This window comes from Suncus etruscus, chromosome 6 (assembly GCF_024139225.1).
Source record: "Suncus etruscus isolate mSunEtr1 chromosome 6, mSunEtr1.pri.cur, whole genome shotgun sequence".
In the NCBI taxonomy this organism is placed as follows: Eukaryota; Metazoa; Chordata; class Mammalia; order Eulipotyphla; family Soricidae; genus Suncus; species Suncus etruscus.
The window spans coordinates 87,721,070-88,247,920 of NC_064853.1; the positions used below are offsets into that span (position 1 = coordinate 87,721,070).

General features: G+C 35.4%; 1 protein-coding gene and 1 non-coding gene across 2 annotated transcripts; one reads left to right on the plus strand and one right to left on the minus strand.

Moving 5' to 3' along the window:
- The first annotated feature begins 157,350 nt into the window (after positions 1-157,350).
- Positions 157,351-487,211, plus strand: KCNMB2 (potassium calcium-activated channel subfamily M regulatory beta subunit 2). The gene is made up of 5 exons (XM_049775225.1): positions 157,351-157,627; positions 444,857-444,979; positions 468,179-468,349; positions 471,326-471,521; positions 486,211-487,211. The coding sequence occupies exons 2-5, from the start codon at positions 444,924-444,926 to the stop codon at positions 486,493-486,495; spliced, it is 708 nt and encodes a 235-aa protein (XP_049631182.1). The 5' UTR covers positions 157,351-157,627; positions 444,857-444,923; the 3' UTR covers positions 486,496-487,211.
- On the minus strand, positions 277,980-278,086 carry LOC126012938 (U6 spliceosomal RNA). The gene has a single exon (XR_007497280.1). It is a non-coding gene; the product is annotated as a U6 spliceosomal RNA (small nuclear RNA).
- Positions 487,212-526,851: the final 39,640 nt, after the last annotated feature.

Sequence of the window (526,851 nt, forward strand, 5' to 3'; positions counted from 1 at the left end):
ACTCAGTCCTCGTGCGGCGACATCGTGCTCTAACACTAGAACCCAGGTGGAAGGGACCGTATGTTGTCCTCCTCACGACCCCTACTGCAGTTAAGGTAGACGGTATTGCGGCGTGGATACACGCCTCACATTTAAAGCCAGCACCAATAGAATTTAATCAGAATGAGTGGGCAGTGGAGCGAGCAGAAAACCCGCTCAAGATCCGGCTTAAACGCCAGCAAACTGCTCCTCCTGCCTCAACTCCTGTGGTTACTTCTAATGCCCCCAGTCTTAGGGGGGTTTGATCGGCCAGCGGAACACCAAAAGCTGTTAAGGACTCTCTACGGTAACCCCTGTGACTGCCCCGGAGGTCATCAGTTCAAACCTGAGTACCGAGCTACACAGGCAGTTGACTGTGGCACTAAAACGGCCTATCTCCAGCTCAAGCCATCAGCTTCCACAGGTGAAATCAAGGCTCAGTGGGTATGTAAGCAAAAACCCCAACCCCTTCCCCGGGACACGAAAGGAACCTGCCCCCCAGGATGTGTAGAGCTAACTCAGGTACACTCACGGTGCTATAAAACCTATCAGCAGTGCGTTAAAAATGGCCAACTCTACCTGGTGGCGAAACTCACTGATACCTACAAGGGGAGCACGGGAGGTGAGTGGGGTCCTGAAACTTTTAAAACTCCATACGGGGCAGCACATTGTCTAGCAAATATTGGAGATGTGGTCTGCTGGCCTCTAAAAGCCCCTTTACATATATCAGATGGGGGAGGGCCCACAGATCAAGAAAAAGAAAAGGAAGCCATAAAATGGGCCGAAAAGGAAGTTTATAACCTAATGCCAAACTGGCCCAAGGACCCCTCCCTTCAAGCTAGGGTGCTAAATGAGGATCTGGATCCAAATATACACGACATTCTAAAGTACACTCACAAGCTCTTAAATCAAACCAACCCAAGCTTAGCGGCTGACTGCTGGCTATGCATGAAAATGAGTAACGATTGGCCATTAGCAATACCTGTGCCTAAACCAAATATAAGTAGCTTTTCAAACTGCACCTATACCAAGCCCTCAGGAATTTGACTCCTCCACTTGCTATGTTAAAAATTACTCACTAACCATAGATTTAGGGCAAGTACCAACAACAAGGTGCTCTAACATCTCCGAAGTCTCGTTGGACTTGGGATGCCTCCCCCCAGGACAGGTCTGGGTCTGTGGAGGAAATTTGGCTTATCCAGTGTTACCCAGAAATAGCACAGGCATTTGTGCACCTGCCTTCCTGCTACCCAACATTGATGTTCTCCCAGGAACTGAACCAGTCCCTCTTCCCAGCATAGACCTCCTGGGAGGACACCGAACTCGTAGGGCTGTAGTATTACTACCCCTGCTGGCTGCGTTAGGGGTGGTCGGAGGATTAGGAATGGGAGCTGCAGGGTTAGGAGTTTCATTGGACCGGTATAATAAGTTATCTGATCGACTGGCCTCAGACATCCGGCAGGTTTACAAGTCTATCCAGGACCTACAAGACCAGCATGACTCACTCGCCCGGGTGGTCCTGCAAAATCGGAGGGGACTAGACTTAATCCTAGCCGAGAAAGGAGGATTGTGTGTAGCTTTACAAGAAGAATGTTGCTTTTATGTTAATAAATCCGGAATAGTACGAGACAGAATAAAGAAACACCAGGAAGAATTAGCAAAGCGAAGGGAGGAACTCTATGATCAACCGTTATGGTCTCTATGGGGAGGAATCCTCCCCTACCTCCTGCCTCTACTTGGTCCACTGCTAAGTGTACTCTTAATAGTTGCAGTAGGACCCTGTATCGTAAACAGAGTTGTAACTTTTATCCGCACTCAAGTGGGGGAAGTTAAGCTAATGGTGCTAAGACAGCAATATCAGGAAGTACCCACAAAACTCTGAGTAACCACTTGCTGCACCTTGAACTTAACCCCTGAAACCAACTCCGCCCCACCTCAGCAGGAAGTAGTTACAGAAGAGAAACCGTCTGCCCACAATCCCTTCAATGTTCTTGGCTAGCAGTGGTTACTTCTGTGTTAATTCTAAGATTAGAATTATTAACAAGAAGGAGTGGGAAATGAAAGGAATGAAAAACATATTTTCCCCTACACATTCCTGATGGGAGTTGTCTGTCTCTTTCTCATGCAATGTAATGTTCCCCCCCTCACCCTCCCCTCTGTGTTAACTATCTGCTTGTCTCTTATCTACTGAGCTACAGGTGCCGATCCATTTGCTGGCTCCCCATGGTTTTACAGACCCTGCATTAATCGTCCTGAAGACATCTTGGAGACTTAATGTCTGAGTTCCGCTCACTTGGAGACTTGAAGTCTGATCCCTACTCACACCTACCCCCAAAACCTCCGGATTCCCCCATATCAAAGCCCATTCCTGTTTCCGCTGTAAAAATAACTCAGCCCACCTGAAAACTGTATAAAACCCCCCTGATTTCAGACCTCGGGGTTCGCAACCTCTGCTCTGCTCTGAGCACGTTTTGAACCTCTGATCGATCAGATTAAAAATTGGAACTTGCCTGCAATTTGCTGAGCACGTGCCTTTTTCACTATTCTGTGCTGGGCAACTGGGGGGGTCGGGTCGTCCGGACTTTTCAGTAGCTGTGAAGATTTGATGAGATAGTATATATTGAACAACTGGTTTTAGCTAGGCAAAAGCTTAGCACCCTCTTTAAGTCTGTAACTGCGACTCACTCTAGAAGCCCAGAAGTAACTACCAAGGTCACTGAATAATTTTCTAGTTTCCTTCCTTTCATTTTCAAGGTAACTTTCCTTGACAAATGATTAGAAATCAGACATGGCATTATCACTGTTTCTAGCACTTGTTGGGCAAGAAACAAGACAAAGGGAAAAATATTTTAACTTGCTTCTTAACATGAGTTATTCACTTATTTATGTATTTACACAAATTACCTACTGAAAAGCTACATTTGCACTCAGGTTGTATAAATTTAGACTCAGTACCTTCAAATAGTATGTGTTGGGGATAGGGTGGGTGGTTGGCTGTACCCAGATTTGCTCCAGATTTACTCCTGTCTCTGGGGTAAGGGGATCATATGCAGTATGTGAGACCATACACAATGCTTGTGATTATGTGAGTGTACCAAGTGTAAGGTAAAGTAATAAAGTAGTAGAGCTCAAGGCAAGTACCTTATTCATTGTCATCTTTGGCACCTGCATATACATTTTGGGTGGTTGTTAGCTTTAAAATTGTCTTCCAACCTTTGACTTTGAGACTGTGTTTTCACTGACTATTCAAATGTGTTTCTTTCAGGCAGTAGAATGTTGGATTCAGTTTTCTGATTCATTTTACCTTTATGTCTCAAATCACTTGGTGCATTTAAGTCTGTTGACATTGAGATGGTTGTCATGATATTTTTAATCTCCTCTAACAACATTTGATCACAACGAAAACATATTGCAATTGAAAAAAAGAAAAATAAATTAGGGTGTTTGAATGTACAACTTATTTTAAAATAAAACAACTATTTATTATTTTAATATATAATTATAGCAAAAATTTCAAATTAATTGCAGAATGTTCTGGCTATAATCTACCCATTTCTAAATTGAAAGTGTTTTTCTAAGTAACTGAATATACTCTCCCCCACTTTTTTTGTATATGCTTTTGGGAAGAACAGCTGAAAGACACTATCTTTATATCTTCAAAAGTTCATACACAAACAATTATGGAACAGTTTCCTAAGTTCATTTGTATCTTTCTCAGAGTTATGACATTTTTAGGAGGAGGTGTGGGAATGAGTCAATATGTGAAGAACTTATGGCTTATAAAAGTCTCAACTTGAGAAATTATAGGGACAAATCTAGGTCTATGTCAACACACCACAGGCTCTGGTTTCATCCTTCTCTCTCCAGGGAAGTGAGTTGACTGTGAAAGGGTAACTATGTATGAATAGGACACAGGAACAGAATGTGTGTAGTATTCAGGGATGATGAAGAGATTATGATAAGGAATAAGCCTAGGTCTGAGGACCAGAAAGTGACCTCACATGATGAGGTCATAGAACTTGGAACCCTGGTTACTATGTGACCAAATTGTAAACAGTGATTAGTTGACTTGTTGGTGAAGTAGAGAAACAGCATGTTTTGCAGTTTCCCTCAAGCCCCTGGCCATGGCCAAAAAATCCATAAGGGGGAAACAGTGAGAAGACTACTTCTGGGGTAGGAGTTGTTGCAGACCTGCCTAGCCGCTGCCCAGAAGGTCATCAAGGGTAAGACAAAGCAGCAGAGGCAGCTTGGATACCTCCATAAGGATGCATTTGTATGTGAGTGTGTGTGAATGTATGAGTGTTTGAGTGAGTGTTTTTTGGTGGTTTTGTATGTACATATTCATGTGAAAGAGCCTACCTTTTGGAGTGGAGGAGTCAATGTCCCAACACAGTCCCAGGCTTATATCTGAATCAGAGAATACTAGGTGGTGCCCTTTGAGTTAAGATTTAATTTAATATTAAAGTGTATCATACACATTAATGGGATCCCAGTCCAGGTGTATAGGGACCTGGGATTCAGTCAAAGGGACCTAGCAGTAATGATAACAGTGTACACAGAAGGAGTACTGACATCTACTGGTCTTGTCTCATTAGTGCTATAGAGATATAGGAGTCCTTCATTGAAGACACACTATATTACTTAGAATGTTAGTGTGACATTGCCCAGCACTGAGAAAATCTTTCAGTGGTATAACACAGTTTCTGGCCAGGAAATAAGCAACAGAAGTGATGATGAAGAGTATTCAGAAGTGAAAAATCTCTACCTACTCTATAACACATTGATAGATAATACATTGGGCACAAGATTCAGAGGATCTCAAAGATAAAGGTGAGAGAGCCGCATGATGTGTCTGAGCATATGGACAGAAAGAAGTGGGGAGGCCACAACCAAATTGTCCCAGGATCTGGTGTTCTAGTGGATCAAGTTTAACCTTCAGACCCTTTCTGGGAAAGTATAGTGGGGAAGACATGGGGTGGTGGTCCACGTTATCACTCTCTCTTCAGATGTCAGCCTGGGATCTGACCTAAGAAAAGCATTTGAGGGCAGAAACATGTGTGATCTTTTATCCTCTCTCTCATATCCAACTTTGGATTTAGATCTAGTTCCTCCCATATCATCTCTCGCATTGAATGATCCAGGTGCAAATGGAGAAGCCAGAAGGGCTCCTAAGCCTCCTACTGATATGCTATCCCCAAAAGTGGCTCCAGATCATGAAGCTGCAATATATGCACCCTTTCTAAAAAAGCCCTCAGACATGAAGGAGGAGGCCTCAGCAGGCCTCAGCAAACATGATATTTGATAAAGCCCAGATTCCTACAGGAGAGAAAATAGACAGGTGCTATGCAATGTCTGAAGAGAAAAAGTGGGGTGGATTCATAGCTTTCATAATAGTGTTCAATTATAATATGTGTGTTTTATAACTATTTTATTCTTATTTTTATTTAACTAAATCCGTTTTTTATTGTGAGTGATATGCTCCCTGGGCATGATATAAAATATTGACTGCTTTAGCTATCCGTAGAATATTTCTACCACTATATGAGTTAGTGTTTAATTCTCCTTCTCCTCTCAAACCTTTGAATCCTCCAATCTGATTTCATTCCCTATCCTCTTACTTACTGAGCATACCACAGGCAATGGTATCAAGGATTTGGACTCTCATCCTACTCTAAGTTGAACTGATAGATTTAGGTGTTCAATTTTCTTTGAATGAGGTATCAAATGATGAAAAATTAAATGGAGCAGTTTGGTATAAAGGTGTGCCAATTTATGTGAGAAAAACAGAGTTGGCAAGAACCCAGAAGTTGATGAGAAAATTTGTGGCTCTTTTTTTAGGCCAATAAAAATAAAAAGAAAGCTGGGGCCAGAGCAATAGCACAGTGATAAGGCATTTGCATAAGACTTGGCACATGCAGGAATAAACTGGGTTCAAACCCAGCATCACAAAAGGTCTCCAAGCCAGGAGCAATTTCTGAGCACATAAGCAGAAATAACACCTGAATGTCACTGGGTGTGGCCCCAAAACAAAAATAAAATAATACAAAAATAAAGCAACTAAATGAGCAGAAAACAACAGAAGTTATTTCTTATACACAGTTCCAGAACTTATGGAAAATAATTTAGAAAAGGACTATAGAGGCCAGGATACCTCTGTAGACTAAAGAAGAGACAGAATTTTTATTCTGGTCATGCCTTGAAAAGGCTAATTCGACCCAAAGTCACTTATGCTGTGCTTCTTTCAAGCATTCAGTTATGCAATCACTTGAATGTTTCAACCTAGTGTATGAGTAGAACAACATAATATATGCAAATTATTAGTATTGTCATCAAAATGAAATAGATGGATGGAATTAAAATAATGAAACATCTGAAACTAAATGTTTTTTTTTTTTTTGGTATTTTTTGGTTTTTGGGTCACACCCGGCAGTGCTCAGGGGTTACTCCTGGCTGTCTGCTCAGAAATAGCTCCTGGCAGGCACGGGGGACCATATGGGACACCGGGATTCGAACCAACCACCTTTGGTCCTGGATCGGCTGCTTGCAAGGCAAACGCCGCTGTGCTATCTCTCCGGGCCCGAAACTAAATGTTTAACAAGAAAAAATTCTCAGAGTATTTCCAGAAGGGAAGTCAAGACCAGTCACTGTGTAATATACCCCCCTTCAATGCTGGTGGACAGCCAAATTATGACCCAATGTATATGGTGACAAAATCAGAATAGAAGATCGAGTCTAAGTTCACTAGACCTAGTGACAACAGGAGAGCAACTGAAGCTTCAACAGGTTGTCTCTGAGAAGTCTGTCAGTCCTGCCTAGAAGCCCACAATAAAAATTCTCCATGAAAACACCTGGACATCATGGTATTTAGGGAGATTGTTGCCTGACTTAAGGACAACTGGGGATATGGAAAATAAGTTAATGTCTCACAAAGTCCACATGGTCAGTCTCTACTTTTTATAGAATATGTTCACTGAATCTTTTATATTGATTGAGGCAGTATCTAAACTGCAACTGCTGGCTTAACAATTTTTGTGGTAATTTCTAGATGTTCCCAAGAATGGATGAAAGGCACACTATTAACTGCATGGAGTTCCTGGGGCTGAAACATTTAGAAAATTCCTAAATGCTATGATTAGCAATGTTCCTGTGTGTCTCTGAGAAAGACTTGAACTCCCTACAAAATTGCTCTTCCTAGCCATATTAATATATGAGCAAAATTCCCAGGATAAAAGGCAAATGACTATGCACAGGCCAGAGGCACTGTTTGGTCAATCCTGCCCTCTGTGTTATGCCATTTCAAAAATGCTTCCTAGTCAGGATCAGCCTGATTATGCCAAAGACCATATAGGATGGAAGCCCCTGTGATAACAAATTGTTTATCTGAAGTTAGATCCTCAAAGTCAATCCTCAACCACTCAAAGAGCGGACATGTGAGGAAATCCAAAGGACATCATTGTACATCTTGAGCCCAAAGAAACTGGAGTCACCAACCTGACAATTTTCACATTGTGTGCCACTTCTCTGTGGGTGCCATGCACCAAGAATACCCCCACAACAGGCTGCAAAACCCAGAACCCAAAACCTAGAGGGTTCCATAATGCAGACAAGTCTCTTTTATCATTTAGGTGAGCCTAGGGCTCTGATTCCTATCTGGCCCACAATTCTCACACCCCTTGCTATCTTTCACCAAGAAGTCCTCATTTCTGCTGCTGACAGCCTCTCATTCCAAACCTAAAGTAAGAGAAAGTAGAAATTCTAACACGCTAATCACAAATAAGGAATTTAGAACAGTATCAGGAATATTCCAAAGGAAAAAAAAATTCCTGCTCCTAATGGGTTCAACGTCAAATTTTATCAAACTTTCAGGGATTTACTACTTTTATTTATTAGGCTCTTTCAAAACATCTAAGACACAGAAATTCATCTTAACACCTTCTATGCAGTTAACATTACACTAGTACCTAAAGCAGACAAGGAAATTTCCATAAAAAAAATTTTACTCCAATCTCCATGATAAACATCCATGCAAAGATCCTTAATAAAATTCTCAGCTAATTGAAGGCAACAACATTTTGTAAAGAATTAGCCAACCACCCAATTGCCACCTAGGAAAGACTAGACAATTTTTCCTCAAACAGGCTTTAATAGAAAAAACAGGCAGTACAGGGAGGCCAGGGTCCTTACAGCAAACTGGTCAACTGGTCAGAAAATCCAGCCAGCTTCCAACCAACACCATCAACATCACCAGCACCACAGATACAACCACAGACACACACAGAGACACACACACAGTCACTTTCACACAGGACTCCAGCTGGGGTAATTTCCCCTTGGGTACTGCTTCTGAATTAGATACTGGATACAAGTCTCTAATTCAGAGATTTCTTTGCTCTAAAAGGACAGATCATTTTTGGGGAAGTGTCATTCAAGACTCTACTAACTACTAAGGCATTTTGGAAATAATTGATTTTTATATCTAAAAGACATCTGTTATGCTGTGAAATAGCAATAAAATAGAAAAAAAGCTCACAAAAGAGCACCAGAGCAATGGCAAAAGAGGGAAGGCAGAATTCTGCCTTGCACATGCTAGCCTAGGACCATGGTTCGATCCCCTGGCATCCCATATGGTCCTCTAAGCCCAGAGTGATTTCTGTGCCCATAGCCAGGAATAAAACTGTATGTCAACTGGTGTGGAAGTAAGAAACAAACAAAAATAAAGAAATAAAAGAAACACAAAAGCAAAAGCATTACTCCTGGTCATCAAAGAAGTACATATCAGAAAGATCCAGCAAGCATTAGTTTGTAACATATGATAAGAATAGCCATAACTGGGGCTGGTGCGATAACACAGAAGTAGGGCTTTTGCCTTGCATGGAACTGACCCAAGATGGACCTGGGTTCAACCCCCAGCATCCCACATGGTCCCCCAAGTTAGGAGCTATTTCTGAGCACATAGCCAAGAGTAACCCCTGAGTGTCACCAAGTGTGGCCCAAAAATCAAACAAACAAAAAGGAATACCAAAAATTTGAGTGGGCATTAAATTCATTATAGAGTGGTCTTCTAGGCATAATCTACCCATTTCGAAATCTAAGACGTTTTTCTAATTAACTAAATAGATTCTATATTTTTTTCTGTCTATGCTTTTGGAAAGAACAGCTGAAAGACACTATCTTTATATTGTCAACAGCTCATACACAAAAGGGTTTATACTAAAAAATTATAGAAGTTTCATAATTTCATTTGTATCTATCAAAATTATGACATCCTGAGAAAATGTGGGAATAAATCAATACATCAAGAACATATAGATTATAAAAGTCACAACCTGATAAGATACAGTGATAAATCTAGGTCTATGTCAATACACCACAGACCCTGGTTTTATCCTTGTCTCTCCATGGAAGTGAATTGAATGTGGAGGGTAACTGTGCATAAATAGGACACAGGCACAGAAGGTGAGTAGTATCCATATAGTGGGATTATGAAGAGGTTATGCTGAGGAGGAAGCCCAGGTTGAGGAACAGGAGGTGACCTCACATAATGATCTCACAGAACTTGGAACCCTTGTCACTAGGTATCCAAGAATTAAAAGGCAGTTATGTGGCTTGTTGGTGAAGAAGAGAAGCAGCATATTTTGCGGTTTCTCACAAGACCCCAGCCATGACCAAAAATTCCTAAGGGGGGAATAGTTAAAAGACTTAGGAACTGGGGTAGAAGTTGTTGCAGATCTGTCCAGCCTCTGCACAGGAAGTCACCCAGGGTAAGACAAAGCAGCACAGGCAGATCAAAACACAGATACTTCCACAAGGATGCTTTTATGTATGTGAGTGTGTGAGAAAATGTGTGTTTGAATATGTGAGTGTGTGTTTATGGTTCTGTGTGTAGATATTCATGTGGAAAGGACCTATCTTTTACAGTAAAGGAGTCAATGTCCCACCACAGTCCCAGGTTTATATTTGAATCAAGGAAACGAGGTGTTACCCTTCAAGCTAAACTTTAACTTAATATAAAAGTGTATCAGATACATTCATAGGACCCCAGTCCGGTCTACAAGCACCTGGGATTCAGTTAAAGGAACAGAGCAGTAGTGTACAGAGGAGTGCTAAACTTCTGCTGGTCATGTCTCATTAGCTCTATAGAGAGAGAGAAGAGGAGTCCTTTGGTGAAGACACCTGCACTGATGTTAGTGTGGCATTGCCCAGCAGTGAGTGGTGTTACAAAGTTTGGGTTGAAGGGCTCTGTGACAGATGTGACGATGAAATGGAAGATGAATACTGTGAAGTAATAAATATCTATCCACTGTTCAACTCATTGATTATCCACAAGGCACAAGATTCAGAGGATTTCTATGATCAAAGTGAGAGAGCTGCATGATTTGTCTGAGCATATGGTCAGGAAGAAGGGTGAGCCACAGCCAGATTGTCCCAGGAACTGATGTTCCAATGGACCAAGATTAACCTTCAGTCATGGGAAAGTATAGTGGGGAAGACATGGTGGTGGTCCATGTTCTCACTCTCCCTGCTGATGTCAGCCTGGAATCTGACCTAAGATAAGCATCTGTGGGCAGAAGTATATGTGACCTATACTCCTTTCTCTCATTAATAGCTTTGGATTTAGAAGTGGCTCCTGCTATATCATCTCTTGCTCTCAATGAGCCAACTGAAAATGGAAAAACCAAAATGGCTCTTGATGTTGATGATGTGCCATCCCCCCCCCCCCCAAAGTGGCTCATGATCATGGAGCTGCAAAATATGCAGCCTTGCTGAAAAACTCCTTCAACATAGGGGATGAGGTCTCAGCAGACCTGTTATTGGATGAAGTCCCTATCTCTACCAGAGAGAAGATGGAGAGGTGCTATGAAATTCCCTCCACCCACCCAAAAGTGGGATGGAAATATCTCTCTCATAATCTGTTTTAGTATTCTGATTATTTGTTTATTTTAAAACTATTTTATTCTTTTTTAAAATTAAATAAATTTGTGGAGATTTTGTGAGTGGTATGCTCCCTGGGCATGATATGGAATATTGACAATACTTTATCTGATCACTCTGTAGACTATATCTAGCTCTATAGGATACTAGTTAATGTTTATTTCTCCCCATCCTCCCCCAAAGCCTTTGAAATCTGCTCACAATCTGCTTACATTTCATTTCCCCTTACCTAATGAGCATGAATCAGGCAACTGATATCAAGAAATTGGAGTCTCACATCACTATGAATTGCACTGATAGATTTGGATATTTGATTTCCTTTGAAAGTGGCATTGGATGATGAAAAACAAGATGGAGCAGATTGGTGTAAAGGTGTGGCAATTTATGTAAGAAACATAAGAGTTGGCAAGAACTCAGAAGCTGATGAGGAAATCTTGGCTCACTGGTAACCAATATAAATGAAAAGAAAAGCTGGGGCCAGAGCAATAGCACAGTGGGAGGGCATTTGGAAGGCACTGGCTGACTCAGGAACAACCTAAGTTTGAAATCTGGGATCCAATATGATCCTGAATAATGAGCGATTTCTGAGTACAAAGTGAGGAGAAACCCCTAAGTGTCACTGGGTGTGGCCCCAAAACAAAACAAAACAAAACAAAATGTAAAGCAACTGAATGGGCAGAAAACATCAGAAGGTATTTCTATAACAAAATTCCAGAGAATGGTTCCTTCTCTGTCCTCAACTTTTGTAAAATTATTTGTAATTAGGGCTATAAGGGTGGGGATATCCCTGTACACTAAAGGGGAGACTATATTTTTATACTGGTCATGCCTTGACAAGGCTAATGTGACCCAAAGTCATATATGCTGTGTTTCTTTCAAGAAAACAGTTATACAGTCACTTGAATGTTTCAACCTAGTGTGTTTGAGTAGAACAATATAATGTAAGCATCATTAATATCATTGTCATCAAATAGATTAGATAGATGGAATTAAAATAATGAAACATCTGAAACTAAATGTTTAACACAGAAAAGTTCCCAGAATAATTTCCAGAAAGAAGGTCAGGACCAGTCGCTGTGTAATATACCCCTCCATGCCTAAGGACAGACAAATTATAGCCCAATGATAATGGTGCCACAATCAGAAGAGAAGACTGAGTCTGTATCCACTAGACCTGGTGACAACAGGATAACAACTGAAGCTTCAGCAAGTTACCTATGAGAAGTCTGTCAGTTCTGCCTAGAAGCCCACAATAAAAATTCTCCATAAACACACCTCGCCATCATTGGTATTTAGTGAGAGTGTTTCCTGCCTCAAGGACAACTGGGGATTTGATAAATAAGTTAATGTCTTAAAAAGTCCAAATGGTCAGTCTCCACTGGGTAGTTTCACTGAGTCTTTTATATTGGTTGAGGCAGTACCTAAACTGCATCTGTTGACTCAACAATTTTTGTGGTAATTTCTAGATGTTCCCAAGAATGGATGAAAGGCAGACTATTAAGGGCATAGAGTTCCTGGGGCTGAAACATTTAGAAAATTCCTAGATGCTAAGATTAGGAATGTTCCTGTGTGTCTCTGAGAAAGACTTGAACTCCCTATAAAATTGCTCTTCCTAGCCATATGAATATATGAGCAAAATTCCCAGGATAAAAGGCAAATAACTATGCACAGGCCAGAGGCACTGTTTGGTCAATCCTGCCCTCTGTGTCATGCTATTTCAAAAATGCTTCCTAGTCAGGATCATCCTGATTATGCCAAAGACAATATAGAATGGAAGCCCCTGTGATAACAAATTGTTCATCTAAAGTTAGATCCTCAAAGTCAATCCTCAACCCCTCAAAGAGCGGACGTTTGAGGAAATCCAAAGGACATTATTGTGTATCTTGAGCCCAAAGAAACTGGAGTCACCAACCTGACAATTTTCACATTGTGTGCCACTTCTCTGTGGGTGCCATGCACCAAGAATACCTCACAACAGGATGCAAATCTCAGAACCCAGAACCCAGAGGCTCCCATAATGCAGACACTAGCCTATCTTATCATTTAGGTGAGCCCAGGGCTCTGATCCCTATCTGCCCCACAGTTCTCACACCCCTTGCTATCTTTCACCAAGAAGTCCTCATTCCTGCTGCTGCCTGCCACTCAATCCCAAAACTACGCACATGCTAGTGCATCTGTATGACATTTCACCACTTTTACCTAGCTAGTTCAAATGGTTTTTTTTTTATTGTTTTCATATCTCCATTAATTTTACAATTACCATCCAGACAAATAGCTCACAAGCTATTCTCCTGTATGAACACTGAAATAGCATTTTAGGACACTGACATTGTTAGGTTAATTGCTTACAGAGAGAAACAGTGTGGAAATATAAACAAATCAAATAACAATTATAAATATGGATCTCAAATCACTGTGCTCACAACTCTATAAAAACAATGAAGATACAAGGGAATTAACATGCATTGGTAGACAGGGTCCATAGTTCACCCAAATCATAGAGATCAAACAAATCTCAACCTCCATTGATGAGGAATGTATACCAATGTTCTATGCAATGTCCATGGAAATAAGGTAATTATTGGGAAAAATAAATCAACCAATTGAGAGAGAAACTGATCTAGTATATCAAGTCCATGCATGTGGAATTGAAGGAGTTATAAATACAATTCCCAGACATAACAACAGAATTTACCACGTGACTAACTACAAAATCAACCATATCACTGGAATTTAAGAAGAAATATTGGTCATCACATACAATGAAGTGACGAAAGAAAAGATATAAATGAAGGGAAGCACATGTAAGATAGTGGATGTATAATAGCAAGAGAATTAATTCTTTGAATCATAGGAATACCAGAAGAAAGGAAAAACATGGAAAGGGGGAACATGGCTGTCCTAAAAAATATAATTACTGAGAACTTTCCTTAGCTCTGAAGAGAGGCTCCTGCACAGAATTAAGAAGCCTAAAGAGAACCAAACAAAATAAACTCAAACAATCCAATGACAAAATCATCAAAAATGGTAAAATCAAAGAAAAAGACAAAGTAGGGAAAGTCAGAAACTACTTTCAAATACAAGGGAAACAACATAAGAATTTTAACAGATCTTCCATATATATACCTTACAAGGAAAGAGTGAAATGATATATTCAAAGTATTGATTTAAAAATTTCCAGGGGCCAGAATGATAGCACAGCGGTAGGGCATTGCATCCTATTGGTCCCCTCAGCCTTTCAGGACAGATTTCTGAGCATTGCCACATGTAGCCCAGAAACAAACTAAAATGAACAAACAAAAATTCTAGCCTAGAGTTCACTGTCCTTCGGAACTATCACTCTAGATTGGAGAGACAGCTAAGAATCTTTTCAGACAAACAAAAACTGGCAGCATTTGCAACTCAGAAACCAATTCTAATAAACTCCAAGAATTACAAAAAAAAAAAAACTATTAGTAAAGAAAGAAAAGAACTAAATTAAATATGCATATACTTGATGATGGCAATACATCCATATCTATTGTCTTAATGTCAGTGGGTTAAATTGCCTTATTAATTGAATAGAGTAGATGAATAAAACATGAAAGAAAATTCTTCCATCTGCTGCTTACAGGAAGCACAACTAAACAAAAAATATACTGTTTCAGAGAAAAAGGATGCAAAATAACATATAATCCAAAGGAATGGAAAAAATCTGGAACAGATTTACTTCTAACAGATTAAATAATATTCAATATAAAGAAGGTAATGACAGTGAAGAACACTAACTATTGGCTAAGCTGCTAAGTGATCAAGAAATGCTAACTATTCTCAACATTTATGCATCTAATAAAGCCCAGCAAAGTTCATAAAAGTTCCGATAACAAAACTAAAAAAATGCATTAATGGAAACAGTAGTAGTGGAAGACTTCAATAATTCACTTTCACCATAGAAAGATCAACCAGATAATAAAACTCTAAATGAGAAGCTAAAAACAACTGGTATTTTTGGACATTTATAGGGCTAATCAACCTCCAAACAGAAATACAGATTCTTCTCTAGTACATATGAAATATTCTCCAAGATAGAGTCATATAGTAAGGCATAACTCAAACATATGTAGACTTTCAATACAGAAAATGTGCAAAGTCTCTTATCAGAGCATAATACCATGAAAGTAGAACTAACCACAAGAAAAAAAATGAAGGAAACTTCCAACCCGTGGAAGATGTACAAATTTCTGATACACAGAAATGGAAACAGAAACAGATAACAGATAAACAAAAACAGAAAATTAAGAGGAAATTAATGATAAAGATAATAAAAGCAATCAGTATCTATGGGATACAGCAAAGGCTATACAATGAGGGGGAAATTCATAGCATTTCATGCCTACATTAAAAAAGAAAAAAATCCCAAATTAACAACTTAAACTTATAGCTCAAAACAGTGCAGAAGGAATGGTAAAAAAAGAAAAGGTAGAAAAGGGAAATATATTTTTATATAAAAAAAAGAAGCATCCATCCACAATGTACACAACTGAAAGTACCAGTGATTCAGGAACTGATTCTTTGAAAAATAAATAAGACAGATAAAAGTTTAGGTAGACTCACCTGAAAGAATGAGAAAATGTTCAAATTATATGAAATGATAACACATTCTTCAATAAGTTAAAATATAATGAGAGTTTACTATAAACAACTTAAGCTGGAAAAATGTAGAATAAATGTATAGATTCTTAAAGTCCTGTACTATCCCAAACCTGAAGTAGAAGAAAATAGAAATTCTAAACAGGCTAATCACAAGTAAGGAATTTAGAAAAGTATCAGGAATATTCCCAAGGAAAAAAATTCCTCCTCCTTAGGAATTCAACATTAAATTCTATCAAACTTTCGGAGATTTACTACCTTTACTTGTTAAGCTCTTCCAAAACATCTAAGACACAGAAATCCATCTTAATGCAGCTAACATTACACTAGTACCTGAAGTAGACAGAGGCATTTCCAGAAAAGAAATTTTTACACCAATCTCCCTGATAAACAAGGATGCAAAGATCCTTAATAAAAATCTTAGCTAATTGAGCAACAACACTTTGTATAAAAATTAGCCTTCCACCTGTTCTCACCTAGGAAACACTGGCTAGACAGGGGTTTTCCTCAGAATGGGTGTAATAAAAAAAAACTGGCAAAAATCAGGCAGGATAGGGAGACCAGAGTTCTTATAGCAAAATGGTCAGCTGGTTGGAAAATTCAGCCAGCTTCCAACCAACACCACCAACATCACCAACACCAAGGACACAACCACCACACACACACACACACACACACACACACACACACACACAACCACTCACACACAGTCCCTCACACACAGGACTCCAGCTGGGGTAATTTCCCCCTAGGGTTTTGCTTCTCAATTAGATACCAGGATACAAGTCTCTAATTGAGAGGTTTCTTTGCTCTAAAAGAACAAACCATTTTTGGTAGAGAGTCATCCAAAACCCTACTAATAACTGGGACATTTTGGAAATAATAGATTTTTCACATCTAAAAGACATCTGTTATGCTGTGTAAATAGCAATAAAATAGAAGAAACACTCACAAAAAGGTGATAGAGCGGTGAAGTAAGAGGAAAAGCATCTACATTGCATGTGCTAGCCTATGACACACCATGACTGGATCCCCTGGCATCCCATATGGTCCCCCAATCCAGGAGCAATTTCTGAGTAAATAGCCAGGAGTATACCTGAGTGTCAACTGGTGTGGCAGAAAAACAAACAAACAGAAAAAAAGAACTAAAAGAAACACAAAAATAAAAGCAATACTCCTGGTCATCAAAGAAGTACATATCAGAAAGATCCAACAAGCATTAGTTTGTAATATATGATAAGAATAGAGAATACAGGGGCTAGCATGATAGCAAAGCAGTAGGGCTTTTGCCTTGCACGCAACTGACCCAGGACAGACTTAGGATTGATCCTGGGCATCCCATATGGTCCCTCAAGTTAGGAGCCATTTCTGAGCACATAGCCAGGAGAAAACCTTGAGTGTCACCAGGTGTGGCCTTAAAACAGACAAACAAAAAAGAATACTGAAAATCTTACTGGGCATTAGATGCATTACAGACCAGTCTTCTGACTATAATCTACCCATTTCAAAATCTAAGTTGCTTTTGTGATTAACTGAATAGATTCTATGTTTTTTGTTCTGTATATGCTTTTGGAAAGTACAGCTGAAAGACACTATCTTTATATCTTCAACAGCTCAGACACAGAAGGGTTTATCCTAAAAACTTATAGAAGATCCATAAGTTCATTTGTATCTGTCTCAGAAAATATGTGTAAATGAACCAATACATGAGGAACATATGGATTATAAAAGTCACAACCTGAGAAGATACAGTGATAAGTCTACCTCTATGTCAACACACCACAGTCCCTGGTTTCATCCTTCTTTTTCCAGGGAAGTGAGTTGACTGTGAAGGGGTAACTGTGTCTAAATAGGACAAAAGAACAGAAGATGAGTAGTATCCATATAGAGAGATTATGAGCAGGTTATATTGAGGAGGAAGCCCATGTTGAGGGCCAGGAAGTGACCTCACATGATGAGGTCATAAAACTTAGAACCCTGGTCACTTGGTATCCAAGAATTAAATGGTAGTTAGGTTGGCTTGTTGGTTAAGAAGAGAAGCAGCATGTTTTGCTGTTTCACTCAAGCCTCAAGCCATGGCCAAAAAATCCCCAAGGGGGAATACTTAAAAGACTTATGAACTGGGGTAGAAGTGGTTGCAGACCTGCCCATCCTCTGCCCAGAAGGTCAAGACAAAGCAGTTGGTAAGACAAAGCAGCACAGGCAGGTCAAAACACAGATACCTCCACAGGAGGCATTTGTGTATTTGTGTGTGAGAGAATGTGTGTGTGTGTGTGTGTGAGTGTGTGTGTTTGTGGTTCTGTGTGTACGTATTCATGTGGAAAGTACCTAACTTTTAGAGTAGAGGAGTCATTGTCCTACCACAGTCCCAGGCGTATATCTGAACCAGAGAAACTAGGTGCTGCCCTTTAAGTTAAGATTTACCTTAATATTAAAGTGTATCATATACATTCAGGGACCATAGTCCAGGTCTGCAGGCATCTGGGATTCAGTTAAAGGGACACACAGTAGTGTACAGAGGAGTGCTGACCTTCTGCTGGTCTTTTCTCATTAGAGCTACAGAGAGAGAAAAGAGGAGTCTTTTAGGGAAGACACCTGCTCTAATGTTAGTGTGGCATTGCCCAGTGAGTGGTGTTACAAAGTTTGGGTTGAAGAGCTATGCGACAGACGTGATGATCAAATGGAAGATGAATACTCTGAAGTAATAAATATCTATCCATTGTTCAACTCATTGATTATCCACAAGGCACAAGATTCAGAGGATTGCTATGATAAAGATGAGAGAGCTGCACGATGTTTATGAGAATATGGACAGGAAGAAGGGGGGAGGCCACAATTAGACTATCCCAGTAATGGGTGTTCTAATGAATCAAGATTAATCTTCAGACATGGGAAAGTATACTGGGAAAGACTTGGTGGTGGTCCATGTTCTCACTCTTCCTGCAGATATCAGCCTGGGATCTGACCTTAGAAAAGCATTTGGGGCAGAGATTTGTGTGATCTTTTCTACTGTCTCTCATTTCCAGCTTTGGATTTAGAAGTGGCTTCTCTTACATCATCTCTTGCTCTGAATGAGCCAAGTGAAAATGGGGAAGCCAAATGGCTCCTGATGTTGCTGATGTGCCACCCCACTTAAAGTGGCTCAGAATCATGGAGCTGCAAAATGTGCAGCCTTGCTGAAAGACCCCTACATCATGTGGGGGAGGTCTCAGCAGACCTGCTATTGGATGAAGCCTCGATCTCTACCAAAGAGGAGATGGAGAAGTGCTGTGAAATCTCCCAGAAGGAAAAGTATATCTCTTTCATAATCAGTTTCAGTATTCTGATGATATATTTGTTTTACAACTCTTTTATTCTTTTTTAAGTTAAATTTGTATGTGTGTGGGGTAATCTCTCTAGGTGTTATATGGAATATTTACAATCATTTAACTGATCTCTCTATAGAATATGTCTAGCTCCATATGATACCAGTTAAGTGTTTATTTCTTGCCATCATCTCTCAAAGCCTTTGAAACCCCTAATCTGCTTTCATTCCCTTTCCCTTTACCTATTGAGTATAGCTCAGGCAACTGGTATCACAAAATTGGAGTCTCACACAGCTATTAGTTGAACTGATTTGGGTGTTTGATTTTCTCTGAAAGAGGTATCGAACGCTGAAAAACTAGATGGAGCAGTTTGGTGTGAATGTTTGGCAATTTTTTTAAGAAAAATAAAAGACATTTTTACAACAATACTCAGACAAAGAGAGGAAGGCTGAAAGTTTTAGCTCACTGCATGAAGCTCACCACTAAGAGTGATGAGTGCAGTTAGAGAAATAACTACATTGAGAACTATCATAACAATGTGAATGAATGAGGGAAGTGGAAAGCCTATCTAGAGTACAGGTTGGGGTGTGGTGGAGTGGAGGGAGATTTAGGACATTGGTTGTGGGAATCTTGCACTGGTGGGAGGGTGTTCTTTACATGACTGAAACCTAACCACAATCATGTTTGTAATCAAGGTGTTTAAATAATGATAGTATTAAAAAAAAAGAAAAAGAAACACATAGAATTGGCAAGAGCCCTGAAGCTGATGAGGAAATTTTGGCTCTTTTGTAACTCAATATAAAGGAAAAGAAAAGCTGAGGCCAGAGCAATAGCACAGTGGAAGGGCATTTGGCAGGCACTGGCTGACCCAGGAATAACCTGAGTTTGAACTCCAGGGTCCCATATGATCCTGAAGCAGGAGTACATAGCAAGGAGTAACCCTGCATGCCACTGGGTATGGCCCCAAAATGAAAACAAAACTAATATAAAGCAACGGAATGGGCATAAAACAACAGAAGGTGGTCCTCAACTTTTAGAAAATCATTTAGGTAAAGGGCTAAGGGGCGAGAATACATCTGTACACTAAAGGGGAGACCATATTTTTATTCTGGTCATGCCTTGACAAGGCTAATGTGACCCAAAGTCACTTATACTGTGCTTCTTTCAAGCAAACAGTTATGCAGTCACTCAAATATTTCAACTTAGTGTGTGTGAGTAGAACATAATGTATTCATCATTATTATCATTGTCATCCAATGGAATAGATGGATGGAATTAAAATAATAAAACATTTGAAACAATGTTTAACAAGGAAAAATTCCCAGAGAAATTTCCAGCAGGGGGGTCAGGACCATCACTGTATAATATTCTCTTCCATGCCTGAATTATATATAGCTGAATGAAAATGGTGTCACAATCAGAAGAGAAGACTGAGTCTGTGTCCACTGGACCTGCTAATAGGAGAGCAACTGAAGCTTCAGCAGGTTACCTCTGAGAAGTCTGTCAGTCCTGCCTAGAAGCCCACAATGAAACTTCACCATGCATACAACACGCCATCACTGGTATTTAGCAAGTTTCCTGACTCAAGGACAACTGTAGATTTGGAAACTAAGTTAATGTCTCACAACGTCCAAATGGTCAGTCTCCACTTTTTATAGCATAGGTTCACTGAGTCTTTTATATTGGTTGGGGCAGTATCTAAACTGCATCTGATGGTCCAATAATTTTTGTGGTAATTTCTAGAAGTTCCCAAGAATGAACGAAGGCAGGCTATTAAGGTTATGGATTCCTGAGGTTGAAACGTTTAGAAAATTCCTAGATGCTATGATTAGGAATGTTCCTGTGTGTCTCTGAGAAAGACTTGAACTCCCTACAAAATTGCTCTTCCTAGCCATATGAATAGATGAGCAAAATTCCCAGGATAAAAGGCAAATGGCTATGCACAGGCCAGAGGCACTGTCTGGTCGATCCTGCCCTCTGTGTTATGCCATTTCAAAAATACTTCCTAGTCAGGATCAGCCTGATTATGCCAAAGACTGTTGTGTTAAATAATTAACGATGGAGCTGGATGGTGAAGGATGGAGGGATTTTTCTCTGCCATCCCAGGCCATGTGGCTCCCCAATCCCCATTCAGTCAGCGGGTCCCAGGTTTAGGTTGTGTGGCCTCTATCATAACCTTTTAAGCATTTGCTATTCTTAGCTAGCCCCACATATTAACTCCTTTCAGCCATCTTCCCTTTGACCTCCATGCTGGTCAAAGACCAAAAGGGCTGACGCCCTAATGCCCTGGGTCAAAGGCCTTATATAAACTTTCAAGACCACTCCCCAGAATGGGAGGGTCTCAGGTAGGTACACCTAAATCCAGGGTGGAGTTACATCTCCCCCTTCTCTGAAATATAAAAGAACCTTTTGTAATCTTGACTCCACCTTTAGCCAAAGGTGGGTTAATAGTTTCATGCAACAACGTAATAAAGTGAAAATTAACATACCAGCCCTTTTCAAAAACGTAACATTTCTGCAAAATATACTATACACCTGTAACTTAAAATTTTCTTAATGTTTTTATACCAAGCACTATTCCGGAACTTTCATGTTCCTATACTTTTAAACTATATTGGGGGAACTTTCTGTTCCTATTAACCTTCCCTACACACAAGTACTATAGCATAAATACATAACATACATTTTAAAAACAGGCTAAGTACATTAAAATACACACAGTAAAACATTTTGCAATTGAAAATATTAACTATGGAAAACAGAACACATTTAAATTATAAAGAAAATGATAAGACAAAGATGCAGGCGATTGGAAATCAGATCTTTAAATGGGCTAAACTGTTATTACTCCTTTTTTTTACACTACTACCTAATTTTTTTCCATTACCAACGCCAATTGTGAAATTCCTTCACCTAAAACCAAATGTCCAGATGATTAATTTGTCCCACACTGTTCTCACCACATGGTTTACTTCCATAGTCCCAGGCCCCACAGACGGTTTGCTCGCGCTGTTGTTGACCGTGTGGTCGCTGGTCTGCTGGTGCTGTTTCACCTTTCTGATTTGGAGGGCGGATCCCAGGCTCGCAGCTTTGGGCTGAATTAGGTGCTTTTCACCGCTTTGCTGCCACAGGGCCGGGAGTTCTTGGCTGATTGCAGCTGCCTTTTTTCCAGAAAACACTTTGGAAGCTGGCTCTGCTGCCACAGCTGCTGCAACGCAACTTGTCTGCAGCTAATTCCATAGGGTGCGTCTGGATGTTAAGAGTTTAAAGTGGTTTAAACTAAAAGTCCAGTCTGAAATTTCCAAAGTCAAAATTCAAATTCAAGCCGAAGGTCATTCTCAGAAAATCAGTCAGCTTGTAGAAGCTTTTTCTTTCTGAACCTTTTCCAATTAAGGCCCTCCATCAGTATCTGAGGAGGCTGAGGTTTTTGGAAAAAGGATTTTCGGCAACAAAGTTTCAGTCCTGGGTCTTGGATGGAAGTGATACAAGTTTTCAACTCCCCTGTTTACTGATATTTTTGCCCCTAGAAGGGGTTGCAGCCATCTTTAAACATGGCTTCACGTGGCCAAACACTTTGGGCTGACTCCATCTGAAAAGAGCCAAAATGAAACAGAAGAGCAGAAATCTCACCATATTCGCTGTTTTCTTGGGTCCAGGTTTCAGGTCAGAGTTTGAAGCGCCAGATGTTGCATTAAATAATTAACGATGGTGGTGGATGGTGAAGGATGGATTTTTCTCTGCCACCCCAGGCCACGTGGCTCCGCAATCCCCATTCAGTCAGCGGGTCCCAGGTTTAGGTGAAAGGTGGAATCAAACTTATCCAGAGACAGGCATCAGGAAGCATCAACTTTATTCATACCCTAACACCACATGTGTGGCCTTTATCATAACCTTTTAAGCATTTGCTATTCTTTGCTGGCCCTGCATCTTAAGTCCTTTCAGTCATCTTACCTTTGACCTCCATGCTGGTCAAAGACCAAAAGGGCCGATGCCCTAATTCCCTGGGTCAAAGGCCGTATATAGCCTTTCAAGACCACTCCCCAGAATGGGAGGGTCTCAGGTAGGTACACCTAAATCCAGGGTGGAGTTACAAAAGACAAAGAATGGAAGTCCCTTTGATAACAAATTGCCCATCTGAAGTCAGTTCCTCAATGTCAATATTCAACCTGTCAAATAGCGGTGGTTTCAGCAAATCCAAAGGGCATCAAAATGTCTCTTGAGCCCAAAGAAGCTGGAGTCACCAACCCGACAATTCCCACATTATATGCCACTTCTCTCTTGGTGCCCTACAACAAGAATACCACACAACAGGCTCCAGATCCTAGGACCCAGAACCCAGAGGCTCCTATAATGCAGACACTAGCCTCTTTTATCATTTAGGTAAGGCCAGGGCTCTGATCTCTATCTGGCACGCAGACCACTTGTTATCTTTCACCAAGAAGTCCTCATTCCTGCTCTTGCCGGCCTCTCAATCCCAAAAACCACAAAGAAGCTAGTACATCTGTGTGACATTTCACCCCTTCTACCTGGCTAGCTCCAAATGTTTCTTTTTGTTTTGATATCTCAAATTTCTCTACAATTACCATCCAGACAAATGGCTCACTAGATAGTCTCCTGAATGAACACTGAAGTAGCAATTTAATGCACTGAGAATGCTTGGTTAATTGCATATAGAAAGAAACAGCGCTGAAAGATAAACAGATCAAATCACACTCAGTTGTAAATATGGATCTCAAATCGCAACCCTCACAACTTTATAAAAACAATGAAGATACAAGGGAATTCACATGTATTGGTAAACAGGTTCCATAGTTCACCAAATCATAGAGATCAAACAAACCTCAACATCCTTTGATGAGGAATGTAAATCAATGTTCCATGCAATGTCCATGGAAATAAGGTAATTATTGGAGAAAATCATTCAACCAATTGAGAGAGAAACTAATATAGTATATTAGAGTCCATAAAGGTGGAATTGAAGGAGTTCTAAATACAATTCCCAGCCATAACAACAGAATTTACCATGTGACTAATAATAGAATCAACCATATCACTGGAATTCAGGACACATAAAATAAAGTGACAAAAGAAAAGATATACATTAATGGAAGCACATGTAAGATTGTGGATGTATAATAGAAAGATAATTAATTCTTTGAATCATAGGACTACCAGAGGAAAGGAAAAACATGGAAAGGGGAAACATGGCTGCTCTAAAAATATAATTATGGAGAACTTTCTTTAGTTCTGAAGAGAGGCTCCTGAGCAAATAACTAAGAGGAATAAAGAGAACCAAACAAAATAAACTCAAACAATCCAATGACAGAGTCATCAAAATTATACAATCAAAGAAAAAGACAATTTAAAGAATGAAAAGTCAGAAATTACTTTCAAATACAAGGGAAACATATTATTTTAACAAATCTTTTATATATATATACCTTACAAAAAAGGAGTGGAATGATACATTCCAAGGATGGAATAAGAAAAAATCCAGGGGCCAGAATGATAGCACAGCAGTAGAGCATTTCCTTGCATGTGGATAACCCTGGTTTGATCCTGGCATCCTATATGGTCCCCCTGAGCCTGTCAGGAGTGATTTCTGAGCACATAGAAAGTAGTAACCCCTAAGCATTGCTGCATGAAGCCCAAAAGCAAACTAAAACAAACAAAAGAAATTCTAGCATAGAGTTCACTGTCATTCAGAACTAACACTCTAAATTGGAGGGATTGCTGAGATTCATTTTAGACAAACAAAATCTGGCAGCATTTGCAACTCAGAAACCAATTTTAATAAACTCCAAGAATTATGAAAAAAAAAACATTAAAAAAGGCTTGCAAAAACAACTAAATTATATATACATGTACATGATGATGGCAATACATCCCTATCGTCTTAATGTCAGTGGGTTAAATTGCCTTATTAATTGCACAAAGTAGATAAATCAGGAAAAAAAATTCATCCATATGCTGCTTACAGGAAACACAACTACACATAAAAGATAAATACAGATTTAGAGGAAAAGGATGCAGAACAACATACAACCCAAAGGAATGGAAAAGATCTCTGTCAAATATACTTATATCAGACTAAATTGCATTCAGTATAAAGAAAGTAATGACAGTGATGAACATTAACGATTGGCTAAGCCACTAAGGGATCAAGAAATGCTAACTATACTCAACATTTATACATCTAATAAAGCCCAGCAATGTTCATAAAAGTTGATAACAAAACTAAAGAAATGCATAAATGGAAACACAATATTTGTGGAGGATTTCAATAATTAACTTTCACTACGGACAGATCAAACAGACAATAGAGTCCTAAACTAGAAGCTAAAAGAACTGGTATTTTTAGACATTTATAGGGATATTTCACCCCTGAAGAGGAATACATATTCTTCTCTAGAACATATGAAACATTCTCCAAAATAGGGCCATATAGTAAGGCATAACTCAAACATCTGTGGACTTTCAAGTTTAGAAAATGTGCAAAGTCTCTTATCACAGCATAACACCATGAAAGAACTCACCACAGGGAAAAAATGGAGGAAACGTCTAACCCGTAGACGTGAAAAAATTTCTGAATAACAGAAACTGGATTAAAGAGGAAATTAATGATATAAAGATAAAAGCAATCCGAATCGTGGGATATAGCAAAGGCTATATAGTAAGGGGAAAATTCATAGCATTTCATGCTATATTATAAAAGAAAAAATGCCCAAATCAACAACTTAAACTTATATCTCAAAACTCTGGAGAAGGAATGGTAAACAAAAAGGTAGAAAAGAAAAATATATTTTTTATAAACAAAGAAACTTCAATCAACAACGTAAGCCAATGAAAGTACCAGTGAAGTCAGAAACTGATTCTTTGAAAGAATAAATAAGATAAATAAATGTTTAGGTAGATTTACCTGGTAAAATGAGAAAATGTTCAAATGCTATGGAACAGATATGAAAAGGGAGAAATCATAACACATCCTTCAGTAGCTTAAAATATAATGAGAGCTTACTATGAGCAACTTAAACTGGAGAATGTAGAAGATAGTATTGATTCTTAGAGTCATGTACTATCCCAAACCTGAAGTAAAAAAAATGTAGAAATTCTCACAGGCTAATCACAAGTAAGGAATTTAGAACAGTATCAGGTATATTTCCAAGAAAAAAAATTCCTGCATTTTATGGATTCAATATTAAATTCGATTAAACTTTCAGAGATTTACTACCTTTACTTGTTAAGCTCTTCCAAAACATCTAAGACACAGAAATTCATCTTAACACCTTCTATGTAGCTAACATTACACTGGTACAAAGAACAAAGACATTGCCAGAAAAAAAATTTTCATATCAATCTCCCTGATAAACAAAGATGCGAAGATCCTGAATAAAAATCTTAGCTAATTGAATGCAACAACACTTTGTAAAGAATTAGCCTTTCACCTGTTGCCACCTAGGAAAGTCTGGTTAGACAGGGGTTTTCCTCAGAATAGGGTTAATAGAAAAAACAGGCAGGATAGGAAGGCCAGAGTCCTTACAACCAGCTTCCAACCAACACCACAAAAATCACCAACAACACACACACAACCAACATCAACCCCACCACAGGCAAAAAACACACACAGTCACTCATACACAGGACAATAGCTGGGGTAATTTCCCCTAAGGGTACTGCTTCTCAATTAGATACCAGGATACAAGTCTCTAATTGAGAGATTTCTTTGCTCTAAAGGGACAGATCATTTGGGAGGGGGTGTCATCCAAGACCCCAATAAAAACTGGGGCATTTTTGAAATAATTGATTTTTCACATCTAAAAGACATCTGTTATGCTATTTAAATGGCAATGAAACGTGAGACACACTCATAAAAGTCACCAGAGCAGTGGTGAAAGAGGGAAGGCATCTGCCTCACATGTGCTAGACTAGGACAGACCATGGTTTGATCCTCTAGGTTTCTATATGTTCCCCCAAGCCAGGAGTGATTTCTGAGTGTATACCAGGAGTAACCCTGAGTGTCGAAAGGTGTGGAATAGAAAACAAAACAAACAAAAAAGAAAAAAAAGAAACACAGAAGTAAAAGCATTACTCCTGGTCATCAAACAAGTACATATCAGAAAGATCCAGCAGGCTTTAGTTTCTAATATATGATAAGAATAACAAAAACTGGGGCTGGTGCAATAGGACAGCAGTAGGGCTTTGGCCTTGCACAAAACTGACTCAAGACGGATATCAGTTTGATCTGTAGAGTCCCATTTGGTCCCTCAAGTTAGGAGTCATTTCTGAGCACATAGCCAGGAGTAACCCTTGAGCGTCACTGGGTGTGGGCCCAAAAATCAAACAAACAAACAAACAAAAAACACAAAAATTCAGTGGGCATTCAATTTATTACAGACTGGTCTTGGTATAATCTACCAATTTCAAAATATAAGATTTTTTTTCTAATTAACTGAATAGACTCTATGTTTTTTGTTCTGTATATGCTTTTGGAAAGGACGGCTAAAAGATACTATCTTTATATCTTTAACAGCTCATATACAGAAGGTCTATTCTCAAGAAATTATAGAAGATTCATAAGTTCATTTGTCTGTTTCAGAGTTATGACATCCTAAAAGGAGATGTGAGAATGAATCAATACATGAAGAACATATGGATTTAAAAAGTCACAACCTGAGAAGATACAGTAATAAGTCTACCTCTATGTCAACACATCACAGGCCCTGGTTTCATCCATCTCTCTCCAGGGAAGTGAATTGAATATGAAGGATAACTGCATAAATAGGACACAGGAACAGAAGCTGAGTAGTATCCATATAGAGGGATTATGAAGAGGTTATGCTGAGAAGGAAGCCCATGTTGAGGACCAGGAAGTGCCCTCACATGATGAGGTTATAGAACTTGGAACCCTAGTCACTTGGTATCCAAGTATTAAATGGTAGTTAAGTGTTAAGTGGCTTGTTGGTGAAGCAGAGAAGCAGCATGTTTTGCTGTTTCCCTCAAGCCTCAGGCCATGGACAAAAAATCCTTAAGGGGGAATAGTTAAAATATTTACGAACTGGGATATGAGTTGTTGCAGACTTGCCCAGCCTCTGCCCAGAAGTTCAAGACAAAGCAGATGGTAAGAGAAAGCAGCACCGGCAGGTCAAAACACGGATACCTCCACAAGGATGTGTTCATGTGTATTCGTGTGTGTGAGTGTATTTTTATTTGTGTGTGAGTGTGTCTGTGTTTTTGTTTGTACGTATTTATTATGTAGAAAGATCCTACCTTTTACAGTAGAGGAGTCAATGTCCCAACCACAGTCCCAAGCTTATACCTGAATCAGGGAAACAATGTGGTGCCCTTCAAGTTATGCATGACATTGAGACTAAAGGCATCTTCAAGGAGGAAACTGCACTTTCCAAACAAGTGGAAGCAGAGATTAACAGATGGGAATACATTAAACTGAGAAGCTTCTGCACCTCAAAAGAAATAGTGCCCAGCATACAAGAGTAACCCACCAAGTGGGAGAAACTATTCACCCAACACCCTTCAGATAAGGGGCTAATATCCAAAATAAACAGGGCACTGACAGAACTTTACAAGAAAAAAACATCTAATCCCATCAAAAATGGGGAGAAGAAATGAACAGACTCTTTGATAAAGAAATACAAATGGCCAAAAGGCACGTGAAAAAATGCTCCTCGTCGCTATTCATCAGGGAGATGCAAATCAAAACAACAATGAGATACCACCTCACACAGCAGAGATTGGTGCACATCACAAAGAATGAGAACAATCAGTGCTGGCAGGAATGTAGAGAGAAAGGAACTCTTATCCACTGCTGGTGGGAATGCCATCTAGTACAGCCTCTATGGAAAGTGATATGGAGATTCCTTCAAAATCTGGAAATTGAGCTCCCATTCGACCTAGCTATTCCACTCCTAGGGATATACCCTAAGAACACAAGAATACAGTACAAAAACCCCTTTCTCACACCTATATTTATTGCAGCACTATTCACAATAGCCAGGCTCTGGAAACAACCAAGATGCCCTTCAACAGACGAATGGCTAAAGAAACTGTGGTACATATACACAATGGAATATTATGTAGCTGTCAGGAAAGATGAAGTTATGAAATTTTCCTATACATGGATGTACATGGAATCTATCATGCTGAGTGAAATAAGTCCGAGGGGGAGGGAGAGAGAGAGAGAGAGAGAGAGAGAGAGAGAGAGAGAGAGAGAGAGAGAGAGAGAGAGAGAGAGAGAGAGAGGAGAGAGAGAGAGAGAGAGACGCAGAATAGTCTCACTCATCTATGGATTTTAAGAAAAATAAAAGTCATTTTTGTAACAATCCTCAGAGACAATGAGAGGAGGGCTGGAACACCAGCTCACTCCATGAAGCTCACCACAAAGAGTGGTGAGTACAGCTATAGAAATAACTACACAGAGAACTACCATAATCAAGTGAATGAATGAGGGAACTGGAAAGCCTGTCTGGAGTACAGGTGGGAGTGGGGTGGGATGGAGGGAGATTTGGGACATTAGTGGTGGGAATGTTGCATTGGTGAAGGGGGTGTTCTTTACATGACTGAAACCTAACCACAATCATTTATGTAATCAAGATGTTCAAATAAAGAAGAAAAAATTAAAAAAATTTAAAAAAAGATTTAACTTAATATTAAAGTATATCTCATACATTTATGGGACCCCAATCCAGGTCTGCAGGCACCTGGGATTCATTTAAAGTGATTGAGTGGTATTGTACAGAGGAGTGCTGACCTTCTGCTGGTCTTTTCTCATTAGAGCTACAGAGAGAGAGAGAGGAGTAGTCCGTTAGTGAAGACACCTACTGTAATGTTAGTGTGGCATTGCCACAGCAGTGAGTGTTGTTACAAAGTTTGGTTGAAGGGCTGTGCAACAGACGTGAAGATCAAATGAAAGATGAATACTCTGAAGTAATAAAAATCTATCCATTGTTCAACTCATTGATTATCCACAGGCACAAGATTCAGAGGATTGCTATGATAAAGGCAAGAGAGTCGCATGACATGTCTGAGCTCATGGAAAGGAAGAAGGGGGGAAGCCACAACCAGATTGTCCCAGGAACTGGTGTTCTTATGGTTCAAGATTAACCTTCAGACATGAGAAAGTATATTGGAGAAGACGTGGTGGTGGTCCATGTTCTCACTCTCCCTGCAGATGTCAGGCTGGGATCTGACCTTAGAAAAGCATTTGGGGGCAGAAACTTGTATGAACTTTTCTCCTCTCTTTTTTTTCCAGCTTTGGATTTAGAAGTGGCTCCTCCTACATCATCTCTTGCTCTGAATGAGCCGAGTGAAAATGGAGAAGCCAAAATGGCTTTTAATGTTGCTGATGTGCCATCCCCCCCCCCCCCCCCCCCACACACACACACAAAGTGGCTCAGGATCATTCAGATGAAAAATATGCAGCCTTGCTGAAAGGCTCCTCTTACATGGGGGGAGGAGGTCTCAGCAGACCTGCTATTGGATGAAGTCCTAATCTCTTCGGGAGAAGAGATGGAGAGGTGCTGTGAAATCTCCCAAAAGAAAAAGTGGAATGGGGACTGTGAGTGCGTGTCCCTGGGCGTTAGACCTGCAGTGAGCTTGGGTCTGCCCCCACTCACCTGCCCCCGCTGACCGATTGTGTGCCTCTGCACATAGGACCTGCGGGGAGCTTGGAACTGCCCCCTTTCCCCCCCATCTAGTGCCAACCGTGAGTGTGCACCTCTGTGCCTGGGACATGTGGTTAGCTTGGAACTCTCCCCCCTAAACCCCTACCATGAGTGTGTGCTCCTGAACCTGAAGCCTGTGGCAGGCTTGAGACTCCCTCCACTCCCCAGCGACCGTGAGTGTGCACCCCTGTGCCTGGGACCTGTGGTGAGCTTGGGACTGCCCGCCCTCAACATCCACCCCATCCCCAACCATGAGTTCCTGCTCTTTCACCTGGAACCTTTGGGCAGGCTAGAGACAGCCTGCCCACCCCCCAAGACCACAAACCCAAAGTCACTTGTGCTGTGCTTCTTTTAAGTAAACAGTTATGCAGTTACTTGAATGTTTTAACCTTGTGTGTGTGAGTAGAACAACATAATGTATGCATCATTATCATCATTGTCATAAAATAGAATAGATGGGTGGAATTAAAATAATCAAATATCGGAAACTAAATGTTTAACAAAGAAAACTTCCCAGAGTAATTTCCAGAAGGGAGGTCAGGACCAGTCTTGTGTAATATACCCCCTCCATGCCAGAGGAGAACCAAATTATGACCCAATGAAAATGGTGCCACAATCAGAGTGAGTCGGTGTCCGCTAGACCTGGTGACAACAGGAGAGCAACTGAAGCTTCAGCAGATTACCTCTAAATAGTCTGTCAGTCCTGCCTAGTAGCCCACAATGAAACTTCTCCATGAATACACCTGCCATCACTAGTATATAGTGAGAATGTTTTCTGACTCAAGGACAACTGGGGATTTGACAAATAAGTTAATATCTCACAAAGTCCAAATAGTCAGTCTCTATTTTTTTGTGTGGTTTTTGGGTCACACCCGGCAGTGCTCGGGGTTACTCCTGGCTCCAGGCTCAGAAATTGCTCCTGGCAGGCACGGGGGACCATATGGAACGCTAGGATTCGAACCGATGACTTCCTGTATGAAAGGCAAACGCCTTACCTCCATTCTATCTCTCCAGCCCCAGACTCTATTTTTTATAGGGTAGGTTCACTCAATTTTTTATATTGGTTGGGGCAGTATCTAAACTACATCTGTTGGCTCAACAATTTTTCTGGTAATTTCTAAATGTTCTCGAGAATGGATGAAAGGCAGACTATTAAGTGTATGGAGTTCCTGGAGATGAAACTTTTAAAAAATCAGGAATGTTCCTGTTTGTCTCTGAGAAAGGCTTTAACTCCCTACAAAATTGCTCTTGCTAGCCATATGTGTATTTGATCAAGGTTCCCAGGATAAAGGATGCACAACTATGCACAGGTCGGAGGCTCTGTTTTGTCAATCCTGCCCTCTGTGTTATGCCATTTCAAAAATGATTTCTAGTTCGGATCATCCTCATTATGCCAAAGACAATATAGGATGGAAGCCCCTGTGATAACAAATTGCTCATCTGAACTCAGATCCTCAAAGTCAATCCTCAACCTGTCAAAGAATGGTGGTGTCAGGAAATCCAAAGGACATCAGTGTGTCTTGAGCCCAAAGTAAGTGGTCACCTGCCCCACAATTCCATTGTGTGCCACTTCTCTCTTGCTGCCTTACACCAAGAATACCCCATCACAGGCTGCAGAACCCAGGACATATCCAGAGGGTCTCATAATGCAGACGCTGGCCTCTTTTATTATTTAGGTGAGTCTAGGCTCTGATCCCTCTCTGGCCCACAGTTCTCAGACCGCTTGTTACCTTTCCCCAAGATTTCCTCAGTCCTTCTGCTGCCTGCCTCTCAATCCCAAAGCCCCACAGATGGTAGTACATCTGTATGACATGTTCACCACTTCTATCTGACTAGCTCCAAATTCTTCTTGTTTTGATATCTCAAATCCCTTTACAATTACCATCAAGACAAATGACTCACTAATTAGTCTCCTGTATGAACACTAAATTAGCATTTTAGGGCACTGACATTGTTAGGTTAATTGCTTATAGAGAGAAATATAGTGGTGAAATATAAACAAATCAAATCTCACTCAACTGTAGATACGATCTCAAATTACAGTGATCACAACTTTTTAAAAACAATGAAGATACAAGGGAATTCCCATGCATTGATTGACTGGGTCAGTAGTTCTCCCAAATCATAGAGATCAAACAAAACCTAAACCTTCATTGATGAGGAATGTAAACCAATGCTCCATGCAATGTCCATGAAAATAACACAATCATTAGAAAAACAATTCAACCAACTTAAAGAGAAACTGATCTAGTGTATCAAAGGTTTCATATGAATGGAATTGAAGGAGTTATAAATAATACAATAACCAGCCATAACAAAAGAATTTACCATGTGATAACAATAGAATCAATCATATCATTGGAATCCAAGACAAAATATTGGACATAACATAGAATAAAGTGACAAAAGAAGAGAGATAAATGAATGGGAGCACGTATAAGACTGGTGATATGTAATAGTAAGATAAATAATCTTTGAATCATAGGAATACCAGAGGAAAGGAAAAAATTTAAAAAGGGGAAATGAGTAATAAAAAATAATTACTGAGAACTTTCCTTATCTCTGAAGAGAAGTTCCTGTACAGATTTAAGAGTCCAAAGAGAACCAAACAAAATATCTCAAATATAAAGACATAGTAATCTAAATTTAAAATAAAAAAAAGACAACTTAAAGCAATAAAAGTAAAAACCGTGTTCAAATACAAAGGAAACAACATAAGAATTTTAACAGACCTTACATCTAAATACCTTACAAGGAAAGAGGGGATTGATATATTCAAAGTATTGAATAAAAAAATCCAGGGGCAGTAATGATAGCACAGCAGTAGGGTATTTGCTTTTCATGTGGATGGTTCACAACAGGCCTAGGTTTGATCCCTGGTATCCCATATGGTCCCCTGAGCCTCCCCTGAGAGATTTCCAATGCAGAACAGGAATAAACCCTGAGTGTCCCTGAGTGTGGCCCAAACAAAACAAAACTAACAAAAAAAAATTCCAGCTCAGAGTTCACGATCCTTTGAGCTATCACTTAGATTTGAGGGGTGATAAGAACCTTTTCAGACATAAAAACTAGCAGCATTTGAATTCATAAACCAATTCTAATAAACTTCAAGAATTACTGAAAAACTATAAGACAAGACTTGCAAAAACAACCAAATTACATATATATTATACACAAAAATGGCAATATAGCTCTATCTATCATCTTAATGTCAGTGGGTTAAATTCCCTTATAAATGGCACAGAGTAATTGAATGAATCAGGAAAGAAAATTCATCCATCTGCTGCTTACAGGAAACATAACTAATCCTAAAAGATAAATACTGATTCAGAGTGAAGGTTGGAAAACAACCATAAAATCTAAAGGAAGGAAAAAAAAATCTGGGACAAATATATTTTAATCAGACTAAATAACATTCAATATATAAAAGGTAATCAGAAACAGTGATGAACACGACCTATTTGTCAAAGGATCATGAAATACTTACTATAATCAATGTTTATGCACTGAGTAAATCCCAGAAAATTTCATAAAAGTTCTGAGAACAAAACTAAAGAAATGCATTAATGGAAACATAATAGTAATAGAAGACCAATAATTCATTTTCACCATGGAAAGAGCCCAAAATGAGAAGCTAGAAGAACTGGGATTCCTAGACATTTATAGTGCTATTCAAACCCCCCAAAAACAAGAATACACATTTTTCTCTAGTTCATATAAAACATTCTCCAAGGTAGGTCATATATTAAGTCATAACTCAAACATATTTAAACTTTCAAATATAGAAATTGTGCAAAGTCTCTTCTCAGAGCATAATGCCATGAAAATATAACCACAGGAAAAGAATGGGGAAAACTTTCAACCCATGGAAATTAAACAAATTACTGACAAACAGAAACTGGATCAAAGAGGAAAATATTCCTTGAAATTAATGATAATGAAAATAAAAGCAATCAGAATCTATGGGGTGTAGCAAAGTCATTATAGTAAGGGGAAAATTATACCATTTCATGCCTACATTATAAAAGAAATAAAACAATATTTTTTGTATTTTTTAGGTTATTGTTTAAACCTAAACACAGATTTCTAAACTCTGGAGAAGGAATGATAAACAAAAGAAAATGAATAAAAAGGAAATGTATTTTTAAAAGGAGCAACAGTCAACAACGTAAGCAACTGAAAGTGCCAGTGAAATCAGGAAATGATTCTTTAAAAGAATAAACAAGATGGATTAACAGTGTAGGTAGACTCACATGGGTAAAATGAAAAAATGTTCAAATTATATTGATCAGATATGAATGGGGAGAAATTACAACACATCCTTCAATTAATTAAAATATAATGAGAGGTTATTATAAAAACTAGAGAATATAGAAGAAATGTAGGTTCTTAGAGTCAAGTAATATCCCATACCTGAATTAGAAGAAAGTAGAAATTCTAACAGGCTAATCACAAGTAAGAAATTTAGAACAGTATCAGGAATATTCTTAGGGAAAAAATTCCTGCTTCTTATGGATTTAATGTTAAATTTGATCAAACTTTCGGAAATTTACTACCTTTACTTGTTAAGCTCTTCCAAAACATCTAAGACACAGAAATTCATCTTAACACCTTCTATGTAGCTAACAATACACTGGTACCAAGAGCAGACAAAGACATTTCCAGAAAAGAAATTTTCACACCATTTCCCTGATAAACATCGATGCAAAGATCTTTAATAAAATTCTTAGCTAACTGAATGCAACAACACTATAAAGAATTAGCCTTCCACCTGTTGCCAGTCAGGATAGATAGACACGAGAGGGGTTTTCCCCAGAATGGGTTTAATAGGAAAAAACAGGCAGGCTAGAGTGTCCTTATAGCAAAGCTGGTCAGCTGATCGGAAAATCCAGCCAGCTTCCAACCACCATCGCCACCATATTTTCCTCAAAGGCAACTGCTTCTCAATTAGATACCAGGATACAAGTCTCTAATTGAGATATTCCTTTGCTCATAAAAGGACAGACAGTTTTTTGGGGAAAGTCATCCAAGATTTTGCTAACTACTGAGGCATTTTGGAAATAATTGTTTTTTTCACATCTGAAAGACATTTGTTATTCTCTGTTAATGGCAATAAAATAGAAGAAATACTCACAAAAGCTAAATGGAAATAAATACCAATACAAATGCTATATTTAGCCAATATTCTCACAAAATAGTTGACACGTTAATTTAAAAATATACTTTGTGTGAAGTTATTCAACTTTTACTATTAATATACATCTTTATAAATTACAGGAAAAACATGGCATGTGCCAATTCAGGACACCACATTTAGTACAATTGTCAAAACCAAATTGTTGTCTTGTTTGTTGATAGGGTCCACACCTGGTAGTGCTTAGGGAAAGAAGACTGGCAGGAAGCATGTAGTAAGAGGAATTTAACTTAAACATACTAGATCTGTAGATAGCCTGAACATACTAGATAGGGCCATTGCGCTCACCCTGGTCCTAAGATGGCGGATGGCCGTTGTAACCAGCATACTGGCCATGTAGAAGATGCTTCCAGCTCATCTTTCCCAAAGGGTTTCAAACAGCCAAGACTCTTCTAATCTTCGTCTGCTTTTGGAGCATCAGAAGCAGCAGAACAAGAGTGCTGAGGATGAACATAACTTCCTGAGGTCTTCATGTAAACGTTCAACTCTACAGCCCTTTCAATCTTTTCAAATATAGACCATTTCCAGTGTTCGTCGTTTCTTGCTACAGAAAAAGCTTCGCGAATTTGAGCTGGCATGTTTGGCCACCCTTTGCCCAGGAACTGCTGAGGAGTGCAAAGCTCTGATCCCAAGCTTCAAGGGCGGTTTGAAGATAAGAGCTCTAACAGATTTCCAGGCTAAGAGCAGCTTCCAGTATGAAACACCAGCTATCACTTCTGTTGAAGGAGCCCCTCCTTAGTGGAACACTGTGGTCCTAGTTTCTGGCACAGCTTGCACAGAGATCCAATTGCAGAAGACACCTAAATTTCCCTTGAAGATAACAATCCAGTGTGACCTTAGTTTAAGTTGCTATTTGAAAATCGACTATTGGACCATAATGAGCTTGTACTTGCAGCAAGGCTTTCATTAGAGCAGATACCTTTGGCTTCTTAAGTTTGCCTCTGGGAGGATAAGGTGGGTGAACCATAGGACAACATCATAACAGAATTGTCGACTACTCTTGTTACTTTGAATTCTAATATCTTCTTTTTACATTTCAGTAGGTTAATAGTTTTTCATGTTATAGAACATATAGAACTTGTAGAGGCAACGATAGTCTCACCTAAATGTGAAAAGAATTAAACCAGATCAGTATAATTGTTTAAAAAAAAAAAGCAGTAGATAAGTATCGTATCAGTTGAGTTATCTTCTTCACTCTCCCACCTTCCCCCCAAGTTTTACATAATATTTCTCTAAGTTAATATATAAATTTGGTCAAAATTCTTCAAGTATATAAGTGATTTGGAGAATAAAGTTGAGTCTCAGAAAACATATAAATAGTTCAAGACATAGTAAGGGTCTTATGATTAGTATTTTGAATAAAGATAGGATCCAAAAAAAAGTAAATCTAAACCTGAGAATATTTATTGGTCACTTATGGGAATGTGAACACATGTCTATTTTTTTTTTCACATCTCTGTTTTTTAGGATCAGATATCATAGTGCAGGAGGACTGATGACTACACGTTGCAAAGGAGCTGGAACTGAAAATCAAATCAAAGTTTTTAACATACACATACAAAGTGATCTTAGAAGACCTCTGGCTACTGGCAGTTAGGAGAGACCTATTGTCTTCTGATTTTTATCAAAACTTTAATTGCATTGACATAATAATTTTACTGTATATTTCATATAGAAGGTAATTATTGTAAAATTTACCTGCCTGGAAGGAAAGACACTGGTTTGTCAATTAATTCTAGATTCACTGTTATATCAAGCAGAGAATTTGAATGATAATAGAAATTAATTTAGTCAATCTATTAATGCTTTATAATTCTGATGTTTTTATCACAAAGAATGGAGAGTGCAGTTAGAGAAATAACTACACTGAGAACTATCATAACAAGTCAATGAGTGAAGGAAGTACAAAGTCTATCTTGAATACAGGCAGGTTGGGGGAGAGAGATGGGGCATCGGTGATGGGAATGTTGCCTGGTAAAGGGGAGTTGTCTTTTTATGACTGAAACCCAAATAAAATCTTGTTTGTAAACATGGTGTTTAAATATTATTTATTTTTTAAAAAATGGCTAAAATTTTTTTTAATTCCAACCAACAATATTTGAGTGTTCCAGTTGTACCATATCTTCATAAACACTTGATTTTTTACATTTGAGGCTAATCAATGTAGTTTTTCTTTGTATTTTCCTGAAGACATATTCAACATCTTTTTTTTGTTTGTTTGTTTGTTTGTTTGTTTGGGTTTTTGTTTTTGGGCCACACCTGGTGACACTCAGGGGTTACTCCAGGCTATGTGCTCAGAAATGACTCCTGGTTTGGGGGACCATATGGGACTCTGGAGATAGAACCCAGGTCCATCCTGGGACAGCTGTGTGCAAGACAAATGCTGTACCATTGCTCCAGCTCCAATATTCAACATCTTTTGTCATTTTGTTTGCCTTTAATATGTCAACTAAAATAATGTTTCAAATATCCTGTCTATTATTAAAATAGTGAATTTATAAATAACTGATATTGGAATTATTTACAAAAATTATTAACAAGTATAATAGAAAATTGCTTAAAAAGAAAAGACATGGAACTAGAAAAATACCAAATTTATAATGAACAGTAAGAGAGTTTAACTGAATTGCTCAATAAGTGACTGAAGATCACCATTTCCAATGCTTTCCAGTGAACTATTATCATTAATAACATATGGCCAAATCTAAAGTGTATGAGACTGTATCTTTATTAATTACATAGCTGAAAAGTTTTTCAGTTACAAAAATGATTAACCTGTCCTGTCAAGGGATAGATGGGAGGACAATTAGGTCAGAGAAGGAATTCATTCTCTAACAATGAGCGTGATCACTCTGGACAAGAACTGGGTGCTGAAAAAAAGTAAAGTTTTGGAAACCACGTTGCCTAAAAAAAAAAGAAAAGAAAAGTGTCTACCATAGTGGCAGATTCTGGAAGGCAGGAGGGAAACTGGGATGTTGGTGAAGAGAAGGGAACACTGGTGAAGCAATGGGTACTCAAATACTCAAATACTGGACAACTGAAATTCAATCATAAACAACTCTAAATCTTGGAATGTCATGGTGATTTAATATATTGTTTTTTAACAAAAGGGGGGATGAGTAATAATCCCAAAATTCTAATGCAAGGAAGACATTGACACTCTTATGTTAATTAAAGAACTATTTACAATAGTCAAAATCTGGGAGAAAAAAAAAACAAGTACCCAAGAATATTTTAGTGGAAAAAGAAAACGTGGTAAATATATACAACGGAATACTACTCAGATATAATTAAAGTCGTGAAATTTGTTGCTCTATGGCTTGATCTGGAGAATATCAAGCTACATGAAATGGGTCAGAAGGAGAGGAACAGATTATAATATTACCATATTCTGGATATAAGTTAACATAGGAGAATAACAAATGCTCAAAGAAAATGGAAGCACAGAACATTAGAACTTCGTAAAACATCAGAAGCTTGCCACTGGGATTGGGAGTGGTGACAGGAAGAAAGGGAACACTAAGTGATAGGCATGATAGCCTATCATTAATAGTAATGGAAACCACAGAACCTAAAGGAAAAAGGTGAATGCCACAGAGGTAGGCAGGGGTATGGCAAGGTAACTGGGTCATTGTTGGAAGGAAGTGAACACGAGGAAGAGATTGATGCTCAAATATATTACCACTGAAATTCAATCATGAACAACTTTAAAACTTTGTATCTTACACTCATTTGATGACTATGACTTTTTTTTAAAAAAAATTAACCTTAACTGATTATGAGAGAAATAACTCAAAAAACAATAGCATTTTGTTCCTAAAGAAAATTCTGGCAGTGGTTTGTTTTTGCTTCTAAACAGAATACCAAATCAGGAGAGAAAACAATGTGAATGCGAGAGCTGTTGGCCCTGGAAAGTAATTATTTGGTTGATGTAAAATGTCTTTTGGTGTAGGTTTTGCTTTATTCCAAGTCCATCTCTATGTCTCAAAATAAAAGTCACTAAAATAACTCGGCAAATTAAAAAGTTAATTGATTTTATCCTTATTAGATATATTACATTATTCTTAGCATGAAGAACAGTGCTAAGAAAAAGGAAAAGAATGGGTGATTCTGCTATACTATCTGGGAATTATATCAGAAGTTATATCATTATGATGAAAATGTATAATATATTTTATCTTATAATTTGTTTACAGCACGTACTCTGAAGTGGTGATTCTGCTTGTGGATAGAAAGTTTTAAAAGATGTCTGCACTATTTACACTTTGAATGAACTTCCCTGTTCCAAACTAAGGAAACGCTGACTGTAGTAAACTTCCTGTAGCCATAGTGATAAATTACCATGTTGTATGTATACCCCTGCATTGCTTGAGCATGAAGCAAAATGATAAGTTCATAGAAGTTCTCAGTTAATACATGCTCTTGAACTTGAGTTTTGTCTGAAGTTTCAAGTGCTTGCCTAGCCTAGACCCTCGACTCTGATCAACAGATGTAATATGATCTCCCATCATATGTTTGATTAAACTGATTCCTGTTACAACATTAGAAGATAAAGTGATCTCCTTGATGACTATGTGCTGTTTTCAAAACATAGAATATTTAGCATGGAATAAACAATAACTCAAATTAATAATTCAAATTATTTTCAGTTTTAATAATATATTAAATAAATTTAAATTTATAAATATTAATTTAATTATACATCAAAGTAAGTATATACGTAGTAAATAAGAATGCATGAAAATGAAGATTTGAAAAAATAATATGCATATTAAGATTTCTAAAATGTGGATTCTACATCAAGTTCCCTATTTCCTCACACATAGTCCCTCCCTTACCTCACTTATCACACACACACACATACACATTCACTCACATACACACAAAACCACCTATGAGATGGTAATAGTCATTTATAAAAAAAATAAATTGGGAAAGGAAACATCCACATAGTACATGGTCTCAGATGAATAGTTTTGCTTTCTTACACTAGGCAAGTTTTTCTACTGTGCATACCTGACTGTGCTTGAAAAATAATTCAACTAATCCAAGTTGCAAACTTGACAGCAAAAATGAATTCACAGGCCATAAATGGATTGTAGTAGGCAGCAGAGCAATGTTCAGCTTAGGTGGAGGTCTGGTGAGTTTTTAAACTGTCCACTAGGGCATGTACAGTAATATGCAGAGGGAAGCCATACTTGGCTCATAGCAGGTAAAACAGTTTATGGATCTACAGCATAGGGCCAGGGAAATAGCTCAAGTTCAGAGCATTTGAATTGCATGAGGGAGGCCTGGATTCAATCTTTGCACTACATGGTCCCTTAAGCATGACTGGGAGTATCCCTGAAGCACAGAATTAGGAGTAATCCACACTCCTAGTCTAAGTGTGTCCACCAAATGCTCTTTCTTTTTAATAATAAAGATCTGCATTTTCCCTGGTTAAAGCAGACATTTTTCAGATCCATATATCTTGACCCTAAATTAAATAATTGCTTATTTTATTCTTACTTTTCCTGTATTAAATCAGAGTGATAGATTTCTACTTTCTAGATTGTTATTCCATAGACAATAAGACAGAAAAAAATGCAAAATTGTCAGCTTTGTATCATTCCTTCTGGAGTTGTTGGCTGCCAGTGATATCATACAATTGCTAAAGACAATATTTAATTCCTATTCAATATGACTTCAAATTTTAACCAAATACTATCCAGCGCTTGCCATTCATATCTTGGCCATAGACTTAACCAAAAAACCCTGGCAGAGCCTTTACAGAGGAATTAAAATTGATGATCCTTCTGTCCTGCTTCTGGTCCTTCAGTAGTTCCCTCTCAGCTTTGAGTCATACTCAGAAGTGTTCAGTGCTTACATCCAGCTTTGTGCTCAAACATCATTCTTTATGGGGCTTGGAGACCATCTAGGATGACCCAAATTGAACCTAGTTAATAGCATGCAAGGCAACACCCTATGTGGTATACTATTATTCTCTGATACCTAGTCTCTGGATTTTAATGCAGTTTATGCTAAACAGAGGTAACAAACAAAATCCAAAATATAGGGCTCAAATAAGCTACATTATTACTCTATGAAAGGTTAAAAATATAATTTGGTAAACATACATTTGAACTAATTCTAAACAATTTTTAATAATTAATCGAATTATTCATACAATGTTCATCAATCAGACAACTATTGATTATTATTTTGAGCACGCCACTACTCTAATCTGGACTCCAACACGATGCCTGGGTTTCAAGTTTAGAGAAAACATTGTCATTTTTGAAGGAAACATTTATAGATAAAATTTAAAAATAAATTTATTTTTAAGACAAATAAACAGTAAGGAAAAAATGGCCTAATTCATTGAAAATGGAGCTTTTATCTACAGAATTGAGCTTACCTGGAAAGGGGGTATTTTGAAAGAGAATATTAGACATTGGTAGAAGGAAGTGAGCACCCTATGGATGATTGTGATATTGGAACAATGGATGCATGAAAAGTCTGACTGACAGTATTCTAAATGCAAGCACTTCAGTAAAAATGATTTTTAAAAGGCCACAAAATTATTTTGTTGACAACCATGTTCACCTCTCTATTAGTAATTTATCTTTGTTAAATACTAAATTACACTAAATTAACCCAGTATTTTTTATTTCCATCATTCTCTCAAGTAGTGAATATTCAGGTAGCTGTGCTTTCCTATCATGTTCTAGCCACTGACTAGAACAGCCAATGACTGTGTTTTTATATCCTATGAGTTTGTGCAAAATATCTATGATAGAGAATTCTGGAAGTAAAATTCTATGAGTATTTAAAACTTCAAATTAGTTTAAGTATATAAAAATAGTGCTATTTTTTCCCCTATGTAGTAAACCAATTACACTCTGACCGATATTAGATGGAGTTTAATTCATCACACTCTATCAACATTGGACATTATCCACATTATAAAATCACTATATTAAATATTATATAATTATATATATTATATGTTATGTAGTTATATATATTACATATTATAAAATCATTGATAGGCTAATGCTCTTTATTTATTTGGGGAATGAAGTAAAAAGGGGCTCCTAAGAGACCCAATGGCTACTCCTGAAAAGTTTGACTAACCAAGCTAATATAGTTTAATGTTAGAACCTAAAGACTCATTACTGCTCAGGTTCATTTACTTGGCTCTTTCACTCAATTTGAATGCCCAAGACAAAAAATTATCATTTGTTTCAATAAGAAACTCTCCCTCATAACTAAAAATATTACACAAATTTTCACATATTCTACACTTAAATTGTCAGTAGTAAAAAAGTTGTGACTAAACAAGAAAACTACTTGATGTAAAGTAATGTATAGTAATTTACCTTTGCAAGGGTAGAGCAATAGTAAAGTGGGTAGGATGTTTTTTTTTGCATGTGGCTGATCTGATTTAACCAAATTGGTTTTATTTTTAAGTTTATTATTTATTTTCTTCTTATACATTCAATGCTAGACACTTCAAATAATGCTTGCTCAATCTTTTATATTTTCTCTTTGTAATTTTTTCTAAATTATTGTTTACATATATAAAATTTCATTTGTCAAATTTTAAAATGTAAATTATCAATGTTCTATTTCAGCTACTCAATTCCAGGTGAGTGCAAGATATAAAGAAAGTTTTTTTATATGACTTAAAAGACCTACAATTATCTTCACCTACTATGTAAATCATCTGAAAACCATTTGAAGTTTTAGGTACAAAGGTAGAATTTAACAAGTGTTATGGTTAGGTAACATTGACACTGAAAATTTACTTTTTAGCATTAACATTTTGATCTCTGGGGATATAGAGATAAAACAGCAAAAAAAAAGTGCTTTCCTCAAATGTGGCAGATTCAGTTTTGATCCCTGTCACGATAAATGTTCTATCAAGCCCTGACAGGAGTGATCTCTGCACTCAGAAATAGTTTTATTTACAGGATTTGGCCCCAAAGCAAACAAAGAAAAAAAGGGGGGAAAAAACAACATATTTTGATCTCATTGCTCTATGTTCAGCCTGGAGATTTAGCACCATCTGATCTCCCTGAGGCAAGTTCAACATCCCCTGAATATAAATCCTTCATCACCTTTAGTAATGAAACAGATATAATTTGGTTTCATAGATGAAGGGCAGTAGCTGAAGCCTCTCTGTGTATGCTCCTTCAATTAAACCAACATGAATCTAATAAAACAGACTTTAATCACTCTAACTCTTAATGATCCATGGTCTATATTTATCATGCCTCTATTCCATATTTGTTTTCATTTATTTAAAAATTAATTACTCTGCTCATCATGGGTATAACACTCTTAAAAAACATACCAGCTTTTCACTATTTCCCCCAGCAATCTCTTTTCCATCCTCTAAAATTTTCAAAATCTTCTTAAAATATTGTTTCCTATCCATGTTTTGTTGTCATGGATTTATATTTTTTAAAAATATTTCATATTTGCTTTCATGAAATGTTGGGAAAGATCACATCATATTATGATATCATATCTTATTCTCCCTGCCTAACAGAATGTATTTTACATATCTCAAATAAATAATTTCTGGGGGCTCTGTCAAGCAGAAATCATCAGCAATTCTCTTTGATTCATTTATTACATTAATTTATGAGAGTATTTTTAAAGAAATCCTTATAAAAGGGCAAGTGTAAGGAAATGTTGAAACCAGTAAAAGTTAGTCTCACAAAAAATAAATGGATCTGTACTTTGTTTCAAACATGAAACCAATGCCCATGCATTTGCACATGGCTGCAATGCCAGATTGCAATAGAAATGCCTTGAACACTTACTTTCAATGCTTTTACTTATCTTTTGGCACCCATCAGCTGACCACACTTTGAGCTAGTTTAGATATAGGTAAACTGCTAATTTGTTTTTGTGTGTGGTATTACTGGTGATTGGGGGTATCCTAAACAGTGCTAAAGTAAGCCAGGGGATTCATGATGGATCTTGGCCAGGCAGATAATTGATTCAGTTCAAGGGTTCAAGAACTTGATGTTCCTTGGGTTTCCTGCAGTGTCAGGGATAGCTGGCCAACTGCCTGTGTTAACACCTCTAAGGCTGCACCCAATGATGTTCTGGGAACCATATACATGGAATCAAACACAAGGTGAATGCTAGGCGCAGGCTCTAACTCTACTATCTCCAGTCCTTAACTACATAATTTGGATTGTCTCACTATTAAAAAAAAAAAAGGACCATTAGGAACAACAGGTCAGACTTCAAGTCTTTATAGCTGTTCACGTTAAACTAGGTGCATGTGCAGAACTAGACACACCCAAGATTGTAGAATTGTCTAACTGCCTATCCTGCCATCCTCTCTCCTAGATTATTCCAGTATATGGATGATCCTAACTCCCAATATGTTTCATTTCAGTTATTAGAGCAAATGATGACAGCTTAGATTTGGTGCATGGTAACCCAAATGAATGAAGCTCATTGGACTTTACATCTTTGAGAAACTCAAGCTTCTTTCATTTGGGCCACCATGTACCAAATCTAAGCTGTCATCATTTGCTCTTTGAGTGTAGAAAAATAGATTTAAATTATGACAAATTCACAAACAGTATTTGGAGCAGCACAAGACTAAATGGATATTTTAGAATGAATAAATTTAGTGTAGTAACTTGTCATTCAGATCCTTAGGGTAGTTGCTTCTTAATCCTGGTCTCCAGCGTCTTTGTGATTTAAATCCTCCAGATTTAAAATATTTTGATGCACAGACTTCAATGAAAATCTTGGCATGACTAAATAATGGAGACCATCAAAAGAAAATCTAATGTGCAGGCAACAACGTACAGGTGGTGAATACCATTTTATCAGGTTTGCATGACTAAAGACAAAATGTTAGTAGCTTGGATATTTCAGTATCACCACTGTCTCTCTCCTATCCTGTGCAACCAGGTCTTCTCCCAAGGTTCTTCAGTACAGTAACTGCTGATCTCCACACTGCCATCTGGCTGTGGACTTTATCTTTGAATCAGATATCAAAATCCTCTGAGCATAAAATATAGCAATGTTGATCTGATCAGCCTCTTACACCTCATCTATAAAACATAATTTACAACACTTACAGAACTGTTGTGGATTAAAGGCTGAAGTATCTGCCACTTAATATATAATTTGCAATGCTATTTTACTATAGTATTTTTAACATGCACATGCTAATTGGCACTTGAAATTCTTGTATCAGATGCTTCTGCATAACATTCCAATACACTTTTGCTTTGTGAAGTGGATGATTCACTTGAAATGATCTGGTGTACGGGAACCTACCACAACTAGGGTCGAAATGTATGCTGGATTGTTTAACGTTTGTGCTGCTTGAAAATACGTGTCAAAAGAGAGGAGGGAGGGATACTTTTAGTTCATTGAGCCTGGATAGAGCTATATAAATGGAAATAAAAAAGATGATAGGAGGTAACGAGAGTAAGCAGATAGGGAAAACTTGGACACATGCAAATCTACATATCTGAACCATTAAGCCAAAAAACCAAAAGCATAAGATTCCACTGCAATAACCAACTGAAAAATGTAGATGTCAAGGAGCTAGACTAGGGGTAAGAGGAAACTGGGGACATCTGTTAAGAGAAGTTTATACTGATGATGGGATAGATGTTGAAAAATCATATGGTTGAAACTCAACTATGAATAACATTGTAAGACATGGTACCACAATAAAATTAGCTCAAGGACTTGATCTAATCTGGCCAGCTCTCAGTATCCAAAAGTCTAATTCAGTAAACTGCAGCTTTCAGACGTCCAAACAATCCATGAGTCTTGAAATTCTCTTGAAAGGGGTGTGAAAACTGAGGAGAATAGATTTTTTTGGAGCAGGATTTTTCCTGCGATAATCAAATGCTAGAAATTAAAAATACTTTCCTTAAGGAAAGAATAAGCAGGAACAAGGCAGAAGGCCAAGTTCCAATGAGTGGCCTGAGGACAGGGTTCTTATAGCAGGAACATTAAGTAAACTGAGGAAACAGCCAGTCAGATTGGGCCTTCATGAAATGATAAAAACTGATACAATGTGTTTTATGTGTTCAAAGCATCCACCATGTTTATTTAAGCCTTGTATGTAAGACTAAAGTCAGCATCCATTTGCTTCCAGTATCCCCCCTTTTCATTGAAATGGTTCAAAAATTGTATAGGGCTATCACTGAATGACTTAACCAAACAAGAGTTTGCAAAACAAGGGTAGATGGAGGCATTATACTCATATTTACTTTGCTCTTTGCATGAATCAAACAAGATATACATATCAGTGTTAGTGGATCAGAGATGCTGGTCTCTGAGATACCTATGCATCTGTGTCTTAGCTTTTTGTGTTTTGGTTTTGTTTTTTATTGTGGCCAAAGTGAATTACAAATCTTACACAGTGATATTTAAGGTAAACAGTGACAATAAATGAGGGCCTTTTCACCACCAGTGTTGTCCTCCCTTCATCCCTGTTCCCAAGCATATATTCCTTATCTCCAACCTTTATCCCCCAGAATGCTAGTGTAACTAAAAGCATATATGTTAACACTAATGTAAACCCCCCCCCCTTTTTTTTTTTTGCAGTTCCAGTTATTTTTACTAGTGGTTTCTTAAAGGTTTAGGGTCAAAGGAGTGCTGTAAGAACAATGTTAGTGTGGCAATTATCGTTTGCATTTGCCCACCAAAGTCTAGGGGTCATGGAAAGGAAAAACTTTGGCCTAAGTACAAGGAGACCCTACCCCTGAAGTTTCCTGACATAAGACCATTTCTAGGCTCCAGGCAAACTAGTTTGTCCAATCCCAGTCATTGTCTGTAGTGCCCATACAGTTATATTTTTCACAGTTATTGGTCTCATGTTTCTGTATTGAAGGTCCTGGAATCTGTATATCCTACATTGAAGTCAGGATGGTGCGGAGCGGTGTCTAATTTCAACTCACAATTAACAGGCAATGCAGAAAGCCCTGTCCAGTACACAGGTCGTTGTTGTTGTTTAAATCTTCTCAGTGTTAAGGGAAGACTCTTTTGAGTAAATCAATGTCAGAGCAGCAGTAGGGTCTTCCCTGGTAGAGGATTGCTTCCAGGTGATGTCATAGACAACTTTGGATATTTCATAGATGGCTTCCCTGGTTCAGGGGTGACTGGAAAATGCCCAAACCTCTGAGGCCTGTGCAGGTCATCATGTCAATGTTCATGGTTTCTAAGGTTCCATTGTACCACAAGATTTGTGTGTTCCTATCTCTATTAGATAAGAACTTATTTGTATGTATTTTCCATTTTAATGTGCCCATGCAAACAAGGAATAATGCCACCTGATGTTATCAGCGCATAAGGGGGCCACAAGAACAGGTCCAACAATCCCCGTGACCTGGTTCAAACATAAGCATCAAACTGAGGGACTCTTTCACCAAAATTCCTATTGAACAGTTCACGAAGAGAAAAAAAAAAGATAAAAAGTGGGGAAAATAAACAATATAATTTAAGACAGTGGACATTATTGTCACCATTTAAAAAAATTTGTGTGTTCCATCTTTATAAGATAAGAATGTGTTTGTATATAATTTCCCATTTTAATGTACCTATGCAAAGGAAGAACAGTATCACATGGCAAGATTGGTGCCTATGGGGATGCTAGAACAAGTCCAACAGTCCTATTGACTTGGTTCTTATATAAACGTTAAATGGAGGGACACTTCTACAAACTTCCTTATTTTACAAATAACAAAGGGAAGGAAAGATAGAGAGGGACTCTTTCACCAAAATACCTTATTGAACAGTTCACAAAGAGGAGAAAAGATAAAAAGTGGGAAAAATAAACAATCTAACTTAAGACAGTGGAGTCAATTGTCACCGTTTCTGGGAACTAATCAGAAACCTAGTATGGTAGCAACCACAGTTACACAATGAAAGAAGGAAGAGGCCAAGAGGCCGCTGAGAGTAAACAAGTAGGTAAAGAGTACTGGCCTCTTCCCAGCCAGAGAGTCCATCCTCTCATCTTTATTTTGAAAGTATATGGTACCCCCACCCGAAATGGTCTCTTCCCAACCTGAGAGTCCATCCTCCCATTTTTATTTTAAATATATATGGTATAAATATATATATGGTTTTTGAAATGGAGACCAATGAGAAAAAATATACGAGTGAATGTCACTACGTATTATCCCGACATACACCAGTGCTGCATCGGCTGGCCATCAACCCCATATGTACCCCCTTAGTGTCGGGAGAGAAAGGGGGAAAGCCTGAGGACCAGGATAGAGTTCACCTGGGCCGGCAACCAGGGAAGGCCTGGAGTAGGGGAGGAAATAGGGGAATGGCTGGAGGCCTACCAAGCCTCCCAGCACCCTCCAAGCTAGGGAGAATGCCACCGGCATAGGGTGTCCCCTAACCCCATACCTGGGAAGAGCTGGCCTCCAGGATCAAGGCACCAGAAGCCAGCTATCTACCCGGCCCCTCCCTCTGCTCCTCCTCCCTAGAGTAGGGAGGGGGGAAGCCTGGAGGCCCCTAATAGAGTCCACCTGGAATCCACAGCAGGCCACCCTAGGTGGCACTCAGGCCAGGCCTAGAGTCCAGGGGGAAATAGGAGAACTTGTGTTTTCTCTAACTTAATGTTCTTTGTTTTTATTTTTCTCACATTTCCATTGATCCCTTAAATGTACTTTGTATATGTCCTCCTCTAGTTTATTTGTTAGAGAGAACTAATGAGTTAAAAAATATTTTACCTAGCATTCTTCTGGAGAAGATATACATACATAAGTGACTTGGATTTCATTGCCAAATTTCAAATTATATACCCAAAATTTCAGATATTTTGCTACTACATTTAAAGTTACTTTTTTTTTTTTTTTTGGTTTTTGGGTCATACCTGGCAGCTCTCAGGAGTTACTCCTGGCTCTATGCTCAGAAATCGTTCCTGGCAAACTCAGGGGATCATATGGGATGCTCCAGCATCAATTTTACCACCATCCTTCTGCGTGCAAGGCAAATACCCTACTTTTAAATAATACAAATTGATTCAAACAACCTTCTTTTTAATCTAATGACAAAATATGAGCTAATTCGTGGCATAGAAGGGAAAACTCAAGGACCAGTGTTTGAAAAGGTCAGAAAAATTTTTGAGATATCCTTGTGTTAATAAATCAATCTCAGCAAGATTTCACTGTCGTGAATGGTATTGTTTGCTATTCCATATACCATTTTCATAGAGATATCTACTTAGTCAAATTAGATCTTTCCCCCATTAAGGAAAAAAATAAGACTTCCTTGATAGATTATTCAATTAAGTCAATATTCAGTAAAAGACAAGTGGTTTGCACAGTGAGAGTAGATATATGGATACCAAGTCAAAGATCCATTTTAAATAGAATTTTAAAGGATAAGGATACTAAACAAATTCTAGGGTATCATTTGTATGGCACTCACATGATGTAAAGTGGACTAAAGTTATTATTAAAAGTGCTCAATTAATCCCCCCATGCCAGAGTGGTATTCAGGGCCACGCCTGGAAAATCGGGCCCTGGGGGTAGAATGAGGGAGAGAAATTTCTCCCCAATGCATACTGGACCCCATTCAGGACTTCTTTTCTTCCTAGTATTCATTTTCAAAAGCATGCGAGTGCAAATGTGCCCGCTCAACATATATACTTTTTAACAACTCCCCAAAATATTCTTAATTTGACTGTTTCTAGGGATAAAAATGAATTCCCTAGATTTGGAGGATAATATTCAAATTGGTCTCTAAAATCAGTTTGTATGTAGATGTGACTTCCTACACAGTGGTCCTCTCTGACTGCCAAGCCTAATCCATAAACAATTCATCTATACATGTTATATAGCCCCTTTGATATATTTCCCCTCCTCCACACCAGAGCCCCTTCTACTCCCTCATCTCCCAATCCGGATTCATTATCTTCCCCTTAATTAACCCTCTTTACCCTCAGTTCTTTAATTTGTTAGGCACCAAGACCAACCTCTTGCCTTAACAGATTCTGCCCTTTCGCACACCCCTATAAAGCTCATTATTACTCCTTAACTCTCTCACCCCCAACCATCAGTACCCCACATTTACCCTTTTTACTACACAGTTCTAATCACAGACCAAAGTCGTGCATTTGATTTAACAACCCCCAACTGTTTCAAAAGACATAAAGTGGACACATATGTCTTTTGAATATTTTATGTGTATTTTCTTTAACAGCTATAATTCTTTCTAAATATTCTTTTACCATGACGATTCTAAACACTTTTTATCTTCTCTTCTCTTTGTGAGCTGTTCAATAAAGAATTTTGGTGGAAGAGTCCCTCAATTTAATGCTTATGATTGAACCATGTCATGGGGATTGTTGGACTTGTTCTTATGGCCCCCATATGCGCCGATAACACCATGTGGCATCGTTCCTTGTTTGCATAGGCACATTAAAATGGAAAAATACTATACATACAAATATGTTCTTGTTTAATAGAGATTGGAACACACAAATCTTATTGTGCAATGGGACCTTACACCCTGAACATTGATATAATGACCTGGCACAGGCCTCAGAAGAATGGGCATCCTCCATTCACCCCTGAACCAGGGAAGCTATCTACAAAACATCCAAGGATTTTTATAACAACACCTGGAAGCAGTCCTCTACCAGGGAAGACTCTACCACAGCTCTGGCATCGACCTGCTCGAAAGAGACTTCCCTTAGCACTAAGAAGACTTGACAACAACAACAATGACCTGCTTATAGGACAGGGTTCTCTGCATTGCCCTTTAATTGTGCGGTGAAATGAGAGGATGCTCCACACTATCCTGACTGCAATATAGGATATGCAGATTCAGGATCTTTAATACAGAAACATGATACCAACAATAGAGACTGTGTGAAAAATAAAAGTGTATTGGCACTACAGACAATGACCTGGATTGGACAAACTAGTTTGCCTGGAGCCTAAAGTTGGTCTTATGCCAGGAAACTTTAGGGGTAGGGTCTCCTTGTATTTAGACCAAGGCTTTTTCTTTTCCATGTCCCTCATATTTTGGTGGGCCTATGCAAACAATAATCACCACTCTAACACCATTTTTACTGTTCTCCTTTGACTCTAATCATTAAGAAAACAACCCACTTAAACTTTTGAGGTTAATTTAAATTAATATGCATGTGCATGGAAATGTAAAAAAGTACTTTGCTTTCAATGTTTAAGGAGTTACATAAGTTTTATGTCTTTAGATTGCTTTGTGTGCTGATAAGAAATATTATGTACTACAATCTGGGGACTTGAGGGATAAAGTAATTGTACATGGGTTCTGTTTTATTTTTCTTAATGTTCTTTGGCTGAAAGTTCAAAGTTAAGATATCAGCAATGGGACTACTGAGAATTCTGTTTATGGGTGATTGTCCTTCCACTGTAACTTTACCTTGTCCTCTTTCTTTGCATCTTTGTTCTCATAATTAAAAATAAAAAATTAGGGCCAGCGAGGTGGCGCTAGAGGTAAGGTGTCTGCCTTGCAAGCGCTAGCCAAGAAAGGACCGTGGTTCCATCACCCGGCGTCCCATATGGTCCCCCAAGCCAGGGTCAATTTCTGAGCACTTAGCTAGGAGTAACCCCTGAGCATCTAATGGGTGTGGCCCAAAAATAACAAAAATAAATAAATAAATAAATAAATAAATAAATAAATAAATAAATTCAAAGAAGTGCTCAATTATAGGAGAAGCTGATTTTTCAACTCCTATAAGTTCTGGATCACAAATACTTATGACATGAGGCTTGTATTAACTGTCAATCAGTATGGGAAAAGGGATAAGCCCTCAGGCCTCAATTAATTGAAGCATGGAATTATAAATTTACCTTTTGATTTATGCATTCCCATCTGTAAATGAAGCTTTATTGGTTAAGTATGAGGAATACTTGACCTCGTGTGAGCATGATGCATACTACAGAACTGATTTCTTCAAAAAGTATTGGAACTTTGGAAGAGATCAGTGTGACCCACTCCCAAGATTGTCAAATAGATATTACTTCACTAAAACTTACTCCTTTTAGATGCTCATATTCTGTCCCTCTAATGAAAGTTTTTATGTCTATATGGGGAAATGAGAATTTCTATATGAGAAATGCAGTGTACAATAAAATAGCTATTTTTTTCAAACCCATGTTCCCCTTTAAATACATATTTTGCTTGCTTGTCTTAAATATCTTTGCTTGCTTTTTCTCTGGAGAATCATGTTCTTTTTTATCATTTATTTTTTCTATTCATCCACCCACACATCTTTCTTAATAAGTTTCATTCAGAAAACTATCTTGTTTTTGAAAACTATTTTGTTTAACTAAGAAAAAAGAAAAATCTCTACATGAAGCATACTTTCTTCCTATTCCATGTATTAGTTGGGACTTAGGGCACCAGGCAGTAAAATTTGGAACTTAAAATTGAATGAGGTATGATGAATAAGGAGAGAAGGAAGAAAAGTTAATGGGAATAGAAGTGACTTGCACAATGAAAGTTCTTTAAACTTACATGTTCTTAAAAAAAATAACAATAGAAAATTTAAACATTCTCAGTATCTCCTCCTTATCCAAAGTCCTTTTATATTCAGAATGCTGTGGCAAGTCACCCTCTCCCCCTTGTATGATATTCACTGGAGACAACATTTGTAGTGTTAACTACAAAGATCCAGAATTATTAGGCAGGAACTGGGCAACTAAAAAGCTTTTTAAGTTTGGATCTTTAGTCCTCAAACTCAATTAGTTTCAGACTGTTAGAATTCCACTTCTGTTGATGGAAGAGCTGCTAATGATTTTCTCTTCTCCAAAGGCTATTTAAGCTTTTAGGAGGCTATACTTTACCAACTCAATACTAATTGGAGCTAGTGCTGACATTTCTAGATATTGGAATGACAGGCATCTCATCTACTCCTGATCTTCCTTTCGATGTTATCCAGAGACATTGTTTTCCCTTGTGGCTAAAAATTCTATCTTCTCTTTCTCTTTAAGACTGCTGCTTATAACATTTTGTTTGTTTATTGTGTTATATGGTGCTGTAAATATCTGGGGAGAAAGTTCATATTAAAGCTTGTCTTAAACCCAAAGAAATGTTATTATTGTTAAAAAAAATAAGAGTCCATTACAGTGACAATGAATTTAGGAGATCTTATATTTTTATAGTCTATGGAGAGAGTATAACATCAATTTCATGAAGTTTTAATTAAATGAAACTAAAGGAAAAGTAATATGTAGTAGACATAAAAATATACAGACTTCTGATTGATTCCTAGGAAATTTCTGTTAAGATGCCAAAAAGAGAAATACTCAGCAGATGGGCATCTATGCATCACATTATATTCATATCTTCATGCATATTCTAGTATGTTTTTATCCTTCATAAAGATAAATCTAATATTTTGTTATATTCTGTTACTAATAATGTATGAAAATATTATATTTATATAATCATGAGTGTCCTAGGTGTAAAATTATTTTTGTTTGATTTAATTTTGGAGCCACACCCAGTAACACTCAGGGGTTAGTCCTAGCTCTGTGCTCAGAAATCACTCATGGCAGGCTTGGAGCAAGAGGGTGGGCACCATATGGGATGACAGGGATTGAACCTGTGTCAGCCTCATGCAAGGTAAATGTGCTACACGTTGTGCTATTGTTCCAGCCCCCCAAAATCATTTTAGACCTACGTATCTTCCATGTCCAGATTTTAAGTTGTAACTGAAATTTATAGCAACTTTCCTTTGGGGCAACACTATTGACAATGTTACCTACAAACACATTGTTAATAAAATATAGAAAACAAAATTTAGGACTGGGACTGAAGCATTACTATTAAATTACGTTAACTATTACTGTTAAATTACATTAACAGATAAGCACAGGGATTCATTAACAGAGCTAAGTACAGAATAAGAAAAATAAACAAATTGAAATTCTAGGATATCAGTCGTGATGGCGCCCACATGAAATAAGTGGTTGGTGGAAGTTACTAAAGTGACTAAGAATAGTTCAGATTTCAGATAAATCAAGAGTCTGCTTCTATGTAGTGAAATAGTCATACGTACTCAAAACCAGAGGAAGCTAATGGTATGAACAATTGATGACTTGGGAAAGAGAAGAGGGGGATAGTATAGTGATTGAATGATTCCTTTGGTCGAGTAATAGAACCTTAATCAAAATAAATCTTGGAAATAACAATCTGGGACAAATTGGAGGATCTAACTCTGATTCCATGCATATGATCTTAGCAAATCATTATCTATCTTGAACTAGAAATCTTAATTTTTATAACTTAAAATCTCTGTAAAACAATTTCTTCGCAGAGTTGATGCACAATTGTATCAAAGCAGTGTTAGTTGAGCAGTACAAGTAGATAAGATTATAAAAGGAATTTATTGACCATTTAAAGTACCTAGTAGTTATTACTGGTTTGATTCTAAAAGTAGTTTTCAAAAGGAATAGAAAGCTACTAAACTTTGTTACACATAAAATAAACATGCAATAATGTGTAAAAAAGAAAAACATTGTATACAATTGTGTGGGGCCCTAGATTCTGAAAAGGAGGGATGCCATTTTGTTAAGGATCATGTTCTGCCTCTCTTTCTCAAGCCTAAATTTCCATGGGGCCCTAGATTCTGAAAAGGAGGGATGCCATTTAGTAAAGGATCATGTTCTGCTTCTATTTCTCAAGCCTAAATTTCCATTAACACAGCCTCAAGCTACCTGCTCATACCAGGACATCTGTAAAGGACACAAGGGAATGATAGGAAGGTACTCTAGACAACAGCCAATTATCTTAAAAATCATCAGAAGCTAGAATCTCCTCATACCCTCCCTATATAAACTGGCTTGTGACCTTGGCAGGAGTCATCTCTTCTGGTGGGAGATGGCCTTGGATGGTCAGTTTGGGGCTTAAGGCTGACAGAATAAAGTTTTGCTTTGCTTTATTCCAATTATGTGGTCTCATCCTTCCAACTCAGGACACTAAGGCAATAACATATTAAGGAGATATTTAAGTACATTTTCATAAAACTATATATCATTTGTAAGCAATATCATCATTTTCAGAATTTAAATTTTAATACACAATTTTTATACGTTTAAATAGGAACTGTTCAAAGACATTAAAGGCTAGTACTATTTTATTTTATGCAACTGATGGAGCAGAAATTTTTTCTCTTACAACTAGTCAACGTTCTTACAACCAGTAAATATTCTGTCCTGGGTATAAAGACTATTGATCCAAATTTGTTCTTGAAAATTCTTTTTTTGTGGAGGTTGAGGGTTAGGCACACCAACTGTTCTCAGGACTTACCATTAGCTCTGTTCTTAAGGTACTACATATGATGTAAATAATTGAACTAGTGTCAAATATGTACAAAACAAGTGTGTATGAATCCCCTGTGCTCATTTTGAAAAATCTTGGCTCATTTTGGAAAATTTTTTAATTATTTGTAGATTATTTTAAGTTCCAACATCATTTTTATTGAAATATTTGTTTTTTTGTTTTTGATTAAATAGAGATGCAATTTTAAAAGTTAAAATCTCTTGTGAGATAAAAATAACTCACCAATAAATTCATATTAAGCCTACACACACAACAAAAAAGAAAATTTGATTTCTAAGTACATTAAAGAAGCAGCATGGTATGGAATACTAGTCAGTTATATGAAAATACTAACTGGCGGCAAAATTGCACCTGAAGGATATTACACTAAGTGAAATGAGCCAGAGGCAGAAGGACAGTTACAAAACAACCTCTTTTATATGTGTGATATATAGAAGCATCATAACAAATGGCCAAAGGCAACAGAACTGAGAAATGAACTACAGAACTAACCTATTATATCTAGGAGACTCAAGATGTGGGATGTTTCAGTGGATGGGAAAACCTTGAGCCTATGGTGTATGATTGGAACATTGTATCTGAGATTTTCTCATTAACAGTTTCATAACTCATGGTGACTAAAATAAATATTTTATAAAAAATAATCAGCATATGGAACCTAAGTACAGTGAGTAGGACAGTTGCCTTGCATACAGCTGACCTGAATTTGGTTTGATCCTCATTCTCTTTTATGGGCCCCCTGAATACAAAGCCAGCATAAGCCCTGAGCATCATTGGTGTGCCCCATTCCCTGCCTGATCAGCATATGAAGACATATATTTAAATAACAAAGGTAACTTTTACAAAAGTACTTAGAATTGTCAAATTCAAGTAAACAGAAAGTAGAATAATGTTTAAAATAAGTAAGGGGTAGAGGAGATGGAAGTTCTTGTTTAACATGAGCAAAGTTTCAGTGTGAAATGATGAAATGGAAATTACAGTGGTAATGGCTACATTACAGGAAGAATGAACTTAAAAAATAACAAAATGGGGCCAGAGAGATAGCACAATGGAAGTGTCTTTTCCCTGCAAGTGGCCAACCTGGGATGGACCCGGATTCAATCCTGGCATCTCATCTGGTCTCCCGAGCCAGCCAGGAGTGATTTCTGAGCACAGAGCCAGGAATAATCCCTGAATGCTGCTGGGTGTGGCCCAAATATAGAAAAAAATTAAAAAGTACTCCTAAAATGTTTAAAATGGTAAATGTTACATGATGTTATCTATAATTTACCACAATTTAAAAAGTGCAGCATTAAAACTGTGGTATATTTTAATGATTGTTTTAGTTCCTACACAGTCCTGGGGATAAATGCACAGTGGAAAAATGAAGAAAATGAAAGATATTTGGACCTGCAAAGAACTTTTAATTATTGATGAAAGGTCAAGATTTCATAGATCGGGCCCGGAGAGATAGCACAGTGGCGTTTGCCTTGCAAGCAGCCGATCCAGGACCAAAGGTGGTTGGTTCAAATCCCGGTGTCCCATATGGTCCCCCGTGCCTGCCAGGAGCTATTTCTGAGCAGACAGCCAGGAGTAACCCCTGAGCAACGCTGGGTGTGGCCCAAAAACCAAAAAAAAAAAAAAAGATTTCATAGATCATTAAAAATGTCTCTGCTTCTTTATGTATGTATATATATATATATATATATATATATATATATATATATATATATATATATATATATATATACATACATACACATATCTGGCTCCATCCAGAGAATGAGCAGTTTCAAGAAGAATTAAAACAACTAATATATAATAAACATTTACTAAATTCTGGCAATGAACTCATTAAGCACTTCTTTTAACTTTGGCTCATTTTATCCTCAAGTCACTTTGTAAGACATGTTATTTGGGAAGCATGGGTGTGTGCTGTAAGATTTTAAGTGATGTTCAAGATTTCGAGCAGCCCTGCAAATGATTCTTTGTTAACCAGACCAGCTCAGTACCTGGTTCCAAGGATGCCATGCTACTGTGCCTTGTGATGCTGGAGAAACCTGGGACACCTAAACTGTGCTCATAGGTGCTTAACGGTGACACCTGGTGGTTATCAGTGGTCTCTATGGCTTCATCCTTCGATGTTCAGGCAACCTTGTGAAACCCTGAGTGGAACCAGGCAGGCTTAGGCAAAGATCCCTAACCACGGCTCAATCTCTGGGACCTATTAGTATATTATTACTTCTACTTTAGAAAAGAGGAAATAGGGGCCGGGCGGTGGCGCTAAAGGTAAGGTGCCTGCCTTGCCTGCGCTAACCTTGGACGGACGGCGGTTCGATCCCCGGTGTCCCATATGGTCCCTCAAGCCAGGAGCAACTTCTGAGCACATAGCCAGGAGTAACCCCTGAGCGTCAAACGGGTGTGGCCCAAAAAAAAAACAAAAAACAAAAAACAAAAAAAAAAAGAAAAGAAAAGAGGAAATAAAATTAATATGATAGTTGAGAGAGGCATAAAGATAGTACAGTGGACAGGGAACTTTTCCTTTTCTCTGACCCATGTGGTCAGATACTCCATATGGTCCGTCCCCCAGAAGTGATGCCTACGCAAAGAGCTAGAGACAAGCCCTGAGCATTTTCAGGTGTGGCTCAAAATCAAGCAAACAAAATTATAATCGAAAACTCAGACTTAAATTCTTAATAATTTATTAACTTGTTGATTGGGTTTCTTGGCTCCTAAATAGAAAAATCTCACCAGACATATTTTGACTTTTTTAAATGTGTTAATGAGCCTATCTTTTGTTCCTTCTCCCTGTAGACCTGTATAAATACCAGTAGCTCTATATACTATTTTGGACAGTCTATTGGCATAAGCACAACTGAAACAGGATATGACCAAGAGTTTGTTAGCCGTATGCCAATTGAGGGCCATAACTTTTATTACTGGCACTGTGAATGAATCAACAATCCCCATTTGGCCCTGATTCCCCCAGCTGTGATGAGAAGTAATAATACTTCAGCTTAACTGAGTTATGCCATGTGGGCTTAAAGTGATCATGCATAGAAAAACACCTGACAGTGATTAGAGACTGTAAAACAAACATCTAGCATTTGCAACCACAATTCATTGTTGTTGTAAAGTTTTCTCCAAACTGTTTGACTGTCCGTCCTATCACTGTGCAATCAAGCAAAATGTTTTGATTTGAAAAGCTCTTTTTATTTGATGTTTTCTAAAGATCATTCTTCTTGGTTTTGGAATTTTATTATGATGTAATGTAAAAACAAAGCACATTTTTATGAGGCTGAGAAATTTGTCTTCCAAACAACATTGACTTCTCCCCCGGGTTGTTCATCCAGGATCAAGGCTTTTCTCCTCTCACATAGACCTTCTTCTTGTCAAAGAAAGAAGCTGTCAGTGTCGAGGCAAAGGTTTGGATGCTATAACCATAGTGTATGATATGTGTAGCCAAACAACTGCTTTATTGTTTGGAACTGTCTAAGAGCTGGTGCATTGAGAGCCTTCTAGACAGGTGGTAGGTACTAATGAGGTAGCTTCCACACAGATGAACTAGACTGGCAAGGAGAACAATTAAATAGGTTTTTTTCTGCAATGTCAATGTAATTTTAAAATTTAATCATGTAGCTTGGTGGCTTGATGGGAATTTCTTTTCATAATAAAAAATCCCAACCAGATGTTGGTGTTGGGAATGAGGTGCTTTCCACACTACACAAAGCTCATTGTTGTTAGGATGATAAGTCAGATTAATCCATAGAAAAAATAGATGATGAAAAAGCAGCAAGCGACTTTAGGGTTGTTTTTCATACTCTCAATTATTCCATTAAATTTGTACTTTAGGAAATGTAAGCCAATAATACCAAAACGTCTTCACTTTTGCAATACAGATTTAGTCTGAAAGGGATATATCACAGCTAAGGGTGAAAGAAATGCTAACATTCAGGAGAACTTTAAGAATCAAGTTGATCACAGGGGGAAGTAGACAAGGGAAAAATAATAATATAATCGAACAATTTCAACTTTTAAACTAAGAAAAGATAGTTCTAATAAACAGTATTTTTCAGGGGCCAAAGAGATAGCACAGTAGGCATGGAGCTTGTCTTACATGCAACCAACATAGATTCAATACCAAGATCCACATTCGACCTACAAGGCCTCACCAGGAGTGATCCCTGGACACAGAAACAGGAGTAAGCCCTGAGAACCTCTGAGTGTGATACCTTCCCCCAAAGCAACTATTTTCTGATTGTTTTAATTAAATTGATCCCAAATAAATTAAGAATAAGTTGACTCTGCTAGGTTTCCCTATTAATATGAAAATTGTCCATTATTTACAATACTATTAATGACAGGGTTTCTTAAATGACCCATTTCAATCTTTTGCCCGTCACTAAAGTATCTGTTTTTTTCCTCCACTTAAGATCCCAGTGTACCCTTCCACTAATCTCTTTCCCACATTGTAAGACCTTTGATCAGAATGAACAATCCATTCTATAAAGGCCCAGTTTATAGTCCACATGCTTTTTACTGTAATCCTTTAAAATATTGTGACAGTGAAAGTTCTGATAAATTCACATTTGTATCATAAATAAACAAAATAAAGGAGGTTACTGAAACACAACCAGGCCCATTTCATTACATATTATCTTTAGTTGTTTCGGTAATAAATTCCAGAAGTGAGCAGCTGCAACAGAGACAAAATGGCTCTCACAGCCTAAAATATTTATTATTCTTTGTTTCATAGAAAAGCACTTGCTAAACCAAGTCCCTAAATCATCTTACTTTGAACCAAATCCTGCTCCTTATTAGGTGGATATCCTTGGGCAGTCACCTCTTTTTATCAAATGAGAATTATACCAACAACTGCATGTAATACTTGTAAAAACTAATTCAAATATTTATGTTGTGTTTAAAACATGTTCCTGGCATATAATAAATACTCTGAAAACAATATTACTATTATTATACATGTCTTTAAAATGTAAATGAATGCCTTGTATATTGGTTTGGAAAACTGAACAGAACAGTATTAAGTTTGAATATAATTTTAAAATATCAAATTTATTACAAACATATTTTATAATTAAGCAAGTTAATTGCCTAGAAAATATTAGTATATTTTCCTAGTTATATAGATATGTGTACAGAAATATATAAAATTAATCAGTCTGTAATGCTCTTAGCCTAAAATCTTAATGTAATTTTGAAACCCTGTTAGTAATGACTTAACATATTGTTAGATAAAAACAACTGGGTGAGCACATTGAACATATTGTTTCACGGTAGAATTAAGACCTACAGAATTATTTCCCTAATAAAGTACATATTTATATATTGACTGCTTGACTATAATATTGCTTATGACCAATTCTGTCAGTTACCTTACCTTAAAATCAAAAATTATTAAACAAGTGATGAAAAACTAAAACTATTCTCATTTTGAAATTTTGCTTTAGAGCCTTTTAAATTTTTTTATACTCCTGTCTTGAAACAAATTTAAATTGTATTAAAATACATGTTTAAGAAAACTAAAAAAGCAAGTCAATGATATGATTGTCAACCTTAAAAGATTTTTGCAATCATTAAAGAAAAAATTATTTTTAAAAAATGGCAAATAAATAACAGAAATGATTAAAAAAATAAGCATTCAGATTCTGTTTAACTGGAAAATTGGTTTGTGTTCTAGTAAATATCTTTTTTTTCTAGTAAATATCTTTCTAAAATGGCAATGCTAAAGGGGTTAGAAAAATTATAGCAAGGACAGTGTTCACTGGCATTACTTTTTCCTAATGACTTTATACAGACTTATTTATGTAATTTCCATAATGATTCACTAAAATCAATACTAACATTAACATTTATTTCTAGTAATATTTTGCTAATGATGAAATTAGGGCCCAAGATCATATACCTATGTGCAAATAGAACTGATATTTTACTTATCCTGTCATTTTCCTCATGTTTCTTCTGAACACTATGCTATGGATACTATAATATGAGCACTCTTAATTTCTGTTACTTTCAAAGAAAATAATATATGTTGTGATCTACAGAAAAAAAAAGAGAAGGATAGTTTTAACTGATTTCTTCTCTCAATCATTGCATGACTATATACATCCTTATTCCACAGCTTATCCAAGGTAGACCAGTAATAAATTTAAACAATGTTAATTTTAAGATAAAACTTAAGATACAAAAGAATTAACAAAAGTATTAAAAGTATTAATATTTTATATTAAGTAAAAAGTATTAAATACATAATAATTTTTTCCAATTTGGAATCATGTGGGCAATTGTAACTTAAAATTACAGATGGAGTTTTTGGTATTGTCTTCTATGCAAGAGACAGGAGGTACAAGCATTTGTTGAAGATATACTAAGTTTTAAGAGCTTTTTATGTGTTTGACTTAAATACTTCATGAGTTGAGTTATTATCTTCACTTAAGAGAAGACATCTGTAGATTATATCTGAATTATTTAAACTTAAACCAGCTCACACAGTTAAAAAGCATTGCAAATTAATTTTCACTCATTTATCTAATTCCAAAATCTTTACTCTTTTCAATACACATCTTTGCTTCCTATCCAAGGACTTACTATCTCAAGATTTCCTCAACAGCAGAAAAAAGTTGAATTTTGAAATGTGTTGTTGGAGCTAGGTATCAAACCAAAAGAATGAGGAAAGAGAAACAATTATAATTTCTTTTTTGCTTTTTTGTTTGCTTTATTTTCTTTGAGAAACAATTATAATTTCATAAACAAATCCTTGAAGAGGAAAAGAAGAAGATAGCTTGAGTCAATTCTAGGATCAAGAACTATAACTAACATTTAGAGTTTTTTTGTTTGTTTGTTTTGGGCCACACCCTGTACACTCAAGGGTTACTCCAGGCTATGCGCTCAGAAATCACTCCTGGCTTGGGGGAATCATATGGGATGCCGGGGGATTGAACCACGGTTCATCCTAGGCTAAGGCAGGCAAGGCAGATGCCTTACCGATTGTGCCACTACTCAGGCCCCTTTATCTCACATTTAGTTTTATGTGCTCCTTTTAACATAGAAATAAAACAGATCGAAAAATTGAAAATAAGACACATTTTGCTTAAATTTCATCATAAATATGTTGTGAAGTGGTATAGTTCATATCACGTGTTTATATAGATAAATTTTAATAAAAACAGACATAAAAATAAAAAGCAACTAAAAAATGTAAATTAACACCAGGCCACCAGATAGAGCCACACATAAAGGCACAAGAAAAATATCCAGGAAAGCATAGAATCCTCATATTTGTAAGAGAAGGCAGCATTAGAATATCAAGCTAATGGTGGAAATGGTTATTAGTCAGTACAGCTGGTTTTAAACTATTAGCAGTCCCTGCCAGAGGGCCTATCATGAATGTACAGAGTCCTAAGGCAGCAGCAACTTTGGTCCAGAGAAGACTCAAGTATGATATACAAAATTCCATGTTGATATGGCTTCCCTCAGTCAATTTATTGTGATCTGTCTTTACAGAGGTCTGAACACGCCTCTCCCATACTTGAATACTTAAAAGCAGATATTATGACATAGACAAGTTTAAAATATCCAAAATCTAAAAAATCTAAAGTTATAGATTTTAAATAGCATTTTATGAAGCATGGATTAGGTGGACAAATATAAATAATATATATTATATATACACTATATATAGTACTATATATACTATCTATTGTTGCAAGTCAGCCCCTGAAGAGGTTGACTGATGGAGGGAAGGAGGATGAGGTCTTTCCCCTCCAGCTCAGAGCACGCGTCTGCCACCCTGTTCAGCGGGCGGTTCTGAGGCGAAGCGGTGGGTAAACAGCTCACAGACAGTCCGGACTGTGAAAATATTAGCTTTATTCGGAGGACAAGATTGAAGCCACAAGCCTCAGCATCCGTTCCAGCCAAAAAGCCCCCGCCTTCCACAGACCCTTGTTTTTATTTTCCAGAATCAGGTACCACCCAATGGTGGGATCAGGTACCACCCAATGGTGGGAGCAGAATCAGGTACCACCGTAGGGTGGGAGCAGAATGCCAGGTCACACCCTAGGATAGGGTAGGGCACAATCACCGATCAGGGTAGGGTCAGTAACATAATAATCCCATTAAAATGTTTACATACACAACATCTATATATAAAATATATAATATTATATATTTATCATTGTATATATCATAATATATAATATATTTTATATAAATTATTTATGTCAGGGCTAGTAGAGCACTTACCTTGCAGTTGCTGACCTGGGTTAAATTCCCAGCATTCATATGGTCTCCTGAACCTGAGTCTGCCATATTGATTTCTGAGAGCAGAGCCAAAAGTAAGCCCTTAACACAGCCAGATATGGCCCCCAAATTAAAACCAACCAACAATACCCTTTACAGGGAAAAATTTATGTACTAAACTAACCTAAATTATTAACCACACATAAACCCTTGCCATTGCCCCTATCATCAAAGATTCTTTTGAGGTCTAAGTCTTGGAGTGTTCTGCCTGTTTTCCTCAAAGTACTTTATAGATTTTGGGTCTAATCTCAAGGTCTTTGATCCACTTTGAATTGGCTTTCATGGAAGGTGTGAGATATATATAAATTTTTAATTTCTTACACATAGTTATTTTTGAGAATGATCATTCAAAACTCAGAATGAAAAAGTGCTTAGGAACACCCAAACTCACACAAGCATGCATGCACGCGCGCACACGCACGCACGCACACACACACACACACACACACACACACACACACACACACAAATATAAGGAAGGGCCAGAAAAGGAAAGGAAGTTCATGTTCTTTATACTTCTTTCTTCAGAAGGATCTTGAGTCTCAAACTCAAGATTAGTCTTATTTTATATTTGAAATATTAATTCGTGTTTAATTATCACACTAATTGTCCCTTTTTTCTATACATATTTTATATGAATTAGTTGATTCTCCCACAACAAATAGACCCACCTTCCCCAATTTTAAAACCAGTTATAATTATCACAAACTTACAATTTTGAGTCCGAAAGCAGACTCAAAATATGAACTTTGAATATGAGTGTCTCTAAAAAGATTGATGTGTCCTTTAAGCATAAGAATGCTATAGTGGATTTATTGGAAGAAGAACTAACTTTGTGATTTCACATCTTTTGATGGTAATATGATATAGAATTACTATTACTACCACCTAATTGAATACACACCTATCAACAATTCTCATTGAATTCAAGAGCAAAATAAAGCCTTAGCCTTCTAGAGACCTAATCCCAAAACCCCTTTTAACACATATTTATTTTTGATTTGTATTTTAATAATGGCAGTGAACAATTGTGTGCTTTTGTTGCCTTGGTTTTGGATTTTGAATTTCATTCAGCAACGCTCAGAATTCAGTCCTGCTCTACACTTAGGAATTATCCTGGTGGTGCTCTGGGAACCATAAGGCAAAAAGCCCTACCCACTGAACTATGGTTCCAGTTCCAGGATCTGAAACTCTTAAGGCTTAATGAATGCTATTATGTGCCAAGAGAATTTGCTTGATTGTTATAAAATCTAAAATAATCCAACATGAAGAGTCATTTAAGAAATGCCTAGAGGCTAGAGATATAGTACAGAAAGTAGGGTGCTTACCTTGTTAATCGGCCCATTCATAAATGAACCTAAGAGTAAGCCAAGAATAAGCCCTAAATACTGCCAATTCTGGAAAGATGGAAAAAAAAGGAAGGAAGGAAGGAAGGAAGGAAGGAAGGAAGGAAGGAAGGAAGGAAGGAAGGAAGGAAGGAAGGAAGGAAGGAAGGAAGGAAGGAAGGAAGGAAGGAAGGGAGGAAGGAAGGAAGGGAGGGAGGAAGGAAGGAAGGGAGGGAGGGAGGGAGAAGGGAGGGAGGGAGGGAGAAGGGAGGGAGGGAGGGAGGGAGAAGGGAGGGAGAAGGGAGGGAGGTAGGGAGAGAAGAAGGGAGGAAGGGAGGGAGGATGGGAAGAAAGAGTGAGAGGGAGGGAAGGAAGAAGGAGGGGAGTGGGAGGTGGGAGTGAGGGTGGGAGGAAGAGTGAGAGGGAGGAAGAGTGGGCAGAGGGGAGGGAGGAAGGAAAATGAGAGTAACTCTAAGAGGCACATAAAAATAGCAGCATTAGAGAAGGTAGGTAGAGTCCATGCTTTCCTAAAAGAAGATTTAGTATTCTCATGAGTCATTGATTGAAAATGTTGTTTGGTTGTAGCAGTTATTGTATGATTATTTCTGGAGACCCACAAGGAGTATGTCCTGGGCCTGGAGCTACTCTATGGGAGTTGTATCTGCAGGTCAACTTAGCTCATAGTAATCAGGTCTGAGTACTGAAGGCAAGAAAGACTATACGTTTGTTTATTTGATTTTGATACAAAGGAGATGGAGGCAATAAGCATCTTTATGATAGTCTATATTTAGTGGAGATCAATTTTATTTATTTCACATTTGTGGGTTTCTTTTGATAAAGTAGCATGACCCATATAAAGAGTAGAAGTTTTTCAACTATAGCAGTGTAGGTCAGCAGGCAGTGAGATGAGCTCAGGTTCAAGCTCTGTTCTGTTGCCAGCCAACAGTTAGCTGATTCCTAATGTTGCACTAAGCTTCAAATTACTACATGGTGGTTTTAATTGCATAGAAATAAATCTGATGATTTTGAAATAGATGAAGAATGAGAAAAGTTCTATTAAATTAGCAAAGCATTTTTTTTCTTTTAGTATTTTAAATTTACCTGTGAAATCCAAGATTGGTTAAGATGCCCATTTAGGAAGGTCATATGAACATTTTAGATTCAGCATAGATGCTTCTCATGGTGCAGTCCCATCATCGACCTACAAATGTAAAAGACCTATAACTAAGAATGAGACATGGTTATCAGTATTTTCCATCTGACTGAATAATTGTAAGAGTTGATTAGAAAGTCTCTTTTTAGCTCATTTATATCTCCAGGGTAGACACAGAATTAGACTACAATAATTGCAGAGGCTGAAGAAACTGAAGCTTTGAAATTTGTGTATATTAAATGAAAAGGAAAAAAAAGCAGCCAAAAGTTGTCCAGTTAAATTAGTGTGTTTTTATACACTTGTTTCTGATTCTATATTACAGACTTGAGGCACATAAATTTTTGGAATAGTTCTTTCTTTCATCTACTCAAGTATGATTGTACTGTGATATAAGGTTGAGTTCACAAAGCAACATTAATCCACTAAAATGTATTTATTGCTAATGTAATACCTAGATAGAACATTGGAAGATAATTTCTACAGCTGATCATATGATCAAATTAATATGTAGAGACCTAAATCTGGCTGAAAGAAACTCTTGACATCTAGAAACTGCTCTCAAGATGCAGTTAAACAACAAAATGTAAGGGCAGAGTGGTGGTGCAGCGAAAGGGTACTTGCCTTGCATGCAGCTGACCTAGGATAGACCGTGGTTCAATCCCCCCAGCATCCCATATGGTCCCCCAAACCAGGAGCAATTTCTGAGTCAATAGCCAGGAGTAAACCCTGAGCATCACCGGGTATGGCCCCTCCCCCCCCAAAAAAGACAAAAAATGAACTACAAACAAACAAAAAAATGAAATGTGGCTCAAGTACAAAAGTCCTAAGAGTATGGAATAATTTATCCTACCAAATTCTTGCTCACATTTTATGAATTAAAATAGTATTTAACTTGAAGTAAACAAATGCTTATATCTTCCTTATTTTCCCTTATCCCTCTAAAAGATAACAGCAAAATGAAGTTATCTTTAGTATTCAGCTGCTAATGGCATTCACCATCAGGAGATAACAGTGATATGTAACATAGCAACATTAAAAGCTTTGAAGCCCTCAAAGATGTTCTTTCTTTGCTAGGGTAGGGTATGAGCATTAAGAAAATAGAATAAAAAAAAAAAAGAAAAAAAGAAAAACAGCAAAGTCCACCATTTCTAGTGACAGAGTCTGAATCTTTTCAAAAACAGAAGGTTCTTTGAAATATGAATTCCATTATTTTAAAATGCCCTGTTCACAAAGAAATCATTAATTTAACAAATACATAAAAGTGTTTACAGTGAAGGAGTAAATGCATGTTTTTATAGCAATGTAAGAAAAGAGGAAGTGATTACATATATCCAGTTCAGCCAGGCAAGGTTTCTTAAAGTACAATTTCATTTAATTGGGTCATCAGGTTAAGTGAAGGAACACAGATGCATATTCCAAGCAAGGGAGATACTACAATAATGATTAAAAAAAAGAAAAACAGGGAATAGGCTAGGTTTAAAAAAAACAATATAAGCTACTGAATAGAAATGGGTAAAGGTGGGAAAAACTCATATTGGAAGATTTTTGAACATTTATTTGAAAATTGTAAAGAACTATTTGATGTTTTGTGTATTAGAGATCTATGATAAGAATAGTGGAAGATTTTCTTACTTTATATATTTTTGATATATAAATAATGTTAAATATTTGAATTTTATGATATAAATATAATAATGTAACATTCCACCTATAATGAAAATAAGATAAAAAGCCAACATTTCCAGCTCCACAAAAGAGCTTTGAATTAACATTTCCTATAGTTGGTATCCCATCCCAAAGATAAGCATTTTCCAGACTTCAAATTCAGTTGGTTAAAACAAATACTGTTTTTGAACTTTATTTGGCTGGAATAATAGGCATGTGTGGTACATATAGTTTGTTGTTTTGCTTCTTTTGATATTATGCTTGTGAAATTCATCTATATTAAAGTGTGGAGTTGCAGTTCACTTCTATTATGGCACAACATCTCATTTTATAAATATAACACAACTAATTCTAATGTTGGCATGGGCATTTGGGCTGTTTCCATATCTGGACTATTACCATTCAGTATTGTTATAACTAGCCCATATAAGTCTTTTTATGAGTATGTATTTTCATTCCTGTTATTATATATTCTTTTTTTTTTTTTTTTTGTCTTTTTGAACACGCAGCAGCACTCAGGGTTTACTCCTAGCTCTTCTATGCTCAGAAATAGCTCCTGGCAGGCTCGGTGGACCATATGAGATGCCTGGATTCAAACCACTGTCCTTCTGTATGCAAAGCAAATGCCCTACCACCATGCTATCTCTCTGCCCCCCTGATAGTATATATTCTTAACATAGATTTGCTGGCCAAATGAGAGGATAGAGCTCAACATTATGTTGATGTTTAACTTTAACTGACTTCTCTAAGATTGGTTCTAAGTGACACTGCTTTTAGCAGTCTGTGAAGTTCCAGTTACTTTACATTCTCATTACCCTTGGAATTTTGTTTGTTTTTCCATTTTAATCTATATCCAGCTATATGGTAGTATTCTGAACCGTATTTTAAACATTGTGACTATAAACGGAGAACAGTGATTAAGTTGCTAGTTTAAGAAGCGTGAAAATAATCCAGGAAGTGAATTTAACAAGAATGGGTCTAGGACAGAGCTAACAAAATTCAAGATTCTTGGAGTGTAGTTATTTGCCACATATTATAAAAAGAGCACATGAATAGTGCTGGAACTCTATGTGAAATGCTTCTCATTATCTCAAATATACTGCATTTTGCCCTTTCAATGAAATCATTTCCATTTATATGTGTTCTTTAATCCCAAATCCCTTTACAAAGAAAGCCAACTGCATGGGGAGTATATTTGGCTGGATGCAAACAGATAGAGTCCAAGGTGGTTAGCTGAAGAAAAAATAAAAACAAAAGGCTCAGGTGAACCTCCCTGCCTAACCGGGTGAGAAGCTCAGTTTCCAGGCTTGTCATGCCACCAATGCCTCAGCCAATTACCTATGCCAGTGATCTGTTTGTGCCTCATGTGCCAGTCCTCAACAACTATTGAGACAGGCAGAGAGGCAAAGTGGTTTTTAAGGAGTCAATAGTGTAGGATACACAGTAAACTCTGCTCAGTGAGGCTGCTCTGGACTCAGTGATAATGAACTCTCCACCCCACATTACCCTTATGAGGACATCCTGAGAGGACTAGGGACTTAGTGGGAATAAAGCCCAGGCACCTGCAAACAAAAGAAGGGATTTCATTGTCTTCTGAATAGTTTGCCTCATCTTCTAATGGGCAAGTTCTGTGAAATGCCAGAACCATCAGCCCCTAATATGATAGCAACCCTTGAACTTTCTTTCTTTTCTTTTTTTTTTTAATAAAATCTTTACTTAAGCACCATAATTACAAGCCTGACTGTAGTTCGGTTTCATTCATAAACAGAACATCACCCTCCCATCACCAGTGCTACTAGATTCCCATCACCAATACCCCTTCCTCCTCCCCCACCCCTACCTGTATTCAGGACAGGCATTCTAATTCTCTCATTTATTAACATTGTTATGCTAATTGTTAGTGTATTTATTTTCCTAACAGCATTCACCACTCTTTGTGGTGAGATTCATATTGTGGGCCATCCCTTTTGGCCCTTCGTGCTATTGTCTCTGGAATTATTACAATAATGTCTACATTAAAAAAACCATAGATGAGTGAGCTATTCTGTGTTTATCTTTCTCCCTATGAATTATTTCACTCAGCATAATAGATTCCATGTACATCCATGTATAGAAAAATGTTATGACTTCATCTCTCCTGACAGCTACATAATATTCTATTGTGTATATGTACCACAGTTTCTTTAGCCATTCATCTGTTGAAGGACATCTTGGTGGTTTCCAGAGTCTGGCTATTGTAAATAGCACTGCAATAAATATAGGTGTGAGGAAGGGATTTTTGAATTGTATTTTTGTGTTTCTAGGGTATATCCCTAGAAGTGGTATAGCTAGATCATATGGGAGCTCAATTTTCAGTTTTTTTGAGGAATCTCTATATTGTTTTCCATAAGGGCTGGACTAGATGGCATTCCCAGCAGCAGCGAATAAGAGTTCCTTTCTCTTCACATCTCCAGCAGCACTGTTTATTCTCGTTCTTTGTGATGTGTGCCAATCTTTGTTGAGTGAGATGGTATCTCATAATTGTTTTGATTTGCATCTCCCTGATGATTAGTGATGTGGAGCTTTTTTTTTTCATGTATCTTTTGGCCATTTGTATTTCTTCTTTGACAAAGTGTCTTTTCATTTCTTCTCCCCATTTTTTGATGTGATTAAATGCTTTGCTCTTATAAAATTCTGTCAGTGCCTTGTATATTTTGAATATTAGCTCCTTATCTGATGGGTATTGGGTGAATAGTTTATTCCATTCAGTGGTGGATCTTGTATCCTAAGCACTATTTTCTTTGAGGTGCAGAAGTTTCTCAGCTTAATATAGTCTCATCTGTTTATCTCTGCTTCCACTTGTTTGGAGAGTGCTGTTTCCTCCTTAAAGATGCTTTTAGTCTCAATGTCATAACGTGTTTTACCTATGAGTTGTCCTATACACCTTATGGTTTCAGCCCTGATATTAAGATCTTTAACCTATTTGGATTTGATCTTTGTGCATGGTGTTAGCTGGGGGTCTGAGTTCTTTTTTTTTTTGCAAGTTACTAACCACTTGTGCCAACACCTCTTGTTGAAGAGGTTTTCCTTGCCCCACTTTGGATTTCTTGCCCCTTTATCAAAAATTAAATGTATGTCTGGGGAACATTCTCTGAATACTGAAGTCTATTCCACTGACCTAAGGATCTGTCTTTATTCCAATACCATGATGTTTTGATAACTATTGCTTTGTAATACAATTTAAAATTAAGGAAAGTAATGCCTCCCACATTAGGGGAGGGGAGGAGAGGAGAGGGGAGGAAAGGGGAGGGGTGACGGGAGGGGAGGGGAGGGGAGGAGAGGGGAAGAGAGGTGAGGGGAGGGAAGGAAAGGAGAGGGGAGGGGTTGGGAAGAAGAGGAGAGGGGAGAAAAGGGGGAGGGAGAGGAGGGGAGGGCCGGGAGGGGTGAGGGGGAAAGGGGAGGAGAGAGAAGGGGAAGGAAAGGGAGGGGATGGGAGGGGAGGGGAGGAGAAAGAAGGAGAGAGCAAAAACTGAAGACTACACAAGTAAAGAGCCTCAGCTCTAATTTTATTGATAGCTAAGACAGTAGCATGAAATAGGAAAGACAAAAGTTCTACTTATTAGATAGAGAAAACCTAGCTTCAGTTTTCCTTGTGGTCCTTCTGGGGATGAGCAGTTATTCCAACAGTATTCGGAAAGTACTTAAAGTAGTTAAAAGGAAATCACATATCTTACCTGCAGTCAGATCCTAAATATGGTAGCAGTACGAAGCACTTTAATTTTCACGCTTCTTAAATATTAAAAATTATTTCCCATAGAGGCGGCATATATCTTTAACTAACTTCATTTAGAAGAACTATATTTGTATTGTATTGATGTTGCTTAAACAACCATGAAACAGGAGAAAGGCAAAAATAGTTTCAATATGCAGCTGAAGTTTTGTTCATAAACTAAAACCAATGTGATGCTTTTTTAAAAAATATTGATAGATCAATTGAAGTCGAGGGGAATAATCATTTCAGAGAACAAGTATGTACTAATCAATTAAGTAATCTATTCAAAAGCAGTCAGTTCAGTGAAAATGGTTGAAATTGTTTTCTGTGTGTATATGTGTGTTCAACCAAAAATAGGAACTATTGATAAAATATCAAGCCTGTGGCTATGATCGCAAGCCAGAATGTACTCAGATATGCTTACTCTATGACTTCTAATGGTGCATGTTAAAACAATTGAGCAGAGCAGAGATCTGTTTCTATATCTATTTTTAGGAAAGATAATGAAAACAACACCGAAAAAAAAAAAGACAAAAGACTATATATATATACATATCTTCACTTGTCCCACCTTGGGGTAGAAAGACAGAGGCTTTGGAAATAAATCACTACTTCTAGCACTAGCGCCTGCAGCCTTGAATCTAACTTCATTTCTGTGGAAATGAGACCGTTCAGCCATGCACAGAAATTAAAGTGTAGGGAAAGAAGAGCTACAAAAAATATGAATTGTAATGAAATCTAAAATGCCAGTGGTTCTATTATTGTGTACTTTATGTGATCACGAGGCAAAAAACCCCGGGTAATGAGAGGTCACAATGGCAAAAAAAATGGAGCACTAATGACTCTAACCCACTGGTAAGAAGCAGTGATCTCAATAAAATGCAACACTAATGGAAATAGCCCTATAGGGAAAAGGCTGACATCTGTATTAGAGGACAATGCTAAGAAATAGAGAAACCCCAATCCATCTAAAAATCCATCAATTCAACAAAATACATGCTATTAAAACTCAGTTGAGACATTTTTCTTGTAAATGATTGTTTCTCCTACTTAGACTGAAATCTTCAGTTTTGTTTTATTTGTATTACATTTTTTAACAACATGGTGTACATAGTTGCTCATAAGACATTTGTTTCTGCTACTCCAATTTCCTAGACCAACCCCACCACCAGTATAAAAATCCCTTCCACTAATGTCCTTAGGTTCCCACTCAATTCTAAACCTGTCCCTTTAACAGGCACAAAGTAATTTATATTGCTGATTACAACAGAATTATAGAAAAAACTACTGTAAAATAAAGTTTGTAAAAAATTATTTATCTTAAATGGGGCCATTAAGTCATTTTTGAAGGTTTACTAAGCTGTTTGTGCTAATTGATCACTCTTTATTGATTTTGTTTACTAATTTTACATGGCTTCTATGTTACTTTGACATCTAATCTGGTGGTTCCTACTGGGATGTCAGTATTTAAAATTTTGGAGGAATTTGGTCCAGGAATTTTAAGTTCCATGGCTTATAGGATGATGGCTGTGAGGTATGTCTTTGCGTGCTCTTGCTTCTGGAAATATGAGAAGTCAGAAGGAAGCTGCCCACACTGACTTTGACAAAGCCCTAAAGTTCTCAGCCCAAATCCCAGCATACTTGGAATTTTGGTAATTCAGCCCACTCCTTCTCCCAAGAGTGTTCCAGTTTTCAGCTGCCAGGCCATACACCCGTGCTTTTTTATATCTTGCTTTAATTTATACCTCTTTTTAAAATAAAATTAGTATGTGAAGCTGGCTGATGAGTGGACATGGAGATAGCTTTGGGGCATGGCTATGGCTCAAAGTTTTGAGTAATCAAGTATTCTTAGGAACACTCAAGTGTAACAACTATGATCTATATAGCAAGAATATGAGAGGTAGATAGTCAAGCTATATTCACAAAAGCTGCCGAGAAACTGGAGTTGTATATTGAACAAATATTCTATCAGACATTGAGTTTCTCACTAGGTAAAAAACAAAATTAGCATAAGTCCTGCCTACTGCTACATATCCACTGCTAGAAAATTTATTTACTAAAATGTTGCTATTTAATTTGGGGATTGGTTTGATTTGGGACCTGTTTTTACCTAGTTATGGTGGATATGCAACAAAGGGAACTACCTTTAGATTTGCTCTGAAATAAATTAAATAAGTAAAGTTATTTTTGTCATTTCTTTGTTTAGATTTTCTTCATGATATATTCTATAGCCATGAAGCCCCTATAAGGCCATGATCACATTTTAATTGTTAGCACAGAAAATTCTTGCTCAGTATTCTTTTTTTTTTGTTTTTGTTTTATTGGGGTCACACCCAGCAATGCTTAGGGGTTACTCCTGGCTCTACACTCAGAAATATCTCCTGGCAGGCTCAGGAGACCATATGGCATGCCAGGATTCAACCACTAACTTTCTGCATGCAAGGCAAACACCTTACCTCCATGCTATCTCTCCGGCCCTGCTCAGTATTCTTGATAAAGTCTGAAAACTATAATTTTAAGCAAAAGTGTATATAATGAAACCTCTTTTATAATAGGATAAGTAATATATACAGTTTAAATTTCTATACATTTTTCTGGTTACTGAAACATAGCCAAACTTGAAATAAAGATCTAAAAATCCTCTAATATTGAGCAATAATTTATATAATAATGAATGTTTTAATCTTCTATACCATGGTTGTGGGTGTCATACCAAAACAATCTCTGTTTTCTTGCCTCCTCTAGAGTTCTTCCTCTAGTTTGTATATATTGATACCACATCCAGTAGTGCTTGGGGATCACAGTAGTGGGTAAAGGACCATGCAGCATCAGGGATCTAAACTGGTCTCCTATTTGCAAAGCATCTATTCTCAATTATTGAACCATCTTTCATCTCTAATCACCCTACTTTTTATTAAATAAAAGTATAGTTATTTGAAACCAGCATGATAGCACCATAAACTCCAACATGCTTGGGAATCTAAATCTCCACCATTAATACTCACAAAACTCAAAGAACAATGGGGAAACCATGAGACTCAATTATAGTCAAAGATGGGGAGAGAAACATAGGCAAACATACAAGCCACTAAAAATTTTTGAACCTGTTAATGAGGGCCTTAACTCAACACTTAGCTAGCAAAATTAAGCAGTCAATAGCTGAGAAAATCAACCAACCCAAAGATGAACTTTTTTTCAGAGGATGGGAGAAAGGAGCTAAAGAATAAACTAGAAAGCCATAGTAGCAGAATATCACAGGGAGAGAACCAGATAGATGAACTTGAAGACAAATTATAACTCAACATTGATGATGCAGTCAAAAAAGAAATAAAGGTGTTAATATATATAATGTTAATTTCTTGTAATGGTAACTGGACCTGGGCATGGCACCTGGACATGCCCTTGGAATTGGATCTGGACACACTAATGGACATGCCTCTTAGACATGTCCCCTGTAACAGATAATGGTCCACTGAGTATTTAAAGAAAAAGTTTGACTGTTGATGGGGTGGGGGTAGGGTAGAGTTCAGAGCAGAACTTGCTGGCTTACAAGTGCCAGAGATAAAGAATTGGCGAGATGCTGCCTGCTATGCCTCTACCTTTCTCTATTTTCTCTCTAAAAGTCTGGATCTATAGACATCCCCAGGCCTCTCTAGATGGTAAAGTACCTGTCTCAATCTCAGACCCACCCACCCCAACCCCACAGCAGCAGATGTCAGACTAGGAATAAAATTATACATTGTTTCTATCCCTCTCTCTTAGACCACTGTCTTTCTCCACCAGGCTGCTAGGTGGCAGCCCAGGGCATCTCATCCTACCCAGTAGGTTGGACCCCTGGCCCTTGAAGTTTTGTAGCTTTTGCACAAGAGTATGGAAGAAAATGTAAGATGCTTAATAAACAAAGATTATAGAAATATTCTCCAAATTATAGGACTACTAGAAACTGAACAAAAAGAGAAAGAAGAACAAGTGGTGGGAGAGATTCTAGCAGAGAATTTCCCTCCACTCTCCAGAAGAAAGCAGTCTTACAAATTCAAGAGGTCAAAAGAATATCAAACAAAATAGACTCAAGCATAACAAACAGATAGTTAAAAATGGTAGAAAAAAATAAGGAAGAGAAGAGCTTTTTAAAGCAGTAAGAGACGGGACAAACCTAAAATATAAAAAAAAAAAAAGAACATAAAAATCACAACAGATTTTCCATATGAAAAAAGAAAAGAGAAAAGCGTAGAATGATGTATTGAAATTACTGGATGTCAGCTTTCATCCTAGAGTCTACTACCCAGCAGATTTCTCAATTAGATGGGAGGGAGAAATAAAATATTCTCAGATTAAAAAAAAGCTAGTGACATTAAGGATAAATAAACTAGCTCTGAATAAACTATTGAAAGGCTACTAATATAACTTGGTTCAGCAAAGTTGTAAGATTTTAACTCACAAAACTAGAGAAATACATGAATGGAAACATGATAGCAGTGGGATATCTCAATATGCCACTCTCACCACTGAATAGATACTCTAGGCAGAATATGTCAGGATATAAGAACAATAAATGAGAAACTAGAAAACCTGGGACTAACTGATTTATATAGGGCCTTCCATCCTCATGAAAATGAATACACATTCTTCTCTAGTGCACAGGGAAAATTCTCAAGGATATATCATATTAAGACATAAGTCTAACTTACATAAATTCACAAACTTATGAATTATACAAAGCATCTTATCAGACCACAATGCACAATATCATAGACATAAAATTGAATGTAAAAAGATGTTAAGAAACTCTAAAACCTGGAGACTGAACATGTTGCTTAATAAGAACTGGATCAAAAAGGAAATCTAAGAATAAATATTCATTGAGAGTAATAATTATGAATAAACAAGTTACCCAAATCTATGGAACACAGCAAAAGCAGTAATTACAGGAAAAGTCATACCAATACAGGCTTATATTAGGCAAACAGATAAAAATAAATTCAACAACATGAACACACACACATACACAAATATTCAGAGATTTATTGCCCTTGATCCCTGAACTCTTCGAAAATATCAAAGAAATGGGAACCCTCCCTAATACCGTTTTTGAAGCTAATATTATACTGACCCAAAGCTTGCAGAAATACAACCAAAAAAGTACAGACTAATCTCCCTCATAAATATTGATTCAAAAATCAACAAAATCTTAGCAAGCCAAAACTAACAGTGATCAAAAATAACATAATCATAATCAAGTGAGTTTTATCTCAGGGAGCAAAAATGATTCAATAATGTGAATCAATTAATATCATATACAATATCAGCAAAGTGAATGATAAAAATTATATCATAATATAAATTAATTCAGAAAAATTTTGACAAGATCCAATAGTCATTTATGGTTAAAACTCTCAGCAAACTAGGGGTGGAAGGAACTTTCTTCTAGAAAGTAACCTTCTCCTAGAAAGTAACAGCTATCTATAAAAAGCTAATAGTCAATATTATTCTTAATAGTGAAAAAGTAAAAGCATTCCCACTCAGGTCATATACAAGGTATATTGTCTCCATTCTTATTCAGTATCATACTGGAAGTCCTAGCAACAGCAATCAGACAAAAGAAGAAACTCAAATTTAGATTGGAAAAAAGATAGCCAAATTATCACTATTTTCAGATAATGTGATGATATACAGTAATAATAAAGCACAAAATAGTTCCTGTTACCCCACATTCTTGGTGCAACCTGAGCTACTAGACCCTCCCATTCCTGGGAGGGGTCTTGGGCAGATTTACCTGTGACTTTACCTACTAGACCCTCCCACGAATGGGAGGGGTCTGTGGGAGATTATAAAAGGTATGGCCTTGGGCACAAGAGAGGATTTGGAATTTACCTGGGTGGAAGTCAGAGGAGAGATGGCTGAATGGAAGCTAAGATGCAGGGCAAGCTAAGAATGGCATGTGCTTAAATAGGTTTATGATATAGGCTACACTTGATGGCCAGGGCAAATCAAACTAATATTTCCCGATGTCAGTCTCTGGATGAGTTTTCTGCCCTCCGCAACCACCTGAGCTTGCGGACCTGCTGGCTAATGGAGTTGGAGCCACGTGGCCTGGGAGGGCAAAGAAAGGTCCCTTCATCCATCTATCATCCAAGCTCATCCTAAGGGCCTTCTTAATTATTTTAATCAACAAGTTCCTATTAAAATATAACTCAATACAACTAGGCTACAGATTCAATATACAAAAATCAGTTGCATTTTATGTAAATAATGAATCAAAAGAGAAAGTGATCAAAGAGTATATCCCATTTAAAATAGTGTCAAAAACATCAAGTACCTAGTAATAAACTTACCAGAAAAGATGAGAGACCTATACCATGTAGACTTCAAAACACTTAAGAAACTGAAGAAGACCTAAGAAATAGAAATACATTTCATGCTTGTGGATGGAAAGAATAAATATTATCAAAATTATTATCTTACAAAAATACTATATAGATTCAATGTAATCCCTATTCAAATTTAGGCAACAATCTTCAAAAGCTTAGAACAGTAAATTAAAGTTTGTGTAAAATCATAAAAGATCCCATCAGATAAAATTACTGAGAAAAAAGAATCTAGGAGGTATCTTATTACCTGATTTGAAGTTATATTTAAAAATCAAAGGGATCAAACAGCATGGTACTGGAACAAGGAGAGACATTATAACCAATGGGTCAGAATAGAATATCCAATGCCAACTCCCCAAGTATATGGTCAACTAATTTTTAACAAAGGAACTGAAAATATGAAATGGAATAAAGACAACCTCTTTAATAACTGGTGTTGATCTTTCCTGTCCTGGGAGCCAGAAGCTTCTGCCAGCATGGGGAGTGGCACTGCTCCATGCTGAAGGTCTTTATGCCAAGCTTAGGGGAGGCTGCGGGGCTTGGGCTGCCCCAACAGCCTTCTCTCTCCTTCCTCCCAGACTCCGGGGCTATCCCTGGTCACCTGCCCAGGGTGCCAGAGAGGCGGGTGCTGGGGAGGTGTTTAAAGGGGACCCCAGGCCTTCCCCAACCCCCACCCTGCACAAGAGGGGTGGGCTTGAGGAAGTCACTGGCAACTTTCTTTCCACTTGTCTCCATTCTCAAACACTAGTGCCCCACACACATAAAGTTTAGATAGTTTAATAGGATATCATAGAGTTGAATCTACATTTGCAATATATAGAATGTCCTTCTCCCTTGGCTCACCATCTTACAAGCTCATTTTTACTCCTTTACTCATTCATCCCACTGCCTATTACCCCACATTTAACCTGTTTTACCTTCAATTCTTGGCTTCTCACAAGCAGATCTTTATCCCCACTCAAGTCGGCTGCCAACAAGCTCCCAAAGTAAAAAAATAGACTCTCAGAATTAGAAGAAACCAATACTCTGTTGCTATTGATCTACTCTCAGCGGCCTCCTTTCCTCCACCTCCTTTTATTGAGTGCTTGCTACCATACGCAGTTTCTGAGAAATCCCCACTCAAAGACATTTCCAGATATGGGACTCCTGGAAGTAGTTTTGGAAACTCCAGAGGCCAAATCACAGACCAAATGGTGTCCCAGACTTAACACACCCTCTCCTACTATTTCTAAAGACATAAAAGGGACATCTATATCTCCTTTTAGCATCTTAGATGTATTCCCTTAATAGCTATAACTCTTACTGAATATCCTCTTATATAGTGAAAATTTTACCCATTGTTTTTGGTTGCAATCTTTTTAATAGAGAATTCTCTCAGAAGAGCCTCGCTGTTACAGGGATTGTTGGACTTGTTCCCTCAGCCCCCATGTGCACCAATAATATCTTGTGGCATTGTCCCTCCTTTTGCATAGGCACATTAAAATGGGAAAACATTACATATGCAAACAAGTTCTTATCTAATATCTAGTATTTAGGACAAGGCTTTCCTTTCCATTTCCCCTATATTTTGCTATGCAAACAACAACAGTTGCCACTCAAACCGTTTTCACTATTTTTTTTAACTCTTATCCTTAAAAAAAAAAAAAAAGCAAAGCTTACTAAACTTTCGGCTAGTGCTTTAATGAGTTTATTGGTGATTTAATAATTTTCAAAAATATACTTGCTACTGAACTTTTCTTTACATTCTCTTCCATTTCTTTAGATTTTCTTTCAAATTTCTGTTTTCTAAATCATGTTGCTTTTGATCTTCCTGAAACAAATGTATTATGATCAGTTATGTCAACTATGTGATGAATTTCTTGAAATAAATAAAAAATATTAATAAAAATAAAATAAATGGTGTCAGGTACATTGGACTACTAATGTGTAATAAAATAAATGTGGCTCCATGTTTCGCACCTTATCAAAAGTCAACTCAAAGTAGATCAAAGATATTGAGATTAGATCTGAATCTATAAAATACACAATGTATACATAGGTAGGATGTCCCAATAGCTAGACCTCAAGGGATTTGTCAATAAGACAATATCAATGGATAAGGCTAACGAATCAGAACTAAACAATAGGAACTACATTAAACTATAAAGTTTCTGTATGGCTAAAAAAAGCATGGACTAATCTAAAAGACAGCTAATTGTGTTGGAGAAAAAATAAGTATAATTTTAATATATTTTTGTTATGTTGTTCTTCTTTTTTTCCCTTTCTTCTTTAAATTTTTATATATATATATATATATATAAATAACTAAATATATATATATATATAAATAACTAAATATATATATATATATATATATATATATATAAAACCTCTAGACAGGCTCCTCTCAGTTTTTTCTTTCTTTTTTCTTTTTGTTTTCAAACAGAACCACATAACTTAAATCATCTTGTTCTGCCTCCTAGGGGGGAAAATAATGAATGGTACCAGGACCAAACAGTCATATGAACATTGAATAGAAATAAAAAAATAATCAGACTTAAACACCAAACCCATAGTCAATGACAACAGAATCTATACCCAATCTACAGCAAGCTGTGTACACAGAGGTGACCAGTTACACTAGCAGTCCGGGGCAAAGGAGGGAGATATAAGATGCATGCTGGGAACAGGGGTGGAGGGAGTTCAACACTGGTGGTGGGAATGCCCCTGATTCATTGTCACTATGTACCTTAAATATTACTGTAAAAAATTCATAATTCACTTTGGTCACAATAAAAATTATTAAAAATAAAATTATAAAAATATAAATTAACCTTATATTAATGTATGTATATATATCAGAAAATTATATATGAGAAAGAGAAAGACAGAGAATGGTCTCACTCACCTATGGGTTTTAAGAAAAATGAAAGACATTTCTCAATTTTCAGAGACAAAAGAGAGGAGGGCTGGATGTTACAGCCGACCTCATGAATCTCACCACAAAAAGTGATGAGTTTAGTTAGTGAAATAACCACATTGAGAACTATCTTAACAATGAGAATATATGAGGGAAGTGGAAAGCCTGTCTAGAGTACAGGTGGGGGCGGAGAGGGGAGGAGGGATATTTGGGTCATTGGTGATGGGAATGTTGCACTGGTGATGGGGGGTTGTCATCTGATATGACTGAAACCCAACCACAATCCTGTTTGTAACCAAGGTGTTTAAATAAAAATATTAAAAAAATAAAACTCTACACCATGAAAAAAATTTGGTAAATATTAATTTATATTTTATCACAAAATTATTACTGACAGTTCCACTCACATAGCTTAAAATATTTGCACTCAACATATCAAGTGGATATCCAGTATAAACAAATTACTCACAAAGATTAACCCACAAAAATCTATAAACACTATCAAAGATTTGGGAAATGAACAAATACCTCTCTGAGGAAGAGCAACAACTGATCAAAAGGCACATGAAAAATAATCATGATCACTTATCATTAGGGAACTCCAAATCAAAATGACAGTGAAATATCATTTTATACAAGTGAGAATGGCACATATCAAAAATATTGGGAATAATATGTTGTTGAGAATGTGGTAAAAAAGGAAGTCTCACTCACTGCTGGTGGAAATGTTTTCTGAATCAACCCCAAAGCAGTATGAACGTTCTTAGTAAACTCAGAATTGAACTGCCTTATGACCCAGCAATTCTATTTTTGGGTATCTAGCCTCAGGACAGAAAATCTTTCATTTGAAAGGACATAATCAAAGGACAACAGCACTCAGCACAACAGTTAATAGTTGGAATCAACTTAGATGTCCAACAAGAGATGAATGGATCATGAAGATGTGGTCCATATATACAATAAAATATTACATAGCTATAAGAAATGATGAAACACACATGCACACACACTGTGGCCCTATGGTATAACTTGGAAAGTTAAAATGTAACATGAAGGAAATTCCCCTCTAGTATTTTGAATTACTAGCTTGTCTTTTTTTTTAATAAATTTTTATTGTGACTGAAGTGCATTAAAAGTCTTTTACAGAATTATTTATGGTACATAGTGACAATGAATAAAGGGCATTTCCACCACCAGTGTTGTCCTTCCTCCACCCCTGTTCCCAGCATGTATCCCATATCTCCCTCCTTTACCCCCCCAGAATACTAATGTAACTGGTCTCCACTTTACAGCTTGTTGTAGATTGGGTAGCTATTCTGTTATCATTGACTTTGGGTTTGGTGTTCAAGTCTGATCATTTTTTATTTTCACTACATGTTCATATGACTGGTCCTGGTATCATCATTTCCCCCTCAATTTATGAGGCTGAATGATTCAAGTTATGTGATTCTGTTGGAGATAAAAAGGATAAGAAAAAGAGAAGGAAAAATTTGGTAGCAACTACCAAAAAAAGAAAAAAAATGCACCTAACCAAAAAAATCACCAAATAATATCCACATGATTAAAAAAGAAAGAAAAAAGTGGAAGAAAAAAGAGAAGTAAAATAATATCAAAACAAACAAAACAAAACAAGAAAAAGTATTGTTGGAGTGGCAGGGTTCTGTCACATCTTATTAAAATAAATTACAAATGAAATCAACTTGTCATGAGCTATATTCAGCAGGCATAAAAGTGTTTCAAATATCCTTTCCTGGTTAGACATGTAAGTTTACTTCTATGTTTAAAATACTATATATATTTATATTTAAATATTTTTATTTAAAATAAAAATATATAGTTAAAATACATATACATTATTAATAATAGAAACATTCAGATTAATTTCTTTTCCTTCTAATTCTTCTATTTTCTTTCTTTTCTTTTTTGGTGGGGAGGCTTCATCTGCTGTGCTCCAGACTTACTCTTGGCTTGGTATTCAAGGATCACTTCTACAGGGCTTGATTAACCCTATGGGATTCCAGGGATTGAACCTGGGTTGGCCTCAGACAAGTGCAACTCTTACTCCTTTCTTCCTTCTTTTTCCTTTTTCTCCATCACACCCAGCTTTTCTCATGTTTACTATAGGTTCAGGACTAAGAAATCACACCTCATCTGGATGGGGAAATTATATGAGGTATCAAGGTTTGAACTGGTGAATAATGAGAGCTTTGCCTCCTGTTCTATCTTTCCAACTTCTCCATCATTTTAAGACCTTGATTCCAACACTGACTGCAACAAGAATTTTTTGGGTTTTCTTGTTTTGTTTTTTATTTGTCTGTTTGCTTATAAGCTAGATTATCACTAATCTTAAGATAGTTTTTGACAGTTTTCAGTTATAATTCACCATAAAGCAATATAATTTATATTAATAGAGATTTTAGGCCCATTCTATGTTCATTTTATTTTGAATAATGTTTTGAAATAAAAGTATTTGGGTTATAGCTACTGAACAAAATCTTTAGAAAGAATGATTTGAATTAAAGTACACTTTTATTAAGATATCCTTATTTAAAGAGTGGGAGAGAGAAAAACAGAGAAAGAAAGAAGAAAAGGGTTTGCCAAACATTAACAATCAAACTCAAAAAGGTGCCTGCTGTGTTGAAAGGTTGAGAAGGGAAGATATTAGATAGACTCTGGGAACATTGGTTGAGGGAGGTTGACACTGGTGGTTCGACTGTTGCTGAAACAATTTATATCTAAAACTCAACTATGAATAAATGTATAAATCAAGGTACTTTAAATAAAAGAAATAATATGGTAATATTGCTTTACTCCCCTTTATTGAAGGCCAGATAATAATTAATTCCCTCTACCATTCAGAACAAAGCCTTTAAGAAGTTAAGGAGCATACAATAAAATTCTGATTAATCAGCAGATATTACAGAAAGGTATTCTAGCTTATTTCCCTGCCTTTCAATAATTGCTCATGAGAACAAGAGTGGGCTACAAAGAATAATTTACAAAACTAATTTGCCTAGTGTAATAATATGCCAAGTATAAAACTTTCCATTCCCATTTCTGCTTCTCGCCCTCTATTTCCCATTTGTATTCTGGAATTCAGGATTGCTTCCACCTCTTTACCTCACTTTCTGTTTTTTTTTTTGTTTGTTTGTTTTTGTTTTTTGGGGGGCCACACCCTGTGACGCTCAGGGGTTACTCCTGGCTATGTGCTCAGAAGTTGCTCCTGGCTTCTTGGGGGACCATATGGGATGCCGGGGGATCGAACCGCGGTCCGTCCTAGGCTAGCGCAGGCAAGGCAGGCACCTTACCTCCAGCGCCACCACCCGGCCCCTTTACCTCACTTTCTACTCTTCACATTTACTTATAATAATCTGAGGAACATTCAATCCAATCTCTTCTTACAAAAATTCCAATCGAAATAAGATTTTTAAGCATGTTGTTTATCAAATATAGAGGGGCTTAGGGTATGGCTCAGAGGTAAAGTCCATGATTTGCACACATGCAAATAAGTGGTCTCTCTCCCCCTAAAAGGGAATGATTGATTGAATAATAAACAAATACTGCTTATAACTTCCTTCATGATTTTATTAACCAAGGAGGTAGAAGACCCATTCTCTTTTTTCCAAACTATGTTTTTTGTCTCCTATATTTATTTATATTTATATACTGATATTTGTATTAACATGTATGTATACTTTTATATATCTATATTCATATTTGCTATCTTGTAATTTTTCCAAATTTCTTATTTACTCTCAAATTATTATAATATAAAGGTAAACTTTATTTCAGCCATTTTTGCTACATAATGAGACTTTATGTTCAACTTTATATTCAACTCAATGTCTTTCTCCAGTGTGGAAAATTCATGAGCTACAATGAATTTTTTTAACTTGGGATTTATGAAATTATCTGATCTTCTAAAAGAGGGGCCGGAGCAGTAAGGAGTCTGCCTTGCAAGCACTAACAAAGGAAAATGAAAATTTCCATTTCCTATCTCATGCTATTCTGTCCATATTCTATACCTCATTCAATGCCCTGCTCAAATCACAAATCCTCTGAGAAATGTCATTAATTATTCAAGTCAAGTATATTCTTTCTGCTAATCAAGCAATTAACCAATCTTTACTTTTTAAGCTATTATTATAACACAGTAATTTAACAAGTTGTTCATAATACATTCATCCTAGGCATTAAATATTCAAATATCAATCTAACTACCAGTTTGTCCTCTTCACCAGTGTTCCCAATAGTCTATCTATATTAACTATATTAGTCTATAATTAATATTTCAGTTCATCTTCAAAGTACTATGAACTTATATTCCCCTAATATCAGTCATCATGTATTTGTCCTTTGTTATCATCTCATTGTCTATAAACCCCAAAATTCACACACATACCCTCTCAAAATTTTCAACATGATTGTATTTGGAAGTAGAATTTGCAAGTCAATGAAAAAGGTGCTGAGGAAGGAATGTTTTTCTTACCCATTTGGACTCTATAATGACTAGTCAATTAAATTAGCAGCACACAAAACAAACAAAAATATACAAATTCAATTACATATGTAAAAAATCTACATGGGTATGAATTCTAAAGATGATAATCAACAGAAAAGACAGGATCAGAGATATGCCTTCAATGAAACAGCATACTCAGAGAGCTCATCAGGAGTTATTCCTGAGTATTTATATCCAGAAGTAAACCCTGAGCACAGTCAAGTGAGACAAGAAAACTAAAAGGAAGGAAGGAAGGAAGGAAGGAAGGAAGGAAGGAAGGAAGGAAGGAAGGAAGGAAGGAAGGAAGGAAGGAAGGAAGGAAGGAAGGAAGGAAGGAAGGAAAGGAGAGAGGGAGGGAGGGGGTGGGAGGGAGGAGGGAGAGAGAAACAGAGAAAGAAAAAGAAAGGAAGGAAGGAAAGAAAGAAGAAAGAAAAATGAAAGAGGGAGAGAGGGAGAAAAAGAAAGAAAGAGAAAGGAGGAAAGGAAAGAAAGAAAGAAAGAAAGAAAGAAAGAAAGAAAGAAAGAAAGAAAGAAAGAAAGAAAGAAAGAAAGAAAGAAAGAAAGAAAGAAAGATAGAAAAGGAAGAAAGAAAGAAAGAAAGAAAGAAAGAAAGAGAAGAAAGAGAGCAAGAAAGATGGAAAAGAAAGAAAAGAATGAAGGAAAAAAGAAAGAGAGAAAGATAGAAAGAAAGAAAGAAAGAAAGAAAGAAAGAAGAAAGAAAGAAAGAAAGAAAGAAAGAAAGAAAGAAAGAAAGAAAGAAAAAGAAAAAAAGAAAGAAAGAGAAAAAGAAAAAGAAAAAAGAAAGAGGGAGGGAGAAAGAAGAAAAGAAAGGAAGAAAGAAGAAAAAAGGAAAGAAAGAAAGAAAAGGGAGGAGAAAGATAAAGAAAGAACAAAAGAAAAAAAAGTAAAGAAAAAGAGAAAAAAGAAAGAAGAACAAAACAAGAAAAGAAAATGGGATAAAGGCCACAGGCTTCAAATAGAGAGGAGGGGTAAATCACTAGGGATTTCACAGTGTTTTTTTCATGACAAAGATAGGTCTGTCTTTAAGTGTTTGTTCTGCCACATAGATAAAAGCTATAGCTGGTAATAGCCCCTATTTTGAGTATTACCTTCAATTGTTAATATTTTAGCTAGTTAAGGAAGTGATAAAAATTTCTTATGATTCTGCTGCCATCACTGATCATAAATCATATTTACAAGTTATATACATGCCAAAGGTATATATGTCTTAAAAAGTGTTATCTGCCAGTTGTTTCCATGGTAACCAGTATTGTCACTTTGGTCTTAAACTGCCCGACTGATACTGAGAAAACCCGTTCAGTTGTGTAAACCATCTTGCTTTAGTTGCCCCATTAAGTTTGATGTTGCCAGTTTTTCTACACTAAAAGAGTACTTTTCATCTAGATTCCTGTATAAATATCACTGTCTACCATGTATCAGTAAACTTAATATAGGAGTTTTTTTTCCCTCTGTCCTAAAGAAACTCTTCATAAGCAGGTCTATCCCAGATCTTATCTCAAGTTGATTTAATGTCAAACGCGGCTTAAGCAACATACTGGTTTTGAAGAAAATCATGACAGTTACAGTTTGACAAATGACAAACTTTTTCTTCTGTGAGCATCACATTTTACACTTTCATCTTATATCTTCTGCCTGAGCCATCCTGGCTATAAGCTTACACTGAAGATTCTGAGCTCAAGACATAGGTTTTGATGAGGTTTGTGGCCATAGCATTGACCAGTTCCACCAACAGCCTCAGAAAGGAGTTTTTGCTTAACTGTTTCCCAACCCCTGCTCCCTCCCCCCCCCCGACATGCTAGTTTCCTTTGTATTAACAAATTTTGTTTTCTTACACATTTAAAAAGGAAGACATGCATAAAATTCCACCCTGTTTTTTACTTTCTTTGACTTTTTACAGTTGACTGAAAAAGACTGTCCATGTTCAGGAAAATTGATTTTTGCCATTTAAATAATCTAATCTTCACAAACCTTTTAACACTCAAGCAAAAACCATTTAAGGCATAGCAAGATAATTATTATTGAAAATAGACTCTGCATGGGATTTAAATACCTACCTGCCCACTTTTATCATTCCATGAAGAATCTAGTTTGTAGTTTTAAGTTTATGGAAAGGTTTCTATCATCAAACATGAATTCTATTTCAAATAGTCTTTTCTTCCACATATATTATAAATCAATTAACTTGATTGACCAAATACTAATAAGAATCCACTAGGAGAGGTTTGGTATTCCACAGTTGGCTAATATTAATGCTGATATTTTTGAAGCTCATTGAATCAGAAAAGCAATGTGGTGGAGTCTATTTCTCTGCCATAGCCTCATACATACTATACAAACTCACTAAAGCTGATGAGAAACACACTGAGAAATAAGAGCTGAATCAGGGGGAAATTGGAAAGAAGTCATTATCTAAAGGCCAACTGCTACTATTAACAGTGCAAGCAAAGTCACAGATGCATACAAGCATAGAAATAATATCTTCCCTTATTATTCACCTTGGCTCCTGAGAATTGAGAGCATCTGATGGAACTTTAGTAAGACTAATAAACATCTTGCCTAGGGAGATGTCCTTGTCTCTCAAATTCCCAAATACTACAAATTCTGCTCATTCCTGACATGTTGTTGCTGTTAAAATCCTTTCCTCTCCTGAAAACTAGTTCCAATCACCTGTGCCAAAGACAGGAGTTCTAAATTTCAAGTTCACACAGTTTTCTGGAACTTTGTGGACTTACTGAATTGGAAAGTAAAAATCCATATGTATATCTGAAAGAGGATAAAGAAATTTAAATAGAGATTTAAAAATGTCAATAGGCCTTAGGAATGCCAGAATCAGGACCTATGACTTTCTGCAGATAGGCATCTTTTTGCGAATTCAAGTCTTTGCAGACAGTGCTTCATTTCTAGAATTCGTCCCTTCTCCATCTAATTCTCTTACTCATCCTCTGGATTGTTTATTAACTCACTCTGACTTCCTATTCCTCCAGCCTACTTTTTCTATTAATTTTCTTTCAAAGCACATTACCAAATGTAATTTGAAAACTGTGCAATTGTGTGACTAATACTTATTTTTCATTAGACTATAAGTTCAAGTTCCACGAGGTAGAAATCATGTTTGTATTATTCATTTTATTAACATCAGGAATACAGTATAAAACCTACATATAATATAAAACCTACATCCATATAGTATATGTGCTAATGTAAAATACACAAATAATAGATTATATAATGAGTATATCAATATCCATAAGCCAGCCTAGTTTATAAAGTTTTGTTAAATTTTCAAATTTCTAAATTCTTAAGGACACAGAAAGTGATACAATTCATTTGTGTACTATTCCTTGTTACCATCTGAGTAAATCATGTGTACTCAGCTGACCTCTTATTTCTATGTGGTAGAAATAGATTTTATGACCTTTTATGGCTTTTATTTTATTTGGCTCATTATTAAACACATATTAGAAAATAATCAGATGTTGTCTAATACACCAGCTCTAATGCCTAGCATTCTGTCTGTTCTGCACTAATTTACAATAGTTAAATAGTGTTGAGTATGTCATCTTCCTTCACAATCCTCAGGAGTGACTTGAATGGGTCTCTACCCCTCCATTAGGCATCCAGTGTGGTGCTGTATACTCAACATCAATAAGCTGATGTCAGTCAGCTTATTGGTTGACCAAAAACAAAAATGCAACATCGAATTAGCTATCCTGCAGTTCTGCTTTCCTCAAAACCTAAAAGATGTGAAAAATGGAAACAAAAGTCAAGACTAATCAAAATTTTGGAATCTCTTCTTTCCATAGGTATAGCCCCCTCATTGCAGATGGCTGAAGATAATAACGTGAATGAGGATTTATTGGGACTTTAGCCTCCTCTCCCGGTCTTTTGACTGAGTCATTTTTTTTTAATTCCATTCTGATGTGCCAACAATACTACCAACCTTGGGTTTAATTTCCTTCTTGACATATGATCCCACAAGTCCTGTTAGGAGTAATCCCTCAGCACACAAAGAAGAGTGAGCCTTAAGCACAAATGGATCTGGGCCAAACCTCTATTACACCATCTTCTAAATAACATTGCATTATAAACTATAGACAAAGTCCAGAGGTTTTTTTATTTATTTTCAATCATTAATCACCTTCAGGAGCAGACTCTCCACTTAATAAGACTGATGATAAACTTTGGACAGGTTAGGAAGGGGAGGATCAAGATGGATGACTTAGTGTGGAAGTCCAAAAATTAAGACTATGAAAATATTTTATAATGCAATCAACAAATACCTGAAATCAACATTTGTTCTATATCATTATTTATGATCAAAGGCAAAAGAAAACTGCAAGGAGATTGTGAGCCTGAAGGGATCCTTAATAATATTCTTGAATGAAACAAGACTATAGTCATGGCAACTCTGGCACACTTGTTTTAAGATATTTAAGTTTACAACATAGAAATGACATACCGCCTTTTTGGAGCTTATAAAATTAAGCTCCATGCCTATACTATCAGTTTGTCTTCAACTCTTTTGTAAAAGAGCAAATAAGTGCACACATCCAAAGTATGTATAGGTAGAATATGTGCTTTGACATAAAACTTTCATCATGTAATTCCTTAGTTTACTAGGGCTGCTAGACTAAATGATTGTAGAACAGTCTGAAAAACAGTATGACTAGAACTCCAAGGTCAAGATGTCAGCAGATTCATTCTCCTAGGTCTCCCTCCTCTGGTTTCAGAAGATCAGCTTGTCACATGGTCACCCATGAGTGCATTTTGTGTTTCAATAACCTTTTATAAAGATCACCAACCATGTTAAATTAGGGCCTATTAATGTAACCTTTTACTCATGCCACCTCTTTATAGGCTCTCTCTTCAAATGCTGAGGCATTGTGGGTTAGAATTTCAGCAAATATAAATTTAGGGTAAACACAAATTAGCTCATAAAAGTCCTACTCCTTAGATTAATTATTTCCCTCTAATCAGTTACTTTATAAATTTGGGTACTTTTGACTTAAATTATACAATGATCAAAAAACCAAAAATATTTCTGGACATAATTCCAATCCACTACCCTTCTGTAAGTCTCTGTAGAATATATAATAAACTTCTCTTTCTAGGTTTGATTCAGTCCTTTATGTCTCTACAATTTCCAAACTTATTAAGTTCTTTCCACTGTTTCAATTTTTTGTTTTATATCCCAATTACAAGTTTCTTTTTTGCCTAGAATATGTTTTCTACTTCCATCTCTGTTCCAGACACATTTAAACCAAGTATCCCATCTGTCAACACCTTCTTATATAACTTTGTATTTTTTATCTTTCAAACACCTAAAGTATTTTCACTTTTTAATTTTTCAAAATTTTATTTCTTCAGTAAATGTCCTAATAACTCCAATAAAATGTATTATTTCCTTCTAAACTCATAACCATTTTAATGCAACAATAAAATGTAAAAAGAAATATGTTCTCTATATTTATTTCCACAGGCTGCCATAACAAATTATGACAAATTTGATAGCTTAAGCAACATAAATTTATTTTGTCACAGTTCTGGAGGGCAAAGGTTTGAATCAAGGTGTTGACAAGGCCACATTTCCTTTTAAAGATCTAAGGAAAAATTAATTTTCTTCCTCTATTGGCTGTCAGCATTTATTGACTTGTGGTTCTAACATTCCAGTTCCTGCTTCTGTGGTCCCATTGCCATTGTTTCTCTCCTTTTGCTGAGATCAAATCTCCTGCTATCTTCTTATTAAAACACAATTGTAATGTTTAAAGTCCATCTGAAAGCTCAAAATTTTCTGCTCATCTAAAGATTTTTAATTATAACCACAATAATCTTTTTCTTTCCAAATAAACATTCATTATAATAACCCTGGGGAGGTAGGAAGCAAACATTTCTTTTAGGGCAAGGATAACATATAGCTACTATAGATATCAAACCTGATTTATTTTCATATTATACTGTGTCTAATAGATTCTTACATAGTAGGTGTGCAGCAAATATTGTAGGATGGATGAATAATTGAATAATTTATCATTTATTGTATAACTCCTTAAAAAGTGTTCACTTTACAAGTAATTGATTACAATTAGTGGACTGCTTTGGTGTTGCAATGATAAGGTTTTTAAGTATTTCTGAAGCAAAAATGAAAAGAAAGTAATTGGTGGATTTGGGGGACAAGCATATTAATCAGGTAAATTACTTATAGGTCATGTTCACTGCCTTCTAAATTCTTTATTTAGACAATGTGCACTTTTAAATAAAAGATTATTTTAGTTTGCATTAAAATTTTCCCTCTTCAGAATATTCAAATATTACAATATAGGAATATTTAAATGTCTGATGACATTGTTCTTATACAAAATAAAAGTTTTATACAAATTCTTATACAAAATATTCTTATATAAAATTCTTACACAAAATAAAAGTTTCAACTCCTTCTGTTTAATAATGCAATGCTAAGCATAGTATTGCATGTTTTTCTATGCATCCAAGGAATCAATTATTCAAAATACAGCATTATTTTGCATGAAATCACTTATTTTGTAAGCAAATATTATATGCAGCATCTATTGCAGTTTTAGTGGATATTAAAAATATTAATAAAACTACTTTTCTTCGTGCATTGATACATTTTCACAAAGCATTAAAGACCCATTAAAATACTCTAAGAGTAGATAGCATTTCATAATTTTCAAACTGTCTTCCTGTGCCTTGCTGTGTCATCTCATTAACCATACAATAATAGTGAAATGAAGTAAAGACCCCTTTATTCAAATATCTAATCATTATCAATATTCTTTTCAAAATGAGCATTGTAATTATCAATAAAATCCATTTCACAGAGAACAAATATCCATCAGGAACTATAAAGATAAATAACTTTTCCAAAGAAGCTTGTTAAAATCCAAGATATCTCCACTCTGCCTCAAGAAAAAAAGACATGTGACTTAGAAAAAAAGCAAATGAAGTAATATATCTTTGAAGTAATGAAACAATGAGTTTTAAAAATGGAAAGTGGCTGAGCGATCCTGGGGGGTCAGACTTAGTTGAATATCAAATTTGTTGAATGAACTTTTGCAAGGCTTCCAGAAGAATAAGAACAAAACCACATAATTCGATTTATCTAGGTTAGCCTCTCAAATAGAGGGAGAAACAAGGAGGGCACCAGGACCAAAAAGATGTATGATCACTGTTAGTAAGCTAGACAAAGAGGGGACCACCTACTTTAGCAGCCTGGGGGGGTGATAGTGGGGATATGGGTTGCAGAAAGGGAACAGGGAAGGGGGGAGGACAAATTTGGTGGTGGGTATTCCCCTGACTCAATGTTAACTGTACCTAAAATACTAATGTGAGAGATATGTAAGCCACTATGATCAAAATAAAAATTAAAAAAATACATCATAATAAATTTACTCACAATAAGAAAAATAATCAGGAAGCTCAAAAAAAAAAAAAAGGAAATGAAGCCTGATCTTTTGTAATGCCATTAGAGCAAAAGGTCATGAAGAAAATATTCACAGTAGAAGGCCTTGAAGTGTATGGTCAATATAGTACAGTGTTCTTCCCCATCTATGTGATTTTACTATGTCCCTTGTATAGTATAAATGAAAAGGAAAAGAGAAAACACTTCAGTAGAGTGCTGGAGGCAACACCAACCTATTCCAGTGGCTGTTTGATATTGGTTCTTCTCAACTCCATTCACTGGCATCTTATTGATAGTCTGAGTGACCATATTAAGACAATTTTCAGGATAGAAATAAATGCTAGAGAGCAAGCATTTTGGGATTACAAAAAAAAAAAGGAAGCCAGCGTTAAACATTTACCAACATAGTACAGGCAAAATCTTTTCCCTCCTTTCTTCCTAAAAACAATGTTCAACCTTAGAAAAGAACAGGTTTAAAATATTTTTCATACTTTAAGATTTGAAATAAACTATAATAACAAGAATGGAGACCATTGAATAAATTTCTTAAATATCTTTATTTTAGAAGCTGTGGTCCACAGTGTTGTTCAGAATTCAGTTATTTCTGATGTTCTTAATGGGATGCTGGTCTGTCTCTGGTTTCTTGCTGATCTTTATAGTCTATGTTTTCTTTCTGATGGATATCACTACTGACTGGTCCATTTAGCATTGTCCCCAACCATGTATACATGAGTAAGAATTTCTTGGGGCTGGAGAAATAGCATGGAGGTAAGGCGTTTGCCTTGCATGCAGAAGAACTGTTGTTTGAATCCCAACATCCTATATGGCCCCCTGAGCCTGCCCAGGAGCGATTTCTGAGCATAGAGCCAGGAGTAACCCCTGAGTGCTGCTGGGTGTGACCCAAAAACAAAACAAAAAACCCCAAAAAACAAAAAACCCAAAAATTGCTGCTCTTCCTGATATCTTCAGGTCAAAAAGGAAGTTATCTTGTATAAATATGAAAGATAGAGTCCTAGTGTTGGGGTGAGGCTTTTCTCTGGATGGCATGGGCCTGTAGCTCCTTCGGCTGGTGGGTCTGAAGGCGCAGTACAAGGGTGTAGAAATTCAGTCAAATGACATTTCAGGAGACAGCCAGTTTTGTTGCATGGCCCTAACCACCAAGTGCATTTCTCCACATGCCTTCTAAGCTAAGCAGTCTCTTTCCTGCTGCCCTCCATGATCTCTTACTCTTCCACCTCTCCCACTGCCAGCCCTATTATCCTTTCTTCAAGGTATCCCTGCCCATCCTAAGTGTGCGTAGGTCTGATCATTCAGGTGGGAGTAAACAGGATGGTTGGGGCAGGGATACCCACATTACCTGACCTGTATTTCCATTTTAAGTGCTCTTATAATCTATCTACCTTTTATTTGGTGAAATTTAACATGACTAATGGTATTAACTAAAACCAGGGGTCTTAAACTCACGGGCCACGCGAGCAGTTTGCGGCCCTCCGTACAATTTTTGAGGCCCACGGCCGGCCTCTCAAATATCGCAGTATTCGCTATTACTCGCTTACTGAATAGTCACAATAAAAATCGCATTAGTAAGAAAAAAATTGCATTAAACATTTGCATACTCCAAGCAGTTCCGTTTGGGGTATGCAAATGTTCAATGCGATTTTTTGCGATTTTTTTCTTACTAATGCGATTTTTTATTGTGAATATTCGGTAAGCGAATAATAGCAAATACTTTGCGCCTAGTGCAGAAGTCATTTCTATTGCTCCTGCCTACTGTCCCTTGCATTATCGGAGGTCTAAGGGAGAGAAGGAAGAGAAGAGAGAGAAGTTTATTACAAAATTAGATTTTGTCATACCTTCATCATGACTTCATCAAAGCGTGCAGTGAAGAGAAAGATTGGTGATGAGCACAGACAATTTCAGGAAAAGTGGGAGACGCAAGTATTACTTTGTTGAGCACTGGGGCATCCCCACATGTCTTATTTGCTCAGAGAAAGTTTGAAGTGCACAAGGAATACAACTTGAAATGCCATTTTCAACTAACCATGCTGAGGAATGTGCAAAATATCAAGGAAATCAGAGAGCCCCAGCGGGTTTGCCACGTCTTAAAGCATGACTAATGAGGCAACAAGATTTCTTCAAGAAAGCAACCAAAGAGAATGTTGCATCAGTCAAAGCTAGTTACATGGCTAGTGAGATGATTGCTAAGGCAGGGAAACCATTCACAGAAGGAGAGTTTGTTAAAAAAAAATGCATGTTACAGGCTGCAAGTATTATCTTTCCAGAACAGAAAGGTCCGTTTAGCAAAATCAGCCTTTGCCAACACTGTGACAGAGTGCATTTCTGATATGTCAAGTGACATTTATCATCAACTTTGTGAGAAAGACAAATGTTTTGATGCATACTCAGTTGCTCTTGATGAGGGAACAGATATAACAGTCACTGCGCAGTTCACAATTTATGTCCGTGGTGTTGATTGCAATTTTGAATTGACAGAGGAGCTGCTCACAATAATTCCAATGCATGGCCAGACCACCACTAATGAGATATTTCAGCATCTGTGTGATGCCATTAAGAATGCAGGTTTGCCATGGAAGAGGTTTGTTGGAATAATAACCAATGGAGCACCATCGATGACAGGGAGGAAAAATGGACTGGTGGCACTTGTTCAAAAATAAACTTGAAGAGAAGGGTGTAGAGAAAGCCATTGCTCTTCACTGCATTATCCATCAGCAGGCCCTTTGCAGTAAATGCCTGCCGTGTGACAATGTGATGTTTGTTGTTGTGAAATGCATCAACCAAATCAGATCCAGGGGCTTAAAGCACAGGAGGTTCCGTGATTTTTTTTTTAGAGGAAATGGAGTCAGAATATGGAGATGTGCTCTATTTCACTGAAGGTACATTGGCTCAGCAGGGGAAATGTACTGAAAGAATTTTTTGAGTTGAGAGAAGAAGTAAAAGCCGTCATGGAGAAGGATGGAATGCTGTTTCTGAGTTGAAATGATCACAAATGGCTTGTGGACTTAGCTTTTCTTGTTCGACATCACACATGAGCTGAATGTACTAAACAAGATGTTACAAGGCTCTGGGCAGCTTATCAGTGCTGCCTATGAGAGGCATTCTCCACAAAACTTGTGTTATGGGAAACATTCCAGCTCTCTCAGAAAAAAACCTTTGACATTTCCAGCATGCAAGGAACCTTGTGGATGGTAGGCATACCATTCAGGGTGTGAGAAATATGTTGATGCTATCTTTTACTGTCTAGAGCAAGAATTTGATCACAGAATTTGCAAGACTTCTAAAAGCAAAGAGCCACTTTCCAAATTTTTGTGACCCCCTTTTCCTTTGATGTGCAAGATTGCCCCTCCTGTGCTTCAAATGGAGCTCATTGACCTGCAATGCAACCTATGATCTCAAAGCCAATTTCAGGGAGATTAGTGTAAAAGCGATATGCATGGCAATTTCTGGGAGTATCCCCCCCCCCCCCCCGCGACTTCCCTGAGCTTTCCCAAATGTTCAAGCGCACCGTGTGCCCTTTTTGGGGCAGCAAACTTATGTTGTCGTGAAAAGTTATTCTCCACATTGAACTTCAATAAGTCAAAGTACAGGTCTAGACTTAATAATGATCATCTTCATGCCATACTGAGGGTCTCAAACTGAGCTCCTCTGTAAAGCCAAATGTGGTTCAGGTTTGTGAGAAGAAGCACTGTCAAGTCTCTGGCAGCAAGGAAGAGGCAAAAAATGCCATGTTCAGAAGAACTGTTCATGATCTTCATTCAATGTTCTATTCATGTTCAAAAGAAATAATTAAAACTGTTAATAATGACGTTTGAGGACTTTTGTTTTTTGTGTGTGAAATTTTTTATGCGGCTCTGCCTCACCTCGACTTTGCCTCCTACAGCCCCCAGGTAAATTGAGTTTTAGACCCCTGAAATAAACCATTAGGTGATCTCTTTATCCCTCTCCATTTTATTCATAACACAACTTATATAAACTTATTCATAAAGAATGATAACTATTTTTAAGAATGAAAGTAAAAAAATATAATAAATTACCAGAAAAGGATATTGTAATTGTGATCTGCTTGACTTTTGTGTGTCCAATGAACAGACAAAATTTCTGATGTTTACTATATTAATTTATTTGCTTTAAGTTTGGTTTTTGTTTTTGTTTTGTTTGGGGGCTACATCCATCAGTGCTTAGACCCTATTACTATCTTTACATGCAGGGCTCATACCTCGCAGAGCTCAAGGACCATATGGGCTACATGCATCAAAGTTGGATTGGTATCTACAAGGTCAGTGCATATCCACTCTTTTAAAGTTTTAAGTAAAATTCACCTGCTTCATGCTGCAGCTGATATCAGGTCTCTCTCTCTGCTTCCTTGTTATTACAATCAGGTGTGCCCCACAGTTTCTCTTTTCCAGTGAACAATGTCATTTTTTCTGGTCCACTGCTTTCTCTGTCCTCTATTGTATGGTGCCAGGTCTTGCCCCATACTATACTCTCAATATATTCTTTCTGAGTCCGAGATCAGTTGCTAGAACCCAGTAGGATGTGCCACCTTGGTGCCATTGCTTCTCTCTCTTCTGTTCTTGAACTTGGGCCCCAAGGCATGCCAGGCTGCTCTTTGTCTCTTTGGGGTTTTTTTTTTTTGTTTGTTTGTTTTCTAGTCACATGGATGAGAACTGCTGCCTTCCTGCCATTCACCCAGGCACAGGTGAGTGGTTGAAGAGGAAGTTCCCTGCCTTGTGTTCTCCTTTGTAAATGCTCTTAATCCCTCCTATTAACCATTTCCATTACTATTTGACTGGCAGATTTCATGTTGGCAAGATTTGTACAACCAATTATCATTTTGCTTTGGTTTGGGGCTACATCTGGTTTTGTTCAGAGCTTACTCCTGGTTCTGTGATCAGAAATCAGTCCTTGTGGGCTTTTATGCTTCTAGAGATAAAACCCAGGTCAGACACATGCAAAATAAGCATCCTACCTGCTGTACTAGCTATCGCTCCAGCCCTGGATTACCTAAGCAAAATGAAGTCTGGTTAGAATGGGAAGAGAAGCCTGATTCCCTGTAAAGGAATGCCTGGTTCCTATACTCTTTCTCTGGTTATTGCCACATCAAGATAAGTTTGAGTTCCAGTCCTGCTTTTGCCAAATCTATTTATTGTCTCTGTTAGAAGGAAATATTAGAATGTACATGTATATTAACTGCTATTTTGCTTCTTGATTAAGCTGCAGAGAACTGGGACTAGGTCCAGAAAGACAGGAACTTCATGACACATCCCAGGGCAGTTAGATAAACTAAGAAATGTAAGGTATCTAGCAACACTCAGAGGCCTGCTAGCAAAGACCTTATCAAACTGCACCTAAAGATCATCTGATGCCTGCATTATGTATCCACTACTTTAGTGTTGATGCATGTTGATGCAACATGTACTAACAACCTATAGTTTTTCCCCTAGCTTGAAGCCTCTGTAACTTCATCAAAGGGACCTGAAAACTAACCTTGAGGCCACCAACTGAAAGAGGTGTGGCATTTCCAATAAACTCCTCTGCTTTATGTGTTACTGATTCATCTCCTCTGGTCTTTGTGGGAGAAATCTTGAATCTGGAGCTAATGTCTCACTCTGACTCATTTGTATAATATATTGATCACAGGGCCAGAGCGATATCACAGTGGGTAGGGAGCTTGCCTTGCAGGTGGCTAGCCAGGGTTTGCTCCCTAGAATCCCATTTTATCCCCGGAGCCTGTAGGAGTAATTTTTGAATGCAGAGTAAGGAGTAACCCTGAGCATTGCTGGGTGTGAACCAAAACCAAAAACAAACATACAAACTAAACATAATTGGTGGTGGGAAATGTACATGGATGAAGGTTTCTATACAGTGTATGACTAGCTCAATCTATGAAAAAAAACAGTAGTATGAACAGCCTTATAACTATAGTGTTTAAATAAAATAGTTAAACTCTTTATATACACACACATATATATGTATATATACATATATATATGTCACTCTGTCATGTGTAACCTTGACCCTGCATGTTCCCCTCCCCAGCTATAAGGTCAGACCCTCTGTATGTGTAACCAAAGGCTGAGGCAGACACTCAGCTTTTGGAGACAACTCCATTGAACCCACACTTACAGTTTTGAATAAATTGGGTTTTGGGGACTTATTTGTTCCTACAAGTGCATGTTTTAGTCTCTTCCCTTTGCTGGACAATTTTGCAACACCTTCCCTCTCCCTCTTCGATGTAACAGTATGAATAGTTCAAATTCAAAAAAGAGTCTTACCTCTTTTAAGCTCAATATGAAGCATTAAGCGTTTAATGGAATTCAAATCTATGTCAGCAATTTCAAGCACTCTGGAAATTTGCATATTTGTAGCAGTACTTGGTTTCCCAGGACTAAGCTAGGTACTAGGAAAGGGATGAGACTATTTGCACAAAAGAAATTTTCATGTCAATTCATTGTCTATCTAAATAAATGATCTCAGAATAATTATAAATAAAATTATATGATACTAAGAGCCTATGTGTGAAAAAAAATTGGTCTGTTGTCAAGTAATTATAAAATGGAGTAAATTGCACATGTTTTAGGAAAAACAAGCAGAAATGCATGGGTAGGTGTAGGGCTGGACTTCTTTATGATAAATATTATTTCATCACTACTAAGAAAGCCATTCCAGTCAGTTCAATTGGAAGAGAAGGGAAGCCTCAAAGCATAAGATAAAGAATGAGCCACCTAGTCTAAGGATATTTTTTTTAATGTTCTATTTAAAGCAGCAAATTGGGTTAAGTGTTATAGCAGGAATAAACACTCAGGTTCTTATCCTCAAGCAGTTAAGAATGAGAGTAAGCGACTGGAGATTGACTGGTTTGAACTTAGAAAGGACTTTCTTTAAGGGAAGGAAAATAACTATATTAAAGTCTCAAGATTAAGAAAGGATTCCAAAAAGAGGAATAAATCCTTTTTCTCTTTTTATACCTTTTCAGAAAAAAAAGGGGTGTATAAGCATTATTTTTTTTTTTGGTTTTTGGACCACAACTGGTGATGATCAGTGCATATCCTGAATATGCACTCAGAAACTGCTTCTGGCTTGGGAGTCCATAGGACAATGGGTATCAAACTGCTGTCTGTCCTAGATCAGCCATGTGCAAGGCAAAGCCTTACCATTGTGCCACCTCTCCAGTCCTCTAAGGTCACTTTCACATATTGATGATTCCCTTTCTTTCGGGCCATATTCTTATTTTGTTTGTTTTGTTTTGTTGTTTTGGGGGCCACAACCTGCAGCTCTCAAGGATTACTCCTGGCTCTGTGCTTAGAAGTCACTCCTGGCAGGCTTGGGGGGACCATATGGGATTTTGAGGATCAAAACTGGCTTGGCTGTGTACAAGGAAAATGCCCTTTCTTGCACAGAGGTTACTATGTGCTTTCACTCTGTAGGGACATATTCTTAATCTTGTTCTGCTTGGTTTTTTTTTTTTGTCCATTTCATAAGGATAACATATTGGTTCATTAGAAGGTTCCAGATGGCCTCAAAGGGGAATTTCAAAATTCAATGTAAAGTTTAAGTTGAGAACACCAGACCAGGGGAATTTTTAATCAACTACTTCCACACTCCACTCCATTAGGTGGGTTCCAATGTATTTGCATTTGGAGCAGGTGGACTTTGCTCAATAGAGAATGATATATATTAAAGTAATCATAAAATGACAAGGTATTTGTCCCAAGTGGTGCTTGGAAAGCCCCGAGGCTTCTTCTGGGGGGTTCTAGGTCAAGAAAACTGCCCAGTCAGTGTGGGCACTTGAGAATCTGATGCTGCTTCATCCCAGCAGTGCTGAAGCTACCTTGGCCATTTGAGCAGCACTGGAAGCCTCCACGGTCACACTTGGTGTTACTTGGGGACTTCCAAGGCTGCACAAATGATGCCAGAAGACCATGTGGGCATTGTTCAGATTTATTTGAGTTTATAAGACTTTGGTCACACAGTAATTCCCAGTATCCTATCTGTGCATATTTGTAAAAGTGCATATTTGTGACTTAGTTATTATCTCTGAGACAAGGGGGCATTCCAGGTACAAAAAAAATGAAAATTAAGAAACAAAAACTCATTCCAAGGAAATAAAATGGGTTAAAAGGAGGTTATTTGGTCCTGATCTTTACACAAGGTTTCCACAGCTAGTAATTTTTTTCCTTTGGGGTTTCCCTCAACTTCTCTACAAAGTCATCTTGGCTTCGGGAAATTTTATTCTATACTTTCTATACTCAAATTAGATTTTATACTTATCATACACCTGTGTCATAACTGAAAATTGTGTACCCTTTCAAACAGTTCTAGCACACATGGCTACAGCTCAATACCCATGGGTCATTTCAGTTCTCAAGTTTAGAATTCAGATTCATCTCAGCAAGAATGCTCTAATATTCTGGTTAGCCCACTAGCCTATAAGTATCTATTTATTTCTTAAGTCTCAGATTTTTAAAAGTCTCTCTTTCCTTCACTCTCTCTCCCACACTCCTGGAGTCAGCATATGAATTTGTTTTTCCTTTGGTTTTTGTGCCACATCCGGCGGTGCTCAAGAGTTACTCCTGGCTCTGTGCTCAAAAATTGCTCTTGGCCAGCTTTGGGGACCATATCCAAATTGAATGCTGGGGGGATCAAACCTTTGTTTGTCCTGAGCTTGGCTGTATGTAAGGCAAATGCCCTACCCACTGTGCAGTCACTCCTACCCAGCTTATACATCTTTCTCTTCTCCATTTGCTCTGGGATATCTGTAACCAATAATAAAGTAAAAAAGTTCAGCTTAGTTTTGTGGAGAAACACAAAAATTTATATTCTGGGGCCAGAGCAATACTAAAGCAATAGGGGTTTGTTTTATATCCAGTCAACCTGGACAATCAGGCCTCAAACTCTGGCATCCCTTATGGTCCCCTGAGTCCATCAGGAGTGATTGCTGAGGGCAGAATTGAAAGTAACCCCTAAGAATTGTTAGGTATGGTCCAAAACAAAACAAAACAAAAATAATTGATTCTAAAGTAGCAGGGGCCAGGCTTTTCTTAAGGCACTCCACTTGATTTCAACTAAAACACGGCATGAAAGAGTATGTGCTTAATTCCTCTTAACAGTTATTATTCTGTATTACCATTGAGTCACTTGTCTTTCTGGTAGACTGTTGTCTTTGCAGGGCTCAAGTCTGGATCCTTGCATCTCCATGTTTTCAGGACCATCTCTATAGTTTAGGATAATTTCTAACACCAGTTGCTGGTTCTATAGGACTGACTGCTGGGGCAAGTCTCAGAGAATGAAATAAAACACACACAGAGATTGTCTAAACTTTGGTGTTACCTGAGTAGTCATGAGTGAGTTTACAGGTTATCCCTGTATTCAGTACAGTATCACTTCCCATCCTGGCTCTTAACACATGAGCCACAGTTCAAGTTGACAGATACATTAAGCAAAGTTACATCCTCTCAACATTTAATGGGAACATTGAGAGAAAGGATTGAATAATTCACATAGGCAATCAACCGTCCTTAATGTATAAAGTCATGGCAAATTCTTATTCTATTCTTATCTGGTATTAGGTTTTCTGCCCTTGAAATAAAAGATTCTAAAATATTTTATTCAAATGTTTTCCTAAGCAACTATTTGCTTCCCTCCTATTTAAATTGCCTAACTTGTTTTACATGGAAAATTATCCCAACCTTGAGGTTTTGTTAGGGAGTTGATCTCCCACAAGTCCTGAGTAATCTTTGCTGATGTTTATTTTCCACTGCCTACCTTTTCCATGCATGTAACACCCCCCACCCAGAACTTTAGGGGGATAACTGTCTTTAATTTTTGAAAGAAAAAAGGAGGGAAGAAAGATTGCCTGACAGTAGTGTACCCTAAAATTGAAACTGATTTACTCCTTGAGGCATAAAGTCCTTCTCTAAATGCATCCTTGATTCTTAGAAGAGAGTTGTATTTTGGAAAAACAAATTTTCTAATACCAAAGATTACAGGTTTCCACTAAGCACTGGCACAGGACAGTGTTACAGAAGGCAAGGCAATCTAAAACATTACGAAAAAGAAAAGAATATTTGCTCATCTCCTGACTTCAAGAAATACAAAATCCTATAAGCCTAAGGAAACATTTGAAGTTTATGTTGCAGAAATAAGTAGCCTGTATGTGATGCATTTCCACTTCATGGCAAGCAGCTATTAGAATGGAATGCTCACTAATGGATGAGACCAGATTAGAATCCATAGCTACCAGTCAAATGCAGCTCGGGAAAATAGGCAATTACACACAAATGGGAAGTGATTAGTATTACCTCTGCTGTTAGACTCTTCCCAATGGGAAGGTGACAGCACTCATTTTCTCTAGACTATTAGAAAAAGCAGACATATGTCTGGGTTTTCTTTTAAATATGTTGTTTTGTTTCTATTTCTGCATATATTACTGAATACTGTAAAAGGCATTTTAAACAATGTATTTAGAAGTGTTGCTTGAGCACCTCCTACTTCCAAACACAATGATCAGCTCATCCACTCCAAGATAAAGCTCACTTACCTCAATTCATTTACACACTCACAGGGAAGAAAATTATTAACAATTAAAAGTAACAATTTTGAAGATATGTTCATATATAAGAATTGAAATAAGATAGAACAAGTTTAAGTAAAACTTTAAGATGGGGGAGAAGCAATGGAGGAAAAAAGTCTGGAAGTTCTGTTCCAGTGTTCTCTCACTGTGGTGAGGTCAAAAGTGAATGCAAGAGTTTGTGCAGAAGGATATTGGTGCACTAGGACATGAAGTAAAGAAAAGGAGCAGGATGTAAATTCCTCCCCGTTCAGTCAGGACAGGGAAACAGAAGAGGTCATATTGTTCACACTATAAGATGCACATGACCATAAGACTATATAGTTTTTAGACAAGGAAACATGAAAAACATTCTAAAGCAAATTGTATACTAAAATATGTAATAAATGTAACGTGAGATGCCTGGATAAACCAGACTGTGAGGCCCAAGTATATTTAAAAAATATACTGGTATGCAGATGATTAAACACTTTTACCAAACTCTTTTTTGTTGTTGTTGTTGTTGTTTTGGTTTGTCAGCCACACACGTGGTGCTCAGGGTTTACTTCTGACTCTGCACTCAGCAATCGCTCCTGGCAGGCTAGGGAGACCACATGGGATGTAGGGATTTGAAACACCACCATCTGTTCTGGATCAGCTGCATGCAATGCAAAAGCCCTATCCACTGTGCAATCTCTTTGGCCCCCTAACTATTTTTTTCTTTTTTTTTATTTAAATAACTTTATTACATACATGATTGTGTTTGTGTTTCAGTCATGTAAAGAACACCACCCATCACCAGTGCAACATTCCCATCACCAATGTCCCAAATCTCCCTCCTTCCCACCCAATCCCCACCTGTACTCTAGACAACCTTTCTATTTCCCTTGTACATTCTCATTATTAGGAGAGTTCAAAACGTAGTTATTTCTCTAACTAAACTCATCTCTATTTGTGGTGAGCTTCATGAGGTGAGCTCTAACTTCCAGCTCTTTTCTGTTTTGTGTCTGAAAGTTATTATTGCAAGAATGTCTTTCATTTTTCTTAAAACCCATAGATGAGTGAGACCATTCTGTGTCTCTCTCTCTCTCTGACTTATTTCACTCAGCATAATAGATTCCATGTACATCCATGTTTAAGAAAATTTCATGACTTCATCTCTCCTGACAGCTGCATAATATTCATTGTGTATATGTACCACAGTTACTTTAGCCATTCATCTGTTGAAGAGTATCTTAGCTGTTTCCAGCCATACCCTGCTCATGGATTGGCATTAAAATGGCAATACTCCCCAAAGAATTGTACAGATTTAATGCAATCTCTCTAAATATACCCATGATATTCTTCAAAGAAGTGGATCAGGCACTTTTGAAATTCATTTGGAACAATAAACACCCTCGAATAGCTAAAGCAATCATTGGAAAAAGGAATATAGGAGGAATTACTTTCCCCAAATTTAAACTGTACTACAAAGCAATAGTTATCAAAATAGCATGGTATTGGAATAAAGACTGGCCCTCAGATCAGTGAAATAAACTTGAATACTCAGAGAATATTCCCCAGACATACAGTCACCTAATTTTTGATAAAGGAGCAAGAAATCCTAAATGGAGCAAAGAAAGCCTCTTCAGCAAGTGGTGTTGGCACAACTGGCTAGCCACTTGCAAAAAATTGAACTTAGACCCCCAGCTAACATCATGTATGAAGGTAAAATCCAAATGGATTAAAGACCTCGATATCAGACCCAAAACCATAAGATATATAGAACAACACATAGGCAAAACACTCCAGGACATTGAGACTACAGGCATCTTCAAGGAGGAAACTGCACTCTCCAAGCAAGTGAAAGCAAAGATTAACAGATGGGAATATATTAAGCTGAGAAGCTTCTGCACCTCAAAAGAAATAGCGCCCAAGATACAAGAGCCCCCCACTGAGTGGGAGAAACTATTCACCCAATACCCATTAGATAAGGGGCTAATCTCCAAAATATACAAGGCACTGACAGACTTTACAAGAAAAGAAACATCTAATCCCATCAAAAATCGGGGAGAAGAAATGGACAGACACTTTGACAAAGAAGAAATACAAATGGCCAAAAGACACATGAAAAAATGCTCCACATCACTAATCATCAGGGAGATGCAAATCAAAACAACTATGAGGTACCACCTCACCCCCCAGAGATTGGCACACATCACAAAGAATGAGAACAAGCAGTGTTGGCGGGAATGTGGAGAGAAAGGAACTCTTATCCACTGCTGTTGGGAATGCTGTCTAGTTCAACCTTTATGGAAAGCGATATGGAGATTCCTCCAAAAATTGGAAATCGAGCACCCATATGATCCAGCTATACCACTCCTAGGAATATACCCTAGGAACACAAAAATACAACACAAAAACCCCTTTCTTACACCTATATTCATTGCAGCACTATTTACATAGCAAGACTCAGAAAACAGCCAAGATACCCTTCAACAGACGAATGGCTAAAGAAACTGTGGTACATATACACAATGAATATTATGCAGCTGTCAGGAGAGATGAAGTCATAAAATTTTCTTAAACATGGATGTACATGGAATCTATTATGCTGAGTGAAATAAGTCAGAGAGAGAGAGAGAGAAAGACACAGAATGATCTCACTCATCTATGGGTTTTAAGAAAAACGAAAGACATTTTTGCAATAATAATTTTCAGGCACAAAAGAGAAAAAAGCTGGAAGTTACAGCTCACCTCATGAAGCTCACTGCAAACAGTTTAGTTAGAGAAATAACTACATTTTGAACTGTCCTAATAATGAGAATGTATGAGGGAAATAGAAAGGTTGTCTAGAGTACAGGCGGGGGTTGGGTGGGAAGGAGGGAGATTTGGGACATTGGTGATGGGAATGTTGCACTGGAGATGGGTGGTGTTCTTTACATGACTGAAACCCAAATACAATCATGTATGTAATAAAGTTGGTTAAATAAAATAAATAAATAAAAAAGAAACTTATAAAAAATGTGCATTAACTTGATTGCTCATACTAGGGTATATCTGAGCAATAAAGGGGGTGGTGTAGCACTGTTGATGTCAAGTGGTTAGTATATGCTCTCCTCCCCTGCACGCAGGCTTCAGCTCTAGGTGGCATTCACTCCATAAGGCGTACAGACATTTTCCCCCATATTATGGTATAAAAAATATGGTAGTTTGAAGAGAGGTGCAGAGAAATTGAATGCCAAGCCTGGAGAATCACCTGAGTATATAATCTGAAATATTTTTGCTTTGTTTTTGCTGGGAGAAGAAAAATTTTTACCATTGCCTATTATAATACTAGATGCCAGTGCTTTTTACTACATAGTACATGGGATCTTAATTTAATCTCCGTGTTTTAACAAATGAGAAGACTGATCTCTACTAATGTTAAATGATTTACCCAAAACTATATGAAAACTAAAGTAATAGACACAATTTATCCTTAATTCAGGTCCCTTAATAATGTAAAAGAAATTTAGAAGACAGTCTGATTATCTCAGGGTACATCACTTCTTTGAAAATCAACCTCAACAACCTCTTGGGTCAAGGTACAGTCTATGGGTAGAGCATTTGCCTTGTATGTGACTGATGGGGTTCTATTCCCAGTACCCCACATAGTTGCCTGAGCTTCCAGAATGAGTTCCTGAGTGCAGAACCAGGAATAAGCCATGCGTATGACTGGGTGTCTCATCCCCACCACAAAAAAAAAAAAAAAAGAAAAGAAAAAAGAAATAAGAAAATAAATTCAACCTCCTTAATTAAATCTTTATTTACATGGTTTCTCTTTGATTCTGCTATGTACTTAATCCTTTGTCTATATATTTCAGGACTATATTCCCTTTGTAGAATATCAAATGTCTTACTTTCCCCATATTCCCCCACCCTGTAGTCTGTCAGATTTTAATTGGCATTATAAATAATATAAGGCCAAAACAATAATAAAAGAGGTAAAACATTTGTCTTGCATGTGGCCAATCCAGGATCGATTCCTGGCATCCCATAATTGTCCCCTTAGCACCTCCAGGAGTAATACAAGAATGTAGAGCCAGTAGTAATCTCTGAACACTACTGAGTGTGACCCCTAAACAATTCTACCAACCAAGCAAACAAAAAATCTTTGCTTATATGGGCAGGACTCATGTATAATCTGTCAGGATACATGCTTCAGTTTTCATTAACCAATTTTGTATGTCTTTAAAAATACATAAGTAATAGTCCCTGGTTGAAATGACACTTGAAAATATGTGACTCACAGACCAAAGGACTCCGAACATCACCAATTGGGGATTTTACCTTTCATTCTGCTATACTAAGAACTTAATCTAGCAAAAATTCAAATAATTTCTGACTTGGCACTTAACATTTCACAACGTTGAGGATGGCTTTATCAATCCTTATAAAGTTTTGTATCAAATTATGTTTTAGTCAACAATACAAATATGTCACAATGATTTTATATTTTTGTTATCAATATTTGAAGCAACGATTCAAGTAATAGATTCAAGCTGGGATCCTGTGACAGATCGCATATGAAAACTATGTTAACTAATATACTATCAATTAAATCCTCCTGGAGTAATGTTGGAGTATCTTTGTTTCTTTTAAGAAAATGAACACAAGTGTGTGTTCATCACTCTTTAGAAGGTATCAGTATATTGAACATTCATAAACAGGCCATGCCTTTCCCACATTATCCCAATCAGTAAAGGCTGGAAGAACTTTAGTCATCGAATTTTAGGCAGCAAATTGGCTTATTTTTCCTGTGTCTCCTGAGAATCTGATATGAACAAAGTCACCAGAGTGTTTATAGAAAAAGTAAAATGAAAAATGTAGAGGAGGCTTACCAGGCAAATTCTTGGGTTAGGGTTATCATAAGCCTGGCATTCCAAATGTGTTCCTCTGTGACTATATTTTTGTAAAGACATCTCTTGAGAGCAAAATATAAGGTTGTTACCACGAATGTTTCCACAATACCATCTCAGATGCAAGAGTCAAAAATCTGTGGTAGAAACTATGTAGATGTTTCCAGTCTGTTCTCTGCATTAGGAGAAAATGTTATAGGGAAAGTCAGCTCATGTTCATCACTACTGAGACATTTATCCCTACATTTAGAAAGTTCTCCAGAGAGAACATTTGCCAGTTCTTTGGATTGGCTAATAATGTGGGTGCTTTAAGCTTTTCCTTTAGGCACTGCTTCACAAAGTAGATTCTTATTAGGCAGTTACTTTAGAAATGGGACTTCCCAAATACTCCATGAACAAATGATCTCTTGCCTTGAAAATGTTCTCATTTTTTTCTCTAAAGCTTGGATTTTAATCTCAGTCAAGCTTAGGAGTCCTACTGAGAAACAATCAGGCCATCATAAAATTAAAATAGCAACTTTTATATAAAATATAAATTAATTCAAGATAGCAATGAATGTAATTCTATGTACCATGGAGGACATTTGTGCATTTGCACACTGTAGAGATGGAATGGGGAAGAGAATGAAGGACACATCTGAACAGCAAGGTGGTTCAAGTTCATAAGGGAGATGGAATTAACTACTTCTGTCTTCCCCGCCATTGCTTTCTTTATTCATTTATTTATAATCACAAAGTTATCTGTACTGCCTCACCACTCTTATTTTTGTCTTCCCCTATTAAACAGTAAGCCACAGGAAAGCAAAGAAAATACTGTATATTATTTTCTCTGACAGTCTAACAATGTGAGTTAATCATTTCTCAAATATTTGTTAATAGCCTATTATTGTTGCAGAGACTCAAATCAATTATTGTTTTTAAAGACAAATCAAGAATAAAAGAAGGAAAAGCTGAGAGTTGATGGAGGGACAGGTCTGTGTTTCTCATCGTGCTATATTATAATTCTAAGATAGTAAGTCAGAAAAAAAAATGTACTAACCTCAGACTACTTTAGTCACTTAAGTAGTTCAATTCAGTCATGTAGTATTTAACAACAAAATTCTGTACAGTAATACCATTTGCTCATTGACTTTTATACTGAATTTAAATTAAACTGAAAGCTTACAGATTCTGCTGTTTTCCTGGAACTTTCTAGCTACTAAGAGAAGTATTAGTTATGCAGCTTCATTTTATGGTTCAGTATTAACTTAATTCATATTATTGGGTTCTTGATCAAACAGTCCCCTAAAATGCCAATGTGACATATTTGTTTCTTTTGAACTAAAGAAACAGAAAATGAATTGTACCTTATTAAGGTTCCTTTTTTTCTAAAAGCAGAAATTTTCTCTAATGCTCCTTGTATCTCTCTGTTTTCTCCAGCAGAAAATGAATGTGAAATACAGATAAATAGAAACCTTTATTGTTAGAGAAAGAGATAAGAAGCTAAGTAAATAAACAATACTTACATGATGAAAAATTTTTGCTTCTCTATCTAAGAAGCAAACAAACTGGACCATTCACAAAGTTCCCAATTTTATGGTCTCCCTGTATACAAAATTTGTTTTTATTTTTTGTTAATGTCTTTTTCTTTTTGAGCCAGCAAGAAGGCAGTAATGAGTTGATCCTCAAGTTTTCCTTATGATAAATCAAATTTTATTCCGATTTTGGATAGGATTCTATTTTACCTTATGAAATAAAAGCAGACTTTATAGTCTCTATCCATTATAGAAAAAGTTTAATTCCCCAAACAGCCACCTTCTAGGGCTTGGTTATGTTAGAAATTTTTGCTATAAAATGACAAATAAACACAAAAAAAGCAGTAGTGACTACATAACATAATGACAACATTTGTCTAAAATATCTAATCTAATAAAATCACTTTTTAACACAGATATTTTACTTGGATTGTTAAGTATGAATATTATTACTATTTTACAAATGTAAAAAGTGCCTTTTAAAAAAAGTTATTGGCATAAGCTTAATTAGTAAACTATAAAATCAAAAAGAATTTCTTGATTTGATCAGTCAGAAATCATCAATTCCATTTTCTTAATTTTTTGTTTGTTTTTGGGGTTTTCATTATTATTGTTATTATCATTATTATTATTATTATTTTTTATTTTGGTGTCACACCCAAAAGTGCTCAGAAGTTACTCCTAAATCTATGCTCAGAAATCGCTCTTGGCAGACTCAGGGGACCATATGGAATGTCAGGAATCAAATCAAGTCTGTCTTGGGTTGGCTGCATGCAAGACAAATAAATGCCCTATCACTGTGCTATTACTCTACCTACTCCTTTTTTTGTGTGTGGGGGGTTTGAGTCACACCCGGCAGCGCTCAAGGGTTACTCCTGGTTCTATGCTCAGAAATCGCCCCTGGCAGGCACAGGGGACCATATGGGATGCCGGGATTCGAACCACCTTCAGCATGAAAGGCAAATGCCTTACCTTCATGCTATCTCTCCAGCCCCAACTACCTATTACTTTTTTTAATGGCTCTGCTTTTCTAGGATTTTTTCCCAAAAGATAACAAAAGCTTCATTCCATTGAATACAAATGGCAAATATTTATTTAAAAGCAGATAAATTCTACTGAGGATGCAAGAAAATTCATAGGTCCCTGCCAGCAAGGATATTGATATGACCACAAGTACTGAGACCATATGAGGGTGACATGTTAATGAGTCATTTAAATAAAATGAATTAAAAGGGGAGCTAAAGCTTAATAAAAAGAAGCATATATGACATGAATGGCAAAAGAATAAGTGCTTCTTTAGATTTTTCTTATAATTTATTACATAAAAATAACCAAATCTGTCATAGGTGCAAGGTAAATGCCAGCTTAAAAATATGTGCTTTCTGTGATCAAATTTCCCCTAAGGTTTATGAAAAAGGAAATGGTTTTGGGTGAGAAAAATAGAAGTTTATGTGTGTTGTGTATGTACAAGTGTCATGGATGATATGCTTGAATGTGGTGGTTATATCTGTTTGTGTTTTATATATCTAACATTTTAATATGGTTTTGTTTTGTTTTATCTTTTTCTTATTCTTTCTTTATTATTTTACATTTAAATTTATATCTTCTAAACAGAGGCTCATCCCACCTTTTTTTTTTAACAGAATCATAGAACATGAATCAGCTATTTCTGCCTCATTAATTGAAAAGAAGAAAAAAGTGGATGGTACCAGGGGCAAGTAGTCTCACAAACATTGAGTGGAAATAAAAAATGATCAGCCCTAAACAACCAACCCAAAGTCAATGACAATAGAATTAAGAGATCCACACTACAACAAGCTATACACAAAAGGAAACTGTTACACTAGCAGTCCAGCGGGTAAGAGTGGAGACAGGGGAAGCATGCTGGGAACAGGAGTGGAGAGAGGTCACATTGGTGATGGGAGTTTTCCTAACTCACTGTCACTATGTACTTTAAATATAACTGTGATAGACTTGTAATTTACATTGGTCTCTTTAAAAATTATTTAAAAAATAACCTAAAAACCCCATCAAAAATAGAGAGAGGAAATGAACAGACACTTCTTTGAGGAAAACCAACAGTTGGTCAGTAGGTACATGAAAAATATGTTCACCATCACTTATCATTAGGGAAATCCAAAACAAGATGACAATGAGATATAATTTCACTCCAATGAAAATGGCACATATCAAAAATACTAGGAACAATTTGAGTTGACAAGGATGTGATGAAAAAGGAGCTCTTATCCACTACTGGTGGGAATTCTAATTCAATCCCTATGGAAAATAGTATGAAGAGTTCTTTTTAAAATGTCATATGACTGAGCAATCCTATATTAGAGTATATATCTCCGAGAGAGAAAACTTTCATCCAAAAAGACACATGCGGAGAAGCCGCTGAACTCTGCTGGAACTCAGATGCCAGTACCCCTATCTGCCTGTCTTCTGTGCTGTGCTGCATTTTCGGCCTGATTTCATCCTGTGTGTGGCTCATCTGCGGAAGGCTCGCCTTCCCTGGAGCCTTCCCTGAAGGAGAGTTTACATGCCCAGAAAGGGGAAGCCACTGAACTCTCCTGGAACTCAGATGCCAGCACCCCTATCTTCCTATCTTCAGTGCTGTGCTGAATTTTCAGCCTGATTTCATTCTGTGTGTGGCCCAGCTACATACAGCTCACCTTCCCTGGAGCCTTGTCCGGAGGTGAGTTTACAGGCCCAGAAAGGGAGGAGAAAGAGAAACGCGGTAGCTGCATTTTGCTTCGTGGCCATGCACATCATTTAGCCAATGAATACAACCACAACTCGTAGAAAACCCACAATACAAGTGTGACAATGGGGTAACAATGCAGGCCAGCACCAGACATAGAGAATGACGATGGCAACTCTGATGACTTAAACATGACCAACCAACTAGTCACTCTCTCAGATAAGGAGTTTAGAGTCACAATATGGAAGATGTTCAAAGAACTCAAAGAAAGTATAGAAGAGAACACTAATAAGAATCAAGAGAATATGAAGATAGAAATCAGAAACCTCCAAACTGAAATTTCAGATCAAATAATGGGTCTGAAAAACTCAGTAGATGAATTGAAGAAAAACATGGTAGAGCTTTCCCATGGGTTAACAGCAACTGAGGAAAGAATTAGTACACTGGAAGATGAGATGAATAACAACTCCGTACAGCAGAAGAAATTGGAAAAAAGCCTTAAAGCAAATGATCAAACAATGGGAAAATTACTCAAAGAATGGGAAGAGATGAAAATAGAAGCCTATGATAAGCTCAACAGAAACAACTTAAGAATCATTGGAGTCCCAGAGACCCAGGAAAAAAAATCTCCAGGAAGAATCAACGGTCAAGAACATCATTAAAGAGAAACTACCAGAGCTAATGAATACATGTGAACAAATCTTGCATGCCCAAAGAGTACCAACTAAAAGGGACCCCAGAAAACACACCCCAAGACACATCCTAGTCACAATGACGAATCCCACAGATACAGTCAGAATTCTTAAAGCAGCAAGATCAAAAAGAGAAATTACATTCAAGGGAACATCCTAGAGATTTACTGTAGACCTGTCACCAGAAACACTCAAGGCCAGAAGGCAATAGTGGGACATAGTGACAAAACTCAATGAAATAAATGCTTCGCCTAGAATACTGCACCCAGCAAAACTCACTTTCAGGTTTGAAGGAACAATACATGGTTTCACAGACAAACAACAGCTCAGAAACTTTACAGACTCAAAACCATTCTTAAAAGAAAAACTGAATGGCCTACTTTAAGACAAGAATGACCAAAAGAAACACCAAACTTTGATATAAAGATGGCACTAACTCCCAGGACAATTCTTTCTCTCAATGTCAATGGACTAAATGCACCAGTTAAGAGACACAGAGTGGCTAAATGGATCAAAAAACTCAATCCAACCTTCTGCTGCCTACAAGAAATGCACCTGAATAGTCAGAACAAACATAGACTCAAAATTAAAGGCTAGAGGAAAATCATCCAAGCAAACAACACCCATAAAAAAGCTGGAGTGGCCATACTAATATCAGATGATGCAAACTTTATACTTAGGAAAGTTTAAGGGACAAAGATGGACATTTTGTATTAATCAAGGTATATGTACAGCAGGAAGAAATCACTCTCCTAAACATATATGCACCGAATGAGGGGCCAGCAAAATATTTAATAAAATTGTTGACAAATCTGAAAAATAATATCAATAAGAACACCATAATTGTGGGAGACCTCAACACGGCATTGTCAACACTTGACAGGTCATCCAGACTGAAACCAAACAAGAATATACTAGACCTGAAAAGAGAAATGGAAGAAAGAGGCCTATTAGATATATACAGGACACTCTACCCCCAGAAGCCCAGATACACATTCTTCTCTAATGTACATGTGACATTCTCCAGGATAGACTACATGCTAGTACACAAAACATACCTCCATAATATCAAGAGGATAGAAATTTTGCAGACTACCTTCGATGACCACAAGGCCCTGAAATTATATGTGAACTACAAATGGACACGGAAGAAAAACTTTAATACCTGGAAGTTAAACAGCCTAATATTGAATAACCAGTGGGTCCAAGATGAAATCAAAGAGGAAATCAAAACCTTACTGTAAATAAATGACAATGGAGACACAAACTATCAGAACCTATGGGACACAGAAAAAGTGGTACTAAGAGGAAAATTTATAGCTTTGCAAGCGCACATCAGGAAAGAAGAAGGGGCATACCTAAATATATTAATGACACAGCTCATATAATTAGAAAGTACTCAAAAAAAGGACCCAAAAATAGGGAGGCAGAAGGAAATAACAAAGCTGAGAGCAGAAATCAATGAAGTGGAAACCCAAAAAACAATCCAAAAGTTCAATGAAAATAGAAGTTGGTTCTTTGAAAAAATAAAAAAGATTGATAGACTACTGGTAAAACTAACAAAGAAAGAGAGAGAAACTTGATAACTCGTATTAGGAATGAAAAAGGAGAGATCACTACTGATATGGTAGAGATTCAAAGGATAATCAGAAACTACTTTGAGTAACTCTATGCCACTAAAAATGAAAACCTGGAAGAATTGAATAAATTCTTGGACTCTTATAATCTTCCATGGTTGATAAAGAGGATGTAGCATATCTAAACACACCCATCACTATTGAGGAAATTAAGACAGTAATCAAATGTCTGCCCCCCAAAAAAATTCTGGCCCAGATGGATTTACTAATGAATTCTTTCAAACCTTTCAAGAGGAACTACTACCAATACTGGCAAGACTCATGAAATCAAAAAAGCAGGAACACTTCCAAATAGTTTTTATGAAGCCAACATCATGTTGATACCTTAACCAGACAGAGATGCTATGAAAAAAGAAAATTACAGACCAATATAGTTGATGAATACAGATGCAAAGATCCTCAACAAAATCCTAGCAAATAGGATTCAATGCCTCATTAAGAAGATCACCCACTACGATCAAGTAGGTTTCATCCCAGGAATGCAAGGATGGTTTAACATCCATAAACCTATCAACATAATACACAACATCAACAACAAGAAAAATTAAAATCACATGATCATATCAATAGACACAGAGAAAGCATTTGATAAAGTCCAACACCCATTCTTGATCAAAACTCTCAGCAAGATGGGAATGGAAGGAACCTTTATCAATATAGTTAAGGCCATCTACCACAAGCCAGAGGAAAATATTGTCCTCAATGGAGAAAAACTGAAAGCCTTTCTTCTAAATTCTGGCATAAAACAAGGCTGTCCTCTCTCACCACTCCTATTCAACATAGCACTGGAAGTACTCGCTATAGAGACTAGGCAAAAAAAAGATATCAAGGGAATCCAGATAGGAAAGGAAAAAGTCAAGCTCTCTCTGTTTGCAGATGACATTATACTCTACTTAGAGAACCCTAAAGTCTCTACGAAAAAGCGTCTAGAAACTATAGACTCATATAGCAAGGTGGCAGTCTACAAAATTAACACACAAAAATCAATGGCCTTTCTATACACCAATAGTAATAAGGAAGAAATGGACATTAAGGAAACAACCCCATTCACAATAGTGCCACACAAACTCAAATATCTTGGAATCAACTTGACTAAAAATTTGAAAGACCTATACAAAGAAAACTATAAAACTCTGCTCCAAGAAATAAGAGACGACACGTGAAAATGGAAGCACATACCCTGGTCATGGATTGGCAGGATTAACATAATTAAAATGGCAATACTCCCCAAAGTATTGTACAGATTTAATTTGATCCCTCTAAAGATACAAATGACATTCTTCAAAGAAGCAGATCAGGCACTTTTGAAATTCATTTGGAACAGTAAACACGCTAGAATAGCTAAAGCAATCATTGGGAAAAAATATGGATGAAATTACTTTCCCCAACTTTAAACTGTACTACAAAGCAATAGTTATCAAAACAGCATGGTATTGGAATAAAGACAGGCCATCAGATCAGTGGAATAGGCTTGTATACTCAGAGAATGTTCCACAGACTTACAATCACCTAATTTTTGATAAAGCAGCAAGAAAGTCTTTGCATGACTGAAACCCAAACACAATCGTGTATGTAATAAAGTTGGTTAAAAAAACCCAAAAAGACACATACACACCACTGTTTATTGCAGCACTCAGTATAATAGCTAAGAGTTGCAATCCCTATATTCAACAACAGATGAATGGATCATGGAGATGTGGTACATATACAATGAAATACTACATAGCTGTAAGGAATGATTCAACCATGAAATTAACTGCAACGTGAAGGAAATGAAAGATTTTATGTTAAATGAAGTAAGCCAGAGACAGATAAATACAGGATGGTGTCACTTATATGTGGTATTTAGGATAACTGCATAAATAAAAAATAGTTTTAAATAGTGGTTGTTGATAATACTCAGCATCAGAGTATAGTCAGGAGAAATAAATTAACTGGAAGAAGAGAAAGACAAATGTGAAATAATGAGGGACAGGGTACATGGGGTCTCAGGTGCATTGGAGGTGCTAACAAAGTACAGAACAAAATATTCAAGCCACAGAGTTAAAAATAAAATAACGTGACCCAAACTTTTACAACCAAACTTAAAAACAGACCTGCTATGATGGCAGGGGCAGGGGTCCTGGTATGGGATGTATTCTGGGAACATTAGTGGAAAGAGGTTGACAATGGTGGTATGATTGTGCTGAAACATGGTATATCTAAAACTCAACTATGAATAACTGTGTATCATAATGCTTTAAATAAAAAGTTTTTAAAAACACAGATATTATTTAGCTTTTTTCTACCTTAAATGTACATTATATTATTAAGAAACTATTTTTCTTCTTTTTTTTTGCTTTTTTTGGGGCCACACCCATTTGATGCTCAGGGGTTACTCCTGCTAATGCTCAGAAGTTGTCCCTGGCTTGGGGGGACCATATGGGATGCCGGGCGATCGAACCACGGTCCTTCCTTGGCTAGTGCTTGCAAGGCAGACACCTTACCTCTAGTGCCACCTCACTGGCCCCAATGAACTAATTTTCTACTTGTTATTTAGAATAGGAGATATTACTCAATCCTAATTAGGAAATATATATTTCAATAAAATGATTTAAATGACTACACATTACTCGCGGTGTTTTTAACTGGATTTTTCATATCATTGAATATTAACTCAAAAGATACTGACAGAACTTAAGAATAAAAAAAGTCTAACCCTATCAAAAATGGAGAGAAGAAATAAACAAGCACTTCCTCAAAGAAGAAATACAAATGGCCAAAATGAAAAAAAGTTCCACTTCATTAATATCAGGGAGATGCAAATCAAAACATCAAGAGGTACTATCTCACACCACAGATACTGTTGTTCATAAAGAACAAGAACAATCAATGCTGGTGGGGATGTGGAAAGAGAAGAACTCTCATTCCCTGCTGGTGGGAATACTGTCTAGTCCAGCTCTTATGGAAAACAATTTGGAGATTCCTCAAAAAACTGGAAATTGAGGTCCCATATGATCCAGCTATACCACTTCTAGTGATACACCTTAGGAACACAAAAACACAGTACAAAAATGCCTTCTGCAACCTTTCTTCATTGCAGTGCTATTTACAATAGCCAGAATCTGGAAGCAACCCAGATGCCAATCAACAGATGTGGCTAAAGAAACTGGGGTACATATACACAATGAAATATTATGCATCCGTCAGAAAAAAATAAAGTCATGAAATTTTCCTATACGTGGATGGACATGTAACATATTATGCTGAGTAAAATAAGTCAGAAGGAGAGCTATAGACACAGAATAGTCTCACTCATCTATGGTGTTTAAGAAAAATAACAGACATTATAGTAACAATAACCAGAGACAATAGAGATGAGGGCTGGAGGAATTGGCCACAATATGAAGCTTGCCATAAAGAGTGGTGAGTGCAGTTAGAACAATAACTAGACTAACAACTATAATGACAATCAATGGTAGTGAGTGAAATAGAATACCTTTCGGAATACAGAATGAGGGAGGAGTGAGATGGGGGCCATTGTTGGTGGGAAGGTTGCACTGGTAAAGAGGGGTGTTCTTTGTTCTAACTGAAACACAACTACAAACATCTCTTTAATAATGCTGCTTAAATAAAGATATTATTAGAAAAAAAGTGTTGAGGGTCTTATAGGTTATGACTGAAGGTCTGGATTATATCCAGACTTTTGGTCTAGAAATAATTTAAAATTTTATTTCTAAAACACATAGAGTCTTATAATATAAGCTATTGAAAAAATAAGTCTAAATATGAAACTTTGGAAGAAACATAGCTAGAATACCACACAAGGGCATACAATTTGATGACTAAGAAAATTAAAAAAAAAGAAAGTTTCAATCATCTGTCCTTACCCAGTATTCTCTCCTGCTCTGTTAAATATTTTGTCATAAAGCCATTTCTTTTTCATAAATATTGTATTAAACCATCAACTTTTGCTATTTAAAAATCTGAGGCTGGAGCAGAGGCACAAGCAGTAAGGCGTTTGCCTTGCAAGGGCTAGCCTAGGATGGACCACAGCTCGATCTCCTGGCATCTTATATGGTCTCAGGAATCCCAGAGCATCACTGGGTGAGGCCCAAAAACCAAAATTAAATTAATAAATGAAAAAAATATATAAATCTATAGAACTTCATACTGCAATTTGTAAAAGGAAGCTGAAAATAATCAACCAATACTTTGATGACAAATTTTTAACCTATGTTGTCAATCTTTTAGAATTACTCTCTAGAGTTCTGCTTTGAAGAAAACAGTGAAACCAAATCTTGATTCTGTGAGCACTAGTGGCATGGTCTACAGATTCATGATGTTCTACCAAATATGAACTTGAAACCAGCAAGTGCTGATATATACATATATATTCCATATATTTTCTGTTGCAATATGCTCACCCAGCAGGTAATCCCATCTAACAATAGTTTACACGTTAACTCTATACATCTGGGGTTTGAACAAAAATTTAAATAATATCACATTTCATTAAGCTACAAGTTTTCTCTCCTTCAAGAGATTTCTTCACATCACAATTTGATTTAATTTTATCAGAATAAATGTTTACTGTGACTACATGAAGGTCATTAGTGAAAAAGATGAGGGAAGAGAAATGTAAAATTTCTGATATTGGCTAATATGAAGTTAATAGTAGTTATTTTTTCCAATCATTCTCTAACATATGCCTTATTTAAAAAACAAGATTACATAATGGCCCCCAAACAACTGGCTCTCATGATTGACATATAAACTTTCATTTACTATGATCCTTTATATCCTGAAATGATGGGGAATATTTGTATAAGAAATTTAAACAAATGCCCAAAGAAAATGGAAACTCAGAATTGGTCTTCAGTAGGAAGCTTACATGAGAGGTGAGGTCTCTGACAAGGGTTGAAGAAATCTTACACATGAGTGAAGGGCCTGGTTATTAGATAGTTTATATGGAACCGTACAACTTACAGACTGTCAAGCACAAGGTATCTAAAATAAATTTAAAAAACAAATAATAAAGTGAGAAATTTCCTTCTCACTGATCTATTTGATAAGCCATATAACAGGAGACACACTGTTTAATTTTGCTGAGTTGTCTGATGAAACCTATGGGAGGGATGTGTCACTAGAATAAAATAGGGAAACTGCTGCAGCTAGATTTTATAAAAACCACTTAACAGTAAATACAAAGAAGTCTCATATCATACTATTCATGATTAGGCACAATAGCTGATTTTGCAAGCTAGACTCACCTCTCCCATAGATGAGAAACAGTTGATTTAACTTATTATTTCACAATTGAAATATTCTTAATCATCTGTAAGTCTGACTTGGTGCTCTTATAAATGGCACACATATTTAGAGGAAAATCAAAAGTTCCCAGGTTTACAACGCTGCTTTATTTACCTCCCATTTACTTTATTTGTTCTATTATTTCAAAGACTCACTAGAAAGAAAATCTGGCTCCTGTGGAGATATTTGAGTCATGTACCATTTTTCTCCATCTATCAATATTAAATACCAGTTATAAGAAGTGCAGAAAGAGATGTCTTCTAAATGTGCTAGTAGGGGAGATATGCCACGCTTGGCATACATAAGCTAAGGCCCCAAAGATACTGAAACAATTGATTCATCATCCTGAATCAGGTGCCTTGCTAAACTAGCAGAAAAAATTTGGATAAGGATCAAAGTGATTTGAATAGAAGAAATATATATATATATATATATATATATATATATATATATATATAACAGCTACAATCTTTAATCATTTGAGAAAAGCCATACCATAGATCCCAATATTGTTCTTGATCGAGCAGGTACCCTTTCTTTTCCTACTTAAATTGTGATTCTATTTCAAAACCTTTAACTGTGGGTATCTTCAAATAAAATCTTCAAAACATTAATCAGATTAAAACTGTTCTGCTGGAAGTCTTCTTAGCCTCAATTTACTCTCCTCTGCAATGTCAATGATGCAATCAGAATTCCTAGCAGTGTTTGATTGCTTTCAGTTCAGTTCAACCAAGGTAAAAAGGACCCTCTTGGGGTACTTGGAAACGTGTGGCAATTCAGGTTGAAATGGTGATGGAAGGGGAAAATAATCTTGCCTAGAGTCTTCACCCCAGTTCCTGGAGTGGCATAATACACTGAGAAAGCCTCAGTTCTTTTTTTTTTTTTTGGTTTTTGGGCCACACCCGGTAACGCTCAGGGGTTACTCCTGGATATGAGCTCAGAAGTTGCTCCTGGCTTGGGGACCATATGGGATGCCGGGGAATCAAACTGTGGTCCGTCCAAGGCTAGCTCAGGCAAGGCAGGCACCTTACCTCTTGTGCCACCGCCCAGCCTGAGAAAGCCTCAGTTCTATCAATCCCCTCATGTTCTTGAAGGAGTATGCAGTGTCATACATGTCTAGTGACACATTACACAAGCACACCCACTCTTTTATAATTTTTCTTTATTTAAGCACCATGATTAAAATCATAATTGTAGTTAGGTTTCAGTCATAAAAAAAAACTTTCCCCTTCACCAGTGCAACATTCCCATTACCAACGTCCCCAATCTCCCTCCACCTCTGCTGCCTGTACTCAATACAGGCATTCTACTTCTCTTATTCATTGACATTGTCACCATGGTTGTCAGTGTAGTTATTTCTCTAACTGCACTCACCACTCTTTGTGGTGAGCTTCATTTACTGAGCCGGTCCTTTTGACCTTCATTTCTATTGTCTCTAGGCATTATCACAATGATCTCTTTTATTTTTCTTAAAATCCATAGATGAGTGAAACTATTCTGTGTCTATCTTTCTCCTTCTATGTAATAGATTCCATGTATATTCATGTATAGGAAAATTTTATGACTTAATCTCTCCTAATGGCTGTATAACATTCAATTGTGTATATGTACCTCAGTTTCTTTAGCCATTCATCTGTTGAAGGGCATCTTGCTTATTTCCAAAGTCTGGCTATTTTAAATAGAACTGCGGATGATTATAGGTTGCAGAAGGCATTTCTGTATTGTGTTTTTGTGTTCCTAGGGTATATTTCTAGGAGTAGTATAGCTGGGTCATATGGGAGCTCCATTTCCAGTTTTTTGAGGAATCTCCATGTTGTTTTCCATAAAGGCTGGACTAGATGGTATTCCCACCAGGAATGAATGAGAGTTCCTTTCTCTCCACATCTCTGCTAGCACTGATTTTTCTTGTTCTTTGTTATGTGTGTCAGTCTCTGTGGCATAATATGGTACCTCATTGTTGTTTTGATTTACATCTCCCTGATGATTAGTGATGAGGAGTGTTTTTTCATGTGCCTTTTGGACATGTGTATTTCTTCTTTGAGGAAGTGTCTTTTCATTTCTTCTCCTCATTTTTTGATGGGGTTAGATTATTTTCTTGTTAAGTTCTGTCAGTGCCTTGTATATCTTTAATATTAACCCCTTATCTGATGAGCATTGGGTGAATAATTTCTCCTATTCTGTGAGGCACACCCACTCTTGTATGGTCTCCACAAAATAAGCTCTGCTCAGCTCTGCCTAAGTATGAGGACTGTATATATTTTAATGGCTTTAGTCGAGGACACAAATCTATCTTCTAGGTCAGGTACCACCATATGACTCTTGTAGTCTCAAAATTGTCACAGGCAAGAATGGATAGGCAGTACTCTAAGGCAAGAGAGAATTTGGTAGCATTCCTAAGGTCACATACATAAGATGCAGGACAGGAATCTATTGGCCTCCAAAGACCATTTTTCCACACTCCAAGAAACTTCCTCTCAAGCAAGAGATACTAATTGCCTTGTCAACAGATGTTCCATGCTAAGCACATTTGGAAAGCCAAAATCAAATAAAGGCATAGTGTTTTCTCACAGCAAATTCACAATCTATCTTTGATGATGGCATTAGAATTCTGACATCAATTCTGACTTGTGAATAGCCTCCACCCTTACCTCCAAGCAAGTATTATATTTTAGGACAAATGTGTGTCCTAAAATATAACCCAATGTGATTTAGGTAGGGATAGCTTTACATTAAACAAATTTAAATTCCAGTAGATTGTCATCTACCTCCATTGCCACTTTACATGGAAATCCCAAAGACAGGTGTCTCCTGTGTTCCTAATAAAACAAGTATAGATTGAAGTTTCTATAAATATGACCTGCTTCTAGGGTTCAGTTAATTGGACAGAATAGTGCATTAAACCCCAAATATTTTACTCACTAGATAATGACTGTATTATAAAGAATTTTACTCTTGGGGCCAGAGAGTGTATACAGCAGTTAGACAAGCTGCTATACACACACACCTGGGACAGGTTTACATGTGGTACCCAGAACACCCTCAAGAGTGGTCCTGAAGCACAGAGTGAGGAGTAAGTGCTGAAAATACACGAGTGTGTCTCCAAAACAACAAAGATTCTGACCCAGGAATAGAAGACTGAAGATACACATTGAGTCAAGTATAGAATAAGAACACAGACTTTACAAGCCCTCTCTGGAAATGCCATTCACAAGCACCTTAGTGTGTCCACAAACCTAGAGCCCTTTGGAGTTAGGTCAATGTTTTATTAGATGGAGGCATGGTTAGTTTTCCTGTAACTACCTCCTTTCCTATGATGATCATCGAGTTTAAAAAAATCATCTTATTAGCCTAACTAAAGACACATTATATCTCTCATCAAATAGGAAAATCCAAGCACTTTAGGCGCTAGCTCTCAGAAAGGGGAGGAAGACCAAATATATATTTCTCATATAAATCACAATATTATAGGGACACAGTCCTCAGAAGCATAAATTTCAGTACAAGAAAATTACTATGTGCCTTATGAGTTTAGCAGTTGGAGAGATGGAAGAGTAAAAGAATCATGCAAGCACTTCAAGTAAAAGGACATATTTTTTTCTATTTCAAAGAGAGAGTTTGAGTAGCCTAGGATATCATAGCAGTACCACCTGCCTTTCAAGCATGGAGCTCTGAGTACAATCCCTGGCACCACTGACATGGCTTAAGGGCATACAACCAAGTATGTGTAAGCAGCACAACAAACATGTGTGAGCACCGTCAAGAGTGCAATTTCTAGCAATGGCATAGCAACGCCAACTTCCCAGTCCTACCCTACAGAATTGGGAGGAGGATATAAGAGGAGGGAGGATTAGACTATTAACCTGTTCTGTAGAGAAACAAATAGTAAATATTTTCCATTTTTTATCAGAAAAAAAGACATAACTTAGTCAGATTTTATTTTCAATAATAGGTGATGAAAACCTGGCAGAAATGGACAAATTCTTGGATTCTTATTACCTTCTGCGGCTAAAAAAGAAAGGATGAGGTGGCATATCTAAACAGCCCCATCACTATTGAGGAAATTATAATAGTGATCAAATTTTTTTCCCAAAAACAAAAGCCCTGACCCAGAAGGGTTCTTTCAAAACCTTTTAAGAATTCTTGAAATTTGAAATTCCTTCAATTTTTTTCAATTTCAATTTGAAATTTGAATTTTTCAAACCTTTCAAGAGGAACTTCTACCAATCCTTTTAAGGCTCTTTCATAAAATTGAAGAAATAGGAACACTTACAAATAGTTTCTATGAAGCTAACATCACCTTGATTACCAAAACCAGACAGAGATGCTGCCAAAAAAGAAAATTACAGACCAATATTCCTAATGAACACAGATGCAAAGATCCTCAACAAAATTCTGGCAAATAGAATTCAATGCACCATCAAGAATGTCATCCACCACGACCAAGTAAGTTTTATCCCAGGAATGCAGGAATTGTTTGACATCTGTAAATCAATCAACATAATACAGCACATCAACAAAAAGAAAAACAAAAATCATCTGATCATAGCATTGATGCAGAGAAAGCATTCAATAAGGTCCAACACTCATTTTCGATAAAACTCTCAGCAAGTTGGGAATGAAAGGAATTTTTCTCAGTATTGACAAGGCCATCTACCACAAGCCAATGGCAAATACTATTATCAATGGAGATAAAAAAAAAAGTCTTTCCCCTAAAATCTGGTACAAGAAAGGCTGCCCTCTCTCACCACTCGTATTCAACATAGTGCTGGAAGTACTTGCCATATCGATTAGGCAAGAAAAAGATCATCTAGATAGGTAAAAGAGAAGTCAAGCTCTCATTGTTTGCAGATGACATGATAATATATTTAGAGGACACTAAAGACTCTGCCAAAAAGTTTCTAGAAACAATATATTTATGTAGTAAAGTGGCAGGCTACAAAATTAACACACAAAAGTCAATGGCCTTCTTATACACTAATAATGATAGAGAAGAAATGGGCATTAAAACATCAATCCCATTCACATTAGTGCCCCACAAGCTCAAATATCTTGGGGTCAACTTAACTAAAGAGGTGAAGGACCTATACGAAGAAAACTACAAAAACCTGCTTCAAGAAATAAGAGCGAACACAAGTAAAGTGATGGCTGAATTCTATCATGCTACAGTTTGTCAACTCTTGGATTAAATGTAGGTATAATTATAAACCTCTTGGCCTGAACTTGAAACTAACTTTTAAATATATCTGCGCTTATCAACTGAGAAAAAAATATTAGGAAGTATTTCTTTGATTTCCTTATAGGGGAAGAATGGGAAAGTTGTGTCCTACAAAAAGAAAAAATCAGGAAATTGTGAGATAGTGATAGGGATCTTGCCTTACATGTGGTCAATCTGGGCTCAATCCCTGGTACCTGCAGCACCAGCAGGAATAATTCCAGCTTGCAGGGCCAGGAATAAGCCCTGACCACATCTATATATAACCCTACATACAAAATAGAAAGACTAAAAATTCAGCATAGCTATAACAGAGGATTCTGTGGAAGAACTGAGACCAACACAGATTTGTATCAAATGACAGAGCACTTGAGACCTAGGGTAGACGTGTGTACTTCATCATACATAAGAACAACACTTAAGTATTTAAACAATACAAAAAAAACTTGTTTTTGAAACTGTTGACAATATATGTGGCTGGTCTAGAGAAGTAGCACATGCACCGCAAGAAGCAAGAAGGACTGGCTACCAGATGTGGAGCATCATTGACAACTGCCCTTCAGTTATCAGGTGTAAATAACCCTCATACCCTTTATGGTCTTCACAAAATCCCTTTAAGGGCAACTCTTGACTGGCAATGTTTGTTCTGTAGCTCTTTTTTTGGTCACAGACTTTGAGAGTCCCACATGGCAATTTATCTTCTTTGTCCAATGCTGCTTCTTCCAGATTTTTCCAATGCTTATTTTTTGTACCTTTTCTGAGTTGAATTATGTTTCCCTTCCATATTTGTAAATTGAAGTCCTAAGCTCTTGATCTCAGAGTATGATTATGGTTCATTTGGAAATAAAACCATTGCAGATATAGTTAGCTGAACATAGGTATACCTATAGGAGAAGTCTATGTGAATCTGAAGACAGAAATTGAATAATGATGTTAAAAGTCAAGGAATGTCAGAGACTCAGCAAATGATCAGAAATTATGAGAATGAGTTGAAATATTCTTTTCTCCCAAATACTGGAAGGAACCAATCCCACTGATATCATGATCTTAGACTTACAGCTTCCAGTATAATAAAAGAATGTATTTCTTATGTAAACCATGGGTTTGTAGCACTTAGCATCCAGAAATTAATGTATAATCCCAAAATCTTTCTCAATGTTTACTGCAAGAGGAGCTTATGACAATAACATCTTAATAAAAATTAGCCTAAAATATTAACCAGTAATGTGGCACTGCATAAAACAAACAATAAAATACAATCTTAAAAAAGAATTAGCAGACAGTTGCATTAATATATTAACATAAAACTTTCAAATTATTTTCATATTTGTAAAATGGAAAATTTTTTGCACTTTTAAAGAAGATATAGAGGCCAGAACACATCTGAGAAGCACAAAGATAAACAAGATAGTCAGAAGCATAAAATGATTTTTCCTCAAATATAGAGTATGGTTTAATTATGTAATATGAAAAGTGACAATCATGCTGGGTAGTCATATTATATAAAGAAAAATATTTCAGGTGAGATATTCTACTTTGATCTATCTTTAGATTAAAAACCACTGTGTTTCAAATTGTTTAATACACTTAAATTATGACCTCTTTACTGAGATTCATTTTCTAGAACCAGTAGTAAAAGATGTGGGTTTTCTGTTGTTGATTAAAAGATATGAGGAGTCAAAGCAGTACAACACACATTTCTTTTCATAAGACAATGTTGTCGAAAGTTTTGTGTCACACACTTAAACTTCTAAAAGACAAAGTTGGAGATTATTATGGTTTTAAGGCCTGAGATTACCTTATCATCATCCAAACTGATCACAAATTAAAGTGAATTTTAAAAAGTTGGGTGAAATGCAATATATCAAACATAACTACCTAAATTTGATCCCAACTCAATCTTGATGCATCAATCTTGACTTGATGCAAACTTAAATAAGATACTTCCTCTGCCTGAATATCTAGTATTTCAATTGTAAAATGGAGAATTAAACTGAATTACCTCTTAATTTGGGTGATCCTAAAATGTGGACAATCCTGAGAGCTGAAAGTCTCTCCACAGTCTAGCACAAGGCCCCACACTCTAGCATGAAAAAAGTCACAGGCCTCCAAACAGAACAAGATTGTGAGACTAAATACTCACTCCCATTCTCCCAGGAACATGTTCGCCCCTTCAAAGGAAATATAATATATGACAAACAATCATCCTCATAAAATCAATTTAGTCTCATATTTTATTTTACTATAAACAAGAGGTTCATTTGAAGATGAAACATGTAAATTTTTATCTTTCTTAATAAAAGAAAGATGACAATTTATGACTGCATTCTCAATACAATTGTAACTATTTTTCAAGTTAATGATGCCAGCTTTTCAAGTTAAATTTGAAAAGTGGGTATTGTGTGGAGAAAAACAAAACTTAGGAAGTAATCAAATCAACAACTATAGCATTGGATCAGCTATGCTAGCATGAATGAAGGCTTTCAGTTCTTCCACTTCCATTTGCTTCTCAAATATTTTTAACAGAATTAATGTATCTAAAGGCCGAAGCTATAGAGTAACAGTAGAGCATTTGCTTTGCACACAGCTGACTCGGGACTGACCTGGTTCAATCCCCAGTGTCCCATGTGGTTCCCTAAGTCAGGAGCGATTTCTGAGCTCATAGCCAGGAGTAACCCCTGAGCATCACTGGGTGTGGCCCCCAAACAAACAAAAACATAAAATAAAAAAACAAAATGAATTCATCTAGAAAGCAAATAATACATTTAGAGAGATTAAACAAATGTACCCACAATGCACATGAACCCTGCAGGTTATCTTTTCTTTCACCCTCAAGCATCAACTGATTGGGGAAATACATGTTTTCTCAGCAAACACTACAGGCATCAGATGACATTTCCAAGTATTGTATTATGCCTTCAAATGCCTACTTAAGTAAATTATCTTTGTGAATATTGGTAATTATTTTCAAAGTGTGTTTCTGAATTTATTTATAACATCACCACAACCAAATCGGCAAGTCTATTTGCAGTTGAAATGGATCTAAAATAAGTATCTGCTATATATTTACCCTAATCTTTTCACATGAGGACATTGAAATGGAATGCAGATGTATGCTAATGAAAAATTTTGAGTTTTTTTTAATTGTGACTAAAGTGCCTTACACAGAATTATTTACGGTACATAGTGACAATAAATGAAGGGCATTCTCACCACTAATGTTGTCCTCCCTCCACTCCTTTTCCCAGCATGTCTTCCATATCTTCCTCCTTTACCCCCCAGAATACTAGTGTAACTGGTCTCCACTTTACAGCTTGTTGTAGATTGGGTATCTATTCTGTCATTGACTTTGGGTTTGGTGTTCCAGTCTGGTTATTTATTTTTTTTTTTTTTTGGTTTTTGGGCCACACCCGGTGACGCTCAGGGGTTACTCCTGGCTATGCGCTCAGAAGTCGCTCCTGGCTTGGGGGACCATATGGGACGCCGGGGGATCGAACCGTGGTCCGTCCTAGGCTAGCGCAGGTAAGGCAGGCACCTTACCTTTAGCGCCACCGCCCGGCCCCTCAGTCTGGTTATTTTTTATTTGCACTACATGTTCATATGACTGGACCTGGTATCATCATTTTTCCTCCTCAATTTATAAGGCTGAATGATTCAAGTTATGTTATTCTGTTGGGGATAAAAAGTTAAGGAAAAGAAAAGAAAAATTTGGTATCAACTACTAAAAAAAATATCACCAAATAATATCCTCAAGTGTGAAAGAGAAAAAAAAAAAGTGGAAGAAAAAGGAGAAGAAAAATAATATAAAAAAAAAACAACAAACAAAACAAAACAAGAAAAAGGAATGCTGGAGTGTCAGGGTTTGGTGTTCCCCCCACTTTTTTTTTTCTTTTTTTTTTTGCATAGGCACAGTAAGTATTGGGGAAGGAAGGAAATTTCCGTGGCCTAAGAGATTCAGGGTTTCTCCACTCTTGAAGCATATTGTCATGGGAACAACCACTGGCTCCATACATACTCATTGCCATATCCCAGGGATATTTTTTTTTTTTTTGTGGTGTCAGGAAACTTTCCTCTCGGTTGTGGATAAGAAAATCAGGCCACTGTAGTTAGCAATCTTGGTATTTGCGCAGGTCCTAGGACAAGGCCTAGGATAGAGTCTTTACGGTTCTATAGGTTCTGTTTCATCATTGTTGGTGTGTTCAGTTTTCTGTGTCATGTGCTCCATATTTTTGCTCGTTCCCTAAGCCAAAGTCTAGAAAATTATGTTTCCAAAGGTTCTGCTCAGTCTCTGTTGTCAAAATTGGGCCTCTGTACTAAGAAATCTTGTTTTTTTTTTTGTAAGAATCCTGGGCTACAGCCTATCGTAGGGTTTTCCTTAATGGTCTCAAGGTAAGTTCTGTCCAGTTACGGTTGTCAAAGTCAGTTTTTCTGTAGTGAGTGCTCCTATTTTTCATAGTTCAAAGGACGTTACATCTTCTAATTTCCACTTAGTGTTAGGTGATGTGATTGGACCCGCGCTTTTGAAAATGGTTATCAGTAAGAAAAAACACCCCTGCAGAAGGTCTGGTATGATTAAGGGATTTTTTCTTTGGCTAGCTGTCCTAACATGTGGGGTCTCTGAGCCCAGCTCTGGCCTCTGCAGTTTGTGGGTGCAAAGGGGTGGAGTTTTCCTCCCCACTCATCCCCCCAGGGCCCAGGTTACCAACTCTGGCCATGAAGGCCATAAGGTTTTGAGTTTTAACAAAAAACTGTGAGTATAAAACATAGAGAAAAGTTAGAGGTAAAATAAAATACTATACTCTTATTTTTATTTGAGGGCACAGGTGGGTTAAATATTTTACCAGAGGCCACAAATTTATGATAGTACAACTCGAACTCTATAAGGCAAATTAGTCTTCTTTCCACACACTACCTTGCTTCAGAAAAACATAAGGAAAAGGTCACCAAAACAGACTATCTGGTTTGGGCTTATATTCTAGTCTGGATGTGTAATCTTTAGGATATAGTTATCCTGCATATATTTTCTTGCATTTTCACTTTGATGCTAATAAAATGGTAACAGACTAGAAGTCATGGGCATTTAAAAAATTATCTTAGGAAGAATATTCATTGAAGTTCCAAAAATATGCAAATTAAAATTTATTGTAATTCAACCACAATAAATCTCAATTTCTGGTGACTTTAATATGAAAATAACACTGGTCTTGAGAGGCAGATATTAGGCATGTAAGGATTTGGGCATATAGTGCATGTTCAATAAATGTTAGTTATTATGATCTTTACGGCCTATTCATGATCCAATTATTTGGTTGCTCCAGCATCCTACAAAACAATGTGGAGAGAATTAAGACTATCAGATTGAGGAAAAATTTGGTCACTAGCTGCCAGATTCAAGAGAATTTAGCCTTGTTCTTTTTTTCTGGCCTCGACAATTGCTTATATATGGAGCTAAATTATACTATCTCTACTGATTGGTGAGCTACATGTGGGTTACATTTGAGTTCTTTAGTTTGATTTGAAATTACAAGAATTTTAAATCACTCTGTGCCATAAAAGTAGAATACAAGAGGAAAAGCAGAGGAGAGGGAGACTACTTTGTGTTGACTGTTTCTTCTGTCACTAGAAGATTTCTCAGAAAGGGATACTCATATGCCAAAGACCCTTCCTTTCACACATTAGGCAATTGTATTTCCCTTATTGTTCCATTTCCAACAGTCATTCCTGGTACAGAATTCTTCTATAGTCCTTGTGTTTTCAATTTTATGTGGGAAAAAAAAGTCACTTTTTCTCAAGTCAACAAAGAAAACTATGTGCTTAGGCAATAAAAATACCTTACTTGTTTACTCATTTTCTCCTCTATTTCCCAAACCCCATATTGCGTGCCTTGGTGTGATTTGAAAAAAAGCTGTTCTCAACAACACTTCTCCTTGCCATCTCTTCATTCACAGTGCAGAATTTCATTACTTAACCAAAAGACATCTGCCATCTGGTGAAGTACTATTTTTGCTGCCAGAGAAACTTAAATATTAATGACCATAATACAGTAACACCTTTCTTTTCTTGTTGATTCTCGTTGGTAATTTCCTCCAAAATACTATTTATCCCAATTTATGTCAGCAAGGTAAGAGACTAAAAGAAAGCTACCCAAACAGCAAAGATCATAGATACTCTTGCACTTTAATTATCATACTAGTATTTAAGTAAAATAAAGGCCCAAGATATATATTAAAGATGAACACAATAGACAATAAATGTAGCATCTAGCATTATGTAAAATGGGTTTGTCGTGACAACTGTTTGGTCTAACTAGTGAAGCTTTAACTTGTTCTGTGTTTTAAAATGTTTTTATGAATGAAAAGTGTGAAATCTTTAGGTTTTTTCCCCCCCTCATTTAAGGTTTAATTAGTTTTTACAAATAAGGATTTGAATTTTCCAAACTAGTTGAAAAATATACCTACACAGTGAATTCTGTCTTCTAAAATATTGCATCATTGGATTCCTCATTGTCACTATAATCACAATTTATCAAAATTTCCTATGTAAATTTATAATTGGTAAATTGTGACAAACACTTAGCTCTAGTATCTAAATTTGTACTAAGAACTTTACATATAGTATTTAATTACATTTTATTGCTATGTTTAATTATTGTCAAAAGACAATAATTTTACTTTACTTATTCCATAAATGGGGAAAGTGGGGCACAAGGTGGATCACTCTGTTCATGAAACTACTTAGTTTAAGAAGTCATAAATCATGGGTAAAGTTGGTAAGGCATCTCTATTGCACCTGGCCTACCCAGGCTCATTCCCTGGCATCTACTATGGTCCCCCAAGAACTTCCAGGAGTAATTTCTGAATGCAGAACCAAGAATAAACCCTGAACATCACTGTATGTGGTCCAAAAATAAAACACATAAACAAAAAGTCATAATTCAAACTCTTTTTTTAATTTTGGGCCACATCCTGTAATGCTCAAGGGTTACTCTTGGCTAGGTGCTCAGAAATCACTCCTGGCTCAGGGGACCATATGGGGGGAAGGGGATCGAACCCAGATCTGTCCTGGGTCAGCTGCGTACAAGGCAAATGCCATACCACTGAGCCACCGCTCTGGCCCCTATCATTCAAGCTCTTCTGAGCTTAGTTTCCAAGCTCGTGCACTAACCACTATGGACTGCATCACTTAGGTTCTGGTGTCTGAAACTGATGAATTTTATCTTCTAGGTTGGTAAGAACTCCACTATAAATTAAAGTGTCAGTAATTCATTTGTTAAAAATAATTTATGCCCTGTGAAAACCATGGTGTTTAAAAATAGATCATTAAATGTTGGCACTAATAAATTTGTTGAGAGTCTACGTTTTAAAATTGTTAATATGTGCTTTTTAAAACTCTCTACTTGGAGGGAAGCCATCTCTGTCAGGGACTAGAGATTTCCTGCTGCTGCTGTTTGCTAGCACCACAGTAAGCCTGCTTTAGGAACATGTTGACAACATTAAAGACAGCTGAGTGTACTCGTGGAAAGATAAATATTTGAAAAAAAAGCTAAAGGAAAGTTTTTTTTTTAACACATGCCATTAAGTAAACAAATGGTGCGGTTTTCTATTGCTCTAGTTAGTTTCTGAAGCTAAAATGAGAGTGGTTGGAGGTATTTGTATCTGAGTGAGCAGCAACTTCAGAGTCAGGAACAGATCATTAAAATACTCAACAGACATCAGACACTTCACCCACAATAGACTAGAAACAGAACCCTTGGAGATAATCTAGGGAAAATATTTTGATTGTTGTTTTGGGGTTTGAGGGGAGGTGTTGTTCGATTGTTTCCTTCTGATCAAACTTACCCTGTGAAGAGACTTCAAAATCAAAAAGGCAAGTTTTAGCAATGCAGTTATTAAAGGGGCTAGTTTCCCAGTGTTCTCCATGGCTAAATAAGTATATGACAATATGAAAATTGCATTAGTAGGCAAAGCTTTGAAACCTTTCAACAGAAGTTTTTCAAATAAAAGTAGAACTGTGCTATTCGTGCTGATTCAGTCTCCATCAGAGATTCCTCAATCAACAGCTTAAGATTCAGTACTGCCTATTCTCCAGATGTAGAGTTTAGCAAGAGACTATGATGTTCTTTAATGTTAAAATGACCTGGTCTAGCTTTCCCCTCTAAATGAAGAGAGAAAAGACTATGCTAATTTTTAAGTACAAAAATTATTTCTAATAACATACTGAAAATTCTTAACATTCTGCTTCAAATAGAAAAGTAGAATTTCCTGCTAATGGGGAAACACTATGGAATGCACAAAATTGGAGAGTCCATCAGGTATAATAGCCACCTTTTTTTTCTTCCCTATTTTGGTGTTTGGGTAACACCTGGTGGTGTTTAGGGGTTATTCCAAGATTTGGACTTTGGAATTATTCCTGGTAGAATAATTGTATGAGATAATAATTATATGGGGTGCCAGGGATCAAACCCTGGTTGACCATATGTCAGGAAAGTAGCCTACCCACTGTACTATTATTGCTCCTGTTCGACCTTTGTTTTTTAATTATATCTTGTCCTTGTATGGTTACTTTCATTCTGTTTTTTATTTAATAAACATTTAATAAATAATTTGTTTTTATTTAATTTATTTTTATTAATTTTATTTTATTTTTATTTTTATTACTTTATACATTTTAATTTTAATTAATTTATTAATCTTATTAATTAATTTATTACTTAATAAATAACAAATATTTAATAAAACATTTAATAAGCAATCATTAAGCACAAGCTCTGTGCCAGAAACCCTTCTAGTGACCAAGAACACAAAGATGAGTAAGACTTTATCTTTACCTTCAAGAAGCTCACATTCTAATTCTATCCAGTATGATTAACAAGCCCCTAACAGAGAATATACAAAAGGCCACAGAGACACGTATAAAGGATGTTTCTCATCTGAAGAAAGTCCAAAAGCGCCTCATGGAGCCAGACATCAGCTAAGACCTGAAGAACAAGAAGCATTGCATCAGGCAGATAAAGAAAACAAGGCTTTCTGGGAAGAAGAATGAATCTACATATGGCAGATGATGTGAAGATCTTCATGCACAGAAGAACCCTAACAAGTAAAAACTTACAGAATTAGTCCAAAGATGTTAGAGTTTATAAAGCTTGTATTTAAAATGTTTTCAAGTCTTCCTAAACAATTCTCAAATATTTTCTTTGGCTAGAGAAAAGTAAAATGACTGGGTACAGTATTCACCATTCAGGAAATAGCAGTTCTCCCATAGGTGCATCAGCTCTTACAGCTGTCATCAAGAAGAGTAGTCAGCTTAACACTTTGCAAAAGGTTAATCAAAGTAGGTATCTGAAATAAATATTTATAGGTAGGTGATCTGAGATGAAATGCTGAGCTGAGACCGTAAGACTTCACAGCTTAGTTACCCAAATATGGTACAACCAGTTTTCCCTTTAAGAGATAGACCTACAGCTTTTCTCCAAGCCACCTTCTGGTTGTACCCTGCAGCATTCGGCTCTTTTTCTAACTGCAGTGCTGCACTGCTGACTCACAGGCAATCTGATAACCTTCCACAGCCTCATTCTCTTTCTTTTTCATTTTTTCCCCACTAGTGGTGTTTTTGTTTGTTGTTTTTGTTTTCATTTTTTTAATCAAGGTGATATATTCAGCTACAAAGTTTTTAATGGTTGAATTTTAGTTATTCAATATTCCAACATCTATCCCTTCACCAGTGTGCACGCTTCAACCTCCTCTCAGGAAGGCATTTCTTTCCCCCACATAAATATGAACTCCTTTAGGCCTTTCTTCACTGCAGTTTTTGTCTCCCCAACCTCCACCCCACGATTAGATACAACTTTATTGCATCTCTTTTCTATTACTTTTCTAAATCACCAAGTCACTGAGTTCCCACAACCTTTGTCAAAGTACCCAGTTTAAACAACCTTGTCCTCAGTGTTCTTAAATAACTTTACAGCCTCATAAGTTCTTTGCTATGTCATTGATTGAAATGTGAATTTTCCTTCTCCTACGATTTCTTCCTCTTGAACATCACTTGTTCTGTACCTTAGATAATATTATTGTCAAGGGCCATTCTCAGATGTTAGAAAAAATACCTTGAATACTTTATGTATTCTCTACCTGATTTCCATAATGGATGATGTTGTGCTATAGAGTTCAGAACATTTCCAAGGTCAAGGGAAATAACATCCACTGGAACCAAAACTGTCTTCCTGCCCTAAACAAGATTAGGGTATTCTGATAGAGATTAACCTTGATAAGCTATACCTGCAATTACTATTTGCATTTGTAAAGCGATTTTAGAGCAGTGTTTATCAATCTTTTTTCAACGATAGCCCCTTTTTGAATTATCTTCTTCCTGTGACCCTGCCCCTTTAGATTAAAACCTGGTCATTTGCTGTGCCTCCTCATTTGCATGATTTTCACCTTTAGCACCATTGCAATATCTATGGGGGCCCATAGAGGTTATATGCTCCCCCATTGAGAAACACTGCTTTTGAGTATTGTGTTTTGTATTGTGATAAAGTTTTACATTGAATTTAATGGCAACAGTGTGAGATAACATTAAAAATTTCATGTAATAATTAAAAATTGAAGCAGTACAGAGATTAAGAAACTATATTGATTAGCAAAAAATAAAAGGCAAAGAACTGAAGAAATAGTACAGTGGATAAGGCACAAGTGCTTTGTTTGTGATCAAACTGAATTCAATTCCCAGAGCACATATGGTTGGTCACCTGAGTACCACCAGGATGGATCCCTGAGTACAAAGCCAGGAGTAAGCCCTGAGTACAAGTGGGTATGACTCCAAAAGCAAATAATAATAATAATTATACTTAATAAAAGAGAAAGTCATATTGTAAGTCAGGTATACATAGGCCCAATATTTTATCAACTCTAGTGTAAATAATAAATAAACTCTAGTAAAATAATTTTATAATAATTCTCTTTATTAAAGCCTGGAGGCTTTTTCACTCTTATTGAGGTACTGGGATTTGCAATATTGTCCATTCTTTTCATGCATTCCAAGATCTCACACATTACTGGATTGCCTGCTTCCCTCCACAGTCTCTAGTATCTCTTCCAACATCTATCATATAAGTTCAGTTCTATACACCAAATGTTCAGTTCCAAAAACTTAAACCATGTTTGTTCTCTTATATTTATTTTTTATCATACATATATATAAGAAAAAAACTCTTACTGTCTTGTAAGAGTAGATGGTAGCATCTACACCAGGTAGATGAATAGAATTCTTCTAAACTTTCACAAATTATAACTCAATGATAAGCTCAAAAAGTTAATTTTTTTCTAAAAACTATATCTTTCTTCTTTATATATAATAAAATAATAATTAACATTATAAGTAACATTTATACTTATTTATAAATGTAAACGTAAATATTTATAACTAGATAAATACTAAAATTTCCATAAAATAGAAACCTACAAATTTTGATTTTAGATTAAGAAGAAAATTAAGAAAATTTTAAGATGAATATTAATAGGTCAGAAAATATATAAAAGATGCTTTATCTTTAGAAAAGGATTGCTGATTTAAAGTTAGAAAATACTATATTATAAAGATTGTGTAAGTGTCTGCAGTAATAAATTAAAGATTATAGTAAAATCTTTGTGAGTGATCTTACCAGGAAAGGTGGGGAAACAGGTTCAGGAGATGTGGCACTGGGTTTTTTAATGTGGCAGAAATTGGGCAAGGAAGCTGAAGCCTAGGAACATTGGTGAAGGGAAGCTAGCACTGGTTGGATATTAGATCATGTAGACCTTAAAGTTATTAGGAATAACTAATACTTAAAACAAATGCACCATAATAATGGTGTTTTAGTAGATTTATATCTTGTGATCAAGGTAACATTTGAATTACTGACATCCAAAGATAAGACATAAAATGTTTAACATATTTACAAATCTAGTTTAGGTTTATTGTTAGTCTATTTTTGTCTGTTTTCAATCTTATCACTATAATAAATAAAACTGATCTGTTTTATTATGTTCAGTTTTTATGCAATTGGTACTTAAAAACCCGAAGTAATTGTGATAGTTTAAAGGCAATATGGAATGAGAACAAATTATTTAAAGTTTTTTAAAGGTATTGTAATAGACTAGTTATTTTAAAGAATGAAACAAATTAGTCCTCATTGATAGATATAGTCATTGGTATAAAACTAAAGAGAAAATATGTCTATCCTCACTGATAAGAAAATCAGCTTAGGACCTGCAAAGTGTTTCATGTACAAAATTTTTACAGCAGAGGTAGATAATTCAGTTCCTAAGCTTTTGATTATACCTAAAAAAAAAAAAAAAAAAAACCACACACACAAAAACCCAAAATGTTTGGGAGAAATTAACAATGAGAATAATTGTGGAACTCTTAAATGAAAGTAAAATTTGAAGCTGTCTATGTCATTCTTAGACTATCTGAGAAATAGTCTTTGATCAGTAATCCATCACTTAACATTTAGAAACTCAGCAGGGATCAATCAAACTGAGTAGAATGTACAGAGATAGGGAACATACCAGAAGCATCTGAGACAACTTACCAGTAACCACATGAACCTATTTGAAGTCCTGTGAATTCTATAAACTCATGTCAAAAGGTGTGAAATTCTAATGAAGTTACATAAGCCCTTAAAGATAGCATGGTTTGGTGAGATACTGTCTAGATCTATAATGAAAAGTTTAACCAAAAAAAATAGAGTTGACATTGCTCCATTTTTGAAGGGTGTACAAAGCCCTTTGGTTAATCTCAGAAAACAAGTCACTTTTTTTTAAAATTGTATTTTATTAAAACCAATTGTGATCTACAAAGTCCTTCACAGTTAAATTTCAGATATACAGTAAATCAGGGCCATTCGCACTGTAAGTGTCGCCCTCCCTCCAACAATGATCCCCAAGTGCATCATATACCACCACCCTTTGCCTCCCTGGCCTGCAAGTTTAATAGGCCTTTCTTTAAGTTTAGGTTGTTAAAGTTTAGTTTTCTTGATTCCACTATTGTTGATTTTGGCCTGTATAGCAAGCTGGGGGTTTGAAGGCAAGGAATTGGAGACAGAGGAGGTAGAAAGTTTATACTGGTAAATGGAATGGTGTTGGTACATTGTATGACTAAAATTCAATAAAACATTTTAATCTTTATTAACTGTTCATAATAGTTTCATGATTTCATAATTCTACCATTACATCCATCAAGAATACCAACCTATCTCCCCTCCCTCCCCCAAGATCCCAAAGGCTTTTCTTTTTAATGCCCCTTTACACCCCTCTTTCCAGAAAACTTAGTTCCCTGAATTAACTATCCCATTCAGTTGACTTTGGCCCTTTGTTGCTATTTTATTGTGTATATTTAAGTCTATATGAAAGTATATATGTATATTCATGTATATTCAAGTATATATGTATATATTCAAGTATATATTTATATTCATATATAAGCATATATAAAAGTGATTCCTTTTTAACTTTTTTTTTTAAATTTAAAGATTTTCAATTTCTTCTAGCCCTATTTTTGGGGAACTTGTTTTATGAATGTTGGATCTTGTCAAAAGGCTTTTCTGCCTCAATTGATATAGCTATATAATTTTTCTTTTTGTTTGTTGATATGGTATGTACATTAATTGATTTGTACTTATTGAACATATCCTTGCATCCCTGGATAAAACCCACTTGAACATAATTTGTAATTTTTATATAAATTGCTAAATTAGATTACTAAGATTTTGATGAGAAATTTTGCATTAAGGTTAACCATGGAATTTGACTTGTAACTTTTAGGGTTATCTTCTTCTGTTTTTGTATTAATGTAATATTGAATTCATAGAAGGTATTAGAAGGAATCTTTTTTCCTTAATATTTAGTTCAAGCTTGAAGAGACTATGCACTGTCTTCTGTATAACTCACTAGTAAATCTCCCTGGACCTAAGCTTTTGTTTGTGGGGATATGCTTACTTTCTATTTAAGCATCTTTACTAAAGTTTTATTATTAAATAAGTAAATAAACCTTCTTTACTAAAGGTCTATGTAAGCTTCCTATTTCCTCTATACTCAATCTTGGGAGTTTATTTAATTCTAAGTATTCATCCATTTCAAAGTTCTCAAGCATGGTGGCACAAACTGTTCACAGTTACTTACCTCTATTATCTTTTGTATTTCTGAGATATATGTTGTAACTTCTCTGCTATCATCTCTAATATTATTTATTTGTTACTCCCCCTTTTTAATAAATATATTTAAGGATTTGTTAATCTTATGTATTCTTTCAAAGATCCAACTCCTGGTTTCATTGTTCCATTATATTATTTTCTCTAAATCATTTTGTTCTACAGTACTTTTATTATCTTTTGAATTATGTATGCTTTGGGATTAATTTATTGTTCTTCTTTAGTGTCTCTAATTGTGAGGTTTCATCATTGAATTGAGTCGTTTCTTTCTTCCTGTTGTACACTGGAATAGATATGAACTATCCTATTCTAATTGTTTTTGATATGTCCCATAGGTTCTGGATATTAACCTGTATCAATTCTTATTTGTTTCAAAAATTTTTTATCGCTTCTTTGATTTATTCTTTGATACAACTGTTATTTAATAGTATGTTGTTTTAGTTTCCAAGTATATGATCTTCTCCATACATCGAGTGTGTTTGTGTTTCTTGAATGTATTTTTTAGTCACCATGAAATTACAAAGTTATTTATAATAATTGAACTCAGGCATTCAATGTTTCAACACCATTCTCTTCATTAGTGTCCACTTCCCTCCACCAATGCATCAACCATTTCCATTTGTATCGTACGAACCACATTTACCAGTTTGCTTTTACAAGATGTGTGTCCATTTTGTTACAATGCTGATAAAGTTTTATACATAACACACTACCACCTTTTAGTACCACCTTCTCCTCCTAATATTCTTATTAGAATATCCCCTAGAACTGTGTAACAACAGTATTACAGAACTCACCAGCTTGGATATAAGAAAATATTGTCACCGTAGTGGGTCAATCAGGATACTTATCTTTACTTATTTATAATTTATCTATAATTATAATTTATAAATATTTTATAACTTATTATATTTAATTTTATATTTATTTATTATATAATTTATTTGATAAATTTTATAATATAATTTATAAATATTTGCTAATTTTGCTAATAAGTGATATTATGTAGCTTTAAGTAATGCCAACACAATTTTAGTTCTAAGTAAGTCACAAATGAAGGTAATAAAATATAGAAGATAATACAATAATGACATATATAAGAAAAAATACCTTAACTAATTCTAGATAGTGAGGCAAGCCTCTTCTATAAACATGGTACTTGAAAGAGTTTTCAATATGGAATTAGGATGGTGACTTACAGATGGTAAGCAGCTTTTATAAATTCAAACTGCATGACTGAATATATGATATAAATTAACATAATGTAATAAATCAACAAAAATAAAATCAACAAACATAAGTTGACTGGAATATTAAAACACTAAAATTGATTATTGAAAGTGGTCAGAAAAACCATTAACAAATTGGCATTTAATAGCCACCCAAAGGGCCTGGCATTGCTATGTTTATAGGAAAAAAGAAAACCCTGAACACTTGGGTTATCTAATGATAGCAGAAGGCAAATCTAGAATGAAAAGCAAAATAAATCCTACAAAGAGGTGACAAATTCTAGCAGTAATACCATCATTTTTCTGTACTCAACCAAATTCATTCAGGATCAGTTTTCCTCTAAAAAAAACTCTGGAATTGTAATAGAAGTTCAAAGGCACTTATTCTACAAGTAGTGGATTGTCAAACTACCCAGAGAGCCAGCCAAAGGATGCATCTCATCAAAATACTAGAGACTTCAGATGAAACACCATCTATGAGATAAAGACTTCTTTATGGGTCATTTAGCAGTTTCTGGAACTTCTTTTCTCCCCTCAGCTTCACCTCCTACACCATCCACCCAAAACAGTGAATACAAGAAGGAGACAAATAATTCAGCAGATGTGGACATGTTTGGCAGTTCACGAGGTAGAATACAAGTAAAATGCATTACTTGCATGATTTCCCACATGTGTACATGGATTAGAAAGCTAAACACAAAATTCTACTGAACAATGCAGAATTTTTTTAGTTTAATTTTTTTATTTTTAATTTTTTTCTTTATTTTAACGTCTTGATTACAAATATGATTGTGATTAGGTTTCAGTCATGAAAAGAACATCCCCCCCTTCACCAGTGCAACATTCCCACCACCAATGTCCCAAATCTCCCTCCATCCCACCCCAGGCTTTCCAGTTCCCTCATTCATTCACATGCTTATAGTAGTTCTCTGTGTAGTTATTTCTATAACTGCACTCACCACTCTTTGTGGTCAGCTTCATGAAGTGAGCTGGAAGTTCCAGCCCTCCTCTCATTGTCTCTTAGGACTGTTGCAAAAATGACTTTTATTTTTCTTAAAACCCATAGATGAGTGAACAATGCAGTTTTAAACTGTGCAGGTCCACTTATAAGTATATTTTCTTGTAAACAGATGATATAAACAAATACTAGAGGACTATGAGTATATGTTCTCATCCCTATGATTTTCTTACTATTTTTCTTCAGCTTATGTTTTTAGGAACACATAATATACCAAATATATATTAATCAACTTTACATCATATGAAGACATGGCAATCAATTGACATCAGTAGTAAGTTTTGAGATAGTCTCACTTACATCAGATTTTATAATATATGAAATTTAATCTCTCTCTGAATTGTTCAAAGGTCAATTGAACATTCAAAGAAAAATATTTTTCATCATTTTTAGTGGGTCTCTCAAACTGAAAGTTTCCCCCATCACAATTACTAGAGAGAATAAAACCAAGAAAAGCAATGCGGTGGAAGTTAGAGTATTCATGGATTTCTTTGTAAAACAATTTTATTAGCTGAATACATATATATTCATGTAAAGCACTTAGTTTAATTCGTTTAATTTTCTATGTGTTAGGCACAGAACTAGGGAGGATTATACAGAGTAAACAGAATCCAATTTTTGTGCCCAAGCAGCATTTATCATGAACAAAATTATGAACTTGCTAGCATAACCATGGAAAGGTCATAGCTGGATCTTAAAATAATAAGAACATGTTTAACAGAATAAGATAAGAACAGGTAAAAGTGATGGAAGTATAGGCCAAAGAAAGAGGCATGGAACATCAAACGTGTGGGACTGTAAGCATATCTAGGTGGGCAGTGACTTATATGTAAACTAAGTTAAAAATAAAGCTAAAATATAAACAAGTGTCATGCAAATATGTTACATATATTAAGAATTTCAAACTTTAAACAGAATAATACTCAAGGTTGATAGAACATTTTAATCTGAAGAATTAAAAAAATTATTGAATGACTTTACAATTTCATATTAATTATTTTTTGGAGTTTCTGTTTTATATTTTTCAATTTATTTATAATTTTATTAGAACTTAGGTTGTCTATCATTTTACTATATTCCAAAGATATTATGTGTTTTTTCTTTTTGAGTTTTTGTCTGTTTGTTTTGTTTTTGGGCCACACCCAGTGACGCCCAGGAATTACTCCTGGCTATGCGCTCAGAAATCATTCCTGGCTAGGGGTATCTTAAGGGATTCCAGTGATCGAACTAGGTTTGTCCTGGATCAGCATGTACAAGGCAAATGCCCTACCGCTGTGCTTTCACTCTGGCCCTTCCTCCTTGAGTTTTTTTTAAAATCTATATTAGTAGATTGATAGTATTACATTTATTGAATAAATTCTATTTTATTAAACTAAAGGCACTTTATAAAAGTTTTTTCATGTATCGAAATATTTTCAGTTGCTCCTTTTGTCATTTTAATTCTTTATTTTAAAGTTGGAGGCTGCTTAAGCATATTTATTGACAATTTATATATGATACTATTAGATTATCCTGTTTACTTATATTTAGTGTAGTCAACAAATTTTAGTGTTATCTATGTTACTCACTAAAATTAATGCCAACTTTTATTTTTATTTCCATGTATTTTTTTTACTGAAAATAAAGTTTTGTGATAAATTTGTAAAGGTTATCTCTATAGTACAAATAATGTATCAATACCTTATTTTAAGAACAGTAACTTTAACAGTTAAAACTGCTAAGTCTTCAGTGATACTGAATGGACATTTTACAGCCTAATAGGAATTATAAGATACCCAAGATTGTCACCTCCTATTTAAGAGTCAACAGATAATGTAATCTATTATTTAAAAGTTCTCTTCTGGGTTTCTTTGTGTTTTTACTTATTTATAAATTCCAATTTGTGACAAACTTATTGTAGATTTATAAGTATGATCATTTACTCCCAAAATATCAAGTTTATAATATGCAATTTTTATCCTCTACCATGCTTTAAAAGATAAGTAATTCCCCTTAATATTGTACTCTCTACATTTATTTAGTTTATATTTGCTTAGTATCTCTTTAACCTTTTCAAATATTTTTATTTATACTTGGTTTTGCAATACTATAAAGACTTGGGAAGTATAGCTTCAAATCTCTGTATAAAAGCTTTGCCAAAATCTACCATTAAAGTTTTAATTGGTCAAGGGCACGTACTATAAATTTGGTGTAAGTTCTATTGTGTATTTTATCACATTTATTTTTTAATAAATAGTATATTCATGGATTGAACTAGTTTTTAATTCAGCATAACAGTTATTAAATGGAAACTGCTATTCATTCACAAATTATAGAATAACCTGTAAGCTTAATTTTATTTTCCACATTATCTTAATTATAATTTCTTCTGCTCTTTTTTGCTTTTTAAATACAGCTGTGATTTTATGTGCTTTTCTTTGGCTAATTGGGAGTTTCACTCTACTATTCTATTTTATTAATAAATTATATGTATTTCTCTAGAAAATTATATTTCTCTTCCTATCCTTGCCATTGTTCACCAGAACATCCTATTTCTGCAAATAAGAATCTACTTGCTCACTTTCCCATCATCTGTATGAAATCTAAAACACATGAGCCTCTCCTTTCCCAAAGATATCTTTGTAACTTATCTTCTTTGTTCCAGGTTCTTATTAGAATTATATTTTCATTGTCAGTGTTCTGGATATATGTATATTTATAACATATATTAATTGTTGTTTCTTTCTCCATTTTTTTCATGTATATCTGTGAAAGTATGAACATTCATTTCAAATGTCACTAGTTCACCTGCCTTCTATTTATTTGGCATGGCTTCCAATATATGCTCATAGGGAGATATCATTTTTGAAGAAGATGATGATGAGAAAATACTCTAAGTCTTGCCTGCAATGATTATTTTAATTCCTCTTGAAGATAATTAATTCCTTGTACTTAAGAAAAAAAAGTTCTCCCTTTTCAAGTTTTTCTTCTTCTGTTCACTACATATAGTCTTCTCTGCTTGGTTTTCTGCATTCAATCTCCAAATGTCTTATCTTCTTTTACCTTCCTATATTTTGTCTCATCAAAATCTATTTCAGACTTGATCTTCTATCTTAATAGGGAGCAGTTCAGCCTCTTCAATTTTAAATAACCAATAAAATGGTTTGGGTGTTATCTTCCTTCATAGATATGTATCTATATAACTAGATAAGTGACAGACATATAGAACCATTTATGTATTCAGAAAATTATTTTTGTGACTTGTTATTTAGTTTATTTGGAATTGTATATTTTTCTTTAATTGTTAAAATCCCTTAGAGATTTGCTATTTTCTTTGTTGGCTGATTGGGCTTAGGTATGATCCTTGGAATGTCTAAGTAGAAGGAGTCCAAGGGTAAGTGGTTTTTATTTCCACAGACCTTTGGTATAAAGGTAGATGAAGTATCTACCACTGCATAGGTACCAAAAATAATCCTACTATCAAAATGTCTATACCCTTCAAGACTCAGGACCAAAAAGAAATAACTTCCACATTTTGATTTATTTTATTCATGGATTTCAGAAAACAAACTTTCTTTGTGATTGGAGCAATAGTACATCAGGTAGGGTGCTTGCCTTGCATGTGACCAACCCAGGTTCAAATCAGGACTTCATATTATTCCTAGAGTCCTATCATGAATGATCCCTGATCCCAGAGCCAGCTGTATGCCAGGTGTAAGCACCACTGGTTGTGGTCAAAAATAAAAATAAGCCACTACAAAATGAACATTACAAAAAGACTATTTCCTAGGAATATATACATTTCAGGATTCAGATCATATACTATTATCTTGCCTTTCTACCATGACCTCCAGATGTCAGTACCCAGAATTTTTTCAACTAGTTCTTCAAGTTTTCTCAATTTAATATTCAAAATAGCTTAAAGTCTTACCTGCCTGGAATTATTCCTTTATATAGAAATGAGATAGAAGTTCTGCATTGAGTTTACTATACAGTTGTGATTATTTTACATTTTCAATTAAAATTTTTTCAATGATATTTTAAAATATGTAGTTAGTGAAACTAATTTAATTTTTGAATATTAATCTTCTCTTGGGCTCTGAAATATGATACAATCAATACTCAGACCTCAGTCAGTCAAATGAGCAGCTATTCTTAAGCTTCATCAGAAGAGAAATTGATTCTTATGTCAGTCACTATTGTATTCCCTTGTCTAGCAATTAATTTTTTTCAATGCATCAAACATTCTTCTTACTCCTTGTGCTTTCAGATGTGTATGCAAATGGTTAAAAACAATACATAATTATGTTTTTTAATTTCATCATTGTATTCAGTAATTACACAATATATTCAGAATTTTATTACAAAATATGTTGTAGTGGTGCAAGCGGTAGGGCATTTGCCTTGCATGTGGGTAACCTAGAACCTGAGTTTGGTCTCCTGGGGTCCCATATGGTCCCCCAATCCAGGAGCCATTTCTGAGAACATAGCCAGGAGTAATTCCTGAGAATCACCAGGTGTGACCCCAAAACAAAACAAAAACTAAAACAAAAATGATTAGCATTAGATGGCTTTACACAACTTTATGCAGATGTGAGTTTGAGTACATTTAATGTAAGCTAGGTTGAACTGTGATATTCAATAGGTTATCTGTATTAAAATAAATTTTTATATATGATCAATTTAAAATAGTTTATTAGGTTAACTCCATCATAAGTTAAGAAAGATCAGAAGTCTTAGAATATCTTCATTATACATATATATTAACACTCCATTATTTTTATTAAGCAGTTAATTATTTACTAAATATTTTTTCATTTTAACTCAAGTAATTTGAAATTAATGCATTATATATTCATTAGCAATGACATAAACTGAAATTAATAAATATTAACATTCAAATCATAAAATTTTAAGAGAAAGCTTATGAATAATGTCCATATTTTTAAAATACAAATTTTGTTGCATAAATTTTACCTACATTTTCTCTTTGTAATTCATATATGCAGGCAAATGGTTTTTTCTGTTTTACAATTCTAGGGCCATAATACATTTAGAAGATATCATACGGTTTATAAATCTTTTTATTCTTTATATATTGGGACAATTTTCTAGCAGGTAATGATAAATGTCCTAGTTAAGGCCTATATACTGTCTTTTCTCTCCAATTTTATAACCATCATGCACTCATTTCTTGAGGTTTTACCATATTTCTTGCTAGGACATAAACTTCCTCCTCCAAAGGCAATGGAAATGTTAAAATTTCAAACATTAATGTAAAAGAAAATTGATTTGATCTGTATGTTTGATTTTTTAAATGCTATGTATTATATAAAGTTTATTTGACTTTCTCACTCTTTTTTGTCATCCTTAGAGGTTTGTTGCTTATTCTTTAATCAGGTAACTGGCTAATTTTTTAATAAATTGAATACTTTGATTGGATCTCCAAGAGATCCTAACAAAGTTGTTCATGATTGAGTTTCAATCATATGATGCCCAATACTCACCAGTGCACATTTCATGCCACTAATGTCTCTAGTTTCCCTTCCACCTACCTCACTGCCCTTTCCCCTGTTTGCTTCTAAGGTAGACATTTTCTTCTTTCTTTCCTAGCTTCCTTCTTTTCTTCTTTCCTTCCTTCGTTCCTTCCTTCCTTCGTTCCTTCCTTCGTTCCTTCCTTCCTTCCTTTCTTCCTTCCTTCCACTTTCTCTTCTTTTCTTTTTCTTTCCTTCCTTTATTTCTTTCTTTTTTCTTCCTTCCTTCTTTTCTTGTCTTTCTTCCTTCCTTCCACCTCTTTTTCTTTTCCTCCTTCCTTTCTTTTCTTTCTTTCTGATTCTTTTTTCTTTTTCTTTCCTCTCTTCTTTTCTGTCTTTCTTCTTTCTTTCCTTCCTTTTTCCTTCCATCCTCCTTTATTTTCTTCCTTTCTCTTTTCTTTCTTTCATTCCTTCCTTTCTTTCTTTCTTTCTTTCATTCTTCCTTTCTCTTTTCTTTCTTTCTCTTTCTTCCTTTCTTTCTTCCTTCTTTTCTTCTTTCTTCTTTTCTTTCTTTCTTTCTTCTCTTTCTTTCTTCTTTTTTTCTTTCTTTCTTCTTTCTTTTTCTTCTTTCTTCTTTCTTTTTCTTTCTTTCTTTCTTTTTCTTCTTTCTTTCTTCTTCTTTCTTTCTTTTCTTTCTTTCTTTCTTTCTTTCTTTCTTTCTTCTTTCTTCTTTCTTTCTTTCTTTCTTTCTTTTTCTTTTCTTTCTTTCTTTCTTTCTTTCTTTCTTTCTTTCTTTCTTTCTTTCTTTCTTTCTTTTTCTTTCTTTCTTTCTTTCTTTCTTTCTTTCTTTTCTTTCTTTCTTTCTTTCTTTCTTTCTTTCTTTCTTTCTTTCTTTCTTTCTTTCTTTCTTTCTTTTTTCTTTCTTTCTTTCTTTCTTTCTTTCTTTCTTTTCTTTCTTTTCTTTCTTTCTTTCTTTCTTTCTTTCTTTCTTTCTTTCTTTCTTTCTTCTTTCTTTCTTTCTTTCTTTCTTTCTTTCTTCTTCCTTTTTCTTCTTTCTTTCTTTCCTTTCTACTTACTATTTTCTTTCCTTCTTGCTTTCTTATTTCTCCCTCTCTACTACTCCCCCTCTCTCCTCTCACTCCTCTCATTCCTTCTTCCCTTCCTCCCTCCTTCTTCCTTCCTCCTTCCTTCCTTTTCTTTCTACTTTCTTTCCCCCTTCCTTCCTTTCTTTCCTTCTTTTTTATTTCTCCCTCTCTACTCCTCCCTCTCTCCCTTCCTCTCTCCTTCTCTCAGTCCTACCCTCCCTTCTGTCCTTGCTTCCTTTTTTTTTCTTTTACACACTGTTGTTAGTGAAGGCGTATTATGTATATCACTTTATCTCCTTTCAAGAGCCAGTTCTTGTCCAGAGTGATCATTTCTAACTATCATTTTGTCTTATTCATAGTTGACAAATTTAAGTGCTTTTTTAAGTGCTTCAAAATTGTATGATTTAAAGAACATTTTTGCCTTAAAAGCTGTTGTTTTATGGAACATTTATCCTGTTCTTTATGATAAAAATAGTCATTTTCCATTTCTATATCTATATGTCAAATAAACATTTTAGTATATTCATTCTATAGCTTTTGATTACTCTTGCCTCTTATCTCCTTATTTACTAATCATAGTTATGCAATATTACTAATCTTGATGCTACCAAATGCTTTATAGTGATATTTAAGGATGTCAGTATTAGAATACTTCTCTGTACTTTCACCCAGTGTGGTGCTGGTGGCATTTGCATGCTTCTAGGTATGATCCCTATAATTATATATATATATATATATATATATATATATATATATATATATATATATACATTTTAGTGTTTAAAAGCATATTCTATTCTCTTTACATGCTTGGGCTCCTCAAGTTTTGCTTTCACTTACTTTTAGTTTTTGTTGTTGTTGTTGTTGTTATTGTTGTTGCTATTGGAGTTGTTTTATTAAAGCACCATGATGCCTAACTACTAAGCCTTGTTTCTTTAAAGACACAATTTTAGGATTAATATATTTGTGTTTATGTTTTAAGGTCATAACAGATGTTGTTCAAGGATAGTTCTTGGTTCTGCACTCAGGAATCATTCCTGGCATTTCTCAGAGGACCAAATAGGATACTAATTACGTAACCGAGGCCATCCACATTTAAGTCAAATGCCCTGCTCGCTGTACTATCGCTCCAGCTTCTTACTATAATGTAATGTAAAAAGTACACATGCCACTAAAAACATGAAGAGAATTTGAGTTATTTCACTGGAAAAATTAAAATAAATTTAAACTCCTGGGTAAAACAACATTTAAGTTGGTGTATTTTTTGGCAGGATGTTAATTTGATTTGTATTTGGAAATATATCTATGTGTCATGTTTAAGTTACTGAATCATAAATAGGTAACAAATCTATTTTCGTATAACAAGCAACATTGGGATATTAAAAGTAACTTTACAAGAAATTATAGAATACACTCATCTGTACTCTTATTGCTGGTTCTCATTTAGGACTTGTGAGGACATATTGTTTATTCATTCTAACAAATACACACATTCCTGTAGGCCATAAAAAGTTCCAGATTTCTAATTACCACCTGTTTACAAAAATATTGTTTATTGAATATATTTGAAGATTTACAGGTTTAATGTTACTGGGAACACAATTCAATTTAATGTGTGTATTCAAAATGAAAAAATAGAAAAATCAAGCTCTTATGAATATTTCAGAAAATTTATTTCATGGAAGACACTAAATTTTTCTTGCATATTTGTGGAACTCGAGTGAACAGCATAGCTGACCATACTTCAAAAGACTGAACTGGGGAGATATTCTCTTCTGTTCTAAGCAAAAGAAAGAACATAAATGCAAATTCCAGACTTTGCAATAGTTCTTGACTTTTCAAACCTAAAAAGAAGATAAAAGGCAATATTTTCATTTTAGGGTACTGAAATAAAAATCCCAACACTTCTATCCTTCTTTTGATGCCTCCTTCTCTCAGCTCTTGTTATATGACACCTGACTTTCACTTCAATCCCCAAAGCAAAAAGAAAGTGAAGTAAAGCTCTCTATGTGTGAGAGAGGAACATAGATATCTAGTATCTACTGTAGCAATGTCTCAGTGCCATGAGCAGGGTCACGCCCAATAGAGGACTAATAATGGAACTGTGAAAATTGTGCAAGCTTTCAAGGGAATATATCAGCAAAGCATACCAAGTACTTTTAGAGTGCTCAGATGTTTCAGTTAACAATCTAGATATGAGAATCTACCCTAGACAAAGACTTTTTATAAAAAAGACCTTTAGCAACGTATTATGGCTATAGATAGCATGTTTAACAATGGTTATGTTTTTAATAAATTAAGAAAGAGCCATATGGCAAAATATGTATTCATTTAAAAGATTGAACTGTACACAATAACAGTAAAATATACCGTAATGTTAGAAAAATATTTACGATAGAGATGAATGTATTTTCTATTTTAATTAATAGGAGTTATCTGTGAATTGTGGGTCACAGGAGATCTTAGTTTATATATTCTATTTTTTCAATTGTAAGCATGTGGCACTTCTGTAATGAAAATTAAACAGCATTTTATATTTATAGAGGGAAACAGGGAATACTGTCATGTCTGATTTATGAAATGTAGAAATACTTATTGTTATTTTTCTAGATATCTAACATTTAATAACCTTAGAAATTCTCTAGATACCAAAGATAATGGAATTTATTAGGATTTTTGTAGTCTTATAAAGCAGAATCTTTAATAATAGATTTATATATGTGACTTAAAGTATTTTTCTCAAATGGTTCTTTCCCTTCCCTAATGATCAACATTGAGTTATTAAGCTCATAAATGTAAATAGCAACATACATATAAATTCTTATCCTTTGCATGCAACCTTAAAGACTTTTACATTCTGGAGATTATTTTGTGTCATTTTATTTTTAAAACATGTATTTTAATTAACTTATATTGAAAGCAGCATGCATTATATCCAATACTGTATTATGTGGAGGGGTTATTACTGTAGTATAATCAGTTATAACAATAATAACTGTGAAGGATGATCATCTTCTCATTGATTACACGTAAGTATATTTTTTTCCTGGTGTGCTATATTAGTATCTATGTGTTTCCTATTGAGAAAGGAAGATTGCAGGTAGGCTGCTCTGGAAATAGGAGAATCCAAATAAAATAAAACTTCAAAACTGTCAATAATCTATTTTATGTTCTCTTTTAAAGTTGATTTATGTCCAATACTCTGCCAGGCTTGAGAAGAAACGAAACTCAATCTCAATAAGGTATCCATCAAATATAATGTCTCAGCCAAAGGATGATCGTTTTTGAAAGTTTGCAAACATTTTGTCATATACTAGTGTTTCTCACAGGCATTTGTTGGTTGCAGGAAGAACCAAGCTTTTCTCTGTGTGTTTTATGTTAGGAGGTGACGTATTGAGGATATATACATTATTCTGAAACTCTAGATAAGTAAATTATCATGTATATTATCATCTAACTCCTCCCATTCAAATCACTGAATATAGAATTATAATTCATTGACGAAAATGATAAGATTAACTCTTATCAATTAGGGGCTAGAAGTGAGAGAATGGTCCTTTACGACTTTCTCTTATAATTGTTTTCATAATAGACAAAATACAATCTAGGGATCCAAGAAAAAGATAGGTTGTACTTGAACTCAGATCTTCATATTAGTATAGAATTGAGATCAGTGTTGAATAGCTAGACATATTGTTAAAACCTATAGCTTACTTTAAAGTCATAAATAATTGTGAAACAAAGGGAAAGAAATATATCAGAAGTCTTGTTAGATAGAAAAATGTCAATAAATTCTGTTCTTTTTTTAACAGTTAAAAAATGCTTCTCATATGTATATTATGGGTTATTCTATATTAGGAGCTAAATTTAAGTTTTCATGAAGTAAAAGTTCCTGTAGATAATGTGTTAGAAGACAAAAATTATGTCATCTTGGAGGATTCATTCCCAGGTACTTAATTTCTCTAGATGTTTTTTCTCTGTTTCCCAATAACTTTATTCTGAGTATCAAGTAGGATAATGTAAATATATTCTGTAAATTTTAATCTTTCAAAATTTTCATTTTAATAGAAAACTTTTTTTCAGCAAAATAAAGGCTTTTTTAAAAAAAAACAAATAACGGAGATCAATGAAAGACATGCCATTCTGTCTTGAAAATCAAACACTGTGCTTTTTAAAATGTCAAATATTCTTCAACTGTTTGCTTCTAATTACTTTCTTGGTACAAGACTTCAAGTTAATACTAGAGAATGCCTCGTTCATGAATCTGAACTGGGACTGAAGATAACTTCTGAGTGAGCCAGCTTTCATATTCATATAAAAATAACAGGAAGAAAACAGTTTCTAAACTAACTTTTCTGTTGTTCCAAGAAAAATAGTTTCAACACGGGAAAAGTAGCTACTTTCTGTATTATTCAGAGCATAAGTGATATACTCCAAAATATAATTAGCATTTGTATCAATAACAGATAGTTACACTTTCTAGTTATGTATCTATCAAATTTTCATTTTAATAGTGATGACTCATAATGAAATTATGCATTCATCGTTCCATTCATTAAGCCATTTAACTTGCAGACTGTGCATGTAAACTGCAAATTCTTTGCATATGTGATCACATCACCCTCACAGACTTTATTTTTCAGGCTAATATTTGTTAACATACACAAATTCTTTCCAGAACAAGGGTTTTTATAAGTGCATTGAGATTGCAGATGCTGTTGAAAATTTTATCAAGTTACAGATGTACAGAGTACTTTTGCAAAATTTGTTTGATAATACAGTTCTGAAATATCACTTTAGGTCTGCCTTCTGCTGCCCCAAATTTCATTCTCCAAGAACTCAAACCAAAATGCAACGCTAAGTACTCAATTTAATTCTAAAGTCAGCTATTTTCAAGATGTTAGAATACATTCCACAAATTCAGCATAAGGTTTCTATTATTGAAGAAAGTTTGAGTTCTCAAGAAAATTATCTAAAACTTCATTAAAGGGGAGAAACTGTAAGTTTTGGAATGCAGTTGAGAAAATAAAAACAAATATATTCTCATATATATTTTTTCTGTTATACCTCATAGATTTGTATTTTTCTTTTTATTTCATATTCTATACTTTATTATATCTTTTATCCCTCTTCTCTGTTTTCTTCATTTGAGTAACATCTCTTTTACTTTGTTATTTGTTTACAACTTTTCTTTTGTCTTTACCTGTTTCATTATTACTGTAGTTTATAACATCCACTCTTACCATATAATTTTATATAAGTTTAATATACTAATAGACTCAATTTCAAAATCAGGTCTCCTTATTTCAAAGACTGTGCCTTTATCAAATATCAGTCCAGCTCAAGAATCTTCTTCACTCAAAAATTTCTTCATTCTTTTCAGGTTCTCTTCCTCCTTTCCTGTGCTTCCACCATTACCTCAACTAACCATCTTTCACACTCATCCAATCCTAGTCTCTTTCAGCAGCCACCTCAACATCTTCAGGTCAAGTGGCCTTTGCTTCCACCAGGTAAAACATCACTAACCATCTCTGCAACAGTATACTACATTCAAACTTCATCCTAGGGTGATTTAACCATAATGGTTATTTCTAATGGAAATGTGTAGAGTGGTAAGTAAAAATGTGAAAGGGTCTTTTTCTGATTTATTTCAATCAGCATAATATCCTCTTCTGATGCAAATTACAAAGCTCTTTCTCTTAGCCATTTAATTCTTGATTTATTAGCAGTCATTTGCTAAATTAATCACATGATGATTTGTAGGAGAGGAAACCCCCCTCCTCATACATCATGTTATTAATAGTGCTTCAGTTGTCATTTCACATTTTTTATGTTTGAAAATTTGATTCTGAATATCTAATTCAAAATAATATTCTCCAATTTTATTTGTTTGTTTGTTTTAGGAGTCAGACTTGGCAAAGCTAGAGGTTATTCATGGATCAGCACACAAAAATTACTCCTAGTAGACTCCAGGACCAACCGGAGTGCCAGGGAATCAAACTCGAATCTTACTCCCTGTTCTATTGTGAGGGAAACTGAGGAAAAACTGAAGAGAGAAAAATAACTAACAAGGATTTGCAGGAATGAAACCAAGTCTGAGTCACCTGATGAGAACAGCTGCTGCTAGAACAGTAGTACCGAACATTTAGCTTGTGTAGGAATGTCTTGTTCTTTAGAACCATTCCAACTTTGACTGTAACTTTATGTAAGAATGCTTACTCTTTTATTAGAATGTATATTTAAAAAAAAGGCCTGGACCCTTTGTTTGAGTCAAGAGTTGTGAGGACTAACCTTAATTCTTGGTCCCACGGAATAAACTGATTTTACTTCCACCTACCTTGACTGCAATCTCAATTCTTGGACTATTCCCTAGGACTATTCCCTAACATTGTCTCACCATTCTCACACTGTTTTAGGGAATATTGTAAATTCTTTTTCTTTTACCATAAAATAATACTTCCATAACAAACTTTTGGAGTACTTACCAATAAAATTTAAGGTTTTATGAAATCCTAAAAAAATTATTTCCCAACAACTTCATTTTAAAATTCTTGTGTTCTCACGTCTGTGGTGTCAGTTACTCCAATTACAAACTGTGAAACTGAGGTACTGAATGCAATAATTTTATATTCCCCATACTCCTTACAGCTGTGAAAATTTAATTACCCAGGAAGAAATACTTTCTCTTAGATAATCATAAGCTAATGAAAGGTTTGGAGCACTCAACAATTCCTTTTCTATTTGAATGACTGGAAATTTTGAAAACATCTTCTCTTTTCTATACCAACATAAAAGAAACAAATTTTTTAAACTTAAATTCAGTATTTCCTAATTTTGATTTTGCCTCAAAGAAACCACGATTAGGCACTCAATCAGAAAGAAACATGATTGTAGTTTGTAATAAAAGATTTTTCCTCTAAATCACACGTTGTTCTAAAGAAGAAATTGTGACCAGTCAAATAACAACGAAAAGTCATGTACAATCAGGCCATATTCAAACTATCAAGGAATTGGGCAAGAGGGGTGAAGGACAATGGAGAGGGAGAAGAAAAGACAGAAAGAAAAAGAAAAGGAGGGAGGGAGAAAAGGAAGGAGGGTGTATTTCTTTTATCAAACATTTGAGCAATTCAATTATTTAGTTCTTGCACATAATCAAATAATGGATGCCAAAATCATAATAGTATTTCTAGATAGCAAAATGTCCAGTAATTTAATAGTTGTAGTTTATAATCATGCCCTTTGACATTTTGTTTTGTTGCAGCCTTTTTGGTTCTTCATTACATCTCATTTCAATTCAGTAGACATTCAATTTAGTACAGTCCCCTCCATATTAGATCTGCTCCCCCCAAGTTCTCCCCTAGAGCAGTCCACTTAGTTTCCATAGTAACTACTATTGCTCCTGGGGAAGCAGGAGGGGAGTAAGAAAAGAAGTAAAGTGTGGTAGTTAGAACATAATATATATATATATATGTATATATATATTTATTGTCAGTATGACTTATCAAGAACTTTTCTCCTACTTCTCTAATTGTGAAGCACTTAAAACTTTTCAATGTAGCATTTCAGCCTCATCTCTGACCAATGGTTAGAAACTCCTCTTCCATTATTTTATGATGGTAACTGTCCAAAGTGAATTACACACATTCCCACCCTTACCCTCACCCCTCTTTCTTTCCATTTTGACAGGAATGCATGCCATGTGACTGTTTCTAAGTGTAACATAAAGCTTTGTTAATGGGTATCACATAACGAATGGGTTCACTGATTCATATAATTGCATATGATAGGCAACTGAAAATTTTGTATAGATATATATTTTTGTATGTATATCTGAATATACATACCCTTAATAACAAAATTGTATATGTATATATACACACAATCAATCAATTAATCCTAATTTGAAGCCTTCTTATCATTACTGGATCTTGTTATTCACGAATAACAAGGAATAAGAAGGTCCAGTATAGATAAGAATGCTTCAAATGAATTAGGATTGATTTTCTTAACCAATTCTAGAGAATACTATTTTTTCTACCTGGGAAGAACAGAAGTTGTTTGCTAGAAATAAAAAAATTATTGGGATATCTTACAGTGTCTTTTTCCCAACTTGAGTTCCCATGCGAAAACACCCATCCGCAAAATGAATTCTTTCCTCTGTAGTTGGAGGATTCAGAAATCTGATCCTGTAGTCAGAGTAGTTTCGGTCTGGGTTTCTTTCAGAAGGAAGTCTGAGCTCCCTTTCCCTTTTTAATATGAGAATTTAAAAGCAGTGGGGAAGTGATGCTGGACCTATCACAGCATTGCTAACAGACAGCCTATTACAGTATTTAATAAAAACAGAAACAGCATGCCTGTCATAGGCTAATAAATCCTACCTCCTGCACGCTTTAAAAAGAGTATGAAGCAGCTTTAGCGGAGCTTCAGATAACTAATTTCAAGCATGGCTGTCTAGCGTGCCTGTCACTCCTATTGTCCTTCCAAACTCTTTCAGACATTTTGAGCAGGGAGTATGAAAGCTATGAGTTAGCAAGGGTTGTGACATTAATGGTCCAGAAAGGCTTTAGGTACAAGAGGTAAGGATGATTACCGGTGGCTATTTGGAGGACTGCACTGGATCGCTGTCATTAAAAATTAAGCGTGGCTTTTGAGGAAGATGTGAAAACTACCAGAGGTAGGATTTGCATGTAAAACAAAGGAATCTGTTGCTGTTTCGTGCTTTTTGTTTGCTCTGAGCTGAGAGGGTTGGGAATTGCAGCCAGGTGCGGAGCAAGCAGCTGGAAGGGGAGAGGAGTGGGCGACAGCTCTGCCTGGAGCAAAACAGTGTCTAGTATTGTGTTGTGGTGGAAATGCCTCGAGGACAAACTGACTCCAGGCTTGTAGGCTGCTGAGTGTGTCTTCCACGTTGCTTTTCCCGTGGAGTAGAATGCTTAGAGGTCATGGAGAAACCAGTTTGCTTCTCATCTGTAGTGCCAGCTGGGCTGTCTATTAATGTGGTAGGGTTGAGACAAGACTTAGGTGAGTGGGAGGTATAAAGGACGAAGAAAAATCAAGAAGAGGAAGCTATCTAGAAGACTCAAAACCTGTTAGATAAATATTTTATTCCCGTGGTCAAAGGTGGTTTAATAGGCAGAGTTTAGTTTTTTTTTTTTTAAGGGGTGGTGCTAAACAGGAATAAGGATTTCCCTAATATCAAACTTCATATTCAATCTATTATTTTAAAAAATTGGTGGTACCTTCATCCATTTTTCTCATTAAATGTCTAATTCACACTCTTTGTATTATTGTGTCTGTCAAACGCACAGCAAGAGTTTTAGATTCTAAAAGGGGGTTTCTCTCTATTTCTGCTCTTGTTTTAAGCAAATGCCAGAGCTGCGGATGGAAATGGTGATACTTAAAAGGCTTATGGGCTTGCATTTTTACCTTATTCTCTTTCTATAATGAACCACGCAAAAAAACAAAAACAAAAACAAAAACACCACAGTTCTCCCTGAAAAAAAAAATTGAGGGGCAGTTGAGTGCCAAAGTCCAGTGGCTAATAAGTGGATTTGCAGAAGAACTTGTACTGCTTTGTACTTTATTAGGGGATCAGTATAGCTTGATCAGAAAAAGAAATGTCAGGAAATCACAGGCTGAATTTTTTTAAAGGTTGAAATGTAATGATCAGAAACTAGTGTTCTCCCAGCTTGCTCTACAAAGCAAGTTTCAATATTTGTCATTGCATATGACCCTCAGCATGAAGTGACAGAAGCGTAATGATTGAATTCTTCTGTGATGTTGGCATTCAGTGAGGTACTTCGCAAACTCTAAGATGTTGACTTGAAATTGAAGAAATGGATGCATTTACTAGGTGTAATGAATGGCAAAGATGTGTAATTGTTTAAAAAATACAACGTTCTTCAAATGCACCTAAAACTTTTATGATAGTGCATTCACTAAAAATAATACTAAAATATAATTATTTTGTTTTTAGCTAAAAGTCAGAATTAACCCCAAGTAAGTCCTTTTTTTCCTCTGGTGCAACTTGATCAGTACATCATTTAGTATCTGTGTACATAATTATATTCATATACAAAGTTGAAATTATTGCCTTGTAGAGTGTGGCATCTGTAGTTAAAGTTGTGTGTTTCTTTATCCAATGTATAATGAATATTAATGAACAAATCAAATTTCTTGACTAATTTTTATGTCACCAAGAGTACATGGCCACAAAATAACTATAGACCTTTTTATGCAGCTCATAGCTAAGACATAATTTTCTACATCTATGTGGTCAGTAGAATGGGTGACCTTGACCTTGGAGCCCCATTCTCTAACCAGTTGGTTTCACTGATCTAAAACCTATTTTGGATAAATATGAAATACGCATATAGAAAATTACAAACATCAACATGCACAAACATCTCACTGCTGACTGAGTCTTATAGCTGATAATTATTTCTTTTGCTTTCTTTAATTTTATTGATTTGAAAGGGATATTTAGTAGCTCTGGTTTCATCAATATCTTCTAAATCTAACTACATCAGACATTTATTCTAGAAATATTCTGTGCCACATAAAAATTGTCAAGAAAAAAAATTTTTTGCTGTGATCATTATCAGAATATTGGACTCATTTTTTAAATAAAAGACTATTCACGATTTTCACAGATTTATTTAAAAATTACTATATTACATCTTTAAGGTACGTGTGCTTAGATTGGACCCTCAACAACCAAAAAATGTGAGGGAGAGAATATAATTTTTTGTTAACTGTGAAGAAGGCTAATCAGGTAAATGAGTTAATAAAAATCTGCTTGTATGTGTCACAAATTCGTTTCTTTACTAATGTTTACATTGGTAAATATTAACAAAAGAATTTTCAGAGTTTAGTTTCTGTTACATCTAGTAAAAGCAAAGTTACTTAGCTATATACAAGCTAGTATAGAACTCAACCTGATAATAATAAATAGTAATAATAAGCATAGCTTCATTCAGCCTTATTTTCAGTCTGAATGGGTAATATAACTATTGTCTCAATCAAAACAGATTATTAGTATTACAATCATTCTGCTCTTTCTATCTCAGTTAATCACAGTCATCATTTTCTTTTATTGATATATAGAGGATGAGACAGTTTTCAAACTAAGAATCATCTCTTGACTATCCCTCTACTTTCATTAAAATAAATATAAATCTCCAAATACATTCTTGCTGTTACAAATAAAGAGATCAAAATAATTTTATAGAGAATAATCTTAATTAAATGAGTTAACATATTTTATATTTATCTAGTATGATATTATTGGTGCATTTTATAAATTACGTTTCGGGGCCGGGCGGTGGCGCTGGAGCTAAGGTGCCTGCCTTGCCTGCGCACGGACCGCGGTTCGATCCCCCGGCGTCCCATATGGTCCCCCAAGAAGCCAGGAGCAACTTCTGAGCGCATAGCCAGGAGTAACCCCTGAGCGTCACAGGGTGTGGCCCAAAAACCAAAAAAAAAAAAAAAAATTACGTTTCATTTGCTAAATTTTCCAAAAGACATGCATTACACTAATAGTCACAGGAAGAAGATCATCTCCAAAATTTATCAATATATTTTTTTCTAACAATGTTGCCAACTTTTTCTGACCTTTAAAAATTTTATATTAGCCACTATGCCTTTTCCTAAATTCAAAAGTCATATTTGGTCCAAACAATAAGTTCTGTTTTCTTTCAATGCCTCTTCTTCCTTCAATTTCTTAGCATACTATAAGAAAAAACAGGGTCATTTCTTTTAAAATTTATCAATGTCTTCTCATATAGCAAGAGATTGGCTCTTACTTCTTACTTCTTACTTCTTACTTCCTAACTCAGTTTTTCAATAAAGTTTTAAAGAAAGTGTATGTGTGCATGTGTGTGTATGCATGTGCTCATACACATGTATAATTCTTGTTTTGTAGGATTCTTAGGCTCTGGATCTTCAGAATCTCTATCCTTATATATTGGTTTATGCAAGGACTTCATTATAAATTTATTTTATCTATATTCACTAAATGAGAACCATTAAATTTTAAGACCTATTATGAACAACTCACAAATTCTTATCCATAATTTGGATTTTTCATCTAACCAACCTACTTATATATTCAACTATATACATAACATTTACACTGGACTATGTTATAAATACCTCATATTTTAAAATAATGAATATTAGAAAGTTGGAGGCCTAGTATGACAAGCAAGACACCTGTTTTGCACAGTACAACCCTGAATTCAATCCCAGACCTCATATTGTCCCTTGAGCGTTGCTAGGAGTAATCCCTAACTGCAGAGCCAGGAGTAAGCCCTGAGCACTGCAAGTATAAACTCATCTTCCCCAAATGTTCAAAATCAAATTTCTAAATTGCTACACATTTCTTCAGATACACAAATATATAATTGTTCTACTTGATCACAAAAATTCTATTGTCTCTATCCTCAAGTCACATTTGGAATTTAATTATTTCTACTGCTACCACTTTAAACAAGTTGCCACCAACTCTTAGATTTTTATCACTTGGATTTCTTGCTAATGTTACTACTTTTATTACCCATCCCTACTACCAAAGGTGATTTAAAAATTGAGATTACATAATATATTCCTTTCAAAATTCATCAATGTCTTCTCGTATAGCAAGAGATAAAATCAGATTTGTTCAGTGACTCTCATGCCATGTATATAAGCTCCTTTTCCAGATTTCTTTTCGATTCACAGGTTACCCACCACTTTCCTCAAAACACACCACTTCAATTATCCTGATCTTGTATCACTCCCAGAAACCACACACTCCCACACCCAAATACTCAAACCACAAGACCCTAACTCTGCTGTGCCAGCTACTTGAAAAATTATTTTCTTGACTAACTGAGCCACTTGACCCTTTTCTCTTTCTTTGGTCTCTGTCTAGTGTCATTTTATAATGAAAGTCTTCCCTGAACACCATGTTTCAAATGACACCTTCTCAAACACTTTTAGTCCCTGTTTTCTTTTTTTTCCCATGACATTTATTTAATATAATATGGAATTAATTTTTATCATTTAGCTCTTTATCTTAGAATGTAAAATATGAAGCAAAAAAAAGAATAAAAAGAATGTAATCTATTGGAACAGGAATTTTATTTTTTCCTAAAGCATTCAAAGCACTCTTAGTCAAATAAATGAATAAACTTATAATGTCAAAACTGAATATTCACCCCATCAAAATCTATCAGTAGCAATTAACTCCAAGCACTAAGGTTTTTAAGCTCAGATCAGACCCCTGCATTATAATACTCTGTTGCTTGTTCCAAAAGAAATATACTAAGTATCTTAAAGAAAGTCAAATGGATTTACTAAAATAATTTTTTTATTATCCATATAATGGTGAGGGTAAGGGAGGAGAAGCACTGATTCCAATCAAAGTCAAGGTAAATAAAAATTCAGTTTGCTTGAATTTTATCTTATCCAAAAGGTGACTTCTATTTCAAGAACTGATCTTCACAGATTTCTACAAATAACTACAGACATAGACATGTCCTATATTTTTCTGCTCTCTTTTGTAGTCAGAGAAGGGATGTTAAAACCAAATTGTATATTGGCATGGCCAATATTGTGATCTGATTGATAGTTTTCAGAAGATACCCATATTTAGAAAGTGCCTATACCATGCAGAAAGTGCCTATATCCAGATAAGTATAACAAAAAATCCTACTTCCTAAACTGGATGCAAATCATTATTTACAAAGAAATGATTTATAGTATACAGAAGGAGTGTCATATAAAAAGTACACAGTGTCTGAGAAATGTATGTTACAGAAATAGGCCTGGTCTAAACGTTAAGTTCTCTATTTCATAGTTATGTAACCATAGACACATTTAAAAATATGAATGGAAGGGTTGGAGCAGTAGAGTTAAAGGTAAGGTGTCTGCCTTGCAAGTGCTAGCCTAGGACAGACCATGGTTCCATCCCCGGCATCACATATGGTCCCCCCAAGCCAGGCGATTTCTGAGCGCATAGCCAGGAGTAACCCATGAGCGTCAATAAGCCTGGCACAAAACACCAAAAAACAAAAAACAAAAAACAAAAAAAAAAAGCAAAACCAAAATAAAACAAAAAAAATAAAAATATGAATGGAGCCTCAGTTTCCTCATTGATAATTAGCAATAGTAATACTTATCTCTTGGAACTGAACATTCAAAAAATAATGCCTGCCAAGTGATAATTTTTCTCATTGGCTCTCATTCAATTATTGAAGATTCTTGATCAGTAAATATTATACTTTTCATTGAGCAAAATGGAATAGTAAGTTAATCAAATTGCTTAAAATCAAAGCAAAAAATAACTAATATGTTTATCAAGTTGTTTCTTCTTCAGTTGTAAGCAACTATTGACTAGAATGTCATGTTAATGAGCAGCTTTAATGTCAAGTTTTATGACTCAAAGATACCAGTAGTTAGGGATTTATTTTAAAGGGATGATTTGAAGAAAAAGAATTTTTTCTTATAAACAATGTGGGGCCTTTGGATATTTATTTCTTAAATAAGAAGTAACTGCATGGAGCGGTGGTGCAAGCGGTAGGGCATTTGTTTGCATGTGCTAACCTAAGACAGACCTAGGTTCTATCCTCTGATGTCCCATATGGTCCCCAAGCCAGGAGCGATTTCCAAGTGCATAGCCAGGAGTAATCCCTTAGTGTCAATGGGTGTGACCCCCCCAAAAAAAGAAGTAAATGTACCCTTAAACTTTAATTAAACTTAAATACATATCTATTTAATCATTAAGAAAACTCATTATTTAACCATGACACATAATGAAATATTGGAGCACCAATTTTATAGCCCTGAAGACTTTGATTTGTATCCCAGTTATGCATATTGCCTGCTATTTAACTTGGCAGAGCTTCTCTGTCATTAGCAGAAATGTCAATAGTAATATAAGATCACTCATAGGGTTGCAAGGGTTAAAATAAAATAATCTACACTGTTAGCACTGTGCCTAGAGCAAATCAAGTTTATACTACATATTACCTACTATCACTTTAGCTATTATTATTTGATATCAAACCCTGAACAGATATGTTATGACACTGAGAAATTTGATCTATTAGCTTTTATTTCTTGGGTTTCTATGCCTCTAAAATTCATTTAATAAGCACATTCAGGAATTATTTCAGTACCAAGGTAGGCTCAAAGAAAGAGTTCAAGGTGTTTTAGCCTCTAGAGCAAGAGAAACAGAATTTCCTGAAATGTGTAACATTTGCTCGTTTCCTATTAGGCCCTCAAATGAAAGATACAATTCCTTGAAAAATCACCAAAACATCTGCTTTTCTAGATACCAAAATCAATTTTGTGAATTCATATTAAAAGAATTTGAACTTTCCCTTGGCTGTGTCAGGATCCACCTTCAGCATTTCCTGTCCTTATCTACAGCTGCACAGGCTGAAAAACTGGCCAGTTGAATGCATTATCATACAACGTGTCTTCAGAGCTGGATTTGCATAAAATTGGCAATTAGCTTCATCAATTATTCTAGATTTAACAGGACTAATTTCTTAAGGCAAAGAAATTCAATTTTACTGAATTGCTCAAGAGTAATGTGCACCTTCAATTAAACTAGGGGAAAGCTCTCAAATACTAATCCACTATGCAGGTCAAGATTTCTTTTCATTGAATGAGTTGTGCACTTCGTCTTGTACCAAACAACTTCTCAGTTTTCGGATTCTTAAGGGCTGTTTTGTTCTGATTGTAATTGTATTTGGTGGGTGTCCCTTTTAATTATTTGTCTTCACAAATCCACATCTGTGAGTGATACTGGACCTAACAGTAGCAGTTTTTCACTAAAAGTGTAGATATGTCAATGTGATATAAAACATTGTATTTTTAAGATTGTTTTTATCTTTAAATTGCCATAAGATATGGTCTTTTTATGTTTAATGCTATAAGAGACTGTCTTTTATTGTTCTATTATCTTCCTCAGTCCTCAGCACACTGCTCTTCGGTTTGGGGTTCACAGATATTCTTGTCTACTCCCTGGTAAAGTAATAAGCTTCCAAAAGTGGGGTATAGAGGACTAGATTAGAATCATCAGTATTTACAACACCTAGCTGGATTCTTAGACATTGTTTATGTTCAGTAAATCTTCCTGAAATGAATTAATCATTAATTTATACACTCAATTTTGTAGTATCCATTTTTTTCTAATAAGAGTAATGACCAAGTAAACAAATAAATCATGCATCTCTGTGATAGAGTATGGTTTGGGGACAATTTTATAAAAAGTACAGTCCTAGACCTGCCATGTGTGTACTAACCTCTTCATCTCTCTTCTCACTTTGGGGCTTTTTTATATTCTCAGACCCACGTCAAACCTGTTGTGCAGTTTGCCCATCCCTTCCCCTCCACTACCTTGCCTTTCTAAAGAATATGGTGGAGCCTTCCATTTGAAGTAATCTTAAATTTGACAGCCACAGATAGTAAATGTCTAAGCCCTCCTCCTCATCAAAGCCAGAGTGACAGAAGAGCCTGGGTGAGAATTTCAGCTCAGGGGGAGGGGAGGGAATAAATCAACTGTCAAAATGTCAAGTCTGCTGACTTCTTAGGAAAGAAAGAGAAGATGCGTATATTATTAGGCAGAAAGTCTTTGGTTTACATTTGCTAGCATTTATACTAAATAGGGAAAATGTCAACTGATTCCCATATGCAGGTTTCCTGTCACCTTAGTGTTTCTTTGAGTATGAAATTAAAACTTCAGAATATTCTGGACATGGGAACTCATTTTTCATGTTCAAGTCTATTCATTGATACAGTTACTCACTAGTTATAAAGAGATTGACATGTATAAATTTAACCTTGATAATTAGGTTGCAAACTTCTTGAGAACCAACATTACTTTTCAAAATTTTCAGGTGAATAACACTGTAGAAAACACACATGATATTTGGTTTTCTAAATCGTCTTTGATTGATACACACTCTCCTCTCCACCCTATTCCCTGAAGTAACGGCCCTTTAGAGAAGTCAGGTAAATGTCTTATCTGCATTTACCAGGCTGTTTATCTGGAGATTTAGAATCTACACACAAATTTTAATTCCACTGAAACCCTTTGCATGCTATGGTAGAAATGTATGGAAGAGGAAGGAAGAAGGGCTTACAAGTTCCAGCATTGTCTTTTGATTTTATTTTTGCTTTGTATTTTCATAGAATTATGATACTCAGACATAGCTGTGATTGATAATTACCATATTTTTCTCATTATAAGATACACCTGCCCATAAGATGCACATAGTATTTAGATGCTCTCCTCCCCTGCACTCAGACTTCAGCTCCAGGTGGCATTTGCTCCATAAGACAGATCTAACAAAAGTGTATCTTATGATATGAAACATATGGTATTTATAAAAAATACAGTACTAGAAGCATATCCATGTATGTTTATAAAAAGGATTCAATTATCATAATTAATCCCTTACTTTCTGCATGTTTTTAAGAAAGAGCACTGTAATTTGTTACTGCATTTAATATTTTATTAAATAATAATTTGTTTTTGACAGTCTTTTAAAATCATTTCATTATTATTATTATTATTAAAATATTTACTGTAAATTGATGAAGGTTATCTCTTTACTCCACAGTTTTTGTTCCCAAATGAAAATTATCTTTCAAAGTGAAACTTCTTAGATAGTTCAAAATTATACTAGCACATATATAGTGCCAATACACTTTTATTTTTCACACAGTCACTGTTGTTGGTGTCAGGTGTCTGTAGCCAAGGATCTCAAAATATGTCCATATCCTGTCAGAGTAAGGATGATGCAGAGCACCCTTTAGTTTCACTCACTGTTAGGGGGTGATGCAGAGAGCTCAGTCTTTAAAGCAGGTTGTTATTGTTATTAAGTTTTCTGGGTGTTAAAGGGAAGTCTCTGTTGAATAGGTCTATGCCAGAGCAGTGGTAGGATCTTCCCTGGTAGAGGATTGCATTCAGGTGATGTAGTACAAAATATGGTTGTTTTGTAGATGGCATCCCTGGTTCAGGGGTAAATGGACAATGCCCATTCTTTCAAGACATGAGCCAGGTCTTTATGACAATGTTCAGGTGTAAGGTCCTACTGCATTACAAGATTTGTGTGTTCCTATCTCTATAAGATAAGAACGTGTTTGTATATGATTTCCCATTTTAATGTGCCTATGCAAAGGAAGAACAGTATCACATGGTGAGATTGGTGCCTATGGGGATGCTAGAACAAGTCCAACAATCCAATTGACTTGGTTCTTATATAAATGTTAAATGGAGGGACACTTCTACAAACTTTTTTATTTAACAGATAACAAAGGATTAAAAAGTGGGGAAAATAATCTAACTTAAGACAGTGGACTCAATTGTCACCATTTGTGGGAACTAATCAGAAACCTAGTATGGTAGCTACCACAGTTACACAATGAAGGAAGGAAGAGGCTAAGAGACTGCTGAGAGTAAACAAGTAGGAAAAGAGTACTGGCCTCTTCCCAGCCTGAGAGTCCATCCTCTCACTTTTATTTTGAATATATAAGTTACGTGAGTGGGCACTAGCGGTTTTTAAAATGGAGACCAATGAGAAAAAAAATACCAGTGAATATCACGACATCCACCAGTGCTGCATCGGCCCGCCCTCCACCCATGCGTCCACCCTTTAGTGTAGGGAGATAAAGGGGGAAAGACTGAGGGCCACTATAAAGTCCACCTGAGCTGGCAACCAGGGAAGGCCTGGAATAAAGGAGAGATATAGGGGAATGGCTGGGGGCCTGCCAAGCCTCTCAGCACCCCCCCAAGCTAGGGAGTAGGCCTCCAGGATGGGTGTCCCCTAACCCCATACCTGGGAAGAGCTGGCCTCCAGGATCAAGGAACTGGAAGCCAGATATCTTCCTGGCACCTCCCCTGCTATTTCCCCTTGGATAGGGAGGGGGAGGATGCCTGGGGACCCCTAATAGAGTCCCATCTGGAACCCACATCACTAGCACATATATAAATGGTATTCTAGAATATATTTTCTTTTTATCTCTGAGGCAGAGATAACTCTGTATATGCACAAAGTACTTTAGAACAATTAAATAGAAACTGTTGGCAAATATTGCCCATGAAATAATTCTTGAATGATTTGAATTTGGTTTTTATAAGCATCTAAAAATTTCTGAGTGGAGTATTTGTAGCTTCATCAAATTTAACTCTAATTTCCTCAGAAGTTTGTATTTTTATGATAAATCTGGAACTGCTGATTGTCTGAATTTTTTGGGGGGGTCACATCCAGCAGTGCTCAGGGGTTACTCCTGGCTCTATGCTCAGAAATCGTTCCTGGCAGGCTTGGGGGACCATATGGGATGCCGGGATTCGAACCATTGTCCTTCTGCATGCAAGGCAAATGCCTTACCTCCATGCTATCTCTCCGGCCCTTGTCTGAATTTTTATATCTGTTATTTTTAATGAAGAAATTAAAGAGGGGGCCCCAACAATCTGACATCCAGTAGAAACTAAGCGCTAACGTTAGCAGCATAATTTTAACAAGATTTCTTCCTCTCTGTGTGCATGATCAATGATGATTTTTGTTGTTGTTTTATTTGATGTTACTTGTTTCTTGTGAATAGTCAGATGAGGCTTTCTGTGTAGACGACAGAAGGCAACAAGTTATTTTTTTAATAATATCTTTATTTAGGGGCCAGGTCACTAGCACAGCAGTAGGGCATTAGCCTTGGATGCAGCTGAACCAGGATGGACTTTGGTTAGATCTCTGGCATCCCATATGGTCCCCCAAGCCAGGAGCGATTTCTGAGTACATAGCCAGGAGTAACCCCTGAGTGTCACCGGGTGTGGCCCAAAACCAAAAAAAAAATCTTTATTTATACACCATTATTACAAACATGATTGTAGTTGAGTTTCATTCATAAAAAGAATACCCTCCTTTCACCAGTGCATCATTCCCACCAACAATCCCCCCATCCCCCTGCCTGTATTCAAGACAGGCATTCTACTTCTCTCATTCATTAACATTGTCATGGTAGTTGTTAGTGTAGTTATTTCTCTAACTGCACTCACCACTAGGTGAGCCAGTCCTTCCAGCCCTTATCTCTGGAATTTATTACAATAATGTCTTTTATTTTTCTTAAAATTCATAGATGAGTGAGACTATTCTATGTCTTTAAGCACATAAAATTGGATAAATAAAGATTATGTCTAAAGAAGAAGGAAGACTTAGATAATATGTTACCAAAGTTGGAGAATATTTTTTGGTATATAAAAGATAACAGTAAGTTGGGGCTGGAGAGATAGCATGGAGGTAAGGCGTTTGCCTTTCATGCAGAAGGTCATTGGTTCGGATCCCAGTGTCCCATATGGTCCCCCATGCCTGCCAGGAGCAATTTCTGAGCATGGAGCCAGGAGTAACCCCTGAGCACTACCAGGTGTGACCCAAAAACCACACACACACACACAAAAGATAACAGTAAGTCCAAAACAGAACTGGCTGAGAATTTCTCTTGTGCCTGCATTTCAATCTTCTGGACTGCTCTCCTCACTGACAAGTAGATTTCAATATCTATGAAATTGATATGAATAAAATGTAAATAAACAAAAATGGTTAAAATATATAGAAGATATGATTGATTGATGTGTATTATGAAGCTTCTTGTATGGGCTTTTCCACTTCAAAGGTAGTTTTTGATGTTGACTGGAAGTTTCTTGTCCTTGATCCATGATATTGTTCTGGTGTCCCATTATTAATAACCAAAATTTATTCTACATCCTGCTACCCCTTATTGATAGTTGTTTATGTTCTTATCCATTTATTTCTATATTTATTCAATCAACAGATCTTTATTCAAAATTCACTAGTGTCTAGGTTTAATAATTTGTAATAGGGTTATAAAGTTGAGTCAAATCAGAAATGACCCCCTCTACCATGCAGGCAACAATCCTGCAGAAGAAAGACATTATTCAAATAGTCATGAAAATAAATGCAAATTACTAAGTAATAAGTACTAAGATATTATTTAATTATAGTCATTAATATAGTTGAGGAGCTCTGGGAAGGCTTTTCAAATGAAGAGTTGACCAAGGTACTAAATGAAGTAACAAAATTAATAAGCTCAAGGAAAAAAAAAGAACAAATGGAAAGCAGTAGGTTTTTATATGAATCTCTTTCTAGAAAGAAAAAAATGTGCTCACTATAGGGAAAACCTGACATAATTTTTCCACATTTCTGAATCTATGGGGGAGTGGGAGGCTGGGGCATGTGGAAGACAGACAGACAGACAGACAGACAGACAGACAGACAGACAGAAATAGAAACAGAATTCTTCTTGCCTTACTCTCCCTATCCTCATGGAATGTACAATCGAGTGGAAAAATGAATTTTTTATAAAGTAATAAATGAGATTCCAAAAGAAGTCAGAATAAATTGGGACAATGGCTAACTAAGCAGTCACTGTGGCTGGAGTACAGAGATTAAGTAGCACAGAATTAAGGAAAAGGGTGTGAACACATTTAATGGAGGCAAAGGAAAACCTGTGAGATCAGAATCACCCAAAGTATTAAGCAGAAGACTGACAAGATGGTGCCTATTTGCAAAGTTATTTCTGCTTCAGTTCAGATCACAATGAAAAAAAGTAAAACTAAATGTGGAAAAACCTGATAAAAGTCTTTGTAGTTATCAGTGAATGATGGTAGCTGAGATCAGACGGTACTGGGATGCAAAAAAGTAGTAGAAGGAAACATGTTTAAAAAAAACAAATCAGAAAATCAGTGTGTGGCTAAATTTGAAATGATTTTGATAAGAGGAGGCATCAAATATAACTTTATTTTCTGGCTTGGATAAAGAGAGGACAGGTGAGATGATAGAACAGCAGAATATGACTACATTCTCTTTACTTAAAAAAAAATCTTAAAATTGTAGGTTATAGTCTGTGCTCCTTTCTTATACTGCATTTGTTTGCTTGTTTGCTTTTTGTAGAGGAGGCATGGAAGGATTATACCTAGTAGTTCTTAGCTTACTCCAAGTTTCACACTGAGGGATCTCTCAAGTCAAGGTTTATGGTTCCATATCCAGTGCTAATGATGAAACGTGGTCCAGCTTCATACTGAACAAATGCCTTAATCTCTGTACTATTGCTCAAAGCCCAATTCTTTATTCTTATGGAGTATGAACTCTGGACACGTTGCTTTCCTGTTATTGACCTCATTATCTTTTCTAAGAATCTGTTATCATCAAATATTTCTTTCAAGACCCTCAATCACTTTTGAACATTAAAATATATGCAACTACTGTTTGAGGCTGCCAAGAAAGTCCCCAGTGAACATAATCTCTTTAGGGCTCATCACAAGGTAAGCTGTCTTGGTCCACGAAGGGTGGAGCCTGATTTTTGCCTTGTGTTGCTGCTTTGCTCCCTGCCTGGTTTCCTGAGTGAGACAGCCAAAAAGACCACAGTGAACATAATCTCTTCAGAACCCACAAAATGTAGTAAAAACCACAGTACAAGCGTGTCAATGGGGAAACAACACAGTACAACACCACGCATAAAGAGTAAAGATATAAACTCTAATGACTCAAAAAGTGCCAACCACCTAGTTAGCCTCTAAGATTAGGAGTTTAGAGAAGAAATATGGAGTATGTTCATAGAACTCAAATAAAGCATAGATCAAGCTGAAGAGACCACAAAGATTGAAATCAGAACAACTCCATACAGCAGAAGAGATTGGAAATGAACCTTAAAGAAAATGATCGACAATGGAAAAATTACTCAAAAAATGTGAACAGATGAAAATAGATGTCTTTGATAAATTTGACAGAAACAACATAAGACTCGTTGGAGTCCCAGAGATACAGGAATAAAATTTCCAGGAAGAATTAACAGTCAAGGACATCATTACAGAGAAACTCCTAAAGCTAAAGATGGCACCTCTTGTTGTGAGCACCCAGGGGGCACTGGATCATTTCTGCCAAACTTTTGGAGGTTTGACCTGGGATCAGGGAGCAGGACCACTATCATGTCCACAAGAGTGCTTCCTTGGGCAGAGGCTGGTGTGGAAATCACCACTAAAACAATAAAGGGACAAACCCATCCAGGGTCCACCACTGCCCTCACAGCTGTAGTACCTTCCAAAAGGACATGGCACATATATACCTCAGATCTGGTGACCTTAATTTAGGAAAAGTGATCACAGGAACTTAAAATATCAGTGGCTGTCTTTCCACATGGTGATTCAAAATCCAAGTTACTTCCATTTTGTGATTTTTTTTTCATTGCTTAGAACTGAGCATCCTCAGAATCCAAGTCAGCAGAAGGGGAAAACAGAGAATCTGCCAATTATTGATGGCCTGAGTCATAAGCAAGCAGGAATCAGACATGTGGTTTCAACTAGACAATTTCAACAATGGGGATTTGAAAATGTAGTCTATGGCTTGGTAGCTGGTCTATGTTACTAAAAGTACAGTACAAATTTTGATAGGCTGTCTCTATCAAAATCAATAAATAAATATATTTCCTATACAAAAATATTAAAATAAATTGAATTTTAATTATTAATTTAAAATTCTAAATTGAAATATTTTCTTAAATTCTCTCTTTAATTTAACTTAATTATATATAACTTCTAAGATTCCCTCTGCTTATGGTTCTTTTGTCTTTTCTGTGTCCTGTTTTACCATTCTTATTTTATGCATTTTTAGTAATGGAAAATATTTACATCCATACTTTAATCTCAAGTCATTTCAGAAATTCTGAGTTTACCGTCCAGACAAAACCCTATGTTGCCTTCTATCTAATGGTCATTTTGATGTAGTTGCCTTCTTTACACTTCAGAAATCTCTTGGCACAATAAAGTTTGAAGAAAATAAAAAAATCCACTGTCTTGTGTTTCTATTTATTGTGCCACTAGTTTCTGATATTTTAAGTTCCTGATACTTTGAATTTTCCTCTAACTAGAAACCCAATGACCCTAATAATATCTATATCTTTTGCCTCTGTGTCTTTGTCAAATATATCTATTTATTAAATAAATTCACTATAAAATAAAACCTCCTTATTCTGACATCTTCATATTATAATTTTTAAGATGGTCTTAATTTCCAGTTTGAATTATTTTTTCAAATTGCAGGTGGTTTTTGTTTGTTTTTAAATTTTTTATTGAATTAAAGAACCATTCTTTAAGAAGTTACTTAATAGTTGAGTTTTAAGCATTTAATATTTCACCACTAATCCCACCAGAAGTGTCAAATCCCATTACTAGTGTTCCCATATTCTGTTATCCTCAATAGAGGTTGTTATCCCCTTCCCCTTTCCCTGCTGGTCACCTTGAAAGGCGAATTACAATGTTTGGTTATTATAGCTTAGATTTTATGTTTTCAGTGTTGTTGTGTCTGGGCTTTGGATGTATTGTTATACCACTCTCAAATATCACCAATATACCCGAAGCCCAAACCCTTATTTCCCCACTCCTTCCCTTTCTCATCTTTCTTCCTAGCTTGATTTTTTTTCTGTCATTCTCTACAATTGGCTTTGGAAACAAAGGCAATCTATGCATCTCTCCTATATAACATAAAGTTTCCTCATCCAGTTATTTTATACTCCACAGATGAATAAAATAATCCTATTTTTCTTCTTCTGGTTTACTTCATTCAATGTGGTATTGTCACCCCCTCCCAGGCCAAAATGCTAATTTCACTTGCTGAGGTAGACTCGCCCACATCTGGAAGGGGTCTATGAGAGGTAACAAAGGGGTTGCCTCAGAGGTGGAGAGGGAATCAGAGGGAGAAGCCTGAAGAAAATGGACTGTTGAGGTAGAGATGATAGAAATAGGTTGAGATGCCGGAAGGCTGAAAGAACCTGCTTAAAAGGGTTAGATTAAGGACACACATGGTGGCTATGGCTTGTAATAAAACCTTGTTTCCTGAAACTTCATGATTGCCTGTGGATCATTTCCTTGCTGCTACACTGACCCGCCGGCTGAAAGGGGATGCAGGCACCAGGCCTGGGCTGGCAGAGAAAGGCCTCACCATCTATCCACCTTTATCCTCCACCATCCAGGACTCAAAAATTAATATGTATTTCTACGTAGTATCTTTCAGTTCCAACCAGGTTGCAGCAAATTATTAGATTTTATTGTTCCTTACTGTTGTGTAGAATTCCATTGTGTATAGATTTATCTTTATAATCCATTCATCTGTCATAAGACACCTAGGTTAATTCCATATTTGAGCTATTACACTAAGTACAGCAACGAATAACGGTGTGCATATTCCCTTTTTAAATGAATGTTTTTACATCTTGGTGATAGATTGTAAAGTAAAATTGCTGGGTCATATGGCAGCTCAATTCTAAGTTTACTGAGAATGTTGAATACTGTTTTCTACATGGGGTGAGCCAGAAAACATTCCTACCAGCAATGGATGAGAGTTCCTTTTTCACCACTACCATGCCATCCCAGATTTTTTCAAACTATTTTTGATATGTGCCATTCTCAATAGTATGAGATGATATCTCATTATTGTCTTGAGCTGTCTTCCCTAATGATAAATGATGCTGAATATTTTTTTCTTGTGCCTATTGGTGATCTACTTTTTTTTCCTCTGTGAAGAGTCTGTTTATATCTTCTGATTTTATAGGATTTTTGAATTTATTTTTGTTGATCTCTGTTAATTCTTTATATATTCTGGAGATGAAAGCTGTATCTGATGTGTTGATTGTGAATATTTTTTCCCATTCAATTAGCTGTTACTTTGAGCCCATGTTTTTGTTGTTATTGTTGTTTTTATCAAACTCTTTAATTTGATGTAGTCCTATTTATTTTTTATTTTGTTGCCATTGCCAGTGGTATTAGATCATTGAATATGTCTTGAGGTCCATATTTTGGAGCAGTCTCTCTATATTTTTCTCAATGTATATTATAGTTTTTGTCTTTGATCCTCTTTGAATTTACTTTTGTGTAAGATGTGAGATATGAATTAAGTTCAAATGCACTTTTTAGTTTACCTGCATAAGAATTACCTGGAAAACATAAATATATTAATTGGGGGTTCACATGATAGTATAGTATGTAGGGTACTTACCTTGCATGAGGTCAATGTTGGCTTCATCCCCACCCAGCATCTCATATGGTTCCAGGAATGACCTCATAATGCAGAGCCAGGAGTATGTTCTGAGCTCCACTGGTGTGGCATTAAAACAAAAAAAAAATTCATCTTGAACTTTCAAGTGACCTTTAAACAGGATTTTTTAGAGTAAATACATGGATATTTAACAAGCAACCCAGGTCAATCTATAATATAATTTTTTAGCTTTATTTATTTATTTATTTATTTTTTGTTTTTCTGTTTTTTGGGCCATACCCGTTTGATGCTCAGGGGTTACTCCTGACTAAGCGCTCAGAAATTGCCCATGGCTTGGGGGGACCATATGGGACGCCGGGGGATCGAACCGCAGTCCTTCCTTAGCTAGCTCTAGCAAGGCAGACACCTTACCTCACCTCACCGGCTCCATCTTTATTTATTGATTGATTGATTGTTTTTTGGACCACACTCAGTGGCACTCAGGGGTTAGTCCTGGCTCTGCATTCAAAAATCGCCCCTGGCTGACTGGAATGATGGAATGAGATGCCAGGAATAGAACTGGGTGGGCTGCATGCAAGGCAAAAATGCCCTACTTCTGTGCTATCTCTTCAGTCCCATAATATTTTTTTTATTTTAAGAACCATGATTTAAAAACTATTAATGATAGGGTTTCAAGTATGCAATATTCAAACACCAGAATGACTGCTTCCCTCTAATTATCTCAGGGTTAAGAGAAAACCTGCTCTAATCTCACCTTCCTAATGTTCTTTTTAGATTTACTTAATGAATTATTTCCAAAGCATAACATTGATCTTATACCTTCCTGGTTCAAAGCCCATCTGTGATGTGATTCTTATTTAACCAAGCAAATACAATCTTTTGGGATTAGATATAACATTCTCCATTACTGGGAACCAGATCAGTCTCTAACCAATATTTATTCTAATTTTCTTGTGTTTAAACTCTCCTACTTACCATGCCTCAATCATACATGTCACTGCCTCATGCCATTGCCACTTGATCTTAACATTTCAAGCATCCAGAAAAGGTCTCTCTTCCTTATATTTTCTTCTATCAAACTCCTCCTATCTCTCTAATAGTTCCTTCTGAATAAAACACTTCTCATCCCTTTCCCAGTTTTTTTTTCCGATTCCTCCACAGTAAAGAAACTCTCCAGACTTAGATCTTTTTCAGCAGGTGTGAGTTTTGCTACTTATTTATTACATAGTTAAGCATATAAATAATCTTTATTTTTTCACTTTTACATATCATAAAGATGGTAACTATATTTTATAAAATGATAGATATATGGAATAGAAAAGAAAAGTTGACCTGGCGATATAGTAATATCTTGTAGATGTTATTGGGAAAATCATTAACTTTTCTGAGTTTTATCTCTTTTTGATGTTTTTATTGTTAAATGGGATGTCATATTTTTTAGTCAGTGTAAATTCAAGTTTAATTTAAAAAGTTTAGTTGTGTAAAATTATCTCTATATGCACAAATTGATAATTTTACTATGCCTAAAAGACCTCTATATTTTACTACATATTCCTTTTTAAATATTATTGCATTCCAGGAACAGGAAATAATATCCTTCATCACTGATTATTACGAAAATGCACATTAAAAATGCAAGGGAATATTGCCTTACTGTAGGAGAGACCTATATAAAACATCTAACAGGAAGTTCTGGCAGGAATGTCAAGAAAAAAGAAATCTTTATTACATATTAGTGGGATATTATCTATCAAATTTTCTACTATTAGGTCTTAATCCTATTAATACAAGATTATTCAAATAAATGCACATACCCCTATATTCATTGAGTATTGTTTATAATAGCTTAGCTTTGGAAACAATTCAAGTACCCAACCACAGATCTGAAGATAGTAATAAGACTGGAGGGTGTCTTGTGAAGGTAAATAAGCAATAAAGAGAAATGAAAATATTGGATCATTTACCTCACTCAAAGGTAGAAACAAATCAAGGAAATTAATACTGAATGAGAAAAAATTTTTAGACAGTAATGATGGAACTGAAATTATCAAGAAATTATCAAGAAGAATATCTTGAAAGGGTTTACCCAGTGGACTGTTCTGGGGGAACAGTGGCACTTTGGTGGCGTGACATAACATTGTAATCTATAACATATAAACATCACACAAATAATCTATAATTAAACATAAAAAATTTCTGCATATAATGCTTTCCATCTACTTCATGAATCTCCTCCCCACTATAAATTATTAACGTTATTATTATAACATCACCTACAAATATGATAATTTTCTCATTATTAACAAATATAGTGCAAAGAGCACTAAACCAACAAACTATTAATCTACCTCAGTATTTACCTTTGCCTATTCCTTTTTCAAAGCAATGAAGAGCAATTTTAACAATAAGATGAAGCCAAGTTTTTTCCTAATAATAGAGCTCTGTTAAATAAAGGTCAGCTAGGAGGTAACACTTACTGTCATTTGTTTATGGTACACATGGGCATCATGAAAATTTTCTCAGATTCCTTTTCTGAGTATATCTTACCTAGAGTTTATCTAAGTTGTATTATACTTTTCACCTTGGCTCAAATTTTTTGCCATTAACAAATTTTGTTTTTTAAAAAAAAGCATGGTATTTTTCAAATTCAACTTTTAAGAAAGTATGTACATTTTTGCCTCTTCAGCTTTCTCTACTGTTTGAAAAAAAATGTCCTTACTAATTAAAGGCATTGGTAAGCAAAGAAAAATATATAACCAAAATAAATCTTTAGCTTTAAAAGATCAGTGTTATATTTGTTATAAAGGTAAATTAATTGTTTTTATTTTCTTGACTCCAGACATATCAAGCCAAAGGAAGATTTTATGTCAAAATCTCCCTTTATAAAAAGTATAGTTTGTTCCAGCAAGGCATTATACCTAATTGGTACTCAAAGGTAATACAAATCACTTGTAAAGTATATCAATTCCAGGGCTGGAGAGATAGCACAGTAGTAGGGCATACAGTCGATTCAGGGATTCAGGACAGACGGCAGTTCTAATCCTAGCATCCCATATGGTCCACCGAGCCAGCCAGGAGCGATTTCTGAGCTCAGAGCCAAGAGTTAGCCTTGAGAACCACCGAGTGTGAACCCTCCCCACAAAAAAGAAAGAAAGAGAAAGTATATCAATTCCAGGAGTTAAAAGAAGCATAAATAAAAAATGGCATAAAAGGTCTGAGAGATTGTATAAAGGCTAAGGCACTTGCCTGGGTTCAATTCCAAGACAATATGTAGTCCCACAAGCACCACCTGAGGACAGTGTCAGAATTAACCTGAACACTATGGGATATATCCCCCAAACAAACAAATAATAGAACATATACCTTATGTATTTTAATGGTTAAAAATATTTAAAGGTTAAAGATAGTGACTAAGAAAAAAGGCTCTTCACAGTAAAGATGTCATTCTATAAAATAGCATTAAAGCAGAAGAGATAGTACAGAGGAGTTGCTTCCCTCACATCCAAGTGACCCAGGTTTGGTAGTTTCTATGAGTTTTCCTTGAGTACAGAGCCAGGAGTGATCTCTGAGCACAGCAGTTGTGTTCCAAGAAACAAAATGAAAAAAAAAAAAAATTAGCGTCAGTATTAGGGAATTCCTCTCTGTGCCTCCCTTTTAAATCCCTCCATCTCACATTTTGGTTTAGATATGTTATATTGAAAAAGTTAATTAGCCTAACTATACCTGATTTTACTACTATGTAAACTCACATCCATCTCCAAACCCCAGGGATTTTGTGTAAATTAAATGAATCATGCATATAAGGGGGTTAGCACAAAGCAATACCTCATAACTTCTCAAGATATAGCTCCACTGTTATTATGGCAGTAGTGAGTAATCATGTCAAATAATATTTAATTCAAATAGACTGACTTTTGTAATTTGGGGTTCTACCAATTCAACAGTGAAATGAGATTTTTTATGAAATAAGATTAAACACCAACATCAATTTTGATCTCATTAATAGACCACAGATTCTGAGAAACACAATTTTTAAAATAATTTTTCATAAAGGAATTAAAAAACAGGACAGTTGACAAAGTGCCTATAAGAATGCTTGGAGACTATAGATTCTCTTTGTCAAGAGACTGACTATCAGGACATCTTGATAGTTGGTGAATTATCATGTTATCTTATTCTGTAGATAGCATGTGGAATTTACATACAACTTATTATCCATTTGTCTCAAAATTCAGCCCCATTTTTAGAAAGAAAGTGGACGTACAAAGACATTGAAAGTCCTATCTGAATCACAAGCAAATGCCAATTTTCTGTCATATTTTTTAAATTCAAATCCATGGACAAAACCAATACAAAAAAATACGAAATAAAACAAAAACTCAGGTCACAGTGCTCTATGCTAATTATGAATCTGTCACCTCTGCCTTTGTATACTGCTTCACCAAGACAATTCTGGAAACTGGGAGCAAATACCATGGAGAAATAGCATCATTTTATATAACCACTGCTAACAAGATCTTTAAAATGTCCAGATGGATACACACCATTTATTGGACATTTTATACATGACATTCACTTTATATAAAAGCATAAACTGTAGCTTGAGAGCCCTTAGTTATTACTGCAAACCACTGTGGTAAGCAGTTGCTATGCATTTTCTATTTAAAGCTCAGAATAACCTCAGAAAATCAGTGTCCCCATTGCTACTAATTTTAGAGGGGCAGCAGGGCACACCTGGCTGTGCTCAGAGTTAACTCCTGGCTCTGTACATAGGGATTACTCCTGGTGGAGTTTAGAAGACTGTATTAGGGTGCTGGGAGAGACCCTGTGTCACCCCATGCAAGGCAAATACACTCCCCACTTTAGTACCTCAGACCCACCACTACTCTCAATTTACATTTGTGAAAACTAAGATCTAGTGTGTAGGCCTGGCTCAAGGTAACTCAGCTGAAGATTGAAGCCAACCTGATTCCTAAAATGCTTTTGACACTTGCTGGTCTCTTGGCACATTTTCTGTTCTAGAGACAATGTGCCCAGACTCCCAATATGCAGGTTTGGCCTGACAGTTCCCATTCATGTAGGGATGCTGCTCAACATCATAGTTCTAGGGATTACCCAGGTCATTGACCATGCATAGGGGCCTCTATAGCCTCCATTAACTGGCAAAGCTGTAGTAACCATTATGGTGCATTAAGGTGTTCACTTTGTTTAGTTAGCCCTGTACTCCAACTCACATGTGTGCTTCTTAATGGGAGCTGGAAAGCTGATTAAAAAGCATACATGCACAAACACTCATACAAGCTTCCATACTGCTTAAGATAAGATGCAAAATGCTATATAATAGACTTTACATTTCCCTTAACATATTATCAAATTGTTTTTTATCAAATCATTTTTCTATTTTCCTGTACTCTTATCTTTTGAATTACAAAGCAACAACAACAAAAAAGTGACTCTAGTCTTCTGCCACCAATCTTGAAAATAATTCAGGCTGACATCCTATTTCAGATAAAGTATAAATTAGGTTTTTCACTTTGCCTCACACTTTCCATAACACATCATATATTCGAATATGGTAAGCTTTATTTCCTTATCCCATTTTTTCCAAATATTGATCTTGACCTCATCAATGCTGAACATAAGTTGCTTTCCTAGAAATAACCGTTCTCTACTTGATAGAATTTAGAACACCTGTCTCTTTATTTCTGTAAGTTTTGGAGTTTGTTTTGGTAATTCTTATAAAGTAAGCAAATACAGCCATTATTGCTGCTTTTTCTTAAATTATAGCAATCTGAACAATTTATTACCCAGAAATTATAATAATTTGTATTCAATAGCAATGACTTAATAAGCTATACATTTTATGCCTCAATAGTCTGCTGGATTTGTGAATAGATGTCACAGTCAATTCTGACAGCAAGCTTAATGGTGTTTAGATTTCTTTTCAAGGCAGTGCAGTTTGATGTTATTTCTCTGCTAAAGACATAACAATAGCTAAGGGTTTCTTACTGGTAGTTCACCAATAAAATAAGCGTAAAATATTACTTTATACAAAAATATTATCTTGATTGAAATTTATCTCTGCTTGTCAACAAGTTTCCATTCAATTATATTAAATTAATTTATATTTGCAAAAACAAATCAATTTTAATAAAAATCTAAAATGACATTCAAGTTGAACCTTCACCTGCAACTTGAACTTCTGAATTGCTGTTCACCTAAAATCAGTTAAGATTTATGACAGAAATAAAAAATGTAAAGAACAAAATACATTTCTTTCATTATCCTACCTAAGTGCCATCTGGCACAATATCAATAAAAATCTTGGTCTGAATATATTTATAAAATTTGATGAAGCAAATTTGAAATATGAACTAGATATAGGCTGGCATATTTAAGAAATACCTGATGAAAATAAAATTAAAATGAAGATATATTGACAACCATTTGAAGGCAATAAATGATTGGGATTATGCTGTAGAAACAGGAAGGGTCGGTTTATGGCTAGGGATAGGAATGTCACTTAGTGCTAATTCTTTGATCAGTATTAGATTGTCTTGAATTAGTATATTGTTCACATTTTTGAAAGAAAACTAAAAGACAGTGCAAATAGACAAAAGACAGGAAATGAGAAGAAATCATGAGAAGATATTATGATAGACTATAGAGTTAAAAAATACAAATAGAGAGACTCCTGTGGTAAGACAGTAAGTAGGGGCATTTATCTTGCATACATCTCACCTGGGTTTGATTCCTGATTTTCCATATGGTCCTGTGGCACAGCAAGCTGTGATTCCTGAGTTTAGAGGCAAGAAAAAAAGAAACCTAAATTCTGGTAGGTGTGACCCAAACACCCAAAATAATAATAATAATAATAATAATAATAATAATAATAATAATAATAAATTGCAATTAAAACTAATAACTAATACTTTTGGGTGCCCATGCATAATCATTGTACTATGTCCTCTTATATTTCTGAAAAGCTAATGAATGGGCTTTTTATTACTACAGTTTTTCAGATAAGGAAAGCAAAGTCCAGCAACCTGTCAAAATTACTAACAGTTATTAATACCTTGATTTAATCTCAGGTGATCCAATTCTGATTCCAAACCTATAATTTTAGACACTGATATCTAGAATTTTTTAAAGTACTGTGCATTTGAAATCATTTCAAGAGCAAAAGGTTGTAAGTTTGAGTGAATGACTAACAAGAATTAAAATTTATAATATTTATTTAGTCAAATATTTAATTGGTAGCAAAACACCATGTCTATTTCTCATTTGTTGGCATAGAATGCAAATTAAAACCATAGATTCCCAAGATACGGAATCATTTGTGTTTTAAGGAAAAAATGTCTTTTGTCAGAGTTATTAGGATCATCTTAAAAAGAACAATTTCTTCCTTTTTTTGATGTAAAATAAGTGATCAAACTGCAAATCAATTTTATTTAGGTGCTTTGTTTTTAGCAGTCAGTTATTGTTACCATTTAATTCAATAGAAAGTGATTATTTTGCTTCTGTTCTTTTTTGCTTCTCCTCAAATTTACACTGTTTCTATGAAATAATATAATTGACATTCTGAGTCAGAAGCCAAGTATAATACTAAGATTGATTGAGAAAAAAAGATTAACAGACATGTTTCTTTGCCCTCTTTTTGCTTGAAGCTAGTATTGATCACTACTCAAGAGAAAGTACTGCTGGATTCCCAAAAGTATATGAACAGAGGTCACTGCCCTCTGTAAGTGACTTTGTCATGGATGTGAATTGTCAATAAAGGATCTTAGAGTGTTGTCCAATAAATTCTCTTTCTGCAGTTAACTGCTAAAAACATATCAAATCAAAGGGTTTTCTATTTTATTTCTTCCACTGGTACTTGAGGACTTCATAGTTTTCTTGTAGAAAAATTGCATATGTATTTTTAGGTGTACAACAATATAAATCAACATCTGTCTATATTACATTATGTCCTTAATTAAAAATCCAATTTTATCTATGGCCATATAAATTGAGCCTTCTGTCTTTAGTTTCCTTTTTTCTTTCTTTCTATTAATTTTTATAGTATAAAATATTAATTTTGTGTTTTTAAATTTTATTATTTTGTGTTTTGTTAAATAAGTATCACATAGAAGTGAAATCACTGTACATTTATTTAATTTATTTCAATAAGCATTCTGCCCTTTAATTCCATCCATGTTGGCATTCCACCGTGTTTAGTATCAAATTTTCTTTATCCATTTAACTATCAATGACTATAAAGCTTGCTTTTAGCTCTTGGATATTGTAAATGTTGCAATAAATCTCTTGAAAGCAAACTCCTATGAATAGAATGACTGGATTGTACTGATTTTTATTGTTAACAGTTTTTGAAAATATATCCATGCTGTTATTATAATGGCTGCAAATTCACAGTAATAAGAACAAGGGATTCCTTATCTAGGATTCCTTTAAGGTAATTTCTTGTGGATAAAATGTGGTTTAATGATAGACTAATATACCAGAGGAATTGCATATTAGAAGAGTACACTCTCATGCTACAACTAAAATCATACTATTTATCTGCTGCTCATGTTGACCATAACTGGGAAATCACAAGAATGGTGATAGTGAAAAGAAAGAATAAATAAAACATTTTATTTTACTGTTTTCCAACAACAAAATAGGTCTTAGTATTTGCAAATCTTCCTCGATCATAGGGTCTTTCTTGGTCCAGCAATTCTTGATATAGGTGACAGGATATAATTTAGTTTAATGGGATCACATGATGCTCTGAGCATGAGCCTTTCTATTTTAAGCATTAATGTTTAATCTATATTTAGGTTCTGTATTTTCATTACTCAACTTGAGGAATTCACTTAATGTATTCAGTATCAATTTATATAGCTATAAGATGGAATCAAATTATACTGATATGAGGGGAATTTGGGGAGATTTTGATAAAAAGACATTTGTGCTAGTACAATGGGTCAATCCAAAGTGAATCATGGTTATAAAGAAGCATTTTGGTTCAAAACTATTCTGTTGCCACCAGTACCCTTCATCTTGTTGTGTGTCTGCTTTTGTCAGTTCAATTAAAGTTTCCTTTGTCTTAATACAAACTTCATTAAGAAGGAAAATTTATGATATTGAAAAGCTTTTAAATAAGTAATGAAGCAATACATGTAGTGATATGTTAAAATGCTAAAACTTGTCCTGGGGTCCTATTGAGCACCACCCAAAATGGAAAGGCTATATTCAATTGGTAACTTAGAATTAAGTTAAATTTACTTACAGTACACTGAGTATTTTGTCTGTGCATTAAAGTGTCTTGGATAAAATTAAAAAATGATAAGAGAAAGAGAAATGTAACAGAAATTACAAAGTGAAGAGAGAAAACTTAGGGATTCAAAGTATATAGGGAATGAAAAAGATAAAAATGATAGAAAATGATTTTTAAACCCAGAAAAATGATGGGATAGTGTTGATCAGAACTTAAGGGGTCCTAAGGAAGTGAGTAAGTGGAAGAATTAGTGTTTAGTCTGAACATGTTGAATTTAGTCTAGAGCAGTGTTTCTCAATCAAAAATGCAAAGTAACTAGAATAAAACTGTGGAGAAAGGTACTTTGGAGACACATAGAGAAATATAACATTATAGAAATTAATGGAAGCTAGGGTAAGAAACTAAGATTTAAAAAATGAAGGAAAGAGAATTTCACATAAGTACCCATGATTAAGTATGTCAGGTTATATGCAGCATCCTGAGAGCATATCTACTGTGTAGGAAGAGTGGGAAGGAAGTTCATGGAAACACAGTTTGAGGATGAGAAAAGGTGTCTAATTAAGATTATAGGCTAGATTTGCAGATTTACAAATTAGAACCAATAAAATGAATTAAAGCTTGAAAAAATAAAGGTTACTTGTTCAAGTTTCTACATTATCTGATTAACTGATTATCAGATTTGTCTGTGTGGTAGGCCAACATAAGACTATAATAATAATAATACAAATACATTGTCCTAATTTTCAAGATAGTTATTAAAATTTAGGGAGATGGGGAATTATTTCTTTTTCCTTATAGATTCTAATGTACATTAAATATGAGAACTTCTGATTTGAAAGAACTGGGCATTGAATTAAGACAAAGATAATGGATTACTATTGGAATAAAGATGTCTCTTCATCTTTTAATATGTAGACCTGCTATTTGGGAGGTGAAGTAAGGAGAGGGTAAATTTAAAATACTAAATTTTAAAGTAGTAGAACAGTGGATATGCCTTGCATGTGGCCAACCCAGGTTCAATTTCAGGCATCTCATATGGTTCCCCAAGCCTGCCAGAAGTAATTTCTGATTGCAGAGCCAGGATTAACCCCTAAATGCAGCCAAGTATGGCTCCCAAAATTAATATAATAAAGTTTAAAAGATAAATTTGAAAAGAACCATTTGGGGTGAGAGATATTATAGAAGTTAAGGCACTTGCCTTGTATGTGATCCAGCTTTGTTTTATCACCAGCACCACATATGATCACCTGAGCATTGACCAGGCATAGTAGAAAGTAGCCCCTGAGTACTGTCAAGTGTGATTAAAGCACCCTCTCTCCAAAAGAAACATTTAGGACCAAGGAGATAGCTTAATGGACTTATACACTTATTTTTCATGCACAAATTCTAGAATTGTTCCCCAATACTTCATAGTCAAAGAGCATGTTCTCCATTTCTACATGGTTTATGAGTTTTCAAAGAAGACCTGTGAACACTAATCTCAGAATTGCTCTTGAGCAATACTTGTTGTGGCCCTAAAACTAATATGAAAGTCAAAGATATTTTGAAGGAAGATTATGGAAAATATTTAATAATGGTTGTTTTTATCTGACAATGTAAATTACGACCTGAAGGTAAGTACAATGGTTAAGGATCTTCCCCCGCAAACGCCAATGAATGCTCAATCCTTGGCATCCATATAATTTACTCATTCCCATCAGTGGTGATCTCTGAGCACAGATAGTTAAACTCTGATCACAGCTGGTGTGACCCCAAAATGAAAAACTTAAAAAATAATAAAATAGAGAATTGAATGCCACTATTAATATGAATAAAAGTGAAACTGAGTGCTGAAAGTCACTTCATCCCCTAATTCACTTTATTCTAGCAGGGAAAAAAAGAGAATTATCCATCACTGCTTTATTATCTCTATCATTACTTTTTGTCACTTCCTGACAAAGCAAATTTATTTCTATTTTTTCTTGGTCCATTTAGGAAAAAAAAAATTGAAAACAGGGGAGATATAGCACAATAAAGTTGTGGTCCTAAGAAAGACTTTAAGCTGGAGTATCAATTATGAGCAAATATAACCTACAGATTCCCCTCTTTGAAAAATCATTTAAACTTTGTCTAAGAATATTTTCTAATCTAATTCCCTTGTCTTTGTTTTATTTAAAATGTTAATTTAATTGAAGAATTATGAATTGCAAAAATATTGATAATTTGTTTTTGAGGCATAAAGTATTTTGAAACCTGTCCCCCAAATAGTGTCAACTTCTCTCCACAAGTGTTTCCATGCCCTCCCCTACCCCTTCAGACCCTACTTGCCACCTTGACAGGCACATTTCAAAGTGCTGTGGTTGTAGTTTAGATCTCATATTTCAGTGTTCCAACATCCCCCCAATTTAACAATTTTTCATTAAAACTTTAAAAATTTAAGTGAATTTTAAAATTAACAATAGTGTTCCTGTTAGGATTTTATGGATACAGTGATCCAACACCACTAGCTTCATTATAATGCCCACTTCACTACCTCGCATGTTGTTGGTTCTCTCTCCCACTGCCTCCCACAGTCCCTCAGTTCTTTTTTTAATAAATAAATTCTTTAACTGAATCAACATGGCATATAGTTACAAAGTTGACTGAATTTCAGTCATACAGTGTCCAACACCTTTCACTAATGCACATTTCCCATAACCAATGTTCCCAGTTTCCCTTCCTCTCTCCTCCCACTTGTCCTCTCACTGACTGCCTCTGTAGCAGACACTATTCTCTCTCTCTCACTCTTTCTCTCACTCATATTTTTTCTTTTAGACACTGTGGTTTGCAATATTGTTACTGAAGGTATCATGCCTATCACTTTATCTCCTTTCACAATCCATTTCTTGTCCAGAGTGATCATTTCCAATTATCCTTGTAACAGTGGTCTCTAACTGCACTTTCCTGTTATTTGTAACAAGCATCCTACCATGGATTGATCCTTGTCTCTATTGTCTCTGGATATTAATACCATATTAATATTTTTCAATTTTCCACAATTGAGTGAGATCATTCTATATCTATACCTCTCAGTCTCACTCATTTCACTCAGCATAATACACTCCATGTCCATTCATGTATAAGAAAATCTCATGACTTAATTTTTACTCGCAGCTTTATAGTATTCCATTTTACTATTGCAGTACTGTATCACAGTTTCATTATCCACTAAAATGTTCTGAGGCACTTGGGTTGCTTCCAGATTCTGACTACTGTGAATAGTGTTGCAATGAACATACGAGTGCAGAGGGCTTTTCTGCATTGTGTTTTTGGGCCTTTGGAGTATATTTCTAGGAGTGGCATTGCTGAGTCATATGGAAATTAAATCTTTAGGTCTTTTATTTTTTAGGAATACCCATATTGTTTTCCAAAAGGGCTGGACCAGTCAAGATTCCCACCAGCAGTAAACCATTCTCTCCACTTAGTTCTTTTATATCACACATATAATAGAAATTATAACATATATGACCTCCTTTCACCTAACTTCACTCAACACAATACTCCCCAGTTATGTTCAATTGGCAGTATACTTTATTATTGTATCTTTTCTTAAAGATGAGTAGTATTCCATTGTGTATATATACCATAATTTCTTTATCCAATCACCTATTCTTGGGCACTTGTGTTTTATATGATGAATTGATAGGTTCAGAGAGATTTTTAATTCAATTATATCAAAAAATACTATTAAGAGACTTTGCTCTTATTCCCACACCACCAACAACAATTTTTGCATGTTCTGGGTCTCAGGCCTTTATGGTTAAGTCTTCTCAGAAAATATTGGCTGCAGTTCCTCTATGAGTATTAATAAGAAAAATCTATAAATTACTAATATCTTATTACAAGAGAGAAAGGTGTTCAATTTCTACTTTATTGCTATTGTTACGTGAACCAGATTGAATTGTTACCTCTTAAGAGATCTTATGACTAGAATTAAGTTTCCCATTTTAAGCAAAATCAATTTTAAATTGCCTGTAGAAGACATAGGTAGTTAATAATTCAGTTGAAAAACTCAGTATGTTGCTTGAAATACATAGCAAGAAAAAGAGGCAAACAACCATCAAATATGGAACCTGCAATACTTAAAAGAAAACCTTTCCAGATAAATAAGAATCATCATTTTGCAATGACTTTTGAAGTACAGATATTCCTGTACTGTATAGGCACATTTATGAATAAATGCTTTAATGGCCCAAATCTTTTTGTTGTTGTTGTTGTTATCTGAAACAGATGAGTGAACTTATTCACTTCCAAATTCTTCCATTTCTGGCTCTATTTTAATTTTTTCCATATGTTTCACAAGGAATTCTGAAGTAGTTTTTAAAACATATAAAAATATGAATCAGAGTTACAATATCTGATATTTTTAAATTATAAATGTGTGTATCAATTTCTGATTCCTTATCTGTAAAGTGGATAAGAACCAGAGTTAAAACTCTTGCTCCACAGTGACTCAGCAGTAGGGCATTTGCCTTGCACATGGCTGACTCAGGATGGACCATGGTTTGATACCCTGGCATCCCATATGGTCCCCAAGTCAGAAGTGATTTCTGAGTGCATAGCCAGGAGTAATCCCTGAGAATCACAGGGTATGGTCCCAAAACCAAAAACAAACAAACAGAAAACCCCAAAAACATTTGCTCTAAACTCAGTGCTCCTATTGTCTTCTCATTACTTTTGCTTAATTATACTAGGCACTAGTACAATAGCCTAGTTACTATTTACCTTGTACAGCTCAATTATCTCTCCCATATTGTGCACAGTCTGCACTGACCAATGAACTGTAACTTGGTACAAAAAACCCTAGAAACTCTTTTCTTTATCTATTATGTCTTACTCAGTGAATGTGCACATTTGAATCATCACTCTTGAATTCTATGAGTGTGTGCTAAAATTTAGACAGATGGAACTAGATAGTAGGGCACTTGCCTCACCTCGCATGTACTAGCATAGGTTAGATCCCTGGAATATCATATGGTTCCCTGAAACCCAAGAGGAGTGATCACTGAATGCCAACCTGTTGTAAGCTGTGAGCTTAGCCAGTTATGACCCCAAACAAATAAAAAAAGATTTGACAGGATAACAAAGACAAGACTGATGGGACAGGGTTACATGTATTGTGGGTAAATAAGGATCTCTCAAAGAATTTATGTAGTACCAGAAATCGAAATAGGATCAGTCACATGCAAAACAAGGGCCCCACCCCATTGTGATCATCTTGGGCAGAGAACAGTGTTTATTTTTCTTTTATCATCTTGCATTAGTAAAAAAAAAAAAATGTCACTGGTTACTATACAGAAAGAAGTTACAGTGAAAAAGAAGACTATTGATTTGGTAATGTCAGAAAGTGTCTAGAAGATGAAAGACTAGAGAACATACATAATGTTTCTTAGCTTTGGAATGATCTATCTGACAATCATCAATGGAGTAGAGGGAAATAATAACTTATGGGAATTCGTTTTTTATCCTTTCACAGGGAATTGATTTTTCTTTTCCGTTGGATTAGGGTTGTTTCTTGATTCTAATGTATATTCCTCAGTTTGTAAAAAATGGCATAGTATTAATTCATAAGTTCCAGGTTTCGACTCTAATATATTGAAGTTTTGTGATTTTTCTCAGCCTTCAAATTCTCAATTATTTTACTCTCAGTATTCCTCTATTTCCTCAATTTTCTGAAAAAATTCTGTCTAGACATGCATACTGAATTATAGAACAGTTATAAACATCTTTATGTCTGTAGAAAAACAACATTTAGCTATTTTATTTAGTAAATAAATCTTTGATTTTTACCTAGAATAATTATCCAAGTAGATATTAAAGTCTAACATTTTACACATACAAGTGATCTCAACACAAGCATAATTAACAACAGCATTATTTTACAGAAGATTTTATTCCTCTGAAAAATAGATTACAATATTTTAGTCATGAGAAAATAGACACAAATTCAAACTGACAGCAATTCTGGATCCCTAATATTCCAATATGGTTTGGCATATTTCACCCACTTCACAAATGATTATTAATAGCCTGAGTGCAAAGTTATTTAAGAGACATTTCATTTCAAATTAGCCTTTTTTTTATCTTAATGCATTGTTATGGTTATTTTCCCCTTACAAAAGCAGTTTATTTTCCTGACTTCAAAAATGAAGATTAATATATTATATATAATAAACAAATATATACATATTATTGGTAAAACTTGATAAAGTAGCGTAGGAAGGAAGGAAGGAGGAAGGAAGGAAGGAAGGAAGGAGGGAGGGAGGGAGGGAGAGAGGGAGGGAGGGAGAAAGGAGGAAGGAAGGGAGGAAGGAGGAAGGAAGGAAGGAAGGAAGGAAGGAAGGAAGGAAGGAAGGAAGGAAGGAAGGAAGGAAGGAAGGAAGGAAGGAAGGAAGGAAGGAAGGAAGGAAGGAAGGAAGGAAGGGAGAGATTTGGCAGTAGTTTATTTGGTCATCTTGGATCACCAAAGAAAATACTCTTTAAGTATTTTTAAAATGCTTTGGCTCAAATGTTTTCTTCTGAAAGACTGATTTATTAGTAGCAACAGAGGGTGTTAGAGATAAGACAGAGCAGGAATTCAAATAATCAACAACCAATCAAGAAACCTTTGTCTGAAAACCTGAGGGGAATAAGAAATATTTTTGTCAAGGGGAGAGAAATGTCTATCTGGAGGACACTTCTTACAAGAACAATAATTCACAATTAAATTGAAGATAATGCCCTAGAGAAGCAATTGCTATTCCCAAATTTACCCTTAGAATTCTCCAAAGTTTGAGTTTGCTACTGTGGGCAATATTGTGGGACTATAAAGAAGTCTATCAATTTAATGTGACCTAATGTAATAAATCCATAGAACAGGGAAATTTATATACAGTTTCCAAGTTTTCTTCCCTTATATGCATTGACATGGTTGATTTTGCTTTGTAAAAAATAAAACTTCTATAAAATAATATTTTCAACATTAGTTAACATCTTTGAGCAGTCAGATGTGAGCTAAGATTTCTATCATAGTTTTTAAGTTGAAACTTTGTAATCTTCATACACCAATGAAGACTGAGATTTGGATAGATTTGTGTCCTTCCCCAAGATAGCATATTTAATAAACCAGGATGCAAACACAACACTATTAATCTCAAAGTCAGTAAGTATTTCTATCCACTACCCAACTACACTTCCTAACAGTTGACATTGTATTATTTTCCAGATGTTTTATAATACTCAAAAGCTCACCTCAAAATACAAGCTTCAAGTAGTTAAAAATTTATGAATATTGCATACATATTGCCTCCAAATTCTCCAAATTGCCAGGACAATGCAACAGACACACAGATATTTAAAAAATTCACATTAAATTTTCAGACAAAAGCTCAGTTCCATTACTTTTTCATTTCTATATGGTATATAATTGATTATGAATCCATAATATATTAGTCATAAACATAATGTTATTTGCGCAGAAATAAGATGGCATTATGAGTAATAGATTCCAATTACAAAGCACAAACTTTCACAACTTAATAGGATCATGGAAAGATTCTTCTAAAATCTGAAGAAGTTATTTTATCACAGGATACCTCTTATCATTAAAAAATCACAAATAATGAAATAGGTATTCTTGTTTACTTATTTTTACACAAAGGATTTATGTATTTTCCCCAATCACACTAGAGTTAGAACAGCAAGCTTTATTCTTTGTTTCAAAACTGGTGAAGTTTTGTAACTCAGCAAAATTTGATCCCTTTGGAGTTCTAAAAAACTTCACTGATAAAAATAGAGAAGGGTCTTTTATCATGTAGTCTTTTCAAGGGTAAAATTCCACATTCTTAATATTGCTACATTAGATTCCAGTGTTATTTTGGTTGGAAATACTTTGTAATATTTTACCTTTTTGTAAAACTCTGTCAGGAGATTCAAAAGGCAATTTATAAAAAAAAAATTCTGTGGGAAGAGAGGTAAAGCAATCTTTTAGCCACCAGCTGAGATTTAGCAACTATAGTGTGTGCATAAGGGGAAGAGAGAAATTCAGCATTTGACTTTGATGTAGACAAAGTCAAATCTAAAATATCACCTAGAATTGCTGTACTTAGAATTAGTGATGGCTCATGTATAAATACAGAGTTTCTGTTAATATCAAACAGCACGTTTTTATATATACAGGTTTTTTTTTTCAAAAAACTGTTTTATATCAAACAGTTTTATATCAAACAGCACAGCTTTTATATATACACATCTAGGAAGTACCCATGCTGCTTTTTATGCCCTCACTCAGTTAATGAGTGGTGTCATCCTAGTTAACTAATACACACTTTCTGCATCTTGATTTCCCCATATGTAAGAAAATAGACCCTGATTGACTATGCGGCCGCTTCTAAAACAAGTTATCTTATTAGAATAGGGAACCAAATATGTTCTACTCTTACTTGTTGCTTCTATGGAAAGTATGCTACCGATATTGAAGAGGCTAAGGAAATGATAGGTGGAGCCCCAGGTTTGGCACATCTATTCCAGGACTAAATTAAATTGCTCTGCATAATTCAAGGTAAAAAATAGTTGAGACCTTCTCAGGCTCTGCACATTACATACATCTGGAGATTTCTAGAAAGAAAGCTATCATAGGGGCCGGAGCGGTAGTGCTGAGTGGTAAGGCGTCTGCCTTGCCGACACTAGCCTAGGAATAACAGCAGTTCCATCCCCCCGCATCCCAGATGGTTCCCCAACCCAGGAGCGATTTCTAAGTGCATAGCCAGGAGTAACCCCCTGAGCATCACCGGGTGTGCCCCGCCCCTCCAAAAAAAGAAAGCTATGGTAAAACAAAGTGCTAGTGTTGAAAAGAAACAGGGGATGTGGGAGGGGAAGAGAATGAGAAAGTCCTGGAGCTGCAAAAGGAGTAGGAATATAAAATGATGAGCCTTGCAGATATTATTATTATTATTATTATTATTATTATTATTATTATTTTGCTTCCTTCTCTAAACTGTTAAGAAAGTGTATACTCTTGAATAATTTCTTTAATAATTATTTGATACAAGTGAATCCTTTATTTCATAATCAAAAATAGTAAGGCCAGCCTCAGAAAATGTATGGAGGAAGAGCTGATGTGTGGATCAAAAATATATTGCAAGGAAATATGCTGTAATAGATTTACATTTGAAACCCTGATAGTAGTGTAGAATAGGGGACACAAATTCATTTACTCGACAAGTCTGTACCCTGACTGCATCCAAGTTGGATTTGAATATTATTTCAGTGTTACCCAACCCCTATATATGTTTTAAAAATAAGATAGTAGGCATCGATGTAAACTTAACTGGGGAATGTCTGCTCTGGAGAAGGCATTCATATTTGTTTTATTTAAAAATAAGTACAACTTAAAAGCATTTTGCCAAGCAAAACACATCTGTGGTCCCGAACCAAGCATTTTACAATATCTAAAAGTATAGTAAACAAAGCTAAGGACATTCACAGGAGATTGGATAGGATATGAAAGAATTTGCCATCATGTTGCCTATAAAACAGTTATATCTGTATGGGGACTCTCATCTGAAAAAGTGTAGGACCTGAGAATTCAGTGATTGTCTTCTAAGTACTTAAAAAATGTTACATTTAGAAGGGATCAAAAATAATTTTCTTTCCTTACCATGCAAAAGCAAGAAAATGAAAGCAGGCACTAGAATACCATTGATTTAGTATTTATTAGCATATTAATATATTAAGAATTTCAGATGATCTATTCCATAAAATTAATCAGAGTCAATACTGTCCAAAATCTAAATGAAATCTCTTATGGGTGATTATAGAAAAATCACTTTTGGAAGATGGGAGGATGAGAGAAGTATTCCTAAAGAAGAAAATGCACCCATTCTTGGAGATTAAGAGTGTTGAGGTTTAGATTATTCTCTAAGGTAAATTATAATAACGTGGATGCAATGACATATGCATAAAATGATATTTTATGAAAATAATTTTTCTTTATAAATTTTTCTTTATAATATGGCCTTGGGGCCAGAGAGATAGCACAGTAGTAGGGCGTTTGCCTTGTATGCAGCTGATTCAGGACGGATAGTGGTTCAAATTCTGGCATCCCATACAGTCCCCCATGCCTGCCAGGTGTGGTTTCTGAATGCAGAGCCAGGAGTAACCCCTGAGTACTGCCGGGTGAGACCCCAAAACCATTAAATAAATAAAAATAAAATGGCCTTATGTTACTTGTCATTTTTTGGGCAAGACCCAACCCAGATTTGAGATGGGAATCAACTAAGTTGTGAATTAGGCCCCAGTGAAAAAAGAAGAGTGAGTAATGTTACAATTTAAAGAAAGTAAGAGTAGTCCAACAGAAAAGTGGCAAGTGTGAAGTTAATTATCAAAGTGCTGCCAGGCTCCTGTAACAAGATGATGAAGAGCATCAGAATATAGCATCTGACATGTCTCAGAGTCTCATAAATTAGAGCTCTTTGACAAAACAGATGTGAATTCTTTGGTGCTGGATCATTCAAAATAAAACACAAGATCAGAGATACAATTCCAAAAACACAAAAATGAAGAGTTCCAACAAGAAGACTGAAACAATACCTATGAGACGCAGAATAATCTCACTCATCTATGGGTTTTAAGAAAAATAAAAGTCATTTTTGTAACAATCCTCAGAGACAATGAGAGGAGGGCTGGAACTTCCAGCTCACTTCATGAAGCTCACCACAAAGAGTGGTGAGTGCAGCTATAGAAATAACTACACAGAGAACTACCATAAGCATGTGAATGAATGAGGGAACTGGAAAGCCTGTCTGGAGTACAGGTAGGGGTGGGGTTGGATGGAGGGAGATTTGCGACATTGGTGGTGGGAATGTTGCACTGGTGATAGGGGGGGTGTTCTTTACATGACTGAAACCTAATCACAATCATTTATGTAATCAAGATGTTTAAAGAAAAAAATGAAAAAAATAAAAAGAAAAAAAAAGAAATTGTAAAACTGTGATTTCTGAATTAAAGTTGTATACATGATAACCCTTCAGTAAGAGTATTGAAAACTATGATGCCTAAAAGAAAAAGAGAAGTGTCTTACATAAAGGCAGGCTAAGGGTGAGGATAAGGAGAAGGGAAGGAGTAACTAGGGAAATTGATGGTAGGTAATGAACAATGTGAGTGGATGGGTGTTTTATCCTTGTATGACTGAAACTCAACTATCAACAACTTTTTAATTCTGAATCTCACAGTGCTTTGACAATAAAACCAGTGATATTTCTGATGGCATCAAATTTCATAGCTGATAAAGTTAAATATGAAGACAACAGTGATCAGAACTAATTCTGATTTAAGACACTCAGCACAGAAACATATACATTCTAGAGTACTGATAAAAATGTTTATAATCCAGGTGGAAACATCAGATCAAACTAGTAATTGCCACATTCTCTTTGTGGAAATGAATATTTTCAATATTCACATTGGATCAAATGTAATATTAGATATTTTACATGCATTCATTCACTTAATTCTCATTAATCTTGCGAAAGAGAGGATAGGACTTCATATACAAGAAAATTAGAGTTAAATTTAATTAACTTGAACAACTCACACGCTTGGTAAATAATTAATTGATAAAAAAGTGAGAGTAATTCAGAAGGCTATAAAATTTTCAATAAATTGCTTTTTTGACAATTAAATTTATTGTCATTTGTTCTTTAGAAATAATTTTAAAAGAAGGCAAATATATTATAATACATTTTTTCATTTCAATGATAGTTTAATATTCAAAATGTGAAGATACTCTAAAATTCTTTACTACAATGACTTCTATTTTGAAAATTACTTTGAATATAATATAAATTAAAAATAAAACTAAAGTATGTCAAATAGTCTTAAATATAAAGATCAAGATACAAAAATTTGATGTAGTAAAATTGTCATTTTAGTGATAAATATATATAAGTATACAAGTATTAAAAGGTGCTGAACAATACATGTCATGTGATATTAGTTATATCTAGAAAAAAAAGAATGAAAAGTAAAGTGGAACTCCTTTAGACTTGCTGTTCATCTGTACTCTCTAAGCTGATTTAAACAAATATGTGATGTTTCATTAAAAATTATAAAAATCACAATAAAACCAAAATCAAGGTAGTATCTATTGACAAAATCCAGTGTAATGTTTTTTTCTGAATCTAATTTTGAATTTATAGTTTTTCACTTCTGAAATGAGTATGTTCTATCTAGAGTCGGTAAGGATGCAAAGTATAATTACCTAAAGAAACAGTAAAATCTCTCCAAGAAAAATCAATTAAATCATGGATGAAGTCCATGAAAAAAAGTAAACCCATTTTCTTGCCAAAGAGTGAATATACACCTCTAGACACAAATGTTCACAATAGTATTCTATACCAATTTATTTTCCTCAGAGGACAATTGTTTATAGCAGTTCAAACTATTCTATTAAATCAAACAACAAGATGTAGAACTACCTCTGTTTATATTATCTCCAAGTAATCTATTGGGAGCAAGTAATCTATTGTGTATGTATGTGGGGGGGGCTTCATATAAATGTGTGTTCATATTTCAGAATTAACATATACAGTATCTCCTTGTTTTGTCAATTGACATTATGAAAAAATCAAGACAAGTGAATCACATCCTTACATCCTACATATCATAACAAACAATGAGTTAGATTTTTTACAAATACTACAATATTTAGAAATATATTGATTTTAGGTATGAAGGACTCAGAAAACTCTAAAACAAGATTAAAAAAGAGGCAAGGTTTAATATAAATATCAAAGCTCTAAAATGTCTCTGATATCCTAAGGATATTGAGTGTATGCATTAAACAGATAATGAATTGTCTTTTAGAAGTGATTAATAGTGAGATTGGAATGAGAGTAAATTGAAGCACTCAAATATGTTTAACTATATGTCTCTTTTGTATATTTCCATTAAAATATATAATGTAGGTGCTGGAGAAATAGTACACCAGGAAAGACAAGTGTCTTCGTTTTATGCAACTGACCTTTGTTCAATCTCTGGTATCCCAGAGCCTGGTCAAGAATGATCCCCAAATCCCTTCCTCACCCCTATATTCATTGCAGTGCTATTTACAATAGCCAGACTCTGGAAACAACCCAGATACCCTTTAACAGATGAATGGCTAAAGAAACTGTGGTGCATATACACAATGGAATACTATGCAACTGTCAGGAAAGATGAAGTAATGAAATTTTCCTATACATGGATGTACATGGAATCTATTATGCTGAGTGAAATAAGTCAGAGGGAAAGAGAATAGTCTCAGAGGTTTTAAGAAAAATCAAAGACATTACTGTAATAAAACCCAGAGACAATAGAGTTAAGGGCTGGAAGGGCCGGAAGGACAGGCTCACAATTTGAAGCTCACCACAAAGAGTGGTAAATGCTGTTAGGGGAAATAACTGCACTAATAACTAGCATGACAATGTTAAAGAATAAGAGAAGTAGAATGCCTGTCATGAATATAGGCAGGGGTGGAGGAGAGGGGCATTGGTGGTGGTAAGTTGCCCTGGTAAAGGGGGAGTATTCTGTTTATGACTAAAACCCAACTACAAACATGTTTGTAATCATGGTGCTTAAATAAAGATTTCTATAATAATTAATTAATTAAAAAAGAATAATCCCTGAGAACAAAACCAAGAATAAGTCCTGTTAAATTGTTTTCCAACTAATATGTCATGACTGTTGAGGGTATCCTTTGCATAATAACTTTTCTTATTTCTTTATTTTCATCTTTACTCTTGCCAGTGTTTTACCAGAAGCAGAAAGGTCAAAGTAAATAGATATTTAAGTAGCCCACTTAGTCAAGTATTATTTATCAGTCAATAAATTATTTACTGTTTAAAATTTACTTGAGCCCTAGAAAGTAATGAAGAGTACAATCGAAATATCTAAAGGTGAGGAGAAGTAAACTGCATATGGAATACATACTGTAACTTGGAGAAGTTATTCAATGGATAATCACTATATTATTGCCACCATTATCATTATTATTGCCTCCATATAACTACACAAAGGGCCTGAAGTCATTTATCCTAGAAAAATTGCTCCAATTTAAAGCAGTTAAGAAGCAATAAGCTGAAATGGAGTACACATTTGACTACAGCCAAGTCTACTTACAATAGCCAAGATGTAAAGTTAGCATTCTGACAATAAGCAGAAATATGGAGGGGCATAAAATACAGGCATGATTTCAAAAGGACAATTGGAAGCCAGGGAGCACAATATTTAATCTCTAAAAAGCGCACACTTTATGCTCTTAATGGTGCTGTAATGTTACAAAGTGCCATGGTATCAGGCAGACATGAGTTCAAATCTCATCTCTACTTCCTTGTGATTTCTTGATCTTGGCTGAGTTACTTGACATTAAGCTTGTTAATTTGTTCCTCTCTGATTGTATCTCATTTATTATAGGAATAAGTCTGTTAAAATCTTGAATACAAATAGTTGATACAGATATATCTTATTTAGAGTAAAATATTTTAATATTATAGAAACTATTTTTTGCTTAAAGGAATAATTTTTAGTTATCTTGAACATTAAGACATAAAAGGCCAATTTCCATCTAAAACTGCCATGCATATTACAAGCTAAGTTTATAAAATAAGTAAAGAATATAATCAGACACAGGTGTTAAGAAAGTATGTTATCAAAAAACAAAATGCATACTGATGTTTTTTCCCCATTATCTGAATCAAAACATGATTGCAAATATCTCAGACTCAAAGGCTTAAAAAATTGTTGAAACTGAACTTTTCACTACATGTCTGGAGATATATTTTCTGCTGTTTCTTCCATAGCATTTCTGATTAGCCATTTGAAATCACTGGCAAAATATGAATCTCTCCAATATACATTCAAAATGTCACTGTTGGGCTGGAGCGGTAGCACAGGCGATAGGGTACTTGCCTTGCATGTACTAACCTAGGACTGACAACAATTCGATCCCCCAGAGTCCTATATAGACCTCCAAATCAGAAGCGATTTCTGAGCGCATAGCCAGGAGTAACCCCTGAATGTCACTGGGTGTGGCCCAAAAAGAAAACAAAAAATAAACAAACAAAAAACAACAACCAAAAAAACCCAAAAAACTAAAAAAAAAATGCCACTGAAATCTTGATAGTCCAGAATGGCAGTGGAAGGAATGTGTCTTTGGAAGAGTTACAAGTCCTGTTCACATTCATGCCATAATCATATTGATGTTCAATAAGCCATTTTAGTATTTTGTAGCTCTTAAGAGGAATGGTAAAAAAAAATATAAAGATCAATTAAGAATAACCACTTTGTGCATATAATACACTAAAATTGAGATTTTTATTATATTCATTTATTATAACTGTAGTTTACATAGATGTTATTAAGATAAAGGCCAGAACAGAAGTATAGTAGATAGGTCTCACAAATCAGGAATAATACCTGAGTGCAAATCCAGGAGTAACCACTGAGCTTTGTTTGGTGTGACTCAAAACAACAACAACAAATTTCTTATGATTAAAAACAACAGATAGTATTAGTTTATTCAAAATAGTAGTCTGTATTGTTCACAATATATGTATGTAGAAAATAAAAACAACTCAAACACATATTTTAAGAGGATTTGCATACTAATTACAATTCTCACTATGAACTAATTCTGCATCTTCTGTTGCTGCCCTCTGTGAGCCTCCAAAATACTCTAATCAATTGTTGGCATGCACCAGAACTCCTCAGAATTTAAGGATTATCAAAAATGCAATTTTTGCTTTTCCATAGTGAGACACATTAACCAGTATAAACACTATGTAAAGAAACAAAGTACAACATTATATGCTCAAGGCAATAATAGAAGTACATGTTTAGGTTCATTTAAACTGAACACTGTAAAAATATATATGAATATTTTGATCAATATGTTTTATTGATTTTGACCTTTTAAGAACATTACTAAAATTAGAACGTTGGTTTGATTTCTCGCACTGCATATCATCTCCTAAGACTGCCAAAAGTAACTTTCTGACTGCAGAACCATGAGTAACCCCTGATTCCCACCAAGGTGTAATCCAAAAAACAAACAAACGAAAACAAAAAAAATGAAAATAAAATTAAGTAATGATGTTTTTTTAATCCTCCTATAATGTCCATTGTGTATTATTTCTTTGTTCCTAGTACTCAGCAAGAAACCTGGAATACAGTCACAATTTCTTTTACCTTTCCTCTTACAGATACATACTACTTTGTCTGCATGGGATCTTGCAAGTTTAGATGATTTTTCTGATAACTCAGAATAAATTTGTTCATGTACACTACTCCCAATTAATTTCAGTCCTTTAAATTGATCACTACCTCAAAAGTTCAGTCTCTGACATATTTTTCTATAATTTTGTTTCTATACTTCTTATCATTTCTGAGGCTTAGGTGTTTGTAATTTTGTTAGGGAGGCTAATTAGAGCTCGCCATAGTATTATCATGCTTAACACATCTTTTATTTAAGTCATTATATCCTGCATACACACACAAACACAATGAATATAAAAGTGGTTTTTTTAATTTAGTCTTATAAATGCAAATGTTAATTGAGAAAATGTAAAAATGCTTTAATAGTGATAAGACAGGAAAGTCAGGCTCATTAAAATGAACATTTCTATATAGTTATGCACTTTAATTAAAATATTTTCTAGCTTTCACTGGACAGTGGCCAATAGCAATCAGTTCTTTTGTTCCTGTTAATATAAAAGTTCTCTGTTACTAGGGCCCCAAAAAGGAGGTTATTCTTTAGTTTTTGTCCACCTAATTGTCAATAGGAGTGGTGTAGGAAAAGTAAAGATTCAATGTTTGATTCTGGAGCAAAAAACACGTAGAAAGAGAAGTAGAAAGCACAGGCTTAAACTGTCCGTAACCACTTTATAATAACTACAGAGATAAATTTAAAATGAAGCAGCTTTTTTTTTTCACAAAAAAGAAGAGGAAATGTGTAATTAATCCATAGACACTACCAAAGAGCTAAGAAACTTTGACCCAAAAGGCATGCAGTCTTACATTACAATTTATCACCTTATAGTTTAGTCATTCAATAATTTTTGTAGAAAATCTATTTTATCATTTTGCATATTAGGAAACTAAACTTCAGCCTTCAAGTGTTTTTAATGAGAGAGAAATCTAGTAATCTTCTGATGTAAATATTTTGTACTATTTGATTTGCCTCTATTATCCTTTACAAAGTAATCAAATCCCCCTTCCCACGCACACACAATTTTATTTAGTCATCATGTCTTATAAATATTGTTAATAATATAGCTTCAAGAAGAGGATATTCCAACTTAACACCCACTGACACAGAATGTCATTATCCCTTCAGCAATATCTAAATTAGTTCCCAGGCAACTTCCACAACTGTCCTCTTGGTAAACTTAGTCTTGGTTTCTTGGGTCTGTTGCTATTATCCATTTGTTATTCCCTTAATATTTTTCTTTATATCCACGTATGAAATAGCCACCTAGTATTTTTAAAATACTGAGATCCTCTGTACTCTTTCAATGCAATCTCTAATTTAATATAATTTTAACTTTTCTACTTTTCAAGATACCCCACAAATATGTCAAAATTTTCATTTATTCCTCATTTTTTATAATTTCACTTTTGAATAACATGATCTAAAATTAGATGACATCTAAGAATTTGTGTAATATGAATAAGAATAGGATAAATTATGGTTGTTAGATTAAATAACCTTAATTTTGTTCTTCTAATAGGTGTTTAAAATATTATATGAAAAGTCTCAGAAGATCGTTACATTATTAAATGTGTCAAAATTGTCTAAAATTATACAATTGAGATCGAACAGAAACTTTATTTTCAATCTGAAACATGGATAAGAAATGAAGTCATAAGGAAAACTTAGTGTGAATATGCAGTATCAAAGGTCTCTGTAACATTACATTCTAATTATGGAACAAGGAAAAGCCAGTTGAAACACTGTTCATTCAGCTATAGCAGAAATGACTTTAATGTAAGTTCTATTAGTTCTTTGTTTGTTTGTTTGTTGTCCACATCCTGAGGTGCTTACTTTTTACAGCTTCACCACTGTTGTATCTCTATAGCCTCTCCATGATTTCTATCATCTTTCTAATAAACTGAAACTTCTTGATTCAGCACATTGGACAGCATCGTGTGTGTGTGTGTGTGTGTGTGTGTGTGTGTGTGTGTGTGTGTGTGTGTTTGGGGGTGGAGAGAGAGAAAGAGAGAGAGAGAGAGAGAGAGAGAGAGAGAGACAGAGACAGAGAGACAGAGAGACAGAGAGACAGAGAGAGGGGGGGGGGTGCCGGCGAGACGGAGAGGGAGAGGGGAAGAAAGATCTATCTACTGTATCTGTTGTACTTTGAAGTTTCAAAATGCAACCCAAATAAAGGTAATTGACCACATTTTAATAGGACTCTACAGTTGGACTTGTAGGTTCTATCTGCTTCTAGCTTTTTAATTATGTTGCAGATAACAAGAGCATAAGACATGGCTATGCGTTCAAGTTTTCTAGTTGTAAATGTTAAGTTCTTCTGGAAACGCTTTGAAGTACAATCCAAATTTCATTAGAATACTTCCCAGGCAATATCAAATAATGTATTTAGTTAATATCTGGTCATTGAAAGTCAAAGGAATATTGATTGACAAGTGAAATGAACTATGTAGCTATGTGAATAAAAGTTTTACCTATGGATATATTTTCCTTATGGCAGAAGAAAATTAAATGAAAAAAATTTCACCTGAAATTCTCTCTACTGACTAGCAAGCTATTAATTCTTAAAAGTATATTAATTACAAACAACTTTGTATAATGACAAAACTAACCTGTAGAACTAGTTATAAAAATGTTTACTTGGAGACATAATTGTAATACTATTTGTGATTGTAGCACTTTAGCCCAGATACTAGAATTCAGAAAAATAAATCCCTTTGTTTGTATACCAATTTATACAGTGACTAACATATCATACAGAGGTAAAACTAAATAGAAAACGTATTTTTATATTTTTATTTTTTGTATAATTATTTAAGCATTATGGTTACAAATTGCTCATGATTGAGTTTCAGTCATACAATGTCCACCACCCTTCAACAGTGCATTTCTCCCTCCACCATTGTGCCCAGTTTCCCTCCTACCTTCTTGACCTGCCTATGAGGCAAACATTTTCTTTTTCTGTCTCTGTCTCTGCCTCTCTGCCTCTCGGTCTCTCTCTCTTTCTTTCTCTCTCTCTTTTTTCTCTCTCTCTCTTTTGACACTGAGGTTTGCATTATTGCTAATGAATAGGCTACCATTTATTACCATTTTATTATCATTCATATCACTTTATTCCCTTTCAGCATAAGTAAACAATATCTGGTTTAGATAGTTTACTTTAAAATTTTTTGAAAAAAATTAATTTTTATAATAAAATAATTTTTTGATCCTTTGCTATTGGTTTCCCTCACGAATAAATTGTTTTTGTTTTCATTTAAAATAAAGCATGTTTATTTGACTGACCATTAAAATTCTATCAATGTTTATGGGTAGAATTTCATATCTCTAATCAGCTTCTCTATAGAAATTACTAAATTTTAAAATCATCATGCTTTTAAAATTAAACACACAAAATAATATAAATACACAACTCATGTCATCTGAATGGAGAAAAAAAAAACCTTCTCAAACCACTGCTCTTACTTCATCATTCCCTATTTTATCAGGTGATTACCATCTTTAGCACAGAGTTTGAGTGTTAATTTTTTCCACATCTTTTCCTTTTTTTTTTTTTTTTTTTTTTTTGGCCCACACCCGGTGACGCTCAGGGGTTACTCCTGGGTATGTGCTCAGAAATCTCTCCTGACTTGGGGGACCATATGGGACGCTGGGGATCGAACCAAGGTCTGTCCTGGATCAGCCACATGTAAGGCAAACACCCTACTGCTGTACTATCGCTCTGGCCTCCCTAACTTACTTTTCTTAGAATATTCATCTTGGGGCCGGAGAGATAGCATGGAGGTAAGGTGTTTGTCTTGCATGCAGAAGGTCAGTGGTTCAAATCCCAGCATCCTACATGGTCCCCTGTGCCTGCCAGGAGTGATTTCTGAACATAGAGCCAGGAGTAACCCCTGAGCGCTACTAGGTGTGACCCCCCCCCCAAAAAAAAAAGAATATGCATCTCAAAGTCTTTGTGGTGAGCTTCACATCATCAGTAATAACACCTGTTTCCATTTATTCGTATTCTTCCAATACTATTTTTTATTTTCATTAATATATTCTGAATAGGCTATAGGTTATACACATAGTCATGGGGTGATATCTCATTGACATTTCAATAGAATTTACTGGTAAAGGCAGAAGTTTTTAACTTACATTTTCCTGTTGATAAGTGATGTTGAACATCTTCAGTATGCCTGTTGACCATCTACATGTGTTCTTTGGAAATCTTTTGCCTTCATAAAAATTTAGTTGTAATTGTTGTAAAGTTGTGTGAGTTCTTTGCCTGTTTTAAAATTAAGCCCTTGTCAGACATAGGGTATGCAAATATGTTCTTCCAATTTGTAGTTTGCCTTTTTGTTTTCATTATAGTTTTCTTTGCTACTTGAAAGCATTTAAATTTGATGTTTTCCATACATTTTGCTCTTATTTACCTTAGCAACACAGTTGAGTATTAAATACATATCTGATTTTTTTTTGTTTGTTTTTTGTTCTTTTGGAGCTACACATAATGGTGCTCAGGAATTATTCCTGACTCTTCACTCAGGAATCACTCCTAGCGGGCACCAGAGATAATATGGGATACTGAAGATCAAGGATCCCGCATCTGCCATGTGCAAGGCAAGCACCTACTGTTGGCTATCTCTCTGACCCTTGAGATATGGTTCTTTATATTCTAAGTTTCTGTTGAGTTTCTCTTGATTTATTTATTTACTTACTCCCAATTTTTTGGAAAGTTTTGGTTGTTAACTTTAACTATTTGGTTTTCTTCCCCAATTTTCTTTTTGCTATTAATTTCTAGATTCATAGCATTTTAGTTAAAAATATATATATTTACCAGTCTGCTTCAGATTTTTATTTGGTGGGTTCCTATAAGCACCGTATTTATATTTCTGTAACTAAAATAAATGTTCCTGTGTTACTATTGGCAAATCAATTTTAGAATAAAACTTTTCTTTCCTTTTCTTTCTCCCCCTTAATGCTATTTTATTCTTATTTCTGTATAATAGCATAATACATTTTTAGTGCAGATCTAACAGTAGCTAACACTATTAGATTTTGATTATCTGAAAAGGCCTTTTTTACCATCATAGCTGAATTATTATTATGTCTTCATTATTTTTAGGATAGAGTATTCTTGACCAAAATCTTTATCTATGACTATCATTGCATTCTCCCTAGATTTTTAAAGATCTGCTGGTAAATGTGATGGTAATCAAACAAGGGTACATTTTATGCTACATATTTTGTTCTCTCAAAGTCTATAAGATGTTTTGTTTGCCAGTGATTTGGGGGGGGGGTAATTTAACTATAATGTGTCTCAACATTTGTCCTTTTTTACTTAGAAATCTGTGTTTTGTTCATCTTCCTAGTCTTTTGTGGTTAGTTTTTTCCTTAAGTTTTTGGAAGTTATTATTGCTGTGAATTAGTTCTCTGCTCCATATTTTTATATCCCGGTATACCCACTATACTCATTTTTTTATTCTAATGGCATCTGATAGTCCTCAAAGGCTTTCTTTATTATTTTTTCTTAACCTTATTTCACTCTCCTCTTTCACTTGAGTCATTACTAGAATTCTAAAATTTCATTTATGCTTTCCTCTATGAAACTGAGCTTGGTTATTATGTTTTCTGCAGAAGTTTTCATTTTGCTCATTAGGTTTTTCATATTTAAGATTTCTTTTTGAAATTTTCTTATTGCCTTAGTCTCTTTTTAAATCCCTTGCTGTCCCCTTTGTTTTGGCAAGCAGACCTGTGTTCTGTCTGAGCTCAACTTGTGGAACACAGATCTCTGCTGTAATCCTTTGGCGTGGGCATCAGCAACCATTTGTACTTATTCTGAAGTAAGCTCTGAGCACTGCCAGTGTGAACCCCAAAACCAAAAATAAAAAATATATAAGTTCTGGACACTTTCTATTCTTGAACCACAATCCACACAACTACTGGATTGCGCTGGGCAGAGCTACATGTAACTCTGGTTTTTATAGTCTGCAATTATTGAAGATTCAGTTCACCTTGGATTTTCACAAAGCTGGGTTAAAAAGATTTTGTTTGCCATATTATGCATTTAAAATTACTTAGGATCTAAATACAGATACAGCCATAGTACCCGATTTCAGGTAACCAGGTGCAGTTTTTGCCTATTTATGAAAGGATCTTATTGGGATCCTGGAGACTTTAGTTTCCCCAAAGTCATATTCCTCCCCCTACTTAATCTGCTGGTTTATACTATCTCAGATTTCTGAAGATAGATTGTGGCTGAAACTTGAATCTCCCTCTCTTTTTTTCTTGTCAACACCAACAATTTTGGGGTTTCTATGCCTCATATCCAAAAAGCACAGTGCTGGAGTAGACCAGACCTCCATTCCCTGGTCATGAGATGTTTCTGGTTGTGTTTAAAGGGGACCATTCCCAAAAACATCTATTTCACTATGTTTTATGAGCATATTTACAAAGTATGCATAAATTAAGCACTTTCCTTTTTATTTTGTTAAAAATGTTATTTATAAAATTATTGATAGTTTAGTTTTAGACATATAATATTTCAATATCAATCCACCACTTGTGTCAACTCCCATGCCAGTGTTCCCATCCTCCATCAGTGAAGATATCTCTGTTATCTATTTGATCATCTTTGATTCTTTGTGACATTATCAAAGAGTTTAGGCAGAACATGTTTATTCCATTTTTAGAATGAACAAAGTGAGGCTCAGGAAAATCAATTTCATGTTTGAAGTCACATAAACTAACATGTGCCTGAACATATTATATTATTATATTTAATTATTCCTCATGTACAAATGTCAAACACAAATTCATTTCTTCCATGAAATTGCATAACAAATACAATTTCTTTTTTGGTTTTTGGGTCACACCCGGCAGTGCTCAGGGGTTACTCCTGGCTCTATGCTCAGAAATCGCCCCTGTCAGGCACAGGGGACCATATGGGATGCCGGGATTTGAACCACCATCCTTCCCCATGCAACGCAAATGCCTTACCGCTGTGCTATCTTTCCGGCCCCAACAATTCAATTTTTACGAAATTTATATCTTAACTTTATTTGGCAGCTATTAAAGTGAAGAGAAGATATGGATATGAGAATAATTATGTAGACATAATATAATGTGAAGTATTTTTAATGCCAAGTATTGGACTTGGAGCCTCACATATTCAAGACAACTGCTCTACTGCTTAGTTACATTCCTGACCCATGTTTTTGGAATTGTATTGCATTATTAACTTAATCTTGTTTTAACTAAAAATGCTTACATTTTAAATTTAAACATGTTATATATGTGAATAACAATAATAATAATAATAATAATGATAATGATCATAAATTTTTTTGTTTGGTTTTTGGGCCACACCCAGATGCGAAGGGATTGCTACTGGCTATGTGCTCAGAAATTGCTCCTGGCTTAGGGGACCATATGGGATGCTGGGGATTGAACACAGGTTTGTCCTGGTTATCTGCATGCAAGGCAAATGCCCTACCGCTGTGCTATCGCTCTGACCTCTGATTATAAAATATTTTATTTGCAGTTTTGGCTTGAAAATGCTCTAACAACACATATCAATTTGAGAAATTACTCCCTTTCAGAGCGTTGGCCCCTAAAAATTATCTTTCACATTGTGAAACTCTGACCTTGAAATTTCTTTTTTTTTTTTTTGAAATTTCTTAAAAAAAAAAAAACTATGATAACTCTCTATTACCCTCAGGACAAAGAATAAACTCCTTCAAATGACTTTCCAATTTTTGGGGGGGTCACACCCGCAGCGCTCAGGGTTACTCCTGGATCTATGCTCAGAAATTGCTCCTGGCAGGCTTGGGGGACCTATAGGATGCCAGTATTCAAACCATTGTCTTTCTGCATGAAAGGCAAATGCCCTACCTCCATGCCATCTCTCAGGCCCTGCCTTTCAATTTTTTGTAATGTAATATTTCTTTTTTTAAGGACAAACACTTTTTTTAAATCTCTACTTTTCCTTTTTAGCTAACCTGAATAGCTTTACAATAATCTAGTAGACACTGTATCCTTTATATAGCCATACTTTTGCCCATAAGCTATCTCTATACTTTCATTAAGTTATCCATGCATATTCTACCTGAAAATTCTATTCTTATTTTTCTTTATTTGTTTGTTATTTGAGCTACACCCAGCAGTGATAAAAGGGTCCCGGTTCTGTACTCAGAAATTATTCTGGCAGGCTCAAAGACCACATGGGATGCTCAGGATCAAACTCAGGTTGGTCCTGTGCAAGGCAAATGCACAATCCACTGCATTAATACTCCAGCCCCCCAAAAAAACCATCCTTTCTTTTGACATATTTAATTTAAGATTATTTCTAAAAAATTATTTGAGCATATTCTTTTCCTCTACAAAAATGGTTGATGATGAATCATTCTGTGTCCATATATCAATTAAAGTTAACTATTAGACACTATTATACTTTGGCACTAAAATAAAATTTTCTATAATGATCATCCACTTATGTTTCTCCCTTAAGGTTTATATTATTTTCCCTATGATATTAATCATGTAATGAAGTACAAGGAATGATAGAACCTAATAAATGAGTGATCAACAAATACACTTGTATCCGTTTAATAGAGTAATGAAGAAAACAAACATCCATTCAGTCTTTTTAATGTAAAACTTACTTGAGAACTATATGTGAATATGTCAACTTCTCTGACCTTTCCTATACTTTCATAAATAATATTCATGTAATATTACAAGAATATGAAACATATGAACTACACATATAATAATGTAGTACCTTAGAGTCTTATCTTAATGGAAATGAAAAGTGCAGATACTACTTGCAAAATGTTAATGTATCTTTGCTGTCCTTCATTAAAGCTTATAATCTTGTGCATTTTGGTTGTTAGTTTGCTTCTTTTGCCCACTTTAGCTTTGTGTCCTTAAAAGTAAAACAGAAAGAAATGGGAAAGATATTAAAGTGGCAAGACCTTCTTTGTACTCAGTTGATCCCAGTTCCATTCCATAGCAAGTATATTGTTTCCTGAGCACCGCCAGGAGTGATCTCTGAGAACATGTATGACCACTTCATTCCAAATAAATGAAATAACAAGATGAAACAAAGGACAATACAGACCTTTTTGGCAAATGTAGCAAGTAATATAGTAGCGTAGAACCTTATATTTAGTGGAAATGAAAAGTGAGTTACTCATTTATATGATAGGTTATAAATAAACCTATTGCAGACCCAAGCCTATAGAGTCACTTACTTAGGAGGAAATAACCAAATCTGAAAATCTTCACTGAGATAGTCTGAGAAGTTATGATTTTAAAGCATAAATATATGAAAGGTGGTTTTGTATGAGAAAAAGAAATATATCTGGAAAAATGTTGTTTTATGAGAATTTATCTATAATACATATAACAATTGTTATTAGAGAGCTTCCTGTTTCTATTATAAGTGGAATATATTTGGATTATAAAGCAAATATACCATACACATTAATATTTAAGAAAATATACAAACTATGTTTGAGGAAAAATTAATTTATAAGTATATTCATGCATATTTATACACAGATGTATAAATGTGTTTTAAAGTTTGAAATAGGATAACATAAAGTGAGGTAGGTGCTTTCCCACTCAGGTTCATCATTAACACAAAAAATAATTATTTTTAAATCAGTGGAGTTAACCTTCTGAGTACTTTGTATATACTAGATATCAAATCTTTATCTGATGTGTTGACTGCAAATATGTTTTCCCACTCAGCTGTCTTTTTATTGGGGTGGGATAATCCGGTAATGCTCAGCAGTCACTCCTGGCTTTGTGCTCAGAAATCGCTCCTGGCTTGGGGGTCCATATGGGAAGCCGAGGGATAGAACTGTCGTCTGTCGTGGGTCAGTGCGTGCAGGGCAAATACCCTACCACTGCACCACAGCTCCGGCCCCATTTAGCTGTCTTAATTTTATCACATGTTCCTTTTGCCATCTAGATATTTTTAGTTGATATAGTCCCATTTATTCAGATTTGATTCTATATTCTTTTTATTGGCATCCTATCATTGAAGACTTCTTTGAGGTCTAAGTTTTTTACTGTTCTGACTATGTTTTCCTCAATTAACTCTATATATGGATTCAAGGATCCATTTTGAGTTTACTTTTGTGTAAGGTGTGAGATATGGATCAATATTTCTTATGCATAGTTATCCAATTACTTCAATATCATTTGTTGAAGAGACTTTATTGCATTTCAAGTTCTTGACTCCTTTATCAAAGATTAGTTGACCATATACTTAGGGCTTTGTCAATGGCTAGTCTATTTCAACCTATTCTGAAAGTCTCTCTTTGTTACAATATCATGCTGTTTTGATCATTATGGCTTTGTAGTAAAGCTTCAAGTTAGGTAATGAGATGCCTCCCAGTTTCTAGTTTTTCAATATAGGTTAGGCTATCCTAAGTCTTTTGTGGTTCCACACAAACTTTATGATTTAATATTATAAGACCTTGAAGAATGTAGTCTGAACTCACAAAGGTTAACCCCACAAAACCTAAAAACACCATCAAAAATGGGGAGAGAAAATAAACAGATAATTCTCTGAGGAAGACCAACAGATGGCTAACAGAGACATGAAAAAAATGCTCTTCATCACTTATCATTAGGAAAATCCAAATCAAGTAACAATGAGATATCAACCTATACCAGTGAAGATGGCACATATCAAAACTTATGGGAACAATCTGTGTTGTTGGGGTTATGGTGAGAAAGGAACTCTGATCCACTGCTGGTGGGAATCCTGCCTGGTCCAATGCCTTATTCTCAGTAAACTATGAATTGATCTGCAATATGACCCAGCAATATCACTTTCAGTATTTATTCCCAGAACAGGAAAACACTGTTCTAAAAAATGTATGCACACTTAATATAATTGTAGCACTTAATATAATTGCTGACTTGAAATCAACATTGATGTCCAACAACAGACAAGTGAATCATTAATATGTGGTACATATATACAATGGAATATTACATTGTTGTAAGGAATGATGCAATCATGCAATTTTCTGCAACATGGATGGAACTGGAAGGTATTATATTAAATGAAACAACCCAAAATGAGAAGAATAAGTACAGAATGATATCATTTAAATATTGTATTTATAATAAATAAATGCAATGGTTTAAATGGGACTTATTTTGAACACTCTGGGCCCCAGAGTATAGCCTGGAGGAGGAAAGAAATTGAGTGGCAACAGAAAAACACAAAAATCCAATACAAAAATTTCTTCCTCACAACTATATTCATCACAGCACATTTTACAATAGCCAGACTATGGAAACAAACAAGATGCCCTTCAACAGATGAGTAGCTAAAGAAATCGTGGTACATATACACAATGGAATATTATGCAACTGTCAGGATAAATGAAGTCATGAAAGTTTCCTATACATGGATGTATATGGAATCTATTAAGCTGAGTGTAATAAGTCAGAGGGAGAGAAAGAGACACAGAATAGTCTCACTTATCTATGGTTTTTAAGAAAAATTAACATTGAAATAATTCCCAGAGATGAGGGCCTGAATATCAAGACCAGCTCAAGATATGAAGCTAACCACAAAGAGTGCTGAGTGCAGTTATATAAATAACAACTCTGAGAACTATCATAACAATGTCAGTGAGTGAGCGATGTAGAAAGCCTGTCTCGAATATAGACAGGGGGTGGGGGAGGGAAGAGATGGCGGCATTGGTGATGGGAAGGTTGGTTGCAAGTGAAGAGGGGTGTTCTTGTTATGACTGAAACTCAACTACAATTATGTTTGTAATCAGTGTTTAAATAAATTATTTAATAAAAAAGAATACAACTATTAAAAAAACAAAAAAACAATCTATATTTTATTAATATATGAGTAATAAATATATATTATTTCATCATATAATTGTAATTATATCATTTATTTATAATTAATTAAATTATTAGTAAATAAAGTACATTATATTATTAATATAATTGAACATGTTCTGTTGATATATAAATATATATTAATATAATATAATCTATAATATTACCATAATATATGGTATTAGATATAATATATAGTATGCACTCTGGAAACATTGATGGAGGGAGGTCAACACTGGTGGTAGTATTGGCCCTAATAGACTATATGTCTGAAGCCCAACTATGAAGAACTTTATAAATCACAATGGTTTCAATAAAATATTTAAAAATAATAAATGTATATTAACAAAGTTGAAGTTCATAAATTAATTCTAATTCATTCAATTTCTACGTGCAATGACAGGTAGTACAATTATTTCAGTCAAATATAATTTCATTGTTTATTGTTCTATGTCAATAATGATATGTACAGCATGATACTAAGCATTAGAAATGGTTATGATGTACACAAATAAGTCTTGTGATGCCTGATAAAGGAGTGACCAATGTAATAGCCAAGCTGAGACAAATTTTCTAATAAGAGAAAACCAAGAGCTACTTTATAGAGTGGAGTTGATAGGGGAAGCAAATGACATCATATACAATAAAATGCTTTATTAATCTGGTTCTAATGTTAGATGATTTTTCCAAGAGCAGATCAAAACATGTTGCACTCTACTTATGTATGCTTTAAGAAAGATTAGTGGATTAGGTACTTTGATATGTCAAAAAATATAGAATAAGGGCCAAGGAAACATATCATATCATATATAGGAGATGCCAAACAACAGGTCTTCAATGAGGAACAAAAAGCAGTAACATATTTGGAAATCAAAGATTAACTGAAGCCTAAATCAGTAGGTGTTAGGATTTGTGCCTTTCACTTTGTATCCACTTTTTTCTCATTAAAATTTCATTATTTATGAAATTGCTCATAAGATTTTAATGAATAAATTTTTCAACTAGAATCTCACCACCAGTGTCAACTTCCTTTCACCAATGCCCCCAGGTTCATTCCATACACCCCAGCATGCCTCCTTGACCAACACATTTTTAAATTTAGTTAGGAATTTGGAAATCAGGCTGACACTCTTGTTGGCTTTGGGGTTTAGATATACACACATAACTAACCTCAATTCCACAATGCCCTCATCCTTGTACAGTTACCTCCCCTTCACCTCTTACTTTACCACTCAACTTTCCCCTTCTATCCTCACTTAGATAATAAGTGTAAAGAGTAATCTAGGTATTCCCTCCTTTGAACTTTTGTATTCCCTTATTCTGTTTTTTTATATACCACAGTTAAATGAAATAATTCTATTTGTCCTTCTAACTTGCTTCATTTACATTCAAGATTCAATGAATTGTTTGAGTTAGACATAACTTGAATCATCCACATCTTCTTATCCACTCATAAATCATTAAGCATGGCAAGATCTTAGCTATTGTTTTAAATATTACTGTAATAATTGGTGTAAAAATATCATTTTGAATCAATTTTTGTCTTTTGTGGGTAGATACCAAGAAATGGATATACTGGGTCATATGAAATTTTTTTTCTAAATTTTCGGAGAAAATTTCATATTACTTTTCATATGAATGAACCAGAAAATATTTCCATAAGCAGTGAAGGAGAGTTCATTTTTTACCACATGACTTTAACACAAGTTCACATTTTTCTAGCTTTCTTCATATGTGCTCTTTGCACTGGTATGAAATCTTATTGCAATTTTGATTTATATTTATTTTATAATAACTGATGGTGGCCATTTTTCATGTCTTTTAGTTTGAACAATGTTTCTTTGTTATACAAAAATTCTTTAGTTTGATAATCTTTCATTTTTTTTACTTCTGTTTCTGTTACTTTGCCAATGGAATTATATCATTTAAAGCACCCTTCAGTCCAAATATTAGAGTACTGTGCCTATGTTTTCTCCAGTGAATTATTATGGATTACTTTGACTTCAAGGCCTTTGATGAACTTTGAATTGATGTTTGTATAGGTGTAAGATATAGAAATAGCTTGTTATTTTTTTACATGTGGATATTTATTTTCTCAAAATTATTTGTTTAAAATACTGTCTTTACTTCATATATTCATTTCTTTGTCAAAAATAGTTGCCCAAATATCTAGAAATGTGTCTTTGAGTACGTAACTCTATCCAATGGTCATGGTATCTATGTTTATTCCAGTATTAAGCTATTTTGATCATTTTAGCTTTGTAGTATAGTTTTAAATTAAATACCAAAATATCTCACAATTTCTTATTTTTCAGTATGACTATGGCTATTTGGATGTGTTATGATTCCATACATGTCTTCACCATTTTAATTTGACTCATCAGAATAATATTTTCACTCTTATTACTACAAAACCAGTTACGTTTTCTTATTCTCAAATATTTTTTTCTTTTTTTATCATGAAAAGTTTGTATTCTACTTGTCCTTACATCATTGGTTTCCCAGCTCTAGCTCATATGTTTCTTCTATTCATATATTTTTAAAGTCTTACTTTAAATAACTGTAGAATTTAAAAGCTGGTCACCTTTGAGTTCCAGTGTCCCAACAATTCATTGTCTAATTACCTTTCATCAGGGGAAAGTAATAAATGGTGAAAGAGAAAGCATTTCTGGGTTTTTTTTTTTTTTTGGCTCACAGAGGCAACAGAAACCTAGGTGGTAAAGCGTGAAACTTAGGAACCCAAAGGCCATATTGGCAGTGCCCAAGTGAGGAACAAAATCCAAGACAAAGAGGCAGTGAATCACTCGGCTGCTCCACTTTGCTCCATGGCCTCGTGCTTCTTCTAGTCAAGGATCATCCACCAGCACACAAAATAGAAAGCATCACACTACAACTGCGACAATGGAGAATTAATGCAGGGCTCCACCATACTTGGAGAACAAAGATGGTAGCTCTGCTGACTGCAAAAATACCAACCAACTATTTAGCCTCTTAGATAAGAAATTTAGAGAAGAAATATGAAGGATGTTCATAGAACTCAACTTATACAGAGATGGCACCCTGTAGGAATAGGGTGAGAATGATGGTGATGGTGTGAGGTCTTGTGATCATATTCACAAACCGTAAGAGGAAGTTATGAATATTTTGATCATATCAATTTTCTTCTCAACCCAGTTTAAAATAAATGTAGTGGGGCTGAAACAATATCACAGTGGTAGGATGATTGCCTTGCACACAGCTGACTGGACAAGCCCGGGTTCAATACCCAGCATCCCATATGGTCCCCAAGCCTGCCAGGAGCAGTTTCTGAGCACAGAGCTAGGAGTAACTCCTGAATACCCCTGGGTGTGGGCCAACACCTTCCCAAAACACCACAAAAACAATAAAAATAAATATAGTGAGTTCAAAATGCATGTCCTTTTTATTATGAACTATGTAGAATCAACACAAAACATGGAAAAAAGCAAATCCAAGATAAAGAGGCTATTTAGTAATAAGAAATTGTGATAAATTGACTAGAATTACAACGCCTAATGATTATCATAGATCAAAAATAATATAAAACCACGAATATGAAAACTTTTAAACATAGATCTTATGATTTTAATAGATTACTAGTATAAATCAAAATGAAAGGAAGACATTGAATACAAAGTCAGGTAAACATCAAACAACTGTGGTTAGAAACTTGTAAGTAATGCGAATGAATGAAGAAAGTAGAAAACCTGTCTCAAGTACAGGCGGGTGTGGGGCTGGGGAGGAGGGAGATTTAAGACATTGGTGATGGGAATGTTGCACTGGTGAATGGGGTGTTCTTTACATGACTGAAACCCAACTAAAATCATATTTGTAATCAAGGTGTTTAAATAAAGATATAAAAAAAGAAACTTGTAAGTAATTTCACAGTGGTTCAATATATTCTTAATGTTCAAAGGAAAGAATGTTACCCTGACTTAATTTTATTGAGCAAACTTTACATACATATGTAGTAGAAACATTATTTAAATTCAAAATCCCTTCAGTTGATCATTATTAAACCTAAGTAACTGCATTGTAATTTTTATATCTGTTGTCATACAAGAATTTAAAAGCTTATATTTTCAAATCATTACTCTAAGCTCATATAAAATCAGATGAGTAGATTGACTAAAGTATTTTAACTGTTTTTTCATTATAGGAATGATTAAGTACCAGATCATGTGTTATTTTGTTTTACAGATTCATAGGGATGCTATTTAATATGTCACTTTTTTCTATTAAGCTCTTTCATCACCATCAGAAATTTCTCTATACAGGTTATTTACATTTAGCTTTGCTCACAAAATGCTTATTTTTACCTATATCATATTTTTGTCTCCTGTAGACCTTACAAAACATGAAATGACTTCATGCATGATTTTGTTTATATAGGTACTCAAAAATTAAACAATAATTAGTATGTTACGAAAAAAATAACGATTACATATTCTTTCAACTAAACATTTGAGTGATTGTAAGCAATTACTTAATCATTAGATGCTATGCTTTCAGTAAAACTAAAATTTATAATGACTATATAATTTTTGATAAAATATATAATCTCAAATGATCTGTTATCACTCAAAATAGCACAATTTTGTATATATTTAATTGAATATAGAAGCAAATATTTAAATAAATACTTAAGTACTTTGAATTCATTAAAATGTTTGGCTTAAAATTTTAAGTAAATAGTATTTTGGGTTTTTGTTTTGTTTTGTTTTTTGGACCACACCTGGTGACACTCAGGGTTACTCCTAACTATGCACTCATAAATTGCTCCAGGTTTAGGGGACCATATGGGACACCGGGGGATTGAACAGCGGTTTGTTATAGGCTAGCACGAGCAAGGTGGATGCCTTACTTCTTGCGTCACCACTCCAACCCCAATTAAGTAGTTTTTTTAAAGTTTTGCTTGAGAGATGAAGAGTCTTTCTTATACTTATTAATATGTATAACAAGCATCATTCAAAAATTCTGGTTATTATAAAAATTGCTACTATATTTACAGTATGATTGGCTATTTACTTTTCACAAGGAAATAAGAAATTGCATTGAATTATCCTAAACATTGGTTAAATCTTATTTTCTCATTCAAATAAAAATTGAATCATTTAAATTCATAATTATAAGTTTCTATTTCTTTTTATCTGAGAATTTATCAAAAACCTTATTTAGTTCAGTAGCTAGAGATAATATTTGGCATTAATAAATATTCAGTTTACCTACTGATTTAAAATTTGCATTGGCAGGCGGCCTAGTCATGATCAATCTCCGGCATCCCATATGGTCCCCTAGCCTACCAGGAGTGATTTCTGAGTACAGAACCAGGAGTAACCCTTGTGCACTTGCTGGTAGGGCCCAAGAGCCAAAATTTTTTTATTTTTGCATTGGATTCAATCTTTCACAGTGATGAACTCAAAAGGTTAGAATTTGGAAGAAGGAAGTCTTTCTTCTGAAGCTAACATTTACAAACTGTGCAATTCTGGAAAAGTTACTTAACCTTTCAGAACCTCTGAACTCTCTTCTATAAGAATAGGTAGGATATCTACTCTCTTCTCTCCATGGAGCTATTTTAAAATACATAGAACAGAAGGTACATTTAAAAAGAACTCAATGCTATAAAAAGAAGGAAGACCTGCATTTAGTGGCTCCTCTTGAGTTTCCAGGCAGACTGTTCACAGCACTTCACAGAACCATTATCTGCTCTTAGGTCTGAAAGGGATATATAAGAGGAGAGAAGAGAATCTGTAGTCCTACTAATCTTCATACTACTCCAGATGCTCCCAGAATCCAGGAAAACCTGTGTTGAAATCATGTAAGCCAAAACAAGAGTTATTTTTGTGATGTTCAATTTCTCCCAGGAATTTAATAAAGTCAATGTATAAATTTTAATAGACAGTAACCAAAGCTTGCCCTGAAAATGGTGTTAGCATCTCTGCTTAAGGAAGGTGTTGAGGAAGGGGATGACTCTGGGGTTTACAGCCCTACGCAAAAAAACAAACAAACAAACAAAAAAACATATTTGTGTGTTCAGAGTAGCTTATTTACCACCCACAACCAAGATCCTTGATCAAGAATGAGGAATTGGTCCAAGAATGGGACATTAGAAGATTGTTACATTTATCATTTATAGGCTAAGATGAATTGTGAGGTTTACTGGGAGACACAGCAGGGTACTTTGCTTCAGGCAATAGCTGTTCTGATGTTAGAAAAGAGAAGCTGCTTCACCTCCTACACACTGTGCCTCCCTCCCCCTCACTCTCTGTGAACCACTGTTTATATTTTTGAACAATATTTATTTCTTTATTTGGAACAGTACTTAGATATCTGCTATGTTATAAGAGAGTAACATCCCCTCAAATTCACGCTTGATAAAAAGCAAAGTAGATTATTACACCTGTCGTTTTTCACCAACAAAAAAATTGTAGCACTTTCCTAGACTCTGAAAACAAACAGAAATCATCTGAAGCAGAACCATTGTTTATATGCTGGATTAGTGTGTGTGTATATCTCTCTCCAGTGTTCTTTCTTCTAAAAGGGAGAGCTTGTTTACCAACATTTTCGGATTTGACATTTTAAATTTAAGGTCTTTTCTTGAAAAACTAAAGGAGAGTCCCACAGAGGAAAAAAAAATCATCCTTGGTTTTTGAGCAAATTAGAGCTCTCTGAGCATGATTTTCTTTCAGTCACTTAGATTTCACTGAAAAGAAAGTATATTATCTCTCCAGGCAATTATCAACTGTAAAAATGCTTTTGGTTTTAAGACCTTGGCAGAACTTGTTGAAAACAGCATTATCATAATATATTTACACATACTCTAATTTCAGTGGCTCTTCTATCCCACATGATTCATGATGAAACTTATAAAGGTTTGTTTCCCTTTCTCAGGGTCATTTATTTTCATTTTTTCTACAGAGCTAATCTGCATTACTTAAACCCAAACTATTTTATTAGGCCTCTTTTCATAAGATTAAAAAACTTCTTAATTGCCCATATCATGACCACTGGACATCAAAGGTAGGATCATAAATTTCCACTTCTTTTCTCTTTTTGAGACTCTGTTCCTATAAGGAGGGATTTTAGGGGTATATAAAGGAGAAAGTTAGCGATTGCGAGGCTATTCCATGGCCAACAACCTGATATGCTCGGACACTTCGACAAAACTGAATTTTGAATTCAATCTCTCCTGTTTTCCTTACAGATACAAAATGAACTGAATAGGTAACTTGGACATAGGCTGAAAACTGCCTGAATAATATTGCACTTTTATTGTTAAAGTAATATAATGCTTATTTTATGAGGCTATGTAGTTTCACTCAAAGTATAAACTGCTTTATTGGATATTATAGCACTATTGGGAGAGAAAGCAAAAGTGATCATTTATATGATAATGTGAGCTGATAGTTTAGAAATGATTCATTCTTATAAATGTTCCAATACTTTCATGGAAGTTTATTATCAGTGTGTATAGTAAAACAGAAACTCTTTCTGGAAAGTAAGGTCTTTTATAAACTCATCTTTAACTGACTATATTTTTTCTCAATGTTTGGAAGACATGTGATACTTAGTAATTCTTTAGGGTGTGAGGATTGACATAACTCTTCTTCCTATATTTTTTCTGCTCTATGTTTTGTGCTTTTTGTCTCATTCTCACAAACTGGACAAATAGAAGAAACATATGAGTGGATTTAGAGATCTTTTAGATGGGCATTTGGCTAGATATGTTGTAAGGTTTCTGACAAATTGATTTTCTCCTAACAAAATGCAAAAATAATTTCTGCCTGCAAAATCAACAGAGATTCAAATTTATCATTATTTAAAATAATTTAATTAATTAGGTAAAATAAGTAATCTTTGCAACAGGTAAGACAAGTTAAAGCGGGAGTCTAAAAATGAGCTATTTTAACAAGCATTTTCGGTTTAAAATAAATGATAGGTCTTTGAAAGTCCATTTTTTTGAAGTTAATCTCTATTACAACCTTTGTCCAAAAATGTGAAAGAGGTAATAAAGAATTTTCTACAAGTAAGTGACCAAAGAACAAAATAATTTCAGGTGGGCACTGGTAAAGTTCATGTCTCATATATTGAAGACTTCAGGTTTGATCCCTAATAATAATAACAAAAATAGTAATAACAATAGCAATAATGAAAGTTTTTACTCATAAAAATATCTATTAATTGAAGGTAATTCAACTATTATGTGACCAGTCAGAGTCTATGTGAAAAAAGTGTTTCCTCTCAGGGACATATCAAACATTAGAAATATATTAGAGTGTTTTTTGACCCATTTTCTGTAGCTTTTTTTGAAAAGAGGACAATTTACAAAAAATTAAAAGTAAATTTACCTAAAAGGAAAGTTATTTAAAATGTTAGCTTCCAGAGAAAGAAATATAACAGGTTTTTACTTCAACATTTCAACAGCTCAGTGTTCACCTTCTAAACCCAGCAGTCAGTCAGGTCAATAGAAGATTTTCACCAGCCAGATCTCCAACAGCAACACTAAAAATCACTCCATTTTGCAAGCATGCTTAGTCCTGCATGAGCCCATAAACACTAAAGCCTGTACTGATTCAATTGGCAATATCTACCTTTTATCCCCAGAGACCACTGTGGTGGCTCAGAGAGCCAATAACAATGGGGTACTTACTCAGTACCAGCTTATGTCAGCCTGAGTTCAGCCAAGATCCACACACATTTGTAAAGGGTTTGCAGGAGACCATCTGGAAAGGCAATGGCTGGTTCAAGTCAGGGTTTTAAAAACTGGGGAACAGAGTAGCTATTCAAGAGAAACTTGGCTTCTGGACTCCTCCCTGCCATCTCTTAAAAGCAAGAGAATGGCAAAAAGACAAATTTTTAAATTATTCATTATGAACTGAAAATATGGTTTATGTTCTCTTCAACTAAACCTACAAAGAGACCCGAGATATATTATAAAGATTAAGTCTCTTTTCTTGCATACAGCCCACCGGGTTGAATCCCTGGGATTACAAAGGATACTCTGAGCATTGCCAAGAGTGATCTATGAGCACAAAGTCAAAAGTAAGCAATGAGCAATACTCAAAGATGAAAAAAAAAAAAAACATTTAAACTTACAAAAGGAAAGTGGACAAAACAATTATGTGTTCATTTTCCTAACCCCTTTTTGATTTTCTTCATTACTCCATTCAAAAATTGAACTTGGTGGTCCCAGAGATCAAACTTAAGGCCACAAAGGATGCAGCAAGATACTTACTCTACATTTTGGGGTTATTTTCATGGTACAGGTTCTTCTAAATACAGGCCTCTAGGCACAATAGAGACTCTGGTCTCCCCAAACAAATGGTATATTGGTTAATACTGATTTATAAAAAGGGAGAGCATTTCAAAATTTTCAAACTCTTAAGTCTTTAAATTGGGTTATTTTTATTTTGCATTTGTAACTTTAGTTTCTACCATGACATTATCATATTAAAATTAGTTTTATTGAAAATTAAGGAGGAATACCACCCATTGTTCTAATAATTGGAAACAAGCAGCTGACACCTGTTGAAAGTATTATACATATTTCTGGGCCCGGAGAGATAGCACACCAGCGTTTGCCTTGCAAGCAGCTGATCCAGGACCAACGGTGGTTGGTTCGAATCCCGGTGTCCCATATGGTCCCCCGTGCCTGCCAGGAGCTACTTCTGAGCAGACAGCCAGGAGTAACCCCTGAGCACCTCCGGGTGTGGCCCAAAAACCAAAAGTATTATACATATTTCACAGAGTTTTATGCATTCGTTGTTTTCGTCCTTACAACACTATGAAGTGGCATAAACACTATCATTATCATCAATCTGTAGCTGTAATTAAGGCACAGAGTGGTTAAATAGTTTACCCAAAATCAAGGGACTTATGAAAACAACACCTTAGCCTAAGGTCTGATGATAATGCCCTTTACTTCAAAGACTCAAATTTGCTAATTATTTAAACTCTTTCAAATATATTTTTATTTCTTGTTTATTGTTTTTGTGGTAATAAGTTGTGCCAGGGATCAAGCCTAAGAAGTTATCTAAGTAAAATGTATGTTCTGTTTTGTTTGAAACTTTTTGAGCATCTATAATTGTGTACATCTTTCCTATATTTAAGAAAATTCTCGGCTATTAATGCATATTATTTCAGAAGTCTGCTCTGTTTTTTTTTAATTCTGTGGAGCACTTTAGTTGAGATACAAATCTTATTCCTCTTTATGCTGTCCCATTCATCTCTCAAGTTATCTTCATTTATTAAATTCATTTTTGTTGATTTTTATGATTTCCTTTATCATAATGTCCACTGATTTGATTATCATCATCTTCCGTCAATCTGCTGATTAAAAATTAGATTTTAGTGCAGTCATATTTTTGCTCAATAATTTATACTTAGACATTTCATATTTTCTGTATGCTTCCTGATTGTTTTCCATTAATTTCTTTTTTCATTTTACTTATACCATGCTGTGTTTGAACAATCTGTCTGTCTTTTACAATTGGTTCAAGTAAACTCCTCTTTCTTCATTATGACTTTCCAACCAAGGCCTAGAAAATTGATATTTGTATAGACTTGTTTGGTATGTAGAAATTTATGATCATTATTTTTTAGAAATAGCTGTAACTCTTAGTTTGTGTAGACCTAAAGAACCCTGAGAAATTTCTGGTAACAAGTGCCCTTTTTTTATAATTTTTATTTTAGTCATAGTGGCTTACATATCGTTCACAGCAATATTTTTGGTACATATTAACATTAAATCAGGGGAATTTCCATCACCAAATTGTCTTCCCTCCACCTCCACTCCCATCCTGCCTCCCATAGCCTCCACCCTCATCCCTGGGGCTGCTAGAATGAGTGATCCCCTCTGTGCCTAGCTTACTACTTAGTGATCTTACAGATGTTTGGTCATGGTACCTCCATTATATCCCCCTCTAATTGGGAGATGGGACTAGATAGTTAAGGTTATGTGGTTTTGTTTGAAGAAGAGAAAAGTAATAAAATGGGGTAAAAATCAAATATGCCAAAAATGGGTGGAGTCCTACTAGAGGCTCTCATCCTCGGTTTGAGAAGGACTCCCAATACAAGAACTCTACCCAAGACCTTCCTGCCGCAAATCTTTTGCCAATCTCAAGATGGTCAGGGTGTGTGATGAAAAGGTGCCCGGGAACCCATGCCCCACAAGTAAATCTCAAAAGACAATGGGGAAACCTATAGTTCCATCCTAAGTATAAGCCCTATATAACACTTACCTCTTTACCTGCTTTTCCCCAAATATAAGGTAGTCTCCTGCATCACTTTGTTCCTTTAATTACTTTTTTAATTCATTTTTTTTAATTTCTATTAAAAACATTTTTTCTTTATATATACAGGAGCACATATATTTTTATCTCTATTTTTATCTTTTTGTGGGTTTGTGACTTGCCTCTGTTTTCTTCTCTTTCCACCCCCAAATGCACTGGCAATATAACCATCTCTTCTTGCAAAGGCACACTAAAAGAGGGGGTAAGGTTACATTTAAAAATGGCTCTTATCTACTAGGGATAAGAACTCATACTTTTTTACAACACAGGGGCATCTCCCACCTTGAATATATGTCATGTGGACCCAACTTAGACCCCAGGTGATTAGATGCCGACCGTCCAGCCTGGAACCCTAGATCCCAGGCATAGAAACGACACAGTTCTTCACACCAGCTACAGGAACCAAATCCCATCTGGGACATATACTGCTCAAACACCAACATGGCCCAGCTCTAATAGGATAATCCTGACAACAAGGAAATTGGGAACAACTTGAGCAGGTTACCCTACCTCACCAGCTAACGAGACAAAATCAGAAGACTTGTCACCCTTTGGTCTGTGAAAAAGCCAAGATCGCAATCTACAGATGACTGGCTGATAGAACCATGACCGGGCAGTATGTATTCTGGGACCAAGAAAAAAACCCTCGTCTATGACCTGCACAACAACCATGATTTCTAATTCCAGAAGTATGACTGAGATAGTAGCAACTGAATGGGTCTTCTCGTAGCATAACGAAAGACGCTATCCCAGGCTCCATCCTAGGATCAGCGCAAGGACCAAGACCACCAACCACAGAAGACATATTATAATGACACTAAGGGAACAGAACTTCTAGAACCACAAAGAAAGACTTCAACATAAGTTCCATCCTTGACATGTGCAGAGACAGAGATCTCTAGATACAGAGACCTGATTTTACCACCCACGATGGAGCAGAAGTTTCCCATACACCACAAAAGCACCAACAGGAGAGTAAATGAACTTGAAAGGAATCTATAGTTAATCCCATGATAATATACTCCAAGGGTGGAGAAACCCTGTATCTCTTAGACAAAGGGAATGACTCCAATGTTTACTGTTCCTAAGCAGGAGGGGGGAAAAGAGAGAGAGAGACAAAAAGCACAAAATAAACATTTTTTTATTTATCTAGCTTTTGTCGATTTCTTTGATTTGGTGTAGACATTGAAAAAAATGCCCTTTTAAAGCTCTTGCCCAGAGGCTGAAAAGTCCTGGTTCATAGTTGTTGTCACTCAGCAGTTATGATTTTCAAGTTAAGTGGGCCTGATATTTATTAGTTTTCATTCATTTATTTTTGTTTTGTTTTTTGTTTTGTTTTTGGTGGCATATGTGGTTTGGGCCTCACCCGGCAGTGCTCAAGGGTTACTCCTGGATCTATGCTTAGAAATTGCTCCTGAAACCCAATTGAAACCTAGTTACTAACATGTTTGTAACCATGGTGCTTAAATAAACAAATTAGTTTTAAAATATAGACAATAAAAAAGAAAGAAATCACTCCTGGAAGGCTCAGGGGATCATATGAGATACCAGGAATTAAACCCAATTTTATTCAGGATTTGGCTGCTGCATGCAAGGCAAATGTCCTACTGCTATCCTATTTCTCTGGCCCCTATGTTTCATTCTTACCTGCCCAGAAGCTAATGAAGCACTGAGCAGCTTTACATAACTACTAGAAAATCTGCATTTTCATGTTTTTGGCAGCATGTGGTTGAAGATCATATAGAACAGAGTAGTATCCAGTGTTGCAAAGTTGCATGTAATTTTCAAGGCTTATTCGACCAAATTTAAGTAGGCCTAAACTGCAACCAAGTTTTCAGTATTGATGGTTCCCACAGCTACAAAACAAATTTAGGTTGACCTATGAAGCAACAAGGAATTGACCTGGACAGCAACTGTGGGTAACTGGAGCACCTGTGCTTCAATTTTAACACAAGACGGAGAAGTCTGGGTTAAGATTGCTAGTGCCAGAGTATACCTATAAACCAAGATTGAGCAGGCTGGAATAGCAACCCAAAGGCATATTGACAAAGAGCCTAGTGCCAGCCATCTTCCAAAAGTAAACAGATTAGAATGAAATGGAGTTGAGTTACCTATTATCTTGAGATGCCTGGATACCACGAATAAGAGGGAAACAACAGGAAGCATACAGAAAATATCATTCTTACTTGTAGTAACATAGAAGTTGGTATGACAAGAAAAACTCTCTGTGTGTGCAAGAGGGCATGCAAATTGGGGTAGGGGGCATGAGCTTAAAAAGAGATTAGGGCCTCGATCACCTAGCCTGCCAGTTGGAGTAGAATGAGAACACACTCCATATCTTGGGAAGTCAACAGGATTCTTCAGGATTTTTTATTGCTTGCTAGTAACCAGACATAGATGAAGACAGTAGGTGTGTGTGTTAGATTTAAACAAGTGTATTTTAGCCCCTAAGTGACTCAGCAATTATCTTGAGATGGGTGAAACTCCCCTTAGGAATTTGCCTTCAGAGTTTCATGGTCTGTTTCTAAAAGGGAAGAGTCAATAAGTAGCTTCTTTGAGGCTCACCCCTCCAGCAGTCAACAAGATTTGGAGTAGTCATCAGCTGGTGTTTGCTAGTGATTTTATTGATATGGCAACTCAATACAATATGGTATCCACTAGCAGAGTGGAAGAGTAACCAATATGGTACCTGCTGAAGACTCTTTCCTATATATGCCTCAAGTTCCCTGCCTCTTCTTTCAGCATTTTAAATAAAGAATTATAGGAGGGAAGTGCTAGCATAACTCCTCCTTCCCAGGGACAAAATTCCATAATTTAGAACTTTCTTTCCTACTGCAGTTTGCTGCTCTGTGCTGGGATTTCATTCTCTTCAAGAGCATTCCTTTCTCTCCAATCTCTTTGAGAGTTTTCCTTTCATACCTTGATTTTCAGAATTTCAGGTACATTTCTGTGATTATTTTTATAATGTAATTAGTAACTTTCATACTAAATTGGTAAGTTTTCTAGTCCCTGTGATTGAATTGAAAAGGAAGTCTGCTGAATTTATTTCAGTGTTCTATGATGATACATGAGACATTTAAAAACTAAAAAAATTAAAAGTGACTAAAAGTATATTACTTCAGAGTTTTACCAAGAAAATTTGTTTTACCAAGTTTTACTTCAGAGTTTTACCAAGAAAAATGGTATGGCTCAATGGGAAAAGATGTTAATTTCTCATATATGTACCATTTTCACTCTCTTTTTTTACACCAATAGACTAAAATGGGCACCAGACCAGAGGTCAAAAACAACTGCCAGTGAAGCAGTGATCTACTTCACTGATCTTGAAACCAAAGATTGGGCTCAAAGGGTGCTTTCCAGAGAACCCTGGGTCTCTGATGGCTTTATAGGACTGCAATTCATTAGACTGAGGCCACACCCAACCTTTTCCCAGACCCTTTCCTTTCTGCTCTACAGTAGACTTTCAGCTTCACTCAGAGAAGACCTGCTTTTATTTTTTTAATTGTAGATTCTCTGTGAAACTTTGAAAAAAGCTTTTCAGCTAGAAGAGTTTTTATAAAAATGACTGGATTATGTGATTCAGTTCTATATGATTTTAAAATCATAATCAATTCAATTTTGTATGTTTTCATAGTCAAAAGTGTGCATTGCCCTCACATCTGTAGCATACATAGTTCCCATGTGTCTTTTTAAATGGTTCTTCTTTTCTATTTTACTGACAATACATATAAAGGGTTTGAATTCTCCTAATCACACCAGCAGCTGTAGATAATGCTAATTACACACAATATATGATAACTTGCTCTCATCCCAAAGCAAAACGTTTTAAAGACAAAATTTGGTCAACACATTTTAGACTCTAAAAAGCCAAAAATTCTAGGAGGGACACAAAGATAATCCTGATTATCCTCTCTCCCACAAAGAATGATAGTGTCTGATTTCCTAAGCAAAGTTCATTGAGGACACAGACTTCATTTAAATATTATGTGTTTCTCAGATTCTCAAGAAATGACATATATGTGAATAGCATTCAAATTAGTAAAGATTGACATTCAAATTGCTGGAATGTGAAAGTGGGACCTGCAATTATCATGTCATGTTAACATCAGTCAAGATGGCCTCTGTAATCGTCTATATGCATTATCTGTAAATTTGGAGACAATAGCATTTTTTATTAATTTCTTATTTTTAATTATGAGAACAAAAATGCAAAGAAAGAGGACAAGGTAAAGTTACAGTGGAAGGACAATCACCCATAAACAGAATTCTCAGTAGTCCCATTGCTGATATCTTAACTTTATACTTTCAGCCAAAGAACATTAAGAAAAATAAAACAGAACCCATGTACCTCAAGTCCCCAGATTGCAGTACATAATATTTCTTAGCAGCACACAAAGCAATCTAAAGCCATAAAACTTATGTAACTCCTTAAACATTGAAGGCAAAGTACTTTTTTACATTTCCATGCTCATGCATATTAGTTTAAGTTAACCTCAAAGGTTTAAGTAGGATGCTTTTCTTAAGAATTAGAGTCAAAGGAGCACAGTAAAAACGGTGTTAGAATGGCAATTATTGTTTGCATGGGCTCACCAAAATATGAGGAACATGGAAAGGAAAAGCATTGGCCTAAATACAAGGAGACCCTACCCCTGAAGTTCCCTGGCATAAGACCAACTCTAGGCTCCAGGCAAACTAGTTTGTCCAATCCAGGTCATTGTCTGTAGGGCCAATACATTTTTATTTTTCACGCAGTCTCTGTTGTTGGTATTATGTTTCTGTATTAAAGATCCTGGATGGGGCCAGAGAAATAGCACAGAGGCGTTTGCCTTGCAAGCAGCCGATCCAGGACCAAAGGTGGTTGGTTCGAATCCCGGTGTCCCATATGGTCCCCCATGCCTGCCAGGAGCTATTTCTGAGCAGACAGCCAGGAGTAACCCCTGAGCACCGCCGGGTGTGGCCCAAAAAAGAAAAAAAAAGATCCTGGAATCTGCATATCCTACATTGCAGTCAGGATGGTGCAGAGCGTCCTCTCTTTTCACCTCACACTTAAAGGGCAATGCAGAAAACCCTGTCCTGTAAGCAGGTCGTTGTTGTTGTTGTCAAGTCTTCTTAGTGTTAAGGGAAGTCTCTTTTGAGCAGGTCGATATCAGAGCAGTGGTAGGGTCTTCCCTGGTAGAGGATTGCTTCCAGGTGTTGTTATAAAAAACCTTGGATGTTTCACAGATAGCTTCCCAGGTTCAGGGGTGAATGGAGGATGCCCATTCTTCTGAGGCCTGTGCCAGGTCATTATATCAATGTTCAGGTGTAAGGTCCCATTGCACTACAATATTTGTGTGTTCCAATCTCTATTAGAAAAGAACTTATTTATATGTATAGTATTTTCCCATTTTAATGTGCCTATGCAAACAAGGAACAATGCCACGTGGCGTTATCGGCGCATATGGGGGCCATAGGAACAAGTTCAACAATCCCCATAACATGGTTCAATCATAAGCATTAAACTGAGGGACTCTTCCACCAAAATTCCTTATTGAACAGCTCACAAAGGGAAGACAAGATAAAAAGTGGGTAGAATCTTCACGGTAAAAGATTATTTAGAAAGAATTATAGCTGTTAAAGAAAATACACATAAAATATTCAAAAGACATATGTGTCCATTTTATGTCTTTTGAAATAGTTGGGGGTTGTTAAATCTAATGCACGACTTTGGTCTGTGATTAGGACTGTGTAGTACTGAAGTTAAAAAGGGTAAATGTGGGGTACTGATGGTTGGGGGTGAGAGAGTTAAGGAGTAATAATGAGCTTTGTAGGGGTGTGCGAAAGGGCAGAATCTGTTGGGGCAGGAGGTCAGTCTTGGTGCCTAACAAATTAAAGAACTGAGGGTAAAGAGGGTTAATTGAGGGGAAGATAATGAATTCGGATTGGGAGATGAGGGAGTAGAAGGGGCTCTGGGAGGTGAAATATATCAGAGAGGCTATATACATTGTATAGATGAATTGTTTATGGATTAGACTTGGCAGTCAAAGAGGATCACTGTATAGGAAGTCACGTCTACATATACACTGATTTTAGAGACCTATTTGAATATTATCCTCCAAATCTAGGGAATTCCATTTTTTTTCCTAGAAACAGTCGAGAATTAAGAATATTTTTGAGTGTTGTTAAAAAGTATGTATGCTTTTGAAAATGAATACTAGTAAGAAAAAAACTCCTGAATGGGGTCCAGTATGCATAGGGGAGGAATTTCTCTCCCCCACCCTCCCCCCATGGCCCGATTTACCAGGTGTGGCCTTGAAGACCAATCTGGCCTGGGGGGATCTCAAACCCCTGGACTAAGTGGTCAGCCCAGGGGGCCTATGGCTAGCTGTCCTGCCCAGAGCCCCCAACATACCAGTCTAAGACACCCAGAAGTCCTGGCATGTTGAGTCTTCTGAGACAATAGCATTTTATTATCTGTAAAAAAAAAATGATGCTAGCACTAAATATAAATTCTTAGACATTCCACCTGTGGATATGTAAATAAAATGAAATATATACAATACAACAACAAATTGTGAAGAGTATTATTTTAGTTTGTGTTATGGAGCTCCTTCTGGAAGTTCTTGCTGGATTGAGGGCACTTGCTAATGGAGGGCACTTCTTGTAGAACTTGGGCACTTCCTGTCACCCACAGGCAAAGCATGTTCTCAATTGATTGAGCTATTTATCTGCCCACTGGAGTTTTTGTTTTGGTTTTGATTCCATGGTTTGGGATTTGGAGTTTGTAGTTTTGCTTGGTTGCTAGTGTTTCATACATAAAAAGCAAGTTCTGTAGTACTGAGTTAGATCCCTTTCCCTTTTGTTATTTTTAAGTGGTATCTGTCAGGTTAAGATCTGGATAAAATTATCATCCGGGCTATTTATTTTAGTAAATTTATTTGTTGTTAAATATTTTTATTTAAATTGCTTTAAAAATGTGAATGACCTATTTTATATTCATGACAGGTAGTTTTTATTTTGTTTTTAAATTGAAGGTTTCTTCTGAATCAGAATCTGTATGAAAAGACTTATTGTTAACATGCTTCCCAGAGTTTCTAGTAAAAACAGAAGTGATCTTCATGTTTCTATAACTCTTTTGATATAAACCTCAGAAAATGTCATTTGAGTTTCTAATGTTTATTCACCAATTGCTTAAGGTATAGTCCCTTGCCACAAAAAATTTTAAGGAAATACAAATGGAATACAAATAATGGGGCTCTGGAGGTGGTGGAGTAGGGGTGCTATTGATAATTTCTAAAGTCTGTGAAAATTCAAACACTACTCCTGAAACATTTGGGTTGCCTTAAGTTTGAAGGCAATAGCATTTTATTATCTTAGGTAATTCTCAGTGAGAGCTATTACCCATTAAATGGTAACAATTCCACCTGGAGAAATAGAAGCTTTTAAAATATTTATGTACATATTTATGATGTGTGAAATGGAAAATGATACATCTGGGAACAAGTACCAGAAATGAAAAAAGTCTCTAATAAAACAAGTAAACTAGTAAGAAGTTATACATCACCTGACTCACATCCTCCTAAAGGAGCAATTGAAGTAAGGTCTGCCTTGAAATCCACAGTGATATATAACAGAGTTTACCTAGGGAATAACTGCATCAGAAGATATGTTTTGGACTTTCATGAGTGATTTTTCATTGAGTAAGTTAAAGGTCTTACATGTACTCTAAGTCATTTTTTGAGTCACTGATCTGAATGATTCCCATTGATATCTACTCTGAAAACCAGCTGGTGACAAACTATATTTTATTGATTTTGACCAATGCTTATTATTTTTGAACAAGGTTATTGAAAGCCAACAGTATGTTGTGTTCTCTTTCTTGGAGTACTCTTGATCTTCTCTTTCCATGGAATCTGCCTGTTTGCAGATTCCTTTTTCTAAGATCAATTGTAGTATCTGTTCTTCAATTTAATATAGAATATCATTCTTCCCAAGTTCTGAATAGACAGACTCTTAAGTATCTTTGCCTGTTCCATTGTCATGTTTTATTTTTGCCATGTTCATCTAATAGTTCATCTGACCCCTTTCATTGTACCTTTTTCTCTCAATATCTAAATCAAATGTTATTATGTCATTCATTATATTAGTCATCCATTATCTGTTTAGATAAAATATAATCACTTGATTATGACAAACCAGACTATTACCCTATATCTTTTATATAACCTGACTTACTGGAACTAAAGTATTTGAAAAATAGTGCACTTCTCTCCTTTGGCAAGGTTATTCTGTAGTTTTGATCAATAGTGTAGAGGCCACTGAGAGACAAGCTAAGTGAACAAGGAAAGGAATGTTCAAAGATAAGGTATAAAATAGATTATATAGAATACTACATCCTAAGATAAATGAAACTAGAAAATTTATAGTAAAAGACAGACATGGTGAGTTTTGTATTTAACATTGAACTCACTCTGATTCCTATGCTGAGAATAGTCTGTTGGAAAGTAGGAAAGATGACTTATTCTAACCAGAGCAACAATCAGGTAGAAACTGTTAGAGGGGAATAAGCATACTTGGAATATAATTTCAAACTAAAGTCAATAGGATGTTGAATTCATTGATCAACATATAGTGAGTATAAATTCCAGTATCCAATATCAAAAATCAATATAAAAATATAACTCAAACATTTTTTGTTTGTTTTTTTTTTGTTTGTTTGGTTGGTTGGTTTTTTTTTTTTTGGTTTGCTTTGGTTTTTGGGTCACACTCGGCAGTGCTCAGGGGTTACTCCTGGCTCTATCCTTAGAAATCGCCCCTGGCAGGCACAGAGGACCATATGGGATGCCAGGATTCGAACCACTGTCCTTCTGCATGAAAGGCAAATGCTTTGCCTCCATGCTATCTCTCTGGCCTCAACTCAAACTTTTATTTACAATACCTACTTAAACAGCATAGCTTAATATAATCTAATTTAAGCACATTTAGAATACTTATACAACCTAGAGCTGGACAAAATGAGCTAAAATCAAGTTTATTTTATAGCAATGTTGAGAAAAGCAATACTACTCATTTAGTGCTAAAAGTGAAGGAATCTGTTCTAATTCTTTGTTTACTTTTATCATTACCTGGCTGACTTAGAGCTATGACTCCCTGTGGCTGTCCAGCATCAGTATCAAGTATTATACTACATATTACTATCTTAAAGAATGATTTAAACTCTATATAGTTTCTACTTAATGTACATTGCTCTAAAATAATTATTAAGTCTAATCATTATAAATCAGTGACCATCTGTAAAGGATATGAAAATAAGAAATTAAAATAATCTACAGATTTGGAATCAGAAAAATTGGAGGAGTAGAACAGCTACTAATTAACAGGTGCAAGAGGAGAATTTGGCAGGGGGTGGTAGTATATTAAAAGATCATTTGGGGAATGTTGAATGAGATGGCTATTAGAAATTCAAGTGAGTATACATTGTAATGAGATAGATTTTTAAGTCTGTAATTTAAAGAGAGGTTGCACATAAATTAATTTAAAAGTTGTCAACTCTATACATTATTCATAAGTAGGTATTGATATAAAAGAAGTGTTAACACATAAAAACTAAATAAATCAGATGAATGAATAAACCTATGAATGACTCATACTGATTGAGGTACTTACAAAGTATGTAAATAACTTGAAGTCTTGTCAGTATAATTTTATTTGATAACATTTTACTTTTTACTGTATCTTCATGTGGCAAATTTGTTGGCAATTCTCATTTCCAAAGCATATCCACTGGATTTACTACGTTAATGTATATTTGGAGAATGTAATGACAGTAGCTGTCATATCCTCAGGTTGTTTTTTTTTTTAATAATTTTTATTTTGACAAAAGTGAATTACAAATCATTCACAGTAGTATTTTAGGTACATAGTGACATTGAAAAAGGAGCATTCCCACCACCAATGTTGTCCTCCCTCCACCCCTGTTCCCAGCATGCATTCCATATCACCCCTCCTTTACCCCCCCCAGGCTGCTAGTATAAGTGGTCCCTTCTGTATTTAGATTGTTGTAGTTTTGTTTTTTATGGTTTCTTATTAATAATTGTCAAATGTGGAACGCTAAATTATTTTGTGAGTATTGTTGAAAATATTGTTGAAAATTATGTTTATTTATAAATTAAATTATTATATATAGGCATGTAGAGGTTTGGAGAAATAGTACCGCAGCTAAGGCCTTGCATGCACCCTACCTGGGTTTGAACTCCAACATTTTAGAAGGTTCTTCAAGTCCTGCCAGGAGTGATTCTTGGGCAAAGAGCTAGGATAAACCTGAGCATTTCTGAGTAAAACTCAATTGTGTGTGTGACACTTGCTAGTGTCAAATCTGTCGTTTAGCTGTTATTTTTATATATTATTGAGGAGTGATTAAAATAAATCATCTGCCACTGTCACTATTTTATCTTTACTATTTTATCTTTAACACTTTTTCTTTAAGAAAAAAAAACAATTTACTGAACTTAAAAACAAATAACTGTAGTAGAATATCTGTCTTGAATACAGGCAGGGGATGGGAGGGGGAGCATTGGGAGGGGAGATGTTACACTGGGGAAGGGAGGTGTTCTGTTTGTGACTGTGAACCAAGTATAATCATGTTACTTAAATAAAAAATATACTTATAATAAAAAATAAATCATCTGATATGGCAAAATATCTGTGGAAGACTTAGAAACCTAATTCATAAACTAAAATCACCTAAGATAGAAACCTAAAGCTAGAGCTATTGGAGTGGAGAGCAAATGTCTACTTTGATACCTGAAGATCAAATTGCAAAGGGTCAAGATAGATAAATAGAAGATGAGGTAAATACATTATTGAGATTATCATTCTTCTTATTGCTGCTTTGGAAAGCCCAAGATTCCATGATTTCTTGGAATTCCAAGATTCCAACATTTCTGTGGCCCCAAAACAAACAACTGAAAATTATCAAAAAATTTTATAGATATGTACTTATAGAATAAACTACTACATTATAGATTTCAATACATTGTTCCAGATACTCAGTGGGGATCATGGAACCTATTCCCTCTAAAAAGGGACTATTTCTCTTTGAATGTCATTACATTTTTTTTATTCTGAAACTCAGTGTTAGCCTGTTTGTAAAAAGAAACTAAAATCAATATATCAATATGAAGAGGCCGTCAAGTTTCAGATGGATATCACAGCTAAAAGAAGTGTTTGAGTACATAAAGAATTATTCATATCCTCACAGTTTACAGTGTGATTTATCATCCATTATCTCTCTTTGACTTTGACCTATGTAACATCCATATACAAAGGAACTAAAAAGAATTATTCCTCATTAAATATGAGGAAACTAAGACTCAGGAGATAAAAATCATTGCTGAAGCTGATGAATGGGCTCAGGCTTGAATCCTAGCAGTTCAATCAGTGCCCATTCTAATCCCATGGGCCACCTCCCTAAGAAATCTTAGGTCTGCTCTACTTTTAGCAGTATTTCAATAAAACCTGTATAGGTGGGAGAGAAGTGTGACAACTTTCCTTTTTTCATAGTGAAAATGTAGTAAAAAATAGTCTTTAAAGAGGGAAGTTAATGTACAGCCAGCCACATTGAGAGAACCATCAAATTTATTTAACTTTGATTAAATAAACAGAAACATATTCACTCATGGAATCTTGAGCTTTCCAAAGTAGCAAGAAGAATGATAATCTTTATAATGTGTCTTAACTCGTCTTCTATTTTTCTATCTTGACCCTTTGCATTTGGATCTTCAGGTGTCAAAGTAGACATTTGCTCTCCACTCCAATAGCTCTATCATTAGGCGTCTATCTTAGATGATTTAAGTTTATAATTAGGTTTCTAAGCCTTACACAGATATTTTGCCATAGCAATGCAAATGATTTATTTTAATCACTCCTCAATAATATATAAAAATAATAGCAAAACAACAGATTTGACATTAGCAAGTGTCACACACACAATTGATTTTTACCCACATTATCTAATCTATATAATCATCCTAGTACATGGGTATTGCTTTTCTATATTACAAATTAGTAAGCAAACTCAGAATGACATTCACACATGCTTGTGGTTCCATGGCTGCTCATAAATGGAGGAACTGAAACACATGTCAAATTTTATATTATTCTAAAATCCAACTCTTACCTCAACACTACTATGTTCTCTCATGACTCTACCACTGCCCCTATGAGGAACAAAACAAACTTAATTATTGTCTAATTTCTTCTCTGTATTAAGTTAATTGCTTCTTCTTTCTTCTTTAAAAGACTCACATTTTTATAATCTCTCATCTTTTATATTAACATCTATACCACCAAACATCATGGGGATTATGAAAGCCTTATTAAAAGTCCAAAAATTTACCAGATATTGTTAACATCCAGATTAAAAGACTTCTATATTTGAAAGATACAATATTACACCAGGTTTCAGAGTAATTTTTCAAATAACTCCCATAAACTTGTAACCTAATAAAAATATATCATTTAACACATCCAAGCTGTTGCTTGGCTCAAATCAGGGTTTCTCTGTGGTATCTAACTAGAGAAAAAAGAGAATCAATGGATTTCTATTCCAACACTCAATCTTCAAAGGCAATTGCAATTAATCTCCACACAGATGCCAAATATTTCAAGGGCAGTTATAAAGGAGCAGTATTACTCACAGAGTCACCTGCAACCATCCCTAAACATGCATCACAGGGACGAGTTTAAATCACAAGCTGGCATTCTATGCTTCTTGCCCATAATGGATTTTTATCACACCATAAAGGAGGGCCTCAGTCAGTTGGAAATCATTGCCCTGCTGAATCAATTATGATTGTAGAGCTCTCAAGAATGTTATGTTGATTGTGATGCTAATAGGCACAAAATACACAATGCAGCTAAATAACTATTCCACTAATATCTAGTTTAAAGTTTATTTCTGATATCATCATTATGAAGGAGAAAATGACCCATAAGACATAGCATTGGGATAAGTAAAATACACAGACAAATGTGCAAGCATCTAAAAGCCACTAGCTTTTCCCCAGCTTCATTTCTCAAGAAATGTGCATAACATTCAATTTGTATAGCAAGACCAACAGAATAATCAAAGAGAAAGTTTTGATTGGGATGATGTTGTTATGCAAAGCATGAAGATAAAGACAAAGTCACATTGTCATTTCCATTTACAGACGCAGTGATACAACAAACACAGCATCAACTATGAATTACATTAAAACTCCTGAAGCAGAAATATCAGAGGTGCTTGAGCACCAAGATATCAATAATTTTGCATAAATATATTTTAGTGATGTTCCATTCATTCCTCATTTTCCAAATGGCTGTGGGTCATGTTTTACATGGATATGGGATTTCACAGGTCTTAAGTGGCCCACAGGCTAGACTCCCCCCCTTTAAGTTGAATGGTTAGTAGTTTAATATAAGGAATCTAGAGAAATAAAGAGTAACATTAAAATGCTTTGAATATCTTAAATTTCTAGATTTAGACATCAAAATTTCAATTTTTAAAACTCTAAAAATTGGGGCCAGAGTGGTAGCGCAGGTGATAGGGAGTTTGCCTTGCACACACTAACCTAGAACGAACTGCAGTTTCATCCCCTGGCATCCCATATGGTCCCCCAAGCCAGGAGTGATTTCTGAGTCTGAGTGCATAGCCAGGAGTAACTCCTGAGGGTCACCAGGTGTGGCCCAAAAATAACAACAAAAACAACAACAAAAAAATCAAATAAACAAAAAATACTCTAAAATAAACATTTTAGTCACTGTGCTTTACAATTTACAATAATGTTGATAGGTTTTTATGCATAAAACATTCTAAATAAGTATCCACTTTTTTATACCATTATCTCAGAGTCCTTATTACCTCCCAGCAGCCCTCTAGAGCCCCTTCATTGTCATTGAAGATTGATTTCATACACCAGTTCTTAGGTTGTTTCTTGGACTTTTGTTGTTTCCTTATTATTCTTTATACCCCAAGAGAGATATCATTCTGTACCCATCCTTTCCTCTGGTGACTTCATTTAGCATTTTACCAGCTAGTTCCATTCACATAGTGGCAAAATAAAATTATTACTGGGTTATAGCTCACTGTATCTATATAGGCTATAGTTATTCCAGTACTAGGGTTGTTTCTAGATTCTGGCTATGGTGAAATGCTCCAATAAACAATGAATATAGGAGTACAATTACTTTTCAGAATTGTTTTTGAGTCCTTTGGGTAAATAGTCAGACATTGGATTTCTGGGTCTTGCAGAAACTGAATCCTTCGTTTTTGATAAGTGTTCATATTGTCTTCCAAAGATGTTGAATGAGTCAACCTCCCATCATCAGTGAATGGGTACATTGATACAGACATTGTTTTTGTACCTTGTGAGGTGTGCCAGTATTACTGCTATAAAGTAATATCTGGTTGATTTCATTTGCTTCTCCATGATTTAGTAGAAAAATTTTCACATACTGATATCATATCTTAGGTATCAGTATGTGTTCTTTTGAGGAAGTTAGTGTTCATATCTTCTCCCATTGTTCTCCCATGAGTTTGACTATCATTGTGGTAAGATTTTCCAGTGCTTATAATCTTGGAAATTAATCCTTATTAAGATAGATGATGGGCAAATATTGTCTTTCACTTTGGGGTGTATTTTGATTCTGGTCATTGTTTCTTTTCTATTGCAGAAGCATCTTAATGATATAGTCTCATTGCTTCCCATACACCAACATTGCTCAAGAGTGAACTAACATGTGCTCGGATTATCTTTCAATTGTAACATTTCCATTAGAGTCCAGAAAGTATTTTCAAGTAGAAAAGATTTTGATGTCTCAAACTTGAGATCTATAGGGAACTTTAGACTCAAGTATAATTATGAGATAACCTCAGCACTTTTCACAGTCACAATTTGTTAGTAATAAAAGTACTATGCCCACATAGGATATGAACTGTTATATAAGATAGAGTGATCAACCTGTATGGAATCTTCTAGAAGTTCTGTTTATTTCTTTTTCCACTCATTCATTCTTGCTTGGAAACATCCCAGAAATGCCATCAATAATAAGCTGATTAGTGAGTGAGAGATAAAAATAAATAAAAAACGTGATTACAGAACAGTTTGCTCATTGATGAGAAGAGAGACACAAACCAGGATAAGAAGGAGTTAACTTGAATTTAGTGATACTTTCAAATTGGATTGCCATTCTGTCATAACTTAATATGGGAAAGTCAGAACAAAATGAGGAGGGGACTAGAATGTAAATCCATTGAAGAACTCTCATTTATTTTGAGGTTGACCAAATTGTGTTAAAGTTCAAATAACCAAAAGATTTTAAATCAAGAGGACTTTGTGGGACATGTTAAGAAGAATGCACCCATGGGGCCACAGTGGGTAGTGCTGCATGTGACTGACCCCAGTTATTTTTTTGTTTGTTTTTTTCTTTGTTTTGTTTTGAGGCCACACCCAGTGATGCCCAGGGGTTATTCCTGGCTATGCACTCAGAAATCGCTACTAGCTCGGGAGATCACATGGGAAACTGGGGGATCGAACCACAATTCGTCCTATGTCAGTTGCATGCAAGGCAAACACCCTACCGCTGCACCACTGCTCCAGCCCCAGACCCCATTTTTGTCCTTGACATGCCATAGGTTTCTTTGAGACTATCAGAAATTATCCCTGAGAACAGAGCCAGGAGTCTTCCCTGAACACTACTGTGTGTAGGTTCAAAACAAATATAAATAGAAGTCTGCACCTCTTTCTATAAATCAGTTTTCCTCTGTTCATCCTATGATATATTCAGAGCTCCTGAAATACACTCAAACACCATCACAAGATGTTCCATTTATTTGGTTTGGGGAAAGTCCTGATATAAGGATTTTCAATGCTGATGTGAAGAACCATTCTACAGGAGGGAGTTGCACGGAAAATGCTTAAGCAGAGAAACATGAAAGGTGATTCTATATTCCATAAATACAAGTCTGGCGGATGGCTAGAGGTGGTATTCAAGAGGAGACTCTATCTGAAAACAGATGTGTTCCTATGGAGCATCCACAAAATCCTATAATTTTATGAAATTTGTGAAAGGTTATGAAACATGTTCTTTCAATGTGTTTTAAAAACAATATTTGCTAAGGGAAACAGGGATCTGGAAAATAAGAGTACATCAGTGATGTAAAGGGGTCTAAACAGCAGAGTCAACAACTTAAAATAAGGGATTCAAATTTTAACAATCTGCCAAGGTAGAAGGCTGGGGATTGGGGTGGGGCGAAGGAAGGAGGAAGTTGGGAATGCTGGTAGAGAGCAGAAAACACTGGTGGTGGAATTGGTGCTGAAACATATTATGTTTGAAACCTCACTAAGAATGATTTTTATAAATTATGGTACTTTAAGTCAAAAAGTAAATTTTTATAAAGAAAAAACAACATTTTCTAGGGACTGAATGAATAGTACAAGAAAAGGAAGGAGAGAAGAAAGGAGAAATGAAAAACGAAGGAAGGAGAGAAAAAAGAATGGAAGGAAGAGCTCATAAGCATAGATGAATGGAACAGAGAATAGATAAGCTAATAATTATGTTTTAGGTCTTTGTGATGTCCCTGCAGTATCACCATAAAACTTTAAGGATGATGATCCAATGGTGAAGGTCTACTTTTTATGCAAAAGTAACATAATTATTCCTTTGAGAAGTACAAAAATGGTGCCAATAAATGTCTCTGTCCACAGCTGACTCAGATCAAAAACTTCCATAAATATTATGGTAATGTGAAATCTTGTATTATTTTCCCAGCTTCTTCCTTTTAAGACACAGAGAAAATATAGAAAAATTCCTCATTCTATTTTGCCTGGGGATCTTGTCTCCTCCCCTCTATGTTAAAATACAGAACATCTCTGATAAATTCAGCATTGTGCTTCCAAAAAAACAAGTTACCTAAAATTTACATGTCAGTAGAGAAGGTTTCTATTAGAAGTGGAAAACTAACAGCAGCAGCTAGTTTCTGGAATGGAAACAGAAAGCACAAAGACAACAATAGCAAAGTGTTATGCAAAATACTTGACCAGTAATTACCTGTCCACCTTGAGCAGCTTCAGCTAAGAATGGAGGAGAATAGTTAACTTAGAGGTTTTCTTCCAGGTTGATTTATTCGAGCTGTTTATAATTATGATTATAATAATAATGACAGACTTCTGCATTTTTCTTTAATAATGTACAGATGGTCTTGATATGAGTAGGGTGAGAAGATTGTAAGAAAAATGGTTAAAGAATAACTCCATGGTCAGATGACTAAATAGCTATGGCAAAGCACTGTAATATATACATATACATATATATACATGAGGATCGTTAAAAGCTCATTAATCTGGCATATGTACAACTTGTAGCTATAACGCAGCATGAAACCTGAATATCAGAATCACTTGTTCCCAAATCTTGTTTTGTTGATTATCTATTATACCCTTTGTCTTACTAAGAAAATGTAAGTGAACAGAACAAACAGGATTCTAATCCTTGGGAAATTTCTAGATGATATAACAAGAAGTGATCAGCAATTAAGATAAAAAGGGGGAGGAGCTTTAGCTGGATGAGATAAAGAGTAACTGGATGATGATACTGTATCTATGTAATGCAAATTCGATAGTGAATTGAAAATGGTACTGCTGATATCTCTAAGCACCTTAATTTAATGTTCAGAGACATTTGAATATGCCATATCTATAAAAAAAAAAAAGCAAACTTGAAAACTAATAAGGGAAACTGCCTTTGCACATAGTTTGGATTGAAAGGAAGAGAGTATCTGTATCATAGACCAGACCTCCAGAACAGGAGTTCTCATTCACAAGAGACCCAGAGCTCCTTTAGGTGACCATGGCAGCCTTTATCTGAAGCTGAGCAAATAAATCTTAACCACACCAGAACTCAGCTCAAATCTTTCCCTTGGGAGAAGCGTCCTGCTATTTTTTGTTTCTTTACCTCATCTTTAATATGCCCTTTCCACAATAGTCTCATCCTTTTATAAAAAGCTGTTTCTTGCTAAATGTAAACAAGATTTGGAGGGAAGAAAAGTCAATGGCAAGGTAAATTGGCCCTAAAGAGGAGTATGAAGTAGAATGAGAACTAGACCAGCAAAGAAAATAAGCCAGAGAAATTATAAAAATAAATTCCAAAATATGAAAGACAATGGTACAAACAGAGGTTAACTGAAAATTCTTTAATACAGAAACATGATGAAAGAAGCAATTAAATTCTGAGAGAAAATGCAGAGTAACTGAAAACCATGAATATTTTATAGTGTAGAGCCTGTAACACTTTGAAATGTCTGCAACCCACATTCTTTTCTGCTTAAAGTCTGAAATTACTCTGTGGTTTTGGTTCAAAACTTTGAATATGATTTTTAATATTTCAGAGATTTCTTTGTGAATTAAGGAGATATATATGTAATCTATAATTTGGAGCTGAAATTTTTATTTTTAAATTTAGATATATTCAGAAAAATTCACTTTAATGGTCATCTTCCACCATTCCCCTTAGTAAATCATTCACTAATATTTAGCAACTAATACTATTAATTTTGAAATTACTAGCCTTATAGGAGAAAGCCTGTAACTTACGAACAAAGTAAATCTTTTGTTTTTCTAGTAATTAAAATTCCTGAACTTGATTGGATGATCTCTAAGATTCTGACAAGCTTTTGAATTCAGTGAACACGGCACATTATACTGTTAAATCTAATAAATGCCTCATGAGTAATAGAATCATAAAGCTGATGAGACATACGTTATCAAATTCATTTGTTCCATTTGTTCCAAGGGTTGATTAAAAGAAGTCCCAGAAGATTCATTACCTTTTCTAATGTCAAGTAACTTTTTAGGACCATATTTGAGTTGAATATGGAACCAGTACTATTTCTAGTCTAACATATGCTTTTTAAAGAGAGATGACAAAGTCTTAAAAGATTAAACACTTGGGGCCGGGTAGGTGGCGCTGGAGGTAAGGTGTCTGCCTTGCAAGCGCTAGCCAAGGAAGGACCGCTGTTCGATCCCCCGGTGTCCCATATGGTCCCCCCAAGCCAGGGGCGATTTCTGAGCACATAGCCAGGAGTAACCCCTGAGCGTCAAACGGGTGTGGCCCAAAAACCAAAAAAAAAAAAAAAAAAAAGATTAAACACTTGATTCAGTGGTGAATCAAGCATAAGAAAAATAAAGTAATGGGGTATGGCAAGTGGAAAATATTCCCTACAAGAAATACATTTTGGCTGATGTCTAAAACATTTGAAACATATAGAATGAATGAGAGGATGTGGGTAATGCATTAGGAAATGAGAAGACTAGAAGAGTTGTAGATAAAATACATTGTTGTTTGAGTAAAATGAATATTTTGACTTAAAAATACATTTGAAGTCCTTCAAGTTTCTGAGTTACAAAAATATGCTTACTACTTGTTCCATAAGTTTCAGCTATAATTCATGCTTTGTGTTTCTTATTTTTGGCCATGGAATTTTAGTTGAGAAATTATATAAAGGATCACAAAAGTAAAGAATCAATCAATGCAATTATCACTATAGTTGGCATTAGTCTTTCAAGTCTGTGCACAAAATGTGTATGCATTTTCATATGTTTTAGATTTGCTAAGTGATTTATCAGCAAATAGGAAAAACAAAAATTTATTTATAACTTCAGAGTTAACTAGTAACTACCTAATATGAGTACTTGTCTTCAAATAGCTCATATCTTTTTAACACAGACCTTTAAAATCAGATTTTTTTCTATAAAAGTTAATAAAGAACTGAATATATGACTCTGTGCATGATACCAGAATTTATTCTCCATAACAACCTAAAAATTAATAAAAAAAGAATAAACCAATTTGAAAACTAAATCAATGGTACTACTCAAAAATGTCATTAATTGTTGTAGTTCCATGTTTTCTTTCAGATAAACACTTAATATAAGTGTGATCTTACCTAAGAAATCAACAAGTCACATATCTTAAATTATGGGTCACCTCATTAAACTTTCTAGAACATGAAAATATGTAATGAAAAAAAGTAAAATGAAATCATCAAATATAGAAGCCCAGATGGTAATAAGAACAAAAGAAATAAGAAAATTAAATTTCAAAGAAGAGTAACAAGCAGACTACACACAGGGAAAAATAAACTGGACTTCTGAGAGGTTGTTTACCCCAAAAAGAAAATATACAAGTATGTATAAGAACTGAATGGTTTTTACATACAGGTTGGTAAAAAATATTTGAGCTGTCAGAATATAGTAAAGTTGAAGCACTCTAATTCTCTCTTATTCTCTTGTTTAAAAAGTCATAAAGATTATGTTGTATGAATTTTATAATTTCTGTTTCATAGATCAAAACATTAAAAATGAGTCTAAGCTATCACAGTATGCTTTCAGATTTATACCAGCCCAGGTACAACAATGAAAAAATGATGCCTACTTATCATATGGTCTGGTCTACCTCATTCCTTTTTCACTAAGCCAGGCTGAACTAGAGGATGAGAAATAATGCCACTTTCTTTCCTAGAGTGATTTTAGAATTAGATAGACTACGTCTCTTTCACTGGGAAAATGTCTGGCATGGGGCGGAGGAGGCACTTTGGTTTTAAGTTTTATTTGTATATATTTATTTTGCATATTGATATATTGTCATCCCCTAATATTATTATGCATGCTATATTCTAAAAACAACATAGAAAAATAGCATATACATTCAAGTGTTTATCATGAAGTATAAAATTTTTGCTTCTAAATACATACAATAAAAATTTATTTTGTAGGACCAGGTATGTGTTTCAGTGATTAACCCATATGCTGCTCATGTGGGATGTCCTCGCACTGTAGAAAGCAGAGAGCTGAGAAAGACTTTTGTATCTTGTTTTATTTTAATTTTTTGGATAAAAGGAGCTCAGGAGACTTAGACCAAACATATGATTCTTGGTCAACCAAGTCATCAGTTTAGTTCAAGGTCTCGAGGATATGATATTAATTCAGTCCTAAGGTACAAGAGATACTGGAATCATCCTACTGGTGAAAGTTTTCTCCAGAGACAGACCCATCAGTTCTGGGTCTCTAGGAATATACCTAGTGATGTGACACTTATTAGACAATGTGGTATATGGAACTAAAATATGATTATCATTTAAAATAAATTAAATTTGCTCAAAGAATAATAAAAAATGTAATTTAAAAAGAAAAACAAAAAAGTCTATCCAGAAAAATAATCTTTGATATTTATAGAGAAAACAGATTACTCGTAACATCTACATTTATATACACATATTATATAAAAATAAATGAGTAGATAAATTTTTAAATTTATCTATATCTAAATTATAGGCATTTTATAGGTGGCACATTTAACACAAAAAGTAATATGATTTTATTTATACTAGGTAATATATTTAAAAATAAGAAGAAAAACATTTACCTAATATCAACTGGTTCTACTAGTTCAAATTCTTACACTTTCATATTTTAGAAAAGATTTCAAGCTTCACTTGTATAGCTGTAGCCCTTGGTAAAGTTATGTATTCTTCATCTAGTGGTTATAAAAATTTATCTAGTGGATAAAAAGAATTTAAAACAAATAAATGAATCTTTTAATTTTTGTGGAACTTTCCTTCCAATCATCTTCACTAAAAACAGTTTAAGTAAAACTATTTTATTCATTATGTTCATCATTTGTCAAATACTCCAACATTCTATATTTTCTCTATAAGAACTATTTTATTTTATCCTCATATCCCATACAACCATTTTATTTTAGCAATTCAAACATGTAGCTAACAACACAGTCCTAGGGAGCTTCATTCTTGCATTCAGGGAACAAACATGGGAACATTTGACACTTTCTGTCACTTTCTTCATGCCTCCTTTTCACTTATAACTCAAAGAAACACAGAGGTTAATAGAAGGCAATCTCTCACACTGACAAACATAAACCTATTTTTGTGAAAGTAAAGTTACTGAAAGGAAATCATAAAAAGGTTTGAAAAAAGTTCAATGTCTGTCATTAAAAAAACTTTCTACTGTTTCTTATGTCTTTCTCTTACATATTATTCTCTTCTAAATTTAGTTGCAGAAAGCAGAGAGCAAATATTTGTTGTTGTTTTGAGAAATTTAAATGCAATGTCTCCAAAAAGCAGGGAAAACACTACTACTGTATGCTTACTATGTAGCAGGCTTCTCACAGTAGTTATTTCCTTTAGCCTATGGCAAAATAAGAATTACTTTCCTCACTGTTGGCAAGTGGGCCTAGAGAGATAAATGTGGTGTCCATGGACATATAATGATAGAAAAAAGCAAATTAGAAACCCTATCCTGTTTGATTCCAAAGTTTATGTTCTAAAATGTTTTATCTGATAAATAATCAAACTGAGAAAGCAGTAGTCATAAAAAATTCTCTCAGCTAAGATTTATGGTACAGTTGACTGTTATCAGAAACAGTTAAGGTATAGAGGTTATAGAGTGTGAGAGAATGAGTGGTTCCTGGCTTCGAAGAGTCTGTAGTTCAGTTAAAAAAAAGATGAAGATTAGGGAAGTATTACATTATCCCTCATCATATCAAATATGTTTAAGATATAAAGTTGTTGTGTTCTCCAAGAAATAAGACAGACGTAACTTGAGTATTGAAATACAATGACCAGAAACATCTTCAGTCAGCCTGCTCAGTGTGGCCAAGGGAATAAAAATCTAAAGAAATTGTCAAAGCTCTGAATGTGTAAGACTTGATAGAAGATGTTAGTCAGGTGTAATTATCAAAGACTTGTGGAGTTCAAACAGCAAGAGGCATGGTAACACTCTTGGATTTCAATCAAGTTGAGAATAATAAGATAAAAAAGACCACCTTCAAGACATTTCTTAATGAAAATTTATTGGGTATTAAAAACAATGAGGCCAACAGGCGTTTCCACTCTCAACAATTACGTTAGAAAAGCCTAAAGTTAAATCACAATTAAATACAGAAATAAGGCAGAAAACATGTGAATTTAATCATTATTATCTCCAACCCACATTTTTTCTGAAAGATTTTAGTCCCTTTTCTTGATCCAAAACATTGTTAAAAATATAAACTTGGGAGTCTGGAGAGTGCATAAGGTGTTGCATAGCACATACCAGATTTTATCGCTGGCACTCCATCTCCCCCAAACTCACGAGGAATAATCTCTAAGAGCAGAGCCAAAAGAAAGCCCCAAGCAAGTCCAGGTGTGGCTCAAAATCAAAATTCAAACAAACTAAATAATTAACAATAACATAACACAAAGAAAGTCAAAAGCATAAATTTGTATTTCTTGGATAATTTTGACTGAGTCTAAGAATCTAAAGGGAGAAATAGAAGCCTTTTGTTTCTCATTGGTACCATTAGGATTTCCTCTAGGAGCAGAAAGAAATCTGGGAGCACAGATAAATATCCATTCTTTCCCTCTACATGGTCTCTCAGCTGAGAATAGATGAATTTTTAAAACTCTTTGACAAAATAAAACTAGCAATGATCACCATTTACTAAGCATTTACTATGTCCTCAGAGTATTGTGGGATTTAACACATGACTCATTTAATCTTCACAACAAAAGATAGGAAATTCATCAACTTACTCTATAAATAAATAAATTAGTTTCCATATGAAAGTGCTAACATACACTATAGTTTATACCTACTATTAATAGCACTAAACCCTTAAAATTATATTACCAAAGTCATCAATGGATATGGCACAACTATGTAATAATATGTAAAAACTAAATTCTCAACATTCACATGTGCTGCAAAAATTATATCCCAGAATGCTGGCAAAAGATCCTTGAGTAATAAAATTACAGATGGTTCTTGTACTTTTATAGAAGTGACATTAATTTGGGGGGTTAAGAGTGGGATCACACCTGAGTACTCAGGGATTACTCCTGGCTTTGCACTCTGAAATGCTCAGGGGACTTTAGAGGATACTAGGTATAGTATCTAGTAATCAAACCTAGATTGGTTGCATGCAAAACTAGTGCCCTATTCTCTGTACTATAGTTCCAGCCCCTATATATTTTTAAATTTTAAACATTTTATTATATTTTAAATATATTTTATTGTTTAGGTATATGTAGTTAATAGTAGTGTTAAAGTACATATTATTAATGTGCATTTGATATATCAATAACAAATTTTATATTCCACATAAAAGAGAAATTATTGATTCTTTTCATACTACTGACTTAATTCAGTATATTCTCTAGCTCTATCTATGTGGTATGATATCTAATTATTCTTCTGATATGCATTTTCCTGATATTAAGAGCTGGTAAATACATTTTCATATACCCACTAGTAACTGATGTTTTCTGCTGAAAATCATTTTCTCTCTACATTTTTTTGATTGAATTGTATTTATTTTTATTTAGCTTTGTAAGTGCTTTATATGTCTTAGATATTATCTTGTTATCTGTTGTATCTGTGCAAATATTTTCCTCTAAAATCCCAATGACATTCTTCAAGGACTTAAAGTAAGCTTTACTAAAGTTCATGTGAAACTATAAAAGTCTCTAAATAGCCAAAGCACTTTGATGAAAAAAGAAGATAGAAGGACTTATATTTACTGACTTCAAATTATTCTATAAACTATTGTATTAAAAATGGTACACTACTAGGTATAGAGATAAACACATCAAAAGAACAAAATTGAGACTCATATTTATAGATAGTTAAAATAGTTGGGTGAATAAAATGGAATAAGTAAAAATTTCTCTGACAAATGTGTTGGGAAAACTGGACAACCACAGGCAAAAAAATGAAACTGTCCATTTATAAAATTATTTGAAAATGGGTTAAAACCTGAAGATCAGAGGGAACCTATAAAATACATGAAGAAAAACATAGGTAAATTATTTGTATATTGATGTCATTGGTGTCGTTTTAATATTTTGACTTTGGAAAGAAAGACAATAGCAAAAAGTAAAAAATGAGACTATCAAATTTAAAAGTTTTTGCATGATGAAATTACTAAGGCAGATATAAAATATATCCTATTGAATAAAATACTTTTGCACAAAATATGTATATGTATCTTTGTGTGCGCGTGCGTGCGTGCATGTGTGTGTGTGTGTGTGAGTGTGTGTGTGTGTGTGTGTGTGTGTATTGAAGGAGAGGTCCTGGGCCATACCTGAAACTACTTAGAGGCTATAACTGATGCTGTGCTCAGAAATTACTTTTAGTTGTACTTGGGGATACCACACATGGTACCAGGGTTCAAACCTAGGTTGGCTGCATGCAAGATAAACATCTTATCCCCTTCACTATCTTTCTGACCCCTTAAATTAAATGTAGTTTTCAAAGCAATTTTTAATTATTTTTACATGTTTTTTGATATCTTAGAAGAAAAAGTTTTAAAAAAATTAAGATGGTCTATCATTTTAAGAGCAAGGACAGAATTTGTGTTTGCTTCAATTTACAATTTCATAGAAAACAACATTAAATGCAGACTTGAAACATAGATTTGCACAAGTGGAGACTAGAAACAAATGAGGGAAAAGAATGCCCCCAGGGAAAAGTAAACAAAGATGATAAAGAGTTTTTGGCCATGTGAAGGAGTTCTGACAGAGAAGACCTCAAAGAAATATATGTTAGATTTGAAATACCCACGAGTGCTTAAAAAGTTTATTTGAAATTTATTTGATAGGCAATAGCAAACTTTTGATAATTATTTGATAGGGCAGTGTCATTCATGATCAAAGGAATGCTTTAATCTGCAAGTTATATGCACAAGGAATGGAAAAAGCAGAATGAAGACAGAATAATTACAAGGTCAGTGTAATAATTTAAGCCTGAAATAATAAGGCTTACATTTATGTAACAGTGAGAATGGTAAAAACAGTAAAAGAAGACCATTTCCTCAAACTTATTCATTCTGCTCTTTTCACATTTATAGTACTTTAATTTCTTTCTCTTTCATCTTTTGGGTCTTGATTTACTTTTTTCCAGAATTATTGTTCTGCCTCTTGACAATTTGGATTATGTCTCCTGTTTCACTTCCTGGGAGCACCCCGAATATTTCTTCAGTACAATACCCAACAGCTAAAACTAAAGTTTATTACGGGTTTGTAATGTTTGTTGCCATCTAGTTATAGGTATTACCTCATGTTTTTCTCAAAATAATCATATGATGTGTTCTCAGTGCTATTTGTTGTTTCTCAGATGTCAGAACTAAAGCTCAGAGAGGTAATAGACCATGGAATTGGGGAAAACTGTTCTAACCTCCCAGATATACCACCTCACATATGGGAAATAGTTTAATATAAGAAATACTCACATGAATATAGAATCCAGAATCAAACTGATTGAGTTATTTTCTTGACTCTGTCACCAGACTGTGAGACCCTGGAATAAGTTGTTTAACCTCCATAGGCCTCAATTTCCTCTCTGTAAAAAGAAATATTAATGTCTCTCTCATAATGTTGTATATAGGAATTAAAGGAGAGAAACCCTGAACAATGCTAGCATGTACTAAGTATAACACTATAAAAATTATAATTAGTTGTGTGATAATTTGTTTAAAACCTACCCTCCTATGAATGAGGAGCAAGACCTGTCCAGATAATTTGTGATAATTTGTTTAAAACCTACCCTCCTATGAATGAGGAGCAAGACCTGTCCAGATGTGGTTACATTATATTTCCAACTGTCTAGCACAGTATTCACTGAACACAGGGGTGCTTGGTAAATATTTAATTGAAAAGCTGAATAAAGAAAAATTTGATTAGAAATCTTACCACCTAATACAACTACCATACATAGAGCAATTTAAATTGTATGTTGTTGGGAGCTGGAGAGATAGCAAGGAGGTCATTGGTTTGAATCCCGGCATCTCATATGGTCCCCTGAGCCTGCCGGGGGTGATTTCTGAGCATAGAGCAAGGAGTAACCCCTGAGCACTGCTGGGTGTGACCCAAAAACCAAAAAAAAATCGTATGTTGTAATGAGGAAGTGGAAAAAATTAAAACAAGTAAAATATTTCATTATCAATATAATACATTTACAATACTGTAATAATATTTAATATATTACATACATGAGAGGGTATATTGTAGGCATATTAATAAATATATCCTATTAAAATTATCGTTTCTTTTCTTTCTTTTAAAATGTGACTACTCGACAAGTTAAATATGTGGGTTACTAAAATATTAATTAAAATAAAATGTATAATTTATGATTTATTATTAATGCACTTCAGTCTAAATACACTAAAGAGAGTGGGAAAGAACTATTCCCACTTTATCTCTGTGGATGTTGTTAGCTTAATGTTATAGAGCTAATAAATGGTAAATTCAAAATAAGAACCTGTTCGGTGACTACCTAAGCTCATGGAGTGCCTCTGATAACAACCCCAGTGATATACAATACTTACTTCATTAAAACATTCATTGATGGTCCTATTCTTTGGAGCCCTGGGTCTAACCCCTGCTCTGACTTCTCTAAACTACTCTAAATGCAATCTCTGCTTGGGAGACAAGGTACATCTGGCTATACTCGGGATTTATTCCTGTCTGTGAATTCAGGGATCACACATGCCTAGGCCTGGAAACCATTGGTGATGCTGATGTTTAAACATGGGTCAGCAAGCAGCTTACCTGCTGTACCTCCTCTCTGGTCTAAGTCTCCAATGTTGCTTAACAAGATGGATAGTGTTAATGAGTGTCATTAATGTTAATAAATGGTGTCAAATACTAGTATAGAAGTAATTTATGTGGGGAGATACAGAAACAGTTAAATATTAAACAGTTAAGTTTAGGGTAACAGTAAAAACACTAAGCCAATGTGATTAGATATTAAAAGAAATGTCAAGACCATGATAAAACTATATGAATTAGCTATGGAAAAATGGTTGAAGCCAAAGATTACAGAATTTTACAGTATCATCTAGTATAGGGCTATTCAAATTGTTCTATGGTGTCTGGTGTTGCTTAGAAGCATGAGAGAATTATCTCTCTGAACTGGGGTCTTAAGTCCTGGTTGAAATTGCATAGTAATTCATATATGAGTATATATATCACACTATAGCAATATATATTACAGAATTATATAATTATATATTATATATTATATAATAGATGCATATTATATATGTATGTATGAGAGAGATTTATAGTGTATTTCAGTTGTTTGATAAAATGAATTATGATTGAAAATAGTTGAAGCACTGATTTGGTAGTTTCACTCCCCTGTTCTACTAACAAGGTTTCTGACAGAATTTCTTTCCTCACATTAATAGAGACATGGCAGAGAGAAAAAAAGTTAACTTGAATTTTAGTTTTAATAATGAACAAGCAGTTGGCACCAGGAATAATATTCAAGTGACTTATATGTGATTTAGAAAATATTTTGATGTTCCAGTCAGGTTCCGTTCAATGACTCAGTTACAGATTCAAGCTGGTTCACTGAGGTTTAATAAAAAGAAAAAGAAAAGAAAATCTTTGTTTCATTTCTTAGTTCTGTAGAAGAAAATTAAAATAATAGTGCTTTGGTTTTGATTTAAGGTTCAACATATTTATGTAATTCATTCCAGGTTTTTGTCCATGACTTGTCTCCACTAATTTCTGTTTAGATAAATATATTCTTATAAATCTCTATAAGTCAAAATATACTGTATATCAGGTCTCCATTTAAAATAATGCCATAGTGCAGATACTTATTAGCCCCTTAGCACTAGACAAAGCACAGAGTAACCTTATAGCAAGGGTATTTTCCCTAGAAAATTTTCCTCAGAGTTCAGTATCCTAAGATCAGTAACACTACAGAGATGAAAAGTTTAACCATTAAGTTTAAGCAGACAAACACAATTCCCTTTTACATCTTCAACTGCTTGTTCTTTCTGAGCCCAATTTTCTTTGCTGGCACTCTCTGCAAGACTCCACATACCTAAGCAATTTGAACTATGTCTACACATGATGCAACACACGAGAATTTAATTTAGAAAATATGCTAGCTATTTTTAATCAAGATTCATGTAATTTAAAAAGAAAGAAAGAAAATATACAGACAAGTAAAATGTATTACTTTTGGTGTCTTTTTGATCTCTTTCTTGGTTGGCATGCAAGAACAACTCTTTTATTTTAAAAGTTTTCCATAATTTTCATAGACTTTTCAAAACACATCACTTCATTTCCACAACTGCAAATGTCTAGCTTAATAAAATGGCTGAATTACACTGTATAATGAAAATGTATAATGCTGCCTCCAGTCAGTTTCTTCACTTCAAACATATGCATCAAAACAACACAACAAATGTATCCAGTGATCCATTTGACCTCTGTGTTACTACATCCTGTATCTTGAATTAAAGGACTCTTAAACTCAAGTAGCTTTCCAAATAGCTCTCTTCATCTAGAGCAGAGATTACCCAAGAGGAGAAAGTGCATTAGTCTGTATATGAGACAGTGTAATGTGAAATGGGGGAGAAAAGATACGACCTAAAGTCAAGCAATCAGGGGTTCAAATTTCAACTTTTCACCTACTTGTATGTGAACTAAAACAAGTCGTTCGTTCCTCCTCCATGAAATGGACTATCATGAGGACAAAAGTTATTACTTTGCTTACATAACTGGTATACTAATATATTGTACAAATTTACTCACTTTCCTACATTTCTTGAATAAATCAGAGGTCATGTATTCATGTCCTTCTACAAGTTTTAACTGCAGGAGACACAACCTTGACATGACTTGCCTAATAAAGTGAGACTTGTGTGTATCCTCAGAATACCAGAAAGAAAAATAGAAAATAGTAGTATGCTCTTATAAATCTGTATTTAGTTGGCAACATTCAGTAATAAAATGCTATTTTTTATTTATTTGATTGGTTTGATTTTGATTTGGGAGGGTTGTTTTGTTGTTCGGTTTTGGATTGGTTTTGGGACACACCTGGCAGAACTCAAGTGATAATCCCTAGTAGGGCGAAGGGACCATGTTATGCTGGGATCAAACCTGGGCTGAGCAGTGAAAGGTATTCACCCTACCTGCTGTATTATAGATTTGATCTTCTCAATAAGGAAACGTTAAATATTAAAAAAAAAAAAAAGGAAAGGAGCCCTTTTATCAGAGGAACTGTAACTTACATCAGAACTATTCAAATGCCAGTCTTGAGCAAGTTATATCTTGGTATCTTTTCTTTGTTATAATGGACAAATTATAATAAACTGCCATAATTTGGGGAAGTATTAACACATTGACTTTGACACTATAATTTTGTTAGTTAAACCACATCCAAGTGTGAGACACCAGTGGTACACATGAGTCAATACATTAAATAAAACAAAAATAAAAATCTGGAACATGATCAACATTTAACAGATGGTTATTATTATCATAACTATGTTGGTTTTTGTGTCAGTGGAGAAATCCAAGATCACAAAAGCAATTTATAAATGTCTATGTCCCCATAATAAAACAATGAAATAGTTTGATTACCATCTTACTAATTGCTTTATATAAACTTGAATTTTATTTTATTTTATCTCTACTAAAAGACTAAAATTTGAAGTGACCAGAGAGAAAAGCTGAATTTTCTTATGTTCATTCATTATATTCCTACAAGAAAATATTAAGGTCAAGTTATACTGTATTTTTGTGTTAATTTTGCCTTTGGAACTGGTTTGAATGTTGATATCTGTGTCTTAACTATCCATTTAGGGAGTTAGAATAAATGTTGTATGGGGACATTTTTAAGGTTCAGTTCAGATTTTCTCTAGAGATGAGACCCAAAATATTTTTAAGATGTAAAAATTTGTTCTCCTACATCCATCATAAAAGTATCTCATTTTCTTTATTTTTCCTTAGTAATAATGTTCTCCAGAAAACAAAATCTCCCCCAAATGTTCAGATGCCTTCTCAATTTTGTCTGAAAAATCTTTTAATTTCTTCCACCAGGGTTACTATTTGATTTACAATCATAGATGGGAAATAACAGATCTGCAGCTGCTGATTACACTGCTATCTCCACCTGTATTTTATGAGCCATTTCAACACTGATTATGAAAATCTGATAACATTATATTTGAATAAATTGTTACTTCTCAGGACTGTTATTATGGAGATAAGTGCCCAGTGCAATAAAAATATTCTGCTTTTGTATTTTAGTCACTGATTTTCCAAGAGAAAAAAAATCAAGAAAATCAATTTGAATAGTTGCAGAAAAACATAACTTGAACATTTATAAAATACTTGAGACCAGTTGCAATCTTCTATCCAATGTTTATAAGTATAAACAAAGCATTTTATGAACTTTAATTATAACGTTTAACCCTAAACTATGTAAGATATGCTCCATATTTTTACCATTATAAAAATGCATTTAAACCTATAGTGCTAAAGTGGTTTATTTTAGAGTTAGATATTAGGTATCCCATAAAGTAGTTTTTGCACAACTTGCCCCACTCTTCAATTGTCACTTGGATTCTATGCCAATGCTTGAAAGGAGATTGAACACAAGGAGCAGAGAACAAGTGACTTTCTTTATAAAGATCAGGCTATATTTTGAAAAGATTGTGTAAATAAACTTTACTAGAAAATAAACCAATAAAGAGAAAATAAATTAGTGTGGTTTCTATCAACTAGAGTGCATTTATCATTTAAATTCTTAATAATAGAAAACAATTAAGAGAATAAATATGGCTTATGTGTTGGAGGTAGTTAGCCATGGTCTGATTAAAGAATAAATTTGGATTATTGTGATCTGCTATTATTTCATAGATCTATAGTCTAAAACTATAGAGGAAACTGGTATTTTACAAGTACCTGGTTCAGGGAGTAATTGAAATAACTTGAGAGTTATGATTAGATGTGAAACTGAAAGATTGCTAAGGAGAAAATATAACAAACTTCCCATGAAAAAACATTTTCTGGCTTTAATATAATGAAATAATTTATAATTTTTAGAATCTAAGGAAAGAGAAAATCTTATTAGACTTGCTTATTAGATATGCTTACGTATCTAAATATTTTAGAGTCCTTATTGGGTTATGCTGGATGCAAAACTTTGAATTGCATTTATTTTATAATTTTTATACCCCCCCAAAATACCCAATTTTAAATTGTCTATGACCCAAGATAATGGATTGTTTTTATTATTATGCTCTCTATCTTAAATACCATCTCCTTATGTTCTGATAATGGCACAATAATATAATATTTACTGGTTAACTGAGTAAATTGAGTTTGAGGCATGCAAATGATAGCTTTATTTAAAATAAGTTTAAAACTAATATTTTAAATAGCTCTTATTTATCTGCATCCCAATCACAAACTTATTTTAACTGCCTTAATCACAAACTTCTTATTGGCTTTTCAAAGTACTAATTTTTGACTTCCCTCCTGCATATATAGTACCAACATTTTGAGTTATTCACATTGTCTTTAGGTTTTAAATTATAGATCATATATTATAGATTATAAATTTGTAATTATAAATTTTATTATATGTATAAGTCCATTCATTCCACTTCTCCCTTTATACTCTAAAATTTGTAATAGCTTTATGGGTTCAATAGTGTTTTACTAAGGAGATAAAACTAAAAGTAACTACATAGGAAAAAAATAACAGAGACAGGAAGTATCTCTCCTAAGAAGGTGAAGGCTAATTTCTTTTGCTAAAATTTCAAGGAAACTGAATTAAGATCAATAAAGTGTCAAGCAAGCCTGTATCTTGAGTAATAGCACAGCAGTTAAGACAATTGCCTTAGTTGACAGACATTACCCCAACCAAGAGTTTGATAACTGAGAGCACATACAGTCCTCTGAACCTTTCAAGATGTGATCCCTGAGCACTGCTGGGTGTGGGCTCAAATATAAAAAACAAAAACAAAAACAAAAGCAGAAAAAAGGTACTAAAAATGCAGTGTCTGATTTGTTTAGGGTGAAGTTAGAAATTTTGAGAAATGTGAGTGACATTAATATATATTGAGAGAGAGAGTCACAAACAGAATTTCATTCTGAGGATAAAAATAGCAATATTCTAATATTATAGCCACCTTTATATTTTTATGTAATATGTAAATTTTATTTAATTGAATTCCTGCTATGTTGAAAGCTTTATCTAAGACACTAATAAAACACAGAGATTAATAAGACGAACTCTTTGACCTCAAAAGAATATGTAAATAACAAATAATACAAGAAGCAAATGAAAAACCAAGAATATTTGGTGAGCTTCTGGTAAGAAAAATAACTAATATAACATTTCCAATTAGAACCTCCTCGTTAAGTTTGAGTTGATTTAGAATCAGGAAATATGCCCTTCAACGAAATATACTAACTAGTACATAGGAGTTCTGGAAAACCTAAAAATATGAAATTATATGTAAAACACTCTCTGGTACCATTATCAGATTTACTATATTTATCCAACTGCTCAATGCAAATTATAAACTATTTGGGGTGGGGGTGGGCCACAACCAGTAACGCTCAGAGGTTACTCCTGTCTATGCGCCTAGAAATTGCTCCTGGCTTGGGGGACGATATGGGACACCAGGGATCTAATTGAGGTCTGTCCTGGATCAGCCGCATGCAAGGCCAACACTACTGCTGTGCTATAGCTCTGGCCCTGCAATTATAACCTTTAATGCAAAATAAGATCTCTTCTATCCCAAATTTCTTCTCTCCTGCCTTTATTTCCATATACAAATGAGCAAAAATATCCATATAACCTTTTTTCAAGAGATTTTGCTACTTTTGGACCATTTATGTTTCTCTGAATACTATATCAAGCAAGGTGGTTCTTGGGATGACTTGGCTGGCTTTAGTTCTCTTCCCAATAAAATCCATTGACACTCTTTTCCTTGAGTTCGCTGTAACATAAACTTACATTCTAAGCTAAAATTAATATTCAACTGGAAATAAATGTCATAGAATTCTATTCCAACAAAATTATCAACACTAGGCTCCCCTATAAATTCTCCATTAATGGAAAGATCATAAGCTATTGGTAACTTTTGATCCCAGTGACAGAGTAATCCCTTCCAAACTCTTTTCTATACTACTATGTTACTTACACACTAGGCTCAGTTTGGTTTAGAATATTACAGATTCTTTCAAAATAATGTTACAGTAGATCCTTTATACTCAAAATTATACTATGAACTATAGATTTTAAGTTACTATATTCAAGGAAATGACATGTATTAGTCATCATGTCATTTTCTCCATCTTTCTCCTTTATTTCTTAGCATTACTTTCACAGTATAAGACAGATGTTATTGCATTCACCAATAAATGCAGATTGATGCAGGGCAGATTCAGAAAGAGAACTTGAACTTCATATTCACCCAGGAATATTCCCCATAACACAGTGATCTCTGCTCTTAAGGTCAAACATGCACGAATACATTTTAGGAAAATTTTATGAACAATGAATAACCATTAGTGTTTCAAGAAGAACATCACAATTATCTGGGAAAATTAATTTACATGAAACACTGTTTTGACAATTTTCGATGTATGAGATATTATTTACTATCAAAGATACAAATCAAATCTCATTAAAACTGCACAGCTTCCCTAATAGAGAGGAAGTGTTTCTATTGTTTTCTAGAAGAGCTGAACTCTCAAAAGGATATAGATGACTGAAATTCAAGAAAGGCTGAGATCTATCTTATTCTTCTTAACATGACTCTTGGAGGTGAAAATTACTTCTTACTCTACACTCTTGGCTGTCTTCCCACTTCAGTGTCATTTCTCTGTGTGACTGATAAACCTCAGTGACTTCTGATATTTCTGGTGAAGATGTCATTCACAGAGGTATTTTCTGCCTAGGGGAGGCCAGAAAAGAACTGACAGGTTATTAACCTTGTCAGTTATTGCTCTAAGGAAGAATGATCTAGGGAACCCAAGACATTTAGCCAAAGAAGTCTGCATGCATTTCACTCCATGACCCACAGAAAAAATCTCAAAAATAACCACTTTTCTACCTCTTTTGCCAACATTTCTAAATTTCCTTTTGCTTATCATGTTTAGATTCAAATAGTATGTAGTAGACACTGTACTGATGAATAGAAAGATGGATAAATTGGTAGATGAATCATTGGTAGATGAATGGATGGTTGTGTTTCTTGCCTAGAGCCAGGATGTTGAAAAAATGAAAATCTGTTGTCTCAACAAAAATAATGAATGACTTAGTGAGGAAAGGTAGAACTAAGACGACTTAATAAAATGTGGCATACATTTTACCTTCTTTTACTGCTAAATTAGTAATTCATTTAAATTTCACTAGATGTTAATCATTTTAATATAATTCTCAAGCCCTTCAAGCATACCTAGCATAATAGATATAAATTTAGCTCCCCAATGAAGAAAATAGTTTCATGTCATGCTCAGTTTCTAAACTTGCCTAGAAAGTGTTTATCATTAAAATAAAAATATTGCACTCTTTACTGCTACGGGTAAATAGTGCAACAGGTTCAGGGTCGGTTTAATTGAAATCATGAATTATTCTACATCATCTAGGAAGCAAAACCTTGTCCTGAAGCTTTGCTTCCTTTAGAAGCAAAATAGCATGATGCCTCAGGAAAAATAAATATATAACAACAAAGGCTTAAGCACAGGGACTCATCTGATTCCTGCATGTACCCTTATGTTTTTTTCTCCATAGCAAGCACAGAACAAAGAGTATCTATCAGTGGTCCTCAAACTATGGCCCGCGGGCCACATATTGTATTTGTATCTGTTTTGTTTCTTCATTGCGAAATAAGATATATGCAGTGTGCATAAGAATTCGTTCATAAGTTTTGTTTTTACTATAGTCAGACCCTCCAACGGTCTGAGGGACAGTGAACTGGACCCCTGTTTAAAAAGTTTTAGGATCCCTGAATGAAGGGGAGAAGGCAACATCCACAGTATGCTCTTACTCCCTTGAACTAAGGCCTATACTTAAGTAAGAGGCAATGGCAAAAACCTAATTCTACATTCTTTAAGAGTATAAGTAGAAAACTGTCATCTTTCTGTTACAGGATCTTTAAAATATTCTAGAAGAAAGATAAAGGACAACTGAAAGTAAATTTATGAAAGTAAATTTAAAGCCTGTGGCGCTTAGAGTCTCTATTTCAATTGTGAATTCCAATGGAAAGGATTTTGAGGTCAAATATATTGGTCAGTCTTAGAGTGAACAGGAATAATGGAGACAGAGGAAGACACAATTGTAAATATAATCTCAATGTAAAGGAAAATATCCTCTACTACTTTCTGTCCAATGAGGAATATATATTGAGCCTCATGGCCTGTGAAGATAAAATAAACTTAACTTTATTTTTGGTATCTCATTTTATAACTTGTAACATGGAAGAGACAATATCCGAAATAAGGGAATGTTCCTCTGCAGTGGAAGACCTATTGACAAGTCCTTTCACTGTTAGCACCTTAGTTCAGATTTCACTATGGATTTCCAAAAATATTAATTCTCACCTTTTCTCCCCCATATTTATTATAACCTACTATATAAATGGCATAAATGGTCCCCAGAGGCATGTACCAAAATGCAAGACACCATCTTTTATTCCTGTATATTTATTCCTATATTATTTCTATACATTCAGTTGAGGCCAGAAAGAGGGATAGAAGGTAAGACATTTTGTCTGACCCAAATCCACCAGTACCACAAATGGTGCCTAAGCCACACAACCACACCAAGTGTGAAATCTGAGAGTAGATTCAGAGGTAAAGCCTTGAGCATGATCAGGTGTGTCTACCAAAGAAAATACATCAAATTATATACCTTTAGGGTATACATAAAATCTAAGCTTCCAAAATTGCTTGTGTCCCATTATTTGATTTCAGCCAATCTTTTGTATTATTTCCTTTTTTCATACTCTCTTAACTTACCCAGCTTCATTGTCCTTCTTTCATATTTTCCCTACTTTTATTTTTTTTGTATGTCTCCATGTTAATTTAGATGCCTTCCTTAATTTTTGCCTCACAGCACCAGTATAATGTCACCTCTTATCTAACATCCTTCTGTATCCTTTTTGAAAGCAATCTTTTCAAACACCTAGACTGTTAATCCATACTTCTCTTATGGAACTTCTCACTTTTCATATTTAAATGTTATTTTAAAAACAATCTTATTAAAATATATAGTCCTTGAATAGAAAATGCAGTGGCTCACATAATTTAGAGTAGAGGTCTAGTTTATTTTATATGCATAAATACATAAGTCATTAAATGTCATTTTAGAGATGCCATACAAAAATTATTCTATCCAGAAAGCATATGGGAAATACATTGGAAAGTATACATGAGTTATAGGAAAGATTTAAGTGAAGTATTTTGATATTGAATAACAATTCATTTTAAAATTACTTCCCTATAAACCTTCAGTCAGTCATTTCTTTGTGGCCCTTTCAAGATTCAAATTATTAGTCATAAATTTTTTGATGTCTGTGAATAAAAACAGCATCTGAAAACATTCTTTGCTGTTTATGACAGGAGCAAGGTTAGGGAAGAATTAGCTTCCATGGATTTATTCTTTATTATATAACATTAAGGTATTAAAAGCTTGTCAGTAATTATTTCATTCAATTCTTGAAACACTAATGAGGTCATATGATTTTCACTCTTTTGGATAAGCATTGATGAGACGGTTTACTAAATACATTGTAAAGAGCTAATAAATGGAAAGGACAGAAACAGAATACAAATAGCTTGACACTTATGCACTGCCTTTTAGAATGTTTAATTCTCTCCTACTGTTTATAATAAATTATTAATCTTTAACAAAGTATTGACCCATGCTGAGATGCAATTTGGTTCACTATCATAAAATTACTAAACTAACACCACTTTACTGAGTTTCTGTGATGCAGGAAATTGAGCCCAGATCTCATACATATAAGGTATAAATTGTACTCAGTATCTCATATAGGATAAGTGCTCTACCACTGAGGTACTTCCCTGCCCCCAGAGTTCGTAAGAGAGATAAATGAAATCTCAGTAATGCAAACAGAGGTTTGTCATCCATAGATAGTTTTTCACTTGTTGAGAAAGTTTCTTTTCAACCAGATCCCAACTTGCCCATTGTCTTGCTACAAGTTGTTTCCTATTCTTCCACGCTCTAAATCAACACTCACATCTGTGTCCATAAGTCAGTTTTATAAAGCATCTGAAAGAACTTTGATATCAGTTTTTCGCTATCTTTCAGTCATATTTTTATGTTGTGTGCTCTATATGGCATTGTTATGTTTTTTCTGTAGATAATGAGGAATGGAATAAGTAGTGAGAAATTAATTCAGTTCATGAGTGTAGGTTGCCTCTTATATTTATGTTTATGTGGTTATTATATGATTGGAACATTAGGAAGCAAAACACCTTCACACATTTGTGGATGACACAATTTATACCAACCAATGAAATGGCGCAAAATATAAAGCTTGATATCTCTCAAAACTTTAAAAGTTGTACTCTTTTACTTGTTACCATATATTATAAAACTCATTTGGAATAAAAAGTTACTATTAATCAGAACCAAAATTTAAACTCAACTCTGAGGTGTCATTAAAAATAGAGACCAACATATTAATTTTCCTCTTATAGATGTTGCTTCATGTATTATAGCTAAAAAATCACAATACCCAACATCCTCTTTGTTTCATCCTATGTGTTCTTATAGAAATTTAACTGTTTACTTAATGTTGATCTATTTTGAGATGATTTCTGTAAAAAAGTATATTTTTTCATTGAGTTAATTTCTTTATATACTTTATACTTAATTATTTACATATAAATGCTAATTGGTTCAACATCATTTATTGAGGAAACAATTACATTATCTTTGATCCTTTGTCAAAGATGGACTATTTGTGTTTAACTCCTTTTCTGCATTCTCGATTAAGTCTCATTGATTTATGTATATATTATTTAACTAATACCATGTTTCTTAATAAACTTTTTTCAGTTTTAATATCAGACATCATAAATTTTATTAAAGATAGTGATCCTATACTGTTTGCCTTTCAAAAGGGTTTGAATAAGGTTTATCAACAATTACAAAATAGCTTTCTGAGGCTATGACTTGCACTTTTTCAAACTTATAAATTAAGTTGGGAAGAACTGACCTTAATAATATTGTCTTCGCATGTATAAACATGAAGTTCTTTCCATAAATATGAGCATACAACTATTTTATTAGAGCTTTATAGTTTTTTCAAATATAGTTTCCATACATGTTTTGATATATACATGTTTTTAATTATTAGAATTATGAATAGTAAATTTCATAAACTAAATTAATTTTAGTTGAATTATAGATAAAAATTAAATTCTCTATTATATTTTATGCCAGTTTTCTTTTGCTTATTGCTAATATCTAAAAGTGGAAATTAGAAAGCTGTTTAATCTTATCAATTAATCTTATAGCTTGAATTCTTGTATCAAGATTTACAATCATTCCTTAATGCCAGGAAAAAGCTTTGTCAACTTTGAGGTTTTCTGTGTATATAGTCATTTTATCTGCAATAAATTTTTTTATCCTTTTTCAAACTCTATAGTGTTTATTTTTGTTGTCTTACCTAACCAAAAGTTAGGACTTTTGGTATAATGTTCACAAGGATTGGTGAGAGAAAATTCTTAAGTTGGTCCTCATCTTAGGAAGAAAGTATCCTGTTTTACACTAGGACATAACGTTGACTAATGTTTTTAAACATGTTTCTTTATTAAGTCGAGGAAGTTCTTCCCCTATCTAGTTTCTTTGTTTTATTTTAATATAAATAAAATATTTTATTTTTAATTCAAACTTTCCTTTAACTTTTATTTTTCATCTTGTTATGTTTCTAAATTGTGCTTATTGATACATTTTATTTTTATTCCCTTGTTTCTAAAATGGTATAATTAAGCCATCTGGAGATTCTTATAAGACTTACTAAATAGCTAATACCTGTCCCCAGGTAAAATAAATTACAGCAATCTTGTGTAATAACACAGAGTAGTTTATTCTAAACATCTTCAATGTTTGTTTGGGGGAAAAACAATTGAGATAGAGCTGTATTTTTTCACAAACATAATTTTTAGCAAATGAGCTCTATAAAACTGCATTATGGGATATTTTGACATTGAGATTGTGAGAAACAAACGATAATTCCCTACAGGGACAAAATAATAGTAAAGCTGATAGGGCAATTGCCTTTCACATGGTCAACCCAAGTTCTATCCCTGCTATCCCATATGGTCCCCTATATACTGCCAGGAGTAATTCTTCAGGAAAAGTCCTGAGCATCACCAGGCATGGTCCAAAAAGAAAAAAAATAATGTACATTAAAAACAAAGCTTACCCCTTTTCTAAACATGATTTACTTATTTGCAAGAAATAATAATCATGTAGTGTTAATATAGGATGAAGAATATAGATTGTAGAACAAAGATTGGAGTTCAAATAGTATTCATGCATTAAGTAATTGTACAATCTTGGGCAAATAATCTTATCTAGTTTTGTAAATTAATTTGTAAAGTGTAATAATAATACTACCCACCACCTACTTAAAGTGTTAAAATTCGAGATTTTTAAAAGTTTTTAATTTTTTTAGAAAAGATCAAAATGAAAATCACTATTGTAATTAGGAATATAAATTGCAAAGAAGGAGTTATGACATTCTCTGATTACAGTTTCATATTTAAACATCTAGATAGAACAACGTTACATTTTGGGAGATATCAAGTTCTCTCTAGAGCTTCATTGCTAGGGTGAATATCATAAGATTGGTCAAGAAACTAAAGGCTGACGTTTTCAAAAATTATTTCCAAATTCTAATCTAATGTGAGCATACAATATACAAATAAAGGCATGGGTTCTTATCCAATTAATCTCTTCACCAGTCAAATTAGTTGTCTTTTAGAGTGCCTCATCATGGTGGATATGATCAGTGGGTCATAAAACTTGACTTAGGCCCAGAAATATAGTGCAGAGGTGAGGAATTTTTACTTGCACATGACTGATCCTACTTAAAATCTTAGCACAGCACATGGTCCACTGAGCATGGTCAAAAATAATACCTAAGCACAAAGTTAGGAATAAGCCTTGAACTCTATCTGCTGTAGCACTTACCACTTCCATCCAAAAAGAAAAAAGAACACTTAAAAGTTTTTAAAATAATATTTTATTTAAACACCTTGATTACAAACATGATTGTAGTTGGTTTTCTGTCATATAAAGAACACTCCCCATTACAGTGCAACATTCCAATCACCAATGTCCCAAATCTCCCTCCTCCCCAACCCACCCCCGCCTGTACTCTAGACAGGCTTTCTATTTCCCTCAGACATTCTCATTGTTAGGATAGTTCTCAATGTAGTTATTTCTCTAACTAAACTCATTACTCTTTGTAGTGAGCTTTATGAGGTGAACTGTAAGTCCCAGCCCTCCTCTCTTTTGTCTTTGAAAATTATTGCAAGAATGTCTTCCATTTTTCTTAAAACCTATAGATGAGTGAGACTATTCTGTGTCTTTCTCTCTCTTTGACTTATTTCACTCAGCATAATAGATTCCATGGACATCCATGTATAGGAAAATTTCATGACTTCATCTCTCCTGACAGCTGTATAATATTCCATCATGTATATGTACCACAGTTTCTTGAGCCATTCATCTGTTGAAGGGCATCTTGGTTGTTTCCAGAGTCTTGCTATGGTAAATAGTGCTGCAATGAATATAGGTGTAAGGAAGGGAATTTTGTATTGTATTTTTGTGTTCCTAGGGTATATCCCTAGGAGTAGTATAGCTGGATCACATGGGATCTCAATTTCCAGTTTTTGGAGGAATATTTTTAATGATATTTATATAGCTAGTTTCAGCCTTTTCCTACTAAGCAAAACATCTAACACAGCACATTATTTGTGGTAATTATTCTTTCATGAAGCTGACTCTGAGCTTCAACCAGGTACAATACATATAATAAAGAAAAAATTAAAAAGGAAGGTCCACTCGTCTGAAAGCAGAAGTTTTCACCAGCATGGGGAATAGCAAGGCTCCATGCCAAAGGCCTTTTTAGCAAGCTTAGGAAGGGATGTGGGGCTTGGGCTGTCCCAACAGCCTTCCCTCTCCTTCCTACAGGACTCCAGGGCTACCCCTGGGCACCCACCCACAGGGCCAGATAGGTGGATGCCAAGGAGAAAATTAAAAGGGACCTCATGCTTTTCCCCAACCCCCACCCTGCACAAGAGGGTTGGGTGTGGGAAAGTCGCTGGCAACTTTCCTTCCCACCAGTGTCCATTCTCAAACTATGCGGGGCCTAGTGCCCCTGCATGTAAAGTATAGATAGTTTAATAGGATATAATAAACTTTCATTTATGTTTACAATATACAAAATGTCTATGTTATATACTTTCCTTCCCTCCCGGCTCAACACCTTACAAACTCATTTCTAGTCTTTTACTCCCTCACCCCCACTACATATTACCCCACATTTACCCTTTTTACCCTCAGTTCTTGTCTCTTCATGAAGCAGATAATGATCCCTACTCAAGCCAGCTGCCAACGAGCTCCCAAGGTGAAATAATAATAATGCCTGAGAAGAAATATACTGTTCCTATTTATCTACTCTCAGTGGCCTCCTATTTTCCACCTTCCTTCACTGTATACCTGTGGTTGCTACCATACTCAGTTTCTGAGAAGCTCCCACTCAAAGACATTTCCTGATATGGGACTGCAGGGAGTCATTTTTCAGACTCCAGAAGGCCAAATCACAGACCAAATTGGTGTTCCGGATTCAACACCCTCCCCCCCTGACTAATTCTAAAGATATAAAAGGGATATGAATATCTACTTTGTATAACTTAGATGAATTCCCTTAATAGCTATAACTCTTTTTGAATATCCTCTTATATAGTGACAATTTTGCCCACTGTTTGTTTTTCTTTTTTTCTTTGTGATCTATTCAATAAGGAATTCTGGTAAAATAATCTATTTAGAGTTTATGTTTGAACCAAGTTACTATGGGGATTGTTGGACTTGTTCCCTTGGCCTCCAGATGCACCATTAATACCTTGTGACATTGTTCCTCTTTTTCATAGGCACATCAAAATGGGAAAATATTACATATCCAAACAAGCTCTTATCTAATAGAGATGGAAACACAAATCTTGTAATGCAGTTAGGCCTTATACCTTGAACATTGGCATAAATACTTGGCTCAGGCCTCAGAAGAATGGGCATTACCCATATACCCCTGAACCATAGATACCACCTATGGTAACAACCACAATTTTCTATAGCATCATCAGGAAGCAAACCTCTACCAGGGAAGACCTACTACTGCCCTAGCATTGATTATTCCAAAGAGTATTTTTGTAGCACCCAGAGGATTTAGCAACAGCAACAACCTGCTTGCAGGACAGGGCTATCTGAATCTAATTGTGAGGTGAAACTAGAGGAATCTCCACATCATCCTGACTTTGATGAAGGAAATGCACAGAAACCAGAATTTTTAACTACTGGAATCTGACACCAACAACAGCTAATGTACGAAAAAATTTCACCGGGACTTCAGAGAATGAGTCAGGGGTTGGACAATATAGTATGCCTAGAGGCCAGAGTTGGTCTATGTCAGAAAACTTCAGGGGTAATGTCTCCTGGTGTTTAGACCAAGGTTTTTTATTTTTCCATTTTCCCCATATTTTGTTGGGCCTATGCAAACAACAACAATTGCTACTCTCACATCAATATTATTGTATTTTTTAACTCTTATTCTTAAAAAAAAAAAGAGCTTACTAAACTTAAAAAAAAGTAACTGGGGGAAATAATGGAGGGCACCAAGACCAAACAGTCAAATGAACATTAAGTAGAAATAAAAAAATTATCAAACTCAAGCACCAAAACTAAAGCCAATGACAACAGAATTGATACCCAATTTACAACATACTAGATACAGTGTAAAACAGGATACTTTCTCCCTAAGATGAGGACCAAGTTAAGAATTTTCTCTCACCAATCTTTGTGACCATTATAACAAAAGTCCTAACTTTTGGTTAGGTAAGACAACAAAAATAAACACTATAGAGTTTGAAAAGGATAAAAAAAATAACTTAAAACAATGAAAATGAGAAAATATTCGTTATATATTTAGATAAAACATTAATGTCAGTCTGTGTACATTAAAGTTTTATTGGAACCCCATACACAAAAAGACAAGGTTTCTATCTTTAGGAAAATGAAGATCCATAAGATATTTTCTCAATGTTCTAGCATACATAATACAATAGTTTCCATCACATAAATGATTTAAGTTTCAGTTTCTCCAGACTGGCCCTCTCAGGGTCTTGCCCTGTATTATTTTGAAGCTTCATTTTTCTGATATGTGCTCACTCCATCCTCACCAAGCTCTATTGCTTAACAAGTATCACTATCCATTTCTCAAAGTATGTGTGAAACATTGGGTCTTTCTCAAATACTATCATTCCCAAAAAGCTCAGGCACACCTTGTCTATGCTCTCCTCGAGGAATAGAAAACTTTTCTTCATCCATTTTTGCAGTATATAACAATCAATTCACTGATGTGGAGTCCATCAGGAAATCTGTAGACATCCAATAACTAGCTTCCTTATAGATATGTCCCCCAATACAAATTGTAACACAATAGTAGAGCACAAACTGTAACAACTATAAACTACAAACCGAATCACCTTCAACAACATTTTGTTGTCAGGACATAGTCTGATAGAAATTATAAAACAAAAGTCAAAAATGACATGGTTAACCAGGACATCTAAACAGGGAATACTTATTAGAAAGTAATAATTAATTGATTATTTATAAATTATATAACAAAAGACAAAATAAATTATAAAACAAAAGACAAAAATGGCATAATTAACCAGGACACCTAAACAGGTTATACTTATTAAAAAATAATAATTAATTGATTATTTAGGGTAAAGGAAAAAATTCAGGTGGTAAGGAGTCAAAAGAGAATCCATTTTTGGAGTAATTGGCTTTCATTCTATACAGGATAATTCTTTTTTGCTGATGCTTATCACTCCTGGACTAGAAGAATCTCTGGTTTGGTTCCTTACCCTACTGGTTCTCCACCCAACTGGGTCTTTCTTTTCCCAATAAAAACCTTGGGTATGAAGCTGCTTTGTTTCATTTTCCACAGCTGGGCTGACCACCTGCTAATATTTTTTGCTAGCAGCAGTAGGCTGTGGTGTACTTTTTCTGAACCTGTTTTCTTTCAATCTGTATGGATTATTTCCTGTGTTGTTGTTTGCTCCCAGAAGCATGTCTCCCCAATCTCCTGGGATTGGGCCAGGAAGCTTCTGCTTCAATCCATGATAAGAACTGTCTAATACAGCCCTGACCATTCCCAAAGCACCACATGTATGAATGTGTTCAAACATATGAAGCACTGTGTCCTTTCAAACATACACCAACACAATACTGTACACATGGAAGTCAACATGCTCACTTTAGCAGGCTATCCCCAACAAATGAGCAGTATTGAGATAAGGAAGATCAAGAAGGAGTGCTCTCTAGACAACCCTTAAGCTAATCATATATATTGTGTGTATTTCCGCTTCTTTCAACTTTATGACAATTTCAGCTGTTGACCAATCCTTCATTTTTCACTCTTTCCAAGGCTGTGAGATAGTAAAAGGCAAATGTATTATTGAAGCACGTGGAACCAGTTACTGTTCTTATAAACTAGGGTTCTACATTCCTTGTTACTTAATAATATATATTTATGTAAGCTCATTTTATTGTGCTTTAATTTAATTGCCTATATATTGGGTATAAGGAATTATTATAAAATATTATTATAATTATTGTTAAATGGATAAACTAGTTTGAAAATGTCCTTAATAGAATTTTTCCTATAAGAGACATATTTTAGGGTATTTATTGATATTGTTTTTAAAAATAACATTAATTTATAACAGGTTATAAGTGTAAAATTTTATAAATAAATTTTATAAATTTATTGATAGTTTTTATAAATAAATAGGTTTATATTTTATAAAACCTATATAAAATATTATATAACTTTCAGGTGTATAGTTTTATATTCACCTGCAGAATTTGGATTTGGATCCACTGACTCATTTCCCCTATTTCCCTTATCCCTTTCATTCTGGTAACCACTAATTTGTTACTATAGTCTAAAATATTGCTTTAGTTTTCATTATTCTTTTGTTTCTCTATGTATTCACAAGTCATTTTCTTTTTCTTTTTCTGTATCACTTATTTCACTAAATTTAGTAACATTGATTTTCATGCTGCCATTTGCAACAACACTAATGCCCCCCCTTTTTTTTTTCATTTTTCTTCTTTTGACTTTTTTTTTTTTTTGCTTATTGAGCCATACCTGGTGATGCTCAGGAATTACTCCTGGATATGTGCTCAGAAATTGCTCCTGGGCTTGGGTGACTGTATGGGATGTCTGGGGATCTAACTGCAGTTTGTCCTGGGTTAGCAAGTGCAAGGCAAACACTTCTTGCACCACTGCTTTGGCCCCCGTTTAGGTTTTGTTTTGGGGCCACACACAGTGTCACTCAGGGATTACTCCTGGCTATATGCTCAGAAATTGCTTCTGATTTGGGAGACCATATGTGATACTGGGGATTGAACCCAGGTTCGTCCTAGATCAGCCATGTGCAAATGCCCTACCACTGTGCTATCCTTCCTTCTTTTAATTTTTATAATTAAATTACAGATGGGCTGGAAGAAAAGTAAAATAATTTTACCTTTCAGATGCTGTCTGGGGACAGACCTGGGTTTAATCCCTGGCACCCATATAATCCCTAAATCTGCCAGGAGCATTTTCTGAGTGCAGAGCCAGGAGTAAACCTAGTGCTGCAAGGTGTGGTCCAACCCTCCCACACACACACAAATTACAGTTGAATTAATTTGATTCTAATAGTGTTAATGTTTATGGTGTTCTCACCTCACCACCACCAAATACCCTCCATCAGTGACCTTACATTTCATATAATATATCTCTTCATTTCCCTCATATACTTGGCAAATTCCATTCTGTAGCCTAGAGCCCAAGATTGTCATTTGATACTGCCTATTAAATTGTTTTGTCTATCTATATATCATGAGTGAGTCACTTCTAATATTTGTTCTTCTCCCTGTAGATATACATGATACCCTCCAGTTCCATCTAAGTTGCTGCAACTTGTATTATTCCATATTTTCTTATTCTGCTTAGTATTCTATTGAGGATATGTGCCATAACTTCTTAATATATTAATCTGTCACAAACATTTGTATTGTTTCCATATCCTACATATTATCTAGTCACTGCAGTGAACATAGGCATGCATATATCTTTTTGAATGAAAGTTTTTGGATTTTGAGGTATATGGCAAGAAGTAAAATAACTAGTCATGTTGAAGCTCTTTTTGCTTGTATTTTTGGGGGGGGACACGGGGAAATACTGATTAAGCCCTCAAAAATTAGTCCTGGTTTTGCTCAGGGGACCACATGGGACTTCAACAATTGAACTCAGGTTGGCCACAAGCAACACCACGTCCACTCTATATCACTCTGGTCCCTCTATTCTTATTTTTTGAAAACTCTTCAGACTTTTTACTATAGAACTTAAACCAAACATTCACACCAACAATGAGGATTCCTTCTCCATTTCACACCTGCAAACATTTTCCCCAGCTTTATTGATAAATGTCATTCCCATTTGTGTGAGATCATATATGTCACTTGGATTTATATGTATGAAATAATGAGGGTAAATGAACACTTTAAATGGGGTTTATTGAGATTTATATTATTGATCTTTGTGTTCAATATATACCAGATAATGACACTTTATATGACGTATAGTGTGCAAATATGTTCTCCCACTAACATACAATTAAGCTTTTATGTAATAGATTAAATATATACAAACTTGAGGTTGAACTCTTGGATCTCTATCCTACTTCATTGAAGAGAATCTGTCTTTATCATCTTTAGCCAGCACCACACAACTTTAATAACTGTAGATTTATAGTATAATTTAAGGTAGGAAATGCAGCACTTGCCAGCTTCTTTTTTCTCAGAATGACAGTGGCTATTCAGAGTTTTATTATTTCATTAAAATTTTAGTATAGTTTGTTCTAAGTCCTTTAAGAATTTCATTATAAATTTGATTAATTCATAATGCTTTGACTACAATGGCCATTTTGAAATATTAAGCCTTCTAATTTATAAACATGAAATATTTCCATTTTCTGATGTCATCCATTATTCCTTTCAGAATTTGCTTATAGTATTCAATAAAATTTTGTATCTTTGGTAAATTTGAATCCCAAGTATTTGATGTTTTAGAATACTACATAAAGTAGCCTTTAAAAATATTTCTTTTTCTTGTGACTCATTAATTGCATAAAATTATTGTCTTCTTTTTCTAATAGTAGTTATCCTTTTATTCAATATCAGAGAGCCTCATTTGTTCTCTTTCTGACTTTCATATTTTGAGATAATGATTCTAATAGGCTGTTTCTTTGGAACAGAAACAAATGTCTTTAAGAAGAATCAAATTAAGATGGGAGACAAACTCTCAAGGGGAAACCTCAAGTGGGTTCCTTCTTTGAGTCACTGGTGTGTAATCTCCTCCAAGAAAGCTCCGAAGTCCTTGTGAAAGGGCATCTCAGGAAAATGGGGATTTTAAAACATAGCCACTTAATGTTTCTTCTTAATGGCACTTCTGTCCTGCAAGAAGGCTTGAGAAGACCCTCAGGGAGATACAGTGTTGCATATGGCAGGCAATTGGAAACTTGAACTATGTAGGTGAGTATGCGGATGAGGACGGTATTAGAAACATTTATGGCTGAGATACTCATCAAGACTCGATGTGCATCTATCTCTTTTAAGAAATGAAAAGTTTAGTTATTTAACAGCTCAGCAGAGATTCTGAAACGGTTTGAGAGGGACCAACCCATTTTATGTGATCCTCTTGAACCCTCACAATGAGAACAATTTTCCCCCAGTTATTAGATCTCTGGCTTCCATCTGCATGAATTAACCTGTATCCAAATTTATCACATTGAAAGGAGAGTTTCTGATCTGAACACAAGAAAATGCGGTTTATAGCACAAGAACTAACAGTGTCCAGAGAAGCAGAACTGGGAACACTGATTTCCTGGGGCAAGCTGTCTTTCTGACTAGATGATAGACCGACCTGGAGAGACAGTTCAAGATCATAGGAAAATCAAACAGCTGTAGGGTAGAGCCCGAGGCATGTTACCACCTGCACTGGGCTGTAGAGTACATTAAGACTCTGGAAACAGACAAGGATCTGGCAGTGGCTCATTATTTGTGGCATGGGTTGTAATGAAATATAAGGTACATTAATTTGTTTCCTCCAAATAAGGTTTGGTTTATCTCTTGTATTCATTTTAGCCTAGACTGAACATCAGCCAGTTATGCAGACCATAAAAGAGTAGGCTGAATCCCTAAGGTACAAATAGCATCTGTTCCTTGGGCTTGAAAGATAAAATAGAAACAGTGATAGCTTAAGGGTGTTCATGCTATAGTTCAGGGAAAACATGCCATTTTCTGTGAGGAATCAGGACCTGCTGCTTTGAGCCCTTTGAAAGCAACTCCTTTAAGTCCCTGGATCTGAGAATTAGTCAAATAAGACAGCAAAAGAGAAGGTGGTAGAGAGGCTTTCTGGCATCAATTTCCCAAACCATAACTGGATATTAAGTTAATAATGTGTCATGTTGTTAATGAACTGGTCTGGCCATGGTGACAGAGTTCATTAGAGAGCATTTATTCTCCATTCAATAAGGAGAAAAATGGCTCCAATAAAAACTCTGTCAGCTCCTCAAATACATTATCTTTATTAAAAAGACATTTTCAGAGTCAAATTCTTTATGAATTCAGATAATTAATCTCAATTCACTTGCTTATATATTTTATTGCTAAATAAATACCAGTAAGCTTTGAGCAAAACAAATAGGATCTCACAGCTATTCTGTCATTGAAAATAGGTGTGATTTAAAAAAAAACACACTATGAAGTCTATTTGTATTTTGACTATGCTGAACCAATTTGCAATCTGTTCAGTTCAAATTTGAGGTTCAACCTATCTTCTCTGACTTATCATTATGTATGGTGATATGAATGTACAGATAAGTTAGAGAGATTTCCTCTAAAGCAATTAAAGTTAGTTATTTGTATGTTTTTTCTTATTTCTCTTTCCATATTCTAATGTACATTTCATATAAAAAGGTGAATTTTTAAGTAAAAATTTAAAGAAAAAGATGAAAAAAGAAAGAACTGTAGATGTACCTTTTTATATGGATGGACAATATCATATGATTAGAAAATTTCTGAAATAAAAACAACTTGAGTTAAAATGTTAATGTCACCATTTATAAGCATGGAAATATGATTTTAGCTCTATGAAACCAAGTTTCCTCATCTATAAAACATAAATGAGAAAGTTCATATCCTAGTGATTAGATTAATTAATTAAGAGTGTGTTCTATGCAGTCAGAGAAAGTACACTATGAAAGGCACTTACTTGCCTTGCAAGCAGCTGACCTGATTTTGATCCTCTGCATCCCATGTGGTCCTTGGAGCATCACCTGAGTGCAGTCAGGAGTAACCTCTGAGTATTGCGGGGTCTGGCCCCCAAAACAAACAAACAAAAGAAAGTAAAAAATAGAGTTGTTATTCTCTTATAACAGATCACACTCTATAGTGCTTCATGACAATACAATGCCAGGAAATAAACTCACATTCTTAATTATATTAGGCATGTGCTCGACTACTTGAATCATCTACCTGGCACCTATATTTTAAGTGACTAAAATTAGTGACTCTGGCGTTACTTTATGTTGATTTGGAAACCAAGTGTTTTATTTATTCACTTAATTTGTACTCAACAACTATCCTTTGCTGTCCATAATGCTTTACCTTCGAAGAAATAAATATTAATATATTAATTAACTGCCTTCAAATAGAAATAATAGTAAGCAAATATTTACTAACAATTCATGAGGAATAGGGAGCTTTTACTTGTTTTTATTCTTGTCTTTGTTTTCTTTTCATTTTTCTTTTTTGATTTTAGGTATACAAGTTGAATTATACATTTCTCAATCCCTGACAACATTCAGCAGAAATGTTATGCAAAGCCCTATATTTCTATGTGTAACATAATGTTATACCTAGTTTACTCCTTATGTAAGGACTCAGTTTAAAGCATTTATGTTCATTCATTCTATTTTTCATTTACAGTCATGTTTTTAAACATACATATTATTTTCCACATGTGTCATGTATAAAGTTTTACATTATGAATAAGATTTATGCTATCTTACCACTGTTTTTGAGTGATATGTTACTATTTTTATAAAACCCTTAGTTTCAAGTGCTATGTATTGTTCCATGGGTCATATTTTATTTACTTTTCCTGGCAGTGAACATCTAAATTGCTTCTCTTCCATGCTGTTATAAGCAATTTGAGGAAAAAACATCACCACACATAAGCCTTTATAATTTTGTTTTGTTTTGTTTTGGGGTCACACCTGGCAGCACTCAGGGGTTACTCTTGACTCTACACTCAGAAATCACTCCTGGAAGGCTCCGGGGGATCACATGGGATGCCAGGATTTGAACCACCGTCCATCTGCATGCAAGGCAAACACCCTACCTCCATGCCATCTCTCAAGCCCCAGCCTTTATAATTTTTAAAGTGTTTTTTGCTTACACATATTCAGATATCAGCTTTAGTGTGATATTAGTGATATGTTTTCTATTTTTCAATTTTCTCATATACTTTCTAAGGCACAGAATTATTTGATGCACTAATAATTGTGATATGATAAATAGAATGATATTTCAACACTTTAACTTTTCATTATTTAAATAATTGTGATATTCCTCATATGTTACTATGATTGTTAGTTGATTATATCCCTCAGTTTATGATTCATAGATAGTTCCCTTTTCCCTATTTCCTAGTATATCTTATTCTTTTATCCCTTTATGATGGGTTAGAGGTTAGTATCTTTTGTCGGATCAAGAATCCCAGATAAATTCTCTATTTCTTCTGGTAAACTTATTAATGACCCCATTAGTTATATATAAACTATATTTTGATGTAACTGAATCTTTCTTCTTTATATTTTGTTTTTGTTTTTGTTTTGTTTTGTTTTGTTTTGTTTTGCTTGTTAGAAGGTCAGTTTGATTTGGGTTGGGTGCTCAGGCCTTAGTTCTGGCTTTGTGCTAAAAGAATATTCCTAGTAGGAATAAGGAAATTAAATGCAGTGCTCTGTATCGAAATGAGACTCGTTGTATATAAGGAAAGAACTTTAACCACTGTATAATCTCTCCACTCTCCATGCTTTATGTTTTTAATTTCTTTGTTCTTGTTCAAGAAATGTTTATAAATATAAAAATTTAGAGGTGGTATCAAATATTGCTTTTGATTATACTTATATTTAAAGTATAGATGTTTTATATATGCTATGAGTAAAGATCCTTTTTGGCATTTAACAAGCTACTTTTTCAACATATTGTTATACACCTTTTCTCCACATGTTTATGAACCTATTTATAAAATATACTATCATTTTCTTAATATAGAATAAAAGTTTAACTTAACTAATTTAATAATGGAATTTGTTATTGGGTTGATAATTCTCCATTTATTGAAAATAATTTATTTAGATTTCTAAAACCATATTAAGAGGAAAGGGGCTGAAGAAATAGTGCAATGGGTAGGGCATTTGCTTTGCATGTCGCTGTCCCAGGTTCGATCTTGAGCATTCTATATGGTCACTGAAGCTCTTCCAGGAGTAATTCCCGAGTACAAAGTCAGATGTAACACCTGAGCAACACCAGGCAAACTCCCCTGGTTCAACAAGCACTTCTGAAAGCTATCCCCAAACATGGTCAGAAATAACCTCCCAAGTAATGTTGAGTATAGCCCCTGCAAAAATAAATAAATAAATGAAATTTAAACAAACAAACAAAAAAAAAAGGATTCCAAATTAGAGAAGTTAAAATTATCACTATTTGGAATCAGCATGATAATACACGTAAGAGATCCTAAAGATATCATTAAAATATCTTAGAAACAATGAATCCATGAAGCAAAAGATTAGACTTCAAAAGCAATACACAAATCTTTTGTTTCTCTATATAAAATATTGAACTGAAAATGAAAAAGATCATTTCATTTAAAATTGTATGCCAAAACAAGTACCTAAAATCAGGAAGAAAGGGAAAAAGAAGAAAAACATAACAAAAAGACAAAAAATATGAAAAAAGGAAACATAAAAGAAAACTACAGTGACAATAACAACAACGACAATAACAAAAACAAAATCAAACAAAAAATATACTGAAACCAACAATTACAAAAAGCACCACAGCCGTAAAGACAACTACCAAACAATAATTACGAGTATGAAATAGAGAGAAAATAAAAGAAATTTGTGCTTTTAATTTTTTTTTGCACAGGCATAGTAAATACTGGGGAGATTAGAAAGGGAGTTTCCTTGGCCTAAGAGATACAGTGTTTCTCCACCCTTGAAGCATACTGTCATAGGAATAACTACAGGCTCCATACATGCTCTTTTTCCCTCTTTTTATGATGCCAGGAAACTTTCCGCTCAGTCGTGGATGATAAAATCAGGACTCTGTAACTAGAAGTCTTGGTATTTGCACAGTTCATAGGATGTAGCCTAGGACAGAGTCTTCCTTTATGGTTCTAGAAGTTCTGTTTCATCCCTGTTGTTTTAATCAGTCTTCTGTAGTTGGTGGTCTTGGTTTTTGTACCAGTCCTAGGATGAAGCCCTGGATATAGTCTTTCATTAAGTTTCCAGAAGTGCTGCTCAGTCACAGTTGTCACAGTCAGACCTCTGGAATTAGAGCTCTTGATTGTACAGATCATAGTTTAAAGCCTAGGCTAGGGTCTTTCTTATTGGTCCCAGGATAAGTTCTGCTCAGTCATGGTTGTCAAAGCCAGTCTTCTATAGTTAGTGATCTTGGTTTTTGCAGAGATCAAAGGATGACTTGTCTTCTGATTTCATCCCATTGTTAAAATCCCTGGTATTTTAAATAAATTTGCATCAATAGTTCAATTTATAAATTACTGATATAATACCAATTTTTATCATTTGTACTTATCTATGTTTCTTTAACAATATTCTATAAAAATTTTTATTTTTCTTGTAGTGGACTTTGAGTCCTTAAGGCAAATTTTACATAGATATTTATATTTATAACCTTTTTATGTTATATTTATATCATGGTATATTTTATTTTTAATACAAAAATACTGTTACTAATATCCAGTAACTTGCTAATATTCTTTGTTTTTCTTAAAATATGGAATGCTTCATGAATTTGCGTGTCATCCTTGCGCAGGGGCCATGCTAATCTTCTCTGTATAGTTACAATTTTAGTATATGTGCAGCCGAAGTGAGCACTAATATTCTTATATTATAGTTTCTTCAAGTTCATTTTGTTTTATGTAATTTAATCATATAATTTCTAAATATACACTATTTCCCTTCTATTCCTTATTTATTTTATTTTTATATATTTCATGTTTTATATAAGAAATCATATAATTTCTAAATAATAACACTGTCATTTTCCTTCTACTCCTTATTTATTTTATATTTCATAAAATATTTTGTACAATATTAAGTAACAGTAGAGAAAAGAATGATCCTTATTTTGTGCTTGACCTTAAACATCTCTACAATAATATTTACTCTAATTTCTGGCAAATAAGTCTTACTTAATCAAACAAATCCTTAATAGTACAATTAAATGTTAATATCAAGCAATAATATTTAATGATTAATTTTTAAATAAGGTTCTCTGAGATCTTTGCATTGTCTGCCTTATAACTCATTAGCAATTGTTTGTGTCAAGTGATCCTTGTATTTCTAGAATAAAACCATGCTAACCTAAGATTTTTTATTAAATATTGGATTTGACTAATTTATATTTTATTTCTAAATTTTTAATCACTAACCACTAAAATATGGCCCATTATTTTATGCATGTGGCATGATTATTTTTCTTCATTTTATTATTTTACTACCGTTGCAAATAGACAATTTATAAAATGACTTTCATAAGATAGATGCTTACTATCAGATTAAATAAATGTTAGCTTTCTATGGGGAAAAGAATCTTAGTAAACTTTATTATATTTAAATATCCTCTTCTAGGAAAATTAAACCTTGGACAAATTTAGAATGCAAACTTGAGTGTTAATTTTAATTCTGCCATTAAACTGATGTTCTTTATAAATAAGAATATACCTAAAGCCAGACATTAATGATTTTAGGACAGTTTCAAACTATAACTGAGAAATTCAGTGACTAAACTTGATGCAATGGATCTTCAGGTTTTGTCCACAAGAAGCAGAAAGAAGAATAAGTATCAGATCACATCACAGATCATCACAACTCACCCCAGTTGAAGCACTGAAAACTGGAAAAAGAAAGCATTCTAGTCATTGGAAAAGAATTATACACTTAGAAAGGCAGCAGAGACCCTCCTCTAGATTTTCCTGAGGTCCCTTGGGCTCTTTTCCATTGTTTCCCAGCTTATTCTCAGAAAAAGACACAACATGAGAAGTATGAGAAATTGAGACAGAAGTGATGAGATTTTTGTTATTACTGGTCAAAGTAGTGAATTTACAGAGAGGCAGGAGAAAAAAAATAGGGTCTTAACTGTGAGCAGCACCAGTTAAGTATACCCTTCTCGGGCCCTAGAGATAGTTTAAAAGGTAAGGCATTTGCCTTGCATGTTTCTGACCTGGTTTTGATCCCCGTCTCGCCTGAGCACTGCTAGGAGAGATCCCTGAGTAGAGAGCCAGCTGTAAGGCCTGATTACAGTCAAGTGTGGCCCCCAAACAACAAAAACAAACAAACAAAAAAAAGGCCCTGTATGAAGCTCAGTTCCTGAAACTACTCTTTTAAGTGGATGTTTTGGTTCTCTGAGGCTTTTCCCAGGACTTGATTCTGGGAAGTTATTTTTGTAAAGCACGGCACTTCTTAGACTTTTTGAATTTCACAGTTTGCTATCAAAAATCACTTTTCTCACAGGAAAAATAGGAAGTTGGCATCACAGCTGCTTCCAGTTCCCTTTAGCCTGGGATGTAAAAAGAATGAAAGCAATGCAGACTGGTTTATTCTCCATAAAGGAAACTCACAAAAAGCTTATGGGTCTATTGAAAATGGCAGCTGTTTTAAACAAGCAAAAATGCTGTACACATGGCCAAACCGTCTTATACATAATTGAGACCTAGAAAATGCCAAGACCTCACTATATTGCCTGAATATAAATGGGAACCTGCATTTAATTTCATATATATCTCTTCACATTCTGCTAAAAGCAAATAGAACCCTGTCTTTTGACAACTAAACTCCAGCAGGCAAGAAAACTGGGAATTTACAAGAAAGATTTTCCAGGAATGAGCAAGTTCTTTTCTTTAGTAGACTAATAAGCATTAATGCTAATGAATGCAGAATCAAGATGTTCTTAACAAGTGAAAATCATCATGTGGGAATTCATCTTGAATAAGGACATTATTCCATGTCAGGAATATGTTCATCAGTCTAACATAAACGGTAACAGGATGGTCTTGCAATCATTTAAGGAATATCTGTACACATCGCAGCCTATCTTCTCTAGAATCTCATGTGGAAAGTTTAAGCAGCGATCAGAAAAATGATGAAATTATGATTTCTTGGCATCAAGGAGACTAGAAATAGATACAGCCAAAGAAATGCACTCTTTGAGATTGTGATATTCAAATGCACAATGATCCTGTGTTTTCACTGATTGAGCACTTTTGTGCTGCCCCACTCCCAAATTGCCTGCTACCTTCTCTCGCTTGCAGTTCCTTTATTTTCCATCTTGCAAGATACAGAAAGGGAAAAAAATTCTCACAAGAAGGGTACCTGCAGTTTACTAAAGGCTATCAGAAAGGAGGGGGACATATTATTTAATGATTCTAAAACCCATCTGATTTTTTTATTATACTGTCCCTAAAAGGGGCTTGTGTCACAAAGAATAGAAATCTGGATCTATCATATATTGCTCATATCTTTTTGCTTTGCACCCATTGTAAGAAGTATAATCCCTGTTATTGCTAGTTTTTGCTCACTTCATCTTGGAGGTGTTGCCTTCAATTTAGAGCTTAGTCTCTGGAGGTGAGCTGACCCAGAAAGAAACCTTGTGAACTTAGTCATGCTATGCCATATCTCTAAATCTTAGAAATAGGGACTTGTGTAGTATCTAGATTTAGACAAAAGAATGAAACCCAGTAAATAAAAGATGCCTAGATCCCTACTGATTCCAGAGTCTAGGAAAGAGAAGGACAGAGAAAGAAATAGTGGGATAAGTAATGGAAGGCAGGAGGCAGGGACCATATTCACATCAGTGATGTGAAGGAGTAGCATAGCTATGTATCTGAACCTCAGAGTCACCAACACTGAAAATATGAGAATATGAGATCCAAACTTTAAAATGTGCAAATCAAAGTGGCAGCCTGGGATGTGGAAGAACTTGAATAAACTAATGGAGAGAAGTTGACATTGGTGGTCATTATATAACTAGAACATTATATTTTGTCAAGATTTTCTCAGTTCATTTCTCAAAATTTCTAAGTATAGACTATGAAACATTTCCCTGAATACCTAAAGATGGTTCCAGCAAACTACTAGTCTTATCATCATTAAAAACTTTCAATCAAATTGATAAACAATAAAGTGATCTTCATTATTTAATGGGTTAAGTTATCCCTTCTTGATTGTCTTCTCCCACTTTCAAGTTTATACTTTTTGGAAAACCCATCTTACAATTATGCCAAGAGGACTTTTCTAGTTCATATGCTCATTTTATTCTTCTATTGTTTCCCTTTCTTATTATCATGTGTGTCACATTCTCAAGAGATAATATTAAAAATTGAATTTCATCACTGATTTATTGATATATGGTTGGTTGTCTCCAATCTAGAGGAAATATATATCAGCCAATGGAAATGAAGGACTTCTGTTTTCATTGCTTCACCTGAAGCATCATATACCTAGTGTGATACAGTGCACAGAATAGCTTAGTAAATTATGTCTATAGTAATAATAAACTTAAAGGACTGATAGTTATATATACTAAAAGTTTACAGCTTGCCCAGAGTTCTTGAGTTAAGACCCTCATGAAGTCTGGCATGCATAGTCATGCACAGCGTTGAATGACAGGACATGAATCATACAAACATTTCCCTCCTTCTCAGACTATTGAGAACACTAAGTTAGTTCTTCAGTAAAATGTCTAAGCTTGCATCTCATTGAAAAAATTCAAAAGGATCTCACTCCTTTCCTGCTGTGCTCTTCTACAAATTGGCTTTTAGTAACAATAGACCTAAAATGTTTTTAAAATTTGAAATAGCAAAATCAGTTCATCCTTGAAGCACTCACTCTGGAATTCTGTACGTTTCCAGAGTGGAAGCCATATCTAATGTGTCAGCTGCCAGGTGAAAATCACAAAAAGATAATATTATGCAATTTGATTTCAAGGCAAAATATTCTAAATTCTGTTTGTCAGCCAGATAAAATGTTAGTAAAGAACAAACTCACATTTAGACCATGGAAACCCTTCACATTTAAATATTTAGAAGAATGTTATGAACTTTGAAAGTCAATTTTTCAATGTGTTCCTTATGACATTAATGTGTTTGAAGTCAAATCTCCAAATAGTAATATTAGTTAACTTAAATGTGAAATTCTTAGAGCATTAAAAGCTGAAATCCTAGGGCCAGAAAGGTGGAGCAAGGGTAGGGCATTTGCCTTGCACCCGCTAACCTAGGACAAACCATGGTTTGATTCCCCCAGCATTTCATATGGTACCCTAAGCCAGGAGTGATTTTTGAGTGCATAGCTAGGAGTGGCCCCCGAGTGTCATCGAGTTTGGCCCAAAAACTAAAAAAAAAAAAAGCTGCAATCCAGATATCTGTGATAAACACCTTTTATTTGTAATAAAGAACCTCTAGTTTAAATGGAGAGTCTGGTTTGTCCAATCTTCCCCAATTAGCAAATATCAGATGCAGGATACAACCACAAAATTGATGACTCTTTTTGTTGTACTCTATGGCTTACGTAATAAGCTTTTCTATGGCTTTGTAACAAGCTACTCAATTACTCTCTTGATTCTTAGGGAAGTAGCATTCATTTAATGACAGAATGGTTTTAACACCCAGCCCTTAATAGTACTGCATAATGGTGTAAGTGGCAACAATCATTTTCACTACACTTATTATCATCTACCCACATGTTAAAGTTTTGAATGAGATAATTCTGGATCTTAATCTAATTTTACCATTTATTTCATATCTGATCTGGGTTGAATTAATTTTTCTAGATCATTTTTCTTCTCCCTTAAAAGCATAAAGTCATACATATTACATAGAGAAAATGAAATAAATAATTCGTGTGAATGTATTGTACAACTGTTGCCAATGATAAGCACTTCATAAGACTTTAGTTAGTATTATTCTATTTTCCTTTCTCATACCTTCTGAATCTACAATGATTTCCCTGTGACATCATATTAACTTAATTCTTCAAACAAATATTTCCATCTCCCTCTAACAACAATGTATTATTGCTCTTAAAATGTGTTATTAACCTGTATTGCTATTTATCAGAGGTTGACAATATTTTTATCCAAAAACCCAAACTCTAAATAGTTCAAGTTTTGTGAGCTAGAAGGCCTCTTTTGCAATCATTTTCTTACTGTGGAGTAAATACAAACATAGACAATACATAGACAAATTATCATAATTGTGTTCCAGTAAAGTTTACTTTAAAAAACTCTCCTTCTGGATTTGACCCATGGCCACAGTTCTCATATTCTGCTCTGTGCTTTCCAAAGTATATAGTTTGTATATCTGCACCAGGTAGTTTGTTGGAGATGCAGAATTCATGACTATATCTTATGCTAAATTAAAATTTTATGGTTCAGAAAACTGCAGCAAACTTAAGTGTGTACTGTAGTTTTAGAAGCTCTGTTTTATGTCTTCAATGCGCTAAATACAACTGATAGACCAAACATAGTCAAATGTCCAGATTAATATTCAGGGCTGGATAGCTAGTACAGTAGATAGGACATTTGCCTTGTACTCAGCAGATCTTGGTTTGATCTTTGGCATCACATATGGTCCCCCAAGCCCTCCAGGAGTGATTCCTGAGTGCAGTCAGGAGTAACTGTTGAACATTTCCAGTGTGCCCCCCAAATAAATATATATATACACTAAATCTACCATTCTCATAAGAGGGCAAGGTAGTTCCTATTATGCCATTTTGCAAAAAAGAAAACAAAAATTAAGAGAAAATAAAAAAAAGAATAGATATCATTGAGCTCTAGACAGAAGTTAAATAATATAATTGATTTTTTTTAGAAATATTACAACCAAAGCCATACAAATTAGTTCAGGCCAAACATTATTATTGTTATTATTGCTATCATTATAACTCACAATAGCTCAGGGATTAAAAATCTTACATAATCACATAAATAGACTTTTCACTTGCATGGATAGTCATGAAAATAAAATGCCCTTTACCAATAGTTCTCTTTACATATCCGACTTTATGCTATATTAATTTTTCAAAGGGCCATTTATCACTTAGGTAGTGTTTTATATCTTTTTGTACTTATTCTTTTTTATCTCTGGTGTTTCTTAAAAAATAAAAAAAACTTTAGGTAATTCAGAAGCACAAAATACAAGATAACCAAAAAAAAAAAAAAAAGAAATCATAACAGTAGTTAAGGCAACTGTCTTTGATCTAGGTAAGCCCAGTTTTACCCTTAGCTTCACATGGTCCTAAGAGCATTGCCAAACACAGGACTCAAGAACCACAAGGTTCTTCAATTAATCCCAAGAACTGCACACTCAAAGAAGCACCATTCCCTCAGGCCCACACTTTGAAGTACAGACCCAATAAATCAAGTAACACCAGAGGAATCCTCAGTTTTCTGAGTATTGACTGAAAACCCGCCATAAAGTAAAGAACTACTAATACCAATTACTGAGGGAGAGTACTCAATGATGGGGCCCAAATCCAAATTGGCGAGTATTCTGAGTGCCACATTTATTATTTTTAAGATTTTTGTCCTTTTTATTTTTTACTTCACTTTTTACTTTTGCAAAGTTTTTGTTGTGGGGGGTAAAGAGGGTTTTAATCACCATCCTTAAAGATTCTCTGTAGACTACTGAAGCTCTCAGGATTCTGTGATGGTTGCCTATGAATGTCAGCAAAGAAGGAAGGTTAAGGTTGTAAAACAAACCTAGAAAGATAATATGGAGCTTATTATATGCCATGTCAAGTGACATGGAAGTTTGTAATGGAGTACAGATTATAGACACCATGAGAACAGCATTTTAAGATTTCTCAACAGTGAGTAAAGGGATGATTATATTAGAGAGGAGAAACTGGGTGCCCAGCATAGAGGACTTTACAGTAATCTCAGGGAAGGACTATGGAAGCAATCTAAGTAACAGAAAAAGATGGCTCTGAAGTCATGCAACCTGGTCAAGTACTTTTGTGTGGTATACAATGTGTTTTTCCTCATTTATCAAGTGTAGCTGAATAATTGAGACTTTGTAGTGGAGACAGGGAGGTAGGATATGAAGATGGGCCTGTTTGATCTATACCTGTTGGAGATCCTCTGTACACAGACTATTGGAAGTCTCTTCATACTTTGGAACTTATTTTCTCTAAATATCCTTTCTAGAAGGCTCCCATGTTTAATAGAGAAAAATAAGGATAGAAATTGCATAGTTCTGTTTAAACAATAGATATCCTTCCTGGAGAAAACAAAGGAGGAAAATTAATATAACATTAGATTAAACTCTATTAAGAGAATTATACAATGTGTGTTCTAAAGAGATATGTCATTGGGACAATCTATATTGTCACAAAGGACAATCTACACAAAAGAACAAAAGAAATATTTTAATAAAACATTTTACCCAGGGCAAGAAATGTGCTTCATGTATCATACATGAGAAAGAATAGTTGTTTGATATAAAATGAAACTGTGACCTTGCTTTGAGAGTTTCATTACTTATTGCCACTGAAAGTAAATTAATGGTCTCCCAAGGTGTAAAATTCATCCTACTTTGTGGCATTTGTTTGCTAAGAGAGGCTATTAAGAGGACTATGTTCACGTGATTATTTAAACAAAGAACTTCAAGAAACTCTCAGTGAACTTTTTGGTTTCACCTGAGAGGGAAGTCATACTTAATGAAAGAGGAGAGTTTATATGCAAATTCAACAATTTATGCTTTAAGATATGGCAAATACTATTTTGATTTCTAAGCGTTTTTGACAACTTTTATTCTTTAATAATATCTTTATTTAAGCACTGTGGTTACAGAAATGTTTATGATTGGGTTTCAGTCATCGAATATATATCACCCTTCACCAATATAACTTTCCTGTCACCAATGTTCCTTGTTTCCATCTTCTCTGACCCCCTTGCCTGTCTCCTGGACAGGCATTTTACTACTCTATCTCATTATCATTGTCATGGTAGTTCTCAGTGCAGTTAGTGCTCTAACTATACTCCACACTTTCTGGTAAGCTTCAGATCATGGCTGATCCTTCCAGCCTTCATCTCTATTGTCTCTGGATATTATTACCATACTGTCTTTTATTTTTCTTATATCCTACAGATGATCAAGTCTATTCTATGTCTATCTCTTCTTCAGATTCATTTCACTCAACATAGTTTCCATGTCCATCCATGGATAGGCAATTTCATGGCCTCATTTTTCCTAATGGGTACATAGTATTCTATTGTGTAGATATACCAGTTTCTTTAGCTACTCATCTGTTGTCAGGCATCTGGGTTGTTTCCAGATTCTGGCTGTTGTACATAGGTGCTGCAATGTACATAGGTTTTCAGAGGGAATTTTTGTATTGTCTTTTTGTGTTCCTATGGTATATCCCTAGGATGGTATTGTTGTATCATATGGGAGCTCAATTTCCAGTTTTTTGAGGAATATCCATATTGTTTTCCGGAAAGGCTGGACTAGATGGCATTCCTACCAGCAGTGAGAACTTCTTTCTCCCCACATTTATGCCAGCACTGGTTGTTCTTGTTCTTTGTGATGTGTGCCAGTCTCTGTGACCTGAGATGTTACTTTATTGTAGTTTTGATTTTCATTTTCCTGATGATTAGTGATGTGGGGTATTTTTATTTGTCTTTGGCCATCTGTATTTCTTCTTGAAGGAAATGTCTGTTAATTTCTTCTCCCCATTTCTTGGATGGGGTTAGATATTTTTGTTAAGTTCTAAGATTGACACATTTTTAATAATAAAATAAGGCTTAGTCAGAATTGGCTGTCCAGCCTCTGGACTGATTCCTTCAAAGTTTGAATTTGTACTTTTTAAACACTGAATTCCTTGGATGACCTTAAAGATCTTTATTGCCTCAGATGTCTTAATCTTAAATCCTAGAACTTAAAATCACATATTTATTTTATTGCTATTTATCTTATTTTATGAGTTACTTAACAGTTTATGAATTGCCTATACATACTACCAAATGTTCTTAATGACCTTGAGAACAATATTGGTACTATCACTTGATATAAGGCTAAAATGTCTCAATAAATGACTTGCTTAATATCTGAACTGCTCTAATTCTAGCTATAGAGCATCAAATAATACTGGTAAAGAATGCTCTTTCTCTAGGGGATCTTGACTTCTATAGGTGCATAGAAATTTGAGAACAAACATGTTGTATGATATAAGAAATAATCAATGACAAGATAGAGACCACACAAGTTGTTTGTTTTAGAACATCTTTCCATTAGAACAAGCACAACACAACACAAAAAAATTTTATAACATTAAGCCATTGTAGTATGGCTATAGTTAATCCCACTGGCCCAGGACTAACTATGTAGACCTTATACTTTAGTCCTACTTGCCTATTCGGTATGGGTGCTCAGTATGTCCTTGGGGAACTGAAGACCAAGGAAGTAGATGTGAATGTTCCAGAAAGGTTACTTTAAAGTGTGGATTGTAGACACTGGATAAAGGCAATTACTAGGCACCAGCATGATTCACTGAAATCAAGTCAGACAAGTCAGATAAGCATTACCTGAATTTTCAACAAGGTCAGCAAAGAGACATGAAAATAGTACTAGAGACACACTGTGACTACTTTTAAAGTGGTACCTCAAGTTCCTTTTTATAGGCACAGGCAGTAGGAAGCACATAATCAAAGATTTCACAAAGAATCTAGATGGAGTAGAGATGCAAACAAAGCAGTGTATGGTAGTCGTGGTAGTGTGTGTATGTATGTGAGGGCATAAGTGGATTCATCAAGGTGAACTAAAATTAGCTAATTAAAATTACTTAAAGATCATGACCTGTTGCTTAGCTCATAGAAAGAAGCCCCATCTCTGAATTATGACCAATATTTTCAATGATTAATTAAATGAACAAACTAATAAAATTTATAAGCTAAGAAAGATTGACAGAGAAATATTAAATTTGAAAAGACACAAGGATAATCTTTAGTTTTAAATGGACACTGTCACTCAGTTCTCATTTTTAAAGTAATCCAAATAGTAAACACCCAACATAAACAAATTACTTTGTAAAATATAAGGTGTTTTCCCACCCTCCAGAACTTTCTGTGATCAGTCACTGCTATTTCACTATTGTACTCAGTACTGCCCTATTGTGGTCTAACATAGAACCTCTTCCAAATTTTATTCTTCCCGGTTCCAGTGACTCAAAATGTGATTGCATTGGAATCAACATTTTTATAGAGATGATTAAAGTAAAATGGAGTCATAAAAACAATCCATGCTGCGAACAAAATTGTATCATGATCAGAAGAGTAAATTGGGTCAGAGACACATACACTAGAGGAACAACCATCTTAAGACACAAAAGAAACCAGCACTGTCAACACCATAATTTCTCTTTGAGGCTCCGTGACTGCCAAAAAAAGCATTTCCATTGCTTGACACTCAGTTTGCAGTACATTGTTAAGGCATCCTAGGCAAACCAGTACAAACCTCTGGCAGAAATCCTACCAGCCTATCACAACCTATCACCTACACATTATGTGCCAGAATTACATGCCTATGAATAGGCCAAATTTGACTCATTTATCAGCTTTAAAACTAAGATATTATTCTTATTTGTAATTTACTGAAACTGTTCATGTTCTGTTTCTCAGTAGCAGTGATTATGACATTAAATGGCTTATATAGCACTACAGTAGAGAAAATTGAACAAAACTTTATAAAGCCGCAAACTTCCGTTGCATATCACAAGGAACATAAGGGTTTCTCTCCTTCATCTCAAGAAGGCCCATTCACAAAAAGATATTTATCTAGACTACTATGGTTCTCCCTTTTGCTTTTTTTATGACTAGGAAAAGAAATACGGAAGGAATCAAACTTAAATGAAAAAAAATGGAAGTCTCAGCAAATTTCCACAATGATTGATACAGTACATAGAGTGGGTTGTGTGAGGGGGAGTAGGAAATCTCACAAGCTCATAGGAAATTCCTCTTTCAAACAAATGAAGATGGATAGACCCATGATGCACAGGGGACTTCAGGCAGCTCCTTGTTTATAAATAGCAAATGCCACCTTTTGCTGCATTCCTAAAATAGCTGGTGCATAAACAGAACAGACAACTGAAGTGTATTGCAGCAGATTTTGCCAATGAAAACAACCTTCAACAGCAACCAAGAAAAAGAAAAAAAAAACAGAAAGAAAAAGCAAGAGAGAAGGAAAAGGTGGCATGCATATATTAAGTTGTAAATGCAATGAGTAGTAATATTAGAACAAGAATACACAGGGTGTAGGCTGAGGAACATCATAATCAATTGTGTTGATTATTTGGGTAGACTATTGCCATGGGGACAGTATTGTAATTTAAAATATATTAGTTAATTCTTCACTGTCTCATAATTTTGCTAAATTCTATATATTATTTAAAGAAGTATGGGACCAGTTTTACCTTAAAAGGATGTATTATTTAGGAGGAACGAATTACTCCAGCATATGCAAGAAAGGATGCCATGGGACATAAAATCAGAAGGCACTGAGAAACAAAAAAGTAAAAAGGAAGCACATGGGTGATTTAGAAAAGCATGACAGAAGGAGTAATATATGAGTCCTTGCCTGCTTAAAGGATAAGTGGAATTTTAATAGAAACAGAAGATAAAGGGAATGAGTTTTGGAGGGAGGCCATGTCCTAAGCAGAGGGTAAAGTATAAAGAAGCAGCTAGACCAAGATAAGGGAAAGCTCAGGATAAGTAGATACAGCCAAGGGAAGTTTATTTGTAGGTGGCCTGAGAGGGTTTCTGTTAATTCTTCTAGCCTAGGAAAAAATATATTGATTTAAAGGAGAGGAATAAAATGTGAGCTTTCCCACTCGATAAGATATTAAATGAACATTACTGCCCTCCTTCATCTTCAGGCACATGAAGCCAGAAGTATCAACACATTCAACAGATACTAATTTCATAAAGGAAAGGAAAATGTATTTCAAAGAAACTCAAAGCCACAGTCTTAAAATATGCTCCTATATGAATCCTTAAAGGAATGAAAATTCTTTGTTGGTAAATAGAAAGTTTGTGCTGTGCATTGTAAGACGATTAGAAGCAGTACCCATTCTATTTACGTAAGATCATTAACACCTATTATGACAAAGAAGGAATTTCTCCAAAGGAGGAGACTGAAAAAAAAGGAACACTAAATAAAAGGCAAATTTAGAAACTGAAAGACTTTTTAGAAATATTACAATAAAAACTGAAAATTTAAATACTACCTGACAGATTTCTGAAATGTTACTCCTAACAGAATTTTAAACTGCTGTACTTAAGTTTATAAATAATAAAAAGAATAAAATTATAGAAGTGTTGAATAACAGCGCTGGATGGGTTGGATTGTGATGGATGGATAGAGGGGCCTTTTTCCTCCAGCCCGGACCAAGCGTCTCCAACTCCCTTCAGCCTGTGGATCTGAGGGTTCAGGGTGGCCTCGAGGAAGACTCACATCAGTCTGGTTTCAGGAGACATCAGCTTTATTCAGCCCTGACCAATATGTGTGGCCTTCATAACCTTGCAAGTCATATTCATAATCAGCCCTGCAATCAACCTCTTTTAGCCATCTCTGCTCCTGCTGCTTCTCCCATGCTCAATCTCTCCCCATCTGCCTCCCAAATCAATTCCCTTTCCTGCCCCTGAGGCAATCTTTTGATATCTCCCAAAGACCCCTCCCAGAAATGGGCAGATCTTTTTAGCAGGTAAGGTTACACAGGAAGAATGGGGGATGAGCTAAAAGATAAGTAAAGGGATGTGAAGATTTTACCCATTGTTGGACCCATTAAAGAGTTATAGAAGGCTTCATTCTTTATAAATTAGGTACAATTATTAGATTCATTTTACAGGTGTTTAAGTTAAAGGATAAAGTTATCCTGCTAAATTGTGAATGCAAGATTTGAACCAGGTCATTTTGATCCTAATGAAAATATCTTAACTATTTTTGATAACTTGCTTCCTCCAAAGATAATCTGATTTTCTTATTTGCTAAAGAGGAAGCTGAGGCTTTAAAGTGCCATGATTTGTCTGTGGCCACACTTTTGTTGAGATCAACCCTGTTGATGAAGTTTTGGTCTTCTGACTTCATTTTCAATGTTTTTCTTATACCTGAGCCTGGTTCCTAGTAGACAGACCTGGGAATAGGAGAAAAGTAAATAACAGGTGATAATTAAATTGTCTCTAGAGTAAATCATAGGCTCAGATTAAATAATTAGATCCTTATAATTATTTGTTCATTCAGGCACAAAAGAAAATGGAGAACTTAGTTTGAACTAACTAACTTGGTTAGTTTGATATGAATTTGACTTTCAATTTCCCTTAGTAGATATCTGGCATCAAAACACTGGGCTGCCTCTCACCTATGACGCTTCCAAAACTAGGTCCTTTCTTTGCTTTTTACTGATTAAATTTCCAACTCAGGGTGATTTTATATAAATATGAGAAAGAGGGGCCAGAGCAGTGGCACAGGTGGTAGGGCATTTGCCTAGCATGCCCTGATTTAGTTCAATCCCCCAGCATCCTATATTGTCCCCCAAGCCAGGAGCAATTTCTGAACACATAGCCAGGAGTAATCTCTGAGCATCACCAGGTATATCCCAAAAATCAAAAACAAAAAACAAAAAAAAAAATTGGGGCTGAAGTGGTGACTAAAGCGGTAAGATGTCTGCCTTGAGAGCGCTAGCCTAGGACGTGAACCACGGTTCAATCCCCCAGCATCCCATATGGTCCCTTAAGCCAGGAGTGTTTTCTGAGTGCATAGTCAGGAGTAACTCCTGCATCACCTGGTGTGGCCCCAAAACCACAAGAAAATTAAATAAAAATAATTATAAATTAATAAGAGAAAGATGCTTTTCAATTGCGTTCAGTGTTGTTGCTTTATTGTTATTGTTTTTTACTTTTCTTCTATTGTGTGACCTTGGGCATATTGATAGAAACAAAAAGAGATTCTGAGTATGAGTAGAATCACTGTCCAGATGTTAAAGAGGCATTCTGACATACATGACAGGTGCTCCCATCTGCTAGCAAGAGAAAATGAGTGGTTCAGACTCATTATTTCAGACCCAATGTCTCAGAGAAGCTAGTTCTAAACTTGAAAGAAAAATACAAAATATAGGTACCGGAACTTTTTTTTTTTGGTAAATAACAAGAATAGGGAAAGGGGTGCTGGTAGCCCAATGTGGAGCAGAAAAAGCTACACTATCTTAAAAGCTGAACTGTTTTAACACATTTTAGTAGGTCTATATCCTTTCTTTGTTCCATGGTTGAGGATGGGGTGAGGGGTTAATAAGAGTTTTTTGAATTTATCTTTAAGAAACAGAACCTTCTGTGTTTATATTTGAGCACTAATCATATCTGTGTATTCTAGTTCAGTCAACATAAGATTCTATAATGTAATTATCACCCACATAGAAGCAGGAACCATCAGCTTTGTTACAGTTCATTGGGTGTTATAAAGAAAAAGTTAACTGCATTTTGTGGTGTGTATGTACATAGTAGTGCCTACTTTTGGCTGAAAGTCCTCATGAAGCCTGCTCTACTATTGTTAAAAAAAAAAAGCCGAATTTTCTTTCATTATTTTTCACTGGACATTTTATCAAATTAGAGACCAAGAACTCCAATATGCTTTTTCTCTGAAGCACTGTAGCACAGGGCTGGCTGATATGTAAGTATGTCAGTCTGAAAAATAACCCAGTCACACATGAATTTTTATTACCTTTATGCATTAATAGTTAAAAATTATTCACTATTTTTCTGTGCCAGGACAATACTGAATACTTGTAAAATCTTATCTCAAAAACTCCTTTCTATATCCTTACAAGAGGATTTATAGTTGTATCCATTATACAGTTGATGAGAAGACCTTAATAGTTATTTCCTCTAAGGGAGTATATCTAATAAGTAGTGAGGAGGAACACAGGTCTTCATAATCAGTGCCCATAACCCCTGTGTGGTACATATAACAAATATCTATTGAACACTTGCACTGTCACTGTGCCACTTTATGAGGCTTTTATGAGTGGTAATCTACTCCTTATTCTTAAAGAGCATGCATTGGCTTATAGACATAAATGATTAATTGGGAGACTACAATGTAGCCACCAGCCTACAGGAACACAAAGTCCGTTATAAAAGTATGGGCATAAGCAGATAACAGACACCAGAGTCTGTGCTTCTATTGGTTTTATAAAAGGCCATTATGAACAACATTTTATTGCTGTGCAATAAAACAGATGGTGTATATTCAACTGTTGCTTTCATCTTTTTAAATCTAGGTTTGGGCAATTGTCTTTCTTCTTTTTAATTTTTTTTTATATTTTAGGTAACATATTTACAACAGTTAATTGTTTTGAGATACAGTTACCAGACCTTATTATGACCAAAGTGTTCTTAAACCTCCACCAATGTCCTTATGTTACTTGTCCACCTATTACTTCTCTTCATCTTTGCTTAGTAATATGAGTTTTTTATTCAAGTTCAAGGGATTATTATCATTGATACCATCTACTACCTTGCTTAATACCTCTCATACCACAGATGAGTGAAAGTATCCTATATTTGTCTTTTTTCTAACTTACTTTGCTTAATATGATACCCTTCATTTCCACTCAAGCTGCAGTAAAAAGCTGTAAGATTTCATCTTTTCTTATTGCTATATTTCATTGTGTATATTTGCCAGTTTCTTTATCGTTCGTCTTTCACTAAAAATTTAGATTGTTTCCATATCCTAGCTATTATCTTGTATTGCAATGGACATAGATGTGCATATATCTTCAAGTCACTTCATTTGTGTTTAAGGGGTGCATGCCAAAAACTACTAGTGCTGAGTCATATTCTTATTTTTTCGAGAAATTTTTATATTGTTTTCTAAGGCAACTGTGCCAGATGACATTCCCATCAGCAGGGAATGAGAGTTCCATTTTCACCACAATGTGACCCAATCCTTATGTTTTCATTATCTTTAATATATGACATTCTCACTGGTATGAGGTGATATATCATTGTTGTTGTTGTTTGAGTTGTGTTTAGGTTTGGGAGCCACACCCTGAAGTGCTTACTCTGTCTCTAAGCTCAGGAACCACTTCTGGAGGGAACAGGAGACCCTATGGGTTGACTGGGATCAAACCAGTTTGGCCATATGCCAATCTGATACCATTAGTGATCACAAGTGATCTACCCACTATATTATCTTTCAAGCTCTCATTGTTTTGCTTTTCAAGCTCTCATTTGTTTTGTCTTGTTTTTGTTTTTGTTTTTTCCTAATGACAAGTAATGAACACTTTTTTAAATATCTACTGGACACTTCTTGGGAGGTGTCTGTTCTCCTTTTCCCATTTTATGATAAGGTTATTGGTTTTTATTATTATGTTTTATGAATGCTACTATCTGCATATTAGCTTTTATCTGATGTATGGTGTGAATTTTTTTATTTATTTAAACATCTTTTATTTTGATCCATGTTTCTTTTGAAACAGAAAAACTTTTTAATTTGCTTATATTTGTTTTTGTTACCTTCGTCCATGGCATCCTGAAGAGTTACACCTATGTATTATATATTTGTAAATTCTTAGTGATTTTAATATTCATACTGGTAAACTTTTTATTTATTATTTTTTGGTATTTTGGGGGGGTTCACACTCAGTGGCACTCAGGAGTTACTCCAGGCTCTGTGCTCAGAACTCGCTCTTGGCAGGCTAGGAGCATGTCCTGGGTTGGCTGTGTGCAAGACAAATGCCCGACTGCTGTGCTATCTCTCCAGCCCCAACACACTGGTGAACTTTTTTTTTTATTAATATCTTTATTTAAACACCTTGATTACAAATATGATTGTATTTGGATTTCAGCCATGTAAAGAACACCCCCTTCGCCCACACTGGTGAACTTTAAAGCCCTTCACATACTTTCTGTTTCTTAAATGATAATGTGATTTATCAAGACATTTCTCATTAAATGATCATGTCCACCTTCTATAAAATACATGAAACAGGGGCCAGAACAATAGCACTGCGATAGGGTGTTTGCCTTCCACACGGCTGATCCAAGATAGACCTGGGTTCGATCCTCAACGTCCCATATGGTCCCCCAAGCCAGGAGCAATTTCTGAGTGCAGAAGCAGGAATAACCCCTGAGTGACACTGGGTGTGGCCCAAAGACCAAAAACAAACAAACAAACAAAAACATGAAACAAAAGAAATCAAAACTAAAAGGTAGATTGATATACGGTAGTTGGACTTGGACACAACCCTTGGATACCCCCACTGTATTTACTATTGAACCTAAACACGCGCCCTGTCATGCCGGTATAAAAGGTAAACCTTGCACTGTTGTGGGTGGAAGTGCAGGAATAGTGACCAGAGCAGTACTTGTTGGGAGAACGGTGAGTTTGTGATTGTGAGGGCAGAGATAAAGCATCAGAGAAATGCTGCCTGCTTTGTATCTATTGGCTTTTCTTTCTTCTTTGAACCTGCCTTGCCACCTCTGGCCCGTGAATTCCCATCTAACTCTCCCTCTCTCTGACACCCCCGGGGATAGGGGAGGCAACAGAAGGCCTCAGAGATCAGGAGAAATAAAACATGCTAAGTTTCTTCTCTTCTGTCTCAGTCCAGCAGGCAGTGCCAACAAGTTAGCTTCCCTAAGTGAGCTCTTGGCCTCATCCGGCAGCTTCGCCCATGTGCCCAAGTGAGTCTTGCAGCACCGGTTCCTGGTAGCCTTGGGAATCTACAGCCTTGTAACCCTGTAACCCTGGCAGCCTCAGGTCATTGCATTCTTCCATCTCAACCACTCACTCCTACGGTCACATTTCTAGGCATGTACTTACCAAAGCCTGTTCCATGCTCAAAGTTTAAATTTGAAATTTCCCAGTCTTTGAAAACATCCTCTTATGTCTCCAGCTCATTTCATTTTACACCTACCCAAATGATACCAAGACCCATTGGCCATACTACCCATTCATTAAATCACATCTCTATCATCTCCTTACTCCAATTTCTTTCTTACTTCCTTTTTATGTCCAGAAAAGTGTTTAATTATTCCTTTGCAGGTATCCTGAGTTCATTCCACTCTCGTGCCTTCTCTTTCATTTGGTAAAATCTCAGCCTGATTAACTGCATCTCTCTCTTGACCCTGTACTTGTACTCATGCACTTAAATAGAGCTAGTTATAAACATACATATATAGAAAAGAGTCTCACATTTCTTAATGTTTACAAACTCACAAATAGGTATAAGAGCAAACATTATTTCACTATTCAAAAACTCTTTTTTACTGCTTACTGTGAAGAAATAGCATCTTTGCTGTTTTAGCTGGTTATATTAATTTCTACTTAAATAAAAAAAACAAACAAGCACAAAAACACAATCAAGGGAAAATCCATTCTCCAACATTATATTTGACCTTCTACCAGCATCTTTATTGACAAATTCTATATTTCCTCTTCTTTATATAGTCCAAGTGTCCAGAATTATCTGGAAGACCAACCCCTTCACTGGTGAATTAGTTCCATGTCCATGCATAGTGTTCTAATAATGAATCATCATATCATTTTTCTTTTGTCATGATTCTACAGACAAACTACTGCCTTCCAATCCTTCAAGAAACTTTTTGATTTAAGTAACATTTTGATTCTGCTTTCCTATAAGAACTGCCTCTCTTTTCTCTGCTTTTCAGTACTGTAATGAAATGTAAGTCACTTTAGGACTTAAACAGTGGCTTGTTTACTCTTTTAGTATTAACTCTCTCCAAATATGTCCCTTTTAATTAAATTCAGTAAAACTTTCATCTACACAACTGTACCAATTTATCTTCATCAAGTTTTCACCACTACCTGTTTGTTAGATCAAAATATTCATTCTCAGGGATCAACTTAATAACATCTCAGAAACATTTGACATAGTCGGGTTTTTTTCCTCCTTTTTCTTGCTACTTGCTTCAGAAGACTGCTCTGTGATTGTCTTTTTATTTTATTGAATACTTCTGCTCAGTCATCAGGGCTTATGCCTCTTCTGTCTTCTTTGCTCTTCATATATGCTGGATAACTTTAATGTTGTAAATTTAAATATAGCCTACAAACACTTTCTTTATTTCTACTCTTGAGTTCAGACTCATAGATTCAATTGTCTTCCAACATCTCCTCTAGTACATATTCTAAACTAAATATTAAGTTGAATGTCTGATGTCCCCCTATTTCACTCTTGGTTTTCTCTTAATTAATGGTAACTTGTAACCTGCTCAATTCAAAAATCTCTTTTTCTTATCCTACCTATAACCTATAGTAAATTTCATTATAATAACTTTTAAACAAGTTTAAACTTTTAAACATTTTAAACTTGTTTAAAATGGCCCCTCTTAGGGCCATCTAAATTACCTTTATCCTGTACTTCAACACTGGGTTCTTACCTACCAATTTCCTCCTTTAGATTCTATTTCCAGTAAATCTGTAAGAGACACTGTTTAAAAGCAAGGTAATTATCCCAATGGACTAGATTTCTTATAATTTTTCCTTTCAGATCTCTCCTAGTAGCCTTCTAGTGGCCTTCCAGGCCTTTCATAATCTGGCCACTACAATCTCTTCTCAGTTACTACCCTCTTCCAGCTCTTCCATTAAGAATAGCCTTAATAATACTCCTGCCCTGGATCCTTCTTAATTTCCTTGATAGCATGTCCTGTCCCTAGAATTCTACTGGTCCACTTTCATGTCCTCAGCAATTTGTTCTCTGATCCCCATAAGTATAATGCAACTCCAATACTTTATCCCCTTTTCTATGTAGTATTTTGCTTCAACCTATATTATCTTTTAATAAAACAACACATAATTCATATAAATCTTCTGATAATTGGTATAGTAGGAAGGAAGATTCATGAGAAGAAAGATTTATGTTGTTTCAAGTTATCAGCACCAAAGATCTGCCACATGGAAGGTATTCAGCCAATATTTATTAAATACTAAATGAAAGATAAGATCATTTAAAATATTATTTTGATTCACTTTAATTTACTCATCAGCATGTCCTATTATAAAAGCTATTTAGTATTTAGAAGCCTAATGAGCCTTTTAATAAACATCTGTGAAAATCCTAGTGTATTTAAATTACGGAGAAGTAAACATGAACTAAAATTTCTAGAAACGTGTGCTGTTTAAAATAATAGAACTTAGTCCTCTATGTTGAAGTGAGTAGGGTACCAGCTCTGAAGTTTCTGAGGAAGTCCAAGGTGACATTAGTTTAAAGGACAAGCTGCCATTTTCCCATAGGAATTGATTTCTGTAGATGTCAGAACTTCTTTCATACCTGCTTGTGGGTATACTCAGGACAAAACCTGAGCAAGGACAAGTTTGGGTAAATAAAGATCGCAAGTTAGCATAAAACACCATTTTTTCCTCAGGTATTTTAAAATTCTGTAGGTTTTGATAAATGGGAAGGATCTTTGTGTGTGTTCCAACTTTTTTTAAAATGTATATCTAAAACGAAACTGTCTGCTTTGTTCTAGACCACTTCAGGGAACAAGAGAATTTTAGCTATGCCATGAATATTAGAGACCAAAATATAAGTCAGAGACCACAGCCTCATTACAAAATGATGTTGAAACTCTCAAACCCAGTAGACAATGCAATCTCTAGATTCCTGTCAGGCATGGCAGTTCACCAACCATTTATTAATCAGATTTTTAGTGGCACATTTAAGTTCCCACCATAAAGATATGAACACTGATGCATTTCAAGACTAATCAGTCTGCCTAAAATAATTTAACTGCTATGAGATATTGTCAGTATTTCTACTCCAGTCTCTTGGATTCCATGATAATGTTCCAGTGCTAAACTTGAAGAGGAAGGTTAAAGGAAGTAATCCAGCCTGTAGAGAAGTTGAGAAGGCTAGTTTCAGAACAGGGCTCAGAATTCAACACAAGGGTGTAAAAACCATCAGCCCAATGAGTAATAAGACTAGTACCATGAACACAAATGGCAAAGATTTCATTTCAGGTTCAGGGTTACCTACCAATTTTTTGCCAGAAAGACAGAGGCTCTGGACACAGAGAGGTATAATGCAGGCTATTATTAACAGGAAAAAATCTTTCATAACTTTTCTCCTTTTATATTCCTTTTGTTTGGGGGGTAATAGCCAGCAGTGCCCAAGGCTATTTTCTGGCTCTCTACTCAGGGATCACAACTTGAAGGGCCATGGCAGTCATGTGAAGTGCCAAGGATTGAACCCAGATCAATCACATGCAAGGCAAGCATCTTACCCATTAGACTATTTCTACAGATCCCCACCACTTTCCTTCTTAGTGTCCAAATTCTGCCTTCACGCCATCTGTACCCAAACATTTTTCTCTTTCATTCTCCACTGTTCTCTTCAAGTTCTCCATCATACTTCTGCAAAAAGAGGGTCTTAGAAATGGGGGGGGGGTTAATGGCATCATATCCACAAATAGTTCTCTAAACTCATCAAATATCCCACTATAAGTTCTGAATTTTCTAAGTTTTTCACTACCATTCAGGGACATCAATACATGAAGAGATGTATTGACTGTAAGTAGAACTTACCCATTTACAGTCAAGTTAGTTCTTAAAGCAAATGTCCTTCAGGGAGTCCCAAGAGCCTGCAACAGATTCTCAGTAGCAAAGTCAACAGACTTATACTCTAAGCACTTTTCTTCTGTTTTGTCTGATACTCACTTATTTCTGACCTTTGCAAGCCAGGCAAACATAATACCTTCTCTTCCTTTAGCATTTTACAAGGTACAAAAATACTGACAGCTGCATTACCTCATCGACTCTTCCTCAAATGTGCTGAAGGCATTGTTTCCCACTTCACATGAAGAAACGGAGAAGGTCAGTGCTCTGTCCTGGCCATAGTCCTGGTCACGCTCAGAGACTGAGTTAAATGTTCCCTTCATCAAAAAAGAGAATGGATGAATATGGGAGGGAACAGAAAGCTTTTGGGTCTTTTCTTTTCCTGTAACATGAGCTTTGCCCTAACTGTTATAACAAAACAAAAATGGGGTCCCTGAGAGATAGTACAGTAGGTATGTGTTGCAAGTCAGCCCCTGAAGAGGTTGACTGATGGAGGGATGAAGGATGAGGTCTTTCCCCTCCAGCTCGGAGCACGCGTCTGCCACCCCGTCCAGCCGACGGTTCTGAGGTGAAACGGCGGGTAAACAGCTCGCAGACAGTCAGGCTTGTGGAAATATTAGCTTTATTTGGTGAACAAGGCTGAAGTCCAAAGTCTAAGCCTTAGTTCCAGCAAAAAGCATCTTGCCTTCCACAGACCTTTGTTTTTATCCCCCAGAATCAGGTACCACCCAATGGTGGAATCAGATACCACCCAATGGTGGAAGCAGAATCAGGTACCACCTGGGGGGGGGGGGTAGAATGCCAGGTCACACCCTAGGGTAGTGCACAATCACCGATCAGGGTAGGGTCAGTAACATAATAATCCCATAAAATGTTTACATACACAACAGGTATAGAGTGCACACATGGCAGACCTCGATTTGCTACACAGCACATATATGGTCATCCAAACCCTCCAGGAGTAGCCCTTAAGTTTAGAGCCAAGAATAAGCCTTGGGTTCTACAAGAGTAGCTTAAACACCGAAATAAAAAAAGTAAATAAATAAGAAAACAAAATTAAATAAGAATTATTGTACTTCAGGGGAAGGGACTCAAACTTGACTGAGATTTCTTAATTCTGGGATTTCTTCCCCTCCTCCAGTGTACTTTATATTACTATGAACAAATCACTGAAAATCACAAAAACATTCAGAAGTTTTAGGTTTTGAAGTGCAACAAGAAATTGGCAGAGAAGGCTACAGGCTCAGTTCAGAACCTCTGGAAATAGAAGGAAGTTCTGTCCAAGTTCATGCCCACTTTTTCATTCCTCTTTTATGTCTGCAGGTAGCAGTTAAAATAAAAAATGACCAGATCTGGAGATAAACTTGCTTTGCCTTGCACAGGCTGAATTGGCTTCCATTCCCAGAACCATATTTGGTCTCCAGTAATCTCTGATCACAAATTCAGGAAATAGGTTTGAACGTCCCAAGCAACAACAACAACAAAACAAACAAATAAAATTAGCCCCTAATCAGGAAAAAAAATGGCCTGGCAAGTCCTAATAGTGTTGTAACCTTTGAAAACTCCCAGAGTTGTGCCCTCCATATTCCAAGGCATCAACTGTTGTATTTGAGTATAGATTTTCCTCATTTGTTTCCTTCAAGGATCTTGAGGCATGGTGATTTCAAATGACATCATTCAAAAGGTGCTCTGTCTTTAAGAAACATCATTTAAAGACACACACACACACACACACACACACACACACACACACACACACCTACTTGTTTCAGCTTTTAACCCTCACTCCAGCAATGAGACTGCACATCTTCCCTAATCCTAGCCAGGCAGGGCCAAAGCTGTGGGAAAGAGATAAGGTTAGAGAAAACTAAAGAAAGTGAAAAACCGTGCCTTTTCTTTTAACTGCTATTCCCAGAACCTGCCCAGTGAGACCTGGAGTTCTCAATCAAGCCTAAAGGCTAGAAATCACAGTTAATCCAGGGCTGCCTCTGTCCTGCAGTGGTGCCAATGTTACCTACAGCAGTGTTTTCTGGAAGCTCTCAGATGCTCTCTCACCTACACTACTCCTTATCCAAATCAGTTTATTTTTCTTTTATGTTTCAAAGAGTATTTTCTTTCTCTTTTTATTTTTCTATTCAGAGATGTGAAAGGGTAGAAAGAGCAATTTAAAAACCATCACCACCACCAACAAAACAGGACCAGAGATAGTAGTATGGCAGGTAGGGCACTTGATTTACACACACACATAAGTAAGATGGATTTCTAGGATTTCCATTGTAATAGTCTGCCTAGTCCTACCAGGAAATCAGAGCCAGGAGTAAGCACTACCATTTGTGGCCCTACAAAACAAAACAATGAAAAAATACTTTAACTGAAAATTTCTGATATCAATTATATTCTAATATCAGGAGATTGTTTTTTTTCTTGGTTTGGGCTCATCAAGTCTTTCATGTCTACAGACTAGGCATTCAGGAGGCTGCCAACTCTTCTGGCCCTGCTTGCTTTCATATCAACAAATCATTCTCCAATCTATCAGCAAAATATCCCAGTGAAGAGCGAAATAAAAGACATGAAGTCAGACTCGCCCTTAGGAAGGTGCCGTAAATGGTTTCTTTATACTGAGGCCCCGAAGGAGCACAAGAAGTGTGTGAAGGAATGTTAGTGAGAGATTTTTAAACTACCTCTGTGTTCCTGCAAAAACGATTTGGAAATATCAGTAGATATTCTAGAAGGTAGATATGGAGTGTGATAAAATTCAGAGTCCTCAGCTACTTCACAAAGATGCTAAAGAGCTGCTATAGCAGTCATTCCTGAGAATGAATCTTGTATTAAATTAAAGATAGTTTTTCAATGTACTAATTTTATGGGCCTACTCCAGACTCACAGAGCCAGACTCTAGCATTTAAAGGCAGAGCATAGGATCTTGCATGACAGAATGTTAGATGTAAATTTACTTTCTCACAATTAACAAATAGAATTGCTAAAATTCAGTGCTTCCTTTCCATTGTTAATTTGAAACTAACAATACTTATTTTGAGTATTGTTGTTAGAAATATCAACTCATTATATGTACTCAGTAAATGTTTCTTTTGAAAAGTAGCTATGCCAATGGGCTTCATATTAAGGTTCTGAATCAGAAGCTGGAAAACATCTGTGGGTTTAACAAGCTTCTTGATGTTTTCTTTCATAAAGCTTGAAAACATCTGTGGATATAAAAATTCATGAGTCAGAAGCTTAAAAACATCTTTGGGTTTTAACAATGTCACCGAGAAACAATAGTTCTATTTGTGACCATCCTGTTCATAGAAAGTAAATGAATTTTCAGCTCAGGTATAACACTTTACATAAAACTTATTCATAAGCAAATCATTAATATTTTAATCCTCAGAAAAGCCATGAAAAATGGAAGATCTAATGATATTCCAACATTGATGATGATAAAAATTGAACTTTAGAAGGGTTAACTAACTTGTATAAGGGCAATGACCTAGGGTGAAGAAGAACTTAGACTTCCTATCTCCTAATCAGGTTCTATTATTTGCATTTCCTGAGTCATTTTACTGTTCAATCACTTCAAAGGCTTATTTCCTGTCTTTCCAAGTAGACAAAGAGTAGAAGTTTTACTTAGTGACTCTTTTTGTCACCATCCTGCTGGATGTGACAAAATGTCACATCTTCCATGTGACAGTGTCTTGCATGCTGTGAGAAACCCATTAAGTGTCTTGCTATTAGAATCAACTCAGGGGTGATTTTTGGTCAGCAGAATTCACCAACTTGAGACTCAGTACTTTAAGTTACTTTAGTGTGATCTCCACTCTTTTCTTGCTACAGTATAGTTAAATATTTCCATCATTTTTTACTCATTCCTATAAAGCCTGATAATTCTTCGTTCTTATTATTCTGTGTATAGAGTTGAGTCCCTTCCAAATTCTGACCATTCTTCACCTCTTTGGGCAAGCAGAAGGACATGAAGAAGATATGAGTTAGAATCTTCCATCCTGTGCTCTGTTAGGTGATATGGGACATATTACTTAGCATTTTAGAAATATCATTTTTTATCAATAATAGAAGACTAATACTTAAGAAATAAGGTTGTTTTGAGGATAAAGGAAGGTAGTGTACCCAGTACATAGTGAATGTACAGCTTCTGTTTTGGTTGATTGTTTAGTTCTTTAGTGTTTGGCTCTGAAAAATCTAAGTGGTAACAGTCACAAGAACAAAATTCTCAAGTAGAATTTTATTTGAATCATTTAAATAACACAATTATTTACATATTGTATTGATGTTAAATTTTCTTGTGTTTAATTATAATTATTTAAGCCTTTATTTTATCTTATTTGCTTATTTGTATCTTTTCTTCAACAGGTACTGTGCAACATTCTACTCAAGTTTGTGTGACAGAATAATACTTTCTATAGCCATAGAATGCAAGCCATGAAAATCACTCATATACAATTTTAGATTTTCTAATAGCCATATTAAAACAAAGTAAATATCTTTTCAAAAGTTGTCCTCAATTTTTATTATTTATATTATTGAATCCCATATTAGATATTATTTATATATTTAAAGATTTTTAATATAATCTTGTTAGCTTTATCTTTATGAGGGACCATACCTGGTGGTTCTCAGGGGTTATTCTTGGCTCTGTGCTCATGGGTCATTCCTGACGGTGCTCAGGGGACCATATGGGATGCCAAGATCAAACCCGATTGTTGGCATGCAAGGGAAATGACCTACCCACTGTGCTATTGCTCCTAATTTTGTTACCCTTAATAGTAAGTATTTAATCTTGGGAGTTTCATACTTAGAACACATCTAAATTCAGACTGTGTATGTATCAAGTGCTCAATAACCACCATATGTGACTAATGCATTTATATTAGACAATGCAGTCTAGATCGCATATTAACCTTCATTCACCAACTGCTGCTCTTGCTAATGACACTAATTTCTCAGACTCACCAAATTTTTTTCAAAAACACCTATCTGCCTCATTCTCTCCTTTTTACTTAAATAAATATATAAACTCTTTACTCATCTGCAAGGCTATCTTTTCTTTAGCTCTTGTTTTCTTCAGAATTTTGAATGCTGCAGAGATCCTCCTGTGATTTGGACTACTAAATTCTACATGGCTATGAATTCAGAAACTGAAAAGAAATATCTGCTGATTTATGATAGGTTACTTTATGCATTTATGTTACTGTTGATATTTATGATACAGGTTGTACACAGTTACTTCACTTTACCACCCAAAACCCACAGCACTAAGTTACCTCCAGTTTATTGTATTACTTCTCCTTTCTACTTTGCCTCTATTCTAGTGTTCTCAGTTCTGCACTTCAGTGCCCAGGGTTGTTATCAATGAATATTGTATAGAATCTTGTTTTGTTTTATAATACCCCAAAGATGAGGACAATTATCTAGTACTTGTCATTCTCATTCTGGCTTATTTTATTTAGCATAATAACCTCCAGATCATCGTTTACACCAACAATGATAGGGTATCCCTTTGAAACCATATATATGACAACACTAGATGTTTCAAGTATATTTGATATATGATATTTTCACTGGTGTGAGATGATATCCCATTGTTGCTTTGATTTGTACTTCTCTGAAAACTAGTAATGATAAATACTTTTTCATATGCTGAGGCCATCCATATTTCCCTTTTATGGAAGTGTCCATTTTCACTTCCCCCTTTTTTTTTTTTTTAAAGTTTTATGTCTTTAGATTGCTTTTTGTGCTGCTAAGAAATATTATGTACTACAATCTGGGAACTTGAGGGACAAAGTAATTGTACATGGGTTCTGTTTTCTTTTTCTTTTTTCTTTTTTTTAAATTCTTTTAACACCACCCATCACCAGTGCAACATTCCCATCACCAATGTCCCAAGTCTCCCTCCTCCCCACCCGACCCCCGCCTGTACTCTAAACAGGTTCTCAATTTCCCTCATACATTCTCATTATTAGGACAGTTCAAAATGTAGTTATTTATCCAACTAAACTCATCACTCTTTGTGATGAGCTTCCTGAGGTGAGCTGGAACTTCCAGCTCTTTTCTCTTTTGTGTCTGAAAGTTATTATTGCAAGAATGTCTTTCATTTTTCTTAAAACCCATAAATGTGTGAGACCATTCTGCGTTTTTCTCTCTCTCTCTGACTTATTTCACTCAGCATAATAGATTCCGTGTACATCCATGTATAGGAAAATTTCATGACTTCATCTCTCCTGACAGCTGCATAATATTCCATTGTGTATATGTACCACAGTTTCTTTAGCCATTCGTCTGTTGAAGGGCATCTTGGTTGTTTCCAGAGTCTTGCTATGGTAAATAGTGCTGCAATGAATATAGGTGTAAGGAAGGGGTTTTTGTATTGTATTTTTGTGTTCCTAGGGTATATTCCTAGGAGTGGTATAGCTGGATCGTATGGGAGCTCGATTTCCAGTTTTTGGAGGAATCTCCATATCACTTTCCATAAAGGTTGAACTAGACGGCATTCCCACCAGCAGTGGATAAGAGTTCCTTTCTCCCCACATCCCCGCCAACACTGTTTATTCTCATTCTTCGTGATGTGTGCCATTCTCTGTGGTGTGAGGTGGTATCTCATCGTTGTTTTGATTTGCATCTCCCTGATGATTAGTGATGTGGAGCACTTTTTCATGTGTCTTTTGGCCATGTGTATTTCTTCTTTGTCAAAGTGTCTGTTCATTTCTTCTCCCCATTTTTTGATGGGATTAGATGTTTTTTTCTTGTAAAGTTCTGTCAGTGCCTTGTATATTTTGGAGATTAGCCCCTTATCTGATGGGTATTGGGTGAATAGTTTCTCCCACTCAGTGGGTGGCTCTTGTATCTTGGGCACTATTTCCTTTGAGGTGCAGAAGCTTCTCAGCTTAATATATTCCCATCTGTTAATTTCTGCTTTCACTTGCATGGAGAGTGCAGTTTCTTCCTTGAAGATGCCTTTAGCCTCAATGTCCTGGAGTGTTTTACCTACGTATTGTTCTATATATCTTATGGTTTTGGGGCTGATATCGAGGTCTTTAATCCATTTGGATTTTACCTTCGTACATGATGTTAGCTGGGGGTCTAAGTTCAATTTTTTGCAAGTGGCTACCCAGTTGTGCCAACACCACTTGTTGAAGAGGCTTTCTTTGTTCCATTTAGGATTTTTTGCTCCTTTATCAAAAATTAGATGATTGTATGTCTGGGGAACATTCTCTGAGTATTCAAGCTTATTCCACTGATCTGAGGGCCTGTCTTTATTCCAATACCATGCTGTTTTGATAACTATTGCTTTGTAGTAAAGTTTAAAGTTGGGGAAAGTAATTCCTCCCATATTCTTTTTCCCAATGATTGCTTTAGCTATTCGAGGGTGTTTATTGTTCCAAACAAATTTCAAAAGTGCCTGGTCCACTTCTTTGAAGAATGTCATGGGTATCTTTAGGGGGATCGCATTAAATCTGTACAGTGCTTTGGGGAGTATTGCCATTTTAATGATGTTAATCCTGCCAATCCATGAGCAGGGTATATGCTTCCATTTCCGCGTGTCCTCTCTTATTTCTTGGAGCAGAGTTTTATAGTTTTCCTTGTATAGGTCCTTCACATTTTTAGTCAAGTTGATTCCAAGATATTTGAGTTTGTGTGACACTATAGTGAATGGAGTTGTTTTCTTAATGTCCATTTCTTCCTTATTAGTATTGGTGTATAGGAAGGCCATTGATTTTTGTGTGTTAATTTTGTAGCCTGCCACCTTGCTATATGAGTCTATTGTTTCTAGAAGCTTTTTGATAGAGTCTTTGGGGTTTTCTAAGTAGAGTATCATGTCATCTGCAAACAGTGAGAGCTTGACTTCTTCCTTTCCTATCTGGATTCCCTTGATATCCTTTTCTTGCCTAATCGCTATAGCGAGTACTTCCAGTGCTATGTTGAATAAGAGTGGTGAAAGAGGACAGCCTTGTCTTGTGCCAGAATTTAGAGGAAAGGCTTTCAGTTTTTCTCCATTGAGGACAATATTTGCCTCTGGCTTGTGGTAGATGGCCTTAACTATATTGAGAAAGGTTCGCTCCATTCCCATCTTGCTGAGAGTTTTGATCAAGAATGGGTGTTGGACCTTGTCAAATGCTTTCTCTGCGTCGATTGATATGATCATGTGATTTTTATTTTTCTTGCTGTTGATGTTGTGTATTATGTTGATAGATTTACGGATGTTAAACCATCCTTGCATTCCTGGAATGAAACCTACTTGATCGTAGTGGATGATCTGCTTAATGAGGCATTGAATCCTATTTGCCAGGATTTTGTTGAAGATCTTTGCATCTGCATTCATCAGCGATATTGGTCTGTAATTTTCTTTTTTCGTAGCATCTCTGTCTGGTTTAGGTATCAAGGTAATGTTGGCTTCATAAAAGCTATTTGGAAGTTTTCCTGTTTTTTCAATTTCATGAAAGAGTCTTGCCAGGATTGGTAGTAGTTCCTCTTGAAAGGTTTGAAAGAATTCATTAGTAAATCCATCTGGGCCTGGGCTTTTGTTTTTGGGCAGACATTTGATTACTTTCTTAATTTCCTCAATAGTAATGGGTGTGTTTAGATATGCTACATCCTCTTCATTCAATCGTGGAAGATTATAAGATTCCAAAAATTTATCCATTTCTTCCAGGTTTTCATTTTTAGTGGCATAGAGTTTCTCAAAGTAGTTTCTGATTACCCTTTGAATCTCTACCATATCAGTAGTGATCTCTCCTTTTTCATTCCTAATATGAGTTATCAAGTTTCTCTCTCTTTCTTTGTTAGTTTTGCCAGTGGTCTATCAATCTTGTTTATTTTTTCAAAGAACCAACTTCTGCTTTCGTTGATCTTTTGGATGGTTTTTCTGGTTTCCACTTCATTGATTTCTGCTCTCAGCTTTGTTATTTCCTTCTGCCTCCCTATTTTTGGATCCTTTTTTTTTTTTTTTTTTTTTTTTTTTTTTGGTTTTTGGGCCACACCCGTTTGACGCTCAGGGGTTACTCCTGGCTATGTGCTCAGAAATCGCCCCTGGCTTGGGGGGACCATATGGGACGCCGGGGGATCGAACCGCGGTCCTTCCTTGGCTAGCGCTTGCAAGGCAGACACCTTACCTCCAGCGCCACCTACCCGGCCCCTTTTTGGATCCTTTTGTTGAGCACTTTCTAATTCTATGAGCTGCGTCATTAAGCTATTCAGGTATGCCCCTTCTTCTTTCCTTATGTGTGCTTGCAAAGCTATAAATTTTCCTCTCAGTACTGCTTTTGCTGTGTCCCATAGGTTCTGATAAATTGTGTCTCCATTGTCATTTGTTTTCAGGAAGGTTTTGATTTCCTCTTTGATTTCATCTCGGACCCACTGATTATTCAGTATGAGGCTATTTAACTTCCAGGTGTTAAAATTTTTCTTCTGTGTCCCTTTGTAGTTTATATATAATTTCAGGGCTTTGTGGTCAGCAAAGGCAGCCTGCAAAATTTCTATCCTCTTGATATTATGGAGATATGTTTTGTGTGCTAACATGTAGTCTATCCTAGAGAATGTCCCATGTACATTAGAGAAAAATGTGTATCCAGGCTTCTGGGGGTGGAGTGTCCTGTATATATCTACTAGGCCTCTTACTTCCATTTCTCTCCTCAGGTCTAGTATATTCTTGTTGGGTTTCAGTCTGGTTGACCTGTCTAGTGTTGACAATGCCGTGTTGAGGTCTCCCACAATTATTGTGTTGTTATTAATATTATTTTTCAGATTTGTCAACAGTTGTATTAAATATTTTGCTGGCCCCTCATTCGGTGCATATATGTTTAGGAGGGTGATTTCTTCCTGCTGTACATATCCCTTGATTAATACAAAATGTCCATCTTTGTCCCTTACAACTTTCCTAAGTATAAAGTTTGCATCATCTGATATTAATATGGCCACTCCTGCTTTTTTTTGGGTGTTGTTTGCTTGGATGATTTTCCTCCAGCCTTTTATTTTGAGTCTATGTTTGTTCTGACTATTCAGGTGCGTTTCTTGTAGGCAGCAGAAGGTTGGATTGAGTTTTTTGATCCATTTAGCCACTCTGTGTCTCTTAACTGGTGCATTTAGTCCATTGACATTGAGAGAAAGAATTGTCCTGGGAGTTAGTGCCATCTTTATATTAAAGTTTGGTGTGTCTGTTGGTAAGCCTTGTCTTAAAGTATGCCGTTCAGTTTTTCTTTTAAGAATGGTTTTGAGTCTGTGAAGTTTTTGAGCTGTTGTTTGTCTGTGAAACTATGTATTGTTCCTTCAAACCTGAAAGTGAGTTTTGCTGGGTGCAGTATTCTAGGCGAAGCATTTATTTCATTGAGTTTTGTCACTATGTCCCACCACTGCCTTCTGGCCTTGAGTGTTTCTGGTGACAGGTCTGCAGTAAATCTCAAGGATGTTCCCTTAAATGTAATTTCTCTTTTCGATCTTGCTGCTTTCAGAATTCTGTCTCTATCTATGGGATTCGTCATTGTGACTAGGATGTGTCTTGGGGTGTTTTTTCTGGGGTCTCTTTTAGTTGGCACTCTTCGGGCATGCAGGATTTGATCACATGTATTCATTATCTCTGGTAGTTTCTCTTTAATGATGTTCTTGACTTTTGATTCTTCCTGGAGATTTTCTTCCTGAGTCTCTGGGACTCCAATGATTCTTAAGTTGTTTCTGTTGAGCTTATCATAGACTTCTATTTTCATCTGTTCCCATTCTTTGAGTAATTTTTCCATTGTTTGATCATTTGCTTTGAGGCTTTTTTCCAATTTCTTCTGCTGTATGTAATTGTTATGTATCTCATCTTCCAGTGTACTGATTCTATCCTCAGCTGCTGTTAACCTGTGGGAAATCTCAAACATGTTTTTCTTCAATTCATCTACTGAGTTTCTCAGACCTGTTATTTGATCTGAAATTTCCGTTTGGAGTTTTCTCATTTCTATCTTTATATTCTCCTGATTCTTTTTAGTTTTCTATACTTTGTTTGAGTTCTTTGAACATGTTCCATATTGCAACTCTAAACTCCTTATCTGAGAGACTGACTAGGTGGTTGATCATGTTCAAGTCATCAGAGTTGCCATCTTCATTCTCTATGTCTGGCACTGGCCCGTGTTGTTTCCCCATTGTCACACTAGTACTGCGTGTTTTTCTACGTGTTGTGATTGTATTCATTGGCTAAATGCTGTGCACCGTCGCGAAGGGGAGCGAAGCAACCGTGCTCCTCTGGCTTCTCCCTTTCTGGGCATGTCGACTCACCTCCACGGAAGGCTCATAGGAAGGCAGGCTGGCAGATGGGCCGCACCCAGGATGAAATCAGGCCAAAAATGCAGGACATCAGAGTAGAGAGGCAGAAGGGTGCTGGCATCTGAGATCCAGCGAAGTTCAGTGGCTCCTCCCTTTCTGGGCGTGTCGACTCACCTCCACGGAAGGCTCACGGGAAGGCAGACTCCCCGGAAAGTTCACAGGAAGGCAGGCTGGCTGATGAGCCGCACCAAGGGTGAAATCAGGCCGAAAATGCAGGACAGCAGAGTAGAGAGGCAGAAGGGTGCTGGCATCTGAGATCCAGCGAAGTTCAGTGACTCCTCCCTTTCTGGGCGTGTCGACTCACCTCCACGGAAGGCTCACGGGAAGGCAGACTCCCCGGAAAGCTCACAGGAAAGCAGGCTGGCTGATGAGCCGCACCAAGGGTGAACACTTCCCCTTTCTTAATGGGGTCATTAGTTTCTTTGTTATTGATTTTTGTGATTGCTTCATATAGTTTCATTATCACTCACTCAAATCTGAAGCACTACTGTGAACAAATACCTTCTCCTATTTTATAGAGTGTCTTTATATTTTATCTTACATTTCTTTTACCTTGTAGAATCTTTTTTATTTGGGACAGGATTGGGCCACACATGACAGTACTCAGCAGGGCTTTTTCCTGGCTCAGTGTTCAGAGATCACTTCTGGCTGTGTTTCGGGGTTTATGTGGGGACCAAGAATTGAACCTGGGTTGTCCACTTATAAGGTAAACATGCTACCTGTTGTACTATCACTCTGGCCCTGTAGAAACTTTTATTTTATTTTTAAATAATTTTTATTAATATCTTTATTTAAACACCTTGATTACAAATTTGATTGTAGTTCAGTTTCAGTCATGTAAAGAACACCCCCATTCACCAGTGCAATATTCCCATCACCAATACCTCAAATCTCCCTCTTCCCTACACCATCCCCGCCTGTACAAGCTTTCTACTTCCCTCATTCATTCACATTGTTATGATAGTTCTCAATGTAGTTATTTCTCTAACTGCACTCACCACTCTTTGTGGTGAACTTCATGTTGTGAGCTGGACCTTCCAGACCTCCTCTCTTTTGTCTCTGAGAATCATTGCACAAATGTCTTTTATTTCTCTTAAAACCCATAGATGAGTGACACTATTCTGCATCTATTTCTCTCCCTCTCCATCTCCCTCTTATTTCACTCAGCATAATAGATTCCATCTACATCCATGTATAGGAAAATGTCATGACTTCATCTCTCCTGACGTCTGCATAATAATGCATTGTGTATATGTACCACAGTTTTTTAGCCATTCATATATTGAAGGGCATCTTGTTTGTTTCCAGAGTCTGGCTATTGTAAATAGTGCTGCAATGAACATAGGTGTGAGGAAGGAATTTTTTTATTGTATTTTTGTGTTCCGAGGGTATATCCCTAGGAGTAATTTAGCTGGATCATATGGGAGCTCAATTTCCAGTTTTTGGATGAATCTCCATAATGCTTTCATAAAGGTTGGACTAGACAGCATTCCACCAGCAGTGAATGAGTTTCTTTCTCTCCACATCCCTGTCAGCACTGCTTGTTCTCATTCTTTGTGATGTGCACTGCCAATCTCTGTGGTGTGAGATGGTACTTTATAGTTGATTTGATTTGCATCTCCCTGATGATTAGTGATGTGAAGCATTTTTTCAATTGCTTTTTGGCCATCTGTATTTCTTCTTTGACAAAGTGTCTGTTCATTTCTTCTCCTCATTTTTGATGGGATTAGATGGTTTTTTTTTTCTTATAAAGTTCTGTCAGTGCCTTGTATATTTTGGATATTAGCCCCTTATCTGATGGGTATTGGGTGAATAGTTTCTCCCACTCAGTTGGTGGCTCTTGTATCTTGGGCACTGTTTCCTTTGAGGTACAGAAGCTTCTAAGCTTAATATATTACCTTCTGTTTATCACTTGTTTGGAGAGTGCAGTTTCCTCCTTAAAAATGCCTTTAGTTTCAATGTCATGGAGTGTTTTACCTATCTGTTCTTCTATATACCTTATTGTTTCAGGTCTGATATCAAGGTCTTTAATCCAATTGGATTTTACCTTTCTACATGGTGCTATCTGGGGATCTGAGTTGGCTTTTTTGCCTGTGACTAACCAGTTGTGCCAACACCACTTGTTGAAGAGGTTTTCCTTGCTCCAATTAGGATTTCTTGCTCCTTTATAAAAAATTAGGTGATTGTATGTCTGAGGAAAAACTTTTGATTTTATATAGTCCTTGTTTTTATTTTTATTTTTGCTATTCTTTTATTTGTTTGTTTTGGGACCACACCAGCAGTATTCAGGGGTTACTTCTGGCTCTGTGCTCAGAAATCACTCCTGGCAGGTTTGAGAGATCTTCTGGAATGCCATGGATTGAACATGGGTCAGGTGTATGCAAGGCAAATGCTCACACAGGTGTGCTATTGCTCTAGCCCTGATTTTACTATTCTTAAGAATGAAATCAAGGGACCAGAGAGATAGCACAGCAGTAAGGCATTTGCCTTGCACGTGCTGACCCAAGATGGACACAGGTTCAATCCCTAGCATCCCATGTGGTCCCCTGAGCCACGAGCAATTTCTGAATGCAGAGTCAGGAGTAACCCCTGAGTGCTGCCGGGTGTGACCCAAAAACCAAAAAAAAGAAAGAAAGAAAGTAAAGGAATAAAATCAAACCATTAAAGATTCTTTAGAAGTCCAGTTCCTGGGGCCGGGCGGTGGCGCTAAAGGTAAGGTGCCTGCCTTGCCTGCGCTAGCCTTGGACAGACCACGGTTCGATCCCCCAGTATCCCATATGGTCCCCCAAGCCAGGAGCAACTTCTGAGCACATAGCCAGGAGTAACCCCTGAGCGTTACCGGGTGTGGCCCCCCCCAAAAAAAAAAAACCAAAAAAAAAAAAAAAAAAAAGAAGTCCAGTCCCTGAATAAATAAATGAGTAAGTTCTAGTGGTATAATGTATAATGTGGTAACTGTAGTTAATGATACTATATTTAGAAATTCCTTAGAGAATATATTTTATAACTTCTCATTATAGGGAATATAAAATAGCTTAACTTTATATAAAAAGTATGGAGATATCTCAGAATTTAAAATATAACTATTATATGATATGTAATAGATGTCATGATATATAAGCCTATGTTTATTGTAGCATTATGCATAATAATAAAGTTCTAAAAACAATCCAAGGATCAAGTATAAATAAACAAAAAATGAAGTTTGAGGGGCACACCCAGTGACGCTCAGGGGTTATTCCTGGCTATGTACTCAGAAATCGCTCCTGGCTTGGGAGATCAGATGGGACGCGGAGTATCAAACCGTAGACTGTCCTAGGTTACCATGTGCAAGGCAAATGCCATACTGCTTGCACCACTGCTACAGCCCCAAAAAGGCAAAAATCGTGCCATTTCCTACAACCTACGTTGAAATGGAAGATGTGTTATTAAGCAAAATTAGTCAGAAGGAGGAATAGAGAGATAGATCAGGGGTAAGTAAGGTCATTACCTTGAAAGTGGCCAACCCCAGTTCAAATCCTAGCACTACTCATGGCTCTCTAAGCATGGTCAAGTGTCAATCCTAAGCACAGAATTAAAAATAAACTCTGAGCACTGCTGGGTGTTTTCCAAAACTAAAAAAAGAAAAGAAAAGAAAAAAAATTAAGTAAAGAAAAGAAAGAAAAGAAAAGGAAAGGAAAGAAAGAAAGAAAGAAAGAAAGAAAGAAAGAAAGAAAGAAAGAAAGAAAGAAAGAAAGAAAGAAAGAAAGAAAAAAGAAAGAGAGAAAGAAGAGAGAAAGAGAGAGAGAAAGAGAGAAAGAAAGAAAGAAAGAAAGAAAGAAAGAGAAAGAAAGAGAGAAAGAGAGAGAAAGAGAGAAAGAGAGAAAGAAAGAGAGAAAGAAAGAAAGAAAGAAGAAAAAAGAAGAAAAGAAAGAAAGAAAGAAAGAAAGAAAGAAAGAAGAGAAAGAAGAAAGAAAGAAAGAAAGAAAGAGAAAGAAAGAAACAAAGAAAGATAGAAAGAGAGAGAGAAAGAAAGAGAGACAGAAAGAGAGAGAAAGAAAGAAATAGAAAGAAAGAAAGAAAGAAAGAAAGAAAGAAAGAAAGAAAGAGAAAGAAAGAAAGAAAGAAAGAGAGAAAGAGAGAGAGAAAGGAGAGAGAGAAAGAGAGAGAGAAAGAGAGAGAGAAAGAGAGAGAGAAAGAGAGAGAGAAAGAAGAGAGAGAAAGAAAGAGAGAAAGAAAGAGAGAAAAGAAAGAGAGAAAGAAAGAGAGAAAGAAAGAGAGAAGAGAGAAAGAAGAGGAGAGAAAGAAAGAAAGAAAGAAAGAAAGAAAGAAGAAAAAGAAAGAAAAGAGAAAGAGAGAAGAGAAAGAGAAAAGAGAAAGAAAGAGAGAAAGAGAAAAAGAAAGAGAGAAAGAAAGAAAGAAAGAAAGAAAGAAAGAAAGGAAAGAAAGAGAGAGAAAGAGAGAGAGAAAGAGAGAAAGGGAGAAAGAGAGAAAGAGAAAGAGAGAGAAAGAGAGAGAAGAAGAGAGAGAAAGAGAGAGAAAGAAAGAGAGAAAGAAGAGAGAGAGAAGAAAGAGAGAGAAAGAAAGAGAGAAAGAAAGAGAGAAAGAAAGAGAGAAAGAAAGAAAGAAAGAGAAGAAAGAAAGAAAGAAAGAAAGAAAGAAAGAAAGAAAGAAAGAAAGAACGAAGAAAGAAAGAGAGAGAAGAGAAGAGAGAGAGAAAGAAAGAAAGAAAGAAAGAAAGAAAGAAAGAAAGAAAGAAAGAAAGAAAGAAAGAAAGAAAGAAAGAAAGAAAGAAAGAAAGAAAAGAAAGAAAGAAAGAAAGTAGAAAGAAAGAAAGAAAGAAAGAAAGAAAGAAAGAAAGAAAGAAAGAAAGAAAGAAAGAAAGAAAGAAAGAGGAAACAGACCAAAATAAATGTCGGGAGAAAGACAAACATTGGATGGTCACTCATAGGTAGTATAAATAAACAAGGGAATAAGCTGTGACTAATGGAAACAAATCCTTGGACTATGAGAACACAACTAAGATTACCTAAAAAGGTGGAGGGGTGAATTGAAGCAAAAGGTTCTAAGGACTAGGTGACAGTTTGACATTTTGGTGGTAGGAACTGTGTGATGACATTCACGCCCACCAAATATACACGAATATCTACATTCTTGTAAACATTAATACATTATTTTTAAAAATTAAGCAAACATAAATAATAAGTCTGTTGTTCTTGGTCAAGAGTCAGATTTCTGAAGTGAAACAAAGCTAGGTTTACATTCTTGCCCAGGCTCTAACACTAGCTACTCTTGAGAAAGTGTTTGAGGCCAAGATCCATAGCTATCCATATTTGTAAAGCTATTGGAACTAGCCACAATTAGCAATATGATATCTAGATATTTTGTCTGCTTTGCTCACTAAATCTAATCATTAAAAGAGGAGCAACTATATCCAAACCAATTGTGGATCATGCATTCCTATTGAAAAGAAAAGTATTTTTATATTTTTAAAAAATAAAGGAAAATCAGAAATGCTCTTTTACAGGATCTGTGAACAGGCTTTGATGAATGAGGAGTATTTCTTCAGTTTGTTGAATTTAGAAAAACAAATGCCATTCAAGGACAAAGTGACCAAGTAGAGGTGACTAATTATAAGACACAAGAACCCTGCATTTTCAGCCAGGAATCTATCTGCATGAGAATGTTCTTGTACAAGAAAACAAAGAAAACTTCCAGGTCTTTGGCTTTGATCTTGACATTTTCCAAAACCAATCTGCTAAAAATGGGTGGACATCTGACTTATTTCTGCATGCTGAGAGTGAACTGTATGGAGAACAATTTGGAAAGTTAGATCAGAGTTTTGGGTTTGTAACTTGACAAAAGGAAGATGAATGCCCATATCTAAATACTTCATATTGATTCTCATATTTTTGTAATAGACTTTAGTGTGTTTTTGAAACTGAAATCTCCACACATGGGCACAATAGGAATCCACGGGCTAATACGATAGCACAACTTTTGCTTTATAGGATGAAAGGCAAGGCACATGTCTATTGAAAAGCTGAAGTGTCCTGCTGTTTGTGGGAATTAGGATAATGTTCAGGAGTCATGTGATTTAAAACAATTAGAAGAGGTGGTGCAGATAGAACTGCCAGGCAGGGAAGTTTCAGAAACTGTGTACGTGACCAAGGATTTGTAAAAGAAGGTTAAGACAGAAACACTTTTTATTACTTAATTTTTACTTTAATCTAAAGTCATTTTGACTTGCTTTAGACTAGAGGTTTTGTATGAAAATACCCTGAACATTGAATAAAGAAAAAGGGAAAAAATCTTAAAATTCTTGAAAACAGAAGATAAACTACTTATTTATAAATAGGCTTTATCCTAAAGGTGAAACTACAGATGGATATCATCGAAAGAAAAAATACCTTTGCCTGACACAGAAATCTTACTGGGCACTTCATTTAGCTCAACTATTTCTAAGGTAACTCACTAAATTAAAGTGTGGGTAATGTTCCTGTTCTTATTAATAAGATATGAGGAGACCAAAAATATGATTAGGTTCAGAGTGAAGAAAATTGGGAATCTAGAATGAAATAGGCGACAACAAATGTCCCCTTTGCATTTTCAGGTTTCTCAGAGCTTAGCAATTTTGGAAATAATAAAGAAACTAATGAGATTCTTTGTTCTCAGGTGAAGGATATCTTATAAAACAATAGTGTGAGGTTTAGTTTTTTGACACAAAGTTTGATATTTTATTTCTAGAATAAATAAATCTTATGATAGCAGTTGCACATGAATTTTAAAAGCTCACCAAATCTAATCACTTTATAAAACTGGTTTTGTCATTAAATCTTATCGATCTATTTTTATCTTGGGCTTTAGATTAAGTGAAAACACATTATATATTATTTACATGAAAAGGACATAATTATGAATTTATAATGAAAAGAGCGCAATGGGGTATTAAACGTGTGCAACATAAAAAAGTGACAAATATGCTCATTCTGAGTCTGAAAACCCCCTAGCAATGCTTTTTCATTCATGACTTTTTCTATTTCTTATCAGTCTATAATGGTATTGTCTTAGCTGCAATTCCAGGAATAATAAAAGAAGGGAGAAAAGCAATAGTGGCCTAGAGATATAATTTAGAGTGTTTAAATTCTTCATTTTTGCCCTGACCAAACTTTGAGCTCAAACTTCTTGTCTTTGTAGATGTATTGCTTTACATAAAATAATTTTTTAAATTTTTGTTGAAAAGATGTGTTTTGAATATATTAAAAAAGAAAAGACTTGGGGCCGGAGAGATAGCATGGAGGTAAGGCGTTTGCCTTTCATGCAGGAGGTCATCGGTTCGAATCCTGGCGCCCCATATGGTCCCCCGTGCCTGCCAGGAGCAATTTCTGAGCCTGGAGCCAGGAATAACCCCTGAGCACTGCCGGGTGTGACACAAAAAAAAAAAAAAAAAAAAAGAAAAGACTTAGTAAACTTTTTCCTACTCCTTAAAATGTGGGTAAAAATTCTATCAATTTTGTTATCACAGTATATTTTGTTTTAATAAGTCCTAATAAGTCTTTATCAGTAACAAAATATTTTATAATAATTAGATAAAAATGCAAAACTCATCATCATATTTTGCTTAAGTCAAAAAATTCTCAAGGATTAGAAATCTGATTACCAAGTAATGGAAGAAGCAAAGGATAAATTAAGACCAGACTAAAGATAACACATAGATAATGATGAATGGTCACAAACACTTTGATAGTAGTGGGCTGTGTTAATATCATATACTTAAAACTACTGTAACTATTTTTTCTAAACTAAGCTTTAAAATTATTTACTCAAATAAAAATATTAAATTTAAATTTTTTTTCAGGGAGTATTTTTATTGCAAAAGTTTAAATAAAGTAACATTCAGAAAACCCTAAGTATAAAAAATTCTATATGTTTCGCTGTTTAGTGGAAATTTTCTTTTTAGAGTAATTTGCATCATTCTTTCATTGTTATCACAGATTTGTAAGAATAAAATTTTTCTCTTGTGCTTTACATAATGTTCTAGAAGATAGCCCAGATCAATAACATCATGTATTTGTATAACACTTTTAAGATTTTGGAGCACAGTCATCAAATTCTCATTTAATAGCCACGTACTTCCTTTACCTGAAAGAAAAAAATATTGAATGGCTAGGAATCTTTCCAAAGTCTAAAAGTTATTAAGTTCCAGGACTGTGATTTGAATTTGAGACTTCTCCCCCAGATCTCTTACCACTGTTCTATGATATTTCCATGAAAAATAAATGAAATATATAATGAGCATTACTAAGGAAAACTCATCACAGGGGGTGGAAAAAATATATCAAGTGCTCCACCAATGGTTGTTCAATTAGAATAAGAAGAATATCTATCAATTCAAGCATATCCATTCTTATTTACTGTTTTATAAGCTCTTTGGTGTCATATATATATAGTACTAAACTGGATGCTTTACTACATGTTTAATGGTCTATGTTAATTGGCAATAGTGGAAGCTCTTAATGTAAGTTTTTTAAAATGTCATGTGATTAGGCTGGGATGTAGCTCAAGTGATAGAACAGACCCTCAGTTCAATTTCTGGCACCTTGTGACCCCAGACCCCACTAGGTGTGATCTTCTCTAAAAATAATTAGTAATGTGTTTGATTTTTAAAATTTAAAACTATCAAAGTACTAAAAAATTGGGGGGAGGCAATGGATTTGAGTCACATCTAGCAATGCTTATAGTTTATTCCTGGCTCTGCACTCAAGAAGTGCTCCAGGTGCTGTTCAGAGGACCATATAGCAGGTCTCAAACCTGGGTTGGCTTTGTGCAAGGTAAGCACCCTACCTGCTGTATTATTACTCCAGCCCCACATTGGGCAAATTTTAGAGTGTGATATAGGAAATATAAATAAAAATCATTTTGTACACAAAATTATACATAATGATGCTCATATTTTAAAGTCTAGAACCACATAATACAAAGTCTGGAAACACATAATTGTATTGTAATAAATTATGGGTATATTATAATACCAGCAAATAACAGAAAAATAATTTTACCCTTTTTTAAGAATCATGTGGACAGTATTATGTAAAATATTTATGTTATTATTTTAACACTGATTATTATGGTTTCTTTTTTAATTTGTTATGGGTTGGTCTGTTTTGGGCCAATGATCAGGGTTACTCCTAGTGCTGCACTAGGATATTAATTGCAATGCTTGGGGACCATATGGGATGCCAGGGATCAAATCTTTGTCAGTTGTGTGCAAAACTAACACTCTACCTGCTGTACTTCAATACAATTCTTAACATTCATTAGGATGCCAGGGATCAAATCTTTGTCAGTTGTGTGCAAAACTAGCACTCTACCTGCTGTACTTCAATACAATTCTTAACATTCATTATTAAGATTAACATTTTATGTATTATAAAAAAATTTTCAATCATTAATCAATAATGGTAACAGTAATCAATAATTGGTAACAGTACAAACAACAAAAAAATTAAATAACTTGGAAAGCCTGGGTATGCACTAAAGTGCTTTCCTTTTGAGGTTAAAGTTATATATAATGAGCTATAATGATTTATGGGAGAGAGTGAGAGTAGTTCTGCATCTAGATATATAGGATATCTCTGAAGGATAAGGAAGAAAATGAAAAGAGGCATAGGATAAGAAATAAAGAGGAGTATGAGAGAAAGAAGAGAGGGAAGAAAGGATGAGAGTAGGAAGAATGAGCATCAGAGGTAGAGGAGGAATGAAAAGAGAAAGGAAAAGTGGTTGGAAGAGAAGAAAAAGAGGACAAACATGAAAAGAAGTAGAAAAAGAGGAATCATAGTGGTAATGATAGAATTTTTGTGCTTTGACAATGTATTTTCCTTCTTTGCACTTACTAATTTGAAAAAACTAGCCTTGAATTATTAACTTATGCAAACAATGAACATGCAAATCATATTAACTATGATTTTCTTTTATAAAATAATGCTCTCATTCAGGGTGTAGTACACCCACACAGAAAATATGGTACTTGTGTGGTATACACAAGATTGGAAAAAAGCTTAAAGGTCACTTCACTCATAGGTTGTTTATTTAAAAAAAAAAAAAAAGCACAGGAGCATGACAGCACAGAAACTGTCTAATAGAAAAAGATCTGTAGACTGTCTATAGAATTGAGGGTATTAAGAGGCTGGGTGATCTGGAGAGATGTCTGAAAGAAGGCAACGGTTTGAATATTGGTACTTTGGTGGTAGGCACAGTACTGAAATATTGTACCCCTAAACAAATATTACATTCTTGTAAGTCAAAGTGACCTCATTGAAAAACAAGCAAAACTTATTTATTTCAACCAACTCTGGGGCAGTATCTGGAATCTACTCTAAGATACTTTAAAGAGTTGGCCTAAACAGCACAGAGACCCATGGATATATTAAAACTTTAGTGTCTGCAAAGTATTTTTGCATGCATAATTTTATTCAACCTTTACAATATATCTGTGCAAACATAATTACATTTATTTTAAGTGGATAAAATAAAACCCAGAAAATTTAGATTAATTTCTCAGGATACAAAGCTAGCTAGAGAAAAAATCAGTTCTGACACGTTTAATCCAGTATTTATCTCCTTTATCAACTAAACTATCCCACTTTACTCTCCAAAACATTTACATATTCTTTAAAATTCCATTTTCACCTAAATATTTAACAAGTAGACAAATACCTTGTAGTGTTAGAAAAAAATTCTAGATTATATTTTTGTAACCCGGATGGTTAAGAAATTTGGGCACAATGTCACTGTCAATTCAATATTTTTTTATCAAAAAGGAAACATAGCACCAAAGAGGTGAATTTTTTATGCATGATCATATATCTATTTTCTTATAGAAAATAAGAATTATAAATAATCTTCCATATCTAACAATCAAGGTTTAGGGATAAAACTAAAAAAATAAATCTAGCTAGTGGCACTCATGATACAGAAATAAGAGAACTCAAGCTCATATCTTTTCTTTCTTTTATTTATGTTTCCAGTTCATCTTCAACCACTGCTTCTTATGTCAGTATTACAAAAAGAAACCCAGAAATTCACATTGTGAAAATACTTTGAAAACAAACCTGAATCTGCTTGGTTGTGTGTGAATCTGAGCCCCACTGAGTCATATTATTTATACCATTCAAAGCTCCTTTATCCCTTGCAGCAACCAGTCTAAACTCAATGCTGCTTAAATTCTATATGAACTTTCTCAAAACAAAAATAAATTTAATATGATGATCTTTGAAAATTATAACTCTCAGTCCTGTATAAGTAGCTGAGCTCAGAAGTGATTTTTGTAATGTCTATTGTTGATCTGGGACTGAACGCTGGGCCTTTTACATGTAAGGCATCACTCTACCCTTCAGCCATATCCCCAGCCATGCAGAGAGAAGTTAATCAAAAAATATGACCCCAGTTTAAGCTCATAACTATCAATTTTTGGTTCATAGAAGCATGTCAAATTAGGGTGTACACACCACCTCTTTCTTCCTCACTAGAAGTATTTAGTCCTAAAAGTTTCAAATAAAGTGAATACTTTATCATTTTTTTATTTTTCTTAAGTTTTATCTTAATGTGCTCCTTCAACTTTTAAATAATCTTTTTAAAATAAATAAAATGTATACAAATATATAAGAATTTATAAATACAGATGCACCAATTGGTTAGAATGACCATGTATGTGCTTAAGGAAGATGTATACAAGAAATAAAAATATTTTTAATTTTTTATTTAATTATACATATGTCATTATTCTTTTAAAGTCTAAGCTATTAAATAAAATATCTAAAAATTAAAGATTAAAATTAACAACATTGAAAAGAAGGTATAAAGGAGAAATAAAAAACCAAAGATAAAAAAAATGAGGTAAGAGAGAATAAAAGAACTGACTTATAGTGTTTATGACCAGATATTGAGTTCTTGCTTACTAGGCACTAAAAAAAAGACATTTTTGTAACATATATTGGTATATCTATTTTGTACATAAAGAAACTGGAATTAAGCATGAAGCCACAGAACTACCATGTTTCTAGAGCAGGGGTCCTCAAACTTTTTAAACAGGGGGCCAGTTCACTGTCCTTCAGACTGTTGGAGGGCCAGATTATAGTAAAAACAAAAATTATGAATAAATTTCTATGAACAAGTTTCTATTATTTCTAAATAAATATCTTATTTAGAAGTGAAGAACAAAACGGGAATAAATACAATATGTAGCCCGCAGGAGGACTATTGTTCTAGAGGTAGAATTTATATCTTTCTACCCATCTATTATTAATAAAGTTCTTGGGAAAAGAAAAAGGCAGTGACTTGGGGATGGAGAATGAACAAATAAAAGAAAAATAACAGAAACATACTTAGTTCTCCTTTTGTATCCCTTTGACTTTAAACTAACCTGTCATTCTATCAGGTACAGAGATCCCCAATTAGTACCTCTAGGGTATCTACAAGGGAAATAAAACAGTCTGCTCAAATCCACTCTTCATGTTAAAATTTATAAACAATGGTGCCAGAGAGATGGAGGTAGGGCATTTGCCTTGCATACAGAAGGATAGTGATTCAAATCCTGGCATCCCATATGGTCCCCAGAGCCTGCTAGGAGCAATTTCTGAGCATAGAGCCAGGAGGAACCCCTGAGTGCTGCCGGGTATGAACCAAAAACAAAAAAATAAATATATATTATAAACAATGTGTGAGTTTTGGTCTCAGGAAAATAAACTATTTTTAACACATTAGAATAAAAATTATATTGCTTACTTCATGTTGGGCCCAAATAATTTTAAAACATATATAACAAAACTTTGTCAGTAAAACTCTGGGGAGTCACATGAATTAATAGCTGTCCTCACAGGCCTTGTTTGTGTAATTACGTATCTGCTTACAGGAGCGCATATAATTTGGCTCTTCATATGGATCACTGCTGACTATAGTACCCAAGTTCTTTCAAAGTGCTGAATAATTCACGAGGAATTAATTTGTGAATAATATTAAGCATTTATTATGAGATGTTCAAATGAAGAATAGAGTCGTTTAAATGAAGGAATAAATCAGCACAGGTTTCGAAGTTTTAAACCCAAAGAATACTCAGCAGGCAGTTCTAAGATAAATATCTTTAGCAAAAAAGGAATGTTTTTCTTAATAAAATAAACAAATAAAATCACATCTAAGAGGCCCTCAACTTACAATGTTAGATTTTGAGAAGCATAACTAGCATGAAAGTGCTTTTTTGCTTAGATTATTCAAAATACCATTTTCTATAGAAAACAGTTACATTCCAAGTATCCTTGGGGCGGGGAAGCCAGGCACTATATCTATTTTCCGTGGAAATCAACACTCTCAAACAAATATTCTCTAATGGTTCCAAACAGTAGTGGAAATTCCCAGGTACAGGTCACCTAATAACAGACTCTCTTCCCTGCTTTATGTTACTTGTAAAATATTCCAAGCTTTAACCCCTAGTCACATTCTAAATGGCAATGATCAACTGGAATTCAAAGTTGTCTATATTGGAAATAAACAGAAAGGTAGACATAAGTTACATGAGACTACATTAATTAAATCTAACTAAACAGAAAATTCTGTGTGTTAGTATCATTAGTCAAGTGTTAAACATTCAGTTGTGCCATAAGTACCTAATAACTGATGTATCCGTAAATTGTGGGTTTATACATTTCCATCATTGCAGAAAAATTTTCTTGAACAGCATTGCGCTAGATAAATATCTACAATTTATGAATGTGGAATCCTTTTTAAGAAACATATGGGCCAAGGACATAGCTCAGTTAGTTTAGCCTTGAATGTGTGAGGTCTTGGATTTAATCCCAACACAGCAAAACAAAAATAAAAATCAAATACAATAAAAGTATCTAACTGAAAAGGAAAATAAGAAAGCAACCACCTTACCCTGTCCCTTACAATTTAAGAATGAGACACAAATTTTAAGGCTTTATCAAGGTCAAAGTAGCAATTAAAGAGAAAACCAAGACTAAAATTCACCTCTCTTGTATCATACTCAACCATTGTCCATATATAATTTTAAATTTAGGACTAAAAATAAAAGATACATTTGAGAAGATACATTAGTTTCTAATCACCAGTGGTACCTAACATAATATAGGAGTTTCACATATTTCTAGCTTTTAGTGTTTTTTTTCCCTAGTCTTTTTAATTATCTACCACCATTACCACACATTCCTCAACCTCAAATTCAGATAAAATAAAGACCAAGTTTCATTTGACCAAAATCTAAGTCAAAAATCAAGGTCATTGTCCATAAGTTTGAGGTCCTCAAGTTCAATACCCAACACAACCCTCAGGCTGAAATTCTTTTTTTTAAATAATATTTTTTATTGAAACACATTGGTTACAAATATGATTGTGGTTAGGTTTCAGTCATTTAAGAGGACACCCCCCATCACCAGTGCAACATTCCCACCACCAATATCCCAAATACCACTCCTCCTCACCCCACCCCACCTGTACTCTAGGCTTAATCTAGTCATATCTTGTTATTTTTTAGTATTTTTTTATTTATTTAACATCTTGATTACAAATATGATTGTGATTAGGGTTCAGTCATGTAAAGAACACCCCCCTTCACCAGAGCAACATTCCCACCACCAATGTCCCAAATCTCTCTCCATCTCACCCCACCCCCACTTGTACTCTAGGCTTCCCAGTTCCCTCATTCCTTCACATGATTATGGTAGTTCTCAGTGTAGTTATTTCTATAACTTCACTCACCATTCTTTGTGGTGAGCTTCATGAAATGAGCTGGAAGTTCCAGCCCTATTCTCATTGTCACTGAGGATTGTTGCAAAGATGACTTTTATTTTTCTTAAAACCCATAGATGAGTGAGACTATTCTGCATCTCTCTCTCTCCCTCTGACTTACTTCAATCAGCATAATAGACTCCATGTACATCAATGTATAGGAAAATTTCATTACTTCATCTCTCCTGACGACTGCATAATATTCCATTGTGTATATGTACCACAGTTTCTTTACCATTTGTCTGTTGAAGGGCATTTTGGTTGTTTCCAGAGCCTGGCTATTGTGAATAGTGCTGCAATAAACAGAGGTGTGAGGAAGGGGCTTTTGTATTGTATTCTTGTGTTCCTAGGGTATATTCCTAGGAGTGGTATAGCTGGATCCTATGGGAGCTCAATTTCTAGTTTTTGGAGGAATCTCCATATCGCTTTCCATAGAGGTTGGACCAGACAGCATTCCCATCAGCAGTGGATAAGAGTTCCTTTCTCTCCACATTCCCGCCAGCACCAATTGTTCTCATTCTTTGTGATGTGTGTCAAATCTGTGGTGTGAGATGGTATGTCATTGTTGTTTTGATTTGCATCTCCTTATGATCAGTGATGAGGAGCATTTTTTTCATGTGCCTTTGGGCCATTTGTATTTCTTTTTTATCAAAGTGTCTGTTCATTACTTCTCCCCATTTTTTGATGGGATTAGATGTTGGTTTTTTTTTTGGGGGGGTTAGATTTTTTTTGTCAGTGCCCTGTATATTTTGGATATTAGCCCTTTATCTAATGGGTATTGGGTGAATAGTTTCTCCCACATGGTAGGTGGCTCTTGTATCCTGGGCACTATTTCTTTTGAGGTGCAGAAGCTTCTCAGCTTAATGTATTCCCATCTGTTGATCTCTGCTTCCACTTGTTTGGAAAGTGCACTTTCCTCCTTGAAGATGCCTTTAGTCTCAATGTCATGGAGTGTTTTACCGACGTGTTGTTCTATATACCTTATGGTATCAGGTCTGATATCAAGGTCTTTAATCCATTTGGATTTTACCTTTGTACATGATGTTAACTGGGGGTCTATGTTCGCTTTTTTGCAAGTGGCTAACCAGTTCTGCCAGCACCACTTGTTGAAGAGGTTTTTCCTGCTCTACTTAGAATTTCTTGCTCCTTTGTCAAAAATTAGGTGATTATATGTCTGGGGAACATTGTCTGAGAACTCAAGCCTATTCCACTTATCTGAGGGTCTGTCTTTATTCCAATACCATGCTGTTTTGATGACTATTGCTTTGCAGCACACTTTAAAGTTGGGGAAAGTAATGCCTCCCATACTTCTTTTCCCTAGTAGTGCTTTAGTTATTCGAGGGTGTTTATTGTTCCAGATGAACTTCACAACTGTTTGTTTCACTTCTTTGAAAAATGTCATGTGTATCTTTAGAGGGATTGCATTAAATCTATACAATGCTTTGGGGAGTATTGTCATTTTCATGATGTTAATCCTGCCAATCCATGAGCACAGTATGTGTTTCCATTTTCCTTGTGTCCTCTCTTATTTCTTGGAACAGGGCTTTATAGTTTTCTTTGTATAGGTCCTTCATGTCTTTGGTCAAGTTGATTCCAAGATATTTGAGTTTGTGTGGCACTAATGTGAATGGGACTGCCGTCTTGACATTCATCTCTTCCCTATCATTATTGGTGTATAAAAGGCCATTGATTTCTGTGTTTTTGTAGCCTGCCACCTTGCTATATGAGTCTATTGTTTCTAGAAGCTTTTTGGTAGAGTCTTTAGGGTTTTCTAAGTAGAGTATCATGTCATATGCAAACAGTGAGAGCTTGACTTCTTCCTTTCCTATCTGGATTCCCTTGACATCTTTTTCTTGCCTGATTGCTACAGCAAGCACTTCCAGTACTATGTTGAAAAGGAGTGGTGAGAGCAGACAGCCTTGTTTGTACCAGAATTTAGAGGAAAGGCTTTTGGTTTTTCTCCATCAAGGATATTTGCCATTGGCTTGTGGTGGATGGCTTCAACTAGATTGAGAAAGGTTCCTTCCATTCTCATCTTTCTGAGAGTTTTGATCAAGAATGGGTGTTGGACCTTATCAAATGCTTTCTCTGCATCTTTTGATATGATCATGTGATTTTTATTTTTATTTTTGTTGATATTGTGTATGATATTGATAGATTTACAGATGTTAAACCATCTTTGCATTGCTGGAATGAAACCTACTTGGTCATAGTGTATTATCTTCTTGATGATGCATTGGATCCTATTTGCCAGGATTTTGTTGAAGATCTTTGCTTCAGCATTCATCAGGGATATTGGTCTGTAATTTTCTTTTTTGGCAGCCTCTCAGTCTGGTTTTGGTATCAAGGTGATGTTGGCTTCATAGAAGCTGTTTGGGAGTGTTTCCGTTTTTTTCAATTTCATGGAAGAGACTTGCTAGAATTGGTAGTAGCTCCTCTTGAAAGGTTTGAAAGAATTCATTAGTAAATCCATCTGGGCCTGGGCTTTTCTTTTTAGGCAGATGTTTGATTACAGTTTCAATTTTCTCAGTAGTTATGGGGGTGTTTATATATGCTATATCTTCCTTACTTAATTTTGGAAGGTTATATGTGTCCAAGAATTTATCCATTTTTTCTAGGTTCTCATGTTTAGTAGCATTAAGTTTCTCAAAGTGGTCTCTGATTACCCTTTGGATCTCTAAAGTATCTGTCGTGATTTCCCCCTTCTTATTTCTAATATGGGTTATCAGGTTTCTCTCTCTCTTTCTTTGTGAGTTTTGCCAATGGTCTATCAATCTTGTTTATTTTTTCAAAGAACCAACTTCTGATTTCGTTGATCTTTCGAATTGTTTTTTGGTTTTCCACCTCATGGATTTCTGCTTTCAGTTTTGTTATTTCCTTCTGTCTACCTATTTTTGGTTCCTTTTGTTGGTCATTTTCTAATTTTATGAGCTGCATCATTAAGTTATTCAGGTATGCCCCTTCTTCCTTCCTGATGTGTGCATGCAAAGCTATAAATTTTCCTCTCAGGACCACTTTTGCTGTGTCCCATAGATTCTGGCAGTTTGTGTCTTCATTATCATTGTTTCCAGGAAAGTTTTAATTTCCTCTTTGATTTTATCTCAGACCCCACTGGTTGTTCAGTAGCAGGGTGTTTAATTTCCAATTGTTAAAATTTTTCTTCTGTGTGGCTTTGTAGTTCACATCTAATTTCAGAACTTTGTGGTCAGCAAAGGTAGCCTGCAAGATTTCTATCCTCTTGATTTTATGAAGGTATGTTTTATGTGTCAGCATGTGTTCTATCCTGGAGAATGACCCATGTACATTGGAGAAGAATGTGTATCCAGGTTTTTTGGGGGTAGAGTGTCCTATATATATATATATATATATATATATATATATATATATATATATATATATATATATATATATATATATATACTAGCCCTCTTTCTTCCATTACTCTTTTCAGGGTTAATATGTTTTTGTTTGGTTTTATTCTGGTTGACCTATCAAGTGTTGACAGGGCCGTGTTGAGGTCTCCCACAATTATTGTGTTATTATTGATGTCTTCTTTCAGATTTGTCAGTAATTGTATTAGATAATTTTCTGGTCTCTCATTGGGTACATATATGTTTAATAGTCTTATTTCTTCCTATTGCACATATTCCTTGATTAGTACATAGTGTCCATCTTTGTCTCTTACAACTTTTCTGAGTATAAAGTTGGTGTCATTAGATATTAATATGGCCACCCCAGCTTTTTTAAGTGTGTTGTTTGATTCGATGATTTTCCTCCAGCCTTTGATTTTGAGTCTATGTTTGTTCTGATTATTCAGGCGTATTTCTTGTAGGCAGCAGAAGATTGGATTCATCTCTTTGACCCATTTTGCCACTCTGTGTCTTTTAATTAGTGAATTTAGTCCATTGACATTGAGGGAGATGATTGTCATAGGATTTAATGTCATCTTTATAGATAAGTTTGCTGTGTTTGTTGGTCTCTCTTGTCTTAGAGTAGACCTGTCAGTTTTTCCTTTAAGGCTAGTTTTTCATCTCTGAAGTTTCTGAGCTGTTGTTTATCCATGAAGCTATGTATCTTTCCTTCAAACCTGAACGTGATTCGGGAAGGGTGCAGTATTCTCAGTGAGGCATCCATTTCATTCAGTCTTGTCACAATATCTCACTACTGTCTTCTGGCCTTGAGAGTTTCTTGTGACATGTCTGCGGTAAGTTTTAGGGATGTTCCTTTGAATGTAATTTCCCTTTTTGATCTTGCTGCTTTCAGTATTCTATCTCTACCTGTGGGATTTGTCATTGTAACGAGGATGTGTCTTGGGGAGCTTTTCTTTGGGTCTCTTTTAGCTGGTACTCTTCAAGCATGCAGGATTTGATTACATATAGTCTTTAATTCTGGGATTATCTCTTTGATAATGTCTTTGACAGTTGATTCTTCCTGGAGATCTTCTACCTGGGTCTCTGGGACTCCAATAATTATTATGTTGTTTCTGTTGAGTTTATCAAAGCCTTCTATTTTCATCTGTTCACATTCCTTAGTACTTTTTCCATTGCCTGTTCGTTTGTCTTAAGGTTATTTTCCAATTTCTTCTATTGTGTTGAATTTTTCTGCATCTCATCTTCCAGCACACCGATTCTGTCCTCAGGTGCTTTTACCCTGCTGGCGAGGCCATCTACTGAGTTTTTCAGTTCAGCTACTTGGTTTTTCAGATCTGTTATTTCAATTTGGAGTTTTTTGATTTCTGTCTTTGTGTTTTGTTCAGATCGATCTATGCTTTCTTTAAGTTCTACAAACATCTTCTATATTGCTATTCTAAACTCCTTGTCTGAGAGGTTCATTAGATGGTCGAAGTTTTTTAGGTTATTCGAACTATTGGCGGCTTCATTCTCTGTGCATGTTGATTGCCTGCTAGGTTTCCCCATTTTCCTGCTTGTAGTGTGATATTTTCTGTGTGTTGTGGTGGGGTTCATTGGGTAGAAAGAGTGCACGCACTCTTCTGGAGCCTCTGGGATTGCTATTTTTCTGGGCCCTTTTTGGCCCACTCCCAAGAAGTTTCAGAAACAGGACAGTGGAGAAACACACCAGGCAATACTCACAGTCGGGAATCACTGGGCGGGCGTAGATTTTCCCAGCCTGAAGTCACAAACAGGTGACCTTCCTTTCTGAGAATACTGTGGATAGCCGGTTTTCATGATCCGACACAGTTCTCTGGCTCCGGCCCTTGGGTGAGCCTCTGGGCATGCTATTTTTCTGGGCCCTTTTCAGCCCATTCCCAAGATGTTTTGGAGACAGTGGAAAAACACACACAGGCAACACTCACAGTCGGGAATCACTGGGTGGGCCAATCTAGTCATATCTAGGCAAACTTCTACTACATTCTTCTTTGGGTCTCTGGTGAGTTCACTTAATTCTTTTTTTATCATTTTCTTTTGCTGGGTGTCTCCTGATTAGGGTTTAAAAGACTTGAAACCTCACTAGCAATTTTCTGCTAAGTAGATCATTGTTTCTTTTCAATTCAATTCAGGAGCCTGAAGAAGTACTGTTGGTTTCTTCAAGGTGAAGGCTGTTAAAGGTGTGCTCTAGGCCTGCACCCTCTGGTGCAAGAGATGCAAGAGATTTAATTCAGATATAAACCCTCTACTAGCTCCCAGCCTGGTTTCATTCTCTTCATCCCTGATGCTTTCATCCAGCAATAGCCAAATAGTGATGATTTCTTGGCTACTTCCCTAGGTAGTATGTGAATGCAGCAACCTAGGGAGATATGATCGAGCCAAGAGCAGGGACCTGTCAGTTGTCAGGCCTTACTTATCTCTCAAGACATCATATAGATTGGAACTGACCTTGCTAAAAACCTGTGACAGGTACTATGAATTTCACATAGTTATTTTAATGTTGACAATTAAGTGTTACAAACAAGAGAGAGTTTTACTTTTTAACTTGTGATTATAAAAATATTCAAATCAAAGTTTGCTCACACAGGAAACAAGCTCTGAAAATGAGTTACAGATACACAAACCCACATTCATGCAAAGCACAGAAGGGTTAAGATGTTTGTATTTGGAGAAAAACCAAAAAAGGAATTCTTTTTATAGTTGTCTATAATAGTTCTTTTATGAACAAAATGGTTATTTATGATTATTCATTCTGATGCTTTTTGAACTGATACTTAGATTCAACATATTTGAAATAATTGCAGTTCAAAGGAAATGAAAAAGCAAAGTGAATTTCATCTTCTCCAGGAAATGCCAAGAACTCTGGAAACTATATTAACAGAAATAAATCTGCTCTTTTTTTTTTTTTTTCAAAAGAAAGCTAAAATAAAATAGACTGAAGCAGAGGGGGAGAAATACAAATGTGGAAGACATAGTTTGGTCTTCATTTATGTCCTCTATGTGAAACCACAGGAGTTATCTTTATTTAGGGGTGGGGTGGATGGAGAAAAAAGTACTCTTTGGGTTCTTACCATCAGTTACTTGGGGTTAAATGTGAATATCCAGTCTATGATGCACACCAACTCACTCCCATTTTTGGTCATCTTCTTTTCTTGGTCACCTGCCTTTGGCTTCTGCAACCATAGGCTTTTATCTACAGAGTGGAGCAGATATTTTTCTATCTCAACTTATGTCTTTGGCAAAATATTGATTTCATGTTATGAAATGTTACATCAGGGTTCTTTTCAAAAAGGCACATTATCTATATGGTTGTCTTCCTCTGTGTATAGAGAAAATCTAATCTTGTTACTTTTCAATATAGGAGATGGAATTCAGTTCATATGCCTATTTACTTTGCTTTCCCTCATAACCACCCTAAAAGCCCTTTCCAGATTTTTCTTCTCTCTTGACTAAGCTATTTTCAGCAGCACTTGAAGCCATCTGAGGGAGTTGCTCATTCATTATGGCTTCTTCCATTCGTTTCTCTTGTCAATGTGAAATAGGCAGGTATGAGGGGTGAAAGGGGGATTATGGAGAAGAAAAGAAGGGTTTATGGGCTGACAATGAGTTCTCAGGAAGTAAAAAAACCAAGATGAACTATCCCAGCAGTAGCCAAAATCATTATGATCAGATATACTTTGAGGTCATGGGAACCAAGATCAATAAACTCTAACTGGCACAACACAGATTCAGAGAAGGTCGAACCCTCTCTCTCTTTCCAGAGAGAAGTTCCAGCAGGAATAGTTGTGATAAAGATAGGAAGGTGGGCCACCAAAATTCTTAAGCTGTTTCCCCTAAAGTCAACATTGCAAAGGCCAACATTGAAAAGGCAAGAAGAGGTTTCCCCCATTGTGAGGTGCTGCCTGCATCATTATTTGAGATGTTCACTCTTGGTTATCACCTCTGAAGAATTGTGTGCTCTCTCTTGAACATGTTAATTTCTCTTTCTTTTCTCATAATCTCAAAATAAAATAAAACCATTTTTCCCGAACTATTCATCTTGTCCTGCAATTCTTTTCCTTGAGAGAAGGCAACAAACCTGGAAAGACTGGGTAAGATTTAGGATTGACTTTCCTTTCTTACAAAGAGCAATTCCTCACTTTAACCTTTCATGATTCCCTGAGAAATTTGGTGGCAGGACTCATTGCCAGTGATTTGAAAAACAAATAGAACCAAGATGCAGTTTGCCAACCAGAAGGTTTTTTCTGATCAGATACCCATTCTGGACTCTCATAAGTCCAAAACCTCCCTAAAACAGTTTCCGTGGTGATTAGATGACTCCCTTATCTAGGCTGTCATCTCTCTTCCTACTTCTCGTAAGTCATCCACAACAAATCTATCTAATAATTGCCTATTCATTCAAACTCTAAAGAGTATATTGGAAGATGGAATTATTTTCTTTGCTCCTCAATATCTAATATTCAATCCACAGATTCCTGATTCTCAGGAAAATATGGTGTAGGGCTTCAATATTTTAGACTACATTAGGTCATGTAATACCTGTAATTTCTAAAGGATCAATTTTTTGAGTATTGTAACGTAAGTCTAGAGCATATAAGCTCCTTTCCATAAGATTCTCTATATAAAAACTTTATTTTTAATTTAAGGCAATGAATAATCCAGTTTGACCATACAGTTCCTTTTACTTCATTCCAATTTACAACAAACTGAATACACTCTCAGAAAACTTGAAACTGCCTGTAAATTTGGAAACAAAGTGATAGATATTCTTACACCTATCAGGACCAAACTGTCTCTTATGGTACTTATTAAAGATCTTTCAACCAGTTCTATAAATTTTCCATCTTTTAAATATTCATAATCAAGTACCATTACATTTAGAAAGCCTTTACTAAGATTACTATGAACCATGGAGATTTTCACACTTAAAGCTATCTTAAGCCTAACATTAAATTTGATATGGCAAAATTGACATGGAATTGAGTTACCTTAACAATATCATACACATAAAATTATCAATATTGTCTGAAAAATCTAACCTTAATCATTTGCAGCATAGCATTTTCCACCTAATTTTTCATTCTAAGAAGCCTCTAAGTTAGAAAGGGTTCCTCTTCACTTGAAAGTTAAAGTGGTCTGTTATTTTATTCACTCATTATCAACAGTTTACTCACTAGCATACAGATAATTAAATTCTCTAGGTTGCCAAGGGGGAAGGAGCTAGGAAAGTTTCCTGCTGAAAACTGCTGGAGCTCTTGGATTGGGTTTTAAAATGGCCGTTTTTTCCTCCAGCTAATTCTTACCATTGGAAGGGTCCAGACTGACACCCCTGCATCTGGCTCCTCAGGGCTTTCTGAATTTTGTCTATTTATCCCCTTCTCTCTACACACATGCAGAGAAGGATTAAAGAAATCTATAGTAAGAATCTGAACAAGTTTGTCAAGAAAGATCATATGTCTCTGGTGCAAATTAAGCCCTGTCAGCAGACTGACACTGTCCAGTGTTTTTTGATCCTCCTCCCATTCTACACACAAAGACAGACACATGACTCAATCACAGGCATACAGCAAGACACATAATTTGCTGAACTAAAACTAAATTCCACCAACCCCAAGGGGTAGCACTCTCCCTAGAATTCTCTCCATGTTCTAGCCAGATGGTGGGATGATCTATAGTTCCTTCTGCTGGCCAGTTGACTTTGAATGATGGCCATTCTATGCTGAAGAGCACTGAATGTTGCCCACATTTAACATGTCAGCTGGCTGATGCTGCTTTCTTAGAATCATTGAAATAGCTTAAAAAGAGATCTAAGGAAGAGGAAAATGTTAACTGCCCCATCTTTTTCTAGGAGGAGAGAGGGGAATAACACAAATCAACAGAAAATAGCACAAAGCAAGAATAACTGGCACAATAGACACAAGAACAAGAAGGAATACAAAGTAATGGGGAGTTTTTGGCTCATCAACATCTTACCTACACAAAGATAAACAATCTATCAGTCAAGTGTTCTCAAAGGATGTGTGTTCCCAAGGACAAATCTAATAAAGACTGCCCAGTGGAGACTACAAACAAGACAGTCTTCCCAAGTTATGTCAAGTTGTTCCTTTCACTCAAGACTCATGGTGTCCCTCAATCCTTTGTGAGTCTTTCCAAGAACGAGTCACCAAATTCCAAGTGGCACTCAAAACTCTACTCAAACTTTGGCTTTAGAGGGAATGGGTTCCAGGATGACCCCCAAAATATTAGATCTGGTCTCTCAGGTCAACCCAAGAGTCACAACTCTCAAGAAACAACCAAGCAAAGAGCAATTTATTGAGAGCCACTAACTAGCATGCTGAGGTCAACCAAGCATAGTTAGTTAGCAACCCTAACCCAACTTACATTCTCACTTTTATACCTAGTTTAGCGAATTTTCAAATGGGCATGGTGACCTTTGCAGTGATTGGCTACACATTGTAAAATTGCTTATAGGGCACTAGGTAATTGGGTAGGGAAAAGCTATACCTCAATAAGTGCTTTATGGCTGTTGTAAGCAGATGTTGGCTGGGAGGTAAGGAGGCAATGAGTAACTGTCCAGGTGACTGTAATATCTGAATACCTATATATACCAATATATATATGTACCTATATAACTAATATCTGAATACCCATACTATAAATTAGTAAGCTTCTAAATCCCTGGAAAAACTCTTTTTAACCAAAGAAGCCAACTCAACATGTGTTATTTGCATAACAATGCAAACCCCACTTATTGGAATGCCACAGTACAAGCATGCCTCCTCTTTGAATTGCAAGTACAGTGGTAGTGAAGAAAAAAACTGAAGGAAAATGTGAGTGGTGCCGTTTCCAAGGTTCAGTTCCAAGCCATAGTTCCAAAGTTTCAGGTTAGAAGTAATACATTATGGCATCTGTCAGTAAGTCATTATGAGAATCTAGGTAAACTAGCTAATTTTGATTTTTTGATTTTGTTTCCCTTGTCTGTGTAAAGAAATTAAATATACCTAGCTCTTAGAGTTTAGATGATAATTAATTAGAAGTACCTCATACATAAGTTCTAAATAAATGAAGAGTGAATGCTAGTAACAGTATTGGTGCTGGTATTATTTTCTGGAACATCAAATGCTTTGCTACAAATGTATTTGCTACTCAATAATGCAATTCATATGGAAGGTAAAAATTATCAGGTAACTAATCTTATTTATCTGAGATAGTTGTGCCCATTTTGTGGTAAATCTGATCAGTAGCAACACTTGGCTGCACACTAAAATTTACCTGTAAACTATTTTTAAAAATCCCATATTTTAAAATATGTCATACTAAATTGACAAAAATATGTGGGAAGGAAGCAGGTCCACTCATACTAAAATATTAGTATATTTTTGCATAGGAAAAGATAAACCCAGATCCTCATATATACTATACAGGAAATTATTTTACTGTTGAACTACATTCCCAACCCCATTATAAAATGTTAGTGCTGATTCTATTTTTTATTTTGAATTGAATAAGCATGAATTACAAAGTTACAAAGTTGTTCATGATTGAGTTTCAGGCATACAATATTCCAATACCAATTCCATCACTAGTGTCCACTTCTCTGCACCAATAGCCCCAGTTTTTTCCTGCCCACCAGCCTACCCCCATAGCAGGCACCTTTTACTTTTTATTGTCATTGTTTTCCTTTTAGGCATTTTGGCTTATAATACTGTTACTGATAATGCATCATGCATTTCACTTTTCCTCTTAATAGCACCCAGTTCTTGTCAAATGACACTTCCTTCTATCCTTATTAAAGTAATACCATCCCTGACCTATCTTTCTATCCCTACAGTGACAAGATTCAACTAATGACCAGTTCTCATGCTCTTTGTTTCTGTTCCTCTTGGAACTTGGTTATTCCCTGTGTTTATTGAGATCCCACATATGAGTGAGATCATTCTATGTCTGTTCCTCTTCCTCTGACTCACTTCACTCAGGATTAGACTCTTCAGATATATTTACCTATCAACATTTGCATAGCTTTATCTCTTTTATAACCAAATAGTATTCTAATAGTAGGTAAGTTCAAAAGAGATCTTTGAGAGTGACCTAGGGATATAAACTCCAAAGTGTCTAATTTCTGGCTCTTAATTATAAAATTACTCTGCACGTTTGTGTTAATCTACCAATGAATGAATGAGAAAAACATATGAATGAATGATCTTTTGGTTGGTCTATTCTTGCCTTTTTTATTAACATGCTTAGCAAGCATACCGGTTTATAAAAAGCTTGACTCTTCTTACAGATAAAAAGAGGGATAAATAGTGTATAGTAGTCACATTTAAGAGAAAGGAGGAGGCAGAGATCAACATGAAGGAAATGAGACTTTGCAAATACCCAAAGATTTGGAGCTAAAACCAATTTGCTGGTTTGCAAATGAAAGCGCTGTCTCTGCTTTTCAACACTCTGACGCCTTTAAATTTCAAACAGGAGGTTTAACATCTGCTATGTGTATTAGAAAATCAGGAGGGCTGTGAACACTAAACAGAAGATGTACTGGATATATTCAAATACTTTCAGTTGCTAGGCAACATACTTCCTGCTTTCCAGGCACCTCAACTTAATCACCTGGGCTTTAGGAGTTTTGCAGACTTCCAGCTATCCTGCATGATGCTCAAGTGTTACAACAGAACCACAAAAAAAGGGCACTTACTTTAAAACTAGTTTTCTGAGACTTGTCAATAGTGAAAGTCAGTGACAGTAGCAAAAGATGAGTTAATAAATGTTATTTTAGAGATACAATTTTTTTTACAGAGTGAAACTTCATAATTCAATGATAAAAGACAGAATTGGTCTTTTCTTGGTGAACGTTATGTAATAAAGTTATATTGATTTAGCATATTGGTAGCATATTGATTTATGATGATGAATACCTGAATCATACAAAGTAATGTAATGTTACTTCAATTAAAAAATGTTTAGCAGAGACAGAGAGTAGTAGAGGGATTAAGGTCTGTCCATCCCCTGCATGTGTGCTGATCCCTTTGATTTCCAGCCTCATATGGTGAAATTCTGAAAAACCTGAGAAACTCCAGAAAACTCTGAGTTCCACCAAAGTGGCTCAAATAATCAATACCACAGAGTCTGAGCAGCACTAGTGTATCTGAATATTTTTTTGTTGTTGCTATAACTGGCCAGTTTTCTCAACATTATTTGCTGAGAGGCTTTTTCTTCCTCCACTTTTTGTTCCTTTGTCCTTTGTCCATATACCTGAGGATCGGTCTCTGAACTGATCTATTTTATTAATCTGAGAATCAGTACATATTCTATACCACTGTTTCGATCACTACAGTTTTACAGTATAGTTTGAAGTTGAGTAAAGAAACACTGCCATTATTCATTTTGTCTAGTATTACTTTGGCTAATGGAGGAGGAATGTTAAATTTCATAGCATTTGATTATATATTTTTAAAAAATTAATGATATTTTATATGGGCTGCATTGAATCTATGTAATTATTTGAGCAAGATTATAATTTTGACAATATTAATCCTTAAAATCCATGCATAGGGGCTATATTTCTATTTTCTTGTGTCCCCTTTGATTTATAGTTTTTTGTATAATTTTTTTTGCCTCTTTTGTTAAGATGATTCCCAGGTACATGACTTTCTGGGACTCAATTATGAATGGTATTTTTCCTAATTTCCATTATTTCTATATTTAAAAAGTCATGAATTTTTACACATTGATTTTGTATCTAGCCACTTTACTGTATGTCTTTAGTCTTGTCTAAGGATATTATCATGTCTTCTGCAAATAGTGAGGATTTGACTTCTTTTACAGTCTGGGTATCCTGAATGTCTCTTTATTAACTAATTACTATGGCATGAACTTTTAACACTACATTAAATAATAGTGGTGAGAGTTTCCTACCAGGCCTGAGTACTTGATCTTAGAAGAAAGGCTTTCAGATTCTCACCAGAGAGGATAATATTTGCTGTGAGCTTATAGTAAATGGCTTTAGTTATCTTTAAAAAGTATTCTTTTAACCCTCATTTTATTGAGGGCTGTTTTTAATCTTGAGAATTTTACTTTTGTTGTTACATGTTGTAGGAACTAGAATCACACCAGGCAGTGTCATCAGGCCAGGGAATCACAATCAGCATTATATATGTTTGGTGGAGATCTTAGATCAAATTCATACTTTCAAAAATGCAAGACAGGTACTTTACAACTGAATCATATTCATGGGCCTGAGAATTTGGGAAAAGGGAGACTTTGAGCAAAATCCAGAGTGCTAAGGGGTTCTTTTGGATCAGTGCTCAGTTGTGATCACTGACAGTGTTTAGGAGACCATATGCAGCGTTGGTATTGAAGAAAGGTCAACCACATTTTGTAAGCACCTTATTTCCTGTACTATCTCTTTGGCCTGGAGAAAATTTTAACTGACTCTAATGTGCCAGCTAATACACAAGTTTAAGCAGTTCTTGTGCCTGCTTTCCAATATCCTCAGAATTTTATTTTCTGTTCTCTTAAGCAATTCTACAGAGATATTGTTTTATCTCCACTACAATTCAATGAGAAAAATATCTTACCATTCTTACAGAAAACATAACAGTTTGTAGATATATAATTCCTATTTGGAATTCATACTTAAATTTGAAGAAATTTCAAAGGAATCTAGGATAAAACATAATTTCTGCTTTGAGTATAAGCCCTATCCCAGGAACTGAAAATGTCTATTTATCTTCCTGATCCCTGAACTGTGAACCAAGTTATCCAAGCCAGCTTAAATCAGCTGCTATGCTTCCTATCTATGTTGTGCTGTCTAGAGCCCCTCCCAGATCTGGAAGGTGCTTCTGGACCTAAAGTGAAAAGTTTACACAAACACTAGCAGTACCTTATAAGCTAGTCAGCATCTTCAGGGCATAAGGAGATGATCAGTGATGGAGAATAGAGAAGAGATCTAATGTAGATAGATACTTACTTTTGAGGACACAGTTTTCAAGGAACCAATTCAAAACCTCATCAGTCTTAAATCTAGAAAGCCAATACCACCTAGAGAATTCATGTTTTTCACTAGGTTTATTTTTCTCCTTGGGTGGGGATATGTGCATGGACCTATGAATGCTTCAGGCAAGGAAACAAAGTAGCTTTGTATATAAAATCCGTCCCAAACTACTACATTCCTAGGCCTGAGAGATGATGCAGGGATTAAAATACTTGTTCTGCATGTGGCCAACCCCTATCAAGATTCCGTGTGCCACAGCACAGATCCAGGAGTAATTCCTGGGGACAGAGCACAGCATTACCAGGTGTGACCCCAATAACCAAAAAAAAAAAAAAAGAAAACCACAAATGAACAAAATAATAAAATGTATGATGTTTAGCCAGCTAGTCAGCGGGCTAATCGGCAAAGTACCGGTATGTAAGTTTTTAGACTTTCTTGAATATTCACTTAGTTCTGTTAAAATATTAAAGTTTCTAATATTACAATATTATCATTTTGCCATCAGTGTCTCTGATGAGCTCTCCACTTTCAAATGCTTCTCTGTTCCAGCCGTTACACACTTAGTCGCTTATTCAATTCGCATTAGATATTTGTTGAGTGCCCATGAGGGGACACATTATGGACAGAATGGACTTCAGCCTGACTGTCAAGAGGATATAATTGAGCACTTATCAGATTTCATTATCAATATTAGTCCCTTTGCTTCACTAGCTCATTAAGTTCCCATGCCTTCAATCCTCTCTACAATCATATAAAGTATGTATTATGATTGATACATTTTTTATGAGAATAACTATGTCTCTGAAAGTGGAGGAAATGTACTTGCCAATAATAAGTCAAAATTCAAACTTTGTTTTTCCGGAATATAAATGTTTTATCATCATGCCATATCGCCTTTATTTTAACTGAATGCATTTACATATATTTTAATTAAGATTAAATATCAGAATACACATAAACCCTTAATATAGTGCTTGACATTTAATCTGCAGTTGTTATTTTTATTCCCTTTTCCTGAACAAAGAACCTAACTTACCCAAATATGTCCAATATTTTCAAAAACCAAGATCCCTTGATAAGTATCAAACAGTGTTCCCCTTCTCCTAGTCTTAACTCTTCTCTGGAAATATATCTTAGCTGTCCTCTAAGACCTTCAAGGCCAGATTTTGTAATCTCTGATAGGACACTGAATTCTGGTGTGCACCAGAATACTGTGTTTGCATTCAGAGAAGCCAGAAAATTCAACAGTTTTTTGAGAGTCATAGAAGGAAAATTGTTTTTTCTGTTGTCCACTAAGTATAGAGTCTCCAAAAGACCTAGAATTTGCTCATAACATGTATCAGAATCCCACAAAGATTTTCAAATGAAAGACTTTAGATACTAAATACTCTGCTTAGTAAATAAGATGAAATACAAGAGTCTCAGCAGGCGTACTGAGGAAGGAGGGGCTGCAGATGAAAGTTGTTGAAATTGCAAACTAAGAACCAGCGTTAGGATTAGCTTTACTTGGGCTTATAAAGAAAAATTCTTAGCTACTTCTCCTTGGAATCCAGTTCAAACCCAGGAAAACAGAAAATATTTTAAGTTCTACTTAAATTAAGAGCAGGCTAAGTATCATATCCACTATCACCTCAATCAGAAGACAAGATGAAAGAACATTTTTTTAAATTTTGTAATCTACTGAGAATTCCATCAGTGCCAGTTTAGGTTTAATGGACGAAACGATGGTTTTGGATAAAATTACCACTTCACATATGATTGTTGGCAAATTGTTGCACTTTCCTGAATATCTGATCAGTTAGCTGTAAAGTAGGAAATGTAACTTGCAGTGTGGTTTATCATTATTTTAATTTGGGGGGGGGGCAAACCTGGCAGTGTTTAGGGCTTATTTTTGGCTCTGCATTTAGGGCTCATTCATATCAGTACTCAGGAGTCAATGTTGCACCAGGACTCAAACCATGTATCAAACAAATTAATGAAAGAGAAATGCCTTTAGCATTGTACTTGTTCTCCAGCCCCTGTAACTCGAGTGTTGCTACAGGATTTATCAAAGAAAACACTCAGCAAATGTTGGGTTCATAGAGCTTTGCCCTCTGTTAACCAAGCATAATGTTTTCTGTTATCACTATGACTAGAAAGCATTCTGATGGTCTAATTTTTTTAAAATAAAAATAACTTATTTCAAATTCTGGAAAGGGGGAGGAAGTGGGAGAAAGAAAGAGCGAAACAAGCTCAAGAGAACTCAGGCATTTACAAAAGTAAAGAGCCCCAGTACTTGTACTAGCTTAAAATGTGGAAGTCTACATTTCAAGAGGGGAAAAGTGGTGACATGTTCTCAGGTGTCATTCATATGAGCTTGTAATACACATGTGTGGGCAACACAGGAGCTCGGGCAACACATGCACCAGATAGTCTGTTTTCTACATCAACATTATAAGTATAATTTTTCTATTGTGCCACCCCACTTTTGAAATCTCCATGACTTATTCTAACCAGAATACTGACATATTTACTAGTTTCATGTCATTTTTCTCCATTAAAAATAATGAGATTAACATATTTGCTAGGTAGTTTAATTGCTTGGATCCTGCATCTGTCATATTGTAAAACCTATCCCAAAGGATTCTCCAAATATTGCTTTTGTAAAGTGAAAGAAGGCTACAGAGATTTGAAGGTGTTTGGCTGTTCTGCCAAATGTTGCCTAGAGCCTTCCACTGTCTAGGTGCTAAAGAAACCAGGCTGACCAGGACACCTGGATATGTGCTTCACATGGCATTTCAACCAGTCAGAAAATACTATGAATAATAGTTTATATTATTGATTTTTGGAAACCAATAGGCACTGCAATAGTAAATTTTACATGAATGTTATTTTATCAAGAATCCCATAAACTTTAGCACCTTATGTTATTTTTGCTTTACAGATAGGAAAGAACAGAGAGGTGAAATGGCATATCCAAAGTCACATGCATGATAAGCACCAATGGGGAGACTGATGGGCCCCAGATATTTCTTTCTCAAGCACTGTGAAAATTACCACTCTATAATCTAGAACTTTAAAGCTCATTCTATGTTTTTCAAAGATATTTTTGTTTCATTATGAGCATCTCATAGTATATCTATGAATCAGAGATAGCAAGTGGTAGAAATTACGATTAAAAAAAATAAAAAAGCAACTTGAAGGAAATGTACGAAATTTGACCATTTAGAATAAATGTTCATAACAACTCAATCTTGACAAATTTTACCTTCAGTTTCCTTTTATTCTGTATATAAATAAGTTTCTTTGGAAAATAAGAGGCTATTTGAAAGTACTGTGTAAAACGCTCAAACTCCTCATGAAAATCAGCACAACATTGTAGCCATGATTTTGTTTTATTTTGTTGAGTGACTACAGTGCTCAGGAATTACTCTTGGATATGTGATCAGGAAAACTCCTGGCAGGGCTCATGGCTCATTTGAGATGCCAGGAATTCTATCTGGGTGGGCTGAATGTGAGGCAAGTGTTTTATCACTGTATTATTTCTCTGGCCCCTAAAATTGCAGTCTTGAGATGATTGTTGTAAGGACTGATTTAGGTAAGACATGGGCAATGATTAGTTTATGTAAGAACCTATTCATCAGGCTAGAGTGATAGCATAGTGGTAGGGCATTTGCCTTGTATGTGCCTGAACCAGGTTGGGCCTGGGTTCGATCTCCAGTATTCCATATGGTACCCTGAGCCAGGAGCAATTTCTGAGCTCATAGTCAGGAGTAATCCCTGAGCATCACTGGGTATGACCCCCCCCCCAAAAAAAGAACCTATTCATCATGCTATATATATATATATATATATATATATATATATATATATATGGTTTTGGGGCCACACCCGGCATTGCTCAGGGGTTACTCCTGGCTGTCTGCTCAGAAATAGCTCCTGGCAGGCACGGGGGACCATTTGGGACACCAGGATTCGAACCAAACACCTTTGGTCCTGGATGGGCTGCTTGCAAGGCAAACGCCGCTGTGCTATCTCTCCAGACCCCCATCATGCTATATTTTATATTTTTATTCTCTCAGGTTAATATGGGCAAATTCTCAGAAGTTTTTATTTCTGTAAATGTTCTAAAATCAAATCATGGTTAATTACAAAATTATAATATGAAATTAGGACTTTGGGACTGTGTACCCCCTCCCCCAACTTCCTCCTATCTCACCTGGAGAGGGAGACCTTCCCATAGCTGGGAGAGGTCTAGGGTTGCTAATAAAGGGGTTTCCTCAGGTGTGTAAGGGATTCAGAGGAAGATTCAGCAAGAAGCAGCAGGAGAGGTTGGCAGGATGGAGGAATAGTAAACAGGTTTAGATACTGGGTGGCTGAAATAGGCTGCTTAAAAAATTTAAGCTTAGAAGCCACACATGGTAGCTAGGGCCTTGAATAAAGATGATGTCTCCTGAACCTGATTGCCTGTGGCTCATTTCCTCACTGTCATCCTGATACTGCAGACCCGCCAGATGGAACGGGCCTGGTCCGGGTAGGCAGAGAAAGGCCTCACCATCCATCTCACCACCATCCAGAACCGTCCATGACTCTATAGTTAATATGTATTTCTGGTATTTTTTTGTTTGTTTGTTTTGGTTTTTGGTTTTTGGGCCACACCCGGTGACGCTCAGGAGTTACTCCTGGCTATGCGCTCAAAGTCGCTCCTGGCTTGGGGGACCATATGGGACACCGGGGGATCGAACCACGGTCTGTCCTAGGCTAGCGCTGGCAAGGCAGACACCTTACCTCTAGCGCCACTGCCCGGTCCCGTTAATATGTATTTCTACAGAACTGGTTTCCATGAGTAGCCAATGAAAATACAAAGAAATAAAAATAATATTGGGACGGAAAATGAAAAAAAAAAGACTTACCTACTCCAGCGTCTGTTAGGGAGTTAGTTAATCAGGTAGATGCTTGTCTTGCATGTGGCCAACGAGAGTTTGATTTCCAGCATCCCAGATGGTCCCCTGTGCACCATTTTGAGTAATCCTTTGGTGCATGGGTACTGCCAGGTGTGAACCAAAAATAAAAACAAAAATTTAAATGACTTGGCTACTCCTGAAGTAATTTAATATAATTCTTAGAGATCTCTTTAGAAACGACCCAACAAAGCTAAAAACCAAATGTAGAGAGGAATTGGTTGATCAAAATATTGTATCAACCTATTTAGGACTGCTGTGCCATCCTTGCATCCCCCACTAAGTGTCAGCACCCTCAAACACGTGCCTCAACTCTAGAAATGATTCTTCAAGGCTTTCCACAGAACCCCATGATGCTACCTTAGGAGTCATGCTTTAAGAACACCTTCAGGGGGCTGGAGCACTGGTGCAAGTGTTAGGGCACTTGCATTATACGTGCTAACCTAGGACAGACAGTGGTTGGATCCCCCAGCATCCCATACAGTCCCCCAAGCCAGGAGCAGTTTGTCACCGGGTGTGGCTGAGAGAGAGAGAGAGAGAGAGAGAGAGAGAGAGAGAGAGAGAGAGAGAGAGAGAGAACACCTTCTGGTAAAGCTGTTCTTAGTTGGGGTCTTTTGCTAATATTTATTGAAAGGATCCTCTTAGTTATGGCCCTTTAACCACTATTACTAAAAAAAGGAAAGAAAAGAAACTTCAGTCCTGCAGAATGAACCCTTTTAGAAGTTACCAAACAATACAACCCTAGCTCATCTCTGAGCACTAATCTTTGGAGAGAGCTTGTCTTTGTTATCTTATCAGACTCTGCTTATTTTTAAAGAAAATTAAAATTCACTTGCTTATGAGAAGCTTATAATTAGCTTGTTACCACTCTCAAGGTCTCCACACATTTTCCTAGTGTCTGTAAGATATGGAACACTTCAAATAAAAAGCCACCAACCAGAAACATTTGGTGTTAGCTTTCCAAGGAAAAGATTCCTGATTATAAATCAATTAGATGACCCTTCCTTCATTTACACTCAAACACAGTTGAAAATATTGGTAATCATTTCACCATTGCTGTCACCAGACTTATACTGTATTTCATTCTAATCTTCAGTCAGTTGATATTTCTTCAGACTTGCTATTTTGTCCAAAACTAGATATTAGGTCTTGGCATAAAGAATTCAGTCAAATGGGTTTATTTCAAACATTCCTTTAAAGCTACAGTTTGAACATAATATAGTGAAAGTGAATAGCTGTTTCATCTTGAGACAATCAGAGAAGGCTTCACAGAAGAAGTGCCTTTTAGCCAGATCTTGGAAGACAGGAAGAAATTTGCTGAGAAGTAAAGACAGGGAGAGGGCACTTGGGACCAAGGACAGAGTAGGTATAAAGACATAGTCTCAGGGGGAAATATCATGTGACTGGTGAATGAGGAGAAACAGTAGACAGAACTGCATGCGCCAACTTCAAGTTTGGAAGGTAGGTTGCCGTGATATTCATGCTCTTTGGAGTCAAATGAAAGAGTATGTACTTGCTAACCTGCTTGGGAGGACTTTTGCTCTCTGTGCAGGTTTTAAAATTTGGTTAAGGTTTTTCATCTAATGAGTGTCAACATGTGACACAGATTTTGCACTTGGGGTTGGACTCCTCTCTCATGGAGAATCTGAAAAGAGATGGGCCATGAAGACCAACTGATCCAGCAAAGTCTACTGTCTAGGAATAACAATGCATCTTCAACTCTGAACTTCTGCCTCCCTGATTCTGAAATTATGTTAGTCTGCTAATGTTCCTGTAGCACCGAAAAGGAATAAAGAGAAGGTATTGCACTCTTTTGATTATTTTGGAGTTGATTATAGATAAATGAAAGGTTCTAGCCTACTTTCACTGGAGGATTTAAAAAAAAAAAGCGGAGAATTTGAGACTGATTTGAATAACAGCTCGTGTTCCCAAGAGTTTTGTGCTTTAGTAAGCAATGTTGGCTGATTATTGCCTCATGCTTTTCTGTAACAGCTGCCTGTCTCCTTTTAGAGATCTATTCTAGGGGGAGTGTAAGAGTCACAGAAGAGAATTAACTCCTGAATACTTCATTTAATTTGGGAAGAGATAAGAAAGAGCAGTGGTACAATAATGCTTGTTTCAGAATGTTGGCATTTGTTTGAGGCAAATAGTAAAAGATCTTTCTGTGAATTCAGTACTGTATTCAGTAGATCTGTTCTTAGAAGATCTATCTGGGTTTCTCTTTATTCTATGATATTTCTAACATCTCCCCATGACTAGGAAGTATATACATAGTGATCTAAGTAACATTAAACATTGCTAACATGCTTCTTATATGTCAGACACTACTAAACTTTCTTATGCTGTCTCATTTATTGCTTTTATCACAAGCATGTGAGTCACACATATTTCCCCCATTTTACAAGTGAAAAAACATTGATAATCCACTGGAGGGTAGCAGAACTGGTAAGAATTTAAACAAGAATTAAAACTGAATTTCATAATATCAGTCTTTGGAAGCATCTCAGTCAGAATTTTTCCACATCTTTGCACACTAATAGTTACAACAGGGGATCCAGAACTCTCAGAAGCAGGTCAAATTCGATCTTATGTCAGAGATGAAAGTACTTCCAGTACACACCATGTTTCTCTCCATGTTTGTCTCACTTAAACTGAAGCACTCATAATTACAGATCATCATAGAGTTAGTCTATCTCTAGGTAATACTTTTAAAACATAAAACAAACTTTTATGGAATAAGCTGAATGGAAATCTTGTCAGATTCATATTGTGCTTTATATTTGGGCATGTTTTAGTAACTAAAATATCATAAACATTTAAATATATAAATGCTCAGTTATCTGAGAAGGACATTTTCTTAGGATATCTTCCTTATCATTATTATATTGCATTACCCTTGGTTAAATTTAAAAGTAGGGGTCACTTTCCTAGTTATAAAGTTATAAAAAAAATACAAGAACAACCTCTTCTCATATGGGCTTTCTCACTCCAGGAAACCCTTCCCATGCTTAGTACTTGCTTACTTTTGTCTTTTTATCCTTCCTTCCTTCCTTCCTTCTTTTCTCCTTCCTTCCTTCCTCCTTTCTTCCTTCCTTTCTCCTTCCTTCCTTCATCCTTCTCTCCTTCCCTCTCTCCCTCCCTCACTCATTCCCTCCCTCCCTCCCTCCCTCCCTCCCTCCCTCCCTCCCTTCCTTCTTTTCTTCCTTCCTTCGTTCCTTCGTTCCTTCTTTTCTTCCTTCCTTAAATTCGCCTTGCTTTAAGGAAGAGGAGAAGAAAAATGTATTTGAAAGTTTACTGTCTTTCAACCTAACATTTTTCTCAAGAAAGCAAACTGTTTATCTCAGAACTTAGATGGACCTGTCAGATCTGAAACATTTTCTTATCATTTCCCTGACCTTGAAATCAGATCAATGTTGAGTTCTGATTTGGCACTAAGTGATTGTGCAACCTAAGACAGGTTATTTAAGCTCTCTAAACTTTAGTTTTCAGGTGTGAGAACAGGCAGAATGTGGGATTAGGTGAGTTCTAAACTAGAATGCAGTCAACAATTGCTTTAATGCTACATGCTGAGTTGAGACAGATCTGGGGATTTGATCCAAGTTCACGTTTCTTTCCCAGGCTGCCTCCAACTCAAACACTCATTAAGAAGAACATCGATGTACTCTAGCCTAATATTTTATTCTCTGCACATTTAGACGTTGTGAAGACTGAAGCAGTAAATCCTACATATATCATAGGGATAAATTACCTCCTCCTGTCTTATTCATAGTCATGGATTGGTAGTAACAGTATCTATGAGTCCATGTCTTTAGGGAGAAACCAGTTTTCCAGGTGATGGAGAGATTGAGGCATCAGTGCATCATAGAGAGCTCAGAGAACCTCCCCATCTCTAGTCCAGCCTGGAGATTTCCTCAGAAGCACTGCTGCACTAATTGCTTCCCTACAAGTAAGGTTGCTTTATAGAGCAAGATACCTTACAATTTTGCTGGCTTTCTTGCATTTTCATCTGTCTTTCTTCTTTTCCTTGCTCCATTTCTCTTTTCAGCAAATCAAGTTCTACACAAGAACTCTGCCCCTGCTTAAGCACCTCAGTATCTTAAGCTTTTCTCTCCTTCTAATACCTAAGCAGATCAGTGTCATGTGATTTCCTCTTACTAGTTTTTTTGACTACAAAGTTGTTGCAGGATCTCTGCATTTTGCGGTGGACTCTATGGCAAGCTCCTTCTCTTCAGTTTATGGTGATGCTGTTTGACTCTGATCCCCTGTGAATAAGTAGGCAAGGCCTTGCTCTGCAACTCCTAGGTTACTATTGCCTGTGTGGCTCTGCTCTCCACCTCTGAGCCACTTTAGAAGCTAGTAGGCCAGTTCTCAGAGGGTAGCAGCCAGTATCTGTCTCAGTGCTTTACTTTTTGAAGAATGATTTCTTTTATTCTAACTGCCTTTTTCCCTTTCAAAACCCGTTTTCCTTGTATTGTTTGAAAATATTTATGCCTTCCAAATGGAACAAGCACAAGTTTTATTTACTTTTATTCAATATCAAAATAGATATTGCTAGCAAATACACACCAGGTTCGCTAGTTTCTGCCATCAGATTATCTACATATTTCTTCTTATGTTTTAAATTGGAAGTTTTTGGTGTTTTGTTATGTAAATTTAAATATGTTAATAGATTCATGTAGCCATCAGCAGTCAAGGTAGAATTTTCCAACTAGAGCAGCATTGTATACTAGACCTCCCTTCCTCTACCCTTCATCTCTGATAACCATTGTTCTGCAGTTTTACCTTTTGCAGAATTATGCATTAAATTGAATCATCCTGATAGCATACTATCTTTGAGTCTGATTATTTTAATTGGCAAAGTACATTTTAGAGTATTCATGTTGTCATATGTTTTATGCCAGATGTAATGTGTTCCTGCTTTATTGTTGCACAGTATTCCACTATATGGAAGTACTAGTGTTTATACACTTATTCTTTGAGTGGTAGTTGGCTAATTTACAGTGTATATCATTATAAATAAACTGGTTTTTCTGTGAACATAAGCTTTATTTCTCTGGAATAATTACCCCCCAAACACACTGTAGGTCATATAGTAGGCTTAACTTAATAAGTTCTGCCTTAATGCAGAAGTAAAACCATTTTAAAATACCCCCTTATGCAGTGAAGTTGAGCGTCAGTGTTTTAAACTGTTTTCATGGACTGAATATTTTTTAAAAAGTTTAAATTATAACCATATTAGTAAATGTATAGTGATATTTAACTTTTTTATATTTTCCAAATATGTTATGTTGTTAGCAATCATTTTATGTGTAAGTTTTCCAATTTATTTCTTCTTTAGTCAAGTAACCTCAAGCCTTTTGTTCAGTTTAAGTGGCTTATTTTTCTACTATTAAAATTTGAAAGTTCCTTAGCATTGTAGTCTTCATCAGATTTGCTATTTAAAAATATATTTCCCAATCATAAGCTTTATTTTCTTAAGTTTTTGTAGAACAAAACTTCTCTATCGGGTCAAATACATTTACTAACATTTTTATCATGTCTAAAAATTCTTTGCTTCATAATAGGTTAAGAAAAGTTTTACCCTGTGTTTTTCTAGAATTTCATTATTTTAGCTAATATAATTCAATTTATGTAATTTGGTATAACAATATATTGAGATTCTTTTATTGATGCTGTTATATGCATATAATTTTGTTTGACAATATTGTTATTTTTTAAATTTGAAATCTATTATTTCTTTGCTTTGTTGAAAAAAATTTGGGGATTACAGTCTGCAATGTTCAGGGCTTACTCCTGGTTCTGTGTTCAGCAATCTCTCCTGATAGACTCATAAGACTATATATGGTGCCAAGAATCAAACATGGGTCATCAACATGCAAGGCAAGAGTCCTATCCACCATAGTAGTGCTCTGGTACCAAACTACTGAAAACGTTTTAAAATCTCAATTATAATTTTGGATTTGCTACATTTCAGTTATGTCAGTTTTGCTTTATGTGTTTTCTTTTTTCTTTTTTAAATATTTTTTATTTAAACACCTTGGTTACAAACATGATTGTGTTTGGGTTTCAGTCATATCAGATGACACCCTTCCATCACCAGTGCAACATTTCCATCACCAATGACCCAAATATCCCTCCTCCCCTCCCCGCCCCTAACTGTACTCCAGACAGGCTTTCCACTTACCTCATATATTCTCATTGTTAGGATAGTTCGCAATGTGGTAATTTTGCTAACTAAACTCATCACTCTTTGTGGTGAGATTCATGAGGTCGGCTGTAACGTCCAGCCCTCCTCTCTCTTGTCTCTGAAAAGTGTTGAGAAATGCCTTTCATTTTTCTTAAAACACATAGATGAGTGAGACCATTCTCCATATTTCTCTTTCTCTCTGGCTTATTTCACTCAGCATAATAGATTCCATGTACATCCATGTATAGAAAAATTTTATGACTTCATCTCTCCTGATGGCTGCATAATATTCCATTGTGTATATGTACCACAGTTTCTTTAGCCATTCACCTGTTGAAGGGTATCTTGGTTGTTTCCAGAGCCTTGCTATGGTAAATAGTGCTGCAATAAATATAGGTGTAAGGAAGGGGATTTTGTATTGGATTTTTGTGTTTCTAGGGTATATTCTTAGGAGTGGTATAGCTGGATCATATGGGAGCTTAATTTCCAGTTTTTGCTCCATATCGCTCTCCAGAAAGGTTGAACTAGTCGGCATTCCCACCAGCAGTGGATAAGAGTTCCTGTCTCACCGCATCCCCGCCAACACTGCTTGTGCTCATTCTTTGTGATGTGTGCCAGTCTCTGTGGTGTGAGGTGGTACCTAATAGTTGTTTTGATTTGCATCTCCTGATGATTAGTGATGTGGAGCATTTTTTCATGTGCCTTTTAGCCATTTGTATTTCTTCTTTATCAAAGTGTCTGTCCATTTCTTCTCCCCATTTTTTGATGGGATTAGATGTTTTTTTCTTGTAGAGTTCTGTCAGAGCCCTGTATATTTTGGATATTAGCCCCTTACCTGATGGGTATTGGGTGAATAGTTTCTCCCAACCAGTAGATGCTCTTGTATCCTAGGTGTAGTGTTAAATAAATAACGATGGGGCTGGATGGCGATGGATGGAGGCCTTTGTGCTTAGGCCCCAGCCATGTGGCTTCATCCCCCATCCAGCCGGCGAGTTCCAGGCCCAGGTGAAATGCGAAATCACTCACTCACACGCAGGCTTCAGGAAGAATCATCTTTATTCAGGCCCTAGCCACCCCATGTGTGTGGCCTACTCATAACCTTTCAAGCATACAGCCATTCTAGGCTTGCCCTGCGTCTTATCCTCTTTCAGCCATCTCCCTCAGAGAGCCCAGCAGGGCCAAAAGGCAAAAGCCCCTTAATCCCCTGGCTTCCGGGTTTATCTACCTATTCCAAGACCCCTCCCAGGAATGGGCCGGGTCTTGCAATTAAGGTCACACCTATTATCCGGTTCCAAGACCCCTCCCAGAAATGGGTGGGTCTCAGATAAGTACCCTACATTTCCTCCTTTTTTGAAATATAAAAAGAGCCTTTTGTAATTTTGACTCCACCTTTAGCCAAAGGTGGGTTAATATTTTTATGCAGCAACGTAATAAAGTGAAAATTAATATACCAGCCCTATTCAAAAACATATTTTTCTCCTTCAGGTCTAGTATATTCTTATTGGGTTTCAGTCAACTTGACTAAAGATGTGAAGGACCTCTACAAAGAAAACTATAAAACTCTGCTCCAAGAAATAACAGAGGACACACGGAAATGGAAACACGTACCCTGCTCATAGATTGGCATTTTAATGATGTTAATCCTGCCAATCTATGAGCAGGGTACGTCAAGTTGACTCCAAGATATTTGAGTTTGTGTGGCACTAATGTGAATGGGGTTGTTTTCTTAATGTCCATTTCTTCCCTATTATTATTGGTGTATAGAAAGGCCATTGATTTTTGTGTGTTAATTTTGTGGCCTGCCACCTTGCTATATGAGTTTATTGTTTCTAGAAGCTTTTTGGTAGAGTCTTTAGGGTTTTCTAAGTAGAGTATTATGCCATTTGCAAACAGTGAGAGCTTGACTTCTTCCTTTCCTTTCCTTTCCCTTGATATCTTTTTCTTGCCTGATCACTATATCAATAACAACACAATAATTGTGGGGGAACTCAACACAGCTTTGTCAACACTGTATAGGTCAACCAGACTGAAACCCAATAAGAATATACTAGACCTGAAGGAGAAATGGAACAAAGAGGCCTAGTAGATATATATAGGACACTCCATCCCCAGAAACCTGGATACACATTCTTCTCCAATGTACATGGGACATTCTCCAGGATAGACTACATGCTGGCATATAAAACATACCTCCATAACAGCAAGAGGATAGAAATTTTGCAGACTACCTTTGCTGACCACAAGGCTCTGAAATTATATGTGAATTCCAAAGAAACACAGAAGAAAAACTTTAACACCTGGAAGATAAACAGCCTCATACTCAATAACCAGTGGGTTCGAGATGAAATCAATGAAGAAATCAAAACTTTCCTGGGAACAAATTATAATAAAGACACAAACTATCAGAACTTATGGAACACATCAAAAGAAGTACTGAGAGGAAAATTTATAGCTCTGCAAGCACACATCAGGAAGGAAGAAGGGGCCTACCTGAATAGCTTAATGACGCAGCTCATAGAATTAGAAAGTGCTCAACAAAAGGACCCAAAAATAGGGAGACAGAAGGAAATAACAAAGCTGAGAGAGAAATAAATGAAGTGGAAACCCAAAAAACAATCCGAAAGATCAATGAAAGCAGAAATTGGTTTTTAAAAAAAATAAAAAAGATTGATAGACCATTAACAAAACTAACGAAGAGAGAGAGAGAAAAAAAAACTTGATAACTTGTATTAGAAATGAAAAAGGGGAGATCACTATCGATATGGTAGAGATTCAAAGGGTAATCAGAAACTACTTTGAGAAACTCTATGCCACTATAAATGAGAACCTGGAAAAATGAATACATTCTTGGACTATTATAACCTCCCAAGGTTGAATAAAGAGGATGTAGTGTATCTAAACAACCCCATCATTATTGATGAAATTAAAATGGTAATCAAATATCTGCCCAAAAACAAAAGCCCAGGCCCAGACGGATTCACTAATGAATTCTTTCAAACTTTCCAAGAGGATCTACTATCAATCCTGGCAAGACTCTTTCATGAAATCGAAAAAACTGGAACACTTCCAAATAGCTTTTATGAAGCCAGCATCACCTTGATACCTAAACAAGACAGATGCTTCAAAAAAAGAAAATTTCAGACCAATATCGCTGATGAATGCAGATGCAAAAATCCTCAACAAAATCCTGGCAAATAGGATTCAATGCCTCATTAAGAAGATCATCCACTAAGATCAAGTAGGTTTCATCCCAGGATTGCAAGGATGGTTTAACATCCGTAAATATTTCAACATAATACACAACATCAATAACAAGAAAAATAAAAACCACATGATCATATCAATAGATGCAGAGAAAGCATTTGATAAGGTCCAACACCCATTCTTGATCAAAACTCTCAGCAAGATGGGAATGAAAGGAGCCTTTCTCAATATAGTTAAGGCCATCTACCACAAGCCAGTGGCAAATATTGTCCTCAATGGAGAAAAACTAAAAGCCTTCCCTCTAAATTCTGGCACAAGACTAGGCTGTCCTCTCTCACCACTCCTATTCAATATAGCACTGGAAGTCCTTGCTTTATGTGTTTTCAACTTTACCGTTAAATTTTAATTTATTTCTTCATAGTAAAATTATCTTATGATAAAATATACTACCATTTTATTACTTAGACATCTACATTGTCAGATGTTAATGTAGAAATCCCAATTTTTTGATGGCTGTTTGTATGGTATACCATTTCCACCCTACCCCAAAATTAATGTTTTTTTAACATACCTATACATTATCTAAAAATTTATTGAAATACCAGGTTTTACAAATTTATTCATGGTTAAGTTTTATATATACAATGGTTCCAACACAAACCCATCATTTGTGTCACCTTCACTCTGCCAATATTCACAGGTTATCTCCCATATCACCACCACTACCATCCCCAACTTGCCATCTTGATAAGCACTTTTTAAGTTCATTTGTTAAAGTTTTGGTTCTCATGATTTCAGTGCTATTGACTGATGTGGTTTGAAAAGTTATCTGTAGAATTCCCTTAATACCACCAATGTACCTGAATCCTTTTGATCCCTACCCTCAAATATTTCTCATCTATCTTTCTCTCCTTCCCCTCCACTCTATTTATTTCCTTCTCCTCCCTATACTCTTGGGCCAGGGTGGGTCCACCTATGTACCCCCATGAAACCATTGAATTCCTTCACTTGTTTATTTTAAATACTACATATCAGGGATATCTTCTTGTCTTTATCCTTCTTCTGACCTAATTCATTTAATATGGTATCTTCCAATTCTATCCATGTTGCAGCAAATTGCACAATTTCATCTTTATATACACCACATCTTCATAGTCCACTTATATGCTGTTGGATATATTGATTTCAAATATTAAGGTTATACTATTCAGTGCATATTTCCTTTTGAATGTATGTTTTTTTCTGTCCTAATGAATTTTTCAATCCTAATAGTGGGATTTCTGGGTCATTTCTGAGTTTACTAAACTTTCCATATTGCTATCTGTAGGAGTAGGACCAGTCAATATTCCCCCCAGCAGTGAATGAGAGTCCATTTTCACCACATCCCCACCAATATAGATTGTCCCCAGTATTTTTATACATGTCATTCTCACTGGTGTAAGATGCTATATTATGTCATCTTGATTTGTATTTCCCTAGTAAGTGATGATGATCATTTTTATTTAATGTGCCCATTGGCTATCTGTTGGTATTCCTCAGAGAAGTATCTGTTAATTTTCTCTCCCCAGTTTTGAAGGGGTTTATAGGTATTTTTCATTGATTTTTGAGTATTTTACATATTCTGGCTATCAGTCCTTTATTTGATGTGTTAAGTGGAAATATTTTCTCCCACTCACAGCTGTCTTTTGGCTTTAGCCCGTGTTTATTTTTCCATACAGAAACCTTTTTTTTTTACATAGTGCTGTTAATTTTTTATTCTATAGCTTTTGTCAATGGCATTATTTCATTGAAAACTACTTTGAAGTTTATGTCTTGGAGATTTTTACCTATATTTTCCTCATTATACTTTAAATATTAAGGTTGGGCCTTAAGGTATATGATCCACTTTGAGTTGACTTTTGTGAAAGATATAAGATAAAGATCTAGCCTTAAATTTTTACATATTTTTTTTTTTTTTGGTTTTTGGGCCACACCCGATAATGCTCAGGGGTTATTCCTGGCTATGTGCTCAGAAGTTGCTCCTGGCTTGGGGGACCATATGGGACACCGGGGGATCAAACCGCGGTCCGTCCAAGGTTAGCGCAGGCAAGGCAGGCACCTTACCTTTAGCGCCACCGCCCGGCCCTAAATTTTTACATATGTTTATCCGACTGTTCCAACACAGTTTGTCAAAGAGTTGGTCTTCATTCCATTTCATGCTCCCAGCTTATTTGAAAGCAAATTAGCTAATCATAAAGTGGGGGTTGCATTTGGTATTTTGTTTCTGGTATTTAACATAAAATCTTTAAAAATTTATACCGACCTTTTCTGTCTAGAAATAGTATGTTTATAACATTTTCATTTAATTCAACAATAGTAATTAAAATCTACTATTTTATATAAGTTATTTGATAAAATTTATTTTAAAATTTTAATTTAGGGTTCAGGGTGATAGCAGAGTGGGTAGAGAGCATTTGCCTTGTATATGATCTACCTTGATTTGATCCCCAGCATCTCATGTGATTCCCCAAGAATGCTAGGGATAATTTCTGTACATAGTCAGGAGTAGCCCCTGAGCACATGGCCCAAAAACAAGCAAAAATAATTTTTAATTTAGTAAAATCTTAACTAAAAGTTTTAAAATTGAATTCCAAAAGGTAATTTGATTTTTATAGACCTAGGAAACTATTTTGATATCATGGAAAATATACAGGTTATGTAAATGTCTCAGATTAAACTTTAAAGTCAGCTCAATCTACAATATTACCAACATGCTATACATTTGAGAAATCATAAAGAGATATAATACAAAACTTGAGCATCACCTTTAACTAGAATTTAGGGTATGGTCATTAACCTTGACTTTATTTTAAAACCAAGGGATGGATATGGAGATGCAGAGGCTTTCTAGAGCTGAGAGTTATTTTCTACCAATATTTTAAGATATATTTTATGTTTGTTTTCCATATTTCTAATTTCTGTTTTTTATTCTTTTACTTCTTCTGAGTTTTCAAAATAATTTTAGTTTAATAAATTTTATCTTTTTTATCATATAATTTTCTAGTGATCTATTTATTACAATAAACTGTTTAGCATTATTCTTTAACTTTATGTTGCAATTATTTCATTTCATCTGCTTTCAATAATAACCACATAAGAAAATATACATTTTTATTTCTAAGGTCAAATATATTTAAATAATTTAGTAGAAGGATTATCAGTAATATTTAACATCTCTGTTGCTCATTCTTTCTTTGCTGACGCATAAAGCTTTCTCTGGTTGTCATCTTTTCTCTGTGAAAAATTTCATTTTCTATTTTCTACAAAGCTGGTCTGCTGGCAACAGATGATTCTTATTTTCCTTCCCCTTAAGAGGTTTTTATTTTACCTTTATCCTTGAGGGAAATTATGAGTTTATACATGTTTTTCTCCAAAAATATTACCTTAAAAATCTTTCATATAAACTGAATCTTAAGAACATTAATACTTACTTACATAGACAAGATTCTTGTCTGTTTTTTCTTAAGAAAGATATATATCTGGGCCAGAGATATGACTCAACATATACCTCACATGTGTTAGTTAAACCCTAACATAAGTGGTACAACATCCAAATGGGTGCTAAAATACATTCAAAATATATTATTTGTATGTACTTCTGAAATTTTCCTCAAGATATCACAGTAGAAAATCTTCACATCAGTTGTTCATTTAGTATAATGTGAGTTAATGAGGCAATATCGCTCAAGTTCACAGCCTGTCACTATTTTCATTCATTGGTCTTTCTTTGATATTTAACCAAAATGACATATTGTCTCTCTAATTTCACTTCTAATTCTCCTTTCACTTGAGTCTTCAATTTTATTGTGATCATGCCTTCATCATTCTCCTGGCTAGAGCTTACAATTTTGCAAGTTAAAAATCAAATAAATAGCATATTTTATTTCTGTTAATAACATCTACCATCTGCCAGCCTAAGATGCTTATTAAATAATAATTAAAATTTAATGATAACAAAAATCAACTATTTAAGAGTTTTGAAACTCTTGAAAGAATATGGTATAGTTATGTAGCTTTGTGAAAGAATGAAGACACATCAGTTTTAGTTTTCATTATATTTTGAAATCGTATACTGGTCTCAGTACATATTGGCTCCACGTAACATGAAGTCGCCATCTGGCCTCAAATATTCCCCTGCAGTTCACAGCTTTCTTCTACTATAGCTCACCATGAGAATCTCAGTTTAGTCTTTGGACTCAAAGCACACATTATCTCCTTAAAGTTGTTTTTCTTCCCTTCTTTTTTTTTCTCTGCACTATGCACAAGAATAGCCATCAATAGCCACATTCTAATTCCTGAAACCTGAAATATTTTATATGGCAAAAAGAACATTTCAGATGTTATTAAGCTTATGACCTTGAGATGGGGAGATCATTCTGCATTATTCACATTGACCCTAATGTCAACACAAGCCTTATATGAGGACAAGGTTTCTGCTTTTGGTCAGAGGGAATCACATCTAAGAAAGAAAGATCGAAGAGTACCATGTGGCTGACCTTGAAGGTGGAATGAGAGGATCAGGAGGCAAGAAATATGGGCAACCTCTAGGAGCTGAAAATTTCAGAATATTCTTCTCCCTTTGTGCCGCCAAAAGGATGCAGCCCTGTTGATACTTTAGCTCAATAATTTGTGTCTCAATTGGGCTCAATAAAACCTGTTTTAGAACTTTGGCATCCAGAATTACCAAATAATAAAACTGTGTTGTCTTAAGACACTACAATTATGGCAAAATTTTATAGTAAACATGGCAAACCAAAACACTTCCTTCAGGTAAAATTAAGTGTACTTCTACAAGCTTTTGTTTCATTTCATACATGCTGTGCAAACATTACCTACAAAACACTCTCATACTGTGTAATATGATCTGCTTCTATAATTGAGTATCTTGAAAGAAAGTATATATAGGTATTATCCTGGAATGTGATTTTCCATGAATTCATCTTACAAAATAACTATTGAGTTATCATTCACACTACTCCTGTCACATGCTGATAATAGTAATGCATATTAACATTGGGTTTTCATTCCAATTTGTTTCCTGTCTGTGATTTCTTATTAAAAATAGAGTCAGAATTAAGCATAAAAAAGATGGGCCATTTCACCCATTTATAAATCTGAACAGCATCCATATCTTTAGATCTGGCAGTCAAAGGACATTAAAGACATATTTGTAGCCACAAAATATTTCCAGTGAATGTGTAAGGTTATTTTGGGAAAAATGTAGGGCCACGCAGAGAGGGAAGGAACTACACAAAGGAAATGCAATTGCTTATTTTCACATAAAGAATGTTGGGCAAAACATCAAACAACGTTACTCATGGTGCCATCAAATGGAAAAGTATTTCTAAGCCAAATCAGATCATGAGTTATGTTAACACTGTCTTGAAGAAGCAAAAGAGGTAAAAATCAACTTTTGAGATGAATTTGTGTGCCTGACTGCATTTTAAAAGAGGTACCTACCATTTACCTCTGCCAACATTTGGTCTAGGAGGATTCAGTTCAGTTCCCTTTTGTCTTTTTTCTTCAGTACCTACAATTCTTCTACAGACTCAACACTCAGTTTCAATTAGGCTCTAACAAACTACTTTCAAAGGTATTGTCTATAATGGCATGTTTCTACTACAGATGTATATACACTTTATACTTAGTTTCTAACCCTCAATTATAATGAAAACTTCTCCACTCCTGGTTTATTATTATTATTATTTGTGCCTAATTCACTCTCTTACCTTATTGCCTATATTTTTAGTGCTATGAATATTTTCAGTTTTAAGAATCCAGGCTTCAGGGGCTGGAGTGGTGGTGCAAATGATAAGGCATTTGCCTTGCACAGGATAACCTAGGACAGACTGAGGTTTGATCCCTGGCCCCCAAGCTAGGAGTGATTTTTGAGAGCATAGCCAGAGTAACCCCTAAGTGTCAGTAGGAGTGACCCAAAAACACAAGGTCAAAAACAAAATGCAGGCTTCAGATATTAGTATGTTAATGCACATATAAGCCTGGTTTACTCTGCAGGAGAGAAGTTTGTAATTTCCTCAGCCTATGACTAACTCTTAAGATATGAAAGGTAGGACAAATGAACAAAGGAGAAACCTATTTGGATCACAACACTGCCAAAGGTAAGATGTTTCATCAGTATTGTTAACCAAGGGAATAATAAGAAACAAGGTAAGAAGAAAATTTCTCAGAACTATATTTTTATGAAATTGACAAAAACATTGTAAATTCAGAAATGTTGGAAAAATACACCATAGTGCCTAGAATTTATCAAACTCTCCTGACAGTGTTTCTTGTACTGTAAAATCCATCTGGTCCCAGCTCACAATATTGATTGAGAAAATGGCTAAAACGAGCATCTCCCATCCTTGTAGTAAAGTCCTGCAACTATAAGCAGACTAAATTTTAGTCAAGCAATCCATTAGTTCTTTACTTCTTTTTCTGTATTTGCTTTTGTTTTTAAAAATAAATCAGTACCATCATCCATGAAATTGAAATCCCTACTCTTTGTTATTCTTTTCCTAGGTTACTACTGTCTTGACTTGTGAATTACATTTAATAAATTTTTCAGTAGTCCAGGGTTACACTGACTAAATTCAGGTTACACTGAATTTAAACAGGTCAACAGTTTCTTCTGAAAACTCTTTGCCAAATGAATGAAGAATTATGAAATAAATACTGACAAAGCATTATATTTTCAAAATTTATTTTCTAGTATATATTATACTCTTTTTCATTCCATCTAAGTTTATTCAAGCAGGAGATGGGAAACACTATTTAAATTTTTTTCATTTAAAATGATTTACATAATTCTTTACAGTAGCTTTGCAGGCTTACAATGTTCCCACCTCCAATCCACCAATCTCATGTCTTTATTCCTCCACTTCTAACCCCAATTCTCTCCTATCTTCCATCCCAATTCCTTGGATGAATGAAGTTTAAGTTTAATTATTATATCTAGGGCCCCATGCTTATTGCAGTGTTGGGTCTAGTGGTTTAGTTATAAATGATACTTCACCTTCCCAACACAGAAGGGGCCCAAAATCCTAAACTTTATTACTTCTAGATATCTGCTTCTTGCTTTCCATCATTCCTCTTTTTCCTTCACATTTTTGTTTCTGTAATCTAGAACCAGTATTTTATCCATCCTTTCTATGTACCATTCCCTAAACACATTATTCATTTATAATTTTGTTGATTCATGATTAATTACAGGATTACAAACTTATTTACAATTTACTTTCAGAGCTAATTCCAACAACAATCTCATCACCATTCTTTACTTCCCTCCACAAAGATCCCCTGTTTCCCTTCTATTTTTGCTCTGCTACTGTGGCAGCTACTGTTTTATTTTCCTTTACTTCCCTCCCCACACTTTACCTCTTTTCAGCACTTAGTCCTGGTTCAGAGTGGTTACTTCCTCTACCATTGTCATAATGGTCCCATTCCTGACCTATTCCACCTCATAATTTCCTACTATGGAACAGTTCCCCTGCTCTTTACTTTCATTGCCTTAGGCATTAGTTGTTACCCTTCTATGTTTCTTTATATCCCACATATGAGTGAGGTAATTCTATATCTCCCTCTCCCTGTGATTCATTTCATTCAGCGTGGTACTTTCCAGATCCACTCAGATATTCGCAAATTGCATAATTTTTTTTCTCTTCCTCAGCAAAGTAGTATCTCATTCTGTGTACATAGCATGAACTCTTTATCCAGTCATCTGTTCTTGGGCACTTGGATTGTTTTGAGATTTTGGCTATTGTGAATAGTGTTGCAACATACTTAAGAATGCAGATCTTTTCTGCATTGTGTTCTTGTGACCCAGTATATTTCCAGGAATAGAATTGCTAGTTTATATAAAAACCCAACAATTAGTGAGAATATCTAGTCATTGTCCTTGCCCTTGTGAATTTTATCATTTAATAAAGGTTCCTCCTATTCCATCCAAGTTTTAATGAATTACATAATTTCATCATCCCCTATGGCTGCGCAGTATTCCATTGTTTGTGTGCAAGTATATATATACATATATATAATATCAAAATTTCATTATATACTCTTCTGTCATTGGGCAGCTAGGTTATCTGAAAACCATTTCTATATGGCGATTGTTCTCAGATATTTCCTAAAAGTGATTTAGTTTTTCTCTCTTTAAGTCTGTCTTTTGTGACAGATATTGGTTATAATAGGCTAGTTTAATATGTCATTAAAATAACAATCTCAAAATCTCAATCACTTAAAACCATAGGTTGTTCTTCTGATTTATTTTGCATATCCAAAACAGGTTGACATGGATAATTGCAGTGTAATCATAGAGAGAGAGGACTAGGCTGAAGTCACCACTTCTTCATCTCAGCTGAAAAAAAGATGTTTAGATAGCTTTACACAGATTAAGTGCTTGAGCCCTGTATGGGCTCCTTTACAACATATTGGCCCTAACCAACAACAAAAAAATTAGTACTCCTTTCCTAATTGCACAAGCAAAAGTGCAACCCTACCATTTCCAATAAGTTAGAGACTTAAAATAGTTTGTGAACAAAACAAACATAAGCAACTATCAAGAATGTGATTTGATATTGTCATTTGAGCCATAAAATATTAACCTGTATATTTTTCCATGATGAAAAGTGATAATTATCCTAATAATGAAAAACTTTAATAACATAATAGACATGTAAGGTAATCACATGTTGCATGAAAATACACTTAAATGTAATAATTTATAGTTTTATATTTAAATGTCAGGATACACATGAGTTGTCCTCTAACCTTGAACTATTTCTATAGCTTCCTAAATGGTCTCCTTATTTTTGCACACAGGTCTTTTCCTCACATAGCCCCATTGTACTTGTTTACAAAATATTAATCAGATAATAGATTACTTTAGGCCTTCTACTTTCTTCCTATCAAACAATAAAATATGAGTTCTTCACTATCAACCATGAATCTCAATCCTGTCTACTTCTTCAACTTCACTGGGCACCATTTCTTTTTGCCTACTCTGCGTTAGTCACAATTATCTTCTTTTTAATCTACAATTTACAATTACTAAGTTAATTCTTGCTTCAGAAACTTTTCATTAAGTCTTCCCTTTCAACCATAAACACTGCAGTTCTTAGCATAACTTATACTTCTTTACATTGAGGTTGTACTTATGTTAATGCCCTATTTTCAGAGATATTGACCCTCACAACTTAATCTAAAAAGTATCATCCCCAATCACTTACTTATATTTATTTATTTATGAATTAAGTATTAAGTATTTAACAGACATTATTGAAGATACTTAAGTAAATGTATGAACCCAAACAAGTATGTATTATTGCATGCAATCTATACAAGCATGCAATAATATAGAAGAAATATATAAATACATATTTTATTTTAATATACGATAAGAACAGATGAAAAGACATTGCAGGTTTGAATAAGCTCCTATTAGCCAAAGATGAGACAATACTGAATTATATTACTGTGTCTTAAATTGCATATTTTAATATTATTTGTACCCCTAGATACTCAGTTTATAACTAACCTTTGAGAGGAAGTTTTTCCAGAATGATGGAACTAGAGCATCAACATCTTCCAAAAATTGGGAGAGGAAAATTCTTGTTGGGAGGACTTTTTTTTTTTAATTTCTTTTATTTATTTAAGTAGCATGATTACATACATGATTGTAGGTGGATTTCAATCATAGAAAGAAAAAACCTTCCTCCCCAGTGTAACCTTACCACTACCAATGCCCCCCATCTCCCTCCTTCCCCACCCCCTCCTGTATTCCAGATAGGCATTCTACTTCTCTCACTCATTAACATTATCATGATAGTTAGTGTAGTCCTCTCTCTAAACTCACCACTCTATGTGGTGAGCTTCACATCGAGAGCTAGTCCTTCCATCCTTCACCTCTGTTGTCTCTGGGCATTATTACAATAATGTCCTTTGGTTTTCTTAAAAACCCATAGATGAGTGAAACTATTCTGTGTCTATCTCCCTCTGACTTACTTCATTCAGCTTCCATGTGCATCTATGTATAGGAAAATTTCATAACTTCATCTCTCCTGATGGCTGCATATTTTCATTGTGTATATATGTACCACAGTTTCTTTAGCCATTCATCTGTTGAAGGGCATCTTGGTTGTTTCCAGAGTGTGGCTATTGTAAATAGTGCTGCAATGAATATAGGTGTGAGGAAGGTATTTTTAAATTGCATTTTTGTGTTCCTAGGGTATATCCCTAGGAGTGGTATAGCTGGATCATATGGGAGCTCAATTTCCATTCTTTTGAGGAATCTCCATGTTATTTTCCATAAAGGCTGCATTCCCACCAGCAGTGAATGAGAGTATTCTGTCTCTCCACATCCCCACCAGCACTTCTTCTTCCTGTTTTTTGTGATGTGTGCCAGTCTCTGTGGTGTGAGATAGTACCTCCAGTTGTTTTGATTTGCAACTCCCTGATGATTAGTGATATGGAGCATCTTTTTATATGCCTTTTGGCCATTTGTATTTCTTCTTTGAGGAATTGTCTATTCATTTCTTCTCCCCATTTTTTGATAGGGTCAGATTTTTTTCTTGTTAAGTTCTGTCAGTACCTTGTATATTTTTTATATTAGCCCCTTTTCTGATGGGTATTTGGTAAATAGTTTTTCCCATTCAGGGGATGGCTTTTATATCCTAGACACTATTTCCTTTGACGTGCAGAAGCTTCTCAGCTTAATTTAGGAAGAACTTTCTTAGCTTCACCTACTAGACACTATTGTCTCCAAAGATTGCCAAGTGTTCCCAGAGGGAAAACCACCTTGTTTAAGAACCATTGATCTAGGAAATGAGCATCAATGACTGTTTACATGACAAAGTGAGAGACAAGTAGACATTATGTGGGCTCAGATGAAAGTACAAAGCACAGCACATAAAGAAGTCTAGCCAGAAAACAAAAATTAACAAAATCTGAAACACTGAGGTTTAAGGCTGTAAGTCTTACTATCAAACTGCAGAAAATACAGGCATAAATAACCAAATTAAACAACATCTAAAAGACTATCAATAAAATCTAGATTTTTGGAAATAATCTGTTCTTCAACAAAGATTGAAAGACAAAACATAGGGCAAAAAGTAGCAGGCAAATCTTTAAACTGAAGACAGCCAAAACATAGAAATGCAACAATGATTGAATAGTTAGTAATAAAATTATCACAAAATTATTATAATTCTGTGAAATAATATCGATTGTGTTTTTTAAAAAATAGAAATAGAAACAGAAAAACCCTCACATTTTTTATTTGCATATTCTTATATCAGATATTTTGCTTGTTCCTTAAGATTTATTTGTCATCTCCAGGTCAATACTTGTAACAACGCTTTTGAAGTCTTTCACAAACATACATTGTGTTGAAAGAGTCTGTCACTTGCCAGAAAAGCTCCCAGCAGAATCTGAATATTTAAATGACCAATCACTTTCTAAACCTGTACTCTAAATGATATAAAGGTTTCTTGTTGTGGTCTAGTTAATGCTACATATTTTTACTTTTTGTTAAAATACTACTTAAAATGATTCCCAGGCTTGGTGCTAAAGTTCTGCCTCGTGCTCCAAACACAAGAAAACTGCAGTGTTCCTTGTGGAGAAAATATATATGCTAGATAAGCTTTATTCAGACAAGAGTTATAATGCCGTGGCCTGGAATTAAATGTTAATCAATCAATAACATATATTAAGTAAGCTGTGTATTGAAATAGAAACATACAAAACAAGGACAGGTATTGATTGAAAATGTTGTGACCAGTGACTTGCAGAATTCTGTATTTCTCTTAGGAGAAATGGTTCAGTGTTTACTAATGTAAGGTCTATGCTGATTTTATAGAACATAGAAAACAAATAATGAAAATTGATTGTTTAGCAAATGTAATTTAAACAATTTTAAAACAATTTGTAAGCATCTACTATTAACCTTACAGAAAAACAATAATATTTTAATGGAAAATAAATATTACCCCTAAACAGCTATGTAACCCATGTACAAAATATGCACCTATAGATAAGTATATGACATTTCCAAATAATTGGGTGTGAGGAATATGACTTAAGTGGTTGAATTTTTATCGAGTATGTGTTAGGCTTTAAACTCATTTTCCAGTATTGTATATCCCCGAGTATTGCTTAAATGGCCCTGGTGGTCTATAAGTCATTAAATCCTAATGCACTAAATCTTCAGAACTACACTGCTTGACCCTGCCCCACTGGGAGTGTTCTTAGGTTGCTCAAATGCTGCTGACTCTAGATTTGATAAGTGGAATAATAATAATAATATGACTAATTAAAAATGAGAACTGACTGCTTAGAAAACACAATTGTGTGAAGTGGGATTTTCTTCAAAAATATGTGGTGAGGAGTAAATATGTAGTAAAGATAAGTAGAAATAAGTAAAACAAGATTTGTTATAGTTGATAATTATTAAAATCAGATGATAAGAGTTGGTTTATAGCTTGCTCATACAACCTTGAACTTTCCTATAACAAATGCTAGAATATCAAAATTTTAGAAGTCAGTCACCAGAAGTTTTCAATTTTATTTAAGATAGTTATCATGGATCTTGCTGAGAACATGGCATTTCAGAAAGAAGTAAGAGGTTGGCCATATAGACAAGTGAGTTGAGAGCAATCTGAGCAGATGGAATCTTAGTTCCAAAACCCTGAGGCAAGACATATAAGAATCATTCAAGTCATGACAGGAAAATTTATTTGCTGAAGTACAATGAGCAGCAGGAGAAGGTTTTGTCAAAGAGATAATGAGGAGCTGAATTCCATGGGATATTATGTTACTTGTAAGGGCTTTGAATTTTATTTTGAAAGAAAAGATAACTGGTGGAGGATATTAAGAATAGTAATAAGATCTCATATAAATGTTTTAATTTAAACTTTTTAATTAAGATATCATAGTTTACATGATTAATATATATAACACCATTGCTTTTAGTTGAAGAGCTATAAATTCAATTCTTCTAAAGTGTTTCAAGATACCCCCCCCAACATTTTTCCATGGTTCTTTCTGCCTCCCATCTATTTCCTCAGTTCCCAGTTTTATTGACCATATTTCAGGATTTGTTTTCATGATGTGTTCGCCTAATTCTTTTCTTCATTTATATTCTTCACACATACACAGTGCAATATTTGTCACCATGAGAAAGATAAAATTTTGCAATTTACTACAACTTGGATGGAGTTGGAAAATATCATGCTGAGTGAAGAAATCTCTCATTCACTTAAATATTTGGATGATCATCTGGATTCTGTGCTTAAACTAGACTGTAAGATATTTAGGATATAAGACATCTTACTAAGTTTTAGGACATCCGGATTGAAAGCAAGGAGATGCAAAACATAGTGGTCACTCAAATAAATATGAAAGTAGCAGTGAAGTTTTTGATAAATGGATTACTTTCAATATATATTTATTATAAATACCACAAAATGTCCTCACAAATTGAGTGTGGGATATAAGGGAAGGAGTCAAGATGGTGAACCTCATTTCTTTCTGCTGGAGGCAGCCCAGAAGACATCAAGGAACATAATGTCTTCAGCACCCACACCCAGTAATGTCCCCACCCGATCATGTGAGGCTGATTTCTGCCATGTGATTGGGCACCCAGAGCCATTATAAAGGACTGCTGCCCTGCTCCCTGCTTTCTTTCTGTGGGAGGCAGCCCAGAAGACACCAAGGAACATAATCTCTCCAGGACCCACAACCAAGGAGCATGACCGTGCTCATCTTTTAACCCCTACACCCCACTTCTGCACATAGTAAAATACACACTACAAGCTTCACAATGGGGAAATTTTGCAGTACAATCCAGATATAGAAAATCAAGATGGCTACTCTGATAATCCGAAAAGTACCAAACAGTTAGGTATCCTCTCAAATAAGATGTTTAGAGAAGAATTATTAAAGATGATCATGGAGCTCAAAAAAAGCATCGATAGACTTTAATGTAGCACAAATAAGTATCAAGAGGATTTGACAATTGAAATTAGAAAATTTCAGACTGAAATAACAGATCTGGGAAAAGTGGGCTTATGATTTGAAAACCTCAATGGAAAAGCCTCTCCAATGGAGTAATGGCAGCTGCAAACTGGGTCAGTGAGCCAGAGGATGAGATGCAGAACAACTCCATACGGCAGAAGAGATTGGAAGAGAATCTGAAAGCAAATGATCAGACAATGTCTAAACTACTCAAAGAATGTAAACCGATGAAAATAGAAGTCTTTGATAAACTCAACAGAAAAAATATAGGAATCAATGAAGTCCCAGAAACCCAGAACAAGAATAATAAGAGGAGTTGGAGGAAGAGGGAGAATAGGAAGAGGAGGAAGAAGAAATTTAAGAAGAAGGCAAAGAAGAAGAGTAAAAAAATAAGGCAAAGAAGAGTAAGAAGAATATTGTGAAGAATAGTAAGAAGAAGAGGGGGAAGATGAAAATGAAGAAGATAAGGAAGAGGAGGAAGGAGAGTAAGAAGAGGGCAAAGAAAAGTAAGAAGGGGAAGAAGAGAAAGAAGAAAAAGAGGAGGAAGAAGAGGAGAAAGAAGAAGAAAAAAGAAGAGGAGGAGGCTAAGGATGTGATTCAACTAGTAGATGACCTATATCATGACTATATTTGATCCCAAATAATTTATGTCCATGGTCTATTATTCTCACAAATTGTATGAATTCAATATATCTGTATGTATAAAAATATGTGATATACTTATGCATACTCACATCTAATAAAGCAGCTGTAAAAAATATACAAGCAGGTGTGGGGAAGGTGGGAGGGGGCTGTGGTAGTAGGACTGCTGCACTGGTGAAGATGGGGTGTTCTGTTTATGACTGAAACCCAACTACAATCATGCTTGAAATCATGGTGCTTAAATAAAGATTAAAAAAGTAATAAAACAGGAGTTAAATTTAAAAAAAAAAGATGGTGAATCTCAGCAACCACAAGGAAAATTGATGTAAAGATGAGATATTTGCAAATAACTAGTGTATCTAATACCAGAGATAATTTATTTTTGTCTAGTAAAATATCCCTATGAGTAAGAATAAAATGTGTCACTTAGTATCTGACACATTCTTGGCCATTTTAACATTCCATGTTTAATTATACACAGACCTGAAGCTCAAAGGGATCAGAAAGCTTGGCCTGAATACAAGCTCAGGGAGAGACAGACTAGAAAGTAATGGCTTTTCCAGACTAGAACAGTTATCTGAAAATTAGTATTTTAATTATTGTAAAGAAGATAACTTTTTCCAATGTCCATAAATACATTTATTTAGTGCACTGTTCTACACATTTGTATATGCTATGTCTATCTTTACAGCACATCAATAGAGTTAAATAGCTAAGACAAAAATAATATCACCCAATCATCAAATATTTATTACTAGTTCTTGACAGAAAGTTTACGACTCCTGATTTTATTTTATGACAAACTCCATGGTACTCATATTTAATAAAAAAATTATTCTTTCTCATTTTTTAGTGATTCACTAAAGATAATTTTAAGATTCTCAATTAGGCATTGTCCAGCGCATAAACTTAATAATCTAGATAATTTCCACACGTTTATAAAGTTTCCATTCACTTTGCAAAGATAATTTTCAATTACTAAAAACAATTAACCAGAAATATCTCTCATGCCACATAAGAGAACTCGACAGTATTACTTCAAAGACAGCTAATCTAAAAGATTTAACCATTCAAATACCACAAGATCATGGTGAATGTTGACAAAGGTTCAGGCCTGCTTCTAAATTCTGCCCTTGTTTGGCTAGACTGATACACTCATTCCCGCCTATTCAACTAGTCTGTCCTCTCTTTGCCAGACCTTGTTGTTATGCAACTAAAGATAAATGTATAAGGCCAACCCACAAGAGCTGCAGAAACATCTGACAAGACACCAGAGGTTTATTTACTTCTACCCACGCTGTAATACAGTTGATGGATCGATTATATGAAACTCATAACAGGCACCAACTTTCAGAAAATGGGATTCTTAAAGAATACCTTGGAAACATAGACTTCACAAATTCCTGATTGACTTGGGATCTGTCACCAAAAATAAGTTTGGAGAGAAGAATACTATTAATGAAGTATCTTTGTAAACTGAAAACAACTAATCAAAGGGCCATAGTGATACCTCAGAGTCTAGAGCGCCTATATAATTTGCACCTGGCAGTGAGTTCTATTCCCAGCACTACACAGGTGGTTTCCTAAACACCATTTGGTGTAGATCAGCAGTGTAACACTGCTCAAAGCACTGCTGGAGTGGGCCAGTGACCCTAAAATTCCTAGGTCTGATGAGTGGTCCCCAGGCCTTTGAGCAGTGCTGGAACTTACCTCCAAAATGCACAATCTAATCAAAAGTACTTAATTTTTAATTACTTGAAATACTGGAGCTGGGCAATGAGAAGTGATGTGTAAATGTCCCTGCCAAAGTAATTAGAAGTCTGCTCAGTGATTACAGAGACTATCTACCAGCTTCACTGAATAGTAGTAGAAGCTAACGAGAGAGAACAATCCTATTTATTTCCTCCCCAAATTCTCTAATCAAACATTAATATAGTAGAGTATCATGGCAGAATTTTACTATGTATATCCTGCCAAATCATCAGATAATGATTTTAAATATGCATTTCTAAGGGTCTAAAACAGATTTTATTTGTATTTTAGTAAAATACTTGCTCCAAGTTATTTTCTAAAAAAATATCTTAGTCATTTCAATATTTCAGCAGTGGAGTCAAAAATAAAACTAAATGGCAAATTAAAAACTTAACTATAATATGATATGTTCACTCAATAATCATTTGATGCATAAATCTAATATTTCAAGTATGTTCTAGGCACCTTGGAAACAACAGTGAGTATTACTTGGTTCCTTCCCTAAAAAACCTTCCAAATGCTAGAAACAATATTTCAGATGAGCTTTAGCTAAGTTTAGATGAGATATATGTTAGATGAGATGTTTATATTAGATATAAGTTCTCTTGAGAAGAAGAGACATTCGAAATATTTTCATCTAAAATATTATGATATTTAGGCATAAAGACCAAGTAAAATAAAATATGAGTTGAGAGAAGTGACAGGGTTTACTCAATATTTGATTAAAATTATTTCACCACATGAATTCCTTATACCTGATTGTTACCAAAAAATTCAAGGCATTCACTTAAAGAAGACTGTGACATGAAGTATCTTCAATGACAGGTGATATCAATATTTTGTAAAGAGTCATTTAGAAGTCAGTAAATGTCTACTAAATATTTACAGATAGTGGTTTCCTGTCAGGAGATCAGACGTTAATAGCTGTTTCTTTTGCCTCATGTAGCTTGACATTCTTACTCATTGACAAGCCATTATATTGATATCCAATTTCCCTTTTCCCACAGTTACCCCTCCTTTGTTTTTATCTCAATGAGTGGCATGATTATCTCCAAAAACAAACAATTTGAAGTAATCCTGACACTATAATCCTTATTATTTGTCTCTAAACTACACCAAATTAGTTTTCCAACTTTACTTCTACACTTGAGCATTATACCCAGTCCATATACACTAATGACTATCCTCACCAATCTCTTCTATATTTAAAAATCAACAAAATTATAGTTTTCAAAATTTAAATATTCTTTTATCATTTGGTGCTTCAAACAGTTACTAGCTACTCATTACTTTCAGAACACTTGTTCAAAACCTTCAATATGGTCCCAATGTCCTTCAGCTTCTAGCAACTTCAGGTTATGCAATCTACTACTCATTGTCTGAGCTCAAACCCACAAATATCCCCAACTTCAGCCATTTAACCAGATTTTTCATGCTTCAGGACCTTTGCACTTCTGCCTTCTTTTGCCTGGGACTCTTAGACCCAACCAATGCCCAGCACCTATCTTTCCACTAGCTGCTTCCATGTGCTTTATCACACTTAAACATTATTATGGGAGTCTTTCTATCCTCCACTTATAGCAAAACATTCAGAGTCTCCAAGTAAGAAAATTATTTGATTTACTAAATATTCCTGGCATACAATGTCATTGATTCACCGCAAGTAACAATTTTAAAAGAATTTAAGAGGGTAAGGGGCAGGAATCTAGGAAAGAAGGTAGTTTTAACACAGAAAGGAAAGTGATGAAAGAAAATTCATTTGATTGCTGGGCCTCAGTTTTTATCAAATAAAAGAATAAACATTTGTGAGTGGTAGTGTCAGAATCTGTAATGTGGAAAGGAATGTATTTGGAGTTAGATTCACTGTCTTTGAATATCTTCTTTATTGTGTCCAGGAATGTGAATTTTGATAGCTAGTTAACTTTTCAAACCTCAGTTCTCCACTTTTAAATGGACATAGCACCTCCTTAGAGAGTTGTTTAAGAAGTTAGAATACCAGGTGTAAAATCCCCTGACAGTGATCTGTACATAGTCAAAACTCCAAGGATGTTTACTTTCTATAAGTTCTCTTGAGAAGAAGAGGAGACATTCTAAATATTTTCCCACTTATTTCATTAGTTCTCTACAAGGAACTCTACTCTTCTTTCTTGCTTTTCTCCCCTTAATGAACTCTGGTTTGCCTCTAAGAATAGATCACTCCTCTTTCCCCACGAAGCTGATTCTTGATGCATACCTTTGCCTCTGGGCTGGAACTAAAGGGGTAGACTGCTAATATTCCCTGGACTTCCCATTATTAATTTCAAACAAGAGATCCATACTCATTCAACTACCCTATTGTAAACCCTTTGAGAGTCAAACTATATCCTCCTCACCCTAGCTTGAGGTCTAACTGACAGATCATCTGAAGATAGTTGCTAAATAAATGAACTTGCCTTATCATTAAATTCCATCTTGTTAATCTCAATGTTACATCTAACGAGTCTCAGAGGCCAGATTGAGTCATTCAATAATTGTAGAGATGTTCAATATCACCAAGTAATTGATAAGAATCTGTCCATATTATAAATTATCATATGAAGAACAAGGGTAAGATTGAACAAAGTCATTTTTCTTAGTTATGTACTGATTTATGGATATAACAGGCAGGTAAAAGGAATTTAGCCAACTGTTAATATCTATCATAAAAATACATTTGACTTGAAATCATAGCATGGAAAGTCATAGAATACCTTACAAAGTCAATTTCAGTGTCAGAATGTAGTTCACAGAGTAAAGCTATTAAAATTTGTATGCACTGAAAGATTAGGGAAATCAGGTTCATTCATTTTGGAAAATTCAAATGCTACTCACATTTATAAAACCTCAAAATGGAATAGATGGAATAGCACACTTTTCCAATAGCTTTGGGGTGGTTTTTAAATAGGGTCTGCACTTACACAACATGCTCTCCAATCACAAAAACTTTCATTTGATTTTCATGTGATGCTTGTGGAGTCACAACTGTGTCAAAGCAAATAAATCTAAAAACCTTGGATGCTCCCCAATATTTACTCCTAGTGGGCCCCTAACATATCATTACCCAATCAGAATGATGACTTTTTAGTCAAGGTCAAAATAAAAGCAAATTTTGAAATGCCTGCTTTGTTTAGATTTCCTGAGATTGGGGCAAAGATGCCTGCCAATATAGCACCATTAAGACAAGTCTGTCACCAGACAATTAACATCTCATTTTAAACCTGATGTTCATATCGCTGACTCCCTGCATAGCAACAAGACAGTTATTGCAGAGCCCTTGTTGATGGAGCCAGCAGGAGTACAATGGAGGCTGTCATAAAGAGTCCCAAAATGATACAGGAAGACAAACAAATCAGTAGTTCCAAGCATATGGTTAGGAAAAAGGGGACTCCCTTAAAGGATTTTGAGCTGAAAATGGCCTCACAGAATTTGTAATACTATTATGGGGAATAGTGGCCAAGAAATATCCAACCTCCTAGTCTAAAAGAAAGGCCAAACAATTGGAGAAAAAGACACTAGACCTTAATCAACTATACAGAATTTAAAGCATGATAAACTGCATTTTTTTCACTGTGGGCTTTTACAAGGAACAGTATATTGAGGTACAAGTTACTAAATCTGGCTGGCAAAATGAGGGAACATATAGCAGGATGTTAAAGAGAATAAATGGCTTATGCAACTTACCACCAAGTCCTTTATAGCATTGCAACGGAGAGTGCAGAAAGGGAGGACAGGGGGACCTGTGTCAACTTAAGTATACAAGCCTTCTTTAACATTTTCACCACTATTGAGAAGCTAGATGTCTATATATGTTAAAAAGTGGTTATTTTGGAATGTGTGAGACCCTGGATTCAATCTCTCTCAGCCACAAAAATTAGTATGTTGAATTAATTTATCAATGATATTATAAACAAATTTATATGGATAATGTATTACCAAAACAAATAGCAATAATAAACATCATAGCCATGTTTAATATCAGATTCTGTTCATGTCATCACCTCAGCAACACCCCCTCCCCATCTCTTTTATAGTCTGATCCTCCAAGATTACAAAGGCTCAGAAAATTTTATAAAAGAAAGAATCTAGATTCTTTCAGTTTTTTTTTTTTAATTTCCCTTAGGAAAAGCAAACATAGAGTCTCAAGTGCTACTACAAGTGATGCAAACCTCCAGGCTCTTGTTGTATTGACAAAATCTTGCTAGCATTAATGGAATTAGAAAGAGCGCTGGTTACTACAATTCTTCGAGAGTATCATTTCCTGATCTCTGTATCTTGTGAATACCAAGTTCCTCTGAGAGGAGTGTTCTATTAACTGTTTCAGCAGTTTGGGGTGAAGGTAGTGTTAGGTGTGTGGGAGGAACACAGGTACACACATGTGTACCTATACATGTACCTATACATGTAGCCTATACAGGAAAAGAGCTGAAAGGTTGGCTTCATTTACTTTCTCTGTAGATCATGGTGCCATAAGCCCCAGCATTAAATTTTAAGTATTTAATGTAGGAGAATCAGGGGGAGCCTGGAGACATGTTCAGATTCATCTACAGCTGATCCTGCTATGAATTTTTAGCCAGTAAAATAATTTTGCTTGAAAAGGATATAACATTGGCCAGAATGTAAAGCATTTATTTATTTATAGAGGTTTGTGAAATGTTATCACTTACATAAACATGTGACCCTCAAGAAGGTCAACACTCACTAGATATGATTTGCAGAAAAAATAGAAGTTAAATTTTATATTAACAGCAGAGATAGAAGGGATTGTGAAATCCGTGAAAGTACTATAGTTAGGATGAAATATGCTTAGTATAACAAGTTAATAACACAGTATTTCAAGTTAAATGAAGTAATAATGAGACTTTTATAGTTAGGCATTGTGCCTGATAAATTGTTGACATGATAAATATAGAATAATAATCTGAAATACCTTTTTGTTCTCTTTGTCCTTCAAGTAAAAGAAATGTAACTACTTTGTTTTATGACTTAAATACAGTCATGAATGTCTTGCAGAGGATCTCCTTCTATTACTATATGGACTCATGAGGAATTTTGTCTGTGAAAGAATGAAACTAGTAATATCAATCTTTAGAATAAAGTGATGATATTCACATTTGTTTAATGCTGTAATTTTAGGGGCCAGAGAGATAGCACAGCGGTAGCGCATTTGCCTTGCAAGCGCTGCCCCAGGACCAAGAGAGGTTCGAATCCTGACATCCCATATGGTCCCCCGTGGCTGCCAGGAGTGATTTCTGAGCAGAGCCAGGAGTAACCCCTGAGTGTCGCCGGGTGTGGCCCAAAAATCAAAAAAAAAAAAAAAAAAAAGAAGAAATAAAGAAAAATACTTTAATTTTAACTCATATTTTCAATGAGTATTTCGAGAGTTCCTATTATCTCTATGTTATGTGATTGCTAGTGACCAAATTAAGCTCATTTTAATTTTAATAATTTAAAAAAAAAAGCTCTTCTTGGGCTGCATTGATAGTATAGCAGGTAAAGCATTTTTTTTTTGCCTTGCATGCAGTTTATGGGTTCTATAATTAATCTGGGTTTGATCTCCAGTACCCCATATCTTTCTCTAAACCAGGGGTCTCAAACTCAATTTACCTGGGGGCCGCAGGAGGCAAAGTCGGGGTGATCCTTGAGTGCAAAGTCAGTAGTAAGCCTTGAACATTGGGGTGTGTGACCCAAACAACTAAAATAAAACAAAACAAAAAAGATTCCTCTAGGGCAGGGCCACAAAATGTATGGAGGGCCATTTGCGGCCTGCGGGTCGCAAGTTTGAGACCCCTGCATGTCTAAACATTGCCACGAGTGCAGAGTGAGACCTGAGCACTGTCAGGTGCGGCCCAAAAACTTAACCAAAATAGCTCTTCATGTATTCTGAGATGAGAGCAAGGATTTATACACTTGACTATGTTTCAAGGAAGTGATTCCACTTCTTTGTTACTCTTGGATCTGAAGCACACTGAAGCTCCTAAATAAAGGGTTTCTCCTAACCCAAAGCACAAGGAAAGATTTTACAGAATTCCAAGAACAGAAAAGATAAGACATGTATTAGGCAGGAACAAATGAACACCTGCTAAATTTAATTATTAAAATTGTCAGCCATCTCTCTGATTCAGTTTCTCCTTCTCTGCTCTGTTTCTTGTTGGGACATATCAAATATAAAAAAAAGTAGAAAGGAGTGGTCAACAAGCAGACTCAGTTTAAATGTCAGTTCTTTCTATAATTGGCTGTGTGACCAGGAAAATGCTAATTAAACCCTTTCTGCCTTAGTTTCCTCGTCTGTCAAGTAAATGGACCAAGAGAGACTAACTCATGAGTTGTGGAAGAATCAGGGCATAAATCTTATAAATCACTAGGTAGGTTTTTGTTTGGTTTGGCTTTGGTTTTGGTTTTTGGGTCAGACCCAGCAGCGCTCAGGGGTTACTCCTGGCTCTCTGCTCAGAAATTGCTCCTGGCAGGCACGGGGGACCACATGGGGTGCCGGAATTCGAATCAACATCCGTCCTGAATTGGCTGTTCAAGGCAAAAGCCCTACTGCTGTGCTATATCTCCGGCCCCTAAATCACTAGGTAAGGTGGTTCATAAGTAATTAAAGTTAAAATACTGGGCATAGAATTTACTGAAGTGCCAATTATTAATATAAATATTTTTAAGTACAAATTCATACGATGAAAATACTATTATTGTCCTTATTTGTTGGCAAAAAGCCAGAGCTTTAGAGAAGCTAAGTCATTAAAGATAAAACAGCTAAAAAAAATCTTTATCTACCTCAATCCAAATCTATGGCTTTAAAAACTATGTTAGTGTAATTTAGTCTTATTCTCAACTCTAAATTTCCCTTTCCTATATGTCTTCCTTAAACATCTATTCTCAATGGCCTCACTTATTCCTACATTTTTACATTGTTTTACACTACTGTAATGTATGTTTTATATTAATGTAATGTAAATTATATATTATATTTTTAATTTTAATCCCCAACATATTTGTGGTGGCTGACCTTATGGAAATGTTTACTTTGCTATAACTACAGTCATAGCAGTTAAGGTTATTGGGTTTATAAAAACAAAAAAACAAATAGGGCCTGGAGGGTTATATTTTTTGTCTTAAAACACACACACACACACACACACACACACACACACACACCAGAAAAAGGGGACTGTGATTATTGCAGGCAACATGGTTTACCTTTTCAACATAGTCATTCTACAGATATAGAAATGAAGGATTTAAAAGTATAATTGAAGCTATAGCTTTAGCACAATAAATAGGGTATTTTCCATTCACACAGTTGACCCAGGTTTGATCTGTGCCATCCCATATGGTCCCCTGAGTCTGACAGTCTGACAGTCTGACAATCTGTTGTGTTTTTTTTTTTTTGATTACTTCTGGCTATGTGCTCAGAAATCGCTCCTGACTAGGGGGACCATATGGGTCACCGGGGATTGAACCGGGTCCATCTTGGATCTGCTGCATGCAAAGCAAATGTCCTACCACTGTGCTATCGCTCCAGCCCCTGACAAGAGTGATTTCTGAGTGCAGCGCCAGCTGTAATTCCTGAGCGGCACCAGGAATGACCCAGAAACAAACAAATAAACAAAAACAAAACAAAAATGTATCATTGAACTCTAATCTGAGATTTTAACTCTGAGACGAATGAACTTTCCATAGTTCCTCTGGAATAGTTTTCTTTGTATTTATAGAGGTCAAATTCCTCCTGTTATCATTTTACTATATGTGACCATAACCAGCTTTACTTACTTGTTTGTTTGTTTTGTTTTTGGGTCACACCCGGCAGCGCTCAAAGGTTACTCCAGGCTTTATGCTCAGAAAGTGCCCCATGGCAAGCACAGGGGACCATGTGGTATGTCAGGATTCGAACTACCATCCTTCTGCATGAAAGGCAAATGCCTTACCCCCATGCTATCTCTCCGGCCCTGTTTAATCCTTTTTAATAGCATACTTTATTTACAAAGTTATTCATAATATAGTTGTTTCTGCCACTGAATGTTCTAATTCCAGTCTTACCACAAGTGTGATCTTTCCTCCACCATTGTTCATAGTTTCTTACCATCTCCTCTAAGCCTAACTCCTTAGCATGCACAAAAAAATTATTTTAAATTCCTTGTTCCAACTAAAAAGCTAAAGTAGTTCATCAATAGAATATACTATTAGAATAGTAGTAAAATAGAAAAATAATAGAAAAGTACCTCAGCAAAAGAAAATTTGTAAAATTTTATATCCTTGCTATAAATCATTTATTCATTGCCTGAGGGTTTACTAAGTTGTTTGTTGATAAATGAAACTTCTGAGTTATTGTTTTGTTTACTGAATTTGGTAACTTCTATGTCACTTTCCCATCTAATTTGGTATGCTCCTACTGATCTGTCAGAAATATGAAATTTGGAGGTATTGCCTTGTATTCCAGGAACTCCATAATCTGTAGAGCTGCATCAGTGAGTTTACATGTTCGTGGCTGTGGGATATGCATGTGGCTACTGGAGATTTCAGCACAACTGGGAGGTGGGGGGGATGCTAACTGACCCCATAAGAAGACCCCAGAGTTTTAAGTCTGAAAACTGGTGTAGCTGGAATTTGTGTTGGTTTGATATTTCTGCAGAGGTTAATTCTGAAGCACTGAAGTTGAGCTGGTGGCATGGTTGTGGCCATGGGGTTTGGTTAAACTTGCCCAAGCTTTGGCAGGACAGAGACAGCCTACATGCTTCACCATGCTCCATAAAGGCATTCCAGAGTTTTCAACCAGAAGATCAGTGTTCCTGTTAATTTCAGCTTGCAAAATTAGTCTTGGCTTCCAAAATTAATTCTGATTTGCTGAAGCTAAACTGGATTAGTTTACATGTCAGCAGCTGTGGGATAAAGTTTACTTACATTTTTTTAATAATTTTTATTATAACCAAAGAGGGAATAACAAATCTTTCACAGTAGTATTTAAGGTATATAGTGACAATGAATCAGGGCCAATTCCCACCACCAGAGTTGTCCTCCTTCCTTCACCACCTTTTCCTAGCATGTGTCCATATTTCCCCTTTGTCCCCCAGAGTGCTAGTGAAACTGTTCCCCTCTGTGTATAGCTTGTTGTAGATAGAATATTGATTCTGATGTTGACTTTAGGTTTGATGTTTAAATCGGTCATTTCTTAATTCTACTCAATATTCATATGGCTGTTTGGTCCTGGGTACTGTTCATTTTTATTTTCCCCCACAATTCATGTGGTGGAATAAGGTGATTCACATCATGAGGTTCTGCTGGAAGAGGACGAAGAAACAAAAAAAAGATAGCAGGTACAAAAATAAATAAATAAAAAGCACCCATCAGCAAAAGAATCACCAAATAATAACCACAAGAGTTAAAAAGAAGGAAAAAAAAAGAAAATAAAACTAAGAGAAAAGTAAAGTAAAAAAGAAAGAAAAAAAAGAAAAGGAGTGCTGGTGTAGCAAGGTTTTGTGCCCCCCTTTTTTGCATATGCACAGTAAATATTGGGGAAGTAAGAAAGGGAATTCCCTTTGCCTAAGAAATTCAGGGTTTCTCTGCCCTTGAAACATACTATCATGAGAACAACTACTGGCTCCATACATGCTCATTAACACACCCCCAGGTCTTCTTTGTGGTGCCGGGAAACTCAGTTGTGGATGATAAAATCAGTCCTCTGCAGCTAGAGATCTTGGTATTTGCACTGGTCAAAGTCAAGGTCTAGGATAGAGTCTTTACAGTTCTAGAAGTTCTGTTCCATCATTGTAGTTGTAATCAGTCTTCTGTAATGAGTGATCTTGGTTTTTACTCAGATCCTAGGCTGAACTTAGGATAAAGTCTTCTTATGTTTCCAAACGTTCTGCTCAGTCTCCCTTGTCAAAGTCGAGCCTCTGTAATTAGAGATCTTGATTTTTGTACAAGTCTTGGGCTACAGCCTAGGGTAAGGTTTTTCTTATTGGTCCCAGGATAAATTCGGCCCAGTCATGGTTGTCACAGTCAGTCTTCTGTAGACTTAGCGCTTTTGGTTCTTGTAAAAAAGGATGCCATGTCTTCTGATTTCTTCTTACTGTTAGGTGATATGATAGGACAATCTGCTCTTAGATCAAGTCGTTGTTTTCTCGTTGTCAGGATATCATATTAGAACTGGCACAACTTGGTGCCAGAGAGGAGTTGTTAGAGATTTCCCAGCAGAGTTTGGTTCCTAGTGTTGCAGGGAGCTGTATCAATTCTATGTCTGCGATCTGGGGTTCAGGATTGGACTAACACTGTCCAATCTCATGGAGACTGAATTGTATCCACATTACACATGTTCAGGGTGAGAGGCACCCCTGTGTTATAAAAAAGTATGAGTTCTTATCTCTAGAAGATAAGATCTTGTTTCTGTATATATGGTTTTCCCTTTTTTACTGTGCCTATACAAAAGTGCATGGTTTACTTACATTTTACAATACATTTTTGACTTACATTTTACTTATGTAACTATAGTTAAAATATACTCAATAATAGCAAGTAGAAAAATAAACTGGCTATTTAATTACCCTGTAAATTTCACTGTAAAGTTATTTCGACCTTAAATATTAAATTCTCTCTAGTAAATATATCTTCTTTGGATCCACACAATGTAGTACTCAAGGCTTAGTACTGACTCTGTGCTCATAGTGGTGCTCTGGTGACAATCTGTGGTGCCATAAATCAAATTCAAGTTGGCCACATGTAAGATAAGCACCCTACCCACTGTACTGTCTCTCTGCCCCCTATATTTGTGTTTATTTTTCTCTATTGATTTCCATATCAATATGTCCTTATGTGTATCAAGGAGAAAACATTTTAATAACTCTTTTAATGCAAAACTTTTGCCAGATACTATTTTAAGGAGGTTCAAAAATTTGGGGAGATATTAAGACCCTCAGAGAAACCTGTAATAATCAGAATTTAGCAAGAAAATTTATGGCTTCTTTAGGAAGAAATAGAAGTACCATAGGAATGTGGGAAGTTTGGGAAATAACCCTTTTCTTCAGTCTTCAGAAGAGAATTTGTTTGAGTCTCAAAAAAAGAGATTGAAACTTAGTTTGTATTCTTCCCCAAGTCTGTAAGAAATACTCTGAACTTTACACTTTCACCAGTTTTGAGTTAGTGTCCAAACACAGAAACTCTATGTTGAAGTTTGAGAATGAAGCATTTATCTTGGAACTTAAAGCTCTTTCTTAGCTCTCTAAAAAACTGTGTCCATTTAATGAAATATTAATTAAAATTTATCCTTTACTATGAGAGGTAAGACCAGGACTTTTCTAGTAAATAAATTAATTAGTTAATTAAAACAAAACAAAGCAAAACATAAAACAGGGAGCAGCTCTTGTTGACAAGTGATGATTTCAATAAACCAAGATCTCAATTTAACAATAGATGCTTCTTCTCAATGATCTCCAGGGAGACAAGAATATTTGTTGATGACTCTTCTGATTATCATACCGTGTTTGTCATATTCACATAAGCAAAGTATTTTGACAAACAGAAGTTATTATCTTACTTTGCACCTTCCCACTCTTTAAATAAAGTGAAAATTTTTCTAGACACATATCTATCACTAAAAAATTTGTCAATATTTTCTTTATCATCTATTAATTTGGTACCCAGTTACCTAGCTCCTGCTCCTCAGAACAGTTCTGTGGAGAAGAGAGGCTCAAGTCTTTGAAGATCTTAGGCTAGAATTCACTAAAAATGTTCATGATTTGCATCTCGAAAATGCTTAAAGTCATAAACTTGGTTAATTAACTAACTTGGCATTGATTAAAGTTCTGAGTGCATAAAATTAATTAAAGGCACCACTTCAAGTGTTTGTAAGGGATAAATTGGGGTGAAATTGTGATCGCCAAGTTGAACAGATTAGAATATAGATATGTCAAGGCAAATGTGTTTGAGAAATATTTCTAACCTCTGGGGAAAAGATTAAATTTATCATCTCGACATTTTTTCTGCCTTTAATCTTGTAAAATATCCATAGTATCCAAAAATACAAAGGCTTATTTCGATAGGCATGGACTTGAAAATCAGAGTACAACTATAGCAGAGATTCTTCAGTCACTAGATCTTGAGTCGTCTCTAGGAAGTATGTTAATGCATCTTTGTATAAATATTAGTTGTCGTACTTTTAAATACCAATAAATAAGCATGTAGTAAAGACCTAAAATTGTTGGGTCTGGCCACTAAAAAATAAATAAAATATATTCTTTATGAAAGTAGAAATGGGAGAAGACAATCTGCACTAAATCTGTAGTGAGAGTTAAACTTATGTACTACTTTAAGAAGTCAGGAAAACTGATTTATTGTCAAGGCAGTAACTTATAAAAGAGGTCAAATAGGAATTTAAAAAATCCACTTTAAGATCTCATCATCTTATTAACAATAATCTTGATCAAATGAATAAAATAGTTTGAAAACTAGGACATGGAGAAAGAAATCCTAAGAAAGAAAATAAAGTTAAAGTTTTGATATTTTTCACACACATGTAAAATGTAATTAGATGTAAAATGGTATAAGATAAGAAATTATGTCATAATTACACAGTGCTATTCCAATTCAACTCAATGTTTAAACTCTCTCTACTGATAAGGAAAATAAAATATTTAGTCAGTCATTTCAATCGGAAGAGAAATTTAACAGCAACTTATTCCAGAGCCTGAAACATGAAGGAATTTCTTAATAAACTTTGTCTTTTCCCATCATCATTTAATCCAATTTGAATCTCAGGAGTTGTTTTGAAGGGACGCCTCATCAAGGAGAGCACACACTACCCCAAAGGAATCAGAAAAACATTTATCCTTGCTTACACTTTAGAGTTACTTTTCCATAAGCAAACTGGCTCCACATAACTTTCCAGTGTGTGAAGTTTATGTGTCTCCATAACTTCTATTCCTACTTATATGTTAGAGTGGGCTTTTCATTAAGAAAGCTGGTTCCATACTGCTCTTCAGTCTGTGAAGCTGATGGGTCTTCGGTATGGCAGAATCTCATTAGGTGATGAGGGAGGGGAGGGAGGGATTAATCTTAAAGAAATTAATAGTCAGTGGGTCCCCAAGGTACCTTCCTCACCAACTCTAGCAGACAAATTAATTTTCTGCCTCATGTAATGCCCATGTTCTTTGAAATTCTGTCTGCATTGACTTCAGCACTGATCTACTTTGACAGAAGGGTAGATTCATCTTGCTCCGGTATAGAAAAGCACCACCAAAAAGGTTGTCTAAAACTCATCCTAGTTTTGCATGAATTATTTGAACAAATTAGGTAAATAAATAGTTTGTGTATTTTAGCCTACCATTGGAGGCCATTTACTTCTTCCCATTTATTAAGTCATCAAATATTTATGTTCCCTGCTGTGCTTCAGGTATGTTATTCTGCAAGAATAAATTAATCTTCTAAGTTGCAGGAAGACCAGGGCTAGGGAGTACTGAGAAACAGTTTAGAGCTGATTGCTGTTATTATAATAAACAAGCTTTAAAAATAAAGACATTTGATTTGCTCCTTTAAGCACATATTCTCCCTTGACCACATACCTCACTTGCTTATCTCTATTTGTCTTTGCTTGCTTGCTTGCTCTTCCAAGTTGGTTCGCTGTTGAATATATATTCCTTTCCTTCTCTCCCACCTTACAACTTTCTAAGTATTTAACAAAACTGCTCGACTTCAAAAAAATATTAAAAATAAATTAAAGGCATGTTTTTGCTTGCTGCATAAACAGTTGCCTTATATACAGATATCAAGTGCAATATATGGTCAACATGATTGGTATTAATGCCAAAGCAGAGTCAGGAATAGCCCTGAGCACCTCTATGTGTGGCCAAAACTTTCAACCCTCAAGAAGGGAGTAAAAGCCATAGGAGGCCATGAGTCCCACTCACAATTGTTGCCAACCTGGCAAGCTATTCAGTGCAAAGATGTAAGTGATACTCAGACAAGCTGCTCTGTAATTATTCTAGCAGTGTACAGGCCTCCAGAGCTGTAACTGGCAATGCTCTGGGACCCATGTGATGCCAGGAATTGAACTTGGGTCCTGTGCATGCTAAGCATTTGCCCTAACCACTGTAGTAAATACTTGCTAAGAATTTATATTCTGATTTTGGAATAAAAATCAGCCAATTTGATTACAATGCATAGGATTTACAAGGATTTATGACAGGAGATAATTCCCATAGTTCAGTTTGGATTCAGTCAAGGAAGGAGTTAGTGTTATGGCCTTTCTTGAAAGAAAAAGTCACGTGCTACATGTGACTTTTATAAATAGTGATATCATTTGATGCGCATTCTAGAAACACAAATTAGAGAATTGGAGACCAAATAAAAAACTAGAGAACATGTAAATCTTAGCCTTGGATGCCTATTAGGGACCTATTACACTGGTACAAGCTGAAGTATTGAAGTTCATAGCAGTCAGAGTCAAAGTGAGGGATATTAATAATAAACACTTAATGTGCACGTTAGTACAAGAATTAACCACAAATTGAAGAGGGTGAACTGAAAATTATTCTATGCTGTCTCTCAGTTACTTGAGAGGATTTAATAAAGATAAAGATAACGACAGTGATAAAGCAGCTGAGTTACAAAGGATTAACTTATACATAACAGAAAGCCTTTGAGGGAGATTATTGTGGCAGAGTTAATAATCAGAGTCACTCTAATTTGATTCAAATGTCATGGTTCCACAAGTAAGGAAAATAAATTGAGAATATTTCTCTCTAGTTTTATTGCTGCTGACCTTGCATTTTATAGTTTCCTCAACTTGGTTAATATGAGAAAATCTAAAAAATTCATAATAATTGAGCTTCCATATGCCCTAGAAATTTCACACCTGACACCCCACAGACTCAAAAACCCTATTCAGAAAAGACATTTGTGCTTCTGTGTTCATTGTATCACTATTCAAAAAATTGTCAAAAAAAAAAAAAACTGAAAACAACCCAAGAGTGAAAAAAAAGATGACAGGATAAATAAATTAAAGTACATAGATTAAATGAAGTGCAATTTGGCTATAAGGAAATATTAAGTCATGCAATTTGCTGTTACCTAGAAGAATGTGAAGAGTATCTGAATGAAATTAATTAGCAAGAGAGGACATATATAGAATATCCCTCTCATATGTGGTAGATAAAGAGAGTAGGGGAATACTGGGTGCCTAAAGGCAATAGAAATTAAAAACTGGTCTTCAGTAGAAAGATTAGCATTAAGTGAGAGTGTGAGATGAGAGAGAATAAGTTGGGGAAGATACTAAGACAATAGTGGAGGAAGCTGACACGCTGGTGGAGGGTGTGGTGTTGAAATGATTTATGCAAGAAACTCTACCCTAAAAAGTATTGTAAATCACAGTACCTAAAATAAAGTGAGTAACAATAAAATTAAATTCAGAGAGAAATATACTTTCCTTTAAATTCTATCAAATTAATGATGATTTATTAAGCACCCTATCTTTAATAAGAATAGCATCAATGACTTAAACTTATAAAGTATTTTATACTTTCTAAAATATTCTAGCACTATTATTCAGTATCCTCTCATTGGAGGTAACCATAATGATTGAGTTTACTGTATGAAGTCAGGCTGCTATGAGTGAATCCTGGTTTTTGTCTCTACTCACCGTGTAACTTTGAGCAAGAAACTTAGCTGCTCTGTGCCATTTTCTCATCTCACCAATAACATATGCACATAACATACTGCTGTAAGAATTTCTGAATTAGTTAATTTGTATAAAAATAAATCATGCCTGGCACTAATAAGTACTAAATGCACTGCCTTTGCTTTCCATAAGATATACTGATGGGTGCTTTTAGGTAATCAAGAGGTTTTTAAAGATAGATGCTACCTTGTGAATAAATTGAGAAATTATTAAGAATCAGGTGGAGTATAGAAACTTGTATTATTTATAAAGGAAAACCTCAAAAACATTTTTATTTATCTCATACCTGATTCTACTGCTCCCTCTCCTTATAGCTTCTGAAGAACTTGTAATTCTGTCTAGTATAAAGTAGACATAACTAAGAAATGTTTCCTGATTTATTTATATTAATGTCTAAAGAGTCATGCTAAATAAATGCCATTAGAATATTAACAGATTACTTTTGTTTTGGAGTCAGTTATTCTGATGACTATAAATGAGAAAATATCTATCCTTGCTCACATGAACAAATGAGGCTTGATAGTAGATCATGTGTTCCCACAATAGTCAGAGGCATGTGTTCTCAACATGTTCTCTAATGTGCAGATTAAAATCTCTCATCTAAAGTTTACAAAGGTCACATTGGTAATGAATGAAGGTAGAGTGACTTGCCCAAGGTCATACTACTATGTAGTAATATCCCTGAATTAAAAATAGAGTGTGTCCAGATTCCAAGTCAGAACCATCTGCCTGAGCCTGCATAGATCCTGCAGCTGCAAGGATAGACCATTTAGCATGTCTGGACCTGGTCCTATGGAATGGTCTATAAACAGACTGACTGGAGCTCCTTTCCCATGGCCTCTGAGTAAATGGCCATTCTAACCTCATGTTCAAGCATCTGCTTTGAAATCATCAGTGGTGATAAAATTAAAGCCCAGATCAGAACAGATGGACCGTTTCTCTTTTCTGGCTGGCACTGATGAGGCTTTGCTCATATCACCCACATTTATTCAGAGATGCTAAGCTAGCAGCAGGAGGAAGGGAAGCATGACCAATCAGTGGCTTCGAGAGACCATTGCCTAGGATGGCAATGTCAGCATCTCTTCCATCTGGGGCAGCAATGAAAGACTTCACTGCACCGGCAAATACAGCACCCAAAACTATGAAGAAACTGATATTTATAAAATAAAAAGGCATTAAAATATCCTTATGATAACTAGTATTTTGTGAGTTTCTTATACATATTTTCCAACTCAGGACCATTTTTCTTCATTATATATTGGGATTGAGAAAGATCAGTATCTTTCCAAGTTTGGTCCTACTGTGTTATATTGTTTGCTTCACTCCTTTCTTCTTTCTTTCTTCTTTCTTCCTTTTTTCTTTTTCTTCCTTCCTTCTCTTTCTTTCTTTCTTCCTTCCTTTCTTTCTTTTTCTTCCTTTCTTTCTTTTTCTTCCTTCTCTTTCTTTCTTTCTTTTTTTTTCTTTTTCTTTCTTTCTTTCTTTCTTTCTTTCTTTCTTTCTTTCTTTATTTCTTTCTTTCTTTCTTTCTTTCTTTCTTTGTTTCTTTCTTTCTTTGTTTCTCTGTCTCTCTCTTTGTTTATTTCTTTGTTTCTTTCTTTCTCTTTCTTCTTCCTTCCTTCTTTCTTCTTTTTTTTTTTTTTGGTTTTTGGGCTACATTCAGTAGCGTTTAGGGTTTAATCCTGGCTCTGTTCTCAGAAATTGCTCCTGGCAGGCACGGGATAGAGGGGGGGGGTGGCATATGGGATGCTGGGATTTGAACCACTGTCTATCCTGGATCCACTGTGTGCAAGGCAAACACCCTACTGCTGTGCTTTCTTTCAAGCCCTTTAACTCCTTTCTTAAAATAAAATTTTAATTGAATCACTGTGAGACGCACAATTACAAAGTTGTTCATGATTGCGTTTCAGTCATACAATATCCAACATTCATCCCTTTACCATTGAACATTTCCTGCCACTAATGTCCCCAGTTTGCTTCATGCCCTCCCACCTGACTACTTTTTTTGACCATGTGTGCTTTAATAATTTTTATAGATGAATAGAATTCAATTTTCTATATATTATAGCTTTTTTATCCATTCATTTGTTATTGGGCATTTGTGTTTTGTTCCACAGTGTTATACCAAACATAGATGCAATTACATATTTTTTGAGTTAATGGTTTAATATCTTGGGGATAGTGCCAAGCAGCATCACTAGATCATATTAAAGTTATAAATTATTTTTATATTTATCCATACTGTTCCATAGAGGTTGAATCAAAGGACACTCTTACCAAGAGTACATGAGAGGTCCTTTTTCAACATATTTCTACCCATGCTTATGTTACAGTATTTTTGATATGTGCCATTCTCAGTGGTATAAGTTGATATATCTTTCTTTGTAATTTTTTCTTAACTTCGAACTTTCAGCCAAAGAACATTAAGAGAAATAAAACAGAATCCATGTACAATTACTTTGTCCCTCAAGTCCCCAGATTGTAACACATTATAATATTTCTTAACAGCACACAAGGCAATCTAAAGCCATAAAAATCTAAAGCCATAAAGCCATAAAACATTAAAGACATAGTATTTTTTACATTTCCATGTACATGCATATTAGCTTAAGTTAACCTCAAATTTTAAGTGGTTTTTTTTAAGGATTAGAGTCAAATGAGCACAGTAAAAACAGTGTTAGAGTGGCAATTGTTGTTTGCATAGGCCCACCAAAATATGAGAGGCATAGAAAGAAATAACCTTGGCCTAAATACAAAGAGACCCTACCCGTGAAGTTTCCTGGCATAAGACCAACTCTAGGCTCCAGGCAAGTTAGATCGTCCAATCCAAGACATTGTCTGTAGCGCCAACACACTTTTCACACAGTCTCTGTTGTTGGTATCATGTTTCTGTATTAAGGATCCTGGAATCTGCATATCCTACATTAAAGTCAGGATGTGGAGCGTCCTCTCATTTCACCTCACCATTAAAGGGCAATACAGGAAGCCCTGTCCTGTAAGCATGTCGTTGTTGTTAAGTCTTCTCAGTCTTAAGGGAAGTCTCTTTTGAGCAGGTCGATGTCTGAGTAGTGGTAGGGTCTTCCATGGTAGAGGATTGCTTCCAGGTCATGCTATAGACAAACATGGATGTTTCGTGGATGGCTTCCCTGGTTCCCACCTGACTACATTTTTTTCTTATCTTTTCTCTCTTTCTTTTCTGCTTTAGACACTGTGGTTTGCAATATTGTTACTGAATGAGATAGGTTTGATTTTTTTCTTTTTAGTCACTGTGATTTTCAATTTCATAATACTATCAGTAACAAGATTTCATAAATATAATATTCCAACATTATATTACCCACCAGAGTGCCCATTTCCCTCCACCTCTCTCAGGGTTCCCTTTTTCTCCCCCACTCCCCACATAAACACCATTCTACTCTTGTCACGTCACATCTTGCTGCTGTAGTAAGCCCAGTTATTTACAGTTTAATGTGCTCCCATTTGTTTATATCTGCTTCCATTTCTTTGGAAAGTGGTGTTTCATCCTTGAAGATGCTTTTAGTCACAATATCATAGAGTGCTTTGCCTACATTTTCTCTATAGATCAAATAGTTTCAGGTCTGATATTAAGGTCTTTAAACCACTCTGATTTGAGCTTTGTGCATAGTGTTAGAGGTTTAAGTTTGCATGTGATTGACAGTTGTCCCAACTTGTTGAAGATGCTTTCCTTGCTCCATTTTGCATTTCTTGCCCCTTTATTAAAGATTAATTGATTGTATCCAGAGGTGATTCTCTGAATACTCACCTCTATTCCATTGATCTGAGGGTCTGTCTTTATTCTAATACCATGCTATTCTAATTACTATTGCTAGATATACAATTTTAAGTTGAGGAGAGTGATGCCTCCCATTTTATTTCTCCTAAGGATGGCATTAGCTATTTATGAGCACTTATTGTTCAAACTGAATTTCAAAAGTGTTTCATCCACTTCTTTGAAAAATGGCATGTGTATCTTTAGAAGGATTGCATTAAATCTGTATAATGCTTTCGGGGCCAGAGCAGTAGAGCAAGGGGTAAGGCATCTCCCTTGCCCGCACAAGCCTAGGACTAACCAAAGTTTGATCCCCTGGCATCCCATATTGTCCCCCAAGCCAGGAACAATTTCTGAGCACATAGCCATGAGTAACCCCCGAGTGTCACTAGATGTGTTCCAAAAGTCAAAAAAAAAAAATCTGTATAGTGCTTTCTGAAGTATTGCCATTTTAATGATGTTGATTCTTCCAATCCATGAGCAGGGTATGTGTTTTCATTTTCTTGCACACTCTTTTATTTCTTTTTTTATATATAATAATTTTTATTTTGACCAAAGTGGATTACAAATCATTCACAGTAAAATTTTAGGTATATAGTGACATTGAATCAGGGGCATTCCCATCACCAATGTTGTCCTCCCTCTACCCCCATTCCCAGTATGCATCCATATCCTCCTCCTTTGCTCCCCGGGCTGCTAATCTAAGTGGTCCCCTCTGTGTTTAGCTAGTTGTAGATTGGGTATCGATCCTGTTGTCATTAGCTTTGGATTTGGTACCTAAGTCTGGTAATTTTTTTTTCTACTCAATGTTCGTATGACTGTTTGTTCTTGGTACCCTCCATTATTTCCCCCTCTGTTTTTGAGGTAGAACAAGATGGTTCAAGTTATGTGGTTCTGTTTGAAGGAAAAAAGAAAAAAATGGAGGGGGCAAAAATCAAACAAGCAAAAAACAGGAGGAGTCCTTCTAGAGGCTATAAATATAGGTTTAAGAAAAGAAAGGGAAATGGAAAAAAAACATAACAATACAAAAAATTCAAACTAAAAACCCAAAAAGCACCACAGCAATAAAGACAACAACAAAACAATAATCCCAGTCCCAAAATAAAAACGAAACAGAGCACCAAAGCAAAACAAAACAAACAAAAGAAAAAAAACAATAACTAAAAATTTAATTGTGCCTTTTTTTTATATAGGCATCGTAAATATTGGGGAGATTAGAAAGGGAATTCCCTTTGCCTAAGAGACACAAGGTTTCTCTGCCCTTAAAGTACACTGTCATGGGATAACTCCAGGCTCCATACCTGTCCTTTTACTCTCCCCTCAGTCCTTTTGTGGTGTCTGGAAACTATCTGCTCAGTCAAGGATGCTAAGATCAGGCCTCTGTAACAAGAGATCTTGGTATTTGCACAAGTCATAGGATGGAGCCTAGAATGGAGTCTATATTTATGGTTCTAAATCTAAAAGTTCTGTTCCATCACTGTTGTTTTAATTCAGGGGTCACAAATTTGTGACCCCCAAGCCGTTTGCGGCCCTCCATACATTTTGTGGCCCACAGTCAGCCTTCAAATATTGCAGTATTCACAATTATTCGCTTACCGAATAATCATAATAAAAATCGCATTAGTAAGAAAAAAATCACATTAAACATTTGCAGATCCCGAGCAGTTCCATTCGGCGTATGCAAATGTTTCATGCAATTTTTTGCGATTTTTTTTCTTACTAATGTGATTTTTTATTGTGAATATTCGGTAAACAAATAATCATGAATACTTTGCGCCTAGCACAAATGTCATTTCTGCTGCTTCTGCCCGCTGTCCCCTTGCATTATCAGAGGCCTAAGGGACAGAAGGGAGAGAAGTTTATTACAAAAATAGATTTTGTCATACCTTCATCATGACTTCTTCAAAGCCTGCAGTGAAGAGAAAGATTGATGATGAGCACAGACAATTTCAGGAAAAGAGGGAGATGTAGTATTTCTTTGTTGAGCACAGGGGCATCCCCACATGTCTTATTTGCTCAGAGAAAGTTGCAGTGCACAAGGAATACAACTTGAAACGCCATTATTCAACTAACCATGCTGAGGAATGTGCAAAATATCAAGGAAATGAGAGAGCCAAGCGGGTTGCCAGTCTTAAAGCATGTCTAATGAGGCAACAAGATTTCTTCAAGAAAGCAACCAAAAAGAATGTTGTATCAGTTGAAGCTAGTTACATGGTTAGTGAGATGATTGCTAAGGCAGGGAAACCATTCACGGAAGGAGAGTTTGTTAAAAAAAAAAATGCATGTTACAGGCTGCAAGTATTATCTGTCTGGAAAAGAAAGGTCAGTTTAGCAAAATCAGCCTTTCTGCCAACACCGTGGCAAAGCACATTTCTGACGTGTCAAGTGACATTTATCATCAACTGTGTGAGAAAGCCAAATGTTTTGATGCATACTCAGTTGCTCTTGATGAAGGCACAGATATAACAGACACTGTGCAGCTCACAATTTATGTCCCTTGTGTTGATTGCAATTTTGAATTGACAAAGGAGCTGCTCACAATAATTCCAATGCATGGCCAGACCACCACTAATGAGATTTTTCAGCATCTGTGTGATGCCATTGAGAATGCAGGTTTGCCATGGAAGAGGTTTGTTGGAATAATAACCAATGGAGCACCATTGATGCCAGGGAGGAAAAATGGACTGGTGGCACTTGTTCAAAGAAAACTTGAAGAGGAGGGTGTAGAGAAGGCCATTGTTCTTCACTGCATTATCCATCAGCAGGCCCTTTGCAGTAAATGCCTGCCGTGTAACAGTGTGATGTCTGTTGTGAAATGCATCAACCAAATCAGATCCAGGGGCTTAAAGCACAGGAGGTTCTGTGTTTTTTTAGAGGAAATGGAATCAGAATATGGAGATGTGCTCTATTTCACCAAGGTACATTGGCTCAGCAGGGAAAATGTCCTGAAAAGATTTTCTGAGTTGAGAGAAGTGAAAGCCTTCATGGAGAAGGATGGAAATACTGTTTCTGAGTTGAGTGATCACAAATGGCTCATTCACTTAGCTTTTCTTGTTGACATCACACAAGAGCTGAATGTACTAAGCAAGATGTTACAAGGCCCAGGGCAGCTTAACTCTGCTGCCTATAACAACGTGAGAGCATTCTCCACAAAACTTGTGTTATGAAAATCCCAGCTCTCTCAGACAAACATTTGCCATTTCCCAGCATGCAAGGAACTTGTGGATGCAGGCATACCATTCAGTGGTGAGAAATATGTTGATGCTATTTTTAAGCTAGAGAAGAAATTTGATCACAGAATTGCAGACTTCAAAAAACACAGAGTCACTTTCCAAATTTTTGTGGACCCCTTTTTCTTTGATGTGCAAGATGCCCCTCCTGTGCTTCAAATGGAGCTCATTGACCTGCAATGCAACTCTGATCTCAAAGCCAAGTTCAGGGAGATTAGTGAAAAAGCAGACATGCATGGACAATTTTTGAGAGAATCCCCCCCGCCCAGCTTTCCTGAGCTTTCTCAAATGTTCAAGCGCACCATGTGCTTTTTTGGGAGCACATATTTGCGTGAAAAGTTATTCTCCATATTGAACTTCAATAAATCAAACTACAGATCTAAACTTAATGATGATCATCTTCAAGCCATAATGAGGGTCTCAACTGCTTCCTCTCTAAAGCCAAATGTGGTTCAAATTTGTGAGAAGAAGCACTGTCAAGTCTGTAGCAGCAAGGAATAGGCAAAAGATGCCATTTTCAGAAGAACTGTTCATGATCTTCACTCAATGTTCTATTCATGTTCAGAAGAAATAATTAAAACTGTTAATAATGACGTTTGAGGACTTTCTTTGTGGAATCCCTTATGCAGCCCTGCCTCACCCCAACTTTTCCTCCTGCAGCCCCCAGGTAAATTGAGTTTGAGACCCCTGTTTTAGTCAGACTTCTGTAGTTGGTGGTGTTGGTTTTTACACCGATCCTAGGATGAAGCATAGGATGGAGTCTTTCATTTTGTTTCCAGAAGTTCTGCTTGATTGTAGTTGTCACAGTCAGACCTCTGGAATTAGAGATCTTGGTTGTAGTTTCTTTGTATAGGTCTTTCACCTCTTTAGTTAAGTTGACAACAAGCTACTTAATTTTCTGAGGCAAAACTGTGAATGGGGTTGTTTTCGTAATGCCTTTTCTCTTCTTTTTCACTATAGATTTTTGAATGTTAATTTTGTAGCCTGCACTTTACTATAAAATATATTGTTTCTAGGAGCTTTTTGGTAGAGTATTTAGGATTTTCTAAATATAGTATCATGTCATCTGCAAACAGTGAGAACTTGACTTCTTCCTTTCCTATCTGAATGCCCTTGATATCTTTTTCTTGCCTAATTGTTGTGTCAAGTACTTTTAGTACCATGTTGAATAGAAGTGGCAAGAGGGGGCACCCTGTCTTATGTAAAATCTTAGAGGAAAGGCTTTTGTTTTTACCCCATTGAGTATAATATTTTCCATAGGTTTGTCATAAATGGCCTTGTTTCCATTCCCATCTTGCTGAGAGTTTTTATCATGAATGGGTGTTAGGCCTTATCAAATGCTTTCTCTGCATCTATTGATATGATGATATTGTTTTGTTTGGTTTTGGTTTTGGGGCCAAACCCGGTGATGCTCAGGGGTTACTCCTTACTATGTATTCAGAAATTGTTCCTGACTTGGGGGACCATATGGGATGTCGGGGGGATCAAATTGCAGTCTGTCCTAGGTTAGTGCATCAAGGTAAATGCCCTACCACTTGTGCCACCACTCTGGCTCCTGCTTTTTATTTTTTATATGAAATAATAAAACCTCTCAGACAAAGATATCTTGGGAAATCAGATTAAATGTTTTTATTTTCCAAATTTTAAATACTATAGCACTATAATAATCAGGGCTGGAACAATAGTACAACTGGTAGGGCATTTGTCTTGCACTGGCTGATCTGAGCTCAATTCCAGACAGTCCATATGGTCACCCAAGTCCAACAGGAATAATTTCTTAGTGCATAGCCAAGAGTAAGTCCTAAGCAAAGCTGGGTGTGACCCAAAATTAAAACAAAACAAAAAGCAATAGTAATCAGAACAATGTGAAACTGGAATACAAATGGGTTTTCTGATTGATGAAATAGAATTGAGGTCTTAAAGATAGATACTCAAAAATATGGTCATTTAATCTTTGACAAAGGAGCTAGAAGTAAAAATATGGTCATTTAATCTTTGACAAAGTGAAGTGAAGCAAGAAAAGCCTAACAAATGGTTTTGGGAAAACTGGTCACTTAGATGTGAAGCAATAATAAACTAAGATCTTTTCTCACACTATGACCAAACATCAGTTCAAATTCTACACTGTTGGGTGTAGCTCTGAAAGACTCCATGAACCAGAAAATTTTTTTCTGGATGGCCTCTAGTATCACTGGCCTGAGTAGTACTACATTGGCATCTTAGTTATCCAAGAGTCATTAAGAGTGACACTTGCCCAGACCCCTGAGCACTTCTTGGGAGCTTCGTACCTCAAAATTAGATAGACAGACAGCCATGCAGATGATATATAAATAGATAAGAAAGAAAGAAGGAAAGAAAGAAAGAAAGAAAGAAAGAAAGAAAGAAAGAAAGAAAGAAAGAAAGAAAGAAAGAAAGAAAGAAAGAAAGAAAGAAAGAAAGAAAGAAAGAAAGAAAGAAAGAAAGAAAGAAAGAAAGAAAGAAAGAAAGAAAGAAAGAAAGAAAGAAAGAAAGAAAGAAAGAAAGAAAGAAAGAAAGAAAGAAAAAGAAAGAAAGAAGAAAGAAATGATAACCGCTATAGAAATTAGTCAGCCACATTGAGTTCTGAGTTCAGCAAAAGTTCAGTGTAAAGGCTTGAATATCTGACATCTTAGAATTCTTTATTGCTCTTGAAAGTTTTAATGAGTGGTAGGACTAACACTCAATTGAAGTGCATGAAGAAGATAGAATGAAGAATAAGGAAGAGAGCAAGAAGACCTAACTCATTTTAAGAGGTCTTCTCCAAAGATAAACAGGATAAAAAACAATGTGGGTAACTAATAGGTAATACTAGATTATGGGGAAATGTTTTGATTTATTTTTTAATATGGATGATTCTAAAATATGCTAATTAGATTGATCAAGTAAAGTGAAAAGAAATACAAAATAACTGCAGCAAAATATTTTCAAAAGTAGGAGAAATGGAATTCTGAGTGAGAATGGAGGTAAATATCTGGACAGACGATTGAACATTAATTCCATGAAGAAAATAAATACAAGAGAGAACAAGTAAGTGACTGGGAAAATAGTTAAAAAGGCAGAAGAACATGCTGTGTAGGCAAGAGATAGGGTGCAATCCATGGCACCACATAATCCGTAGAGTAATCCTTGTGCACTGATCCAAGAAAGCAGGCCCAAGCACTGCTGAATGGCCACAAAACAAAAAGTACAGAGTAATTTTTATTTTTTTAATATGTACTCTAGTACTGTAGTAAATTGATAAGAAACTGCAAACTATTAGAGGTTTAGTGAGAGGTGAAGATATATGTTTGTTGGTTGAGAGAGGAGGGCCACACTCAGGGGACTACTCAAAGCTCTGTACTCTGGGTTGCTTTTGAAAGTGCTCAGGGAACCAAATTTAGGGATCAAACCCAAGCTTTTGTGTGTTTAACCCAGTGCTTCTCAAATAGTAGGGTGCACCCCCCGGGGGGGAACAAGTTTCCTTAAGGGGGGTACGTTTGACCTCGGCAAACACTGTCATAACAAGCTAAGCCCGTGTTTATGTCTCTCTATGTCTCTGGAGCTGAGAGTTGCTGTGTCCTGCTTCAAACCACGCTTCGAAAACGTGCTCATCGTAGCCATTAATCCAGACATCACCTCTGATTAAAAGCTCAGATCAAATTATTTTATATATTTTTGTTTTACAGGTTAAAGTTTCTTTTAATAAAGATACTATTTACAGGCTTGAAACATGTTTTCTTCTTCGTAGGGGGCATGACAGAAAATAATTGAGAAGCACTGGTTCAACCCATTGAACTATTTCCCTGAGAAAGTTTGAAAAAAAAATTGAATTCATTAGGAATTAGTATATTATGGTTTAGTGTGTTCTGAGATTGACAGTCATTATTTAATGTGAAATTAATATGTCAGACATTGTGAGTTTCTTCAGTTGCCAATATAAAAGGTCAGAATGAAGTACCTGCTTTCATCTAAAGCAAGAGAATTAAGAGTATCTGCAATAGAGAGATTATACCACAGTATTAAATAAATTTAAACAAGGGCAGAAGTCAGAGTAGAGAAAGTAAATTGATGGGTAGTGAAAAAAAACAGTGTCATTGGGTTAAGCTAGCATCAGTGTTATTGGCTAGGGAGTAAAATACTGAAAATCAGGAGATATTAGATGGTTACTAGTATGAAAATTATTTAGGGTGTGATCATGAAAGTCAGTGTCTAGGCTGGAGAGGAAGATTATACCCCCCACTATTTTATTTTACTCTCAGAAGTAACTTGTAAGTAAAATACAACTCACTGTGGGGTCAAGAAATAGATCCTATATTTGGAAATAGAAAACCAAAACTCTTGTTATGTTTCTGCCACTTCCTAGTGACATTAGTTAAGCATCCATTATCTGAAGAATGAAGCCTTATGTTAACTAAATCAATACTCACTGAGGCTATTACTAGTTACTCATTGTAAACTAAAACATCGCTATTAAATGCGAATCAGAACTAGGATTATTTTGCTAGTTAGAAAATCAAGGCTCAAGAACCTACTGATCAAGATTAAATAGTAAGTGAAGTAATCAGAATTAAACTCCTATTATTTTATTCATAATTCAGTGATCTTTCCACTGCATGATTTTCATTTTCTCCAAACACAAATTCTAAATCCTTTTGTGAAAAATGAATAATTTTTCATATTTTATCTTTGTGGAAATAGACTCATTATAGCAAGAAGCCTGGTGGTACTCTGTAGTGGGAACCAAATTTTCATGAATTGTCACCAAAAGGTGGATATTCTTTATAGCAAGTATTACAACACATTACTCATTTGGTAAAGGAGTAAAAAACAATTAATTACTTTTATTTCTACGCTAAATGCAAAGTATCACAAGACTGATGTGAATGCAAATACATTATACATTATAAATTCTGAGAGCTTTTTCTGGCTTTTTCACACTACCCAGGGTAATGTGCATATATTGAAAGTAAATTTTATAAAAATAATCAAAATAAAATAAATTGGCCGAAAGCATTGTATTAAATTCGAAATTAAATGCAAGTAGAAGTGAAGGACATTTCAATACTTATTTAACTCATACAGATAACTAAAACAGTGTAAGTAAATGGCAATGCTTTCTGTGACCCTATGAAAACCAATTAAGAAGAATAATGAAATAAATTTAAAACGTCAGAGAAGAAATAGCATTTTATGCTCTTTTTCATTTCTAGAATGAGTAATGAAGTACTGCAATCCTGACTAAATTATAGTGTGAGCACAACCAGCTAAAATTGTAGCCTACTGTTCACAAATTATAATGTGCTAATCAGGTAATGGTGGGTGTGCCTTCTTGTAAAGTTGTAGAGTAGGCACAAAAATTCCCCAGTCATTCCAGTGTGTGAGACTAGGCATGAATCCCTACAATCCACTTATTCGCCCACAAAGGGTATAGTTGTGTCTATTATACCACACACACTTATTAGCAACGGGGAAACCAAAAAAAAAGATGTCTGCCAACAGCTAACTAGAATTTGCTCTTCTTAAAGAGACAGGGTAAGTGAGTGTCAGGAGACTTGTCAGAACCTAGGTTATTTTTTGTTTACAGAGAAAATCCATTTCCCTTTTCTTGTTGACGTGTGTGTGTGTGTGTGTGTGTGTGTGTGTGTATGTGAGCATGCATGTTGTGCATGTTTGGAGTCCTGGCTGAAATAATATAATTTCTGGGTTTTATTCAAGACAACTTTTATTAATCACTTGTCTATTCTCTAGTACTCAGAACCCTTCAAAAATTGCTATTCCAGACCATTTCTCTTTATCAAACCTTCAAAGCTATCTTCAGTCCCCTCAGGTTTAATTAAATGCTCTTTCTCCAACTTTACAAAGAAAGCAGCAATTCTAAACACAGCTATACTCTCTTTCCTATAGTAAATATCCTCTTGTGTACTCTAACTTTCTCAATTATGCTTCTTTTTTTCTCTTTTATCTAAGGCCTTTCTCCTCCACCATAACATCTCTTCACCTGATGGTGGTCTCTTTATATATATTTTCTCTATATGTACCTTCCAACTCCATTTAGCCCAGGGGTCTCAAACTCAATTTACCTGGGGGCCGCAGGAGGCAAAGTCGAGGTGAGGCAGGGCCGCATAAGGGATTTCGCTTACCGAATATTCGCAATAAAAAATCGCATTAGTAAAAAAAAAATCGCAAAAAATCGCAATAAACATTTGCATACCCCAAACGGAACTGCTCGGGGTATGCAAATATTTAATGCGACTTTTTTCTTACTAATGCGATTTTTATTGCGATTATTTGGTAGGCGAATAATTGCAAATACTGCAATATTTGAAGGCCGGCCGCGGGCCACAAAATGTTGTACGGAGGGCCGCAAATGGTCCGGGCCGCGAGTTTGAGACCCCTGATTTAGCCTTTTCAAATTTTATTGAAAGTTGAAGATGCATTTCACACACCATCTTCAATGCAATACCTTTCCTCACTTCTCCATAACATAAAAAGGAAGATATCGCTTGTCCAGATTTTTGTGAGGGAAAAAAAAAATGGGTAGGGTTACACTTAATGGTCTTTAGAGCTACTCCCAGGACTATGCTTGGAAAGTTAGCTCCTGGTGGTGAATTTGCAGAATTACATTATGCCAGAGATGGAAGGCTTCCGGCATTTAAAGCAAGAACTCAGCCAGTTGAGTCATCTCTTTAGTCCTGAAAAATAAACTCATAGTGGAATTTAAGAAAAATAAAAGACAGTTTGGTAATAATACCTGGAGACAATAGAGATGAGAGTCAGAAGGAACAGTCCACTATATGGAGCTAACCACAAAGCTTGGGGAGTGCAGTTAGAGAAATAACTACACTAACAACTATCATGACAGGGTAGTGAGTCAAAGAAATAAAATGGCTGCCTCAAATACAAGCAGGGGTTGGGGAGGAGGGAGATGTGGGACATTGGTGGTGGGAAGATTGCATTGGTGAAGGGGGATGTTCTTTCTTTTTATAACTGAAACCCAACTACAAACATGTTTGTAATCATGGTGCTTAAAGATACTATAAAAAAAGGAAAAAAGAAAAATAATTTTTATAGAAGTGATATAGTAATAAATTAACAGCCTTGTGAAAACAGTAACATTATCTTAAATTACTATTTTGCTTGCATAGTTTGTTATTTTGGGCTTTTTTGATGGGGTACATCTGATGGTGCTCTGGGATTAGTCCTTGCTGGGAATGGCTCCTGACTCTGACTTGATGACTCATGGCAGGACTTAGGGAACCTTAAGGAGTTCTGGAGAGCAAACCCAGGTCAGAAATGTGTAAACCAATTTCCCAACCCACTTTACTAACTCTCCAGCCTAATTTTTTTCTTATCGTTAATTACTTTTTATTTTGTTCATCTTCATATATCCCCATTTGTGGTAAAAAGAAACACAGCCTAGGCACTTAAAAAGTCATTGTGCAAAACTCTTGAAGAAAGCCAAGGGAGGTTATTATTACTAATTATTATTAGTCATTATTACTAGTTCTCCATCCATCTCCTCTCTACCTACAAAATCTCAATTCAGACAAAGCTTGAAATCTACATCAATAACTCTGGTCTGAGGTCATATGTGTCTCTGGCTCTGGACAGAATTTTCTTAATGCACACAGACTTGTAGGTGGATCAGTCCATTGGAAAGGCCTTTGTTCAAGACACTCTGCCTATGATCTATCATTTGCTTCACTATGGGCTACAGTATCTGCAATTCATTTTGTTTCAGCTCAATAGGACTCTTTTCCCACGGATGTAATTCCGCCTATACACACCAATACCTACTGCATGCATAGAGAAGTTTGTCTTAAAATTCTTCCAGAGTTTTCTCCGGCATGTAGTGTGAGAAAACCACATGACGGAGACCTCCTTTCAAGCCTCAGGTGTGCTGGGGGGCTCGGGTTACCCCCAGCCATCTTCCCTCTCCTTTCTCCTGGACTCCAGGGCCTTCCTTGGGTGCCAGCCCAGGGGGCCAGTGAGATGGGGGCCAGGGAGGAGTCTAGGGGACCCCAGGTCTTCCCCAACCCCCACCCAGCCCAAGAAGGGCGAAATTGGGGCAGTCACTGGCAACATTTTTTCCTCACCATTCTTTATTTTGAAAACCACTCAGAGGAGCCCCCACACGTATATTATAGATAGTTAGATGGATTTCCTAGAGATTAATGTATTGTTGCAATATGCAGAATGTCCATATTGTATTCTGTCATTCCACTCTTGGCAATCTGGCCTACAATTTCATTTCTAGTCCTTTATTCACTCACCCCCAACCACCATTACCCCATATTTAACCCTTTATACCCTCAGTTCTTGTCTCCTCAAGAAGCAGATTGTAATCCCCACACAAAGCCAGCTGCCAAACAGCACCCTAAATAAGATAGACTCTCAGCCTGAAAAAATTCCCAGTACACTGATGCTATTGATTTACTCTCAAAGGCTTTCTTTTATCCTTCTTCCTTTATTGTGGACCTTTGCTTACTAAGAGACTCGGTTTCTGAGAAGTCTTGCCTCAAGAATTTTTCCTAATACGGGACTATTGTGAGACGTTTATCAGACTGCACAAGCCGAATCACAGACCAAAGTGGTGCACCGTACTTAACATCCCCCCAACTAATTCAAAAGACATGAAAAGAACATGTATATATCCTTTGAAATATCTTATATGTATTTCCTTAACAGCTATAACCCTTACTGTTTTGTTTTGTTCTTTTCTTTGTGATCTGTTCAATAAGAAATTCTGATAGAAGGGCCCTTCAGTTTAGAACTTATGTTAGAACCAAATAACGGGGAATGTTGGATTTGTTCTCTCAACCCCCGTAAACATCAATAATACCTTGTAGCATTGTTTCTCTTTTGCATAGGCACATTAAAATAGGAAAATATTTTACATGCAAACAAGTTCTTATTTAATATAGATACAATCACACAAATTTTGTAATGCAGTGGGGCCCTACACCCTGAACATTATCATAATGACCTGGCTCAGGCTTCAAAAGAACGGGCATTGTCCATTCACCCCTGAACCAGGGATACTACTTACAAAACTACCATGACTGTCCATAACATCACCGGAAGCAATCCTCTACCAGGGAATACCTTACCGCCCCCCTGGCATCCACTTAATCCAAAGGGGGTTCTCTTAACACCCAGAAGACTTAACAGCAACAACAACCTGCTTTCAGGGCAGGGCTCTCTGCATTGCCCTCTATTTGTGAGGTGAAACTAGAGGATGCTCCACATCATCCTGACTTCAATGTAGGATATGCATAAAATCCAGAATCTTTAACTACAGAAACCTAACACCAACAACAGTGAATGTGCAAAAAAAAAATTTTTTTTTTATTGGGACCACAGAGAATGATTCGGGTTGGACAACCTAGTATGGCTGGAACTCAGAGCTGGTCTTATGCTAGAAAACTTCAGGAGTAAAATCTCGTATTTAGGCCAAGTATTTTTCTTTTCATTTCCCCCACGTTTTGCTGGGCCTATGCAAACAACAATCACCACTCTAACACCATTTTTACTGTATTTCTTTAACTCTTATCCTTAAAAAAAAAAAGAGCTTACTAAACCTTTAGCTAGGGCTGTAATGAGTTCATCATTGATTCAATAATCTTCAAGTATCTACTTGCTACTGTACTTTTTCTTATTTCCTTTCTCTTTCATCTCTTTAGTTTTTCTTTCTATTTTTTAAATAACTTTGCCTTTGTTCTTCCTGAAATAAATGAATTGTGATCAATTATGTCAACTATATGTCTTTTCTTTAAATAATAAAATTAATAAAAAAGATTCTTCCAGATAAGTTTATTCAAAGATTATTTTAGCAATTATTCATTAAGAATTTATTCTGCTCAACTTCAAATTTAAAATTATTTTATTCTTAAAGGTATTATTAATTCCAAAAATATGTGTGTATATATATACTATTTCATAACTCTTCAAAATATATGCTACCATACTGCATCCTATCATCAAAATACCAGCTTGTCTCTGTCATAGCCCCCTGTACACCTTCCTCCCATTTGATCCTTCCTCTCTAGAACCCTTCAGATAATCTGACTCTTTTATCTGAATTCAAGGGTTTTTTCCCAATTGGCTCTATTTGTTTCTTATTTGTCTGTATCTGTATAACTGACATCATCTTGTATTTCTCCTCTTCGCTCTAGCTCCATTACAAAAGGCAAGATTTCATCTTTTCTTGTGGGTGGCATATTGTGTACTTATACTATATTTTGACTTCAAACTGTGGCAGTCTCTAGATTCAGTTTCTCTCAGTCCCTGCGCTGCATTAGTTAATAAATTTCATCCTGATCTTGTTTCCTCTGCTACTCCTAAACTCTTTAAATTCAGCAACAGCATCTACCTCAAAGTCCAATGCATTTGCCACCATTGCTTACCCTTGCAGATGCCAACACCATTGAGAATTTTATAGTCACAAAATATGCAGATCAACTTGAAGACTAAAACTTTGACCCTAAATTTCTTGTATTGAAAAGGAAGGAATACAGACAGGCTTCGTGGAAATGTATATTCAATATTTTCTTGTTTTCTGTAATAGGCATTACTGAAAGTACAATGTACCAGAATTGTATCAGCCAACATAACTAGTCAGAAATCAAAATGAAAAGCACTGCAGGAGGTGTGGATTTGAAAAGGTCAGGAAGTATTGCTCTCAGGATACCCACTTGCCATTTCACTTCTCTGGAGGAGCGCTGCCTTTGCTGTAGAGAGGCAAAGAGCATTTACCTCTCAGACCCCAGATCTGCATTTGCTCATATATCTTGATGACCTATGTCTTAATTCCTCTGACATAAAAAAGAAGAATTATTGGGGGGAAGAAATAATCATTCTCCAAGTCTGGAAAAAAAAAGTAAATGCAAACTAAACCAGACTCAAATTCATCAAATTGGTGTTTTAAATTTTCACACATTTCTCTCTCCCTGTCTCCCCAACCTGCCTCTTTCTCCTCTCCTCTCCTCTCTCTCTCTCTCTCTCTCTCTCTCTCTCTCTCTCTCTCTCTCCTCCTCTCTCTCCCTCTCTCACACACACACACTCTCACTCTCTCTCTCTCTCTCTCTCTCTCTCCCCCTCTCTCTCCCTCTCTCACACACACACACTCTCACTCTCTCTCTCTCTTGCTCTCTCTCTCTCTTTCTTTGTCTTTCTCTCCCCCTCCCTTTTTTTTGGCTTTAGGGCCACATCTGATGATGCTCAAAGGTTACTCCTGGTTATGTGTTCAGAAATCACTCCTGGCTTGGAGGTCCATATGGGTCACTGGGGATCAAACTGGGGGATCCCTCCCAGGTTAGCATGTGCAAAGCAAATGCCCTACCACTTGTGCTACCACACTGGCCCCTCATTTTTCCTTTTTTTTTTTAACCAAAAATATCTGAAAGGGAAGAAAACCCAATCATGTACTAACATTGAATAACAATGTGACAGCAATATCCAATGTTACCCAGAAGGATGTTTAACATTCAAAGGAAAACAAAACCAACCAATGCCACAAGTTCTTTCTTTCGGGGGAGGGGGGGGAAGTTATCTTTACATGATTTGTAAACATCAAACAGACCCTCAGGACACTATTGAATGTGAGCTTGCCACGCACTTATAGAGCAAATACTTTTTCAGTTTTTCAATGTGCCTTTCTTAATTGACCTTATCAATTTAGCTTTGTCATACTGGTGTGTATGGATTCTACTTTACCTTGAATTAATTGGAACCATTTAGTCTTTTGACCATTATTTTCCCATTATACTATATATGCTGCAAGTTCATTTTCAGGTTCACTTAAGGGAACAGAATGCTTGCACTGCTTAATGAAAGTACATTCGGTCAAGTCTTGTGGTTTATCTCTGTACAACCAGTTCTTACAGTAGTGCAGAATAAAATGCAAGACCAGTATCTCCCTGTTGGAGTGAAATAAAAATGGGGTTTTACTCTAATGCAGACCATGAATAATGGTGGAGTTTGTACAAAGTATGAGATTCAATACATTGTGAAAATTATAACCATGGAGAAAGGCAACAAATCAAATCAATGATATATGTCAAAATGTGAATATAGTATAAGAATGGTAAACTATAGTGAAAAACAATAGTAAAAAAAAGGCCAGGCATGGGGGCCGGGGAGATAGCATGGAGGTAAGATGTTTGCTTTGCATGCAGAAGGTCAGTGCTTTGAATCCCAGCATCCCATATGGTCCCCTGAGCCTGTTGGGAGCAATTTCTGAGTATAGAGCCAGGAGTAACCCCTGAGCGTTGTCAGGTATGACCCCAAAACCAAAAAATTAAAAAAAAAAAAAGGCCAAAAAAAAAAGGCAGAAAGTACCAAAGTACTTCATTTAATTAAAAACTTAAAATCATTTAGTTAAACTCCTCAAATACACCTAAAATTTTGCAGACATTCTAAAGTTTTTAAATAAGTCTAACATGATTTTGAAGTTCATCTGGAAGAATAAATATTGACAAATATCAAGAAAATTGTGTTTTTGATTTTTGGTTTTGGTTTTGGTTTTTTGGTTTTGTTTTGTTTTTTTGGTTTTTGGGTCACACCCGGTAGTGCTCATGGGTTACTCCTGGCTGTCTGCTCAGAAATAGCTCCTGGCAGGCACGGGGGACCATATGGGACACCGGGATTCGAACCAACCACCTTTGGTCCTGGTATGGCTGCTTGCAAGGCAAACGCCGCTGTGCTATCTCTCCAGACCCGAAAATTGTGGTTGTAAACTAATAAATTAGTTCTTATTATATATTCAATCATTCCACTATACTAAAGTTTTGCTGATGTGAGAATAGGACAGATATAGAAATTATATAAATGAATTGATATATAACTTAGAAAAATAGACCTATGTTCTAAATCTAAATAATAGAGTTGCCATTTAACTACAAAAGATCTATCAATACATGAGTTCGTGGTTGACACAAAAGAAATCAATGTGACACAAGCCCAAAATTGGGCTGCATCTAAATCCCAGCCCAAAATATATATAGTATTGTCTATAACTCCCAAATATAGATAGTATTGTCTTTGAATACTATCAGGGACAATGTCCCTGAATACTATTTTAATACTATCAATACTTAACCATTTAATTCTCAAAAGTATCCTACTTTGGGTACAAAATTGTATGACTACATATTTACAAGGTCCTGATTACTAGCTAGATTATCAAGAACCAAGACTCAAGCCCTGCGAGGCTGGGATAAAATACATCCTCATTTTTCAAATATCAGAAAAACAGGAACAGAAACCTGGGGGCCTGAGAGAAAGATAGGTCAGAGGTATAGGGCTATATGCGTGCATGTGCAAGACTCTTAGCTCGATTCCCCTGAGTACCACATGACCATTAGAGTACAGCAAAGTATGTCCCTGGGAAATGGTGTGATCCCTGCATTTCTGGGAAGGAGTCCAGTCAAATTGATTGAAAACTGTTAGGAATGATCCCTGGGTCTATAAACACTGCTTGGGAGTCCTGCCCCCAAGAATAATAGATCAAGTTGATAAACTATAAACCCTAAATTCTGTCTCCTAGACTCAGGGTTCACGATCTATATAAAGCAATCAGAACACATCATTTCTTACAAATAAACTAACATTTTGGTGATAGTCAAGTTATAGCAGAATTTATCCAGCCATTTATCTAGATAATTTTTTATCAAACAGGACTTCCTCAAATCAGGAGTGACCTAAGGATAGGGACCAAATATGACACTGAAGGGGACAAGACCCAGAACCCACCACCATAAGAAAATCTCAAAAGACAATGGGGAAACCTATACTTCCATCATAAGTATAAGACCTGTATTACACCACCTCTTTACCTGCTCTTCCCCAAAAGTAAGGTAGTCTCTTGCATCACTTTGTTCCTTTAATTACTCTGTTATTTCATTTTTTAAAATTTTTGTTCTACATATACATATGTAAGCACATATATTTTTATTCCTATTTTTATCTTTTTTGCGTGTGTGATCTGTTTCTGTTTTCTTCTCTTTCCACCCCCAAATGCACTGACAATATAATGTAGCACCATTTCTCCCTGCAAAGACACACTAAAAAAAGGGGTAAATCTTACATATAAAAACGAGCTCTTATCTACTAGGGATAAGAACTCATACTTGTTTACAATACAGGTATATCTCCCACCTTGAAAATATGTCACGTAGACCCAACTTAGACCCCAGGTGATTAGACACCATCCGTCCAGCCTTGAATCCTGGATCCCAGACATAGAAACGACACCGTTCTTCACAACAGTTACAGGAAACAAATTCCATCCGGGGCATCCTTAATACTGCTGGGCCACCAACAAGTGCCAGCTCTAATATGATATCCTGACAACGAAGAAAATGGGAACAACTTGACCTAAGAGCGGTTTATCCTACCTCACCAGCTAACGATAAGACAAAATCAGAAGACTTGTCACCCTTTGGTCTGTCCAAAAGCCAAGATCTCGTTTTACAGATGACTGACTACTAGAACCATGACCAGACTGTATGTATCCTGGGACCAATAAAAAAAGCCCTAGTCTAGGGTTTGAGCTACAACCTGCACAACAACCATGATCTCCACTTCCAAAAGTCTGGCTGAGACAATTGCAATGGAATGGGTCTTCTGGAAACACAACGAAAGATGCTATCCTAGGTTCTATCCTAGGATCAGCGCAAAGACCAAGACCACAAACCACAGAAGACGGATTAAAATGACACTGAGGAAACAGAACTTCTAGAACCACAAAGAAAGACTTCATCATAAGTTCCACTCCTGGACCTGTGCAGATACTGAGATCTCTAGATACAGCGGTCTGATTTTATCACCCAGGATGGAGCAGAAGTCTTCCAAACACCACAAAAGCATGAAGGGGAGAGTAAATGAACCTGAACGGAATCTATAGTTAATCCCATGACAATATACTCCATGGGTGGAAAAACCCTGTATCTCTTAGGTCAATAAATAATAACCCCAATATTTACCCCAATATTTACTGTGCCTGTGCAGGAGGGGGAAAAAAGGCAAAAAGCACAAAACATTTTTTATTTTTATTTTTTTATTTACCTATCTACTTTTTGTCGATTTCTTTGTTTTGGTGTGGTTATTGAAGTTGTTGTCTTCATTTATATTTACTTTTTTTCTTTTCTTTTTTTCTTTTCTTTCTTCATGTGCTCTGCCATGTTTTTTATCTCAAGATCATGGCTTTTTTGTGGTGCTTATCTTTACTATTGCAGTGCTCACTGGATATTTTATTTGACACCTCTTTTTGTACTGTTGGGGTGTTTCACCTTCTTTTTCCCCTTTGTCTCTCAAACCGATGATGAGAGTCTCTAGAAGGATTCTGCCCATTTTCGGCGTATTTGATTTTTATCCCAGTTTATTACTTTTCTCTTCTTCAAACAAAACCACATAACTTAAACTATATAGCCCTGCCTCCCAGTTAGAGGAGGAAATAAGGGAGATACCAAGACCAAACAGGTGTAAGACTACTAAGTAGTAAGCTAAGTACAGAGGGGACCACATATTCTAGCAGCCCCAGGGGTGAGGTAGGAGGAGAACGGAGGCATAGGGAGGACAAATAGGTGATGGGAATTCCCCTAATTTTATGTAAATATGTACCTAAAATATTGTTGTCAACAATATGTAAGCCACTATGATCAAAATAAAAATTATATTTAAAAAACTTAATTTATGATGTCATAAATTTTAGTTAATTTTTAGAACAAATTAACCATAAATTTTACCAGTATCAAAACTAAACAATCTGTTGGAGATGGGTTTATCAGTAACTCTTATATAGTATCTATTGTGAGGTTTTGAGCTCAATCTCCAGGACATTGAAAACATAATAGCATTGTATTAGTTCTCTATAAACAGAATACTTGAGATTTAAAATAAAATAAAATATGTCAGAAGGCAATAAGCACTCCAATAGTACATGCATATTTTACTATCACTGAAATCGACACTAAACATTTATTGCTTAAGTACTTCATATGCATTATTTTGTTTAACCATAGTAACTGCTCCACAAGGAGGTTTAATTAGCTTCATCTAACATAGAAAACTTCAGCTTTCTGAAAAGATATTATCACACTGATATTAAATGACTGCCAGAACGCAGCTCTGTTTGAACCTCAGGCTTTGCATAATGTTGGCACCATGATTATTCTTTAGCAAAAAACAAAGAGATGTTGATAAATACATGATCAATCCAATAGACATTATTACTGACATAAACAATGCCACAAAATCTCGTCAGAACTTTCAGAGCATGAATACTCATTAAGTTAATATTATCTATGTTTGCATGATAATTTATCTGTGTTAGCCTTATAATAGGCAAAGTCACTTATTCATCTTGGAATCACCCTTGCCACCTCTTTTCCTCACACCCTGCAATCAATTCTCATCAGCATTCCTTTCAAATTACCTCCAACTCCTCTACTGCCCCACACAGTTGCACATGACCATTCTCTCTCAATTTCACAGTTCCAGAGACGCAAATATAATCTTCTGTGTTCAACCAACCTGGCCTTTTTTCACTTTTCTCAACAAGTAAGCCAAAGCAGATACAGTAAAGTGTGCATAGTTCATGTCCTTGCAATGTTCACAATACACTCTCCCAGTACATTCCAGCTGATTACTGATAATGTATTCTCTAAAATTTCTAACTCATCTATAACTCCTTCCACACCCTTTGTTTCAACACTTGCCTCCTTGATTCTTCCTCAAAAGTGGTAACTACATAAAACCTTCAGTATCTTTCTTTCTTTTTTTTTTGGTGGGGGGGGGTCACACCCGGTGACACTCAGGGGTTATTTCCAGCTCTGAGCTCAGAAATAGCTCCTGGCAGACACAGGAACTATAGGGGGTGCAGGGATTTGGACCACTGTCTGTCCTGAATCAGCTGCGTGCAAGGCAAACACACTACCGCTGTCTATCTCTCTGGCCCAACCTTCAGCATCTTAATATTTATTACCCCTCTCTTCTAAATGTGGGCTCTCTTACCTCTTATGGCTGGATAAATCTTATTATAACTCAGACTATCAACAAGGTGTTTGATTGCTGTATATAAATCAGTAATATGAATTGGAAAGCTGAGACTGCTTTTAGGGATTATTTTTTGCATACAGCCAACTGGTTTTATCCCTAGCACCCAATATTCTGTAGTACTGCCAAATAAAACCCTGAAGACTCCAAGCACTGGCTCTAGTCCTTCCCTGCACCGTGGGGCCTGAGCAGCACTGACATGAGCATTGAATCTCAACTAAGTTCAAGCTCAACTGAACCAATTGTCCAGTTATTACCAAGAGTGAACCCCAAGCTATTGAACACAGCTTGAAGCCTGCTTCTATAAAAATAAATAAATCATTGGCACCCTTCTCCTCAGCAGTAATCTGTCTTCTCTGCAGCTTTTTCTTTTTTAATAAATCTTTGGTTAAGCACCATGATTACAAGCATGTTTGTAGTTGGATTTCAGTCATAAACAAAATAACCCCCTTCACCAATGCAACATTCCCACCACCAATGCCCCAGCTTCCCCAACCCCTGCATGTATTTGTGGCAGGCATTCTACAATTTGAAGCTCACTAAAGTGTGAAAAGTTTCACCGGGACCACGGAGAATGACTCGGGGTGGACAGACTGGTATGCCTGGAGCCCAGAGTCAGTCTTATGCCAATAAACTTCTGTGGTGAGGCCTTCTTGTAATCAGGCCAAGGATTTTTTTTCCCATTTTCCCCATATTTTTCTGGACCTATGCAAACAACAGCAATTGCCACTATCACACCTTTACTATATTTTTTTTTACTCATCCTTTAAGAAAAAAAAATTTACTGAACTTAAAAACAAGTAACTATAGTAAAATGCCTGTCTCAAATACAGGCAGAGGATGGGAAGGGGGAGGGGAGAACATTACACTGGTGAAGGAGGGTGCTCTGTTTGTGACTGTAACCCAACTATGATCATGTTACTTAAATAAAAAATATATTAAAAAAATTTTTGAAGCTCACCACAAAGAGTGGTGAACGCTGTTAGATAACTAACTACACTAACAACTAGCATGACAATGTTAACGAATGAGAGAAGTAGAATGTCTGTAGCTTTTTCTGATGTGTGTATCACCAACTGATATGATATAAGTAATTCTGTGTATTTAATATTTTCTCTTTATCCTCACTTAAAAACATTACGAGAATCCTATAAAATTGTTCTTTCCATAGGTCAGAGTGATCAAATATTTATTTACACATGGCTTGACTCAGTACTCTATTAACATGTTTTATTTTTGCTGAATATTCTTATGCTTATACATTAACTTGTATTTATAAGTTGTTCAGTAAATGTGGGGGGAAATTACTTTTTGAGACAAGTTTTCAAAAGCAAAAGTAGGTAAGAATAGGCAGGTATCTTATCTAAATGATTATGATCACTTTCCATCTCAGCCACATTTGTTCTTCGGTTATCAGATTATTAGCCTGTGTATCCAGTTGGAAATGCAATCTGGCCTGAGTTACCCTCTTTGTTTCTTGGGATCGAAGCCAGAAGTAACCACACTACTTCACTGTGAAAGTGACTTTAACATTCATTTTAAGATGTCAAATCTCAGAACTCTTTTAACAATTTCAGGGAAAAAAAAAAAAAAACAACATTCATTGCTTTCTGTTGGCGATGCCCTTTTCATATTCCATGCTTGCACAAAGGGAAAATTGGTATCGCTGTGGCATCTTTGTATCCCATAGTTCATGTCCTTGCAATGAAAATCCCCAAACTTATCTAGGGTCTAAAGACCCCAAGTCCAGATAATTTTTATGAAGTAGGAATATGAGCAATGGAAAAAGAACTCCAGTTCCCTTTTCTATTTACTTTGTTCAAATCATAGTTATGTATAATGTCTAGTCTTAATATTTACTAAACACATTTTATTTTCTACTTATTAGTTGCTGGCAAATAATGGCTCTCTTTATTCTTACTAGTTGATATGACCTTTACATATTTGCATGGATGATTACTTCTTCATAGCAGTAAATGCTCAATAATATCAGACTTCTTTCTTCTTCCCTATTGTGAATCTGAGTCCACAATTAACAAACCAGTGTTACCCTTTTGCTGAAACAGATGTAGTTGTATTGATTTACCATTGGATTGTAGCATTACAAAAGTCTCTGACATATAAATTCGTACATCAATATAAGTATAAACCATACTGCATCCACTGCCAAAGTTCTAGTACTGTTCACCCCTATCAAATTGAAAACTCACCCCTTCCATTCTTCCCACGACCTTTTCCCTTCCCCATTGCTAACCACAATTTTCTTCTGGGTCTTCAGGGTGGTTTTTGTTGTATTATTAATTTGCTTCTTTATATTCTACACTTGAGTGAAGCAATTTAGAAATTGCCTTTCTCTTTCTGGCTTATTTTGCCAGGAACAATCACTTCAAAATCATTACATGTGCTTGTGAAAGGCAGGATTTCATCTCTTTTATGACTGAGCAATAGCTTATTGAGTATATAGAGCACATCCAGTCATTCATCAAAGAATATTTAGTTGTTTTCATGTCTTAGCTCTTTTGAATTGTGCTGCAACAGACATGGGAGTATGTATATATTTTCAAATTATTGTTTGCATATTCAACAGAGCAACATTCCTGTAGTCACACATGATTATTTCTGAAATGTAACAAGGAGAATGTATCTTAGATATAATTACATATGCACGTTACCTACTTCTTTCTCCTCATTCTTCCCATTAACCCAAAGGGCAACTTTTGAGACTCTAAATTTTACCCTATCTACTCTGAAAGTTTATAATATTTCATCTCTCTTCATGAAATAATGACCAAACTACATCAGGTAAGAAGTATCTCATTTAACACTTTTAATTTTTAAGCAGAAAGTATTTACTGCTTCATTTTCCCACAGAGCTAATGCTGTAACTCATCAAAAATTATAGCTCAAAATTAAGAAGGACAGGGTTTTCTGCTTCTGTTTCAGTTATAACTTTCCTTCCTAGACTTTTCTTCAACCTCAACCTGGGAAATACAGAGAATGAAAGAAATAATGAGTAGGATAGGAAAAAGCAATAGGATACTTTGTCTGCAATGCTCTGATGGTCAGATTATCTGTGTTTTATAAACCAGCTGATAAACTACAGAAGTATATTGTTCACAATTCTGGAAACTGGAAAGAAATCCAAGAACAAGGTGAAGAGAGAGTTGGTATCTCATGGAGATCCTTTTCCTAATTCCTACAGATGGATCCTTTAATAGAAGTTGAAAGTGTCTCTCTTGTGTCAAGTCATTCATCCTGATAATTAGATCTTTACCCTTTTGACTTAAACACTTTTCTAATGCCATCAACTTGGACATCATTATTCAACATATATATTTTATGAGGGGAAAAAAAGCCATTTATTCTATCACTATGTCCAAGAGTCCCTGTTCGTATGCCATTTTGTTTTCATTTGAAATTAAGGAAATAGGTGTTGTAGGTATGAGCAAGAAAGGACCTGAGATTCAAGGAATCGGTCTGTCTATGAGAGCTTTTACAGAAAGAAATTCTGATCCACTCACTATAGATACTATGCAATCTCTACTCTGACATATAGGTTGATAGGTAGGAGCACTCACTTATAGGTGACTTTGTTAAAGCAACTCTCCAGAGGGTCAAGTTCTAGGATGGAAAGAAAACAAGAGTTCTAGACTGTCCAAGTACTTCTAAGAATTCAAGAGATTCCTTTTCCCTATTTTATACTTGGGATATTCTTATGATGATTCTCTTACCTTTTTTATTGTGGGTCTATTCAATATGAACAGATAGTAAGGAGAATGATTAAAAATGAAACCAAAAGTTTATATTTCCTTTTAAAACTTAGACCCATTTTAAAAGTAAAATGTTGTATATTCCTTTTATCCAACATCTTGGCATTTTTCTTGTATTTTAACCTTGGTTTTGACTAGAAACTCTTTTTGCAAGACAACAAAAAATGTCAATTGCTAAGAGGCTAAATGACATCTCAGGATCATTCTCCAAAATATCCAAGTATGTACGCCTTTTTGTACCAGACTCTTGACACTGTATCATAATCTATATACAGTTTGATTCTATAAATGCATCCAAGGTTCCGTGAAATATCACAGCATATTAGACATTTTGAAGCAAGTACTAATATACAGTTCTCACAAGATTAATTAGACTCTGGGGCCAGAGAGATAATAATGGTAGAGGACTTTCTTTGTATGAGATCTATACAGATTTGCTCCCCAGCATCTCATATCCTCTCAACTCTGCCAGAAGTGATTCCTTAGTACAGTCAGTATTATCTCTTGAGTATCATAAGGTGTGACCCAAAACAAAAGCAAACAAAAAGTAATCAGACTTTTAAATACTGTCAGTAATTCACCAAATAATAATTTGTTAACAATTCACCAAGCACTTTGCTGTGTATCTAATACTTTAAGATTTTCTATATTCCTGATATTGCTTAAAAATGACACCAGATTGATACCCAATCTACAACAAGCTATACACAAAGGAGACCTGTTGCACTAGTAGTCCATGGAACAAATCAGGGAGGTATGGGATGTATGCTGGGAACAGGGATGGAGGTCGGACAACCTTGGTGGTAGGAATGGCCTTAATTCACTGTCAATATGTACCTTAAATATTACTGTGAAAGACTTGTAATTCACTTTGATCACAATGAAAAATATTTTAAAGGATATTAAAAATTCACATCTAATATGAAAGATGATATTTAATATGTTTCAAAAAAGGTTATATTTGGAGGCATTACTAAGTGAGAAGCTATAGGAGCAGTTTAAAGATAAAGGAGGCCCAGTCCATAGACTCACTCTGCTCTTGAAAGAGATATAAACCAAAAGGTGAAAAATATGGTTACCCTGGCCACCCAGCTGAAAGCTGGCAATCTCAGGAGTAGAGGGCGGGTCAAGGCCCTGCCTACTGAAGCTATGCCTGCTGCACCCATTAACCATAATTTCCACTTTGCTTATGGCCCTTCTTCATCACTCCTCTGTCACTCTCTACAGTCACCAATCAGACCAAATATCCAGTATGCTGGTATTTGGGCCAATATCACCAGGACATTTTGAGAGTGAATGGGGGCATTTTTTCTTGTATTTCCAAAAGAGCTGGCAGCAAAAAAGTCATGCTCTATGTAAGGTACAATATCATTAGTAGAGCTTTGAATTCCTGGACCTTCCAGCTGCATTTGCAGATGTGTGACAACTTTATTTTTGTTTAATAATGTAGAGTGTGCACCACTATAGAAGCACATCTATTTAGAAGCCAATGTGTAGCTGAAGTCACTTAATCTCCAAAAACAAATAAAAAAAAAACAGAATGGTCTGCTAGCAATAAGAGCTTATTAAACTTTCTGTCAATGACTTAATGACCTAATTAAAATGAAATAATTTTCACAAATTTGCTTGTTGCTGTACTTCTTTTTTGTCTCTCTTCTCTTTTTTCCTTACAGTTTTTTTATAATTTTTTGAGACCAATGTAAATTACAAATCTTTCGCAGTTGTATTGAATACCTAGTGACAGTAAATTAGAGCCATTCCCACCACCAGTGTTGACCTACCTGCATGTAGAACTACCTGCTAGGTAGTTCCTAGCACACATACCGTGCCTCCACCCTTAGCCACCAGGACTGTTAGTGTGTGTAACAGGTACCCTTTGTATATAGCTTGTTGTAGTTTGGGCACATTTTTGTCCTGCACTATGATCTTATGGAGTCTGAGAAATGGTTTGCAGCAGTAAGGTATCAGGTAGTGTCCTCGAGCTGGGTCCCTCTGGAGCTGAATCTGGTAGCAAGCAATAGTCCACCTTGAAGGGAGGTGGAAGGAAAAACGCCATGTACACTGAATCAGCAGGAGCGGTGGCTATATCTTTCTGAGGTGAGAAATAGGGGTTGAGAGAGTCTCCTTTTGCTTTGGGGGCCAGGTGGCAGCTTCCTGGGACAGGGTTATGGTCTTGTTTCCTGAGGAGTTAAGAACTGAGGAAAAAGAGGGTTAAATAGGGCGAGATAACAGATCAGGATTGAGGGGGTGAGAGGATAGAAGGAGTTTTGTAAGGTAGTGAATAGGGAGAGTAGGGATAATATATAAGAGAGACTATATACAATATAGGCACGGATTATTTACAATATATGTTAGACAAGCATAGAGGAATTCACTACATATACACTCACACCATTTATAGGTAGACATTAGAAATCTACTCATAGGTTGCAGTTGGATGCCTGACCCTTATGGGATGGGTCAAAGTGCTTAAAAAATTAAGCTAAAATAATAAATAAATAAATAAATAAATAAATAAATAAATAAATAAATAAATAAATTTTAAAAAATGGGGCCAGCACATTGGAGAAGAAAGGATTTTAAATTTCTAGGAATTTTATCAATGGTGGGGTGAACTTTGCTAAATAAAACTTTGGGGGTTAGATTGTGTATGGAGAATTTTAGGATAAACATATTTTTTATGTCTAGAATACTAATCAATATGGTGGTGAACACTCTAAGAAGAGTCTGCCCCATGTATATCATCCACCATGTCTTGTGTATTGAGATTCATTTCCTGACAGGAAACCGACATTGTGGGCATTATGATATAATATCATGTAGTTTGCACTGAAAAAGAAAAAAAGATAAAAGAAATTTGAAGAACATACTCAATAAGCAGGGCCTGTAACAAAAGTCTATGGTGTGTAGTTGCCTATTTCAATGGTCTCTGTTTAGATAATAATGGCAGAGGTAATCAAAATGAAATGGATACATTGGAGTATTTTGTTAAGACATTGTCATAATGTCTTAGGAGCATAGTATTTGGAGTCTAACATGGAAGAGCACTGAATTGAAAAATTAAGGTGTTCAATTTATATCTCCAAGAACTTCTGTGGGCAAAGAAGTTGAAGAGTTAATTTATACATTATAAAATTAAGGCTCTAAAACATACTGATCGTGAGCACTGTAGTGGGGGAGTGGTCTCTGGCTTCCAATCATATTCTGCACCTGATTCTCTGGATAAGAACATTTAGAATATTATTATAGGCCTTTGTAGTGAGAGTTGATTGAACATCTGTTCAATCTTATCAAACAGCTGTTTCTGTTGTTGCAGGTTTCTTTGTAGTATAAAAGAGAGTAAAGGTTTTGTCTTTCTCCTCTTCCATTTAATTTATTCCCTTCTCCTCACTATACCCTGGCACCTATGGTGTTCAGAGTATCTACCATTTAGACCATTGTGTTTCTTCATGGAGTTATTCTAAATACCATATATAAGTGATAGCATTCTGTTTTTATCCTTCTTCTTTTGGCTTACTTCATTTAACATAATATTTTCTTGTTCCATCCATGTTGCTGCAAATTGCATAATTGTATCATTTCTTACTGCTATTTAGTATTCCACTATATATATGTACCACATCTTCGTGATCCACTCATCTGTTGTTGGACAAAAAGGTTGATTCCAAATCTTGGCTATTGTACTGAGTGCTGCAATGAATAGTGGTATGCCACATACTTTTGAATGAATGTCTTTCTATCCTGGGGATAGATATCCCAAGAGGGAAATTACTGGGTAATGTGGCAGCTCAATTTTGAGTTTACTTGAAAATCCTAAATACTTGAGAATCCTCCTACGTTTTCCATAGGGGTTGACTGTCGGCTACCCTTCTGGAGAGTTCCGACATCAACTCAGCCAGCAAGGGGGAATCAGGAACTCAGGGCGTTCTGAAGCCTCACCAGCAACGCTGCTCCTTACGAAAGTTGGAAAGATAGACCACAGTGTGAGAGCACACACACAGACACCGTGAGGGGATTCTGTCAGAGCAGTCCCGTTTTATCGAGAGAAGCATAGGTTTATATAGGGTACAGGTTGCCGAAGATGGCCAAAGGGAGTAATTCCATAAAAGGACAATGTCAGCTGGACTTGCTAAACTTTAAAAGGAGCAGCATACTTTATCTTAGGTATATCCTGGGTCTTTTTCTTTTCTCTCTCTATTTTTGTTGTTGTTGTTGGGTCACACCCGGGGGCACTTAGGGGATACTCCTAGCTCTGCACTCAGAAATCTCATGTGGCTGCTTAGGGACCATATATGGGATGCCGGGATTTGAGCCACCGTCTATCCTTGGTTGGCTAGTGCAAGGCAAACGCTCTACCCCTGTGCTATCTCTCCATCCTATGTCCTGTTTTTCTAAGAATTGGTGCTGTTAGCTAGTCCTGTTTTTGTAAAAATGTCAGGGATCAGACACACAATTTGTGCCTTTCCCTTATCATGATTAAATTTTATCGGAGCACATTCTTTTACGAGTGAGGGTGGGTCAGGAGATGCATGATTGACATCACACTACTTTGCTTAGCAGGGATGAGAGCTGGAGATGCAAAGCTGAGGGTACAATATTGTACCAGACAGTATTCCCACCAGCAGTGGATGAATGCTGCATTCTGACCATATCCTTACCAACAGAGATTGTTTCCATTATTTTTTATGTGTGCCATTCTCACTGGTATAAGATGTTACCTCATTGTTGTCTTGATTTGTATTTCCCTACTGAAAAGTGATGATGAACATGTTTTCATGTGTCTATTGGCCATCTGTTGGCCTTCCTCAGAAAACTGTCTGTTCATTTCTTCTCCCCATTTTTTGATTTTTTTTTTTGTGGAGCTAACCTTTGTGAGTGCTTTGTAGATATCAGACCGTTATCTAATGTGTTGAGTGCAAAAAAAAAAAAAATTCCCATTATCTTAGTTGATTTCTAGTTTTAGCCCATGTTTCTTTTGCCATATAGAAACTTTTTAGTTTTATGTAGTGCCATTTATTTAGGTTTGATACTATAGCTCATGCCATTGACATCCTATCATCAAAGACTTCTTTGAGGTCTAAGTCTTGAAGTGTTCTCCGTAAGTTTTCCTCAATGAACTTTATAGCTTCAGGTCTGATTTCAACATTTTAATCCATTTTGAGTTAAATTTTGTGTAAGGTGTGGGTATGGATAAATCTTTAAGTTCTTACATGTGGTTATACAGTTGTTCCAATATCATTTGTGGAATAGACTTATCTTTGTTCCATTTCAAATTTTTGGCTTTTTCAAATATTAGTTAACTGTATATCTAGGGGTACGTCACTAGATATTCTATTCTGACCCATTGGTCTGAGACTGTCTTTGTTCGGTACCATGCTTTCTTGATCACTATGGCTTTGTAGTAAAGCTTCAGATTAAGTAAAGTAATGCTCCCAGTTTCTTGTTTTTTAATATAGATTTGACTAACCTAGGTCTTTTGTGGTTCCACACAAGTTTACAATTGATTATTCTAAGGCCTTAAAAAAATAATGTCTGAATTTGGGTAGGGATTGCATTGAATCTAAATAGTAGATGTAAGATGTTAAAAAGATGTTAAAAGTAAGATGTTCATTTTGATGATGTACATTCTTCCTACCCATGAGCATGGGATATTCTTCCAATTCCTCAGGTCCTCTTCAATTTCTTTCTGAAGTGTTTTGAAGTTTTTGTGATATAGGTCTTTCTTTATTTTTCTTTTTTAAAAAATATTTTTGCTTATTTATCTGGAAACAAATGTATTATGATTAACTATGTCAACTATGTGATACATACTCTTTAAAGTAAATTTTAAAAAAGTCAAAAAAAGGAAAATCTCTTTTTGAGAGAATGTTGAGAAGGAATGACTTAAAATGCATATATTCATTAAACTAGTAAAACTATTGTTTTTCTGGAACCTAGTTTTCTGTCTTTTTACACTAAAAGTATGTTTAAATTGAATTTCTTTATCATAAGCAGAAAGACTATGCAAAATATATCATGTTTCACCAAATGGTTCAATGTTTGAGGAACATTTTGAAATGCTAACTAAACTGGTTCTTGTCAAAATTTTTATCCCTTGTATAGATGCAAATTTATTTAAAACTAACAATGAAATTAAAAAGTGAAATTTCTTTGCCTGTACTTAAAAAGAAAGATAGCCAAAAACTCAATTACTTTATTCTCTCGGGTGACCAAACAAAAGCCTAACAGAAACTTGCTGTTTCCACCAGGAAGACTCTCTTCCCTAAGTCAGGGATCTTCCAATCACTCAAAATTCACTAAAAAATGCTCCTTTCAAGGGTTTCATCTTAACTACATCTTCCCTTTTCACCCTCCATTATCCCCAAATATTTTCACATTTCCAATTTTTCCTGGACCCTCCTGCTTAGTTTCTCTACCCATCTGTCACCTACCGTATTTTCCGGCGTATAAGACGGCTTTTGAAACAAAAAAAAAAAGTCAACCAAAAATCAGGGGTCGTCTTATACACGGAGTATATCCCGAAAAATGTTTCAATATGCTGCTAAACGAAAATTGTCTGAATATTGCCACAAAACAAATTTTCCAACTCGATCCTGCACCAATCACTCAAAGGCTGCTTGGACCGCCTCTCTAACTCAGCCAATCCAAGCAGGCTTTTTATGCATGCAAATTAGACAATGTTCTGGACCCGAATCTACACTGTAAAAAGTCTGCTCAGATTGGCCAGAGTCAGAGAGGAAGTCTATCACAGTATAACCTTTGAACCTTTGCTTGTTGTGATTGGCTCACTGTAGTACATGAGCACAGGAACACATGCAGCACATGCAGCACAGGAATGTTCTGTCTGATACAGTGAATATAGGCCTAAACCTATGTTTTTAACTGCAAAATTAGGGGGTCGTCTTATACGCCCAGTCATTTTATATGCCAGCAAATACTTAACTCTTTCCCTGGATACTTTCTGTAGCTTTTGTTTGTTTGCTTTTGATAGTTCTCTTTCATTCCTCCTCCTTCATCCTTCACTTCACCCACATAAACTCAGCCCAATGCTCACAATGGATAATTATACCATATTCACATAGTCTCCAAAGAGAAACTAGAAATCCTTCTTACATTCTCTTTCCATCATCCTTTCACTCTATAATATAATCATGAACAAAATCTTATCCCATACTATCCAAATGTGGTCTAGACCTCTTTCTTTATCGTACCTAGTTCTTTTGGATCATGAATACCTTATTACCATCAGTATCCCTTTTCCTACTTAATATTTAATCCTGCTCTAATGTATCTCTTACTCTATGTTCAAGAAATATTTCAAGTATTGTGTAGCTTACTTCTTTTGATTGCTTCAAAGTAGTATAATGGGTTTTTTTTAATACGTGACAGAGCTCTATCACTTTCAAAATAAAGTTTAGGGCTCTGCATGGCCTTTTCAAGACTTAAATGTAATTTTAGAATTTTACTCCTCATTTTCAGTTATCAGGAATATGACCATGAATGTATCATAATAAACTAAAATAGTTATTATCTGGGGATACATAAATAGAAGGAGGTGACTGGTTTTTTTAGCCTCAATATTATTTTGGTAACCATGTAAGTTCATGAAAAAGATTTTGGTAACCATGAAATTAGAATTGAATGGTGTTTAATTATATAACCTCTAAGACAAACTTCTAGGTTTTATGTCCTAGCTTCTCTATTATCACCTCTGTGACTTCAGATAAGTTATTTAATATCCCTATGCTTTCATTTCCTTGACAGTAAGATAAGGATCTTAAGAGTACACATCTTACAGAGGTTTTGTGGTAACTAACTTAATAATAAATTAGGTTACTTACCTAGAATACTTTATAAGACATTAACTAAATGAAGCATGGCCTGATAAGATTACTAGAATATGAGAGGAAGCAGAGATGGTGTTTTGTAAAATAGTAAGGTAGCAAGTGGTACATAGTGAGAAAGTATTGGCAGAATATCACAACTATACTGAACTATGAAAAAGAAATTCAGAGTTTATATCCAGGACCAGTAATGGAATTCTAGAAAGACAGATTTCGGCTCATATTATGCAAATATTATCCACCAAACAGAAATACCCAATAATATTGGAGCTTCTCCAGACAAAGAGGATTTTCCTGCTTCAGATTGGTTTAATAAATAGCTGGATAACTTGCTTAGAGTATTCTAAAGGGAATGAAGCATCTGTTACAAAAGGAACAGAATAATAGGATCTTAAGAGTCAACAGTGACAAAAGAATTTTCTAATTAACAGTAAATAGATATTTTCTGTACTAATTTTTGGCAAATTCTATAAAGCCCAAATATGTATAACTTTAACATACACCAGCTTACTTACATTAATATGTCATCTAGTTTCACTCAATAAACCTATTTACCCAGTGCTATGTAAACTCCTGATCTAGGATTTACAGATACATAAGAATATCTGAATCAATCTTCCCAAGCTTCATAATTCATGATGGAAATTATAGTCAAATGTCCTCAAGTAGCTATTTCCGCTTATTGCAGCTGCATTTTCTTTTGTTACACGAAGAAGTTTCTTGAGGAAGTTTCTTGAAAGAAACAATGACCATTTTTATTCTCTATCATTTTCTGCTGTGTCTAATTCACTGACATGTTTTACAATCAAAATAAGAATTTGAGGGGCCGGAGAGATAGCATGGAGGGTAAGGAGTTTGCCTTTCATGCAGAAGGTCATCGGTTCGAATCCCAGCGTCCCATATGGTCCCCCGAGCCTGCCAGGAGCGATTTCTGAGCGTAGAGCCAGGAGTAACCCCTGAGCGGTGCTGGGTGTGACCCAAAAACCAAAAAAAAAAAAAAATAAGAATTTGAGAACTTTATTTTGACCTTATATATCAGCTAAATTAAGGTGAGGAAGTTCAGAAATAAATGGGTCATTCTTTGCTCTTGGCATAACTAAAGTTTTGAAATTAATACATTAAGAGGACTTACCTACTTCAGTTTCTTCAATGTACCAGTAATAATTCCATTAAAATTTTTAAAAGTTTATGATATGATTATTTGCCAACACAAAGCCACATGGGTAATACGGGCAAAGGAGATTATTATAAACAGTGACCAAAAAAGATGAAATGCACTTGCCTCTCAGTCTTTCTCACCTGTGCCAAGATGCCTCTCCATTTACTCCAAACTCACTTCCTGCATCATAGAGTCACATGATTAAAACCTTGAGAACAGTAGAAAGCTAGTATGAAAGGAAAAAAATACCTTTAACCTTTGGCAATACACTAAGACCAATCTTTGTGTACAAATATAACACATGATATGAGATTTTGTACTTGCGCTTTGCTCTCTGACCTGGATTTGTACACCTGAACTAGACATTTTAGATATCCTTATTAATAAACTCTCAAAGTCGGTTCCTAGTACCTGCTACCAAACTCCTCCCAACACCACTACCATCAGTACTATTAAAGAATGCTATAAGTCTATTGCAAATAGGAAACCTATGTTAGTCTGACAATGAGCATCTGGGAATACTCTTATAGCAGAGTTCAGGAAACTATATGTCAAAAAGAAGAAATAATTAAGAACTACTGCTAGAGTGATAGATAGTACAGCAAGTAGGTGCTTGTCTTGCATACAGCTTTGTCAGATTTAATCCCAGCACCACATATGGTTCCCCAATAGCCACCATGACTGATATCTGAGCTCCAAGCCAAGAAAAAAGCCCTGAGCACCATTGTGTAGTAGGAAGGAAGGAGGGAAGGAGGGAGGGAAGGAAGGAAGGAAGGAAGGAAGGAAGGAAGGAAGGAAGGAAGGAAGGAAGGAAGGAAGGAAGGAAGGAAGGAAGGAAGGAAGGAAGGAAGGAAGGAAAGGAAGGAAGGAAAGGAAGGAAGGAAAGGAAGGAAAGAAGGAAGGGAGGGAGGAGGGAGAGAGAGGAAGGAGAGAGGGAGGAAGGAGGGAGGGAGAAAAAGAGAAGGGAGGGGAGAAGAGGGGAAGGGTAAAGAGGAGAGGGAGGGAGGAAGAAGAGGGAGAAAGGGAAGGAAGGGAGGGGCAGGGGAGGAGGTAGAAGAGTAATGAAGGGAGGAAGGTAGGAAAGAAGGGGAGGGAGGGAGGAGAGGATGAAGGGTAAGAAGAGGAGGGAGGGAGGAAGAAGGAGAAAGAAGGGAGGGAGGAAGGAAGAAGAGGGAGAAAGTGAAGGGAGGAAGGGAGGGAGAGAGGAAGGAAGCGAGGGAGGATGGGGCAGTGGAGGATGGGGGAAGAGTGGAGAGGAGGGAGGGAGGAAGGGAGGGGAGGAAGGAGGAGGGTAGGGGGAAGGGTAAGGAGGGGAGGGAGGGAGGAAGAAGATGGAGGAAGGGAAGGGAGGGAGGGGAGGTAAGAGAGGGAAGGGAAAGGAGGGGAGGGCGAGAAGAAGGGGAGGGGAGGAGATGGAGAAAGGGAAGAAAGGAGAAGATTGGGGAGGAAAAGGGGAGGAGAGGAGAGGAAAAATAATTACTGATTTAAGCAACAGCATTATCTTACAGTGATACTTAGAGAGCAGAAGGAAAGTGTCATGCTGATTCCCACTCTGCCAAGGTCAATTACTGCCAGATGTGGTTTTCATAGCTCTTCACACTACAGAATATACATACACAGCTTCAAGAGGCTACGTTTTAAGAGACTTTAATCTCCCCCCAACTCCCACATAATGTTCACAGTTTATTTAAATGTCCTTCCCTAAATGACTTTCTAGCGTATTTTTGTTCTTTGTATCTCAGTTTTAATTTCCTCAAGAAAGGCTCCCCAAACCTTTTATTTTTCCCTTCATAAAATAAAGTGCTTGTAACCCATAACATCTTTTTTAGTTTACCTATAGACAATATTGTTAATGATAAATTTTAAGCAGAAAAGGAAACTGAGTAAATGTTTTTCTAGAAAAAAATCCAAAGATTTAAAACATAACAGACTTTTTTGTTCACAGTTCATACATTTAAATTTAAATACAATTCAAACTATGCAATTGGTCAGCAATAACTTAACTTCTTTTTAATTATAGATTCCTTTTATATCTTATTTTATAGGTTATTTATTAGTCCTTGGTTTTTCTGTCTGTAGATCTTCTCAGCCTCATTTTTTTATTTTTCTTTTTAATTTTTATTGTGGTCGAAGTAAATTACAAATCTTTCACAGTAATATTTAAGGCACATAGTGATAATGAATGAGGGGCATTCCCACCACCATTGTTGTCCTCCCTCCATCCCTGTTCCCAGCATGTATCCCACATTTCTCTCCTTTACCCCCAGTATTGCTAGTGCAACTCTTCCCCCCCTGTAAAGCTTGGTGTAGATTGGGTATTGATTCTGTTATTGTTGACTTTGGATTTGGTATTCAAGTCTGATCATATTTTTATTTCCACCAAATGAACATACGACTGTCTGGTCTTGGTACCATCTATTTTTCCTTCTTCAATTATGAGGCTGATCAAGGTAATCCCAGTAATGTGGCTCTATTGGAGATATAAGAAAAGATTTGGAGAAGAGAAGAAAAAAAAGGCAAACAAAAAAGAGAAAAACTAGGAGGAGTTCATCTAGGTGTTTTAAATATCCATTTAGAAGAAGAAAGGGATAAAAGAAGAAAAAGGTAACAAGACAAAGCAAACAAACAAACAAAAACAAAAAATAATAGGAGAGTAACAACAAAAATACAAAAAGAATTAAAAAAGAATAAACCAAAAACCAAAACAGTCAGCTATTGATTATTTCTTCATAGTTTTTTAACATGTTTTCTGTCACTTTTATTTTCTATAAATTGTTCAGTGACACCAGGGTTTGATCAAATTCCAGTTTGAATTTTGTTGTAAAAGTTCATTTATAATTGATAGTGATTTTCAATCTTTATAATGAAAATGATGATTGATGATCTAGATTTAGGGACATTAGTTTTATAAGAGTTGAAAAATAATATCTGTTTTATACAAACATACCATTCTTATTAATTTAGTGAAATGCTTCTATAAGTAAAAACTTAAAAAAAACTTTACTATTTGGGTTCACAGTACTTTGACTAAAAGAGGAAATGTAGAATACATTATTATTTCCCTATATTTTCAATGAAATAATGTGCTTTACTAGTAGCATTTTCTAATAATGGGCAACTAAGTCTTTTTAATGTTGCTCTGAAATAATAAATCAAACATACTTTCTGTTTATGTATCTGTTTTATTTGTTACCCCGATTTATATTTTGACAGTTCTATTTTTGTTTCAACTTCAAATCTTTCTCTAAACACTTTTTAAATTATCTGAAATCATCTTTGATAGGTGTCTTGCTGTGAAATACTATTCATCTTGCATATTTCCTTCCCAGGATCTGAAACTAATATTTCTTGCTATGGATTTTTTCATTCCTTTTAGGGACAATACTGGCATTTTTGTCAGCAACATTGACTTATTCTAAGCTCCTATTACATTCCAGTAGATTATTCCACTCTTACATATCAAAAATTACTCAGGAATGGAATGAGGGTTTTGATTGTCCTCATAACGGTGATGACAAAATTAAGTTCAAAGATAGTTGCAGATCAGAGATATAAATCACACAAATTACTTGATAATAACAATAAAATAATGGCATTACAATTTAAAGTGGCTATGTTCACACAGCCATATCAAAATGTCCTGTTATATGGTAAGCCAGCCAGTTGGAACACTATTCAAGTATCTAAAACAAGTAGCATGATAGATACTGGAGTTAAAACAATTGAGCTTAGATACCATATTTAAATTGTTAATGATGGTGGGAAAATTAACTTATCAGGCTCAGCTTCTTTATCTATAATATGGGTGGCAACAACAAACACTGCCTGTGTTAAATATTATATATCTATATCTATATATATTACAATATATACTGCTATCTCAAAATGCAGTACCCAGTACATGAAAATTATGTTATTTGTGGCATTTTTAACTGCTGCAAAACTTTATGTAATTACAAAAGATATATTCTAAAAAATTCTAAAATAGTGATCATTAGCCATATGTGCTTACTTAGCCCTTCAGGTGTAACTCATTACTTTGCTGTATGTTGTTAGAGTAAAACATGCATTTATTTGCAAAGCCTTGCATTTAAAATACCATGAGTTATGCTATTAATAAATTATTATTGAATATTTTAATAATACTTGGTATAAATTAGGTTAAGTAAAATATGTCATGATCATTTCTGTTTTATTCTTTATTAATTTGACTTTTAAAATTTAAAAATACATATGGCTTATATATTTTTATTGGACAGTGGTATTTGAGAAATAGTTGGAAAACACATATATGAGTTTGGTAAGTGAATAAATGAGGCACGGGGAATAGGCAGCTCATTATTTCACTTATTTCTGTGGATTTAACATCTTATAATATGAAACATCTTTAATAAATGCTTCTTACTGGACCGTGTCTATTTATTTTTCTGTATTCATTGGCAAATTTTTTCTACTGTAGACAAGATCATCTTTCTGAATCTTGATAGTAAGTTGGACTGGGAAAGCAGATGAGTTCTTTTTGAAGACAAATTAACATTATTTTTTACCAATAATGTTATGAAATTTAACGTGGCTTCTCAATTAATACTAAAATAATGATTGGAGACAAATATTATAGCCTTTGTTTTTGCAAGTAAATAACTTGGGATTTAGAGTATTTATTAGTATCACTTGTTATATAGCAAAGAGAGAATGAAAATAAGAGAGAAAAGTGAGTCCATCTGCCTTCTTGATCCATGATGCCTCTTTTAAGATTTTGTCACTATTTAAGGATAGATATATGAGTTGAATTAGCTCACTGGATTACTTAGTTTCCTCAACAACTGAATAATCATTGCATCTGGCATTTTTCCTTGCTTCCTTAGTGACTTTTGGATTGTAATACCTGTGATTACAGAGAGAGAGGACTTTTGTATTGTAATACCTGTGATTACAGAGAGAGAGAGAGAGAGAGAGAGAGAGAGAGAGAGAGAGAGAGAAGGAGAAACAGAAAGAGAAGAGAATTAGAAGAGAATTGTTTGCCCTATAGGCAGGCAGGGGGGAGGGCAGGACAGAAACTAGGGGACACTTGTGCACTGGTGAAGGGTGTTGTACATTGTATGACTGAATCTCAATTATGAACAACTTTGCAATTGTGAAAAAATAACAAACTGTATATGAGCAATCTTGTAATCACAGTGTTTAAAAAAAGTAATGGTTTTTCTTTAAACCTACATTTTTAATTACACCAATTTACCTTCAGCCTTATAAAGGAACATTCCCAGGCTGACAATATAGTTCAGGAGTTAAGTTACTAAAGCACTTACTTTACACGTGGCTCAATCACATGCAACACATATGATTCTCTATGGAATGATTCCTGAGCACTGTTGGTATGACCCCAAAACCTAAAAACAAAATAACAATTAGTAAAGCTTTTCAAGATAACAAAACAGAGACATGTGTTGGTACTTGGTACTTGACTTGGAGTTCTCCTGTTATCTCCTGATGTCTTTTCTAGCTTTAAAATACTAGTACCCATGATCTTTCCAAATTCTATTACAAATCCCTTTAGTGAGAATAATTGATTTAATTTAACATAATAGGTATGTTAGATAATACTTCTTAGTTTTAGTATAGTTTAGTTGAGGTGATATTATCACATTAGCTAATGTAGTATTCGTGTGCAAAGCTATGTAATTAATTTCCATTAATCTATTAATAGTTAATTTAATATTAATATACAAAGTTATGTACCCATTAAAACTAATTCATTTTTTGTTTCTCTATATTCCTTGGATATGTGAGATCATCTAAAATTTGCCCTCCTCTGACATATGTTAGTTACTTAACATGATTCCCCAAGTTTCATCCCTGTTGTAGTGAAATTCACAATTTTGTTTAACTATCCTCAGTTCTACAGTATATTGAACCAGGATAATCTAGGTATTCCCTCTATTGTATTTTTACAGATCAGTAAGACTAAAAATTATTTTTCTATGATTTAATTCACTTAACATGATATCCTCCAGTTCTGTACAAGTTGCAGTAAATTTTATTATTTTATCATTCCTTGCAGATATGTAGTATTCCATTATAGATAGATAGAAAGATAGGTAGATCAACACAGAGACAAATAGATCAATAGATATAGATGGAGGATAGATAGATAAATAGATAGATAGATAGATAGATAGATAGATAGATAGATAGATAGATAGATAGATAGATAGATAGGTAGATAGATAGGTAGATAGATAGATGTATCACATTTTCATCATCCTCTTCTCTGTCATTGGTCATATGACCACCTATAGAATATTCCATGATCTAGTTATTGTGTGAACTACTGCAATAATAATGGTGTACATATATCCTTTTGAGTGATATTTGTTTGTCCCATAACAAATATCACTCAAGAAGATATATGCACACTATACTCATTTCTTCTACTCAGTTTTGATAGAAATTTTGGTTTTTAGTTGTTGATCTTTTGGGTCCCTTATATATCTTGGATATTAAACACTTATCTGATGGTTGTTTTTGGTTTTGGGGGCCACACCCAGTGATGCTCAGGATTTACTCCTGGCTATGCACTCAGAAATTGTTCTTGGCAAGGGAGACCATATGGGACACTGGGGATCTACCTTAGGTCCGTCTTGGGCAACCACGTGCAAGGTAAACACCCTACCACTGTACAATCGCTCTGGTCCCTATCTGTTGTATTATGTACAAATATTGTACACAAATATTGTTCACAAAACATTTGTGTAAGTTGTGAGATATGGATACAGCTTCACTTTTATTTTACATTTGATTATCCAATTTTGCCATAACTATTTTTGAAGAAACTATCTTTACTCCATGTACACTGAATTTTGTTGAAAAGTAGCTGGCCATAGATCTGATGATTTATCTTTGGTTACTTGATTCATATCTATTGATCAGAGTTTATACTTATTCCAGTACCTTAATTAGCATAACTTATAGTATAGTTTCAAGTTAGATAATGAGATATCTCGCAATGTTTTATTTCTCAATATGGTTTTGGCTATACAGAGTCTCTCATGATTTCATAAAAACTTTGTTAAGAAAGTTCTAAGTCCTTGAAAATGTTATGTGAATTTAGATGGGTATTGCTTTTAGATGATAATTCAGGTAAGATGATCCTTTTTACAATATTGATTCCTCTAATCCATGAGAATAGGATATTTTTCCATTTCTTAAAGTCATCTCATAGCTCTTCTACATAAATTAAATTTTCATAGGTCACTCATATCTTTGGTAAATTTGATCCCTAAATACTTGAAGATCTTTGTCTCTTTTGAAAAGAGTAGACTGGAGGTATGGATACCTAAACAAGATATCAAGAAATACTAACTTATATCAACATATATGCATCAAATTTAAAGTCAGAAAAGTTTATAAGCCTTTTGCTTACAAACCTAAAGAGACACATTGATAGAAATACTCCAATACTTTATCAATAGACAGATCAGTCAGATAGACTATCAGTTAAAGAATAAGACTTCTGAATAAGAACTAGGGACCAGAGAGATAGCACAGAGGTAGGACGTTTGCCTTGCATGAAAAGGACAGTAGTTTGAATCCCAGCATCTCATATGGTCCCCTGAGCCTGCCAGGAGCAATTTCTGAGCATAGTCAGGACTAACCCATGAAAGCTAGAAGAAGGAGGTGGAGGAGGAGGAGGAGGAGGAGGAGAAGAAGAAGAAGAAGAAGAAGAAGAAGAAGGAGGAGGAGGAGGAGGAGGAGGAGGAGGAGAAGGAGAAGGAGAAGGAGAAGGAGAAGAAAGAGGAGGAGAAGAAAGAGGAGAAGGAGGAGGAGGAAGAGAAGGAAGAAGAAGATGAAGAAGAAAAGAAGAAAGAAGAAGAAGAAAAGAAGAGAAGAAGGAGGAGGAGGAGGAGAAGAAGAAGAAGAAGAAGAAGAAGAAGAAGAAGAAGAAGGAGGAGGAGGAGGAGGAGGAGGAGGAGGAGGAGGAGGAGAAGAAGAAGAAGAAGAAGAAGAAGAAGAAGAAGAAGAAGAAGAAGAAGAAGAAGAAGAAGAAGAAGAAGAAGAAGAAGAAGAAGAAGAAGAAGAAGAAGAAGAAGAAGAAGAAGAAGAATGGGTGGGTAGAGAAGTCTGCAGGGGGGAGGGAGAGGGAATAAGGAGAGTTAGAGAGAGAAGTCTATGAGAGGCATTATCATCAGAGATTCAACATCAGATTCAGCATTAGCAATTGAGCATCATCAAAGAAGCAGCAGCAGTAACTTCACCAAAGGGAAGCCAGTTAGGAATCCTGGAAAAAGCAGCTGAAAGGGAGACTGAGGCTGAGAGAGCCAGAAGTAGTAGAGAAGTAGCTGTTAAGAAAAGGCTTAGTATAAAGAGGCCCTGTGAGGAGGTTGTGCATGGCAGTAAAGTCCATAAAATAAAGCTGGCTGACTCCTGGAACTTCATCTGACTGCTTTGTGAATCTCTCCACCCTCTCCCTGCAACCTTCAGACCTGCCAGACTATAAGGGCTGCGGTTGCCGGGTGGAGCCCAGAAAGGCTTCACCATCTTCCCATCAACACTAGGACTATTTAATTTATATTAAGACAATAGAATAAGAGTCCTAAATAAGAACTAGAGAACTGGAATTAATTAATATATATAGGGATATAGGGCCATCCATTCCCCCAAGAGCTAAACACAGATTCTTCTCTAACATATGTAGTACATTCTTCATGTACTAGAATTTAACTCAACCATACATAATTCTTTGAATAAAAATTCATACCAAGAATTCTATCAGACCACAGTGTCGTAGACATAAATATTTATTATAAAAATGTTTGTCAAGGGGCCAGAGCAATGGTGCAGCAGTAGGGCGTTTGCCTTGCATGGGGCTGACCCAGGATGGACTGTGGTTCGATCCCTCAATGTCTCATATGGTTCCCCAAGCCAGGAGCAATTTCTGAGTGCATAGCCAGGAGTATTCTCTGAGCATCACCGGGTGTAGCTCAAAATCCAAAAAAAACAAGTTTGTCAATAAGCTTCAACACCTGGAGACTAAACAACATACTGCTAAAGACCAACAGAATCAAAAAAGGAAATTAAGAAAGAAATAAAAAGAGTCCTTGTAACTAATTAGAATCAAGAAGCATCTCTTCTTTAGAAAAGGAAAAAAGAGGTAAAATGCCCAAATAAATAAGAAAAGAAGCAAAAAGAAAAAGTTACAATAGAAGGTTTATAAAGTCAAGATATAATGAGGTTGCTTTGAACAAATTAAACTGGAGAACCTAGAAGAAATGGACAGATTCTTCGAATCATGCCAAAACTGAATGAGGAGAAAATAGAAAACCTAAACAGGCCAATCAAAATAGGAAATTGAAGCAGTAATTTAGAATCCACTCTAAGAACATGGGGACAGAATAATAGAACAGTGAATAGAATGTTTACCTTGAGCACTGCCAACCTGTGTTCAATCCCTAGCTCCCCATATGGTCCAGAGCACTACCAGAAGTGAGCCATGAATGCAAAGCCAGTAAAACTTAAGCAGCACTACAGGGTTTATCCCCAAAGCAATATATATATATATATATTACATATAAATATGTATTGAAGAAACTGGAATCCTTCATCACAGCTTTTATGAAGCCAACATTACATTAATACCCAAGACTGATAGAAATACTTTCAGAAAAATAACTTTCAGACCAATTTTGTTGATGAACTTCAATGCAAATATCTTCAGCAAAATATTAATAAACTGAACAACACGACTAGCCCAGATTTAATACTCACCCCATATATGATCCCCTGAGTTACACCAGGAATGATCTCTGAGCATAGAACCAGGAGTAAGCCCTAAGTACCACCAGGTATGGCCTCACAAAAACAAAAAAGATGAACTAAATTTAATAGCATATCAAAGAAATCAAGTTCATTTCATATAGGCATAAAAGGGTGGTTTAACTTATGGAAATTATTGTAATACTTCACATTCATTAAAGGAAAGATAAAAATCAAATGATCATATCAATCAATGAAGATGAAGAATTCAACAAGATCCAACATCCACTCATGATAAAAGCAAAACCTTCCTTAAGGGCCAGAGCAGTGATGCAAGCTGTAAGGCATCTGCCTTATCTGAGCTGACCTGCGGTTCAATCCCCCAGAGTCCCATATGGTCCCCCAAGCCAGGAGTGATTTCTGATCGAATAGCCAGGAGTAACCCCTGAGTGTCACCAGATGTGGTCCAAAAACACACACACACACACACACACAAAAAGAAACCTTCCTCAAGATAGTAATGGACATCTATATCCATTTAGCTTTCAGCCAGTATCATTCTTAAGAGTGAAACACTGAAAACACTCTCTCTGAAACTGGTCACAAAGAATATCCACTTTTATTCAATTTAATTTTAGAAGTCCTAATTACAGTAACTAGGCAAGATAAAGAAATAAAAGAAATTCAAATTGGAAAAGAGGTCAAGCTTGATATTTGCAAATGACATGATAATATTCACAGAAGATCTCACAGAATCTACAAAAGGTTCCTAGAAACAATAAATAAATCAATAAAACAAAGTAGCCAGTTACCATATCAACACACAAAAATCTGTCACAGTCCAAAATGCAAATAGTGGTTTTATTTTTTTCTTAGAGCTGCATATTATTTCTTTGTGTATATATATAACAAAAAATTTTATCCACTCAATGTCACTGGAAATTTGTGATTTTTCCAAATACTGGATATTGTACTAAGCACTGCAGTGAACATTGAGTGCTTGAATCTTTTTGAGTTAATGTTTTTATACTTCGGTGATAAATGCCAAAAAGTAGAAACTCTGGGTCCAATGGGAACTTTATCCTTACATTTTTGAGAAATTTTAATATTGTCTTCCATAGAAGCTGAACCAGACAACATTCCTCTGTGAATGAGGGATTCTTTTTATTTTACCACTTTCATTTCCAGAAATATTAGTAGTTTCCAATCTTTATTTGATATATGCCATTCTCCTTTACATGAGATGCTACCTCATCATTGTTTTCTTTTTTTTTTAATTTTTATTTTGGCCAAAGTGCATTACAAATCTTTCACTGCATCGTTTATGGTACATAGTGACAATGAATGAGGGCCATTCCCACCACCAGTGCTGTCCTCCCTCCACCCCTGTTCCCAGCATGTTTTTATTTACATTTCTCTAATAATAGAGGGCAATAAACACTTTCACACATCATGACTTAATGTTTCTCTGTTCTTCTCATCATGAGAAATTAAAACTCATGGAACGTGATAGATAGTTCAACATTTAAGGTGTTTGACTTGCATGTAACTGACCCTAATTTAATCCTTGGCACCACATATGGTCCCACTAAGCACAGTCAAGGGTGATCCCTGAGCACAGAGCCAGAAAGAAGAAAGCACAGAGCAGTATCAGGTCTAATTAAAAGTCGCATTTACAGATATCTCTGAGTATATTTAACTGTGTGAATATTTATACCAATTCGAATATATATACATATACATATATATTTAATTAATTAATACGTTTTGAGAATAATAACTTAATAGCATGGACTTCACTCCTATCATGTTGGACTTTTCATATATTAGAATCCTTATATTTACAGATAGATATGTGAACTTGCATATACTCAAGTATATTATATTATAACATAAAAAGCACTGCACATATAATTAAAACTTGAAAAGTTACAATGAATATAATATTCGTACTACTTTTGTTTTTTTTAAAGGGAAATTGAGATGGAAATGTGTTGTTTCAAACCACAGTGCTAATAAGAAGTGAAACTTGTGTTAGGATTTTTTTGCCTTTTTTTTTTTTTTTTTTTAATTCGCTCATTCATTTAAGCATGCAGTGCTCTGGGCTACCACATCCTCAGTTTTCTTTTTTTTTATTTCTTTATTTAAACACCGTGATTACTTTCTTGCCATTCTTGTCACTACTAAACTTTCTTCCTCACTTTCATTGCTGATATATTATTCTGCCATGCATGTTTGCCTTTCTACCCTGAAACTGTAATATTTGATAAAGAAAAAAATGTTGATTTTGTTCATTTGTTTTGGGCCACACCCAGTGACACTCAGAGGTTACTCCTGGCTAGGGGCTCAGAAATTGTTTCTGGCTTGGGGGACCATATGGGACACTGGGGATCGAACCGAGGTCTGTCCTGGGTCAGCTGCGTGCAAGGCAAATGTTCTACCACTGCGCTACTACTCTGGCCCCAAAAAGCTGATTTTTAAACCATCATTTAATATTATTCCTTTGATGTGGACTTTGGTACTTAGTTTGCCTAGTAAAATATGTACAGGTTAAGAGAGCTTAAGTTTCAGAGTTGGGCAGATTTAGAATGGCATTCTGAATTTGTTATTTAATAAATCTATGGCCTTATTTTTATGATCATCTGTTTCCTTTTCCAGTAAATAAAACCTCTTTTAAGAGTTATTGTTAGAATTATATGAAATACTGCATAAAAACGCTCAATTTATATTGCTTAGAAAGTACCTAATACCTTTATGTTTATTACTGTCATTTCTGATTCTTCTCTAGAAAAAGCCCTTCTTATAGTTTACCTCCCTTGATTTTGAAATAAAGCAAAGATTAAATGCATGCACAGAGAAGAGATGGATGGTTTCGGGATAAAACTGTCATTTGTACGAATCTAGGAGTTGTGAGTTATGAGCTGCTTTCTCACACCAGCTGTGCATGTGTGATGCCCAAAAGAGTGAATGCTGAACAATTAAAGTGGTTTTCAATATGTAGTATGGAAGGGATCAAAATGAACATCATTTGTGATTATCTACTTGAAAAGCTCATTAAGGAATGAATTATGGAATAGTGGACTAATTAAGACCATGTTGAAATGTGTTTTCCAATTCTGCATAGAATTTTTGGGAAAAGAATCAAACAGAAGGGTTTAAGTACTGAGATGGCTGACTGACAGGACTGGGAGTTTGAAGTTGTACTAGAATCTTCACTGACATTTACTGAGTGCCTACTCAATACTACACATTATTACAAATCACCTACAAAGAAATATTTTATGATATCTGTGAGTAGTCCAATTTTCTTGAGGAAGAAAATGAAGTTCAGAGAGATTTAAAAATGTATTTAGTTAGGTTACAAAAGTAGTACATTGCAGAACTCAAATTTCAATCTGCAACTAATTTTGAAGCTCTTTCAACTAAGCCTTGCAGTCATTTCTGAGAGCTGTTATGACTGTAGATGTGATGCAAAGACAACTTCCTTGTGTGCATATGCATATGCATATGCACCTTATATTTAAAGATACCCCTTACACTTCTCTCATCAATTTGTCTCCTACTCCAGAATATAAAATCCATAAAAAGGGTCTTCTCTGTTGCATTCACCAATATATCCTCAGCTCCCAACAAAGTGACTTCAATAAACTGACTACAACTTTAGTAAACATTTCCTGCATAAATAGAATCACATGAATCAATTCTAAAAGAATTTAATGCCATAGTCATCCTTTTACAGGTAACAACACTATGGGTGGGTGGGGAAAGGGAAGTATTTTACCTTCGGTTATATAGTTAATTAGAGATAGAGTAAGGAACCCAGAATTTCTGAATTGCTGGATCCAATGATCCAAATCACCAGCAGACTGAAGGACAGGCACATTACTTAACTTGAACTATGAAACCGAAATCCCGATTTCATGAACAACAGCTGGCCTACAAATGTAACGGAATAACAAACAGCTCCCACACCCAAATTCAGAAAAGAAGCTCACGCATGTTCCCCATCTACAAAACACTGTTTGTAATCAAGATTCAGATATTTAATTTGCTCTTATTTGATTCTTGTCAAAGAGTTTATAAAGTTCAGCAATAAATTAATTTACTTCTACAACTGGCAGCAAAAGGATCAGATACATAATCTCCCAGGCATCAAATTGAGGCAGAAAAGAGTTTACATTCATCTTCTAGGGCATTGTCAAGTGACTATTCAGTAATACTTGACAATACCACAAGGGATGCCATTACTCAAGGGTTGGATAGAGAAGTAGAAATTCAAAAAAGTGGAACCAAATTGAGAACAGACTGAGTAAATTATTTGTTTGCACTTAGCCTACTCAAATTCAGTTCCCAGCATTCTGTATGTCCTGAGTACAGTGCCAGGAGTAAGCCCTGAGCACTGCCACCAGGTGTGGCCCCAAAACAAAAACAAAACAAAAAAGATATAAAAAAAATATAATAAAAAGAAAAAGTGGATAGAGTCAGAAAGAGAGCCATGAAAGCTTTGTCCTGTGAGTTGAGGGGATAAAGAATTTTTAGAAAATAAAATAAAAAGCAATAGCACATTGTGAGAAGTTAAATATGATGTAGAAAGACAAGTCACTATTGGAAATATTACTGAGGCACCAAAGAACCTGTAGAGCAATTCTGGTATCTAGTAATAGAACATGAAATTCTATTTGTTATTCTAACTCCTTTACGATCTCTGTATTCCTTAGAAGCAGGCACAGGTACTTTGGTGCTAACAACACTCAGGACAATACCTGGCATAAAAAGTCACTTAATAAGTCTTGTTAGGGCCCGGAGAGATAGCACAGCGGTGTTTGCCTTGCAAACAGCTGATCCAGGACCAAACGTCGTTGGTTCAAATCCCGGTGTCCCATATGGTCCCCCGTGCCTGCCAAGAGCTATTTCTGAGCAGACAGCCAGGAGTAACCCCTGAGCATCGCTGGGTGTGGCCCAAAAACAAAAAACAAATAATAAGTCTTGTTAAATGTGTATCAAAGACACTTAAAATTTTACTTAATAAAAAGTATCAGTGTTTCCTAAATTAACACATTGGATCTGTTGTGTACCACTGGTGGCTCACACTTGAATGTAGTTTAATTAACATCTAGTGTCAACTTGTTAAATCACTAATTTAAAACAACTCAAATCTTGGAGAAATATATATAGTATATGTATACATAAGTATATATAAGCATATATATAAGTGTATATACTGTCTGCAAAGATGACAACTCCTATATTAGACATATTCCTAAATATCTGTGTTTAGAATGACCTTTTCAGTCACTGCTGTGATGTCATTAGCATTATAATTATATGCAAGATTAGGCATGTAATTATGTGTTAAATAGTTTCATTGGCTGCTGCTTGCTGTTTCATAAAGCAGAGTGCATTAAGAGTACCCCATATGCATAACTCAAGGCCACTGACAAGAGAAATTTGCATCTGATTTGCTCATTCCCTCCTCCAATCCTACTCGGTCACCTCAAGGCCTCTCACTGGTAGGAAATGAGAAGTCAAAGCACTGACTCACCAACTATAGCTTCTAGAAGCAAGAAAAACATTCAGAAAGAAATAAACCTAGGTAAAGCAGAATTCACCTTGACAACACATTAGAGACACCTGGGAAGCTTTTGAAAAATATCAGACACCTAAACTCACACCAGAAGGTCCCCTTGGTATGATTTAAAAATTATTCTAATGTGTGGCCAGACTTCCCAGGAACCATCATTATGCTCCTTTACTCACAATGGCTATCATCTTAATGTGAATGAACAAGTGCCTCAGATTTTATTATCTCAATAGCTCAGAAAAACATTATTCTCTATTGAATAGCACTGACCCATAGGGGTAAAAATCAATAGTTTCAATGTATAAGTACAATGCAATTAAATTGATTTTTTTCATAAATAGCAAAATTGCTTTTAACAAGAATAATGGAGTGGGGAGGTTGAGGATGGGGAAGAGTCAATTAGAATTGAGTGTGTGCCTTGATCTACCTTAGACACTTTTGCCTCTATTGTCACATTTATCTTCCATGCAACCCAGAGTGTCAAGTATTATTATTCACATTTTTGTAGCTAAAGAAACTAAGAAGCAAAAGAGTTGATTTGTCTAAAATTACATAGCTTGGAAGTAGATTTCCCAAGAGGCAAATAAACCAATTGGCTCTCACTCATTTTTCATTGGACTATGTTACTCTTTCTAAAGAAAGCCTCACTGAAGTAATTCATGCAATAAAAACTTTCTATCCAAATCAAAGAAAGACAAAGCAGAGGAACATTCGAGGATAAAAAAGAGAGTATATAGGAAGTAGGGAATAAGAACAGCATTCTGAGTTAAGCAAAAATTAAGAAGGAAATAGTAATTTCACCCAGCATTCTGAACTTCATTTCAGGAAACAATTATGGTGTTTTCTAGCCAGTATATTGATGGTCCAAGATCTTTGTGTTCCCTGTATTGTGCCATAAAAATTTTAAGGTAGGGGCCGGGCGGTGGCGCTGGAGGTAAGGTGCCTGCCTTACCTGCGCTAGCCTAGGAGACGGACCGCGGTTCGATCCCCCGGCGTCCCATATGGCCCCCCAAGCCAGGAGCGACTTCTGAGCGCATAGCCAGGAGTAACCCCTGAGCGTTACCGGGTGTGGCCCAAAAACCAAAAAAAAAAAAAAAAAAAAAAATTTTAAGGCACAGCCTGTCCTGGAAATTGCCAAGCCCAGCAGGAGAGGAGATTTGCATACAACTAGAAAAAATAGTGTTTTGCTTTAGCCAAATGAATACCACAAACTAGGTATAGTTGAGGAAGCTGTTGGGTGAGTCAGAGAAGACTTCATAGAAATGGTGCAAGCAGAGAAGGGATCAAATATGGGGGGTAGAAACCAGCACAGGGTAAGAGGGACTGGAAAAATGATGATTTTATAAATTCCTAAAATAAATTTTATGTGCTCACTGCAATTATATATATACATATATATATATATATATATATATATATATATATATATATATATATATATATATATTCAAAGTTAAGAGCATAATCATCTCCAAGTGCCCCTACCACACATACACCATGCCACCAGAAAATCCAGCTACATTGCTCACACCAATCATCTTCCAGGAGAAAAGTGGAACAGCTCCACTACTAAGCTCCAAAAGAAAATGATAGCTGTCATCTTTTCCCTGGCAGACAGGTTTGGGCTTCCCTTGTAGACTCTGGTACCTTCTTCTTCCTGCCTGAATGCAAAGCAGCCCAAGGCTACACCTGACACCATCTTTCAGAAATGACCCAACTCCACAAACTTAACCATCAAAGCCATCAGTACATTCCTGATCTATAGAGCCTGGACTATATATATATATTATATATATATATATATATATGTGTGTGTGTGTGTGTGTGTGTGTATAAATTGTATATACATATGTAGAGAGAGAGACAACTGTATATCTATATCTCAAAATTTCATAGTAGTGTCAGTACTAGGATCACAAAATCTTGAAGGAAAGATGCATAGAACACCAAATGTCAGTGAGCCTCAACAGTAGTAACACAGAAGGCTCAACTAACACCAACCAGAGCCTAATAAATTCTTAGATAATAACTAGTAATATCATTGAGAGATACAGCAACTATTACAAATCAACCCTTATTTATCTAAGTTTTGAAAATTCCATTGCCTTTGTGCTGTAACAAGCAACATGAAGTAAATCTGTGCCTGCAAGGCTAGGGTGGTAAGTGGAAAACTGGGTACTCTTACAGAAAGAAGTCACATGGTGATGGGATTTCAACATTTGATACCTGAAATAGCTGTTTTGTGAACAACTTAGTAAACAACAGTGCTATAATAAATATTTTTTAAAAGCGAATTCTATCTGCTGCCATAGCCGTGGCTCTGCCAAGTGCACCCTAGTTCTAGGTAACTTATTGACAAAATTTAATTTAGGTTTCTTCCTCTCACCACATCCTTTGCAACCATTAACACCAACTTTGTTTCATGCTAAGATTACCAAGTATGTTTTGTTAGAGTGCTCTTGAGGGTGGGGATTCTTCATCACTTTTCATATCATATTCAAATTAAATGTAAAGGGAGCAGCATTCAGATAATTAAGGAGCTTTCAGGGCTTACTTTAAGTTTAAATAGAGTAACCAAATCAACTTTCATTAACATATTCTGGCCATTTCTTTAAAGCCTGAAAAAAATTTTAAACCTCCAATGAACCTTTATACTGTCATTCTTAAAGCAACTACTTACTTCCTTTCTTTTTTAATTAACAGTCAACTTAACATATTTTAAAGAATAATTTGTCTTCAGGAAAAAAAACAAGGTAGAGAAAGTCCAAAGTCACTTACTGAAATAAATTTAGGAATCATTAAGTCCATTTTAATAAGCTTTAGAGAGTTAATTAGAATAAATATAACCTTTATCTCCCTTTTTCTGTATCATCTTAAAGCAACAGAGCAAGGGCACTATAATGATACAATTTAAAAGTATCCTATACTTCACTGAATTCACAATTCTTTCAAGAAATAAATAAATATTTTCAAAAATAAATAAATAAACAGGAAAACTCCATAATTAACTGCTTAACTTAGACTTAAATTGTGCCATTTCACCTATAACATATCCCTCTCATTTTTGAGGATTAGCTAGGGTGAACAGAATTCTCCAACTACAATCTGATAGCTAAACGATTGAATCAGCTTAGGTGTCCAATGATAGATGAATGGATTATGAGAATGTGGTATATACACACAATGGAATATACTATGCAGTTCTAAGAAACGATGAAAGCATGCAATTTATTGCAACCTGAATGGAACTGGGAGATATTATCTTGAGTGAAGTCAACAGAAGAATAAGGACAAACAGAAGATGAGCTCATTTAACTGTGGTATATAGACTAACTAAATGAGTAAATATAACGTAATAAAGGGAGGGTCCCTAGATCCCCCCTTTGGAGTCCCTTGACTCCAAAGATTAGGGAGGAGGACAAAGAAGGAAAGAAATCAAGGTGGGAAAGAAGATAAGAAAGGAAAGTAATGGTAGAAAAGGGATTGGTCAGGTCACTGGTTATGCTGATGATATGGAAAAGTGGTTTAGCTATATGTCCAAGCACAAACTCAACAATATTGAAAACATATTATCAAAGCTACAGGCACCAGACTGTGTACTGTGCCTATCACAGTGTCAGGAATAGGTGAAGGGAGTGGAGATGGGGGGGTTAGTGATAGAAGTTGATACACAGTTTTTTAATAAAGTAAAAAATATATTTTTAAAAATGAATTTGATAGCACACCAATGTTAAATTCATAAATGTTGAGGCCAATTCTTGTTCTTATGAAATAATTTATTCAACTTATATTAATCCTATTTCTGAAAAATGGTTGTATTTAATGTATTAGTCTATATTCTATTTGATATGTTTTAGAGCAATTGTTTTAAACTCACACTTTACATACTTCTAGATCTTCTAAAGTAGGCTTTAGACTACTTTAGACTTCTAAAGTAGTCTGGAGCATCCATTCAGCTGGATTTTTTTTTATCCTTATCATTCAACCTAAAAGATCCAGTATAGAAATAAGAATTTCTGCCTCTATATTAGTTATAAAACTCCTGTCATTTCCCAAGACTTCTGTTTATGATATAGATCTTTTAAGCAGAGCTCAGGATTATAGAAGAATATCTATTCCCAGAAAGGCAGGACATTATAATTTAGAATATGCTTAGATTTATTATTTAATGTAGTAAAGATCAAAAGACTAGAGCCATTCTTTGCATATGGAAATCCCAGATTCAATCCCTCACAAAACATGGCACCTCTGATTACCATTGAGCATAGAACTCAAGCACTGAAATGGAGATCATTGACCCCCCAAAAATATTACTTGAAATAAAATAAATCACAACATTTCAGAAATAATAAACCTAAGATGTTATCTGTTCAAATTCTTCATGTAGCATATTTTACAAAACTAAACCCTAGCCCAGAAAAGTTAACTACTTAAGACCACACAATGATTTAACAACTCACAAAAGTTAGTGACGGGATTGGGCCTTCAATCTAGCACTTGAGCACATGTGCCACGCCCTGGCTGACAATGCTATCTGCCGAACTGAGACAGGAGCATCAGCAAAGAACTCGGTAGGAATATAGAACCTCTACTCCCTCCACAGACCCACTGAATCAGAATCTGCACTATTACCAGACACCTAAGTAATTTATTTTCACATTACAGTTTGAAAATCCCTGGTCAGATCATAATGTATCTTTCTGAAGGGAAAGTGAGAATTGTAGGAAAGCAGCCAGTGGTCTGAAGCCTAAGTTATCACATTTCTAAATGTGATAAAAATAAAACCTCAGTCTCATAGAAGTTTCATTATAATCCAGAATAATTCAGAATAGAATAATATGTATTATGTTTATGAGAATAGCTAGATATAGGACTATAAAGTTCATGACATGCATATATAATTTATGCAGAATGCCTGACAAAAATAGCTAAGTTAGTGTATAGTTACTACTATTATTTCCATTCATATGTTTACCATTAATATTATGCTCAAACAAAAGGAAAGTCTGACTTTGCATGACTATGCATCCATGCAAGGATTCTTTCTTTTTTCCCTAAATATCATTTTATCTTTGATATGTGAATTCTAGTTCTTGTTATTTATTATGTAATAAGTAATAACAAATCCTATAAACCTAGCATCTAGGAGCCCGAAGTTTTATAGTCATGACTGCTGCGATTTTCTCAAATAAGACTTATCAGCCAGAGGAAAACCCACAGCTTTAGCAACAATAGAAGCCCCTTAAAGGGATAATTTATAATCAAAATTTTGTAGCAGTCAGCATCAAAGAAAACAAAATTTGGGGGAAAATATAATTTATTTCAGACTGTAAAACCATACAAATAAATGGGATTTTTATTTTAGAGGTGACAACTTGGAATGACTATAAGACTGACACTAAACTAGAAAACCTAAGATTGTGACTCTAGATACAAACAGAGCTTTATAAACAACTGTGAAGTTAAAAAAAAATAGAAGAGGCACATTTCTGAAGGACAGAGGGTTTTGGTTTTGTTTGTTTGTTTATAGAGGTGGATGTGCACACCAAACTGTGCTCAGTGACTGCTCCTTGCTCTATGCTTAGAAATGTGCCTTTATTTTTTCCTTCGGAGTTGTTTCTAAAGCTGCATGATAAACACTTTGCCCCCATACTATCTCTCTAGGCATTCAGTCTTTTTAGAAGATTCCTAATTCATCTTAACATTCAACAAGGATTGAGAAGTAGTATTCTTCAATCACAGAAACTTGGCCTTATTTAAGAGAATCAGTTCGGGATCAGGGATATAGTCAATAGTAGAACAAATATTCCTCCTTCATGAAACCTTGGATTTAATTTCTAGTAGTAAAATTAGAGTTAGTTTATGTAGAGCTATTGGCTAAAATTAATAAAGGGCTCCTAAAATTTATGTAGTGAATGTAACTTCAGTGTGTACCTTTTTCAGGTCTCTTTACCATTCTTCCAGGACTTCCATCAAGAGGAAGGAAGCCCCTGGACCAATATCCTCTAAGATGTTTATATGGACCAGTGGTCGGAGCTCTTCATCTTACAGACATGATGAGAAAAGGTAAAAATTTGGGACCCTGGAAAATTCAAAATAATTTAACCTGATTATTAACCTCCAAGACAAAATTATCAAGGGAAGGCATTCAACATCTAAGATTTATGGACCTGGAAATATTAGTATGGGATGGAAAAAGTAGAGTTTTAGACACTTTATCTTTCTTCCTCATTTTCTCTATGTTCATTCCCACTATATCTTCACTCACCACATAGCTTTGTAAAAGGTATTCCCTGTCAGAAATCACACACAGAGACACATTGATATACACATATATACACATTTGTCAGTTTGTTTAATGCCAATCAGATTGACACCTTTGACTTCCATCTAGCAGGGCCATCTGCAAAGTAAGAGATAAACAAATACACAGACTGTCCCAAGCTTTATGGACTCTAGACAGCCATAGGTGGTCTCACAGGCAGCCATTTATTCAATACAGTATCACTCTCTCTACCCAGGCTTCCAACTTGTGAGCCATTGCTTTAGTTGGTAGAGACACTAAGAACAGAGTTAAGTATACCAATATTCAAAAGGTTCATGAAGAACAAAAGCTGGGGTATTTCACATGGTCAATCAGTAGGCATCTTAAGACACCCAAAACTATTCATATTATTATTTCCTGGATTCATTTTGTTTCCCCAGTCATCTATTCTATTTTTCGATGGGTTCATGTTTGCAAACACTGTGTATTCTAAAACTTAACATGTTTTTTTCCAAGGAGAGTATCTCAACCTTGGGGTTTGTTTATTAAGGAATGATTTTCCACATGTTAACTCCAGTTTTACCTTTAGGTATTCACTAAATGAATCTTCCCCATCCTTTTAATGTACCGACTATTTTACTCTGCATTGAATTTTTAACACATATATTGTTCCTCCTATGCTCAGTGATGAAAATAGCATTTCAAGGCATTGAATATAATCATAGGAAAGGAAAGAGAAACTATGAAAACATGAAAAGATTATTACTAAATAGGTCCATTGACTTCGTCCTTGGATGAAAATGGCAAGAAGAAGAGGGAGACTAAGAGAAACAAAAGCAGTGTTAATGGAAGACAAAAAGACAATTATACATCTCAATCCAGCCCTCCCACATGGGTTAAGGGAGTAAATGCATTCCAGAAACTCCCTAACCATTTTAAAAGTATTTTACTGTCTCCATTTGTTTTCTTCTTTTTTCATTGGCTTTGTACTTTGTTCTTTGGAGAAACTACATTTCAAATGTCTGTACCAGCATACTGCAATTTAAACAAGTCTCACCTGCCTGCAAATTATATATGAAATTAGGATTGATGACTAATGCAGAGCACAATAAGAAGTACCTAGCAAAAGTTACTTTACTGTATTTTTGAGAGTAAACATTTTTATTTTCTGCTTCATAATCTGTATTTTATAGAAATATTATATTTTGAAAAATTCTGAAAGAAAATTGTTTTCATAAGCATGTAAAATTTGGAATTAACTTTAATATTCACAATAGATATTTGTTCCATAAATCATAGAATGTAAACAATCACTTGGCATGGGCTTGACATAATACTAACAAAAAATAAAGTTGAGGAATTACATGCAAAATAGTATTTCAGCCACCAAGCAGAAAAATTACTTTTTCCCAAATGCTTTGTATTATACTATATTAATTATAGAAAAAAACTATGTTATGCATCAGTATCCAGAAAGCAGCTAGTGCTGAAACAAAGTTCCTAGTGCTCATTAAGATACAAGCCGATAAACGAAAAATGTACTTTCTTTGTTCATTGCTAAGTTTTTAGACTTTTCCTTAATTATCAACCAAGTTGTTTTTATGTGTTTCCATCAACTAGATGGAATCATCTTTCAGCAAGATTTGTCTTCCAGATTAAACTGTCATGTCATTTTGAAATTGTATATACATTTTTATTTCCCTTTAAAAAAAAAGTTATAGTGCAGAAGAATATGTAAAGGCAGAGATGATGTTGCTTCACAGAAACATGTGACTGGCAAAATCAGGGGATTTTGAAGGCTTTGTCAGAGCAGGACCAGTTCAGTGATGTATTTGGCTGACTTCCTACTTATTCACTGAATAATTAGTTCTCGTTGAATATTCTCATTGAATTGAATAATCTTAATAAACACAATTTAATTTACAAAGGAATTACCCTTAAGAAATAATTACTCAAACTCACTTTTATGTGAGTACAACAAAGAAGCAAAGCAAGAGAAGAAATGATAGTCAATAAAAACCGACCAAAAGTGCTGGAGCTATAACACAGCAAGGAGTAGGATATTTGCCTTGCAGCAGCTGACCAGGGTTCATATGGTCCCCCAGGCCCCGGGGCCTGTCAGTAGTAATTTCTGACCACAGACAAAGCCAGCAGTAACCCCTGCACACCACCAGGTGTGGTCCAAATACCAAACAGAATAAAACAAACAAACCAAAAAATAGTGCCAATGGCATGAGGCACCAATGGAGTGGTGAAGGGATTTCAGTAGTGAAGGAATATGGCACTCTTGTGGTAAGTGTATGCATTACCATTGTTATTCATGAACTACAATAAATAAAAAAGAAGCAATTATGCTCTACACTACATGTTTTGCTAACGTTTTTCACTTTTCACTTGAAAGATCAGGATGGTTGTATTTATTGTACAGAAAGGAAATTCAGGCTTAGAGATATTTAAAGAACATGCAATGTCCAACAACTAACCAATGATTTATGCAGAATTTAAAGTCCGGATGTATTTTGTCCCCTGATGCTCCTTTATTTTCTTACATAGGTTCTTGGCAAATAGGATATATTGGGAGCAGCACTGGACAAGCTTGAATTATGTCAAAATAAAGTTAAATATTACATAAAAATGAATTGTAATAAACACAAAAATATGACAGGTTTATGGAGTAAGAGGAGCAACTAATTAACCCCCTATTCTCCACCAGTAAGATTTCATACAAAACCGTAATGTGGGCCTGGAGCAAAAGTTTATCGGGTAGGGTACTTGCCTTGCATAATCCCAACCCAAGTTTGATCCATGGAACTCTACATCATCCCCTAAGCATCACCAGAGGTGATCCCTGAACACAGAGCAGGAGTAAGGCTGAGTAGTGCCAGGTTTTACCCAAAATACAAAAAAATAAAAATAAAAGTCATAGCATTCCTGTTTCTATTTTAGTACAACTTCCAAGTTTATTTTCCAAGAACGGTTTCAGTCACTGTGGGATTTAAGATAATCAAAACTTTGACTCTAAGTCAATCATTTTTTTAGCAACTTTTATGTATTTGACAGGTTTGACAAGTTTTATGAAGTCAGTTGGATTAATTTAGGTGTATGAAGTAAAAAATTGGAAAATGGACAATAAAGACAATAGACTTCGCCATTGTTTTGCGCATGCCTGTAGATCCTTGTGAATCACATTTTTGTCATTACCTAATTCACAGTCTCTTATACAATAGGACTTCAATTTTAAAACTGTGAACAGCCTCTATTGCTCTGCTTATGATACTCCTGATAGCAGTAATCATGGTGATAATGAAGGTGATGGCTGATAATGAATCTAGATAATTAAAGTCTCCCAATTAATTATTTGAATATAAATTAACTGGATGTTGTGCCCACGCAGTTGAGAAATGTTAGCAATGGTCTCACCTCCAGTTTCTTTTTACCCTACAAACCTGCCCCCAGTGTCTGTAGATTTTTCAGTTGTATCTCATACAAATCCTAGCCACCAGTTAACTAAAACTCCTCTGCTCCTCTGTTTAGAACTTCTTCCCAAGAGCAGAGGCAAGCTTGTCAGTATTTCATCTTTGGACTACTCAAAAGGTAGCATATCAGAAAACCAGACTATGGCAAGCCAACAACTAAGTGGAAGAAAATGCCTGCTGAAATTCTGACATTATATGTTTTATCATAATGACCAGAAAGATAGTGCAGCAGGCAGGGCATTCTCCTTGCACACAGCTGACTTGTGTTTAATTCCTAGCTCCCTATATGGTCCCTAGAGTCACATCAGGCATGATACCAGAACACAGAATCAGGAATAAATCCTGAGAACAGAGCCCGTGTAAGCCTTGAACACTAGGGGTGGCTCCAAAACAAAACAAAATAACAGCCAAAGAAACGCTTAGGCTTAAAAAACTGAAATCAAGTTTACCTTTGTTTATTATGTTTACCTTTGGTTTATTATATTGTTTCAAAGCTTTTTATAAAACATGCTATATAAAGTATGTCAGACATATCCTTAGACTCCACTTCACAATATCAGAGATATGATGGAATACTTTTGCTTCTCACAAAAACTTGTTAGGTGGGATTATTAATCTTTAAATTCCAGGTGGCAAAAATAAAATAGCAGCAGTAATAACTAATTTAGAAATTAATGAACAGTTGTCTAAGAACATTATGACTGAATGCTTATCAAATATTTTGGATTCTTTATATTAAAAGATAAAAAAGAAACAAATATAACATATTTTCAAACAAGGAATGATTATATTATAGACACCCAAATACCCTTTTATAATTTTTTTAAAATGTGACTCTGTGACAGAGAAGATGAATGGTATTTCTAAGATACTAGGTTAAGTCCCTGATACTGTAAATGAACAATGCCAAATTCTATAACACATGAGAAAATTTCCCTAACAGCACCCAGTAATAAACATCATCTTTATTTTTGCTTTTAATTTCGTTGATTTTTTCCTGAGTTATTAATATGTGAGTCCTCAAATAATATATTGTATTCTATTATATGTTAGATAATTATCAATTATTTTGTAACTTGCTTTTTTCAACATTGTGTTTTTATGATTTATCAGTGCTAATATAAGTAGATCAAAGTAAATCATTTTTTGTTTTGGTTTGGTTATTTTTTGGCATTGACATTTTCATTGTATGAATTTACTACCACTATCCAATCTACTCATAATGTATATTTATATTTTTTAAGGTTTTTCCATGGACGACAGTGATTCTCTAATAGTTTGTTTGTTTGTTTGTTTATTTTGGTTGGGGGGGCACATTCGTCAGTGCTCAGATGTTACTCCTGGCTCTGCACTCAGAAATCGTTCCTGGTAGGCTCGGGGGACCATAAAGATGTCAGGAGTCAAACTCAGGTTCATCCTGGGTCAGCCACAAGCATGGCAAATACCCTACCACTGTGCTATCTCTCTGGCTCCCTATAATAGTTCTTGTTAATTATTCTAGTTACAAACATTACTTAGGAGATGTACCTAATTTGGAGTGATTTGATTTAAAATATGTACAAAATACACTTTACCAGGACATGGTTTCTAAAGCAGCCATTACTATGATTTCTATATTTTAGTGCCTTGCCAGCAATTTTCAGATTTTTAATTTTCATCCGTCCAGAAGGCATTGTCATTTAAGTCCCATTTCTCAGATTACTGAGTTTTAATCTATTTTCCTAATGATTTTCTGTGAAGTTCCTGTTCTAATATTTAGTCCATTTTTATCCTGACTCATTTATCTTTTTCTTATATATCTGTTTGAAATATTTAGTAAAATCTATTTTCACTCTTTGCCTCTATATGCAAAAAGCTTGTCCCAATTTGTTACTTGTATTTCCATTTTCCTTATGATTTTTTCATGAACATTTATCTTTAATCTTATTTTATTAATAATTCTTTGCGGGTTATTTTTTGGGGAGGGGGAGACAGGGTAATCTGCAGTGATGCTTAGGACTTCCTCCTGCTCTGTATTCAGGAATCACTCCTTACAGGACTAGGGGGATTATATGTAGTAACAGGAATTGAACAGAAGTCATACAAGGCAAACACCATGCTTCTTGGCCCTGCAAGTTTAATCATTTTACTTTAAGTATGTATGGTCTCATTCATAAATGATTCAAGCAACACATTCTCCACTAGAATGTCAAGGTCCATCCATTATTGTTCCATTGTCTCTTCTAACCACTCCCACAAGTTTCATGGAAAATTTTTCTACTAAAAAGTCTGCAATATCTGTTACCTTTGGGCATTTGTTATCCCCAAATAAATATTTTTATCTCACATATAGAAAAGATAATTCTGTTTCTCTCCCTCTCCTTCTGACTTATTTCACTCAGCATGGCAGCCTCCAGCTACATCAGGGGTCTCAAACTTGCAGCCCGCGGGCCGTTTGTGGCCCTCCGTACAACAGTTTGTGGCCTGCGGCTGGCCTTCAAATATCGCAGTATTTGCAATTATTTGCTTAACAAATAATTGCAATAAAAATCACATTAGTAAGAAAATATCACATTAAACATGTGCATACCCCGAGCAGTTCTTGCGATTTTTTTTTTACTAATGTGATTTTTTATTGTGAATATTCGGTAAGCAAATAATTGCGAATACTTTGCGCCTAGTGCAGACGTCATTTCTGCTGCTCCTGCCTGCTGTCCCTTGCATTATCAGAGGCCTAAGGGCCAGAAGGGAGAGAAGTTTATTACAGAAATAGATTTTGTCATACCTTCATCATGACTTCATCAAAGCCTGCAGTGAAGAGAAAGATTGATGACGAGCACAGACAATTTCAGGAAAAGTGGGAGATGCAGTACTTCTTTGTTGAGCCCAGGGGCATCCCCACATGTCTTATTTGTTCAGAGAAAGTTGCAATGCACAAGGAATACAACTTGAAACGCCATTATTCAACTAACCATACTGAGGAATGTGCAAAATATCAAGGAAATGAGAGAGCCAAGCGGGTTGCCAGTCTTAAAACAGTCTAATGAGGCAACAAGATTTCTTCAAGAAAGCAACAAAAGAGAATGTTGCATCAGTCGAAGCTAGTTATATGGTTAGTGAGATGATTGCTAAGGCAGGGAAACCATTCACAGAAGGAGAGTTCGTTAAAAAAAAATGCATGTTACAGGCTGCAAGTATTATCTGTCCAGAAAAGAAAGGTCAGTTTAGCAAAATCAGCCTTTCTGCCAACACTGTGGCAGAGCACATTTCTGACATGTCAAGTGACATTTATCATCAACTGTGTGAGAAAGCCAAATGTTTTGACGCATACTCAGTTGCTCTTGACAAGGGCACAAATATAACAGACACTGCAGCTAACAATTTATGTCCGTGGTGTTGATTGCAATTTTGAATTGACAGAGGAGCTGCTCACAATAATTCCAATGCATGGCCAGACCACCGCTAATGAGATATTTTGGCATTTGTGTGATGTCATTGAGAATTCAGGTTTGCCATGGAAGTGGTTTGTTGGAATAATAACCAATGAAGCGCAATCAATGACAGGGAGGAAAAATGGACTGGTGGCACTCGTTCAAAGAAAACTTGAAGAGGAGGGTGTAGAGAAGGCCATTGTTCTTCACTACATTATCCATAAGCAGGCCCTTTGCAGTAAATGCCTGCTGTGTGACAATGTGATGTCTGTTGTTGTGAAATGCATCAACCAAATCAGATCCAGGGACTTAAAGCACAGGAGGTTCCATGCTTTTTTAGAGGAAATGAAGTCAGAATATGGAGATGTGCTCTATTTCACCAAGGTATGTTGGCTCACAGGGGAAATGTCCTGAAAAGATTTTTTGAGTTGAGAGGAGAAGTGAAAGCCTTTATGGAGAAATACTGTTTCTGAGTTGAGTGATCACAAATGGCTCATGGACTTAGCTTTTCTTGTTGACATCACACATAAGCTGAATGTACTAACAAGATGTTACAAAGCCCGGGGCAGCTTAGCAGTGCTGCCTATGACAATGTGAGAGCATTCTCCACAAAACTTGTGTTACGGAAATCCCAGTTCTCTCAGACAAACCTTTGCCATTTCCCAGCATGCAAGGAACTTGTGGATGCAGGCATACCATTCACTATTGAGAAATATGTTGATGCTATTTTTAAGCTAGAGAAGGAATTTGATCACAGATTTGCAGACTTCAAAAAGCACAGAGTCACTTTCCAAATTTTTGTGGACCCCTTTTCCTGTGCTTCAAATGGAGCTCATTGACCTGCAATGCAACTCTGATCTCAAAGCCAAGTTCAGGGAGATTAGTGGAAAAGCAGACATGCATGGGCAATTTTTGAGAGAATTGCCCTCCAGCTTCCCTGAGCTTTTCCAAATATTCAAGCGCACCATGTGCCTTTTGGGGAGCACATATTTGTGTGAAAAGTTATCCTCCACATTGAACTTCAATAAGTCAAAGTACAGGTCTAGACTTAATGATGATCATCTTCAAGCCATACTGAGGGTCTCAACTGTTTCCTCTCTAAAGCCAAATGTGGCTCAGATTTATGAGAAGAAGCGCTGTCAAGTCTCTGGTAGCAAGGAATAGGCAAAAGATGCCATGTTCAGAACTGTTCATGATCTTCACTCCATGTTCTATTCAAGTTCAGAAGAAATAATTAAAACTGTTAATAATGATGTTTGAGGACTTTATTTTTGTAAAATCCCTTATGCAGCCCTGCCTCACCCCGAATTTATCCTCCTGTGGCCCCCAGGTAAATTGAGTTTGAGACCCCTGAGCTACTTCCACTTAGTGACATACTGCATGATTTCATCTTTTATAAGAACCATTCTATATCTATATTATTATGTATCTAGTTATCTTTTCTTGGACACTTAAGTTGTCTCCAGGTTTTGACTATATTGGAGTGAAAATGCTTTTCCGAATACACTTTTGGGGTGGGTTGGGTTGTTGTCAAGAAGCATAACTGCTGAGTCATATGGAAGCTAAATTCCTAGTCTTTTTAAAAAATGTTCATATTGCTTACCAAATGGGCTGACCAATTTTAAGAGTTCCATTCATCCCTAGCAATTAAGAGGTTTTCTTTATCCCCACATTCACACCAGAGCTGTTGTTTTTTGTTCCATGTTATATATCCCACTATCACTGGAATAAAGTGATATCTCATTGTTTTGATTGGAATTTTCTTAATTTTAAGTAATGCAAAGAATTTTTATTATACCTTTTAGCCATCTTTGTCTTTTTTGTGGAAGTTCCTGCTCATCTCTTCCCCATGTTTTGATGATTTTTTTTTACTTCTAACGTTCTACAAGTACTTAATATATCTTGGATATCAGTCCTGTATCAGTTGAATGTTGGTAAATATTCTTTCCCAGTCTGTGGGGTGATAGTCTATTTCTGGCTATTATTTCCTTTGTGATGCAGAAACTCCTTAGTATGATGTAGTCCCATTTATTCACCTTTGATTCTGTTTGCTTGATCAAAGGCATTGAATCATTAAAGATAACTTTGGATTCAATGACATAAAGTATTCTATTAATGTTTTCCTCAAATAATTAATGGATTTGGGGTAACATATCTAAATATTACTTTTTTGAATAGTATTATAAAGTGGTGTGCATTCATTTTCTTGCATATGATTGATCAGTTTTCCCAACACCATTTGTTGAAGAGGCTTCCTTACTCCACTTCTTGCTGTTTTGGTCCTTTATTGAAGATTATCTGTTTAGATAACTAGAGACATGTCCCTAGACTCTCATTGTATTTCTTTGGTCTGAGAGTCTGTCATGATTCCAATATCATAGTGCTTGATTACTACAGCTTTACTGCTTAGTTTGAAGTTGGATACAGAGAAGCTTTCTATCTTTTTTTCTAGAATTTCTTTGGCTATATTTTTTTTGTGGAGGAGATGGGGAGGAATAATGCTATATAGATTTCAACAGCATTCAGTCTTAGTTTTTAAAATCTCATGAGTACTTTTATAGGGTTTGTATGTTTTATAGGAGTTTAGATAATACTTTGGGCAAGATTATCATTTTTATAATATTAATTCTTTCAACATATGAACAAGATATATATTTCCATTTCTTTGTCTTCTTATTTCTTTTCATAGTGGCTTATAATTTTCTTTATACATTTTTTACCTCTTTTATTAAGCTGATTCCTGGGTATTTAGTTTTGTAAGACACAACCGATGAATGGTATTTTTTTTGTTTTTACTTTTTTTGCATATAAAAAACACAGATTTCTTCAGGTTGATTTTATAGCTTGCCACTTTACTAAAAGAGTCCATTATTTTTAAGAGCTTTTGTATGAAGTCTTCAGGATTTTATAAGCATAGTATCATGCTACCAGCAAATAGTAAGAATTTGACTTCTTTTCTGATCTGGATGCCCTAATTATCATTTTCTTGCCTAATTGCTGCTATGGCAAGGTCTTCCAGTACAATATTAAATGGTAATAAGGAGAGTGGACAACCTTTCTCATGCCTGCTCTTTGAGGGAAAGCTTTCAATTTTCAGCATATTTGGTGTGAACTTGTGATATATGGCTTTAACAATGTTCAGAAAATTTGTCATTTTATTTATTGTTTTATTAAAAATAGCTGTTGAATTTTGTCAAATGTTTTCTCTACATCTACTGATATGTTCATATGATTTTTATTTTTCCTATATAGTATTTATATACTGTATACTGTATTATGTTTGTTGACTTGCAATTCCTGTGTTCTTAATTTTTATGTGTTCAAGTTAATAATGTCTAAACATTTTGCAAACGTTTTATGTCCCAAATTTAAAAGAATATAGTTTGTAGACTGTTCTTAATATTGTTTAGTCTCATATTTTTTGGATTTTTAATCACATAGTATGGTTTCATGTGTGGTTTCTAATGAGCATCTAATTTTTTTTCTATGTAGAGAACCAATTTCTCCAGCACCTTTCATTAGATACTTTAGCTTTTACCAAATGGTCTAAATACATTTCATATATACATATAAATATTGGGTTTCCATAAAGTATATCCATGCCTCTGTATTTGCATTGTTTCAATGGTGAATTTTGTATATCTAAAAAAAAAAAAGACTGAACTTAAACTTACAAATTTTCTTATTAAAATATCTCCAGATTGATGACTGAACAAGTCACTCACCTTGTGTTTTATTACTTGGAGTTTTTTCATTATCTTTACATATTAATTTATACATTAAAATTTTTAAAATGTTCCTGGTATGCCCCTACTACCATATCTTCCAAAACATCTTCTAGAATTTTTTTGGGGGGGACACTCGGCGGTACTCAGGGGTTACTCCTAACTCTGTGCTCAAATATTGTTCCTGGCTCGGGGGACCATATGGGATGCCAGGGATCAAACCTGCATCCCATGGGTCAGCCACGTGCAAGGCAAACACCCTACCACTGTGCTACCACTCTGGTCCCTCCTAGAATTTGTATTAAAATATTGTGAATCTATTTGTTGATATGTGTACATTTATATCTCTATGCCACCAAAATATGATCATTTCTTTGTTAATTTTTCTTCTCATGAAATTTCTTTAAAGTTCAATAATTTCTCAAAAGTTAGCCTCATATAACTCATTAAATGAGTTACCTGGGGACAGACCGATAGCACAGTAAAATAGTGTTTGTCTTGCATGTGGCTGGGTTCAATCCCGGGCATCCCTTTGGTTCCCCAAAGCCAGGAGTGATTTCTGAGCGCATAGCCAGGAGTAACCCCTGAGCATCACATGGTATGGCCCAAAAAACAAACAAACAAAGGTACTTACCTTTTTATAGGGAACATACAAAGCAGTGTTGGAGGGCCCAAACCATGCTAAGTGGTGCTGAGTCCACTGTGCAAGCCTGTCTGGTGCTCACCTGCATTATGGAGGGCTACCAGGACAAAATTCTGCAGAGCTGGGGGACAGATGGTCATGTGGTTCTGGAATTGGACTCAGGGCCTTATGCATGTTAAATATGTGCTCTGTTATCTTCCAGACACAATACTTTTTCTTTTAATCTTTAAATTACATTTCTACTTTGAAAAGTATATGAAAAGCAATGGCATAACTTTTTTATCAACTACATTATTTTTTTTTATTTCCAACAATTAGAACCTCCTGCATTTTCTTTATAATTATATCACTGATGAACCAATGCATATTTGTTTCTCTTTAAGGGTAAATGGATTATGAATTTATTTTTCTTGTCTGGCTAATTGTCCATTTTGGTCAACATTATATTTCTAGGATAATTTCAACTTAACTATGAATATTTTCATTTTTATATTTGCTAGACCTTATAGGTTAAAGTATTTTTAAATATCTAAGTTTATATTTATATTTATGAGTGAAGTTAACATGAAATTATTTTTTCATTTTCTGATTCAGCATTGGTATAAAAATCACTAATTTCAACTAGGTTAGGCTATACTCCATCTTTTCTGTACTTTTTAATGGTTTGTATAATATAGATAGAACTCACCTATAAATCATTAGTGCCTGATAGATTCACGATGTGCGTATTTTTAATTCATGTTTCAACTTTTAGTGATTTAGAACCACTAAGAGTTTTAGTTATTTCTGAATCAGTTTCAATAAGTTATGTATTTATGAGTTTGCTATATATTCCATCCAGTTATTTTTAAAAGTTTAAAATATCTTAATAAAAAGTATCTAAAACCATTATTATCTTTCTATGCAATGCTATATTTGAACTTACAATTTTAATACCTTATATTGATCTTTTAAAATAGTTTATCTTCTATTTTACTTATTTATGATCATTAATATTTATTTTCTTGTAATAGAATTTATGAATCAGTTTCTAACTCTAAATTAGATGCCTAAAAATTATTTTCAATTATTTTTTCTCACATAAGCATTTAAAATTATATGTTTTTCCCATGAACTTCTCTCTCTAGTATTTTACTTACAAATTTCTAAACATTTACATCCTAATTAGTATTCTATTTTTTATTTCCAAAGTGTTCTTTTCTGTTATATCAACCACGTCAGTAGTGCTCGTGCTCAGGGTTTAATTCTGACTCACTTGGAGGTGCTCAGGGGACTATATGGAGTGCCAGAATAAAACTCAGGTTGGCAATGTCCAAGATGAATGCCCTGCCTGCTGTTCTATCTCTCAGGATCCTCCTTTAAGTTATTTGAAACTATATTTTTATTTCTATATTCAGTCACTTTACTTTGTTTTTGTTTTAAAATTTACCTCTATTACTCCAGATTTAAATAGAGGTCAATATAACAATAATAGTGCTCAAATTCCCTCTACTTTATAAAATGATCTGCTAACTTTCTGGATAATTCATATAATTTCCTATTTCCTTCTATATTTTATATAGTTATTAAATTAAATTTTCTAATAGATATTGTAAATAATTAGAAATTGAGATATCATTAATAAAATGTGTAATTTGGTTAAGTTCAAAGTAAATCAAAAAATAAATTAACTCTTACCTTGCCTCCATAATTTTAGTCATCCTTAGATTTTTATCTAGAAATAATATAAGAGTTTAGGAAGTAGAATCTTATAAGTTATGCTTATAGTTTAATTTAAATTTATAATTTCCCATAATATTTGGCTTATAAACAAAAACTTAAGTTAAATGTAACTGATATTTTTCCCAAACTAAAAAGCATATTTTTCTTAATGGAATACAAAAAAGTTTGAAAATGAATTACATTAATAAAATTGTACCATATAGATATCTACTGATTCACATTAGAAAAAAGAGATTTGGAACTAACTGACTGGTGAACAGAGGAAGATGGCTGTTTTGTTTGGGCCACTTGAAGCTCTTCCATACAAAATGACAAGTGGAGTGTTCTAGGGTATAAATACATTGGCATCACTGCGCATTTCAGTCCAGCTGGCACTCAGAAATCCACTGCTACACAGATTCACTCTTAAAACATTCAACAGAAGGGCATTTTTCTATAAAGCTCGAAAACTGGAGCACTCGAGTGCCTAGAAAACTTAAAAATTTTTTCTAAAAGAAATACTAAATTTTCGGATGGTAGAATCCAATGAACATTAATAGAAAAATGCCAGGAGCCTATTCTAACCATGGTTCTTGGCTTATTTCAGTTGACCATTTAGCCTCCCTATACTATCATGCATTGTAAGCATGTGATAGTCATTTCCAACCCATATAAAAGAAATATATTTTATGAGCCTGATATATGCTAGCGATTGAGCCTACAAAGATGAAAGTCATCTGACTCTATTGTCAGTTCAATATTCATTGTGCCAGAGAAGCATAAATATATTTAGTATGTGAAGTATTTTGTGTATTTCTAATGTAGCTCCACCAGATAATTTCAGATATACATGATTCTTCACTTCTATCTTCTCTTTCCTACATACTTTAGAGCCCACTCACTTCTCTAAAAACATCAGGACCCTTTGAAGGCCTGTCTTCCTGCCCTCTGTGATTTAGTGCTGATAGCTGCTTTTTATTTCTCTACCTAGAGAGATTTGAAGCCTGTGATGTTGATTGTTACTTTTATATATTAATGATGCCAAGATATAAATCTTACTTTTTCTGCCACTGTTTTATCATAATTTCTCTTTATCTAATACCTGAAACACTGACAAAATTTTAACATTTGCCTTTCAGTCTTAAAATACAGAGCTTTCTAAACAATGAACAACACTAGACTAAGAACTATTCCAACATACAAATATAATTATATCAATTCATCACTTAATGTCTTTTAATGTTTCCATTAACTTCAGATGCACAAAGGTCCTTTATTTTGGCTACTGTCTAATCTGCTTCATCCACAAGATTCTAGAGGCCACCTATGTTCAATTACTTCTGTCCTCTTACATTCTGCTTGGATATCTCCAACTGGATGTTTCTGAATATCTCCAACTGAATGTTTCTCTCTTGGAGGTACAATTCAATCTGTTAAAGAACATAGAAGTATTGTTAGTTGGGGCTGGAGAGATAACACAGCTGTGGGGCATTTGCCTTGCAGGCAGCCAATCCAGGACAGATGGTTGGTCAAGTCCCGGCATCCAGATGGTCCCCCAAGACTGGCAGAGGTGATTTCTGAGCACAGTGCCAGGAGTAACCCCTGAGAGCCTCTGAGTGTGACCCAAAAACTAACTAACTAACTAAATAAATAAATAAATAAATTTTAAAAAGAAGTATTGTTAGAAAAATTAAATCACAGCTTCTAAATGGCAATTTTCTAAGCTATGTTTATATTTATAAATCATAGATCCAGGTCAATGAATTTGGTAGTCAATAAATTAACAATTTGCCAACTGCCCAATTGAAAGAAGTCCAAAACATTGATAGGTTGCCTGAAGCCAATAGGCAAAAAAAATTTCATTTGTCAACCAAATTTAGCTAAGTATTCAAAACTTTGAATATTCATTGTACTCCTATATCATTGTATGGATTAACAAGAGCATCAGACTGTGCCTTCTGCTGAATTTACTGTTCAATTTTTCCCCAGAAGAAGGGCCATTTATTCTTACCAACTCCTCTATTATGTTATAATAATAGAATCAGACCAAAGACAGTTAAACATTTTATAAAAAGTTAACACAAAGACTAATTAAAAACTGTCCAACAAAACTCTATAGGATATTTATAACACTTAAAATTTTCTATATGGGGTCAGAACGAGAGCAGAGTGGACAGGGAGTTTGCCTGGCATGTGGCCGATCTGGGTTCAATTTCTGGCACTCCATATGGTCTCCCAACTCTTCCAGAAGTAATTTTTAAGCACAAAACCAGAAGTAACCTCTAAGTGCCATCAGGTGTGACCCCAAAATCAAAAAAAGTGTTCTATATAAAATCCATAATTATAAGATGATAGTTAAATAAAATTAATATGAGTAATGGATATCATTAATGTATAAAATAGCCCTAAAAGAATCTCAGTGATGCTAAAATGTAAGCACAATGAAAATTACTCTAAAACAGATTTTTAAAATCAGTACAAAGTGAAAGGTTCCTAAGATAAATACTAAATATTTTGTTATATTTATAGAAGAATATATTCATACATGGAGTCAAGAAAAATATGCCTCCATATATATTTGTGTGGATATTAAAATTAAGAGATTAAGCATTTCCAGAAATTTTAGCTTTAAAAAAATCATAAGGATCTTAAAATACTTCTCGAGAGGCCTGAGAGGTAGCACAGCAGTAGGGAGTAGGCCAACTCAGGACAGACCCAGGTTCAATCCCCAACATCGCATATGGTCCGCTGAAGCCAGGAGCAATTTCTGGTGCAGCACCAGGAGTAACTCCTGAGTGCCGCTAGGTATGGCCCAAACCCACCCACCCCCGCCCCAAAAGGCCAAAAAAAAAAAAAAAAGGATTCTGTTGAAAAAATATATTCATAAGAATGATAAGAATGATATACTTTATGATTGAAATTTTTTATATTTTTACTTTTTTTTTAATAAAATCTTTATTTAAGCACCATGATTACAAGCATGATTGTAGTTGGGTTTTAGTCATAAACAAAACACCCCCTTCACCAGTGCAATATTCCCTCCACCAATGCCCCCCCCTCACTCCTTCCCAACCCCTGCCTGACTGAATATATTTTAAACGTCTTAAAATATTCATAAGAAAAATGTATTTATATTCATTCACTATTCTTTTTTTCTTCTTTTTTTGTTTTTTTGTTTTTGGGCCACACCAGGTGATGATCAGGGGTTACTCCTGGCCATGTACTCAGAAATCGTTCCTGGCTTTGGGAACCATATGGGATGCCAGGGATTGAACCAAGGTTCATCCTGGGTCAGCCGCGTGCAAGGCAAATGCCCTATCACTGCGCTATAACTACAGCCCCTCATTCACTATTCTTAAAAAAATACTCTTTACTAAATTTGTAAAAGTGAGAAAGTGAGCAAATTATTCATTTAGCAAAGTGACCTGCCAATAAGTTGGTTCTTGGTGAATTAGCCAATTAATCAGCAATTCTTCAGCAAAATTGGCCTCCAACAGATTATCTTGCTTTCCTTTGTATGTCTGTATTTCTAGTCAAATTTCAATGCATCCTAATGATTGGTCTATCAGCCAGCTTCCATGGGACAGTATGTCTTTTCTCTCTTTGTCTACCCATAATTAAGTACACTGTATTTTATCTACTGAAAACTTTGAAATGTAACAAATGAATACACAAGTGTATTAATAAGTGACCTGTATCATAAGCCTTATCTTGAAGACTTTCATCCCTGCAATCTAGTCTGGCAATGAATATAAAACTCAGAGAAAAATTACTCTTGAACATTAAACTCTTTATGTCTATGCTTGTATGTGCATAACCCAGTAGTTTGCTTAAACTATATGAGTACTACCATATTTTTAAAAAAAACTAGTCAAATATAGGACTTGAAACAAAATTCAATCAACATGGGTTAAAAATGAAGCTTTACTGAACAATTAATTATTCTTTTCTTTGAAAGATATCTTGTATTATTTAGATTTACCTAACAATTTTTATTAGACTTTTGTTATTCTTGGATTTTTTTTCCTATGGATGTAATAAATTGCACTTTCAAAATAATGGACAGAATGTTGTCCAGGTATGTGGTAAAGATTGTAATATTTTGTCTGAACATATTTAAATGTTTATTAACTATACTTACTGTGTTGCTTCATAGTTCACTGTGAAACATAAAGTCAAAACAGCTCCAGCATACACACACACACACACACACACACACACACACACACACACACACACACACACGTAGCGATCCATGCCAGGACATGCCCTAGGTTAGTACTGTTTCAAATGAACAAATTCCAGTTCCTGCTTTCTGCCTACTATTGGATAAACACAAACACACACAGAATTTACAGTCACACTTTAGACTCATTCTTCGTCCTGAGGTCTCTACTTCAGTGAATTACACTGTATTTCTTTCCCCTACTTCCGCACCTACTGGTTTTTTAAGTAAATTCAAGAATAAATGCAAAGGGCCAAATAGAGATAAAATTTCAGCTCTGTCAGTAAGTAGTAGCATAGAAGCCTTCAAAGAACAAGGTTTCCCACTATGAAGAAATATATTTAATTCTTGGGCCTCAAGTGCCATGCTCCTTCCTCATAGAATTGCAGGAATCATAAATATAGGAATAAGAAGCTGAATACTCACTTAGCCTCAGGTTGTGGATATTCCCATCCCCACCTGCGGCTTCCTGTCTCAATATAGGAGGAAATATAAAGGCCCACACACAAGATCTATACAAAAGTAAATCCAAAAAGTCAGGGGCAGCAGGAATAAGTTACACATGGAACAATGACTTTGAACCTCAAAAGAAAATTGGCTCAAAGCCAGAGAGATAGCATAATGGGAAGGACTCTTGGGTGACTGATCCAGGTTCTATCCTTTGCACCCTTTATGGTGCCTTGAGCCCTGCCACTTAGTCCTGAACATAGAGCCAAGACTGATCCCTGAGCATTACTGGGTGTGAGAAGGAAGGAAGGAAGGAAGGAAGGAAGGAAGGAAGGAAGGAAGGAAGGAAGGAAGGAAGGAAGGAAGGAAGGAAGGAAGGAAGGAAGGAAGGAAGGAAGGAAGGAAGGAAGGAAGGAAGGAAGGAAGGAAGGAAGGAAGGAAGGAAGGGAGGAAGGGAGGGAGGAAGGGAGGGAGGGAGGGAGGAAGGGAGGAAGGGAGGGAGGGAGGGAGGAAGGGAGGGAGGGAGGGAGGAAGGGAGGAAGGGAGGGAGGGAGGAAGGAAGGGAGGGAGGGAGGGCGGGAGGGAGGGAGGAAGGGTGGGAGGAAAGGTGGGAGGAAGGGAGGAAGAAAGAAAGGGTGGAAGGAGGAAGAAAAAAGGGGTGGGAGGAAGAGTGGGAGGAAGGGAGGGAGGGAGGGAGGGAGGGAGGGTGGGAGGAAGGGAGGAAGAAAGGGTGGAAGGAAGGAAGAAAAAAGGGGTGGGAGGAAGGGTGGGAGGAACGGAGGGAGGGAGGGAGGGAGGGTAGGAGGAAGAAAGAAAGGGTGGAAGGAAGGAAGAAAAAAGGGGTGGGAGGAAGGGTGGGAGGAAGGAAGGGAGGGAGGGAGGGAGGAAGGGAGGGAGGGAGGGAGGAAGGGAGGAGGGGAGGGGAGAAAATGAGAGGAGAGAAGAGAAGAGAAGAGAAGAGAAGAGAAGAGAAGAGAAGAGAAGAGAAGAGAAGAGAAGAGAAGAGAAGAGAAGAGAAGAGAAGAGAAGAGAAGAGAAGAGAAGAGAAGAGAAGAGAAGAGAAGAAAGGGAAGGAGGGAGGGAGGAAGTTAGTAGTTAGTCATAAATAGAAACTATATATTTTGGTAATTCCTTATCATCTCCTCTATTCTGTCAACTGCCAAATCCTGAAGAATTACCTCCAACATATTTACCATGCATTCTTTTCTTTCCACACCTCCAAACTCAATCCAATATCCAGCCTTCATACATTGCAAGCAAACTCTACCGTAACAGTCTCCTAATACTTTGTGATTTAAATCTTGTTTCATTTCTTTTTTTATATATAAAATCTTTATTTAAGCACCATGATTAGAAGCATGATTGTAGTTGGACTTTAGTCATAAACAGAAGATCCTCCTTCACCAGTTTTATTTCTAATCTAATCTTCAAACTGCAACCACGATGATCATTCTGAAACTCAGTTCTGATCATAGCACCCTCCAACATCTTCCTATTAAATATACGATAAATCTAGGCTCATTAAATTAACTTACAAACCCCATCATGGCCTACTACTTTTCAAGTTTATCTCCATTTCCCCATCATTTTATCACTGTATCTTTTAAAATGCAGGTAGCTTCTGACAGTTACCACACAATTACAAATTTCCAACCATTAGCTCATTGATTTCTTCCCTTGGAAATAGCTTTGATTTCCAGACCCATCTGGTTAGCTAATTTAATCTTAAAAAATCTGCATTACTTACCCCCACAAACTCACCCCCAGAAAACTTTCCATTTCTTCCTATTCTGCTGCCTTAGGCTGAGAAAGTAATTATTTCATTGTATATACTTCTTAAATGGCTCCATCATTAAATTAATTTATACCTCTAGATTGACATTTGTATTTTGACTGTCTTCCTATTGGACAAGGATCAGAGCCTCAAGAACTAGTTTCTAGCTTTCAAGATAAGTTATGACTTAAATGAAATAATTTTTTCCAAATCATTTGCTCATTCCTTAAACATACTAATTAGCTTGATACACAATATTAATTTTATTCTTACATTTCACCCACTTAACCCCTTTCATTTTGCTGAGCACTATCACACTTTCCCAGATGCCCTTGGTCTATAAGAAAACCAACCATTTTTCTTATTTTTATATATCAAGATTATATGAAGAATATTTGGTAACTTTAGAAATTGTCGTTTTCAAAAATTACTTATTTGGATCATTTTTACTTGCTTCTATTTTGGAGACATAACTGATGTATTACTCTGCCTCTTTTTAAAGGGTATAGACAGATATCAACCTAACAAAAGAACTGTGAAACTATTGTTCCATCTTGCTGGTTTCAGTCTACAGGAAATGCATATCCCAATGACAGCCATCAGAATAAAATTCATTTGGGTAAAAAATAATAGCATAGAAACATCATATTATTATTTTACAAGTCTTTGAAACCACTCAGAATCTGGCTTTCTCTTCCTGCCACTGACCCTCTTTGGATGCTGATGGGCACCAGTAGTTTTATTATTATTATTAAAGTTAATAATTGGTCAACTTTAAAGAGCCTTATTCCAAATCTACATTTTCTGTGGGGCCACACCTGGTGATGCTCAGGGGTTACTCCTGGCTATATGCTCAGAAATCACTCCTGGCTTGGGGGACCATATGGGTTGCCAGGGGATCAAACCCAAGGTTCATTCTGGGTCAGCTGAGTACAAGACAAATGCCCTACTGTTGTGCCATCTCTCCAGCCCTCAAAACTACATTTTTAAAGACACATACAGGTTGGATGTGCACAGCCAAAAGAAGTAAAAGCAAAACAGGTCAGTTAGTAATACTAGTCATGGGATTTGGAGGTTAACAAAAGAGTTGGGTTCACAGGACTCAAGCCAGGAGGATCACAAGCAGCCTACAGTGAGAGTGAAATAGTGCCAGAAAGAACAAAGTCATGAAAAGATGAAGAAAGTCCTCTATTTAGCTAAGATTCTCCCACTATATTGTGCTTGGTCCTCAAAGTCAGTAGTGCATAAACTACCTCTAGCAATGAACTTATTATTAAAATAATAAGTTAATTGGTTTAATTTTACACTCCAACAAGTAAATTAACTTTCTACCCTAAAATATTTTTGAAATATGTCGAGTATGTACATATTTTCCTGCCTCTTTAGCAAAACAAAATATTTCATCACAAACCCAGAATGAACCAGCCAACCAGTATTGTCATCCTGAAGCACAAAGTGAAATACGGGTACTGAATATTCACATAATTGAACAAATAACCCTCCTTTTTCTTCCCTCAAAGTTCCACTCAGGATTCTATTTTTGTTTCTTTTCCATGCATAAAATTAGTGATAAAAATTATAAAGGATATTTTGAAGTTATTCTTGAATATATTGGCTGTTTGCCTGAAACTGAAAAAATAAAGACTTGGACTTTGTTTTCTAAGTCTTTTCCCTCCATTACCAAATCGAATATGCCAGCAACTCTTACTATCCCTGAATTATAAGTGCTTTTCTAGAAATGAAAACTAAAAATATTTCAGGCCTCAGTCACCTGCCTTGTGAAAATATTTAAGCAGTAGCTGACATCTTGTGAAAATGTTTAGTAATGATGAAATTCCATACTTTTGTGAATCTCTTCAAAGTCTTAATACCCCCAATATTTTCTCTACTTGAGTACATTGTCCTTGAAATTCTGTTCGAAAAATATTTTTATACTGACAAGGTTACACTCTATTTATTTACTTGTCATTGTTTTCTTCAGAAACTCTTTGGCACATAGTAGTGGTTTTGGGGTCTTCAGATTCTTGTGTAATGAAAATGTGTGACTACAACCTCATTTTTCAGTAGATACATTTATTAAATATTTACCTCATGATGCTAATTAATTTTTCCATTTCTTGTTTTTTTTTAATTTACAGTCTTGAGGAGTCTTTTAATATTTTTAATTGACATTCTGTAGTTTACAATACTGATAGTAATGGTTTCTTTTTTTTAAATTGAAACCATTGTGAACTACAGAGTCCTTCATAGTTGAACTTCAGGTATACAATAAGTCAGGGCCCTTCCCATCACCAGTGCCGATATCTCTCCACAAATGAATGCAGTGGGCATCCTAACCCACCACCCTTTGCCCCCTGGCTTTCCAGTGTTACAGACCCCTTTGAGTTTAGATTGTTTAGGTTTAGGTTCCTTGATTCTATTATTGTTGACTTTGGCTTGGATATTTAGTTCTGTCCTTATTTCCCCACCAATGTATTCAAGACCACTTGTCCCCTGACCCCCAGCTTTTCTTTATACCTTTTCTCTTAGAATTTTTTCATTTCTTTAAACATTATAATGGTGAAATCTATTTAAACACTACAATGTAATTAAGCACTTTGCAAAAAAAACTAGAAATCAAGAGTTGAGGAATTTGTGTTGATGGCATAACAAGTTATCAGGAATGGGTTTTAAACCTAAAAGGCAATTTGAATCTACTCTCATATTTATTCTTGTCATACATTGCTACTTTAAAATTAAAAAAAATGCAAGTAAAACAAGTCAAAGTTATGATGTCTGGGCCAGCTTTGACTGACATGTTTCTAAACTCATTCAAATGTTTACACATAAGCAAAAAAGTCCATGTTGCTTATAAACTCAAGTCAGGAGAGACCTTGAGAAAAATTTTAACTCAAATAAATTGTCTATTGCTACTGTGGGCAAATAGGTAGTAAGTTGATAGATTTCTAATACGTGGACATTTATGTGAATTAATGTAACTTTAGATATTCAGAGAAAAGAAAAATATCAAAAATGATCAGTTGGAGGTAATAGTAAAAGCAATAAATCCAAAAGATTGTTTTAAGAATTGAGGGGATTGCTATATTTTATATTTAGAAAGGGAAGGCATTTATGAGACTCAAGTGAAGAAGAGAGAAATATTTATGTCCATTTTGGTGCACAATTTTGTTTGCATGCAAGTGCACACAAGTGTGTGTGTGTGTGTGAGAGAGAGAGAGAGAGAGAGAGAGAGAGAGAGAGAGAGAGAGAGAGAGAGTGAGAGAGAGTGTGATCACAGGTTTCAATCCTGTTGCATTCAGGCAATCTTGGAAGGCTTGCTGTCCTTTCCCTTACAAAGGCATACTTGCAGGGGTCCTCAAACTTTTTAAACAGGGGGCCAGTTCACTGTCCTTCAGACTGTTGGAGGGCCAGATTATAGTAAAAACAAAAATTATGAACAAATTTCTATGCACATTGCATATATCTTATTTAGAAGTGAAGAAACAAAATGGGAATAAATACAATATGTGGCCCGCGGGCCATAGTTTGAGGACCATTGCAAGTTTAGGGCATGCTGTTTAATTGTGAATTATTGTAAGACTCTATTATTTTTAACCCAGAAATATTTACCAAAAAATCAAGGACCATGACCTCCTGGACAAAAGGAAAACTGTCACAGCTCTGAAAGCAGGAGAGGATCGTGCCATTCTCCTGGGATTAGCCATGATGGTATGCTCCATCATGATGTACTTTCTGCTGGGAATCACACTCCTGCGTTCATACATGCAAAGGTAATGCCTTTGATGGTTGGGACACTTATCCATCTCCTCCTTCTCCCTTGTTGCCTAGATGACCAACCACAAGGTCTTTCTCACCTTCTTTCAACTAAGAATTCTAAGCAGTGACTGATACTTTTGAGTAACTTACTAATAATGCAATGATTTAATAATAATGGAAATGTTTCTGTGTATAACTTGCTTAATATTATGTAAAGGGAATTTCCATACATAGTTTAATTCTCATAATTTCTGTCTGAGGTAAATATAAATACATTCATAAAGTTCATGCTCATCATAATTTTCCCAAAGTTTCACAACTTAGACATAAGGCAGAGCTGAAGTTCAAGCTCACCATCCATTAATTCTAGATTCCCTATTCTTGCCTCTTCACCATTATCCACCCTTCTTCCTTTCCCATTCCCATCAACTTCACCATCCCACACATCAGTGGTTCTCACATGTTTTCACTTCCTGAGAAATGAATATATATATATATACATACATACATACATACATACATATATGTGTGTATGTGTGCTGATACCCATACCCCACTATCATCAATACTCAGAATTAATTTAGCTGGAGTGGGACCTGACATAGTAGCCTTTCAATTTCTACAGGTGTTTCTAGCACCTGTCCAGGCTGAGAAAGACTTTTATGCATCAACTTTTAAAACTAACAAATGTTGAACCCCTTCCAATTTAATATTTGGTCTAGGTTTACTGAAGAAATAGAAAAGCAATTAAATACTGAAATAGCAAGTATATTCCCCTCCGAGTAAGCCACATGATAAATCCCCACAGCATCTCTAGCCAACTGTTGCCCATAAATTGGACACTTTGGAGCAGAGGAGAGCCAAGCATCACTCTAACTAATGGGGAAAATCTGACAGTAGTTTCAGCTTAAAGAAATGAGGCCCTTACAAATGAAAAATTGAGGTTTCAATTCAAAAGAGAATCAAACCACTCCGTGACATTCATTTCTCCACCTAAATTAATGCTTTCATTTTAGAAGCAAAAATCTTGCTGAAATACAGTAATTTTCTAAAATTAAGGCATCATCTTTCCCATTTGTGGCTGCTCTGCTGTTTCTCTGATGCCTTCAGCTGTGCTCCTTCTCAATGTAAGTGCTGATGTCTCCGGCCCCAAGTGCTCACTAATTCCAAAACCACTCTGAGATCCTTGCATCTGCTTCAAACCATCTCAGACATTTTTTCCCTCCTGTTTATAAACAAAAATCTCAATATCTTTTCCTCCCAAGAAATACAATTTCTCACAACAGAAGAAGGTCAGAGCTCATAACCTGGTTCTGGCTTAAAACTGGAAAGGAAAAGAAAGGGGATGTCCTGTCCACACATGTCCAACAGAAGAAAGGGGTATTCATCATGCTGTTTCCTAATCATCATGGAAATCATGTGTGGAAGCAAAACTTTATTTGTTGGTCTTACTTTTTAGTCACAAATATTACCCTTGGTCATAATTTTATACCATTTTAGAATGAAAAGCTAAGCTGACTGGGGGAAGTAGAGACTTTAGGTGTAAAAACTGTCACAGTAATTTTATTTCTGACGGGTCCAAGAGTGCTAATTTGAACCCATTAATGTATACCCCAATAAGCCTCCTTTTAATTTTCTTCCTTTTTCTCTCCCTCCTTTCTTCCTTTCTTCTTGTATCTTTTTCTTTTTCCCTTTCCTTTATTTTTTGAGAATTCACTTCCTATTTGGCCCTGCCACAGACCTTTACATCACATGGAAGTCTGATTTCAGTGTTTCAGTTTTCAACTACTGGGGTATAGTTGTGGTGTGACTAGCCATATAGAACTATTATTTCTTGAATCACCACATTAGGAATAAATAAAATAAAGAGAAACTTTTCAGATTTTTTAATTTGAATGCTTTATCTGCTCTTCTTGCATATCAAGGCTTACCTTAGTATATAAAACAAAGTTAAACAGAATCTGCATCATGACCCTCCTGGCTTTTTTGAAAGCTACAACTTCAATTTTTTTATTTTTAAATGGAAGTATAAGGGCTAGAGTAATAGCACAGTTATAGGGTATTTGCTTTGATGTGGCCGACCTGGGACAGACCCAGGTTTAATCCCCAGTATCCCATATAGTCCTCTTAGCCTGCCAGAAATGATTTCTGAGCTCGGAGTCAGGATCAAGCTCTGAGCACCGCCAACTGTGGCCCAAAATAAATAAATTGAGTTAACATAAATGACATAGCATATAGTTTCAACTGTCCATTGTATTTCTCAGGAGACAGTGAAACACCATGGAATGAGCTTGGGCTATAGAGAAAGAAAAGGTCTGGTGCAATAACAATTCCCTGGCTTATTGTTTCCATTCTTGTTACCTGATTTCACTGGCTCATAGTCCACATACCTTTAAAATGAATCAATATCCAAAGTACAGGGCTGTTGGGAAGATAGGATATTATAGATGTAGAACACAATTAGAATGAGGCGTGTTCAATAAGTGTTTTTAGTATAATCACTGTACATGCTTATCCCTTCCTCCCTTTCACCTGTCAGCTGGATCTCATTTTTTTCCACCTCTTTGTCTTTCTCTTCTTTTCTTTTAAACCTTCTTAGCCTAAAATCCAGGCAGGCCCGGGTGGACGTGATCACTGAACGGTGATAAGAAGCTCCTCACAAATTGTAAATACAGAGTGAGCACAGACTGTAATAGAAAACGATTCTTTATGTTTATCGTTGAATTTGATATGAAAAAAATCTAAGTTAAATCAAGCATTTGGAGTATATTATGAAAAGCATTGAAAAAGTTCTCAGCTGCCAGGCAAAATTTGACTATGTTTATATTTATCTAAAGTGTATCTATTCAAACACATAAACTTCAACAAGTAAGTTGTTTTATAGAGTTGGGAAAAATCCTTTGGGCTAAATTTCTGGCAGATAAATCCCTTCTGATTTTGCTTCCTGGCTGTGAATGTTTGAGACTGTGTTTACTCTCCCCTCTCTGTAGTGTGTGGACAGAGGAGACTCAATGCACCTTACTGAATGCATCCATCACAGAAACATTTAATTGCTCCTTCAGCTGTGGTCCAGACTGCTGGAAACTCTCTCAGTATCCCTGCCTCCAGGTATATGTAAACCTGACTTCTTCTGGTGAAAAGCTCCTTCTTTATCACACCGAGGAAACGATGAAAATCAATCAGAAGGTAGGAGCATAGCACCTCACATTGAGTTTCCTTCACCCCCACAAAACTCCCATAACCAGGTTCATGGCTCTCTTTGAAGTTCCTCTGTGCCAGCGATAAAAGAAAACCCCACTAGGAAGCAGGCCCTGTCTCATCTATCCCATAACTCACTATTGACTCTTACTAAGAAAGCATTTATTTTCTGTGCATGTCCGTGTCTCCCACCACATTTGTGGTACTGAAGATTTAGCTTTTACTCTCATTTTAAAAAGCAAATATTCTATCCTTATTTATAAACACTTGGATTGGGTCTTTCAAAGCAAATGTACAACTCAGTCAGAGTTTTATAAGCCCCAAAAGCAACATATTGGTCATATAATTGGGGTAAACTGCCTTTTGCTTTACCACAGTTGTCATTTAATTCATTGTTTGTTCTATGGAATGTAAAAGCCTCTATGAGTGATTTTAGTTTCCTTTTCTCTATAAAAAAAAAAAAGAAAGGTACTAAGAGTGGCCATCTTGTCTCAAGGTCACGTGAGGCACAGAGCAAAAAAAGGTGCTTGACCCAGAGGAAACATTCTATCCTTGGCGACAGTGTGGGTGCCTATATGGCTTCTTTCCTGTATATTTCAATTAAAGAAGCTGAATTTTCAAGCACTATTTTCTCCAGATCTCTTCAGGTCATTGTGTTGGATGCTCAACATGTACAGAGTATTTAAGCTGTGCCTACATTTTTGTATTTATAAGTTCTGGAATAACCAAAAATGTATCAGCAGAAGTAGCCAGGCCAGTGCCTGAAGAGAGTACATGGTGTGAGTGCTGCTTTCACACAATAACCACAATTCCAAACCAGCATCCCATATGGTTCCCCCAATACCTGCAAAAGTGCTTCCTGATTGTAGAGCCAGCCTGACACCTCTAGTTGTTTCCCAGAAAAATAAACAAACAAACAAAAAAAGTTTTACTAATTTTAAGACAAATCTAGATTGGGATTTAATTACCAATTTATGGAACCAGGGTATTCTAATATGTCAAAACCACTTTCAAATAGAATAATTAGAAAATTCCTCATTATCAGAATACAACCATATAAACTTTAACTTTGTATAAAAATTTTGACTTGCTTATGACAAGTCCTGGGTTTGATCTCTGGCACCAAGTATATACATACATATATTATTTACATATATATGTACTTATATATATGCTCAAAAATTGATACTAAAATTAATATTTTGATTTGTGACATATTAACATGTGTGTCCTTACTTTAGTATGAATGTACACCTTCTATTTGGTTATAATGTTATAAAAATAATTTTACAAATATCTCTGAGATAACAAGATAAGAAATATTTCAGAAAATATTACTTGAAAAAGTCTATTCTAATTTCCTTTCATTTGTGGTCACCACAAACAATATAAGCTGCTGCCATTCTGCAAATGTTGAAAGCTTACTTCTGGATATGAGCTTGCTTTTCAAAGAGTGTTTTTCAATATCTTCTCTCAAGTCAAATGTTTAACTCAAAGTTGATCTATTGTGACAAATGCCTATAAAACTTTCAAATCTTCCTGGAATTTGAAATTTGAATAGGCATCCCAAAGTAAGACATATTTCATTTGACCATTTGAACATTTTAGTACTATAATCAGTGAATGCATTATTTAGTCTATAAAGAAAGAATGAACTCAACATAGGAGCTCTCAGTTAAAAAATAAAAAAATTGGAGCAGGAGCAATTGTATAGTGGTTAAGACACTTAACACTAGCATGCATCCAATCTGGGTTCCATCCCCAGCACCTAATATGGTTCCTCTGAGCCCACCAGGAGTGGAAGATGGCTCAAAAAACAAACCAAAAACATAAAACTAGTGTCTTTTCTACAGTCACTATAATAATGAGATTCTTTTGTTTTCTGTCCTATAACCTTGTTTTTTCACTGTAAATTATAATGTGCCTACAGAAATGTGCAAGAAATGAAAGTATATAGTTCAAACATTTATTTTTTTTCGGGCCACACCCATTTGATGCTCAGGGGTTACTCCTGGCTAAGCGCTCAGAAATTGCCCGTGGCTTGGGGGGACCATATGGGACGCCGGGGGATCTAACCGTGGTCCTTCCTTGGCTAGCACTTGCAATGCAGACACCTTACCTCTAGCGCTACCTCGCCGGCCCCAATAGTTCAAACATTTATTAAGAATCTTCCATATGGGGCCGGCGAGGTGGCGCTAGAGGTAAAGTGTCTGCCTTTCAAGCGCTAGCCAAGGACCGCGGTTCGATCCCCCGGCATCCCATATGGTCCCCCCAAGCCAGGGGCAATTTCTGAGCGCTTAGCCAGGAGTAACCCCTGAGCATCAAATGGGTGTGGCCTGAAAATCCAAAAAAAAAAAAAAAAAAAAAATCTTCCATATATCCACATAAGGGTACAGAAATAATTTTCTGAGTCCCCAAAGTACCCCCTTATACAACTTTAATAAAAACTTCTTTCTCTCAAAGTTAGGGACTACCCTGACTATTATGGAAATTACTTTCTTATTTTCCTTTGTAATTTTATCACGTAAACATATATCTTTAAACACTATGTTTTACTCATTTTAAAACCTTCCATATAAATATTTTTATGTCTGACTTCTCTCATAAAGCATTATGCTTACTAGAATCATTCCATTTGATAACTACTCACTTTTTTTTTATTATTGAATAATATATCATTAAATAAATCTGACAATTCTTTTAGCTACACTATTACAATAGGCACTTTAAGTTATCTATAGTCTGAGAATATAGTACAATTCTGCTTATGGACTAGGACACAATATAATGGTCTTATATCTCCTTATATGTTTCTCTTGGTATAGAAGTGCATAGTTTCTATCAAATTTGCCTGACAATGGGCTACCTAAATTGGGGCATATACATATCCTAAAATTTGGTAGAGAGTGCCAAGTGAGTTTCTGAAGTGCCTATAGCAATATACACTCTTGCCAACACTGAGGTCTGAGATATTTTATGACTCCTTGTCCAAACCAATATTTGAATCAACTGTAATTTTAATTTTAATAACAGTAATATTTCCTATGATTCTAATATTCTTAAGTGTATTTTCCTTTATTGACCTTTTAAATAACTTATTTTGAACAATGTCTATTCAAATCCCTATTAATATTGGTTTGTTTCATTTTATTTATTTTAGAAATGCTTTAAATCTAAGAAATTATTCATGTATGTATTACAAATATCTTCTCCCTTTACTTGGCCTTTTCAAGTTTTTCTTCTCATTTATCAGCATGATATTTGTTCTTACCATTACCCTATTTCCGTCCTCCATCTTCTTGGGTAACCTTAGTTCTGCTATCAATGCCCATTTATTTGTCTTTTTATTTTGTTTTGTCTGTTCATATTACACACATCGCTAAATTCACTCAATACTTGTCTTTTCCTTTCTGACTTAATTTGACATAATCCCTTTGAGCTTCATAGCCTTTTTACTCTGAGAGTTAGACATGAATGAAAAAAGTTTCACATTTCAGCATAACCATTTTTTGAATATTTTGTGTGCATGTTTCAAGAAATTTTATCTATCCAGAGATCATGAGTGAAGTCATCATTCTAAATTATTTTCTTGAATCATTATTGTTTTTTCTTCCTCATTCAGTATACAATATGCCTGTAGTTGAGTTTGCTTTGGTTTGGGGAGTACATTCAAAGTACGTCCAGTTTACTTTTGGTTCTGTGTTCAAAGACCACTCCTGGCAGTACTCAGGGAACAATATAGACTGCATGCATTTTACCTACTGTATAATCTCTCTGACTATGTCGTTGAGTTTTATGTGGTTGTAAGGTTTTTAGGCTTTTGAAAAAAATATATATGTAAAGAAAAATTTATCTAAAAGCATTTATGACAAGACATCTTTCCTCCTTGAGTCAGATTTATAATTCCATTTTCTCTTTCCCTTCTATTAAAGATTGCAACTTCTAATCTTGACTATTAATGAACATTAAAGTATTTTATTTAACTTTTTTTGTTCTTTTATCAACTGATACATGTTTTTATTTATTCTATACCTACATTACTGTAACATATAAATTTTGATAATTTTTAAGCATTCTTGTGAAGTCTCTATCTTCATTATTCTTCATTTCTTCTTTACCTCTAATATTCTATCTGGGACTTTTTTCTACTGCCTAAAGAAAAGCCTTTATTTGTATTTAATGTATTATCTTAGAATTGTCTCAACTTCCATCTAAATATTTTTATTTTATTTTTATTTGTGAAGGATATAATTGTTGAGATAAAATTTTGTCATTCAGTTTCTGTACATTAAAACCATTCTTTCTGATAAATATTATGTAGAAATCAACTATCAGTCTAATATCTTGTTTTTTGTAAGGTAATCTATCTTAAATAATTTCTATAGTTTGATTATTGTGAGCAAAGTGCATGCTTATTTCTATTTAACTGCTTAATATTCAGAGGGTTTCTTTGTCTGATCCTTATTGCTCCTTGGCCATTTCAGGAAGCTCTAAGTCATTAGCCTGTAAAATATTGTCTCTGTTTTCATTCTCTCCTCTTTTCCTTTTAAGACTCCAGTGGTCTCCTGTTAGGCTTTCTCTTCGTATCCCTTGTGTGTCTTTTGTATGCACCCTCCTTTTATCTCTCCTTGCATTGTTCTGTATATGGCCTTTCTTCTAATTTGCAATTCTTTCCTGATCTCTGACAAATCTGCTATTAAGCCCAGCTATTGAATTCTTAAATTCTGGTTGTGTTGTTTTATTCCAAAAATATCTATTTGAGCCTTTTTCACCATTTCTAGTTTTCTGAAATATTCTGCCTTGTCTTTTACATTTTTAAACATAAAAAGCAAAATAAATATTTTATTTTACTTTTTTTACTTCAGTAGCTGAATCCCCTGTGTGCTTTTCTTCAATCTCTGGCTTATTTTATGTTTCCTATACCTGATTATTCTTATTTTTTCAGATGCCAGATTTACAAAATTATTTATGAAAATTGTTATAAGCCTTGGGGACAGAGCGTTGGCTCAAGTGGTAAGGCAAATGCTTTGCCCACATTAGCCTAGGATGGACCGCAGTTTGATCCTCCAAGGTCCCCCAAGCCAGGAGCGATTTCTGAGCACATAGCCAAGCGTAATCCCTGAACGTCACAGGGGATGCTCCCCACAAAAAACCAAAAACAACAAAAACAACAAAAAATGTTATTTGCCTAGAATGGTTTGATGATATCAGTTTTTCCAAAATTATTTTTATTTGTTGTACTAGGTCCATATGTTTACCAGTCACCCCATTTTGACTTAATTAACTGAGATATTTGAAGTATTCAAGTCTGAACTGATATTTCTGTAGGGATGTTACAAATCCATGGCTATCACTATCAAAAGTTAAAGTAAAAAAATAACAGGAAGAAGTCATCAGGATGCAACTTAAAGGCCCCAAATCACTATTTCTAGTTCTATAAGTTTGTCCAAAATCTAATTTAGATTTCTAGACTTTATGACTACTTAAAAAATCAGCAAATACTCCTAGGAAAACGTGGTACTAGAGACTAGGCTCAAATTCCTGGCCCAGCAGTTCTTTACTCTTTGTAGAGTTTTCCTCTCCCTCTAATATATGTCAAAAATGTACTTATCTTAAAACAAACCATTAAATGATTAAATAAATCAACAAAACATTAATAAGTCATTAAATCATGATTTTAATACAACATATGGGATATTCAGTATAATCTTGGGGAGGGGATAATTATTATCTATGTCAGTTTGTCTCTGTTACATTTCCTCAATAATTAAAAAATAAATCTTCACAATATTACAAAAATTGGTCATGATTTTTATTAAGACACATAGTTTATTAAGAAATAAAAAATGTCCAGAGCAATAGCACAGCGGTAGGGCATTTGCCTTGCACACCACTGATCCAGGACAAACCTTGGTTCAATCACCCACATCCCATATGGTCCCCCAAGCCAGGAATAACCCAAAAGGATGTGGCCCAAAAAGCAAAAAAAAAAAAAAAATAGAAAATATTTGATCTGACACAACTGGTAGCAGAAAGAGAAAAAGGATGACAAGTCATCCACATTTTTTGTATAAAATATTCAAAAAGAGTTCATATTTTAAATGTTCATATTCTTCATTTAGTCTTTAAAAAATTAAATAAAATTTTATGAACTTCACAACTGAAACTGCTTAAGCTGATAAACTGACATACTTTTGTGAGACAAATGACTGTTCAACAACTTTTGGAAGAGGAAAGTGAGTATACGGGTCCCTGCCAAAGGTCTATCAGAAGAATTATAAACCGTGATTACATTACTGTGGTTGCTGAATTCTTCTATGTTCATCTCCATTTGGAGTTCAAAATTTCATTTACTTACTAAGTATTCTAAAAACTTGCCTGAATTTCAGGATGGATTTAAAATGTTTCATGCAAAATAAGAAAACATACTCATATTTGGCACATGCATTTTATATAGTTGAAATAGAAAGAGATTTTATAATTTGTGTGGGTTTTATAATTATATTTTAGATTAACAATATAGTGTTAAAGTTTATGGTATTGAACAAATTACCATACTCCACTACTCTCACTGTGTCCATGAATATTCACCAGGGTCCTGATATACCAGTATGAACCTCTTCTCCTTCTCTTCTTCCTACTGTTTATTTATAAAATACTATAATCCCAAGTAAAAGGTTTGTCATTAGGGATAGTTTTAGTGGAGAATAGCTCTATAGATTAGCCAATCATTTACAACTCTAAACTCAGCATCATCATTCATGACTTCTGAGTTTCCTAATTCCAAAGGATACATGAATCTACACCAGGACTTCTCAACCTCTGCACTAAGACTTTTGGTATAGGATAGTTCTTTGTTTTTTGTGAGATGAGATAGATCTTTGCCCTATACATTGTAAATTGTTTGACAGAATCCCAGATCTACTACTTGTCAGATAGTACACATCTTCCCTCCTGCAACACAATAAAAAATGTCTCTAACCATTGCAGAACTACTATAAAACCATAGCTATAGATATTTTTTAGCTATACCCCTGGATACTATAAAATCTTAAAATTCTGACATTGACAATGACAATAGAATCAAGAGACCCAAACTACAACAAGCTATACACAAAAGGCAGCTGTTATACTAGAAGTCCAGGGGCTATGGGTAGAGGTATGGGATGAATGCTGGGAACAGTGGTGGAGGGAGATCAACACTGGTGGTGGGAATGGCCCTAATTCTCTGTCACTATGTACTTTATATATAACTGTGAAAGTCTCTATTTTCACATTGGTCTAAATAAAAATTAAAAAAAAATTCTGACATTGAGTACCTCTGGATAGCATTAGTAGGGCAAAGAAATAAAGGAAGAAAGTAGAATATTGTTGAAAGTCTAAATGGTAAATAAGACTAACTTTATATTTATTGTTCATTATATACCATGTGCCTAATACTACAATACGAACTTTAGAAAAATTACCTCATTTCAAAAACCATTGGCCTTATACTACAAAACTGAGATTATTAAGCAGTAGAAGAATAAAAAGAAGTGGTGAAGAAGCGGATTAGAGGTTACACAGGGACAGTGGTAATAGTTTCATGGACATTTTGTTGGGGTGTGTGGTAATTTTGTATATCTATACCATAGCATTAATACTATTATAACCACATTTCCGGACATAGAGTACAAAATTATAATAAAATAAATTTTGTCTCTTTTTATCCTGACTAAAGTCCTTCTCGTAAAATAGTAACAGTCAAGTATTATCTATATTTATTGATGTATCAGACCTTCCTGTGATATTAAATTTTTTCATTAATCCACATTTTTTAATTATAGCAGGAACCTACATATTAGGTTTAACTATTATATTCATTTTACAATAATGAAGGTAAACTCATAAATTGTATACTTTTCTTTAAATTGTACATTTATTAACTAGTTATAAATTAAAGTTTATGTCTCCTATGTCATTCTGACCATTTTTAAAGGGAAAAAAAGTCATTAGAAATTCTTCTGAGAAAGTAGAATTTTGAAAAGTTTAAGTTACTTGAAATATTTATTTGATGGTATATTTTGGTGAAAAACTGACACTTTCCATACAATTATGGAAGTCCTTAAATCATGTAAAAGGATATAACCAGCACTTGGTGCTCCACAATAGTTTGCACAAAGTGGATGCTAAACAGATAGCTGTTTACTCTGTAAAGAAAGAAAACAGAATGCTCATAAACTAACATATAAATCCCCATAAATTGCATCTTAAATTTAGGGATATTAGACATTTACTGAACATTTTCGGAGGGTCACACCCGTCAGCGCTCAGGGGTTACTCCTAGGTCTACTCTCAGAAATCGCCCCTGGCAGGCTCAGGGAACCATATGGATGCAGGGAATCGAACCACCACCATTCTTCCACATGCAAGGCAAACGCCTTAGCACTGTGCTATCTCTCCGGCCCCACATTTTTATGATTTAGAAATACTTTGGTGATTGACAAAGTTTAGTCTGCTCGCTGAAATTTAATTTGTGGATAACTCAGGACATTTTTGTGTAGAAATATCAGGAAGCATTGTAGCCAAAAAAGACTTTCATTGAAACTGGAGAGATCGTGCGGAGAAAAGGCATTTGCCTTGCCTTGGTCAACCCCAGTTAGATACCCAGCACTACATTAGGTCCCCGAAAATATTACAAGGAGTAATACCTGACATAGAGTCAGGATCTGTGCGACAGTTAGCTGTTGTTCAAAACAAAATAAACAACAACAATAAAAGGACTTTTACTGAACCTCAAGAATAAAGGCATGGAGAATCTACTTCTTTGTAATTGTTGAGAAAGAATTATATTCAAAGTTAGGTGAGAGAAGAAATCTCATTTACTCTGGGCCTAAATGGAACATCAAGCCTCTCAACCTGGGGGTCCCACGAGTAGCAAATCTGGATCTTTTGTACTTCTCCACTTAAAAATAAAACACAGGGGCTGGAGCAAAGCAGATAGGTCTTTGCCTTGCATGTGGCAAACCCGGGTCAACCCCAAGTATCGCACATGGTCCCCTGAGCCTGCCAGGTGTAATTTCTGAGCTGCAGAGTCTACCTCTGAGCTGCTGGGTGTGCCCCCCCCCCAAAAAAAAAACAAAAATAAAATTAAAAAGCACAAAAATCATAATAAATGTGAAAATTCCAGAAACACAATAAAGAAATAAAAGCGTCTGGAGAAACCCTCTTGAAACTGTACGTATATTGTACAGGGTTGATTATAAACACTAATTTTTTTCCTTTACCAACCAATCTAAATAGCCCCATTCACCAAAGTCAACCAGCTATTGAAAGTGCAAACCGAACAAGTCTGTCTAAATTACATTTTGTGAGATTTACTTTTGGATGTGTTGATACGAAAACTCTAAAAAGGAAAGAAAAGAATGTCTGTTTACCCATTCACTTTTCTCTTCATGAACAATGTTCAAAGAACTTCACATTTCAAAATACGTTTGTGGGCAGCGTAAACCTCAAGAAATCTGTCCTTTGAACAAAAGGATTTGAACACATCTTGTTTCTAAGCAGAACATAAGGCCTGGAATATCAGACAAGCTTAAGAAACATGTACACGTTGTTTGACAATAGAAAAGGCTGCATTTGGCACTAGAAAGGAAACAAAAAACATTTACATTTTGCATGGGCAATGTTTATGTTTGTTTGTTTGTTTTGTATTATCTTGTTTCTAATTCTTTTTCATAGTTATTGTAAACTAGGAGGCTAGTAAATAAGTTCTGAGAGAAACTCTGTGCTCCATCTTTTTGAAAGATGCATTCTCTCCAGAAAGTCTTCTTAGCTTCAGCTTAGTCTCATTTCATCCCCACCCATGCATTGTGTTCTCTTCCTGTTTTTCTCCACAATCATTCTCACTGTGCTTTTTTTTTTTTACGGTTTTAACACCCACCACCTAAAATAGTAAAAACATATAATATAAACTTCTAAATCCTTCCAGAAAATATGGTGTTTCCCTCTCTTTTTTTTTTTTGGGGGGGGGGTTGTTTCTTGGTATTTTAGTTTGAAGCCACCACAGTGCTCAGGGCTTACTCCTGGCTCGGCACTCAGATCTCATATCCTGGCGACTTAGGGGACCATAATTGGAATGGTGGGAATCCAATCTGGGTCCACTGCATGCAAGATAAATGCCCCTATCTTTTGTGCTCCAGACCCAACACTTCCTTTTTCACTAAAAAAAAGAAGAAAAACCTTTTGTCTGAAGAGAGGGTTTCTCCTACCTTCATAAGGAAAAGAGGGCCAATCAATGATAAATCTAGGCAAACAGCTTTTACTTCTTATTTCACACAGATCTAGCACAATGTATCTACACAAAAATATATAGGTAGTGTTTTTTTTTAATTTCTGTTCATCCTAAACTTAAAAGTAACTATAGAACTTAAAGATTTCGAATCTATGGAAGAGGAAAGAACTTTCCAGTGATTTTTTTTACAATCATTGCAGAGAACATTTTGTCAGCATAGAAGTAATAGTAGGCAATACTTTTGCACTAGAGGGTGTGAAAAAGGCAAGAAAAGTTGACAGGTTTTTTCAGCCTAGAGAGAAAGATCATACCAAACTTTTCAATTCGGTTTCCAATACTCAAAAGAATTTAAAGATAGTAGAACATAAAACTGTTTATTAGTGAAACTCCAAATTATGAAAAAATAAGTGAATCTAAGTCTTCATAGGTTTGCTAGATTAAAGCACAAAAGAAAGAATTTCCGATGGCCCTGGTTTATAAAGAAGAGGGATATAACTTGTATGGTAAGGCACATGCTTAGTAAGTGGTTGAGTTGAGTATGTGGTTGAGTATGCAGTTGAGTAAGAGATCAAATCAGTTTCCAATACCAAATGGTTCCCTTCACCCAATTTTACTCTAGTTAATAAATATTTATTTACCTTGGTCAGTAGTTAGGCATCTTGAGTTTATAGACTTACTAATTATGGTTTTGTGCATCATATTATATATAATTTTCATTCAATTAAATATTTGCTATATCATACCTCCCACTATAAATTCTTAAAATGCTGTAATATCTATTTCTTAATTAACCTTACATTTTTCTATTTCTATTTCTATATTCCACTTAACTTGGGTGTCTTCCATTTGTTGAAATATCTTTTGTGTTCTAAACCAATTACATTAAATTATACTCTAAGGCCAGAGCAATAGCACAGTGATAGGGCATTTGCCTTGTCTGTGGCCAACACAAGTTGGACCCCGGTTCTATTCCCAGCATCCCATGTGGTCCCCCAACCCTGGCAGGAGCAGTTTCTAAGTGAAGAGCCAGGAGTCACCCACAAGTGCCACCAGGTGTGACCAAAAACTAAATAAATAAATAAATAAATAAATAAATAATACTCTAAATATGTAATCAAATCATAAGTCATAATTCTTCACCCAAATTCATACCAGACTCAGAAGCATGCAGTTGGCTATAACTTGTGGCACAGAAACAGAGATCTAGAATGTTAACATCTTATTTGAAGTTATCAAATCTCTCTGTTAACACAAAAGCAATGGGCATGGAATAAGAGTCATCAATAGGAATCCACCTGTGAAAATTATATAACTAATTATTTCCTCCTTTTAGATGTGTGTGTCATATTTGTCATCACTGTATGTGTCATATTTGACTTTAGAAAAAGGCATGTTGAAAAAAAGTAGTATTCCATAGGAAATACATTAATAAAATGCTCTAAGGATTTATGAGTATTTCTTATTTAATCTTATTTAATCCTTGACTCTATAAACCTCATAAGAGAAATAAAATGTCAATTCTAAGGAGCCAAGTCATATGCCTTGAGAAATATATGATCAGATATGAAGAAAATAGATGTAAGAAATTAGGGACTTATTACACGATTTCATCTGTTCAGTAACAAAAGAAAAATCCATCAGTAGTAAAAGTACATGAATAATATATGGTAGTGTTTTGGGGAGCCAGTATTAGTCTTGTGGGAGCCAGTTAATTTTATTAAAAGGTAGAGTGTAGAAAAGTTGAGAAATACTAAAAGCTCAAAGGCAGAAAAATCTTTTCTTCATTATCAGCATGAGTTGTACTTATATATGCTATGTGCCCTGAGGACCCAAGTCCAATCATGAGCAGAACATGTCTCATCTGACTAGCCCAAATTTGCACACTTGATACCCCGATAACTTTAAACTTTAATAAGCAGCTCCTGTATTACAACCTTGCAGTACAGTCATTTAAATCTCATTTTATTTGGAAGAATCTTTCCTAGTGACAGAATTATTGTCATCTGGCTGACAAATATTTCTCTAAAAAAATTTGTTTAAACCAAATCAATTCACAAAAACATCAGAATGGAAAAAACTGTATTTTAATGGAATGCCATTTTATTAAAAGTATTTCAATAACTTATACTCAAAGCCACTGAAACTACCAAACAAACTATCCTGATGCAAAATAGACAAACCTGATTTATTTCTAATATAAATAAGCTGTTTAAATTCAACTACAAATAGCTTGTTTAGGGCTCTTTTAAAGCTTTGCTTCAAACAGTTTTTAATTTAAAACAAGATCTGTCAGCTTTAAAAAGGTAAAAAATAAAAGTATCCCCATATGCCTTTAACCATTTTGATCCAAAAGACTTCCAGTTTGGTAAAAAAAAAATAATTTCTTGTCAGTAATACTCAACTTTTGAACTGTTATAGCTCACTGATATATTCTGCCATTTTTTTGAAATATTTTCATATACTTAATACAGTTCTATTACAGATCTTTGCTGTACTAAGATTAATGTACATATTCGCATTAATCCTTAGCTGATTACATTTAGTGTCAACCAGCCATTGTTATTAGAATGTTATTTTAAGTTGGTTTATATGTTCATTCTCCATTCTTAGCTGACCAGATAGTCTAATGACTATAGCACAGAAAAGCAAAACCCACAAATAAATGTGGGGAAAAGAGTCAGTCAAGCATACTCTACTAGCAAAACTCATTCCATTCTCTTGATATTTTCTTCCTCCTGTGGATATTACATTTTTGTATTTTTCTAGGATCTTACCCAAAACTCTCATTATTGTACATTAAAGGTTATCAACAGCCTCACCTGCTTGCTAAATTACATGCTGCACAAGTCAGCCTCTGAAATACACTGTAGAATAATAGAAGTGAATATTTATTATCACAAATTTTAAGTTGTTAATAGTACAAAATGTGTATGTTTTATAAAATCCCAGTGCTGATTTTATCCCCCAAAATAATAGTGTTTTTAAAGGGCTCAATTTTTTCTAATTTACACCAAAAGGCTCTATAGATTAGCAGCACTCTTATTACATGCCATTTTAATTCCAATAACTCAGATGAATTATTCATTTGATTATGTGTATAACAAGAAGGTAAAATTTTTATTTTCTTGTTGAGAGAAATGAAAGTGTTTTTCCCCTATCTTACAGAGAAAGGAAAGGCTAGCCAAGGACCTTTCTATACATCTTCCTAAAAACATAACTAAAATAATATTTTTAGTATTTTAAGAAAATAGATGTATTGTTATATCAGTTTTGTCAATACCTACTTATATAACAAGGAAAGAAGATCACAGAAGCTTCATCTCTTTTTTAAATTATAATAAATAATAAAAAATATTTTGAAATAAAAGCAATAACTACAAAAAGTTCTTAGACACTGAGGAGAAAGGTGAACAAAAAGAAGGATCAGAGAAGAAAACATTAAATTTGGCTTAAGGAAGCAGGACAAAGATAGAAAAGAGAAAAAAGTGCCATCAAAGATATAAATGCGGGGCCAGAGTGGTGGTGCAAGCCTTAAGGCATCTGAGAGCCAGCCTAGGACAGACCGAGGTTCGATCCTCGGGCATCCCATATAGTCCCCCAAGCCAGGAGCGATTCCTGAGTGCATAGCCAGGAGTAACCCCTGAGCATCACTGGGTGTGGCCCAAAAACCAAAAACAAATAAATAAACTATATAAATACATATGATGTAAAGAGACATGTAAAAACTCTTTAGCAATAAATTTAACAAAATTGAAAAAAATTAAATATAAGTTATCAGTCACATACTGTGGAATAATGAACTATTTGGGGTTTTTTCCCCTGCTTTATAGAGAAAATGTATTTTGGCTTGCTTATTGATCATTTTTAAAAGATCCATTTATCATAGATATTTATCCAATAGCCCCAAGCTTTTGTAGCAATCCATCAGAAATATACCTAATTTCTTGATCAAAAATAAGGTAACTTGGCCAAACAATTTCAACCAAACCAAAAAGAGAGAAGTGAATTACTTTCCCTGAAAGGAAGCATTCACTTCTGATATCATCTGAATAGCTGTCAACAGGCAAAAGGCAGAAATGTTGAATATTCTGATTCCACAAGAAAGTGTGTTTAATAAGGAATAATTAAAATGCACTATGATTGGATATAGCACAAAGAAACCATTTGGTTGTATGGTCCATTTTAATAAATAATTATAGCTTCATTATAGTCTGTATGTGAGCTATTAAGGAATTCCATGATTAAATACATAAAACATTGTAATTTGTGTGTGAATATCTAAAAATGAATAATCATTATGGTTATTTCACAGATCATTAAGTTGACCTCAATACCACTCCCCCAGTGCTTGACACACATATATAGCAAGTTTCTTATTGTAACATATTATATCATTTTCCATAGTGTTCCTATATACCTAAGTGTGGAAGAAACTTTGAAGAATCCATGTCCCTGGTGAATGTTGTCATGGAAAACTTCAGGAAATACCAACAATTCACCTGCTATTCAGACCCAGAAGGAAACCAGAAGACTGTCATCCTAACTAAACTCTACAGTTCCAACGTGCTGTTCCACTCACTCTTCTGGCCTACATGTATGATGGCTGGGGGTGTGGCAATCGTTGCCATGGTGAAACTCACACAGTACCTCTCCCTGCTTTGTGAGAGGATTCAACGGATCAATAGATAAAAGCAAAAATGGATGACATTCTTTTCTTTAAAGCTCAAATACTGTTTTCTTTCATTCTTCACCAAAGAACCTTAAGTTTGTAATGTGCAGTCTGTTATGAGTTCTTTAATATATTCTTATATGTAGAGCAATAATGCAAAAGCTGTTCTATATGCAAACATAATGTTGTTCTTGTTAATTCAAAAAAAGACTATAGCTGTTTTGTGTTGGTTGGTTGTTTTTCGAACTCTTGTTTAATGTTGGAACTAGTATTTCCTTTCTCCTTCTGCCAAAACAGGGCTCAGTTATTTATTTGCCAAGCTTTGGATAAAAGTAGACGTTATCAATGTGATGGGATTCTGTGTTCTGAGTTATCAGATCCCTTGAAGAGATTTTTGCAATATTTTTCATCATTCATTGTTTACTACAGCTACAGCCAAAAATATGTTTTTCTTTCCTTATACGGAGTCCTATAGCAAGTGAAGGGACCAGAATTCCTAACTAATGGATATATTTTGCATTTACTTGTATTTCTACCATATCACTGTAAAGAAGGGGAAAACTCAGACAACTAGTTTACATGTATTACTTTTTATTCATAATTTTAGATTTTTAAACTGATTTCCAAAAACTAAGCTGTTTTCATTAACCAATTCTATTAGTTTGTCCTGTGATCTAAATAGTAAATGAACAGAGCCCTTTTCCATTAAGACCCTTTTACTGTGTGAAGAGTTGACATTTACAATGACATTGTTTCCAATGAATTGACTCAATGTTGAGTGGATGCTCCTTAACTGTATAGAAAAATCTGTTACTAACATATTTCTGTGAAAATTTTTATTCCATTCAGTTTAACTGTTAAGTGATAAAATTAATATCCTATTTGTTGGTTATGAGTGATAGGATGATTTCAGTGGTAAATCTATTGTGGCATAATAATGTGTTGACATATTGCACCTTCAGAATTTATGTTTAAGTTAACAAGTGTATAGTCGCTCTCCTTCTGATAAGTGTTTCTTGTTGGAATTTTAAATCTATGTGCACAAAATATTTGTCTCACTACATGTTTTATTTTTCTATTTACAATTTCATTTTTGTTGCTAGTTTTTATACATAGGATAGATCGTTTTTCTTAATATACATTTGAACTGAATAACAGACTTAAAGGAAGCACTTGCTCATATTGCTATTTACTTATCGTATTGGTCTTGGGGACCACACCCCAACACAGTCATGAAGGACTGATTTTCAAAGAAAATACTGCATCTTTTATTTAACATCAATATCAAAAGCAGAAGACATATATCTTTCTCATCTATATATTTAAGTACTCTTTTGTAATGTAGTATCGTTTTCTAGGTAGTGCAAAATTTTACAAATCATACTGAGGAATATACAGTGAAATTTAATTAAGTGGAAAGTATTCTGCAATATTGTAATTCATGGTCTGACTTTTCATAAGCAAATAAATCCCTAGGGTGTAATCAGGACTTCAAATGTGTAATTAAAATTTTTAATCTATTAAATCAGCAAAGTTTGAACTCCTCTTCCATTCTAAGCTGACAACACCCCCCTGGTAGTCCAAAAATTCATTATTTTAATCTTTAAAGGTATTTAAAGAGATTTAATGTACCTATATACATGAATACTGGGTATGAGTATTTAAAAATTATGATGGTAGACTATCTCAATTCTACTTTGAAAATATAATTTTGGTTGAAGAGATACTACAGGATCTAATGTGCATGCAGCTAACGTCTGTTCAATCTCTATACTGCATCTGATTCCCCAGAACTACGAGGAGTGATACTTAAGCACAGAGCCAGGAATAAGCCATCAGCATCACGAGGTGTGGACAAAAACCAAAATCCAAAAACAGTAACAATGAAAATAAATAACAACAACACCATAATTTTGAAAACAATACAGAAAATTCTGTGATGTGGAGCTAAAACATTTTCATAATTAATGTTCTTCATTTCCTTTCAAATATCCAAGAGTGAAACATATTTAAATAAAATTCTTTGATATGTTTCTCATATCATCTGGACTTGTACCTTAAATTTTCAACTGGATTTTAAATAAGAATGTTAAAGTCTCAGTAACAAGAAATAAAAAAGATAAATCAATGTCTCCTATAAACCTAGTCAAGAAGTACTCTTAAGTAACATAAATGTATATATAATCAAATGATCATTATTAGTAGAAAAGAACTGAGACTGAAAATAATTATTTAAAGACTTTCCATGTGTTCACTAATTTTATAGGGTTTCTTATAACCACGTTATTGAAGGGAGTTCTATTAGTAATTCATTTTACAGATAAAAATGTTGAGATTCAGAGGTGTTAAGTAATTTTATCAATAAGATGGGTAGATAAAAAATACCCATTTTGTATCTTTCTGTTATAAAACTCAGTTCATGGTTTAGATATCGTCTTTTGATTTTACGTTTTTTTTATTATGAGAACAAAGATGACAATGTAAAGTTACAGTGGGAAGACAATCACCCATAAACAGAATTCTCAGAAGAAATACCCTTGCTGACACCTTAATTTTGAACTCTCAGCCAAAAAACATTAAGAAAAATAAAATAAAACAAAATAAAACACATGCACAATTACTTAGTCCCTCAAATCCCCAGATTGTAGTACATTATAACATTTCTTAGTAGTATGCAAAGCAATCTAAAGCCACAAAATTTATGTAACTCCTTTAACATTGAAGGCATAGTATTTTTTTACAGTTCCATGCACATGCATATTAGTTTAAGTTAACCTCAAAAGTTTAAGTGTTTTTTTTTAAGGATTCGAGTCAAAGGAGCACAACAAGAACAGTGTTAGAGTGGCAATTGTTGTTTGCATAGGCCCAGCAAAATATGAGGGACATGGAAAGGAAAAGCTTTCCTCTAAATACAAGGAGACCTTACCCCTAAAGTTTTCTGGCATAATACCAACTCTAGGCTCCAGGCACAGTAGGTTGTCTAACCCAAGTCATTGTCTATAGAGCCAAAATACTTTTATTTTTCACACAGTCGATGTTGTTGATGTCAGGTTTCTGTAGTTAAAAATCCTGGAACATTAAGAAATGTTTAAAAGGGCCGGAGTGGTGGCACTAGAGGTAAGGAGTCTGCCTTGCAAGTGCTAGCCTAGGATGGACCAGTGTTTAATCCCCTAGCATCCCATATGGTCACCCCAAGTCAGGAGCGATTTCTGAGTGCATAGCCAGGAGTAACCCCTGAGCATCAATGGGTGTGGCAAAAAAATAAAGTGTTTAAGGGCTGGAGCAATAGTAAAGTGGTAGGGCAATGCCTTGCATGTGGCCAACATGGATTCAATCCTCAGCATCCCATGATGCACTTAGTCTCCCAAGTACATCAGGAGTGATTAATGAGCACAGAGCCAGGAGTAACCCCTGAGAACCAACTGTGTGTGGCCCAAAAACAAAAAAAGGAAAAAAAAAGAAAGAAAGAAAAGAAGTTCTTAATGGCATGTAATCAACTAACACTTGAAAGGTATTACATGGATAGAGAAGAAAAATCACTGATCAAGCTATAATTCAAAAGATTGCATTTAAGATTTGGTAACTAGAAAATGTGAAACTTCTCAATTAATTTTAACTTCTCAACTGTAAAATTATAATGTGAAGTGAGCTTAACCTCTAAGATTTCTGTTAACACTAACATTTTATCCTAAATATATGAAAAGAAAAATGAATAGCATTTTTCAGAAAACAAGTTTGATTTGAAAATAGAATTTGTACATATTATTCCATGGATCAAAAACAAATTTCTGGACCAGGGATGTAGTTCAGTGGTAGAGCATATGTTTTGCATGCAATGGACCTTAGGTAAGTCTCTTACACTAAAATTATTATGAAATCAAATTAAATATGAAATAAAATTAAAGAAAGTGACTAGGGAAATAGTTAAATCAATAGAACACATGTTTAACGTATACATGGCCAGAAGTTCAATGCACAACATTTTTTTCTTTTCTTTCTTTTTTGTTTTGTTTTGTTTTTTTGTTTTGGGCCACAACCTGGTGATGCTCAGGGTTTACTCCTGGCTACGTGCTCAGAAATCACTCCTGGCTTGGGGGACCATATGGGATGCTGTGGGATTGAACTGTGGTCTGTCCTAGGTCAGCTGTGTGCGGGACAAACATCATACCCTGCGCCACTTCTATGGCCCCATTCTATGCACAGCATTTTATCCCTGAGCACTATTGGGTATGACCTGGTCTCCCCTGCCCCTGGAAGCATAGCTCTGGCAAAATCCCTGACCACCATTCAACCTAGCACAACCAATCCACATCTGATTATACTCTGCCAGGAATAGTTCAGGACCCTAAGCACTGCTGGGGCTGCCTCTATAAGAAATTAAACAACTCGGGCCAAGCAATAGTACAGTAGGTAAGGCACTTGCTTTGAATGCAGCAGACCCAGGTTCAATCCCTGGCATCTTATATGATAACCAAGCATAACCAGGAGTGATTTCTGAGAGCAGAGCCAGATGTAACCCCTGAGCATTACAGGGTGTGGCCCAGAAGCAAAAAAAAAAAAGAATTTAAAAAAGTAAACAGCACTTTTCTATTTGAACAAAGCCACTTATTCTCATCTCAGAGCCCAAAATTTTATTTAACCTGCCAGCTGAATCTCCAAGTTATTCAACAAAGTTGATTCCCCCAGAGAATATCTGTACTTCCAAATTACCTTCATGATCAAATTAGCACATTCCATCTAAAACTTTATTGATTTCTCATATTCCCCAAGTGTGATTATATTAAAACCCAGAAGATTAAAGCCATAAATTACTGCTTCAAAAAACGAAAATAAAAAATATTGAGATTTTATAGAAAGCCATTGATGAGACACTGTGAAACTGTCTAATGTAATGATAATGAAGACAATTATAAAATACCTCTTATGTAGACATTCAGACGATCAAATGTTAGTCTTTTCTCATTGCTGTGCCTGACAAAAACAAGAAGTCATTATACAAAGCAGTTGTATAACAAATATTTATTTGTCAATATGTCAAGTCATAAACCTTACCACATCTCTAGAAATGAAGCAACTTGACACTAAATATTCCACTGACATTAACAGAGAAAGCCATAGACAACAAAATAATATGAGCAACAGCTTGAAGTGAGTTAAAACAATAATTTTAAAGTGATTTTTTTATTTCACAGATAAAATTAAATTTCTCTCTTCTCCCAGCAAAACACTGAAAAAAAACAAAAACCACAATACTGAAATAAAGCAAATTGGCCCTAGTAAAAATGAGGTGATTAAATATTTGGCATTATCCCTTATTTTCTCTACTACTTCTTTATCTTTTTTCCTTTAAAAATTTTTTTCAGTAAAATAATATCAGAGTTAGATAGTAATCATTCTGATGTATGAACTACTCAGAAAATTGGACTCAAGCAAAAAAGTTCCAGTACTTTTAAAAATTTAAGTTAATTTTTCCACCCTTCCACATTTGAAGCAATTTTAATAAATAAACAAATAATGCAAAAAATGCAACATCTGGGGCCAGAGAGATAGCATAGCGGTGTTTGTCTTGCAAGCAGCCGATCCAGGAGCTAAGGTGATTGGTTCGAATACCGGTGTCCCATATGTTCCCCCGTGCCTGCCAGGAGCTATTTCTGAGCAGATAGCCAGGAGTAACCCCTGAGCGCCGCCGGGTGTGGCCCAAAAACCAAAAACCAAAAAAAAAAAAAAAAAAAAAAAGCAACATCTTATTCTCTCATAAGAATAAATTTGTAATAAAATAGAAAAGTAGAAGTAGAGGCAACACATGTAGTAAAGAGAATATTAAATGTTCTACAGCTAGTGAGGCATCTGTAACTCCACACACAAGCCTCGCAGGGGTCTCGAACTCAATTTTCCTGCGGGCCGCAGGAGGCAAAGTCAGGGTGGTTCTTGAGTGCAAAGTCAGTAAAAAACCTTGAACATTGGGGGGGGGACCCAAACAACTAAAACAAAACAAAACAAAAAAAGATTCCTCTAGGGCAGGGCCACAAAATGTACGGAGGGCCGCAAACGGCCCGTGGACCGGGAGTTTGAAACCCCTGAGTGCCAACACAACAGACAGCTTCTGTGGTAACATCCTTGAGCATGAGAGAAGGAACATTTTAAAACAATTAATAGTGCCTGTCTCTAATCAAAAGCATTTATCTGCTGTCACTAACACCTAGCAATAATGAGGTGAAAAAATCAGAGTTCAGTCTGATGAGTCATACAACATGCAAGCACTATCCTATGCTTTTCAAGAGTAGTAACTATAAAATATTTTTTCACATTTTAAATTATTTTTATTGACTGAGTTCTGTGATTAATAATATTAATGATGTCTCCCATGCACACAATTCCAACATCACACCAATCACCAGTGTGCCTGCCTCCTTCCCACAAGGATCCCTATGTCCCTACCTTTCCACTTCCCAAACTCAGTTCTCCTGTGCTGCCTTTGCCCTTTATTGCTACCTTTTGTTTTGTTTTTTTTTTTTTTTTTGTATCTTTCAGTCCTGTGAGAGTTACAGAATTTAATGAAAATAAAACACTTAAGGTCCAACTCAGAAGAGTCACAATCATCTGGGAAATATCAGCTTTTCTGGAAAAAAAAAATGAGAAATCTATAGTACTGTTGATGGAAACCCTAGCTAGATCTAGCTCTGCCAATCAAGGCTCCTCACAGCAAATTAATCTTGTGAAACACCAACAAACAGATTAGCAACCCTATTTTTCTTTGAAATTTTCACACTGTCTGGTAGTATAAATAGCCCATTGAATGCTAATCATGCTCAAGTTCGTCTGGCAAACACCAAGCTTGTTTGAAAGATTCTTCTTTAAGAATTTGAAAAGCCACATGTCTAAACAACCCTAAAGTGAATCCACAAGTGCATCTTCTTAAGAATGAAGCATTTCAATGATGGAGCAAATACAAGTTACCACTCAATTCCAAAAGTTGTGGAGAATTGGAACGGAGCTCTTGAAGCTCAAGTACGTGCAGTTGTTTGTTTTACTGCTGGTGGTAATATATAGTCCATGATCTCTAAATAGCAGCCATTGGGAAAACAAGTCATATTCATATGCCCATTCCCCAAATGCCCACTTCTAGTTTGTGCAAAGTGGTTATTCAAAATCAGCCTCATCCTGATACAACAGACCTTCCTTTGTATGGATCTGGTTGACTATACAAAGGAAGGTCTTTTATTTCAGTGTCAGCCTATAAATTAGTCTCAAGTTCTGTCTTTATTTCTGTCTTCAATCCTGAGAATTAGGAGCATTTTACTGCTTCAAGTGACTTGGATCTCGGAGCAAACTGGTTCTTCAGTTATTTTTCCCACTTTCATCCCTACATCCCTTTAAATTCAGCCATCTAACTTGGAGTCATCTTCAATATTCCAAATTCTTTCAGACTTTGGGGTTTTCTCTGATTGGGTGTTTTTTCTCTGATCTTCTCTGAGTTTGACCTGACTGGTAACAAACTCATTCTTCAAAATTTAGCTCTATGGGGTTAGAGTGATAGTACAGCAAGTAGAGTGCTTGCCTTGATTGCAGCCAACTCGGGCTCTATGCTTGGCACCCTATATGGTCCTCTAAGCACACCAGGAGATTCTGAGCACAGTTGGTTAAGGCCCCAAAGAACAAAAAAACTTTCATAAAATAAAATTCAATGAAAACACTATCTACATATAATATTCTTCCTGAGTTCCTATGAGCCAACATAGAAGATGCCTTTCTTCTAAGTTTCAGTAACATCCTACTACAGCCCTCTACAAAGACCAATCATCCTACAATAAATTATTTTAGTCATATATATTTTATGTTTTTATTCTATAGTCCAACATAACTCCTGGTACATAGAAATGATAATAACAAATAAATATCATTAAATAACTGAATTGTTAATAAAACTCGGGAGACTAAGTCATTTCTCTGCATTGTGACCAAATTATAAAAAATAATTGAAAATCTATCACCATCAATCCATTCCTTTACTTTTGCACAGGCAGTAAAATTGCAGGTGCCCATAGACCATGCTGGTTTTTTTTGTTTGTTTGTTTGTTTTTTAAATCAGTAATGGGGCCGACGAGGTGGCACTAGAGTTAAGGTGTCTGCCTTGCAAGCGCTAGCCAAGGAAGGACTGCAGTTCGATCCCCCGGTGTCCCATATGGTCCCACCAAGCCAGGGGGGATTTCTGAGCGCTTAGCTAGGAGTAACCTCTGAGCATCAAATGAGTGTGGCCCAAAAAAACAAAAGAAAAAAAAGTCAATAAATCCCCAGTACATTAATGTACTCTAGACCCTCCCATTATCCAGAAATTTAAGAGCAAGTCTGTATGGAAATATATGAGATAAGTTCTAATAAAATACTTTTGGAACCTTAAACTTTTAGACTGAAAGAATGCCCAGGAGGGGAAGAAGCAGTGGCTCAAGCGGTAAGGCATTTGCCTTACACATGGCTGCCCAGGATGGACCTGGGCTCAATCCTCAGCATCCCATATGGTCCCCCAAGCCAGAAGCGATTTCTGAGCGCATAGCCAGGAGTAATCCCTGAGTGTCACCGGGTGTGACCCAAACCCCCGCCCAAAAAAAAAGTAAAAAAAAAAAAAAAAAAAAAAAAAAAAAGAATGCCCATAAAAGAGAATATAATATAAATACTTATTGATCACACAGACTTTGGAATCAAGAAAATCTGAGTTTGAATCCTGGTTCTACTACTCACTGTGAGATTGACGAAAATGATTTATTTGTACATCAGTACATCTTGATAGTGAGATTAGTAATATCCAAATCATAAAATTAGATAAAAAATATACAAAAAATGCTTTACTTAATGCAAAGAGCACTTATAGTAAGCACTCATAAAGGAACAAAAGTTACTTTTGTCATAAATAGTACAAGGCAGAGTCTATTATTTATTTTTCCTTTGGAGCACAGATATTAGAGGCAAAGAAATAGAGGATGCAGCATGAACAGTTAAAACAATTTCATCAGAAATGCTTTACCTTTCCTACAATTATCCTAGGACTCTCCCTAGTCTGAAAAAATGAAATCTCACTACTAAGTTTCATTTCAGATGTTTTAAAAGCATACACATTGGCATAGGCACGAGGTAGGAGTGGGGAGCAATGAGAAAAGACTGATATAAGATATTTTATCTCTTGCCTCTTAGGTTTTTTTTGGAAGAAAAACTTCTAAAGACAATTGTGAACTACTTTTCCAAAGGACTAGAGAAATTATTCAGCTCTGGATTGAAACTCACTGAATCAGTTCTGAAATCCTAGAAGTCCTTTTAAAAATAAAATCATATGAATGGGCCATAGTCATAGCAAAACAGGTAGTGTAATTCCCTTGTATGAGGCTGATCCAGGTTCAATCCCCATCATTTTATGGCCACCTGAGCACTGCTAGGATTAATACCTGAAGAGCAAGCACAAAGTAACCACATACCATCACCCAGTGACCAAAAAATACATATTTAGTTCATTAGGACTGTGGAAAACATTCTTAAAAAAGTGAACCAGGTTGTTAGCATCAAGGCTCTATTCAAAGTTAGGACTACATCAACATTTCTCTTCTCTTTTTTTTTAAAAAAATATATCTTTATTTAAGAACCATGATTACAAACATTATTGTAGTTGGTTTTAGTCATAAAAAATATACCCCCCTTCATCAGTGCAACATTCCCAACACCAATGAACCCCAATACCACTTGCTGAAGAGGTTTTTCTTGCTTGCTCCATTTTGCATTTGCATTTTGCATTTTTCTTGCCACTTTATCAAAGATTAATTATTTTAATTTTAATGTCTGGGGAACATTCTTTTCTTTCATATTCTGGGGAACATGCTTTTCTTCTCTTGTCAAGGAGATGACAGTGACATTTGAAAATGTTGCACTTTGTGTTACATGATTTCTGGCCTGTGTTATCTACTTTGTGAAAAAAAACTTTTGTAATGTCACAGAAGTATTAGTAAAGGTTCAGTGCGGTGAGGTTTTTTTTCTGCCAAAAATAAAATCACTAGAATACCCTGAATTGGGATAATTGACAGAAAATTGGATAAAACAACTTAAACTTAAAGCATATACATACACAGATGTCCTGTCACAAACTGAAATCACTTTATTCACAAATTATCTGCCACAAGGTGAACTCTACAAGCCCACATTTGCTCTGTGTGTACCAGAAGTATTTCATCCAACTGCTATTGCTGCCCAGGGATGTCACAAACGCCTGACTCACTAATACTTACGTGACATTGTACAAGTTTTTTTTTTTTTCACAAAGTAGATAACACAGGCCAGAAATCAAGTAACAAAAAGTGTCACATGTGTCACATGTAAGACCTCTTCTGCAACATTTTTAAATGTCACTGTCATCTCCTTGACAAGAGAAGAAAGGCAGTTTCTTTAAGTCTTGGCCAAATGGGTTGTGTTCCATGTTTTCAGAGGTAGCTATCTGCAAGGATACCTTTTTGACAGACTTTACAGTACAATGTTTGCCTGTTGATTTTGTTTATTCATTTTGTTAATTTGGTGGAGGATATTAATTTTCTCTGAAAATAAAAAGGAAAACAAAAGCACTAGAAGATTTAAAATAGTCATCTAGGATGTCTACTGAATAAATAGTATTATTGTAGCCTAATTCTAATTTTATAGAGTTTGATTTACGAGCACATAGTCAAAAAATAATGGAAAAGGAGACAACTGTGATTGGAAATGATGCAAAAATTAATGGACTGAGAATAAAATGGTCCCCTCTAGGCAATAATGAACTCTGAAAGTCACCTGCAATGAAAAGTTCTGCATTGAAAACTGAATACCATAAATGATTTCAATTATGCCAATGTCCATAATTATGTTAAATTCAATACAATTATCAGTAATCAAGTAAAAATTGCTGAAATGACCATTCCTCAAGATTTGACAGATGCCAGGTTTATGTAATATAATGGTGCCAGAGATATAAGGAAAAATATAACTTCTTTTAAAGCCAATGTCTGAGAAACTATAATAATACTTTCCCTCTGCACTGCTTGAATGAAAAGAAAAATATAAAATGATAATAAAAATTAATATGGAGAATGCTGTTATTAGAGTATGTGTTTGATGTTGACACAGTATCTTACTGTTCAATGATTCAGAATAGTCATTTAACAGTGATGAAAGGAGCACTGGACATGGAGCCAATTGACCTACTCCTTGCCTAAAACCTTCCTTTCCATTCTAGCTAAAAGAAAAATCACTTTCCCCTTTCCAAGGAAACTTTCCCTGTGTTCTAATATTCCCATATGTTGAAAGTTAAAAAATACCTTTTACATAAGTGGCTGTTATGGAAAAATAAACTATTTATTATCACAACTTTTTGCTTTGTTCCAAGCAATTTCTTTCAAACCCAGAGACTTAATGTCTTCAAATCTCAAATGATATTCCAAATTGTGTATAACTTCCTGGTGAGGTGCTCTATTCTAGGTCTTAGAACTCCATTTTGTCTAGCACTAAACATCTAGGTACCTACAGTTCAACATATCCATTGAAATGATCTTCTTTGCAAATCTATATATAAAATAAGGAATAATTCTAGATCCTATAAGTTTGAGTTGTTTTGATAATTTTCTAAAATAATTTATGCAAAGTACTAGTACTAGTACTTAGTATTAGGTTATTTATGTGTAATATTGTCTATATTGAAATTATTAAATATTTGCCTGTGAACTCTTGTTACACTAAATAGCTATTAGAAGTAAGAAACTTCTAGCATCAAACACATACTCTGATCATGGCACTGTCCATATTGATTTTGATTATATTTTATGTCATATTCTGTTGAATCAAGTAGTAATTGAGAAAGGTGTCATCAAAGTCTATGCCTAATACAAAGTGTTCAAAAAATGTATTTTTGTATAAGTATATACAAAGTATATAAGTATATAAGTATAAGTTGTCTGTCAATATGACTCCTTTTATGCTATGTAAGTAAGGAGAGTGAGGAAAAGTTATATATTGGAAAAGGAATGAGGGAAATGATCTACTCAAGGTGATGTAAAAGTAGAGCTAAGAGGAAGGTGAGGAAAAAGAGACCAAGGAGTCCATCAAATTTAAAATAGTATCCAAAACCATCAAGTACCTAGGAATAAACCTAGCAAGAGAGGTAAGAGACCCATACCAAGAAAACTTCAAAACACTTCAAAAAGAAATTGAAGCAGATCTAAGGAAATAGAACAACATTCCATTATCATAGATTGAAAGAATAAATGTCATCAAAATGACCATTTTACCTAAACTACTTTATAAATTCAATGAAACTCTTATTTAAATTCAGACAACATTCTTTAAGGACTTAGAACAATCAATTTAAAAAGTTTGTATGGAATCATAGAATATTTATGATATCCAAGAAACTGGGAGGCATTTATTTACCTAGCCTAGTATTCAAAATAGCTTAGTGTTGGAACAAAGACAAACTTTCAGACCAATATGTTAGAACAGAATATCCAGTGACAACCCCCCAACTATATGTTTAACTAATCTTTGACAAAAGAGCCAAGAATTTGAAATGGAATAAAGACAGTCTATTTAACAAATGATATTGGAACAATTGGATACCACATAAAGAAATTAAAGTGATCCATATCTCACATCTTATTCAAAAGTCAATTTAAAGTTGATTGAAGACCTTAAGATTAGATTCAAATTCATAAAGTTCATTGAGAAAAACATAGGCAGAATACTAAAAGATTTAGACTTACAAGAAGTCTTCAAAGGTAGAATGTCAATGGCAAGAGCTATAGCATCAAACCTGAATAAATGGGACTACATCAAAATAAAAATTTTCTGCATGAAAAAAGAAACAAGGACTAAAATTAGAAGCCAGCTAACTAAACGATACAAAAATACTTCACTCAACACATCAGATAAAGATAAAACACAGTGCTGTCTTTAAGGTTAATCTGAAAGATTAAATCCACAAAATCTAAAAACCCCATCCAAAAATGGAAAATGAACAGACACTTCTCAGAGGAAGACCAACAGATGACTAAAACAATGACACATGAAAAAATGCTCATTATCAATTATCATTTGAGAAATCCAAATCAAGAAAATAATGAGATGTCATCTTACATCCATGAGGATGACACACATCAAAATACTGGAACAACCTCTGTTGGTGGAAATGTGGTGAGAAAGAAACTAATACACTGCTGGTGGGAATGCTGTCTGGTCCAACCCCTATGGAAAACAGTATAGAAGGTTCTCAGTAAACTCCACATTGAATGTCATAAAGCCCAGCAATCTCTATTTTGGGCATCTATCCCTAGGACAAAAAAAAAGATTAATTTTAAAGGATGTGTGAACACTGCTATTCCTTGCAGCAACTCAGTTCAATTAGAGTTGGAATCAACCTAGATATCCAACAACAGACAAGTGGATCAGGAAGAAGTGGTACATATATACAATGGAATATTACATAGCTGAAAGGAATGATGCTATTTAAAGCAACATGGATGGAACTGGAAGATATTATGTTAAATGAAGTCAGAAAAAGTAGAGTGATAATTACATAATGATATCACTTGTATGTGGTACTTAGAATGACTGCATGAAGGAACATAATGGTCATTGTCTCAAATACCATTGGCCCCAGGGTATAGAGAGGAGAAGAAAAGAAACTGAATGGAAGAGAAGAAACCAACTATGAAAGGATGGGGGTCAGGGGCCAAGCAGTCTCAGGTGCATTGGTAATGTAAAAAAGGACAGAACTAAATCTCCAAGTCAAATGCAACAACAATGAAATCATGAAACCCAAACTTCAACCATCTAAACTTAAAACAGACATGTTATACTGGCAGACTGGGGGGGTGGGGGGGTGCACCTGGGGAACATTGGTGGAGGCAGGTCAACATGGGTGGTGAGTTTGGCCCTGATTTATTTTTTGTTTAAAACCCAACTATGAAGAACTTTGTAAGTCACAATGGTTTCAATAAAATTATGAAAAAGAGTAATAGGAGAACAATGATCAGGGGCCTCAATTAAACTGGTTATGTGGGTAATATCTAAAGCACTAACTCAATAGCAATGAGATCTATACTGAAACCCTCTAACTTGAAATATGCCTGTTCAGATGAGAGTGTGGGGAGGGAGGGAACCTAGGAATACTGGAGGAGGAACGCTGATATGGTGATGGTGATGGTGTTGAAATATTATATGTTTGGGGGCCTGGAGAAATAGTACAGTGAGTAACTCATTTGCCTTACACAAGGCCAACTCAAATTTGATTCCCAGTGTCCCATACAGTCCCCCAAGCACTGCCAGAATTCCTGAGTGCAAAGCCAGGAGTAATGCCTGAATATCACTGGTTATGATGAAAGAAAAGAAAGAAAAAGGAAGGAAGGAAGGAAGGAAGGAAGGAAGGAAGGAAGGAAGGAAGGAAGGAAGGAAGGAAGGAAGGAAGGAAGGAAGGAAGGAAGGAAGGAAGGAAGGAAGGAAGGAAGGAAGGAAGGAAGGAAGGAAGGAAGGAAGGCCACACCTGTTTGATGCTTGGGTTATTCCTGGCTAAGCGCTCAGAAATTGCCCCTGGCTTGGGGGGACCATTTGGGACTCTGGGGGATCGAACCGCGGTCCTTCCTTGGCTAGCAAGGAAGACACCTTACGTCTAGCACCACCTCGCCGGCCCCTATTTAACTTTATTTAACTTGCTTTCACTTATTTGGAAACTGTATTATGGTCAACTATAGCAATTATGTGATGCATTTTTTAAAATAAAGTTATAAAATTAGGGTAGGGACTAGGTCAGTAATTGTTGAGTAAATTAATACATGACTATGAAATGACACATTAGATATTAGGCACTGGGGAAACTATAATTATTAGGAAAATGCCACTAATAAATAAATAAATGAAGATTCATATATTGGTGAATCAAAAAGTAAATTATTGATTAAAGAGTACTTGGTAAGGCACAAAGACAATCATGGACAGCAGTAATTTGGGTCAATGTTGTTTAACTGTGTTCTAATTACTAAATAATCAAGATCAAAGCTAGCCTACACCTGATGCTTAATGATTTTCATGGTGTCTTGATGGCACAGGTTTCCTTCCTCAAGTTTTAAATACTTATAGTTTTAGAGATCAATTCAATACAGCAGAAAATTCTGCAAGTTAAGTCTAAAAATGAGCTTTCCTCTAATTTTTCACTTTCACTAATCACATTACTGTATACCTAGGATGGTCATATTATAAAACTAAGTAACTAAATAGTTGGAAGGTATTTTGTCTTAGCAATCTCCATGTACTGATATAAAATATTTTTCAATAACTTATTTAGTGAAAGCTGTAGAAAATAAACTAGTGCTTCAGATTTGCTTCAAATAGACAAAATGACTTGTTCTGTGGATACCAGTTAACTCCTTTCAGAGGTAGTCCTTTGAATGGCCTTATAAACAAAATTATCATGGTGACAGGAAGGGAAACCATGTGAACTCAACAGCATGGAATGCCACATACCAAGTTGATCTCTCTATATTACTTGCAGTATCCAACACATCAATAGCAGATACCAGTGCTGAATATCTCTAAATCAGCATTTCATGGGATCAATCAGATAGTCAAAGGTAAATTAATCCAATTAAACTTATTTTCATTATGGAAGGTAGAGAAGCTTCTTTTTTACTGGAACATACATTTCTTTCCAACTTGATTTCCCCTCCAAGCACATAATACTTCCACAAAATCTGGAATCCTTGGACTAACAGAATGCCTCATTCACAATATCATGTCAACTGACACAGCACTGTTTCTGACCAAAATTTCATTTTCTCAGCAACAGGAATTCAACAATGGACAATGGCATCATTCTCTGTTCTTATCATGTTGTCTCCATCCTAAAGCATCTATCTAGCTCATAGATTGATAGAATGGTCTTCTGAAAACTCATTTACAATATTTACAGGATTGTATCAATGTTCTCCAAAAAGGTATTAGTTTAGTATCTCTTATTGTGTTTCTTCCATAGACAGGATGGAAAAATGCAAAAATATTTTCTTTTTCCATAGATTCTCATTCCAAAGAGATGTCTTTTCTTCTCTGTTTCTAAGGGAGAAATGTTTCCACCAGAGTAAGAATGATTACTTCATCATATCTGAACTTAAAAATAAAACTCAGCCAATTCTTTTTTCCTTTACCATATATTCATGTATTACTTATGTCAATCTATGTAAGATAAACTCCCCTCAAAAAAACACTTTTAAGCATACAAACTCAAATGTACTTCTTTTTAAAATTATTTGTTTCTTGAAAAGTTTAATGAATCAAATCATATTTTAATTGAATTGCAATCAGATATGTGATTTCAATATTGTTGTTTCTTCAGTTTTAGTCATACACCCATGTACACTTGCCCCCACCAATATCCCATTTTGTTTCCACTGGCTTCCCATAACCTGCCTTTGTGGAAGCCACTTCTCTCTCTCTCTCTCTCTCTCTCTCTCTCTGTCTGTCTCTCTCTCTCTCTCTCTGTCTGTCTCTCTCTGTCTCTCTCTCTCTGTCTGTCTCTCTCTGTCTCTCTCTCTGTCTCTCTCTCTCTTTCTCTCTCTCTTTTTTTCTCTCTCTCTTCTCTCTCTCTTTCTCTTCCTCCCTCTCCATTTCTCCTTTTCAAAGATTTTGAAATTGTATGAATCTATAGTCAATAAAACCTTTAACAAAAAACTTATATAAAGGAATTCATAAAAATAAATATTTCTAGAGAAAATTTTCCAATATGTACAAGAATATTGTTGAGATTCACTTTGAATTTTTTAAAAACATCAGAGACACTAATGAGCACTAAACTGAAGCCAAGTAAGGGACTGTTAAAAAAAAATAGTCATTAATATTTAGAACAGTACAGCTATCTGGATTCACCAATACCAAGACAATTAAATATTAGCTTTCTTCAAAAAATGCTCTACATATATATGTATAGATGTGTATGTAATCATCAAGTTTTCTTTTTTTCTTTCCTTTTTTTTTTTCGGCCACACTCGTTTGATGCTCAGGGGTTACTCCTGGCTAAGTGCTCAAAAATTACCCCTGGCTTGGCGGGACCATATGGGACCCTGGGGGATCGAACCGCAGTCCTTCCTTGGCTAGCGCTTGCAAGGCAGACACCTTACCTCTAGTGCCACCTCACTGGCCCCGATCATCAAGTTTTCTAGTCAGTAAAACATTCCACAGCAATGGAAGTGGGAAAACAGAAAGAATATAGATAAAAATATTTTTAATTTGTGTAATAAAAATAAACTAGATTTCTAATAAGTAAAGCACTCAAAATCCATGAAAAAATTCATAGCAACCTATGATGAGCAAAGTATAAGCATAAACAATTCTTTGGTAAGTGAATGAAAATGAGTAATAAATGTTTCAAATGATGTTAGTTGTACTAGAAATTATGAAAAATTAATCAAAACAATGAGATATTGTTCGGGTTGTAAATATTAAAGCTCAGGTTGTAAATATTAAAGCTAGATGGTTTCTAGTTTAAAGACTATTAAAATAATTAGTACTTTTTGATTATATTGATACAAATTAGTTTAGTCTTTGTAGAGAAAAATGTAAGAACATTATCAGAATAGTTATTTGAATATAAATTCAATGTCTGAAGAAATATACAGTGAATAGAGCACTTACCTTCTCATGGCCAATCTGGGTTTCATTTCCTATATGGCCCCCAAGTCCACCAAGAGTGATCCCTAAGCATAGAGCCAAGAGTAAGCCCTGATTGCAGACAGGTATAACACAAAACAAAAATAACAAAATTAACATAAATTTGTACAGAGAAATCTTACTTCTAATGCAATCTCTTAGACATAATTATACTAGATATAGAAAAGTATAATTTTATAATATATATATATATATATATATATATATATATATATATACTATGGGTAAATGCACATGTAGGTATGTGTAAATCTTTGAATACCTGGGGGAATATCTAAAATTACAAATACTAAGCTCTCAATAATTGTTTCTTCTGGATACAATAATTGAATGGGAGATGAAATATAAAATGGCACTTTCACCTTTTTACTTTTATTCTTTTATATTATAAAAATATTATGAAAATTTTTATTTTTATAAATTGTACATTGTGCGAAATAGTCCCCTCAAAATATGTAACCTATGACAGTTAATTTGGGGGGGGGTTGAGTCACACCCAGCAGCTCTCAGGGGTTCCTCCTGGCTCTACGCTCAGAAATCGCTCCTTGTAGGCTCAGGAAACCATATGGGATGCCAGGATTCGAACCACCATTCTTCAGCATGCAAGGTAAATGCCCTACCTCCATGCTATTTCTCAGGCCCCCAGTTTTTTTTTATGAGTTAATCTTATGTGTTAACTTGGCTAAGATATAGCACCCAGATATTTAATCAAATACTAATCTAATTAGTGACATGACTATTTTATAGATAGAGCTAGTGCCTTAACTACTGATATTAGAAGAGTGGGGTGCCAATAAATCTGCCAATTTAAAAATAAAAAGTGAGACTTAAAAAATAGTAAAGCAGATAAGGTGCTTGCCTTGAACCCAGTGGACCTAGGTTTCACCCTGGATATACCATATATTTTTCCGAACACCACCAGAAGTGACTGCTGAGTACAGAGCCAGAAGGAAGCCCTGAGCACCACTGAGTGTGACCAAATAAACAAAACAAAAAAAATTAATTATTTTATTATTGATAGAAATAAATAATAACATTTATTAAAATTATAATTTATTTTGATTTATTAAAATTATTATGTTTTCAGCCTGCTCACCCGATGCACACATTTTAGATCTAAAGGCTGTGGCATTAGCCAGCTCATCAAAATAAAATGATGAAGGTGGAGGTGTTTTCTGTTTCTCTGTCTGGAGTCTGTGAGCATAACTTTCTGGAGATTTTTTGTTTGTTTTATTTTTGCAGATCAGGTCAAAATGAAGATAGCAAGATGGGAGAACTGTCCTTGACTATCCAGGTGGGCCTGAAATGCCATTACAAGGGTCATTATAAAAGATAAAGTTTTGGCGGACAGATAGGATAATAGAAACAGAGGTTTCCAGTTAGGTGACTATAAATAAAGGAACCATCAGCAGAAGCTAAATTTTTCCCATAGAGTATCTGGCAGAAATAAGGTACTGCTGACACCTTGAATTTGTCCCAACAACACTGACATGGAAAATTTTAAACTCCAGCACTGTAAAAGCATCTATTCCTATTGTTTTTAGCCTAAAATGTTCATAATTTATGACAGTGTGTATGCATGTACATGTATTCATGTAGCACCCATTTTAAAATCTAAAAACCAGAAACTGTTTGTACAGCAGGCAGGGTGTTTGCCTTGAGTGTGACTAACTTGAATTCAATCCCCACATCCCATGTAGTCCCCTAAGCATCACCAGGAGTAATTCCTGACCATAGAGCCCGGAGTAAGACCTGAGTACAGCCAGGTGTGGCCCAAAATCCAAATAAACAAATAAATAAAAGTAAAAAATGTCTTTCATGACCAAACGAGTAACAAATATACAAAGAATGGGGATCTTTGGCTTTCAGTGGGTTAGTAAGTTGTGCCCACACCTAGGATGGCCAGAGCTTATTCCCAACTATGTGCTCAAGAATATCCCTGGGAGGGGAAATTGACCCAGGCTCGACTGGTGGCGCTCCGCCATTATTGGCTGGGACAGGCTCGCTAGAGATGAACCATGCTGTCTGACAGGTCTGACCCAGGCCCAGACCACCACACCTTCTGACAGGGATTCTTGGATACAAAAGGTGGTGGACACCCTATTTTTACACCTCAGTACTTAGTGCTCAGTCATACTAGATATTATATTCAGTTTGCATTATGAAAATGTCTTAGTAAAACACTCCATTATACCCCTTTCCTCTGGTTTATGTCCTCTATTAGGACCTGAAACACATGATTATTCAGACCACTGAAACAGTCAACTGCAAACCACAGAATTATGTTACAGGACCTACTCATCAAACACTTTTTAGCAAATTAACATTTCCTTTCTCTTTCTTTTCTCTTTCTTTCTTTCTTTCTTTCTCTTTCTTTCTTTCTTTCTTTCTTTCTTTTTCTTTCTTCTTTCTTTCTTTTTCTTCTCCTTACTTCTTTCCTTCTCCCCTTTCTTCTTTTTCCTCTTCTTCCTCATCATCAATTTAGTCTATGTCAAATAAAACCATTTCTTTTTGCATAGGCATACTTAAAAAGGGGAAATTTTTTTTGTTTGGTTTCTGGGTCACACCCAGCAGCACTCAGGGGTCACTCCTGGCTCTATGCTCAGAAATAGCTCCTGGCAGGCTCAGGGGACCATATGGATGCTGGGATTTGAACCACCAACCTTCTGCATGCAAGGCAAATGCCTTACCTCCATGCTATCTATCTGGCCCAAAATGAGTGAAATTTTACATATAGAAACAAGCTCTTATCTACTAGGGATAAGAACTCATACATTTTACACTACAGAGGCGCCTCCCACCCTAAACATATGCCATGTGGCCCCAACTTAGACTCCATGCTATTAGACAGCGACTGCCCAACCCCGAACCCTAGATCTCAGACATAGAAGCTACACAGTTCTCGCAAACAGCTCCAGGAACCAAAATCCCTCTTAGACATTCTTAATACTGCTCTGACATCAACAGGCACCAGTTTTGATATGGTATCCTGACAATGAGGAAATGGCAACAACTTGATCTAAGAGCAGGTTGTCTTATCTCACCACCTAAAGATAAGATAAAATCAGAGGACATGTCATCATCTGTGCAAAAGCCAAGATCGCTATCTTCAGAAGACTGACTGTCACAACTATGACTAAGCAGAACTTATCCTGGGACCAATACAAAAGACTCTAGTCTAGGCTTTGGCCTATGATCTGTACAACTATAGATCTCTAATTCCAGAGGTCTGACTGAAACAACTGCAACTGAGCAGAGCTACTGAAAAAATAATGAAAGACTCTATCCTAGGCTTTGTCTTAAAATTGGTGCAAAAACCAAGACCACCAACTACAGAAGACTGATTAAAACAACAGTGATGGAACAGAACTTCTAGAACCATAAAGAAAGACTTCACCCTAGGCTCCATCCTATGACCTGTGCAAATACCAAGATCTCTAGTTATAGAGGCCAGATTTTATCATCCACAACTGAGCGGAAAGTTTCCAGACACAACAAAAGGACCTAGGGGAGAGTAAAAGAGCATGTACAGAGCCTGGAGTTATTCCCATGACAGTATACTTCAAGGGCAGAGAAACCCTGTATCTCTTAGGCTAAAGTAATTCCCTTTCTAATCTCCCCAATATTTACTGTGCCTATGCACATGTTGTTGTTGTTATTTTTTGCTTTACTTTTTTTTATTTCAAGATTGTGGTTATTGTTTGTTTGTTATCTTTATTGCTTTTTTTTGTTTAATTTTCTTTTCTATTGTTGTTATGTTTTTCTTCTTTTTTCCCTTTCTTCTTTTAAATTGATATTTATAGCCTCTAGAATGACTCCTCCCTTTTTTTGCTTGTTTGATGTTTGCCCTTTCTCCTTTCCTTCAAACAGAACCACATAACTTGAACCATGTTGTTCTGCCTCATAAATTGAGGGGAAAATAATGGAGCGTACCAAGACCAAAAAGTCATATGAACATTCAGTAGAAGTAAAAAATGATCAGACTTAAACACCAAATCCAAAGCCAATGACAACAGAATCGACACCCAATCTACAACAAGTTCAATTTACAACAAGTTAGACACAGAGGGGACCGCTTATACTAGCAGCGGGGGAAGGGGGGAGGCAAAGAAAGGGGAATATGGAATGCATGCTGAGAACAGGGGTGAAGGGAGGAAACATTGGTGGTGGGAATGCCCTGATTCAATGTCACTATGTAACTAAAATATTACTGTGAAAGATTTGCAATCTACTTTGGTCAAAATAACAATTATTTAAAAAAAATTACTTCTGGTAGTGCTCAGGGGACTTTATTCATTACTTAGGGTCAAAACTGGTGATCAACGTGCAAGCAAGAACATTCAACTTTTTATTATCTCTCAGCCCCCAAAGAATGAGATCTTAGAGTTAACACTTGCCTAAGTCCTCGTTCATGCTGCATCTCTAACTTCATAATTTCAAAATCACTTAAATGCTGTCTCAGTTCCCCCCCCATGATGTGAAATAATGATACCTATTCTGTTAGCAAGCAATGGCTCAAAAAATGTCTTCTCCTCACCAAAAAATCCCAGTAATCCCCACCTACCGCCACTATCTTTTCAGCAGAAAAATGGGTCAATTCCTCTACCAACCTCCAAAAGAATATAATGACCACCCAAACCTCCCAGACAACCCTGTGCAGGTTGACACCTTTGTGGTACTTTCAGAAAGGGGCAAGGGGGCAGACTCCCCTTTCTGCATAAACTGCCACTTCCTAGACCCTCCAAAAGAAACAGTCCGGCACTGATAAAATTCATCAAACCTCATCAAACTCCCAAGTCACAAAATTTGTTTCAGATCCTTAGATCCTGGACACTTCAATATTTTACAGTAGTATCAGCCCAATAGTATCACAGGTAATCTGATGAGAAAGTTGCATTGTAATCTACCAAGCTCGATGAGACTAAACATTTACACACAAGGCTCAACTAACACCAACCACAGCCCAGTAAATCCTTAGATACTGACTATATCACCATGGAAAGATATAGCAATCATTTCAAATTGACTCATGTTGCTTTAAGTTTTAATAATTCCATTTGGCTTTGTGTTGTAACAAGAAATATGAAGTAAAATAGTTTGTACCTGCATAGAGGCAGCCTATGGTGTGGTTGGGAGATTGGGAACACTAGTGAAGCTAGAATCATACTGGTGATGGGGTTGGTGTTTGAATATTTAATGCCTGAAAAAAACTGTATTATGAACAACATAGTAAGTGATGGTGTTATCCTTTTGTTTTATTTTTTTTTTTAATTTTAAGTCCTTGTCCAAAGCCCTAAGCACTGTGACTATATTAAACACAACTTTGCAGATGTGATTAAAGCGCTTGAAATGGGAAGATCAAATGCCTAAATTTTTCATGTAACTACTGGATTCCTAGAAGAGCGAAGCTAAAGGATCCGTTATAGAATGCCACAATGGAAAGACAAGCAAAAGAGAGAGATGTTATTTTTGACAACATCCTTTCCAATCAAAGAATTCATGCAGCCTCTCTAAGCTGAAAAAGGCAAGAGAGCATCCTTTTTCCTAAAATCTTCAAAAGTGAATATCCTGCCAAAACTTTGATTTTAACCCAATGAATCCCAGCACAAATTACTAAACTCCAAAGCTCTAAGATGTTTGTGTTGTTTTAGGCCACTAAGTATAATTTACTACAGTAGTAACATGAAACTAATATGCACATAAGAATATAAGAATTTAGAATATTGTGTTAGTAGAAAAATCTATTTTTCAAATTATCCTAGAAAGTGGCTTATCTAAGTATAAACTGCCTAGGTAAGTCATAAATTCTTCTATATAATTCTTCATGTTTTCCAAAAAGTTGTTATTTTTATGCATCCAGTTTTCTATGTGAAATATTTTTATACCCCATATGCCCACATAAAATACAGACACATTTTTTGAATTAATAATGTTATAATTTATGAAACCATAGACAGAACCAATATTTAATAACTTCTAGGGGAAGATGTTAGAAACAATACATCAGCTTTAAATATTGTGCATTGTTTAAAAAGTTTAGTCATAAATGATTACATTTGGAAAACTGAGATAATTTTTATTCCCTTGGTTTTTGCAGATTTAATTATGCAGCAAATACATGAAGTTCTATAACATACACACAGGTTGTTTGACTTAGTATAATCAATATTATGTATGCAAGTTTTAAATGTTGGTTGCTTAACCATCATTAACTTTTTGAAAGCTTTACAATGTATACCTTATACATATACTTATGTACAGAAATTTGCAAACTTATAAATGAATTTCCTGAGATGAACATATCACATATTCAAAATACCTGCATAGAAAAAGAACATTACGTAAAGTTTGCAAACCATTTTAGGTCTCCTTCCAACCATGGATTCAGTAAGACTGTTTCCTACATTTTGAACTTGAATTTTTTTCCTTGACCTATAGACACATTTTTTAACATTTTCTTTAATTTATTGACATCTTCGTCTCGAAGTCCACATTCAAGAAAGATAGCATTTGCTCATGAACACTGAATTGATATTTGTGCATTCTGTAGTTTTGTAAAAATGATAGAATTTAAAGTTCACTTCTGTTTCTAGTGAAGATTTACTGTTTACTTTTAAAGTAAAATTTTTAATTTATTTTTTTAAGTTTTTATTTAAACCATTGTGATTTACAAAGTTATTCATATTTGGGTTTTAGACATCAATGTTTCATGACCAATCCTACCCACCAGGATCAACCTCCCTCCACCAATATTCCCAGAGTCCTTCCTATGACCCCACTTCCTACTCCAGCCTGCCAGCATAACAGGTCCATTTTAATTTGGTTGTTACTGTTTGGGTCTCATGATTTCATTATTATTGACTCTAGCATGGATATTTAGTCCTTTCTTGACACCACTAATGCACCTGAGATCCCTTGGGCCCTGGCCTCTGTGCTTTAATATTTGTATTTCTCCTCCTCCACTCAATTTCTTTTCTTTTCCTCCCTATACTTTGGGTCCTAGAGTGTTCTTAACAACTCTCATTTAAATCATTGCATTTCTTTATATACTTATTCTAAATACCACATATAATTGATATTACTCTGTTTTTATTCTTCTGGCTTACTTCATTTGACATAATATCTTCCAGTTCTCCAGGTTACAGCAAATGGCATTATTGCATCATTCTTTACAATTACTTAGTATTCTAGTGTATATATGTACCACATCTTCATGATCTACTCATCTGTGTTGGACCTCTAGGTTGATTCCAAAATTATTTTAATTTTGTTTGCAAAATCAATGGCTCCCAAAATTGAAGCAAGTGACTATGATCTCTAGGAAAAAATTCTGTAAAACTAATCTCTCTAAACTTTATCTAGACTTAACCTTCAGATCTTTCGCTCTTTGACAATCAACTCATTTCAAGCTTCATGAAGCAGTTTTCTGACCCACACATGAAGGTCATCAATTTTCTCTCACATGTTCTGCAGAAGCCCTGTTCTTAAGATCAGCACTTCTCAAATTGAGGCTGTATGTAAGTATATATTAAGTATAACCCCAACTCCATTCTTCCAACAAACAATTTTACCTCTAATTTAACTCTACAAATTAGAGGATCTGTCAAGCTTTTTCACGTCCTTTTACTCGACCAGAAAAATATGCTTTGCCAGGCTCTCATGACTCCTCTCTCATTTCTGTTCACCATTTTTTCTTTTCTAATACCATGTATTTTTCTGTTATGCTTTCTATTTATTGAATACTTAGCATATATTTAATATTTATTAGACATTTTTATGCTCTAAGTACTATGATGTGTTTATAATCATTATCACATATTCCTGTTGTGGTTGGAACTACAGTTAATCTTCTGTACAAATTATACTGGAAACAAAACTAGACAAGTGGGCAAGAGGGAGAGGATCATATAAAGTGTCTTGAATGGTTAAACAATTTATCAGTAACTCTGAGTTAGCAGAAAATGAAGATTTGGACTCTGAACTAGCTAGTTCCAATGCCTGTCCTCAACCATCCAACTATAAAGACTTTTCTCATTACATTTTTCCTTTTCAACCATGTATTGTCTGTCTGTTCTACCCACTCTGCTGAAACTGCTCCTTGAAGACAGGGATAAATTAAAAGAAAAAATTTATTTCAACACACTGTGATTTACAAGTTGTTCATGATATAGTTTTGGGCATTTAATGTTCCAACACCAATCCCATTACCAGTGTTACCTTCCCTCCACAATTTTCCCCAGGTTCTCACTCTACCTAAACCTGATTCTGGCAGGCACAAAATATTTTATTTTATATTGGTGTAACAACAAAATGATAAGTGGAATTATAAAAAAAAGTTCAGTAAAAATTGTTATATTCACAATAAAGTTATTAAAGTCATTGAGAATTTATTGAGCTATTTTTTGCTACTTGAACCTTCTGTGTTACTGCTTTTGCTTACTGAGCTTAGTTAGCTTCAATGTTACTTTGCAAAATAATTTGCTATCTCTTACAAAACTGTCATTACTGTAGAATTTGGAGATGTTCAGGATCGCCAGAATCTGTAGAACTAGAACAGTTTTTGGTCTATCTCCCTCCTGAAAAGGCCCCAGAATTTTCAGCCAAAGACTGTGCCTGTAACTTTCTTCAGCTTTGTGTCTCTTCCAAGTTTAGTTGTGGGGCTCTGCAACCAGGTATTTATATGACAGTGGCCATGGGGTGTGGATGTGGCTGCTCTGGAATTTATTATTGCTTTCACAGTCCAAATGTTTTTTTCAACTCATCAAAATGGCCATATAACTTCCCTGACTTCAGGGACATTGCACTCCAAGTTTTTCTTTCTTTTTTCTTTTCAATATTACATGTACATTTAATGAGATCTTATACATTCAGAATGAAAACCTCATACATATAACATTCATTAAATTCATTTATGGTAACAGTAGGTATTCATGAAAATTCCTCCCAGTTAAGCACACAGCAGATTTAAACCTTGCTTGTTTGTTCATAGACAAGATCAACTTTTTTAATGATTTATTTAAACACTGTGATTACATACATAATTGTAGTTGGATTTCAGTCATAACAAGAACATCCCCCTTCACCATATAATCTTCCCATCGCCAATGCTCCCATCTCTTCCCTCCCCCAACCCCTGCCTGTATTCAAGACACTCCCTAACATTGTTATGATAGTTCTCAGGGTAGTTATTTTTTATTTATTTTATTTAAACACCTTGATTACATACATGATTGTGTTTGGGTTTCAGTCATGTAAAGAACAACACCCATCACCAGTGCAACATTCCCATCACCAATGTCCCAAGTCTCCCTCCTCCCCACCCGACCCCCGCCTGTACTCTAAACAGGCTCTCCATTTCCCTCATACATTCTCATTATTAGGACAGTTCAAAATGTAGTTATTTCTCTAACTAAACTCATCACTCTTTGTGGTGAGCTTCCTGAGGTGAGCTGGAACTTCCAGCTCTTTTCTCTTTTGTGTCTGAAAATTATTATTACAAGAATGTCTTTCATTTTTCTTAAAACCCATAGATGAGTGAGACCATTCTGTGTTTTTCTCTCTCTCTCTCTGACTTATTTCACTCAGCATAATAGATTCCGTGTACATCCATGTATAGGAAAATTTCATGACTTCATCATTCCTGACAGCTGCATAATATTGCATTGTGTATATGTACCACAGTTTCTTTAGCCATTCGTCTTCTCAGGGTAGTTATTTCTCTAACTTCACTCACCAATGTTTATGGTGAGCTTCATATCTTAAGCTGGTCCTTCCAGCCCTCATCTCTGGGAATTATTTCAATGTCTTTAATTTTTTTAAAACCCATAGATGGGTGAGACTATTCTGTGTGTGTCTCTCTCCCTTTGACTAATTTCACTCAGCATAATAGATTCCATGTCCATCCATGAATAGGAAAATTTCATGACTTCATCTCTCCTGACATTGCATAATACTCCATTGTGTATATGTACCAGTTTCTTTAGCCTTTCATTTGTTAAAGGGCATCTTGGTTGTTTCCAGAGTCTGGCCACTGTAAAAAGTGCTGCAATAAATATAGGTGTGAGGAAGGAATTTTTGTATTGGATTTTCGTGTTCCTAGGGTATATCCCTAGGAGTGGTATAGCTAGATCAAATGGGAGCTCAATTTCAAGTTTTTTGAGGAATCTCCATATTGTTTTCCATAAAAGCTGAACTAGATGGCATTACCACCAGCAGTGAATGAGAGTTCTTGGTCCCCACATCCCCTGCAGCACTGATTGTTCTTTTTTTAAATTTTTGTGTATATCTTTATTTAAACAGCTTAATTACAAATATGACTGTAGTTGGGTTTCAGTCATGCAAAGAACACCCCCCTTCACAGTGCAACATTCCCATCACCAATGTCCCAGATCTCCCTCCTCCTCACCCCACCCCCATCTGTACTCTAGACAGGCTTTTACTTTTACAGGCTTTTACTTCCCTCGTTCATTCACATTGTTATGATAGTTCTCAAAGTAGTTATTTCTCTAACCACACTCATCACTCTTGTGGTGAGCTTCATGTAGTGAGCTAGACCTTCCAGCCCTCCTCTCTCTTGTCTCTGAGAATTACTGCAAAAATGTCTTTTATTTGTCTTAAAACTCATAGATGAGTGAGACTATTCTGCATTTTTCTCTCTCCCTCTGACTTATTTCACTCAGCATAATAGATTCCATGTACATCCATGTATAGGGAAATGTCATGACTTCATCTCTCCTGACGCATAATATTCCATTGTGTATATGTACCACAGTTTCTTTAGCCATTCATCTGTTGAAGGACATCTTGGTTTTTTCCAGAGTCTGGCTATTGTAAATGGTGCTGCAATGAATATAGGTGTGAGGAAGGGATTATTGTATTGTATTTTTATGTTTCTAGGGTATATCTCTAGGAGTGGTATAGCTGGATCATATGGGAGCTCAATTTTCAGTTTTTAAAGGAATCTCCATATTGCTGTCCATAAAGGTTGGACTAGATGGCATTCCCACCAGCAGTGAATAGCTTTTATGAAGCTAACATCACCTTGATACCATACCAGACAGAGATGCTGCCAAAAAAGAAAATTATAGACCAATATCCCTGATGAACACAAATGCAAAGATCCTCAACAAAATCCTGGCAAACAGGATCCAATGCCTCATCAAGAAGATCACTTACTCTGATCAAGTAGGTTTCATCCCAGGAATGCAAGGGTGGTTTAACATCTGGAAATCTATCAAAATAATACACAACATAAACAACAAGAAAAATAAAAATCACATGAATCATATCAATAGATGCAGAGAAAGCATTTGATAAGGTCCAACACCCATTCTTGATCAAAACTCTCAGCAAGATGGGAATGGAAGGAACCTTTCTCATTATAGTTAAGGCCATCTACCACAAGCCAGTAGCAAGTAATATTCTCAATGGAGAAAAACTAAAAGCCTTTCCTCTAAATTCTGATACAAGACAAGGCTGTCCTCTCTCACCACTTCTATTCAACATAGTACTGGAAGTACTTGCTATAGTGATTAGGCAAGAAAAAGATATTAAGGGAATCCAGATAGGAAAGGAAGAAGTCAAGCTCTCACTGTTTGCAGATGACATGATACTCTACATAGAAAACCCTAAAGACTCTACCAAAAAGCTTCTAGAAACAATAGATGCCTATAGCAAATGGCAGGCTACAAAATAAACACACAAAAATCAATGGCCTTTTTATATACCAATAATGATAGAGAAGAAATGGACATTAAGAAAACGACCCATTCACATTAGTGCCACACAAACTCAAATATCTTGGAGTCAACTTGACTAAAGATGTGAAGGAGCTATACAGAGAAAACTATAAAACACTGCTCCAAGAAATAAAAGAGGACACCAGGAAATGGAAACACATACCCTACTCATAGATTGGCAGGATTAACATAATTAAAATTTCTATACTCCCCAAGTCACTGATTGTTCTTGTTCTTTGTGATGTGTGCCAGTCTCTGTGGTGTGACATGCTACCTCATTGTTGTTTTGATTTGCATCTCCCTGATGATTAGTGATGTGGAGCTCTTTTTTATGTGCCTTTTGGCCATTTGTATTTCTTCTTTGAGAAAGTGTCTGTGAATTTCTTCTCCCCATTTTTGATGGGGTTAGATGTTTTTTTCTTATTAAGTTCTGTCAGTATCTTGTATATCTTAGATATTATCCCCTTATCTTATGGGTATTGAGTGAATAGCTTCTCCCGTTCTGTGAGTGACTTTTGTTTCCTAGGCATTATTTCCTTTGGCACTCCTAAGTTTTTCTACTGTAACTTCTTTTATTCTACTCTGAGTGGAGTACAGTATTTTTATTTTTTATTTTAATATTCTTATTCTCCTCTTCTCTTTAGTCCTACTCTTGATTATCTTTATTTTTTTATTACTCTGCCTTTTTTGCTGACAAACACTTCCATTTTCCTCAAATCAACTGTGTTTATGGCTTATTTTAATTATTCAAGAACAAATCACTGAGGCTTTCCTCTTCTGGTTCTGAATTCTTTTCTGAAAGCTATTCCAGGACACAGAAACAGTGCACCAAGTAAGGCACTCTAGCTAAATGCACTAACAGACTGGATGGTGTTGAAAAACAGGTCTAGGAAACATCAACAACTCTAGGAAGGTTTCTCTTTTTTCCTGGAGGATAGAACCTTCCAAACCTACCTCCCTAAATTGGAACTTAACCCTCAACCCAATTCAATAACACATGGGAGATCTAGACAACAATTTATAAATAGAAAATATTTAGACATAAAAGAAACAAGGGTCATAACAAATATTCAATTAGCAGCACCAAGTATAGTTTACCTGTTAAAACAAACCAACTGTTGTCGTTATAAGGTGACTTCTTCAGTCTCAGTTTTTTTTCTGCCTGTCTCCTCTTTCAGTTTGTATATCTGTTGAATGTCATAGTTATTTTTGTGTGTTTTCTCAGTTTAATCAAGTCTAGATGAAACAGATTTTCTGGCTAATGTTTCAAACAACACCCAATGGATACATTCCAATAAATTGCATTAAGTTAAATTGTAATGAGGAAATGTTTATTCATTTCATTGGTTAGCACTTTTATCTGTTTGTTTTTATTAAGGAATTTAATTTTCCTCTTTGGTACAGAAGAAAACAATATACTCTCTAGAGGGATAGTCAGAAAGAGAACTGTCTACTAATTATCCAACAACAGTCTCAAAAGTAGTTAGGATTTTGTCCCCAGGAGCATCTGTTAGCTATTCTTGGCATTTTCAGCTGTTGCAATAATGTTGGCCACAGAAGGGAAACTGAGGTCACAGTTTTATCCATACCATCCTTCCCAATATTCAGCATTTACACTTGCCACCAAAATGCACTTATTAACTTTTTATATGTAATTAATAAATTTAATCTGAACAAGAACAATTAAGAAGTACAACATGTCCCATAATTTTTTTTTCACTGTGGCTATAGGGTTGGTGGCTAGAAAAGTTTCTAGGTGACTTTCCCTTACACACCCTAAATTGAGAAATTAGAAAATTAAGACCAACTTTTGAAAGTTAATATAATTAAATCAACACATAATAGGAGAAAGAATCTTTCGTTGTCCCTATAGGAAAACTATGAGCTTTCTCTATAGTACAAATGCCTCTAAAGACAAAATTAATAAAAAATAAGTACCTTACAGATAAATGCTGGGTTCACAAAGGAACATGTACCCACAGAAGAAAACAATATAACAATATAATTTCTAGCAGTATAGTAAGAAGACATAATTCCAATATTCTGGACTTTGGTAAAATAAGTGTATTTATTTGTTTGGGATTTTAGAAAATCATTTTCAATATAACCCAATTGAAATGAGCTCAAGATCATTGATCTGCTTGATGTCCAAACAAAAATTTTTTGCAAAAAAAATTTTTTATGGTTAATTTATTTCCTAGCTACATCATTAAAGAATTAGAGTATCTTGAATTAAGACGTAAGATTATTCCTGTATATACAATGGAATGACCAACCATGGTACATTATTCAGTTACCATTCTAGTTTATCCATTGGGCCCCTAATAATGTGGGTTTTATCCATCTTTGGGGGATATTGGGGACATTAGAGAAGCTATAAGCAAATTTAGTAGTAGCCATAATATAATAAATATACCAAAAATCCATGGCTTTAATTTGTATCAGCAATATCTAATTATGCAAAAAATCCCTTTCTCAATAGCAAACAGATACAACTTTTATGAAGAAATGACAAATTTATTCAGAGAAAATATTATTAGAAAAATAATTTTCTTAAGTAAATATTATGATTGCAAACAGTTCTTGTCAAAATACATATTTTACATAGAAAACCCTAAAGAATTAATGAAAAAGTTCCTAAAACCAATAAATCAATGCAGCAAGTTAGCTACTACAAAGTCAATAAGCAAAGATAGGCTGCATTTTTATATACTAAAAAATGAATCGGGGGCCCTGAAAGATAGCACAGTGGCGCTTGCCTTGCAAGCAGCCAATCCAGGACCAAAGGTGGTTGGTTCGAATCCCGGTGTCCCATATGGTCCCCCGTGCCTGCCAGGAGCTATTTCTGAGTAGATAGCCAGGAGTAACCCCTGAGCACTGCCGGGTGTGGCCCAAACCCCCCCCCAAAAAAAAAAGAATCAGAAGAGAAAGATATAAAAAAGTCTCTTCTATTTAAAATAGTATTCATAAACATCAAGTGTCTAGGAATCAACTTAAGTGAAAGAAGTGGGAGATCTATACAATAATTATGTTAAATTGCTTAAGAGATAGAACATCTTAGGAAAAAATTATTCCATGTTCATGGATTAGAGAAATCAATATTGTCAAAATGACTATCCTACCTAGGCTAGTATATAGATTCAGTGCAATCTAGTTTCAGACAATATTCTTTAATGACCTAAAAAAATCAACAATAAAGTTTTATAGAAACAGAAAAGACCACCAATACCCAAGGCCATACTGAAAAATAAGAAAGCCTGAGGTACTCATTGCCTAATTTGGAACTATAGGGATCAAAACTACATGGTACTAGAATAAAGTTTAATGGGTCAGAATCAAATAAAAAACATATCAATGAACAATTATTTTGTTTGTTTGTTTGTTTTGGGGGCCACACTAAGCGGTGCTCAGGGGTTAGTCCTGGTTCTGTGCTCAGAAATCACTCCTGGCAGGCTCTGGAGACTATAAGGATGCCAGGGATAAAACCTGGGTCAGCTATGGGCAAGGCTGTGATATTTCTCTGACACCTGAGGACAGTTAATTTTTGTTAAAGGAGCTGAGATCATGAAATGGACTAAAGATAGCTCCTTTAACAAATAGTGCTGGGAAATTGCATAACTATATATAAGAAATTAAAGCTTGATTCATATCTCAAACTTTAAACAAAATTCAATTCAAAGTGGATTCAAAGTGGATCGAAGACGTAGAGATTCAACCAGAAACAATAAATTATATTGAAGAAAAAATAGAATGCTCCAAGATTTGAACCTAAAAGGCATCTTCAAATCTGATATTACTGGCAAAGGTAACAAAATTATAAATAAACTACTGGGGCCAGAGCGATAGAACAGTAGTAGGTTGTTTGCCTTGCATGTAGTTGACCTGGGACTGACCCGGGTTCGATTTCCAGCATCCTATATGGTTTCTAAGACTTCCAGGAGTGATTTCTGAGCGAAGAGCCAGAAGTAATCCCTAAATGCTGTTGGGTATAGCCCAAAAACCAAAATAAATCAAAAATAACAAACAAACAAAACTATAGGTATGCTTCAAGTGTCTGAGTTTTTGGGTGGCAAAAGAAACACTGGCTAAAAGTAAAAGACAGCTAACTAAATGGGAAGAAAATATTTGCAATCAACACATCAGGCTATATATAGTACTAATAAAAATCAAATAATCTCAAAAATTCCATCCAAATATGGGAGAGAAATTGAGATGATTTTCTAAGGAAGATAATTGGATGGCTAGTAGGCACATAAAAAACTGCTCATCATTACTTATCATTAGAAAAATTCAAATCAAGAAAATAATGAGATATCAACTGATACCAGTGAGAATGGCATATATCAAAAATAGTAGAAACAATCTGTGCTGGCAGACATGTGATGAAAAAGGAGCTCTCATTAACTGCTGTCTGGTTCAACCTTTGTGGAGAATAGTGTGGAGAAAATTCAGTAAACTTAGAATTAAGATGCCATATGACCCAGCAATTCTGATTTGTATATCTATTCACAGTACTACAAATTTATTTCAAAAGGTATGTGCACACCATAATTTATTGTTGCACTTAGTAAAATAGCTAAGATTTGGAATCAACCTTGGATCTAATTTGGTGTCCAACCACAGATGAATGTTTATGAAGATATGATATAGATACATGAGGAATTACTATGTGATAGCAAGGGAAAAATAAAGTCATGGAATTTTCTGTAACCTGGTTGAAACTGGAGGATATCATGTTAAGTGAGGTAAGCCAGAAGAGAAAATCAAACAGAATAATCTCACTTATCTGTGGTATATAGAAGAACAAGATGAGAAAATGGGATATAGTGAAGGGGGATGCCTAGATCACCCTTGATCCCAAAAGAGAGAAGAGGACAGAGAAGAAAATAAATCATGCTGGAAGTCAAGGTGAGTTCAGGAGCTAATGGGGGAACAGAAGCTGGGGCTTTGGTTATATTGATACTGTGGGAGAGCAGCAAAGCTATACATCCAAAGAACAAACTTAACACTTAAAATATAAGATCTAAGTTGAGACCACCAAAATTTGTAAGGTTCTTGTCAAGATGGAAGGCAGAAGATAGGGCCTTTGGAATTGAGGGATTAGAGGTGATGAGTATGGAGAACTGGTGATGGGAGTTGATACTGGTGACTCATCACCCATTTTGATGCTGAAATATATGCCTACAACTCTACTATCTTTACTTTGTAAATCACAGTTCTTTAAATAAAAAATGTTAATTAATCTGTTTATTTAATGTAATTCCCATAAAACTTCAAAAAATACAGAATTTTACCACATAAATCTAAAACTTTTAATGAACTATCATTCTAATCAATTCACTATTTAAAAAAAAAAACAACAAAAAAAGGTATCCATTAAAATTTCATTACCACTAAAAAAAAAGTTAAGTAAACTTACCTATAAATAGTGTAGGATATTTATTTTATCTTCTTTGAAGTATGAAAGGTTCACATTACTTTTTTTATCTTATTAAAGTTATCAATTTAATTTAAAAAAATCCATTCATTTACTGAGTGATTACATTTAAAACAAACTATTTTATTTTTATTAAAATGTTTAATGTGTACCATTTAAGAAATAAACTACATTTCTGGTCTCTAGACATAGATTTGTATCAGTATTTATATAAGTAATTTGTAAAAGTAGGGCAACACTGTAACAATAGAGGTATAGGACATGAGTTGTATGAGCTGCAAATAATAATCTAAATTTATGTTTGTTAACTTTTAAAAGTAGATTTTGGATTGAGGCACTGAGTGATTTTTTTTCTAAAAATAAGGCATTAGTCCTTATACTGAATATTACTCCAAAGTACTATGCAGTAGTCATAGTTGTAGTAGTTGTACTAGAGGTGGTGGTAGAAATGGTGGTTACCCTTGGAAACATGTAATTTGTTGTTCATGTAGCATGTAATATTTATCACTATTAGATATAGACTCCCTAGGAAAAAAAATTCACTCCTAGGAAATTTATATTGAGTTCATTCATTGTAAAGCTCTGTACTTATCTTTGAAATTAAATATGTTTAACCTAAAAAAATATCTATTTAGAAAAATATGAAAATAAATATCATACATGAAAGATGCCAGCATAGTACCAGTGTAGAAACAGAGAGAAGGCAAAAAAAAAGAAAAAAGAAAAAGAAAATCTTAGAATTCATCTAATATTTGACGTCTCATTTAAAATATTGTCCAAATAGGGGCCGGAGAAGTGGCGCTAGAGGTAAGGTGTCTGCCTTACAAGCGCTAGCCACGGAAGGTCCGCAGTTCTGTCCCCCGGCGTCCGATATGGTCTCCCCAAGCCAGGGGCGATTTCTGAGCGCTTAGCCAGGGCACCCATGAGCATCAAATAGGTGTGGCCCAAAAAACAAACAACAACAACAAAAAAAATATTGTCCAAATAAAAGTGTATCCAAGTGAATTAGCAAGAAATCCATGTAAGAAATATAGCTGTAAAATAAATAATGGAATGGATTTGGAATTTTTTAAAGGGAAGGATGGTGGAGGGTTGGGTCACATCCATTAATGGTCAGAATTTACTCCTGGCTCTTGCTCAGGGATTATACCTGGCAGTGTCAGAGAATTCTATGCATTTCCAGGAATAGAACCAGGGTCATAACCAGGGTGAAAATTTGTGCCTTAGTCCCTGTTCCATCTCTTTAGCCAAATTAATACTGAAATACTTTTCTCAATAATAATGAGATAAGGATAAATTTACTTTTCTTCTATGAAACTAATATTTTTTCACCATCACTATCTTTATTATATTACAATAGTGAGGAGCAGTATGGTTCATGATCAAAATATGACAAATTTCTGATCACTAAACAGTATGTACTCCAATAAACATTTAAAAGTTAATTTTAATTAAGAGTGTTCATTTTTTAATTTAATGTTTGATATAACCAACACTCCTTGGTTAGTGCAACCAAAGATAGAAAACAACTGGATTACACTGCATACACCCCACAAAGAAAAGCAGAATATATAAAACGGCAAGTTTCAGTTCACACTATTCAAAAGTAGTTAAAATTCATCCCAAGTAAACATGTAAGAAAACTGGGTAAACATGTTGTAATAAGAAATAGTACTAGTAATGACACCAATATTTTTAAATGTCTAAACCTAATCTTAAAATATAATTGTTTAAGCTCATATACTTGATAAATATATACATTTTTAGAATGCAATATATACTGAAAGTTAATATGATTGTCCTATAATCCAGAAATTATATACAAAGATATGTATATAAAGCCTAAGGAAATATTTAAAAAATAGATGATATGCCAATGCTTACCAATTTTACTTAGAGTTTTCACCCATTCTATACCTGTAAACCAGACCAGTTCATGGACCAGTGCTTGAAGACTACTTCTTTAGACATTTGAATCACCAAATATGTCTAAAGCTGCTATCATATAAGATATATACAGAGAACTCCCTTGGGAAATGTGAAATAATGAAAACATGGCCTAACCCTTCCTTCTATAGAATAAAAACCTAGTAATTAGAGGATGTTCATCTGATCTTCTTAGCCTAATCCTAACCCTGAACCAAGACTAGGATGGAAGTCCACTAAGAGAGAATCCCAATCATTGTACTAGTCATGAGTGTCATTTTGCATTTGAGATGCAAGAGCATTCCGTCAGTTTCTAGACTTCTCACCAGGGTTATCTCACTATATTGTTGCTAACTTATTGTGTTGAGGTCATAGAGAAAAGAATAATCTAGAATCTATTTTGTTAATGTTAATAGATAAGCTTAAAAAGGAACAATTTTCTAACTGAAATTAAATAAAAAGATCCAGTATAACAAAATAATGTAGAGCTGGATAATCTGATCAACCTAAATTTATGTCTCCTCTCCACTCCCCAATCCTAAAGGTTGTTAAGTTTGAGATCAAGATATCAGCATAGCTGCTTTCTAGTTAGAAATCTTGGGGACAGAGAGATAGCACAGCGGTAGGGAGTTTGCCTTACATGGAGCCAACCCAGGATGGATGGTGGTTCGTATCTGAGCACCCTATATGGTCCCCTGAGCCAGCCAGGAATGTTTTCTGAGCGCAGAGCCAGGAGTAACCCCTGAGCGCTGCTGGGTGTGACTCCCCCCCCCCCAAATAAAACCAACAAAAACAAAGAAATCTCATTGGTACAAAGCTGTTCTTTTATTTTTTTAGTATTTTTCCTCTGTGCCTGTGAAAAGAGAATACAAGTTCTCTGGTATTTCCACTGATAATGATACTAATACTATCAAATTTCAATCATACCCTGATATTCTCATTTAAGCTTGAATACCTCTTATAAAGTCAATATCTTCAAATGCAGCCAGAATGCTGAGACTGGCTTTAATGAATAGATTTTAAGGAAAAAATTAAGTCCATAATATTAAATTTAAAGCCAAAGTGCAAAAATAAAAAATAAAAGATAATTTTGCTCCAAAATATTACATTTGAAAAATTCCATTAAAATTTTAAATGATTAACATCTAATAAAAGTAAAATGCAACACATTTGCTAGTCCTATATTTGAAAATTTTAAACTCATTTAAAATAGTGTCCAAATAGAAATGCATCCAAGTGAATAATTAAGAAATACAAGTAAGAAATACAAATGGTGGGGCTGGAGAGGTAGCGTGAAGGTAAGGCATTTTCCTTGCATGCAGAAGGACGGTGGTTCAAATCACAGCATCCCATATGGTCCCCCGAGCCTGCCAGGAGTGATTTCTGAACGTAGAGCCAGGAGTAACCCCTGAGCACTGCCGGGTGTGGACCCCCCCCAACCCCCCTAAAAAAAAATACAAATGGTGGGGCTGGAGTGATAGCATAGTGGTAGGGCATTTGCATTGCACATGGTAGACCAGGGATAATCTGGGATTCAATCTCTGGCATCCCATATGATCCCCGAGCCTGCCAGGAGTGATTTCTGAGCACAGAGCTAGGAGTAATCCCTGAGTTATTTCAGGGTGTGGCCTAAAAACAAAACAAAACAAAAAAGAAATACAAAAGGCTATAAAATAGATAACGGATTTAAAATTGGGTTATTTTGCTTGTTTGTGGGAGCATTTTTGTTTGGATTTTTGTGTGTTTTTTGGAGAGGAGGGTGGTGGAGAATTGGGCCACACCCAACAATGTTCAGGGTTTACTCCTGACACTGTGCTCAGAGATTATAACTGACAGTGTTCAGACAAACATATGTTTTGTCAGTGTTACAATTGGAGTCAGTAACCAAGGTGAAAAATGAAAGCCTTGGCCCCTGTTTCATCTGTCAAGCTAACAAAAACTGCAATACTTGTTCTTAATAATAATGGTATAGGGGCCAGAGAGATAGCACAGTGGTAGGGGGTTTTCCTTGGATGCAGCCAACCCAAGACTAATGGTGCTTCAATCTTGGCATTCCATTTGGCCCCCTGAATCTGCCAGGGGAGATTTCTGAGCTCAGAGTAAAAATAACCCTAGAACGTTGCTGAGTATGACCCCAAAACCAAAATACATACATAAATAAATAATAATGTATATTTTAAAAAATAATTTTACTCTTCTTTCATAAAACATGACAAAAACAAGACACCCTAATTAATGAGAGAAAATATTTACACTAAATACATTAGGTAAACTGCTAATATCCAATATATATAAATCATTAACAAAGCTCAATACAACAAAACTAATCGCAAGAAAAATGGGAAGAGGAATCATTAGTCATTTCTATAAAGAAGATACATGAATGGTCAATAAAAAATTTGTTCTTTAGCATATATTATCATAAAATGCAAATCAAAATGACAATTTTAATTGCATACCATTCAATCAAATGACATACTGTATATCAAAAAATACTAGAAACAACAAGAATCTAGAAGGATGTGATGAAAACAGAATGCTCATTCACTATTGGAAATGTCTGGTTCAAACCAGCACAGAAAGTTTTCAAGGAAAGTATGATAGATCTTCCATATGCCCCCAACAATTACAGTTTGGCATTTTTCCCCCAAAACACAAAAACATTAATTCAAAAAATATATACCTATTAACACCTATGTTCATTGCAGCACTTAGTATAATTGCCAGAATATGAAAACAACCTAAATTTCCAACAATAGATAACTGAATTTTAAAAAAGCTGTGGCAAAGTTGTGTGTATGTATATAATATATACCTGTATATATAATCCATAGGAATATTGCGTCATTAGAAGAAAATAAAATCTTGCAGTTTGCTGTTGTATCATTGGAACTTGAGAGTGTCACATTAACTGAAATAAATCAGAAGAAAGATGGTTTCATCTGTAGTATATAGAGACAAAACAAAGGAATAAACAGTACAAAATGATGACAAGCCCTGATCCTTAGATTACAAAACTCATAGTACCTTGAGTTGGGGACAGGGGAGTAAGAGAGAGAATGAAGAGGTAAACTACAGGTAACATAGGAAGAGTAGTGAAACTAAAAGTAACACAGGAAGATCGGTGGTGGTGAGTGTGATTACTATGCACATCAATAACATAAACATGAACACTAGTGTAACTATGTTACCTAAACAATAATAAAAAAATTATAAAAATTAATAATAAATTGTATGATTTATTTATATATTTTGGTACAACAGACATGTATAAAATAATAATTTAGCATGCATACTAATATGAAATTGGGAGAGATTTGGTAAGATTTTTAAGTATTTGTGAAGGTAATAATTACAAATACAAGAGAAGTAAAAACTTGATTCTATGTAAAATTGCCAGTTTTTATCAGGGAAATAGTTTTATGGGTGAATTTCATTATTTTTTAGCAGTATATTTTAAAGAAAACATGATGCCTTGTGCATTTTTTATTCTGGATTTTTTTAATTGATCACAAATCTGGAAAACAATGAGTTATTTGTATTCCATTTTGTTCCTAACACCT

Coding starts and splice junctions, on each gene's coding strand:
- KCNMB2 (XM_049775225.1), top strand. CDS start 444,924: ATGTTTATATGGACCAGTGGTCGGAGCTCTTCATCTTACAGACATGAT. Junction 444,980..468,178: donor TACAGACATGATGAGAAAAG/GTAAAAATTTGG, acceptor TTTTTAACCCAG/AAATATTTACCAAAAAATCA. Junction 468,350..471,325: donor CTGCGTTCATACATGCAAAG/GTAATGCCTTTG, acceptor CCCTCTCTGTAG/TGTGTGGACAGAGGAGACTC.